This window comes from Pipistrellus kuhlii, unplaced genomic scaffold (assembly GCF_014108245.1).
Source record: "Pipistrellus kuhlii isolate mPipKuh1 unplaced genomic scaffold, mPipKuh1.p scaffold_m20_p_5, whole genome shotgun sequence".
NCBI classification, from domain to species: Eukaryota; Metazoa; Chordata; class Mammalia; order Chiroptera; family Vespertilionidae; genus Pipistrellus; species Pipistrellus kuhlii.
Window position 1 is genome coordinate 56,321,331 of NW_023425551.1, and position 576,716 is coordinate 56,898,046.

The following is a 576,716-nucleotide window of genomic DNA, read 5'->3' on the forward strand; positions in this document are numbered from 1 at the left end:
TCCACATCCTGAAATGTGTGTGGGGTTTTTTTTTTTTTCTTTTCAGCAAATTTCCCCTTGCTAATCCCTCCTTCAGTGTATCCTTATTAGCTTTGGGGCCATCTCCCGCACCTTTCCCCACCCCTTCCTTCTCCGTTGGCTTAAAGTGTCACCAGATGGCTCTGGTCCACTCTTTTGCTTGTAGCCCTGACTGGGGCAGGAGGAACCAAGGCTGGGTCCAGAACTGCACAGTCCTGGGGTGACAGTGAAGCGGTCTTTGGGGAGTACTAACTCCCCAACAATCCCTGCTTCATTGGGACGATTGGCAACAACAGAAAACCAATTGGGAAAATGAAGACCTTCTGGTAAGACCTTGACACTGGAAAGAGTGGTGGGGAGATGGGCAGGGGTGACAAGATGAGGGGAGGTGAAGGGAGAGATGAGAGGAGAGAGATAGGAACAGAGACAGAAATAGAGAGAGACAGATGAGACAAAAGAAAAAGAAAAAAGCAAACATAGGAGACAGAAGAGAGAGACAGAGAACGAGGGAAAGACAGCCACCAAAATAAAGAGGCAGAAAAACAAAGATGAAAGAAGACAGAGACAAGGAAATATATAACAGGGAGGTAGGTAGAAATGGAAGACAGTGAGGTAGAAAAAACAACAATGACTGGGAGTAGGAGGATTCATTAAATTTCTCAATAAGACTCCAAAGTAAAAAAAACAAAAACAAAAAACCAAGAAACTATATGCGATTCGATCGCCTACATTAATTAGGTTTTTTACCATGCTTAAACATACTAAAGTAGTCCCCAGCTGGAGGGACTTCTGTATGAGTCATTTTCTTTTCTCCTTTTCAGGAAAATTTCAGTTTTCTTCTTTGTATGCAGTTTCCTGGAACCCTGTGTGTCTGCTACTGCTGTCAAGCGTCGCCCAAGTAAGGGCCACGGTTTCTAGATTTTGAAATATCACTTGTTACGGGAGGGATCAGGCAGGGCGGTGGCTCAGTGAGGACTGAGTGAGGCACCCTTGGTCCCTCGTACCCTCTCTCCAATTCTGCTCTGGCCCTGGTCGACTTATAAGAATGGGTGCTCTATGGTTTTCTGTGGTAAATGCTGGGCATAAAGCAGAAGTCATGGCTGTGATCAAAGTTGACAGGAAAGCCAGTTTGTTCAGATGGCTAGGTAGCTGGCTGGCTGGCTGAATGGATGGATGGATGGATGGATGAATAGATGTATAGAAGCCATTAAGCTGGAGTCACAGGGGGATTTGTTTGATGTACTGGGATGCCTGGGCCAAAGCTTTGCAGCTGTAAGATGCTTTTTCTGGAGTGCAGGACGTTTCTACCACCAGGTGAGTCTCCGCAGGGCACAAGGGTTGCATAGTTATAATAGGTAGCAAAAAACACTCCTTCGCCACAACCTTCCACCTGAGTAAGGAGCACCCAGTTTCATTTTAGGAATCCCCATCAAATGTTGCATTTAATCCTTTTCATGTTCTTCTTACTACTCTTTCTCATTTTAGGATACTAGCAACAGTCTAGTTGGGACCCTTATTTGATCTCTTAGAATGAGCTTCTGAAATTAAATGTGCTCTTTATATTTTATTTAGGATTAGAAACTAGAAACTCCACCAAATGCCTCCTCTGTTTGACAAAGATTCCTCAGAACTGCCCTATCCAGAACTCTCACTGAGCTGGCTCAAGGCCGGCTCTGGATTCTCTTGGGAATTCTAAAATGTGTGGTGTTTAAGGAATATTTCCTAGCCCAAGCCACCAAAAGTTTTCCAAACAAGCCTCTCCGTCTGACACTGAGCCATTCAGAACGTTGTGCAGCTCCAGTTCCAAAAGGAACATTCCCAATTTCCTTCAAAGGAACCTTTTCCCAGCACAAATTATTAAAGCACCTTTGTGCCTTGCTTCCCTTCCAGGATGAATCAAAATGAATGAGTTATAATGACAGTCATAGTGTGAAAGCCAAATAGACTTACAAGCAAGCTGCTTAGTATAATGTAGTGTTTTAAATAATTGTTCAGCTCTTATTATTATTGACACATTCCCCACGATCCCAGTAAGAGGTGAGGTAAGATGACATGTGATCTCTTTTGCAGGGTTTCCTATCAATTCAGTTCCTAATGGTGAAAATGAGCTCTGTCCAAAAGTCAGAATTGGCCAAGATGATTTACCAGGTGAGTAGCAATGTATCATATTGAAAATGCATGCCTTCTGTAAACCTATCTACAATATTATTTTATTTCGGTAGGCTGTGGAAAGGAACAAAACCAATCTCAATGTGGACTTTTCATTTTTTGTTTCCTTTTTATAGGGTTTGACTTGATTTCTCAGTTCCAGGTAGATAAAGCAGCATCTAGAAGAGCTATACAAAGGATAGTGGGATCAACTGCATTACAAGTGGCTTACAAATTGGGAAATAATGTAGACTTCAGGATTCCAACCAGGTAATAATAATAAAAAAAATTAGTCTAATCATCTGCCTCCAATGTAATTAAAAAAAATACATTTTTATTGATTTCAGAGAGAAAGGGAGAGGGAGAGAGAGATAGAAACATCAACCATCAGCCGAAACCGGTTTGGCTCAGTGGATAGTGTGTCAGCCTGCAGACTGAAAGGTCCCAAATTGGATTCTGGTCAAGGACATGTACCTTGGTTGTGGGCACATCCCCAGTAGGGGGTGTGCAAGAGGCAGCTGATCCATATTTCTCTCTCATCGATGTTTCTAACTATCTCCCTTCCTCTCTGTAAAAAAAAAAAAAAAAAAAAAAATCAATAAAATATATTTTAAAAAATAAAGAAACATCAACCATGAGAGAGAATCACTGATCGCTGCCTCCTAAAGGCCCCCTACTGGGGATCGAGCCTGCAACTCAGGCATGTGCCCTTGACTGGAATTGAACCTGGGACCTTTCAGTCTGCAGACCGATGCTCTATCCACCAAGCCAAACCAGCTAAGGCCCTCAAATGCATTTTTTAAAATAAAAAGCTAGCTAATGTTAGAGAAATTTCTTGCTCAATGTTTCTTGAATTATGATTTTATTTAAATATGAAGGAATTATTTTACTTATCTATTTTCAGTGCCTGAATATATGAATGCCTTTCATGTTTTCAGTATGTAATTTCCCATTCCAGGGATGAGGGTTGGGGGTGGAGTGGATCATTGAGACCATTTATTATACGTTGATTCAGGACAAGTTCTTATTACTCAATGCAACTGTTTTTCTATAATTTGTCTGGTTTTCACTGAAAGAAGTCTCTGTGAGAAGTGCCAGAGGTTAAGCATAAATTTAACTAGGAGCCACTGGGTGGTAAGAGGACTCACAATGGTGCTGTTCAAATGTCCTGGTGCTGAAATGGAAACACACATGCAGTGCTTGGCTCCTGGCAGGAACCAAAGTAAAACTAAGGCCCCGGAGGAGTAGCTCAGTTGGTTAGAGCATAATTCTGATACACCAATGTTGTGGGTTCAATCCCTGGCCAGGGGACATACAAGAATGAACCAATGAATGCATAAATAAGTAGAACAACAAATCAATGTTTCTCTCTCTCTCTGAAAATCAATTTAAAAAAATCAAAACTAAAGCAATGATAACTGGAACAATGGTAGTGATAATAATAATAACACACCCCACACTTCATTTATCTCTTTCTCACTCTTTTTATCCTTCAAACAACAAATTACTGAGATGCTTTTGTGTATGTGTAAGTATTGAGTCATCCCATTGTTATAAATGAGCTTTCAGTTTGATGTCACCTAGTACCTTATATGTGACTATTATGATTGCATCTTACTACACTGAAAAAAAAAGGTTTCTTTGGTAGATGAACAAGCAATTTAAGGCTTTGATAGAAATTATGGTGTAAAGGTAAATAATGATTAATTAGAACAGTAAAGAATAGTATAGAAACTCTAAATGTTTAAGATAATGAAAAATTTGCTGTATATATACTTTTGATAAAATTCCCAATTAACATTAAACCTCATCTTCATCACACCTCTGTGGTGAGACATTATTATCCATATTTTATAGAGGAGGAAACTGAAGTTAGAGAGTTTAAGTTACTTGCATAAGGTCACAGGGTTGGGAGGTGCTGGAAAGACTGAAAACACAGGTAGAATGGCTCCGGAGGCTGTGCTTCTAGCCACGATTCGATACCGACCCCGGAAAAACCATTCACATTTGGAACAATTAAAGGCATAGTAACAGCAATTAAGATTTTTCTCTTTTCAAAAAAATATATATTTTATTGATTTTTTACAGAGAAGAAGGGAGAGAGATAGAGAGCTAGAAACGTCGATGAGAGAGTAACATCAACCAGCTGTCTCTTGCACACTCCCTACCGGGGATGTGCCTGCAACCAAGATACATGCCCTTGACTGGAATCGAACCTGGGACCTTTCAGTCTACAGACTGACGCTCAACCACTGAGCCAAACCGGTTTCGGCAAGATTTTTCTCTTATATTTTCTTTTCATGCACAGACCTGGTGGTTGTCTTCCTAAATGATTTTTTAAAAAATGTTCATATTTTAATTTCTTTAATAAAATAGCAAAACATGACAAAAACTCCAGTTTGCTGAGTTAATTTTCTCTTCTACAATCTAAGGTGCAGTCTGGAGTATCACTGACTTTGAATTCAGAGACTGAAGGGTACATAGATCGCCTACCTCCTGTGCACCTTTTTTGTTTTAAGGGCCTAAAATTACTCCAAATACATTATAACAGGTCATAGTCAATGTCCCATATTCTCTATCTCTGTGACTCTCTGTATCCCCACAAATACTAAAAACTCTTGCTTTACTGGCAAGGCTTATTAAGTTGAAAAAAAGAAAGGACATAAAAAAAAAAAAGGATGAAGAAGGAAGTAGGAGAAAGAAATCCAAAGAGAAGGAGGAGAGCCAAAGGCCTAAGATAGATGTAGTCCCAAATAGGTAATAAAGTCCACTCTTGGGCAAGCTACTTAAATACACTTAGCTTCAGTGCCCTTAGACTGAAATTAGGGGTAATAATAACTGATAGAGCTCCAGTGAGGGGCAAATGTAAATCAATGGAGAGGGCTTGAGTAGAGCCTGGTACAGAGTGGTAGTTGCCATAAGTGGTGGAGAGCACTAGAATGAGAGACTGTATGCAGGTGGGAGTCTTTTCTCCTTAGTGAATTCTTTCTTTTCAAGCTGCCCTCTAAGTCCTAATCATTAAAAACCAGGTGGCAAGACAGGCTGGAATTGCTCTCAGATCATGGAGGGGTTAGGCTGCCTTGATGTAAAGAAAATTTCTATGGAAAATATAGACTCTGAATGAGCAAAATAGAAACTTAGTAGTGGGAAGATGACTATGGCATTTGGGATGAACGAGATAGAGACATAGATTACTCTTACTTTTCTTTTCAATTTTATTTTGAAAGATCATGAGACAATATTTTTCTTTTTGCATTCTTTATTTTGGGCACCATAGTTTTTCATTCTCAACTCATACTTACAAACATGCCTTAACAAATACAATTCATACCTTTTCCTTGGGTTAAGGTCATAAACAAATGTTTCAAGGTCTAAGACTTCTTATCTTTTATTCAAATCCTTACGGTTCTCCTTTTAAGATACTCTGTGCAGATTGAAATAAATGATGTATAGGCCCAGTTTCTCTTAAATTATGTATGCTGTCAAGTTTACTTATCCATGTGCATAGTGTATTTGCAAGAACAGAATCTGAGGTATTTAAAAAAAGACAGTGGGACTGACTGTTCTATAAATTAGTGAGGACTTCTAAAATGGTCTTAGGTCTATACAAATACATATATATTTATTAATTTGAGACAGAAAAAAATTTTTTTCTTATCATATTGACATGCTATTTTAGCCTAGTATAAACTATTAATAACATTATAATTTTGATTAGGTTTGTATATATATATAAGCACACACAAATTATATATGTCTATATATGTATATAATCTTCCTGGACATAAAGAAAGATAGATAAATATCATTTGTTTAGTAATATGTCTATAAATGAATTGTTCTTCTAGCAACCTCACCATGACTCCATTTTTAAAAAGTTTTTGATATTACATAACCAAGTTAGAAGTAAATGGGGACATCATGCCTTATTCTATTTTCAACACAATCTCTTTGCTCACGTAGCAGGAAAGATTGGGTGAAGCACAATTTGGGAGGGATCCCTTACTTATCCTCATGTCTTTGCAAAAGAGTTGCTCAAGCAAGTTATCATGACTTCTAAATTTAAATCAAATGCTTTTTTTTTCTTCTGGGACTGATGAAATCTACATCCTCGCTCAGTACATGTGTAAACACATAAATAGGTAACAGTTTTAAAAAGCCTATACGAAGAGTTCTTTAAGGAAGAGAAGAGGACAAAGCATTAGAATTTATCTTCTATAAAAACCTCAGACCTCAACAATAACTGTCTTGGACAAAAAAGAAAAAACAATTCTTTAAGCATCTAATTATATCCAGATTATTAAGTGAAAATAATATTAAATAACCTATTTGTAACTTAAATGGATACTAGTCAAATTTCACCATTGGGTAAATCTTTTAAAAAATTATTTTGTTAATCCTCATCTGAGGATATTTTCCCATTGATTTTTAAAGAGAGTGAAAGGGTAGAGGAGAGACATAGAAGAGACACATCAATTGGTTGCCTCCTGCAGGGCCCAGGGCTGGGATGGAGCCTGCAACTGAGGTACGAAGTAAGTGTCCTTGAGCAGAATTGAACCTGGGACCCTTCAGTCTGTGGGCTGATGCTTTATCCACTGAGCCAAACTGGCTAAGGCTGAATAAAACTTTTAAAAGTTATCTTCCAGCTCCAAATTGAAGTCAGAGTATATATCACTAGTAATCATTTAAGAATGCGTACTGACAAAAACATTCACCCAATATTATAAATAAGAGGCAGTCATTTTAGAAAATAATATCTAAAAGAAGTCCTTGGATGATAAAAGAGTATTCAGATGAAAAGTTTCACATTTTTATAAAACTAACAAAGCAATGAAATTTGTTGACATAGTTGACCCATATTATTGAAGGCTTGCAAAAACTGTTTGCGATTAAGAGTTATGTATTTGTTTATTGCTATTATAAGGATGACAAAGTTTTATAGAGTAAAAGCAAAGGCAGAAAAATCTTAGCAAGTTGAGTAGTTTTACGTATTGCTAAACATGCTTAGAACAGAGGAATTTTTTTAGAAATTACTGACCCCAACAATATGTTTGGATGTAAGTGGCAATAACACATATGCCAGTACAATAAATTCATGTGTTAAGAATTTTAGTTTGCAGCACATTAAGTCAGCATCCACTGAGGTATTTATTTTTGCTTTTCTATTTTTACTCCTCACAAGAAGGGGGCTATACACCAGGAGTTTGACCTGAAGAGAGATTCTGTGGGACTTTGGGTCTTGGTCTGTAACTGTTCTCAGAAATGTCAACTTTTATTATTTAGTTAGAACAATTCATTGGCATCTACTTTTCCTAGCATTTCTTCCTTACTTAGGAATATTTCTAAACTTAGGAGGAGGAAGGTAGGAGGATAAAAACCCTTCAAGCCCTTGAAGGTGAAGTTTACATTTAATATGTCTTGATTTTCTTAAAATTTTGGTCCTGTGTACTAGCAAGTTTGGTTCAACAGAAGGTAGTTGTTGCAGCCACAGATCACAGTTCCTGCACAGACTGGAGATGCCTGAGGGCCACTGATAGTCTTAGGCTGCCATTTAAAGCAATGATACAGCCGAAACCGGTTTGGCTCAGTGGTAGAGTGTCGGTTTGCGGACTGAAAGGTCCCAGGTTCGATTCCTGTCAAGGGCATGTACCTTGGTTGTGGGCACGTCCCCAGTAGGGGTGTGCAAGAGGCAGCTGGTCGATGTTTCTCTCTCATCTCATCGATGTTTCTAGCTCTCTATCTCTCTCCCTTCCTCTCTGTAAAAAATCAATAAAATATATTTTAAAAAAATATCATAAACCAATGATACAGATTCGATTGTCAGATGGAGGAACAGCTAGGTTGGAGCAGAGGATTAAGAACTGGTCACTTTTCCCTTGTCACACATCTAGTGACAAACAATAGCTGCTAACTTAACATCACACACTTCGTAACTCCCTAAAAATGGAAAACAGGCTCAGTGTGAAAGAATTACTCAAGTCTAAACAATTATCGATTCGCAGAATGCTTATATGGGTGGAGGATATAATCATGGAGGGAAAGACCCAAGCAATTATGGAAATAGCAAATAATCCTAACATGTTATGTTAAAATAAAATAATAATTAAATAAAAGCTGCTTTAATTAAGTGGTCTCATAAACTAGTGGAGCGGATTTGGATTCTAAATGATCTCTTCTTTCAGACGTAGGAGAAATGGTGCCAAGAACTTTGTAAGAACTCTTGGCTGAGATGAATTGCTGAACAGTAGCTCTTTAGGCAGCATAAATAGTAATATTGTTGGGATTGTGTGGCATTGGGAACTCTCTTTAGCTTTGAGGGAGGGCTTTTTTTTTTAATGTGTATTTTAGGATGGAGCATAAATGTACATGAATAATTGAACTTCTGTGAAGGCCTTTATGGACAGTCATGAAAGAACAAATAGCGCATCGTTTTTCACACTGTAGCTTTTCTGTAGAGCTAGAATCTAAAATAGCATAAGAGAAGATGGTAATATGCATGGGTACAGAAAACAAGATTTATGTTTACTGTTTTAAAATTTGCTCAGGCATTTATATCCCGGTGGACTGCCTGAAGAATACTCCTTTTTAACTACTTTTCGGATGACTGGAAGCACACTTGAAAAGCACTGGAGCATTTGGCAGATTCAGGACTCCTCAGGGAAGGAGCAAGTTGGCGTGAAGATTAATGGCCAAACAAAATCTGTTGCATTTTCATACAAGGGCCTGGATGGAAGTCTCCAGTCTGCAGCCTTTTCAAACTTGCCCTCCTTGTTTGACTCCCAGTGGCATAAGGTTATGATTGGTGTGGAAAGGAGCAGTGCTACTCTTTTTGTTGACTGCAAAAGGATTGAATCCTTGCCCATAAAGCCAAGAGGCCAAATCAATGTCGATGGCTTTGCTGTGCTGGGAAAACTTGTAGATAATCCTCAAGTTTCTGTGCCGGTAAGTATAAAATCACACACTATGGTAGATTAAATCAAAGCCAGATTGCTAAAAATGAATACCTGTGAGATCTTTAGTAATCATCTACATGTCTTAAACAATGAACAGTTATTCATCTTTTTTTAATCACTCAAGCACTTCTTAGAAAAGCCCTCCGTACTACTTTTAGTATAGCATGTACCAGATAGAATGGGGATTCAGAGGAATTTAAGTAGATGGCTCCTGGTCTTAGGAGCTTAAAGTCTACTTGGAAGTTGCTATATGTCCACCTGGAGTACCCAGAATCCTTTGGAGGAGACTTAAACCAATACTCATGTGGTACATATTGTGTATAAATAATTAATGCAAAGATTCAAAGTAAGGTTAAGATGAATGATGGATTCAGTTAGTCAAGAATTCCAAGCTTCTTGAAAGCAATGAACCTTGAAATGGAAAGGTTTGAATTGGCAAAAGAAGAGAAAGTGCATTCTAGCTTAGAAGAGCATTAAAGGAAAAAGAAGCAGAGAATCAGTAGATTCAAAGATCTGAAATGTGGTTGGTTTGAATGAAATGCATTTGAGAAAATGTGTGTGTGTGTGTGTGAGGGGGGGGGTGGGTGAGGGAGACTAACTGCAGAATGTAGATGTGGTTAGGAAGCCATATGGTGTCTGCTAAGCAAGAATGAAAATTGTATAGAGGACAAAATAATTATTTATTCAGAAGTAGGTCTTGCATGGAGTATTATAAAAGGAAAGAATTTTAAAGCTCTGTTCATAATTATATCATAGAGATCCATCGATATAAAGGTAAGGAATAATATAATGACACATAATTGTGACAACAGTACCATATAATTCTGTCATTTTGAATTGTAAAATTCTCACTGAATAATTGTTTAAAATATTTTATAGAAGTATGACAAGAATATATATATATATATATTCACACACATATATGGACAAGTGCTCTTTGGGGGAAACTAAAGAATTTATGAATCAATAAATTATTGATGCCAATCTCTCTCTCTCTCTCTCTCTCTCTCTCTCTCTCTCTCTCTGAGCTATTAAATTCTAGTTACCTAACTCATGTCATGAAATGTAGCAGTGGTGACACAACAATTTTGAATTGTTTCTCTGCCCTTCTCCAAAGGGGGAAAGGTTATCAGACATCTCAGTTATAGAATAGTTCGAATAACTTATTTCCAAGGGAAGAATTGTGATTTATGTGAAAGGTAGTGTGAAATTTCTATATTCTGTGATGGGCAGGAAACAATTTGAAACTGCCACATCACTGCTCTGGCTTGTAGACACTTGAGAAAGTATTTCTTCAATCAACTGAGTTATCACATCTCAAGTGTGCTGGGTCAGAAAGCCCATGGGACCACTGTGGTGCCATTTTGAATTCTAGGCAGTCTAATCTTTGCAATGGCACTGGAGTGGTTTTCAGACAACACTGAACTCCTGCAATATCAGGGATGAGGAGGAAAAGACCTAACGTTACCCCCTCACTGTGTTGTATATTGATCAAGTACTTGTAAAAGTGATTTCTTGATTCATTAGCCTTGAAAACAGTACAAGTAATTATGATTCTGAATCCTGATGCTAGAATGCTATTAAATTATCTGGTTGCCGGAACAGTCAAGCCACAATATTATTTCATTACATTACAGTATTGCCTATAATGTTAAAGCTGATTCTAAGTTTTCTGACAAGTCTGGTCTCACATCACCATGGAGACCAGTTAGGACCAGTTATCTTCTACTTTATTTTGACTAGAGCAGGAATGCAGCAGAGAGCCTGGGAGCTGCTGTTACATTTTGCTGCTGGTTCACCAAAGAGTTTGTCAGTCAGTACAGTGTAGCCAATGTTAAAAGTACTTGAAACAGACTTGAACAATTTTTTCTTTTGTACTGACTTCTGACTCTCCCACAAGGAAACACAAGAGACTTAGTATAATAAGATATGAAAAATTTCATATTTGATGACATAGTGGTGGTAATGGTAGTGACAAAAACTAAAATAGATCAAGGATATAGGCCAAAAAATTTTTAGTTATATCCAAGGACTTAGTGACAATGACAAATTCAAAGTAGTCACCAAAATGCATTCCTTAACTCACACTCTGAATAAGAAAAAGAAGAAATCTCTATGTAAGAATAGCCCATTTATGCTTTAAAAAACATTTTATTACCCTTAATATACCAATGTAATGTTTTTAAAATTCTTTCATTCCCATTAACTTATTTGATCCTTGCAATACTTTTATAAGTTGACAAGCTCAGGTAGGATTATCTCCATTTCTCAGTTGAAGAAGTAATCTCAAGCAGTTTCTGAGCTTTCAAGAAACAGGGTTAGGCATAAAATTTCTAATCTACATTATTTTCTGCTATGGCAACTAACTTTCCTCTGATAAAAAACAAAAATGTGTGCAACCATATATCCTTCCTTATAAAACTCATCATTTTTATTTTGGAAGACATTTGTGATTTGCATAGATTTTCCCGAATTTACTTTGCAGGACAAACAAATTATTTATTTATTTATTTATTTATTTATTTATTTATTTTATAAAAAGAAGGAACATGTCCTCAGACATTAATCCTACTTGTTTATTTACTTAACGAATGTGAATGTCACCATGTGCTTAAATACTGGGTATACAAAGTTAATTGCAGCTTTTATATTTTTCAGTCTATAGAGGGTGAGGGGTTGAGATGGTAAACAATCTATGCTAATAAAAGGGTAATATGCTAATTAGACTGGATGTCTTCCAGATATCTCCCAGTATCAGGACATCCTTCCAGACAAAGCCACAGTGGTGGGGGCCAAGGCAGAAGCAGTTAGGGGTGCTCAAGCCAGCAGGGGAGGGCAGTTGGGGGAGACCAGGCAGGCAAGGCAGGGCAGTTGGGGCAATTAGGCAGGTAGGCAGAGAAGTTAGGGGCGATCAGGCAGGCAGGTAGTTGAGTGGTTAGGAGCCAGCAGTCCCAGATTGTGAGAGGGATGTCTGACTGTAGGACATCCCCTGAGAGGTCCTGGATTGGAGAGGGTGCAGGCAGGGCTGAGGGATACCCCCCCTCACATGCACAAATTTCATGCACCAGGCCTCTAGTGACAATATAACACAATAAGGACCATGACAGTGAATGGAAGCACATGGGAAAAACTCCTCACTCAGATTAGGGCAGGGAGGCCTGAGGGTGGAATTCAAGGATGTTTCCTAAAGGAGATGATGGGAATGAATAAAAGTTACCCAGATGAAGATAAGGTCTAATATTCTAGGCAAAGGCACCCTCATTTGTGAATTCTCATGTTTACCAAGTCTTTCCTTTTTAAACTTTATTATTTTTCTAAACTGCTCCTCACTTTTCCAGACTAAGAATGGTCAAATACCCATACAAGTTCCCAGACAAAGTTCCCACAAGTTGTCCCTTTGCCCACTCTTTAAAAAAAAAAAAAAAAAAAAAAAAAAAAAATATATATATATATATATATATATATATATATATATATATATATATAATATATCTTTTACAGAGAGGAATAGAGAGGGATAGAGAGTTAGAAACATCGATGAGAGAGAATCATTGATCAGCTGCCTCTTGCACACGCAACCAAGGTATATACCCTTGACAGGAATCGAACCTGGGACCTTTCAGTTCGCAGGCCAACGCTCTAGTCACTGAGCCAAACTGGTTTTGGCCCTTTGTCTTCTTTTATTTTATGTCCTATGATATCACCAACTGGCTGAAACTGAAGTTGCTGACAATTACTGAGATTAAGTGACTCCATGTCCCTTAGAAGACTTAGAGAGTGATGAATATTGGTATCCATCTATTCTGGGAGGTAGAAGAAGTACGTTGATAGGGCACCCTTTTCTCAATTTGCAGACAGCAAATATTCAGTATCACTATGTGAGAAATTTTAAATTAAAATGAAATGTGCCAATAGCATGAAAACAACAATGAACAGTGTATTTTTCAAATTTCTTTCATGAAATTGGATTCATTCTAATCTTTGACATTGCATTAGTTGAATACTTTTTTTTTCTTTCCCAGAACCAATGGTTGCTTTTGTTTAGTGAGTAAAACAAAAGCTAATGTCCCTTCTATAGGCAATTACAGATGTCAAGAGGTAGCCCTAGGAACTGCTTAATAAAAAAGGCAATTGAAAACAACATTTGACGGAGCATCAATGCTAAAAGGCTCATTTATATTGCACTTGTTTGTGACTTTCCCCTGTCTATTGTCTCTTTTCCATTTTTAAATTGGAAAAAGAAACCAATTTTAGGAGGTTTTCCTAAGGCTTGCAATACAGCTGCTCATGCGGTCTACAACTCAAACACCTTCTCATCCTATGGTTATTTAGTGGCTTCAGAGCATTTTATATTTTTTCCCAATGTACTGCTGTAAGACATTGTTAGTTTTATTTTAAAGCAATAAATCCCATATTTCCTATTCTCCGTTGTGCACATATTTTAGGATGGTGCCATTTATCCCACTGCTAAGCTCAGTTTCCTGGCAGCATATCATAAAAAACATGTTACTTTATGACAGGTTCTTTATTGTTTGTTGTCAGCATGATTGCCTGGGAGAGTTATTTGGCACAGCTCTATTAGAAAACAAAGTTAGCCTTTTTTCCTTTTCAGGGATGTACACTGGGGGTTTTGGGCTGGTATGAGGGAGGATAAAAGTTTATGTGGCATTACAAATCTTGTGTATATTCCAAATAAAATAACGTGGAACAGGATTAATCAGACAGATAAGAGCTTTTAAAAGTATATTTCAAATGTGTCACTCTGTTGTTTTTGTTAAATTAAGAGAAAATGTGAAAGTAAATAGAAAGAATAAAATAGAAAAACCTACCCAAAAACTGTTGATGGAGGAGCTATCTGTCCTTTTCTCTACTCCACAGAATTAAATCATACTAACCTCCAAATGTAAAAACAGGGCAAGTGTCATAGATGATAATATGGAAAAATCAGCTCTGAAGTTGTGATTAATATTGTTTCTGGTATTTAAGAAACATTGTAGGGAAGTTATTAGTGATTTAGGAAATGCATAATACCTACTATGCATAGCATCCAAACTATAAAGTTGGCTTATGAAATTGTTTTTGACAAGTACGCCTTTTACAAATATGCTTTCACTTGGAAGTAATAAATAAAATACAAAAGAAATGGCAATGTTAGTTGAACCATATTCATAGAAAATACTTTTTAAAACACTTTGATGAGACTTGATTTGAATGCTGTCAAAACAATTTTTTTGGAGATAAAACCTAGCCTGCTGGATTGTAGACCACATTAACAACATCAGCTGGATTTTCCACTAGGTGGCAATGAAAGGGGAAGAACACACAGTAAAAGAGATGCCAACATAGGAGAAGCCTTATTGGGGGAAAGGACTAAGATAACTAGAATAAAAAGGAAATGATGGTGAAGCTTGTTTTTAATGGAAAATTGAAAAAGTAAAAATTTTTATTGACCTTAGCTGTGCCCATACTGTTGCAATTAAAAAAAAAAAAAATCAGTGCTGTTCATTTTTCTATTTCTATTAAAATGTGTGTGGACTAAGGGCATAAAAAAATCTTTGTTATGTAGATTGGGTGGCTAGAAGGCAAGAAGTTAAATCAGTGGTGGTTTTTCTTTTCTTCATGTTGATTTCTGCATGGTTAGTGGTTTTGGTTACAATATGTTGGTGTCAATAGAGTCTTGGGCTCTCACAGCTGGAGGAAACTGAGTGTGTCTAATCCAAATCTCTCAGTTTATAGGTGAGAAATTGAAACCTAGGCAGGGGAGAGGGCTTGCCCCAACTCTTAATCAAATCGGAGGAAAAATACTATTAATTCTTTTTTCACTATATTGCTTATCCACTGCTATGCATTCATTTATTAACACTAAACAACTATTTATTAAATATCTGCTAAGTTATATACAGAAATTAAAGCTCAAATGGAGCTTACATTCATTCTGGGGAGAAGAGAAGGACACAAATGAATAAGTGAGTAAATGTATAGTATGCCAGGTGGTCACAAATGCTATGGAGAAAAATGAAGCAGGAAATTGTTGTGCCTGGAGAGAGGGCCATATTGAGAAAAACATTTTTTTTTTTAGGAGAAACCTGAAAGAGTTAAGGGGATTAGCATGTGAATATCTCAAAAAGGAGAATTAAAGAAGTAGGGAACATAGAGTGAAAAGAAACTGGTGTTTGAGCCATCTGTTGTGTTTGAGGACAGCATGGAGACCAGTGTGGCTACAATGAGACTGAGAGAAGTAGGCAATGAGGTAACAAGATAGAGTAAGGATGGGAATATTGTGTTAGTATTTTGGATCTCCTTCTGTGTAAGATGGGAAGCTACCAGATGGTTTTGGATAGATAATCAGTATGTTATCATTTATAAAAAGCATCTTTTTGGTTGCTGTTTGACTAAATATACTGTAGGGGGAGAGAAGTACAGAACATTTAAGGGATCCTTAAGAGAAGAGGGTGGATGTGGTAGATGTGGTATACAATGGGCAGATGCTGATATATTTTGAGGGTAAAGAAACAGGATTTGAAGTATAAGAGAGCAGAATCAAGGATGACATCAATATTTTTGGCATGACTCATTACAAATACTGAGTTGTCATTTACTGAGATGGGAAAGGCTGTGGTGACAGCTGGCATCAATGAGAATATTAGGAGTTAGTTTGGAACATCTAAGTTGATCATAATTTTAGACATCTAAGTGAGGATACTGAGCAGGCAGTTTGATAAGTTCTTCTGGAGTTCAAGCGCCAGGTCCTGCTGGGAATAGAACTCTGGGACTTGTCAACATGCATATGGTATTAAAAGCTATGGAACAAGATTAAATTACTGAGAGATAGAGAAGTCTTGCATTGAACTCTGAAACAGCCAACATATAGAAGTTGCTGAGATGAGGAAGATTCATCCAGAGACTAAGAAAAGTAGCCTCTGAGATAGGAGAGAACTAGCAAATTATAGTTCCCTGAAAATCAAGGGAAAATAGTATTTCAAGGAGGATGGAATGGTCAACACACTCAAATGTTGTACATGGATCAAGTAAGATGAGGACTAAGAGTGGATCATTGGATTTAGAAACCAATGAGGGTAAATCTGAGAAAAGACCAATTAGAGTAATGGGAGGAAAAGCTGAGTTGGAAAGAATTCAAGAGAGAATGAAAGGGAAAGGCATTGGAGTCAATGGATATAGACAACTCTTTTATATTTTATAGGAAGAGGAACAGAAAAAGATGGCAGCTGAAGAGGGATGTGGCATGAAGGAGGGTGTTTGTGTTGTTGTTTTTAAGTGGGCAAATAACTCAGAATGCCTCCTCATAGTTCAGAGGGTAACACTTCTTAATGCTGTACTAGAGCAGCCTTCTTCTGCCTCAAAGGATCAGGCACTTATTACCGCCTGAATCTCCTCGAAATGCCCTTTTCAATTAGGCCGCCTTTTCCCCATCCCTATCTCTGTGGCAAACATATTTTAATAGACATCCAATAAGCAGCTACCCAACAATGTTAAAATTCCTTAGCTTAGAATTCAAGGGGCAAAAATCTGTCTACTCTTTGCAACAGCAAATTTGATTTCTTTTCTGCATCACTTTCCACCCTGCTACCTTGTTAGTGTCATCTCTCTTCAGAACTTGGTCACCCTCCTCATCTTTGCTTATGAAAATCTCAATTGTTTCTGGGCTCTACTCACATATGACATGTGATCCTCTTGTTGATATTTATTGCAATAGTATTTATTGTCAAAAACATTTTTTTTTCTTAGATACTGGCCTATATACTAAATATTTTTGTGCCTTCCATAGTTTTGATATCAAAGTACACAAATGTATTACATAAAGATATGTTGACAAAAAAATGAATAAATTACTACATTCCAGGTCTGCTACCTTCACATCATCTGTTCTTTCCTTTCATCATTCTGCTTCTGGCATGATTCAGTTGATTGTCACCTACTCATATTTAACTACAATTCCTAGCTCTGTGTGTGAAACTGCATGGCCTAGTGTATCTAGAGTTGGGGAAATTTCTCATTTCAAGGCAGTTGAGAGCCTCCTGCTCAGTAGCTAGGAAGCTTCACTTGAAGGAGGTCCCTTAGGATGGTAGAAACCAACATTTTGACATAAACTGAAAAGAAGGATGAGATCAAGTATAAGAATTCAACTATTTTTTCAAATATATGTTGCCACTGAGTAGACTAAGGCTTAATGAAACATCTTTCTGGTTAAAAAGAATATTTGAAGAGCTAGTTTTTAGGTATTTTATACTTGCGAAATTTAATCATAATTCAGTTTGCAAAAGAACCCACCCAAGCTTTGTGCCATTCTCATTGATACTGAGTGAAGTTCCATAGTCTGTCAATGGAATTCTCTCAGGAGGAAAATATAGTTGTCTGCGATTAGTTTTTGTCTAGTTCTTTTGAAGGAATTAAATATCTTATTAATTTTTCTCAACAACCTAGCAAAATAAGTAGAAATCACTCATCCTATTAAAGGAGTAGAGAGTTGGGGCCAGAATTACTTGCTTTAATGAGTTGTCAGTTGGACACTATTTTGTCTTAGGGGCTGGAATTATACCTTAGTTTCCTCAAGAAAATAATTGGATAATGCCACGCTGGGCATATGTAAGGCACCTTACACTCACACAAGTCCCTGAGACATGGCAAAGTATTTTATGTTGAGAAGGATGGACTGTTTTAGGGAATTTTATGTTCTATTTAACACATTAAAAACAAAACAAAACAAAAAAACAACCACAAACATCTTTTTAAATTTCTTTGCTTGGATTTGTCAAATCTTACAAACTGTAAACTTTTTGTGGGGATGGGGGAGAATATGTCTGGTTTCCCTGGAATGTTTCCTTTTTGCCTGGCTTATATTGGGGCTTAAAAGATGTTGCCTGAAGGACTAAATTAAAATATTTGTCAGATATATTTTGTCATTGTGCATTCAAAGAGAAGAATGATTCCAGGTATGAAAATGAGAAATGGGAGGAAATCAGCATTTTAGAAGTATAATGAAAGTGACTTTTACCAAGGAACTCTGCCAGTCTTCCTTCAAAATAATTAACATGCAAATTGGAATTCATATTGCATGCCAAAAAATGATTTTGCAGAGATGATTATTAGTACGTAGGTGGTGTTTATGTGGATGCACAGATGTGTTCAGAAACTTCTGATCTACGCCCCACTCTGAACAACACAGCCTGTATTCACAGATGAATTACATTTCACCCTCCCCCATTATCCTGTGCCACAATTCCATCTCACATATTTAAACAGGTGTGCCAATTTATCCAGAGAGAATTACATTTTTTGAGAAAACAGCTTAATGAGTCATTTTGCATTTGCAATAAGTATAATTAAAGCTTCTCAAGGTGATTGAGGTATAAATTATTATTGAGAATTAAAATATTGCACACACACTCTCCATTCTAAGTCTGAGTTATTTCCAATTCACAAAGGACTTAGTGAATAAAATGATATATGGTCTCTCTTATTTTGATAGGTAGGGAGTGGAAATATATATTTTCTTATTTTGGTAATATTTGGTCACTGAGAAAAAATTATAATTATTTTCCCTAAATGATATTTCATTATATACATTAATGTGAAACTGCATATAGAAATAGCTGTCAGTTTTTGGAAGAACACTAGAAATTTTGCTTCTGGACATATTTCTGTAACAAACATGCAAATAGGAAAAGGTTTGAATTTTTATGAAAGTTTCTTAGCCTAGTTCTGAAGTTTTCCAGCAGATATTGGAAACTAGTTTACGTAATTTTAATTTATAAATAATTCTTTTCTATTCATTTTTAATAAATACAAACATTCATCTATCATATGCCTTGGTTACCTCCTTATAAAATTATAATTCATTCTGTATTATTTGGGGAGGCTGAGTAGGGTAGTAGAGAAATCCCATTTTAAAGTCAGGCACATTTGGAATGCTAGCTCTGCCTTTTACTACCGTGTTTCCCCAAAAATAAGACATCCTCCGAAAATAAGACCTAGCGCATGGAAAGATAAGACATCCCCTGAAAAATAAGACCTACCGCAACTTTGGGAGAAAAAATTAATATAAGACACTGTCTTATTTTCGGGGAAACAGGGTAGCTGTGTGACCTGTGGCAAATGATTTAACCTCTCTGCTCCACTTCACCCCAGTTGTGATCTGCTTCAAAGAGTTGCTTGAGGCCCTGCCAGGTAATTAGTATTCATTTAGGAAAAGATTGTTCTATTCTTTCTCTTTTAAAATTCCCACTGCAATTTAGAACAAAACAAAATAAAATCTCTTCCAAACAAACAAAAGTATTCCAATAAAAATAGTGTTTGATGAAAGTAATTTCCTTACCTGCAAGACATTTTGTCTTTCCAAAGCAGTTCTTTTGAAGAATGTCAGTATAATAATACTAAATAGTTCAAACCATGAAGAAACAGATAATTGTCACACAATCCACAGATGAATTTCCATCTTAAGATATGTCTTGATTTAGTGGCTCACTTTCTTTTCATCCTACTTAAACTCATTTTTCCAGATGTCCACATTTTCTGGAGAAAAGGCATGGTAAGGTTGAGAGAAACAAGAATAATGGAGAAAGAGGACTCTAGGATACTTAAACCATATAAGAAGAGGCATCAATGCAGGAATGTGAAAGTTTAATGTCTTATTTTAACCTTTTATAAGGGAAAACTTCATTTGTCGAACTTTCCATTCATTGTGTGCAGAAGGGAAAGACGTCATCCTTCATCCTGTCCAATTTTGACCTCCCATCCAGTAATTTCAACTCTGGATGATTCCATAAGAGTGGAAAAAATGTATCCAATTTAATTCTAGATCCAGCAGATCTAGAGTCAGTTTGGCAGGTGGGATGGAGTACAATTCATTGTTTGACTAAAAAAAGAGATAATGTTTAGATTTGGGACCTGAACCCTTAACTAGATATCCATATAATGCCAGAAGAATCGACTGACCAAGAAATATGGGTCTGATTTGAAATGTCTAGCAATGAACGTTCTCAATTTAAGAGGGGCCAGCAAGGCACATAGTGGCCTGCTCCTTGTGGAATACATCTGTGTGTGTCTTGTTTTGTTGTCGGCTCCCCGCCCGCTTTCCCGAAGCTCTCAGATTCAGATCTGGCCACTCCTCCTTTGGCTTGTAACTTTTCTATTCCACTCTTTTATCTCCCTCAGCACCTGCTGAAATGTAAGAAGTTGGATTTCAAGTGCTAAGAATTTTATATCTTTGCAACCAATGAGTAAAATTATATCAAATCTATTTTTTTTTTTATTATCTTGCTTTCCCCCTGAGTCCTAGATTTCCCTCTCATTTCCACCATTTCTGGTCTTTCCCATTTTTATTTCAGGCTGTGACCACTCCATGGAGAATGTCTTCTCTAGCATGCATATTTCCTCCAGGATCAGATTTTCTTTCCTCGACTTTATTCCTGGGTGCCACCTCTTTAGCTGCCAGTCCTTCATCTCCTCCCCTATGAACTCTTAGCACATATGTTCTCTGTGGAGTTCAGTAGGCCTGGGTTCCAAGTCAGCCTCTAACTCTTACTGGCTTGTGACCAGGACATTTCTTTGTTCTCTCTTGTCTCATTTTAATAGAATGGACTTCTTGGGGGTTGTGGTGAGGACAGAAGTAGAAAATCCGTGCCCAGCAACCAGTTTTCTGCTGGAGTAATGCAGAGCTAAAGACATCTGCATCCAATGATCAGAGAGACTTGGGATTCCAGCCCATTTCCAGGGGAAATTTATATTCAAGGAACAATGAAAGTCCTGGTGCACTGAGATCAACCAGCTCAAGTTGGTCCCCAGTCACTTAGCAATTGGACCAACCTTACCAACCCACCTCTCTCTTAAAAGACCATTTCTGTCCTCCAGAAAAACCTGAATTGACAGTCTGCTTGCTATCTTTGTCCAGTTTGAACTTCAGTGGATGCTGATCCATTGTGACCCACTTAGACCCAGCAGAGAAACTTGCCACGAGCTGCCAGCCAGGATAACGGTGAGTCCCCCTGGACCGTCTTCTCCTTCCATCCAGCCGATTTCTTTCCATCCTGCCGCCTCCCATACTCTTTCTCCAAACAACTCTGGGCTTTTGCTGTCCCCACCGGATTGCTATTGAGGAAGCACAGCCTGGAGGGTAGAAACCACCAAAAGGCACCTGATTCTACCTTTGGTCGCTTACTCCCTTCCAAAAACGCTCCCCCGAGAAAGCTGAAGGTCTGCTCTCAGCCCACCAAGGCGCGCAGGCCACCCGAGGGGGCTCTGAGGACAGCCAGGGGCGGCGGTGGGACGGGCGGTTGGGGAAAGGGTTAAGGGGACTGTTGTCATTTTATCCGTCCTCCGGGCCGCCAGCTCTCCTCCAATCCCCAGGACCCTCTCCGGGGCCATTCATAAACAGGAGGCACGTACGCTTCCCCCGCCCGCCCGCCCAGGCACCTTTGCAACCACTAACCCGGGGGCGCTTTTTGCACCACTCGGTGCGCGTGGCGGAGGCAGCCTCGGCCCGGGCATCAGCAGAGGGAGGTGGGCATGGCCTGGACGGCGCGGGACCACGGGGCCCTGGGGCTGCGGCTGCTGCTGTCAGGGCTCTGCCTGTGCGCCGCGCAAGTAAGTTGTGCGAGAGTTTGGGGCGCGGGGCGGGGCGCCTTCTCACGTTCGTTCCCCCATCTTTCTCTCCCCCAGCCCAGCCAGGCTCCCGAGCAGGTAAGCTGGAGGCGAAAGCGTGTTTGCATTTTTCCCAGCTCACACGGGGGAAAGGCTGGAGGCGCAGCTGTGGAGGGAGCTCGGGTAGGGAAGGCTCGGAGTATCTCCAGGGCTGAGGGGGGCGCCCTACCTTCAGCCCAGAGCACCTGCAGCAATCTGCAAATATCATGGGAATCGGGGACCCCAGGTGACCCACCTGCCCGGGAAAGGGCACCTCCTCCCACTTGGGACCTAACGCTGCTGCGGGCTCAGATCCCAAAGGCCCTCGGTGTCTCCAGATTTAGCTTTAATTTTTAGCTCCGTTTCCTTTTACCTCCCCTCCTCTCTCCTCTCTCTCCTGGACACAGCCAGGGAGCCCAGGGAAGGTGGGCGAGAACTTAGGCCAGCGCCCCTCAACCTCCCTCTCCTGCTGCTCCCCCATCCCGCGGTGGCAGCTCCAAACAGTGTGTCCTGCCGAAACCGGTTTGGCTCAGTGGGTAGAGCGTCGGCCTGCGGACTGAAAGGTCCCGGGTTCCATTCCGGTCAAGGGCATGTGCATTGGTTGCAGGAGGCAGCTGATCGATGATTCTCTCTCATCGATGTTTCTAATTTTCTATCCCTCTGTAAAAAATCAATAAAATACATTAAAAAAATATAAACCGTGCGTGCTTGGGGACTGGCCCTGGGCAGCCTTGGCGCCCAGAGACATTTCAGCAGCTTCCCCAAGGCTCCGGCATCTCTCCCGCCCGAGCCGGGGGCGGGGAGTGCGGCCAGGGTTTGAGGTTTCACTGACAAAGACCCCATTGTAACCTGTCTGCTCACTGGGGCTTAGAAAAAAAACCCAAAGTTTTCCTTGATGAAAGAAGCTTTTTCTCTTTTCTTTCTTTTACATTTAGAAGGGTGGAAAAGTCCCTCACACGCCCTAAGCAACATGCTCACACTATTTTCAAAGCTCAGCTGCTCCCAAGCGATAAGAGGGGTCACTCCTTAGAGTCAGTGAAATTTGGAGGCGAGGTACAAAGACCTCATGCATAGAAAGCGTCCCTGCAGGTGAATCTGAAATGAGGCTGGGTGCTCGCTGGGAGTCAGGGGCCTCTGCCTCTCTCCTCCCCATGGATCTTTCCCTCAAGAGTATGCCCCTCAGCCTTCTACTGGACTGGAGAGATTTACAAAAACGATATGGTAACCCATCTGATGCAGAGTGCCTCCAGCCTTAGCGGTTCCATTTGAGCCCAAACACTGCTTGCAATTACTGATTCAACCAAGGTATCCAGTGACCACCGTTTTCGTGATTGAATCCCTTCAGGGGGGGTTCCCTCCCTCCCTCCCTCTCTCCCGGCCCCCTTTTGGTCTAGTGTACTTTGTAGAGGTGAGGCCCTGGGACCCCTCTCCCCACTTTGGGGTCTTAGATGAGGCTCCAACCCCACTGTTCAGCCTTGTTCGGAGCGTGGCAGACATAGCCCAGGCAACCTGCGCAGCTTGGAAGTCTGATCCATTGTGCTCTATTGGGTTTCAAAACCCGGCCTCCTCAGGGGGAGGAGGTGGGGGCCTCAGGCCACAGCACCCAGTTTCTCCCTGTTGCCCAGTGTGTGCCACTAACCGCGTGTGCTGTTTTTGTCAGAGAGGTCCTCCAGGCGAGCAGGGCCCACCGGGGCCTCCGGGCCCCCCTGGAGTTCCCGGCATCGATGGCATTGATGTAAGTTTCTCTCTCCAGCCCCTCTGTCTTCCAGTCCTGCCCTTTCCTACCCTTTATCCAGCAGCTCAGAGGCTGTTTTTTGAGGGGGCAAGTTGCCCCCCCCCCCATCCAAAGGCGGGATTGGACCTGGGTGACATGGGGGTTGGATCTCAGAAGACTGGGGATTTTCAGAGGGAGGAGGCAGTTGTCTCCAGTGGTCACGAACCTCCACCATGTACCTTGTTTCTGTCCCCATCGGTGTGGGGAACGTGGTGGGATTCCCTCAGAGGGTCCCCAGCATCTCGGTGACTGCTCTTTCCTTCTCTCCTACCCCTCCAGGGTGACCGAGGCCCAAAGGGTCCGCCAGGCCCCCCGGTAAGTTGATCAGCGTGTTTTCATTCCACTGGGTTCCTTTGGATGTGGTTTGCAGCCACATGCATCCACAGGGTCTCAACGTTGCACCTTTCTCTCTCCCTGCCTCTCCCTCCTCCCCACTCAGGGTCCTCCTGGAGAACCTGGGAAACCGGGAGCCTCTGGCAAGCCTGGCACGCCTGGTGCTGACGTGAGTAGGCATGTGTGTGTGTGTGTGTGTGTGTGTGTGTGTGTGTGTGTGTAGGGGAGGAAGAAGGGCAGGAGGAGGGGGGAGACTCAGTGCTGGGAAGCGGTAGACCTAGTTGGAACGGGCCGTGGCCCTGAATCTGCCTGGCTGACTTGGAGGCAGCAGCTTTCTGCCAAGAGGTCTGCCAGGGTGAAGCGCCCGCATACCTCAGGGCTCTCTGGGGACTGGCACACAGCGCTGGCATTTCCAGCTTTCAGAAAACAGCACTGGCACCAGGTTCCTGCCTCAGACCGTCCGTCCATTCTCTGCTCACCTTCTGCACTCTCAGCCCCACTTGGGGGCACAAGAGGTGCTGGGGGAGATGGATGCCTACTGGTCTCCTCTGGGGCTTTGGAGCACGCTGCCTTTGCTCTTGTCCTCTTACTGCCATTCCCTAGATTAATTCAGAAAAACAACCCCAGGCAGGGAAAAGGAAAGAAAAAAAAAGAAATGGGTTGAGGGGAGGTCCGGAAGTGAGTGGGGTGTTTGGGGGTGCGGCAGGGCCAGCACACATGGAATAGGAAATTTAAAACCAGTTTTCTCTCTTTCCATGGGGTTTTCTTAGATAAAAATAAGCTGGCTAGGGTCGCATGAAGAGGAACCAGCAACGGTTGCCCAATATACCCTTCTCCATACTCCCTTCCCCCATCGGCAGGAAACTCAGATACTGACCCTAACCCTGAATAATATTTCCTCAGAGAAAGATTACTTCAGGACTCTCAGCTTCTCCCGTCTTTAGGCGCTCAGCTCATACTGACTGAGTTCCCAGTACAGGCCAGTCCTGGACTTTGTGGTTGAGACACCAAGTGGAGAAGGTTATGGCATCTCTTCTCAGAGCACAGACAGTGGTGCCTCCAAGTTATCCTTCAAGTCATCACTTTATGTTGTTTCCCAAAACTAAAGACTTTTCTGACTCACAGGAAGCACCTGAAAACCAGTGACTGTAATCTCCAGGAATGTTTGATTTGAGTTTAGGACAAATCCTTCATTTTGAGAAAAGCAAAATAGCAAGATTTCAACAGCTAGCAAGATGTGCTTTCTTTATCCAGATTATCATAATGAGGACATTTGTCTGTGGTACTTATGCTTTAGGAAGTAGATTGTTTTACATTTCAAAGCCTCTAATTTGAACTTTCTATGTTATGTATGTAAAGTGATAGTGTGTGAGGCCCCCAAGGATGAACAAGCTGAATAACAAATTAACTTTTGTATAATATACACTCTGAATGACTTGAAACAGTCCCATAACAAAAATGTCTAATAAATATGAGACCACTGAAAAACTAGTAGCCCAATATAGATTGGATTTATTTCTGCATTTCTTTGAAACTTTGATTTGACTTTTGTTTTGTGTGAAAAGAAATTTTATGATTGAATTATTATCATTATTATTTCTGTTAGTATTATCATTATTAATTTTTGTGGTAGTTGAAGCACTTGCTATTGAGTTGCAATAATCTCAGACAGAGGGCTAGACTTCTCTGTGCCTTTGTTTTATTGTCTTATGTAGCATGCTCAACAAATTTTTTATTTTTTACCTTAAGGTCAGAAAGATAATACCTAGTTTTGCTTTATAAACTCCCATTTGTTTATCCCTACATAAATATATATTTTGGATAAACAAATGGGAGTGCTTCAAAATCTTCAGAAGTAAATGTAAATAACAATTTTTCTGTGTCTGTAATTGCAGTACTATAGTACAGAACAAACCAGATTTCCAAAGTTTAAAAATGTAAGAGTTTGTGCCTTTGATTCTGGAAGGCCTTCAGGGAAAGTCTGATGAGGATATTGAATCAGTCTCCTGGGACTGAGAAGGAAAGCAAGAGAAAAAGAGAAAGGAAGAAGGAAAAAAGGAAGAAATCCATCTATGTGCCAGTATTTTAGGCATTTCCTAGAACTAAGCAAAATATTAACTATACTAATTTGCACTTTTCTCAAGCACCCTCACAAACATTATTTCCTTTAAACTTACAACAATCTGGAAAGCAGGTTTGGCAATATTATTCTCCACAGATAAGGAAACTGAACAATTATGAGGAGACTAGGTTCCTCAGGGACCTAGAGTTCTTTAGTGGCTAAGAAAGTAACCAGATTTCTTGATTTTTAGAATTACTCTCTTTTTAGATAGTTTTGCTTTATTCAGATACAAATGAGGTTCTTAAATAGATGGATAATCAGAGAAAATAGAGAGAAAAATAACAACAGTGAATTTTTAGAATCTGAATTACTAATGAAAAATGATATGGATAATTCAGTGGGTAATAAAATAATTTATACCGTATTTTTCGGACCATAAGACGCTCCGGACCATAAGACGCACCAGTTTTTAGAGAAGGGAAATGAAGAAAAAAAGATTCTGAAACAAATAGTGTCCTAAAATATTTTATGTGCATTAAAACCCAACATCACAGTCATAAGCACATGTAATCAACCCTGTAAAGTAAACAGCAGCATTTAGAACCATTTTAGAGCCGGGCAAGCACACAGAGACCACACAGAGCCCACACAGAGCCGGGCAAGTAAAAAAACTTTTTTTTAAAAGTATATGTGTAGGCTATATTTGGACCATAAGACGCAGGGACTTTTTCCCCCCACTTCTGGGGGAAAAAAGTGCGTTTTATGGTCCGAAAAATACGGTAATTGATATTTTATAATTATTTATAAATATTTCTATGATTTTTATGAAATGGAGCCACATCTACACTAATAAAAGGGTAAGATGCAAATTGACCCTACCTTCGTGGCACCCACCAGCCAATCAGGAGTGAGTATGTAAATTAACTCAATAAATGGCAGGTTAATTTGCATTCGCAGGCACCAAGTGGCGAGGGGAGGTACAGGCCTTTGGGCAGTGTGGGAAAGTGGGAATGTGGCTCCAGGCTGGAGCGAAAAGATGGCTCAGGACGGAGCAAAGGCAGTGCCGGCAGCCAGGGGATGGAAGGCCCATTTAAAAAAATATATACTTTATTGAGTTTTTACAGAGAAGAAGAGAGAGGGATAGAGAGTTAGAAACATTGATAAGAGAGAAACATCCATCAACTGCCTCTTGCACACCCCCTACTGGGGATGTGCCTGCAACCTAGGTACACGCCCTTGACTGGAATGGAACCTGGGACCTTTCAGTCTACAGGCCGATGCTCTATCCACTGAGCCAAACCGGTTTCGGCGGAAGGCCCATTCTTGCATGAATCTTTGTGCATTGGGCCTCTAGTAAGACTTACAAGGTTCTTAGCCAAAAACTTTTCTCACTCCACCCTTTGTCTCATTTGACATTTTCAATATGTCTTTTATTCTAAATTCAGGATAGACATTGAGAATAAAGAAAGACATTGAAAATAAACAGACATTGGTGTTTGTTTGTCCCTGGACATAGGGCAGTAGGAAAGCTTCAATAATGTTTTTATAATAGGTGAACCTGAGTGTAATCGTAAGACCATAAACCTCCAATCTCTGTCTTCTGCTGTTTCTATCATTGCAAAGCTGTATTTTTTTATTTTTATTTATTTTTTTTTTTGCATTTAGTTAACATTACCACATGTTAACATTACCAGATGATGTTTGGAAAAATTTAAAAGGAACATGGTTTAAAGGTAATTATCCCAAATTAAGTGGATTTTTGACAGAAAAGATAAAAAGTGGTGGCAGTTGTTATGCCTGAGTCTCCAGACCTGAGTCATTGGAATACTGGAGGAAATTAGATCGAGGGCTAGTATGCCTTGTGCTCCCTGCCAAGCAGCAGCGTGAGAATTCAAAACATAGTCACCTTCACTATCATCCTATATAGAACCTTATCTTTTTAAACACTTATGTAAAAGCAATTTTTTCTGCCACTGGTAAAATTGCTCTCATTTATTTCTTTAATAAGTAAGAATTATTAAAAATTAAAATTGTGCGTGTGTGTGTGTGTGTGTGTGCATGTATGTGTGTGTAAATGTAAATGTGGGGGAAATATATATCTAATCTTTTAAAAATATATTTTTTTATTGATTTCAGAGAGGATGGGAGAGGGAGTTAGAAACATCAATGGAGAGAATCATTGATTGTCTGCCTCCTGCATGCTCCCCTCGCCTCCCCCCCCCCCCCCCTCCCAGGATTGAGCCTGTAAGCAGGGCACATGCCTCTGACCAGAATTGAACCTGGGACCCTTCAGTCCGTGGGCTGATACTTTCTCCACTGAGCCAAACCGGCTAGGCTTACATACAAAATCTTTTCCTTCCTGCTATGACTTTAAGTTCTTTGCCCCCATAGACATGTAAAATTAGAGAAGTCGGAGCTTGGTTATAAGCTTGTACCCAATGGACAACTATGTTATTATCTATCTTCTATATATATAAAAGGCTAAGCGAATGGCTGACTGGCCTGTAGGTATGATGCGCACTGATCACCAGGGGGTAGACACTCAACTCAGGAATTGCTGAGTGACAGCAACTTTGCAGAGTGCCCTCTTGCACTCTGGGTCCCCTCAGGGGATGTCAGAGAGCTTGTTTCAGCCTGATCTCCTCAGGCCAGGTCGAGGGACCCCACCTGCCAGAGGGATCCCACTTACTCTGCTGATACCTTTAAGCCCTGTGCCACCTCAGGTGCATCCAGCCAAGGAGGGACTATGGGAGGTTGGCTACAGGGTGTGTCTGGCCCCTCTTGCCCAGTCCCGCCCCACTGGCCATCTTTTAATTTCCTTTCAATACGCATGGATCTGTGCACTGGACCTCTACTCATTAATAATATTGCTAGAGACATAAGCATTATTTGCTGTGACATGCTCAGCGAGCTCTGCAAAAACAGTATTTTATTTATTCTTTTAAAAAAATACATTTTATTGATTTTTTTTTTTTAACAGAGAGGAAGAGAGAGGGATAGAGAGTTAGAAACATCAATGAGAGGGAATCATCGATCAGCTGCCTCTTGCACAACCTCCACTGGGGAAGTGCCCGCAACCAAGGTATCAAACCTGGGACCTTTCAGTCCACAGGCCGTCGCTCTATCCACTGAGCCAAACCTGTTTCAGCATTTTATTTATTCTTATAGCATAGATCTAAGATATGAAGAAGAATAATTAGAATTAATGATAGGAATTATATTATACTTAAACCATGCCCTTTCTACAGGAAAGAGGTTAGAACATACCCTGAATGTATATAACTATTATTCCTGGGGGATGTTATATGTTTAGCATAGTGAGTTATTATGAAATTATTCTCAAAAGTCAGTATAAGCAGAACTAGTAAGGCTTCAAAGCAATGTGAGAGGTCTGTGAGTACAGTGCTTGTGGTTAGTATTTGTATTTGTTTGTTTGTTTGCAGAACTCTTTCCCAGAGAACAGGAAACATGTCTTATGATTCATGTGAGCCTTTCCCAGCATCTAGAACAGGGCTGATGATGTAATAATGATGACAATAAGAGTAGCTAACGTTTATTCAGAGCAAGCTCTGCCAGGCACTGGTGTAAGCACTTGGTGTGTTATATCCCATTTAACCTTCCACATTGCCACATGAGGTAGATATTATTATTATTATTATAATTACATCTATTTTACAGATTAGGAAACTGAGGCACTATGTAGTTAAGCAACTTGTGAATGGTTGCATAGCTAATAAGCGGCAGAGCTGGGGTTTCAACAAAAAATAAAGATGATGTTTAAGGGACAGGTGTCATATCCTCACACCTACCAGGCTGACCTAAATTAATTTTATTCCATAGTCAGGTACTGAGTATGTATTAGATTCTTGAGGCAATGTTCTAGAATCAAATGGACACACAGCCCTTGGAGTGTATTTTTTACATTTCTAAAAATGTCAATTTCAGCTCATGGAGTTTTATGCCTTTCTACATGGCTATTTCATAACAGAGTACACTGTAACACCTGATACCAGAATATATTTTCAATTTAATTCAGAGAGATTCCTAGGGATAGACATCTTTATCATGTCCTGTGGAGGATACTAAGTAAGGAGAGACCTGGAAGCAACCTCCAGGTTATCCAGCCCTTTACTTGGTTCTGCTCTATTCTTGTGCAGCTGGAATTCTACCATAAATAGAAGCCACTGTCTCCTAATCTTATCAGTTATTCAAGTCACAGACTGAAGATGGCTACTGGGCTGTGTGTGAAAATTGGCCAGGATTGTTCTTGGAGGACATATACATCAAGTGGGAGTTAGAGGTTCCATTAGTTAAACATGCTCCGAGGTTTAGAAAATCTATGTGCCATACATGCTTCCAGAGAGGGGTCCTGGATGTATGTTTGTGTGCTGAAGTACTACAGAAGCCAGCGTTCCATTCCCACAGGTGCTCAGCAACTAAGATGTTGGGGCTTGTTCCCAAATTAGAGTGTTGTAATTAGACTAGGGCAGTGGTCTGCAAACATTAGTCAACAGAATCAAATATTAACAGTACAATGATTGAAATTTTTTTTTGAGAGCCAAATTTTTTAAACTTAAGCTTCTTCTAATGCCATTTCTTCAAAATAGACTCACTCAGGCCGTGGTATTTTGTGGAAGAGCCACACTCAAGGGGCCAAAGAGCTGCATGTGGCTTGAGGGCTGCAGTTTGCCGACCACAGGATTAGGGCAATTGAAAATAAGAGACAGTCTGTCAAAAATTCATTTGTGTGGGTATAATAATTTTCTTCATTGGCACACTTCCAGTAATTAACATTTTCAATTAATTTTTTCTACTTTTATTCACTCTATGGAGTTATGAGAGAAATTAATTAATATAGAGAAATGTAAAAATGGTGACCAGTGAACAAATTTTCTCTATAAATTACATGAAAGCATTTTATTGATAATTATGTAGACTATGACAGATTAAAAATGGATTTTGATGATCCATTTTAAGTAGGGTTTTTATAATTTCAAGGAATCCTTCCCTCAATATCACTTGAATCTTTTTCAAAATTTGAATAATAGATAGGTTTTATAAGACACTTATATAATCATGCATTATGTATATGTACAAACCTGTGCATATATGTAGATACACATACATAAAATTATCTTTAGCAAGGTGTAATTTCTAGATTACATTATAAATGACATCTAAAAGAGTCAAAGAGTAACTAAAATTAAAATATAAAAATGTATCTTCACGAAATAGGAAAATTCAAATAACACAGTGTTATCTTGCTTTAATATCTACTTTATGTTGAGAATGATAATAAAATAAGTACTGGAAAAAAATGAGCATGCTTTGGAGACATGCTTTAATAACTGCTTTAGTATTAAATATAAGAGTTATAAAGTGTTTTCTAGTAAGTGGGTTAAATTTTAAATACATAGTTGCACACATGAAATTATATTCTTAATTATAGCATAGCTATTTTTAAGGAAGATAATATAGAAACATTCATGCTCTCAAATGTTTCAACTTTAAAAGTTTATGTTCTTAAATAAGCAGTTATTGCTAGAAGATGGCTTGAGGGCTTTACTTAGGTGGCTGTAAGGTAATAAGGATATTGTTTATTTTAAATTCCTATTGAAGAAACATTAAATCAATTCTCAAGATATTATTAGAGAGTTATAGAGACACATAGTACTTTTATTTTATAAATGAAGTAAAGGAGGTGTTAAAACAGATAAGTCACACAGCCAAGACCTGTTGTTCCATCAGATTTAGCTATTAGAATACTGTAGTTGCTATGTTGCATTTTTTTCAAAGCTATGGCAAAAAACATTGTTATTGAGCTCTGTGATAAACAATGTAGCTAGCAAGAAGTTAGGAATGTAATCACATTTATCAATATGAAGTAACTAACAGATGGCATGTTAAACATACCTCTGAGTAAGAATATAGGAAGATATTTTTATGAATATTTGCATTATACATAGGTAACCATTCTGTACATAATAAATAAAATGAAATTATTAGTTTAATGATTTGACTAAGGATGCTATAATAGTTCTAATATCATCTTGCTTTGTTAGGGATTAACAGGACCTGATGGATCTCCTGGCTCTGGGGGGCAAAGAGGACAAAAAGTAAGTTAGCCTTCTGGTATTGCTTGTTGGTGTTAATTAAATGCTGAAATATAATTTTATTGTAATGACTGCAAATCAACTAATAAAGTTGTGAAGCAGCTGAAATACACTGTTCAACTAAAATTGTGTTTTGGCTGAGTTAAATTGAATAAAAAACACCCAGGTGGAGTGTTTTAATGATTTTAATATTAATACAGTTTGTATACTTACATATTTATACTACAAGAAGCTAAGTACAATGAAGCTATTTTTATTTTTAGGGAGAACCTGGTGTGCCGGGATCACGTGGATTTCCAGTGAGTGCATGTAAAGCAATAGAATTGCAAATCTATCTTTAGGTAAAAATTTGCCACCGTGGAAATTTTAAATGTAGTTTTCTACATAATATGCATTACAAAAAAAAAAAGTTATGACTTACCTGGCATGGTAAGTATTCTGAATATGAGTAGAAACACCTTAGAGAATGGACAGTAAAATATGTGTTTGTTTGTAGGTGGTATTTCCCAATGGAAAACTCCTCCTCCGCTCTAATTGACAGAAAACATTTCTTGCTTAACATCAGCAAATTGAAGTATTCAGTGTTTAGCCCATGACAACACACTAGTTTCTTCATAACTGGTTTTTATCTCTTACTAGAGGCCTGATGCATGGAATCTGTGCAAGAGTAGGCCTGCCTTCTCTCTGGCTGCCAGCACCCGGGAGCTGGGCTTTCCTCTGTGAGGGAGGCCTGCCTCCTCTGTGGGGCGATCATGGGGCAATGGCTGGGCCCCGACCAATCACATTGCACCCACCTTGGCTGGCCTGGTATCAGACAGAGATAGCTGTGAATAAAAGTGATTCAAGACTGAGTAGGCGAGAAAAGAGTTATGAGGAACCCCAAGAGAGGAAAGGTGAACCTGGAAAGCAAAGAGAGAAAGTAAGGGATTTTAGGCAGCTGGTGTTCAGTTTATTAATAAAGTTAAACGGGCATATAGTTAGGGTTTATTATATACTGAGCCTTGTGCTAGGAATTGAGGCTTGGAGGATGAATATGATGTGGTTTCAACCCCTAATCATACACAGTTTGGTTTGCTAAAGAGATATACAGTGTAAAGGAGAGGGGGATGGAATGCTAGTTTTAAAATCAAATTCAGCTTGTCCCATCATAGGTCATTTCAGGAGTGGCACCATTTTACATTTAATATCTCCTGCATTTGGTGTCTGGGAATAGAGTCCTGCCTGTCAAGGAGTGTGTGTTTGGACCCCTTTTCCCTGCTTGCCTCCCTGCGCTGACTATTTGTCTGGGAGAACATCCAAACGTCACGTTATAAATTATAAAACATTGCACTATGTTGCTCTTAATGTAGGTTTCTTATAAAACACGACAAATGAAAAGCTCTTTAAACTGTCAGGTTGTGATGTGTCTCTTTGTGAGTGATATTAAGTTTTCTTGAGGGCAAGCATGGATGACTTCTTTACTTTGGTTTTCTTTAAAAAAAAGTTTGGAAAAAAATATAACTGGTTAGCTTAGACATCAGAGGGATATATGAGGAGCTGGCACAAGCTTCCACTTTCTTTAGAAGCGGAGCCATGTTTGTTTTTCTTTATCCAGTGCTTTCTTTAGAACGAGCATCATGTATTTATTTAGTGATAGAGTGAATAATTTATTTTTGAACTGTGTCTGCCTTTATACTAAATATAAATCACATGTCATTGTAATTTTCATTTTAATCTTTTAGGGCCGTGGCATTCCTGGACCCCCTGTGAGTATCATCTTTTGATCTATTTTTTACATAGTCTATAAAAATGGCCTAGTTCTCAGATCTCAACCTTACTCTCCAACTAACATCCTACCTACTGGTGTTCATAGTGTATCACCTGCTATGACAGTACCTCTATTATGCTAAACAAAATATTTTATTAACTAGAGAAATTCCTGTTCTACTTTAGTAATTAAAATTTGGTCAGATGGCTTACTGTTTCTCCAGAGACCAAAGTTAGCACAGACACATAATTCTAAGTCAGTTGTTTATCATACTGGATATCAATTGTGCTGGATTGTTAAAATATGCACCAGTGACCCGTCCCTTTAATAATTTGTCTTCAGGGTCCTCCTGGGGGAGCAGGTCTCCCTGGAGAGCTTGGCCGTGTGGGACCAATTGTGAGTACTACAACGTCTTTTGATAGACATTCGCTGACTTAAAAGATGATGTTATTAGGGAAGGCAAATTACCCAAACTGTATATTATTCCCTGGCACATCCAAAAAAATGACAGATGAATTTCATTCAGTTTATAATATCGATGGAGACCAAAGATAACAATGTTACCTTGTTTTTGTACAGTGATTTAAAATTTTCCCCAAAGTTTTTAGCCGAAATTTTCTTCCCAACTTTCAGAATTAGTGATCAAGTCAGGAGGTGTCACCACTATTTTACAAACTCAGCCAGGAGAGTGGGGCCCAGTGTTTTTTTATGAAATGATAAGTGAATAGGCTGCACTTATTACCACGGGTATTTATGTTAATGTTGTTAGTTTAATCAAATTAACAGAACAGCTTAAGGCAATAAAGGGCTGAACTTCATAGTAGAAATTACTAGTCATAAGTGCTTGATGTTAATATTCAATACCTATTTCAAAAATGAAACACTGATGTTATGTAAATTCCTTGAGAGTAGGAATAACTCTCAAGTGTGATTATATGCCTTTCTTGTTTACTGTTTGACAAATTTACTTACTCAACAACTGAATGAATATGAAATGATTATAAAGTTAAATGAAATTTAAGATGCTTTTGACGTCTTCTAGTAGAAGATGATGAAGGAAAACATATGCTAGGAGTAAACTCTGGATATGAAGACTAATTGGAATCCATTTTCCTTGAATGACTTGTTTGAACTTAGCCACATTTGATCTTCTATCTCAATGGCAAGAGAGTGCAGTGACAGAGCAAGGGACAAGCACCAGGGACAGTCTGGCTCTGCAGAGATTCACCTTCCATTTCACACCTTCAGGCTGGGTGCAGGCCTTCTTTTACTGCCATTAGATGAATGGCACTAGCAGTATTGTCTTTCAGTTCCTCTGCAAATCAGCTATAAAAATATGTAGTGTTTCCAGTTTGTTTTCAGAATAGAGAAAGTGATCATTTTATAGAGAATTGGCTTAACTTTCCCCCAAGTCTTCCTCTGCCCTGTTTTATTATAATACTTTGGAACCCCTTCTGGTTTTGTGGAGCTGATTGGATTATGGGCCACCCATTGATTTTGGTGACAGGTATATGCATGGCTGACCTCTGTAGGGGTTTCTAGTCATATCATTCTCTCATGCCTCACCAGTTTTCTGCACTGTGTTTTGACATGTATGTAACTGCTGTGTCACAATTTTCAAATAACTTAGGGTGACCCTGGGAAAAGAGGACCACCTGGCCCCCCTGGACCTCCAGGACCCAGTGTAAGTTATCTGCAGCTTAAATTTCTCTGTATCTGAGATTTGGGATTAGAGAAACCTAAGAACCAAAAGATGGAAGTACCTGTAATTAGCCATTGTCCTAAAATTCCAAAATAGCTACCAACTTTTTGCACTCATTCAGAACACTATTCTTTTTAGGCAAGAAAAGTAGAGGAATCACAATAATTTTATTTTTATTTTTATTTTTTATTTTTTTTTTTTATAAGTTTTTATTGTTCATATTATTACAAATGTTCCTTCCCCCCCCCCCCATTGCTCTCCTCCACCAGGTTCCCACCCCACCCTTTTCCCCTCTCCCCATTGTCCTCATCCATAGGTGCACAGTTTATGTTCAGTCTCTTCCCACGCCCCCCTCTCCCCTTTTCCCCAAGAATCATCAGTTCACTCCCCTTCCATACCTCTGATTCTATTATATTCAACAGTTAATATTGTTCATCAGATTTTTTTAATTTCCTTGGTTTTTAGATTCACTTGTTGATAGTTACGTATTTGTTGTTCATAATTTTTATCTTTGTTTACTTTCTCTTCTGAAAGAACCCCCTTCAGCAATTCATATAATTCTGGTTTGGCGGTGATGAACTCCTTTAGCTCTTTTTTATTAGTGAAGCTCTTTATCTGGCCTTCGATTCTGAGTGATAGCTTTGCTGGGTAGATTATTTTTGGCTGTAGGTTCTTGCTATTCATCACCTTGAATATTTCTTGCCATTCCCTTCTGGCCTGCATGGTTTCTGTTGAGAAGTCAGCTGACAATCGTATAGGTACTCCTTTATAGGTTACTACCTTCTTTGCTCTTGCTTCTTTTAATATTCTCTCTTTGTCTTTTGCTCTTGGAATTTTAATAATGATGTGTCTCTGTGTGGTCCTCTTTGGATTCCTTTTGTTTGGAGTTCTGTGTGCTTCCTGGACTTGTAAATCTAATTCTTTCACCAGGTGGGGGAAGTTTTCTGTCACTATTTCTTTCAGTATGTTTTCGATATCTTGCTCTCTCTCATCTTCTGGGACCCCCATAATTCTGATGTTGGTTCGCTTGAAGTTGTCCCAGAGGTTTCTTACATTATCTTCAATTTTCTGGATTCTCTTGACTTCTAGCTTCTGTGGAGGAGTGTCTTCTGGCTCTTTATGTTCCAAATCTTTGACTTGATTCTTACGATCTTCCCTTCTGTTTTTAGGACTCTGTAAAATATTTTTTATTTCAGACAATGTATTCTTTATTTCTTGTTGATCCCTTATCATTTCTTGTTGACTCCTTATTAATTCTAGTTGATCTCTTTTCCTATCCTCATAGGCCTTATCCATCTTTTCTAGGAAATTCTTGAAAAACCTTATAAGCGTAGATTTGAACTCTATATCCAGATGCTTTTTGTCCTCCATTTCTTTCGTTTGTGATCTATTTTGTTGTCGCATTTGTGATCTATTTTGTTGTCGCATTTCGCAGTTACAGATGGGATGGGGTTTCAGGGTGGAGCCTGCAGCTTTGGCTTCCGTCAGCCCCGCCCTATGCGGGTCCTTCAGTGTTCGCTGCTGGCGCCTCTGAGAGAAAGGTGCCCTCGATTTTCGCCTGCTGCCAAACAGTCTATGCTCTCCCACAATGAGCCCGGTATTGGGGTTCAGTTCCGTTTGAAGTGGAGTTGGAGGTGGTGTTCAGAGCAGTCTGGAGCCCCAGTCTCCTTCCCGTCAGGGCAATCCCGCGGCGCAGCCGACTGTCCCTTCTCTGTGTGCAGTGTGCGCACCTCCGGGACCTCCTTTCGCCTCTCCCTGGGGTTCCGCCTTACAGCCCGGCTCCCTGTGGCTGAGCCTGAGTCCCCGGGGTCTGGCTTAGAACTGGGGTTCAGAGCAGTCGGGGGTCCAGCACAGTCGGAGTTTTATCTCCTTCCCGCTAGGGAACGCCCGCCAGGCACTCGGCCTCCCTCCTCTCTGGCTCCGTCCTCTCCGCGCGCGCAGCGTGTCTCCGTACCTTGGGCTTTTACAGTTCCTCCGTGCCTCCTTTTGGTTTTCTCCTTGCTTCTCGCTGTAGAATTTCCAGTCAGTCAACCTTCCTGTAGTTCTGGGCAACGTCCGTTTTATATTTTAGTTGTATTTCATTGAAATTGTTGTGTGCGGCTGCGGCTAGGTGTTCACCTGGGCGCAGCCATCTTGGATCTCTCCGGAATCACAATAATTTTAAACGTGGTTTTCTCAGGGAATGGCTTACTCATTATATTTAAAGTCCTTTGATATTTGTGACTCTCAAATGCTCAGAACTTGGACATATGAAAGAACATTTTCAAATGAACTAGTTTTTACAAAGGGTTTACCCAGTAAGCAATTAGAAAATGGAAGCTCAAGTAGGAGATAACCCATATCTTAAGTTTATGATTCCAAGTTCCCCATATTTCCTATTTCTCTCATTTCACCTCCTTTCAATCCCCTGAAAGAAATAATCTACACAATTTAGGGTTCTCCAAAAGATATACACCCATGAGGCAAGGTTTTAGAATATTATATCTCTTTGTTCCTTATATTTTTATTGAACAAATATATTTTGTCCAGTGAACTTTCTATTATTAGTAGTAGTAGTAGGTTTAAATATATTGTATTTAAATGTATTCTTAATTCTAACATTTTGTACTTTAGGGAACGATTGGCTTTCATGATGGCGATCCGCTGGTAAGATGTTTTCCTCTGAACAAAATAGTTTTGAATCAGAGATCATGCAATCTTCAGATGAATTATCTTTAAACTTATCTCGCTGGAATATGTTGTATTTCTGTGCTTTATTCAGATGACAGAGCAAGCCGTAACATTAGTGGACTGGTAGCTTGTATACACTCAGATTGTAACTGTTTTTCATTATGAAATATCTTTGATTTTCTATAATCTTTTTACTTTATGTCTAAGGCATTTTGTTTTCACTAGATCACCCCAATTTTAAAAGACAGAAATCAAAGACTTGTTTTACTTATAGACTAATTTGCAAATGATGTTGGTAAACTGCACTAAATGCAATTTTGGCACATTTGATGAGGGGCTGTGACCCTCAGGGGGGAGGTAATCCAATGGAGGGGGGAAGGGAAAAAGATCCAGTTATGGTATAATGGGTTATCTGGCTACATTTAAAAAAATAAATTAAATCTTAAATAAGTATGGCAAAATATTAGTATTTATTAAATCTGGATGGTGGATACATGGGGGAAAGGTTTGCTATATTTCCTGTACTTTTCTAAAGAAAAAACGAAATAATAAAAAAAGGAAAGGGTTATTCCAAGTTATTTAATGAATATAATTGCATTGGGGTTCTATGGCTGGAATTCCCCCCCACCCCCCCAAAAAAATACCATTTTGCCATAAAGTGGAAATTCTAGTTAATGCATTTTCTGCCTCTGTCTCTCTGTCAGTGTCCCAATGCCTGTCCACCAGGTCGCTCAGGATACCCAGGCATTCCTGGCATGAGGGTAAGAGAATGATTTCAGTATTTTATTTTCGAGAGTGTTATTCATAGCAAAAACAGAGCCTTTCCTTTAAGCAGTCCCCACTTGATGAGTCAAGCAAGTCTGCCTTTGCTCATGGTGTGGCTTAGTCTGTGTCCTTATTCATCCTAAAAATTCCTGCTGGTGCCCCTGACAGATCTTCCTACCGAGTCACAGATATGTGATTCTACAGAGCTTTTGTCATTGTTCAGGGAAGAAATACTAATATTGTATTTCTTTGTGACACTTTAGACACCAAATTAAAAGTTAGAAGTTTGCCTTCTATGAAGGGTGGGGGGAATTGTACACATCATGTAGTTGAAACTATTTTAGTTTGAATAAGAAAAACAGCAAAATAGGAAAGAAAAGGGACATTCCAAAAGCATTTTTTCTTTCACTCTGCCATTATAATTCAAATTTTCCATTAAAAAATAAAAAGACAAAACCAAATGCTAGGATCAAATGGTTTTCTACCTCTGGTCTATGAGTCTGAAGTGATTTTGAAAAATGTCAGACCAATGGAGTTCTGCTATGATTTGAAATGCCCCAAGGCACTGATTTTCCAATTATGGTTTTTCCCAAGTTTACTTTTGATGGATTCCCATAGTTGCCTGGATTGGTGTCTTATTACTTACAAAGACTGGCACTCTCAGAACAAGAAAGGCTCTGAGAGTGAAAACTCTGACACACTTACGTTGGAATGTTCATTTCATACTTGCCTCATGTAACTGCCCAAAGCACATCCATGTGTAGAACAGCTGTCCTAACAAGAAAAGATGGGGATCTTTTCTCATGCTATGCAGCCCTCACTGACTGCCTTTTAGAGATTTCCTTTTGTATTTAAAACTGTGCATTAAAAGAGGCAGAGAGTTGTGCATCTAGGGAAGTTCACACCCTTTAAAAAAATTTTTTTATTTTAGAGAGAGGAAGGAGGAGAGAAAGAGAGATAGAAACATCAATAATGAGAGAGAATCATTGATCGGCTGCCTCCTTCACAACCCCACTTGGGATCAAGCCTCAAACTTCGGCCTGTGCCCTGCCTAGGAATTGAACTATGACCTCCTGGTTCATAGGTTGATGCTACACCACTGAACTACACTGGCTGGGTGGAAGTACACTTCTTACACCAGCCCTTCTTCACCTCCAGGAAGGAGATGGGTCTGAAAGTGGCAGAAGGATTTTCAGAGTAGCTTCCACAGAGCATAAGACACCAGTTGAGTTGGATCAGAGCTGTCACCTTGGAAAGTAACTTACTGGGAAAGACAATGCTCTTAATCCAACTGTGAGAGGAAGTTTGGGATGGAGGGATCTAGGGGCCTCTAGTCAATGAACCAAATTGCTGAATCAGGTTATGGAGCTTTTGCTATTCTAGAACAGTGTTTTTTCTATTAACTAAGACTAATACTTACCATATGTAGCAGTCATGTAATACATATGGCATTACTGAGGTCATTTAAGGTAGTCACACAATCTTTTTCTGAGAAGCACATTGACACAGAATTAAGGAAGTAAGATCACTTAGTGAGCACTTTCTGTGCCAATCCCAATACAAGTATTCTTTTTTATTTGTTTATTTATTTATTTATTTTTTTTTTCATTTGTTAGGGACATAAAGGGGCTAAAGGAGAAATTGGTGAACCTGGAAGACAAGGTCATAAGGTAAGGAAAATGAGTGTTGTAGTGTGTGGAAAAGTTTGCATAGTATGATCTTATTTTTATAGTAATACTCCCTAACACATGCACACCTGAAATATATATGCATACATGTTCTCTCTCTGTCTCTCTGTCTCCCTCCCTCCTCCCTCTCATTTTCTCCTGCCCATCTTTCTTTTTAAAAAGCATCTAAAAAGTTACGGGTATTTATATTTAAAAGGTAAAATTTGGGTGGCTTTATTTGTATACTATAATGTTTTATAATTAATATGGATTACTCATGTAAAATAATGTTTTAAGGCATAGTAGAGTGAGGCAGAGGATGCCAAATAAATTTAAAATATGCGGATTTAGACCAAGCCTATTTCTATGCTCCTTTGCTAGAATAACAGCAGGTGTGCTCTTTGATTGCTTTTTAGGGTGAAGAAGGTGACCAAGGAGAACCAGGAGAAGTTGGAGCTCCAGGACCTCCAGTAAAGTATTTTTAAAAGATTTAACTAGGACATGCAAATATTCTTTTCAGGACATTTGGAATATTTTCTATTTGACATTTGGATTAATTGTATTGCATTAACATGATATTCTCTATTTTTCTGCCAAGCCAGTCTTAGGAAATTATTATTTTTTTCAAAATAGGAAAGATCCCCATTGTATATTCAAGCACCATTTTAACAGGAAAATTATACATATACTAGTTATATTTGTTCTAAATTTTAGGGATAGGCAATCTGGAAAAATATTGAACACTGAGAATGATATATATTTCCTGTGTTCCATGGCACTATTTATTACATGATATAATGAGAAAATTTTGTGTATCCTTAATATTCAGCAGGTATATCACCTGGACTTAATGTATCATATGCCAGCATGCAATTATTTTAATTAGAACATTCTCCTCACCACCCCCCCCTCCAATCTTCACCTGAGGACATGCATAGAGAGAGGAAGGGGGAGGGATGGGGAAAGAGAGAGAGAAAGAGAGGGAGGGAGGGAGAGAGAGAGAGAGAGAGAGAGAGAGAGAGAGAGAGAGAGAGAGAGAGAGATTGAGAGAGAGAGATTGGTTGACTTCCCTATGCTCCCTGACCAGGGATCAAACCTGCAACCTGGGTATGTGCCCCAACCAGGAATGGAACTGGCAATCCTTTGGTGCATAGGGCAAACTCAAGCATCTGAGCCACACTCCAACTGGGCTAATTAGAACATGCTTAATTGCTTGTCTTCATATCTTTTAATAAAAAGTTGATCCCTTGTGCTTTGGCAAATAGCTGCAATAACATGCACAGTGAGGAAATTGGGGCTATCAGCATACTTCATTTAAAAAATGTTTGTTAAATCAGAATTTACATATATGAAAATGTAAGTGCCACTTTTTGGTCACAATGAGTAATAACAACCATGGGAATAATAATTTCAAGATAGTCACTGAACATTGTAGCTAGCCAAGGCTGGGTCCTGTTCTCAGAAACTAGAATTAAGTAGGACAAACAGGGGGCCACCCTTGCTCCGTTCTCCCTGCACAACTGGCTTTTATAAAGGTGCAGGGAGCGTGCAGATCAGTGCTTACCAGAGCCGATGGGAAATCAAGCTAAAGGAAATGAGTCAGAGAATCTGTAAGAAATAAACTCTACTTTTAAGCCATGTGCGAACTTTAAGAAAATCTGAGGAGTCCAAGGGTGTTTGTTCCAGAAGCTTGCCTTCCTCTAGCCTTGCTATGAAACACTGTTTGTGGGTGGAAAATAAATAGTGTGAGAGACTTATACTTTATTTTTCACCTGATGAAAATTTGATAGGGACTTTAAAAAGTTATTCAAAAGCCATTCCCAAAAATTCTACAAACAGGATTTTGCAAGGAGCATTTGAAAAAGTGCTCATGGATTAAGGAATCTCTGTTGGTGTTTCATGGCTCAAGTGGCCCATTGGGTATAACATTAGTGCTTGCTGACCTTCTGGAGTTTGGGAGTGGATATGTAAAGTTGTTTTTTGTAAAATTCACAGATTTTCACTTTTTAAACATATCTCTAGAAAGTTATGTACAGATTAAAAAATATATATACATTTTGGAACATTTAAAAACAAGCTCTGCCCTTCAAAGTAGTCACCCTGAGGGATGATACCTGGCCTTGTCATGACTCAGAATCACCTTTGAAAGGAGCAATTTGAACTGAGGTGGCCACATCTCACATCACATCCTAAGTGAATATCCTAAACTGGATTGTCCTGCATATTTGCATTTCAGGTCAATCCTAACTGATCTACATAGACTTTGTGACTGACCTGGATGCAGAGTTGGCCATGGAATGATCCCATTTTCTCCACATGAGAGCACAAGGGGAATAATTGGCCTTGAGCTACTTTATTTAAGCCAGCTACCGTGGACAGTCAGCAAGGTGTTCAGAAGTAGCTACCCTACTTCTTGCTGAAGCATCTACCTACAGCTGCTCCCTGGGGAGCTCTTAGGCTCACTCTTCACAGGATTCATTTTTTGGGGCCCTTCTGCTGTGGGATCAGAGAGCCAAGAGGTATCATTTTAGTAGTGAAAGGGATACTAGAAATCACACTCCACACCTTCATTTTTAGGATTACCCACTCCGGTGCCAGAGATTGGGTGAGATGGTTTTCTACCGGAGTTCAGAACACACTTATCATAACCCTGGAAATGGGTTAATGAATAGTGACTACAGGTGGCTAATGGAGACTCAAGCAGCTGCATTTATAGGCCATAAGCTTTCTCTGGTAGCTTGGGAATTTAGTGCCTTTGATGGCATACAATGGGGAGAAAAAAATTATCCCAAGGTCTAAAATCACAACCATGTTACATGTAACCAATTTATAAACCATGAAGGAGGTGAGATTGGCAGTGTATTCTGTATATATTAAAAGCTAAGTCATATGTATTACCATAATTTTCTGGTGCCAATGATAGTTACTTCTTTGACATTAGTAATTGTTTGCACTCCAGGTGTGTAAGTCTTCAACATTTTAAACAAGGATTTATCATCAGAAGAATTCTCCTTGGACTTTTCTTTCTAAACTAGAAAAGTTCATCTATATGATGCCACTATTTGTTAATGTTACCTTAGGTTGTAATAACATCCTTCTTCTGGATTAGTTTTTGTGATGAGATAAATGAGTGTGTGCTTCAACTACAATGATTCACTTTTTTTTTTTTTTTTTTTACATTTCCAGGGCTCTCAAGGACTGAGAGGCATCACCGGCATAGTTGGGGAAAAGGGAGAAAAAGTAAGAATATGATGATTATCTTATCTAATGAAGAGGGAATATGCCAATTGACCTTCACACCATTGCGAAGATGGTGGCTCCCACAGCCAATAAGGAGGGAATATGCTAATTGACTGTCACACCCTCAAAGATAGCGGTGCTAAAGCCATAAGATGGCAGTGCCCAGTCCTCCAAGCCCCACCAGAGTACTTGCCTCTGAGTCCCCCAATCCTCTCAGTCCTCCAGCCACCCAGGATGGGCCTGAGGCACAGACAAGCCTCGGATGGTGGCTACCAAGTCGCCAAGGGCTGCCCAGGGCTCAGGTAACTAGGGCCGGCTAAGGCTTGTGCTGCTGGCAGTGTCAGCAGCAGAGGTGTGATTGGGTGTCGCCTTCCCCTGATTGCTGTGTCACCTCCTGCCCCTGAGGGCTCCCAGACTGAGAGAGGGGGCAGCTTGGGCTGAGGGACCCCCTCCTCCAGTGCATGAATTTGCATGCACTGGGCCTCTAGTCTATACCAATAAAAGGGTAATATGTTAATTAGACCAGATAGACAGGATATTTTTTGGACGTCCTTCCAGACAAAGCCACAGCGGCTGTGAGGACTGAGGGCCAGCGGCACGGGAGAGGCCACAGCATGGGAGAGGCCTTGGTGTAGGCCGGTCCAGCACTGTGGTCCCTTTTGTAGAGGCAGCAGGAGAGGGGGCTGTGAGGGCCCAGTCCTGGTGCCATGCCTCTGCAGAGGATGGACAGGGTATGATCTGTTGTGCCTCAATCTCCCACAGTTCCTCCTCCTTCTGGCCTGGGGGTTCAGCACTAAGAAGCAAGGGCCGTGGGCTAGCAGCCTCAGTGGCCGGCAGTGGCAGCAGCAGCAGGGTGATGGGGGCAGCACCTTCCCCTGATTGGCCTGGTTGTCTCCTGCTATAGGAGGCCAGAGGCAGCAGCAGTGGTAGGGTGATGGGGGCAGTGCCTTTCCTGATTGGCCCAGTTGCCTCCTGCAGAGGGAGGCCATACTGTGGCTTAGGTTTGCTCCCCATGGGGAGCAGGCCTAAGCCATCAGTAGGACATCCCCTTAGGGCTCCTGGATTGTGAGAGGGGGCAGGCCGGGCTGAGGGACCCCCACTCCCCAATGCATGAATTTTCATGCACTGAGCCTCTGGTATGTGTATGTGTGTGTGTGTGTGTGTGTGTGTGTGTGTGTGTGTGTGTGTATATATATATATATATATATATATATATATATATATATATATATCTAATATATAAATTGTTTGACCAGGAGACCCAGAGTTCAATTGCTTGCTATGACATACGCTGACCATCAGGGGATGGTGTGGAATGAAGGAAGGCCCTCGCCAGTAGCTGGGAGAGGGAGGCCCCAGCTGGCAGCTGGAAAGTCCCAATTGGCCCTGATCTCTGGCCAGGCCTAGGGACCTTACTCATGCATGAATTTCATGCACCAGGCCTCTAGCATAATATAAAAATGTATAAATGTTTAAATTTTTGGCCATTTAAAAATATCTTTATCTTCAACAACATCACTTTTTTAATTATTATTTTTAAAATATATTTTTATTGATTTCAGGGTAGAAGGGAGAGAGAGAGAGAAAAAGAGAAACATCAGTGATGAGAGAGAATCATTGGTCAGCTGCCTCCTGCATGTCTCCTATTAAGGATCAAACCTGCAACCTGGGCATGTGCCCTGATCGGGAATCTAACCAGGACTTCTTGGTTCCTAGGTCCATGTTCAACCACTGAGGCATACCAGCTGGCCACTTTTTATTTTTTGTTTGGTGCTTTGTAGATGTTTGGTTAGTGTCACATTTCTGTTTATGACTTAGCTGATAAAAATGAGTAATATGCATAATACTTATCATGTATTATATATTTTAAATAGGCAAATAGTTATAAAGAGGGCCATTATACTTTACCTCTTTATCATTAATGGTGTTAACACTGGTAACACTGATGCAATACCTGGAGAGCCAGGCTAGGACAGCAGAAGATGGAAAGGGAGAGTGAGAGAAGGCAAGATACACTCAAGGACACTGGGGCCTTCTGTGGCTGTGCTGCCACGCTGATCGCTGAGCTCTGCCCTTAGCAGGGATCATACCCTTGTGACCGGAGTTCACCAACTTGTTCTTAGCCTGGTCTCAGAGCCCAGGTTCTCCTAGCATTTCCATAGCAAGGTGCTCTGTGCGATGCTGGGGAGAGTCAAAGAGGAATAAGGACTTCTGCAAGTTTGTTATTGGGAGAAAACAGCTAATTATAATGCAAACAAGAGAGCTATCATTTTGAGGACAAGTGGTATGAGGGAGTGAAGAAGGAATAGCTAACCTCGATGGGGGACCTGGGAGGGCTCCTGAAGGCACTGGCATCAGAAGGATGTCAGCCTAGAAGGATGAGGTGTTCCCTCTAGCAGAAGATAGAGATCAAAAGATGCCTGGCTGAGTGAATATCATAAGCAAAAGCAATGGAAACCTGAAAGTTCATGATGTGCTCAGAAGTGTCTGTCTTGCTCTGTATGTGTGCATGCGTGTGTGTCTAGCTTCTTTATCAGACTTTAAGAAAAACAGTTACCACTTCTTAGAAAGTATGTTGGGAAATGCAATTTGTAGGATCCAGAAAAAAAATAAAATAATAAAAAGCACTTTTGCCAACCACCACACCTGATTCTTACCCCATTTCCTTTAGAACGTCTATGGCTAATAGCTAATTTGTATCATTCCACACAGAAGCACACAGCCTTCCATCAACAACCAAACAAGAATAATTTGCACACTGTCGGTACTCAATAAATAAAATTAAATGTGTTTTTAAGGAGATGCACATTTTTGTGTATTGGAAGAATGATTTTGTGAATACTTTCTTCAGCTTCATTTTTTTCCAGCCTCTTTTAGGTATTCTCAGTCTGGCTGATTTCCTTTCATTTCTTTAAAAAACAAAAACACTGCACTTTAAAAAATATTTTATATTTCTATATTCATGTTACCTTAAGGAACATTCTGTGTGTATTTTTTCTGTTACTAAATAAGAAATCTCATTTATTTCACAGGCCTTTGCTTTTTCTGGATTTAAATCATTCTTAATATATGTGATCCCTCACTTTGAAACCAACCACCGATCTTGATATGCTTTTTATTTGAGGTGTTTTTCTAGTTGCTATTTTTCAAAATGTCTCATTTCCTCTGATGCCTGTCAAATTGCTACCAATTAAAAAAGAAAAGAAAAGAAGGCTCTTCTTGTGAACTCAGACCCATCGAGCGGTTTCCTAGTAACAGCAGTTTGGGTCTGAGCTCTTGCTGAACAGCATGAGAGAGAAGGTGAAAGCCATTTCTGTAATGCAAGGCTGGGCGTCTCTCTCACAACACAGGCTGAATGATGAAGCCAAACTCTTTCCCAGGTCTTCCAAACCCCTTCTTCCCTGGTGAATGGAGAATGCCTACTGGTTTGTTCTAGTTTTTAGGGATCAAAGAATTTCAAGGCTCCGTGGTGTTTTCTCTGTGGTGTTCTTTCTTCGATTCTACCTATGTCTGAATCTTCTATCACAGGTTTTCTAATTTCTAATTCTTACTACAGGCGCTGTTCACCCGGATTTCTTGGCCTGACATCTATTCAATACTCTTTTGACTGTTTTCCATTTATTTTATCGTCTCCCCATCTCAACCCTGTTCATTAGAAGATGGCCTGTTCACTTCAATTGCCTTCTCGGTCACTTAATAGAAGAAAAAAGATTTAAAGAAGGGGATTGCATTTTGTCATGCAGTATATGTAGACAGCACTAAAAAACACCATATTTTTGTCTTAAAATCACATTTTGATTTTTATAATGAAAAAGAGGAGGTTATAAAAAAGAAAAGAAAAAAAGAAAAGAAAAAGAGGAGGTTATATATGTAATATATAACCAAGTCAGAGATAATTCAAGATAGATTTATAAAACTTCTTAGTTCTTACAGCACATCCCTTGGCAGGGTGAATCTGTTGTTGAGAGAGTAGATCAATTAATTGCTTTATGCAAACTGGTCCTAACATCTATCTGGAATGGGAGAGGGGCTGCTCAAATCCTTATTACAATCCATCCTTCCAAATCACATGGCTTGACTTCTGATTCTAAATCTGATTCTCTCTTGGTGGAAATCCAGAATCCCAGACCCCCCCCTCTCAGCTCTAGCAGCAGCAGCAGAGTTCCTGGCAGCTACTTTTGGGGTGGCTCCTTGGTCTTTGCCATGAATGAATTTCCATAGGGATTCTGAATGTCCTGGAGGGGGACTACCAAATCTCTTCCAATACATTTGCCAAATTCTCCAAGTAGGTGCCAGTGTCTTTATTCCTTCAGCAATCAAGAATGGGCGCAGTGTTAACTTCAAATATCCAGAGTGCTACCAAGGTTTTGGTGTAAGCACTTTTGGCGGGATGAGAAAACGTAGACTAGAGTTTTCATATTTCAGGTGTCATATCTACTTTTTGGGTTCAGTGATGAATAGGATATGTATCACACACACAAAACCTCTTTTTTAAGTGGCTATTAAAATCCTTTAGAAAGACTGACATGCCCTTTAACATATATGACTGAACTAATTTTCATTTCTTCATCTGTTTTTTTGCAGGGTGCTCGGGGTTTTGATGGAGAACCTGGGCCTCGAGGTATACCTGGTGCATTTGTAAGTAGTTTTCCTTTAACAACACCCCATGATGTGCCTTTTGTTGTTGTTTTTTTAAAGTAGTGATCAATGATAAATTTTTTTGCTGTATGCATGTATATATGCAAATGTCCCCTACATGTGAATAATTAAAGTGAAAAAATGGGCACCAGTTTTTATATTTATTTAAAACATTTAAAATTAAGATAAGTATCTCTTTCTTGGGTTGACCTGTTTTTTTGGGTTTTTTTTCATAGGTAAAGTAAAATTGTTAAGCTTTTATCTTTGCTATGTTTTCCTTTAGTTTTAGTTGTCAGCATGCTTAGAATTATAGTAACGATCTCATGTCAAGTTCTTGGGTAGTTCTATCCTTTTCTTTCTCTATGACTTCTGACCTCATTATTCCATATTTTGACTGCCATAGGTATAGGAGTCAATATTGTTGGCTGCCTCACACCTTTCCCCCTTTCTGAAAGCAAATTAGGAAGCCATTCATTAATGATAAACTATACACATAGAGAGTAGAAAAGGTATAAGTAAGATAGAATTTCCAACTATCAAGGTCCTATGGTGCAGTGTGAAAGGCAGAATGTAACTAAACCATTCATTATAAGGTCAAACACTAGCGCATGTGGTAAAGGTAATCGAAGCAAGAGGCCCTCAGAGGAGGCTTGGCCTGGAGAGCAGCAGAGTACAACTGAGAGGAAGCACCTTGAATGGGTGGGGTTTCTGTCACAGATGCTGCCACTGTCTGGAGTGGAAAGTTTATGCTGAGAAGATGTCATTGCATAGATAAGGCAGAACCACCTTGTGGAGAGTGTTTCATGCCAAATCTTAGCAAGAGGAACTGATCCAGTAGCAATAGGAAGCCATTTGAGGTTTTAGAGGAGGTAAACAATCCAACAAAAGCTGTATTTTAGGAAGACACATCCCCCATCTGTTGCCACCTATACCATATATCAACAGGAGCTTGATAATTTTTACAGAAACCATTATTATTAACCGGGGAATTAAATATTATAATATGGAGAAAAGCTTGGCAATGAATCCAAACCTTAACCCACCAGGATAATCAATGGGAGAAGCTGATATGTACACATAGTTACAAGTGTCAAAGTTACTTGCAACATGGACCTTCATTTTATTTTACCTATACATCCAAAGAGCAAAGAAGCATATGCACTTAAAATGAAAGTAAAAGACAAGTAAGTCTTGATGATTCCGATGGAAAATCATTTTTTAAGACACGATTTTTTTAGAAAAAGATTTCTTGAGCTAAAGCTATTGGGATGGCAGAGGTAAGGTGGATGGCATCTTATAATTTCAAAAGTCTATCAATAAGTAACTTTCGCTTATAGTAACAACATTTTGTTTTCACACAGGGTGATCAAGGACAGCGAGGACCTCCAGGAGAAGCAGGTCCCAAGGGAGACAGAGTGAGTTCAAAGGAGTGTTTGTCACTGCGAACAGCATGATTTCTAGCGTCCTCCGCTGACTATGCTCACCTCTTTGCCATGTCCCAAGCGTGGTGATAATTGAGCACGATTTGTCTATCCTTTCCCTTTTGCCCTGCAGGGGGCTCCAGGTTCTAGAGGAATTCCTGGCCTCCCTGGGACCAAAGGAGACACGGTATGTCTTGAGCAGTAGTCATCGAGCACATTTTTCTAAGCAATTATTAACTCAAAATAAAACTTTAAAAAAATAACGGAGGGGAGAAAGACAGTGTGCTTCTTTGTGTGTCCTTAGGGCTTGCCAGGTGTGGACGGCCATGATGGGATCCCTGGAATACCCGGAACAAAGGTAGCTGTGTGACTCAGTCCAAGAGCAAATAGGGCCATCACTACCCTGGCCAACCAGGCGTAGCGTTTCCATTACTACGTTACTGGTTTTGACTTCTTTCCTCCTTTTAATTTTTAAATCCATTGTCCATTCAAAGTGCTTATTAGAATGGAATGCTTATTTGCTTGGTGGCAGGAACTCAGTAAAACTGTCCCATTGATGCAAGTAGGCTGAAGGAAATTGTATATTTTGATTGAATATACAATTGTATATTATCCCACCCCAACCTCTGCCCTTTATTGGGTCACATTATGAAAGTGCATGTAAGGTCAGCTGTGGGGATAATCCTTTCACTCTAGTCCTTCCTTTCTTAAAAGCAATACAGCAGTTGAGACAAGTTCAAAGATGCAATAAAAACCTTTTTCCCCTCTGCAGGGTGAACCAGGGAAACCCGGGCCTCCTGGGGATGCAGGACTGCAGGGGTTACCTGTGAGTACTTAGCTCTTTAAACGCCTATTGGTTTATATACATATAGTGATTTACACGCATAGATATGAATTTTGGGAGAGAAACATATTAAGTAAATTGATAAGGCCTGGGGAAAGATACGGTGCTTTAATTTATCTTTTTTTTTTTTTTAATATTTACATTTTTGTACTTTTTCTCTGAGTAGCTAGTTCTTTTTCTAATAACATTCTAAGCTTTAATTTTACATTTTGCATCCCTCTTTAGTTCACTCAATCTTCTCTATATCTTTTTCCTAACCCTGAGCTGTGGGCCAGGGCCAGGGTCACATGCTTTCTCCTACTTTTAACCAGTTCTGAAGTTTTCGTTAGCAGGGTTGAGCTGTAAGACAGTTGTTATGTCGCACATTGTTCTTGAGGGTAAGCTCAAAAACAACGTGAGACATAAGATACCATTTCTGAGTATGTGCTATTTTGAATGATTCAAATTGGTGTTTCCCTGCATTAATGTGGCTAGAATTCCATGTGGATTATACCATGTGTGTTCTTGGCTCTTTGGAAGCAAATGTTTCAAGTTAATAAGAAATAGTTGGTCATAGAGAGAACTGGCCTCAAATTTATTTTCTGACACTTTAAAATTAACCAGAGAATATTAGGACTCCCAATAGTATCAAATCTTAATTAGACCCAGCATTCTCCTGCCATTCTTTCTTTAACTTAAGCTTAATTCCCCCCCCCCCCCCCAATCAGTCCTTGTTTTGTTGCTCAGTACATGAAAACATGCCGATAAAAGCTCCTCTTGACAAAATGTAAGTTCAAAAATAACTAGGGTGGAGGTAGACTTTGCTTTATGGGTGTTCAGATTTAACAAGCCAGATACAGTAAAGACATACCTTCTAAATTCTTCAGAGCTGGAGAACTAGGAGAATCTTTCTCCCGCCAAATCTTTGAGGTTGTCATGATTCCCTCAGTCCCTGGGCAGTGTGCCGTAGGCTTGGCAAGTCCCGGATTCTCAGATAAGATGAATAAAACTGTGCTCTGCCTGCATTCTTTTAGGGTGTGCCTGGAACTCCTGGTGCAAAGGGTACTGCGGGTGAAAAGGTAAAAGAGTGAGCCTTTTCAATTAATGCCTTTTTAAAGTTCTTTACTTTATTAACATATTTAGTTATCATTTTAAATATTTACAACCTGCCTTTTATTTTATATTTGACACGAAGAAGAAGAAATTAAAAAAGCTTTAAATTTTCAAATGCTAATCTCTGCCAGCTGTAGAAAGAATACTCTGACAAAGTATTGCTAATCAGATTTCCTTCTTGACAGTGTCATCTTTTGCTAGTGTAAAACAGAGGAAGTGTTATTCTCATAAAAGTTTTACACAAATAACATAAGGAAGACATTATTAAGACATACAAATTATGCCAGAGAATATTATTATGATGGTTAAGCTTACACTGAAAAAGATGTTAGGCATTTCTTGTCCACATACTGATCGATTAGTGCTTATATTCATGTATTATTTTTAATAGGTGAAAGAAAAAAATAGATAAATAGAATAATGTAGAAATTGGGTACTATTAGATCACCTGGCTACAGCCCTCCAATCATATTGGTCCATAGTGTGCTGACCAGAGATGTGCCTTGAAAGTGGATGGTGAGAGATGGATGGGGAGATGGTGTCCCCAGACCGGTGCCTTCCCTGGAGTTTGCTAGGAGGGGTTCTCAGCAGCACATTCTCTCATATTTCCTCATGTTGACATAATTGTTTATAATTTGAATAGTGTCAGTGTCAGGTAAAAGGGCTCCAAGAGGTATATCGGAGGTGAAAATGGTAGAGGGAAGACATATAGTTAATATAGTAAATAAAGAAGAATCCTCTCATATTCTTGTCAGGTAAAAACATTTGAAATTTGACATTCACTTTTTTGGGCATTTTTGACACTTTCCTATAATCCTGGGAATAACAAAACATTATCCTGCATCTGAAGAACTGTGATGTATCCACCAAGAAGGAGACTGTACAACCTCCCACATTCTCAATGTAAAACCGAGAAATGAATGCTGTTGAAGTGTAAGACATCACTGGGCTGGGTGAGACAGATGGATGATTATGCTTACTTACTGTCTGAATTACGCTGCATTTTACCTTTAGGGTAACACGGGCGCTCCAGGGAAACCTGGGCAATTGGGGAATTCAGGCAAACCGGTAAGATGCCATAAGTTCTTCCCATACATTGTAACCTGCTATAATCACTAAACAAGGTACTAGGGGATGTTAACTTTTTCTCTACCTGCTTCCTCACAACAGGGCCAACAGGGGCCGCCAGGAGAGGTGGGACCCCGAGGACCCCAGGGGCTTCCAGTGAGTATGCCTTTCCTTAGGACCCTCCCAAAGAGCCTTCTCAGGGCTTTGCTGGGCCGGCCTATCCTTCCTTCCTTCCTTCCTTCCTTCCTTCCTTCCTTCCTTCCTTCCTTCCTTCCTTCCTTCCTTCATCCGCCAATGCCTCCTGATGTTTGAGCATGTACGAGTCTATAAAGACAATGAAATGGGAAAGCCATTTAGAACTACAATGCACTTGTTTTTTGAGGAAGTGGAAACGAAAATGAACTATTTTTTAAAAAGCATGACAATCTTTTCTGCTCTCATCTCAGGGTAAGGAAATACTTTCGTGTGATAAAAAAACAACTAAATCAAGAGAGAACTCATATACTATGTAATTCACCCAGTTAAAGCATACCATTAATTGATTTTTAGAATATTTACAGAATTGTGCAGCCATTGTCACAGTATATTTCATTATCACCCCCCAAAAAAGAAACTGTATTCACTTGTAGTCACTCAACTTACCTTTGAATCCTCTCAGCCCTATGCAACTGCCAATCTAGATCTGTCTCTAAAGATTTGCCTATGCTGGAAATTTCATATAAATATTATTATGCAATATGTGGGTTCTTAAATAATTGGCTTCTCTCATTTGCATGTTTTTAAGCTCATCTATGTTGATAGATGTATCAATACTTCATTTTTATTGTTAAGTAATATTTAATTGTATGGATATACCACATTTTATTCACCCATTCATTCATTGACAGACATTTGGGTCATTTCCACTTTTTTGACCATTACGAATAATGCTGCTATGAATATTTTTCTACAAGTTTTTGTTTAGACATTTATTTTCATTTATCTTGAGTACATAACTAGGATTAGTGGTAAATCTATGTTTAATCTTTTGAGAAAATGGAGATTTCTTTCAGTGTGAGTTTGCAATATCTGTGTTGCAGCAAATATAGCAATGCATATATTCTCAATAGATACAACTTAACCCTTAGAGAGAAACTGATGAGGAAAGTAAACATTATGCACTTCAATTGAACTTTAAAAAAATTATCTCTGCCCTTCTACTAGTAAGTTCTTCATTTTGAAAGCCTGCTGGTCAAGAAAAAGAACTCCAACTGGGAAAACAGAAACATTTTCTATCATTATTTCTTGTAAAGAATTTCTTGAGCATGATGAATTAGATGTTCATGATTTAGGAAAGTGAACTACTCCAGGTGTCTTGTGACATGTTAGTGCTTTCCCTTCTCACTGATACCTGTCACCTGACATCTGTGGATTCCATAAGTTCTTCTGCAGCCACAGAAACCAGCTCCTGCTCCTCACTGTGCTCCTGGCTCTCTCACTCCTCACTTATCCTTTCCTTCTCTCTTGCTCAGAGCCTGTGACTTATCTAATAAAAATACTTTCATTAGACTGTCAAAGCAATGAAGATACAGCCAGGTCACACTTCCACAACCATGAAGGTGCTATATGACTGGGAGAGGGCACTGGGACTTTGAGAATACCGACCATCACATCTAGTTTTCACTTGATAGAGTGGAAAACTGTATCTCGGAGCGTCTGCTGTGTGCCAGCACCATGCACTGACACAAAAACTGACACAGGTAGAGAGGGCCTGGCCCCTCACCAGTAAAGTGCCATGGGATGTATAAAGCAACGATAAGAGGCATAACTGCAGGAGGAGGCAAGGTGGTGTATGTGTGTGTGTGTGTGTGTATTTAATATTCTCATGTGAGGAGTGGCAGATCCCAGAAAAAATTATGCCTATGCAATGTTTAATGTTTTGATTTTTGAGTTTTTATGAATCCAAATTGTTTCTGTTACTGAGGCTCAGAGCTTTGTTTGGTATTCTTCTTCATATTTCCTATGCCTAGTAGGACCTTTTGCTTCTATTGCCTCCTTTTCTAAACTCTGTTATATCCACTCTTCTCTTATTCGCCCTCCTTTACCACCCTGGCTCAGATCAGTCACTGCTGCTTGGATTATTTCTGTCTTCTCCTGATTGGCCTTCTCAGCTCCAGTCTTTCCTTCATCTCCCAGTGTCTCCCCACAGGGTACTTGGTATTGTGGTTGGGGTGGGTCTTCGGTCTCCAGGACTCTTGCACATTGCAGGGTGTCTGCATCTCTGACCTCCACCGTGGAATTCCAGCAGTGTCCCCACAGTCATGGAACAAACAAAAATGCCAAACCCAATTCCGAAGGCCTGGGGAATGGCAGCACTCCACGTGGGCACCCATCGCCATGCTGCTGGTCTTCCCAAAGCACAGCTTTCATCATCCCTTCACTTAAAAATCATTAATCCAGCCCAAACTGGTTTGGCTCAATGGATAGAACATCGGCCTACGGACTGAAAGGTCCCAGGTTCGATTCCAGTCAAGGGCATGTACCTTGGTTGTGGGCACATCCCCAATGGGGGGTGTGCAGGAGGCAGCTGATCGATGATTCTCTCTCATGGATGTTTCTAGCTCTCTGTCCCTCTCTCTTCCTCTCTGTATAAAAATCGATAAAATATATTTTAAAAAATTATTAATCCATCTCCCCTGAAAGTAATAGAAAGGACAATAGCCTAAAACAGCCTGTTTATGCCTGGGTTTTCTTTCCATTTTTGGCCTTGCTCAGAATCTGTGCTTAAGTCCATGCTAACTGCCCAGTACTTTCTGCACTTCCCCACCCTGCCTGCTTTCTTCTGTTACACCTTTCTTCTTCATTTATCTGGCTCAACTTCCCACGTACCTTCTGAGGTGTAACTAGCATGTGAATTCCACAGTGAAATCATCTCTGATTGTGCCCTGTCCCCCCAGACAGAAGTGACCTCTCCTTATTCTGATCCCCGTCATCCTTGGCCCAATTCCACCCTAGCTGTGGAAACTGCTGAATGGCAAGGACATGTCTGACCCACCTTCTGTATCTTACATCCCTTTCCTCAGGGTCTGCCACAAAGTAGTAAATATTTCTTGAAAAGAGCTGAATTGGAGCTATCATAAATCTTGTTATGCTGCTTATGTAATAATTGACTTCTCACCTGCTATAAATTTTTCAGGAGTGTCACGAGATGTTATAAATATTTCAGTTCTGGAGTACAGCTTCTACACCAAATCTCCTTGCTGAAAGATACTTTTGTTCTTTCATTTTACATCATTAAATTCCATTTCATAGACAAGTTCACACATTTTCAACTAGTCCTCACAAGTGGATCAGTTTTTCATGCAAATCTCAAACTGAGAAGCTGAGTAGAAAGAATGAAAACCCATCTCTAATATGCCCTACTAATAGATCAGAGCTCATTGGAACCCATCTTTGAAATTAAGTGGTATTCCCCCTTTCCCCATCATCGTTCCATTAACTTTTACCAATACTACAGCAAAAAATATTGAAGTATTTTGGTATCTCTTGTGGTTATATGTGAGCATAAACCTTTATCACTTGGACCGAGCTTCTGGCTCTCACCATGGCACATCACTTGGTTTATAACTGAGTCTGGGTGGCTCCAGGTTTGAAGTAGGCAAGTGGCTGAGGCCTCTGATTTGGTTCTACCATGATGTGGTTCCTGGTCCAATTTCCTCTTCCAGGCTTCTCAGAACTAGCCAGGGCTTTTGCTGGGGGGAAAGGGGGTTGGGTCCCTCTGATCTCATAATTCTTAATGGGATGAGTGCCATGCTGGTCTCCCTTCAGTTTTCTAGAGTATATAATTCCGGGGAAGCCTGAATCATGGTTTGTTTTTTTTTTCTTTATTGATTAAGGTATTACACAGTGTCCTTATACCCCCATGGCCCCTTACCCCACCCCTCTACTCATTACCTCACCCCCCTGGTGTCTGTGTCCATTGGTTAGGCTTATATCATGCATACATGTCCTTTGGTTGATCTCTCCTCCTTACCTTCCCCTTCCAAGCCTTCCCTCTGAGGTCTGACGGTCTGATCAATGATTCTCTGTCTCTGGATCTGTTTCTGTTCATCAGTTTATGTTATTCATTATATTCCATAAATGAGTGAGATCATATAATATTTATCTTTCTCCAACTGACTTATTTCTCTTAGCATAATGTTCTCCAGGTCCATCCATGCTGTTGCAAATGGTAGGAGTCCCTTTCTTTTAATAGCAGTGTAGTATTCTACAGTTTTTTTAATCCACTCACCTGCTGATGGGCACTTAGGCTGTTTCCAAATCTTAGCTATGGTTAATTGTGCTGCTATGAACACAGGGGTGTATATATTCTTTTCTTATTGGTGTTTCTAGTTTGTTGGGATATATTCCTAGAAGTGGAATTACTGGGTCAAATGGGAGTTCCATTTTTTGTTTTTTTGTTTTTTAGGAATTTCCATACTATTCCCCACAGTGGCTGCACCAGTCTGCATTCCCACTAGCAGTGCATGAGGGTTTCCTTTTCTTTGCATCCTCACAGCACTTGTAATTTTTTGATTTTTCGATGATTGCCATTCTGACAGGTGTGAGATGGTACCATATTGTCGTTTTGATATGCATCTCTAGGATTATTAGTGACTTTGAGCATATTTTCATATATCTCTTGGGTGTAACTAGCATGTGAAAAGTCTGTCTTCTTTCTAAAAGATTCTATTTAGCTCCATTTCCCATTTTTTGTTTGGGTTGTTTATCTTCCTTTTGCTAAGTTGTATGAGTTCCCTATAAATGTTGAAGATTAAACTCTTATTGGAGATAACATTGGCAAATATGTTCTCCCATGCAGTGGGCTTTCTTGTTGTTTTGTTGGTTTCTTTTGCTGTACAGAAGCTTTTTGTTTAGATGTAGTGTTTATTTTCTCTTTAGTTTCCATTGTCCTAGGAGCTGTATCAGTGAAGAAATAGCTTTGGCATATATCTGAGATTTTGCTACCTGTGGATTCCTCTAAGATTTTTATAGTTTCCCATCTTACGTTTAAGCCTTTTATCCATTTTAAGATTATTTTTGTATATGGTGTAAGTTGGTGGTCTAATTTCATTTTTTTTTTTTTGCTTGTATTTGTCCAATTTTCCCAACACCATTTATGAAGAGGCTGTCTTGATTCCCTTGTATACTCTTGCCTCCTTTGTCAAATATTAATTGAGCATAGTGGTTTGGGTCAATTTCTGGGTTCTCTATTCTATTCCATTGGTCTATATGTTCTTATGCCAGTACCAAGCAATTTTGAGAACAGTGGTTTTATAATGCAGCTTGATATCTAGTATTGAGATCCCTCCTACTTTGTTCTTCTTTCTCAAGTGAATCATGTTTCTTTTTTTTTTTTTTAATATATTTTTATTGATTTTACACAGAGAGGAATTGAGAGGGACAGGGAGTTAGAAACATCGATGAGAGAGAAACATCGACCAGCTGCCTCCTGCACACCCCACACTGGGGACGCGCCCGCAACCAAGGTACATGCCCCCGACCGGAATCAAACCCGGGACCCTCCAGTCCACAGGCCGACGCTCCATCCACTGAGCCAAACTGGTCCCGGCTGAATCATGTTTCTTAAATCCCTTCCCCTCCACCCTATTTTCAACAGCCTCAAGCACAGAAGGCTCCCATAAGTTATGTTGTTGAGTGACTTGAGCTGTCTTCCTATCCCACCCAGGCCCCAGAATGTTACCCCTGTCAATAATTTGTGAAACAACTGTGATAGTTATAGTTTAGACAGATTTTTATCTAATCTGTACATGAGGGAATATTTAAACCTACACCAGAGAGAAACAGAAACTATATATTTTTGTGAAATTGAATAGATTTAAAAATATCTTTGTGCCAAACCTAAAAAGTATAATTGTGGTAGGACTAACGTGATATTTTGAAGTTAATAGGTAAATAGGTATAGAAAAGCAACAATTGATAGAAATTATAATTGATTTTCTGGCTTAATCAGCATCCTTTTTGCCAAAGAGAGGCACTTAGTATAATGATTTATATTTCCCATTTCTAAAATTGGCAAGGTGCTAAGGATAATGTTTATCCTTCAGCTAGTTAGCATTTTGGGTAATCAGGCAAATACAATCACTATCACAGTCTAGAGCACAATGAAATAAAAATTCTTTTTGGGGGGTAAAATAATTATGACAATGCAAGTATTTTTCTGCATTATTTTAAAAGTCTAATAGTTTCATTTTTTAAAAGGGAGACTTCCAAATAGAATTATTTTTCAGGAGTGTCACGAGATGTTATAAATATTTTTCTGTATTTATTGAAATGAGCATTTTTGAGTAACTTGTTTATATATATATATATATATATATATATATATATATATATATATATAAACAAGTTACTTATAAATACTTATAAATACTTACTTATAAATACTATAGTGAGTCTTCAAATAACATCGGTTTAATCAATGTCATTTCCTCATAACATTGATGAGATACCATAGGAAATTAACTCTCATTCTTATCAATTAGCCTTTTATTATACATTGCTTCACCTAAAATTGCAGAACCTATTGATGATGTTAAGTGAGAATCTTCTGTGCTTGCTTCTTAAGAAAGTGCCCTCCTGCTAATCAGTGATCTTAACAGAAACTCAAGAAATGAGGACCAGATACTCATTTTGTCCAAGCACGTGTGCTTTTAAAGAAACATAAGAGAGTTGAAAGGCAAGAAACATGTAATCATTTAATTAAAAAACAATTTTGACTGTTTTTCTTTAATCTTTGAATAAAAACATGGATAAAAAAATAATATTTCTATAAACTCCCTATGAGCCAGAGACTGTTCTAAGTGCTTCATGCACCTAATCCATCTTCTCAGATAGGTACTGCTTTTAGGCCCCACTTTCTAGACGAGGAAACCCAGGCACAAAGATTGTGCTGTGTGCCCGGTGTTAGCTGTTGCACGGGGAGCCAGACTTCAGGCGTGGCAATGGGCTCAGTGCCCACACATCACCTCTACCCTCACATGCCTCCCTGCTTAAGTCAAGGCTCCACAGGATGGTCCTTATTGGAAGTTAGCTTGCCAGATTCCAGTGGTACAAAATATATTTAACAAATTTTAGTATTTATAGAACTTTTTTAGTGAGCATTTATCAAAAGTCTAAGAAAAGCTCTTAAAGACAGATAAATACAACATAAGCCCAAACAGATTCTTAAGTCTTACCCCAAGCTTACAGGATCAGAATCTGGGGGAGAAGGGTGGAATATGAGGGGGGATGGAGAGAGGGACTGGTGGGAGATACATGGTGAAATACATTTCTAAAAAGCCCTCCAGCCAGAATGCACAGCCAGAAATCAGGAATCACTGATCCGAGGGTCTGCATCTTTTTTTATTTTATTTTATTTTTTTAAGTTTTGCTTGGCTTCTTAAATAGGGATGAACTGGCTGATGTGTCTGAACGTATCAGAGATATACTAGTATGTGGTGGCACAGAACATCCAAGAGCAAATTATAGCTTTTTATTATGGTGCTTACATTTTTAATGGGCTTTTGCCTTTCCCCTCCTGGTCACTTCAATTCTCTTATATAAGAAGTTATAACTCTTATTGTCACGGAGTGTGTAGATATTTGCCACTGGGCAGAATAACAATTTCCCTTCAAGCCTTTCTCACCCTCATCTGAGAATGTGTTTATCATCACAGCTGTTGAAACATAGGAGATTTAGCATTTATTTAGCATGCTTGTGGTTACCAGATCAGGGTTGATTGCTCCCTGCAGAATGTGTTTAGTTTACTCTACCTTTTTAGAGATTACTGTGTATATTTGATTATTCATGTTCATCTTAGTAACAGGTGAAATTCCAGAACTTGGAGAATGATTATGCATGTTTTTGAAATACCTAGAAATGTTAAGTATGGCCATTAGAAAATCTTGCCCTAATGCTTTGTTTGTAGCTGTTTGATCATTGTTGTAAAAACAATCATTACTTTTTTTCCCCCACAGTGAGATGATGTGCATAGAAATAAGTACGTTTAGAATGGCCAAGGATTTGTAGGATGGAAGTGAAATGAAAATGAAGAGTTATATGCTATTTGTGCAGTAACAGATGAGTAAATGCTCATAATCTCACTGATCCTTCCCACGGTCCTACGTGTGTTGGGCTGTCATGTGTACACAAGTTCAGCAAAGCAGGCTGTAGGGTTCTGAGCCACTCATATGTTTTGCCAAGGGCCTGCCAGTGGTAGAGAAATACTTATGAACTGAATAATTAGAGCTCACCAAAGACAGAGAAAATAAGATTCCAGCAGAGAAAATCCTTGTCTTTGACTGGAAAGATAATTAATCTCGCCAAAAATAAATGAAAGGCTATACAATCTTTCTTTTGACTTAGCCCTTTCATTGTGGAAGAGAAAAAAGGTACTATATCTATCATCTTTATTTTGGGTAAGATGGCATAATGGCTCATTTATTTAGAAGTGAATGCTTGAGGTTGTGTCAAGAGTTGAGTTCTCCCCTCCCAATATGATTAATTATGTTCTTCACCGATGACTACTAATTGTTCTGTAAATTATAGTCATGTTAGCTCAATGACATTTAGGATCTCAATCATGATGCAGTTGAGAAATTATTTGAAAATGCCAAAAGAGCAGCTATACTGAAGAAAATCTGTCTTGAACTTTGAAGTGCTGGGCCAAATTAATGGGTGGGACCTAATTTTCTATTTATAGGTGAACAGAAGAATCTATCACAGTGACTGGTTTTCATTTACATTTGTATCAAAGGCACTGTCTCTGGCTTCCAAGCTTCTTACATGGTGAAAGACCAATGTGTTATCCAAACTCATACACTAGTCAGGTTGTTTATATAAAAGTTTTGGAAATTTGCCCTGGCAGGATGGCTACCGTATTTTCCGGCGTATAAGACGACTTTTGAAATGAAAAAAAGTCAACCGGGCTTTTTCAGTGGTCTGAATTCAGGTCTCAGCAGAAGGGAACAGAGAAAAGAGGACGGATAGACTTGGAAATCTAGAATGGCACTATACCACCGCCCTAGCAGGCATTTTACTAGAACACAGTGTAGCTTCGGGTACAGAACATATATAATTTGCATGCACAAAAAGCCTGCTTGGATTGGCCAGACTCAGAGAGGCAGTCTATTAAAAAAAGAACTGGTGTTGCCTCGGAAGTGGGGGGTAGTCTTATACAGCGAATATAGGCCTAAACCTGTTTTAACTGTAAAATTAGGGGGTCGTCTTATAGGCAGGAAAATACGTTAAGTTGATTGCAGTGTCATCCTGTACACCAAAAGGTGGTGGGTTCAATTCCTGGTCAAGGCACATATCTAGGTTGTGGGTTTGATCCATGGTAGGGGCACGTATAGAGGCAACTAATTGATGTCTCTCTCTCTCTCCCTCACTCCCCCCCTTTTAAAAAAATCAATAAAAATATTGATTTTTTTCTTGGGTGAGAATTAAAGGAAATAAAAAATTTTGGCAAGTATTTAAGAGCATTTCATTTAAATCACCTATAAGTCATATGAAATTACTGCCACAAAATTATGCCTCATAGCTAGAAACTGGTAATTTGGCAAATATTTTTTAACCCCTTTAGAGAAATTGAAAGTTCAGTAGGTTTATGGATCCTGACACCTTGTTCAACTTATAGATGAATGAATAGCATATGGGTCAGATCAGGATAATCTTACCAGAAGTATTTACAAATATTGAACATTAATATGAAATTGTCGTGTCATTTTAAAGAAAAACAAATTTCCATTTTTAAAGCATTGTCCAGTGATTATTTATCTAATAACCTCAGTGTTCAGCTTCGTTGAATATGCTTAGAAATAACACGAGCTTTTATCAGACGGCATAAAACTATATGAAGTTCTCAGGGAAAGAAATGGAAGAGTTAATGTGTCTCCTCAAAGTCCTTATTTTTTCAAATAAAAATCTAAATTGGCTCAGAAAATGAAATTAGAGTACTGCTGATGGTGTGCCTTCATTATAAATTGTACTTTTCAACGTGTTTAATCTTTTAAGACACATTTAAGACATGAGTAGAGCAAAGAATTTTTAATTTCAGAAACTATAAATTTCTACTATGTCTTTCCCAAACTGCAACAGTAATTTAAAGGCAAACTTTTCTGTCTTTGTCTCTTTTTCACTCTTTTTAGGTTCAAGATCATTTGCCAGATAGTGCTTTAAAATGTGCTGTTTACTCTGAGTTTTAGGCATGGTGTGGCATTCAAAAGTAATGTACCTACACCTCAGGCACACAGAGTCTAAATGAGGGGATAAAACATGTACATACAGACCCATCACGTAAGTCAGGTGGTGATTTCGATGCTGGAAATTACCGGGCGCATTCCGTACAGATGTACCAGTTATTTCTAATGGTCTGTAACCACAACGAACAGCACTGACGGCATTCGCCGAAGGATGAACACTGAAGAGGCTGAGGCGTTGGATACAAAGGTGTCTGCCGTTAGATGTGAAAACTTTAATGGCATATTCAAACAAAACCCCTGGTAGGATGTGGTTTTATCGGCATGGTAATTAAGCATTTGGGTGTCTGTGTTGTGTTTTTCCAGGGCAGCAGAGGAGAAGTTGGACCCATGGGACCCCCAGGCGTACCAGGTAAACTGGTAAGTCATGTTTTCAGGCTCCAGCAGTTTATCTGCTTCGTATAAAACACGGTGCATTAAAAAAGAAATAAGCAAGGAGAGAAAAACGATTCACAAAGGGCAATTTAATCATCCTTTCTTGATTGTTGTTGTTTATGTGAAGATGTGAAAAAAGTAAGTGGGTAATTTCAAACTATATTTGAAACGCCCTCCAAGGGCATTCTAATCAGTGCAGATTGAAGCATACATTTTAAAACAGGGAGAGACATCAGTTGCTACATTTGGCCTCTGGTTGTTCTTGGACTGGAAGGGACTGTGCTGAATGCCGCCTTCTCCTCCTCTGGCTGCGCTTGTTTACACAGCGAGAGGAGCAGCGCCCTGGCAGGGGCAGACTCAAAGAGCCCACTGTTGGGAAGGAGTGCAAACTGGGGAATGGGGAGCTCAGAGGTGGGGGAGAGGGGGTGGGGGAGCTGGTCTCTCTACTGAGAATGTGGGAAAGAGGCAGGTTTGAGGAACAGGGTAAAACCAAAAACCACACAGCTCATTAATTTCAGACAGGCGTCAACACACCCGGGGCCTGTGTGCTTTCAGCAACAGTGATTCTGGGGACACGGTGTTTGCTTTTCAGGGTTCTCCTGGCAGCCCTGGCCTCCCTGGCTTGCCTGGCCCCCCCGGACTTCCTGGAATGAAAGGTGACAGGGTAAGCTTTCTAGTCCTCCAAAAGGCCCCTTGTTTGGAAGGGATTTCTATGATGCTAAGAAAACCAATCCTGCTTTTGGCTTTGCTTTTCGAAAGTTCTAAATTTTTTGAACTTATCACAGAGAGCTAGCAAGACAGGTACTTGAAATTACTGAGAGCTGATATTAGGAAGCCAAAAAACAACAAAAAACCCCCCAAAAAACACCCTATTAATATAATAATTTATCAGGAGGGTGGGGAAATGGAAGAAAGTAAAAATTTCTGTTGTAATCATGCTCTCTATTTAGATCTGAACTTGCATTCTTACTCGTCAAATTGTACATAAATGGGATCAAAGAATGCCCCAAGTTGCCCCAATGCCCTGGGCGGGGTGTGTGCAATTTCCTGTTTCTCTAGGTCTTACCTGACTCTTATTAGGTGGTGAGAGAGGGAGATGTTCTCTTCTTTCACAATATTTGTATTTGTGCTTATCCACCAGCCCAATAAAGGGGGTTGAGTCATTTCAGACTAAATATTAAAATACTGAAAAAGTATTATATTTCATGCATTACAGGGTGTAGTCGGTGAACCTGGTCCAAAGGGTGAACAGGTAGGTCCTAGTTGAATGATAGTATAAAATGCAGGGTTTAATGTGCATAACTATGCTCTACCAGCAGGGGGCACTAGCTGGCTTATGGGTGTAACTAAAATGGAGGCCAGTGGTTTTTCTCGCTGTGTTTCACCATGAGTGACACCTAGAGTTTAGTTTGGACTGTAGCCTTAGTCACTGTTTTTATAAGCTGGAGCTAATGATGGCTCTGCTTCCAGAGCTACACATTTTCCTTCCTTTGAAAAAACTGGCCCTGCCTCTCTCCTTCACCAAATCTGTTTATTCTGATGAAGCCTTCCTTTTAAGTTTCCCTGTGTCAAGGAATTAACAAATAACCTATGCATATGAATTAGAATCAGTCCTTTCTCTGGAGATCTTTTCATACTGTAAGAGCCCTTTGTCAAAGATTACCTAATTATAAGATTGCTGAATACTCTCAGTAATCCTTCATTTTAGCAGAAACTTGGCCTCACCTTCTGGCTTTTCTCGAAGCCACTTCCTTTTGTTTTCTTCTCACATATGGATTCTTTTAAATTTTATTTTTTAATTACAGTTTACATCCTATATTATTTTGAATTATTTAATTGTACAGCATACAAAATGCTCCCCTCAATATTTCCAGTACCCACCTGTCTAGGCCATTAAATTAAATTAATTCATTAACTAATTAACTAATTTTTAATTTTTACTCAAGGACATGCTTAGAGAGAGGAAGGGAGAGATAGATAGATAGAGAAAGAGACATATCAGTGTGAGAGAGAAACATCAATCAGTTAACTTTTGTACATGCCCTAACAGGGGAGTGAACCCCAACCTGACTAGGAATCCAACCAGCAACCTTTTGGTGTATAGGATGACACTCAAACAACTGAGCCACTCTGACCAGGCTAGGCCATTTTCTGATTTGGCCTGGCCACTGACAGCTAGATTGGAAAGCCACTGAGAGCATTTTGTATTTCTGCACGATCCCGGAAACAGTGTGGCCATTTATGAGTGCCCATTAGTTTGACTAAGCAGGGGAAGGGGGAGTGCAAAGAATTTTAAAATGTGACTCTTAAATTTTCAAATGTGACTGAATTTTCAGGGTGCCTCTGGTGAAGAAGGTGAAGCAGGAGAAAGGGGTGAACTTGTAAGATATCTTTTTTTTCTGTTAATAACGGAGACTTACTGATTTCAAACTCTATGACAACATACATTTTTCCTTTTCTCTGCCCATCTTATCTTTTTCTGTCTTCTTTAAAAGTTAAGATGTTTCTTATATATCATAACAAATGACTCTCCAAGATTACAGCCAAGATCAAGTAAGGCAGAGGGGAAACATTGAGATGGTGATAGACCGAGCCTTAAACCTTTGGAGAACAAAGTGTTCCTGTTCCCTTAGACATGGTGAATTCTCCTGTGGGTTTACATCTACACAATCAGGGTAATATATCATATCATAAAGAGGTGATATGCAAATTGACCATCACACCCTCATAAGATGGCTGCCTACAATCAGGCCAGCAGGGGGGTTAGTGAGGAATGACCAAATGACTGAACAAGGAGGCTGCAATCAGCCTGGCAGGGGAGTTAGTGAGGGTCGACCAAACAACTGAACAGCAGGCTACATGGGATGACCAGGCCAGCGGGGGGGGGGGGGGGGGGGGGGGCAGGGGGCATAAGAGGCAACTAGACTGGCAGGGGGGCAGTTGGGGGCAATCAGGCCAGTAGGAGGGCAGTTGAGGGCAACCAGGCTGGCAGTGGAGGCAGTAAGGGTTGACCAGGCTGGCAGTAACGGGGCAGTTGGGGCCAATCTGGCCAGCAGGGGAGGCAATTATGAGTGATCAGGCCGGCAGATCAGGACGGCATACAGAGACAGTGAGGGGCAATCAGGCTGGGGGTGGGGGGACAGTTAGGGGTGACTAGGCAGGCAGGCAGGTAAGCGATTAGAACACATGTGTCAAACACAAGGCCCGCGGGCCAAATCCGTCCCGCCAGGCCTTGCAATGTGGCCCGCACCGCGCTGTCATCACTGCACTCCACTGCGTTTCCATCACAATGACAGTTTATGACTGTTCAGTAAACCATTCGGCCCGCGATTTAGGCTGGATTTTAGATTTTGGCCCCTTCTCTGATTGAGTTCGACACCCCTAGATTAGAAGGTAGTGGTTCAGGATTGTGAGAGTGATGTCCCACTGCCGGTTTAGGCCCAATACCCAGGATCAGGCCTAAACTGGCAGTCAGACATTCCCTGAGGGATCCCAGATTGGATAGGGTGCAGGCTGGGCTGAGGGGGCCTCTAGTGTGTGTGTGTGTGTGTGTGTATATATACATATTTATATGTGTATATTATTCATTTCAGAGAGGAAAGGAGAGGGAGAAAGAGATAGAAGCTTCAATGATGAGAGAGAATCATTGATTGGCTGCCTCCTGCATGCCCTACACAGGATCAAGCCCATAACATGGGCATGTGCTGACCAGGAATCGAACCGTGACCTCCTGGTTTTTACGTTGACACTCATGTGCTGACTATAGAAAGTCTGTGAATATTGCCTCTCATGGAAAGAAAACATTAAAGTTTTAGTATAGTTAAAAAACTGTGGCTCATAGTGGGCATTCTCTTTGCTCTAAAACCCTCCAAAGTGGTGACCCCCATCTCTACCTGCAGCTAAACCCACAGGAAGACAATAAGGACAAGTAATTGTTACTGCCTGGACAGCTAGGTCCCTTGGTTCATCCTTAGGTTTTGACAACGTCTAGCATGACCTAGTGTGGAAGCTAATGTTTGGTCCTTGGGGGTGGGGGTGATGGATTCCTCATAAATTAGTTTTGGAGATCTTTTAGTGCAGGAAAATATCCTGGTAATGTTTTTATTCAGATTTACAGGATTTAGAGTTCGTATAAATGTAACATCTGAATTAGGCAAAGCTTCCTAACTATTAAGCAAATTCCACAAATAATTGTTTCTATTTTAGTCTTCTGTTAAAATTGTTCATTTTATGGACTAAGGGGAAGTTTTAAATCTTCTGTTCGGTAGTGAAGATGAACTAATGTGCTAAAACTTGAGCTGCATTCATATCTAGACTTGATGGTGGGAGATTTGTAAGGGTTTTTTTGGCCTGAAATATGCATATTTGGCTTGATAGACTTCCGGGATACATTTTAAAATATTGTTAGAGTTTAAAAAACAAAGTCATAGGTTTAAATGCCTATTAGGTTTTATAACAGAATGCTAGTTTAATATCTTTTGACACTTTAATTCTCACCGCCTAGCATTTTAGATCTGGATGGAGCTTGGATAGCTCTGATTCAACCCTGTTACTTAACCAGACAAGTTAGCCAAGTTTGGGAGGTTCCCTGGCTCACACAGGGTAGCAAAGCTAAGTAGCAAAACTGGGAGGAAAATTCAACTTTTGAGTCTAATGGCTTTCTGTGGTGTCAGGGTTCATCTCTGTTCACGGTTTTCTATAGATTTCAGTAGCATAATATCTTTGTGAGTACAGTGTTCTAATATAATTTTGTTTTATTGATTTAGGGAGATACAGGATTACCTGGCCCAAAGGGAACTGTAAGTATAATGAACAGTAATGGTTCAAAAATAAAAATATCAATAATGCTGGAGAAAATGCAATGTTTTGCTTTATGAAATCATTCTGTAAATTCAATTCTTAATAGATTTATCTTCAAGGAAATGAATGTCTAAATTTATTCTTTAAGTAGTGGATTAATTCAAAGAACTAAACAACAGAGCAAATAGATCTGCCAATTGAACTAAACATTCTAACGGATATGTTTTTTCTTTCCTTCATATTACAAGTGGCTCAATGAATATATTACATGGTAATTTCTTCCCCAAATGGGCCATGTTTAAAGAACTAACTTGTGCTTTATGAGAGAGTATAATTGAGTTTTGTTGGCAGTTGTACAATTTGTTGGCAAATATTTCAGTAATTTTCTTAATCTCCAGGGTATTCTATTTGGGGAAGTAAGATAGAGACAGAATGCATAAGAAAATGTAATAGAGAATTATTAGAGCTGAAAAACAATTACCTTTTTTAATTAATCATTTTGTAGAAACTAAACTGATGTCCTTAGAGATTAGATGAATTCAGAATGATAGAACCAATTAGCGGCAGACCTGGGATGACCTATAATTTGAAAGGCATGCACTAGGACAATAAAGATTTAGTGTAAGGAGAAAAGATGAAGCTCAGACCTCAATCTCAGATGTCACTAACCACCAGCTGCCAGTGAGTCTCCAAGTCCTTCCTATTTCTGGAATCTCCCCCACTCCTCTCCATCCCTGTCCAACTTATGATCCTTGTGGCAGCCATGGACATCTAGAGAGAAAAGATAAAACACACTACTCCTGCTCTGCTTCAAATCCTTCAGGGATAATAGTTGATGGAATAAAATTGGATTCTTAGCAAGGTGCCCACAGCTTTTGACAAAGTGTTGTCTGCCTTGCCTGTCTCCTCTCCTCTCCTTCACGTCTGGAATTGCATCTGTTTGCAGCTCTTCTTACATGGCATGCTGTCTGGTGCCTCGTGCTGTTCACCCAGCCTGCTGCCTTCTGTTTCTTCCCTTAAAACAGCCACCTCCTCCTATACAGTCAGCCCCACTTCCTCTGGGGAGACTCACCCAGACTTGGTCACAAAGCCCTGCCCTGGGTTCTTTACACACCACTGAGGTGGCAATTATTACTAAGTTGTATTAACTTAGCTGTTTGCATCCTGCCTCTAAATGCCATCTCAAGCTTAAAGTAACATTTTTCTGCCTAAGAATCGTAGATGGAAATGGTTTGGGATTGAGAAAATGTAAAAGATAAGCCATCTTAGAATTTGGTAATAAAGATGCTCTTTCATGGTGTAGCAATAATTGTTAATGTTCAAGCTCTAAAAGAAAAATGAATAATGCAGTGATCACTTCATTTAAATTTGGATATAATACTAGGAATTAGTTCTTGATTCCTCACCTTTCTTTCTAACACCCCCCTCCCCCTTCTCCAACACGACTCAGGTGATACTGATGAAATTAAAGTGTACTGTCCCAGAATCAGGGGAAATAGTTACTAACAGAAGACTTTTGCTGTCCTTAGTGATTTCAGGGTAGACTAACTTGATAGCAAGTAAAGCCTGTTTCTACTCTAGCATACCTCTCCTCATCTGAGGAATTTCCCCCCAAAGATTCAGGATCCTTATATCCTGGTGCCTTGATTTCTTCATTAAAAATTTCTTGTCTCTTGTTCCAACAATTTTAGCATTGTCAGCAGAAACTACACTGATTCGGTCTCCTTTGTTTCCTGCCAGTTCGTTAATGCATTTCTGCATTCATTTGGCTTCTCCTCTGGGTTGCTTCAGAAGCTCTGACAGTTCTGCACTCTAGTCACCTGACAACTCCCCAGCCTTCCATCGCACATCCTTCCCTCTCCCTGTCGACACTGTCTTTCAGGAAGTCTTTTAGCTGTAATTTCTTCCTAGGAGCAATTTTGACAGGTTGAGTTAGATGAATATCTTTTTTAAAAAATTTTTGCATAAAGAGAGATTGGAAAAAGCACACTTGCTGAGATTTCTTTGGATGTGTCTGGTGAAAGCATTCCTTCGTTGCCTTCTTCCCTTCAGTTGGAGACATTTGAGTGTTTTGAAGAGCTTTTTGTAGAGAAATGTTTCATAGGAAAAGGAAGCAGGATTAAGTTCCTTTATGAACATTTGTATCTTGAACTCTAGCATCCCTTGCTGCCTCCTGTTCTTTTCTTTTATTTTTTTAAATATATTTTATTGATTTTTTACAGAGAGGAAGGGAGAGAGATATAGAGAGCTAGAAACATCGATGAGAGAGAAACATCGACCAGCTGCCTCTTGCACACCCCCTACCGGGGATATGCCCACAACCAATGTACATGCCCTTGACTGGAATCGAACCTGGGACCTTTCAGTCCGCAGACTGACTCTCTACCACTGAGCCAAACCCGCTTTGGCTGCCTCTTGATCTTTTATCTTCTCATTCTTATTCTATAAACAACAGTACATTGTAACTACTGCGCCACAAACTCTACCAGAGGTAGCTTAACAAAAAGTGAATTAATTTAGTCTCTTTCTAAAAGCAGTTATTGTGCTGGAAGATTCTTTTAAATGCTTTCAGTGGTCTGCATCCAGAAAACAAAAATCTAATGTGTATATGCTTTTGTGCTAAGAAAACAGTTTATTTCTAACTTCATTAATATTTAGATTTTTAACTTTTCAATACTTAAATTATGGACTTACTTGTTTTGTTCCAGTATTTTAAAAGCATTGATTTTAAATGCACTGTTGTCAATGTGGTGTTTTACATGCATTGATTTAGTTCATGTTAGTATTTTATAATTACTGGATATATCTGGCATCTTCAAATTCTCCAAAGAATCTTATAAAAGCTAAATACCTCATGTTCTTAGAGATATCTTTGTTTTATGCTTGCTGTATTGGTGATATACAAAGTAACACGTAAGAACTTGTTGGCCTTTTTGTGGAAAGAAAAAGTTAACAAGCCTTTTATTAACAGCTAACTTGCTCTTAGGACGTGGCTTAAAGTATAAAGAATGTGGTTTTAAAAATGTATTATTTCAATTACCAATTTGAAATAACAACTGTACAAAAAGGAAAGATTCTTTAAAAGTTTGCTTGAACTGGAGTTCTAAGAGACTGGTGAGTTGTGTGGCACTGTGTGTCTACGCTGAGGAATTCTCACCTCTGACTGAACAGAATGTAGTAAATTTCAAAGTATGATTTTTAATACTGTAGCAATATTCAGCAGACTTGTACTTAGTCCTGCTTTCACCCTGTGCCACTTTGTTGTAGGTGGGTAACCCCGGGGAGCCTGGCTTGCGGGGGCCTGAAGGCGGCCGGGGGCTCCCCGGAGTGGAGGGCCCGAAAGGACCGCCGGGACCCCGAGGCGTGCAGGGAGAACAGGGCGCCACCGGCCTGCCTGGCATCGAGGGCCCTCCAGTGAGTGGCAGGGGACCCCACCCACAGCACAAGGGGCCGGGGCCCCCTGGTGAGCCCAGACACCCGCTCCTGGGCAGTGGGGGCGGTTGTCCTGTTGTGAATCCAGCCACCTGTCCCCTGCCACGTCTGCCCATGCACCCTGTAACAGAGCCCTGTCTGTGGCTCCGTGGGTAACTCACTGCTTTTTCCTTCCTGCCCCAGGGGAGAGCGCCCACAGATCAGCACATCAAGCAGGTCTGCATGAGGGTCATGCAAGGTAAATAAATCATAATGCTTGATGTTTTGTATGCTTTAAAGGAGGGAGTTTTTAAATAATACTCATGTCCGTTCTGTTTTATCCAATTGGTCGTCATCACAATAGCTTATAGCTTCAAAGAAAAAGAAAAATAATGCCTTTCTGGATTAGCCTGAGATTGTTTTTTGGCCAAAGGTATTAATTTACAAGAAAGTGCGTGTACACACACACACACACACTCACACGCTTTCCCCTGTTGAAACTACAATTCTCAGGTATCTTTCCCTTCTTCAACACCCCACCACTCTGAGTACCCAGCGCTGACCGGGTCACTCTCTGTAGATTGCGTGAGAAGTAACTGACAGACTCCAGGCGGTAAGAAGCATCAGGACAGTACGGCTGCTCCTGTACCACCTTTATAGATAGTCAAGAACTAGTATTTTACCAAAATGGCAGCATTTGTTCACATTCGTGAACCTTTACCTAAACTGATCTGTGGCTATGGCGACTGCTGTTTGCCACAGCTGCTTCGGAACCGGCCTGGCTCTGCAATCACATGGAAAACGGAGGTGTGCCAACCCTCCTGTGTCAGGAGGCCTGGCAACCCCGGGCACTCTGACAAGTCATTGTCGTACTCTGGTGGGAACCACTCCCGGCAGAAAGGAATGCTCTTCTCCGTAGGCTCATGAGATTGTCTGATTTGTCTCTCAGACTGGTAGAGTTTTCCAGAATGAAACGGTCACCTCTGGATTTCAAAACCGACCTCTCTTTACTGCCGACATTGTATCTTGAAAGGGTGCTTCCATTTTAAACAGCACCTCTCCAGAAAATGGTGACTTTGTACTTGCTCTTCCTTATGCAAGGCACACTTAGCATACTCACATTGCGACAGCTGTAAAATATTGGTTAGAAATGTGTTTCCAATTCCTATTCTTTGCACCCTAAAGCGTGAAAATATATTACATCAGAATTTGTTCCTTAGAGTATTATAATGGGAACATTGCCTTGTTCTCTATGGTTTTAGTGGATGATTCTTAATCTATTTAATGGTTCCTGAAAAAGCCCACAAAGTTATTAATGTTTAAGACAGACTGCAACCATTCCCAGGAAGCAGGCGATTTTTAATGTTTATTATCTACTCCAAGCATGAAAAAAACAACAACAACAACAACAAAAAACTTTGAAAAGAAGAATTCATAAGAAGTCATGAATTTGCAAAATATTTTAAGTTACTTACTATCTTCAAGCAAAACCTGTGAGGCTAGGTCTCAAATGGTATCTCCATGCTCCTTCTGGACAATGTCCTTGGCTTTTAATAAACTCCGAACATCATTCTACCTCTTTGGAGAAACTCATTTTCTCCCCATCCTGGGCTTTCCGATAACAAGCCAGGATGCAGGTGACATCCTCATTCTTTTAGAACACGGCTCACCCCAGAGCCCTGCAGTGTAGTTAAATTTTTTTTTTTTTAATCCCCATCCTTTTGTCTCTGGTCTCAAACCAGCGGGACCAAATATATCCAGGCAGAGCTGAATAGAACAGCCCTGTGAAGCTTCCTGGCAGGAAGCCCCTGGGAAAATGATCCAACTTGATTCACTTCTCACCACCAATTTTGAAGTTCTGGTGACACTTTTTTTTTTTTTTTTTTTTTTAAAGGCTCTTGAAATACCTCTGTTTTCATGTGTATCCCTTTCATGTCTCTGACTTTCCTGGGCTGTTTTGTTTATTATCTTTTAGAGCATCTTGCTGAGATGGCTGCTAGTCTCAAGCGTCCAGACTCGGGAGCTTCCGGCCTTCCCGGGAGGCCTGGACTCCCGGGTCCCCCGGGGCCCCCTGGAGAGAATGGCTTCCCGGGCCAGATGGGACTCCGCGGCCTCCCGGGCATGAAGGGGCCCCCTGGGGCTCTTGGTTTGAGGGGGCCTAAAGGTAAGCCTTTGTGCCCAGGTGGGTCCAAGGAACACACAGTCCTTTTTCAGGTGTATTCACATGTCCTACCAAGCTCCAGGTTTTCTGAGTGCTAAGATGTGTTATTCTCTTTTGCAATGCTGCTGGTAAGGATTAGAAAACTGTTAGATGGTATTCCCTTGACCTTGCTCTATGACAGTGGTCGGCAAACTCATTAGTCAACAGAGCTAAATATCAATAGTACAATGATTGAAATTTCTTTTGAGAGCCAAGTTTTTTAAACCTAAACTTCTTCTAATGCCACTTTTTCAAAATGAGACTTGCCCAGGCTGTGGTATTTTGTGGAAGAGCCATACTCAAGGGGCCAAAGAGCCACATGTGGCTCCACAGCCACAGTTTTCCAGGCACTGCTCTATGACAACAGTAAACACCAGCATTAAGGTCCCTTGACTACCAGCATTGACCTTTTCCAATTATATGCTGCCTCAACCCTATCATTCAGAATAAACGACAGGACCTAGTACAGGATCATTCAGCTGTTTATTTATTTTTTTTTCCAGACTCTAAAATTAGTGTAGAGGTCTTCTAAGGTGACAACCAGCCTTAGGATGTTTGTATCGGTTACTTAAACCAACAAAACTTGTTAGCAGGACATAAGAAGCATTACATTATGAGTTGCAGCTGCCTCTCCCTTCTAAAATGTGACATTGATTTGGTTTTGATGGATTTTTTTTTTTTTTTTTTTTTAGTTCTGAAGTACAATCAAACTTTATTCCTTCTTAAACATGTGAGGGAGTACAAGAGAGTCTGTTTCTTCCCCCTCTACTTAAAGCACGTTAAACTCTGGTATCCAGTATTTTTTCAGAAAAACAGTATTGTGGTTAGGTATTAAATGGGACTTGCAGAAGGACTGGTTGCCTCAGATGGCATTTGCCAGTTGAGGTGAGTGTGTGATCTTGGGGTGAGTGAGCCCCAGATCCTTTCCAGAGAGGATGAGATCCAATGAGGAGTTTCTATATCATGATGACTGACTGACTGCTCTCTGGGAAACTTCAGAAAGCTGTGGCATAAAATAAACAAGAGAAAGACTTATTTTTAAAATGGTGATGCTCCCATTAGGATTAAATATTACGGTGTGAATGGTCAGAGGGCAAGCAAGCCGCCTCTTTGGATGTATAAATGAATTGCTGATGCATTTGGCTAACTATACCCTCAGCTGGAATAATTTCCTTATTTACATTGTTTTTGGCGTGTTCATGTTAACAAATGAGCCCTGACTGGCACCATTTCAGAGTTTTCAGAGGCTACATAAAACCAGATATGGAGAGAGCTCAGAGTTTATCTCAGAGAAAACTGGAGAAAAAATTTATCTGAGAAAATCGAATAGGCATTCATCGCTGTTCTGCTTTCAGCTGTTAGTTTAGAAACTCATGCCGTAGGTGCTTTACAGTTAGTTCCCATTCATTCTGTGAACCATTTTAAGAAACTCCATTACCTTGGGCGGTAGCTGGCGTAGTTGGCTCCATTGTGTCCGTGTTCCCAGGATGTCTTCTTAGCTCTGGGGAGTTCACTTCGGAGCTGTGACTGTGAAAGAGTGGCCCCAGGAGCTTCGCAGCACCAGGGACCTTGCTAAGAATGCAGGCTCACCCGTCCACCAGCCCCACTGATCCGACCCCGGAGGTGGGGCCCAGCAGTCTGCGTTCTAACCAGAGGCCAGATCCCCATGCAGCTAAGTGCAGGAGGCCCATTTCCCACTGAAAAGGGACACCTGTAGGGCCCATAGAAACCACAGCCCTGTTGTCATTGGCTAAAAGGAAGTCTCCATATTTGGGAAGAGCCTAACTTGAGGTAGTAACAGAAAGCTCCTCCAGTCCCATCTGATTCCTTTAAAATCGGAAGCTGTTGACTTATTCCTAACTTGCTCCTTAGGAGAGGCTGCCTAGGGCTGCGTTCTGCAGGCGGGGCTGTGCGCTGGGACCACCTGAGGAGCTTTAGGAATAACTCGCATGTGGGTCCCCTTCCCAGAGATGCTGATTTAACTGGTCTGGGCTTTGGAATTTAAAAATATACCCCAGGTGATTTCAATGTGCAACCGGAGCTGAGGACCACTGGAAACAAAGATGAAATGTTTGGAAACTGTCTGGACAGCTCTTTTAAAAAAATATTTGTATAGATTTCAGAGAGGAAAGAAGAGAGAGAGAGAGAGAGAAAGAGAGAGAGAGAGAGAAACATCAATGATGAGAGAGAATCATTGATCGGCTGCCTCCTGCACACCCCACACTGGGGACTGAGCCCACAACATAGGCATTGCCCTGACTGGGAATCGAATGAACCTTGGCCGGGCTGGAAAGCTCTTAATAGCACTGACTTGTGGCTGGGCTGGGTTGGCCTTAGCATAGGGGTGTCGAACTCAATCAGAGAAGGGGCCAAAATCTAAAATCCAGCCTAAATCGCGGGCCGAATGGTTTACTGAACAGTCATAAACTGTCATTGTGATGGAAACGCAACGGAGTGCGGTGATGACAGCACGGTGCGGGCCACATTGCAAGGCCTGGCGGGACGGATTTGGCCCGCGGGCCTTGTGTTTGACACATGTGCGCAGATAAACCTAATATTGAGGGGGAGAAAGGTACATTTCTATATTTGGAACCTGGGAAATGTCTCCACCACAAAGTCCATTCATCAAGCATAGCTTGATCACATAAGGGATTTCCCCCTAATTTTCCTTCTTTATTTATGACATAGTCTATAGTCTAGAAGCAATGCAGTCCTTTTCTTTTTTCTAAGGACTTTCTCTCCAGCGCCCTCCATCTCTTTCTTGTCACTGGATCCCTTTAAAGCAGCTCCTTTTTATGTTTCATTTCTTAAAACTTGGGGTGTATGCAAAAAAGTAATCAGATTTTTTTTTAATCAATCAATGTGGTCACACACTTGGGAAAGTATGATTCTAGTCATTGGACTTGACCTCTCTTGTCCTCCCACATTCATTAACAATGGCATGTAATAGAAAATATAATGTTTCACCATCCGAAGGTTACAATCACCTTTTCCATGAGAATAAGCACTTCCCCATTTGAGACGTAAATGTTCAGCCCATTGGAGAAGAGATGCATTTCAATGTCAGCTGTTGCCTCTTCCCCATCCCTCGTAAAAGTATGGAGCCTTGCTTTGCCATGTTGTCACTTTGAGATGGTTTTTTCTAGAGAAATCGTCATGTAAGTAACAAAGAAATAAGTTTTACTAAAGCTCTTAATAGTTCAGGCTATGTCTTAAGTCACTATTTTCTTCCTAAAAATTACTCTGAAAAACACAGTCACACATTTTCAATAGGAGCCAGTAGAAATAGGCATCAAGTCATACTCAAGAGTTCAAGTCATTTATACATATGTTATATGTTTTTGTCTTTCATCAATATGTCTCATACAACATGTCTCGGCCCATGCATGGTGTACATTTTATGTGTGTACTCTAACAGACGCAAGAGAACATCTAACAGCCTATGTTCACTTTGCTTAGTATTACCGTATTTTTCGGACCATAAGACGCTCCGGACCATAAGACGCACCAGTTTTTAGAGAAGGGAAATGAAGAAAAAATGATTCTGAAACAAATAGTGTCCTAAAATATTTTATGTGCATTAAAACCCAACATCACAGTCATAAACACATGTAATCAACCCTGTAAAGCACATGTGTCAAACACAAGGCCCGCGGGCCAAATCCGTCCCGCCAGGCCTTGCAATGTGGCCCGCACCGCGCTGTCATCACTGCACTCCGCTGCGTTTCCATCACAATGACAGTTTATGACTGTTCAGTAAACCATTCGGCCCGCGATTTAGGCTGGATTTTAGATTTTGGCCCCTTCTCTGATTGAGTTCGACACCCCTAAGTAAACAGCAGCATTTAGAACCATTTTAGAGCCGGGCAAGCACACAGAGACCACACAGAGCCGGGCAAGTAAAAAACTTTTTTTTAAAAGTATATGTGTAGGCTATATTTGGACCATAAGACGCAGGGACTTTTTCCCCCCACTTCTGGGGGGGAAAAAGTGCGTCTTATGGTCAGAAAAATACGGTAAGTCAGTCTTTCCCGTCATAAATACCATTTTTGAATGTTCAGTGTGGATTCCTTTGAAGTCCTTACGAGTAAAGCTGCCTATTTTTTCAGATATTCCTGTGTGAGTCAGACAGGCATGTCAGTATGTGAGTGAAGGTTTGAGAAAGTACAGTCATACTGTGACCAACTCTTTTTAAACTATTAAGATGCTCACATGATGATGGGCCTTCCATTATAACTTTCAAACAAATTAAAGAGCAACAATGGAGCGATAAACATTTATTTAGTTTTAGCCACTCTGTTCATAATAAATTGTTTTTCTCTTCAAACTGTGTGCTTTGCTACATACCTTATGTAAAGCTGATTTTATAAGCTTTTTATATGTATTTTATGACACAATCAGCGAACAGAGGTGGACAGTGACTTCTTTGAGCTGCTTTTTGAACATCTCAGAGGAAGGCGAGACCAGGGCTTGAGGAAGTAGATTAACCCTGGTGACAGACAGAACCAGGCTGTGGAACAGCAGTCTGCAGCATGGCTGTCTCGGGGCCCATCTGAAATTTGTTTTCCTATGACTGTTATCCAGAATGCGGCATCACATCTGAGACGTCAGTCTTCTTCTTTGAAAGCAACGTTTCCAAGTTGTCGTGGCTTCATGCTGAATGTGTTTAACTTTTGCTATGTGAAAGTTGCATTTTAATTTATAATTTCATCTCGTGTATGAAAAAACATGGCACATTTAAAGATTCTCTTCTCACTGCCAGTCTCCAGAATTGCAGTGATTTGACATTTAAATTGCTAAGTTAACTAGAGTGCTTCAGCTGCTAGTTTTAAAACTGCCAATTGTCATTATCTTCCTAATACAAGAAGACTAGATTAATGATGAGTGTGAAAAAGTAGCTTATGTGAATATGAGTCCGTCCTGAACTCTGTTCCTTACACAGTAGTTACATAAATTTAAATTGCTTTGAGAATGTAGTTGTTTCACCATAAAAATATCCACATGAGGACAGTCACAGTTAAAATGAAAGTATGATAATTAAACATGCCTTCCTAAAGAGATGGTTGATATTTGACTAATGTATCGATGATTGTACAGATATGCTTCCTATTTTTGTTGTGTACATGCATTTGTTTTTAAATTATTGCAGAGACTCAGTATTAATGAGATTGGGCTGATACAGATGTTTGGTAAAAATGATTTTGTATAGAATTCGTTACAAAATACCATTGCATTTTCTGAAAGTGTAGAAAATAACATCATACTATACTAATGAGAGAGCGGGGCAGTGCCTGCTTATGCTGGGAACATAGAAGTCATTCAGGACCGGTGTGTTAACGAGGCAGAGTTTCTGGGTTTGGTCTCTGCAGGCAGCGGGATAATTAATGCAGCTTTCTTTCTGTGGCTGCTGATTCCCTGAATTTAATCAACTGTCATACAGATACACATGGTTGGTTCCAATCCAAACCACATTCTCTGTACACAGTGAGTCCATAGTAAAATGTAGGCACTTTTGATAGCACACTTTTAAAATTTGGAAATTCATTCATTTATATTTGGTAATATTAACTTGCATTATTTAAGAATTTTAAATATATAGAAAATATTCAGCAAAGAGTTTTTCTGTCACTCCTGTCTCCCATTTGCTGAGGTTTCTCTATTCTTCCCCAGAGGTAATCACTATTGTTAATTTTTTCTATATCCTAACTATGATATGCAAGGATATATGAATATAGTGTATTTATCCTAGATCTGTGGTTGGCAAACTGCAGCTCGCAAGCCATATGCGGCTCTTTGGCCCCTTGAGTGTGGCTCTTTCACAAAATGCCACGGCCTGGGCGAGTCTATTTTGAAGAAGTGGTGTTAGAAGAAGTTTAACTTTAAAAAATTTGGCTCTCAAAATAGATTTCAATCATTGTGCTATTGATATTTGGCTCTGTTGACTAATGAGTTTGCTGACCACTGCATTCTTTAAAAAACAAGTCATTGTATTGTAGTAAGTGGTCTGGACTGTGTGTTTTTCATTTAACAATGTCTTGAAGATCATGTCAAAGAGCTTCCTGATTCTTCTTCACAGCTGCATAGTATTTAATTCTGTGGAAGTACTATAGTGTGTATAACTCTTTAATGGACATTTAGAATGTTTTCAATTTTCTGCTATTACAGTAAGACTGCAGTGAGCACTGCTGCATATGTTCCATTTTTGTACAAATATCAACATAAGTTCTATATCTCTAGGATAAATTTCTAGAAGTGGACTTGCTGGGTAAAGTGGTAGTTCTAATTTTGATAGTTAAGTAATCCTCCAAGAGACTGTACCAATTTACACTCTTATCAGCAATGTGTAATAGTGTATTTTTCAACAGCTAGAACATATTTAATTAAACTTTGGAGTTTTTGCTGATCATGTAGGTTAAAATAGCATCCTTATTATCCTAACTTTACATTAATTCTGTTATGAGAGTGAAGTCAGGGAATTTTTTTTATATAGGTAAGAGCCTTTTATTTCATTTTACAGACTTTTTTGCTCATGTATTTTTGCTTATTGTTTATTGTGTTGTTGGCCTTTTTGTATTGATTTTAGGAGCTTCTTATAGATATTAGAGTTAGAACTCTTCATATTATACTAGAAAGGCCAACTCAAATCTGAGGTGGTGAAATAATTCTCCCTTGTTTTCTTTTAATTCTTAAATTGCATTCAAAATATTTGATACATTTGCCATTTATTCTGGCTCATGGTGTGAGAAATAGATCCAACATGTTTTATTTCAAGTAGGCTACTCACTTTTGCAACACTATTTATTGAATTATTAAACTTTTTCCCACTTAGAGATGACACCTTTAAAACAACCTAATTCCTATGTGTATTTGGGTCTGTTTTTAGATTTTCTATTCTGTTTCACTGGTCTGTCTACTCATGTACCAGTCCCACAATATTTTAATGGTTTAATATTTGGTAGGGTTAATTCCCTTCAAGTTGCTTTTCTTTTGGGAATTCTTATGGCTATTCTGTTTTATGTGGGGGTTTTTTTCTATACAAACTTCAAAATCACCTATTTGGTTAAAAAAATCTGTATTTTTATTGGATCATGATGAAAATTCAGTGTAGGGCGAACTGATAACATTTATGATGATGTCATTCCAGATGAGAACATTTCCTCAGTCTTTTGATATCCTTTAGAAATATCAAGTGTTTTCATGTTGTATTTGCATATTTCTGATTAAACACATTCCTAGTATTTACTATTTTAATTGCTATTACAGATGGTATCATTTTTTACTACCAATTACTTTTTTATATATGAAAATTATTGATTTCCATATTTTAACTTTGTATGTTGCTATTTTACTGAATTATCTTGTTGTCTGTAGTACATTTGGAGTTGATTTTCTAGGGTTTAATATATATATATATATATATATATATATATATATATATATATACACACACACACACACATAGCACCTGACAACAGATGGTCTTAACTTCTCAAACCAAATGATAGTAGTGATACAGGGGGAATCTTGATAATGTTCTGACTGTTGTGGGGCTGCATATCGTGTTTCCCATTAAGCACCATGCTAGTTTTTGGGTTGAGAGAAGAGAGTAATTTTTTTCACGTTAAGAAGATAGCTATGGATTATTATTTTATTGACTGTTGCATCAGGAATGTGTGTTCAATATTTTTCAAATGTCTTTTCAGCATCTATGGCTGTGGTTATTTGATTCCCCCTCCCCCCTTTAGATCTATTATTATAATTAATTTGATTTTTGCTTTGCTACAATCTATTGTAGTTGTGACAATTTTATGACCTTTTGGTTTTAGAGTTTGGGCTTTGATTAAAATTTAAAGTTACAGAACTTATTTTTATAGATATATAGCAATATAACATTTCTCTAACACTCTGCAGGTGACTTGGGAGAAAAGGGAGAACGTGGCCCTCCAGGAAGAGGTGCCAAGGGTTTGCCCGGAGCTACAGGTCTGCCAGGTAAGTGTGATGTATGGCAGGATGAGGTTGAGAAGTTGGCAGCAAGTGGGATAATATTTTAAAGAATTGTTCTTTAATTACTTAAGCATATCATGTGATACTCGAGAATGGCTGGCATCAATTTTTCCAGACCAACTTTAATGAAGAGTTAAATGATCTCTAAATCACATTTGTACTCTTTGTGAGAAAATATATGGCAGGACTTGAAATATTAATTTTTTAATGGATATTTTAAAAATTGTTGGCTCAGCCACATGCACTTCATTTGAAATGCTGAAGGAATGGGGTCCTCTCCATTTCAATCCCAGTTGATAGTTTTCTGTATTTTTGTGTTCTTTTAAAAAATTTTAACTAAAAAGCTAGAGCAACAGGAAAAGTCATCCAAAGTCTTCAAACTGTTGCACAGAGAATCACTAAAAATTTATTTTAAAAACTCTTGTTTCAAACATCCTGAACTTCTAGAAACCCATATCCCCAAAATAAATAAATATGTAACACAAAGAGCCACACACAGGCCACATATCACTGCTGTGTCAACTGAGGCCACAGAGCAGTCTGTGTGAGAGCCTGGATTCTCTCACTGGGTCTCTGTTCTCTCCTTACACACTGGTGACTCTGTCTCCCGGAGTTCAGGCTACAGCACACTTGTCCACTGGGAAATGACTTATAGGCCTAGCCACAGAAGCCGCATAGCAGGATCAAAAAGCCAGCCAGCTTAAGAGCAAGAGTGAGGTGCTGTTTCACAACACACTCTCTTATCGCTGCTCAGTAAGGCTCGCAAACCCAGGAGCTGAGGAGAGGTGAGGTCAGAGGAGTTGGGCAGACAAAGGGTGGCTCATATTTCCACAATAGATTTGCAAAACTTGTTTTAAGGAAATTTAGAAAAAGAAATAATCATGTTCTAATTCTGCCACAGGCTTACGTATTCAATCATGGCTATAATTGCAGCCCCAAACATCATTGCTTTCTAATTATACATTTCATTGCTCCTGGGGATTGCTTTCTCATTAAAATACATTTTAAAAATATGAACACATTTGGAGATAGCTCCAACACTGCCTCTCTAAAACTGTGGGCTCGTCAAGATATTTTCATAAATTGATGATTTTTTTTTTGTGTGTGTGTGTGATTGGAAAAGGAAAGAATCTGCTTGGAGCTAAATAGGACCAAGGGAAGAGTATTTTAGAGGAGCCTGGATTCATTGATAGGTGTTTAGAAGAGAGAAACAAGAAATAGAATTTACTGAGTCATTGCCTTTATCAATGGCAGCAATAGGAGGGTTTAAAGCTATTAAAATTCCATCATTACAATGCACTCAATTATCTATATACATATAGGATAACTTACAATTTCTTCTCCCATTTTGTTGAGAAATCACTTCTTGAAACAGCCATTTGCACTATTGGCAAGATTTTCCTCTAACAAAAATATATTATGGCTTCTGGTGACTCTTTCAAAAAGTCTGTTGATAAACAACATTTTAAGCTTAAAAATGGGGAGACTGAGGAAGACTAGCTCTGTATATGCAGTATATCAGGCTGCCACCCGAGGCACATGATCCCCCACATGCAGTAGCCCACTAGGGGGGAAGAGGCGACGGTGCCCCTACGTCTGACTGGAAGGGGTTGACAAGTGCTCCCTCCTGTTCTGCCAAAATAGGACTTGGCTGATTTGCTTTTCAGTACAGGAGACGTCCATGTATGGGCAAAATGGTAAGGTAGGACCAGCTCACCATTGGCCGCTCTACCTGGCTGTCCTCTTTTCTCCCTTATAAGTAAATTTGTTGCAGCTGGACTTGGATCTCATATTTAAATTTGATTTATTAAAAAATGTTATGGGCTCCCTTTTGCAGGACTCCTGAGGCCTGACCTTCTCCTCTCTGCCTTTGCCAGTCCTTCTCCTGCCTCCCTGGTACCACTCTGAAATTCCGGTCTTTCTTTTTCTGAGATTCTGTTTTCATTGGGAGGATATTGGACATTGTTTTTTTTAAAAAACAAAGGCTAACTTTCAAAAGCACACAGGCACATGGGGGCCTCTGTTATTGCACTCTTTGAGGCAATAGGACTTTAGAACCTGGGGAACCTTCACATGACTCTTTGCAGGAGCTCTCTGGAACCTTCTAGGTCAATACATATCTTACCTAAAAGAAAGAACCTGCAGACCAAGGTACTCTACAACCTTCTCTGTTGTGCCTTCGGTTAAAATTTAAACACAAATCCTCCTAAACGGAATAAAGATCATTTTGGTCATTCTTCTTTCTGCTCACCTATCTGATATTTGAAAAAAAAGTGTAGCCAAGGCCTTCGTTACCTATCAATTACCAGAATTTCTTTATTCTTTCTGCACAGTGTTAGCTCTGACTCCCCTTCATATCTGTCACTTTGGTTCAGGGTTAAGAATTACACGGCCCTTCAGGCTGTAATGCTACATCATCACCTCCTATGGACCACAGGTTATTGTTATAGCATCACATCGACTCTCATTCGGCTGCCGCTCTAATGGTCACAGAGCACACAGATGCCATGTGGTTTGTTTCTTCTCACAGTCAGGAGTCAGGGCAGGTATGTAAGATGTCTGGGCTCTGGGACCAGGCTGCCAGGTGTCTGCACTGCTGTCTTACTTATTTTCAGCTCCTCTTCCTCTTGGTGCTTCAGTTTCTCCCCGGCATGACGGCAATAATAGCCACACCTAGACATCTAGGGGGGCCTATGTACGTGCTACCACATGGAAAGCACTTAGCGTAGCCCCTGGCATATGGCACACCTTCTGCAAATTGAGCTGTTATGATTGCCATTTCTCTTTTTATATTTGAGGAAGTAGGGACTTGCAAAGGCCACATCTCCTGACAAAGTGCTCTCGGTAACAGGTGATAGAGGCAGATATTTATGCTTCCTGCATTCAGGCTCACTTAGTGGGCAAAAGGATGGGGTGACTGGTTAGTAATAAGATTAGTTTGTCCCGGCCAACCCTAACCATTTAGTGTCTCAATTCCCTTTCTGCCTCTTTCACATGGCTGTGTGGATCACAGTTGAGGCCTCTGGGACTCTAGAACCCCCTCAGTCCTTGGCCCCCTCAATCCCTGGCCCCACCTCCAGGCCCTTAGTGGCATTACTTGACTGGGTCATCTCATTAAGTGGAACTCTGCCTTCTGATACTGAACTTTGCAGTAAGTTCCTTGGCACTCTGAGGAGTTCCAAGAAAACTAATTATGGGTCCTGACCTCCTTCATATGCAAACTCATGAGGGAAAGGAGTTGAATGAGGAATCATAGGTATGTGGCCACCAGGCCTGTGACTTGTGAGCTGAGCGGCTTTTCCCTTCTTGGACGGGGTGGGCAGAGCTGGCTTTGCCCCGGGCCACACTGGACGGATGGGTTAATCTGCATTCTCCCAACCTCTGCACACAGGTGAACTCTGCTGGTGACTACTGAGTGGGAAAAGCAAAAAGCAAACGAAGGGCACACTTCGTTCAGCAATACGTTTAGCAGTAGTCATTGCTCTTATTTCCATTGCTGCAACTATCTTATTTGGTTGTGGGGATCTCACGCAAACAAACCACTCTATACCTATTTCTTAAACATCTGTGCTTAAAAAAATGTACGCTCAGCATAAGGTGAGAAATATAAGAAAGTCCCTGGCACATAAGTCATTTTACATAAGCAATAGTTTAAAATCGAACACCCTACTTAATACTTTATTTTCGGGTTTCTGTGTTATTCCCCCTTTAAAGTCTGCATAAACAGTTCCTTTCATTCTGTGGTTTGCATTAGATTCTTCAGAATACTGGTGTGGCTTGGCCTCCATCAATGTGACATGACTACCCTCTAGTGTTCGCACAGGGAATGACATAGACCTTCAGTTTTAAAAGCCACCAATGCTTGGCAATGGTGTTTTCATAGGTCGTTGAAATTTCAGAACACTGTGTAGTCATCAGGCAGGCAGAGCAGAATGGCAACACTTTAGATCTGTGCTTTCTCTTCTTAAGACTTGAAAAGTAGTTTAAACATATTTGTTCATGCAGCTACTGGACTTTTTGAATGACTTGGACCGTGACATTGTTTTACTCCCAAATTAGCTCTTAATAATTTTAGAGCACCTTTGAGAGTGAATGCCAGTGTCAGGGCTCACCAGAAACTGGCAGTCTGTTATGTGAAGGCCGGTTTATGTTTCCTCCGACGATTTCTACAGAGTAAAACCTGAGAGAAAAATCATTAGTTTCTTATGACAGGTGGAGCTCTAGAAAAATTAATACTATCTCTTGGCTATTGTGTCTCTTTCTACTTTGTGGGAAATTCAGGCCCAACAAATTAAACAAAATACACTACATTACACACACACACACACACACACACACACACACTCCCTCAGCAGAGTTAGCAAATCAATGGGCATAGAAATACAGTTAGATAAGGTTAGTAGGCCCTCGTTTCTAACTCCAACACTTTCTAGCTGTGTGATTATGGACAATTGTTTAATCTTCCTAACTCTCAGGTTGCACATGAGGAAAATGGATCATTAATGAGCACAGTGGGTGGGCAGGGTAAAGGGAAGGCACTTTGTGATGATGATGATTGATGTTGATGATGATAACATCACCCAAAGCTCTGTAGGGTGAATTGCTGTTTTTGCCAGAGGGAGAGTTGTGCTAGAAGAGCCTTTTATAAACTAAATCAAGGCTAGACTGGATGGCTTTGTCAATTCCTTCCTCAAAGGATGAGCAGGAATCTGAAATGAACTTAGCGAGTGGGAAGAAAAAGCCTCTCTCCTACAAGGTGTGGAAATAGGGAGCTAAGCATGAAAACCTATAATGTGCTCCTTCTGCTTTTTAATAGTTTGTGTATTAAAGAATGGCTTTCCTTCAATTGAAGGAAAGCCATTCTCTAGGCAGGAGGCTGGCTCTACAAATGTTAAATAAAATTTTGAATTAGTTGCTAACATTATAAGTTGAGAGCTATTTATTTAAAAACTCAGCTTCCTACCTTCTCTTGAAAATCGTCAGAGGTCCTGGCAGTCCTGGTCCATGCTCCCTCCTGGCGGCTGAGAGCTGGAGCAGAGCCGCTGCCGACATCTGCTCTCTAGGTCAGCCCAGGCCTCAGTCCTCCCTGCTGCCTCCCAGAGCTGATCTGGACTCCCATTATCCATTCCAATTTTCATCCCTTGTGCCATCAGTTTTCTTCCAGAAAAGACAGTAAGGACTTTCTTAATCCAGGGCTGTTTCTTTATGACAGTGGGAGTGAGCAAACTTTTTTTTTTTTGGTGAAGGAGCATGTGTTTTGGTTTTAGGGCCATGTGTTTTCTGTTGAAGTGACTCAGCTCTACCCTTGTCTTGCAAAAGCAGCCATAAGCAACCTGTCAACGAATAACCATGGCTGTGCTCTAATTAGACCACTTACCAAAGTAGGACTTGGCTCGTCGGCTGCCATTTGCCCACCATGACCTCCATACCGGCCTTGTCCCTGTGGTCATTTGGTTTGCAACCTTACCCTGGGGTGTTTTCTGCTCCTAATCGTGATTGATTTTAGCCTACACCTGCTATTGCTCTTGATGAGGTGCATGTAAACCTCCTTTTATATGCACTTATGTCTGGCCTATATCTTAAACCTTAAAAAATGACTTTAAGTGACCCCAGTGTGAGGAGACCTGAAAAGGCTCTGCAAAGGCCCGGTTCTGCTGGAGACTCATTCATAGGTGCTCTGGGTGAGAGCGGAGCCATCTCAGGGGCCTCATCTTTAGAGGAAAACACATAATCACTGGCTTCATCACAACCTGATATAGTCGAATGAAAGCTTATGGGATAAACGAGGGGAAATTATATCACTGCTTACCTACAGCCTTGAGATGGACATTATCAAAGATTATTATTCCCTTGAAACTTATTAATGTTTTGTCCTATAGCATTGCTTTATGTGGCTCTACTTTGTAAGCTTCTTGGGGAGAATGAGTTGTTAAATGTAAAATAGGGTCTCTAACCTACTTGCTTTCTAAAAGTATATGTGTTTATGTAATAAGATCATGTAATAAGACCAAGGAGACATATATAACATCACCACTAACATAGAAAAGGAAAGCTAAACACCACTGAGAAGGAAAGAAACAAGCCTTAGCAAATGTGCAATTGAACATGCAGATTTGGCTTTCACCTTTGGCCGAATGGACAAATTAAGATGGCTGAGGTAGAAGGAGAGTCTCCATAGAACTAAATAATCATCACAGATACAAGTTGTTTCACACTGATTTCTTACTGCCACCGTTGTATAATAATAATAGCACGAAGCACTGCTGGTGTGAAGCGGCAAACATTCAGCATAAATCCCTCTTTGTTAGGGATTGTTGGTGCCTCACTGAAGGAACCAAACACACAAAGGGAAGAAATGCCCCCAGGAAGTGAGACTAGAGTGAGGTGCCCTTGGGTTAGGACCCTGAGTAGACTGTCAGGGAGCTCGGTAGGGTGCATTGCACAGTTCTCTAAAGACATTAATCAATAATATCCTCATAATTATAGTAATAGCCCCCATTTATCAGATGCTTTCAGGCATAGAATTTAATTACAAGGAAAGCATTATCCCATCAGAAAGTGAGAAATTAGTGACTTGCTAATGTCACCCTGTCTGTAAACGGCAGAGTTAGACTTCGAGCCATGTGTCTGTCTGCACAGCCTGTTCTTCTCACCACTGATCTATTCTTATCCCTGTCTGCATATTGATCGCCTATTAGGAGTAAGGGTGCCGCTACTGGAGTGCTGTGCAAAGAAATGTACTGGGAGTCCCAAATGCCAGCTGCACCTGTGTGTAAATTTAAATCTTTGAAATAAGTCAGATGGAAAAGTATGTGGGTTATAAGACTGAAAGCAACAAATGAACAAATAAGACAAACCAATAAAAACTCATAGACACGGACAACAGTATGGTGGTTACCAGAGGGAAGGGCAGTGGGGGGTGGGGTGGGTAGTAAAGGGTAAAGGGGGTCAGATATATGGTGACAGAAGGAGATCTGACTTTGGGTGGTAAACAAACAATGCAATATACAGATGATGTACTACAGAATTATACATTTGAAACCTATTTAATTTGATTAACCAATGTCATTTCGATAAGTGTAATAAAATAAAATAAAAAACAGTTTTGGGATTATGAAAAATAAACTTTAAGTTGGCTCATTAAAAAAGTCTAAAGAATCAGGTGTAATTAATTTTAATAATATAGTGTCTTTAACAAAATATCACACCATGTATAAATACAAACATTATGAACAAAATAGTTTTCATTTTTTCAGAGTTTAGGTGAGTTTATAGTTCTTCTCATTTTGACTTAGCCTCATTTCAGTGCTCAATAGACATATGTGGCCAGAGGCTACCAACTCAGACAGCACAGCTCTACAAAATGGAAATGTGGGTTCGAGATGCTGAGATCTTACACTTTTAATTTCTAAGAAACCTAAGTCCCATGAAGGAATTTTATCATCGTCATCATCATCATAGCATCACTCATCATTTCCCAAAGCTCCTGTGTACACATGCTGGGCTGCAAGGTCTGGTGCCTACTGCCAGTTTGCAGCCTTGAGTGTTCTCATGTTCACATTGGACATTTTTCTGTGTGTTTCAGGTGACCCAGGTCCTGCCAGTTTTGGGAGGAATGGCCGGGATGGTGAGCGAGGCCCTCAAGGGGTGGCAGGCATTCCTGGTGTGCCCGGTCCCCCAGGCCCTGCTGGCCCTCCTGGTTTCTGCGAGCCAGCGTCCTGCACCATGCAGGCCGGCCAGCGAGCCTTCAGCAAAGGGCCAGTCTAGTGAGAGGCTTAGTGCTGCAAGGCTGTCTGCATACACCACCCCTGGCAAAGGCGCTCGGAGGACAAACACCACCCGAAGCTGGAGCAGGAGACGACAGTGTATTACCTTCAACATTATTGCAGAAGTCCTACTTGACAATCAGATTTAGATCCATGGTGCTATTCAACAAATCCTCTTTCCTTTTCCTTGGAGGAGAGACAGCAGAGTCATTGATAAAAACAAACAAAACCTCCCTTTAAATGCATTTATAATCCTGTTCCCAGGATCTTGAACTTTAGTGTGCTATACATTTGTGACATTGCGGGCCCCTGTGCCAATAAACAGAAACAACAGTTTGGTTTACCTCAGTTGCAGTAGTTATTTTCATTTGTAACGGGATGTTCTCAGATTATTGCTCAGATATATAGAGGGTTTGCAGACTAGCTATGAAGAAACCTCTCTGTAGTCAATAGAACTGGTGCCTAAAATCCCAATCAGTGTGCTCTCCGGAGTGACGAGAAAGAAAGGGCTGTGCTATGAGGAATGATTTCTTCACAGCACATGTTGGTTTCCATGGTCAGCCTGATTTTTTGTGTGGAATTGTACTGTATCCCAAACCTATTAACATTTTGAGCTTTTCTATGTGAAAGTAAAGAAGGACTTTTAATATCCTGTCGGGCTTAAGATTTATTGATGAGATTATTTATTTTTTAAGGTGTGAGGTAACATCTCTGGTTGTACCCAAGAAGAAATAAATATGGTTTCTTAATCTCTTGCATGTTTTCTTGTAAATAATCCTGTTCAATAAAAAGGAGTCACTGAACTTATTTAGATACATTAAAAATTATAAATCACTGCTATTTCTCTAAGTTTATGTTTATATTAGTGCTTTTTTTTTGCACAGAGAAATTAATTCACCCTATTGTTCCCTGGAAGGTGCTACCCAGGCACAGAAATCCATTGTATATGGGTGTGTGGTGTAGGGCGGACAGCTTCATAGACCTTTTGGAAATTCTAATGAAAGCCATGGACCCAAACCCTGGAAAAATGCACAAATGCTTTTGCACAAACATGTCCGCAGACCGTTTCAGAGATTTGATCAACCCCTTATGTCTAGCCTTGCTCAGGCTCCTGCCTTCATTGCAATGGTTTGTTAGCTCCCTCCTATTCAGAATGTCACTGCTGCAAAATGACTATTTCACCATTTTTCTTACCCATTTTACAAAAGCAGCTCCACTAAAACACTGGATTCTTATCAATAAGCTAGGTATAGCCTGACCAACTCAAGCATTTGATTATCATTTACGTAATCACATTGGTTTGCTATTTCACCGACATCTACATAAATGATTGATGAGCCTTATTGCAGTCATTCTATGTCACAGTGCATACGAGACCTTGTCCCAGAGCCCAGCACAAAATAGTCAATGCCTTCAGTTAGTTTATGGAACTCAATTCTCTAAAGTCAAGGTGAATTAGCCCTAAGAGGTTGTTTTTTTTTTCTTCTGTGTACACTCTATACCTTTAAACATTTTAGCCCTATTTATTTGGCCAAATCAATTATTGTGTAATCTGCATTTGGGATTCTTTCACACTGCTTCCAGCATCTATTCTATACTCCCAGCATATACTGTACTTAAGAAGAGAGATTTCAACCTGGCTCCATAGATCATGCTATTTACGTCCCACTGAGAGGGATGTTATTCCTTCATGTAGAGTAGATACATTTTAGAAATAGAGTTATCAGTTTGAGCTACTTGAAATGATCATTATAAAAATGGCAAACCTTCTCAGGGTCTGTGACATATAATCAAATAAATGCAAAGAAACTGCCTTGTCTTTTCACCAAGTGGTTTTATTTTAACTGGAGTGATATAATTAAATACAATAAAAGAAAAATAAGGTTACCAAATAAATATGTTTCTCAGTTCGGTAATATAATATTCATCAGAAGAATATACTGCAATGTATTTTTTTATTTACTTACAAATAAAGGTTTAGGTTGATAAAAAAAAAAGATTGGCAGCTATGTTGAGAACAAAATGGAGAAGAAAATGTATTTCTAATTTGTCACAAACATTCAAACCAGTTAAAAAATAATTTCATAAGAAAACAAAACAAAAACCCCTCAAAGGACCAGGTCATTCAAATGTTTTTACAAACTTGATATCTAGAAGGCTACCCACCAACCTCCACAGGAATCATAAGCAATATTCGAAACAACTACATACAAATAGATTACGTAAAACTAACAGATCCCCAGTGGTGGTTAAGTGAAACAGTTTACAGAAGCAGAAAATACTTGTCAGAGAAATTGCAAACCATCCAGCAATGCCTCTCTATAAAAGAGTTGATAAATATTGAATTAGACCAAATATCTTTTTGTGGCAAAACAGAAATCTTCAAAACCTCTCAGATATTTTTTAAAAGTTGGATGAAGTATTGCCTGGAGCACTTGCTGAGACAGGAGTGTGTGACCTAAGTTGGTTAGAAACTGGCAGGTTATTCGGGGCCACTGATATCCAACTGTTTTCCAGCCAGGGCTTCTGTGGCATTTTCATCCCAAATAACTGACAGTTTGGATAAGAACTATGGAAATCACTTCCCTGTCTGACTGAACTCAACCTCACTGGCATGGTTTGGCATAATGACCTCTGCCTATCAGAAGAGTTGAGTGAATAGTCATATCAGTTATGTAACTGACTTGGTTACAGACACGTAATATTTCAATCTACCTAAACACATATTGCTATTCTTAAACATCATTAATTAAATCTGATTTATTTACTTGCAATCAGAAATAAGCTTAATGTAAATCCCTACTTCAGAAGACCACCTTTGATTGTATTATTTAATTTTGGGCTATTATGGTGTCTCTGACTTATGATAATCTTAAAGTAAACCAATATAAGGGGAAGGTCACTAGAAATGCATAAAATTATACCAAGTGTCAAGGGAATTGCTTTTAGACATGTCTTAGAAGCTAAAGTAAAAGCGAAAAAGCAATAATAAGAACAATAATACTAGTGAACTAGTTTTTCTGTTTACAAATGGACAATGGATATAAATGGTTTTGAAAAAATATATATTTAAGAAAAGAATATTTGTGCTCAATAAATACAGATGAAGTCCTTTCATTTCATAGAGTAAATAAATTTTAGTTGTATACTTCATCCTTTTTCGTAAGCTTGTGCTCTAGGACATGGCAGTATTAAGTCCATATGGCTCAGTAAACATTAAGCCAAAAGTGGTGACTATACAAATGTGTGGCTATGAATTCAGATGCTCAAATGCTTTTTAAATGATTAAGTAGAGGAGGTGCACCATATTCATTAGATTATCAGAAAGTATTGACTGCTTTACGTTTAGTCTTAATAATATTACTATTAATAGTCTTAATAAATGACAATCCATGCTAACTCTCCCTTAACATGCCTTCACCTTTTTGCTTTTGAGCCAAGTTTTCTAAGAACAAGTAGTAGAAAGAGAACAAATGATGGAAATTGGCTCCAATGAAGTAACTTCCTTTTTGAGAATCATTTGAATTTGTCTTTGCCCTCCAAGTTGAAACTTTGTGTGTGAAAAGGCTTAAGAATATTTCTGAGAGAGCTTCTGGTTGGTTTACTACATGCAAGGGGACCTGAAGATGAGAATAGTGTAAGTAATTTATAAGTAAACATGTCAACCTATTGACATGTTTTAATGTACAATAGTTTCTGTTAAGGAGACACGCTGTGGATTAACTCATTATTGCCTATTATCACTAATGATGACGTTTATGAGTAAGTTACTAGTAATTGTGATATTCCTTATCTTGCACTGGCCTCTCTACTACAAGGAGTCCTGAGTGACTTGAGTGAAAAGGTCACTTTGTGGGACAGAAGTTGCAAAGGCATGCCTGCTCTCTGACGTTTGCTTCTGTTTCTAATTATCATCTTAATCATTAGATCAGACCTTTCATGAGCTGCCACGGAGATGAGTTATACATGTAAATAGCGTGAACTAAGCATTGATTTATGTGACAAACAAAACTATAACAATAAACACAGTATAAACAAGAGCTCTGCAATAGACCAATTGACAGGTGTGTTGGCATCTGTGTGTGGCTCATGACTGGTATGGGAGTGCTCTCGGTGCATTCTTGTCATTGTGGCCTAACAATGCAACTCAAGTGTGGCTCTTTGGCCACAAGAGGTGGTGACGAGTAGACATGATGTTGATAACTGCACCTCAGAATTCCTGGGTTTAAGATCAAATTCTTTATTGCCGAGATAAGCGACAAGCATCATGAGTATATTTAGGAATCAAGGCCTAAAAGCATTATATCCACATGAGACTTAGAATAAAATTAGTGCCATTCCACTTAACATGAGTATGTTGAATTCAACCTTTAACAGTTTGATGAGGTAAAAAAGAGAATAAACAAAATAGGAAAATGTTATTTTTGGCACGGTTAGTTATAAAATATGCCATAAAACAATCTGAATTTAAATACAAGAATACATTGACAAGTATTTAACCCTAAAATATACTTTAAATAATACAGCAAAATAAAAAGTTGTAATCACCAACTTTACACCCACAAGCTTATTATAGTCAAACAACTGGCACCCTTTTGACAAACTTAAATCTTATTGAACTACCCTCCGAGTTCAATGAAGTCTCCTAATTTATTGGCAGTACTCACTTTTGACAAATTCATGAAGTTAAGTAGTTAACTCCTTGAGTTGTACTACTCACTATTGGACCTAAACATGAATTTTTTTTTTTTCTCAATGAGATTTTTCTTAGACTTGACTTTGGTTTTATAAGCCTTTCAAATCATTGAGGTAGATTTTTACTGTTCTGGGTCTGTTTGTCTGAATGAGTTTTCTCTGTGTTTATCTTGTTCTTTATTTAATTTAACTAAAGTGACCAGATATTCTGGCATGATTTTGTTGAGAAAAATGTTGGGGTACACCACACAATGAAAATGAAGACATCCATTTGTCTTGTTTCTTGAGACTCCTACTGGTTAAACAAATTTAATGTAATTAATGCTACTGATACCAGCCAACTAATAAATAAATACAATTCAAAGGTTAAGTCACTTCGAAATATCCAGTCATAAAATGTACAAATTCAGTTCTTTTCTGCATCTCCTCCTCTTAGAAGTCTGAGAGGAAATCATATAAAAAGTGGGTATGTTCCTCAACACTAGAATGTTAAGAAAAAACATTGAGAAACAATAACAATACACATTGTGTCTTAAGGAGGTGAACATGAACAAATATGAAAAATAATTTAAGAACAAGAGCAATGAGCAAATCTACAAAACTTTTATGAGAATTCATTGAAAAACTTCAGCATATAAACAATCTAGAAATTCTCAGTCTCAGGATAATATTACCAATGTTAGGAAAAATTAAAATGGTATTTTGAAAATGAGGTTCCTTACTTTATTTTTGTAAACAGTGATATAGTTCTAGAAAAAAATAAATATTATACAAATCTAATTGTAAAATTTTAAGTACTTTGAACAATATGATGATTTATTGGTAGACAGTGGGTAATTTTATAAATGGTCAACATCTTGTATTAAGCTAAATAAATGAGTTTGCTTGTCTGTCAAAAGCGAGTATATATCCTGTATACAAGGTAGGATGACTTCTTAGGTGTTTTCATGTTAATCATTAAAATATGAGGGTAGTGTACAAACAAAAGTTACAAATAGTAAATCTTCAAGTTAACTAAGGTATATAAATCCACTGAAGAAATAAAATTGAAAGAGCTAACAAATCAAAGGTTATTTTGTCTGTTTCAAAGAGATACTTACAATGAGAAAATATATAAATTAACAAAAGTTAATAAAACGTAAGTTAACAAAGAATTATTTACAAAAGTAAAAAGAAAAGTGCAAAGGCAAAGGTCTGATTTAGTTGTTGTCCACTAAATGGTTTTTGCCATTGTATTTCTGCAAGTCTTGTTCAGCTCTGATACAAATTGCTTTAAAACACCATCTTGTGGACAAAAGGAGGTATATCACCGGTTCTCAACAGATGTGAGAGACTGCAGAAAGGCTAAATCTTATTTAACTCCGAAAACATACTCTTAAAAAATTATTTAAAAATCTAAACATCAAATGACAATTCTTACAGAGAACATATGTTATTATTATTTAAGCTCCATAATATAAGTCACTAAAATTTTAAAGTTTCAACAATGTCATGAAATATAAGCATATGGGATTAGAATCATTAACTAAATTACTTTGATCACAAGATGACAAATTTCAGCGGGTAAGACTGGCTATGTTTCTGTTATGCTTAGGGGAAAAATGTTAATGTCTTCAGTAGGAAAGAACAATGAACAAACTCATGAATAATTTTTCATTTTTTCTTTAGATTACGATGGCCATCATTACTAATTGACGTCATACCTTGTTTTTTTTGCATAGAAAGATTTCTATTTGAAGTGTTAATTTATCTTGGTATAAAATGTTTGATTGGAATTTAAAATATGTATATAGGGCAAAAACAATTTTAATTACTAATTGTCTCATGGCCTATAATTATTTTGTATTTCAACATTTATGTTGAACAAGATAAATTAGGAAATTTGATAATTCTTCCCTGCTGTGGACATTACTGACATCTATGTGAAAGTAAACAAATGTTTTGGAATGGAGTAAAATGATATAAGAGATTTGGCAACCACCAAGTTATTTAGGAGAGAATTTCTTACCCTACTTTGGGGCCTAAATTATCCATTTTCTTTTTTTATTAAAAAAAATAGGCAAATGCCAAGTATCCACTTTATCTGGTGTTTATATTAGCTGGACCCAGAATGGGGTATCGTTTATCCAGAGATGAGGCAGGAACAAGTGTTGGAAGGTAAATATTACAGTAAGGTGAGAAAGGCTCACCCCACGGGGACACAGCCCTGTTTCGATGGTTTTGCCAAAGATATATTTAGTCATATGTGTCAGTTATAAAAAATGAGTTTGACAGCTCTACTTTGTAATACACATCATATACCATTATAACCCCACCATACTCAAATCATCTGAATAAATACAAATTCTTGACACAGGAATAAACCACCCCAGCATTAATGGAATTTAGAAAAAAAGAAAAAAGAAAAAAAAAAGAAGGTTCTTAAATATACAATTTGTAAGAAAGAATGCATGACATAATCTGTGGAATTAAAATGAACAGAAGTTATGAAACAAGGAAATGAATTGAGTCTTTTGATGTAGATGAATGGATCAACTCAAAGAAAACAAAGGAAAATACATTGATCACCACCATCAGCAAAAAGTTCATGAAAACATTAAAATGCTAAAATAAAATAAATACTTCTAAATTAGTAAAAAGGTATAAGGATAAACAATCTACTAATTGAAAAAATAAATTTTGAAAACATAAAATATCTAGCTTCATGACAAATTCAAATAAATTAATGAATGGCAGATGAGCTGTAAGCTTTCAGAAAAGTCAACGAATTAAAAGCTCCAGATATACACATAGCACCAGATTTAGATCTTTGTATATATATGTTTTTTTGGATAAATGATCATTGTACTAGAAAATGCATATGCATGTTCCAATTGTATAATTTTAAAACACAGCACCATTGTAAGTATTGCACAAGAAAGAGAATAAAGAACAAAATCAATTTAAAGTTAAAACCATTTGAAATAAATAAAATAACCTTGGAAAAAAATAAATAAACTTGGAATTGAAATATACAACATAATTCAATATGAAATAACCAAAAGGTTGTATGTATGCACAACCATGTAGATATCCCTGACCAGCAGTTCATTAATCTACAAAGAAAATCAGTTCAACTCATTGCTGCATTTGAACAAAGCCTGTCTTAATCTAGGCATGCTCCCAATGCAACTCTGTTCACAGCTTTTCCAATTTCAGTGGGTTGCCTTCCTAAACTCACTTTTCAATGAACAGATGAAAGCTGTCATCCTAGCGGCCTGATTTGGCTAAGGTGGAATCGGCCCTGTTTCTTGAAGAGGCGAGAGAGACCTCTTGGTTTCTTTGACAGGAGGGCTGTGGGCGCGGCAGGCTCTCAGCACCGGTGGGACCCAATCCTCAGATTTCAGCAGCATCCTCATGCCCAATGTTCCAGAAAATGAGTTGCTTTCAACCCACAGTCTCTCAAAGAAAATGTATGTTAGACAATACCAGTATCCTTTAGTGATGTGGTTGGCGATCTCTACATTTCCGTTCCCACCCAGAAGACGCAGTCTCTTGCACCCCTTGTGGTTCCCCCTGAAGCGAGTGTTAACTCTTTGGTCTGAGCACCGGTTGTATCTCCGGTCCCACGGCTTTCTGTCGCTGCCTGTAGCCCCTGCTGCGGCTTTCTGGGGAAACGTGATTCTCCATAAGAGCTTCTGGGCTTCACCTTATCCACGTGCATCTGTCACGCCACGGGACAGGGAAAGGGTTTCCTTTCCAGCCGCTACTCATCTTGTCCTTTGTCCTGATGGCCGGGCCTCCTCTTATGGCCTGAGAGTGATGAGGTCAGAAGGATAATGGATACAGGGGTCCAAAGTGCTTGCTGGGACCAAAGACAGCTTGGTGCCTTCTCCACCGAAGACCTCTTGGGGGAAAACAGCTTTATGTTTCCCAGCGGAGGAACTCAGTGAAGGGACTACAGTGCTAGGCTTTCCTTGTGGGACTCGTACACAATGGGGCGTCGTTTCTTCCTTTCCATGCCGTACATATTCACGCCGGTGATGACTGCTTTGAGTTTGGCTCATTATACAGATCTAAGAAAATCGTTTTAATACTTGGCTATATGGGGTTTGGGGGGCTCCCTGATAAAACAGCCTCCTGGTAACCCCTCAAAAATATGATACAGAGTGAAACTCTTATTGCCTATCTATTTCTCTGCATAAGTAGGATGGATGTAGGGTGATGGAAGAATTCTTAAGCTATAAAAAGTAGTCAAAAAACATTCAGCAGGAGCAATGCACTATATCAAAAAAGATGGCATTTTTTAGCAATGACAGCAAATTTAACCACCAAGAAAAACCTCAAGATAACTCTGAAACTTTAAAATTCAGAAGTCAAAGGCCAAATACAAGTTGATGAGACTACAAAATGTACCTCACCATCAGTCTACTAAATCATAAAATGTAATTTTCTCTTGAAGAAGAGCTAATGATAAGATTTGCTTGTGTGTTTCATAGAAAACCCTGAATAAAAATCAGTAATGCTGAAGCAAAACATATGGAATGAATTTGGGAAAAATTCTAAAAAATGCTGATATCGCAATCGCTATAGAAATAGGATTCAAATTGTTGCTTTTAATGTCTGCCTACACAAAAAAAGAAAGAAAGAAAGAAAAAAGCCACCCACATATCATGAGGGCTTGACCGTATGAAGATAGCTCCAACAGCAAGAGGATATCACCCAAAATCAAGTCCTCCTCCAGTGTGCTTATTTCCCACCTGTCCGCTGACGGGCATGAGATACAGGATAGAGGCAATCTTCTGGGTTACATCTTCCATAAGGTCCTGGGGGTCCCTGGGGACCTGGGGCACCTGGTGGTCCTGGCAACCCTGGAGCTAAGGAAATAAAAGACCCCATCACAATGCAGATCACATATGGCTCTTTCTTCCTCACTCCCACCGACATTATTCAGCCTCTCCTGTAGCAACGCATAAGGGCATAGGGGAAAAGGAATGGCTCCTTGTCTTAGAAGCTTGCTTGTGTTGTACAGATAAATATCACTATTACCTGAAGTCCCAGGGAGACCTGGACTCCCTGGAATTCCAATTCCAGGTTCCCCTCTTTCTCCTTTCTGTCCTCGGTAGCCTAAGGGAGAGAGATATATAAAAAAAGAGAGAGTCACAAAAGTAAGAGAATTCTATGGCAGCACAGTACAAATAAAAGCCACGTTTCTAGCCTAGGATATTTCTGTAATTTGTTCACTTAACATAGAGCCAATATACTACTTTAACTGTCTGTTTTGCATTAACTACATATCAAACTTACATGCCAGATTAGATGCAATAGGCAATGAGGATCTTAGAAATATGCAACTACTATAAGAAGTACAACTAGTCATGTGTTTGATAGTGAGACTTTGGGTACTGAAAATGATACGTAAGTAACTCAAATCAATCATTCCAATCTTCCTTCAAATAGCTATGACAAGATGTGCGAGCGTCTTCAATAGAAATTCTGACTGGAGGGTAGGTTCAGGCTAAATATAAATATACTGAGAGTTCTGCTTACTACAAGGACAAAATAATTTGACAGCAAGAAACTGGACCTTAGTCTAAGAATTAAAGGGAATGAAAGGAACAAAAAATCATCCTTTTAATAAACGACAGTAAGAGTGTGACTATATGCGAATTCACCCATCTCGGAGTCTGGAGAGGACAAAATCGGGACTTGATTCAAATGACTGTCTATAGCAACGTGATATCCTTTCTAGCAAAGTTACAACAGCAACCTCCTGTTTAATATGGAACTTCAGCAGTTCCAGAATGTAAGGGAAGACCGAGGGATCCTTCTAAACTCACTTCATCAATTTAAGCTACTTTAACCAAAATAATTTAGGCCTAGGATCTCTGTACATTGTAAGACAAAAATCACTCTTGTTACTGAATATGCTTATTATTACCTCAGGTAGAAAGATACAGAGGAGTTTGTGCCTCTTCTCCATGCTTTAAGAAAGCATAAAACATTTTAATCTGGGTTTTATATAATGTCTTCATCCATGTAAGACATTGAATAAAAGGTTCTGTGGCTGTAAGTTTTACAGTGATGGAAATGGAGTTTTAATTTCCAACACACTCAGACTTAAACCATGACTCCTGGTCCTGATGGAACAGAGCGGTCATGCAGAGTCATGTGAACACACAGCAAGGCTAATGTATCCTACTTAGTCCTAACTTAGTTATGCCTGTCCATAAAGGTGTGTTATTACAGTGGACGTGATAGGAGGAGAACATTTAATGTCCTCTATGAACAGTATATAGGACCGATTATTTACCATTATTGCTCAGAATTAGACATCAGTTGGGAGCAATAGTCTTGACTTGACCATACAGTGTATACATTATTATCCAAATAACATTAGCAATGTAATCACCACATCATTATTTCTTGGTTTCGGAGGTATGACCTGACCATAAATGTGAAAATATTCAAAAATAGGATTACATTCAGGATATATTTTAAGGTGCATACTAGAAATATACCCAATGGGAATCTTCACACATTTATATCTGAAAACTATTTTATAGACACTCAATACAATCCTAGATTCTAGAGAGAGCAATGGCTTGAACATGTGACCCAGTGCCCTAAATTGATACACATTCAACTTCAAAATATTCTCAGGATTTCTTGTATATAAATGACTTTCATTTAACACATGTAAATAATAAGAAATGATGTTTGTACTTGGGGTCATTTTGAAAGCACCCTTTAAATGCATTATTTAAACTTTCCTGCAGTAAAATAACATTTCATGCCTGAGGTATATTTGATAGTCCAACCTAGGTTTTACAGTTACAGAAAGATTATAAAGTTGACCCTCAAGCTATTTCAGTAGGTGCTTAAGATCAGGCTAAAAAATGAGGAAGAAAAAAATATGACTAAAGATATACAAACTTAAAAAAAATAATATATATTTTATTGATTTTAGAGAGGAAGGGAGAAGGAGAGAGAGAGAGAGAGAAACATCAATGATGAGAGAGAATCACTGACTGGCTGTCTCCTGCAATTCCCTACTGGGGATTAAGCCTGCAACCCAGGTATGTGCCTTTGGCCAGAATCAAACCTGAGACCCTTCAGTTTGCAGGCTGATGCTCTATCCATTGAGCCAAACCAGCTAGGGCAAGATATACAAACTTTTGATTAACAAGAGAATTATTAACAAGGTTGCAACACAATTCCAAATGACTAATATATCTGTTAAAATTTATATATTTAAATTTAGTTCTCAGATTTTAACTAAGGCAAAAATATGTTATTCCACATGAATTTAAGTGAACATGGTATCACAAAACAAGAATTAATAATTTGTATATTTGTATAAGAGATTGACTATACACTTTTCCTATCAAATGTATTAATTTATTTGTATAGATCTCTCAATTCTTTGGTTAATAACAACCTACTATTAATAGACAAAGCTGTTGAATTGCACAAGGTCCCAAACTCATCATGGATGAAGGCTGCCATAAAGGGTCTTATTTTAGAATTGCTTCACAACAAAATTTCAGATTAGAATGCTAATAAAGTCAATAACAGCTTTCTTAAAAAAAATATATTTTATTGATTTTTTACAGAGAAGAAAAAAAAGAGAGGGACAGAGAGTTAGAAACATTGATGAGAGAGAATCATCGATCAGCTGCCTCTCGCACACCCCTACTGGGGATGTGCCCACAACCGAGGTACATGCCCTTGATCGGAGTGAACCTGGGACCTTTCAGTCCACAGGCTGATGCTCTATCCACTGAGCCAAATTGGTTTCAGCAAATAACAGCTTTCTTACTATCTAGAATTAAAGTTTTCACCCACTTAGGGTAGGCCTTCTCTGAAATTTGGAAAAAGACTAAAAGGCGGGCCTATTTGCAAAGGCACATGTATTTTCATAGTCTGGAAGTCCGCAGGGTGACTGCCTGACATCACTGTAGTTTATGTAAGGAAGCAGAAATCCAACCACAGCAGCGTCCTCATTTAAAGCACCTAGAGGAATTAAGTAAAGAAATCAGGGTGCTGCTGTAGTTTTTCAGGTGGCAGGCTTCATTTATTGCCGGTAGGAAGAATTCCATCTTAATGCCAGGGATATTCTTCCAAAGTTATAGATCTCTGCATCTGTACCTCTACTGGGCAAACGAGACCAGCAGAGGAGTGTTACTGGCATTTCTTCAGGTGGGGGCCTGCCTCAAGCTTCATCAGTTGTTCGGCCACCCTGGTTTCTTCTGCTAATGGACCACAGCACCCTTCCGTCATGTTGACATGCACATGCCTCCCATTACTTAAGCTCCCTACTGCTGACAAATTTTAAAGGTCAAATCCATATCCGTCACATGCACTACTCTATGGGCCACTGGCTTACAAATAACAGCAAGTTTCCTTCCTTCTAATAAACCAGTAACAGGTAAACTTTGAAAGTTTAAAAAGTAAGAAAAATAATTCCCAGCAGTGTCTTTTCAAAACCGATGGAGGTTAAGTGCAACGGCTGGGCCTGTTTTCTCCTGACCCCACATTCACACAGTGGGGGACACATGGGGCTGTTTGTCCTGAACGGACAGGGCTCTCCGCTGTGGCCTCTGTTTGTCCCGGCTTTCACAGAGGTGGAGAAATAGCTATGTTTTGGAACAAGTTGAAATAAAGTTCTTTCTCTTAAACTCGTTCAAGAGGCTCAGGTCTGTTAGGAAAATGCTCCTCTCTTGCTTACACAGGAGAAGACAGCTGGATGGAGGCTTCTTTGATCCTAACGTGGCACAATCTCCCTCATCCCAGGCGGGACAAATGAGGAGGGCCGCCCTGCAAGGCAGACTGAGGTGCAACGCGCACCAAGGAAGGTGCCCTCTGTGGGCAGTGGGAAGGCAAGAATCAGAAACCCACGGGGTGGTTAAAACATAAGACTGTTTGGAAATGCTTCTGAATTTAAAGAAGATCCCAACAGTCACCCACTTTGAGAATTTAGAAAAAACATAAATGAGGTGACCCAACTCAAATCAGAATGATTCATTATTTTAACTTAGAGATCAGGGGGCTCCATTAGGGCCCCCCAGTTTTCATGATCACAATCTAGGCAGGAGCAGTACCTCTGTTTTCCAAGTTGGATCATGTACTTCTGACACTCTCTTATGGGTCTTCTCCTTGCTTTTTACACATTTTCCGCTTTTTAAAATAAGCACAGGAACCTAGTGAGACAGACCCCTTAAAATGTGTGTCCTTCCCTACATATCTATAATAAAGGCAAAATATGCTAATTAGACCGGATGTCCTTCCTGACGAAGCCAGGGCTCTGAGGGAAGTCGAAGTCCCCGGTGCCAGAGGGAAGCCAATGCCAGCAGCTGAGGGAAGGAAGGCCTACTCTTGCACAAATTTCCTGCATTGAGCTTCTAGTAGTAATATAATAAGGGACTCATTCTATAGTGCATATTTCAAACCAAATCACTTTATTTCAAATAAAAACGGATTTCTTTTCTGAAAAATACTGAAAAGCTAATTCTTTTAGAAGTTTCAGAGGAGCCACCATCAAACAGAATTCATGAGTGGGCAGACACGCTGCTGCTCAGCGCCCACATTTCCTTTCCCTCTCTGGGCTGTGTCCTTACTTCAACCTTGTCTCAGACTCAGCCAGGCCATGTGTTAAGAGGATGAATTCAGCCAGCGACATCTGAGGTTTATATGGCCACTAGGGTAGCAGTTTTATATGCATTTTTTTTTCCTTTTCTTTTTGAGAAAACTTTTACATTGAGCAAAGCTTTGAAACTTCAAAGCTTTTAAATGTATAAATTTATCCTCTGAGCACTTCATTCTATTTATCTAGCAGAGAGTAGCACTTCAATTCCTTGTGAACTCCTGGGGAGGCATCAAAAACCAAGCGGTAGCCTCTTGATTTCTTTTTTTCCAGTCAGATTTCTCTGTGGCTTTATTTTTTTTTTAATTTACTTGTTTATTTGTTTTTGGTTAACCCTCACCTGAGGCTATTTTTCCATTGATTTTTAGGGGGAGCAGAAGAGAGAAAGATGAGAGAAACATCGATGTGAGAGAAACACATTGATTGGCTGCCTCCTGCATGGGTCCGGGTTGGGGTGAAACCTGCAACTAAGGTATGTGCCCTTGACCAGAATCGAATCCAGAAGGCTTTGGTCCACAGGCTGATGTTCTATCCACTGAGCAAACTGGCTTAGGGCTTCTCTGTGGCTTTAGAGAGAATTATCAGTATAGCTTGATGACAGGCAAATATTCCTTCAAAAGTGAATTCCATAGTTTGCAAGTTTTATTTTTCTGCTGCATTTCTGGCATTTAACAAATACTGCAAAGGAGATATCAGGGAAACCCTGCGGAGTCACCAAGCTGAATTATACTCAAGACATGTCTGTTGTCAGAAACCCTCAGATGAGACCAAAGTTTTATCAACTTCACTAAACTTTGGTTTTAAAAAAATTGAAAATCATTTGGGCAAGTCTTTCAAATTCAAGAATTGCATCCAAAATGTCTATTAGGAGTGGAAGCAGGCTGTAAGATCTCCTCAGCAGAACTGCAGGTAGAACTCATAGGAATCACATCACGAAATGGAAGTCTGGTTTCCAAAAGCTTTGCTGACACTGTGGACTTAGCCTTGCCTTTGAGATCCTTCCAGGTGGGCCTTCCCTACCCGGGAAGGGAGCCTGGAGACAGATGTTGTGTGGACAGGTGACTCCTTGGCATCCTGACTTTCCACTGTCCTTGTCCTCTCCAACTGCCACTGTTTGAGACATCTGTCCAAGGCTTTTCTCCTAAAAGTGTTAACAGTCCATACTCTTCAGGTCTTTTGAGGCGTCACACATCTTTAGATGGGCTTTCAAGCTCTTTGTTCCAGTCTCATAAACTCTAACTTCAGAACAGACTCAACTAATGAAAGATAATAATTAACCACCCTCTATACAACAGTGTACACACAGAAGGCTGATTCTACAGTGCACCTGATTCTACACTTTTCTTCTGATTATCTGCCAAACTCTCTATTATGGATCAGGACAGCCCTCACCCATGCAACAGGCCTCTATCCTATCTAATAAAAGAGTAATATGCAGATTGACCATCACTCCAACACACAAGATCAAGATAGCTGCCCTCAAGTGGTCAAAGATCCTGCCCCCATGCAGACACAAGATGGCCACCACAATATGGCCAGCAGGGGGGGGGGGCAGTTGGGAGGGACCAGGCCTGTAAGGGAGGCCAGTTGGGGGTGATCAACACTGAAGGGGAGGGCAGTTAAGGGTGACCAAGCTGGCAGAGGAGGGAAGTTGGGGGCAAACAGGCTGGCAGGGGAGCAGTTAAACTTCAATTAGGCTGGCATGGGAGTAGTTAGGGGGTGATCAGGCTGGCAGGCAGAAGCAGTTAGGGGCAATCAGAAAGGCAGGCAGGCGAGCAGTTGGGAGCCAGCAGTCCTGGATTGTAAGAGGGATGTCTGACTGCCCGTTTAGGCCCAATCTCATAGGATCAGGCCTAAATGGACAGTCGGACATCCCTCGAAGGGTCCCAGATTGGAGAAGGTGCAGGCTGGGATGAGGGACATCGCCACCCTCTTACCCCCATGCACGAATTTCATGCACCAGGCCCTCTAGTGTGTGTGTGTGTGTGTGTGTGTGTGTGTGTGTGTGTGTATGTATGTATTGCCTAACTGTGATTAGCATGTTATAAATATGGAACGTTAAAGAACTGGTAAACAAATATTATACCTGAGGACTTACCTTGAGGTCCAGGATCTCCTGGTGGCCCAGGTAACCCATCCTTTCCTGGTGGCCCAGGCCTCCCATGAGCTTGAGAAGCCAACATTGCCGCTGGTAGCTTGAGTTGGGAGAGGAACACAGCCATCCTCTCTGTATTTATGAAAGGAAAAATAATATATCATGCTATAAGAATACTTTTAGATTAAAAAAAAGCCAAATATTTTTTAATATGAAAGTCAATGAAGAAAAAGATTTGGCTTTCAATTTAAGCACATCTAATTTACCAAGTGGTCTAATTGCTGATTGGTGATTGGTCAAATAAAATGGGTTGCGCAAAGTTGTTTGAATATAGATGAGGACCAGGTGTGCTGATCACAGGATCTGAGAGTGTATGGTGCATCAGACATACAGCCGATCTAGTGGACAGAACAGTTACCTAGAATCTAAATAACCTCTGGCAATGACTTGTGGAGAGAATTTAAGTATGAACCTAAAAATATAGTTTTAAATAAATTTAAGCTACTTTTCAACAATCTTGTGAATGTGCAGTGATTTAAAATAGGTTTACAAATTCTTTGACATGCCCTTCCAAACAGAATCAGGGGAAGTCTAATTCCACCACTCTCCAGTGTGGCCTGGAACTTATTTTTCATTTCTAGTAAATAGAAAAAGGAGAACTAATAGTGTGTAACAAGGAAGACTAAGTCACCCACGGCACTGAAGACACTCACAATGTTCCCTGGAGAGACCCACATGGGGACAAACTGAAGCCACCTGCCAGCAGCCAGGTAAGTCCACCTGAAAGTGGGTCTTCCAGCCCGTCGAGCTGGTGGATAAACTCCACTCTGCCTCACTTCCTGACTTTGTTGTAGACAGAACCACACAACTAAGCAACCTTTCAAGTATCTGACCCACAGGAAATGTGAGATAATAATTTCTTTTTTAAGCCACTGAAGTTTTGAGTTGTTTTCTTTAAAAAAGAAATCCTCATTAGAGTCTATGTTTTATTGATTTTAGAGAAAGAAAGAGAGAGAGAGACATCAATGTGAGAGTGAAACATTTATTAGCTGCCTCTTGTATGTGCCCCAACCAGGGATCAAACCTGCAACCTAGGTATGTGTCCTGACTGGGATTTGAACCTGCAGCCTTTCAGTGTAGCGGACGATGTTCCAGCCAACTGAGGCCAACCAGCCAGGGCTTGAGTCATTTTCTTATGCAGCAACAGATAACACATGCAGTATTTGAAACTTAATATCCTTGAATGAAACTGCATTAGTAATAGATAAAACACATTTGTCATTAATATATAGTTATAATTCTGCATATCTACACTTTAAATGTAGTTATATCTTTATTATATTAAATTATAAACTGGGTGTTTTTATAAACAAATATGAAAGTCAATGATTATAGCTTGAAACTTTGCAAACTATTTGTTGTTTTGAATTTAAAAGATATATATATATATATATAGTAATAAATATATGTGCATTTCAGTATAATTTTTCTTAATTTAAGACATATCTCATTGAATACCTTTAATGTCTAAATGCAAGTATCATCCATAGTACTAATTTTTCCTCTCTCATGTATGAATTAAGTTTACAAGTAATTTGCTTGGGGTGGTTTTTAATATTTTCAGTAAAACAGAAAATTTTAGAATAATTGCTTTTAGCTGTAAATTATCTAGCTTTAAGATATGCTCAGAAATAGCCATTTAGTATAAGGTAATTACTTCTTCAGAACCCTACTCTAATGCTCTATTATTTAAAATAGCATGCTTCTGAGCCTCTAAATAAATTGTAAAGACCGGTGTTTTTTATTGCCTTTCCTCTGTTTTCAGTGATTTTTCACCAATGAAACTGTTTTTGGCTATGCTTTCTAATGAGGCAGGAAACTGAAGAGTTCAGGCAGGAGCTTTGCACAAGCCAAACTCACAAATCCCATCTGCCAAGGCAAACCCTCAGCGATCCCTCTAACAAACAAGACCGATGGTTTGCCTTCCTGGAGAATGAGTTCAGTAATGCAATGCAGACATTAATAATAAAGTAATGAGAAGTCACCTATACGAAGAAGGGGTATTCAGATGTCATCTAGCCCACGTTTATCTTCTATTTCACAGATAGAATTTGTAAATATTTCCAAAGAGAGAAATTCATCTTTTCTCCTAATGCTCATTCAAATGTTTAACTGCCCATTTTCTTGGTACAGCTTCAGCTTATTTTCTTTTGCTACTCCATAATGGAAACAGAGGGCAGTTAATGAGCATTTCTTTTAGGAAATCAGTCACATACTTAAAACCATTGTTACCTCTTAGCCTTTGGGTTAAACAACTTTTACTCGTAGGCTTGGTAATCTGTTTTGTAAACCACTTTTTGGCTCCCCTATCCCAGGGCTTTTCCATACATCGCTTAAATGTGGAAACCAAAACTAGATGCAGTTCTCTCATAAGGGGCAAATGCATCAACAGAGTAATTTCTCCTCATATTGTAGTAATTATTTGTCTGATTCATTTTAACTGCAAATTCAATAGCATTGTTTGATGAATTCATATTCATTTTGTGGTTCATCATCAACCAAAGGTTGTTCCTGCTTAACTCTGGCCCAGTCCTTTACCACCTTTATAAATAGGTTGCTTTGACATGTTATTGTGGGTAAAGATGGTGGACTGAACACATACATCAGGTTTAACTCTTTCCTGAATCCCTGAAAAACAGATGAGATACTTTTAAAGGCATAAAACTACAGGAATAGAGAGACCATGAAAGGAGAGAGTATAACAAAATGTTGGAAGCTGACACCAGAAAGATGGGAATTGGCATTGCTTCTGGAAATGGGGGTACGGGATGGAACTAAAATAAGGAGAATTGGTTCAAAGCCTGTTCAAGAAATGGTCAGAAACCTCTGTTTCTGCTCTCCACAGCTGGGCTTGCCCCTGCCCAAGCCTAGCAAAAGACTGAAGGGTTTGTTATCCGAAAAGGCTAAACAGACGGTCTCTGCGCTGGGGGCCACCGACTCCACTGAGATGTGGGCTTTCCTTCTGAAAGCAAGGAGAATAAATGAGCATTCACAGGGTCTGTGCTAAAGCCCCAGCTCAGTTCTCCAGCTTTGCTCCCCAAATGCTGGCAGCTGGGAGGAAGTGGAAGTGCTTTCATTGGGGGATCTGATCATATTAAGAGGAGAGACTTAAAGACACTGAAATCGGAGGATTCCTCAATGAAAAAGCCCAGCTAGATTGCCTTAAAGTGAAGCTCACGCTGCCATGGTGTATCAGTGATTGAGGGTTGACCTATGAATCTAGAATTTACCAGGTTCAATTCCAATCAGGGCACATGACTGGTTTGCAGTGCTATGCCCTGTGGGGGGCCTGCAGGAAACAGCAGGCCAATGTCTCTCTCCCTCATTGATGTTTGTATCTCTTTCTTTCTTCCTCTCTCAAATAAAAAAACAAAAACATATTTAAAATAATAAAATGAAGCTCACAATTGGCAAGCCTCACCATTCACTCACAACTCTCAATTTGTTAGAACACAATTCTTATGCAGGAACAGACAGCCATGGAAATCCTATAAACTGAATGACAGATCCAACAACAACAACAAAAAACACAAAACAGGAAGAAATTAGATGAAATAGAGATTATACTATGGAAAATATTTTTAACTGTAACTGTTTTAACATGTAAAAGTTACTCTGCTTTTACAGAGAAAGCTTTCTTGAAAAGGAGAACCATGACCTTGGAGCTCTATGATTTGTGAAAATAGAGTTATTCTTTTTTATTTTTGTAAGTAGTGTTCAGAAGCCATGGGAAAGAGACTTCTAAATGGAAAAGTAAATGGACTAAATTGGGTTAATCTTGGGACAAGTGAACTAAAGTGCTAAATAACTAAATTCTGGGTTTCAGGAACAATTTTGTTTGGGAGAAGTGAGTTTTATGGGACTGGTGCCAACAGAGGTAGAAGGAGAGGAGGTATCACAGGTGGAGTCTCAGCGTCAAGATGTCTCAGGAAAGAATCTCCTTATGAGCCATTTGAGAATATTGTCTTGAGGCTGAGACATCTGGGGCTTGTGAGGGAGCGGGACTCAGCCAGGCTGGAGAGGCTGAGAGAGGTGATGGGAGAGATGCAGTAAAGCCAGAAGAGAGCTGGGGAGACTGCACCTGCAGGTTCCAGTGGACGGGGTGGTGGGGGTGGGGGCCCTGAGAGAGAAAGAAGGGTTGGAAATGCAGAGGGGGGGGCTGGAAGACTGAGAGGAGGAGTTGTCAAGCAAGTGCAAGCCAGGCAAGCTGCCCCAAGACAGCCAAGAGCGATCCAATCCCCCTGGCCTCCTCCGCAGCAGGCTGACAGCCTCTTGTGGGAGTAACCACAGAATGTCTGGGAGTGGGCACCCCGGGAGCCTCTCCCAGGAAGAAGGAGCCATGTCTCCTCTGCTCAAGGCATAGGACATGGCACCGGGGGCCAAGTCTTCACCCAGCGCCCACAGGACTTGAAAATGAATATCTCGCAGATCTCAACGCAAAACAGTTCCTGGTAGTGCTTGGTTATATTTTCTGACATTCTTAACCAACTCTTAAGAAAGTGAGACTAATGAACTGTTGAAGTATTTTATATACATTTTTATCTAAAGTCTTTTGGAAAATTGATGTTCAACATTAAAGCTGCTTGAGATGAAAAATAAAATAGAGGTGGGCAAAGGGTGGGAGGAGATGGGGGATGTCTGTAACAGTGTCAACAACAAAATTTTTTTTTTTCAACGATCTCTTTACATCATCTATTCAGTGTGGTTTGTTTGAGTCCGCAACTACATGCCAAACAATAAAACATTGAGACCCATCATCTCATAAATGGAACTCACTATATTTACCATAATATATAGATTATCCTGCAATGTTAAGACATTTTTTTTACATCGAATCTAGAAAGTATTATCAACTACCACTGCTATTTCAATAAAATACCCATGGGCCCACCAACCCTTGTAAGAAAAAAAAAAAGGTAAACTGAGATCAACAGCACAAATTCATGATAACATTTCCCCCCCTATTTTGTCACTGAAGTGGCTGAAAGTCCCTGTGTTCCTCTGCTCTATGTCCAGTGTTCATGTGAAATAAAATAATGTGTACTCAAGCACTGAGATTTTGGTTTCTGATGCTAATTACTGCTTAAAATAATCAGAGCTTCTTGGAGAGTAGCTAACTCCATGTTTGCAGTAGAAATGTTAATAGATGAACTTGGGGCATTTTGTAATCTTATTCCTTGTAAATTTAACAATCTATTTTTAGCTTAGCAAGGGCAGGGCTCTCTGCAAAAGAAGCAGAAACTACTGTGAGAGCCAATGTAGATTTATGTTCTGACAAATAACTCCCGCTCTATTAAGTTCACAGTGGAGGGGAGTGATCTTGATTTTAGCAAATCACCTGACAAAATCATGTGATATCCTGTGGATAAAAAAAAAAATGCAGAGTAGATTTCAGGACAACTACATGGATTCAGCACTCACAATAACAAAAGACTAACAGATGGCATACTAATGGGCTGGAGGAATGCAATGGCATTTAGAAAGGCCTAATCCTTGACTCTTTTTTAAAAATTTAAAATGACTATCAATAATTAGAATGATGAAACCCCTCCTTCCCCCCCTCCCCCAGAGGCATACCTGTGACATTCCTTTCCCCTTCTTTCTCCTATAGGAACCTATTACTCTAACCTCTAAAAGACCCACAAGACTTGCAACCAGGGGAACAATGGGCAGTGGCAGCTTGTCCCAGGCAAGTCCCTGAACTGGTCTGCAAGGTCCTCTTTTCTCTGACTGACCAGTGAGCCAGGGCAGCCAAGCCTAGGCTTTCCTGTTGCTTCTTCTATGCCTTTCTTTATTTCCCTACCCTAAGTGTCAAAGTTCTGGCTGCTGTCAATGAATTCTTGCTTGTTTTTTTTTTGTTTTTTTGTTTTGTTTTTTTTTAAACACAACAATTAGAATGACGAGATATTTATAAAATTTAGAGGTAACACAAAGTTATGAAGGTCGGCCAACCTGCCTTATGAGACAACATTCCAAAAGGTATCTTCAGATTGGAACAATGTGTGAACAAGAATCACTTGAAATTTAATTAAGAAGTAACATAAAATAGTGCAGTAAGTAAAGAAGTAACATAAAATAGATTTTAAATATGGAAAACAGTGAATAATGAGAAATAGCTAATTTTAAAAACTTTGTACAAGAAAGATCCAAAGTTGCTAGTTAATTAAAAACTCAATATGAATCAATGATGTGATATGGATGCTTATCAAAAAATGCTGTCTTAGGCTGTGATATTGAAGTGTCTGTATCAGGGGTCAGAAAACTTGCTCTGCAAAAGTAAATATTTAAGGCTTTGTAGGCTATACTGTTCCTGTCACAAGTACTCAATTCTGCCACCCTAGCAGAAAATACATAAAGGAATGAGTGTGACTGTGTTTCAATCAAACTTTATTTATGAACACAAATTTGAATTCTAGGTCATTTTCACTAGTCATGAAATATTCTTTTTGATAAAAAAAAAAAAAAAAAAAAAAAAAAAAAAAAAAAAAAAAAAAAAACCATTAAAAAATGTACTGCCCTGCACCTCCCCTCCAAAGAAAAACCCATTCTCATTTGGGCCGCACTAAGGCAGATGGTAGGCGGATTTGGCTGGTGGACCATAGTTTACTGACCCTGGCCTACGTCAAAAGACACTACCCTGTTCAAATACTCTTTGGTGAATGAAGGATATTTAAAGATTAAATATTTCTAAAGGGTAATGATCATGGAGGAGCTGGACACACTCCACTGAAGAGAAAACTAAGGAGGATATTCAAAAATACATGGGCCCTGGCTGGGTAGTTCAGTTTGATTCGAGCATCGTCTGGATACGCCAAGGTTGTCAGGGCACATACAAGAAGCAACCAATGAATGCAAAAATAAACGCAACAACCATGTTTCTCTCTTCCTCTCTGAAATCAATAAATAAAAAAAGAAAAAGGAAAAATACCCGAAGTGTGGTCACACTTGAACAGAGAAAGATACTTTACCTGCGTTGTTGCAGCAGACCAAGAATGATGATGGGAAGTTACGGTGAGGCAACTTTAATTTGGCATAAGGAAAATGTTTCTATCAAACACTAATGGAGCATCCCATCACAAAGAGGGCTGCCTCTTAGACTTGTTTAATGACCACCTTTTGAGAATGTTGCTGCAGGGATTTCCCACAATGGATGAGAATTGGTAAAGGATTCAGAAATGTTTATTAAGCAAGTCTAACCTTCAAAAATCCTTTGTACCTCTTGATTAATATACTTCTTTATTTCTTCAAATGAAACTGCATCAGCCTAAAGAAGAAAAAAAAAAAAAGGTCTGTTAAAATAGAGCCCAGCAGAAATGGAGAACAGAAATATTGAGTTGTCATGCATACTTGAAGCTTCTATAGAGATACATTTATCAGGCAAAATGCTTTTGGCCACTGACTATATTAAGCAATACATTTGTTTTGTTTTGATCAAATGCTAGAAAGAAGTTGAAGTGCATAATTGCTTTAAAAGCTGTAGGCTGAAATCATAACCAGTGATGTGAACGTATTTCCTATTGAATGGGGAGACATGGTTTCATATAATCAGGAAAGACATTTCCTATTACTTCATTTTCTGAAGTTACAGAATTTGAGCAGTGTTATCATGATGTTAAATATCCCAGGCACAGCTAAACTTCTAACCAATCACTGGACACTGGTACAGTTATTAACTCACTGATATCATGTATTTTCAAAGGAAGACAACCTGGAAAAGAATTCCAGATTATTTTTTTAAATGTTTTGTGCATGGGATAACACTTACTAAGTTTTTTCCATATCATGGTAAAGTTTATTCTGTAATTTATACTTTGCAGGCCTATTTCTACTAAGTAGTTTTCTTTTTTAAGAGAAAATGCAAGTAGGTAAATAATGTCAGTTGAGTTTTTAACTTCTTCACAAATAAATTTACATGACGTTGACAAAGAATCTACCCATATAATAGTAATGTTTTACTATAGACCTTGATATTTCAAAAGGGAGCTATCATTTTTTCATGATGGATAGGATTTCAAAGTATTTTATTACTCTTCTTTGTATTTGGTGGTTACTATCCAGGGGTATAAAATGAAAGACAATGTGATGGGCTCAGATGATGATTGCTGTTAGGACTCAGTAGTTTCAAGAATGCCCTATTTCAACATTTTATTTTCACTGCAGATGGGACAAATAAACTTGAATTAATGCATCAAATACCAATTATTGACACAGCACTGAGAAGCCATTCTACAGGTTTTATTCAAGTAGAGTTCAGGGGAAGTGGGTAAAAATAAAGAAATATGAAAATTATGGGAATGCTCAATTTGGCCCTGTCTGGTAATGACATCTGAGGACAGCATGTCCTTAACTCCCTGACCTTACTCCCAAACACTCCTTTCTTCCTGACATGGACATTTTCACATGAAGTTCCTCTGTGGAGTGGCACTCACCAGGCCTTCTAAGGATTTAATAAAGACATGGGCTTTTCTAACCAAACACTCTTGGCCCCAATGGTCTCCACTTCAGAGCACAACTCCGAGCAGCTCTGCTGTTCTGATATTCATCAAAGTGAAGTTTTAATATGAAACAGATGTAGTATGTATTTTCTATGTAATGGAAGGAGGCATTATAGACAGTACTTAAGAGGAAGGCTTTGGAGTCCGTCGAACCTGGTTTTGATCCACTAAATAACTGTGACCTTGGACAAGTTGACTCCCAGTTTTTGCTTTTGCTAAGTTGGATGGAAAGAACAGCTATCCTCCCAGGTTCATTGAGAGGATGCAGGGAGGTCACATGTTGGAAGTGCTTTGCAGAGGGTCTGGTACATAACTTGAAAGAAATGACAGCAACTGTACCCTCACAGGGACCACTTTAGGCTCATTTTATTTATTTTGAAAGAACTATTGTTGCTTTCATGGGAAAAGGGATAGTGGTCAGTACCAGCCAGGAGTCTGGAGCTCTCAGTACCACTTACCGGAGTGCCGGGGACGCCTGGGATACCAGGAGGACCTTGGTGCCCGGGGGACCCCACAGAGCCCTTGTTTCCAGGTGGCCCCACAGGACCGACATCTCCCTTCATGCCTGGAAGGCCTGGCTTTCCCTGTTCACCTTGTGGGCCTCGGTCTCCAGGAATCCCCTGATCACCCTGTTAAGGAAAGAATTAAGTATAAAGAATGTTCTCTTCTACAACAGCAATAGCTGTAGTTCAGACAAAGGATCAGGATGGACACTGGAACTCCCTAGCTGTGGGACTTTGGGTGAGTGAATTAAATTCTCTGTGACCAATTTCCTCTTCCGAAAAGTGAGGGTGTTAATAGTGTCCACTAAGCAGTGTGATGCTGAGAAATGAATGAGTTAATTCAAGTTTGCGCTTAGAACTATAATATGTCGGGCACGCTGAAAGCACTCAGTGAACGGTAATGACAATGTCAGGTGTACTGTTTCCAGTCTAGAATAATGACAGTTTTGAAAGTCAGTAGCAGCTGTCACTTTAGGCCTGGGTCTCCTTTGCAATAATAAAGGATGATTGCCAAGAGGATTTCATCACTGAAATTTTTCACTCAGAAAAACAAGACACTCAAAATACCTCCTAAATCATGTACTCTCCCATCTCCCCCTGCTTGCTATTGTATGTTTGGTCTTTATTAGATTCTGTGGGTTGATTTCTATACAGGTGGTGTGTGTGTGTGTGTGTGTGTGTGTGTGTGTGTGTGAGAGAGAGAGAGAGGGGGGGGGAAGACAGATAGATCATGGCAGGTGTTTCAGTTATAGATATTTCTAATATTCACTTTCATTACTCCATGTGGTAATGACCAAACCAAATATGATGAAATGATGCACTGAGGCTGCCCTATATTTCACTGTATTATTCTTTTATTTGTTGTGGCTCCACTGCAAAAGTCCAAAGCTTATTTCTCATTAAAAACTAGAGGCCCAGTGCATGAGTTCATGCATGGGTGGGGTTCCTCAGCCAGTGATCAGGACTGGTCAAGGGGAGAGACCTCAGGAGGTTGGCTGGCTGTGGGAGGTTAGCTGTAGTAGCACAATGACCTCCAATTGAGCGTCTGACCCCTGGTGATCAGTGCGTGTCATATTGACCAGCTAGGTCAACCAATTGTTTGGCTGCTTAGGCTTTTATATATATAGATGATGAAAACAAGTGAACAATTACAGAGACCTATTTGATCATGGCATAGAGAAGTGTAGAAATAAGCCATGTAGATCAAGCATGTCAAATTTGCAGCCCATGGGCCACATGTGGCTCACAACAAATATTCTTGTGGTCCAACCAATACAATGGTATTTAAGAAATGTTTTAATAAAAATATCATAACTTAATTTTTACAATATCCTGTTATACATAATTATTACTAATGAACTACAATGTTTGCTAATGACTTATTACTATAATTGTGTTGCATTCATTTCCCTTACACGCCTTACATGCAGGTTCACCATTTTTTTCCACTAATACTAGAAGCGAGTATTTTAGCAGCTGATTGCCACCTCATTAGACTTGGACTGACTTGTTTGGAGTATGCAACAGAAAATATTTCACTTTCAAAGAACAAGAAAAATAGGTTTATTTGTGTTACATTCATTAATTTGTGCAGTTATTCAGTGTCTGGTAAGTTAATGTTCAAGAAAAAAATATTAATTTTTATGAAAATGTTCTATTATTTTATGTTAATGATTACTCATTATTTCAGCCCTTTGTATTTAGTATTGTCTTTATTAAAATAAACCCATCTTTCTATGAAAATTGGAGCTTTTGTTTTTTTTGTGGCCCATCTAAACTTAAACATTGTTTATTTGCCCTGTGTTAGATTTTGAGTTTGACATGCTTGATATAGATGGACCTAATTTTAGTGCTACTGTCTTGGTTATAAAAATGTATTTGTGCCCAATTGGCATGGCTCAGTGAGTGAGTGTCGACCTATGAATGAAGAGGTCATGGTTCAATTCCCAGTCAGGGCACATGCTTGGGTTGTGGGATTAGTCCCCAGTGTGGGACGTGTGGGAGGCAGCCCATAGGTGATTCTCTTTCATCACTGATGTTTCAATCTCTCTTTCTTTCTCCCTTTCTCTCTGAAATCAATAAAAATATTTTTTAAAAATGTATCTGCATGCAAGTATATCAATCACATTTGGAGAAATATCTGAGACTATTAACATAAAAAATAGATAAAAGAAATACTGGCACACTTTGATCAATACCCTGATCATGTGCAAAATAAACACAATCTTTAACGTATTAAAATTATTTTATAATCTAGGGACAAAGATGCTCATTATAGTGATGTTTATAATATGAAAACTGGGAGAAACATAAATACCCCCCAAAGGGGGACTGAGTAAGTGAAATAAGGTATATCCAAACAGTGGAATAATGTGTAGTCACTAACAAGTAGCTGCAGCTCTATATTTACTGACATGGAAAGGCAGTCATTACATATTATGAGGCAAAAAAAGACATTTACAAAGAAATTTGAGTTCACTTTTATAAAAAAGTATATATTCTTTTGTATTGATTCATTAAGTATATGTATATGTTTTGAATAAGAGTGAGAGAAATGGAAACTGGGTCAAAATATCAATAGTGCTTGAATGTAGTGGGGTAAGGTAGATTTTTTTTTTTTTTTTTTACTTTCTTCATGTTATTTCCTCTATTTTCATATGTCCTTCAGTTATTATGAATTATCTGTTAAATAATAAGTAAAAGCTTTTATTCCACAAATCCTTCTATGTCTGAGATAGGAGGATGATAAAGCTTTCCAAACCAACAAGACTTAGCTGTTTAAAAAAGCCAGCCAGGCAGGTATATTTGCCACGTGGCCTCATTCTGGGTCTTCAATGGTCCTGCTTTACTGTTAGCCAGATCTAGGATCACATATGCTCTACCCTTTTCATGCTGAGAGATTTATAGGAATTCTACATACATAATTGGGAAGTCAAATGCTGGCACAGGTGTAGCAGACGGACTTAATAATCAAAATAATAATATACATACACGTTCTCCTTTGGGGCCTCTGTCTCCAGGCTTACCCAGGATGCCCTGAAAAACAGATATCAGTATGAAAAGTCACTGCATGTCAAGATTTCCCTTCAGGTATTCTGCGGTTGTGCATCAGAACACTTATTTTAAAGTAGAGGACTAGTGTGGGAAATTCATGCACTCAGGAGCAGGGGGGTCCCTCAGCCCAAATTGCGAGAGAGTCCAGGCCAGGCCGAGGGACCCCACTCATGCACGATAGAGGCCTGGGAGGGATGTGGGAGGTTGGCCAATCAGAGAGGGACTGTGGGAGGGCTTCAGGGTGTATCCAGCCCATCTTGGCTGGACCACAGCATCAAGCTAACCTACCAGTCAGAGTGTCTGCCTCCTGGTGGTCAGTGCATATCATAGAGAGTGGTTGAGTGGCCTTAGCATATCATTAGCATATTACGCTTTGATTGGTTGAATGGATGATCAGACAACTGGACACTTAGCATATTAGGCTTTATTATATAGGATGGTATTTTCCATACCTGAGCACCTGGTAATCCATCTTTTCCATTTATTCCCTGTAAAGACAAAAAAATGATTAATATTTCTAATTCTGCACTGACAGACATGGTTAAATACAACAAAAGGGTAGAGACCCAAGGACTTCATCATATTCCTGCAGAGATTTTGGTGATGCAGTATGGTGAAATGGAAAACAAAATCAATAGAACCAGATAGTATTAATAGTTCCACTAGTAGTCAGTTTAAATTCTGACTCTGCCACTGCAAAGTTCCATTTACTTTAGGCCAGTGGTCAGCAAACTCATTAGTCAACAGAGCCAAATATCAACAGTACAACGATCAAAATTTCTTTTGAGAACCAAATTTTTTAAACTTAAACTTCTTCTAACACCACTTCTTCAAAATAGACTCACCCAGGCCTTGGTATTTTGTGGAAGAGCCACACTCAAGGGGCCAAAGAGCCGCATGTGGCTCGTGAGCTGCAGTTTGCCTACCACGGCTTTAGGGCAATTTACTTAACCTTAACAGCACTGGCTTCTTCACTTAGAAAGTCAGGATAAAATAATGGCCTTAAGACAAAAGATTTAGTGAAATAGCAGACCATGCCAAGCTCACTGTAAACAGGCGACAGGGTGATTTTCCTTACTTATTCTATCAGGTACGTTCTGAGAAATAAGAAGGTGCCCAATAGTGCCGGGTGGCTGGTGGATGGCATTTACTGCTACCTCCTTACAATTTTTCCAGCACGAGGAGTCATTCTCAGTAAATGGTCTCCGCTGCTGCTGGGGAAATTTCATAACATGGCCAGAGCATGATCTTAATATGAAATAAACTGTCAGTCAGAGAAAGAATGTTATTTTTCAGCTGGAAAATATAAAGGGGAAGCAAGGGATGTGTAATCACAGTTTCCGAGTATCAAATAGTGGCTTTTTATTAGTAAACTGCAAGTTTTCTGAACTTTATATAAGGGAGTTCTGGAGGTGGTAATAAAAGCTCGGGGATTTATAAGACGGTGAGAACTATCGGCCGGGAGATGTGAGAAGGAAAAGCACTTGGGGGTCAAATGAAATACCTAGAGTCCGAGAGCAGATGTGTTTTTGAGATTTGATTTGAAGAGGGAGATCAAGGTGAGGAAAATGATTTCTTAGCCAGCAGGTGATTTCATGGACATGCTCCTCTGAAAAGCCGAGGGGACTTTCATTGTGCACCGGGGAATGGATTCTATGCTGAACTGCAGACAACCTCATGTGCTCAGCGCTGTAAATTACACTATCGTCTGTCACAGCTGAGAGCCCAGCCAAAGTCCCCGACCTCTCTGAAAGATCCTGGGAATTGTCCAGAATACTTTTACTGAGAACATGTTACCCGAAGGGTATGGTTCAAAGAATTTATGACATCAGGAAACACAAGCAACAAAGATACAGCTGAGTGAGCAGAGGATGTGAAGAAACAGCTGTGTCACTTGATTAAAAGAAGATAAATCTAGTGTGAAAATCTAGTGTAATTCATGTCTTTGGTAACAGTATAGGAAAGGAAATAACCCTTATAGTCTTTTATTTTGGGGGGTGGGGGTCTCATAATTCATCAAAGACTGTCCTGTGTGTTCTTTTTGCATATGAAGGTGTTACTAACTTGCTTTTCATAGCATATCCTGTTCTCAGAGATTTTTTACAATAACCTGTGTGTACTGGACTTCCGCTCCCTCCCCTCATCTCACTTCTCTGGAAGAATCCATTTCCGGTAGAGCCAACTTTCTGTCTATTGTACGTCTGAATCTGAGCGTCCAACTGTGGTTGAAGAAGACCACGAGTTCTTGCTCTCTTGTTCCAATCTAAGTGAAGGATGGCAGAGGGCAAGCAGCCCTCCTGCGTTATCAGGTTACCCCTTCTGTATTTTCTGACTTGACTCCCACCCTTTCTCTCCAAAAATACTCTTTCACATATTTCCTATCTCTTCAAAAGTCCAGCATCATCACCCTACTCCTCAGGGCCAGCCGATGACCCTAATTCTTCTTCCCCTGAGGCAATAAACAGGAGAGAACCACCTCCCTTTCCTCCACCTGACCCACCAGCTACATGCATTTGTATTTTGACTTGTGTCTCCTGTTAAAGAGGAATGAACAGCCCCATTCTTTGTTAAGACCAATTCCCCTTTGTGAGTGGAATACCAGTCTTCTCCCTATGCCCAAAGTTACCTGCACTCTCTTACATCAGCTGAATTTCCTCTCTCAATTGGGCCATACTTATCAAGATGCTAACATGATGGAATCTCTCCCACCACAACCTCCTCTTTGCAAAACCCAGTGTTGGATTATTAGCTCTCATGTCACTTACCTGTATGTTTATCACTCCTTTCTTTTAAAACACTTTCTTTTAAAACACCCGGGAAGCCTCATTCACCTGGTTTTTCTTCCCATCTCTTGGCTGCACTTTCTCAGTCTTTCCGTTAGATCCTCCTCTCTGCCTCACCACAGTGACTGTTTCACCCCGGCTCAGCTTTAAGTACCCTGATTGGTTTCTGCAGTCCCAGCCTCGCCATTAACTCCAGATGCTTCTCTCCACTGCTTACTTGGCATTCCCCTTGGATATCTACTGGTGCTTCAAGATGAATGTATCTCACCTAGACAATTCTTGGTTTTCCCGCCCCAAACCACCCATCTCCAGTCTTTCCCATCTCACCAAACATTTCACTCCGACACGGTGGCTCATTCTCCAAACCGCAGCTTTGTCTTCCTCACATTCCACAGCTGGTGCCTCAGCCAGTCTTGTTGGCTGTCCCTTCAACCCCGCCTCTTCCTCCTCATGATTTCCCTGTTCTCACCATCTTTCTCTCTCATGGGGGCTATGGCAGTTCCTCCTCACTGTTCTGTCTGCTTTCACCCTACAGTCTGCTCTCCATACACTGGTCAGAGTGGTCATTTAAAATGTGGTCCAATCGTTTTCCTTCCCCCCACAAACACCCCAGTGAGTTTCTATCAGGCTGCAAGTGAAATCCAAGCTCTGTTCAGAACCGAGAAGTTCCTTGTGGTCTGGCCACTGCCTACCTCTACCTCAGGATCTTTCCCTCTTTTCTTTAGCTTAGTTCACTCTGAACTTCATGCCTTTTGCTGTTTTTTAAACATATCATGCTCTTGTTAGCCATTTCTTTTTCTTAAAATAATGCCCCCACCCCAACCTCCTCAGGACTTGATCTCTCACTCTGTGCAGGTCTTGCTCCAATGGCTTTCCTTTTTTGTCCACCCTGTTAAAGGCTACTCTAGTACTTCACCCTGTTTAGATCTTCTTCTACCTTAAATTGTGTGTGTTTGTTGTCTGTGGCCCTATCATAGCATTTAAATCCCATGAGTTGCTAGCACACACAACTGTGCCTAGCATAGAGTAGGTGCTTAAGAAATACTGGCTGAATAAACAAATTGCTTTTTGCCTCATCCCCTAGGCACCCCGTGGTAAGCATTAAAATGAGATGTTGTTCAGGGGTTAGAAGTGGAAAGTTGGTAAGAGAAAGCAAAGGGGGAGGCAGGGATTAAACTAATATTTATTGAGCGCCTCCCAGGGGCAGGCACTGGAAATGCTTTTCCTATGTCATGTTACTCAAGTGACTCACAATACCCTTGGAGTCATAATTCAAACCCAGATCTTCCTAACACATTTTTTCACGTTGCCTTCTCTAGGGAGGTGGCAGTCAGGGAATGCACCAACCCTGAATGTTTCACAAAGATTCTAAGTGGCTTCATGAGTTCTGTGCTGCTTGTTTACATTCAGTACCTTCTCCTCCTTTTACACACAGAGCAAATAAACAAGCAAAGGGAGCAGTGACCTTCTTTGTTTTTTATTTTTTTAATGTATTTTTTAATAGATTTCAGAGAGGAAGCTAGAGGGAGAGAGAGATAGAAACATCCATGATGAGAATCATTGATTGGCTGCCTCCACCCTGCCCCCTACCGGGCATAGAGCCTGAAACCTGGGCATATGCCCTGATTGATAATTGAACTTTGAACGCCCAACCTCTGAGCCACTTTGGCACAGCAGTAGTGACCTTCTATAAAGAAAAAAACCTGAGACTGGGGTATGTCTTATTCATCTTTATATTCCTCCCTCTGGGCTCAGCACACCCTTAGCAAACGCATGGATATATGTTGAATTGGATTAGTAGGAATGACTGTTACAGTGTCACAGCAGTACTATATATCAGCAGCCCAGAGCTCTTTAGGACACAGGGGGATGATATATTTGGCAGCAGTGATTTATGAAAGTGAAGGAACAAGGCGCATAGATAAGGGAGGGATCCTGAGAAAACAGCTTCTACTTTAATCTTCAGCTTCACACACAGGTGTTACATCTGTGAGTCTTGTTTCTTTATATTTTAGGATGTGAAGGGCCATTTTATTTTTAAGTCCACTGAGCACATTAGACTTAAGAAACAATGAGTCTAATTCGCTGACACTTAAAACGAAAAGAACCTCAGCTTCGTCTCCCTTGTGTAAGACATAAAGATACCTCACAGAGAGCCAGGGCACTCAGTGAGAGCCACACCCCAGAAACCATTTGCAGAACCTCACTTACTTCCTCAGAAACAACTTGCTTAAATCTCAGGTGTTCTGAGGAGATGGAGAGGAGGCATTGCTTAGAACATTTCTCAAGTTGGCAAAGTTTAAACCACGGAAGTTCTTACCGGCTTTCCTGAGGGTCCTTCCGGTCCGGGGAAACCAATGTCTCCCACAGGTCCTCTCTCCCCCTGTGGAGATGTCCACAAATGTTAGTCACCAAGAAAGCGTTAGAACTGCACGTGATGCAACACACGTAAAACTGTTAGGAATGAACTCACCGGTTCCCCTGGAACTCCTGGAGGCCCCGGGGTGCCAGGTTTCCCCTGGGAAATCAAACCAAGGAGAACTGTTAGGAGCCAAATTACTGAATGATGCCACGTGCTCAACCCCCACATGCTGAGCTTAATGTGCCTTTAGGTTGTGGCACTGCACTCAGATGGCACTCCCGGTGGGACAGAGTCCCAGGAGCCCCTACTCAACCCTGCAGGCTCCTAGGGACGGGCTGGGGAACAGTTCCATGAAAGGGCACATGTGTGTATGTTGGGTGGGTGAGTAGGAAGGATAATAAGTTTTGAAAATATTAAGAAAATGCATTTTCATTTCTGGAAATCTCTCTAGTGCCTATTTGGCAGTTCGTCTTTACTTTGGGGCGGGGGAGGGGGGGCGGGAAGGCACGGAGGCTAAACAAAATCTTGCCTAGACTGAGTTTCACAAGAAGGTTTCTAAGTAGGATAGCTTGGCAAAGAGCATGTTTGATTTGAAAAGCTGTGTTTTGTTGAAAGGGAGAGGACAAGATCGATTTGTTCCAATACACATCAATAGATGTATGATGGAGCAGTGACAACAGAAGAATCTTGGGGGAGAGCGGAAGGAGACCACAGGGATGATACATGTAAGAAGGATGGTCCCACAGATTTCTGGAAGTGGGAAAGTGCAAGGGTCCAGAGTGGGCATAAAGACGTTGCCTTTGGGAAGGAACTGCCTACGATCCCTTGGACCTAATGTGCTTGGAAAGACCGACTAAGTGGGAATGTAGGTGTACAGTTGAGACCATAGAAACCACAGTGGGTTACGAGGGAATCTGAAAAGGGAGGGCTTTCCCCATTTGCTGTTTGGAGTTTTGGGAGGAGATCCCCTCCCAGGTGTAGGTATGGCTGAGCAGTGAAGAAGGGCGGACGCCAGGCCTGAGAGAGCATCCTGGCTCTCCACAGCCTGTGTGGGAAAGCAGAGACTCCTGCGATTCCTGTGGGCCTGAGTGGGGGAGCCGAGGGGTGGCGGGGAGCACACTGACCAGAGGTCACACCCACTGCCCACGCATAGGGATACTTCTTCTGTGTCCCCATATGCCATTCTGGCAGGGCTGGGGAGAAGAAGCCCGGGGAAACCTCTGGACAGGCCTGAATATGCGAGAAAGGGACAGACTGGTCTGCTCTAGGAAGGGCAGGGCTGGGTTCCCTTGGTACTCAGCAGAATGGCGGTGATGTGTTTGTCCAGGTAGGTCTCAACCAGAACAATCACCTTACATAGTTTTTTTCTTACTGTGATTAAGATACATATGACAAAAATCTACCATTTTAAAGTGTAAAATTCAGGGATATTAAATATATTCCCACCCTTATGTAACCATCACCACTATTTCCAGAATGTTTTTTTTTTTTTTTTCCTGAGCCACCATCAGGTCCAGTTATAAAGAACTGTCATGTATTTAATTACACTGCCCTATATATGCAAGGTGTAAAATTTCTACCCCTTCTCGATTTTTGTAATTGTCAGTTCATTCTCTTAATTATGAGGTAAGAAAACTGCAATTACCCCTTATTTCAATCATGCTGTAGCTTTCAAAAATTTCTTTGGAATTCTTCATTTGGATTGAGTCTGTCACTCATTTTTTTATCTTTGTTTAAAAAATATTTTTATTGATTTCGGAGAGGAAGGGAGGAGAGGGAAATAGAAACACCTATGATGAGAATCATTGATTGGCTGCATCCTGCATGCTCCCCACCCGGGCATGTGTCCTGACTGAAAATCAATCCTGGCTAATAGGCTGCCACTCAACCACTGAGCAACACCGGCCGGGCACTCATCTTTTAAATACCTTCAGTGGTGGCCAATGTTTTTCTCTGGTGAGAGATTTAATTTAGGGTAGTAGCCAAAAGTGATCTGTAGCACACGTGGGTGAATACAGTGGAGTATTAAGCTGCATTATACCCTGTGGAAACAAACACGGGGTGTGAGTGAATCTAAGTGGTGTGGGTTGTATGGACAATTCTGCAATTCTGGAAACAAATTTCCAAATACATTTCTAGGATGGTAGTGAGGGGAGGGGAAAGGAATGGGATAAAGTGTGAGTCAACTTTCAGGAAGAGTACTTTCTTGATTAAAAAATTCTGTAGTGTTGCTAAAGAAAATATTTCCGTTACTTTTCAATCATACTAATATTTTCGTTTGATCTAGAATAGCTGAATAAGGAACTATCTCCTGTAAAGGATGGTTTTCAGTGGACTGTGGACAGAATTAATTAATTGTTGTTCTTAGATTTAGCAATAAAATAAAATAGAGTGACTACTGGCCTTATAAGGGATGGGGGTGGTGGGAGGTGGTGATGGAGAGTAGAGGGGTGCTGTGGCTGGTGGCAGGGGGTTCTGGGTGGTATTGGGTCGTGGTGGGTGGTGCTGGTAGGACCCTTTGTATCTTTCTCATGTTCTAGCACATGGTTTCCACTGACTTTCCTACCCTGCAGGGACACTGAGCAGGAGGATAAATGGGCTGTTATTCATAAAGCATGACCACAAAATTTTAATTAGAGATTTGTGAATGAAGATCAGAACGATCCCTGGGGCTCAGAGAAATGATTTCAACCTTTCCTGCAGCACTTTCTATTCATCTGAAAAGACCTTGATGAGATTAAAACATTTGACATCAGAGAGCAACAAAGATGATTGATACGATTGAAGGGCTAGTTTATGAGGAGACATTAGCAGCAATAAAGCTGTGCTAATAATGCTGGGCTGAGGAAAGTCTCGGGCAGATTGCAGTTTAATGCAAAGAACCTGAACTACATGCCCCAGGATGAAAACTTTACCTTTAGGACCAAGAAACCTTGACATATGACAAAAGTAGAGCAACAAAACAAACTTCTCAAAGCTGTGCTTGCATATTAATGTACCATCACAGGTAACTGGCCTGTCCTTACCCCGTTAGTGAGTTGGGAAGAATAAAAGTACAACAGAAAATAAGTAAGAGGTGGAAATGAAGAAAGGAGCATTCTTCAAATGGGAGAGGGACAGGTAGCTCTGTTTTTTAAACTGGAGGTTTCAGGAACCTCGTATCATAGGAGCTGCCACCTGCTCCCCAGTCCTCCTCCCAATCCTCAGCTGTAGGTTTACTGTGGAGACAACTGTTTACTTGAGAAAATAATGAGAGATAATTTGGACTTACCACCATGCCGGCTACTCCTGGGGGACCCACTGGGCCTCGATCTCCCTTTTAGGGTTAAAGAAAAATGGTACTTACAATGATATCTATAAAATCTTTACCTATAAAATTAGTGCTTAAAATTATTTAAATTTGGTAAAGTTTTTCTTCGAAATGATAAGCATTATTAATGTTAACTGATGTAAAGCTAGAGGGTAGATAATTGGAAAAGTAACAAAATAAGTAGCCAATTGAATGTGTTAGTAAAACTAGATAAAATAATCTTAATGAAAAGAAGTATTCATCTGGTCATTTCTATGACCTATTGTTAATAGGACCCTATATATCCTTGCAGCTAAAATTAGTCAATATTCTTATTCCATATATTTAAAAGTAATTCATTAGAGTACTTGAATTTTACTTAAAAGCTTTCCCTACACTTGTCTTGTTGGGTATAGGGTTGGAATAAAAATATTTAGAACAAGAGAATGTAGTTCTCATTAGCCCAATCAGAAGATCTCTTTAATTGCTCTGAACAGTAGAGTGACTCAACGTTTTGTCCAAAGGCAACATGGTATTTTAGATAAAGCTGACCATGCTAAAAATACTAACGATTATATATGGGATAATAAAATGGCAATTTTTATTGAGCAGAACCTACATTATAAACTTCCTAACTTCCTTCAGGGACATAAAAGAAGACCTGATTAAATGGAGAGATACGTTTTGTTCTTGGAGGCCAAGACAATGTTGTAAAGATGTCACTGCCACCCAACTAATTTATCAATTTAATACAATTCTTATGAAATTGCAGCTTAAACAAATAATAGTATAGCTCACTCAGGATAATAAATAGAAGAGAAGATAGAAGAAAAATATTAAAAGAAGATTAACAATACCAATATTTAAACACATAATATTCCATCCCTTCCATGATCTCAATTTTGGGTATTCCAACTTTGGATCACCATCTCTTATTGTCATAATCTACTCACTTGGGTACTTGAACTCCTGATACTTGATGCAACCAAGACCTCTAATCCATTAATTGACAAAATTTTCATTACATTTCACTCCCTGGATGGCCTCTCTATTTATCTAGTTTAAACTCCATGGTCACTTGTTATAACTATTCCCCTGTGTATACTGGTAACTCTTTTGACCCATTGCTATTTCTAGTGCTCAACTGTCAAAACTACAGTAGAACCTGGTTTAAATACAGCTCCCCTTCTATTCTGTACTTTTGCCTGAGAGTCTGTACATGGCTGGAAAAGTACTCATAATTTTGCTGACTAGTCTCACTTCAGTTCATGACCACGAGTCTTAAAGGAGCCATCACTCTGCAGTCCCTGAACTCTTCCTCTCTCCTAGAAGATCTTTTCCTTAAATCTCCAACCTCTTCTCCCTACTCCACTCTCAGATGATTATCTTGCCTTTTCCATCTTAGAAAATTTAATAAATCAGAAAAGAACTTCTATGGACTCCAACCAATTCATCTCTCTATATATACATATCAACATGTGTACCACTATGCTTTTGTTTTCCCACCTGTTACCCTAGATGAACTACCCTCTCTGAAGACAAATCCTCCATTTATACGCTAAGTCCCCATCCCTCTTAGCTATTTAGGGACAACATTTCAGCAGTTCTTCCCTTTACTTCTATATAATTCATTAAATCTTCCTACTGGATCATTCCTTTAGCATACAAAACATCTGGTATTTCTATAGTCTTAAAAATCCATTTTATCTCCACCAGCTTTGCTCAATTGTTGAGTGTCGAGTGTCTACCTATAAGCCAGAAGGTCAGGGTTCTATTCCCAGTCATGGCACATGCCTGAGTTTCAGGCTCAATCCTAGTGTGGTGAGTACAGGAGGCAACCAATCAATGATTCTCTCTCAACATTAATGTCCTCTCCTCTCCTCTCCTCTCCTCTCCTCTCCTCTCCTCTCCTCTCCTCTCCTCTCCTCTCCTCTCCTCTCCTTTCCTCTCCTCTCTCCTCCTCCTCCTCCTCCTCCTCCTCTCTCTCTCTCTCTCTCTCATTGAGAACACTTAGCAAGTACACAGTTTAGTATTGTAATCTATTGTCACGAAGCCATACAACAGATCTCTAGAACATACTTGTCTTGCCTGGGACATTCTTCCTGCAGAAGACTTGGTTAGCTCCCCCTCACCTGTTTCAAGTCTTTGATCAGCTATTGCTATTTGATCAGATAACCCTATTAAAAAATCACCTTTCTCCACTTCAGCACTCCTCGATCCCTTTAACCTGCTCTTTTTCTTCCCATTAGCACTGACCAACAATATAATTTAGTTATTTGTGCTTACTCATTTAATTTCTATATCCTCTTCTTGGAATAGAATTCCATGAGGTCAGGGATTTTTGCCTGTTCTGCTCCCTCATGTACTCCCAAACATAAAATAGTTCCTGGTAGAATAGTAGGTGCCCAGTAAACATTAAACATGTTTGAGTGTTGAAGCAGTGAATGCATTTCTAAGCCCTGTACTTACCTTTATGCCTGGAAATCCTTCCAGCCCTGGCAAACCCATTGCACCAGGTTCTCCCTGTTAAACAGGAGCACAAGGAACTCAGGAGCAATGATTAAATGAATTTCAAACACTGGTTTTCAAAAGCAAAGATATATTTTTCCTAAATCTACTCCCTCTAACATTGATTCGTAATCTAGCAAGTAAATGGAATGCTTTATTTTGAAGCATTTGTATTCTTGCTTTTGGTGTTTGAAAACAGTTTGAGAATAAGGCTATTCCCTGGAGAAGTATGAGTCTATTTTCTGATTAGTTGTTTTTATTCTGACTAGGAATCTAATCATAATGAATCCATCTAGTTGGTGGTATTTCCAATTGCAATAAGAATTAGAAGAAAAAGCTGTCTTAATAACGTTGGTCAATTTGGGAGGTTCCTGGGGCTGCTAGATTACTGGGAATAAGACTATGTATGCCCTTTAAGAGCAGAGGAAGATGAGTTCTCAAAGCAGAGTTTGTCATCCTCCAGTCTTCTCTGAACCTGTAATGGGACATGAATTGTGATGCCAGGGGCAGCATTTCAATGATTTTAAAAGTTACTGATCAGTCTGGCCAACTTGGTTCAGTGATTGAATGTTGACCTAGGAACCAGGAGGTCATGGTTAGATTCCTGGTCAGGGCACATGCGCAGGTTGCTGGCTCGACTACCATTGTGGGGCATGCAGGAGGCTGCTGATCAATGATTCTCTCTTATTATTGGTGTTTCTATCTCTCTCTCTCTTCCTTCCTCTCTGAAATCAATAAAAATATATTTTAAAAATGTTACTGATCAAGCTGATGGGTCACTGATAGGATATGGGTAACCATTTCCATTAAAAAAAATTTCAGTGTGTGGTCTCAAGCTTACTAGAGACTTCTGATCCTCAAGGAACACATTTAGACAAGTTAGAGTGAAGGAAACTGCTCACTTTGAACAAATAGACTTTTAAAAAAATATTTTTTTGTTAATACTCATCTGAGGATATTTTTCCCCCCACCCCCATTGATTTTTAGGGAGAGTGAGGAGAGAGGAAAAAACAGAAATATAGATGTGAGAGAAACACATTAATTGTCTGCCACCTGCATGAGACCCAACCAGGACCCAGGCTGAGGAAGAGCCTACAACCAAGGTACGTGCCCTAGATTGGAACAGAACCTGGGACCGTTTGATTTGCAGTCTGGCACTGTATCCACTGAGGCAAACTGGCTAGGGCGAACAAATAAACTTTTTAATCAAGAGAGATAAAGTGGGTAGCATAGGACTTGATAATATTTTTATTTTCTCAATTTTTTAAAAAAGTAATTATTTTTCAATTATAGTTGACATTCAATATTATTTTATATTAGTTTCAGGTGTACAATGTAGTGGTTATAAAATTATGATTTCTAAAGCGAGTTCCCCTATAATTCAAGTATCCATCTGGCACCATACATAGTTCTTATAATATTATTGACCATATTCCCTATGCTGAACTTTACATCTCTGTGACTATTTTGTAACTACCAGTTTGTATTTTTTTAAACCCTCACCTGAGGATATTTTTCCATTGATTTTTAGAGAGAGTGGAAAGACAGAGAGAAATATCGATGTGAGAAAAACACATCAATTAGTTGCCTCCTGCACAAGCCCTGACCAGGGCCCGGACTGGGGAGGAGCCTACAACTAAGATATGTGCCCTTGACCAGAATTGAATCCAAAACCTTTCGTCCGCAGTCCGATGCTCTATTCACTGAGCAAAACCGGCTAGGGCTCAATTTGTACTTTTTAATCCCTATACTTTTTTTTTTAAAACCCATTCCTTCCAACCCTCTTTCCCTCTGGCAATCCTCAAAACAGAAATAGACTGGCCGAAACCAGTTTGGCTCAGTGGTAGAGCGTCGGGTCTGTGGACTGAAAGGTCCCAAGGTTAGATTCCGGTCAAGGGCATGTACATTGGTTGCGGGCACATCCCCAGTAGGGGGTGTGAAAGAGGCAGCTGGTCCATGTTTCTCTCTCATCGACGTTTCTAGCTCTCTATCTCTCTCCCTTCCTCTCTGTAAAAACATCAATTATATATATATATATATATATATATATATATATATATATATATGTATATATATATATATAAAACAGAAATAGACTCATTAATAATGCTCCATAAATCTTTTAAAATGTCTATAACTATGTAACCTGTCAATAAGAAAAAAAGATATTCCAATTTTATTCTACATAAAGCTCTGTAAAAGAGTCTTTGGGTTATTGGCAAAGGAAATAAGCATTTTATTCTCTTTGTTTACAATCCCAACAATCCTCAGGACAGAGAAAGGTGCTGAGCCAATCAATAGTTGTTTGGAAGCAGCTAATAATAAAACATTTAATTGAAATCCACTTGCAAATTGTACACCAAATAAATGAAATGGAGCACCTCGGAAAATAATGTAGGGTAATTTTCATCTATAAAGGTCTACTAAGTTGGTTAGAAACAGGTGATCTGGTGCCATGGGGCCTGAAGGATTCTCCGAGAGTAAAGCTACCCCTACCCACTTCTCAATGACTTCTCCATATTCTATTCTGTGACCTAAAATTCTACCATTTCTACCTTATTTTTAATGGCATGAGATATTATTTTTCTCTTCTGGGCAACAGATGGGAAATGAAGGCAGTTGAGTGGTGGTGCTGACATAGAGCCCAGAAGAGTATTTTCCAAGTTTTACCTAAGATAAACCTGAAGCTTTACACAGGATTTAATTTTATGATTCCACATTCTGTTTTTGTGCTTCACTCACTTAATTAATCTCCTAAAGGCAAGGAACATCCTTTAATTAGCTTCTATTCTCTATCCTTTGTTGCAGCTAAGAAATTTGCAGTGTACTCTCTTAAAATTCTACCCAAATTCCTGCATTGTTGCAATCAACTTTCCAAGTGAATTATAATTTATCCTTTATTATAATGCTTTTTTTTTTTTAAAAAAAAGCATTTTTTTTTTTTTACCTTTATCATCAGTTATTAATGATAAAACTTGAATGTTGCAGAAAAGCTAGTGAGAAGTCTAGGAGCCCTTAGATGATTCAGAGGGGATGTTTTGTGTGTGTGAGGATGAGAAGGAAAGACCATGAGGAAATTTTTATCAACAAGATAAAAGAAAATTAAAACTAGGATGAAATATATAGGTGGTGTATGCATAACAAATGTTACAGATAAAGCCCTGGTCGGTGTGGCTCAGTTGGTTGTTTTCCAATGTGCCAAGAGGTTGCTGGGTTCAATTCCTGGTCAGGGCACATGTCAAGGTTGCTGTGGCTTGATCCCCAGTAGGAGGAATGCAGCAGGGAGCCCAACTATCATTCTCTCTCCTTCATATAAAAAAAAGTTACAGATAAAGCAAGGGAAGAATGGGTAGCAAAACAAAGGAAACTTCTTGATGACATATTTGGGGTCAAAATCATGCTTTCAGGGGAAAACAAATTGGCTTTTAATAGTCAGTGCCCCATAACAAAAATACACTCTTCAACCCATCTTCTTTGAAAATACATTTAGTTGTGAAAAGATTACTTTGTATGGTTTGTTCTTTTGCTCATTTAAAATTTACTCATCTAGTTTTACCAAGCTGTAAGGAAAGGGCCTCACATTTTCTCACATGATGATGGAAAGTGGTTTGAATGTTTACTTCTTTAATTTCAGGTACAGTTGAGTCCAGGTATATACCCCGTAGTTAAAAAAAGGATATACAAATGGAATATAAATGATGGAAAGTATGCTTATAAAGGACATGAAGGGAAACACTGCCAACAAATGAAGGGGCTGTAATTGAACATGGGGGGACTTTCACAGTGACGCCCCCTGGCGGGAAGGATGCTTGAGAACAATAACCATTCTTTTAGCAGCTGAGGACGGGATTTCTTTCTGAGCTGAGTGTTAACCTCCTGGTACATTACTCCCAAGAAGCGGGTTTATGACAGCACAGCACATCTCCTGCAGAATAATTGCCTCACATTTAACGCAGATAAACAGCCTCCCTGCTTCCTTTTGCTGGGGAGATGGCCGACATATTAAGGGATTTCTTTCCAGTAACTATTTCTCTCTTCTACAATCTACTTAACATGGAATCAATCATCAACATTGTTCTAGTAGAAGAAAGTGTCCCATTTATCAGGAGCTGTGTATGTGCCTTCCTTCATCACAGGGCGGTTTTAAAACAGTGATGAAAGAGACAAATGCCAAGGGCAGTGACTTCAGGACGGATGCGTCTTACAAATGAAGAGCACGCTGCTGGCATCTCTTCCATGGCTCGCCTGCCGCCTCCAGCACATTAAATCGTGAACATCTAAGAAGGCAGGGCTCTCTGCCTGATGCTCTGCTTTCAAACTTTAACCAAGATGTATTTGCTAAGTGACATAAATCGTGGGAATATACATACCACTGGGCCAGGATCACCTTTTGGGCCCTGTGAGAGAAAAAAAGGAAAGCTATTTTTAAAAGCATGACGGAAGCAAAACTACCAAAGAGGAAGCATTTTTGGGGGGTCTGATTTGCTTTAATACACATACAAATATTTGCAAGTTTTGTTCTTCTACTGTTTGGATTTGAAGAATGAGATGAAGAAACATAATTTGATGGAACTTTCATGACAGCAATTGATTGGAAATTGATTTAGTTCTTAGACTTTTAATGCGAAAAGTGGCACAGCGATGCATAATGCTACTTTTCATTATTTTTGGCTGTGTACGTTTTCTCAGTTTTATTATAATTGGTTTCATTATGTCCTCCAGCATAACATGTTGGTTATATCTGTAACACGTATTTTGGTGTGTGCACTTAGGAGTTATTTTTGTTTGCGTTGTTTTGTTTTAGTTGTGGTTGTTCAGCTAAGGTATGCTTGGTGATAAACAACTGTACTCACAGGGGGTCCAGGGGGCCCTGGATAACTGGGAACAGTCACGCCTCCCTTAAAAAAAAAAAGGATGACAAGAATTATATTAATCCATAACCAAAAAGCTATTCTATGTAATTATAAAGGCAAATACCTGGATTTTATATAAACTGCTCATTCCATTTCCTTCAGTGAATGGCACACCCTTAGGAAAGAAAAGAGACATAGAATTATTCCTTTATTATTATTATTTTTTTTTTTTACAAAAAAGGTATTTTTCCTGTTCTATTTTAGAAAGTGAGTTTAATACCGTAAGTAAAACAACACAGTGTTTCTATTTTGGGCTCTTCCAAAGCAAATGTAGAGGAAGAAATGGGAAGGAGTGTGAACTCCACCTGGAGCACACAGGCACATCCAGGAGGGGTGTGATGAATGCTCAGGTTTGACAGGCGAGACGCTAATGCACTCGGAGGAAAAATGTTATTGGTGCATTAAAATTCAGCTTCTGAATTGCCGATTTATGCAAACTGTTTACAGCCCGCTGACCTGCAGTCTGTACCACAGTCCTGCTGATGAAGATGTGAATAGGGAACAATTTGGCTACTGAAGTCATTTTTTCCCACAGTCGCTTCATGCTAAACAGAAAATTAAGGTTAAATGGGACGGTGTTATTCACAACCCTCTGTGGCTGTTTCTACAAAAACATATTCTTGAGAACAACGGGGAATAAGAACTTCCTAATGAAATTGGCTTGTGATTGGAAAGTCCCAAAATAACAAACACAGAGAACTCATTTGAGACCTTTAAAAATCACATGCGTTGGCATTCAGGAAAAATTTGCATATGAAAATTTTACTTAGGATCTTTCATCATTTTTAAACAAATTTCCATACAATCACTAATCTGCATTTCTCTTTTTATGGCTTTCACATTTCCCATGCAAAATTGAAAAAGCCACCATTTCACTGTTTTAGGATAATGGTTATCATTTGAAGATTTGCATCTTCAAATCACTAGTGATGGAAGAAAAAAATGCTCCATTCATTTACGTCTTTATTATTTCACTCATTAATTTGACAACTGCTGAATGTCTGCTCTATTTTAGTGTGCTAAGTCCTGGAACGATGGAGGATAATTTTGTCCGAGATTCCCCTCCTCACCCCAAAGGTGAGAGGTTTCCCCCAAAAGACAACATTAATCTGTCTTGAAGAATAAGTAATTTTGGAGGATTCAGGGGGAAGAGAAAGATTTTTTTAAGCCCGTTATAAAATACAGGTCTCTTTTGTGGGTTCAGTTTATATTTTGCTGCTTTGTCCACTGGAGACGGGGTGTATCTTAGGATCTGAGCCCCAAATGCTTTCTGTCCTGTTTCCCTGTCAAGGGAGAAGGAAAACAGAGTGAAAATCCCTCCTTTGAGTGTGCAAAGCCTACATTCCCATGAAGACTATATTCATATCTCTGCGGTCTTCAAAAAGTCACAGAGGAATTCTGCCCCTTCTCCAGTGAGTTTGGCTTCTAAAGTATAATATTCCTAGGAGGCAGGGTGGACCGCAGTTCTGCGATTTGAGCGTGGCCCCACACGAGGGCAGACTTGCTACAGAGAGAGGTGCCTCTTCTCTTCGCCTCCTGACCAAGTGCATATCTGTCTCAATCAGGAGCATAAAAACACCGATGGCTCTTGTACATTTTATCCAGCAGGTGCTATATAAAGAGAATTTCCTTGCATCTCAGACATAATGGACTGCAGTGAGCACATATAATACCAAACCCTGCACCTACTCACGTTGTTGGAAGGGATCTCTTTTTAAAGCCCACCTGTTTTCTGTGAATGAGGCTGGCTGAGGTTTAATGACTTTTTCATGACCCCCCAGGCAGGAAGTGGAGAGTCTGGGCACCTACCCAGGTCTTCTGAGTCCACAGCAAGGAGGCCTGCAGTATGCAAACCTGAGCACTTCTCACTGGAGCAGAGCTAAAGGGGAAACACCAGGTCTCCCCAAAGCTACCCTGGCTAACATATATATGGATACATAAAACACAGGTGACTTTTTATCCTTAAGAACCTCTACATGTAGTCTGACCTTTGAGATGCAGACGTTCTAAGTAGGCAGACACAGATTTAACTTTTAAACCTGAAACAACTCACAGGCGGGCCAGGAGGTCCAGGTCTCCCAGGAGGTCCTTCACTGCCCTGCAAGGGATATTCAGACCAAAAATCAATGGTTTAGACTAGGGGTGTCGAACTCAATCAGAGAAGGGGCCAAAATCTAAAATCCAGCCTAAATCGCGGGCCAAATGGTTTACTGAATAGTCATAAACTGTCACTGTGATGGAAACGCAGCGGAGTGCAGTGATGACAGCGCGGTGCGGGCCACATTGCAAGGCCTGGCGGGACGGATTTGGCCCGCGGGCCTTGTGTTTGACACATGTGGTTTAGACATTTCCACCCCAGGCTGATGGACCAGATTGTTCCTGCTCTGAGAACCACATTTTGAAATCAATATGGGCTGTCCTTGTGTTTTGGCCTTACAAGGTCTTCTTCAGCTTGGCTTTTCTCTTTCATCAGGAAATACATGTCTAGACCGCATGAAAGGTAAATGCCGTTTCCTATACTCACTCAGATCCTTACTCTGGGAGCCCAGGGATGAGGCTTATTTTTCGATGGAGCCAGACAACCCAGGAAATCCCATCCTGGGCCTCGAGAGCAGCTGGGGGAACTCTCCACTTGTGGGGGTGCAGAGCAGAGCTCGGGCGAGCAGGGGACAAACCACTCACGTCAGCCTTACCGCTATGCCTCCAACTTTTGGGACCCATAGGGGTCATCTGCGTAATCTGACCAAAGTAGAAAATCACAACCTATTTGATGTCTGCAAGAGGGGAAGCCTCTCTCACCTCCTAAGCTCATATTAGACTTTATAGCCAAGTCAGGCATGTCCCACGGAACAGAAGTGACTGTGGTTCGATACTCTTTCAGATAAATGTTCTGTACAATTTAAACAGCCTCAGACATTCTGTTTACAGGAGAAGCAGACTGAAAAATGAATTCAAGTTGAGACCTGAGAAATGGATTTCACTTTTATTTTTATAAAACCAGAATGCTGATCAGTCCATAACGAGCAGAGGTATTGTGGTCCCTTTGGTGCCTTTAATAAATTCTTCCTATAAATTTTCTTTTAGAATCTTTTAAGTCCCTTAAGACCATTGGCATGAAATGGTTAATTAAAAAAAAGAATTCAGAATTCCTACTTACTGTGTCCCCAAGTTTTGAGGGATTTCAACCCATTTCTATAAATTTAATGAAGGGTTTCAGTCCCATCTCCCCATTTTTAAAGAACAGCATCATAAGAAAACCTTTTGTTTGCATCTTTGTCAATGAAAATAAACTGTAAAGTTTTTCTTGCCATGTGTCTGACTGAGAATGTGTCAATGAGAATATTGTATCTTTGCCCAAATCGCTTTGATGGCGGCTATCTCTCCAGGACATGCCAGATTCCGCTGACTGCGGGCAGTGTCCTTCCAGAATTATGTCATAGTTCTCACGAGCTATGAGGGGACAACAAACAAGGAAAAATGTGTGCCTGTTGAAAAGACTTTTATTCCTGGCACAATTAAAAGACATATTTTCATCCTCAACTGCGCCCTAAAGCTCATCCAGTGTGGAATCCCGTTAACTTCAAAAGGCACATCTCTGCCTGAATAATTTCCACAGAGAACAGAGAAGAAAGGCTGGTGGGGACGGGCAAGCGCCTTGGAACACTATCAGAAAAATATGCGTTGAGACTATTTAGAAGAAGCACATTGTTTCCTTTCACATTTTTGAGGGGATTCCTTTGTTTCCCTGATGCCATTTTGTCCCATTTTGGTGATTTCAGGGCAGAAGCCACTTGCATGCCTCGTGTGGACTTTTGATTGTTACTCCCCTCATCTGCGTAGCTAGTCTTATTTCACTCATTTTTCTGGCTCTGTCTGGATTCACATTGCGGGGCCAATTTAGATGCTAAATCAGGTAAACGTATGAAGCCCTGTGGCCTTCCGGTCTGTCTCCTGTATTGCTGCTCCTCCCTTCTGACCACAGCAACCCATTACTTGTGCAATGAGCAGCCTCCCCAGGAAATAAGCCCCCTTGGTGAGGAGGAGAGAGGAGGAAGCTAGGCAGCCAGGAATTGGGACCACGGGGGTGGAGAAACAAAACCAGGGAACCCAGCTAAGGGAGTCCCTAAGGCATCTCAACTGGGTGGGGAAAGAAGGACACCTGCAAGAGGCACGAACTTTAAAATGTACAGATGTTGCTAAGACAGGCAGCTTGCAGATAACCACTCACAAGACAGTGAGGCATATAACCAATCCCAAGAATATTATTAAGGCACAATTCTTTGAAAAGACCATTTAGGAGCTAGCAAGGTGTAATCCACCCCCTAATTAAAAAAGTGGGCGCCTCCTCTCGCCCTCACCCTTCTCCCTGGCACGCATTGGGTTCCTGACATCCCTGTGGTGCGGGGGCACATCCCTGCCCCACGTGGCTTTGGCCACGTGAGGCTCCACACATGGGCCGATAGACCTGAACACCCGGCTGTGACATGGGAAGGCAGCTCTGGGCACTGCCTGCTCCTGGGACCCCAGCTGCCCCTTTCCCAGGGTGGGTTTCTCTCAATAAACGTTGGTTCCACTAATCGCTTTTTGTCCGTGACTTCATTCTTTGGTTTTGCAGGACAATGAACTCAGACTCAAACCCCCACCTTTTGGTTTCACTACTGGTTCCTTAGTAAATTTCTCCCACGACTCTCACATAACAGAACTGCCCGGTTTTCTCGGCAGCCGCCTGCTGACCAGCCTGCTCTCCGAAGCCTGGGCCCCTGTGGCTGGAAGCCCCGACACAGACAAGAGGTGCTGGGACTGCACCTCTTCAGGAGGCTGCTCCCACTCCCCCTTCCACAAAGCGCCACGGCCAGGACCCGGGTCCGGCTTCGCCTTTTGCTATATGGCACCAGTGTTCTCTTCATCTTTACTCTAGGAACGTATTTCTTATATTCGTTGAGGCCAATTTTTTGACCTATGTCCTCCTAAGCCCACTATCAGAAGAGCTATTCCCTGACATCAATTCCACTCTGGCGATCTCTTTGTAAATGGTCTCAGGCCCCCGTTCAAACACTAAGGGAGGCTTCTCCTCCGTACCTTGTCACCCTTAGATCCAGAGGGACCCGGATGTCCGGTTCTTCCCAACAAGCCCTGTAAGACACAAAACTAAGTTCGCTACAGAAACCAACAACAAAGTGGCCACAGGGTATTGACAGTTGGTCTAAAACTGATACATTTTGAAGGTCATTTAATCCTAATTAAATCAGTCTTACATGCTTCCATTTCTTCAGGCTGATGCAGCAGCTGTAGCCTGCTGATAAGCTCTTGCAAGGGTAAAATTTGTATTTGTGGCTGCTTTTCACCTTGGCCAACCACATTTAATGACCTTAATTGGAACCTTTTGATACATTTAAGAATTTAGCCTTGCTGTTTAAATGGCAATTTACATAACATTATGCCTTCCTAAATGAGCTATAATTTTGGTAGCGATCAACATTTTACATACTTCAAGACGCGGCAGAATTAACAATGTGCATATTGAGTTATGTGATCTGCAACTTACCAGTGGCAAATAAAATTTAATGTTAATTCTTTTTTTGAGAATAGAGTTAGCTATAATTTTCATGGTTCCTTTCACAACCCTCTTTCTTAATTTTTAATTTTAGTCTACAATTTAAAGCCAGGTTTGTTTGTACATAACTGTGGTGAAAGCAAAAATGATAAAATTTTAATTATGGAAAATCCATGATTCAACACATTAAGGAAAGTGATTACATTTCTCACTTGTGTGGTAAATACCATTTGCATAGGAACTCTAAGAAGGGAAGAGTTGGAGAAGTTAAGAATAGTGTTGCTATCTTTAGCAAATGAAAATACAATATTTGGCCAGGACCGGTTTGGCTCAGTGGTAGAGCGTCGGCCTGCGGACTGAAAGGTCCCGGGTTCAGTTCCAGGCAAGGGCATGTACCTTGGTTGCGGGCACATCCCCAGTAGGGGGTGTGCAAGAGGCAGCTGATTGATGATTCTCTCTCTCATCGATGTTTCTAACTCTCATTTCTCTCTTCCTCTCTGTGAAAAATCAATAAAATATATTTATTAAAAAAAAGAAAAGAAAAAGAAAATACAATATTTGGGCCCTGGGTCCTGTGGCTCAGTTGGCGGAGTGTGATCCCATGCACTGAAGAGTCTCAGGTTTGGTTCCTGGTCAGGGCACACACACAGGCTTCCGTTTCAATCCCTGGTCCTTTGCTTGTAAGGGCAACTGATATATGCTATAAAGCAACCTATCTATGTTTCTCTCATTGATATTTCTCTCTCTCCCCCTCACCCTTACTTCATCTCTAAAAATCAATGAAAAAACATATCCTTGGATGAGGATTAAAAAATACACTATTTGGAACATTCTAAAAATATTGTTCAGATGACATTAAAATTGAACTGAGTGTCCTATATTTTAACCGGAAACACTAGACTTGAGCTTTGCTTTAATGAGAAACTGCATCTAGCAGGTGGAAAAGGAAAATATATTTTATTTTTTTGAAACACAATATAACCAAAGACACAAAGACAATGGTGTTGTGTCTGAGGGTAAGTGAGAAAGGTACTGAGTAAAGTAGAGGGCATTTTCATTCATAAATGGGAATGAAAATAAATTGAATCTGATGATCCATGACCAATTTCTTCCCTGTAGAAAATAAATTCTTAGTTTATGGTGCTCAAGAATGTAAAGGTGTAACCATCTAAATATCTCTTCCAAAGGTTAATGCCAAAAAAGTGCAATTAAAAAATGGAATATTCTTTTCTATCCAACTTCTTTTCAAATAACTAGTTTAATCCCAGACTTATTTCTGGTCAGGTAGCAACCCTGAACAACCTTAAGTAATACTAAATGAAAATAGTAGATGCTACTTTTCTATGCAACAGCTGGAAAATCTACATAGAAGCACAGAGAACAAAAAACAATGAAAAAATATTAGTTCACCTTTCATCACTCCAGCAGATATGAACCATGGGCAGGACAGTTCTAGAAAATACTTACGGGGGGTCCAATTGGACCTGGAGCACCCGGAATGCCTGGAATTCCTTGAAGACCCTGGAAGAGACAGTTCCTACCATAAAATCTATCAGATCAGTGAAAACAAGGCATTTTACTTAACCAAGTAATTTTACTACTGAAAATTAAACATCTATGTTGACTAATCAAAAACCATGATACATGCCCTATTACAAATACCCAATTTCAAAGAGTCTTGTGTAATGGGGAGGAGGAGATCAATGGGGGAATAAAGAGAGGCATTTGTAATATTTTCAACAATAAAGATAAATTTAAATAAAAGAGTCTTGGGGAAAATCTTATGTGTGCTTGTGTTAAATAATGTGGACATATTCTTTCTTCAAGATGATATCATCCTCACTGGTAATACTATGTGTGAGTGTGTGTGTTCATCCACACCAGCATGTGTATGTGTGAATGGTATGAGTTAGGACAGTGGTAAGCAAACTCATTAGTCAACAGAGCAAAATATCAACAGTACAACGATTTAAATTTATTTTGAGAGCCAAATTTTTTAAACTTAAACTATACAGGTAGGTACATTGTTATTAATTTAATTAGGGTACATAGTATTTTGTGGAAGAGCCAAGCTCAAGGGGCCAAAGAGCCGCATGTGGCTCAAGAGCCGCAGTTTGCCAACCACTGAGTTAGGATATTGTACTGGCTCTTTTTATTCACCCACCATTATTTTTTTTTACAGGTGTATAAGTAGAAAGAAAAAAAAATTTCTTTGGGAATGGCAGCTCTAAATATCTGGAAATTAGAAATGCTATGCCACAAATTGCTTTATCTAAAAATACCAACATCTTCATAAAATTCTCTCCATATGTACATGTATAAAATATGCAATTACTTATGTAATTTTTTGCTACTCTTAGTTTCAGCACTGAATCAGCCTAGAGATGCTGAGTGAGTCTTTAGGCAGTCTAATTTATAAGCTTAGGACTCATTAACCTTTGATGACCACATTAAACTTTAAAATAAATCTCAGTCCATAAATAAAAAAATCATTCTTGGCAGTCTTTTTCTGAACAAGCTGAAATTTTGGAGTAAGGGTAAAAGTTACTATGGATGCATAAAGGGCAATAAGATAATTTTAGAAGACAAGGTGGTCATTAAAGAAGATGAATATATATTAAAGAGTAGGACAGTCAATTTAGCATATAGTGCCAAGCTAAAATATAAATTAAAGTTTATTGCATAGATATTCAGGGACAACTAAGTTCTTTCCCTGCTCTAATATTTTCATTTTGCAAGTCCTAGCCCAGCTGCTACAAGAAAATTTATTTATTCATTGTAATAATTTATGGCTGACAATATTTTCACGTCCTACTTATTAATTATTATTCTGAGGTATTATAGGAAGGCCTGCATTCCAAGCAAGAATTTACTTAGACTATAAGATGTGTGTTCTATCTGCAACTTACAAATTGCTACCTTAAGTTGTGAAACATCCACAAAAAACATAGAAGATAATGTCACTTTTTCTAAGACCAATAAACAAACAGACAAATCCTGTCTCTAAGTTCCCAGATAGAACTTAACTTTCTGGAATTCCCTATGTAATAAGAATCTTGTGCAAGATATTGTGCACTCTGTTAAAGGTCCATCAGGTGTCCTTAAGAAAAAAAACACTAAAATAGCAGAGGAATAATAGCAATGGATTTCAATTCACCAAGAAGATGAAGTATCTATCCTGTTAAATCAATAAAAATTAACTTCTAGTAAATTTGACTTAGAGTCTCTTAAAAAAAGGCCTGAATTCTAATTATTTCCTGGTCTTTTTGTCATTACCTTCTCAATCGCCTCTGAAGCCTACCTCTTGAATCTAGGCACTTAACAGATATTAGAATATTAAAATCAGTTATTGTGCTTGTATTTCAATGAAACATCCTATGGAACATGAAGAAGCAACTCTTAATTTGAAAATAAAATGCCCTTACAGTCTTATTTATGAATGAAAATAAATATTATGTTTCTATTCTTCAATTTTTAACTTGGAAAAAATCAAGAGCCAACCCTCAGTTTTCTAGAATAGGATCTATATTAATAAAAAAGAATAATACACAATGATCACTTACAATTTGAAACAAAACTCCAACTCAAAAAATAGATCTACTTCATACCATTATGATTTTCTGTACTAATATCAAGGTTAATATATGCCAGATGGCTTACTTACTTTCATTAAGAATTATTAGCATCAAAACTATTCAAACTAACAACAATTCATCATCCTAATAGGTTTTTCTAGTAGTTAATGTGAATTATGCAGAAGAATGATACCCTGAGCATTACCATGGCTTCGAGTCAGAAACTTACAGCATCATCTCAAAAGCACATTTGACTTTGAACCTTAGTCTGGGGATGGGCAACTGATTTAAGCTAGTCCAATCAGATTCTTTTCTCCCAAGGGTTTGAAAGTTGAACAGACACACTGACAAAACAAGGTCATTGAAGTTGAGTCATATTAGAGCCAAGTTCCAGAAAAGTCCTGCTGAGTTCTGGGGCTGTTCTTATCTCTAGATTGGTTCTTTAACTATTCTTCCCATCCTACTAGCTATCTTGGGATATTTGTCAATGAAACCCCCCTTCTCCAACCCCATGCTTTTTTTTCTTCTTAATTGTCTTTTTAAAAAAATTTAAATTCTTTATTGTTTAAAGTATTACAATGCTCCTTTTTCTCCCATTGACCTCTCCCCAGGCACCCCAACCCCCATGCACAAGCCCTCACCCCCCTACTGTCTGTTCCAATGGTTTTGCTCATATGCATGCATACAAGTCCTTTGGTTGATCTCTTGCTCTCACCACCACCCCACTACCCCTGCCCCCTTGGCCTTCCCTTATACAACTCCTGAATTTTATTTTGGGAGCGCTAAAATTATCATCTGCTACATGAAAATAGAAACATAACTGATATATTAACTTTGTGTTTTAATTTCATTGTCTTAAAAACTGGACCATTGATACTAAACCTTAACATATTAATATATTTTAAATGTTGCTAACATTTGAAAAGACCTAAGTCTTTGTGTTGTTGTTTTTTTGTTTCAGTATTAAATATGAATTCTAGAAAAATTATGTCTTTCTTTTGATGAGTTACATAAAGAGAATCAATAGGACTATATTATCAGAGAAGCATCTTTTACCTCATCGCCTTTCTCCCCAGGTATGCCAGGGTAGCCCCGTTCTCCTTTGCTTCCCTAAAAAGACAATACACTCAGCAAGTACACCCAGTCACTGTGTCATCTTTTGAAACAATGACAGTATCTTTTCTCAGGATACTTGGGCCATATAACTTGGACAGAGTTAGGGAACAAATAAATCACATTTGCCAATGGCTATATACCAATTTTCCAAAACTATTTTTTGTAAGAAGTAGTGTATTTCATAACAGGTTTCCTTTTTTCACACTGAATTGGAGGTCACACAAAGGGGAGTGAAGAAGAGAGCTTCCTTACCTTTGGTCCTTCTCTGCCTGGGATTCCTGGAGGACCCCGTGGCCCCATGTCACCCTGGAGGACAGGGGAATAGCAGGTCTGAGAGAAGGCTCTATGTGTCACCTACAAAGCCCATCCATACCCAGCCTGCCTTTTTACCTTCTGGGCTATAGAATCATACTTTCCGGGCTCACCAGTGCCTCCTTCTTCTCCTTTGCTGCTTTTGAGCCCAGGGACACTGGTTTGGCAGTTGCCACAAACGTTCTAAGGAGTAAAAAGACAAGGAGACTGAGAGATTCATGAAAGTCATCTATAAAAGGGAGGCTTGATCAAATTTGGAGTTCTAATTGAGCGGTTGCCAGAGATAAGTGATAGAACAATTGCTATATCATCACTTTCAGAAACTTAATTTATCCAATTTGAAAAGACTATTTTTTTTTGTGAAGTAAAAACTTCACAAAAGAGATGCCTGAGGACTAGTCACTAATATCTAGTCACTAATATATGTTTCTGATACTGGTGAGCTATTTAAAAAACATGTCTATAATGATATTTTAAAAGGAAAATTCTAAATAAATAAGGAATAGACATGTCAGTCAAGTAAGCAGACTGATGTCAACTGCCTAGTAGCATGTTTAAAAAAAGAGGTGGGGAAATTAAGAATAAAAAGGGAGGTGGCATTATAGTTTATAATAACAAGCAAGATTACAGAGCTCATACAGCCAGTACAATAAATTCTTAAAAGAGAAAGAAAAAGCTGTTAGAGAATTCTACATAGTTTACCGACATTTTATTTGTCAATGGAAGCACTCATGCGATTAATAATTACTTGAGTGACTTGGACCTGACTTCTATGTCAGATCCAAGTACAGATAGGAAATCTAAGTGGAATTACCTTTTAATTGCCTTCTCAGTAACCTTTAGCTGTTGGAAAAGGCTTGAATTTAAGTGTCTGAGCTTCCAAGATAAACATCTTACCATGTATCTAAAGAAAAATTGTCTGCAAAAAGCCCTGGAAAGGCTTATTGTTAAATAAATTGTTAAATGAAAATATTATCAGGAAAGGCACAAAATAGGAACCATTGGATAGGAGAGAAAGTTTAGTTTTAACAGTTGACAGAAGATAGGACACTAGAAGCCTCTACCCTTTCATCCCTTTCACCAAAGGGAAGATTCTTTAAGCCTGAAGAGGGAACTAAAGCTTGCTATTGCGAAGTTAGAAAAAAAATTGCTCATGGCTGTTCAAGTTCAATATTTTTGACCCATTGAATATTAGCCTAAGTCTGATTTCCAAATAAATTAGTTTCCCTGGAAAACTAATTTTATATGATAGTGAAAAAATTCTAAGACAATTCATCTAAAAAAAATGCTGGGCTAGAGCTCTTTTCATGGTAGGCCTTCTTAGTTCTCTTCATGGTGGGATGTGTAAATGGGAACTAAAGTATTGTTTCTTAAACTAATTTTACCATCAGGATCTTTTTACAGAGGCAATGAGTTGGCAGAGGAGTTAAAAAAAAAAGTACATATACAATTGTAAACGACCACTTATAATGTCTGAAAAACCATAATGAGAAAGATAGATGCTGAGGACTTAAGAGAACCAAAAAATTTCTCATATTTAAAAAAGTATGAAAAATGAATTATTGTATCTATAAACATACATATAAATGTGGAATATCAGTAGAGAGCAAAACCCTGACATATTAATATACAACAACACTTTAGAATAGAGTATTCAATTGATTATTTTAATAAAACATAAAAAATATGGCAATCATTAAGAGTCAATAGAATTTTCTAAGTGTCATTTCAAACTGTCCTCATTTTCTTTAGTGTAAGATTACCAGAATGGTAAATTAATGGTAAACTAATTTTCATTAATGGTAAATTAGTTTTTATTAAGCTTCTTGAAAAAAAATGTCCTAAGATTTCCTTATGAAGAAGATAAGGATGCACCGATTATTAGTCAATACATAGGGTATCATTTGTGTCTGGAATTATTTCAGCTCTTTTCAATACTTTAATCAAAGATATTTTTGAAAACAGAAATCAGGATGACTAAATTTGCTAAAGACTCAAGACAGAGAAGGAAAGTTAATGAGTTGAATAACAGGGTCAGGATTTAAAATGGCATTATTAAGTTGGCCTAATAGAGCCAATCCCCAATCTAAATTTCTGTATTAGATTTTGCTTCGGGGAATTACAAGCTTTCCTATTCTATTGAATACAGTTTGTGGGGACTATCAGTCAACGTGTCCTGCCCTCCTCTTGCCAATCGGCTCTCCTGGGTCTCAGAGCGTCAGCTGAGATGCTAGGCCTGGAAAAATGGCAGAGAGCTGGATTAGAAGAGTGTTACCCTGGTGAAACTGTCTGAATTCCAAGAGCCTTGCAGTCCTGGTCCCTCGCCATGTCAGAGCCTAGTCCGTCTTTTTGATCCACCCCATATCCCATCGGGATATTCATTTCTGCTTACATGTACACATTTTTTATCCTTACAGTAAAGAACCCTAACTATTTTGGAATGGTATAACACTTACAATTCTGCTATTTACAACATTACTGCATTGTAAAGAACTGAGACAATGTCTGAGGACTTGTATTCCTATGTTCATGTTACACTTATGAGCTGTGTGACTCTGAGCAAGTTACTTAACTGCTGGGAGCCTCAGTCTTCCATCTACAGAACGGGGATACTACCACAGCCTGCACTCATAGGATTGTTGTGAAATTAAGTGAGGTTACAAAAGTAGAGCAGCACACTGCCTGGCATGTAATTTTAACTCAATAAATATAAGATATTCTTGAAATGCCCATAAATATTCTTTTCTTATTAGACAATGTTGACCTTTGAAGGTTTTAAAAACTTCTATATTTTTATATATATTCATATTGAAATTCATATTTACATTTATATATATCTATTCTCAAAACTTTAATCACCTAACAAGTATATATACTAGAATTCCTGAGTGTTTTAAATTCAACAAATATTCCTGCCTGCCTACTACTATGTAAATAATTGTACAAAACATTGGGTAAATGCCAGGAATATAAAATAAATACATATACACACACATAACCCAAATGTATGTGTCTCTCTCTGTGTGTATACACATATACACTGTCCATTCACACAGAGACAGATAAAACACATTAACATTTGAATATAATGTAAAGAATCAGATTTTCATGTGGGTTCACTCTATCTTAGCATACCATGAAGAAATGCAAATACATAAGAGTTATGGAAGTCCCATTATCATTCCCCCCATCTGTTTTACAAATAAAACACAGGGAAGTATTAGAGAAAAATGGCAGCAAGATTTATTCCCTCTGAGATGCAAAGAAGTAGACATACTTCTTATTTGACAGAGTAACAGGTGTTAAGGCAATTGTTGGCTTTGGAACTTGAGAGTTCATTTTGTAAACTCCCATGATATCAAACCTCAGCCTTGCAATCTAGCTGTTTATTGAGAAGCACTAGGTTTTCATCCTGGGTCTGGCCAGGGCAGATACAGGGAGGAGGATTAGGTTTCTCAGTGGTGAGCCGGGGTGAGTAAACACCCGTTAAGAGAGGAGAGAATGATCTACTCAAGGGTGTCAGTGACAGGATTCCTTCCTTGTGGTTCATCTCAGTATTATCATCTCTCCCCTCCCCCCACTTCTACACCCAAAACGGGAGGGTGGTGATGAAGGAGAGAGTAGAAGGATTAGTATAAAGGACGCAAGGTACATAAAAATACATGTTCCTTTTTTCTATCTTATAGATGTTCTGCCACTTAAAAATTGAATTTTAGTTCAGGCTAAGCAATTAACTTCTTGTAAAGATTTCCTTTCTGATTTTTCCTGGAAATTAACATGTAATTTCTTACATAGCAACAAAGTACCTTGAGCAAAACACCGATGTCTCCCAAGAGAGGAAGTGCAATCTGTGGTTGAGAAAAAGAGCAGATCCATGTATTTGTACATATACGGGCACACAATACGATGCAGACATTCAACACAATGTAGACATTTTAAATAAATACTCATTATTCCTCTCCTACGAACAGCCAAACACATGCATATTATTGTTTTGATTCTCTGTCTCTATTTCATATTTTCATGACCGTGGCAACCTTTATGCCAACCCTAACATATTACTGGTTTTACACTTGATCTCAGCCGAAAGGCTGAGAAGCAATTTACTGTTAACGTTTTAAATAATGCATAAAGGTAAATCATTTATTCAAAGAAAATCACTCTTCTGCCAGGCAAATTATCAAGCTGTTGAAAAATATAAAAATTACAGGATGAATTTGCCTTCAAGTTCTTTCTCACTGAAACTTAAAAGAGCCTATATGTGGCTTAAGGGATGGGCAAGACAGATCCGGAGGGAATTCAGGCAGTGTTTTGGCCTCATGCCTTAAGTTGTCCCTTCAAAGAGACACTGTAAACCCAAGGAACGCTTTACAAGATTCCCAGATGATGCACCGTGATTCACTCGGTGGTGGAGTTCAAGTACAGCTGAAACATGCCTCTGCATGTAGCTTATAAAGGCACACAGGGCCCAGCCAGTATGGGAACTAGAAGGATTTGTGAGGCTTAGAACTGAGAGGCCAGATTTGGATTTTATTATACGAAACTCTTAATACAATGTCATGTTCCATATGGCCTCTCAAATTAGAGCTGCTGAATCTGAGGCTATTTAAAGATTTCTCTGTCGCTCAAAGCAAGATTTAAGCTAAAGTAAAACTTTGGAACACACAATTAGTGCCTAAACTCATTTTGTAAGAGCCCACTCCAGACACTTTTTTGTAATCTAATCATTTCAGCATTTTAAAGCCACAGAATCAATGGCTACATACCATATTGTAAGTAACTTACCTGCAAACTTCCATTTAGAGAAATGAAATTCATTTAGCCACTAGCATTAGAAAGAACAGAAATTGTGGCTATAGATTTTAACTCAATTTTCCATGGGATTGAGACATTATCTGCCAAGGCACAGCCTGGGGCAAAAATTGTACAGCTGAACTATACCCTGAGGAAGTAAATATTCATCACACACGCAAAAATGCTGACACAGCTTGACTTTTCCCCCCTCTACAAAATAATGGGGACAAACAAAATCACCAGGCAGTCACTGAGCATTCTAATTAGTTTGGACAGCAAAACTTGCTTGGTAGGCTGTTTGGCTTCTGGGTGTATTAAAGGTACATAAATCAGGCAGTCTGTTGACATACCGGGTCACCTGGGGGGCCTGGCAGCCCTGGCTTTCCATCCCTCCCTGGAGCTCCCTGAAAACAGAAACATGTTCACATCTCCGCACAGAGGAACAGGTGAGATTAAATAGGTTGTGGGGGAGGAGTCGGCCCAGGCTGTCCTTACATCATTCCCTGGAGTTCCTGGCAATCCAGGGTGGCCTCGAGGACCCTGGAAAAGGGGGGAAATAGTGACTTATGAGGATGGTCTTTCAGTAATTTCCCCCGGGTCAGCAAGCTGGATTTGCAGTGCCTCATAACTTGGTTGAGTAGCTTACCTGAATACCTGGCTCTCCAGCTGGTCCTTGAGAGCCCTGAGTGGAATGAGATGCAATGATCAGAATTCTGCCAGGAATGTCCATAAATTACCCAAGGGGGATAAAGGGCTAAGGATGGAGATTTACTTAGTGGAACCACACGGCTTACAACCAGGCACACCCTGAAAACTCTCTGCAAAGTCAGCCCAGATTTTTGGGTGACAGGTAAACACTTCAGTAGATGCCTGTTTCTGAAAACATCCACATGGTTTACCTCAGCTGCCACACGGTTTTGCTCTCTCCGCACCATCATCAGTCCCTGTATCCTCATGAATGCACAAATAGTGCATCCAAATTCTACCTCTTCAGAAACTGACTGCCCACAGGGTAAGCCCACAGGGCATCAGCAATGGCTCCCAGACCTTTCCTTTTCCTATTTTTTATATAAATATTCACAGTACTGTTATTGTCAAAGCTACTTTTGCTCCCTGTCTATTTGTACTATGTTCTTTTTTTTTTCCTTCAACCTTATCCATTCCTCTAATAATTTTCTGGTCTACTTTCTTTTACTTTGTTTAATCTCCAGTGGTCTTTTATAGTCCTGCTCTGGAAAATCAAACAGCAGTCAACACACAACTGACTTCACTACTAATACCTCCTTTTGGCTCTCATAACTTCATTACAAGAGCAGTTTCCCAAATGTCATTAAAATAAGCATGTATTCCACTTTTATTGGCCCAGAATCATTGTGTTTTTAAAATAGCAAATAAAAAGCTTTATTGCTTATTATTATTTAGTCAGCAAGTATGCATACACTGGTCATTATTACCAGGCACTCTCTTTATAGCTAAAACATGTAAAAAACCTGCCTATTCTTAACTATTAAAAACAAATTCTCTATTCTTTAAGATAATACTCAGAGATGTTTCATATCATCCCTTCCATACATACTCCATTTACTTTAAATATTACCTTTTTATTTTATTCTACTTAAAAGCAAATAGTAATCTATAATAACCTAGTAGTAGGCATTTTGATAATCATGCAAACATTCACTCATACTTTTTAGTATATAGAATAGAGGAATGAAAGGTTAGATAACTGTTTCTATCCCAAATCAGTGTATGTATGGCCAACCCTGTAAGTCACACACTGAGTGCCCTCTCTGTGCTTTGCAACGTAACCTCAGTGCCCTTTAATTCTTTCCCTCTGACCAGTGTTTATTGGTATTTCCTCCTCAGACCCTTTTATTCTTTTCTCCTTTTCAAACTTGTCACTGGATTTTGTTTCACAATATTGGAATCAACAGGGTTTCAAAAACTCAATTGGATTTCACTTACTGTTCGGCCAGGAATTCCGACCCCTGGTGGGCCTATGTCACCTGGGGAGCCGTGGACACCAGGCAGCCCTCTTTCTCCCTGGAAATGAGGTGCTTCTGTTAGTGCAGTGCCCAAAGGATGTAAGCTTTGTGGCTGTATTATATTAATGAATAATTCTTTAAAAATCGCCTATGATATTTTTATACCTTTGGCCCACGGGGCCCAGGTGCCCCAGGATTTCCATCCAATCCCTAAAAGAATAAAAAAGGTAAATACATTTCTTTTTCTAAAAAGGCTAATAACATTTAAGTAATCATTAACTCAAAATTATGTTATTGTTCTCCACCCTTCTTGAATAAACCCTTTTCTATAAAATAATAATAAACAAGAAATACAAATTTCACTAGGGTATGGGTTTTATATAGTTACATTAAAATACCTTTTCTTCTTCAAAATAAGGCATGCAATACTGAGAACTATTCATCATTAATTAATATGAAAGGTCAAAGGGGATGAGAAAAATGCATATGAAGCAGGCATACTGGTTAGATTTTCCCAGCTAACCAGTTTCCTATGTCCTGGAAACAGCCTGGACCAGCAGGACACTTTCTGCAAATGACCACCTGTGGCCACACCTGCAGAGCCCCAGGAAGGAAAATTCAGGCAGTTCTTCTGTTTCAACATAGTGTCCTAGGAAGGTTTATTGTTTAAAACTGGTGTTCCTTACTAGGCTTCAAAGATCCCTAAAGAATCTATGCCTTCTGCACAGCGGGCCTGTGAAGCTTCCAAAATTGGCTGTAAGATGGTGCATGCATGTATGTGCATTTTCTTCAGAAGAAAGGCCCTTGCTTACATAAAATTTCCAAAGAGATTAGGTCTTTAAGCGGAAGAATAAGATGAATATTTATTTTTCTGCAGATCTAAACATGTTCCTGTACTTCTGACCTGAAACTGGGAGCACACAAAGGACAACTAACCATCTTTCTGGAGAAATATAGATAAAAGAGCTGTACTTACTGGATCTCCAGGCAGGCTTTTCCCGGGAGGACCGGCCTCACCTTTTGGACCTGGGAGCCCAGGAGGGCCGATGATCCCACCTGCATCTCCCTGCGGAAAACACGGTATAAGATTCTTACTTCCTTGGCCAGGTTCATGGTGGGAGGTGTGGAGGCAGTGGTTTCCATTGACTTACATTGTCATTATAGCCAGTCAAACTTCATTCATTCACTCTTTCTACAATATTTAGGAAGTGCCTAATTCATGCTAGGCATTGTTCTAGCTATCTTAAGTGCATTTAGATTTTGTAGTGAGTTATGTTAACAATAAGTTTTGCAGTATCATGACTTATGTATGTGCATAAATATATGCACAATAAAGGAATTTATTCATAAAACTCATGAGCTGATCTTTATGCTTTCTTTAAATTAGTCCCCAGAAATGATTCAACACTAATATCCTATTTCTACATAGACATCAAGAAACAGGCCCTGAAAGATTGAGACTTCTTAGGTCCATATCAGAGGAAGCAGCTGAGTCTGAAGCAGACTTTCTGAGTCCTGAGATCTTCCTCTCTGAGTTAGTTCATTTTGTCAGATTGTGTTTTTATGCCAGGATCAGGGCTTCCACAAATGCATAAATTTATTCACTCCATGGTTTATATGGCTGTCACTTCTCTTCATAATCCTGATAGTTGAGTCCTGAGTCCTGTTCTTTCACTGCCCCAATGTCCTTTGACCCTCTGCTTCTTCCTCTGCCTTAGCCACTTAAGATGCACAACGAGTAAAATGGAAGCTATACCTTTTCTCCTTTAATGCCTTGTTTTCCTGGGATACCATGTTCTCCTGGCAACCCCTAGACAGTTTAGAATTAAATGGAAATAGAAATTAGAAAATCTCTTATTATAATGACACTAGAGGCCTGGTGCATAAAATTTATGTACAGGATGGGTGGTGGGTGTCCCTCAGCCCATCTGCACCCTCTCCAATATGGGACCCCATGGGGGAAGTCCGACTATCAGTTGGCCTGATCCCACAAGGATTCCAAAATCGGCAGTCGGACATCCGTCTCACAATCTGGGACTGCTGGGTCCTAACCACTTGCCTGCCTGCCTGCCTAATTGCCCCTAACCACTCTGCCTGACAACCTGATTTCCCCTAATTGCTTCCCTGCTGGCCTGACTGATGCCTAACTGCTCCCCTGCCAGCATGATTGCTCCTAACTGCTCTCCCCTGCTGGCCTGATCACCTTTAACTGCCCTTCCCTGCTGGTCTGATCATCCCCAATTGCCTTCCCCTGCAGGGCTGAGGATGCTGGGGGACTGAGGCTAGATGAGGCAGTGTTGATGGTACTTGGGACTGAGGCTGGATGGGGCAGAACTGAGGGGCCTGGACGTTGCCATCTTGTGGCTGTGGACACCATCATCTTGTGAGGGCATGGCAATCAATTAGCATATTCCCTCTTTATTGGCTGTGGGCACCACCATACCATCTTGTGAGGGTGTGATGGTCAATTAGCATATTCTCTCTTATTAGATAGGATTTTTATCTGAGTCTTTGTCAAGAAAACAGAATTTTAATAAATAAAGTGTGTGGGGATGGGCTGAATTTGATATTTTAGAGAGGAAACATTTTAGTGAAAGTATGTTGTTTCAAGGGAAATAACCATAGTGGAAAGAAACTAAACAGGGTAGAATTCAACCAAATATTGCCAAGAAGGAGTGGGATCATGATGATTGTAGTATCACATGATTCAGAAGGACAATAGGATAAATAGAAAAATATGCTTTAACTATATTTCAGCAATAGGGGTCCTTCCCCTTTTGATTTTGTTCTCTTTTTTTAGTTTCAGCCACTATTACTTCCCTTTACTTCATGGGCATCTTTTGGCTCCATCTGTGCCACCAACATTTTTTCTCTTTCCATAGGATCTCTTCACTAGGGACACCTGTAATGGTTCATTCACTGCCTTGGGGAATCAACAAAAAGCTTATCTCTATGAACTGAATGCTCAAAGTACTGAGCAGAACAAAATGCACTATAAGATAGACCTCTGGAGTATGCAAAACAGAGCAAGGGTTCATGGAGCTGTCTCCAAGGTGATGGCCTAAGGAGAGATTCTAATACTTGTTTAGAGGGTACTGGAATTGTGGCCAAACAGAGATCAGTTTTCAAGAAGATAGGGGCAAGCATTTTTCTTGTTTTGCTCAAATGAGGACTGATGGTATGTCTCAGTTCCAAAGGTGCTAGAAGGCTAAGGAGGTAGTTAGTCCAAGGGACAGAAGGCTTACTTGGAGGCATGTTTAAGGAGCATGTGTTTATGTGTGTGTGTGGGTGTGTGTGTGGGAGAGCGAGAGAGAGCGAGAGAGCGAGAGAGAGAGAGAGAGAGAGAGAGAGAGAGAGAGAGCGCGAATATGAATCCACTAAAGATAGTTTATAATGCAACCTGAGGACCTTTCTCTAATTGCATTATAGAACTATTTTCAGCCAAAAGACTTGTTCTTTTGGGAGGCTCACACAAGAAAGAACAACAGAACTATATATATATATATATATATATATATTATAAATATTATAATATATTTTATTGATTTTATACAGAGAGGAAGGGAGAGAGATAGAGAGTTAGAAAGATAGATGAGAGAGAGTCATCGATCAGCTGCCTCTTGCACACCCCCTACTGGGGATATGCCCACAACCAAGGTACATGCATGCCCTTGACCGGAATTGAACCCGGGACCCTTCAGTCCCCAAGCCGACGCTCTATCCATTGAGCCAAACCGGTCCCGGCAATAAATAAATAAATATATAAATATATATATATATATATATATATATATATATATATATATATATATTTTTTTTTTTTTTTAAATGGAGAACTGGACCAAGGCTAAGCATAATGGAAATGCTTGCTTTCTCTCTTGCTTTTCCTTATTTCTTTTGATACTTCCCATCTCCTTTACTATTGGTACACCAATGACAAGCATATAAAATGATAATTTAGTTAACATGTGTCCCAAGACAAATTTATTAGGCTATTGATATTAAAAAAGACCTCACATGAATATATGAAGGTACTGGCCTCCACAATAGCCCTTGACATTAGCTATGATAACTTTTTTTTTTTTAACAAGAGAAAAACAAATTTAATTACATACATATATATGGAAACCTCATATACATGAGTGTCAGAGACCCCACATACATGAATTATTTAGAGGCAGACAAGCAAAATGAGGTAGATATGACATTCTGAGCTAAGGAATGCAGTTAGACACAGGGAGCTATGATCACTTTAGTGGTAGAGATGACCTATGACTTTAAAAAATGCAGCAGAACTCGGTCAGTCACATGAACAGATGTTGAGATTCTTCAAAACAAGTCTCAGTCTCAATTTAATTTTCAAATATCAAAGACCCTTGTATCTACTAATACATACAATATCTCCAGGTGGTCCTCTGGGTCCCATAGAGCCTGCAGGTCCTTGCTGACCCTAAAGTAGAAGGTGACATGTACTTTTAACTGGCTAATAGAATGTACCTGAATATATATAAAACATGGTGTGACTTATATCTATAGAAATGTGGACCTTCCACCCTGCTACCTTCTCTGAATAACACTGAAATGTGCTGTGGGCTTACAGGAGAGCTTTAAGATGTTCTCACTTTAATGGATTTCATCAGCAGGTGAGGCCTGGATAACTTGCCTTACCTGTTGGTGGGAGCATCTCATGTGAATCTCTCCCCCACCTCTCAACAGGGGGTCTTTCTTGGGACACTTCCCCAGATCCCAGATGGGGAACTCAAGCATCTCAGGGATGCACAATTTTGGCTTAGAAAATTGACCCCTGAATCCTGCTTACTTTAAGAAAATAGTTCAGGGACATAGATTTAGCTCACATTGTTTACTCTTGACACTTTTAGGGGTGCTATTGTGAATATGTTCTGAAAAAGAATTTAAATCCCTATTGTGAATCAAAAGGCACAGCTACTGTGTGTGTAATAAATGCAGCCTATGAGGGGAAATCACCATGGAAACATGATAAAGCCTCTGAGAACATTTGTGAAGAAAATGAGTGGCTAGAAATGGTGATAACTCCAAAATTATTTCCTCCTTTATTTCAGTTATTTCTTATATACCTTGAGTCCTGGGCTTCCTATTAAACCAGGGGGACCAGGATCTCCAGGTTCACCCTAAGCAAAGGAGAGAAAAAAAATTAAACCGGTTACTTTGATTTTCACACTTTCATTAGATTGGAGATGCAATTGAAGAATGTCAGATTACCTTTATTCCTTGTGATCCTATTATCCCCGGTTCTCCCTGTAAATAAAATAATCAGAGTGTGTGTGTGTGTGTGTGTGTGTGTGTGTATATATATATATATATATATATATATATATATATATATATGATGCTTAAATTCAGATGGAGATGAGCATTTGTTGTCATGAATTCATTTGCATTTCCACTAATTAGCATAGAACAAAGGGGGAATTATGGAAGACATGACGAAGTCAAGGAGGGTTCATTCTAAAACATGATTTAAAATACTTATTGCTAATAAATAAACAACATTTTTCTTTTCTTTTTTTCTTTGTAAATTTTTTTTCTGTGTTGCTTTTGACACTGTAAACATCACGTTCATCACATTCCATTAGCATTAACTGCCTTCTCCACTCAGCTGACATTGTTACAATTTGCCATAGGCTAATCTTTTATCTCAGAGAATGAAAAATTCAGATGAGGAGGTAAAGATGAGTAGAATTGAAGTTGTTGTGTCATGGTGATTCTACTATCAGGTTTATGTACTTAATTAAAAAAAAAACAGAAAAATAAAGATTATACACAAGACAATGATATTGGCAATATTAAGTTTGCTTTTATATTTCCCATGACTTATTATTGACCATTTTGAAAAAATTATCCTGGTTGATAAATCTAATTTGTATCATTAAGATAATTTTTGAAAAACTGTATTTTGTATTTTATATATCTTACTAGAGGCCCATTACATGAAGAGATATGTGCAATAGGCTTTCCTACCCTTGGTAAGAAGTGGGTATATTTCAAAAGATTCATGTCCAATCACAAAAAGTAATAGGTTAAAAAAATATACTCTACCCATACCAGATGTTAAAGTGTCATCAGAGGATAAAATTTAACAAGGTTTAAAATTTTTCACTTATCAAAATAAAAGAGTCAAAATACATAGAGGAAAAGGTAAAATGCTCAGGGACCTTCTTTCATCAAATCTATTAGACTCCAAAGTAAACATACCAGGAATCAGAGAGAAAGAAATCAATGAAGTAGAAAACCCAAGATAGTGATAAACATCCACTTACTTTATCTCCCTTTTCACCTTTTGTAAAAGGTTCCCCCTAGGAAAATGGGTAGAAAACAGAATCAATTATAAACACTTTTAGAAATAAACTCTCCAGAACTGAAATTGAATATCCTGCAGGGCAACCCAGACTCCATTCAGGCACTCCTCTGCAATGGTCCAGAATACCACACAGTACCCTGTACAGCTTAAAGGCAGTATATGAGAATTAGTTACAAAAAACTTACACATTCCCAAATGAACAATAAGCTAATCTTTTTAATACTATTTTGAGAATCCTGAGTAGATGACAAATTGAAATTGAAATGCTGCCCAAGTCCAAAGTTTCCTTTTACACAGTTCACATTGAAGGTAAACACACACACACACACACACATACACACATACACGCGCGCACACACACACACACACACACACACACACACACACACACTTTCTCTTATTAGCTTCTATTCCTGAAGTTCTATGCCCATAATCTCATTTACTCTTATATCAGTGCTAGGGAGAAGACATTGTCTCATTTCAAACATGAGGAAAGAGATTCAGAAAGTTATTTCCCCTAAAATAGCATGTGAACTTTATGTTCCCTTATTATGCCTATAAACTCTGAAATGTAGATATGTAGTTAATCTTGACTAACACAGCATCTCTGGTGTACACCGTTGGTATCCAATAAAATTTTAGTAAATTAGAGAATTTGAAGTTATGCAGATATTACAATAATGGCTGATATTTGTTAAATTCTTATAGTGCTCCAAACACTTCTAATCACATTATATGTATGAAAACATTAATCTTTTTTTAATATATATATTTTATTGATTTTGTACAGAGAGGAAGGGAGAGAGACAGAGAGTTAGAAACATCGATGAGAGAGAGTCATCGATCAGCTGCCTCTTGCACACCCCCTACTGGGGATATGCCCGCAACCAAGGTACATGCCCTTGACTGGAATCGAACCCGGGACCATTCAGTCCCCAAGCCAACGCTCTATCCATTGAGCCAAACCGGTCTCGGCGAAAACATTAATCTTCATACGTTAGTGGAGTAGGTACTAGTAGTATATTCATTTACAGATGAGGAAACTGAGAAGTTAACCAATTTCGCCAAGGTCACATAGCCATCAAGAGGTTGTTCAGGCCAAAACTTTATTGCTAGCAGATACATGGGCCTTACAGTTAGTTTCGGCAATGAAACGAGAGCATAAGTGACATGTGCTACTGCAGGGAAAGTCCATTCACGATCCTTCAGTCCCACACTTCCTGCAGTAATGACTAAGAAGGTTGTGTGAACCAGATGGCTTAGCTACATGGTGATAATCAGCCCTGAAACTGAGTGTGGTTTGGAGCAGAACACCCATTCCTCCCAGTGGAACCATGCTGGGCATGCAGCACAAGCAAGAGATAACCTTTCTTGGGTTAAGCCACAGAAATGTCAGGGGTACTTTGTTGCTTAGCATAACCTCACCTACTCTTACTAATATGTCCCAATACCTACCCAACATGATTAAATCTCTTAATATTGGTTAATTTCTCACATTAGAGTAGGGCTTTATTTACATTCTTACCTTTCAGCTTTAATTCTTAAACATCTGCTTGACTTTTAAGATAGGAGATGATGTTAATTAGATATAAGCAATGGGTAACACTGCTTATATAACAGCTCATTTCTGCTTATCTTATGTCATTGCTCATTTAGAGCCACTATCAGGCCACATTGACTAAAGTAACTGGTTTTAAAAAAATGCACAAAAACAGTAAACTGCTGGTTTAGAGACTTGATGCTTAGTCTAACTCCTATGGCTACTGCCTGGGTCAAATAACTTAACTTTTGGAACTTCTCTTTCATTATCTACAAAATCATGGGATTCAACTAGATGATCCTTACATGTATTTTAGCTGTGATACGTTTCAGGAGACATTTAGTCAAATACTCAATGTCCAGTTGTGGGGGGCACACTGCCATTTGAGATAGGTAGTTCAGAATTTAATTTGCCTGAATTTTTTTGGATGAGTTGTTTGAACCTTCTGGTTACTATGCAAAGTCAAGTCCAGATCCTGTTCTAGAATAGACATGTTGAGGCTATAGAAAGCTAAACTTCTCTGCATAATCATGTAAAAATGTGCTTTTTTTTTATGTTGCAGGGGGGATGTCAAGCAAAGTTGTATAAGGAGGTGGGATAATTAAGGAAGTAATAGGGAACTTGCAAGAAGACGAATTAAAAGAAACGAAAGTTGTTCACCTGGGTAAGCCCGATAGGTGGGCTGCCCCCAAATGTTGGTGGTAGGAGGGAAAGCCAGAGGGAATCTCTGAGGAGTTGTGAAATCCTCCAGTCCTTGCTATTCAAAGCGTGACCCATGGACCAACAGCAGGAGGCCTGCCAGGGCGCTTTGTGAGAAATGCAACTTCTCAAACCCCACCCAAGATCCAGTGAATTAGAACCAGCTTTTCAAAAGGCTCCCCAGGTGATTCAAGTGCACCTCTGAGAAGCAGGAATTATCTCCTTTATGCTATACACATCCCCGATGGTCCAGTAGAATTTTAGTAAATCTTATTGCCAGGCCTGCCATCTGTCACGTGGAAATTAAGGGTCAGTGTTCAAGCTTGGAGAGGAGTCAGTGGAGACGCGGAGAAGCAGTTAGGAGTTGGTAAGAGGTGTCAAGCGTGGAGCATCAGGAGTGAGTTGGCAGTGACCACTAGACTGGATTGTGGAACATGTGAGTTTCCTAGACATTCATGGGAACACCCACTTGGGGAACCCTGTTAAAGATCGTTACTTTCTGCAGAGGGTGGGGTGGAGGTTTGGGCTTGATACTAAGGGCAAGCATGACCTCTGCAGGTAGGAGGATGTAGGGTACCTGGGTAACAGCACTCACTCTAAAGTTGCCTGAAAGTTTACTGTCATTGCCAGAGATGTTTAACTTTTAAAGCTGAAGCACAGGGAACGTTTTGCTTTGTAATACTGAATACGTTTAATAATTGTTCCTGTTTGACATGCAGACATTTTAGTGCCTCATCATTCATTATCCCTGGTGAACCAATATCCTTTGTTCATCCTGGCGGGGAAAAGTAAAGGTGATTTTTAACAAGTATGACCTTTTTGTTTATTTTTTAATTTTTAACAAAAATGAAACATTTGTTAAGTCTGATTCTTGCTGATTTATATAAAGGTCTCCATAGGTTGTCTGTCTGTTTGTTTTAGCATTTTAAAAAAGTTATTTTTGTAACTAGGACTCATGTAATATCTATATGTGGTCCTATTTGAATACAAAGGGTACTATAGAGTTCCCCAACCATCAACAAAATAACTAAGTTTTTAAAGAAACTGGCCTCAGTAACAATGACAAGTGGCTTGAGAGGCCACTTTGATCTTACAAGAACCAAGAAAGGAAAGTAACTTCAGGAAATATACTGAGAGCAGTTGTTGTAGCAAATAGACAGGTTCCTAATTTTTTTGATAAATTAGCCCCAGTCTTTACATATACTGATTTAATTATTCATTTCAGCTACAATATTTATAGCTGGGAAGCTTAACGGTTTTTAAATCCTGGTTCTAGAGTCAGGCTACTGAAGTGGGAGTCATGGCTCTAAGATTTACTAGCTGTGTAACCTTGGGCAAGTTACTTACCCTCTCTGTGCCTCAGTTTCCTCAACTCAGGGTGATAGGAGCCTTCCTCAAGTGGTTTTCTTTTAAAAGAATTAAATCCCTACAAGTAAAATGTAGGGAGCGACTATGGGGTTATGCCTCAGACTGAGCTGTGGCAGGGCCACAAACAAGTCCAAGCTTGGAGGGCAGAGCCCTTTTAGAATAATTAAGCTTGACCTTTTAGCCCTCCCTAGCTCCTTCCTAGGTAGTTAATGGGCTGCCGGAGGTGCAGCAAGTGCTGCCAAAACAAGGTGAAACTCACAAGAACACTGTAAACATGTTGACCACTATCCTTGTTTTGATCTCACTATCAAATAAAGCCTGAGCTTGCAGGCGGGATCTTTCTGTGTCCTCATCCAGGCATGGGAGATTTGCCGAGCCCCAGCTGTATTCTCTTGTCTGCGTGGCTGTAGTCCTTCACCACCCTTCCTCAGGTTCACCGAACCCTTTGGCTGTGCTGGCCGCCACAGTAAAAGGCTCAGTGCCTCGCATAGAGCACTTGCTCAAATATTGGAGCTATTGTTCTTGGCCATGGCAGGGGCAACCAAGGTATATAGAAGTGAGGCTAATTAGGAAAAACATACATTTTAGATATTCTTTCTTGGCCCTAAAAGCTAAAATACTTACAGATTCTCCTTTTTGGCCTTTAGGGCCAACAGACCCTGGAAATCCTGGTTGTCCAGTTTCTCCCTTTCAAAAAGAGAACAGAAGAGAGATTTTGCATGAGGTCAGATGAGATGAGTACTGTTGTGACAATCAGAGTCAGACTAATTGCTTGAGCTGCTTCTAACCTATTATCTTCCCAAGAGACAATGACAAGTTCTGAATGGAGTTAGGCTACTTGCATAGTAATGTGTTTGTCAGCCCTTCACAATGCCTTTAGGTCTTTTAGATATCCGTGAGATTCAGTATATTTAAAATTAATCTGAAACAAAATTATTTTTCAAGAAAAGAACATCTAGAGGAGAAAAAATTATAATTTTTCCCTGCTGTACCAAAATTTTTGTGTGTGATCTTACAGACATCAGATTGTTTAACTGACACAATAATCCGGACTTATTTTATTTCAGACACGTCTTTCTTTTTTTAGCTGGGGGGAGATGGAGGAGTGGAGATACAGGAAGACAATGAGTCTCTCAGCTGTTTTCAGAATTTACATTGCAGCTTAAATGATTGGCTATGGACAAAGAAGACATTCTTGTCAATGTAGTGACAGCATCAGCTTAGAAATGTCTAAGGATGTCTTAGATCTTGAAGAGGAATTTGTATGCAACATATAATTGAAAAAAAATACAACTTTAGAAATAATACTTGTGGAGAGGAAATTATCTCACTAATCAGATTTCAGAGGAATCTTCAGCACTGTGCTACTTTTTAATGTTTACCAAAATCCTTGACTATGGCATACTTGTATATCCCATAAACATAGCCGCTAGAAGTTATATAATTTTTTTCCCCTTAACCTCAAGATCATTTTTGCAAAATGATGTTTCTAGGCTTATACTTTTCTCACCTGTCTTGTCTATTTTTTTTTTTTATTAAAAACATAAAGTTGAATTATGTCAAACCTCCAAGACCCAGGCCTCCAAAATTTAAAAAAAGAATTAGAATTAGAAGGTATCTCCTATATTTCCCTCTCCATTTCTGTCCCAGGGAGAGTCACACTCTTGAATTTAGCACTCATATTTTTAGTCCATATGTTTGTACTTTACTACATACATGAAATCATAAACAATATATTATTCTGAATATTTAAAACAAATTCCATAAATAGCTTAATCTTATATATAACATTCTGTGACTTGTTTTTTTCACTAAACATTGTTTTTAATATTCATTTCTATTGATACATATAGGACTAGTTCCTTCATTATAAGTGTTGAATTATGTAACGTTATATAACTATCCTATATAAAGAAGCCTAATATGCTAAATGTCTAGTCCTCTGGTCAGCCGTTCAACCAATCAAATCGTAATATGCTAGTGATATGCTAAGGTGGTTCAAATGCTCACTATGACATGCACTGACCACCAGAGGGAAGATGCTCCAACTGGTAGGTTAGCTTGCTGCTGGGGTCCAGCAATCAGGACTGAACAAGACTGGCCGGACATGCCCTGTAGCCCTCCTGTGGTCCCTCTCGCCCTGATCATGCACTGGTGGTATCCTTTGGTTTGGCCTGTGCCCTCTCGCAATTCGGGACCTATGGGGGATATCAGAGAGCCGGTTTAAGCCCAATCCCGCAGGCCAGGCCAAAAGACCTCACAAATGCATGAATTCGTGTACTGGGCCTCTAGTAGCATTATATAATGCTAATGTAGAGCTTAGCCATATTCTATTTATGGGCCCCTGGGTTGTCCCTAGCTTTTCTTCATTATAAACAAGGCTTCAATGAACATCTCAACATGTGTACCCTTGTATGGACATATTTGTTTGTTTATTTTTGAAGCCTCAAACAATAGTCTACCCAAAATACTTCAAGTACAAACTGATTATAGTCCTGTAATAAGTGTTGGCTTAATTCTAGATTCCTATCCAAATCAGTGTCTTATGATTTTAGATTAGAGGAAGAGGGAGCTTGTCATTTGTAATCAGTAGACAGGATCATGTTTTTAATTGAGTTTCCTAGATTTTTGGAATATATCTCATAAATTTAATCTTGATTTTATTAATATAATTATTTTTCATTTCTAGTATCTAAGTATCTAATATGCCACCAATCTTATACAGGCAAGGAGAAGGCATTTTCCCCTTAGAGAAAATATCTTCTACTCAAAGTAAAACGAGGGAGAAATTGTTAGATACATTTCAGGGACCAATTGGTGTTGGTTTTAAAGAGGCAATAAAAAGTTGTCCTATTATGAGCACAGTGTGACCATCCTATTAACTATCTGGTAGGTGCTAAAATCCCCATTGCACACTAGTGAAGGAAAATATTCCCAGTAGTTAGACTGATCTGCAAAAAATTAAAGTAGAATTCAGGAAGGGGTCTAGAAATGACTATAAAATTCACATCTGCACAATATCAAAAGGGAAGTGGGGATGAACATGGAGAAAGAGTAATTATATTCATAGCTCATATTCACTGAACTGATGTAAATAGGTCTCCTTTGGAATGTAGATGAAGGGCCCAACAGAGACTTTGATCCATCTCTCTGTGTGGTACACTGATGTGGTTGGGTTTAGAAAAAGATGGCAGGAACCAATTCCCTCATATAAAATCCTGGAAACAAAAGTATTTCAGACCCGAATCTTAGACACATGTGGAGTGCTTTTTCACATTTGCTCAGTGATTTGTCACTGTGGATATGAGTTGAAAGGCAAGTGATGAATTTATTTAGCTTCAGAAAAGGCTGCCCCTGGACACTTTTAGAGCTATTTTTAAATGTGGTGCTTTTGTGGCTTTATCTTTTCTCTCTGACAGTGGGCCCCCCAAAACCTCTGCCAATTTCTCAGAAGTATTTAAATATTCACCACCTTATCCCACTGTCTCTGTAAAAAAGCAGTTCTTCTTAATCACCTTACAAACACATTATTCCTTCTCCACATTTAGTTAGTTGCAGTCAAGTTCCAGAACAGAGATCACCATTTCAATACTGGTAGATATGTAACATGAGGGCCACTGATGGCTACCAGTATGTCTTCATATTCCTTCCTGTCACTTGGTACAGGATGTGGCTGCTAAACCAGGAGTGACCCATGTATAGATTCCCTGGCTGTGTCTGTTCTAGTGCATCTGGGTAGGGTTACAAATTTGGCTGGTTTTGTGATTCTGTTTTGCCCATCAGCATATTGAGAAGTGATAATTCATTTAGGTGCTGAAATTGTACTTCTCGTTAAGTCTTTTATTCTACAACATAAATGCTGTCCCTTCTCTGTCAAAATGACGGTGGAAGATGAAACGATGAGCAAGACCATGTGTTAAGGATGGTAATGCCTAGTAACACCAAAAAGAAATATATGAGACCTCTGAGAAGAGAGAAAGTCTGGAGTGGATGAACAGAAAGGAACACGTCTTTAGTGGGGGTTTAACATGGGTCAGGTGTTATGCTTTCAGGTAAGCACATATCACTGCATTTATTTTTAATCTTGACATCAACTTTGTTTAGATACCATTATGCCCATTTTTTACACGAGGAAACTGACACTCAAATAAATAAAGTGAATTTCCCAAGGAGACACAGCTATTATTAGCACAATCAACTTTTGCCCAAAGACCATGCTCTTTCCACCACTCACTGGTTTTCAACCTGGCTGCCAGTTAGAATCATGGGCAGTATTTTTAAGTGACAGTGATATGTAACCCACCCCAGATCAACCAGAGGTGTGCCCCAAATCAGAGTCTCTCATGATGGAAACTGAACAATGGTATTTTCTAAAACCCTCCAGGTGATCCCAGGGTGCAGCCAGGGTTTGGAACCACTGTAGTCCACCGCAGGTGCAAGCAAATCTGTGGAGCAGATTGCAGGAGCTTTAAATTCTCACTACAGTGACCCTTGAACTGAACTATAATTTAAAAAACCAATGTATTGGTTCAGAACAGCAGCCTGGGTAAGGGAGGGGTGATTTCACCCCTCTAGCAAATGCTATGCTTAACATTTTTTAGTTTATTTTATGGATTATTTATTGGCAGTCTTTCTCCTGTTAATTAAAATTCTTACAAATCATTTTCTATGCACATTTACATCAGGTTTTACATCAGGTTCCCTGCAGACTCTTCGAGAGGTTATTTCTTTGAGTGGGAGGAGGGGACAGACATGCCACTGGCTTTTGTAATTCCATTGAAGACTCTGAAGCAATTAAAAATATTTGAGCAATAGAAAAGCTCCTTAGAGCTTGAAATACACCTGTTTCACAGAATCAAATTTCTCATCATTGAGGTCTTAAGAATTTCCAAGTAACATATGTTTCCTAATGAACATAGCAGAACAGAAGCCAGCTGTTTTGTTTCGAGAAATGAATCATCATTTAAATACTTTAAAAGTGCCACAGCTCCCTTCTTTGCTCAGCTGTCCTATGTGACAAGCTCTGTGGCTTTATTTTGCCCCCCCCCCCACCCCCTTAGCTTGCAGGTGTCCAGTAGTAATTGCTTCAAATGTAATGTGTTCTTTACGGAGGCATAGGAATTCTGTAAGCTATTTGGTTACAGGAAATAGTGCTAATGTACTAGCAGTACAATCCAAGATGCACAAATGGCTTGTTATTGCTGTAAAATAAATATTTTGGCTGTCTTTTGAGGAATGTCAAGGTTTTATTTATTTATTTTTTTGCAGAAAATTTCATTTTCAATGGCCAGTCTCTAAAAAGCCCTGACTTCCTGTGGAAACTATCTTTTAGCAGTATTTTTTGGTGATGGATGTATGATCTTGTGACTAGATTGGCTGCACTGATTTATAAGGCAAGGAAGTCATATTTCCTTGGATTTCATGTCGAAATACCCTGCCCTCAATCAAGAGGATTTTTACTGGGTGAATGAATGAAGGTAGCACTCACAGGCCACATTCCCTCAAAGTATTTTCAAACCCACTCATCTCTGTCTGTAGATTTAATGTGTACTGTGCCCCCCGCCCCCCGACAATGGCACATTCACACGAATCCAAGGTCATCACAATTTCTGAATCAAATGGGAGTGAAGCATCTTCCTGAGCGGGCAAGCGGATCTGTCATCTTCACAGCTAACACAATTAAGCCTGTGAATGATGATGATGAGAATGCTTCGGACACTCATCAGCAGTTTAATTTTAAAACTGTTTTGAAAGAATTATTTGGTTAAACCATGACTGTACATTATAAAACCACCAAAAAGATGCTCCCACAATGGGCTATATTTGGATACTTAAGGAGACACAAAAAGAGTGGGCCTGAGCCTGAGGCATCTTGCTAAATGTTTTGTCATCTACATGGACACATGTAGCACCTAATTATAAACGGAGGCTTGTGCCCTAACTTCATGTACCCTGTTACAGGCATTTCCCCTTCATGTGTTCCCTTCCTTGTAGCAACTGCCGCTGGGCCGTCTTCACAGAGGAGCTGATTTCAATCTGCTTCCCCACGCAGGAGGAGGGCAGAGGCTGCACCTGACAGACCTGACCGCCCCTGGACGGAACCCCTGTAGCAGCGGCCCCCCCCCCCCCCCCGCCTCCGATATGTGAACGTGCGACTGTCTGAAACCCCAGATGTTTTTATTCATTTTGAAAATCTGACTACCTTCTCTCCTTTTGGGCCACCAGCTCCATGTTCACCAAAGTTTCCCTAGGTAAACACAAAACAAAAAACACACAACATTTATCTTTTAACACATTCAATCTCTACTTTAAAAATATAAATAGATAATAGTACTGTAACAGTTCCCAAGGGTACCATTTTAATCACTTTTGCCTGTCTCACCTTCCATTAACTATTCCTGCAAAATTCCAACTTTGGGTACACTCTCTATCTTCTCTGGGATGTCCCCCTTGGGGGTGACTCTGGAGAAATATCATACTTCCAGGGGAAAACTGTTCCTACTCCAAAGTAATGCCTGGGAACCTCACCATTCCATGGCTATGACTCTCTAATGTTAATTATGATATTTTTGTTGATTAGTATGATGGACATTGTGTTAATTGGCCTCTTGGCTGTACTTGCCACTCTCTTGACTTGTAGATTCCTCACCCTCTTTTTCTTACTATCTCTCTGATGCCCCCTCCTCTTTCCCCACCTAATTGGCAAAGGCTGCACCTCTTCTAGGCTCTTCCCTCCTGTAATATAACATTTTCTCCGAGGCCTTCTTATCTGCCCCCATGGTTTAGGTGTCATCTACCATACACAGAGAAAATTGTAACCCTGCAAACAAGGTCTCTTTTCTGAGTTTTGACATATATATGTGTGTGTGTGTGTGTGTGTGTGTGTGTGTATGTGTGTGTGTGTGTATATATATATATATTTTTTTTTTCTATTTGTTGTATTCACTTGCAAAATCTAAAAGAAATTCATACTCAACAAGTTCAAAACTGAATTTAAAAATATAAGCCCTGGCTGACATGCTAAGTGGTTAGAGCACTGGCTCATGCATTGAAGGGTCATGGGTTCAATTCCTGGGCACGGGCATGGACTGGGTAGCCAGTTTGAACCCCAGCCCTGGTGCAGGAGGCAACTGATATATGTCAATGTTTCTCCCCCTTTCCCCTAAAAATCAATGGGAAAATTATCCTTGGGTGAGGATTAACAACAACAACAACAAAAATACAACAAACACACACATACATATATAAGAGAGAAAGATGTAAGAATTATATCATCCTGTTAACATTCATTAGTTCAGAAGTATGAGAATGACTAACTTCTTCCTAGTGTAAGTCTTCAGTTTGACTTGTTAAGATGAGTGATTTCATTTTACAATTGAAAAAAAAAAAAAGTCAAGGAAAGAAAAAAATCTGAATTCACCCTCTCCGTTCCATGAATGCTTCCTTCTTCAATCTGCATGTCCTTACCACCACCCTACTTATTCCTCCAGGACAATCAGTCTGATGGCCTTTGTCTCCAAAACCTCTTCTCACGCTACCTGTCTTCACTCTGGGAAGGCCACCATCATGCCTTGCTGGATCACTCAGTAGCTCTCTCGATGGCCCTCTATACTCCACTCTTGCTCCTCTCCTCCCCCCCATCCCACACACACACTCTAAATAAGGTCAGAGTGAGATCTTTAAAAGACATCCTAACTTCATTCTTTTTCAACTTTAACAAAGCCATCAAAACCCAGCATGAATTGAACTCGTTTTCATCTTCAGCATCATCTTGGCCAGAAGCTCCAGCTATAATGGCCTTCTCTCCACTTCTTAAATGACCAAGATCCTTCCCATTTCACCCTCTAAATCCTTCTCCCCAACAACCTAGAGGAGTTAAAGATGCTATGACTGGAATGAAGAAATGCCTCTTCAGTACTAAGTCAAATTATTTTATCCATATACTCCATTATTCTAAAATTTTGATTTTCCTGGTGGATTTTCCACCCAGAAGAACAATAGGGTCATTTACTTCCTAGCAGAGCACCATATGTTTGCTTCACTCAATAGCTAAACCAGGAAATTTATCTAATCAAGGATCCGCAGAGCCTCTATAAGTGTTTTCCATTCTTGGGCTAACAATACTCAATGCAGATTTAAAATTGAACTTCAGGAGCATTTATTCATTGACATTTAAGATTCTCTTCTCTACTTTCTCAAGATAACTGCACCAGACAATTACTTGGCTCTACAGAAATAATAAAACATATTATTATTATTGTGAAATAATAAGACATTATTACTGTGAAATAATAAGACATATTATTATTGTGTTTCTGGGAACCTACAATTCTGCCTCAGATACTATTCTAATTTTACTAGGTCATTTTTGTACCCTGGTGTCATGTTATTTGAATGCATTATTATAAGCCTTTTGAATAACTATAATAGCTGTATAATTTTGAATGTTTTTATTTAAAAGTTCCTGGTGTAGTGTTAAGGGTTTGGGTTGAAGAGTGCTAATTAGCTGGCCCATTTCAAGAATTCTGGGATGTCCTTTGTTCTTTTGTGCATTGTGGTGAACAGAACTTTGAAATGTATACTCAGGCAAGTGGGAAGACTTTAAGCTATTTCAATGGCCCTGGAGAGGGTATTTTCTAGAAAGAAGGGAACATACCTAGATGTATATAGGTTCAACCATAAGAGATGGCCATTTTATGGGCCCTAAAGATTCAAATATCAGCAGTTTCCTGTGGCTCAATATAATAAAAGAGATCAAGGACATGAACCTTCTTCTAGGATACAGGGTAATTAAAAATCCCCTAGTTTAGCCCTCGGGGAGTTTGCTATAAAATCCTAAACTCGAGGGAACATAACAATACAAAACAACAACAGGTGATCTATCATATTACGGACTGAGTTGTGTTTCTCCCCACAATTCATATGTTGAAGCCTTAACTCCCAATACTTCACAATGTGACCTTATTTAGAAATAAGTTCTTTGCATATGCAATTAATTAATGAAATCATATTAGAGTAAGGTAGACCCCCTGGTTCAATACAACTGGGTCCTCATAAGAACACTCTTTGAACCAGAGACATGCACACAGGGAGAACGCCATGGGAAGGTGGGAGTTATGCTGCCACAAGCCAAGGAATCACCAGGAGCCAGGAGGGAGGCCTGGAACACATGCCTCCCACACCTTCCTAGAGAGCATGGCCATGCTGACACGCTCCATCTTTACTTCTAGCCTCCACGACTGTGAGACACTGAATTTCTGATGTTTAAGCCACTTGTGTTGTAATATTTTGTTACAGTAGTCTTAGCAAGTTAATATATAATATGTAGCCTTGAAAATAAGACCTAAAGCTGGCTTCAAGTCCAACCTCTAAGTTTCCTGCAGGAAGCCATTTCACCAGCTCCAAGTGTGATGGGCCACAGAGGGGAGGGGGAAACCTAGGAAAGCCTCGGGGTTCTCTCTAATAAAACTAAGATCCAAAACTAAGATACATCTGTGCCTCAATTCCCATGTTCTCCAAAGCTACTGGGTCTTACATAGGGAGAGACAGGAAGTTAGGACTTAAATTTTATTTCCCAATCTTTGGGCCCGGAGGGTTGCTTCTGGTGTCTCCAAGGAAGCCTTCACTTCCTGTGCCATTGTTGGGTTCAGCTCACAGCTTGGGAAGACCATGAATATTTGATTTTGGAGAAAGGTTTTCTGTCCTTCCTAGTCTGTGAATATTAAAGGGAAGTTATGACTTGATATGCTAGCAAATCGGTGGATTTTTTTGGATCAGCATTTGGAGAAGTGAACACCAGAATTGGCTGCTGGGGGACACAGCGTCAGTCTCCAACAACTGAGACCGATTTTCTGCACATTTCACCGAGTGTGGTAACGTAAGATAGCACAACCACACATTTTCACTGTGGATCTATAAAAACAGTTTGAAATGTAAAATATGCCAGTCTGTGGCCTCTACAGATAACACTTTATCCCCCATCTACAATGTTGTCAAGGGGCTCTGGATCTGATGGCTTTAGCAGTTGACAGAGCCTATCAAAGTCTGAAAATCCCCAGAGCTGGAGACAATGAAGAGCAGTTTGCTGGTAAGTGAGCAGATTTTCCTTCCAGGGAAGAATATGTTCAGCGTTGCTGCTTCTTTGAAAACAATCTTGCAGGTTGGGAGCAGCTGTTTTGCAAATTATTTTTGTGATGGAGAGGGAAATCTAAATACATTTGGACAATCTCCCCGACCTTAGTCTCTCTCTATTCCTTACTTCCTTTTTGCTTCCCTATTCGCTTTTGGATTTGTGTTGCAGGGAGAGGGTCTTTTAGGTCTGACCTTCTCCCTCTGATGGCTTAAGAAAAAATAAAGGGGGGTGGGGGGAATCAGCACTTGAACAGGACCCAAAGGCGTGTGTGGGTAGCTACTGGTCATCTTCCTGGGGTCGCTGCTTCAACAGGCTGCTCGACCACTGTAGCCTCTTCGAGCTGAGGAGCTTGAGGTTCAGGACTCCAGCACAGAAATATACATAGATCAATGCCAATTCAAAAGGGAAGATTATTTTAACCCTGAAATGTCACTTTTATATATCAATCCATGGTCCATTATTTAATCTCCATGAAAGTTTCATTCTGAACACCCTCCCTCCCCCCAATCATCCTCCCCCTGTGTTCATTTGTTACAGCCAACTATCCGGCTTGCATTGAGTTGCAAAATGAAAGAACCTCAGAATCCAAAAAATACAATAGATCGAGGTTTGGGATGGGGCAGTGGGGTGGAGGGAACACTGCCAATGAAAACATATTTCTCACCCATTATGGCACATCTGGCCCTGTCTTCTGTGAAGCTGAGGGTGAGGAAGGGGTGGCTACCTTTCAGAAACATTGGTCAGTGTAGGTACCGGGATGCTGGGCATCGCCTCTATCAATGTAACAGTTCTAAATCTTTGCAGAAGGAAACCAACTGTAGTGTTTGGGAAGTGGCCTTGCATTAATTCCCAGATGGGTCTAAGCCTCCTGATGCTAAGTGCCTACAATGCATCATTTGGGGAAGAAAAGCCATGGTCTTGCTTTTTTTTAATTTTTATCCAGTGAGGCTTCAACTCTACAGCCATGTTTTGAGCACATGTGGAGTAATTACCTGGGAGCCCCTTTCCTGTAATGGCAATAAGAATAGCTGGAGTTCTCTTAGGTGAATCAATTAGCTAAGTTCAAAGTACTGGCTTGCTATTGGCCGTGGCTGGATAGTTCAGTTGGTTAGAGCCTCACCCTGATACACCAAGGTTGTGTTCTATTCCTGGTCAGTGCACATACAAGAATCAACCAATGGATTCATAAAAAGTAGACCAACAAATCAATGTTTCTCTTTCTCCCTTCCTCTAACCCTGAAAATCAATTAATAACTTTTGTTTTATGTTTTTATTTTAGAGAGAGAGTAAGGGGAGAGAGTGAGAGGAAGAGAGAGAGAGGGAAAGGGAGAGAGGGAGAAGGAAAGGGAGATGGACAGGGGAAGGAAGAAGGAGGGGGGAGAAAAGGAGAGGGAGAGTGAGAGTGAGAGTGAGAGGGAGAGGGAGAGGAAGAGGGAGAGGGGGAGGGAGAAGGAGAGGGAGAGGGAAAGGGGGAGGGAGAGGGGGAGGGAGAGGGAGAGGGAGAAGAAGTCACCTCCATCAAAGACTTAACCCAAAACTGGGCATGTGCCCTGACTGGAACTAAATGAGTGATCTTTTGGTGCACAGGATGATTCTCAACTAACTGAGCCACATCAGCCAGGGCAATAAAAAAAATTTTTTTTAAAGTATTGATTTGCTATCAGCAAAACTTTCTACTCACCTACTCTAGTCAGTCCCATTTTTTGAATTATAACCTTGATGTTTAAAAATTTACATTCTTTAGACTAAAATATAAATGCATCATATATCTTCATTTAAGGAAAAACCGACTCATTGGCAAGATAAAGTATATATACAAGCAGTATTAGGAGGCCTGTAAAGATACGAGCTTTAAAAGTTTTGCAAGGGATAGCAAATATTTAAGTAGCTGAGTCGCAACTTAGTAAATTTTGTACTAAGAATGAAAGTAATATAGTGTGTTCTCCAAGTTTTTCTAGCTGACAGTGTGACATCAGAGCCAACTAATTCTCATTATTTTGAAGCATTTATGATAAATCCTACTTTGTAATAGATGTCCTTACAAAAAAGCATTGTATTTTTATTAATTTTAGACATGATTCATTTACTTTTTTTCACTTGTGCCAAGCCCCAATGTTTTGAAAAAGCTAGTATAGATATATTCAGAAAATGTCTAATTATACCAAAAACTTTATTCCTAATAAAATTCTCCCTGGAAAATCTAAGTAAACGAGAAAATGTAAGATAGGAAGTGTAACAAACTTTCCACACTTTTGAAATTTAGCAACCCCAAATGACCTAGGCTTTTATGTTGAACTTAATCTGATGAACAAAGAATTGGAATTTAAAAAATGAATTAGCTCGTCATTTAATAAACACTTTTCTGAGCACCTGCTATCTTGAAGGCCTCTGCTAGCACATACTGTCTTTTTGGGGTTTGTAAACAAAAAGGAATAGCAGTAGTAAGGAATTTATAGGAAAGCATAAACTAGAGGAGTGAATCTGAATTTGTTTGTGTAGAGGCACAATAACCAGCACTATGTCAATGATGAGCTACTATGTATGAAAGGGACTCTCGTCAGTGGACAGAATGCCTCACAGCAAGGGATTATACCCAAATATTTGTTATTGAATGATGATGAATCAATCAATAGTCTCACACAGGTCTCTCAGTCTTACTTCATTGCCAACACCCATTTTTCTCCCTCTGTTTTGCTTCCTTGAAGAAGAAGAAGCAAAACTGTCTTGCCTTATGCCTCTCAGATACTTCCATGTCAGAATTCCACCCATCCTAACTGGAATTTAAAAACCTTGGGGAAGTTAAAAGTGGCTATTCCTTGAAAGATGGGGGACCCCCTGCTTTGACCTATGGGATATATGTATTTGCTTGACATTGTAGTGTTGCACTTGTTGGTTTTGATAAAAAAATCTATCAGCCATTATGTTACTCAGAGCTTCAAGGTAGCAAATAATCTCTGTCCTCAGAGAAACTGGATATATGCCATTATCAATGGTGAAATATAATTTTTGCATTTATTGTTTGCACGCAAATTTTTAAAATTTGAAGTGAACTTTTTTTAAGTATTAAGAAAATATCCTGGTTTTGAAAAAAAGATACTGAGCAAAATATATATATATTTTTTTGGAAATATTTTTAGCATGGAAAGATGTTAAGAATATGTGACCATGTTTCATGTCTAAGAGTTAGACATGTGTGTTTTGTTTTTCAGAAATACAATCTGAATTAATGTATGTGTTTTGTTTTTCAGAAATACAATCACATAGTCCTGGTTGGCTCAGTTTGTTGGAGCACCATCCTGTACATCAAAAGGTGTGGGTTCAATCCCCTTTGGGGTGCATACAGGAGGCAACCAATAGATGTTTCTCTCTCACATCAGTCCCCCTCCCTTTCTCTCTCTCTAAAAATCAATAAAAACATACCTAGGGTGATGAAAAAAATAATAAAATTTAAGAAATATGATCACATAAAATCTCTTTGTATATAATGTGTGAAAATAAAAGGACATACCTTATTATAATATCCACTAAGATTCTGCTGCATTTCTTGTGGTCCAGGAGGTCCCTGTATTAGAAACAAATAAAAATACAAACCTAAACATTTACCAAACAATGTGAATTTAAATAATATATCTAAGAACTCTTGAAATCTTAGTTAAGGAAAAGGAAGAGTATGTTCAGTCAAATATTCCAATTAATGGAGAATTTATAGGGGCATTAGCTCATCAGGTTCCTAAAGGTATATCAAGGTTAAATCCTGCATGAATTCAAAGAGGTCCTTAATGGGAACATGTAACATTTCACCAGAAGGTCAGCATCAGCATATTTTTATTAAAAGAAATTGTGCCCATAAAACTCTTCAAGGGAAGAGATTTTAGCTTCAGTTTATTTTTGACACTTTTCATAGGGCTTTGATTGATGTGTTACAGAAATGTGTGGCCACTTGTTATTAACTTAGAAAATATGGGAAAATATGTTTTCTATTGCTTTATCCTTTTGAATGGGTTGCACATGACTTTCAAGACAGGAAAAGATGTTTGCTCTAAGACCACAGATTTCAGATATTTAAACATTCATATTTTTCAGTTTACATGGAAACATTTGCTAAGCACTATGGTGGGCTTAGGGAGACAGTAAAGATATAAAGGCATTTCCCCCCTAAAACTTCCAAAAAGAGAGGAAGAGAAAAGTTGTTTTCTTTTTAGTTTTTCAGGGATTAAATTTTTGGGAGAGGGACATAAGATAATACAAAGCTTAGCATTATTTTAAATTAAGTAGTTCAAGCCAACAGAGAGGCCGCTATTTAAAAGAAAAAGATTGCAGTCCAGCGGTGTGGCTCAATGGTTGAGCTTCAACTTATGAACCAGGAGATCATAGTTCAATTTTCTGTCAGGGCACATGCTCAGGTTGGAGACTCAGTCCTCAGTAGGGAGCATGCAGGAGGCAGCCAGTCAATGATTCTCTCTCATCATTGATGTTTCTACCTCTTTCTTCCTCTCTCTGAAATAAATAAAAACATTAAAAAAAGATTGCATATTTCACAGATCTTTAAAATGCCCATGAGAAAATATTATAGAAGCAAAATTATTTACATTTTACCTTAGAAGATAAACAAAGAAAGATTACGATTGAGTAAACCAAACATTACTGTTGAATAAAGATTATTTTTTTTAAAAAGGTATTTACATGCATATAAGTACAACTAATGGACACAAAACTCTGGGGAGGGAGGGTATGTGGGGGGGCAATGTTAAAATATGTACACAGATAATAATTTAATAAATAAATAAATAATTTAAAAAAAAATAAAATCTATTTTGTCTGAAAAAAAAAAGGTATTTATAGCTTTAAAAATGGAGAAAGAATTTAAGCTGCACACATTGATCTAGATACCATGGAAAAAATTAACATTAACATTTGAGACTGGTATTTCTTAGGAAAGACTCGTGACTAATGATCTCTTCCAATATAAAACCTCTGCCTTGTGCCACTAAATGTAGAGGACACAGAGATGTAGTGATGGATGTTGGAAGCAGGTTGGTATAACTCTTAAGAAAATAATAGGCCTCCTGAGTAATGGGGCCGTCTGTGATTGGAAAGACAAATGATGCTGTTACCTTGCTGAAGTAAAAACAAAGCTAATGTCAGAAAAGAACTCTCATTGCATTATATATTGCTCATGTTTGCTTTTTTTCCCTCCCTGCCAGCCAGCTTTGTGTAAAGTACCTAGGTCAGTTAGATGAAGCAATGAGGAAAGCAATCACTGAGTTGGAGATTGCTGCACAGAGGTTCCAGCCAAGAAGATGCAAGTTAAAAACTTGTTCTTGAAACTCATGAGACATGAGATTCATACACATTGATCCACCTGCAATTATATAATGAGGTAAGAAGTTTTAGATGCCACGTGTAGTATCAATATCATTAACAGGTAACTCAGGTAGTAGATGCTTGGTAGATGGTGAATGTGTGTTAATAATGCCAGTTAGAAAAAAGAATAGTGATACAGTGGGTAAATTTTGCTTTATACACATTCAATCTAATTAAAACGAGAGTCTTATAATTAGGGATCCCAAATATGGCAGAACAATTAATAATATAATAGAGTCCTTAAATAAAGCAAAAGAAGCAATCAAATAATAATAGCAAATATATATTGCTTATTGTATGCCAGGTGTTATACCAGGGGCTTTATGTGGATTAATTTATTTAATCCCCACAACAACACTATGAGATACCTAAGATCATTATTTCCAATTCAACAGTACAGAAAATGAGGCTTGAAACTGTTAACTGGCCCAAGGTCACACAGCTGGTAAGTGGCAGGGCTAATGTTGAACATAGGCAGCCAGAGCCCAAACTCTACCATCTTAATTTAAAAGCAGACTCTCAGCCTAAGATAATTTCTTCAGTAATTTCTTTATCATGCTGACTGTGCTGTTGAGAATACTAGGTGATCAGTCTCCCATGTTTTACTTCCCATACTGAAATTGAAAAAAAAAAAATCAACAAAACTGGTACTCAGCACTTCTCATGAGCTAGACTGTGCTTGATACAGGGGGTGGAGGGGAGTAGGAGTGGAGAAAGAAATAAGAACTTTGACTTTAGATGTAGTATCAGCAGATAGCTGTTCACTACATCTCCTATCTATCTGCATATAATCACTCAAGACATGCTAGGAAGATTATGCCTGAATATTACAAAAAATTCCTCTCAATCCACAACTGTACTAAAATGCATCCTATCTTTGTTTGCAGAGGTTAGGAGAGCAGATGGTCAAAGGGTATAAGTGGGCACCTTGAAAGGGGTCCTGGGAGGGAGTAAGGAGAAAGAAGCAGAACAGCAAACAGTGTGAGAGGGGTTTCCTGGTACAGAACAGGTAAATGGATGAAATAGTAAAAATAACAGGATGGTGGTAACTTTTTAACAAATTGGGTGAAAATGGGTCTGATCTTTTACAGACTGGCTATCTGCCTATAGCACATAGGAGAAATGCAGAATATGTTTCTCATTTTGAATCCTGACCTTGCTGTTGAGTGTATCATTGGGGATAGGGTAGGAGAGCTCTAAAATCAATATCAAGAGCATACATAGCTCACAGAACAGAGCCACTGGCCAATAGAAAAGTTTGAACAATATTATTCAGATATCCACAGGATTAATAAACCCTATAAAAGTCACTGCCATGTTTTCATATGTTCTGTTCTTGCTATAAAATATCATATCCAAAAAGTAGTGCTCCAAATGGGGTCAATCTGAAATTTTTAGTCTCCACTGCTTAATCGGCTGATGAACATTTATGATGACATTTTCTTCCTTGTTCTTTCAGTCACTGGGATACTTTGGGTACCACACATTTCAAGTTGAATGTAACAGATTTATCGCTAACAGCCTACCCTGCAGGCAATATTTCCCATAAACTCTCCCAGGGGGCTAAAGAAACCCTGCAGCAACTGAAAAAAGATACCAGCACAGAGTCCTCAGGCTGGCTACTTGTGCGCTGACTGCAGTCGGTTCAGCAGCCACTCACTGGGTTGTTCTCAAACTGTCAGAAGCAAACAACGGTGATCAATGTGGCAACAGTGACCACAGAGAAACACTCTGCACATAAATGCCAAGAGCAACTCTGCTTATGGTAAGAAAAACAATTTAGACCCTGGGGTCTTGGAATCCGTGGCTGTCCTATTAGCCACCTTCCCCAAGAGATGGGCTATTGTGCTATTTTCTATTCTGGCACAAAAGCACAGTTGGAGAAGATCCAAAGAGCCATTTGTTTCCTCCTTTAGCAAGAGCTGTCAGTCTTGTAGATGATCAATCAACTCTGAGGAAGGACAAGTAAAGACCTGTGATAAGTGACAGGTCTCCTGGCATCACACAGTTTTAGTAGATGCTCCAGGGCACTTGGGAGGTCACTTTCTCTGAGGTTTGCAATTATAAGGATTCCCCAGGATGAGTGGAGAAGAGAGGTCAGTTATGGAGGGCATATCAGCCTTGAGTAATGCTCACAGGAGCTCCACTAGGAAAACCATTTGCAGATTTATAGAAAGGAAAAATGTCCCAAATCTGGCTCAGGATGGTGACCTGCAATATAGTGATACAGAAATCATGGTCATGTAGTGTCTATCTTTTATGCATTTCTGCCTCACTCTATTTGTATTGGGTTGGGAGACACAGGACATCTGGGTTAATGTGATGGGTACACAGTTAGAGAGCAGCTTTAAAGTGAATTCCAGGGAGATATTCCTGTTCAGAATCCAGCTTTCCTTAGGTGTAATTACCCGAGAGAGCCTGTTGTTGTTTCTTACTGCAAAGAACCAAATCAAGTGTGAACAAGTGAATTAAAGCTACATTCAGTTTGGGAGTGTATACACTCATCAATAGTTTGAGGATTTTGTTTTTGGGGGGGGAGCTAAAATCTTGTTAAAGATGGAAAATAGAGAAATATGTCTGCCACCAGCATCATCAGATGGGTAGTGTAAAAATGGGGAGTTGATTGCATGATCAAAGATTGGAAATGTTCTCAGTTAAAAACCATGTTTCCTTAGTCCTGGTCCCAGCTTCATTTTCATTTCCAGCTGGTTGATGTAGCACACTTAGTTGGAAGAACTCAACTTTTGCCTTTTTCCCCCCCTTCCCTGATCTTTGCTATAAACTCTGTTCAAGTCAAGGTTCAGATCCTTTGATTCAGCTTTAGCACACTGTAGATATTCTAAATCAAGATCTCCCTGGCTCCTCAGTCAACTGTTTCATTCCCTCTCTGATCCTCCCCCCTGAACTATTTTCCTTTCTCCCTTGCATCCTTTAGTTCTTCATATTGCTGCTAGTCTCCTTGAGCCATCTGGGTGCCACTCTCCAGGCACCATAGCTTTTCAACCTCTTATTAGGAACTCCTTTCAGGGTTCACAAATACATATTTTCAGGCTACACATACCTGCCTCTGGCCTGTGGGTTTCCAAATAACTTCAGTAACAACCTCTGAAATACCAAGAGCCTCTGTGAAGAAAGTTGTACTAGTCAACTCTCTTCAACATGCCAAAAATTGCTTTGTGATAAGAACAAATAGAAAGTTTGTTATTGTAAAATCATTTGTGCTAATTTTCAAGAAGTGGTCCCAATTTTCTAAAAGCCAGAAAAAAAAAAGGGCAGAATTCCTTCTTTTTTATAGCAGTGTAGTATTCCATTGTGTAGATGTACCATAGTTTTCTTTCTTTTCTTTTCTTTTCTTTCTTTCTTTCTTTCTTTCTTTCTTTCTTTCTTTCTTTCTTTCTTTCTTTCTTTCTTTCTTTCTACATATTTTATTGATTTTTTACAGAGAGGAAAGGAGAGGGATAGAAAGTTAGAAACATCAATGAGAGAGAATCATCGATCAGGTGCCTCCTGCACATTCCCTACTGGGTATGTGCCCACAACCAAGGTACATGCCCTTGACCGGAATCGAATCGGGATCTTTCAGTTCACAGGCTAACGCTCTTTCCACTGAACCAAACCGGTTTCTGCTGTACCATAGTTTTCTAATCCACTCATCTGCTGATGGGTATTTAGGCTGTTTCCAAATCTTAGCTATGGTGAATTGTGCTGCTATGAACATAGGAGTGCATATATCCTTTCTCATTGGTGTTTCTAGTTTCTTGGGATATATTCCTAGAAGTGGGATTATCTGGAGAGCATTATGTTAAGTGAAATAAGCCAGGCAATGAAAGAAAAATACACATGATCTCACTCATTTATGGAAAATAAAGAACATTATAACCTGATGAACAAAAAGATAAATACAGAGGCAGTAAAGCATTGAACAGACTGTCAGACTACAGTGGGATAGCTGGGGAGTGTTGGGGAGGAGGGAAAGAAATCAACCAAAGGACTTGTATGTAAGCATATAAACACACCAATGAACACAAAACACTGGGCGGGGGGATGAGGGCATGCAACAGGGGGTAGGGGAGGGTGGGGGAAGATGAATTGGGGGGAAAAAGGAGCTATATGTACTACTATGTGTAATACTTTAAATAATAAAAAATAAATTAAAAAAGGGCAGAGATCAGTAATTTCTTTTTCCTTGGTACTAAAATAAATATTATAAATCCTAAACTAATTCACAGGAATGGGAAGATGAAACACCTTTCAATAGGCAGTATCCTGGAAAAGCTAATGCCAGAGTTTTTCTCTCATATAAATTTCCATCTCTAACATTATTTATAACTTGTGCTCTGACTCTAGTGGCTTAGGAAAATGCCTGTTTTTATAGTTGGAATGAAAATTCCTCGCAGACCAGGAGTTTACATTTTTTCATCCTACTGTAACACGGGATGTGGTACATAGTAGATAGTAGCTCTCCCTTCCCCCCAAATGTCTGTTGAATTCAGTAGAATAATTACTTTTACAAGAAAAAATCTGAGGGGAAAGACAATTTCTTGCTTGTTGGTTTTGGTTTCAGTTAGAAATGGCAGCAAACAGAGTGCAGGTCTTGCTGCTTCCAAACTCACCAATGACAGGGCCAACAGATTGAGATTGATCTAAGAATATGCCTAAATAATTAAAAACTAAGTTGCAGCAAGCTCCAGTTAAGTAAGAAAGAGCTTATAAATAGATTAAATATATATATACATATATACACACACACACACACACATATATCAATATATATATTGAAATATATATATATATATAATTTTTTTATTTTTTTTTATTTTTTTACTTATTTCAGAGAGGAAGGGAGAGGGAGAGAGAGAGAAAGATTGAAGTATAAATGATGAGAGAGAATTAATAATCAGCTGCCTCCTGCATTCCCCACACTGGGGGTTGAGCCCACAATCCTGACCAGGAATCGAATCATGACCTCCTGGTTCATAGGTTGATGCTTAGTCACTGAGCCATGCTGTCCGGGCTGAATGGAATTGATTTTATTTATTTATTTATTTATTTATTTATTTATTTATTACTAGAACTACAATGCAGAAAGTTGTATTCTAATTCTGAGAGAAAAATCAATAATGCTCTTCAGATAGAAAATATTTGGGAAACTGCCAAAATCGGTTTGGCTCAATGGATAGAGCGTAGGCCTGCAGACTCAAGGGTCCCGGGTTCCATTCTGGTCAAGGGCATGTGGGGGTAGGGGGTGTGCAGGAGACAGCTGATTGATGTTCCTCTCTTATCAGTGTTTCTAACTTTCTATCCCTCTCCCTTCCTCTCTGTAAAAAAAAAAAAAAAAATCAATAAAATATATTTTAAAAAAAAGAAAATATTTGGGAAACCAATTGCTTTTTCTTTTAAACACACATCCTTTTACTTATCTTAAATATCTGCTCTAAAAGAATTTTTGTTTCTCTTGGGACTTAATTATGTAGGTTTAGCAACTGTAATTTTATAATGAGTTATTTTTCCGAGAATGCATCTGCTACAAATTTTTTTGTGATTGTGGAGATGCCACGAAATTGATGAAAATGCTTGAACTGCAAATATTATTTCTGAAGTCAGGAGAAAGTTCACTGATGTTTATATTATGTTTACATTTCAATACAGAACTTCCCCTTCTGGTATTACATGTAGTACAGAGCTACTATGCACCTATACATATATTAGATAAAATTTAAGGTTCCTGAGAAGAAGCTCTTATTCCTCAAAGTATTCCACCTACTTTCTCTGGTTTATGCCTAAAACTCCATGAAGGTAGTTGAATTATTTGGCATTGGGTTTTATCATCAGCTCAAATGCAAATGTTCCTGGGAGATGTAAAACTAACCCTTCATATTTAGACGGCTCAGGATAATTCTAAAAGTGCTTTCACTTATATTTTCTTGGATAGTAGGATGATGTGATTGCAAAACACATGGTATTATTTGGTGTTCTTAATACCCAAGTGAGATGGATATTATTATATTCTCCGACATGGAACAAAATGAGAGCTCCCTTTTGCCAACCAAATCGCACAATAAACAAATAGTAGAACCAAGTCTAAGAGCTGTCCCACTGTAATGAAAGACTCAGGGCCCTCACTTTCAGCATGAGGGTGTAAGAAATGGAGCTACTTCTGAATCAAATGTTGAGGTTAACTTAGCTTACAAGAGGTGGGAACTCAAAAATAAGCTCAGGAAAAACTCCTATTTCAAGCTAATCAGAAGGGCATATTACATTCATTTGTCCAATATACAGACATAATCATGAAATTGGAAGTGCCCTCATCATTAAGTAGATGCTTTTAAGTGTTGTTGTTTTTTTTTTCACATTGAAAATAGAATCTAATGAGTTTTTCTGGATGATGAATAAGTCAATGAAAGTATTTAGGTCAACATTCTTAGACAGATGAAGTTTCTCTATAAAAACTTGAATGGAAGAAATAGAAAGAATGAGAGCAAAGCAGGTAGAAGAAAACATTACATGAGAATGAGAAGGACAGAATTGGGGAAATATCAACACTTCTGCTTTAGAAATGGTAGGCCCTGGGCTAAGCCCTGAGAAAGAAATAATGAGCAAATGGCAGAAAATGATTAAATTAATATTAATAAATAACAATACTTTCCCTTAGAAAACAATAACTATACAGATATTATTGAAATCTGTAATTTTATAATGGGTTATAATGAGGTAGGTATTACCATTATTTTGCATGTAACAAAAGGTTAACCATCTTATTCAAGGTCATAAAACTAGTAGACAAAAGCTAGGTTTCAACTCAACTCAGCCTGACCCCATAGCTTTGATCTTTTCTCTTTTGTTTATCTGCCTCACAGTAATGGGGTGACAAATAAAAAAATATATATATTATATATAGATCATCTTAAAGCTGCTTTAAAAAATCATGGAGGCATTTAATAGAATCCCTTAATGAGATACAGAATCAATAGGGGCAAGAAAAGAGAGTTCCAGGACATGGTATAGATACACATTTTTCAAAGATATAGATGACAAGGAGAGATCAAGAGAAAGTGACTCGCATGAAAAGAAGGCAGACACTGAGAACTGTTTAAATCTTGGAGGGCTTAGATTAGAGAGAGATAAGGAGAGAGGTTTCTGAGAAGGCAAAAGAAAGATGTTGGCAATTTTTAAAAACATATGTATTTTTATTGATTTCAGAGAGGAAGGGAAAAGGAGAAAGAAATAGAAACATCAATAATGAGAGAGTATCACTGATTGGCTGCCTTCTGCATGCCCATCCTAGGGATGAAACCCACAACCCAGGCGTGCCCTGACTGGGAATCGAACCATGACCTCTTGGTTCATAGGTCCATGCTTAACCACTGAACCATGCTGGCAGGGCGACTTGGTAATCTTAATCAGCATCTTAACTTTGAGGTTCAAATGACACCAAACAAAAAATTCACAGCATTTATGAGATGATAGAAGGAAAGGAAAAAAGAAAAATGGACATAGTAGAAACGACTAGCTATCCCAGAGAGTAAATTGCAACGGGATGACTTTGATAAGCTTAAATTCCTATGAGCATGAAATTGCAGCGAGGAACAGTTATGGGAAAATTGTCACACTTAGAGGAAATGAAATATCCTTCAAATAAGACTACAATAGCACCCACTGCCTTTGCAGTGGAGGAGAGATTTGTGTATTAGCATTCTGGGAATCTGAAGGATTTAAGTGATACAACAATACACTGGTTTAAGCATTCGTCAAGGACATCTTCTGGGGACGTCTAACGAAAGTAATAGCAGCTTTGTTGGAGGCCAGCAGCCACACACTCATTCTGGGTTAATCTCCGGAAGTCCTGAGCAGCACTGTGATCCATGTTCTTCTCTCATCGCAGCCAGTTTTCCCCTGACAGCAGCATCTACCTGCACCATGCTTGGGAAGATCGATAACTTCTAAGCATCCCAGCCTAAGATATTGCCAGCATTCTTGGTTCAGAAGTTCAGAAGCAGGGCGATTAATAGGTGAGGAATTGCAGCAAAGGCAGCTTCTGAATCTCGAATGAGAATTTATCACATCTGCCACTTTGGACATTTTTCAAACGATTCCCCTGTGTGTTCCAGGAAGTGCTCACTTGAGCTGGGTTTGTCTCTTCTGGCCTGCATACTGAGCTGTGTAATTGAGGGAACTCAAGCAATAGCAGTTTATGGTTGTATGAATAAGCAAAATACTCAATATGTGACCTGATTGTTTTCCAAAACGGCACAGTCCCCGGTTTTACTTGTCATTTTGGAGCAGGAGTGGGAGGATGAGACAGACAGTGAATACATTCAATGGGTATAATTAGCCCATTTTATGAAAGCAGATTTTCTAAATGATGCTATGAAGCTCATACAATTTTAACACTTTCTTTTCTACCCAAGAGAGGGGATATATTTTTTTAAAGGTTGCTTATTTTTCCCCCGATCTCATGAAACAAATCCATCAAATTGGCATACAACTCTTGCATTATTGATAGAGTGGGAAACTTTTGATTGATTTCTATGACATGATGGTTGGGGAAAAATGATTCCTCCTCTAATGCTGCCATTATGCTTAGCCACCCACAAAATGTTTCAAATTCCCCTCTCCTCAGTATGTCCTACAAAAGGAAAAATGTTATTTGTCAGCTTCCTGCAACATGAGGAGCAGCAGGAATTTTGAGAGTGCCTGGCCATCCCACAGAAGCAACACCATCCACCCATTACAAAGTGATAAAGCCACAGGGGCATGACAACTAGTAAGGATGGAAATGTGTGAAACAACTTACTTGTATCCAGTGGTGTCCCCCAAAGCTCACTATCAGCAAAACCTGTACCTGGGGGACAACTGTGCCTCTACCCCCTGGTCTGACCTCAGGCATCTCTCAATATGCTGCCCACATCTGGAGGGAAGTTGGCTCCCATAGCAGCACCTATCAATGCTTTGAGTTTCCATTTACTGTAATTAAGTGATAGCATTCACTCTCTTTAAAAGTGTTGGTAGAGCCTGGGAAGCATGGCTCAGTGATTGAGTGTTGACCTATGAACCAGGAAGTCATGGTTTGATTCCTGGTCAGGGCACACGCCGAGGTTGTGGGCTCAATCCCTAATGTGGGGTGTGCAGGAGGCAGCCGATCAATAATTCTCATCATTGATGTTTCTATCTCTCTCTCCCTCTCCCTTCCTTTCTGAAATCAAAAAATATATATATAATATAAATTTAAAGTGCTGGTAGAATGACAATGCTTTCTGTGCAAGAAAAGGGTAAGTTTGAAGGTAAATTGCTAGGACTTAAAATATCCAGGCTGATGGCCTGGCTTATACACTGCCAGCAGTTACACAGAACCCAAGAGCATGGGCAAAGTTTGAATAGCTGGGGACATTCTGAACAGCTCTGGAGGAAAAGCAAAATGAACAATCTGTAGGTTTTATTGGGGTGAGTGTTTTGTAGTCTCCAGTTTCAACTTGAATGTGTAACATCAAGGTTTCTGTCTGATCTATCAGTTATACTAATAATAAATCTGCAAATGACAATTGTTAGCTCAAGTGAACACCATGGCTACAGAGGGCATACTCAGGGCAGTTCTAATAAAAAAATGCTTAATTATTTAATTTTTAAAACATCTAGGACTATTCCACAGAAGAGTTCAGAGGAGTAGATACTGACACTCTAGGCCAGTGAATAAGTAATTAGTGATATTAACCTTTGCTAATCCCATAAAATGACTTTTCTTTTTTGAAAATAAATTTAGAATATTTCAAGTATGTTGAAAAGTATAGGAAATTATACAATAAATATTGATGAATCCACAATCCAATGTTGTCAGATCTGAACCATCTGCCATATTTACTTCAGATCTTTTTACTTTTTAACAAACATACAGATAGAACTAAAGATCCTGCAAATCTTTTTTTTCTATGAAATTTCCTTCCATGTTTCAGACACCCCCCGCCCCCAGATAATGCTGAAAACTTGTTGCTTCTCTAGTCACATAATTTCTGTCAGCATTTCCTTTGATCAGAACAGTTTCCTGCCACATTTCAGTGCTTCCGTAGAGAAAACTGACTGTAGGGATTTAGCAAAGCCCCTTACTTTCCAAGGCCCAGAGTTTTCTTATTGTTAAAATGGACATAATCTGTTCTTGCCCACCTCACAGAGCCATACAGTGGTAAAATTAAATTTCTGTAAGGAGACACTTTTGAAAACTCTATCATCAAATACAAACTATATGGTTCCTTAGGAAATAAATCTCCCTTTCTGAATATCTCCTCCAAGGCCAATCAGATGTAATAAAACCTTAATGTCTAGCTGAACTGGTTTGGCTCAGTGGATAGAGCATCGGCCTGTGGACTGAAGGGTCCCAGGTTCGATTCCGGTCAAGGACATGTACCTTGGTTGTGGGCACATCCCCAGTGGGGGGTGTGCAGAAGGCAGCTGATTTATGTTTCTCTCTCATCGATGTTTCTAACTCTCTATCCCTCTCTCTTCCTTTCTGTAAAAAAAAATAATAATAATAAAAAAAAAATATATATATATATATATATATATATATATATATATATATAAAACAAATAAAACCTAATGTCTATCTGCCACAGAGAAATGGTGCATAATTCATGCCCTGGCCCAATTAATAATAAATTTGGTGGCCATACCTAGGATTTTAAATATTCTGCTCTATAATTGCTATACAGAATACATATCAGTTCAGATGTCTCAGTAGTTGGTTTCATAATCCAAGATGAAAAAATGTAAGTAGTGGCTGTAAGATAAAATCCCTTTTCTCCGGAGTGGAGCTATAATTAGTAAAAAACCCAGGAAGTCAGAAAGGGGCTACTAATGTCCCACTGCTGCTGTTCACAGGGAGAGAAGAAGAGTAATTAGGGAATCGGACCCTAGTGCTAGTTTTCACCACCTGATAGCCTCAGCTGCCTCACTTGCATGTCTACATATTCTGTGGCAACACAAGGTGACACCGGAATTTTAGCAATGTTGGCAACAGCTGTTTTGTCTGGGACCATGACCTTAGTGGGGAACAAGTGGCAATAAAATGATTAACTGGCCATGTCTCCATTTTATAGGTCGTAATTATCTTTATTTTTAAAACCTAAGGAAGTCACTTTATTTTTAAGAAATAAAATTACTATACCCATTGATTCAAATAAATGGTTAGGTTCATTTTTTCATTAAGATATTATCATTACAGTACATGGCCTTTGGTTATTTAATAGGCCCAAGAGACTCAGATTTTTTGCTGAAAGGAGCACTGAAAAATATGACAAAACCCTGATCAGTTCAAGGCTCCTGGAAGGGATGTTAAGAATATGAATTAAGTTCCCAAATGAGACATAAAAGTCTCAAAATACATATAATCATCTACCAGGCGTTTGGATAAGAAGTCAAATGTTTTAATCAGACATTTATTTTGTCATCCGTCTTATTCAGCAGCCCAAAATATTTGGGGTACTAATTTGTTTTGGAAGTGGGCCTTGCTATATGTGGAAAACAATAACTTTGCACCTCGAGTTCGCAGTATATCATACATAAAGTTGGAGATAGAAAACATAAAAGTTGAGGATAGTAATAGATCATGGGTTACAGGTACAGTTCTATGGTATTTTGAAGGCATACATGCTCATTGCTTTGGCTGTTCGTCTGATCCAATCTATAACTTATCAGAAAGGAAGCAACAGGACAAAATGGACTTAATTTATGTGATTAGAGTCTCCATCTTTAAGGAAAAATGTAGCAGCCACTGGATTTAGGCAAGATTAAAATTAAATGGGCTTACTAACAAAGATTTGTCAGTTTTCTTTCAACAAACAAACCTACTTCCTGTGTATGTAAAGACTAAAAATATCTGTTAAAATTGATGTGGCCATTAGAATTATCAGTAGAAACAATGATGTTATCACATGAAAATAAAAATCTAACCATCTCAGGTACATGCACAAATAAGAAGACTTACAAAGAGAGATGTGACAGGTTGACCATTTTCCTTGCCACTTATTACCATTAACTCCCCGTGTCTCCCCCCCCTTCCCCTACTTCCACTCTCATTGGGCCCTGCATGATAACAGCTACTCAGCTCCAAAACCTCTTCTGGTACTATTCTTCTCCTAGCTCCTTTACGTTTATTAAATACAGTCAGCTCTTTCCCACCTCAGGCCCTGTGATGCCCTGATCTTTCTGGGTGGGAAGTTCCTGTTCTGGCCCTCACATGGCTAGCTCCTTTTATGGTAATGTCATCTAGAAGTCACTCAGAGACACCACCTGGACCACCTTATCTAGAGTAACAACTCTTCCTTCCAAATCATTCTCACATACTGATTCAATTCCCCTATACCTATAGCACCTCAGGATAAACTGAAATCATTTTGTCTGCCTATTGAATTGCTCATTAATCACTGCTCCCCCTCCCACAAAACAGTGAAAGTTCCTGAAGGTAGAGGCCTTGTCTGTAGTTTGTGCATTGCTATGTTGTTTTTTAAACTACCGTCTCAATGTTTGTTATAGTGATTAACACAGAGTAGATGATCAATAAGTATGTGTTGAATAAGTGAATTCAATTTCACACTCTAAGTTTACTCTTTTAATTGTGTACCACTGTGGTATAACCATGACCTTCAGGACTGCACAATGAGTCACACTTTAAAGGTGAATTAAGTTCTATCCTGAAATTAAAGCTATAATAGAAACAACAAGGTTATATATATTTTAAACCATATTGTTGTTTTAGAAAAGAAGCTTAACTTCCATTGGAGTCAGCTCCCACAAAATTAGCACTGTAGACTTTTGTTAGCATTTTACAATAGATGGGCATTAAAGATCCATGAGCTAAGGGCTTTCACTTCAAGAGAGCATCTCATTGACATTGAAAATGACTGTAATGAAACAGCATTTGTATTTAAAATTCAAGATAAGCAGAAAATGCAACAAAACCCTAAAAACAAATTTTGAAAATCATGTAGATTTCCAATTAAGCATCACTGAAAATTTTCCATACCTTAAACTTCCTTCAAAGTGTTATTCTTTGCTCAGAGCTTTTACAGTGAAAACAGTAGAGGGAGCTGCTGCCCCACATTACAAATTTCTTAAATATCTGTTTTCAACATAAATTGCTATGCACTGAAATGTGACACATTTGAGCCCACTGCTAAATTCTCATGCTGCAATAATGAAACAATGCACAAAAACAATGCCAGAAAAAAGAGAAAGGAAATCAAGAGCCTTGTCTGGAACAGAGAGAAATAACAACACATCTTAAAATTAATGTGGTTTTAAATAAACACTTTTTACAGTGATGATCAATGAGAAGTAAAGTTAATGTCAAATGGATGGGCTAATTGTAAGTCCTTTAATGGCTCATTAGTTAAAGTCTCCTGCCCTCCCTTCTGCCTGCCTCATTCTCAGCTGCTCCCCTCTCTTTTCTGAAGCAAAGAAAAAACAGAATGTTTTGAAATAAACTAAGACATTTCAAGTCTCAAGACTTTCCAAGTCTCATTATCATAACAGAAAGCCACTATTTTTTTTTTTTTTTTTTTGCTTATTCTACTCAGATAACTAGAAGGCTTTAAAGAATAAGAGACATTTTTATTAGTGTGAGGGATAGTAGTTGAGAATTAGAAAAGATCACAGCTAATAAAATGCAACAACTGAGATCATGGGTAAACCAGCCCCACAAGCAAGGAAAAGGCTGTAAATCAGAGAAGAAAAAACATCAATGAAAAAACAATGCTTAGACATGGTTGTTAGTACTACTACTACCACCTGATTGTGAGTAACTTTTAGGTATCTCTTTGTGAGTAGATTTGCATACCTAGAATAAGTATTCCATGTTGAGTATATGGCCTTTCATTTTAGCAATTGTTTAAAAGACATTCAAATGTTTAATTGAATTTTGAGAAACTGGTAAGAGGAAAAAAAATGTGTTGGCTCGGTTACAGATTCAAGACAATCTCTTCCATCTACAATACTATATGAGTGAATGGATGCTCTGAAAGGTGATGGCTTTAAGTGTATTTAGATAGAGAATTTTACAAGAAAGTTCTTTCACATTCTTGGCATTTGATTCTTCCAGCAACTGTATAAAGTTGATGTGTCATTTCAAATATGCAGAAAAGGGAAGCCCAACATGGAAATGCCAAGTGAACTGTCCGAGGACACACTCGTGAGGAGGATCAGTTTCCTCGCTCTCTGCGTACACTGTCCCACTGTCCTATGGCTCTGCAGCGCCATGAGTTGCCTTGGAAAAATCAAACTATTTTCTGTGTGTGGTGTGAAAAGTAAAGCTGATCTAGTCAAATTTTAAACTGGAAACTTTTCTTTCACACCTGTGATCCAGTAGAATAAAGTTGGGTTTAAGGATCAGTTCCTGGGTGTTAATTCTGGCTGCTCCCACTTACACTGGTGTGGCCTTGGACATTATAAACTGAAGATAATTTCTGCTTCTCACCAAGCTGTGAGGCTGGCACAAGGCACTGTCAGGAGAGTACCCTAAGCAGAGCTAGTGCAGTAATAAGCTCTCCTGAGCCATTCTTTCTTTTGAACTTATTTCCTCGTTAGTGCTATTTCTTCCTCCTGGGAGATGCTTAATGCTTGTATGCTTCCTCTATGAAAATCTGCTCTCCACCATAATTTCAGTGTATTTGCTGGTACTAGCAATCCAAGACTTCTCTACTTAATGGTTTTCCTCCAGTGAAGAATATTAATTCAAAATGAGATGGAGAAGTTATTCAGGGGCATTTAAAAGCTTTTCCCCTTTATAGGTAAGATCAAAGAAAAAGCTGGACCAATGCACTATAAAAAAAAAAAAATGTTCATCATAAAGTGTTCTGACTAGCTCTGTTAACCAGTTAGCTGCTCTTCAAGCATTCTGATTAAGATTAATCCTACATAATAAAAGGCTAATATGCAAATAGACCAAATGGTGGAAACAAACAACCACTTGCTATGACATGCACTGACCACCAGGGGGTGCGCACAGAACATGTCTGGTGTTGGCAGCAGACAGCAAAGTGTGGAACATGGTGGGCGTCGGCTGGGGTGGGGATGGTGGAGAGGTGAGCGGGGGTGGGTGGAGGGGTGCCAGACCAAGGCAGAGCGCTAGTTGCTGTCATCTGGGTGAGACTCCAGTAGTTACTGAAAATTCTTTGCTCCCATGTGCTGCTCACACCCACTGCCAGCCAGGGCCCTGATGGCTCAGAGCCGTCAGTGGGTGTGAGTGGGGCCAGTGGCAGGAGTGGGGCTGCTGGCAGACAGGGGACCAGGAGCCATAGTGGATGGGCCGAGACCCACCCCATGTGCCCACCACAGCCTCGTGGCCCACAGTTCCTTTCAAAGTGCACAAATTCATGCACTGGGTCCCTAATTTCATTATATTAAGATGACATGTGTGTAAATTTCAAATAAGTCTTCCCCAAAGAGAGGAAAAGTTGCTATTCAATGTGGGGAGAGGAGGAGCTAAAATGCAGGAATATGTATGGCTTTGATGAAACACTAATTAATCAAGACAATTTAATAACATTAGTTCACTAGATCTACTTTTAGTGAATATTTCATATAAGAATTTTTTCCCTAGGAAATATACTTTTTCAGTGGGAAAGAGGTTATATATTAAATGGAAAGTTGTGGGGAAAATTATTCTTTGTAAACAACATATCTTTTTGGTACAAATCTTTCTATAAAAAGTGAGAAAATACAAATTTGGCTTCAGAACAAAGATTCACAAGTAGAAAAAAATGGTTAAAATGTTTTAATTATGGGAGTTGCTTCAGGCCATTAAAGATTTCTTTTAGTTCTATTTTTAAAAAAATTCTTTGACACTCCCTAAATAACAACATGGCCTTTGATTGAAGGAAAATCTCTAAAGCCCCACAGGGAAGAACATTTTCTTGAAGAAATTGAGCAGAGTATGCCTTCTAATAACTCCTATTCTTCTTTGGTTCTTTTCAGATAATTACACTGAAGTTTTTTCCCCTCTAACTTTTCTACAGGGAAATTGCTTACAAATACATGCTAAAATTTTATACTATTCATTTGGAGGATAGTACATATTATTTGATTGCTATTTGATAAGAGAGATAAAATGTATATATTTTTACATATCAAATTATCTTAAGAAATTCTAACACGTGCTTCAGGATCACTCATGCAAGCCACTAGGGTGAGTCATACAGCGTCTCCCAATCTCAACCAGAGTGTTTTGGCTCTGATCAGCCTTTCCCTCTTTCTCATGTTACCTTCCTTCCTGCTGTGAAATGGGGCTCATGTCACATAGGGTCCAGTGTTAAAAACAAACAAATATAATATTTTGACTTACAAATGTTCACAAGGGTTAGAAATTACAAATATTAGGTCTAGTAATAATTAATGTCGTTTTCTAATACTTTTTTTAAAATCGAATTTATTTAAACAATACTACAAAATTTAATCAACAATATAGTTGCCGTTGTTTTCTACTACTTGTGCCCAACGCTCAGGAAGCATTTTAATCCCTCTGTTGTAAAATTCTTGTGATTTTGATGCAAAAAATTCGGTCAATGCATTTTTGAGGCATTCTTCATTATTAAATTTTTTTCCAAGAAGAAAGTTTTGCAAAAAACGAAACAAATGGTAATCGGAAGGGGCAATATCAGGAGAATATGCAGGTTGAGGGAGAACTTCCCATTCCAACTGGCGCAGTTTTTCAGCAGTGATTCTTGCAGTATGCGGTCGTGCGTTATCGTGGTGAAGAATTACGCCCTTCCGATTAATCAGCGCGGGTTCTTTTTCTCTTAAAGCATGGGCTAACCTTTCCAATTGGGCACTATACACTGCACTTGTAATGGTTTGATTAGATGGTAAAAGTTCATAATGAAGAATTCCTTTAAAATTCCACCAAACACACAACATCACTTTTTTCGCATGCAAGTCAGGTTTTGGCGTGGGCTGCGGAGCCTCATTTTTGTTCAACCATTGAGGCCGCCTTTTCAAATTAACATACAGCACCCATTTTTCATCTCCAGTAACAATTTGCTCTAAAAACGGCAAATGGTTTTGACGAGAGAGGAGCGAATTGTGATTCTTTGATTACGGTTGTTGTCGGTCAACTCATGAGGAACCCATTTTCCAAACTTTTGGACTTTGCCAAGTGCACGCAATTGATTGGAAATTGTTTTTTGTGAACAATTTAAAGTTGTCGCAAGCTCTTGTTGGGTAATTTGAGGATTTTGCACCAAAAGAACTTGAAGAGCTTCTTGATCAAAATTGGACACACGGCCTCGACCACTCTTGTCATCTAATGAAAAATTTCCCTCGCGAAATTTCTCAAACCAACGCTGGCATTTTCTGGCGCTAACTGCATCTTGACCAAGAGCACTACAGATGTTTTTTGCAGCCTCACTTGGTTTTCTTCCTAATTGGAACTCATAAAGCATGCAGTGCCGAATATGCTCTTCATCCGCCATCTTCTTAGCCCTAGTTTTGCAACAAAAACCAAACCAAACACAAACTTTTTCAAGCAAAACTTGTTAATTGCACTTCACATGTTCTGTAGATACCACGTGTTTGAAGGTTATGTCAATACAAGTCAACGCCAAGCAAGATTTTAAACGAATGTTAAAAAACAACATTAATTATTACTAGGCCCGATAGTCCCATGGGACATCTTAACAGAGATAAGAAAATATCCTGCTGATACTTTAAAAATAGTAAATCGACTAGAAGAGATAAATCAAAGAACTTATATACTTGTGCGTATAGCCCATGGACATGAGCAGTAGGATAGTGAAGACCTGGGAAAGTGGGTAGGGACTGTGAGGAGGGAGTTAAAGGGGGAGGGAATGGGAGATATCATTAATACTATCAACAATAAATATGTATTAAAAAATACTAAATAATATGATAGCTGCAATGAATAGTGCTCATTCTCTCAACAGTCCAACTCTACTGTGCAGCTAGAGTAACCTATCAGTGAAATCTGGCATGGGACGCTCCACTTAGAACTCCTTACAGATTTTATTTTGCTGCATGACCGTGGGGTTTGACATGAGGCTTACCAGGACCCTGCCTGGGCTTGGCCTGTCAGTGCTGTGTCAGAACTGCTGGGCTGCCCGCCTGCCGCCAATCCCCAGAAATTCAGCACGTAATTGTTTTTGTTCAGGCTGTTTTCTTCTATCCACACTACTTAGCTTGCATTGCATTTCTTTCCCCTCTAATTTACTTCTCTGAAAAAACCTTCTCAACTTTTATTTTTTTATTTTATTTTTTTTACAATCACATTCCATTTTTTTAAATATACTTTATTGATTTTTTACAGAGAGGAAGGGAGAGAGATAGAGAGTTAGAAATGTCGATGAGAGAGAAACATCGACCAGCTGCCTCTTGCACACCCCCTACTGGGGATGTGCCTGCAACCCAGGTACATACCCTTGACCGGAATCGAACGTGGGACCTTTCAGTCTGCAGACCGATGCTCTACCATTGAGCCAAACCAGTTTCGGCCCTTCTTAACTTTTAAAAAATAGCTTTATTAGGAGTAACTGATATAAAAAGAACTGTAGATATTTCGTGCATGCGATTTGATGAGTTTGGACAAATGCACATAGTTAAGGCAGACAATTTGAAATGTAATAATATAAACATTTTATTCTCTTATCAAATAGCATAAAAATATGTAATATCTCTCAAATGAATAGTATATAATTTTAGCATGTATTTTTAAGCAATTAGCCCATGTAACAATCACCACAGTTAAGGTGACATATTCAACACCTCCCAGTTTGTTTCATTTAGTTTTTCTGTTTATTTCTGTAGTAGAATACCTAACAGGAGGTCTACCATCTTAAATTCTGAAGTGAATGTTATATTGTTAACGATAAGCATTATGCTGTATAGTACAACTCTAGAATTTATTAATCTTGCATAACTAAAACTTTATACCCATTGAATAACAACTCTCCATATCTCCCTTCCCCACTGCCTCTGGCAACCAACTATTGTGTTCCCTGCTTTTATGAGTTTGACTATTTTAGAAATTTTATATAAGTGGAATCATGCTGTCTTTGTCCTTCTGTGACTGGATTTCACTAAGTATAATGTCCTCCAGATTCATCCATGGAATTGCTTCTTTTTGTAAGGCTCAACCTTTATGCTTCAATTTTCAATTCCTGAAGGAAACCACCCCAACCATTATCTTTTCTAAATTGTCACCCTCTGTTCACATTTCTGTGGACTAAACTTGAATCCCTAAAAGACAAGGACACTCATTTTTTTGTAAGCCCAGCTCCTACCAGACTGATAGGCATCTAAATGGCCTTAAAAAAATGTTTGTGTAACTGTTAAACAATGTGAATGAGGAATAGTTTCATTGCTTTTATGAGCTAATTTTCTTCAAATATTAGTTTATATGATCTTGAAACGACTGATTTCAAAATTCTCTCTTCATTGTTAACATTTTGGAAACAATAATCCTCTTGGTAAAGTACATTATGCTTAGGAAATGAAACAAAGGTGGTAAAGAAAAACGTTATTTTACCTTCCTGTCCAATGCTGCCCTTAGCTAATTCTTGTAAGTATGAGTAGGTGCTTCAGAGGAGTTTCTGCAGCCTGCTGGTATGCACATCATCAATTCAACCGAACATGCAAATAACTTCAGAAAAACACAACAACTGATATAAACTATACCCCAAGACATAGTTTTTATAATTCATGAAAAGATATTTTAGTCAACTAGAAGAGTTATTTCAGAATAAAAAAAAAAAAACAAGGAGTTTCCATAAACCATAATTCTTAAACAAAAAGTGAGCTGATGGTCTAGTATCTTACTTTTTCTTTTAAGTGAAAACTGACCTATAATAAAAAATCTTCTCTTTTTTTGCTTAGTTTCCTCCCCTTATTTTTGTAGTCTAACAAATTGGTATCTTATAATATTATAAAGGATAAAAAAAAAACATTTTTCTTTTAAATACTGTAGACTTAGAATTCAATGCTACTGTATATTAGACCCATAGCTGAGTTTAAGCTATAAATCTAATATTTGAAATAAAATAAATACCTCTCTATCCAAACATTTTGGAAATAAACTAAAACCTGTGGAATTGAATATTATACATATTTTCATATAGTTGCATTTTTTTATACTTTTTTTTAAATGAGTTTTTATTGTTCATATTATTACAAATGTTCCTTTTTTCCCCCCGCATCATTGCTCTCCTCCACCAGGTTCCCACCCCACCCTCTGCCCTTTCCCCTCTCCCCATTGTCCTCATCCATACGTGCACAGTTTATGTTCAGTCTCTTCCCATGCCCCCCTCTCCCCTTTTCCCCAAGAATCGTCAGTTCACTCCCCTTTCATACCTCTGATTCTATTATATTCAACAGTTAATATTGTTCATCAAATTTTTTTAATTTCCTTGGTTTTTAGATTCACTTGTTGATAGTTACGTATTTGTTGTTCATAATTTTTATCTTTGTTTACTTTCTCTTCTGAAAGAACCCCCTTCAGCAATTCATATAATTCTGGTTTGGTGGTGATGAACTCCTTTAGCTTTTTTTTATTAGTGAAGCTCTTTATCTGGCCTTCGATTCTGAGTGATAGCTTTGCTGGGTAGATTATTTTTGGCTGTAGGTTCTTGCTATTCATCACCTTGAATATTTCTTGCCATTCTCGTCTGGCCTGCATGGTTTCTGTTGAGAAGTCAGCTGACAATCGTATAGGTGCTCCTTTATAGGTTACTACCTTCTTTGCTCTTGCTTCTTTTAATATTCTCTCTTTGTCTTTTGCTCTTGGAATTTTAATAATGATGTGTCTCGGTGTGGTCCTCTTTGGATTCCTTTTGTTTGGAGTTCTGTGCGCTTCCTGGACTTGTAAGTCTAATTCTTTCACCAGGTGGGGAAAGCTTTCTGTCACTATTTCTTTCAGTATGTTTTCGATATCTTGCTCTCTCTCATCTTCTGGGACCCCCATAATTCTGATGTTGGTTCGCTTGAAGTTTTCCCAGAGGTTTCTTACATTATCTTCAATTTTCTGGATTCTCTTGCCTTCTAGCTTCTGTGGAGGAGTGTCTTCTGGCTCTTTATGTTCCAAATCTTTGACTTGATTCTTGCGATCTTCCCTTCTGTTTTTAGGACTCTGTAAAATATTTTTTATTTCAGACAATGTATTCTTTATTTCTTGTTGATCCCTTATCATTTCTTATTGACTCCTTATTAATTCTAGTTGATCTCTTTTCATATCCTCATAGGTCTTATCCATCTTTTCTAGGAAATTCTTGAAAAACCTTACAAGCATAGATTTGAACTCTATATCCAGACGCTTTTTGTCCTCCATTTCTTTCGTTTGTGATCTATTTTGTTGTCGCATTTCGCAGTTACAGATGGGACAGGGTTTCAGGGTGGAGCCTGCAGCTTTGGCTTCTGTCAGCCCTGCCCTATGCGGGTCCTTCAGTGCTCGCTGCCGGCGCCTCTGAGAGAAAGGTGCCCTCGATTTTCGCCTGCTGCCAAACAGTCTATGCTCTCCCACAATGAGCCCGGTATTGGGGTTCAGTTCAGTTGGAAGTGGAGTTGGAGGTGGCGTTCAGAGCAGTCTGGAGCCCCAGTCTCCTTCCCGTCAGGGCAATCCCGCGGCACAGCCGACTGTCCCTTCTCTGCGCGCAGTGTGCACGCCTCCGGGACCTCCTTTCGCCTCTCCCCGGGGTTCCGCCTTACAGTCTGGCTCCTTATGGCTGAGCCTGAGTCTCTGGGATCTGGCTTAAAACTGGGGTTCAGAGCAGTCGGGGGCCCAGCACAATCGGAGTTTTATCTCCTTCCCGCTAGGGAACACCCGCCAGGCACTCGGCCTCCCTCCTCTCTGGCTCCATCCTCTCTGTGCGCTGCGTCTCTGTACCTTGGGCTTTTCTAGCTCCTCCGCGCCTCCTTCTGGTTTTTCTCCTTGCTTCTTGCTGTAGAATTTTCTAGTTGCATTTTTTTAATCTTCTAAATTCTCTAGTCAAATCATTTGATCTGTAGTTGAGAACTCATTCCAGGATTTGGTGTAATCCTTTTCTCTCTTGGACATTTGGCAAGCTTGTCATAAAGGCCTTCAAATTCAAATTCCTTCTTCGAGAAAACAATTATCCTGTCTTGACTGCAGCATCATACATTCAGAAAACATATGAAAGTCTAATCTTGCCTTTTAGCATTCACCAGGTTTTCTTTGTAGCAGAAAACAATTATTGAGAATCCTATAATGTGTTCTCTGTTTTGCCAGAGACCTTGGAATAAAAATCAACAAAGCTGATTCCTTTGAAGACTAGATTCCAGGGTGCCAAATTCATGCCTCTTTTGTTAACCCCCACTTACTTTTATAATCAATATCAACGGACACCAGTACATTACTGGCAGAACAATTCCCTTGAATGGCTAAAGTGGATGAAATGAAATTCATAACAGGACAGCAATCATTTTTGGCACATGAACCACACCCTATTGGAGTCTCAAAGTTCTAGGTCTGCCCTGAGTCTTCTAATGGTGGTTCAGGACTTTAAAAAGTCCCTTACTTTTGGTCTTCATTTTCTCATCTACAAAATACATTAATTTGTTTACTTATTCATCAAGTAATTAATAACCACATGCTATATGCCAAAAATTTTGCTAGGCAATGGTGACAAAATAGAGGTTTAAAAATTCATAGTGCAGTGGGCAGACAAATAAGGAAAATAACAGTTGCAAAATCATGTGCTATATCTGTAGGAAGGATAATGTTATAGGATCGTGGAAGATGACATCACACTTACTGAGAGCCCCTGGCAAAAGCCATGAAGGAGAACTGATGTCTGAGCTGAATCATGAAGACAGAGGGATGCTTTTTTAGTTCTGTGGGAGAACATTGTGAAGCATGGCGTTTTTGAGATAGTAAAAGATGATTACACTGTAAATTGCAAATGAAGGAAGGGCACATTGGAGCATAGGCAAAGATGGGTCCAGGGCAAACTACGAAGGGTCAAGTATGGCATACAGAAAATGTGGGATTCTTCTTGAAGAAAAGAGAACTTATTAAACAGTTGTAAGCCAAAAAGTTACATGGTCAGGGTAATGATTTAGAAATATTCATCTGCTTATAGAAGGTAGAGGCAATGAAACCAGCTCTGAGATGGCTATGAATCGATAAGGGCCTAAACTATGTCAGTGGCAATGAGGAAAGAGAGAAGGAAGAGAAGGTTCATGGGTTACTGGGATGTAGAATTGACATAATTTAGGCACTATCTTGATGTGGGGGATGAGGGAGAGTTTGGGGCCTTCTACTATGTAGTACATAGGAGACCTCCAAGTGGAGATGCTGGAACTCAGGAGGAATGTCTGGGTTGAAAAGACTGAGAATCTTTAATCCATGGGGCAAAAAGGTAGGGAAAGAGGGAATCTTGGGGAGCACACGAGACTTGGTTAGAAAGTTTGTAAGGAGAACATTCTGAGAAAAGGGAAGTGTATGGAAAGTTGCCTTCCCTGTTTATAGAAATTCTGACTTAAGGGAGACAGGGGAATTCTGAAGGCGGAGTCCCTAATTATTCCTTGACCTTTCCAAACAAGTCTGGGCATGTGCAGACCCCAGGTACTTACTGGAATCCTTATGCCTAATCTTTGGGTGCCCTTGTCTTGAGGACAATGTAAACACATATGTTCTCCCAAATAATTCACCCCACTGATTGTATTTATAGATAAAAACTGCAATAAAAGCCGAATGAGGCAGGCAATCGGGGCTGTCTGGTTGTTATAGCCAGGCAGTCCCTTAGCATCTCTTTCACAAACATGCCAGAATAATCCATTTATCCACTGCTCATGTCTGCTGGCCAGCTGGCAAGGGAATGTTGTTAATGAAAGAGAAAAAGAAAAAGAAAAAAAGAAAAAGAATGGTCCCGGAGGTAGGAGGAAAAAAGGTCAATGTCACTAAATCAAGAGAAAAGAGAGTTTCAAGGAGGCAGCAGTCAACAATGAGAATTCCTATCTAGCAGCAAAATAAGATGGAGCCTGAAAAGAGTCCTGGGAATCTCACACTGTAAAGACCATTGGTGACTACAGAGATGGCAGTTGCAGTGGAGTAGCTTAGACATGAACCAGATTCTAGTGGGTTAAAGAGTCAGTAGAACCACAAGAAATGAAATACTTTTTCGAGAAGCTTGGAATAAAGGAAAAGAACCACTAATTGGCTAGAAGATCTTTATAGTTTTCGTTAGCAACAACATTCAATGAAATTTTACTAACGAAATAATGTATCAAGAAACGGGGCATGCTTCCCCAGAGATCTCACTACCAGCCTGGCTATTAAGAAATTGAGGAGATGGAGTCAGGTGGGTTTGTAACAGGATTCATGTAATGGAGCCTTGGCTTAGAGTGCTCATGCAGGCAGTATAGTTGTTTCTGCAGTGTAATGAGATGCAGGTGAGGTGTGTAGACAACTATTGATACCAGCCTCCCTTATCTTTTGGTTGATGAGGTGGTAGGAGGTATAGGCAGTGCAACCATTTTCAACAGTAGAAAGATGTAAATTATTACCTACCAGGGAGTAAAATAGCCCATAGATAAACACACAGAAATAAAGAGGGATTCTCTGCAAAAAACAGTCATCCTATTGTTTACTCACAGGGGGTCCTGGGGGTCCTGGTTTTCCTGGGGGACCTGTTTTTCCTCGTCTTCCCTTAAAAATAAAAGAGAAACAGACAATAAATGATGTGACTCCATTTTCTTTTAAGATGAGACAATATTAAATGGCAATGTTAAAGACAGTAAAAATTAAAAGTTAAAAAACAACAACATTCCAAATCCACATGACCTTTAAACATCAATGAAGCCTGAAAGTTATGAGCCAGATATTAACAATCAAGATGAGAGAAACAGTGCCTGGAATGAATAAATCTTAATTGTCATTAGCAACCCCTAATACTCTAATAAAATAGTATAAAGTACCTGAAAGATGACCTAAGATTGGCATTTTATCTGATGATTCCGTGGTTTCAGATGCAATAGTACCTGCATTTGTCATCTTAAATTGGTGTTTCTCAAAGAGTGGTCTGAATTCTAATTTTATACGAGTTGCCCGAGGATGGGACTGGATGCTAAAAATGATATTATGGGCTCCGACCTAGACTTACTGGTTTAAAATTTCTGGGGAAGGAAGCTGTGAATCTGCATTTTAAAAATCACTTCAGGTAATTCTTATGCTCACTAAAGTTTGAAAAGCGCTTCCCTAAGTCATATCATAATTATATATACTGTATAAAGTACATTAATGAACTCTTTTCTTCCCTTTGGGTAGTCAAGCTCTTTTATAAGGGAACTAAAACGTATACTTGCTTATTAATTTTCATTATTGTAACTGAATGTTAACTCCCCCAAATTTACAGCCAGCTAAATTCCAATTGTAAGAGTTAGAAAAATAAGATCATGCTAACGTTTAAAATTGTAATTGTTTACCTAATATCCTTTAAAGAACGGTTATTTATTAGAAATTAATTCTCTTTAAATTTTTCCCTTTCTAATAGAAGGAAGTAAGCTTAGGTATTGAAAACGTTTTGAATAAGAAGAATTTCTGAGCATGTTTTCTAAATATGGCCATGCTATTTCCTTGTTACTAATAACTTTTTAATTACCACATTGGTAGTATATTAATACCTATTAAGGCTTGTTTCTACTGAAAAAGTAAAATTATTGGGTTGATCTTGTAAGGACTTTTTGGGAGAATTATAAGCATAAAAACAGAAAGGCCCATTTCATTACTAATTTTCTTGCTCTAAGTCAGGCGAAGTTTGATCACTCCGTCTTGGAGTGGGGTAGCAGGTCCAGTGCCACCTGGACCAGTGAAGTCAGCTTTGGGAGCTATGTAATCACATACTACACTCTGATTCTGTGGAAATGCTTCCATTGTGGCTGCAGGCAAGTTAAATTCATACCACCAGGCGTTTTGAAAACAGCAGCTGTTTCACAAATAATCCTAGCTAACATCTCCAGAACAGATTTTAAAACAGTTTATCAAAAATAAAAATACAATTAGTGGTATTTTCATCTACCCTCTGTTTTAGAGATCTGTGAACACTGGAGTTCCTTTGGGAGATTGTAAGATTGGAATAAATATATAATTTAATATTCTGTATCTACAAAAATGTTATACACACATACGCCATTTTTCTAGTCTTATAGTTTAACATTCTAAAAATCAAGATATTGGGTCTTTCAGTAAATGTAAGTCAATTAGCCCCTGAGAATTAATCAATGATAAAAAAGTTTACTTAGAAAGTGGAAGCACTGTAATCTAATTCACAAGAGGACAAAGGAACAAAATCAATGGCGTTCAAGTAGTTTTTTATTTTTTAGGTTGAGGTAAGTTAAATGCAGGATCAACGTTAGTGTGCATTCTCCTTTCTTTAAAGGAGACAGATTTATTGAGTTGGCCAGGAAATGGGGAAAATGAGGCTGACTATTGATCAACTTTTATCGCAGAGTTAACGTTGAAGACAAACCAAGTGTCAGATATTGCGATATAGCATTGGCATGTCTTAAGATGAGGAGAAAAAAACATTCAAGATTCAGTGTGGTTGGGCAAACATCCAGTTATCTTGAATATCACTGCTGACTTACACGATCTTTTAAGTCAGTCTTGCATTGTCGGTGTGCACCGATGCGTATGTTTAGAGTGCAGGGGAATGCTGATTGGGCTTATGCATCCTTGCTAAGAGTGTTCATGCAGATCAGATATTTTTGAGGCTGTTAAATTATTGGAACATACTGTGGGCAGGTAACTTCAGCCAGGACATGGTGTCAGTTTAAATGTGTTTCTAGTCTTAAATTCCTAGTAACACCTAAAGCAGATTTGAAGAATTTTTAAAAAGGATGTCTTTATAAAACAACGCAGTCACCATGTTTTTAGCCGTTCCACCAAATATATTTTAGGAACAGGGTTTACTTTCAGTCCTCCTCTCAGCAACCTGTAGAAGGGGCTTTGACAAGATGGGGCAGAAGGGTGAATGGATAAAAAACATGGGTGGAAACACCGGAATGTTGGGGGCCACAATTTAATAGTTCAAGCCCATTCTCAGACATCATCCTTCCCTCCATGAAGCCCCGGGAATGAACTCCTTTGCCTTCTTCCCCACAATCAAGGCCCCCAAGCTGCACTGAACACGGTCTCATAGATTCGTATTCCTCCAAAAGATCTCTCTTTTCACTTAGAGGTATCAGGGGCCCACTTAAGAGACAAAGTAGATTTTTAGAAAGGTGAATTTTTTATTATTTAAGCTGGGATAATTCTGGGTGTATTTTATTAATAATTGTGCTAAGTCAACAGGCATAAACTGCAACTCTCACCCAGGGCTAAAATGAGATTCTCAATTTTTCTGAGGAGAGTGTAACCAGTGAATCTCTGTTCTTTTCTTCACAGGGACAGAGGAATTAGATGCGGCCACCTGGTGCCAGGGGCTGAGGGTGGGCTGCTGATACTGATGGGAGGAATGGTTATGGCGTGTTTGCTCCCTTTTCTGTCTCTTTTTACTTCAGTTCCTTTATTCCAGGGCTCACTGGGTACCCATTCATTGTAATGTGAGACAAAGAGTAGGGAGTTGGCTGTGGGTGGGGATGAAAATCCTGGCAGATTACAGACACATGCTGAGCTGCGTGAGGCCTTCCTGGTTAGGATTTCTTTTCCCAGGTCACCATTTGTTCCTAAGCAAATTGGAGTCTGGCCACATCTCCAAATAGATGGAGAACTACTGTTACAGCATAATTACACTCAGTTAATCCAACACTTTTCTAAAAACTGGAACATAAAGCACAAAATACAGATTTACTATATCAGGTTGCCCTAGAAACCTCCACACTCAACATGTCAGTTTCCTGCTTGGCAAAAATGTAAAGGCTATTAAACAGTAGTTTGGATATTTTCAGAATAATTTAAGCCCAGTGGTGCTCAAACCTGATCATGAATCAGCCTGGCCAAGAGGGCTGGTTAAAACAGATTGCTGTCCCCAGTTCCAGAGTTTCTGACTTAGTGGGTCTGGGGTGAGACCTGAGAATTTGCATTTCTAACAATTTCCCAAGAAGGCTGATGCTACTGGCCTGGAGACCACACTTTGAGAGCTCCTGCTGTAAATCTCAAGCTCTCACTTCACATTTAAAGTCAGCCAATCTTGTAGAGTCCCTAATACCTTATAAATCTTGTAGCTCAGAACTCAAGAGCTTGAGTTCTGTGATAATGTGGACCCATTGTCAAGTTCAGGAGCACTAGGACTGAAATCTGGTTTTTCTCTTATGGAAACTTTTAGTATCAAGATGTCATTGCTGTGCCTGGCTGGTGTGGCTCAATGGCTGAGCATCAGCCTGTGAAACAGGAAGTCACAGTTTGTTTCTCAGTCAGGGCACATGCTCAGGTTGCAGGCTCAATCCTCAGTAAGACGTGCAAGAGACAGCCAATGATTCTTTCTCATCATTGATGTTTCTATCTCTCTTCCTCTCTCCCTCTCTGAAATCAATAAAATATATTTTTTTAAAAATTATGTCATTGCTGTAAAACTAGTACTTATACTTTGCAACAAGTTTGTTAAGGATTAAAGAAAGAGATCATATACAAAATTCCTATCACACATCCACTAGGATTGCTACTTTAAAAAACAGAAAATAAATATTGGTGAGGATGTGGAAAATCTGGAATGCTTTTGCACTGTTGGTGAGATTGTAAAATGGTGCGATTGTTCTGGAATGCACTATACAGGTTCTTTAAAAAATTAAAAGCCAAACTATAATATGATCCAAAAATCCTACTTCTGGGTATATCCAAAATAATTGAAAGGAGGGTCTTGAAGAGATATTTGCACACCCATGTTCATAACAGCACTATTCAGAATATCTGAGAGGTAGAAGCAAGCCAAATGTGCATTAATAGGTAAATGTATAAACAAAATATGGTATCATACTAATAAAAGGATAATATGTAAATTAGTCATGATGCTCTCACAGAAACAACTGAATAGCAGGCTGCATGAGGCGACAGGCTGTCGGGTGTTAGCAAGGGATGACCAAATGACTGACCAGCAGGCTGCATGGGGCGACCAGGTCAGCAGAGGGGGCAGTTGGGGGCAACTAGGCCAGCAGGTGTGGCACTAAGGGGCAACCAGTTCAGCGGAGGGGACAGGTGGGGGCAACCAGCCCAGCAGGCATGGCACTAAGGGGCAACCAGGCCAGCAGAGGAGGCAGTTGGGGGCGACCAGGACGGCTGGGGGTGGTGGGGAATTGGGGGCGACCAGAATGGCAGTGGGGGCAGTTAGTGGTGATCAGACTGTCAGGCAGAGGCAGTTAGGGGCTATCAGGCAGACAGACAAATGAGCAGTTAGTAGCCAGCAGTCTCGTATTGTGAGAGGGATGTCTGACTGCCGGTTTCGTACATCCCCCAAGTGTCCTGGATTGGAGAGGGTGCAGGCTGGGCTGAGGGTACCCCCTGCCCCCCGGGCATGAGTTTCGTGCACCTGGCCTCTAGTATATGTATAAATGGAACATTATTTAGCCTTAAAAAGTAGAGAAATACTGTTATGTGCTACAACATGGATGAATCTTGATAACATTGTGTTAACTGAAATAAGTGTAGTGAAATGAGTCACTACAGGATAAATACTGCCCGATTCCACTTACATAAGGTACTTAGAGTAGCTAGATTAATAGAAACAGACAGTAGAATGAAGGCTACCAGAGGTCGGGGTGGAGGAAGGGAATATGCTATTTTAGTTTTACAAGCTGAAAAGGTCCTGGAAACCTGTTTTACAACAATGTGATTGGACTTCACACTATTGAACTATACACTTGAAGATGAGAATTTTATATGTGTTTTTAACACAATTTTATTTTTAAAAGCACTCCAAATGCAATGTCTGATACATGGTGGTAATAATAAATGTTAGTCCCTTTCTTTCCTGCCTTTCTACCATCTTGAATCCAATATCCAATTCTCCTTTTTTTTTTTTTTAATTTAAAAAGATTTGACAATATATCAAGAAAACCTTCTAAAATATGCACTGTGGATCAGTTTAAAAGTGTAACCAATTCTTAACTATGCACATGGAATTTTTCATCTAAAATAACAATCAAGATGGCCATTGAGAGTAGAAAAAGAAAAAAATAAATTGTGGGTTATTCATACAATGGACTACTATATAGCAATGAAAATGAATGGAATATAACTACCTGCAACAGTGTGGATGAATCTTTCAAAACATAATGTTGATCCATTTATACAAGGAATTAAAACAGGCAAAACTAACCTATTCTGTTATAACAGGTTACTGATGTAAGAGTGGGGGTATCTGAAAGACCATTACTGGTGTTTATGGGGTTGGTGACATGGATATTCCTTACGGTGTGCTGATTTACAGGGGTGTGCTGAATTTCTGAAAAACCATCAAGTTGTATCTGTATGGTATATGTATTTTTCTGAATATATGTTATAATACTTTAATAAAAATTGAAAAAATGCCCATAATAATTTGGCTCAGTGGATAGAGCATCAGTCTGCAGACTGAAGGGTCCTAGGTTCGATTTCTGTCGATGGCATGTACCTTGGTTGCGGGCACATCCCCAGTAGGGGGCGTGCAGGAGGCAGCTGATCGATGATTCTCATTGATGTTTCTAACTCTCTCCCTCTCCCTTCCTTTCTGTAAAAAATCAATAAAACATACTACATTTTTTAAATGAAATCAGATTACTACAATTAAATACTTTTATTTGAATTATCTGATGACTTTACCTATCTGCATTTACTATGTGCAAGGACACGGAGAGTCTCCATTGTCAGGAAGATAAAAGCAAATCAAGGCTTTTTAAACGAATAACATCTACAAATCTGCAGCAGTAAAAATAACCTGATGCGTCCAGGATGACTTGCAGGAGGAGAGCACGTGTTTCTTAAATTAGCCACTTGATTTATAAACATTTGGCCCCCACGAGCATTAAGAAGGGAAGAATGCAAATAATGGGCGACTGCTACTAATCTGACAGATGGTTTTTGCTGTAGATGAGGATGAGGGTGATAAGGATACAGCAGTAATTGGACTTAAATAAAGGATGGTATGTAGACCCCAAACCCATGGAGGAGATGTGTGTAAATAGTCTCTCTAAATTGCCAGGTCTTGCTAATACAGCTGTCTCCTCTTAAATATTTCTGTCCCCATGTGTGTATTTAGCACACTCTTAGGCATCAGCTCAGTCTGAACAAGGTATCAAGGAAATGTCAAAGAAGAGGAAACAGGGCCTTGACTGGCACCCACAACTGTGAATGAGGTGTTAATTACCCAGGAAAACATTGCACACTCTCTGGGAAGTTTCATTTTCTTTTTTTACATTGTGAGCGGAAGTAAGATTGATGGCAGATGTTGTAAAAAGTTACCACATTTTGAAATCAGTGATAGGTGAAAAAAAGGGGAATGGAATACTTATGTGCACAATGAATAATATCCTAAGTGCATTTTATTTCTTAACAGAGATTTTAAAATACACATATGACAGCCACAACACTAGTCACAAAGGTCTCATTATTTCAGGGATCAGACAAGTGGCTCTTGTAAGGACATGGGAAGAAGATGTAATTCAGCATGAGCAAACGATTCGAAATAGGTTTAGAGCTCAGGGAAAATGAATCCACACTGTGAGGCTATTCTCTACATTGCCTTCCTCATTCAGGTTGGAATCCCAAAACTTCTAAATCATTCCACAATTTTTCTATCTCTCTGTCCCTTTCCTTTCTTATCTTGGGTGGAATGTACCAGTAACTAATGTGGCTTTTCAAAACAAGTCAGACATTATGACATTATTACCTAAGCCCCTTCAATGACAACTGAACAAATGATAATATGAATAAATGATAACACTACATCAAAACAAGTGGTGTGGTCTATGGTCAGTAATGTCGACAGTCACTGTTCAAGATTTCTATTAAGTTATCCTGTTGATACCAACTTGGTCATGAAAATAAGTATAGCCAAGGTTTGGTCTCTTAACGCCTTTTGACTGGATGGACCCAATAATCTACTTCCCTCTTCTGCCTTGAGCTGTCCATGTTATGCTAGGAAAATATAAGAAAGGTCTATGAATAATGACTATTAAAATGGTTACCACTGATCAAATGCTTGCCATGGTTCAGGCATGCTAAGTACCAATTATGTGATTTCACTTAATCCTTTCAAAATCTCAGTGGTAGGTTGTGTTGTTCCCATTTTACAGAGCAAGTTTAGACATCTAGCTCCAAATTACTCTCCTCTTACTTGGGGGGGGGGGGGACGGGGAAGAGGAGAGGGAGACATTTAAAATCAAGTATCTGACATTATGCTAAAAGAAATAAGCCAGTCAGAGAAAAGATACAAATCACATGATCTCACTCATTTGTGGAATATAATGAACAACATAAACTGATGAACAAAAACAGATCCAGAGACAGAGAAGCATCGACCAGACCGTCAAACCTCAGAGGGAAGGTAGGAAAGAGTGGGGGTAAGGGGGAGAGATCAATCAAAGGACTGTATGAATGCATATAGGCATACCCAATAGACACAGACAACATGAGGGTGAGGGCATGAGTGGGGAGAGTAATGGGGGAATAAGGACACATATGTAATACCTTAATCAATAAAGAAATTAAAAATTAAAAAAACACACACACAAGTGTATCAGATTTTAAAACCCATAATCCTCAGCATTAAGGTGTCGTCGGTGGGTATCCTGATCTTTCACAATTTAGGTTACTTTGCTGCTGTAATTGTTGAAGTTCTCTTGTTTTCTCACAATCAAGCCAGATTCTTAAGTGTCCCACTTATTTGCTCTTTGGAATTTGGGTCTTACTAGTTCTCACCTGCTCATCTGATTCCTGCTTGCCCTCACCTCAGAGTCTCCTCTGACTTCTGTAGGCCCGCCAGCATGCCAACCACAACCTTCCATTTGGATTTGTCTGGACTCCTGATTGCCTTGCCAAACCACCAACTCTCTCAGCCCTGATCTCTGGCTCTGTTTCCTGGGCCTGCCATTGTCAATCTCTGCCAAGGCACTTGATTTGTCTCGGTATCAGGGGTGGGGCAGTGGCAGGGTGTGGCTACACAACTTCCTGAACGTGCTGTGATATATTTTAACATCTTTGTATCACATTAACAGGGCAGATGCTGGAAGTGCCCATTTCTGCATATTTGGAAGTTCCCAGCAGGTATTAATACATGCCAGACTGGCGGAGGGGAATCAGGCCTTACAGACTGCCTTCTTCATCCGAGCATTATGCTACTGGGCTGCCACATCAACATACATCTCACAATGCCTCAGGAATGCAGAATTTTCTCCTCCATTTTTATTAAGGGAATTAGTATATTTTTAATCTCAGAGTAGGTGAAATAACAGGTAGAGGAATAAATAATGCATATAAACTGATAGCATCTTATTGAATAGACATGTTAAAAGGAAAACAATGCAGTGAGGTTCCTCAACAAACTTCAGACAGGTCAGAGTCTGGGCCAGTGAAACAGGAATAAGCTCAGCCTCACTCAGTACAGAACAAAAAAATCACTAATGACATTTTACGTTTTGATTTGAGTTAGTAAAGTTATAAAGGGTGTATTTTCACCATTTTTTTTTGAGCTGCCTCCTTTAAAAGATGAAATGTATCCTCAAGGGGTACAATTTTGGAACTTCATTTTCGATGTGAAGGATCAAAATGACTAGCACCAAATGAATTCACAGGAATGCATTTTGCAGCTATTTAATAACTGCTTGGAAAATGAAGAGAATTCCAGAGGATCTGTAAGATGAAACTATAAAGGTCACCCAGTTTTGAAACAGAAGAATTTTCCATGCATAATTCTCAATTCATTAATTTGAATTAAAAAAATCTTTATTGTTGAAAGTATTTATATGTTCCCCCCCTTCCCACTGACCTCTTCTAGCCTTCCCCTACTCCCACCCCAGACCTTCACTACCCTAATGTCTGTGTCAATGGGGTATGCATATATGCATATAAGTTCTTTGGTTGATCTTTTCCCACCCACCCACCCACCCACCCCATATCTACACCCCTGCCTTCCTTTTGAGATTTGACAGTCTGTTTCATGCTTCTATGTCTCTGGATCTATTTTGTTCTAAGCAAAAGAAGCTAGTCAGAGAAAGACAAATATCATGTGGACTCTAATGAACAAAATAAATTGATGAACATTAATATGAATTTAATGGGTTAAACTGCATTTGATTTTTTAATCAAACCCTATCATAAAGGCGAATCTAATAAATAAAATAAACAACATAGAACAGACTAATCAATACAGGTAACAGACTGATAGCTGTCAGAGGGAAGGAGGTTTGAGGGACTGCGTGAAAAAGATGAAGGGATTAAGCAAAGAAAAAGAACACTCAGACAAAGACAACAGAACGGTGATTATCAGAGAAATGGGAGGGGATATAGAAGAGGGTAAAAGGCATATAAATGGTGATGGAAGAAGACTTGACTTGGGGTTGTCAGCACACAATATAATGTGCAAATGATGTATCATAGAATTGTACACCTGAAATCTATATAAGTTTATAACCACTTTCACCCCAATAAAATGTTTGAAAATATTTAAAAAGATGAGTAAATTTGATGGTCTGTGTTTTACATAAGGGAAAATGCATTAAAATGGTTAGGTCTGGATCTTGCCTTCAAGGTAGAAGAGGAGGGACAGTTATGCCTAACAGCCATTGAATAGACCTGTTCATTTGGTTATAGCTAAGCTCGGGAGTTCTGGGGAGGAATAGTGAGTATTAAGTTCTTTGCCAAACTACTCATGTTCTACCTTTCCATAACTCTCTCCAACCTTCCCTTTGGTAGGGGAAGGAGGGCCGTGGGACATCAGATGGGAGGGAAATGTTGACAGTGGAAGCTGTCTGTACACCTTCAGCAATAAGAAGAGGAACTAAACTCTGAAAATTCCCTTCAAATAGGGGCAGTTCTCCCTGGATGCTTCTGCACTGACATAGATGTATGCATCCTCTTTGGTCCTTCTCCCTTCTAAGACTTTCCACCAGCCTTTCAATCAAGTGTGTTCAGAAGGTATTTCCTAGCCTGCCGCTTTTTGATCTTGCTTGATTGATATAAGTACTGAGGAAATGTATTAATGACCTTCAAAAGCTGAATACTTGGGGACATGCCATTATACAATTACTGGTTATATTTTTTCTTGATTTGAATATTTTTCATTTCCTTTAAATTAGCACTCAATGTCACTTAAAACTGTCACTGGGTAAGGCAATCAATCTATCTCCCCACATTCTCTTTCTCCTTCAGCTCCAACCTTTTCCCAGCATAAGGTTAGGGTTTCCCAGTAGGTCCTTCCAGCCCCACCAGTGGGTCCTTTGCTGAACTATGTTAATGTTTTCCTTTGACTTTTCCATCCCCTATAGGGAACTATCTCATAGGCCAAAATCCTGGTTATGTCTTGTTCTCTGCACCCTGATACATGTAGTACACACACACACACACACACACACACACACACACACACACACACAAATACACACATAGAGCCTCGACAACTGATCTTTCTCAACTGCAAAGAATTTCCATAATAATTTTTAAACTCTCCATTTGTTCACCCCCAGCTCTTCACAGTGTTTTCATAGGACATTTTTCCTACTCTCAGCTGTCTCAGACCCAGATTCATTCATTAATTCATTCAGCAAACACTTACTGACTTTCTACTGTGGCCAGAACCTTTTCTACACTGTGGAAATACCATGTCCTTGTACAGCTTATATTCCAATGGTCATAATAAATAGTAGTAGATGATGAATTTCATGCACTGGGCCACTAGTAATATGATAAACAGCCTTGCACTTGTATTTCTATGTATTGCTACTTTGTAAATTGTGAGAGGGTGCAGGCCAGGCTGAAGGGAGGGACACGGGAGTTTGGCCAGGACGGGAGGGGCCGCAGGAGGACTCCAGGATGTGTCTGGCCTATGTTGCTCATTCCCAATCTGCTGGACCCCAGCAGCAAGCTAACCTACCAGTCTGAGCATCTGCTCCCTGGTGGTCAGTCCATGTCATAATAAGCAGTTTTGCAGCCTTAGCATATCATTAGCATAGTACATTTGATTGGTTGAATGGCTGACTAGATAACCAGACACTTAGCATATTATGCTTTTATTATATAGGATAAGGCAAAGTCTCAATTGTGTTTTTCTTCAGGTTTTCTATAATGGGATCTTGTGTTGCTTAAGTCTTCCATCCAAGAAAAGACCTAACAACCCATGGAATCCAGAAATTTAGCACAATTTTATTTTCTCTGCTAGAAAAACTTTATCCTATAAAATGCTAATTCAATTATTAATACAGCAATAACACAATTGACTTCCATATTTCAATTTATTCAGCTAAATGCTAAAATACCTAATTGGAAATCACAAGGGACTTCCAGTTACATAAAACATTAGTGGTCTCTTTAACAACATCATGATGGCAAATATTTTTAAATGGCATTTAAAATGTAAACTGAGCAAGATGAAATTAAATCTGGGCCTCTTGATCCAAAGTATCGGTTTCTTAGAGCTTTAAAATAGAGTATCCATTTACTATAAGCTCAATATATGGTTACCTTAAAAAAGACTTCCGTCATATTTCATAACATCAAGGAATGGAAATAGAAAGAATAAATCCTTATGAAACATTTGCAGTCCATAAAACATTTCAAAAAGTACTTGTCAACCTGTTATAGTTTACTCCTGATGTGTTGCTGGGTTTTACAAGCATCTCTATTATGACAAAGAGAAGAACCTCTCAAAACTGTTGGAAAATATATTATAAGTACAAATATCTTGGGAGGTAGGGAGCCAATTACATTAAAATTTATTCACCTAGCACTTTATTAAGTGGAAAAGTTCACCAAATGACACTTCAAAGCTCCTATAGGATAGTGTTGACTATTGACACAGGAGATGGGGACATCAGTAAGCTGAGAAGGTACCTTTGTATGAATAAGAAAAAGATACCCTGACCCTGCCTGCATAGCTCAGTTGGCTAGAGCCTTGTCCAATATGCCAAGGTTGCGGGTTCAATCCCTGATCGGGGCATATATCAGAAGCAACCAATGAATGCATAAATAAGTGGAACAATAAATCAATGCTTCTCTTTCTCTCTCTCTCTCTCTCTCTCTCTCTCTCTCTCTCTCTCTCTCTCTCCTCTCAATCAATAAATAAAATTTAAAAAATGTAAAGAAAAAGATTCCTTCCTCCTGGTGGCTTCAGCCCTACACTGGGGCACACAGTTGGTTTGTGGGGCATGGGCTGGACGTCAGCCCCCAAGCACCTGTTGACTGGTTGCACTTCTTCAGGGCAATTGTGCTAAGTGACAAGTCCACAAAAGTCTCTGGAATTCTAAAAGAACCACTAAACCTTTCCCATGGTTTTAGTGCTAGCAAATTTAATTGTGCTCAAGTACTTGGAAGTGAATATTGTAAGCATGATATCATAATTTAGCAATTATCGAGCATCTATATGTGGCACGACCTGTACTGGTTACTTTACATATATATTTTTCTAACCATCACTTTTGGACGGGCATCCTTAATATCATTTCTGTTGCATAACTGGAGAACCTGAGGTTCAGAAAGGCTGGGTAGCAGTGCCTGGGCTGCAGAGCCAGGGCTCACCTAGGAGTCTACATGACTCCCGAACCCGTGACCTTTGAGGTGTACATTGCTGACATGGTGCAGAGGTTAACATGTTATTAATAAAAAGTTCAAGGAGCCAGAGCTCTATACAAGGCATGAACCTATCAAATGATGAATGGCCATCCTTCCATTGGCAAGGTTTATGGATTGGTCTGGCTACCCCCACCAAGGTCATTCTACAGCAGGAGGAATAGCATCTGTGTCACCAGCCAGCATTCATGTGCAAAGTTTCAGGTCAGGGGAGAGAAGGAAAGTTGAAAGGGTTAGTAGGGAAACGAATCAAGGCAGTTCCAAACGGACAAGGGGCTGGGCAGAGACAAATAGGCAGAGAAGCTTTGGTACCAGGGGTGGTCTCTGACGCCATCCATTTCCCTCTACCGTGGCTACAATCTATTTTGTATATTCTATTGTATTTTTTAAAACAGTCTGATTGTGACCCACTCAGTTGATTTCTGACATGCTAATAGATCGTGACACATGGTTCGAAAAATATGGCTACTGCAGAACCAGAACTTGGCAGTGGACTTTTGTTAGAACCTGACAACCAATTTCTTTTTTTTTTTTTGACCCTGAACAAGTCACTTTAAATTCTTTAAGCCTCAGTGTAATTATCTGAAAAGTGGAGGTAATATTCCATGAGAGAGAGGGATGTTGTAAGTAACCAGGATAATATAGCATTGCCATAAATGATATTTTATTGCTATAATATTGCATATATTAATTGATGAGATGGTCCAATTTTATTCAGTTTTGTGACCAAGCCAGCTTTAGCCATGACAAAATTAGGCATGTTCATCTTACCTAAAGCAAGCCAGTCAGCAGGAGCTTAAGCTCAGCCATAAAGTTAGTTATCTTCACAGACCCTCCTCTAGATACCTTCAACTGTGTCTTGTGTGCCTGTCTGTACACCTGAATCCAACACATAATTGCCTTTTCCTCTGCACTCTAGGCTGTTAAATTCTTTGTGTAAAATGCATCCTCAGATCTCAAAAACAGTCAGACGACTGTTCAGACTCTTTTCATATCAATGAGGAGAGAGTGTCATTGACGGCGGCCTCCTGCAGGCCTCACACTGGGGATTGAGCTACAACCCAGGCATGTGCCTGACAGGGAATCAAACCATGACCTCCTGGTTCATAGGTTGATGCTCAACCACTGAGTTACACCAGCCAGGAACAAGTTAAACTATTTCAAAAGCCTAATTAGGTCCTGGCCAGCTTGACTCAGAGTGAACAGAGCTTTGGCCTGTGGACTGAAGGGTCGTAAATTCAATTCCGGTAAGGCACGTGCTCGAGTTGTGGGCTCGATCCCAAGTAGGGAATGTGCAGGAGGCAGCCAATCAATGATTCTCCCTCATTATTGATGTTTCTATCTCTCCCTCTCCCTTCCGCTGTGTAATCAATAAAAAAATATATTAAAATTAAAAAAAGCCTAGTTAGTAATACTTAAATAAGAAAAAAAATTTCTGCTAGTGATTAAGGTTTTGTTGTTACAGTTTTAGGCTATTGTCAGTACAATTCACTAAATTAATGCTTTCCCAACTCTACTGAAACATTTTAAAATTTCCAATTTGATGTGGGCTGGTAATTAATAAAATATAATAAAACTGGATTGCTAGAAAAAATAAAATATGGGCATACAAATTATAAGTCCCAATGTTTATTACTAAATTCAACAGACATAAAATTATATTTTAATAAAAATAATCAAGGGAACCACCTATATAGTATTTCTGAAAAATCAGTGTTGAATCACAATAAAGAACTTAAATATGGAGTTATGTAATAGAAGAACTAACTATTGATAAACACACTAAACAGTATTAATTCTAAAAATGTTGTTGTCAATATTATTAAGTAGCTCAAATAAAAACTGCAATTCTCAAATGAGGAGACATGTAATATTAGATATATAATATTCATCATCTTGCATCTGAAATATTGAAAAGCAAAATGGGGACAGGGAAAGAAACATGATGTAAAAGTGCACTACAGTATTCCACTTTCATTCTTGATACTTATAATAAGAGCAAGTAAGCACACTTTTTTCTTTAAAGAGTTAAATTAACTATTAAGTAAATATAAATATATTATATAATAAATACACCGTGTGTGACAGCATGGATGGACCTAGAGAGTAGTTTGCTAAGTGAAATAAACCAGTCAGAGAAAGACAAATAACCATATGATCTCACTTATATGTGGAATCTAATGAGCAAAATAAATTGAAGAACAAAATGGAATCAGAAGTATGAATACATGGAACAGACTGGTTGGTGCCTGAGGGGAGGATAAAGAAGTTGAAAGAAATACCTAAGGAAAATACATGCATTTCCCATTGACATAGGTAAAGGTGAAGGAAGGTGGAGGTGGGAAGGGTGGTGGTGGACAAAATGGAGGGAGACTCCTGCAATAATGTCAACATTAACAGATTTTTTAATTTAAAAAAAATCCTGTGAAGCTTCTTTTGCCATCAGTTACTTAGGGTTATGAATAAGTAAATAACAAATTTTACTTTCCTAACTTGATTAAAATAAAAATAAAATAGTAGCATAAAAATACACGACTGCATTTCCTCAGATTTTTGTGTATTACAGTTGACAAGCTAGCCTGAAAATGCTACATGTTGTGATGTGGCCTTATTGCTCATGACTTGTAGGCAGCAAGTACTGCTGTGATCCTCCATGTGAGTTCAACAACATACCACCTCTTTTATCATCTGTTCTACTGGACGAGTCCAATAAGCATGGCTTAGATCCGTGGTCTGCAAACTGTGGCTCTCGAGCCCCATGTGGCTCTTTGGCCCCTTGAGTGTGTCTCTTCTATAAAATACCACGACCTGAGCAAGTCTATTTTGAAGAAGTGGCATTAGAAGAAGTTTAAGTTTAAAGAATGTGGCTCTCAAAAGAAATTTCCATCATTGTACTGTTGATATTTGGCTCTGTTAACTAATGAGTTTGCCGAACACTGGCTTAGATTACACAGAAATGTTAAATTGCTTTAAAAGTTTCTAAACATGTATTTTAAATTTCTGTACATATTATGGTTTGGTAACACTGTGCATCACACTTGAATAGCACTGCACTGCACAGCGCCTATGGTTTAATTCTTATCTATTGTTTGGGGCCAATCATCTCTACTCTTCTGCTTCCTTTTACATCCTTTTAACTAAGTAGACAGTAGTCTGTGCTTTAAAAGGAAACAAATACAGGGTCAATTGTAAGAAAAATGCAGATAAGACAGGGTCTATTTCCTTTGTCCTTGTCCCCCTTTCCTCTATCTCCATCACATAGATCTCCCAGGGACATTCTAGGCCCATCACCCACAATGGTCTTGTTTCATTATATGACTTTTTCTCACTTAGTCACCTGTCTTAGCTCATTTCTGTGTCTCTAGAAAGTGAAGCTGCTGACATTTTTATAACAAAATCAAATTAAGTAAAAACAATTCTAAGTCATAGAATATTATACAAGAATGTCCTAATTTGATTTTTCAAGGGAAGATCTGAGAAAATTTCATAAATCTGCTCATCTTTGGAACTGTGATGTTGCTAGAAAATTTGTCTAATTGTTGGAAATAATGTGGCAGAAACAGAAAGGTCATCAACTGTTTGTTTTTAAGGAAAGCCATTATAGGTAATTAGATTTGAAATGGAATAGCAAGATAGAAAGAAAGAATATAGAGGTGGAGCAGGAGGGAGATAATTAGGAATGTTGCATCTCTTAAGGATAAAAGATTAGAAATGAAAGCCTCATCACACTAAATGCTGTGGGGAATTCACCAATTTAATTTTTGCTCCGGTTTTTCTTTTACTAGAAATTATCCAATAAAAGTATATTAGACACACTTAAGTCATGCAATTTTGACAGAATAGAAAAGAAAGGGAAGAGTGCACCATCTTAAATATTAAATTAGAAGCATAACCTCTTTTGAATTAGTAATTTTTGTGCTCTCACATTTTAAAAGGTTTTTATCTCTATGGTAACCATGCAGAGAAATACACCATATTCATTTCTATCAGCTCCAACTGAAAAGTATTTTAAGCCCATCGTAAGTTAGCAGTATACCATATAAAAATTTATAACTATAATCACAAGGATTTATTGATAAAAGACACAGGCAGGACCACTTATCTGGTAAACTGGTCTCTTGACATTTCCTAGCTTGGGAATTATACTTAATTAGCATGCTTCAAAAATTTTATATCATTTGAGAAAAAAATAAATGACAGTTTACAGAATGTGTACAGAGCTATAAAAAGTGAAAATTGCCAAAAGCAATAAAGATAAGATCAATTTAATTTTGGCAATATTTTACTCTGACATTACTTACATTATACCAATAAAACTAAGTTTCCTAAGAAGTTAGAACTGTATTCTAGCAAAAATGGATTTATAAAATAAAATGAATGAATTCAGACAAATGGCTGATAACAGAAATGTTCGAAGATACCCCTGGTAATTTACAAAAGAAAGAAGGCATAGACAGAGGAGATAAAAAGAAATGCCTACATTTTCACCAGCTGCTTCAAGAACCTAGGAAAAGTCTGAAATTGCAGCAGTAGACCTTTGCTTCTCCAAATGGCCCACCCCTCTCCACAGTTTCAAGTTTGGCTTTCTTTGCTTCTGTATTTCTCTCTGCTTTCACTTGACTAAATGGGGCTTGCTGTTCCTGAAGGAAGAAAGCAGAAGCCATCTGAAAACTATGAACAGTCTTGATACTGAGGCCTCTTATGAACAGCAGAAGTTTTATCCAATTGTATCAACACTGAAAAATTTTTCCTGTATGAGATGAATATGCACAGTGTTTGGATTCCTACTTTGCCCTCTAAGTGAGTGGCCATGACACTCTTACCTCTTATGTGTCCTCAAAGTAGAGGTGCTGGTCCATATTTACCCATGTGTGTTTTCTAACCTCTACTGGTACTTCTGGATTATCATTGTTTCCTGTTGCTTGCACCTTCAATTTTTCCCTACTCATTGATTCCCTTGCCTCAGTTTACCAATGTAGTCAATAACCAGAAAAAATAATTTCCTTAACCTCTCCAAATGTGGTCGGATGTCATCTTCATATCCAGCTTCTGAAAAAAAAATAGTCTCTAATCCCCTGACTTTCTCAGTACTTACAACAATTCCCAAGACCTAACCTGTACAATGTCCTATCCACCTCTGCGCAGAGCAGTGAGTCTCAGAAACCAGCTTCATTCAAGATCACTGATGGCTTTGCCTCGGACCCCAGCCTCTCTGATGCATCTGAAGCATTTCCGATCAGTTGACCACCTCCGCCCTTTCAAAACTTTTATTATTTCTCCATACTTTTAACAATCTCATTCACCTCTCAATCTACTACTTTCAAGATTTTGCCCTTAGTTATTTTCTTTCTGTAGTCTCTCCCTTGGCCATTCTACCAATGCGAGTGGCTTCAATTATCACCATAAATTAATGATTTCCTAATAATAAACTCTGTCCCTTTCCTTATGATCTTAATCCAGATTTTAAAGGGTCAGCACTTTTCCATTTGCAGATCCTTTCAGCAGATCTAATGCTATAGGCTTGGAGTTGACTCTTCCCTCAAAGAATATTGTCCTCCAGGGTTTTCTACTTTGGTTTAAGCCACTATCACTATTTCAGATTTGAAATGTCAGTAACCCCCGATTCCCCTGTTAATCCTCACCTGAGGATATTTTTCCATTGATTTTTAGAGAGAGTGGAAGGGAGGGAGGAAGAGGGTGGTAGAGGAAGAGACAAAGCACCAATGTGAGAGACACAGATTGATTGATTACCTTCCACACAGGTCCACATGGGGGCCAAGGATCAAACCTCAAACCCAGGTAAGTGACCTTGACTAGGGATCAAGCCTTGCCCCGTCAGTACTTGAGCCAATGCTCTGTTCATTGAACCACACTGACTTTTGATGCATAAATCCACTGTCTTATCTCTGTGCTCATTTTTTCCCCTCTGTCCCATTTTGTCCCATTTCACTTTGTGTTTACAAATGTGACCAGAGTTTTGCCTTTTATCACTTACTGATTAGACTAAAAAAACAGTTCTGTCATCTACTCCAATATAACTCTCCCCCCCACTCTCTCTTTCTTTTTCTCTCTTGGTGGTGAGGTGAATATTATCAAAGTTTTCATTATGTCTTCACTTCCACTTAAAAGCCATTGTGGACGCTGCTTTGGTAATAATATGGATGGTGTTTTATTCTGCCTCTGATGTAGATGGTATTGGTGCCAAGTTTGGTTGGTACCCAACTACCATGGTGTTGGCTACTAATGACTTCTGTCTGCACCCACCTGCCTTAGTCTACAGGAGCTGGAGATACCTGAAAAGGTACTTTCCCACCCTGACCGGTTTGGCTCAGTGGATAGAGCGTCGGCCTGCAAACTGAAAGGTCCCAGGTTCGATTCCAGTCAAGGGCATGTACCTTGGTTGTGGGCATATTCCCAGTAGGGAGTGTGCAGGAGGCAGCTGATCAATGTTTCTCTCTCATTGATGTTTCTAACTCTCCCTCCCTCTCCCTTCTTCTCTGTGAAAAAATCAATACAAAAATATATATTTTTAAAAAGATACTTTTCCTATTCCCACTCAGTGTGTTTTTGGGTATCAAAGCCTAGCTCCTTGCTCCAAGATAGGATAAAATCTATGATGCTCCTGATTGTCTTGTGGGATCAGGATGAAACTAGACTTCTGAAGCTACGTTTGCCTCCTTTTTCTTCTTTTTTCAGGTTTCTTTTATAAATCATGTGCACAAGAATTCCATCTTAGATTACTATGCTTTTAGGGAAACCCAACCTAAGCCACTTCCATGATATCTCATACAAAACAGGCACTAAATTTATTTTGCAAAATAAATTACATTTGTTTTCAATAGCTCTACTTCTCCTTGAAAAATGAAATATAACATATTGAAAAAACTAAAGTACTATCAAATTAAACTTACTTTGAGAATTCTGCGCTATCAACTAAAGTAGTTCAAGCCATCAGGAGAGAACTTGGGGGTCAACAGAGGTGGGGCAAAGACCCTTGCCAACCCTCCCTGCAACATGGCAGGCACCTGAACCTTCTCCCATTCTGAGGGAGGTCTCCTGCCCCCTTCGCTGCTTTGATTCCCATGCACAGCTCAAAGTGGGACCCAGGTAACAGACAGAGACTTGGCTGACAGCACCTGCCCTCTCATTGCAATAAGACTTTTTTGAGAGGTCTCATACCCATGGTGTGGGCAAGTGGGTTTTTAATATCCAAGTCCAGCCTAGCAGCAGGAATGCTCAGGCCCTTCTCAAGAAGGGAAATAATCAACTCCACGAATGCACACATGGTAAATGAGATTGATGCTAGAGTGTTGAGTATGACAGATGAATGATAGTCAATTTCTCAGAGGAGAGTAATGTGGCTAATGGAAATAAATGAATATTCTAAACAAAACTAAACAAAACTGATTGTACTGTTAAAAAAGCTATTCCTAAAGGGTTAACAAAAATTCTTATTAGCAGAGCATCCCACGGTAAAATTGCACAACATGTTATGAACCTAAAGTAGTCATAGTGTAGAGCAAAAAAGTTAAAATTTAAAAGTTATCAAGACTACAGTATAAAATTTCCAAAAGTCTCCTATTATTTAAAGTAAAAAAGGGGGTGACAGTGTAAGAATATCATGTAAGAAAAAGTATCCTGAGAATAATTTACATCTAAAAAATTTGTGCTTTAGAAAATTAACCTTCATTCGAAACACTAATAGCAAGATACCCATGAAAATACACACATGGTGACAAAACAAGCCAGGGGGAAATCATTTGGGAGGGGAAAAATGGAAAAGAATCCCAAATCAAATTTAAAGAAAATATCCCTTCATTAACTTTTGGTCGAGAATATGTTTGTATATTTTCAGAAAACAACTCTGAGACCATCTGGAATCCTGTAACAGAGAGGAATAGACAGAAGCACTCCAGCCATGAAGACAGAAGAGACACAATTCAGAGATGGAAGATGCTGACGATGCCTTAGCACACCAGCAGACAGCAGCTGAGGGTTGCTGAAGGATGCCCAGGACCAAACCAGAGACGGGCGGACCTGTATTACCACCATTTGTCCACCAACCAGATCTGAAATATCATGGCTGATATGTACACATAAGGAACTATCTGTCATTGAGATTGGGACTCAAAAGAACTGTTGGCCCAGAAAGGAACTCACTACAGACTGATTCATTTGCTTCTCAGCATAACCATTATGGCTTGTTGCAGTTTAGGTTCTTACAAGGGTATTTCTTGGATCACATGATCTCACACATCTAGAGGAAATAATGAACAACATAAACAGATACAGAGAAAGAGAACCAGTGATCAGATTCTCAAACCTCAGAGGGAAAGTAAGGGAGAATGGGGGTAAGGGGAAGAGATCAACCAAAGGACTTGTGTGCATACATATGGGCCTAGCCAGTGGCCATGGACAACGGGGGTTGGGGGGGTAGCATATCTAGGGATGGGTTTGGGATGGAAATGGGGGAATAAGGACAATTATGTGAGACCATAATCAATAATAAATAAATAAATAAATAGTTCAAAATACTATGGAATTGTACCAAATTAAGGTAATATTTATTAGAAACATAATTTGCTAGCTTTCAAAGTCACTAGGCCATAAAAATACTTCAAGTTCCAAATGTTTTGCATTTCTGAAAACTTATTTTAGTATTTCCCAAATTGATTAATAAGATGTAATTATTGGTTTTGGCAGCCATCCACACATATATTCACTGTGTCCAAATGGATAAATAACTTTGTACTTGACATTTCCAATGGTAAATGTACCAAGTAGGTACTAATGTATTCAGTGCGATGTGCTGAGTAAAAATATGGATGCAGGAGTATTAGCATATTGCCACTGTGGTGGAAAGTGTCCTCTCCTTTTCCATTCCCTTTAAGTGTTTATGTGGCTTAGTAGGTAATATTTTTAAGACTCTTTCATAGAACACCCGTCGCCAGGGTGCTTTCAAAGTGCTTGTGGCTTAATCCCATTATATACCAGGGGGCTGAGTTATGATGAAACACAGATTTAGATGAGAATCTTGAGTGATTTGCCAGAAGTCATAGATCAACCCAACTCTACAGTTGATAAAAAGCAGCTCTGACTCCCACCCCTGCTCCCCACCAACCAGGCAAGGCTGGTTCCCAACCGACCGGTAGTGCCAGATAAGCAGGCAATGGGGACATAATGTCACTCTTTACAATATGTAGAGACCACGACAGGACCAACAGGACGCATGTACATTTGTTCCTTATAATGTCTGGCCTTAATTAGATAATCAAGTATAATAGCTTTGGTTACATTCTCAATATTCTCCATTTTAAAGACATGCAATCTATACTTTGGTTTGAGACCACAAAATAAAACATGGTGCTCCTTGGGGGCATATGTGGGGAGGGGTTTGGTATGGGAATGGGGGGATGAGGACAATTAAGTGATATCATAATCAATAAAATTAAAACAAAAAACAAAAAACAAACAAACAAACAAAATGGTGCTCTCTCTCACATAGAATAACTAAGACATGAATATCCCTGCAGACTGGAGAATGGCTGAATGTTTCAGGAACTCATTTCCCTTATTTGATGAACTGGAGCGAGATTACAGTTCTCTTTCAGCTCTAACATAAAAAATGTGATGACCCTGGTATAGGCCTCCCTCTCAGGCCCCTCCCTCTGCAGTGGCTCCAGTCTCCCCAAACCTCAGGGCCTGGGTGTCTCCAGTTGGAAGAACTTCCTAAGAGATGGAATGCTATTTCCACAGCAGACTTAACACCTTAGGTCTGTTAATACAAACAAGCCACTTAGTGTCAGATTTCTGTTTGAAAAACATGAAACAATGCCTTCTTTACTAATCCAAATAACAGAGATAGCTTATAAAACTATTGTGTTACACAAATAAATACTCATTTGAATGAATAAGAAGCCTAACTCCTTGTGGCTTAACGACTCATACATGCATTATTGAAAGACAAACATTGGTTGCCATCTTTTTTTTTTTCCTGTGGTTGTTGTCACAGCCTTCCCAGGGTCCTTTGTCTTCTGTTTCAAGTGTTCTACAGAGACTCACTAATTAGAGTGAAGTTTACCACGGTGGACCACAGGCACACTGCCACTGGATGGTTATGATATTTAACTTGATCTAAGGGATGGCCTACTCTCACAAAGTCTGGGCTGCATCTCCTACTGTGTCTCTTTTTCACCAGTTCTAATTAGAGTGAGCTAGCAGTTGTCTCCCAACATCTTGTTCTTTTGATTTATTGTTCCCACCAGTCATGGAGTGCGAGGCAAAAGTGGAGGATTCTTGTCCTTGCTCCACAACTACTCCCTGGCGGACACTTGTCTTACATTAACATGTATTAACTTCTTCCCCTTCTTCCTGCCTTACTCCATTACTTCAGAAGCTATATTTGATGTAGCCCTGGGGACACCAAGCTAGAATGAGCAGGGGTATCTGGGTGGCAGGACACTAGGAGGAGATTTTGAAGTACAACTTTTTTCAGATAAAGCAGGCTGATGTCATTCCTTGAAATTTTGTCATTTTCTGAAATTCTGATTCTATATCTCGAGGGGCATTTAACTGACAAGAACCCTAAAATGCTATTAAAAAATTTTACAGATATTAAATCACACCTAAATATGTGAAACAGTAAGTGGTGAAGGCACATGCTTAATACTTAATCACATGCTATTTGGGACCTCATCAGTTAGGACTAGCACAGGAAGGTAATTTGTAAATGTTCTATTTTTGCCCTGAGAAATGCATCATATGACAAAGGGGTTAAGACTAGTATGTAATTCTTATCTTCTATACTGATTTCTCATTTAATCACTGAAATGAGGACTAAAACAATGGAAGCATGTAGGTGACTTCATACACACACAAACAACATATAGCACTCAAAGCATATAAGCAAGAACTAAGTAAAGTCGGATTACAAATGTGTATAACCTGTAAATATGATATATAGTGACACAGATACTTATAGTGTTTCGCTGCCTTACATTCCTAGCACAAATGCTACTTCATACAAAGAAAATATAAATGCAAAATAAATCATTATATGATTTAGGATATGGTAGAATTTATCTACTACAGTACATTTTTTTTCTCCCCAGGTGGCAAATTTAACTCAATAAAAGTTTTCTCAATTATATAAAATCATCCCATCATAAGTATTAATTTGAAAAGTCTCATAGGTAAACTGGAAATAGCTAGATCATCCTAAATGATGAGTTTCTAGAAAGACAGCAAGACAAAGCCAGCAATATCAGCCATTAAAACAATAGTGAAGGTTCCCCAAAGTGAGCTTCAAAGCTCTGCAAAAAAGAAATGCAGTGATAATTGTAGATTTTATCATTTTTATCTTCTGACTCTCATTAGTTTTATAAATTCTAGTAAGGTGTTGGGGGAAAACTGCCAATCTCTTGGGACCTGAACAGGGTATACACTTTCCCAGATACCCATTAGAAATGTCAGATAGGATCAAAGTTGATATCTTTTGTAAACTCTCAAGGCATCCTCAAGGAGACTATTTCATAGGAAGTAAAGTGGAAATTTAAAACATACGCAATTAACATGAACTACTCGTTGAATAAAGAACCTCTAAAATGTTACATAAAATATGCATATTTACACATTTATATATGGATCCAACCCCCCTTGCTCCTGTTCTACCTAGGACCAGAGCAGAATTATTACTTAAAATAATTTTCCTGTTAGCAATCCAAACTCTTGGTACAAAGACACTAGTCATAGCTTTAGTGAGTGAACATAATTTTTGTACATGCTCACTGTGCATTTTACCGGTCAATGTCAGTTTTAATACATAAGGATAGGAAAACAATCTCCTATTTCCCTCTAATTATACTGTACAACTAACCAAATTACTTTGTGAGCTGAAAATTTATCACTATTTATTCTTTTCTTCATAAGGTTCCTCTCCCAAATTCAGGCCCATGTAAAAGAATTGAATTGCAACTACAGAGAATTGTTAGTGGTTCTCCCAGCCCCTGAACTTGCTTCATTGAAACTCTGAGGTCATTCTATGGCTGTGGAGTTAGCAGTGTGGAATAAGCTATCCTAGAGTGGGAAGAAATGATTTTATACTGTGGGGGAGTAAGGCAGTCCTGACCTGCTTTACTGGTTTGCTGTGTTCTATGAAGCCTTCACTGAAGATGGGTAAGCTATCTGGGTAAAATTTCACTTGAAAAATATATCAAGTCCCATAAAAGCAAATCAGCTTAAGGAAAATTTTGCTTACATGAGTTCTATAGCATGTGCTGATTTCACAGAGGCAGTGATTTTGTGGTCCTTTTTCCCTAATGAGGCTGATATAACTCAGGGATTATTAAAACATTATTTATATTACTTGTATCTTCTCAGATAAAGGATATAAATCAATCAATCCAGAAACAAGCCAAAAGAAGGACAAGGTTTTTCCATGAATACTTGGTGAATTTATACATGATCAGCACAATTTATGCACTAAATAAGCATTAAGGCCTAAGCTACTCTATGATGAAGACACCAATCCTCATCTCTGATCCTTTAAATAAAAAATTTTTAGGTATTTCATTTTATTATGAAGCTGGATCAACACTGGGCCTCATAAAGCTTCTGGGATATTAGAACATGGGGGAGGACATACAAAGAAAGTAAGAATTCAGATAAGAGTTCAATAAGATGGGTTCAATGGAGTGGGAATGAAAACAGTCATTTTACTTTTTTTATTTTTTTTTGGCTAACTAGATATTCCCTTTAGTCAACTCCCACCGTACTACTCTAAATTTTTTTCCATTCTATAAACAGCTTCAATCACTAGCCTGCAGTCCTGGATTGTGAGAGGGATGTCTGACCAGTGTGATTGAGCCTAAATGGGCAGTTGGACACCTCTCAAGGGGTCCCAGATTGGAGAAGGTGCAGGCTGGGCTAAGGAACATCCCCTCCCATGCATGAATTTCGTGTACTGGGCCTCTAGGTTTTTTGTGTGTGTTTTTAAAAAAATATATTTTGGAGGATTCTATTAGGAATATTAGGAAATCCTATAAAAAATCCATATCTCAGAGGGAATGTTTATAAAATGCCAGTTCTTTTGAGATGTTCATCTAAATGTCAATGAATAGGGCTCAGCTCTAAATTTCCTCACTATTCATAAAGATACCTTTTCCAGAGTGCCCTCTAGTTCCTACCCTTATCCCTCTACTAGATTTCCCACTTCTGCCTCTCCTTCCTCACAATCCATCAATTCTATCAAACCTTTTCTTACAATTTATGTTTCCAAGTAGAGGCCTGGTGCATGAACTTGTGCACAGATGAGGTCCGGCTGCCCTCCCTTCCCATTGGGGCCAATTGGGTGGCAGAGGGGACATGGGAGGTTGGCTGATCAGCCCTGCCCACTGATCTAACTCCCAGTCAAACTCCTGGTCATATTCCAGGTTGAGGGGACAATTTGCATATTAGGGGGAGGAGATGTGGGAGGTTAACTGGTTGGCCCTGCCCACTGGTTTAACTCCCAGTCAAACTCCTGGTCATACTTCTGGTTGAGGGGACTGCTATTAGCTTTTTATTATATAGGATGCTCTCCTGATTATCCAACTAAAACCTTTCAGCTGGCACCAATTCCAACCACCTCTTTTCTTATCCACCATCTCTATGTTACAAATTTAAATCCTACTGAGCCCTCCTTGCATCTTGAACCTCTCTTATGTTGACTTATTGGCCCTGCAGTGTCCTGGCCCTCTGTCCTCCTCATGATGTTTTCTATTATAAACTCCAATGAAATGTAAAAATTACTGGCCTTATCTTTAAGTATGTGTGTATGTATATATACATATGCACACTCACAAATACATTTCTATGCCTAAAAGAGCTGAATTCTACCTAACTCTTGCACAGGGAAGAAATAGTGGCACTAACATGGACTTAAATGTAAATATGAAAGCATGCTCATTTCTTAAATGAATTAAGCATGCTCTCTTTCAAGTAGCTTATAAAACAGATTATATCACTGAGAATATTTTTAAATAATCATTTGTAAATGTGGATAATATCAATAATACTTACTTCTAGCTACCTTTTCTCTACAAATATAACACCTGTAAAAGACCAATAATAAAGACAAACCATGTCTAACAGTAGCTTTAAAGTCTGTTCTTTAGTTTCTTACACTGTATCACTCTTGATAGAAGAGAAAATAAAGGTAATATAAAATAATCTAGACTCTGCATATTTATAAATGGAGCAAACTTGCAGAGAACAGTGGGTGAACTTTATAAGTTGAATATATTCCTCCACAATTATCATGAAGAATAGATAAGTTTAATTTATTCTTTAACCCAACTTCTGAAATGTAAGTTTTGCTAGGGTACAATCTCAAATTCAAGCATTATTATTTTTTAAAAAGCCTCATTAAAATATTTTCTTTATTTTAGCTATTATGACAAAGACTCTCATAATTATCTTACAGGCCAAATTAAGACAGGTGAGTGGGAAGGAAGTAGAATTCAAATGTATTTGTTTATGATTTGATTATCATGCCACAGGATATTAATGGTAGACAAGATGGCAGCCTTTGAATGAAATGCCAGACCCTATTCTATTCAGGATACATTAATGATTTGAATGAGTACTTAGAGGGGAGACTCATCAAAATTTGAGACATAAAACTGGGAACTATTTCACTGGGGAAACAAAACTAAACTAAAAAGCCCAACTAATAGAATGGTATTATGGACTCATCCAGAAGATGAAATTTAATAATGACATGAATCAATTTCTACTCAGTGATTCAAAATGGCAACTGTACAACAACAGAATGGGTGACTATATGACTTGGCAGGGTTTTTCATTAAAACAAAAGAGGAGGAAATGAATTGACCACATGTCTGTATGCACAAAAGTGCAATATCATTGTGCCCTTAAAAATTTAAGAGGGTAGGTCTCAGGTTAAATGTTCTTCTCACACACACAAGCACATACACATACACATGTACACACATGTGCTCTGCCATCTCAAATTACTTAGCGAGTATAAGTGGGTGGTTTTTTTTTCAGTTATAACTGAAAAATCTGTTTATTATTATTTTCTAGATTATTGAGTTATACTTGATAATTAAAAATTGTGCATATTTAAGGTGTACATCTTTATGATTTGATATATAATACTTCAAACATGTTGTGAAGTATTCACCACAATCAAGCTAACTTAATCCAGCCATCATTTCATATTTACTGTTTTGTGTGTGGTGATAACACTTAAGATATACCCTTTTAGCAAATTTCAAGTATATGATACAGTATTGTCAACCTATGTTGTACATTAGAGCTCCATAATTTATTTATCTTGGATAACTGAAACTTTGTATCCCTTTACCAATGTATCTCCAAATCTCTCTCCCCACCCCCACTAATCACCCTCTACTCTCTGTTTCTATTAATTAGACATTTTTAGATTTCACTTACAAGTGAGAATATGCAGTAGTAGTTTTTCAGTATCTGGCTTATTTCATTTAGCATTATGTCTTCTAGGTTCATCCATGTTGTCATAAATGGCATGATTTCCTTTTTTTTTAAAGCTGAATAATATTAATTTTTGTATGTATGGAAATATATATATTTCCTTCTTTATACATTCCTCTGTCAATGGATATTTAGGTTGTTTCCATATCTTGGCTATTGTGAATGGATCTGTGATGAATAAGAATAAATATCCCTATACTATCTGTAGAAATTATAACATTTTGTCTTTCTGATAATAGCATTCTAGTAGATATGACATCTCATTGTGGTTTTGATTTGCATTTCCCTGAATAGCACCTTTTCATATACCTGTTAGTCATTTGTATGTCTTCCTTTGAAAAATGTCTATTAGGTCTTTTGCCCATTTTTAAATAGGATTATTGATTTCTTTGCTATTGAGTTCTTTATATATCTTGGATATTAATTAGAAAGTATAAGTTATCACTTGTTTTCCAGAAAGCTGTAGTTCTTAGAAGAAAAATGTTCCCTGGATGCTGAAAAATTCATTTAATTCAGAAACAGATGCAATATACACCTTGGCCATCACTGTGAGAACACAGAATAAGCTTAGAAATTAACTTCATAAGGTCATTTTATCCATTTCTCTGCCCCCAATGGGTTAAATGCTTAAGACAGCCTCAAAGCACAGATCTAAGGAAGTAATTTTTATCACTAAAGACTATTTAAATTTCTGATTCAGGTAGATTAATCAACTCTAAAAGGGAAAGGGGCTAGAGAGTTAAAGGGGTAACTACTGTACACATTTGTGCTGCCAATCTTGAAAATATATAGAATTTTCTGAATTGTCTGTCAAAATCTCAAATTTCAGCTCAAAACTCAGATGTCAGCCTTCAGACAGATGATACTTTCCTTATGCCTCTCTGCTTGTTATATTTTGGTTTTATTTTTATTAGTGTTCAGAAATAAGTAACCCCTGAATTAGAGATGCCTGCTAGTTGTTCCAAGTTTACTTACCCTCTGACCCTCTTTTCCAGGTGGACCTTGGGGGCCTTGAATCCCCAGGGATCCCTATGAGGAGAAAAGGACACATGTTAGTGGCCTGTTTTCTGTACACCCTCCTCACAAAGAATGTTGTAAAAATTAATACCTACTTTACTGTTCAAACAAAACTTTTAAAGTGATTTGAGCTCTTCCAAGATTAGACTATGAAATATATTAACAATGATGAACTGTCCTACTCTGAATGGTCTATCTTTATAGTTAACTCCAGAAAAGAAAAACGGTGACTCCAACCCTGGTGTGAGGTCTAATGTTCACTCCCAGTGAAATCTCTCACGTGATCAGAACCATGTTTCACCAAACTAATGTTTGCAGGCAAAAAAAAATATATTTAAACACTATAAACACAATTATGTTTTCCATAGAGAATAGCTCTGTAAGTATCGCTAAGAAAACACAAGGTATGAGAATTACTTCAACGTATGTCTATTCATAACATTTAATTTTTAGTATCATAGACATTATTTAATACTTTCTCACAATATTGCCAAGTGGTAGGGAAAACAAACATTTGTTTAGATCATAAAAAAGGCCCAGGAAATGCCTGATGTTGTTATTCTGAAAGTCAAGTCTCCTGATTCTTACAGTTACTATTACACAAAAATTCCGATTCATCATGACACTCAAAATGACAATACTACTGGTTATATAAAATCTTCGGCAGTTATTGCTAAGTTGTTACTGCTCTGAAAGCTCATTCTTAGTATCTCCTGATTTTTTTCTTCCTTGTTCACCTGTAATTGTGGGAGATCTAGGCTCTTCTTTCTCAGTCCACATTCTCTCATCAGTGAGCTTTGAATTCTCTAGGCTAATAATTCTAAGTTTTATAATCCAAGTTTATTTATTTTCTACATATCCAACTCTCTGCTTGACCATACCCATGGTCTCCTCTAGCTCATGGACATTCAAACTTAGGCATGTAAAACAGCAAACTTAGGACCCTCTCTCAAAAGTGAGACCTTCCAGCATTCCTCAACTCGATAAAACCACACAACATCCTCTTGGTGCTCATGACAAAATCTAGACTGCATCCTTCATACATCCCTGCCTCAAATTTCTTCTTCATACCCAGTGCCCAAGTTCTTTTAATGCATTTCCAAAGTATATTTGGATCCATCTATATTTATTCTTAATGCTCCCATTATCGATTCTTGCTTGCTCATCTGTAAGAGCTCCCTCTTTGACACTAGACACAGACCTACCATTCTCCACATCACAGCCAAACTGACCTCGAGGAAACCCAGACTGACTTTCCCTGACTTTCCACATGAAGAGATGGTGGCCTGTTTCACAGTCTCACAGTGCCTTACACTTGACCTTTAAAGTACTGGCTACCAGTTCATTTAAATGATTGTTCCTGCAATGATCAGTTTATCTCACAAGACTCTAAGGACAGTAGTAAAATCTGTGTTTTATTCATTGTGCATGTGCCTATTAATGTCTAAGTAGAAAAGAAAATTCATATAAGGAAATCGATTAACTCCAATAAAAGCTTTTGGGTAAAGGCAGTGATTTTCAAATGATTTTGCAAATACTTAGGATTAATTCATCATCTATTAAATGACTTAAATGGCTTGAATAAAAGAAAAGTCTAGTATATATATTCAAACAAACTTGAAATCACGTTCATTTCAAAAGAAATATTTTATTGTTACCCAATTTAAAAATAATTAGGATTCATTTTCATAATATGACCTTTTTATTTAAAAGTCATGGCTACTATTAAACTAAAACATCAAATGTACTTGTGATGACCTACTTTATCGTGTATATATTCAATTTTTCCTTTTTTCATAGAAACTAAATTTTCATAATTTTACTATCTAATTTATTTTGAATAGAAAAAGGTTATAAACATTTTAATTTTTTCATTCAGATAGGTTTCATTTGATTAAAGTTGTCAGAATTTAGTATAAATTGTTGAAACTAATTTTCTAAAAACATTAGTACAAAAAATTCTGCACATACCACTAATCCACAGTATTCTCTATAAATCTTTCTGACTCTTTCATAAAACACCAATAAAATATAGGTATTTATAATTTTCAATTCTTTTATCTATTTTGGAAAATTTTAATATTATAGGGACATACGGAGTCTATGTTTTACTGCCTTAGGCAGGAATAAAATCCTAGGAATGAAAATAAAGTTCTTTTTCTTGCTATGAATGTGTTATGTAACCAAGAAAATTTGGCTTATTAGGCCATCATAGGGTTGGTAAATTCCTAATGTGTATAAGAAAACAAATGCTGAAAACCAAATATAATAAGTATTAATTACAATATAATTATAGGGAGTTGTGACATTATTTACAAGAAGGACACAATCTTGGCTCTAGATTAAATGCTTTCCTCTTACCCTTAGGAAACTATTATCATTTCATGAATAGTCAAACTTATATATAACATTTTTGATATCCATCCAAATGCTGACAGCCCTTTCAGTGTTTTTAAATACGAGCCACTAAAAATACACACATCAAGTATTCATTAATGGAGTACAATTAGTTCTGAGCCACATATATCAGTAATAAAAGTTCCATTTCCTTTACTTTCTGAAGAAGTTACATAACAAAAGTTTACATAATGTAAAAATATTAAAATTGAAGTAAAATGTATTCAGGAGATTAAAAAATATATATGAGAATGTTTTGTGAGCAATGTCCAAACAGTAAGATAAAGTTCACTCACATATATAATCCACTTATATGCCACTTGGATCTTCATGATTCTGAATCCTCCCTTCACCCTTAACCTCTGCTAACTCTAGGACCTATTGAAAATTATTTTTAATCTCCAATGGAATACTCAGTATTTGAATTATTCACAACCAATTTTTAATCCCTAGCCACATTGCATTAATGTTCAGAATATTTTGGGGCTGCCCTTTATAAAATATTATTTGAAATTTACAAAGAAAAATTATATGATATTGTCATTAGTAAAGCACAGGCCAACAACTGCAGAAAAATCGTACTTTTTATAATGCATTAAAATTTGGTGATAAGTTATTATTCAAATTATCCAGCTCACTACTCCCCTCATTTAGTAAAGTCTAAAAATGGACTTACTTACCACATACTATGACAATTACAGATATACTGAAGCTCTAGCCTACTTAAATTAAACTTGGGTAGAGCCCAGCATTTGTCTCAGAACTCTCCCATAATTCATTCTTACTATGGTCTTGTAAATGCCATTATGCATGTATTTTACTTATTATTTTAACTAAGAGTTCTACAGGATTACTTATATATTTATTTTTAATTAAACTTATTGGGGTGACATTGGTTAATTAAATTATATAGGTTTCAGCCCTGACCAGTGTATTTCAGTGGTTATAGTGTCAGCCTGGGCACAGAAGGGTTTTGTGTTCGATTGCTGGTCAAGGACATGTACCCTGGTTGCAGGTTTGATTTCTGACCCAGTCAAGGCATGTGTGGGAGATAACCAATGCAATCCATGTGTTTCTCCCACATGGATGTTTCTCTCTCTCCTTCCCATCCCTTCCTTCTATTCTCCCTAAAAATCAAGGGGGGTAAAAATCTTTGAGTGAGGATTAACAAAATACAACAACAACAAATTATATATGTTTCAGGTATAAAATTCTACAATACATCACCTGTATACTGTATTGTGTGTTTACTTCTCCAAGTCCAGTCTCCTTCCATGACCATTTATCCCTTTTTTATCCTCTTCTACCTCTCCCTCCCTCCCTCCTTCCCAGAGGACAGAGGATTCATACCCCCCACCCCCATCTTCTACCACACACAGAAGAGACTCAATAAACACTTGGTAAATTGAAAGAAAAAGAAAACGCAGTGATTAAATAATAATAGGTGGTGGTGGCAGGGAATAGGTTTCTGCTGTCCATATATTCATATTCAGTTTTAAAACTTGGACTTGGACTTTAATACCTTCAGTCTCCTCTTCATTCCTCATAAAAAGTGAGGACATTCCTTGATGACAAAGAGTAAACTGTCTTACAGTTAGTTCATTTAAGAATTATCATTTACCACCTATAACATCGCCTCTGTTATGAAACTTACTTAAATCTTTGACCTCTACTTGACTATTTGAGATTTAACAGATTATAACATTTCTCTAGTTAGAAAATCATACCTTTAGTAACTGTGCACATGGCACATCTGCATAATGTGTATATTGTTTTCTTTGATTTAATTGGTTGAAGAATAATACCTATCTATTTCTTTCTACTTTTTCCCCATCCAGTTAGTCTGCTATAAAAATAGCTGTAAATTGTTTTATTCCTAAATTTCACAAATGTAAAGATTTATTACTTTTTGGAAAGAGAAACTTGAGAATATATTTAGGATAATCACAATGTAAACATCTGCATGTGTTTATCAGGCTTTTTTTTTTTTTAAGTGGAATTCTGGACAATAAAAATGTTGATCAATAACGGAAATCATGAGGCTGTTACATCTTTGGGTTAGGATAAAAATATGCACAAACAGTTCAGTCCAGTTAAGCCATTCTAAGTTTCAGTGGATACCTATTATAGAGGGTCCCATTTCACACAGCCTTTTCTGGACAATTGACAGATTATTTAAGACAGACTAGAGCTTATCATCAGGGAAGCTCCTGTAAATATTTAACTGGGAAATTACTTAGAATTAACTGGTTCAGAACATAATTTTGAAGTGTTTAACAAATACAGCAGATGTTTAGTAGAGTTAATAGGTTAGATTAATTGCATGTGAACACAGATAAATTGTGAAAAGAGGCAAGCCATATTCATAACTTCTCAACCAAAGAAGGGAGCTCAAGTGAACAAGGAAAGTCTCATTTTAATGTATTATTTACACTCCCTTGCCAGGAATGTTGAGGAACATATGATACCTAAAACTGACTTCAACAAAAATGTTGTGCAAGTAAGTGTATTTTAACTGTTATGATTATTGCTTTGGAATATGCTTCATAGACTTGAAACATAAGATTAAGCAAAAACTGAATAAATTCTTAACATGCCACTAGGGCATTTTTTGTGCTTCAAATAGAGTCCATAAAATTAAAATCGAAAACAGACTTTATCTGTTATTATAGAAAGTTTCATGCTTTAATATGAGAACAATGGGAACACATTTTATAAGTTGGAGACATCAGAACAAACTACAAAAAGCAAATAAATAAAAATATAAAAGGCATGCAGTCTAGTCATGGGAAGAGATTTTCATATTAGTTCTGAGAAGTGGCATTTAAGACTTTATGCTCATAAATTAAAGGAGCAACCATTTTTATGTTATTTCACAGAAGTATAATGACACAAGAAAGAATTTCCCTCGGGGTGTGTAAGTATTCAGAAAGAGAAATTCTATGTTATATTTCAAAAGCCTATCATTTTATCATAAGCAGTTGTCAGTGCATGCTAGGAAATAGGTGTCTTTGAATAAAGAACAATAGAATCTCTTCCATATACCAAAAGAAGCCCTTCAAGCCTGTCTAGTAACACTGGCAAGAGAAAAATAAGAACTGTCACTAGAAAGAATACTCAATGAAATATCTGTGTGGGCAGGAATGCTTCAATCAATCATTATCATTTACAGTAAACAGGTTTCATAACTACATGGACAATTTTACCCTACCTTTGACAATTTAAAAATTAGAGGTCATTTTTAGTGCTTTCAAAACTTAACTTCATTCTAAAGTCTTGGCAGCATTTTAAACACGAGACATAAATGAATTATGCTCTCATGTGGATGCAGGGATAGATTTTAATAATAATCTTTTTCTATGCTTTTGAACTCAGAAATCACAATTCTTTTTGTTATATAGATTCTGAAACAGCATGTCCTTAGTCAATACTGATTCAGTCAATTAAACTAAAAGTATTATAAATTAACTAATAGAATATATAGTCTGTAAATTGGATTCTGTGCTTTTCTCTAACAATGATTTTTTGCCCTTATTTGAGACATTCCACTTCATAAATTGTATATATTTTTGGTTCCTTTCCACTTTGTATATTACCTAGCATAATGGATTGCATTTATCGATAGTAGGTGTTAAATGGATGAATGACTGCTAAGATTCTGATTCTTTATACTTCTCTTGGTACTTCTGCTATAGTGAGAACATTAATTGTCCTAACTACAGAAATTCCAATTTAGAAACTTACATTATTCATCAACAAATCCCACTTGATATAAAAGTAATTCAAGTTATAATTCTTATACTTCTATATGAAGAAGTTAGTCCTTCATTAGAGGAAGAAATACAACCTAAATTCTTTGATTTATCTCTTAGTGATGAGCATTAAATACTTAGTTTTTGAAAAACAACAACATGAACTGAAAAGATTAAAGCATCTAATCAAAACATTTATTAATAAGAAGTAGAACCAACCAAGTTACTTAAAATGTTATCATTTAAAATAATGTAGTTTCACATTTGGTAATTATTCTTGATTTACTTTCATTTATTTGTCATAAGTAATTTTGCATTTTGGTCATATCATGTTTGTAATTATTCTAGTCTATGAAAAACTGTGTAGATTTGCTTTATTTGCTTCACCTAATAAATGAAGTCATTTGATTTTTGTGAACTCAAAGGTCCATTGACAAGTAAAAATAAATTGATAGGCTATGGTCTGTCAAATTCACTTGTATCATGTCTTAATGATTTATGAGGGAAAATATATATGATTAATTCAGTTTTAATGATTAGTCTGATCAAATAACAGTCTGTATTTCTGGACTGGAATTTCCACAGGTGAGTGTCCACATGGAAACATGGTTCTATTGCACAAAACGGGAATAATCTACACATCCTAATAGGCTGTTTTTAAATGCATTCTGATGTTTTCTGAGGAATGGACAGCATAATAGAAATATAAGTCCAAATGTAATATCATCAATAACTTTTGTGTTTGGGTTAAGGAACAAATGACCAGAATGAAGAAAACTTAATCTAGTAATTTCAGGGTTAAAACATAACTTAATACAGAGATGTTCACACATCACATGAAAGACTCAGGTATTTAATGCAGATAACTGGAATGATGATTCATACAATATCAGGCTAAGTTACAACTGAGTAAGCTGGTGAAAGCCAAACTTTTAAGAGGGGAAAATGCTGCATATTTTAATAAAAAAATTTCAATATTAAAAATATACATTTAAGTACTTTCTCCTAGGAATTAAGACTTAACTATATAGTGCATTTTGGTAATTTATGCACTATTTAATCAGTAAAGTAGTTACAAATTCTATTTATCAGCTTTTTATAGATAAGTTTTATATTGATAAAAAAGACTAATCCTTGAAAATATTAACTTGTCAGACTTAGTTAAGTACATCTGAGGGATAACTTCCTTTTGCTTTTAAAAATTTTTACTAAGGACATGCTTATTGATATAGAGAGAAAAGGACAGATAATTTGATCTATTATTTTCTCATATCAGGGATTGGATCCACAACCCGGGTATGTGCCCTGACCAGAATCAAACCCCACAACCTTTCAGTGTACAGGACGATGCTCCAACCAACTGAGCCACAATGGCAAGGTCTCAGTAATGCATGGTATATTGTAGGTCAATGGACAAGTCAGTCTATATACATATTTCTTTAAATAAAACAATTTAGAAGTGGAGTAAAACATTTACCCCTCATAATCACACCTACTTAATGATTGGTTAACTTAAGGCTGTGTCAGAGTAACTTCAATTCAGTGCTAGTGGCATTATAAGATTAGTTGTGATGTGTCATATTGACCCTTCAGGATATTGTTCCTATTTCACTCTTCAACCTGTTGGGTTGGCAAATCAATGTTTTCCAAGTAAACAGAACTGATGTATCAAAGCCAGAAACAAATCACTTCATTTTCAAGCTACCAATCAAGCACTAGAAAGTTAGCATGAAAGTAAATTGCAATTATTGTTTTCATAATATTTCAATAAAATGGAGGAATCGGAAAGTTATTTTCAAGCTTCTGAAAAAGAATAGTGTATCAAGTGAACAAATCAAGATAATTTGAGAGTCACTGTATTAATATAAAGCTATAACAAGAATACAATCAATAGTGGGTAAAAAGATAATACAAACAACCCATAAAAAGACTTTCATACTTGCACAGAACCAAAAGACAGAAGCTCATCGTCATTTCAACAAATCCTTTAAAAACCTTCACTCACTCACAATAACAAATTAGGAAGAGGTTAAAGAATTGGCATTGAGTACCTGCTATTGTCAGAAATCCCACTAGTCATTTTACATAAGTGATTTTATTTAATTCTAACAATACTAAGAAATAGAATTTTCCCTTTCATAGATGAGAAAAACTTCCTAAAATAACACTGCAAATAAGAGGGGGACCTGAATCAAACTCAAGTATGTCTGACCCAAAACTCTACCCCACTTCCAATGTATTCTACTTCCACTTCCAAGAAATATTTGGAGCATAACATTTATGTGAATATGCATCATCATAGTGCATGAATGGAGTTTCAGGTCAATCTCACCAGATTTAAAACACAGTATCACTTTTATGTTTTTTATACATAAAGGTATTAAACCTTCCAGAATATATTAGGAAACTAATAAGTGGTTGTAAAACAGGGTGGCATTCTATAAAAAAAAATGGAATGAAAAATCAACAGCCTGAAGGGAAGTAAAAATAGCAAAGCCCCAGAAAGCCATCTGAGGATAAGACTAGGTGAGGAGCTGAATGGGGCAGTAGTAAGGTTAGTAATTCTGTGGTAAACAAAAGAACAACCACTTGCTAGGGTTTGTTTTAAAAGGTATAGCATGCCTAAGAGAATTCTTGGTGACAATTCTCCATCCATTAGTTTGCATTTCTACTTGTCTTGCGAGTCACTAACTGCTCTATGTTCTGAACTATATTTTTACCCTTCAGGTAGTTGTCTATCCAAAAGGCGACCTAGAAAGTGCCAACTTAATTCTGGCTTTGTCACCAAATGCTCTTGTTGACTTGACTGACATGTCCTAGACTAAAATGATAATGGCCTCTTGGTTTAGCACATTGCTCACTCAGCACCCATTTGGCTAATGTGGAAGACAGAATGGGTCTCTGTAAGTTTTATTAAAATGTCGTGTCCTTGTTGATGAATTTGGATTGCTGCCTCACATCTAGGGAAAAGATCAATTCAGAAACTTAAGGAGAAAATAATCTGGCTTTCTAAGGTGAATTTGGGTAATTTATAAGATTTGTTTAGCTGGTTGGGTTTGGGGTCCTATAGGTTGGCCTCATCTACTTGCTTGGGGTTATGAATGGTAGCCCTAAATAAATGCCATATGCGACAAACTGAACACTTTTGGTCTTAGCCTCTGTTTGTAGGGATAATCAGAATGGTTGATGGAGTAGCATACTCACAGGAAAATTTGCCGGAAGTCAAGTCAGTAACACAAAAAAGAGGGAGGAGCCGAAACCGGTTTGGCTCAGTAGTAGAGTGTTGGTCTGCGGACTGAAGGGTCCCAGGTTCGATTCCAGTCAGGGGCATGTACGTTGGTTGCGGGCACATTCCCGGTGTGGGGTGAGTAGGAGGCAGCTGGTCGATGTTCCTCTCTCATCGACGTTTCTAGCTCTCTATCTCTCCCCCTTCCTCTCTGTAAAAAAATCAATAAAATATATTAAAAAAAAAAAAAAAGAGGGAGGAATATTGTTGGGAGACAATGGATATTTCCGGGGTTTTTCATGTTCCTGCGTGTCTTATGAGGGAGATACTAAATGCCGTTTTGTTCTGCACTCTCTTATTAAGGCTGTTTCTATTGAAAAACAAAGGGCAGGTTTGCTTATTGTTCTGAATATTAAAGAAAATGTCTTCCTCTGGGGCAAAGAGAAGGTTTCCTTGTAGACCAGTGGTTCTCAACCTTTCTAATGCCACGACCCTTTAATTCAGTTCCTCATGTTGAGGTGACCCCCCAACCATAAAACTACTTTCATTGTTAATTCATAACTGTAATTTTGCTACTTTTATGAATTGTAATGTAAATATCTGTGTTTTCTGATGGTCTTAGACAACACTGGTAGTAGTATGGGTCATGGCATTAGAAAGGTTGAGAACCACTGTTGTAGACCATTATGAAAGAGTTGGGTTTCCTGAGCATGGAGTTCCTCAGTTATGACACAAACATACTGTGTGTCAGTACCAATGGATTACTCCTGAGGCCTGGCAGCAGGGAAACCAATTTCACACCTTTCACAGTTCTTGACACTGGTAAGTCAAACCTTGCTCTATATTGGAAATACATCTGATTTAATTAAATAATTCTTTATATTTAGTCTCTAACCTTTTAAAATAATGTGATGAAATAGAATTTAAAGAAAAAATATTATTGCCGAAACCGGTTTGGCTCAGTGGATAGAGCGTCAGCCTGCGGACTGAAAGGTCCAGGGTTTGATTCCGGTCAAGGGCATATACATTGGTTACGGGCACATCCCCAGTAGGGGGTGTGCAGGGGACAACTGAATTCAGGGTCTGCATAACTCCTAAACTACATTTCATGCATTTCTGGTTTGTTAAAACAGTTGAATAGTTAATTGGAATAAATATAGTTCTAATCCTTTTAGAGAGCAATCATTTTAAAATTCCATTTTATAGATAAAAATATTAAATTCTTAAATAAAGTGGAATTGAGTTAAAGTAATTTCTGTGTAGATTCATGACTTAAGTACACATTTTTATGCATATAATTTTTTTTAAAGTCTTATCTATTTTATAATTTTCCATTGGCACATAAGATACATTTTAATGTTTTTCCTAAATTGCTAAATATCATGACATAAAATAGTTCTTTCATAAAAGTACCAAAATGCCAAAGTAGAGCACTTTTAGGACAGAAAATTTGACTAAGTTTTAAAATACATAATTTAGAATTCTGATAAAAACATTTTAAAATGTCTTTTGAAACAGAATCAAACTATAAACAGAAGGGCAGAAGGAGCTATTCTCAAATCATGCATCCGATGAAAGATATATAAATCACCTCCCTGACAAATGAACTGCTGGTAGGTTTTCTACAATATAAATCTTCTCTCAGGCTAAACATAAATCTTTCTAGGGCCTTCAGCATCAACTCCACAATATTTCTTCATAGAGTCAATAAAAATAGCCTTATAGTATAGAAATGCTTTCTATTTTAATCAACAAATTCATTTATATGTCTCTTGCCCACAAATTTTAGAAGAAGGCTGGGTTTTTGATAAAATTTCGACTGCTTTCCTTCTACTGGCCCGCTCGTACCCTAAACATCATTGAGCTGGATCGCAAATTTCGGAAAGTTAACAATGAATTTAATGTGAATTCTGAAACATTTTAAGGCTAATAGTATTAATTCAAATTCAGGCAATTCATAGAAAGAGCATATAAATAACCCATATTTTAATATGAAGGAAATCTAAAACAATGTTAAATTAAACTGCCTGTTAATTACTATGCTACAGAACATATGTTTATTCTAGTCAGAACAGAAAGAGAAATTATGCTTCATGCACATTTAACAAGAATACAATATTTCATTCACTTAAAAAGAGAAGGCCTGGGGTGAGACAGGGGCTGGGAGGAGAGAAGTAAAGGGCAGAGAAATTGGGGGACACCTGTAATACTGTCATCAATAAAATAAATTTTTAAAAAGAGATGGTTACAGTTCCTTAGAAATTTTAGTAAAAAAATAATTATTTAGTAGTTGAGTCTGTGATTTAAATGTATTTAAAGTGAATAACCAAATTATAGCATTAAAATTCTAGTAAAAAATATTTTTTCAGAAATAACTAAATGTTTTTGGGTAGTACCAGCATAACTACAGTTGTACAAATACTTGTAGGACATTTATGTATTAATTTCAAATGATGAGTTTAAAAATGAGCAATTTTATAACCAACTGGTTGCTTTTTTCTTAAACCTAATAGGTTCCAAAAAGGCAAAAACAGTACCTTGTGTAGTGTCTGACTTATAGAATTTGCGTAACTGGGCAGGTTAAAAGGAAGGAGGAAGGGGCTATCTTATCTACTGAGCATTTCTGCACCTTGTTTATGCTAATATATATTTTTTGAAAAAGGTTTTGCAAGGCTTCCCTTATATGAATACTGTATTGTCTCTTGTGCATTAGGGCCATCTTTAATTTGTATGTCATCTGACTTATAAACAAGCAGCTGCAATTTCCTCTCAGTTGCTTAAGGTATTTAGGTAGCTTTCATAGGGTGAAATCTGTCCTCCATCTCTGTGCCTAATTTTCCCTTAAGCTGGATTTATCTGGGCCCTAAGGAACTGGCATTTAAAGTCTCATTTAGTAAGCATGTCTAAGACACTTGCATTGTTGACTCTCTAAACCTTTGGCTTCTGTGTAAACATTTGGTGCCATCAGCATCTGATAACTCCCCAAAGAGACAGGGCCAGAGCCACACAGTCATGTTCCTTGGGAACTAAAATTAGTGGGTAAATGATGTGAGGTAGCACTGTGCCGCCTTTCTCCACCCGTCTCTTCTGACATGACACGCAAAGGCCAAAAGAGAAGAGAAGGAAAGAAGTATTAACCAGTTGCCTCATTTTAATAAGGCCTGGCTTCTGGTAAGGATTTTAGCAAAACTTGACTATAAAAACAGCAGTATATTTATTTGAGGAGAAGCTGGAAATAGTGAGTAAATAGTAAGGACATAAAACATATACACAAGTTTAGGAAGTTATATGGAAAGACACACTACATTTACACAGAATTCAGATTTTAACAAACGACAAAGAACCGAAGGATCTGTACTTATTATAGCTGCATATTGAAATGTAAAGATTTATAGTTACATTTAAATGTCAAGAAAAAGTTAATGTAAAATGCCAAAATTGTAAAATACAAATAAACCAGAATGGATCTTTAACATAAATTTTCATTATAATCTTAGATACATTGTTTTTTAAACAAACTTGGAAGTTATTACATGTTTTTCTTATTCAGTGTTGGTTTTAGCCCACATAAATATAGGTACTGGGCTGCCAGTTGTATAAAAGTGTAGCACATAAAATTATGAACAGTACATAATACTTGATAATGATAATAAATAACAAAGTTATTGGTTTATGTGTGCATATATATGTAAACATACATACACACACACACACACACACATATCAGAGGCCTGGTGCATGACATTCCTGCACTGGGGAGAGGTGTCCCTCAGCCCAGCCTGCCCCTCTCACAGTCCACCTCCTCTATCGATTGCTCCAAAGAGGGAGGCCCTGCCCATCTACTGCAGCCTGCAGGCCGGTGGCCTGGGCTTCCCTCTTTGGGGTGATTGATCGTGGAGCCCTCCAATCAATCACCCCATGGAGGGTGGCCTAGACCTCTCTCTTTGGAGTGATTATGGAGCCCTCCCCAGCCCGATTGATTGCCCCGCCACCGGTGGCCTGGGCCTCCCTCTGCAGGGCGATTGTGGAACCCCCTGCAACCAATCCAATGGCACCCGCCATGGCTGGCCTGGCGTCAGTGCGTGTCCTAGCGTGGTCATCTGGACAGTCTTTCTGTTGTTCGGCCATTTCTGTTGATTTGCATATTATGCTTTTTTGATTATAATTATACATAATACATGTACACATATATATTTTTTACTGTTGACTGTATTACAGATGTCACCCAATTTCCCCAACTTTGCCCCTCTCCACCCAGCCCCCACCCCACCCCTGGCTTTCATGACATTATTTTTCCATGTCCGTATCTTTTTATGCTTATTTTAGAGCAGGGCTGGGGAATGTGCAGCTTGTGGGCTGTATAAAGCCCATGACATTATTTGGCCTGGCCCTGCCAACGCAACCGCAGGCAGGACTCAAAATTCAACAAGTCTAGGATGTTTTTTTTCATAGCAACATAAATTTATACTAAGTGAATTATATTAAGCAAGGATGTTACAAATATCCAACTGGCCCTTGGCCAAATAAAGGTTCCTCATCCCTGTTTTAGAGTATAGTCTCTTTACCTATAAATAAAAAGTTTGCTGTATAACAGTATGCCTGTTACCCAGGCAGCAGTCTCATACATCTCATACTTTGTCTCTTAATCACATCATTTCCTCTTGTACTTGGTTTAATCTTGTGTTGTTTGGTATAGTAATATGACATACAGCTTATAGCCTAGGAGCAATACACCATAACATATAGCATAGGTGTACTGTAGGCTATTCCACCTAGGTTTATGTAGAAGTACACTTTAATGTCTGCTTTGAAAATTATAAGTGCCAACAGAAGAGATATTTTAAGCTCATCAGGAACTCACTCTCCCCTCAGTTTTATTGGGATAAAATTGACATATAATATTGTGTAAGAGTCAGGTATACAATCTGATTTTATACACACATAAATAGTGAGATGAGTATCATAATTAGGTTAGCTAACAACAACATCATCTGATATAAATACCTTTGTGTGTGTGTGTGTGTGTTTTGATATCATTTAAGATTTAGTCTGTTAGTAACTTTCAAATATCTAATACAGTATTGTTAACAGTAGTTACCATGCTATACATTTGGTCCCCAGAACTTACTCATAACTTTAAGTTTTTATCCTTAACCAATATTTTCCAATTTCCCTTATTCTCCACCTCAGCAACCCTAATTCTATGATCTGTTCCTATAAATTTGGTTCTGCATATAGGTGAAAACATTTAGTATTTGTCTTTCTGATTTATTTCACTTAGCATAAGACCTTCAAGGTCCATCCATGCTTTTGCAAATGGAAGGATTTTCTTCTTTTTATGGCTGGATAATTGTATATTCATTTACTCATTCATCTATCAATAGACTTAGGTTAGTTCAATCTCCTGGCTATTCTGAAGAATGCTGAAATGAACATGGAAATACAGATTGTCTCTTTGAGATAGGACTGCATTTCTTTTAGATATGTACTCAGATCATATGCTAATTCTATTTTTAATATTTTGAGTAACCTCCACACTATTTTCCATAGTGGCTGCACCAATTTACAATCCCACCAACAATACACAAGGGTTTCATTTTTCTCCACAGCCTCACCAACAAATTTTTGCTTGTTTTTTTTATAATAGTCATTCTAACATATGTGAGAGGATTTCTTATTGTGATTTTGATGTACATTTCCCTGATGAGTTGTGATGTTGAGAATCATTTTATGTACCTGTTGGCAGTTTGTATGTCTTTTTTGGAAAAAAAAAGTCTATGTAATTACGTGTGTGTGTGTGCGTGTGTGTGTGTGTTTGCTATTGGATTATATAAGTTTCTTATATATTTTTTATATTAACCCCTTATCAGATATATGGTTTGCAAGTATTTCCTCCCATTTCATAGGTTGCCTTTCCTTATTTCTTCTACACTTGGCTTCTTTCATTCCTTTATCCATCTCCTCCACTAAGACCCAATTTTATACCACCAGTTCTAAGGAAAGTATAACCAAGAAACAAAGTAACATTTCATTAAAATAGATTGATAGTTTTATATATTGGATTTATGAAATAAAATGGTTCTACATGATTTTTAAAATTTAAAATAATAGCCAAAGCACAGTAATCCACAGGGACATGAAAATACCAGTGATAAACACAATCCTCAAAAAGTCCTGTATCCAAAAGGATTACCCTGCATCAGTAAACTTAGTGTTTCAGTGTGCTCAATTACTATTGCTCTCAATTTCTTATTAAGCAAAATTAAAATAAAACCAAAACAAATATGGTGTGAATGCTTTCCAGGGAAAAAAGTGTTCAACATTTCCCACCCGTATTTATTCAGGGCAGTTCAGGTCTGTATGCTTGGTCTCTGAGGTTCTATGTGCTGGACTTGCTAATGCTGAGTCCTGCTCAAATGCCTTTCAGCATAACGATTATTGCTTATCTCATTTTTTATTCTTATAAGTATATTTCCAGTAGGACATGATCTCACTCATCTAGGGGAAATGGTGAACAACATAGACTGGTGAACAAAAACAGACCAAGAGATAAGGAGCCATGGGTCAGACTGTCAGACCTCAAAGGGAGGGTGGGAATAAAAGGGAGAGATCAACTAAAAGACTTATGTGCACATATATGAGCCCAACCAATGGTCAAGGACAATAGGGGGGTGGGGGCATGAGTGAGGGGGGGAATTGAATGGGGGGATTGAGGACAAATATATGATACCTTAATTAACAAAGAAATTAATTTTTAAAAAAGGATTATTGATGGATGTACAAGTGGGTTGTAAATGTGCAGATGGAAGGTACTGGTCATCCTCTAGAATCAATTAATCAGGAACCAAATCACCGGTACTAATAGAGAGTCTGCATTTCCTGGAAGTGCTTCTGAAAGTTGTCAGGTTGGGTGTTTTTGATACAGATGCTGAAGTATCTAAAATGTTGGCTCCGGCTCTGAAAGAGGAAGTTGTGGAGAAAAGTATTCGACACGCCTTCAGAGCATTAGTTCTCACCCTTGGCTGCACATTGGAAGTGCTGGGGGGAAATTAAACAGATGAGAGATTCTCATTTTTATTTTTATTTTTTTGCATAAGGTACAGCCTGGGAATTGGAGCCTTTAAAGCACCTCAGGTGATTCTAATGTGCACTACAGGTGGAGAAGCACCGATCTGTGGAAGTGGAGTCTGCAGCATAGTTAGATGTTAAGCCCTGTGACTCCAGGTGTGGTCTGAGGACCAGTAGCATCCCCATCCTCTCCTTACAAATGTAGAATCTTAGGCCCCCACCTCTGACTTATGGAATGAAATGTGCATTTAAACAAGACCCCTAAGGTTCCTATGCACATTAAATTTTGAGATTGTCTTCAGTCCGAGAGCCCACAGGAGTCCTTGAATGGTTAGGTTAAGGCTATAATTAAAGATACCTTCCTAGCCCTCATTTCCTCCACTTACCCAAACAGGCTTCAGTCTCACTTTAGTTTTACTATTATGCCTCCCAAATGGAAAGTTATTTCTTTATTACAACACATTAAGTTGAATTTAAGATGAAAGCTAGGCTTTCTTCAAAAGTCTCAAGGAATTTTCCAAGTAGGAAAAGAAAGCTTGTTCCATTATAGTGCCAGAAACAGTGGCTTTCAACTCCCACTGCATACATAATTACCCAGAGAGCTTTATAAACGTACTGGTTCCACATCGTATCTATTGAATTATAATTTCTCGGGTTGGAGGCACACATTGGTACGTTTTAAAGCTCTCCCGTGGAGTCTAGTGTGCAGCTAGCTATGAGAATCACTGTGGTTGAACTCTAAGTTTATTGACTCCTATATATTTGTGCCTCATTTCTTTCTTTTTAACATTTTTTTATTAATTTTTACCCTAGGGCATTTTCCCATTGATTTTTAGGGAGAGTGGAAAGGAGGGAGGGAAGGAGAGAGAAAGAGACAGAAACATCAATGTGAGAAAAGGACATCGATTGGTTGCCTCCTGCATGCTTCCCAATTGGGGCTGAGGATCAAATCTGCAACCCAGGTATGTGCCCTTGATTAGGAATTTAAGACACTCAAACCATTGAACAATACCAGCCAGGGTTTGGTGCCTCATTTCATTCAAATATAATAGACTCAGTCATTGTGGCTTCCTTGAGACTGTTATCAATCACTTCATTAAAATGTATCAATGTGCATTATAAGATCAATTAAATATTTAGTGTGCATGGTAATTTGGCATTCATTTAAGTTCATCCCTATTTCAGAGTTAACAATTGATTATCTACATTAATAAAGTAATGCCGCCCTAACCAGTTTGGCTCAGTGGATAAGATTGTTGTCCTGTGGACTGAAGGGTCCCAGGTTTGATTACAATCAAGGGCATGCACCTTGGTTGCAGGCACATCCCCAGAAGGGGGCGTGCAGGAGGCAGCTAATCAATGTTTCTCATCCATGTTTTTAACTCTCTATCCCTCTCTCTTCTGCTCTGTAAAAAATCAATAAAATATATTTTAAAAAATAAAATAAAGTAATGCCAAGTATCAGATGGTCATATCCAAATAGTACAGATATTTTTCCTTTATGAAATAAAACATTTCCTTTCATTGTCGTTTTGCCTTGACATATCCTTAGTTAAGTATAAACATTAGCTTGTACTACTCAGTATCTGCCAGCTGAGTAGTGCCAAGAGACACCTATAGGGTGCTACTTGGCAGGAAGACATCAGCTGTCATTAAAAAATCTACAAAACTGATACCATCCAATACAACTTTCTGATTACAGAGCCAAAACTGCACATGCAGTGAACTGATACACTGATAAACTGCATTTTGGAACTAGTTGAGAAAATTACTTGATTGAAGAGAAACAAGCAGGGGACTTAACCCCAAATCACTGCCAAATAATTTTAAAAATAAATTCCACATAGTATAAAAATTGAATAATATACAGAGAAAGCTTCCTCTAAATACACAGATTTTATTCCCATCTTGAAAACAAAAGCTTCAAGCACAGAATTCCATTGCAAGTAGAATTTGGTTATTCCTAATAAAGTCATCTTTTTGGTTTCTTAGATTTTTCTATTTATACTTGTCCCTTAAGTAAGCACTGCAAAGACTATGTGTAAGACAAGCATGTCAAATTCAAAAGCTAACCAAGGCCAAATAAACAAGGTTTAAGTTTATACGGGCCAAAAAAAACACACAAAAGCTTCAATTTTTATAGAAACAGGATTATTTTGATAGAGACATGCTGAATACAGAGGGCTAAAATAAATGAGTAACCATTAACATAAAATAATAGAACATTTTTATAAAAATTAATGTTTTTTCTTGAACATTAACTTATCAGACAATGAATAAACTACACAAATTAATAAGTATTACACAAATAAACCTATTTTTCTTATTCTCTAAAAGTGAAATATTTCCTGTTGTGCACACCAAACAAGTCAGTACAAGACTAATGATGTGACAATCAGCTGCTAAAATATTCCCTGCTAGTATTAGTGGAGAGAAATGGTGTGCCAGTGCGTAAGGTGCATAGGAAAATGAATGCAACATGATTATAGTAATCAGTCATTAGTGAACGTTGTAGTTTGTTATTAATAATTATGTATAACAGGATAATGTAAAATTTAAGTTATGAAATTTTTATTAAAACATTTTTTTACATACCATTATATTGGCCGGGCCACAAAAATATTCCTTGTGGGCCACAAGTTTGACATGCTTGGTATAAGACATTATTAAAGTATTGTCCAAATGACATTGTCAAGTATATAATGATATGTAAATGTTATCAAAGCCATACACAGCTTTTGAGATTCCTGTTCTGCTCTGTTGGGAAAAGCTGCATACAGATGCTAGAAGATTTTTTTCAATGTGAGCTTTTATAACCAGGACAGGTCTTTGAAAAACGATGACTTAAATTCTTAACTTATGTCATTAAGTCACACCAACATTAAATTCGAGAGACCTCAGGCTATAAACGATCATACTTTAATTAAAAACTTTTTTTCTTTTCTATTAGGCTTAGAGTCATTCTTAAATCAATTCTTTAAGTTAAATGAGAATCCTTAATGGCCTAGGAACAAAATCTATAGTAGTAAATTGTATATAAATATAAAATGATTACATATTTATGATTAAATTCTTAATAAATGATGAACCATTTAAATGAAAATAATCCCATTGTGTGCACTTTATACATTTTTATCATAAATCTGTTTCTGAAATATCACCATTTTATCATTTGCAAATCTTATAATCAAATCATACAGAAAAAAACAATAGTCTTGGACAGGTGTGGGGAAATGTAACAATCCACTTTAAATAGGTAGCTGTTCTTACCACTGGGTGATTATGGTTTATTTTGTTCTTTTTCAGTTTATAGAGTATGCAGAACTGTCCCTGCTTCCATTAACTTTAAATGTCCTATTAAGAATGTATAATTAACCATCTAGGCGGGTAAAGTTATGAACCGCAGGGAAGGAAGGTAGGTATTGCTCAGGACAGGTACTGCTTCCAGACTTTTCTAGTAACCACTTATGTAACCTCAGTTCAAGTATGTTACTACTGTGAGTAGATGCCCCATTTTTTAACATTTGGAGGTTTGGCTAACTCCACCCTGAAGTTACTATCAATTCTCAAAATAGTCTATGGGTTAAATTCTGGTGTAGCATGATGTAGTGTAAATGATAAGTAGGATAACATATTTCAAGTTTGCATTTTGACTTGAAGCATACTTACAGTTAAGGCTGGTGGTCCTGGAGGTCCTGTTTCACCCTAAAATAAATTAAAGTTGCAGTTACCAGTAACCTCTTTTTACACATAATCTTTATAAATTTTCTGAATAGACAGAAACAATATCTGAATAGATAAATAAATCCTGAAGAAAAGGAAAATAGAAGTTTATCTTGATAAAAGCACACGGAGAGATGCATCACCTGCTTTGAACTCTCATGCTATAAATATCACCTGGTGCATCCTCGTGCTTTTCACAGGACTTGTTTTGAAAAGCTAAAATAATCTGATTTCTATACTTTTGTCCACTGAACCAAAATTAGAAAGAATATCTCTTCAAATATGATTACTTGCCAATGCAACAGCTGGGATGTGTCATAATGACGGGCACTTTTTCTGACAAAGTTAGTGTGAGGATCAGCAGAAATAATAAATGGATGTCCCCACTTCATGCCTCCCAGCTGCAAGAAGTGGTCCCATTTCCTCTCCTAACACTCGGCTGCATTGGCATTGCACTTGCCATTAATTGTAAAAGGCTCTGCTCATATTTATGTATTTTTAAATACTAGCATTGCTTTGCTGATGTATGTGAATACAAATTACCAGATGGATGTATTGACAAACGAGTCAACATCTTTAAAAAATGGTTCATTTAAAAGTTCACTATTTTCTGATATGTAAATATGTCCACCCATATGCCACCTTATTGTATCAGTGCCCCTGTTTAATTCATAAGAACTCTGAGTCGTTAAGACCAAGCATCATGGCTCTAATCCTTATTTAAGTGGAGACAATGGAGAGCATATGTTGTGTGGCATGGGACACTGGGACCTTGTAGTCTCAGGTTGAAAGTATCTCTATAACTTTCTCTTTTCTCATCTAATATAGTCAGCTCAAAAGTTAAGACAGCATTGTGTAATCACTATTTGGGGGAATGGCTGAATACAAATGACCAATCCTTGTTAAGAAACATTGATGTAGCTTAAATGACTCACTGAGGACCGATTTACAGGACCAGCTTTAAGGCAGAGGTAAATATTGACAGACAAGGATTTCTAAATGCGCTGATGGTGGAGAACTACATATAGTGCAAAACACCCACGCCTACAATTCTCATCAAATTGGGATCATCCAATGACCTTGCGCCAAATGACTCTTGCTTTTACTATTTCTTAATTCTCTTTTCAAGGTCAATTGCCAATATGCCACTAAACTAGTAAAAGGGCATATAAGAAAAGGTGGCAGGAAATGGAGCATTTAGACTAAGATGCTAAATTAGCATCCTTCCCCCCAAAGGCCACCTGCTTCACCATTACAGCAGCAGCTCAGTGTTCCTGGCAAAGTTCCCTGATACAGGACACGGTTGCTAATTTGGGGATGGAATACCCAATGCTGTTAAGCAAGAAAGAGAAAAGGGAAATCTTATAAGCACAAATTAATGTTGACTAGCAATTGTGCATTTAGTCTCCTCAATCTAATTAATTAACCAAAAAAAAAAAAAAGGCTTTTCTTGTTCAGATGCCTTTAACATAAAAGCCTTTGGTTCATGTGAATAAAATTAACTTTTGGCAGTCAAACAGCATCAATGAAAAGTCACTGCCCAGGTTCTCGGGAGTTTCCTAAGAAAAGATCAGCACTTTTCTCAGTGAGTCTAATACCTTTTCTCCTTTGGGACCAGGTGCTCCACGGGGACCCAAGTCACCTTTCAAACCCTGTACAAAAAAATAACACCAATGTGATTTCTATACACAGTGCACAGAAAGCTTCAATTTCTAATGAGTCATTAGTCACAAAATAAATCATAATTTACTGAGCTCCCAAACCCCATTCTGCAGTGTGTGGAATGGAGAGAAATAGAGATAACTGGCAGTGAAATGACAAGCAACATCTGCGCCGGGGTGGGAACAGATAGGTTCAATCAGTGTGAGTCCTCCATTGTGCATATCTGTGCAACTTTGCTTCCTGCTAAAATAACATTAATTCACCACCTGGGAGAACGTCATTTAGATCTATATAAACTTTAAGTATCCACTTTGGATTAAATGTATAGATGATGTAAATACCTCTGATTTAGCATTAATTTGCCCCCAAAATTCAAGATTTAAATAAAAAATATTTTTATGTCTCTATCAAGAAATCTCATTGTTTGGGGAAAAGAAATGAGAGATGTATTCTTTTCCAATCACTCACAAAGCTGAAGCTAAAATGTAATCTCTTTTCTATTTTAAAATATGATTAGTTCTTGAATTTCTCTTTTTTTTTTAAACCTGGATTTATGAAGCTATCAAATAAAACTATATAAAATACAGCATACCAGATAGTAAATATATTCCTAAATCTTCTAGACGCTTGGGTATTTTAGTGGGTATTTAGTTGATTGACTCAGAAATGACAGCTTTCAGAATATCACAACACATTTCACCACAGGAGATCAGTTTTATGGCCAAATGTACTCACAGTGTAAATACAAAGAAAGCTAGATAGACACACTCTGACTGTGTGGTAAATAGGAAAAAATACCTTTCCTTGTACTTAACACATTTAATAAGGGAAGAACAATACTGGAAAAAGAAATATTCCGAAGCCATACAATACACAGAGAATCTAGGCATCTTACTATTCTTGAAGGGTCCAGCTGTCACTGCTGTGACATTTTGTAGTAAATAAACAATGCCTAATGCCATCACCTATAGCTTACTCAATGCAGAACCCAATGATAAATGTAAAGGAACAAAAGAAACTGGATACTTAAAATCTTGTTGCAGAGAATATGTGAAAACTGTAGTCTTTAAGAAAAAAAAAAAGAATGAAAACAGCACCTAATTAAAAATAAAACAAAACAAAAAAAAACCTTTGCAGTTGCATAAACACCTTTGTGGATGTAACTTATAGCGATGTTTCTTTCATCATTATCTTGGAGTAGTTATAGACCAAAAATGTGATATTCAGGGTTGGACACAATCTCTCTTCCCTATTGTAATACCCAGACAAGCTAGAGTTTTAAATAAAAAGTCCTTCTCCTTACCATTTTAATATTTTTTTTCCTTAACAAAAATCAAGATCACTGCCCTTATAGAACTCATGCTTTAAGAGAAAGGTGACTGGCAATAAATAGGTCAACAGGCAGAATGTGATAAGCTGGTAAGGAAGAGAGAACTACTACTTCAGCTGGGTGGTCAGAAACAGCCTCTCTGTGTAGATGACATTTGTTGTTTCAAAAGATCCAGCCATGCAAGGATCCTGGGAAAAGCACTGGGGTTGAGGGAACAGATAGCACACAGCCACCCCTGGGGTGAAGGAGTGTCATGAGTAAGCAGACCAGGAACCAGAGAATAAGTCAAGGTTAGCCAGGGGTCATGGGATGCTAATTGCTGTCCATGGTAAGAAGGATAGGTTTTGTTCTAAGTACAATGGGAAGCCACTTAATGTTTCAAACATGGAAATAACCTATTGTCACTGTGTTTCAAAAATAAACCACTGGCCACAACATGAAAATAGACTAAAGGCAGCAAGAGTGGAAGCAGAAAAGGAGCTATAGCAGCTTTTCAGGCAAGGGAGCAGGATGGCTGAGACAGGATGGTGGTAGAGAGGGAGAGAAACATCAATGTCTGAGAGAAACATTGACCAGTTGAGTTCTCATATGTCATGGGGACTGAACATGCAACCTAGGTATATGTGCTGCCCGGGAATCAAACCTGCAACCTTGCCAAGACTTGTGTGGCTCAGTGAATAGAGCGTCAGTCTTTGGACTGAAAGGTCCCAGGTTCAATTCCGGTCAAGGGCATGTACCTTAATTGTGGCACATCCCCAGTAGGGGGTGTGCAAGAGGCAACTGATCGATGTCTCTCTCTCTCATCGATGTTTCTAACTCTATCTCTCTTCCTTCGTCTAAAAAATCAATAAAATATACTTAAAAACAAAACAAAACAAAAAAAACCCCTGCAACCTTGTTGGTGTATGGATGACACTCAACCAACTGAATCAACTGGCCAGGCAGGAGTCACATTTTATGCATAACCTTTTGTAAGTTATTTAAGCTTCTCTATAAAATACACCATAAATAATAATTATCTGGAAAGGTAGTTCTGAGAATCATATGTTGTAAGAACACTTAGCACATGGTAGGTACTTAATAAATGCTGCTTCTACTTTTCAAGTCAAGTTGAATGGATAATCAATAGTTGAGTTTTGTACTCAAGTTGATGGATATGTACAATTGTGCTTTAACTCACATGAGGATAAAATGCAATTGAGAAGTATTGCTTTCGTCAAGCTTCTGCTTTTATGGCCACTGAAGTGGGCCCATGTAACTCATGGCTTCCTGTGACAGAGTACAATGATTTTAAGGCTGTGGCATCATAATAGGTTCTGAGAAACAGATCTGTAATGCTTTTCTCAAGTGCAATTTTTCTCCTCATGTCACACTGGTGCTGCTATCAGTGGTTATTGAATACTGGGGAGAAAAAGACATATTGCTCACCACAAAGCATAAAGAATCAAATGGAACAGACTCTGAATTCAATATTGAATAGGGTAGGCATCTATTACCATGGTTCTCAATAAAATTCATGTATATAAAGATTCTCAAAAGTATAGTAGTTGATTCTGTATGCGATGCAGAGACAACACTTCATTCAAAGGCAAGTGGAAAGCTGAAGGACAATTGTAACCACATTTATAAAAGCAGGTAGATGATGAAATTAGTTTTTATTGGAAGATCTACTCATGATATGTAGCATTTTTGAAAATCAGAAGATGATACAAAATAATGTTATTTGTTAAAATTTTTAACCAATCAATGATGTTTTACCCATCTTCCACTGTCTGCATCTTACTCCCCAGCAATGGCACCAGCTATTCAAATATTTTTTATTCAGGATTACAGACTGCATTGGTATAAGGAGATTAACATGATTATTTTAGGGACATCAGTTGCCGTAATTCTGATAAGGAATGTTTGAAAGACAATAATAAAGATGCAGAGGAGGAGACTAAACTCAGCGATTGAAATCTACTTTCCTAAGATTATATAATTCCCCAAAACAAGTGAGTGAATAGCTATTTCTATTGGAGACAGGCGTATTTTATTTAATATAGTTTCTAAAAAAAAAATAAGCAAAGGTTTACATAGCTCTTACTGTATGTGAGGCTTGTTTTTCATGCTTTACATAGGATAAGCCCTATCATCCTCAGCAAAAGCCTCTGCATTAAGTTTTATTAATATGAATACCCCATTGTGTAAATGAAGAAACTGAGGCCAGAGAGTATAAGTAATGTACTAAGTAGTATAACAGCCAGGCAGTGGCTGAGCTGGGATCTGAGCCCAGTAATCTGTCATCAAAGGCCATATTAACAATGTTGCAAGTCTCCCTCTCAAGTCTTCCTCTGAAATGCCATTGCTGAATGTGTCTCACAGTAGGTCACAATCATAATCACTTAATTATAAACTAAAATGTCTTAAACCTGGGCTCTTGTATTTTGAAGGCTAATTTGTAGCAATTCAAAATTTTGACAATTTCAATATATGTCTGCCATGCATTATTTAAACTATACATTTTGTATGCAATCTATAATAATAAAAGTATAATATGCTAAAGAGACCAGACAGCTGAATGACCTTCTGATGACCTTCTGGGTGAAGGGGGTGCTGCAAGGGCTGAGCCCCTTGCATGAATTTCGTGCATCAGGCCTCTAGTATTTAATATTTAAACTGTATGTGTTTAGTCAATACCGTTGGTCTAATACTCAAATATTCTGGAGATCAATCCACAGTTTACACACACACACACACACACACACACACACACACACACACACACGGAGGGAGGAGGAGGAAAAGAGAGGGAGAGAGAGAAAGAGAGTCAAGCTTGAACTTAGAAAGATGTCAGAGCCTTTTTTTTTTCTTCTAATGAAGGCAGTCCTACATGGCAAAGAAATGTCTTGCCCCAAATGCCAACATTATCCCCTTGAGAGAGACCAAACCACTGCACCCTCCCCTTCAAACAAGGTCTATACTTTCTGAAGAGAACTTGCACATTTTGTAGGAAAGCTTGCACAGAAATTATTAAAAGATACATTTATATCAAGGTATATGTAATATGTAAAAATAAAGACTATAAAAAATGCCTTTGGTTCGTACAGTAGGAATATTAAATTCTTCCAATTTTCTCTGACTTGGAAAGAAGCTGGAATGAGCTGGCCCATTGAGTTCATTCACTACACATTCTAACAGAATATTCCTGAAGTTATAATCCCCATCATGGCTTGACTTCAATTCAAATGGAAATAGCTATTATAATAGCCTCCATTCCCTACGAATGTGTACCTGTGCTTATTGAAAGTCAAAGTCACTGTCATAAGTGCCGAGTGATTTTTAGCTTGCAGAGTCTGTTTACTTCGTCATTGAAAAATAGACAATAACAAGGGTGGCATGAGTTAGTGGGAAAATAAGAGACATGTTAAACATGTAGGGTGAAAGGCTAATTTTGCCATTTTTTTAAAAAAGAGAGTTGGGCTTACATCTTTTCCATTAATGCCAGCCAGACCCGGATCGCCTTTTTCTCCTTGTTCACCCTAGAAAAAAACAATTTATACAATGAAAAATATTATATATAAAAAGAACCTTTACTAAGAAAAAAATAAAAGTTACACTGTTTGGGTATTTATAAAAATGTGATTACTTTGTTAATTCCTTGAAAGAAACATTTCCTTAAAAAACAATTTTGAGTTCTATTGTAGAATCAGAGAGAGGTTTATAGGTCTAAGTAAAGCTGCATAAAAATGATTAGAGTAGAAATAAAACAAGGATTATTTATTTGCCTCTATAAGCAACAAGGAACTTTCTGGAGGGCAATCTGACTACATATATCAGGGTCTTAAATCTGTTCATTTCATTTGGCTCAGTGATTTCACTTCTGAGATTGTATCATAAGGAAATAATATGAGTAGGAAAAAGAAATACAGACTAGGTTATATTACTACAGTGGGTATAAAACTGGTAGAGAAATGGCACCCAGTGGATCAATATCTCTCACTTATCAAGTTCTCTTAATCTTGGCATCATTGATATCCTTTGTTTCGGCTCTTCTCTCCATTGTAGGATGTTTAGCATCATCTCTGGCTTCTATTCTCTAGAGGCCAGTAGCCAGCTTCTCCCTCAGCCCCTCTACTCTCAATCTTGAAAAATAAAAATGTCTCCAGACATTGCCAAATTTCCCACAGAGGGCAAAACTGCCTCCAGTTGAGAACCACTGATATATTATATATCATGAAGATATATGTAACAGATTTGTAATATGAAATGTTACAACAGGCTGGAATGATATAATAAACAGCATGGACTTTATTAAGAATAAATGTGCAGTCTTTAATTTAATTCTCTATAGATTAGAGAGCCCACTTAAAAATGAAAATATTAAAGGAGCAGAAGAAAATATAAGTGAACATAGCTTAGAGCTCATAGTAAGTAAGATGTCTTTAAGCATGAAACCTAGAGAAGAAATTTATAATAGAAAAAAATTATATATGTGACAAAATATTAATTATATACTTGTAAGACAACAATAAATACCACAAATTAAACAAAAAGGCAAGTGAAAAAATGGGGAAAAGTATACGGTGACTTACTAGTTAACACACAGTTTTTATCATACATAAGGAAAAGAATAATATCTCAATTGGTAACTGAGCAAAGGATATATAAGGTAATTTACTACAAGCAATAAAAACGAAATGCAAGATGACATTAATATTTTAACTGGTATTAATTCATCAGGTTATGTTTGGGACTAGGTGAACTCTAAAGCACCTCCATTGTAAATACTATCATTCTTTTGGGGGTGGGGGGAGGCAGGGGGAGTTCTATATCCAGACAAAAACATAATGATATTCAAGCATTGCATACTAAATAACTCCTAAACAAAAGAAAGTTGACAATAGTAACCAGCTGTTCCTTTTTTATTCACTAGGGAGAAAATGAGTAAAAACACAGCACTACAGATTTAAGCTAGAATTAAAGGAAATTTTATTTACCACCAGAAGTTGTTGGAGAGTAGATGCAAAAATTAAAAATACAAACCCAACAGAACATCTCTGAAGATTTCTTGGAAAATACAGTAAATCATTCTATCAATAGACTTATAGAAACTTAAAGTGCAATACCAACCGAAGGAAAGAGGATGAATGGGAATTAGATGACATTTAAGGTTTTTCTAATGTCTATTCTTTGATGAAACTAACTTCAAAACTATGTGAAAAGTTAATGTCCTTCCGAATTAAACCACAATGCTTTGGTATTTAAGCTATTACATTTAGGAAAGTAGGGAAACCTTTTTATAGAGGTTGAATTAATCAATTATTATCCATTATGCAGGTACAGTAGTTACTAACATTACTAATGTTTCAATAGACACCAGCAATAATATACTAGCTCCTGTTTTATATTCATTCCTACATGCCAGACCCCATGCGAAGTGCTTGCATACTGTAGTAAGGACTCTTTTAGATTCTAGCAGTAATTATCAGTGGGGGTTCTCGTCTCCATTTACTGATGATAAATGAACATCTCAGGGGACATATGTAACTTTCACACGGTCAAAGAACTCCTCCTATTATCTCAAGTTATTTGCTCAATTACTTTGATTCATAGGGACTTTCATTCAATTGGTCTAATTTGACCTTGTACCACATGCCCTCAACTTCCTTCAGTTTTCAGCTCAAGTTGTGGTGTTCAGTTCCTATAGGTGCTGCCGACATCTCACCTCAAGCTCAACTTTCCTTCCTATCTTTGTTTTCCTAACTGTGGTGTTTCTGAAGCTGGAGTATTTTTTTCATTCCCAGAAGGCAGCCAGGAAGTAACGCAGTGTGGGGAAGGCTATATGATCCCTGGAAGCAGTCTTCCACCAAAAAGTGACAGGAGTTGGTGGATTCATGTGTCCATGTCCATTTTCTAGCCTGTCATGAGAATTGCAAGGCATGTTCCACATGATTCCTCAGAAGGTCCCCAGCGTAACTCAGTTCCAGTCCCCTACAATGATAACCAGCTTAAAATACACCCTGTTATTAACTTTTTCTTGTTACTTGACTTATACTTTCCACCCCCTAACACCTGTTTCTTGAGATCTCTCTCAGATAAACTACCTGCCCCAAGCATTGTCCTGAACCTTGTTTCAGGGTAACCCAAGTGAAGGTGATGTCCATCAGCCCCCAGTGCCTGCATTTTTTTTCCATACTCAAGATCTATCCTTCAACTGCTCTGTTATCACTATACACACCCTGGACCTTCTCTGTCTTCCCAATGGCGCCAAGCTCAGAGAATCCAACTATCCATCTTCTCTCTTGTTCCTAGGCTGTTGACTAATTCTAGAGACATTTATATAAGTGGGCAATTAAGCACCATTGTAAATTCGTGATAATTAATCTCATTCTAGGTTGTTAAACTACTCTAATACCTTCAAACCCTTAGTATTGGGATTTCTGCCCTTACTCTCAGATGACCATGCTTCCTACAGAGAAAACAGAAGCCATCCAAGAAGCTTTCCCTGGATGCCTTGAAATCTATGAATTCACTTACATCTATTCCATCATTCCCTTTATTCTTATGCATGGAAGAACTGTTTCATTCTCTCTTTAATACTTATCCCTCAGCCTGTGCTTTCAATTTCATCTTCTCTCTTCTCATGCAATTTATGTTTAAATTTATGCCCTTTACTCTGAATCTTCAACACTCTTCCTCCTACTCACTTCTTTCCAACTACAGTGAAACATACAGTTGAATCTTTTATGGAAACAAAAACCTCTCACTTGCATCTCCTGTCAGTTTCTGCTTCACCTGCCTCCTTCCATTTTCAGAGGAACATTGAACCAGACCTTCCATACTTCTTGTCTGCATCCCATTGCTCCTCACTCACTTCAAAGTTCACTCCAGATCGCCCTGTTCCCTTTCTGCTCCTCAGAAGCTTCTCATTCCAAGGTCTCAGGAGCCACCATTAGAGACCTTCTGGTGTGTTTTCTTCTTTGAGCCATTTATAGCTTTTATTTTGACCAGCACCCTCTGAGCAATACTTGCTTGCTGAGACACTATAATATTTTCTTCTACTTCTATAACCACATTTTCTCATTTTCTTTTGTGCTGGGTGCTCTAAGCATTACTAGTCCATAGGGATCTGTACCAGGTTCTTAAATTTTCCCTTTCAATGGACTTTCTCTAGGTATCTTCTCCACTTTTATAATTATAGGGGCCATCTATATGCTAATGAGTCTCAAATTCCTACTTCCAGAATAGACATATTTTTTTTATCTTTAAAGTACAACTTATACACCAAAATAATGACATGTTTTGCTTATACAGTTCAATGAGTTTTAGTGCAATTATTTCATTGTGCAACCATCATCAGATTGAAGGATTAAAATACTTTCATCATGCAGGAAGTTTTCCTGTGCTCAATTTGTAGTCAGTTCCTATCATATCTATAACCCAGGCAATCACTGATACACTTTCTCTCTTCCTTCCCTCTCTTTCTCCTTCCCTCCCTCCCTCTCTTCTTTCTAGAAATTTCATATACAACATGCAGCTTTTTTGGTCTGGCTTTTATGATGTAGCATCGTGGTTTTGAAGTTTAACCATGTTGTTACAAGGATAAGTAGTTCATTACTAATTTCTGAGCAGTATTCTTTGTATGAATATATGTACTGCATTTTGTTTATCCACTCGCCAATTTCCCATATTTAGCGATCCTATATAATAAAGGGCTAATATGCAAATCAATGGAACAGTGAAAGGCGAAACGACTGGTTGCTATGATGTGCACTGACTACCTGGGGGCAAACATTCAAAGCAGGAGCTGGCCCCTGGTGGTCAGTGCACTCCCACAGAAGGAGCACTGCTCAGCAAGAAGCTGGGCTCATGGCTGGGGAACACAGAGACAGTTGCGGGAGGCTCTCCTACCTCACAGCAGCGCTAAGGATGTCTGACTGCTGGGTTGGGCCTGCTCCCTGGGAATGGGCTTAACCTGGCAGTTGGACATTCCCTGAGGGCTCCTGGACTGCCAGAGTGTGCAGGCCAGGCTGAGAATCCCCCCCCCACCCACCCCCCCCCCCCACACACACACCAAGTGCATGAATCTCCTGCACTGGGCCTTTAGTTCTAAATAAGATTGTTATGACAATGACATACATGTATTTCTGTGAATATGTATTTTAACTTCTCCTGGGTAAATAAATATCCTGGAGTGTACTTACCAGATCATATAATAAGTGCATGTTTAACTTTTTAGGAAACTTCCAAACCTATTTCCAAAGTGCCTGTATCATTTTACATTTTTCTCATCAGTGTATAAGGGTTTCAGATTTCTACTAATCCTCACTAACAGTTGGTATTGTCAGTCTTATTTTATTACAGCCACTCCAGTGGGTGCAAAGTGATACCTCACTGCAGTTTTAATTTGCATTTTCTTAATGATTAATGATTTTTTTCATATGCTTATTAGCCATACACATATCTTCTCTGATGAAGTGCCCATTCAAATATTTTGCTCATCTTTAGTTAATTTTCCTAACTTATTATTGAGTTGTAAAAGTTCTTTACATGTTATTTATACAAGTTCTTTACATAATATCAGATATATAATTTGTAAATATTTTCTCCCAAAATTTAGTTTGGCTTTATATTTTTGTAATGTGTTTTTAAACTTTAAAATTTTCTACATCTTTATTAAGGCATAATTGACAATAAACTACACATGTATGATGTGTATAAATTGATAAGTTTTGATGTATATATTTGCCCATAAAAAACATCAACATTATATTAACAAACATTTCTAAGGATTTTAATTTGTTTTGTTTTTGCATTTCCTTAATGACTAATGTTGAGCATTTTTCATGTGTTTATAGAGAGCGTTTATTCAAATTATTTATTCATTTTTTAAAAATGGGAATTTTAGAGTCATTTATGTATTTTGATACAAACCCTTTAATGATATATGTAATTTGCAAAGCTTTTCTCCCAATGTGGTTTGTTTTTTCATTCTTTTAGCAGACTCTTTAAAAAATGATTTTAAATTTTTATAAACTCTAACATATAAACTTTTTCTTTTATGGATTATCTTTTTAGTGTCATATCTAAGACTTTATTTACAAATAAATTTAGTTACTTTATAAATTGTATAAATGCACCTGTAATGAATAATGTGACAGATGTGAATTGAAAGTCTTTTATTAAGAAAAATTAATATTTAATTATTTCAACAGTTTTGTTAAAAACAAACAAACAAACAAACAAAAAACCTATCCATTATCTAGTGAATTGTCTTTGTACCTCTTTTAAAATTGTCCATATGTATGTGGGATTATTTCTGGGCTCTATTCTTTTCCATTTGTCTATTTGTCTATCTTTACACTAACATGATACTTTCTTTATTACTTTATCTTTATGGTAAATGTTAAAATCAGATAGTATTAGTCCTTCAGATTTTTCTTTAAAAGTTGTCTTGCTTATACCAGGTTATCTGTATTCCTATATGACTTTTATTTTTACATTATTTCATTTTTATAAGTAGCAAAGGAGGAAATTATTAAAGATACCTGCCATTTCATTTTCACAGAAGGGAAACAGTCCCAGCCCAGTGCTAAGAGATCCAAACTGTTCCATCCATGACAACAAACTTTCACCTCATGACAGAGTTGTCTTCACTGGTGGGTAGGAGATGATTTTTAGAGTATTCAGTACATTTAAATGGATATCAAATTCACTAATGCATCATTTAAAATATAACCTCCTTTGATTTTGCCCCTTTGATTCTTTTTCCTACCTGTTCCATTTAATCTTTGATTAAACCACTTTGCTGGACTTAAAACCCTATCTCCCAAGAGTTTAATCATGTCTCCACATAGCTTCTCTCACCGCATAGGAGAGGATTAAAGATGAAGAGCAGCAACAGGCTTGATGAGGTTTAACCTAGTCCTGCATAGAGCAGCTCAACTTGCCTTGGCCAGGGCAAAGACTTTCTCCCTGCCACCCTCTCCACAGATCCCTGCACTTTTGCACAGATCCCTGGGTTCCAAAAAGCCATGCTAGAATTTAAATCACCTGAGGATTCTAGGTCTGCATTCTCCTTATTCACTGGTTTATCTCCAACTCTTAGTGCAAGAGCTAAACTATAGCACTTCCTTTCCCTGGCCAGTGTGGCTCAGTTGGTTGGAGCATTATTCTGTACCCAAAAGGTGGTGGGTGCCATTCCCATTCAGGGCACATGTCCAGGTTGTAGGTTCAATCCTTGGTCAGGGCACATGTGGGAGGCAGCCAATCGATGCTTCTCTCACAGTGATGTCTGTCTGTCTGACTTCCTCTACTCCTTCCTCTTCCTAAAATCAGTTTTAAAATCTAAAATCAATTAAAAAAATAAAAATGAACTACAGTAGTTTCTCAATTAATGATTATTGAATGGATTCATAAATTAATAGAATGGCCTTAGCCAGTTTGGCTCAGTGTATAGAGTGTTGGCCCGCAGACTGAAAGGTCCCAGATTTGATTCTGATCAAGGACACATACCTTGGTTGCAGGCTCAATCCCTGGTCCTGGTCATGTGTGTGGGAGGCAACCAATCAATGCGTGTGTGTCTTCTTGCCCCTCTCGTCCTCTCTCTCAAAAATCAATGGGAAAATATCCTCTGGTGAGGATTAACAACAACAACAACAAAATAGAACGAATCTTAAAAATCTGACAAGGAAGCTTAGCTCCATTGTCCTTGAAAATTATTTTGACTTGATGGGCCCACAACACAGGAAGCCAAGATTTCTGAATGGCATTTTGCTCAGCTACAAACCTCAGAAGATAGTCTCTGCCCTTCTAGATCTGGGGGCCATTATGGTGATTGTGAATAAATACATAAATATAAGTATAAATGTAAATATATATAATCATAAATTCTCCTTGAAATGAAGTATAATGCGATGACCCATTAATCCCATTTTAAAGATGGTGGGGGGAGGCATTAACACATAAGTCAAGCATTTAAAGCCCCTCATGAGTGACTTGAAGAATAGATGTCCAACTGACAGACGTGAAGCCTCTACTGCCCAGTTTTCTTCTAAGAGTAAGTAAACTGCCCATATGACTTTAGATCATATTTAATGTAATTTTGGTATGGGGGCTATCCATGTGCAAAAAAACAAAACAAAACAAAACAAAAAAACAACTTTAGTTCACAAATCTCATCCCACATGAAAACGAACTCAAATGAAATTTAGACTCAAATATGAATCTAAAACTACAAAATTTCTAGAAAGAAACAGAGAAGAAGTCATTTGTAACCTTGGGTTAGGTAAAGGTTTCTATTGTGTTATTTAATTTTCATATGCCTCGTATCATTTTAATTCCTTCAATCTTTTTTTCACTGCCTTCATTTTATTAAAAATATTTTTAGCATGCCATTTTTATTTTCTCTTATGATTATGTAGCTTTTGTGAGAGTTTTAAAAAGTATTTGCTTTAGCCGAGACTGGTTTGGCTCAATAGATAGAGCGTCAGCTTGGGGACTGAAGGGTCCCGGGTTCGATTCCGGTCAAGGGCATGTACCTTGGTTGCGGGCACATCCCCAGTAGGGGGTGTGCAAGAAGCAGCTGATCGATGACTCTCTCATCGATGTTTCTAACTCTCTATCTCTCTCCCTTCCTCTCTGTACAAAACCAATAAAATATATATTTTTTAAAAAGTATTTGCTTTAGCACTTACAATATGCATCTTTATCTTATCACAATCTAGTTCCACTAATACTGACTTAATTTCAGTAAACTATGGCAAATCTACTACAATTAAACTTCATTTCCTTCCCCTTTTGTGTATTACTATGGTCATATATATTATATCCATCTGCTATAAACCTAACAGTACGGTGTTATAGTTCTGCTTTAAAATATGCTTTTAAGGAAATTAAAAGTAGAAAAGAGAATAAAAAGGTATACATTTATACACACATACATGCATACATATAGAGAACTTTTTACATTGACCCATATATTTACAATTTCCAGTATGTTTCCTTCCTTCTTAAGCATTCAAATTACTTTCTGTTATCATTTATTTTCACCCTGAAAGATTTCTTTAATAACTCTTATAGGTCAAGTCTGCTGGCAAAAATTCATTTTATTTATTTTTTTATTTGGAAATCTATTTTTGCCTTCATCTTTGAAAGATATTTTCACTGGATATAGAATTATTGGTTGACAATTTATTTTTGAATATGCCATTTTTACTGTTTTCTGGTCTTCATTGTTTCTAAAGAGACATAGGCCACTATTCTTATTGTGATTCCATGCACATGATGGTTTTCTCTTGGTGCTTTTAAGATTTACTATTTGTCTTTGGCTTATCAGCAGTTTCACTATGATGTGTCTACATGTGGTCCTCTTTGTGTTTATACTACTTCAGTTCTGTTGTGTTTCTTGGATCTAGAAACTAATATTTTTTATCAAATTTCAGAAGTTTTTGGCTCTTGTTTGTATCGTTTATATCTTTCCCCTCCTCCTGGGACTCCCATGACATAAACTGGTTTCCTTGGGATCACTCCTATGTCCAAATAGTTTAGTGATAATCCAAGGGTTTAGTCAGAAGTTGTGTTTTAGCACCTCAAGTCCATAAGGCTTCCACCCTTTTCTGATCAAGCTGTGGATGGCTGGAGAATTCATTTAATGTTGTAGCCCTTTGTCAAATCTTTCTTCTCACTTTTTTGCTGGGCTTATTCAGATTACCCCTGCATATATACATGGTTTCCCAATCATCCTTTTACCCCGTTAGATTGCATATGTATTTTATATAAAATGCAAATATATTTTTATATTATATGTGAGAGCAATACAAACTCTATGAAAATAAATTGATATATGTTATAAGGAGACAGCTCTATTGCAATAGAAGTAAATCAGTTTAGGAGATCAGAAACAAAACACATTTCTTTGGTGAATTATTAAGGTGTAAAGATTTAAATACACTTATATAATTAGTTTTTTCTATAATTTAAACTATTAAAATATTTTATTGATTATAAATACACACATATAGTATACTAGTAACCCATAGATATCTATATCTATATCTATATATATATATATATATATATATATTAATCAAATAAGTTATAAAACAGAACTTTTATAAATTATTTTCTAAGATAAAGATATCTGTGATTCATACCTTATAATAGATAATAATTTACTGCTTTGCTGTTGTTATTTATGATGATAAAAAAGAAGTAACTGAGTATGTCTCTGGAAGCTAAATATATACTGAGAAACATGATAGATTTTCAAAAACTGCCCAGCCAGAGCTTGAGGTTCTAATTGTGATCTACTGAACTGAGTCTGGCACTTGGAAACAGGAGGTCTAAGTCTAATAACAAGTCTGTCTCTACAGCTATGTGAATCTTCATAGTCTTTCCCATTATTGGCCTTTTGGGAATTTAACTGGCAAAAGCAACTAACTCCTATACCTACCTAAAAAGTATTGTTATAATGTTGAAATGAAAAATGTTATATGTAAGGTGCTATATTATGAAATACATGGAGGCGGTCAATGGGGAGGGGGGAGTAGGGGAAAGAGACACCTGTAATACTGTCAACAATAAAGATAACTTAAAAAAAAAAAAAACATGGCTTAACACATACAGGATGCATAAAAACAAAGGCTGAGATAATTTTATCTTAGAGACCGATGCCCCTGCTTTGTAAATCTTCACAATGACTATCTTGATAAACTTATTGGTTATGTCACAAATTGAAATTCTTTTATCTAAATGGATTAGAGCCAAGATTACTCACCTAATTGCTTTTGTGACATAAACCTAATTAAGTTATCTTTTCAAGGGGAAGAACTTAATCTAACAAAATAACTTCTATAAAATCAGTCATATCAATTTCCTTTAGTAACTAAACATGTAGATATATTAACAATTACATATTATAAACTTATTGTGGTTCATATTTTGTATATAAAAGAACAAATAGTTTTTCAAGAAATACTCTTTATAATTCAACCATAGGAAGACAAACAATCAATTTAAAAAAATAGAAATAGTCCCAATGTACCATGCTAGCAAGATGATATGCTACAGCCCCCCTTCCCACTTAGCTTAAAATTGTGGTCACTACTTTAGGTATGACAGATAATATGGCCCAAAGTATTTTCAGATTAGCTGAGGGGGACAGTTGGGGAGAGGACAGAAGGGGAGGGTGGAGAGGGGGACATAGAAAGGAGAGGAGATGACAGGAGAAGAGAAGAGAGGGGAATTGGAGGGAAGGAGAAGGAGAATGAATGAATCCTGGGAAATGTGATATAACAAGAGACTGCCTCTTAGGGAAGCCAGGCCTAAGTTGATGTCTGAGCAGGGAGTAGCAGGATGTGAGATATGCTAATGTAGGCCCATTCCTCATTAATCTAGTCCAGCGTTTTTCAACCGCTGTTCCGAGGCGAGATGTTGCCTGGTGTGCCGTAGGTGCAGACAAGACAAGAATTTTATAATTTTTCACTATTTTGTTTATTTAATATTTCATAATAAAGTAATTATAAAATACTTTCTTTGTGTTTATTTGATTCCCATTCAAGAGAATTACTTTATATATAGTCAATATAGGCACAGAGTTAAATTTTTTAACATTTTCTAATGGTGGTGTGCCTCGTGATTTTTTTCATGAAACAAGTGTGTCTTTGCCCAAAAAAGGTTGAAAAACACTGGTCTAGTCTGTCTCTTCTAAGATGCACATAGGCAGAGACATTCATTAGGTCTTCCAAAAATATTTCTGAGTGAAATATCATCAAGGAAAATTTTGAATAAAACAAGGGCATCTTAAACGACAGTGCTTCTGGCTGATTTGGAACTCATGCCATATCTAGAGTGAATTCTCAAAACTGCAAAGTCATCTGGGTATTAGTATAAAAATTTCTGCATTATAATAATATATGTAATAATATTTCAGGCCCTTTTAAAAATTCTCTATTTCATTTCATTTTGTGATGAGGAAAGAAGATAAAACTTTATACTCATTGGAGAGAGACAATTCATTCTGTCACAGCTGCTGCCTGGGAATCCAGTGAGAATGACTGATCTAAAAGGGAACTCTCCACACTCATCACAGGCAAATCGAAACAAGATCCAAGGACCCATTCCTCTCATGCTGTCTGTAACTTGTTTTTTGTTTGACCAGGATGCATGAACTAGAGAGTTTTCTTCTCTGTTTGCTTTGGCATTAAATCTATAAACTTTCTACGAGGTCTCACTCAATTAGAGTCAGCAAGATTTATAGAGGGAAGAATTTAACACCACTAAAACCTTTCAGGCTTCAGTTTCCTTATCGATAAACTTGTCTAATAATATCATCTATCTCTTGGCATTATTTTGAGCTGCTGCCTGAGAAATGTGTTTATAAACTGTGCATAAGTGTTACTTATTTCTGTTAAAATCAAAATATGTAATGAATTAATGTAACCATAAAACTGACTGTTGTGATTATGTAAGAGAATATCCCTGCTCTTAGAAAATACACAATGAAATATTTAGAGACAAAGGGCCATGACATAAGTAATAGTATCAAATTACTGGTATATAAAAATAAATATTTGTTTTCCAAATACCAAATGACTATTTAATGACATTAAGAAATTACTGTTAAAGAGGGAAAGGGGGGTAGGGGAGGTACAAGAGGATAAAAGGGGAGGAAAGGGTGATGGAATGGCACTTGACTTAGGGTAGTGAACACACAATATAACGTATAGATATAGAATTATATGCCTGAACCCTCTATAGTTTTATATTAACCTAAACGATATAGGTTAATAAATAAATTCAATAAAAATTTAAGAAGCCTATAAAAAGGAAATTACTGTTACAATTTATAAGTGTGATAATGGTATAGAGGTTATATAAGAAAATGTTCTTACCATTTAGAGATACATATTAAACTGTCTGGAATTGCTTCAAAATCATAAAGGAAGGGGTCTAACTTAAACATGATTGGCCATGAGTTGAGCCAGTTGGTGTATTCATAGGGATTCCTTATCCTATTCTCTATACTACTGTTTGTTTGAAATTATCTTTAATAACTTCTTTAAAATGACTGACTATAGGTTCTTTATTTTATATAAAGGTAAGTGAAGTATATTTTTCATGCCCACAAATAAAGAGATGTGTTATTTATACATATCTTTAAACTTTTTAATACCTAAATAAAAACTTGCTTAAAGGGTAAAAGCCCTAGAATAGGGGTGTCGAACTTAATCAGAGAAGGGGCCAAAATCTAAAATCCAGCTTAAATCGCGGGCAGAATGGTTTACTGAACAGTCATAAACAGTCATTATGATGGAAACACAGCGGAGTGCAGTGATGACAGCGTGGTGCGGGCCACATTGCAAGGCCTGGCGGGACGGATTTGGCCCGCGGGCCTTGTGTTTGACACATGTGCCCTAGAAATTAAAGTTATTCATTCACAAATGATGTCTAGCATTAGATCTTCTATGCTTGAGACACTATTCTCAGAGCTTTAATTTATTTACCTCACCACAGCACCATGGATTAAGATCATTTCCCCCATTTTTTTAGCTAATAAGTTGGAAGAACCAGGGTTTGGACCCAAGAAGTTCTACTCCATGGCTCAGGCTCTTAAACTTTAGTCTACATTTAAGTTATGTATCTAATTATTGGTCAAATTCCCAGGCTTTCGGCAGGATCTAGATCAAAAGGGATGAAGGAAGGCTACTCCAGAACAAGGTAAAGGTAAAAGTACAAACATAAGGACCAGCAAGTTACTTGGTTTGAGGCAAGCACAGGATTCTGAACAAGAGAAATGTTGTGACATGAAGTTGGAAAGTCAGACAAGACTGGATTGTGACCTACCATGAAGAATAAGTTAGCGGTGTCAGGACAGCCTTCAGTAACTATTTGGAAGGCACTGACTCTTTGGAGTGGAAGATTGACACTATAGTTTTTGGAGATTAATGGAGCTTTATCTATAGGGGGAATTATTGGGAGGGTTGAGATTAGAAGTCAGGATTCAGTTAGAAGGCTACTCCAACAGGTTAGGCAAAAGCAAGAAAGGCTGGGGTTTATGCCAATATGTGGAAATGAAAAAAGAAGGGCAACAATGAGAAATGAGATGCTCCAGAAGCAAGAGATAGAGAGAAATAAGAGTTGATGGAAATGACAAGTTTGGGGCCTGGGCAAAACTTGGGAGGGTGGTGATATCATCACCGCGAACAGAAAGAGCAAAATGCAGAAAGAGAACCAAATGTGAGAGAAAAGAGGAAGAATTTTGTTTTGAACATATTGAACTAAATGAATCAAACAAGCCATCCAAGAAGACAGGTCTAGTAGATAAAAGGGTATAAAGTGGACTGAAACCCGGAGAGAACCCAGGTGTAGGGTGTAGTTTTGGGACTGAGAGGTGATAGTTGATCAGATATGACTAGCTGAGACTGCTAAAGGAAATAGGGAAGGTAGTTTGGCTGGAATCTCTAACAGTATTTTGAGTCTTTTTAAGATACATGAATGCTGTCTGCTATTATTTAACATAGTTCATTTAACATAGAACTCAATAAACTCTTTTGTCTGATTCATGAAGAAATATGAGGTGCTAACACCTCTTTTCATAGCAGTGCTTTGATTTCCCAAATGATCCTAGTAAAGTATTCATTTACTAGTAGTGAGAATGGTTTGATTTCTTACTGTCCCATCTGGGAACCAACTAATAGGGAAAGGACAAATCTCAAAAGCAAGCTTGTAGTGGAGGACTAAAAACCCTTTTCAGATAATTCAGACATGTAATTCTATTTTAGATGGAGGCATCTTTATTTTCTGGTCTATATTTCTCAACAGTGATAGTGTCACAATTCACTATTGAATTGGTAGTCAAGTCTAACCAGTATGAGAAGTAAAGAAAATGGCACATAACTTTTTACTTGCCTCGAACATATAAATGACTGATCTAAATAAGGCTGCAGTTAATTGAGAATGAAACCATAGGAACGAAGAAATAAAACTGTAACAATACTGCACTTTTAAATAATTTCTAATTTAAGTTTAAATTTTTCTTTAAAAACTAAAATAAAGATCTGCCCTAAACCGACTTGGCTCTGTGGATAGAGCATCGGCCTGAAGACTGAAAGGTCCCAGGTTAGATTCCGGTCAAGGGCATGTACCTTGGTTGTGGGCACATCCCCAGTGGGAGGTGTGAAGGAGGCAGCTGATTGATGTTTTTCTCTCATCAATGTTTCTAACTTTCTATCTTCCTCCCTTCCTCTCAGTAAAAAATCAATAAAATATATATATATATATATATATATATATGTTAAAAAAAAACAAAAACCTAAAAACTAAAATAAAGATCTGTTTCTTACAGCAAGGCCAATAGCAAAGCATTGTATTTTCCAGAACCCATATGAGTCAGAATATTTAGTCTAAAGCTTTAAGGATCAAAATTAATTACATCTTTTTTTTCTTCTTCTTGATTTATTCCTCCCATGTCAAAACTTGATGTTCATACTTCGTTTCAAACTTTTCACATTTTCCATTTACTGCAAATTTGGGCTGAGAGAGCCCATTATTTGACTGGATTTTATAGGGTATTAGCAACTCTATTCAGTAGGGGTTCTCTATGAGAGAAGGAAGACTATTAATCAGAGAGCTGCTAAGTAAGCACAGCTGGGAATCCTTACCAACAATCAAGAACCAACCCCACAAGGCAAGTGAAACACAGCTGGGAGCCTTCTGTCAGATCCAAGTCTTAGCAGCCAGTAAACGGAAGAGCCATGATGCAAATGGCAGTGCTTATGGCTTTAACGTTTAGAAAACTTCACAAGCTTATAAGAACACTGGTGATTTGCTCGTTGTGAACAAAGTAACCAGGCAACTCTTTTAAAGACTTTAAGCCAGCAGTGTGATATTTGTTTTAATTTTTTTCCCCAAGCATCATAGTTGATGCTTCTCAGTAGCAAATGAACTTTCCTTCAATGTAGCCTTGAATCTGTGCCACAAATATGCAAAAGGTGCTACTGCTTGTACTATGTACTACAGTGAAAGAAAACAGGGAGGGAAATGTAGAGATAGGGTTATTAGTTAATATTAATAATAGAATTTCACTCTTTTATAATTCCATTTTTGAGAAAGACTATAGAATGAAAAATGACATGACAAAGGGTTTTTGTTTTGCTGTCTTTTGTGTTGGTACAGCTAGTGGTGCAGTCAGATAAGAATCCGTTATAATCACTGAGTTCGTCCATAGGCCATAAGTGGACACGTCTGGGGTGATGCCTTTTGATTTTGAACCACCAAAATGACTTTTTTTAAAACACCCAAAGTCCTAGCAAGAGGAGAGGATTTTCAATGAACAATTGTGCTCAAATCTCTACTCTACACATTTTAAAACTGCTACTACAAAGTTAGAATTGGGAAACTTGGCATTAGACCCACAAAGCTCAGTGGCTTCTCATGTAAATCCAATGTTGGTAGTACAGATCAGGACTGGTTTAAAAATAAGTGTTCCTGGAAGAATGTTTACGGGGTTATAGCCACACTCTGCAGTCAGACTACACACCCAGCTAGCAGATTTCAGTCTCGATAGGACTTGGGTGTGGACTGCATTATGTGATTGGGTTTGTAGATTAAAATAACCACTTCTTTCAAATCTCAGTTGTTGTGCAAGAATCTCTGGGTTCATTAAAATACAAATTTCACTGCACATGCCTAGACTTCTTCTCAAGTAGATCTAAGGACTTGCTAAGCACCCAGGAGATTCTGATGTAGTTGGTCTGTAGACCACATTATGAAAAACACTGGATATAATCTAGGTTCAATGCCTTTCATTAAAGTATATCCACTGATAAAACAATTAATAACCTCAGCTTAAGCTGACATGTATACCCTCACTCTTCTGAAACATGAAAGGAGAATTTTTCTATACACAGTAATCTGTGTCATTAAACACTTTTACAGATGAATTATTATTATTATTGTAGTTGTTGTTGTTACTTTTTCCCCTGTGCTCCTGAGCAGCTGCATCACCCTTGACAGGTCACAGTACTCTGGGATGTTTCTGTGGCAGATGGAAAAATCATCTGCTTGGGACTGCATCCAGGTGCAGAGTGAGTCTGCATGAAGATATTACTTTTAAATGACATTTTTTTCTATGTATATTCTTTGAAACAAAAAACAATGTAATTAATTGTAAAAGTTGCTTTCTTCCTGCCTTCATAGACTTACTGGGGGGAAAAAACTTCTCTATTTTTCTTTTTCTTAACTAAGTAAAATAAATATATCCAAGCCCTAGGTTACCAGAGCAAACTCTCTAAGTGGAATATGACATGAAGAAAATGTATGTTTTAACAAGGCCCTGAACTCTGTTTTCCAAAGATCCTAACGGCCCATTGTAGTTGCTATAATCTATTAAGTTCAATTTATGTAGATGGAAAGTCCTTTAATATGCATTTTATGATAATATGCTTTTTAAGATGTCCCCTTGACATATATTATGCACACTACTGAACCATAATGACTATTAACACAGTAAAATTAATAATACACAATTTTAAATGGATTAAACTTTCAAAGACTCAGGAGAGAGACACTTTTCTGAGTAAAGTTTCTGAAGTAAGAGACATTCTTTGCAGTTTTGTGTACAATGAAATAGATGATTAAGGAACTTTTGAAGATGTTTAGCAATGGTGAAGGGTTCTAGGACCCAGGTCTCTGCTTTTCCCTCTCTAGGATAAGTTTTAAGAGGTCCTAGATTTTTCTGACTAAGCTCTGTCTCCAACAGATCTAAATGCAAAGCCTCTGAGTCTTCCTTCATTTTTTGTCTCCTCTTCTAATGCTGCTGAATGGACCACTGGACTATGGACCTCTGGATAGCAGAAAGGGTGTTTCTATTGAGAGAAAAAAGTAGGAAATGACTCGAATGTGTCTCGATTTGGCATTAGTCACTCTCCATTAACTCATTTAGAGTCTCTTCCAAAATAAAGTCAAAACCTGGCTAACTTAAACAAGTAGAATCATTATGCTCAAGATTCCAAAACCATCCCATACAATGAAACTCAGGTTAAATACTTCTAACCTTGTACTATCAAAATCTCAATAGCGAGCAGTTCATTTTTGAGTCTTCTATTGCCCAAGGAACGGATCTCTCCTCTCAAAGACATAGCTTCAGTATACATAATATGTGGACTCCAACTACAAGTAGGGGGACCTGTACCTACCCAAATGAACTCTAAAAAAAAAAAAAAAATCCCCTTAAATACAACCAACTCTTAAACGAAGCCCTTAAACCAATTCAGTAAAATTAATTAACATGCACAACACATTTGATTCCTTCATTTGTATTAATTCCATCTTTAAAGTGAGGAGAATTATCAGTCTCATATAAAAAAAAAAAGATTTTAGGCTGGCTGCAGTTAACTCCACAGCAACATTCAACACTCAATAATGTTAGTAGACCAATAGCTAAAATGTCTTCAAGGAAACAGACTGTTCCAAGGACTATAAATCCAACTAAGCTGTCATTAAGGATAGGAAAAATTTTTGAGGGGCTCCTCACATAATCTGCATAGACATCTTTCATGAACTTAACATTTTTAAATTTATTTTAGAGACAGAGATTGAGAGAGTGAGAGATTGACTTTTGCTGTTCCACTTGGTTGCTTTTTGTAGGTGTCCTCATCAGAGACTGAACCCACAACCTTGGCATTTTGAGACGACACTCTAACAAACTGAGCTATGTGGCTCACGAACTTTTTAAGAACAAAACTAGAAGACAAGCATCAACCAAATAAAAGAAAAACACTAAACATGTGTGCAAAGACTGAACACAGATCCCATTTAGCTGTAAGATTAAAAGAAAAATTGGGTATTGTGAATAGAACAAAATATTGAAAAATGTTAAAATTACATGTCTAACTGTCTAACAAAAACTGGAAGGAGAAGGGAGGAAAAATGTGAGTGGCAATGTGAGCGCAAGAATTCCTTTATCATTTGTGATGAGGGTATTTAAAGTTCATCTTAAAACCATATTAAGCAACAAAGACTAGCATATCAATAAAACTAATGAAAAAGAAAAATAATGTACTTCATTTAAGTCAGACAATTGCAGGGATGGAAGAAATGGAAACATATTAATTCTGCCATCCCATAGAAGGAAATCAAGATACTGAGGGGAAATAGAGAACTTAGTTTATGACTATAACATCTGTAAAATGTGGGGTTCTTTGGTAAGTATGACTATTTATTAGCAGGTAAAGCCAGGAATTCATAACTTATGCTTTATCATCAAATGCTAAAACTTTGTCTACATTTCACGCTTTTTATTTTCTTTCTTCAATCAAAGAAAGGATAAAATACTTTAGATTAAGTTGCCTTAGGATCTTAACTAGCATAATAGAAGCCAAATCTTACACTAAAACTTTCAGTTTTATAAATGGAAAGAATAAAGAAAATAGAGAGCTTCAGAAATTCCTGGGAAATGCCAAGCAAAGAGCTTATCTAAAGTCTCTTTAAGCCAGCACGAGTCTCTAATCTTTTGTCTGGAGACTCCACATGGATCCTCTAGCAGGAATATTCTTCCAAAAATATAAAAGTTCCCTACCATAATGATTGCTTGCTTGGAGGTCAGGTAGTGCCCCTCCCAGGTGAGTGAGCTAAACATGCCATCAGCTGAACTCTCAGAGGGAACCTCTTGATGTTATTTCCTGGCAATTCTTCTGGTTGAGCGCTCTACCGGAAGCTGTGCTTCAGTCGGCTTTTCAAAGTTCTTTTCCTTCTTTTCCTCTGATAGTCACTGCTTTTCATTTTGTCTCACAACAGACCCCCTCTGGTTCTCTATACATCCTGTGGTTTATCCCTCTCTGTGCCTTTGAATGAATTTTTCTATTTGCTTCTTCCTTGTTCTGGAGAACTACTTATCCTTCAAGATTCACTAATGGGTCCTTACCCAATTCACTTCCCTCTGCCAGGCAGAGTTAAGCACCCCCTCCTCTTTCTTCTCACAGCATCCTTTATCAACCATCGGACAGTTTACCCATGCTCTTCAGAAGAATAATCTGTCTCTTTCATCTCTGTTAATCTTGTGCTGAACACAGTATCTGGTATACAGTAGGTAGTAAGTAATCAAATAAATGGATGACTGAAAAACAACTATGTTCTAAAATCTGGCATAACGTTTGAAAAAAAATCAATATCACCTTGGGTTATGGTTGGCATCAAACTGCTTTGAAAATAAAGTGAAGGCTTTTTAAAATCCACTGATTCTATAATAGATAACCACTCTTGAGACAAAGAAAGACATTAAGAGAGGAGAGGGCATATTAGAGACAGATACTAAGAGCTCATGGAAATTAGTCACTGACATAAATTTCTGAGATTTTGGAGAAGAAAAAGCCAAAATACAGTCATGTTTTCTCAATTAAAAAATATACATGAGTAATGAGTAAGTTGGGTATTGATCTTGGCAAAATTCTAGAATTAATTATTACACAAATTGGTTTTAAGCTATTAGTAAAGAACATGATTACGAAGAGGGTATATCACATTAAAAACAAAGCAATAATTATGCAAAGGTTATGAGATTGGTTTATTTACTTCAGTTAGACATGTGTTGGATAAATGTGGGTCAAATTGCAGTGAAATAAGGGAGTAAATGGTTAAATAAAAATATTTATTTTTACTTCATTCAGGTTTAGTTGTCTAGAAAGAGGAGTGCAGTGGTGTGCCACAGAGCTTTGTGTTATTCAATATTTATATCAGTTATTCACAAAGACCCAGAACTTATCTATACAAAATTCATGGCTATAACAAAGCTGAGGAAAGTGAATATTGCAATAGATGTCAGAATAAAGACTTAAAAGTTGACAAGTAGACACACTAGGCTAAAACCCCAAAATAAAAGTTGGCACATATAAATATAAATGTTTACATTTTAATTAAAAAAAAACACAAAACAAATGTCTGACAGTAGTATAGACCCTTTATAGTCTGAGATTCATTCTAGCTCTACACCTTTATGATTCTAGAAGTAATGCAGCCTCCTTTTTCAGGGGAATCCTTGCCATCAGTTGGAGGTGGAGCCAGGATTAGGACTCAGCTCTACTAAACCCCAGTTCCTTCACTTTTGCAATGCCGGTTTTACTCTCTGCTCAAAACACACTGGAAGAACTCTGTATATGAATGAACATCACAGTAACAGGACACTGATGAGCTATCATATCGTGAGATTAAGGCTGTGAGGAATATGAGGATCTACAAGCCAGAATCCAAGCAGCACAATGGAAAAACCTGGAATTCTAACATGGTTTAGAAGAAAGAACACATTAGCTACCTTCAGCTCTCCAAAAGGTTGTCAGTCACTTGGAAAAAGGAATAATCTGAGAATGCATTCTTCTAAAGGATAATAACTGAGATAAGATAGATTTTGGATAGATTTTGGCTTAAAATAAAGAACTTAGAATAGTTGCTATTAGCCTTAATAAGCAGAGCTTCGATGACCACCTGCCAAAAGCTGAATAACAAGAGAGTCAAAGTGGATTACCTCCTAAATTCCCTCTTACCTAGGTAAGGACGCTTGGTTTGACCAGAGCCTACTGGGTGCTACTGTGTGACTCAGCCCTTTGATTTCTCTCAACACGTCAATTCCATGAATCATCTGTACACACAAGTAAACCTTAAGTGGAGGAAGGATCACTATCAGAGAAGCCCTGGAACACAGCCAGTGGGTGAAGCCATCTGCATTGCCACACTCCTCCCCAGGGCTGGACAAGTGCAGGTACTTAAAATAACATTCCACGACATGTTTGCTCAAAGCATTAATGTGTCACCATTTTGTCTTTATTTTTTTTTATCTCACAGTATAATTATTGGTAGAACACGAAGAACAACAAGGAGAAATGTAGAAACGCCAAACCCAATGTGGATTGCTATCTGTATCTTGTCTAATTCGTCCTCGACTGCTATTAGAGCAGATCACTGAGGGGGGAATTAATTATATGGCTTAAAGGGGATTGTGGAGATTAACAAGGAAAAGTGGGGACCAAGAATAATTTCTGTAAGAAGTTAAACTACGAAGCAATAGATGTCCGTAAGCCCAGATGAGAACTTGTCACACAGTCATGGCACATCCACTAGAACAGCAGCTGCACCAATACCTCCGTTTTTCTGTGCAGTGGAATTCTGCTATTTAAGTCTGGTGGGACACACTTGTTCAGCAATTACTACACAGTGAACTGCTTTTACACTGAATGTGAAAGAGGTTCACATGCCAGTGGCTTCTAAATAAAAATGCACCTGTCATCTAATATTTGGTGATGTTGAATTAATTATCTTCCTGCCATCTGGAATGCAGCTCCTACAGTTTTAGTTAATAAAATATATTAACTGAGATTTAGTGAAAACAGGCAATGATGAATATTTGACGGTTATGCTGAGCAGAAGCAATTGCTAGATTAATTTAAAAATCCATTTCATTTAAAAAAAATTTAAAACATTTTTATACACTAAGATCTGCTACCAAGTGAAGAGTTGCCTTTACCTTACTCTTAATTTAATTGAGTACAAAAATCACTCCAGAGTCAGCTGTTCATGAATTCATTTATTTATATGAAAAATTCTCTTCCTTTCTGAGAGCTTCCTGAAATAAAAATAGAATGTACTAGTAACCTGAAAAGAGAATCAGGCGTGGATGGGATGAAAGCAAGACAGGTGGAAAAGAAAACTGTGGGGTGGGGAGATGAAGGAGACGCTGAGGAAAGCGGAGCCAGGGGGACGTGGAGGAAGTTGAGTCTATGGCATAGACAGACCCTAGAAAAAAGGGTAAGATGGGCTAAAACATAAGAGTAGAAATCTGAGAAAATGCTAGAGCCTGGAGTGAAGAAACAGGATAAGTGGAATAAAGATCAAAATAAAAGCTGAGGCAGGAGGGGCCTGGTGGGGGTGCAGAGGATGGGCTGAGACCCGTCCCTGTGCCCACCATAGCCTCACAGCCCACAGTTCCTTTTAAGGTGCAAGAATTCATGCACTGGGCCCCTAGTTTTAGTATATTACTAAATATATTAATGTTTTATGTATTGTCATTTTTGAAACATAATTTCAAGGGCCATACATATAAAGTTAATTTTGATCTCTTATTCTACTTCCTAAATTCAATAGCAGGAATCTGAAAAAATAGGGTTGATTTTTAATCAAATTAATCAAAATAATAATTATCAAATATTTCAAAAAAGAAACACTACTTAACCTTGTCTACACTGCTCTCCTCCAGTATGGGAATAATTAATTGAATTCTTCTATGTGCTATGCTTTATGCTGGGTGCTGGAGAAAAAGGCATAAACAGACACATATGGTTGCTGGTCTCATGCTGGTCTACTCTAACAGATGGAGAGAAATGGATAGATTTAAACTATAATTGGGACATAAAACTGATGGACAGAATATTGCTCAATAATATTAATGGCGACACCTTTGTCATATTCTTGATTTTAATTAGAATAACTTAATATAACGTTATTAGTGATATTGGTATGACATTCCTTAGAAAGTATAAGACATTTGTGACTCTCTAAATCAGCTTGGTCTGTACTTTCCTTTTTCTTGATCAAGAATATTTCCCTATTAAGGGCCTCATGACTGCTTTGGACACTGGTGTATTGAAGTTTTCTTCAATAATCCATATCCCTTCCAGCTTCTGTTCTATTGTGTTTGCCCACATCACAGCCAGCTTTAACATATATAAAAGAGATTTTAAAATATCAAATTGTTGTTCCACTTATGTATGCATTCATTGGTTGATTCTTGTATGTGCCCTGACTGGAACCTGGACCCACAATCTTGGTGTATTGAGATCAATTCTCTAACCAACTGAATTATCCAGCCTAGGCCACAGCCAACTTTTGAGAGAGTGTTCTAAATTCTCTTATCTGAAATTTACTCTTAAACAAATTCCAAATTGGCATTTACCCTCATTATTACACTGAAATTACCTTTGCCAAAGTCATCAATGACCTATAGTGACAATTGATATTATTACTTTATTTGACTCCTATGTAATGTTTTGAACATTTAAACACTCACATTCTTAAATATTTTCTTCTAGTTGGCAACACATTCTACTTGTTTTGCCTGTACTTCTCCAGGAATTACACCAAAATAAGTTTTAGATTGAAGGAAGGATTAATATATATAAAAACAAAACTAGGAGAAATGAGAGTGAATATTAAATTGACTGTTTTCTTAAAGCATAAAAATTGAAAACACAGAGATAGATGAGGAGATTTTTTTAAAAAGACCCCAAGTGAAATAAGAAATTTAGAATTTCTATATATCAATATATAGTAAAAAATAAAAGCAAACAAATCTTAAGATGAGAATAATATTTATAATTCAAATGACATAAGATTATTATCTGAGTTGTGTATGTGTATAAATGTTTAACTAAATATAATTAGGGAAATGCAAGATATAAATAAAAAGTTAAATAGAATAATATTTATTTATTTAAAAACATGTAAACATTTTAAAAATCCAATACTTAAAATAAGTTAGGCTAGAATAAAGATGCAACAGAAAGTGTAAACTGGTTTACAAAAACAAACAAACAATAACAATAACAACACACAAGACCTTTCAGGAAAGTTAATTTGAATATATGTATCAAGTATTTTTTAAAATTTTCCATAATTATTAACCCAATGATTCTAATTCCTGAAATCTAGTTTAAAGGAAGAACAAGAAATATGTTCAAAGATGCTTGCCAAAGTATGCCAGTTCTGCATTATATGTATTAGCTAAAAGAAAAAGAAATTGAAAATACAACAACTAGGAAAGACTTGAATTTCCAACAATGGAATGGTTAAATAAAATATAACATACCAAAATAGAGAAATATTATGTATTTATTAAAATAATACTTGAAAATTTAACACTTAAGAAATATCAGAGCCCTTGATGATTATTCTCCTTTGTTTCATGTCTCTCCTTTTTATAATACTTTATTTTTTCTATAACCACTATTAAAGATTCAGCAAAAGCATATTTCACATAATCTACAATTATTCACTAGCCCTATAAAGAATTTTTTTTAAAGGCACACAATCAGTAATGACTAACATTAAGCCTCTTGTTTGGCTATGGAATCACCATTACACTTCCCAATTTCCTGCTACCATGGCTAATTAAAAGTTGGCATGGTTACTCCCATACCAATTGGCATTGGTCACAGATAAATTTCTGTGATTTTTTGAAATCATAGTTATTATTCTACTTCATCTGTTCTATTCAGTTTTTAAGTCAGCTGTCAAATTAAACAAGTTAGCCCTTCCTAAAAGTTGTAGAAATTTTATATATTACCAAGGTAAATAAACAATTACATAACATGCTTTTGTTCAGTAGAATTCTACAAGGTGAACCAAGAGAGAATTCACAAGAAATAATGTGATTTGTCGACAGTGATGATGGAAAAGTGCTATAATTATAACAGAAGTTAACATTCTTGCATTAGTTTTGAATATGAAGCATAACTGCCAAGAAAGTTTTAATAGTAAAATCCTAAAAATACATCTCAACTCTGACCACCTGCTTTTTCCAGTTATACTCTGTTTTACATTAGCTAAAATCAATAAGCTCAGGAGATTATGTAAAAGTACTAAATCATTTTTGGTTTAATTATTTGATATATTTCCCTATTCCCATTCCAATTAAGAATTTCATTTTTCTATAATATTTTCCTATTACATACAAAGCATCCCTACCATTTTAAAGAGAATGTAGCTTTGGCACAGTCTCCAAGTTCCACTATGTAAACATAATTTTAAGAATTATACTGCAAGTCTTTAAAAAAGAAAAAAAAAGAAAAGAAAAGCCAAAACCGGTTTGGCTCAATGGATAGAGCATCGGCTTGGGGACTGAAAGGTCCCAGGTTCGATTCTGGTCAAGGGCATGTACCTTGGTTGCGGGCATATCCCCAGTAGGGGGTGTGCAAGAGGCAGCTGATCGATGACTCTCTCTCATCGATGTTTCTAACTCTCTATCTCTCTCCCTTCCTCTCTGTACAAAATCAATAAAATATATTTTTTTTAAAAAAGAATTATACTGCAAGTCATGGGAGAAGAATAAGAAAAAATATTCTAATAGCTAAATCTACTCAACCTTTTCATTCTGGAGTTTGTTATACTAAAATAAAACATTTATCTCATTTGTGTTCAATTTTTTACAAAAGTAGCCTATTTTTCACCCTTCATGTATCCAAAACCCTTGCAATCTTGCTGTACAAATCATCAAGAAGTGGCATCTATTTTCCTTTGTATTTGATGCTTTATTTCTTCAGGATATCTCAATTATTCTCCATAATCATTTATGGTGAAACTGACTATTTAAAGGCAATAGTTTATTGGTATGAAAGATCAGAAGGGAAATCTTTGCAGTCAAATGTATTGAATGATTTTCTATACCTCAGAGCCTATGAGAATCAATTTATTACCGAGCAATACCGACTATGTATAAAAATATCAAAATAACTACTAAGATTTTAGTGAGATTAAGATTTTAAATTATAGAGAATATAGCTGTTTTCCTTGTCTATTCTTACTTATTCTTACAGGTAAAATCCCATTAATTAAAACAGGAATATGTATAAATAAAGCATTTATTTGAAGTCATGGTCTTGCAATGACTGTCATTCTAAAGCAAAAATATTTAAGGGATTCTTTAGAAGAGGAATCCATTTTTTAAAAAAGTCATCACTCAATTATTCTCCGTTATATGATTTATATGGCTATCCTATTATCTCTCTCATGGTTCTGTGAGGAAAAGTAATTTTCCAGTAGCTTACAACATGCATTTTTTATCTTATAGTTATAATAGATGCTCATTCTTATGCTATAAATACTTATTAAAAAAACAAATTATTGATCACCACCAATAAGACTAAATAAAGGTAATTTAATATTTGAGATTATGCTAATTTGAGGTTATAACACAAAAATATAATCTATCTATAATAATAAAAGCCTAAGTGACCATTGCAACTAAACAGGCTTTGTGGGGCGACTAGGCCAGCAGGGGGGTTAGTGAGGGCTGACCAATGACTGAGCAGCAGGCTGGCAGGGGGGTGACCAGGCCAGCAGCTAGGGACAATCAGAAAGGCAGGCAGGTGAGCAGTTAGGCACCAGTGGTCTCAGATTGTAAGAAGGATATCCAACTGCCGATTTAGGCCCCACCCTAAACCTGACATCCTCTGAGGGGTCCTGGATTAGAGAAGGGTGCAGACTGGGCTGAGGGGAGTCCCCCCCCCCCCATACACGAATTTCATGCACTGGGGTTCTAGTGTATGTGTGTATGTGTGTATGTATGTATGTATGTATGTATGTATGTATATAAAAGCCTAAGTGACCTTTACAACTGGTTGACTGACCAGTTGCTATGACATGCACTGACCACCAGGGGTGCAGATGCTCAATGTGGTTAATGCTTTCCCACAGCCAGCCTCCCATGGCCAGCCATCCTCCTGCGGTCCTTCCCTGCCACTGGTCAACCCCTATTGGCCCTGATTGCCAGCCAGGCCGAGAGACCCCACCTGAGCACGAATTCATGTACCAGGCCTCTAGTGCTTAATAAATGTCTAAAGCATTTATATATTTATGGAATGTATTCAACAAATAATGTCTAGATATAAGGTTCATCTAAACTTGTTTAGAAATATTTCTGACAAGCATCAATATATAAAGTCTACCTTACTTGAAACAAATATTTTAAATCATTTCTATAAAATTATTGAATTGCTTATGAAAGCACAAAGCAAGTTAGGTATTCCACTTGAAAGTATTTTCATGTACACAATTTATCTTTATAAATGTGTATGTCAAGGGAGATATTTACCTTTTCACCAATTTCTCCTTTGCTGCCTTCAACACCTTGTTCTCCCTATAAAAGAAAAACACAATGTGAATAATAATAAGAAAACTAGTTTTAACATATATAATTATTATACTAATTATTACAGCATTTCTAACATTTAAAAAGCAATAATTATAAAGATTATTTCTAATATATAAGCTCTAAACCAATACTGAGTTACATACAATTTAAATATTCCTAATTAATGAAGGAATACTTTTCTAGTGTACAAGGTACAGCTTCACTACTTTGAATGAAATTTAATCTCCATAAAACTTAATTTATCCATATATAGTACCTTTCTCATAGTTTTGTGAATTGAATGCATCAACATATGCCCTAAAACAGACTAAGTTAGTCCTTATTGTTACCATCTATCGATATTTCACTAGATCTAATGGAAACATCCTTCTCAAGCTGACTTCTATGACTAATGTTCCAGTGAGTGTTGTATGATAAACAAGTTCAGGTCTGAACCCCAGAGTTCTGGCTCCAACTCTGATACCAGCATCATGGTCTTCATTACCCAGATCTCCTGCCTCTCCGTCACAGAAGGGGGACTGGCTCTCAATCACGACATTTATTCTAAAAGGCATAAATCCCATTCTTCAACTAAACCCTCTTTGACCTGACAAATGTACTTTCCCACTTATTTCTGTACCAATATTTACATTATTGATGTTTCACTCATACATTCAACAAATGTTTTATTGAACTCCAAATATATGTCAGACAGGCATGACAACATAGACAGCAAGTAAGTCATATGAATCCCTCCAAAACAGAGAAAAAAAAGATTGCTTAAATATTGGATTAATTTCTTTCCTCAGCTTCTATCTGGCCAAAAGAAGCCCTTAGCAAACATTTCCTGAGCATACCAAGGCAAAAGATAAAAGGATTCTTAGCTCTGGCTTTTTTTCCTGCAATGCTACAATAGAGTAACACTTAATATAATTTAAATCCATGTTTAAAAAGGAATGCCAGCTTTTTATTATATATATAGATTCACTTTGTGAAAAATATAGATCTAATATATATATAATCCTATATAATAAAGAGCTAATATGCTAATTAGACCAGACAACAGAATGACCTTTGGGAATGACCAGTGGGTGGGGCTTCAGGGCCACAGGGCTGGGGGTGGGGGGACACAAGGCAGCCAGGGCTGTGAGGGTTGAGGCAGCCAGGGCTGAGAGCTGAGCCCCTTGCACAAATTTCATACATCAGTCCTCTAGTAAAATATAAGTACATGTGCATAGGTAGACACATAAGATTAAACTATTTCTGCTTCATCTACCCTCAAAAAAAGGTATTCAGGGAAGAAAATAGTATTTGGTTATATCTGCCACTGAATTCATGGTGTACCTTTTTTTCCACCATTTTTCTTAAAAGATAGACTTTGACTTGATCTGTTAATTCAAGTTGACATTGAAGCTGCTAAACACCCGCACCCCCCTCCCCCCACATCAGCCCAATGACGGCATGATGCAGCCACCACAAACAGCTGCTGGAAAGTCCGAAACTATTTCCCAGCAGATAAATCTGCACATCCCTTGGCTTGTAACTTGACTTGCAGAGGCAGCACATGCTGTAGCAATGGGTTTTGTCTAGGACTGCTGTGAAGAAATTCAGAAGCTTGCTATTTCGTCGCTGCCAGCTCAATCTGATCATCTTTATCAAGCCAACTAAAGGAAGGGTTTTTCAAACACTGTACCTATAAATGTTTTTGAATGGTAATTTTTAGCCCCAGAGAAAAACCTAGATGTAATAGTAACTTCTGTTGCTAAAACCTGTAAAACTCCCCCAGAGCATAGAAATGCCATGCTTGGCTTTGGTGGGCATCTACTATTGCATCTCTCCCTGTGGTGGGGTCATCTGGGTGGTGTGACAGCTGGCCCCTCCTGAAGGGGCTCCCAGTCCCTCCAGGAAACTGGAATAGACCAGCCTTTGTGCTTCCAGCCATGCTGATGACACACAAGCTTACTCCTTCCCAGGAGAAAGAAGCCCTTGGACAGGGAAGGGTAAACATGAAGTTCACCTTGGTTAAGAGGAAGACGCTGGGCACAGAAAGAAGGCTCACCAATGCACACATCCTTACATACTGTGAACTTATCATTCTGAATGAAAGATGTTTTTGAAGGGATTAGGTGCAGCATCTTTGCAGTATTTAATAATTTGCCATTGTAGTGATTACGTTTAGCTCAATAGGGGGTATACAAAAAGGAAGATAAATAAAGATATAACCAAACACAGTTGAAGGCGATGAACACTGCCCCATTCTTCATTTTAGATCCTGTCAGATAGCAGGGAAAACTGCTGTGTATCCTCCTAGGGCCCCTGGAGAGCACCACGCTGCAGTCTCTGGAGAAGCCCGATGCTAAAACTCTCTGATTAAGTCTCTCCTAGTGCTCTGGTGCCTGGAGAAGGGACAGCTTCATGGGTTCTCTTTGGAGAGATGGGTTAGTGGGTTGTCTTCAGAAAAATTAGTTAGTGGTTTTCTGAAAGTCTCTCAGGGAATTCAGCTTCATCAACTACATTTTCTGAATCTTCACTATATTATATACAAATTCAATGTTCAAGCTGTTAACATTCTTAACTTATATACAATACTCAAAAACTCTTTACCTTGCCGGCGAGCAGGGCTCAGTGGTTGAGCACTGACTTATGAACCAGGAGGTCAAGGTTCGATTCCTGGACAGGGCACATGCCAGGGTTGTGGGATCAATTCCCAGTGGGGGGCATGCAGAAGGCAGCCAATCCATGAATCTCTTTCATTATTGATGTCTCTCTCTCTCTCTCTCTCTCTCTCTCTCTCTCTCTCTCTCTCTCTCTCTCTCTCTCTCCCTCCCCCCCCCCCCCCCCCCCCCCCCCCTCTCTTTTTCATCCTCTCTCTCTCTAAAAATCAATGAACACATATTAAAAAACACAGACAAAAATTCTTTACCTTTTGACCAGTTAAGCCTGGAGCTCCACGGAAACCATTTTCACCCTAAAGGAAATACACAGAATAAATGCTATTAACTATAAAAAACAAAAACAAAAACAGAGTATAGAACTTTTTGCAGCTTTTAATAGCTAGCTCTAATGCTGCAAGGAAAGGTAGCCTAATTCTGAATGTCAGTCACATGCGGGGGCTTTCCTTCTATCCCTTACCTCACAAATCCAGGACCAGTGCTTCCTTTTTAAAAACAGGAAAATGGGGGCTCTGAGAGGTTCACTTACAACTGATGGCATTAGCCGAGATTTGAACCACGTTTTCTGTAGCCCATGTTTTCCCACAGCTATTCAGTATCCCTTATTTCATTTTCTCTCTTTCAAACTTCTAGGCATAATATTAAAGTCTGACATAGACTGCCTAAGGGCCAGACACGGTTCTCACAACAAACCAATTATTGATATATTAGATAGATACTATTATTATGTCCACATATTATAGATGATTACACAATTAATAGGAGCTAGAACTGAGATTTGAACCCATATACTTCAGCTTTGTGTACCTAATCACCACCCTATACTCTCTCATGACAAAGATTTAATTCTGGCTTGTAAATGACCTCTTGCCTATCTATCTGTCTATCTATATATTTCCTCTCTCTCTCTCTCTCTCTCTCTCTCTCTCTCTCTCTCTCTCTCTCTCTCTCTCTCTCTCATCTATCTATCTGCATATATATATATGCAGTATATATATTTACTTTCTTGCTTATCTCTTGATTGCCTTTGGATCTTTTTTTAATTCATATCCAATCTCATTTTACTTAAAACAATTACTTGGGAGAACTTTTTGTTCCTCCCATTCATCTTGCCCCTGTCTTGGGTAAAAAGGTTTCCAGCAGATGCCTATCAGTTTCCATTACTGGAATTCATGGATCATCTCTCTGAGTCTGGCTTGTAAACAATACACCAGCTAGAAGGAGGTACTCCTGGGAGGATCCACATGTTCTTGATAGAAGCTTAGGAATTTAGTTGCTAATAGGAATTGACTTTGGCTCCTGAGATTCAGGTTTAGACAGCTCAAAATAAATGAACAATTTCACTGACTTGTCATATTTCTAGCAAACATGTATAATGAATTTACAAGGAAACAGGTTTTTTTTTAAGTATTTAGATATAATTTCTTAGAATTCCTGAAATAAAATTTGAACATATGAAGAAAAATATTGCATCTTAAAACTTTAAAATAGCAATAACATTTTTTCCTAAATCTAAATAGGTCTTTACTCTCATTAATTAATTCATTTTGGAAAGTTTCAATCATTTGCACCAGAAGTGTACCGCTATACATAGATACACATATTACTTTAAAGACTAAGGCTTTTTTTTTTTTTTTTAATATCAGGTTGAATTATCTTAGTGTTCTACCGTATATACTAAACACTAAAGGCAACACTTTGTTGCTAATGTAATTATCTGTTGGAGTAACAATCCTATATTTTAAAAATATAACATGCAAATGGTCGTTACACCGTGAAGCATAATGACCGACCACATAACAACCAGATCATGGATCAGCAGGAGGGAGGGCAGAGAGCTACAGAAGAGGGCAGGGAAGCAAGCTACCGGAGGGGGGATTGCAGAGGGAGCTACAGGGCAGCAGCAGGAGAGCTACTGGAGGGCAGCAGTGCGCTACTGGAGCATGGATTCGTGCGCAGGGCTACTAGTCTATAATAATAAAAGCTAATTGGGGGGTGGGAGAGGAGAAACCATTGTAATAATCTGAACAATAAAGATTTATTTAAAAAATTAAATAAAATAAAAAGTAAATATTTACACTACATGCAACCTAAAAAAATAAAATAAAAGCCAATTAGGCCGGACGACCTTCTGGACCCATCTGGGGCTGTGAGGGAAGGCAGGGTTGTGGGTGCCTGCTGATGGCCGGAAGGAAGGAAGAACGGTCCCGGATAGTCAGAGGGAAGCAGGTGCCAGCAGGCGGGGGAAGGAAGACCTACTCTTTCACGAATTTCATGCATTGGGCCTCTAGTAAAATACAATGTGCTTAATCTGTGCAATAAATATATTTGTATTATTAAAATTTTTGTTGGACTTCTAGACCTCAGGGATCACACAATATATTAGGAACTTCCAATTTCACTTGGTCAAGAAATGGTAAGAGCACATTAAGTATATGATGCCAGGGAACAGTCTGTAGAAATTAAGCATCTGTTGCTCATCAGAGAAATATGTCCACTTGTCCATAAAGAGCAGAATTATTTTCATCTGTTGGTCCAATATAATGTTTTATATCATATTACAAGTTACACAAGATAATAAGATATGGCATGTAACCCAGTAACAGACACTGATACAGTATACACTGCCAAAAATACTTTCTGGAGAGAGAAAAAAAGTAGTGACAGTATCTCCTCTTTTTCTTTGCTCACAGCAAACTCCTATGTACCATATGCTCTGAGTACTCACACCTAACGTCCCACTTCTGACATATGTCAGGTTAGGGTTACACCCAGACCTGATAACTGGGTACCAAAAATCTCTAAAACTGTGATGTATAGCATGTTTTTTAATAGACACCAGCTACCAGCTAGGGTTGTTTTTAACCAGCTATAGTTGGCCCTAGCTGGTTTTGCTTAGAGCATTGGCCTGCAGACTGAAAGGTTCTGAGTTAAATTTTAGTCAAGGGCACATGCTCAGGTTTCTGGCTCAATTCCCAGCAGTAGGCAGCTGATCAATAATTCTACCTTATGTTTCTATCTCTCAATTCCCAGCAGTAGGCAGCTGATCAATAATTCTCCCTCATGTTTCTATCTCTCTTGCCCTCTCTCTTTCTCTCTGAAATCCATAAAAATACTTTTTTTTTGTTTGAATTAAAATGTGTTTTCCTATGGCCAGTGTTATTTGATTTTAGTTCTTTCTTGACTAGACATTTGTCTTATAAACATAATTCTAAACTCCAAGATAACCCAATGAACACTTGGGGACATTTACTCTCATAAGAAATAAGTCAGTTTCACATTTCACAACATGTGGAAGGTTTGAGATAGTTTAGATAGATTTTTGAAGTTTAAAGTTTGCAACGTGGGTATTCAGAAACTTTGGTCTTCTTTTCCTCCTTACTGATTACCTTTTATTTTCTCATTGATTTTTGAGAGAGAGAGAGAGAGAGAGAGAGAGAGAGAGAGAGAGAGAGAGAGAGAGAGAGAGAGAGAGAGAGAGAGAATATCATCCATGTGAGAGAAAAACATCCATCATCCTCCTTCCATATGCACCCAGACCAGAGATTGAACCCACAACCTAAGTATGTCCCCTGACTGGGACTCAAACCTGAAACCTTTTGGTGTACAGGATATCACTCCAACCAACTGAGCTACACTGGCCAGGGCCTTACTGATTTTTCTTGAAATTAGCAGAAATGTCCTACTAGAATCTTTTGTAATCATTTAAAATATTTTGTCATTTTCTATGTCCAAAAAAAGAGACTTATTAAGTAGCCTAAAAACTAAAGAAGAAAACAGTCTTTGAGAACAAAATTTTGTTTAACAGATGAATGGACAATGATGTTTCTGCCTGGACTTTATTTGAAACCTAATTGATGTCAACAGAATGAGCCCCTCTTCATGCTCACTCCGAAGTGCAATTTCAAAGCACCAGTACCCCATGCAATTTGGGGCCAAATTTAATTCCATCTATCCAATAAATGCCTGTCGACAATGACTGGATGGGCAGATGTTAGCTCTTTTTCCTGAACTCTAGTTTCCCCTCCTTCATCCCAATCTCAGAGCAAGAAAGAAATATGAAGCTTTTCCTTTAGCTTCCAATCAATGTTTTAGCCCGTTATTGGAAGAAAGTTATAATACAATCAATATTTACTAGAGCAACCATAAGTTTCAAAACTTGCTACTGAGGCATTTGTTTTCTGCTATGGGTTTTCCACCAAAGGGTGGTGCACCTTTCTTGTTACAAAATCAAGCTATTGATGGGCAAATGAATGAATCTGAGCAGTATAAAGTGGGGCAAATTCTACCACTGCTGCTGATAGCACTGTGCCATGTTATTATTGTAGCACATAGTATGTCTTCAGCTTCATGTAACAATCAAGAGCACCCTTTCCAGAATTCCAAGTAACCTCTGTGGGTGCTGTTCACCTGAAATTAATACCAGAAAAGTGTTGAATGGAAAAAAGAAAAAAGTAGCTTCTTTGAGAGGATTTTGGGGAAAAATTAGATATGATTTAGGGCCAGCTGAGGGCTTTCTGAAAAACTGATTGAAATATTTCATTTTTACTTCCTTTTCATCACTGCCCCTGTCCCTGAAGTAATCACAGCTAGCCATAAAAGATAAAGTATTAGTTTTCCTGACTTACTTAACATTGGAATTAATGTCTTTTCTTATTATGCAGGAAATACATGTTGTCTAAAGGGCACTTAATAAGGAATCACACTCTCCAGGGCTATGGTTTGTAAACCTAGTTCCAATGAGACCAAGCAAAGAAAGATAAAGTAAGTAAACAAAAATTTGTTAATAACTAAATCTAAGCCCAGAAAATAAAAAGTTATATACTAAAACATGTATTTTTTCTTTAGTTAGGCATTCAGCCTTAGGTTAAAAATTCTGAGATCCTATTATAACACTGTTTCCATATTTAAAATTTAATTTAACCTATTATTTCATTTAAAGCTTGTTTTGGGGGAACATAATCTTCTGTATGAATTTAGTGTACACTTAGAAATATATCAATATTTTCCCACTAGTTCATATTTATTAAGAGAAAATTTACTTAAATTGAATGTTGAATGCAATAGCTAGAAGAAACATCTGAAGTAGCATGCCAAAATTCTGGCATAAAAACCAATAAAAAAAAGTGGCTAAAAATAAATCTGCTTTTGTGTATTAACTTGACCTCTTCATTTCTAACTATAGTCCTGCTTTATTCAAGATGTAATCTTAGGAAATTGAATTTTTATATGGTCCTTAAATTGTTGGAACTCAAATATTTCAGGAAATAGAATATAAAGCACTTTTTTTTCACCCAAATATCTCATCAATCTTAGTCCTTATTTCAAGGAGTATTTTTTTCTTCTATTTTTTTCTTCATATTTCCAAGAAATATATTTTCAAGTTAAAAAATACATATACTGCATAAAGTTTTAAACTTTAAACTTCTTAAATTATATATATATGTTGGACCTTTAATGCAGCTAACACATGGAGTTGTGTTATCACATTAATACTCAGAAAAATAAAAATTTAAAACATTCTTACTCATAAAATGGGCTGGTGTCCTCTCTTCATTTCAAAGAAGAGGGCACCAGCCCACCAAAGAATGTATGGTCACCGCCTGTCTTAATCATAGTAAAGTGAACATGGAAAGTTAGTAAATAGCAATTGAATTCAACATCTATTTCAAAATCTACTGACCTAAGTGTATATGCATGTGTGTACACAAAATTATATGCAGATGCACATACCTAGAAAACAAGCTGGATGGGTGTTCTTAATTATAGGAACAAGTACAAATTCATACATTTATATTAACCACTTTCACCAAAGAATCTGTTGAGATACTGAATCTACTGAAAGTTAATTAAAGTCAGGCACTTTTGCTGTTTAAATTGCACTGTCAAGAACAAACAAAAGAATTTAGGTGAGGCCGAAACCGGTTTGGCTCAGTGGATAGAGCGTCGGCCTGTGGACTGAAGGGTCCTGGGTTCGATTCGGATCAAGGGCATGTACCTGGGTTGCGGGCACGTCCCCAGTAGGGGGAGTGCAAGAGGCAGCTGATTGATGACTCTCTCTCATCGATGTGTCTAACTCTCTATTTCTTTCTTCCTCTCTGTAAAAAAATCAATAAAATATATATATATATTTTTAAAAAGGAATTCTAGGTGAGGATACTGAAACAATGTTTTCTGAACCCAAATTAACTTTCCCAGATTTCTGCCCATTTGTCTTATTTCACACAGAAAAAAATATCTTATGGGTCTTATACATGATATCCCTTTGTTTCCTGTCAAGCCTTCTGCTCAGTCCAGTTATTGATCAAATGATAGTTTGGATTCCCTTAATATTATGATCACTATTCTCTAGGTAAACACTGGTTAGCCAATATGTCTTTTAAAATGCGGTGCTCAGACCCAGAAGGTGTGGCTCAGTGGCTGAGCACTGACCCAGTAACCAAGAGGTTATGGGTTCAATTCCTAGTCAGGGCACATGCCAGGTTGTAAATTCAATCCCCAAAAGTGGGTGTGCAGGAGGCAGCCGATCAATTATGTTTCTCTCTCCCTTCCTCTCTAAAAAAAAAAAAAAAATCAATGAAAACATATGAAAAATTAAATGTGGCACTCAGAATTCAGTGTATCATTCCAGAAATGGTCCCTCATACTCATAATAGAGAGCAGGACTGTTACACACAGACATACACACACATACACACACCCACACACACACACCCCTAGTTCTGAATACTATATTGTCTCTATTAATACAACTTACTTTTTTAATGCTAATTTGCATATGTATTATGAAAGTTATAGTCAACTACAACCATTAAGTTTTCCTTTCAAAGACAAAGGTTTTACAATCTTTTATCAAATCAACTGAATACAAATTATACTAACTTATTTCAATTTAAAAATATTGAAGTGGTTTAGAGAAGTAAGCATTTCAAGTCAGGGAATTGAGCCTTGACCAATGCTGTAGAGCCCATTACAATACCTGGGCTTGTGTGTAATTGTGGTGATTTTCTTAAAGTGAATCTATCAAGAACAAGTGTTTGGGCTCTTCACTTTGTTGTGAAGCTAATTGTGAGGCAGGTTTTAAGTAAAGTTGAAACTTCACAAAGGTACTAGGGAAACCGAAGTATAGAAATTGAAGTCTAAATTAAGTATTGTAACAAGTGAAAGATGATTTAAGATATGAAGAGGACAGTGTCACTGGTAAGCTCCTAATTGAGGAAAGCGAGATACTGGTAACTGCAACTATTTCCTGTCCCAAGTATTCCTCGTGATGAGTAATTTATAGTTCTACTTCTCTGCTTCATATCAATTACTTCTACTGGAGCTTAAATGAACTAAAGTCATTGGTTAATTATCTTTAGCCCTGAAGTAAATGGTTGTTAAGATATGGAGAAATAACATTCCTTAGCACTGTTGTCAGAGACAGGAGATTTTCAAACCAAGTTTGGGAAAAAGAAAAGAGCAAGATAACTTGAACATTTATGCTTGAGAGAGAATAGAGAGCATAGTTCCTCCAAGAGAAAATGGGAAGCAAGTTCCATATCTATACACACTTCTATTTCATGCTAGGAAACAGTCTCTATGAGCTTTGCTAGGTAGGTAAGATAGTCTCCTGCCCTCCTATTTCCTCAAAGTATGCTTTTGTAGAAAATACAGAAAGCTTGCACAGAGACATCTCTGCCATCTGGGCTTTTTCCAATATCCTCCCAGGAGGGTTTTCTAACAATCATCTTCTATTTCTGAACAACATAACGAATATATGTCTGGAACCAATCAGGTGCTATATGTTGGGCCAGGTGTTGGGGTTCCAGGGGGAAAGAGATACCAAGTCCTTGTTCTTTGGGAGTTAATCCTGGGGACAAAGGCACAAACTCTATTGATAATGTAAATGAAGTACCATGTGAGCTAAGTGAAAAGATTGTTAAATCTGCCTGGTGACCAGGGATAATTCATGAAAAAGATGCAATTTGTCTTGAACGTTGAGTTTAGTCATCAGTGAAGACACCGTGAATTGTCTGTGATCACCCCCTCAAATCTTCTATCTACAATTCCATTCAGCACCTTACACTGGCCTAGTTGTCCCTGACTTGGCTGGCTATAGACTGTTTTAAGGAAACCCTAATATCTGAAATTTTCTATGTCTATAAAATACCAGTTACCTTTAAATTCACTGTAGCTCAGCAGTCAACGCCAAGAATGAAATGAGTAGCTGCTAATCTATGCAGAGAAACAGAGTGTGTGATATCTTTTTTATGGAAATATTTTACTATTTATGTCCTCAATTCTCATAGTGCATTAAACCAAATAGGAGCATTAGCAGCCGAGGTTCTTGAAATCTGGCTAACTGTTTAGCAAATAGAAGTCAAGTGCCTGGGTGCCAGATCCACTGCATGTGTTGAGCTTGTCATCCATCTGTTGTGCTCTCTGCCAACTGTTCCACTTGGGGTGCGAGTGGAAGGCATTAGGAAGGAATAAGAAACCATTAAGAAATGAAATCAACTGCAGAGTGAGCAAGTTTCTTTTTCTTTTCCTGTCCTTCTATTACCTCTGTCCTTCTCATGTTTCTGCTTATTTTAGTGCCCTATTGTATCAATATACTACCCACAGATAAGACAATTAAATGAGACCTTCTCCATGTAAAGGCAGTAATTTTTCACTGTTAATCCAAGCTATCCTTCTTGTGACTATATTAAGTAAAGTTAACAAGTCCCTTAACAAAACTGTTTTCTTATTACTTACCATGGCTCAAATGCAACTATTTAATTTTCAAAATGTTTTCTATTTCTGGGTTCTTTAAAATACTCAGAAAAGGACTTTTCATGAAAATATATTTTACCCTAAGAGTTCTATCTTTATTCACATGGAATTTGTTAATTATGCCAGTTATCTCAAACTGCTCTCAGATTCCCCAAACCATCTAGAAGTCCTCCCATTTTGTCTCCTCACATCTCAGAATAGGGCTCTACCAACATCTAATGCATCCCATTGGCTTGGTTCTTCTCTTGTCTTGGAATGGTTTGTCTTCCAGGGTGGTACCTTGGTGGGATAAACTGCACAGCTGATGACTGCATATTAAAGTTTTTTATTTTAAAACTCAAAAACAAACAACAACATTGTTTTCTTTGTGGTCATTTTTTCCTTTGATTATTGGTACAATAAAAAAGTTCAATCTTTTGTGCAGAATTGACTATACCTTCATTCATTTCAGAATATTCTGAAAGACAGAAATATACAGATGATTCTCTATTTAACTGGCATTTTCTCTAACATGGAGCTCATGCTTGTTTTTAAACCTTGACAATCTCATAGGAAGGAAACAGCTCAATGTTACAATAAAGTTAGGTTGTCACATATAAATAAGTAATTCAACTTTCTTTTTTATCTTGGAAAGGACAATGAAATTAATTATATTTCTGAATTTCAATGGGAAATTGGGTGAAGTGATGTAATAGAGAGAGACAGCCAAATAAACTTTTAAAATTCTCTAGGTTTTTTTTTCCAATAAACATCTCTAAGTTTCTGCGTCTCTGAGGCATTAATGCTACATCTGGACCAGGGCTGTTGTGGAGTTCATTATAATTCACAGCAGCTATGGGTCTTGTATGCGCTTTCATAAACTGCAAACCATCTGCCTTTATTTCTAGAAGCTGTAGTCTTCTCATAAAATGTCTTTTTAAGAGAAAATCAAGATTCAAAGATCACAGTCATTTCATTTTCCAACAGAAAAGAAATAAACAGCCAGAGAACAATGGGTCTGTCCAATTCAATCTCACTCACCTGCAAAGACTGAGGCCTTAAGAGTTTATGGTGGAGGAAAAAAAAAAAGAGAAGAAGAAAAAAGCAACAACCCATCATACAATGCACCTCATAATGAGGACAGTGAGCTGACTATTTTTAAGATAAGCACTTTTAAGCACTTTGGCAATCTCTCTTCATGTTCTCAGATATACCTCTTAAGTGCCCTTAATGCATATGCCTTTTTACCTCTGGAAATTTGTGTGTGTGTGCGTGTGTGTGTGTGTGTGTGTGTGTGTGTTTAATTTGGACACCTACTTTTCAGTGGTGTGTTAGCAGGAAGGTTGTATAGATCAGGTTAGAATGCAAGTTTGTATGAGGTGATGGGTATCATAAATATAAAACAGCATAATTAAATTCCACAGTTCATCATCTTCAAAGTCTCCATGACTCCCTATTCCATAAATTGATTTCATAATAAGTACAGTGTTGGTTAGTAAACTATTTTTCTCCCAGGCCTCAGAAGAAAAATGCTGCCTCAGTAAACTAATATTTAGTTCAGGGACTTTACTTTTTTAAAAAAATATTGCTATCACCTAATACACTTCAAGGTGTAGGTTTACTTTAGAATAATGGGACTCATATAGAGATCACTTAATTTATTACTTCATTACATTGGAAGTAAGTACAGCTAATATTCAAATTCTATTCTGCACTGCTCAGAATATGTCTCACTCCATTATTATAAATCAGTTTGTTAGTTTAAATATTAAACCTTCAAAAACAGAGGACTTGCCCTGGCTGGGTTGTTCAGTTGGTTGGAGCATCATCCCAAACAACAAAAGGCTTCAGGTTTGATCCCCAGTCAGGGGACGTACAGGAGGCAACCGATGGATGTTTCTCTCTCGCATTGATGCTTCTCTCTCTTCCTTCCTCTCTCTCTCTAAAAATCAATAAAACCATATCATCGGGTGAGGATAAACTGAAAAATAAATAAATAAATAAATAAATAAATAAATAAATAAAGGACTTCACTTTGAAAATAGTACACCAGAGGTATACATGGAGGTATATATGTTCTTGCTCCAAGAAAGGTTTTTACTTTATATTTTAATAGAACTCTTAAGCATCTTTATTTATTAGTAAAAGAACACCAAGAATCACAAATGCGGAAAAGCAGAATCAAAGTGAAGCTTGGGATGCTGTATGAGTACTCTGGGAGATGCATTAAACCAACAGTGGGAGATACAGCTCTGAGGATACATAGTACTTTAAGAACTAATGAATTTTCCTCGGAAACTTGCTTAGAAAAAATCCATCAAATCAATTTCATCATAAAACAATAAAAGTATTTTATGCCAAGTGTAAGTGCTCATATTTACAACTTTAATTAAAAGTTTTTGAAATTTTATTTATTTATTTATTTTAAATATATATTTTGTTGATTTTTTACAGAGAGGAAGAGAGAGGGATAGAGAGTTAGAAACATCGATGAGAGAGAATCATTGATCAGCTGCCTCTTGCACACCCCCTACTGGGGATGTGCCTGCAACCAAGGTACATGCCCTTGATTAGAATCGAACCTGGGACCTTTCAGTCTGCAGGTCGATGCTCCATCCGCTGAGCCAAACCGGTTTTGGCAAAATTTTTGAAATTTTAGAAAACAGTCTATTTAGGTCCCCTTTGCCCATTTTTAAAATTGATTATATTCTTTTGTTAAGTCATATGAGTTCTAATTAACCTCTTATCAGATATATCATTGGCAAATATGGTCTCTCATACAGTGGGCTCCCTTTTCATTTTGTTGACGGTTTCTTTTGCTGTGCAGAAGCTTTTTATTTTGATGTACTCCCATTTTTTTTTTCTCTTTTGTTTCCCTTACCCTAGGAGATGTATCAAACACATTGCTATGAGAGATGTCAGAGAAAGACAAGTATCACATAATTCTCTCAAATGTGGAATCTAATAAACAAAATAAACTGATCAACAAAATATATCCAGAGACATAGAAGCATGGAATAGACTGATGAATCTCAGAGGGGAGGAGTGGTAAGAAGAGATTAATCAAAGAATTTATATGCATATATTCATAAACCTTGGATACAAACAACAGTGCAGTGAAGGCCTGGGGCAGAGGGAGGGTGATGGGGGAGCATGGAATCAATGGGGAAAGAAAAAGGGAATATCTTTAATACTTTCAACAATAAAAAGATATTTTAAAAATAAAATAAAATTTAAAATTTTTGAAAATTTTTAAAAATTTTGACATATCTTTATTGGAGTCAATTATTTATACCATATTAACCATACCCTCACATAATATAGTAACTTTCTTGTTATTTTTATTTTGTATATATTCATTAAAATTATTTTAAATAAATGGTAACCTGGGAATTATGGAAGTAAAAACAAAAATATTCCTGAAGTGATATTTCTTCACTTGTGAGTGTAATGTCCCTTTAACACCTAAGTGAAGTGACAAGTTAGAAGCAGGTATGGCACCACCAGAGGCTGTATCTTAGGAGAGGATATGGTCAAAGTCTCAGCGATTCTACAGACACTGGGAGGGTCGAAAAAGATGCATGAAACCAGGATCCCAGGGCCAAGTGGAGCCTGATGCTATGTTTGGCGCCATGGGAAGCTGCATGAATTCTCTAATGGTCTGTGAGGCCCTTACAAACAACTCAAGTAAAATAGACCCAAATAAAACTGCTTTGGAAAAAAAGAAGAAAACTGCTTGAGGAAACATGAGAGAGTGTTTGCCAGGATAATCTCTGTTGATTTTAGAACACCATAGATACAGCTTTTCTTATCACATTAACATTTAAGTTCCTTGGAGACAGAGTCTTCACACAGATACTAAATCCCATTGATTTTGTGAGTCTCACTCTATGACTATTTTGACCAAATGGGCCCCAAGAGCTGACACTTCTATTCCCATAATCACTAGGTTCAACCAGTTTATCAGTAGCTGGTATATTCCTTTATATTCACTGAAGTTTTATGTTAAGTAGAGTGCAGGATGAATCATCACAGAAAATTCTTCCTACAAATTTAGAATTCTGGGAAAAGAAGCAAAATCTTGAATCCTGAGTAGCGTTTGTCTCTGCAACATCATGTCTTACTCCATTTCCTTCCTGCTGCCTCAAATATTCTCTTTCCTAAGAAACTATTTATTTTATTTCTTGTTAATCTGCACCTGAGGATACCATTTCCATTGATTTTTAGAGACTGTAAGGGAGAGAAGGTACGTGTGTGTGTGTGTGTGTGTGTGTGTGTGAGAGAGAGAGAGAGAGAGAGAGAGAGAGAGAGAGAGAAACATTGATATGAGAGAAACATATTGATTTGTTGCCCCTTACATTCACCCCAACAAGGGCATGGATGGGACCTACAACCCTTCTGTTTGAGGGCTGATGTTCTAACTACTGAATCCCAACAGCCAGGGCAGAAACTATATTTTTTTAACAGAGAATTTCTTAACTTAATTACTTAACCTTCTAGCCTGTTACTGACTTGCTCTCCTGGATGCCCTTTGATTGAGATTGAGTTGATCAACTTTTACTGATTGAACCTGTTGATTACTTAATTTAGTTCTCATTCTGAATCCAATCTGCTGATGGTACCTCTCAGGAGTTGAAAGCTTTGTCCCAGCCAATCAATAGCAGTTTATACCTGGTTTCCCCAAATAGGAACCAGGAAAAGTCATTTTGGAGCACTGAAATTAATGGCATTTTATACTAATCTTAGTAAATTTTGTTCAAAAGTATTCTAGGGGAATTTTATTCTGCTTTCCCATAATCCACTGTGTAAACTTATATAAAGCTTACGTTACAAAAAGAAGTAAAGAAGTTCAATAATATATTTTATAGTTTAAGTACTCCAGTGATTCTGTATTTGGCTTTGTTGAGAGAGAGAGAGGGAGAGAGAGAGCGAGAGAGAGAGATCCCACATGTATTCAAATGATTTTTTTAAAAATCCGATTTCTATGATATATTTTAGAAAGAGATCGGTGGAATGAGAGGATAAAACAAATTTGGATTGGGGCAATCTCTTAAGGAATTAAGGGAAGTACTGGGAGTAGTATTCTCTAGGAGAAAATGCATTTTGAAGGAATTCGTCCATCTTAAACATGTATTTAAAGGAACTTTTATTCCATGATGAAGAGAAATGTCACTAACAAGCTTAAGCAAGAGGCTAGCAGCACAAATAAATATTAACTTGTATCAAGTATGCATCATTGTTCAACACAATTTGTTGGATTTCACAGAGTCTAACAGTTACACTACTATAAGAGTAAAATAATTTGCATATCAGGCTGAGTAATTTCTAAAAGAAAAGAAGCAGCATCAATCAAGCAGTCAGATATCAGACACATTAAAGAAGAATTAAAAAAAAAAATCTGGATGTGGGATATAAAACTAAAACTCATAGGCCAGTGGTCGGCAAACTCATTAGTCAACAGAGCCAAATATCAACAGTACAAACGACTGAAATTTCTTTTGAGAGCTGAAAACCAACTTCTGTGTATGGGCCACGAAGTCTCAATCACACTCTGTGTGCACGCGTGCCCGCATGTGGTATTTTGTGGAAGAGCCACGTTCAAGGGATCAAAGAGCCAAATGTGGCTCGTGAGCCACAGTTTGCTGACCACTGTCACTGACAAAGACAACACTATGGCGGTTAGCAGAGGGAAGGGCAGTGGAGGGTAGTAAAGGGTAAATGGGGATAAATATACAATGATGAAAGGTGATTTGACTTTGGGTGTGGGGGGCACATAATGCAATATACAGGTCAGGTATCATAGAAATGTGCACTTGAAACCTATATGACCTTATCATGAACCTATATGAACCAATGTCACCCCAATAAATTTAACAACAAAAAAAAAAAGAACAATATTTATCAAACTATTACAAAATCCGAATGGTAGTTTCTGAACCTTCTACCACTTCAACTGTAGTTACTACTGTGACAGCTTCAGGTTAATAACCACCAGGGCCATGGCCTTCTAGATAATGAGTCACAGGAAGGTATGGTGCTCTCAGAATAATGGCCAGTGCTCTAGAGCAGGCAGGGGCCCACAACTTTTCTGCAAAGGGCCTGACAGTAAACATTTTAGGCATTGTGGGCCATACGATCTCTGCCACAATGACCTAATGTTGCTATGTAGCATAAAAGCAGACTTTTTATAATATGCAAACACTGAATATGGCTGGGTTATAGTGAAACAATTAGAAAATTATACAGCAGTTTGTGGCTGCTCGCTGCAGGGACACAGTGTGTCCCTGACTTCCAGACTTGTTCTATATACGTCCCCTTCCTATCTGATTCAACCGTATAAAACAGCCACAAAGTTTAATCAAGTAGCAAATCAACATACCCTTTCCCCAGGAATTCCAGGAGCACCAAATTCACCTTTAATACCAACTGCACCCTAAAATATAGAATTGCTCATTAGGAGGTTTTTTCAAAGGTGTATTAACTGCTAATCTTGTTGAAGAGAATCTACAACTTCTTAGATGAGTTGCTTTTGCTTGTCCCAAAGTCTGTTCCCTAAGTTCCTTCCTCTTATTGTCCTCAAGTTATTAAACTATATAGTTTATAATTAATGTTCAAACTATTAATAATGAATAAATATCAAAGTGCTAATCAAAACTAAACTCTGAGTTAACCCAATCTCTGGGTTAACAAATTAGACTATTCAGAATAGAAACTTCCAGGTAGTGAAATTAGAGGGTGGAGTAGTAGAAATTTTTTTACTATAGAGTCAAGTAAATAAACTTAATAAATTTTAAATTAATTTGATTTTCTCTAAAAATATATTAGCAAAACAATCATTTCATAAAGCCTACACTTTGGGTAATTAACTGGAAATGTAAAAGATAATACAAAAATGAACTAGAAAATTATTCCCAAAATAGAGCTCAGATCACATCCGCCCTTAGGTTTGGGAACATTGAAATTGAGCTGCTATTTTATAAAACTCAGAGAATTTCAGCGTTTTCTCTGAAGTGGGTGAGGGTTTTAGCAAGGGTCTTAAAGAACTGAGAAAGGAAAGTGGTTGCTAAGTAATTAGGTTGCCACCTATACTTGCTAAGAAAGGGGAATGAGAAGTTTCAGAAAATTATAATAATTTAATCTGAAAAGAATTCATTATTTGAAATAATGTCACCCAGAGTTTAGTCTTGAACAGAGGGCATAGTTAGAATGGTTTGATTAGGTGCCTTGACAGAATACTGATCATATCTAGGTGTTCAAACATAAGCAGTGTTTGAATTTCAAACCATCTTACTGCATGAGAGAAGGTCATCATCTTTATCAAACATTTAAAAAGCTGTGAATCTGATTAATGAAGCATCACAGCAGGGATGAGAATATAGGCAAATAGAAAAATATAGGAAAGCATGTGGCTTTCCCCCATATATTTCTGATTTTTCATTAACCAATTGGTAGTATCAATCTAAAATTAGTTAGGTCACTATGTGAAAATAATTTTTGTATTTTTAAAGGAAAAAAGTGTAGCGGAACAATATTGAATAATGTAACAGTCCTTTATGATTTATCTAGCTCTTTGCAAATTGACTCTTTGTGCTGCCTGGCAGGATCCCTGAGCAATTGGAGCATTGAATTTATAGATTCTAGAAATAGCTGAGTTGATTTAGACTATACTGCTCATTCATTCATTCAATGTATTTTTAGCTCTTATTATGTGCTGTTCTATGTATAGTGCTCAAAGAAATCATATGCTAGTGGGGGGGAATAAATATATGCAAAATGATGACATGTCAGGTGGCAATAAAAGTGCTAAGAAAGAAGATAGAGGTGGAAAGAAGAGTGATTTTCACATATAGATGCAGAATAGGGCTTTAAACTGATTTTTATATAGAAATGTCAGAATAGGATTTCAAACTGATTCCTGAGCAAGAGCCTGCAAGATGTGAAGAGCACCAAATGGATATCTAGCAGAAGATTCCAGTGGTATGTAAACTGGTGCAAAGACCTGAGAGCAGGAGTGAACAGAGGAGAGGGTAGGAGGTGATACAGGATGTGAGGGGTGGGGTAGGATGAGGACTACACTTTAAGTGAAGCCTGGTAGCCCATGGTTAGAGCTTTATTGTTTATTTGATGGAGACAGAAAGCCATGGGTGGGTTCTGACTCAGGTTGGACAGGACTTACATGATTATGCAAAATAGCTGTCAAACTCATAGTACATGGGCATAAATAAAAGTAAAATTTGCTCTTATAAAACTGCCCCAGATCACAGTAAAGTTTCTCAAAATTTACAATAAGTAATACATAACTTGTTATGTCAGGTCACATAACAAACTACAATTCAACCTAAAGGGATCTTCTCCACCTGTCCTTCAACATGTGAGCAATTGCACTGTAGATAGGAAAGCAGAGAAAACATATTTGTTGAATATTCATTATGTGCCAGTTTCTGATACTACAAGCTTTTTATATATTTCATTGTATAAAATAAACAATGGACAAGGTGTTATTAAGGATCATTTTCAAAGCAAGTAAAAGGTACATTGGACTCAATCCCAAATGGTTTGGGCTCCAGTGTGAGACTTCTGCTGCTATACTGTTCTGGCTCCCCTAAATTTCCTTTCTTGGCCTTCTAAGCAAGGAAAACCCTGAGAACAGTATCTGGCCCCTTAGTAACACTGGTCATGTCACAACATTAACTATTCAATATGCCTTGGAGAAAAAAGGCTTTTGATTTCAAGCTATTTAGACATTATTTTGTATACCTGCTCTAATATCTAAAATTATATTCCAGACTTAAACACAAAGAAATGCCATCTTTGTTTACTGCACATTAAAGTGCAGAATCACACAGTATAATAAAAACAAAAATGGACTTATTGTCAAATGAAACAATATATCCAAGTTTATTACAAATGCCAGGAAAGCTGAACATATAAATGGCCATGGTCATCTGAAGTCCTATTTACACAGAAAGGGCTATACTGGTTTAATCAAATGCTAGTGTTTGTATTAAAAAATAATGGACGTATACTGATTATTTGTCTTGTAGATTATTATCCACTTATTTTATCCCAGCTATTTTGCCTTGCCTTTCTTGACATTACAAGTTTTGTATAACATGGAAGTAAAAATGAATGTTAATATTTTAAAGATATATCACAAATGGGAAGCCATGTAATGCACTGTAATTTTGAGATACATTTTGGTATATTTTATAGGTTTAGCATGCAATAACTTAGCTAATAAATATAATTTTTTAATGATTCCTTCCTTCCTAGTTTTTTCTTTTCATTCCTAAGGAGGGAAGGCTTCTTGAATGAATCATCTCTAGAGTATAAACTCAGTGAGATTAAGTATAAACTCAGCATGCTTTCTCAATACTGCTATAGCTCCAGAACTTAGCACATTTTTTATTATAATAATTGGAACAATAAATAATTATTGATGAGTGAATGTGTCATATTAGGCAGTTAGTTGGCATGCACATAGAAGGAACAATAGGTAAGTACAAAAGGTCATCCGAGTGAAAAGCCCCCAGTACCCAACAATGGACAAAGTGAACTAGGATCCTGCCTCCAGAGTGACCTTTCCTTGCCTAGCATATTGATGGTCATGCTGGTCATGAGGTTTAGGCACCCTGACCTTACATATCGCTGGTCATGTAGTTTGGACTCTTTGGTGACATTTCCTCCCCTGGCATGTCACTAGTCAATGGAAGATCCCCTTAGAGGAGGAACAAGGAGGCCAGAGAATATCTCATAGCTTCCTATACAAGCCTGTGCATGACCACTCCCTTAAGCATTAAGCTATTAGAGATAACATCTAGGTCTCAGTTGTATTTCAGCTACAGGCCTATAAATATACAACCTACCAAGACTGGATTATGATAAAATAGAAAATCTGAACAGACTGATTACTAACAAGGTGATTAAATCAATAATTGACAATTTCCCAATAAACAAAAGCATAGGACCAGAGGGCTTCTGTGGTGAATTCTACCAAACATTCAAAGAAGAATTATACCAATCCTTCTCAAACTCTACAAAAAAAAAAAAAAAAAAGAAAAAAAGAAAGAAAGAAAAGAAAAGGAGAAAAGTCTTCCAAATTCACTTTATGACACCAAAACCAGACAAGAAGACCACAAGAAAAGAAAATTATAGGCCAATATCCCTGAAGTGTGTGACTTCATTAAACTAAAAAGCTTCTGCACAGCAGTGGAAACCATCAACAAAATAAAAGGGCAACCTACTGAATGGAAGAAAATACTTGTAAATTATATATCTGATAAGGGGCTAATATCTAAAACCTTTAAAGAGTGCATGCAATTTAATAGCAAAAAAACAAACTATCAATTAAAAAATGGGCAGAAGATCTGAATGGACAATGAAGACCTACAGATGACCAACAGGTACATAAAGAGAATTTTTAACATCATTAATAATCAGAGAAATGCAAATTTTAACCACAATAATGTATTAACTCACACCTTCTCTATTCTAAAAAAGACAGGCAATAACAAGTGTTGGTGAGGGCGTGAAGTAATGTAAATTGGTGTAGCAACTATGGAAAACAGTACAAAAGTTCCTCATAAAATTTTTAAAAAAATAATAATTACTTTTTAATGCAGCAATTCCACTTCTGGCTATCTACCAAAGAAAACAAAAACACTACCTCAAAAATGTATGTGCACGCCCCCTGCCCCATGTTAGTTACAGCATTATTTACCATAGCCAAGATAGAATAACGACCTAGTGTACATTGATGGATAAATGGAGAATGAAACTGTAGCTTGCGTGTGTTTGTGTATGTACGTAACGAGTCATACAAAAGAAGACAAATACTGTATGTGCTCTCTTACAGAGAAGTGATTGGCAGTTGCCAGATGTGGGGGGAGGTAGTGGGAGAGGTGAGAGAATGGGTGAAGGGAACACATATATTAAGTTTAAAAAGTTCAGCAGGGACCCATCAGCAGTCTTGAGAAGCAAGAATTCAAGTATTTAAAAAAGAGAATGTTAAAGAAGGCTAAGGCAACAACTAAAAAACTAAACTTTCTTGTGTCACAATTTTGTTTACGGTTTATAAGTACAAGGATTTGGATTTGAATCCAAATGCAAATGGGACATAGAAAAATGAGGAAAATTTTATTTTTAAGTCACTTTAGAACAAATCCACTTTCACCCCAACAGCACTGGGTGGTGTCTTACCGGTTCTCCTTTATCCCCTTTCTGACCTGGTGAGCCTGGTACTCCGGGTAATCCTGCTTCTCCCTGAGCAAAAATGAATTTCTATGTTATCAAACAATCTGTCACAATGAGCTAAAGATAGGTGGTTTATACATATTATGCCAACAATATTAAGATAAATCCTTGCTCCCTCTGAACTGATGCTGGGTTCTCCACTGAAATGTCCTTCTTCCCTTGCTCATGAGGCTCATGGCTTTCATGAGCTCCTCCATGTGACCTTCCATGGACTGAGACATGGGCTGCTCCTTTGTGGGGCCCTTGCACCTTGCACTTGCCCTTCTGTGGAGCTTTCAATGCAGCATTAGTCCTTACAGGAGATACAAGATTCCTTTAAACTTACACCTAATCCCGTTCCCCACTCCTCCAGCCAGGGTTGAAGCAGGCGCAGGATGTATTAAGTCTCAGGGCATGCACTAAGTCACAGTGCTAGGGGATGGGCAGTCTCTCTAGGCACTGTAATGTTTTCCTTCCCTCTTTCCTTTCCTCAGGTATGGGCAGAGAGGAAAACCATACTTAGCCCACTTTTTAGCACAGGCCTTGTGACTGCCATTTATATCCACAAAAGAAGTGAATTTAGGTCCATGAGACTAGAATTCCCAACCACAGGACCATACTGGTGCAAGTGAGACAAATTCTCTGAATATTTCCCATACAAGTTATGACAGAGGGAGCTGGCTATAAGTCAGGGATACCGGATACGTAGTCTCCATACAACAAAGGCATTCCATGTAGTGTCTTTGTATTTGGGTTGAAGAGCAGGCACTGTGTTTCCTTCAACTGAAAATCCCCAGAATTGAAGCCTATTCCTGGCACGTGGAAAGTACTCAGTACTTGCGTGTTCTACAGGTTGTTCCTCCCTTCACCTTCCTATTCATTCTCATTCACACTCGGAAAGAAGGTCTGAGGGTCTCAGGACCATCCAGATAAAACCCAGGGAATCCCCAACCCCCTTCTCTTTTAAAAAAAAATTAATATATTTTTATTGATTTCAGAGAAGGGAGAGGGAGAGGTAGAAACACCAATGATGAGAGAGAATCGTTGATCAGCTCTCTCCTGCACACCCCACACTACAGAGCGAGCCTACAACCTGAGCATGTGCCCTGACCAGGAATTGAACCGTGACTTCCTTGTTCATAGGTGGATGCTCAGCCACTGAGCCATGCTTGGCCTGGCCCAAACCCCTTCTCTTAATCAACCCCCATGGTTCAGTGCCTTGGGCATTTGATTCAACTAGCAATGAAGGACAAACACATTCTGTGCATCAGGGCCACATTCAAGGGGCTGGCTCACCATGTGGAAGGGCTTCTCAGTGGGCATAGATTAATATGAGCATACATACCTTGTTTGGAATGCATTGGCACTGGTTTTCAAGTTCCTGCTTTGCTGGCAAATATGCAGACACTTTGCTGGCATGAGCGGGTAGTGATAATGATGTGGTACTTCCAATGCCATCCTGCTCTGAGCACTACAATCCAAAAAAGAGGCTTTAGGAAATGGGTGAATTTCAAACATTCTGACATTTTAAACACTGGTTCCCACCAACTAGGAACGACGAGGTGACCTGTTAGAACTACCTTCTAATTCACCAAAAGTTGACACGAGCATGTGAAAGTGTATACTTTTCTCTTTTACTAGGTCCCCTATGTGTTTTATTAACTGACAACACACTAGAAATGCATCAAAATGTTGGTTTCAGGGAGACATTTTAAAGCTATTACAGGCGACTTTATGACAAGTATAGTAATGACAAACACAATAATTGCTTTGTTACACTAAAATAATTTACACAACATCTGTAAATGTGTTTTGGGGGAAAATTTTTGAAAATGAACTTTCAAGACATAGTTTACTTCAACAAGGCATGTAAAAGTAGAAGATAAATTCTTTTTTACACTGTAAGATGCTATGTATTTAATTAAAGTATATCTTCTTCCAGTCCATTGTCCTTTAGAGTTATTAAAAAGTTTCCACTATAATAGACATGTGATGAATTTTATACTTATTTAGTGGGTTCAGTATATGTGGGACATTAAAGACAAATTTGGTTATGAAGCAATGAATTTTTTTCTCTCTCTCTCAAAAAAAAAAAAAAAATCAATCCAGATGGAGAGACTAAAGAGGATAAATACATCCTTTTCTCTCAACATCATTTACCAGGCTCCTTCCTCACCACAGTTTGTAAGTCTGAATTTGCAATGTAGGGGAAGGAGTTCACACATGACTGCATACTATAAATTAGATATGCATAGAAAATACTGTCAGGATACAAAACTAAAAGACTGTCAATGGTTCTTTATTGTGGTACGATCATGATTGATACTACTTTTGACTTTGAATTTGGCTATATTTGCCAAGTTTTGTTTTTTATTATAAGAAATACGCATAACTTTTGAACCAAAAGCAAATTATTTTGAAAACTGGGTAGTACTCTAATGCTTGTGATAACAATACAAAATATTTTAAAAATAGCGCCCAGGAATACTGGGACTCATTTCCTGTCTCCCCACTTGTCTCTTTTCAGAGTTAATAATTAGCTCTTTAGTTATCTTAATAAGTTTCCAAGTCCATAAGTATAAAAATCACATTAGAATGAAACATGATTATCACATAGCACATATGATCTGACACAATTTCCTAGCCAGTTTCTGTCCAATAGATTCCTAGTCAGGTAACCAAGACCCAGTTGGAGATCACAATTTTGCTCTGATTCACTGTTAAATTGGGGATTTAAATGACTGAAATTATGTCTCAGCCTTCACTATAAAACTGTCCACACTCTCCAAAAAGTACCTAAAGGAAACAAAATGTACAAGGACTTCTCCTCTTGTAAAACCTCTGGTTTTGATTTGACACATATTTAATTAATTGACCCTCAAAATTTGAATCACATTTCTCATTTATTTTCATCAAATGTTTCTGATTTCCTACTTCTGTTATTTGTTCTTCATTTTATGTCTGAAGTTATGAAACTGGACTACTTCAGAAACAGAAAATTGAATCAATAAAAGCAAAGAAGTATGTCTATAGATTATCTTGAATAAATTTCACCTTTGAAATATGATATAAAATATTAATAAAAAGCATGTCTGATTTGAAATTCCAGAACAAAATGGTATTTTTAAGTTGAATTAAAATTTTCTAAATTCAACACATTAAAACCACACACAAAATAACAGGTGATGTCAGAATTATAGTAGATGCACTTAAATTGCTTTTATATAATTATTTATCTTCCAAACTATGCATTCCCTTTTGTAAAATGTAGGTTGTTCTGTTTTGTTAATCATTAACAGAACGCTGATGTCCCTCTAAATAATTGTCAGCAGAAAAATAAGTGGTCTTTTGTTATTTTTTCCATAGTTAGAGATAAATTTTTATCTTATTTTATACTCTTTAAAACTAACTCCTAAGTATTAATTTTAAAACATGATTAAAGTTATTTTTCATAATTTTTTAAGTCAAGTCACTACTTTTAATAATCAAACCACTCTATCAAATCCACACCTATACTTGCTTAAAGAGTTTTCTCATAATTTGAGTTGACATGTCTATTATGTGAAAACACAGAATAGTAACTGTTGGTCAAGAATATTTTTGAGCCCAGCCTGTGTGGCTCAATGACTGAGTGTCGACCAATGAACCAGAAAGTCAGGGATCCATCCCTGGTCAGAGTACATGCCTATGCCAGATCCCTAGTGGGGAGTCCACAGGAAGCAACTGATCAATGATTCTCTCTCATCAATTATGTTTCTATCATTCCTTTTTCCTTCCTTTCTAAAATAAAGAAAAAAATTTATATATATATATATATATAAAATAAAATTTGGATATATCAAAACATAATTATGTTACTTTTCAATAACAAAAAATTATTATATTAAGAGCTCTTACATCACAAAAGGATGATTATCTTTTAAAAACTTTTAAATCATCTTCAAGATTTAAATGTGTGACTCCAGTAAGTCTAGGTATTTCAAGGCTGTAGACTGGCATTCTAAATTATCTTTTTAGATATTTATAGAAAGACATTTGGCTGGATTTCATTTTACTAGAAATAAGAGCCATAAAATGGGGGGGGGGGGGGGGGGAAGAACCATAAACTAGGTTGGAAATATGCTTTATAAAACCAAGTGACAAAAGCAAAACATAAACATTTGAAAGGCTTATCAATGCTTTGAATTAGCTGGTCACATTATTATTCTACTACCCTATTCATAGTGAGTGATAGAAGTTAAAAATAGTATGTGTTTTTTTGCATTAAACTTTTGATAAAAAATTTCACATATTTTTTTTTTTTTGGTAAGTGTAGAACATCTGGGAAAAGAAAAAACATTTTCACTCCTGTAACTGGAGAATGATGATGCTACTGTTATAACACAGTCTTTTACAATACTTATGTTGAACCCAAAGTGAGGATATATAGTTCCCAAAGTTTAGAATGAAAACACTGGATTAAAATATTTAACAGAACTCTCGGAGAGTTCTAAGATGGGTTTCTTACTTGGAACAAATCACTCACCTGGCTTCAACAGAAGCAATTAAGTGCTGCCCTATTTTGGGCACTATAGACTAGACAACTGGCATTCTACCATCTTCACATGCCAAGAAAATTAACTTACCTTAGTATCTGATATGTCGCAACAAGTTTCTCTAGCTATGAGATTTGAGTCACAGTAGATTTTAAGTTGGTGAAGTTCAATCTATTAAAAAATTAGTAAAAGATATATCATTAATTTTTTAGAAAATCACATTTAGGCATTAAGAACTATGGTAATTTAATTGACAAAAAATAAAGCTAATACAAATAAATTACCAGTAGATATTTTTAAATATTTTTATTAATGTAGGATCATGGTTTTATGGGCCATTTGAGAAAGATTCAATTATCGAGATGAGTCTATATGTGATGCAAATCAAGGAATGAATGCAACTGTAAGCCTCAGCTAGTTGTTTAAACAGTATAAAAGAAGTATTTAATTAAAGAGAGGCATTGCTATTCACTAGAATAAAGTATATGCCCACAAAATGAAGACTATATCAAAATAAATATTTGGGAAAAAACAATAAAATCAAAGGTCTGAGCAGATGTTGGGAAAACTTTATCTATAGTTCCAGACCTATCTGAGAAATGGAAAAAGATGGTCACTTCCCATAAGAAAAAAAAAACAAAAAAACGTATTTTGTTTTTATCTATTTTTTGTGGATTCTGTCTAATACCTATGGGCTTTATATTAAATTGGCAGAGTCTTGAGCAGAATGCACAGTCTTTACAAAAATAATGATTATTTCTATTTGCTCAGCAGATTCATGCTTTTTGGCATTTGGACATGAAATTAAAGTAGTTCCAGGAAAATACAATCATGCCTTTAAATGCAAGATCAAACAACCACATAAGAGCAAGCAAATAGTACAGACTATTAATAAAATTTCAATATGAGAGATGCTTAAATAGGCTATTTTTAATTATTTTGTGGTTGAAAATTTAATAATGTAATTAATAATTAATCATATGATGATTAGACATATAAAATAGGTCAGGAACAATCTTGTGCCTCCACTCCTCCTCCCTGCCCCTTTCTTTGTCTCTTTCTCTGTCTCCCAAAATAACAGAGCTAGATTATGCTTTACTTTGAGGTCAGTAAGTACTTTCTACAGAAAGACCCAACTGCAATATTATAATAATTAATCCTATGAAAATAGAAAGCAGACATCTGAAGTTATAAATCCCACCCCAACACAAAAAATGGGGGGTGGTCGGGGCAGGAGAGGAAAAACATTGTAATTGACAGTCTACACTGGGATTAAACAAAATCATTTCAGCTCATAGGAAGCATTAAGAACTCCAGACATCTTGTGAATTCATGAGCTGCCTAAGATTTACAGCCAATGCAAAATTATGAGATGAAATGAATTTCTTTTCTACAAGTTTCCCCAGGGTTATTAAAGTTAAATTTTATTTATAAAGTTTAAATACACTATCTTACATAGTCTAATGAAATACCAGGCAGTAACATTCGACCCATTATGTCGAATGAAGAAGTGGGACAACAATTAATTTTCTTAACTAAACCTCATTTATCATCATTTTTATCAAAATAGTAAATAAATATTGAAATTCTATTGTATATAACCACTGTGTTAAGTCTTTCAGATGAATTAGTATTTTACTTAACTGAAGATAGATGACAATTTTCACTAAACCTTATCAAGTTACCCATGACTCTGAAACTACAATCAAGCCAAGTTTAATCATGCTTTTGTTATTCATGAGTTACTTTAGAGTCCTTCATTGGCACAGTACTTTAGAATGAGGATGTTCAGGCTAAGTCTTTTACTGACCCTTATCACACAGGATTTGCTAGGTTAAAAAAAAATCCTTTCTATCAGCATTGTAATCTATCTCTTTCTCATAAAAGCACACATGTAGCATATATTTCGATAAAATAAAACCCAATCATTAGAATTTTTTCAATAATATACATTCTGAATAAATAAAACTTTTTCAATTACAACAGATCTTATGAATCACAGAACTTATAAGAAGATAAAAAATTAGTCCACTTAAAGTTTTAACAGCTTATCTGTTACTTAGTATTAAAAGCTGCATCACTGTGATATGCCTTTCATTTTATCCTTAAATGAACTGATTCCATATTGAACTATTAAACTACTATAACACTATACTTTTTCACACTATGTGTTTTTATAAGGATACACCTGATATTCTTCAGCCTCAGGTTCTGGTTGAATTTTTTCCTTGGGTGAGAAGTTAATAACAGGACAGACACTCAACTTTCAGAGGGTGAGCTCTGAGCCCGGCCACTGCTCATAACTTGTTCCTCTCTCCTTGCTGTTTCTCCCTGAGATTATGATTTTTTTTCTCAGTGTACTCTCTGGAACTAGAGTCCACTTTGCTCTCACTAATCCTAAAGGGACCAGATTCTAGTCCTTAACTCTGGTACATGCAGCAGGTACTACTGCCATTCCCGACTTTTGTTGCTAGAATTCCCTGAAGCTGACTTCCAATCTGCCTGCATTCCATGTACTGCTGGGAGAAACATCTCTGCTGTTCCAGCAGCTGGTCTCCAATTCCTCTCTTTGGAGAGACCTTTCTGAAAGCTCTGGTTAGTTCTGTTGTTATTTCAAGTAATACTGTTATTATTTACTGCCATAGACTTTAATCCTTACATTGGCTTTCGAGAACTTTGAGGGCAAGAATGGAAGGTATTTTCCTTCTACTTACTTTCTTATTCTAGGGTTGAATGCCATGTCTGGCCCCTAATAACGAGTTTACAGAGAGCTATTTGTGTTCTAGGCACTATAATACATACTCTACACAGTAACAAGTAATTATATCTATTGACACTCTTATAATTGAGGATACTGAGACTCTGATAAATTAACAGCTAACAAGATTAATTAGCAGATCATAGAGTTAAGTTTATGAGATAGGATTTATGACCACAACTGTCTGATCCCCAAGCTAGTGCACTCTCCATGATGTATGATATCTTGTCCCCGGATGGGCTTATGCTCTGCCTATTTTGCTGATTATTGTAGAATCCCAGTTATGGCATTCTCACTAAGTTTTTCACTATCTCTAAGAGAAGACAGTTTAAAAATAACATTTCATTAAAAAAGTGTGTGTGTGTGTGTGTGTGTGTGTGTGCGCGCGCGCGCGCGCGCGCGCGTGCGCGCGCACGTGTGTAAAATCAGTTGGCCAAATATATATATCTGCAAAGAATTATACTTTTGAAATAAAATTGAACTGTTCTGTGTTTTTGGGTTAACAGCAATATCAATGCCTATTGGTGACCTGCATTCTGATTATTTTTATATGGTTCTATGATTTTCCATGATTCTACTCATAAGAAAATGTAAAATCATCAAAGTCAGATACATCTTGTTTTGTAAAGATTATAGACCTACTTCTCTAGGGAAGTCAATTATAAATCTTTATCATCTGAATATCAAAAGTAATTTTAAAGGAATTTTTCATCTGAGTTTTGTTATCTAACTGTTCTCATCCAAGTGACCTACTGATATAATTAGTGGCTATGTTTTAGTCTACTAGAGCCACAGAAAGTCATTATAAGCTCATGAAAAATAGTCTGCAATACAAAGCAATTGCTATTCTGAGGATGAATAAATAGTCTATTGTATTTGAATACACCAGATAATCTGGAACCTTTTAAAGTTCATCCTTTTCCAGTCCTTTCTATTCAAAACATATAAGCCTAGACACCAAGCTTGCTTTTTTACTATATTTTCTTTTACTAAAATTCAATTTTAGAAACCTTATATTTTAAGGCATGCCCTAATTCTTTTAAATTCTCATACTGAAAAAAATGGGTGAAAGAAAAGTGGGTGAAAATACACAGAAGATACCACATGTGAAAATATAGTGCATAGCTAACTTTCTCATATCTGATGGAAAATTAATTTCAACAGTGTTAAGAAGGCCATGTCTTACATAGTAATTAAAGAAATAAGTTTTAAGTAAGATACTTTGTTTTGATTTAGAAATTTGATTACTTCTCTTTTACAATCAACATCACAACTCACGTCCACAGGCTTGCCATCTGAAGCTCGTGCGGTGATAACAGTCCTTCCTTGAATGTCCACAGCATCCTTTTCATCGGTATGCCGGCTTGCAATTAAATTACAATCCATATAGAGTGAAACTCCCCGGGATTGTATGCCAATGCCAAGTTTATGCCACTGACGATCAAACAAAGAACGGAGTTCCCGATTTTTAAACATGTAGTTCAGCACTTCTCCCTCAGCAGCACGGAACATAAATTCTACCACCTTCTTTCCACCGTCAACTACTATAGAAACCTGCAAAAAATGAAAATTATCTTTAAATATTTTAAAATCAGTGTTTGAAATTATTAAAGCATACAAATAAAAACTCAGCATACATGTTAGTATAACTGAGGCTTTAGTAAAATGTCTCAGATAACACCTGTCCTCCAGATTATTTTATATAAAAGTACAGCAAAATACAGCTAAATAATAGTTTAACTCTGGAGTATTCTGGTGAATGTAATATGCTCCTTTCTAAACAGAACACCTAGAAAGCATGCATGTGTGTGCATGTGTGCATGTGCGCGTGTGTGTGTGTGTGTGTGTGTGTGTGTGTTTCTGTTTAAGTCAATAATCAAATGCTACTAATTTTATAAGAATAGGAATATGATCACTTTGATACCATTGTAATTAACCTAGTTATTAATAACAGGAAAGGAGAAAAAAGAAGGCCAAATATTATAGGCATGTCATTTAGAAAGCTTCACCAGGAAGCTGCAACTTCACACTCCCCAGAGGACCAACAAAGGAGAGAAAGACACATAAATTTGGGGTGAAACAGGGAAGATGCTTACTGTCAGTCATATCTGAGAACAACCGTCATTGACCAGAATGGGCATGGCCACTGCAAGGGCAAGACATTTGGGATATTTAATCCCCTGAACGAAAGAATTCACTCCCTTGGTTCTTCTCGCTGCTCTTGGCACTCTTGGGACTTGTGTGACTCGGGTTTGTGGCACTCTCCTGCATTAGCCCACATGGCCCAGGTCCATGGGGATGCCACACAAATGCACTAATGGACTGTAACTGTTCTGATGCTGAACTAGACCTGGCTCGAACACGGAAAGGAAACTTTGGACACTGCCTCTGATTTTAGCTTTACGGAGGGATGTAATTCTATGGAAATAAAGCTTTCTACCATATCTCATCCTCCCATACGGGTCTCTGGTATGCTTATTCCAGCAGTACTTCAAGAGCCCCATTTCTACCAATAACAACCTCTTGGATTGGAAGGTGAGATCAACTTTTTTAACCTTAGATGATTTGCATATTGCAGAGAAAATCCATTTTCATAGAGGACAGACTCAGTTTGGTTCATCTTTTCATTATAAAATTATAACTGTATTAACATATTAAAAGATCATCCCAATGAATGTCTATAGAAACAATTACAAATGTATGGTGCCAACAGGTAATAGTAATGTTCATCTCCCCTTACTGGAGCATCTGCAAGCCATCTCTTTAACAAGTAATCCTAGATTCTTATTGATTCTTATTCTCCCCATCCCCATTTTGGCCAGCTGCTCTTCCCTGTGTTTCTCTAGTTTCCACCTAACTCTGAGCTTACCTCCATCACTGCACTTGTCACATTGTATTATGCTCTAGTATGCTGTTTTCCTAGATGACATCCCCTTAGACCAGTGTTTTTCAACCTTTTTTGGGCAAAGGCACACTTGTTTCATGAAAAAAATCACGAGGCACACCACCATTAGAAAATGTTAAAAAATTTAACTCTGTGCCTATATTGACTATATATAAAGTAATTCTCTTGAATAGGAATCAAATAAACACAAAGAAAGTATTTTATAATTACTTTATTATGAAATATTAAGTAAACAAAATAGTGAAAAATTATAAAATTCTTGTCTTGTCTGCACCTACGGCACACCAGGCAACATATCGTGTGCCGCGGAACAGCGGTTGAAAAACGCTGCCTTAGACCATGTGCTCCTGAGGGCAGGAATTACACTTTTTATTTTAAATATATATATATATATGTATATAATTTTTTATAGAGAGGAAGGGAGAGGGAGAGAGAGTTAGAAATATTAATGAGAAACATCAATCAGCTGTTTCCTGCATACCCCCTACTGGAGATGTGCCCGCAACCAAAGTACATGCCCTTGACTGGAATCGAACCTGAGACCCTTGAGTCCGAGGGCCGATGCTCTATCCACTGAGCCAAACCAGTCAGGGCAGAAATTACACTTTTAAAATCTTATCTTTGTTACTAGCTAGCATATAGCATGTGTTTAAAAATTTTTACTGAGGGCATCAAAATTAATATCTCCCTTCTTAGTTCACTAAGGATTTTCAGATGAAACAATGAACAGCTTTTAAAATAATACATAACATCAGAAATAATCACAAATATGTTATCAGTGAAGTGGACTTAGTGAAAATGAAGCAATTGTGAAGGAAGGGAAGTTTGAGTCTCTTTAGACAAAATATTAATCTAGAAGTAAATAGGAAAACTAATATCATCTCACCTACCAGTCTCCTATATTACTGATTTCATCAAGATCATGCTCACTGTGAGAGTACTAAATTTCCCTGTTGATGACTCTTCTAAAAGACAGAATATCTGGATGTTCCTAATTTGTACACACAGCTCCAAGGTTCACTTGGCCTAAGCACCACTCCATGGTTCCTTACCTGTGGCATGTTCTGCTGGTTTAAAACCTGCCATAGAAACCACCGTTCCTTCTTAGTGCTTCTCCGTACACGAAACATGGCTGCTATGGCATACTCCTCAGGAAGGCCTTTGGGAAATACCTTACTGTGGAGGAAAACAGAAAGATTGTGGGAAAACTGAAGAAGGCAAGGAAAGGAAATCTAGGTATGAAGTTCTACATAACACAATATCTTGGTCATATTTTTCTCCATAAATTTAGGATTCATTATGCATTTTTATAGTAATCTACTTAGCAGATGTAGAGAAGCATTATGTAATTGTAATTTTTGTTCTTTCCCTTTTTCATATCTTCTGGTATGATACAGTGAAAGCTTGGGGTATATAAAAGCAAGCAAGTAGGCTACAGTACTACATTATGATATGACCTTACTCAACAAGATATGCCAACAGAGGAATAAACAGTACCTGTTGGTTTTGTCAATTTAGAGAAGTACAAAGCATTTCAAAGAACACTGCTAACAATTACATGTATATTTTCCAAAGGATAAGCTTAATGATATTAAACTTCTACAAGTAAGTTCCTAGTATCAAGTCTCTCTCTCTCCCTCCCTCCCTCTCTCTCTCTCTCTCTCTCTCTCTCTCTCTCTCTCTCTCTCTCTCTCTCTCTCACACACACACACACACACACACACACACACACACACAATGAAAACAGAGGTTTTAGCTTATTTTTCATTCCTAATGAAAATAAAATAAGCAAATTCTTACTAGATAGCAGAGAAAAGCTAAAAGCCAACTATCCTTCTTACTTATTTTATTAGTCTCCCTGGACTCATGAAGAAACTGAGGGGAAAAAATAACAATGAATATGCCTCATATATAGATGTTCATGGGAAAACAAGGAGAAACACATTCCTTCACACTGAGTTTTAAATTTATCTGTGTTGTATGTAAAAACTCTGCAAGGCAGGAATTTTGCTTCTCTTTTAAAAAATCATGAAGAATAGTAAGTAAGAATTCTCTTAAGTACTACTATAGCTAGAAGCTGTTTATACAAATAAAACACCATGCACTGAGATGCCACTTAGAATATTACACTAAGGTATACTAAAACTGCAAACTAACTACTGAAACTGATTAACTGTCATGGAGAATTCCTGACTTTTGGTTTTATTTTTTGTGTTAAAAAGTAAACATGTAGTAGGGCAATCAAGAAAGTAATATGAAAATCTGTGCTGGCCTGAAGTTCTTATTTACTTACTGAGTTTAACACAGGCACACATTTATGGACATATACATAAAAATGTATACTTTAACAGCTGATAGCTTTATTTTGAAAATGAAATGTATTTTAATAAACACTGCCTTTATAATTATTCAAAGTGGGTATATACATTTTGGGGGATACTATCCTTCCTAATAAAAGAGTGATATGCAAATTAACCATCACTCCACTACACCCACAAGACACACCCACCAGCCATGCCCACCAACCAATCAGGCTGAGTATGCAAATAAACCCAACCAAGATGGCTACTAGGAAGGAGGCTTGGGTTTCTCTGGCAATGGAAAAAGCCAAGCTTTCCACACACTGTGGCAGGCCCAGGCTTCCACTCCAGGCTACAAAGTTTCAATTGTAGAAGGTAAATAAATTCCAGATACCAGGGCCTCTGTTTGGGTCGCCAGGGGGAATGGCTGGCCTGCAAAACACCACAGGCCCCTCGCCCAGGCCACCCCACACCCCAAGGGAATCCCACCCTGATCTTGGACACCCTTCAGGACAAACCAGCCAGTCCCCACCCATGCACCAGGCTCCTAACCTATCTAATAAAAGAGTAATATGCAGATTGACCATCACTCCAACACACAAGATTGCTGCTCCTGTGTGATCAAAGATTCTGCCCCCATGTAGACATAAGATGGCCACCACAAGATGGCCAGCAGGGGAGGGCAGTTGAGATGGATCAGGCCTGCAAGGGAGGGCAGTTAAGAGGGACTAGCTTGCAAGGGAGGGCAGTTAGGGGTACCAGTCTGGCAGAGGAGGGAAGTTGAGGGCAAACAGGCTGATAGGGGAGCAGTTAGACATCAATCAGGCTGGCAGGCAGAAGAGTTAGGGGAAATTAGGAAGGTAGGCAGACGAGCAGTTCAGAGCCAGTAGTCCTGGATTGTGAGAGGAATGTCTGAAGGACCAGGCCTAAATGGGCAGTCAGACATCCCTCAAAGGATCCCAGATTGAAGAGGGTGCAAGCTGGGCTAAGGGACATCCCCCCAACCCCATGCCCCCATGCATGGTTTTCAGGTCAGCCATGCCCCCCATCAACCCAAGTGGAGGCCCTGGTATCTGGAATTTATTTATCTCCTACAATTGAAACTTTTTAGCCTGGAGTGAAGCCAAGCCTCCCGCTTGCTCCATGGCCAGCAGCCATTTCTGTTTGGATTTGTTTACCTTCTATAATTGAAACTTTGTAGCCTTGAGTGGAGGCCTAGGCGAGTAGGTGGAAAGTTTGGCTTCCTCCATTGCCAGGGAAACCCAAGCCTCTCTGTGGCTGTAGCCACCTTGGTTGGGTTTATTTGCATACTCACTCTGATTGGCATACTTGTTCTGATTGGCTTGTGGGTGTGGCTTGTGGGTGTAGTGGAGTGATGGTTAATTTGCATATTACTCTTTTATTAGGTAGGATAGTTTTTAACTGCAAATTTTTTATTTGCTTCTTCTTAATAACTTCTATTTATTAGTATGTTTTAGTGAGACAACAAATGTATACTTTCCTTTAGTTCATCAGAAAGTTTCCTGTAGCAAATTGAACATATTTTAAGTAGCTGGATTAAAGACTTTGCCAAGTAAATCTAATGTGTAGGTTTCCTCAAGAACAGTTTCTATTAACTGTTCTTTGTATGGACCATCATTTGTTTGTTTGCATTTATTTTTTAAATTAAAATTTTAATTTAAAAAAATAGACATTGTAAATAATATAACATGGCATCTCTGGGAATCAAATTATTTTCCACCCATTGGTGATTTGCTGCTGTTGTTTATTTTGGTTGTCAGTGTTGGTGCTGCTTGTTTGCTTCGTCATGTTCCTAAACTCATTTTTCAGAGTATGTACTCTGTCATGTGTGACCCACTGAAGTCTGATCAATTAATATAGTGGTCAGCTAATAACTGAGATGTTCAATGCTTATGATCCATAAGAATCCCAGTCTCTGTTGTGGGATTATATATGCATGTTGGAGAATGCCTTCAACGCTCAAGCAGACAGTTTATAACTCTCCTTATAGCCTTCGCTTTATGCTTGTTCAGAGCTTTAAATCTGGCCAGAGCTACAAGCTTAGAGCCTTTTCAAATTTGGAGGGAGAGGGAGGTGTCGTTCCCACAAAGCCCTTACATACACATAGGTGTTTTGATTCCCACAAATATGTTGGAGCTTTCTAATGATTTCTAAGGACATTTTCTTTTAAAAATTTTTTTATCATCTTCTCACTTGCCGGAGTTGTTAAGTGTTGTCTTGGGCAGCTGCAATGCTACACAATCATGATTATTTTTTATCAAATTCCAGGGGAAATGCTGTCCTTACTGAAAAGCTCTGAGTTAGGTCAAATAAAGATAATCCCTATGAGCACTACTGTCCAAGGAACTACCAGTCAGGTAAAATAATGAAAGTTCTCTAGAAACGGGGTTCTTATTGACCTCCAAATCCATTCTTCCTTCTCTAACGGTTGCTAGGCTGCTAGCTTGTACTTGAGATTACAAATCTGTTGTTTTTCAAGCCCACCATTATGTAGGAGATAGAAGAATGTAAATAGGACAAGTTAAACGCCAGAAAGCTTGCTTAGTTAATTTTCAGAGTTCTGGTTTTGGGCATTTTTGCCTGTATTATCATTGTTTTATGAATGAGTGCATTTTCTAAGGTCTTTACTTTGCCATTCCTGCTGACTTCATCAGTAATACCTATTTGGACCTTTCAGTTTAGCTCAACTACAAGTTGCTTGCAGCCAAGAGAGCAATTGAGTGAACACCTCTTGAAGCAGAAAAATAGATGAATCCTATTCATACTTCCGACACAGGTCATCATGAGAATACATTGTTGTTTTAAGTCACTAAGTTTTGTAGTAGTTTGTTACAAAGCAAAAAATAATGAAAACACCTTTCTCCTTACTTTCTACTTAAGATTATATCTATATAAGCACCTGACATATTTTAGCAAGAGATTGCAAACTCTTCAAAGGCAAAAACAACATTAAATCTCTCTTTGTATCAACCACAAAACCTAAGTGCAGTGCCAACAAGACACTCTATAACTATTTGTGAAGTGAATGACTGATGCAGCAAATAAAACCGATGACAATATAGTTAATTTTGATATGATTCTACAATACCACATAAATAAAACTTAATATAGGTCTTTTTCAATAATTTAAAATCTCATTCAAAAATTGAAAATACTTATATCACATGAAAAGATTCTTCTGTGTGACAAAATATAATAAAGCAAAATATTAATAACATTAATACATAATAGTGTTAAGATAATATACATTGAAATAAATTTAGTAATGTTTAAAGAAAAATTAACTCTTCTTAGCATGTTTATAATGGGTAAAAATCTTTATAATTACTATACTTCCCTTTCAAGAATTCATGATCTGTTTTCAAAGCCAAATTGATTTTGCTTGCCAAGACTATAATTTTTGAAGAAAAATTTGTTTTAAAAATAATGTTACAAAATATATCTGCTCTTACAGACTATGTTTCTAATTTATACCACGCAAGCACAAACACTTACTGTGACAGAAAGATTCTCTAGGTGTTGCCAAAGTTTCTATTATAAAAAAGGCCATATTGGATTACTGGTCTGTTACCAGAGAGATATAATGACAGCTTGCTATGTCTAAGATATCCAGGCTTAAATATTTTTCAATGGAGTGTAATTTCCTATAAGAAATTCTATCCATTGCTTATTCAGTGATACTCCCATTAACAAAAATATTGTTGATCTGTTTTTGCCAAACCCATTCATATATATATATTTGGGTAGAAATTCTCAATGAAATAGTTTCTCCCTTCTCTTCCACTTTATAGACTGTCAATGGAAAATTCATCCATGTAAATTAATATTAATATATATTTGAAGAGCTCAAAGCTTTGTGAAATTTAACTGTAATAAATTTTTTCCCATTGTCTAGTTTTCTTGTCATTGATCAAATTCTCCTAAATATTTGGTGAGGTATATCAAATTAACAAAATATTTAATCTAAAATTGACTTTTTAAATGGGACTAATTAAACTCAGAGAGAGCCAAACTCCAGACATACCAAGTTATACAACAGTGCCAAAAATAATGCCACCTGTGGAATCCTCTTTTCATTACCCCTGAGAAGGCCAGTCCAATCCGGAGTGTTTTTGAAGGCTTATAATTTACACACTTTAAACTTCTTTGAATTTGTAACTTATTTCAATGTTGAAAATATGAAGTGTTCACCTGCTCCCTAATGTTCTTTGTGTATAGCAGAGCTCTGTTTAATAATAAAGGAGAAGAAAGCACTATTAAACTGTAGGGGAAGTGGCAGAAGATCGAAATGGGACTCCTTACAATGACCAGCTATGGTGGAAGGCCATGTCTAGACCTGACAATCAGTACCAGTGAGACGCTGACCCCAATAAAAAGTTGATGGCATAAAGACCTTAAAGTCACAATGCTTCCCCTCTTGGTGTTAACATTAAGAGAAATTTTTATTTTCTTCTTTATATTTTCTCTATTTTCAAATTCTTGCAATTTGCATAAATTGTATTAATTGTCTTTTAAAAAACACTATTAACCTTTAAAACGACCTATTAATTAATCTTATATTCTCCCAGGACAATCATGAGGAAGAATTAACACTAAAATATTATTTTTGCTATTGTGAGTAAAAAAAAAATTCATAAAAATATATAACTCCCAAATTATTGTCTTCATACTGAGTAAGTCATAAGGCATTAAGACAAGACGATAAAAATTTCAAATGAAAATACAATTTTCCTAATATCTTCTCCATATAGTACTCCAAACAGAATATTTGACTACAAAATATTCGTACTTGTATTTATGGAGTTGGATAAGAATTAACATCTTATTAAGCATGAGTAAATTCACTGTATCAGATTTTAAGAATGGGTTACATTTGTAAATAGCATAGTAACAACATTCTCTAGATTTTTTTTTCTCACTTGACTAATAAAAAAAAATCCTTTCCTGGTCAAAATTTATTAAAAATCATTAGGAAATAAAGTAAAATGATGATGTCTAAAAGGTATCTACATAATATGAAAGATGTTGGCATGAGATGGAGAAAGCATACACTCTGTGTATGTTTAATTGTTACTAAATAGGATTCTACAACCATTGTCTTTTGTATACATGGTTATAAATTCCGAGATACCAACATTCTCCCTAACTATGAAGTACTTTCACTGTCAAGCCAAAACACCTAATAATCTACTATTAGAACTTTCTCCCACCCTGGAAAATGCTTGTGTTTATAAAATACAATAAAAGCTCTGTTACCATTAAAAATTAAAATAGTCGCTAGAAACCAGTCACACATTACTAACAAATTGTCTTATCATTAATTCTCACCATGGAAAGCACAGAACTGGGATCTACAGGGACTGTCACAAAGCAAGGAAGTTTACCTGGGGAATGTGTAGAGAGAGAAATAAACCCAGAGCAGGAAATATCCCTGCTAAATAATTAGCACCCATGCTTCCATTGGCTCAAGGTGACCCTTTTGTCACCCAGGGGAGATGCCATTGTTGTGAGCCCTGGGTGACAAAAAGGTCACCTTGAGCCAATGGAAGCATAGGAGGAAAGCTCCTGAAAAAAAGGGGGTGAGGCCAAAGGGGAGATGGAACCAAGAGAAACCTTGACCATTGCCCTTGCCTGTGGTGTGGACTCACATATCAAAGTCTCCACTTGGATATTAAAGGCACCTTTTAATAATTGAAATTGAACTTAACTGTTTTCAATCAAACACATCCCTTTATGAGGGAGGGGATTCCACATCTTAATAAAAGACACGACCATTCACCTAGGTGCTCCAGACAAACACCTAAAAGAAATTCTTGGTTCTTGCCTTTATTACCCTCCATGCCATACAATCTATTGGCAAGTCTTACTGTTTGTACCACCATCACAGATCCTGATTCTGCCCATGTCTCTTCAGTTCCACTATCGCTCCCTAATCCATGGTGCCACCATTCTTGGGACCCCTGTTATAGTGTGCTCTCCCTCCTTTTCCTCCCTTAAAGTCTACCCTGCACAGAGCAGCTAGGATGAGTTTTTAAAACAGAAAGCGGACGAGGTCTCTTCCTTACTTATAACCTTCCCACAGTGTCCCCTGGGTCCTATAATAAAAGGCACATCCCAGATCATAGCTCACAGCCTAATGTGCTCTGACTCCTGCCTTCCTCTGACACATCATCTCCTATTTCCGTCTTGGTGTGGCACCCACACTCCAGTTACAATGACCTGAATTTGGTTCCTTGAGCACACCAGGTTCATTGAGGTCTTAGGCCTTTAAACTTCCTGTTTCCTCTCCTGGGATGGCCGTTCCCAGAAGTCTTTCTTAAATGGGTCTCCTCACTACTCAGGTCTCTAAGGTCACTTCCTATGAAAAGTCTACAGTTGACCTCACCTTAGTCAGTATCTAGCACCTTGTTATATTTGATTCAGAGGTTTAAAACTACCCAACATGTTTCCTACATGTACTGGTCCATACATGTATTGCCTGTCTCCAGCAACTACATAGGATGTCCATGAAAACAGGAACTCTGTCAGACTTGTTGCTCTAGACCAGTGGTTCTCAACCTTTCTAATGCCATGACCCTTTAATACAGTTCCTCATGTTGTGGTGACCCCAACATTAAAATTATTTTTGTTGCTACTTTATAACTGTAATTTTGCTACTGTTATGAATTGTAATGTTAATATTCGTGTTTTCCGATGGTCTTAGGTGACCCTGCTAGCAGTTCTCAACCTGTGTATCGTGACCTACAGGTTGAGAACCACTGCTCTAGACTAACACTGGGTACATAAGAAGTACTCACAACAATTTATTCCATTCATGGAAAATCCATAATGATGCCTATGAGCAGTCATAATAGGTCCCAAACACTTGTATCCCATATAAAATATGTTAGCTTGCATCATGAGGCTGCGCTTCATCACCCTCGGCAGGAAACAGCAAAAGGAAAAACCAAGGCCTATGGGGTTCTATAGCAGGCTAATAAAAAAGCTGACACAAAACAAGTCTGGGAACAAACACAGTCAGTATTCTTACTTTCAAACACAAGTTGAAAGTCTCTACAAAATGGACTAGCTGCCCCAGGAAGACTTCACCAAAAGTGTGCTTTGGCAGAATTCTCCAGTCCTCGTAAATGTTTCAAGACTCCCACATAATAGTTCCCTGTAGTTCCACACCTCTAAAGCTGAAAAGAACCTTAATAGTGATTTAGATCAACCATCTTACTTCATGAAAGAAAAATTAAAGCCATAGTTGTCAAATAATTGCTCCAGCATCACTTCACTAGACGGATGTCAAGATGGAATGAACTCTTAACTTCCAATTCCAAGGTCAGTTTTTTCCGGTATATCAAGTTATTTGCATCCTCTGGGTTAAGAATAAATTTCCCTATTTTTTTTTTTTTTCCAACTGGACTTAAACGTAATATTTTTGGGACCATAAGGGAGAAAATCAATCTACTTTTCTGAGTACTGTATAGAGTAGGGGGAAGGTAAATAAATATAAAACATTAATTTCAATAAATGAATAATCAAAATGTTTACAATCATATTGTAATACTAATAACAATAAATCCTATTTTGGTTTCTAAGCAAAGTATGCATTGTGACATTTGCAAATCCAAGGTGATCAGTGGCCCTGAGGGATAGATTCTTACAGTTCCTTCCCTTAATGATACTTTGAGCACAGATCAGGAAATATCACAAACCACACAGTGATATCTTTAAAATAGGGGGGCTATCTGCTGGGTTTTAGGAAAGATATGCATGAAGGTGATTACTAATCAGGAATATTTTCTACATATTCCTTAGAGGTCATTTCTCAGAAAGATTAGGATTTCTCACCAAGCATTTTTTTCTAAATGAGTACAGTTTTCAGGAAGTAGTGAGAATTATGAAAACAGTTTATATACCAATAACCATGTAATGTGAAGAAAAATTTGAAGTAGTCCGATAAAAATTGCCTCTGTTTATTCTACTGATGAGAAGGAACATATCAGGAAGAACATCAATAGAATGGTAATCTAACTAAAAAGACAAGTGATTCCTTAAAATGTGAAAATCAGTACCACAAGTGTGACTATTTCAAATGATTGTGGAAAGAAAGAGAACCCTTAGCACTGAGGCTACATTAATATTTTCCTGGCATAGGAATCAGTATTATCTTCCATTCCATTCATCCCTTGAAGTGTGAAATCAATGCCCAACACAGCTAGCTAGTCACAACGCTAAGTTAATGAAGGTGAATTGTCTGGTCTCTCAGGGCCAGAAGGGTGTTAAATGAACAAATAATGGCCATTCCTGGCTATCCTAATTAATGACCAACCAAGTAGAACTGCCTTAGAGGGACAACTGCTTGCTCATATTCCCTTCCAGATAGGGAGCAATGCAAGCATGGCAAAGCCATGGAAAACCACAAATGTTAAAAAATAATTCACTCTTTTAAAGTACATGCAAATACTTATTAAAAAGTTGTTTTATAGCCGAAGCCAGTTTGGCTCAGTCGTAGAGCGTCAGTCTGTGGACTGAAAGGTCCCAGGTTCGATTCTGGTCAAGGGCATGCACCTTGGTTGTGGGCATATCCCCTGTAGGGGGTATGCAGGAGGCAGCTGGTCAATGTTTCTCTCTCATCGATGTTTCTAGCTCTCTATCTCTCTCCCTTTCTCTGTTAAAAATCAATAAAATAAAATAAAAAATAATAAAATGGGTTAACATCACAAGTTATATAATGCACATTAAAAAAAAAAAAAAAGAGAGAGAGAGAAAGAAAAAAAAAGTTGTTTTATAGAGATATGAAATCAAGGAGTAGGTCTCATTTATTCTCCACAACTAGGCCCTGGTGGTTTTGCTGACAAGAAAAATAAAAACCATAATGAAGTTCATACATTTCTTGATTTTTTAATATCTCTCTCTATATATATAAAAGCCTTTGTGACCATCCAACTGTTCAACCGTCTGACCAGTAGCTATGATGTGCAATGACCACCAGGAGGCAGACACTTCGACCAGTAACTATGATGCACACTGACCAGCAGGGGGCAGACGCTCACCACAACAGCTGTGACTTGGCAGTTGTGGTTCTCAGGTGACATAGCCAGAACCAGAGAAAAGGAAGCCTGATTCCAGGGTGCATCGCCCGAGAACCATCCTCTCCCAATCTGGGACCTCTCAGGGGATGTCAGAGATCAGGTCAAGGGACTCCACTGGTGCATGAATCCATGCACTGGGCCTCTAGTATTAAATAATTGGTAATTTCATTATACAGTAAATTCAATTTGATGTATTTATTCTACATTTCTAAAAGAAACATAGTTTGTCATGTTGCAAATAATATGCCTTTCTCATGTATAAGAAATATAAAGGATAAAACCAAGCTACATCATGAGAGGATAAAGAAGAAACACCCAGGACTACTAGTTTCTTTTTTGTTCTTTTATCTAACTAAGTAATAAGGAATGTGTTGCAAGAAGTGAAATGTGTAATATATATATATATATATATATATATATATATATATATATATATATATATGCCTATTAACAAACTTTCACAATGTTAGTTCTCATAAACTGAAAAGCAAGAGGACACAATTATTGTAGGGAAATTTCATTTTGTAAATCATGTTTCCAAAATCAAGGGTAATATACTAGTACATTTACTAAACAAAATGTTTAAATAGTTTACGTACTAAGTATAACAGTTCCAGAGGTAATTCTTCAAATAATTCATAGCATAAGCCTTGAAGCAAGGCCTTTTTTTAAAAGTGTTATTTCAGTGGAGCTGAACTGAGTTTTCCAGATCATATTTAGTAAGCCTAACCTTTTTTTTTTACTTTGAAAATTAAATTTAAAAAATCTATTTTTAAATATCAAGAATTGGCTTCCAAATTAATTATTCCATTCTAAATAAGCGTGAAGCTGGGTTTATGAAGAACTTCCGTATTTACAAGTATCAATGGGGACTTTGACTTGCTGAATATCTTCCAGGAAGAGAAATAAGATACAAGTTACATTTCCTGAGAGTGAAGTGAGAGATGCTTGGAGTTTATAGTAAGTCATTTCTTTCCCAGCTGACATCCACCATCACCTGTCATGTTACAAGCAATTTGGCTAGCAGGAGGGTTTGTCTGAAATGCCTTCCCTGCGAGCTGCATGATGATGAGCCCCAGAGACTCAGAAATCTTAGCCCTTTTGCGTTTGCTGAGGGGATACCGACAAATACATTGTTAATTGGAAAACAAAGTTTGGGTGACTCTCCCATATTCTTTTGCCTGTTATGATTAGAACTAGTTCACTGTGACATTGCAAATGACTTCCCACTGAAAACAAGCCTTCCTACTAGATAGCATTCAGGCAATAAACATCGAGGATGGGTACACAAAGGCACTTTAGAGCAACTTTTAGGTCATTTCATTGGACTCGGGACAGTGGTCACTAGTAGCTTTGAAAGAGAAATGTCCAGTGTTCAAGAAGTCAGATATGAGAAAGTTAAGAGATATGGGGGGGGGGGGGGCGGGGAGATAACATTGGCCAGTAATACAATATTATTCCTTTGGAAAGTTTGGAAGTAAAAGGGACTGTCAAGAGAAAAATGCTTGGGATAAGGGAGGGTTAAGTATATAATTGTAGACTAAGAGGGCAGGATACGGTGGAGAGGGGCATTGAAAACAGAAGCGCAAAAGAGATCATGGGTTAATCAATGTCTTAGAGAAGGTTGGCTAGGAGAAATTAAGAGCACACATGAAGAGGTTAATCTTTGAAAACAGGAGAGTCACCGGAAGATAAGATAGCTGAAGCAAAGAAATTCTGTGGTAGAGAACAGAAGTTGGATGGTTTAAATAAGAGGAATAACTTGGATATAAAACATCTGGTCAATTCAATCTCCTATTCAACCCACAAGATGTTAATTCTACAAAGTATTATCTCAGTTATACATATTAATTAATAAATTTACCCAACCTGTGATTGCTTTCAAGTTACATAGATATAGCCATGGTGAGTGAAATTATTAAAATTATTTGAAATTTTTAAAAATTTTAAATTATAAGAATTTCACCTAATCTGGTACAAACTCATAGAAATATAAGTGCTTGCTAAAATGAGGCAATAGACAAGATGTTCAAAGCTTATATGAGTCAATGAAATAACAAAAGCAGCTCTTTGGCTTATTTTCTGATTAGCCTTTGTGGCTAAGTTGAAAAAATTGAAATGATAATAAAGTTTATCATTGAAATCATAATTGTATCTTACTGATTCTGTGCCTAATAATAAGAATTAGACAACTCAATGTCATTTTATGAAACAAGGACTCCTATCAATCTACAAAAACATCTATAGAATTATTATAAAGTTATACTTAAGAATTAGTAGAACAAAACATCATTATATTACAGTCAATTCTCTTGCTAGTTCATAAATTTGTCATGCTTACACTTAGATTTATAACCATTATAAAAGCAATACATTTGCAACTGTCAAAAGCTAATAACTAATTAATTCTCACCATATTTCTATAGGCCAAATAAGACTAAAGATGACTGCAGTATGTTCCTCCATGCTTTATTTCTTTTGTAAACTCTGAAAACCCTCAGTGCACACTCTATAGATGCATGTAACCTCCACCCAAGCAAAAGCTCTGCTGTCCCTTATAAGATTTGATTCATTGGATAAAAAAATTAGTGAAGAAAGAAAAAAAATCTATACATAATCTGATAGTAGATTAATCAATGCCTGTCAAGACCCAAGTAATTACCAAAATAGAATAAATTAATTGTATTACTTTATGATGATATTTGCATCATTACTACTCCTAAGTAGTACATTTAACTAGTATCTTGCTACTCTCAAGATAAATGGCATAAGGACATTTTAAGATGTGATAATTTACATGAAAGTAGCCATAATAAAATAGGAATAAAATCTACAGATCCACTATACCTATAATCAACAATAATATATTGTACAATTAAAATTTGTTAAGATGGTAGATATGTTAAATGGTCCTTCAGAAATAAAACAAAATAACAGAATAAAATAAAATTGATATGTTATAGAATCTATATACATATGATCAATTACTGATACTTTTTACTTTTCCCCAAGCAATCTTGAATTATATGAAATCTGTAGAAGAAAAAATCACAGCTTATTTAACTTTGATGACTATAATAGTAATTGTTCCATAAATTGGTAAGTGAAAATACAAAACTGATGATAATATATGATAATATTTCATATATTATTACAGTTTAATACTGTTTGAGGATGTCATTGAGAGAATGTGACTCAATTTAATCTGGAAGCTGGACCTGGCAATCAGAGGTTTCCAACGTTCTGCCACCATTCTCACAGGAGGTCCTCGAATAATATCATTTCATCTTATCTAATAGAAGAGAAACATGCAAATTGACCATACTTCCACTATGCCCACAAACCATGCCCACCAGCCAAACAGGAGTGAGTATGCAAATTAACCCAACAAATACGGCGGCAGTGATGGAGCTGGAGAGAGCAAGAGGCTTGGGCTTCCCCCAGCAATGGAGGAAGCCAAGCTTCCCACCCACCCTGGCTGGCCCTGGCCTCCACTCAGGCTACAAATTTTAATTATAGAAGATAAATAAATCCCAACAAAAATGGCGGCAGCCATGGAGCTGGAGAGAGCAGGACATTTGGGTTGCCCCTGGCAATGGAGGAAGCCAAGCTTTCCACCCACCTTAGCCAGCCCTGGCCTCCTCTCAAGGCTACAAAGTTTCAATTATAGAAGATAAATAAATCCAAGATACCAGGGCCTTCACTTGGGTCTCTAGAGGGTGTGGCTGGCCTGCAAACCATCACAAGCCCCTTGCCCGGGCCACCCCATACCCAAGGGAACCCCCATCCTGACTCGGAACAGCCTTCAGGGCAAACCAGCTGCCCCCAACCCATGGACCAGGCCTCTATCCTATCTAATAAAAGAGTAATATGCAAATTGACCATCACTCCAACACACAAGATTGCTGCCCCCAAGTGGACACAAGATGGATGCCACAAGATGCCTAGCAGGGAAGGGCAATTGAGAGGAACCAGGCTGGCAAAGGAGGGAACTTGGGAGTGACTGGATCTGCAGGAAAGGGAAGTTTGGTGGGGGGATCCAGGCCTGCAGGGCAGAGCAGTTGGGGGGAACATGCCTGCAAGGGAGGGCAGTTAGGGGTGACCAGGCCTTTAGGGGAGGGTGATTAGGGGCCATCAGGCTGGCAGGGTAGTGGTTAGGGGGTGATCAGGCTGGCAGGCAGAAGCAGTTAGGAGCAATCAGGCAGGCAAGCAGGGGAGCAGTTGGGAGCCAACAGTCCTGGATTGTGAGAGGGAATGTTGGACATCCCTTGTGGGGGTCTCAGATTGGAGAGGGTTCAGGCTGGGCTGAGGGACACACCCCCATGCATAAATTTTGTGCACTGGGCCTCTAGTTCATTATAACATTGATAAGAAAAAAATATTTATTCCTTGTCAGTGCACCTGTCTGTTGGAATTTGCATGTTCTCCCCATGTCTGTGTGGGTTTCCTCTGGAAACTGAGAAGTGTCAGACAGTACAGAAGAGTGGGATCTTAAACCAGCCAAAGGAACGACACTTCACTTTTTCATTTTTATTTTATTTTATTTTATTTTATTTTATTTTATTTTATTATTTCGTTATTTCTTTTTTCTTTTTTTCCTTTTTTCTTTTGATTTTTATTTTCTATTCCTTTCCACATTGTTTTTTCATCATTCTAATTTTTTAATTTTATCCTATTTTTTAATTAATTTTTTTAATTTTTATTATTTTTTTCTTCTATTTAAGACATATAGAGCAATGGAATAGAATAGAAAACCCAGAAATTGACCCAAGCCACTATGCTCAATTAATATTTGACAAAGGAGGTATGAACATACAATGGAGTGAAGACAGTCTCTTCAACAAATCGTGTTGGGAAAATTGGACAGATACATGCAAAAAATGAAACTAGACCACCAACTTACACCACACATAAAAATAAACTCAAAATGGATGAAGGACTTAAACATAAGATGGGAAACCATAAAAATATTGGAGGAATCCATAGGCAGCAAAATTTCAGACTTATGCTGAAACAGTATCTTCACTGATACAGCTCCTAGGGCAATGGAAACTAAAGAGAAAATAAACAAATAGGACTACATCAAAATAAAAAGCTTCTGTACAGCAAAAGAAACCATCAACAAAACAACAAGAAAGCCCACTACATGGGAGAACATATTTGCCAATGTTATTACTGATAAGGGTTTAATCTACAGGGAACTCATACTACCTAAAAAAGGAAGATAAACAACCCAATCAAAAAATGGACAATGGATCTAAATAGATACTTTTCAAAAGAGGATATAAGGAAGGCCAAGAGACATATGAAAACATGCTCAAAGTCACTAATCATCCAAGAGATGCAAATCAAAATGACAATGTGGTACCATCTCACATCTGTCAGAATGACTATCATCAACAAATGACAAGTGCTGGGAGGATGAGGAGAAAAAGGAACCCTAGTACATTGCTGGTGGGAATGCATATTGGTGCAGCCACTGTGGAGAACAGTGTGAAATTTCCTCAGAAAAACTAAAAATGGAACTTCCTTTTGACCTAGTGATCCCACTTTTAGGAATATATACCAAGAAACTAGAAACACCAATCAGAAAGGATATATGAACCCCTATGTTTATAGCACACAATTTGCCAGAGCTAAGATTTGGAAACAGCCTAAGTACCCATCAGCAGATGAGTGGATTAAAAACCTATAGTACATCTACACAATGGAATACTATGCTGCAGTAAAAAAAAAAAAAAAAAAAAAAAAGAATAAGCCCTAGCTGGTTTGGCTCACTGGATAGGTCGATTGCCTGTGGACTGAAGGGTCCCAGTTTCAATTCTGGCCAAGGGTTCATGCCTGGATTGTAGGCTCGATCCCCAGTAGGGGCCATGCAGGAAGCAGCTGATCAATAATTCTCTCTCATCATTGATGTTTCTATCTCTCTTTCCCTCTTCTTTCGTCTCTGAAATCAATAAAAATATATTTTAAAAATCAAAACAAAAATAAAGTAGAAATTCTTACCATTTGCAATAGCATGGATGGAACTGGAGAGCATTATGCTAAGTGAAATAAGCCAGCCAGAGAAAGATAAATATCGCATGATCTCACTCATTTGTGGAATATAATGAACAAGATAAACTGATGGACAAAAACAGATCCAGAGACAGAGAAGCATCGATCAAACCTCATAGGGAAGGTAGGGGAGGGGAGGGATAAGGGAGAGAGGTAAACCAAAGGACTTGTATGCATGCATATAAGCCTAACCAATGGACATAAACACCAGTGGGGTGAGGGCATAAGTGGGGTGGTGGTGGTGAGAGTAATGGGAAGATAAGGGCACATATGTAATACCTTAATCAATAAAGAAAAATATTAAAGAAAAGAAATTTGTGATAAGATGATCATACCTGACTAAAATAGAAACGCTAAGCAAGAATTCAGAATAAAATAAAAATCAATAACCATGAAAAAATAAGATAAATTGCAAATGAGACTATCTTCTACCAGCTCTTTTTTTTTTTACCATGTAAAACTGTAAAACTGAATAGCACTAGCTTTCAGAAAGCAACCCCCAGTTTGTGAAAGAGAGAGATGCCTCTTCCCTGGAGATATAGCAAAAGCTAAGGGACCATATCTGCGAATTATGCCACTGTGTCTAGCTCATAAAATCTTATTAAAATCAGTATGTGTTGGTTATTTTTTCACACATAACCTCATTTCCCCATTCTTAGGAACTGTTTCAACTGCAAAAACCAACGTGTTGTTCACTGGAATCATCCTAAACCAGAGAAGCTACAGATGTGAAACACAAATGAGCATTCCCTTCTCCCTTCTTTTTGCTAATGGATCACAGCACTCCCACCCCTGAACCCCAAATGGACTCAGAATCTCTCTCAACACAGAATTCCAGATAGCCAGTAGGTATCAATCATAGAACCTGAGAGAGAAGGCTCTTTACCACCCTTGAATTCAATGACAAATCAGAACATTGCCTTCCCTGGTGCATTTACAATTGATTGATTTCCCCTATTGGCTGGTCAAAAGGGGGCAGATTCTGCAAGATGCCCCTTCAGAATCAGCAGTGTATCAAAATTTAACATTCATCAACTCTTCTAAAATATTCAACTACTCAGACATTTTTATTTAAAACGTGTTTCTATAGAAGCAAAAAAAAAAATGTAAGGATTTATTATTCTGAGAAAATAAGGTGCTCCACATGTTTTGTGTATATCTCAAAACTTCAAAATTTTGCCCTGATAAATGCCAAAACACAATTTAAAGATAACCAGAATATGATAATCTATGGCATAGCTCTCTTTCAATATCTATAGAAATGATGAATTATTTATTTCACATAACAAGGGATATTTGTAGATACATGAAGTCAAGGAATTGTTTTCTTAAAAGATAATTCTAGGAAACTAGGCAGCATGTACCCAGAATCTTTAAAACACCCAAATACATACCATTTGCTATCCCAAGGAATACTGCAGAAATGGACATGAATTTAAAATAAAACCAAGCACATAAAGTCCCTCAGATGTTCCCTGGGCCCATCACCCTGAAGTGTGTACCATTTACTTGAAGGGCCCTTGCAAGAGCAGCCTGTGGTATCTCCACATTAAGCTGGGCTTAAGGTACCAAGTGTGCCCAACAGGTCGGTATCTGACCAACACACTTAGTAGATCCCTCCCCTCATAATTCTCACCTGGAAGATAAAAACAAGCTCAGGCACAGAATGAAGCCCCATTTTTCATATAAGATAGCATCTGACTTTTCCCATGCTAATTCTGCAAGGCAGCTTATTTACAAATATATAAATAGCTGCAACTTTACTCCAGTCTCATTGAAAAATCAAAATGGCATCAGGCAAGAGAAGCATCCTAGCATACTTGGCGCAGTGAGTGAAATTAAGTGGAGATGTGCCAAGCTACTTGACACTTGCTAGTCAGCTTAACCAGATACCCTCCAGTTTCCTGTAGTGGAGGTACCAGGGCTCTGCTGTGCAGAGTCAGAGAATTCACTTACGCTGATTGCCCAGGGATTACACAGCGATTCAGAGCCAAAAGTGGGAAAATGAAATTCTAGTTGTACCTAATATTTATTATCATGAATGACATTGCCTGAAGGGGACAGGAAAATTTCCAATATAACTACTTACAATTTAGCTAAGTTTTCCTATGTACAGGCCCCATGAATTTTAAAAAGATTTATCACTCTAATCCAGGGGTCCTCAAACTTTTTAAAGTGGGGGCCAGATCACGGTCCCTCAGAGAGCTGGAGGGCCGGACTATATGAACTACTAATTCCTACTGTAACACCTTGGCTGCGCTCACTGCCCAAAAAACCTGGCTGGCCGGATCAGACTCCTCTGCGGGCCGCATGTGGCCCGCGGGCCGTAGTTTGAAGACGCCTGCCCGGGTCTAATCCTTTAGCCACTCGGCCAAAATTTCAGGAGTTTTAATCATTAAAAAGTGAGCATGAAAGAAAATACATATTAATTTTGGAAGAGAATTTATTGACTTTCTTAAATTAATTAATTAAATGTACCTACTAGTAAAGAAATATCTTTCTATATATACGAAATATATATGAGATACATATTAACTTGACTTCACTGCATATGACTGTCCAACCATTAAATTGCCTTGCCCTGAGGATTTCACGCCTACATGTGAAACCACCTAAAATCCAATCACAAATGTAGTTGCATCTGCTGAAGTGCCCCACCTGATGATCACTCATTATACACATCAGTATCAAATTACTCTCTTCCTTTAAACTTATTTTTAAATTAATTAATAAGTAATCTACTTCTAATGAACCATATCATTAAACTAAAAGTATCTAAATCATCACAAAATAGAAGGCCTAAAAGAGATTTTTCTCATACACAAAAAAAAGCAACCTAAAAACATGGTTTATATGGAGCATCGGAGGATAGGCAATAAGAAGAGAATTCAAATGCTGAGCATCTCAACAACACTGTTTGGTAACTTAAATATTAGGCTACTCAACAGGACGTGAAAACATTCATACATGCTTTCACACAAGAAAAGCTATGCTGCATTTTAAACTTAAAAAAAAAATGATGCCTTTTTCATTGCAGTGTATTCATATACTAAAATGTTCATCTTGGACTACAAGACTAAATATCATGACCATATACGCCAGATGGGCCTTTCTGGTGGCTGAAGCTTTCAGAATTGCTGTTTATCTACCCTCCAGTGACATATAGCCAACCATATGAGGAATTAATCCTTTCCTAAATAGTAGCTCACCAATTGTCAGTATTTAACTAGAAAGTGACTCTTTTTTTTAACCCCAAGTTTATCGGGGAAAAAAAGAATAGTAAAAATAAGAAAGGAAACCTTTGGTAAAGCCATTTTGAAATGAAACAGGTATCAAGACCAAAAATAAAACTGAAAAACAGTTCTTCTCTACTATTTCCTCCACACAGCATATAAAATAAATACCTAAGGGCCACATTCTTTTATTTTAATTTATCATGAAGCTTATGTATATGCATAAAAACATATAGAAATAAGTATAATAAACCTAAGCTTTTTGTCTCCAACTCTAAATTGTGCCTTACGTTTATATTTTAAAATCTAATGCTGGCCATGTCTACTTTAAATGAAAATATTCCTTCAAGAAGCAAACTTTTTTGCTATTCTCTAAAGGTTATGCCACTATCTGTATGTGTAAGTGGTATTTACACCATAGAGCAAGACAAGATTGCAAAGAATATTAAAAAACAACAGATTTATAAACAAAACATTTATCACAGCATTCAAGTGAGTATGACAGTAGTTTGATGTTTTATTTTTTAACAAATTATTTTTTATCACAGCATTCAAGTGAGTATGACAGTAGTTTGATGTTTTATTTTTTAACAAATTATTTGGGACCCCATTAGAAAATAGTTTCTGTAGTATAATTTAAATATAAAGAAAAAGTATTTTACTTACATGGTATCTCTAATAAGAAGTGCACTTCCCAATTTGAAACAGGTTCTATCACCTTCACAAAATGCACGTCGCAAAGAGAAGCTCTCTCCTAGATCAAAGCCTGTAAAACATGAGAAATGGTTTAATCCAGCAGTTTAATTAAATTTAGTAAACTCACACCAATACTGACTTTTAAATAAGATTTTTTTTCATTGTCCTTATCTATGCACTGATTTATTTCAACTAAAATCCTGCTGTTTGGGATTAGCAAAATTTATTTCATTCTCTTTTTGGGATGTAGAAGAATAAAATATGTTTCAAGAGACTAAAATATTAATTTTCCTTGACCCAAGGAATTATCCTAATAATCAGAATAGTTCATTGTAGCAGTTCTGATAACTAAAGACAGAAAGTCAGTTAAGTAAAAATTATTACCACCATTCAACTGAAAACTAAGCAGCCTTTTAAAAAATATAATACTTTAGAAAAATAAATATTGATGTGGGGAAAATTGGAGAGATCTTCTTTCTCATTATTTGTTTTCAAAATTTCTACAATGTATACAACTTCTATAATATATATATATATATATATGACTAAAAAGCCTAAGTGACCAGCCAAGCTTCTGGTAGCTATGATGCGCAATGACCACAAGGGGGCAGACACTCCAACTAGTAGCTATGACACATACTGACCACAAGGGAGCAGATGCTCAACACAGGAGCTGCCGAACTGCAGTGACTTGGCAGCTATGATTCTCAGGTGATGCACCCAGAACCAGAGAGGAGGGAGTCCCATTCTCGGGGTCACTCAAGAACTGCCTTCTTGCAATCTAGGACCCCTCAAGGAATGTCAGGGAGCCGGTTTCGGCCCAATCCCCACAGTTCAGGCCAAGGAACCCCACTGGTGCTCAAATCCATGCACTGGGCCTCTATCTCTCTTTATATAAAAGGCTAAGTGACTGACACACTGTCTGTCCATCTGGTGCATATGATGTGCAATGTTGACTCGTGCATGCATGATACATATAAAGCTATCACTGGCGCCAATTGCATGTGACCAACCGTCCAGTACATATGATGGGCACTGGCAATCCTATCCTAGATAATGAAAGCCTAATATGCAAATTGACCAAATGGCATAACAACCAGTCACTATGATGTGCACTGACCACCAGGGAGCAGATGCTCAGTGCAGGAGCTGCCCCCAGCCTGAGGCAGATGCCAGCAAGGGGACCCCTGATTGCCCTGCCGGTTGCCCCACAGATCAGCCCTGATCACTGGCCAGGCCTAGGGAACCTATCCATTCAGGAATTTCGTGCATCAGGCCTCTAGTCTTAAATAACCTTTTTTTCTCCAAAAGGTTGAGTTGTTATTGGTCTTAAAACAATACAGAAATCTGTTTTTAGGAGATTTTCTACATCATCCATCTTCTTTGCTTTTCATTTTTTATATTGATGTCATCATCTTAAGTTATGATGTCAAGGAATCACCTACAATGTATTATATTTTTAGTGATATTTTGACACAGCATGTGTCTCTGTAAAAGTGTAAAGGATTATAATGCTTACCTGAAACTTCAAGTTTATCTCTGTTGTCTTGGAAAAACTGATGTCCCTCTGTTCTCAGCATAGCACATTGTTTTTCTATTAAAAATAAGAAGTATTAAGGATTTCCTATCAATTTTTTCAAATAAATTTGAATCACACAATATAAACAAAAACTTAAAAATGGGAATAAATTAAGCCAATTTATTAAATTTCTTTAAAATGAGGATAAGAAAATTACCTACCTAATAGTGTGTTTGTGAAGATTACATGTAGTTATTTATGTATGTGAAGTGCTCAGAACAGTACCTGGTATGCAGTAAATGGTTGTTAATGTTAGCTATTATCACTATTATTATTATCATTATTCCAACATTCTAATTGTTGCTATATACTTGACATTAGGAGATTAGCTGGCTTTAGCATCATTAAATTTTCATATTCAAAGTATATTCCAATATTAAAACAAGTGAACTACCACTATATTACTTTTATTTTTTCCATCACCATTTATCCCTCTATGACCTCCTCCACCACCACAATCACCACACTGTTTATTTCAACATGACTTTAATTCAGATTTTGATGTCAGGTGACATTAAACTTTTAAAACAGAAGAGGACTAATATGGACAGATTGAGTGTCCAAAATTCATATATTGAGGCAATAATCCATAATGTAAGTATTTGGAGATAGGGCTATAGAAGAAAATTAGTTCTGGGGGAGGCCATAGTGGTGGGGCCCCCATGATGGGACTGTTGTCCTTATTTATCAGGGTATAGAGAGACAGAAGCTCTTCCTCTCTCTGCCATGTGAGGAAAACAGAAAGAGGACCCTCACCAGAACTTCACCTCTCTAGTGCCCTGACTTTGGACCTTCTAGCCTCCATAACTGTGTGAAATATATGTTTGATGTTTAAGCCCCCCAGACTAATACCATAGACTGAATTGACTAAGGCAGCAACCTACATAGAAGTTATTATCACATTTTCTGGTGTATAAGAGGACCCCCTAATTTTACAGTTAAAACATAGGTTTAGGCCTATATTCGCCTATTTTCGGGATATACTCGGCGTGTAAGACGCCCCCCGATTTCCGGTTGACATTTTTTCATTTCAAAAGTCGTCTTATATGCCGGAAAATACGGTAAAATAAAATTAAAAAGCAAGAGTGAAATCCTCGCCCAGCTGGCGTGGCTCAGTGGTTGAGCATCAACCTATGAACCGGGAGATCACAGTTCGATTCCCAGTCAAAGCACATGCCCTGGATGCAGACTCAATCCCCAGCAGGGGGCATGCAGAAGGCAGCTGATCAATGATTCTCCCTCTTCATTGATGTTTCTATTTCTCTCTCCCTCTCTGTTCCTCTCTGAAATCAATAATTGTATATATTGTGTGTGGGGTTTTTTTTTTTTTTAAGTAAAGACCTCTACTATAAACAAAACTGGCCTATAATGAGGAAAAAGAGTCATTGAGAAAGTATTATGTGCTGAGACACTTAATAATATTCAAAGAAATAAAAGATACATTTTGTCTCTACTCAAAGCAAATTTACATATTCAATAGTACCACAACACACTCAAACAGTAATGTACATGTAGACACTAGTTTTTTATTATCTGGGTATGTTTAAATCTAATTCAGGCTAGATTCTAAAAATGTAAATCACAACCTTAATTCTCCACATCTAAGACTCCTGTTTGGGTTCAATGGCCTAAAAGTTTTGAATTCAGAGGGGAGATAAACTGCTTAAAATCAAATTGACCTTCTGCTCTGTGGAAAATGAAAATTACTGATTCTCCAGTTCAATTTCTGGGCTCCTGAGTCCTTTCTTTAACAAATACATCACAAAATTCAGAGCATCACCTTAATATATTTAACCAGAATAATAAATCAAATTCTAACTAGTGCTATCACTTAATCAATAGCTTCAATACACATAAAGGAAGTTATAGCACAGAATAATTGTTGAGATTACTTAGTTAGCTACTATGGAAATTCCTACCTCAAAGATCTAAACATAACTGCAGGTCCTATATTATAGTAAAACTGGACATTTTGCAAACATTATCAATTTTTAAACTTGAATTCATAGTTGTCGGGGATTTTTTTGTGTTTTGTTTTGTTGTTTTTTTGTTAATCCTTACCTAAAAATATTTCCCATTGATTTTTTAGGGAGAGTAGAAGAGAGGGAAAGACAGAGAGAAACATTGAAGTGGTAGGAACACATCAATTGGTTGCCTCCTGCATGAGCCCCTATCAGGGTCTGGGCCAGGGAGGAGCCTGCAACCAAGGTATGACATGCCCTTGACTAGAACAGAATCAAAGCTGGGACCCTTTGGTCCACAGGCTGACACTCTATCCACTGAGCCAAACCAGCTCGGGCAAGCATGTCAAACTCACGGCCTGTGGCCACATGTGGCCCATAACAATATTTTTGTGGCTCAGCCAATATAACAGTATGTAAAAAATGTTTTAATAAAAATTTCGTAACTTAATTTTTACAATATCCTGTAATTATTAATAACGAACTACAACATTCACTGACTGATTATTATAATCGTGTTGCGTTCATTTCCCTTACATGCAGGCACACCATTTCAGCCAATTGCCCATCATTAGCCTTGGACTACTTGTGTGCAACAGGAAATATTTCGCTTTTAGAAAACAAGAAAAATAGGTTTATTTGCACTACGCTTATTAATTTGTGCAGTTATTCGGTGCCTGGTAAGTTAATGTTCAAGAAAAAAAATGTTAACTTTTATGAAAATGTTCTATTATTTTATATTAACAATTACTCATTTATTTCAGTCCTTTGTATTCAGCATGTCTCTATCAAAAGAGACCTACATTTCTATGAAAATTGAAGCTTTTGTCTTTTTGCGGCCCACATAAACTTAAACCTTGTGTATTTGACCCGTGTTAGCCTGTGAGTTTGACATGCTTGAGCTAGAATCATAGTCACTTTCATAAAACCAAGCATTTCATCAAGATCTCTGCACCAAAAACTAGAGAATATTGCTGAGAGACATTAAATACCTAAGTAACTGAAGAGATTAGCCAGAGTATTTAGATAGGAAGATTCAATATTGTTAAGCTGTCAATTGTCAATTTATTTTCAGATTCAATGCAATAGCAAATGCAATAGCAATGCAATGCAAATCCCAACAGGTTGTGTGTGAGTGTATAAGTGTATGTGTGTATGTGAGCGTGTGTGTGAACGTGTGTGGTGTGTGTGTGTGTTTGTGTGTGTGTGTGTGTGTGTGTTTGAACTGACAAGCTGATTCTCAAATTTATATGGAACTACAAAAACTAACATAGCTAAGGCAAAATCAAAGAAGAATAAGCTAGAAAATGTACAGTCAGATATCAGGAATTTTTATAATATAGTATTTGTTGGTATACATGTAGATAAATAGATCAATGAAACAAAGTATCTAAAAACACTTTGCAATTCTGATCTCCTTGTTTACCATGAAAGGGCCACTGATATACAATGGGAAATGAATCATCTTTCAATAAATAGTTCTGAGTCAATTGGATCTCCATGTAGGAAAACACCGAACCTTGACCCTTATCTCACACTATGCACAAAAATTAATTAGAGATTATCTTAGACCTAACTTTAAAAGATAAAAGATAAAACAATAAAGAAAAATAACATAAAATCTTCATGAACTTGGAGTAGCAAAGATTTTTTAAAAGGGATGTAGAAAGTACTAATTATAAAAGATAAATTGGACTTCATTAAAATTAAAATATTTTTTAATCAAAAGACATTAAAAGAGCAAAAAGGCAAGCCACAGACTAGGAACTACAGACTATTGCAACACACATCCTATAAAGTATCTTATCCAGAATATACAAAGACTCTCACAAATCAATAATAAGAAGATTGAAGCCCTATTTTGAAAATGCACACACACACACAAACACACACAAGCACACACACACATACACACACACACACACGCGCGCACGCAAACACAACTTAAGCACTTCACAAAAAAGAATATCCAAATTGTCAACCAGCATATGAAAGATTGCTCAACATCTTCAGTAATCAGGGAAATGCAAAATCAAACCCCAATGAGATACAAGTAAATGACTAAAAATTAAAGAACTGAGTGCTGATGAGGAGGTGGAGCAAGGAGAATGCTCCTACATTGCTTGTGGGAGTAGAAACAGGACCACCACTTTAGAAAACTGTTTGGCAGCACTTACAAAAATTAAAGAACTAAGTGCTGATGAGGAGGTGGAGCAAGGAGAATGCTCCTACATTGCTTGTGGGAGTAGAAACAGGACCACCACTTTAGAAAACTGTTTGGCAGCACTTACAAAAGCTAAATATACCTGAACTCTAAGACCTAGATATTCAATAACCTAAGAGAAATAGAGAAAGCACATTGGACCAGAATATAACAAAAATAATACAGAAAAGTGATCAAACAAGAAAAAAGAGGGGGAGAGGAAGAAAGCTATTTTAAGAGAGAGATCACAAAAGGTCACAGAATCTTCACTGCTTATTTTGTTTCCAAAGCTATTCCTCCACAGGAGAGAACACTGGTGGAGGAGCAATGCCTTTTCTGAACATCTGTGAAGCTTTTCTCCACTTAGTCACAAAGTGCCTTGGTCAGCAGCACCATGCTTACATGTGCCATACTCAACATGAGAAATTCTTGAAAACACAAAATAATATTTTCTATATGACAGCATACATTTTACTCTGAATTTCAGAGTGCAATGTTTGTCAATTGGTAAAAGCCAAATTTCAGAATGTATTTTTTTCTTGAAATTAATATAAAACTAATTTAAAATGGTTTATGTGTATAGTTTGGAATCCAAGTTTATAAACAATTAAATCTAAATACCAATACTTAACTTGAAGTTTTATCATAAGTAAATATATATATATTTAGTTGGCATTCTATCATATTTCTTTGTATTTAGTTGTGTGGGTTTATTTTTTTGTTGGTTTTGTTTTTTGATGCTTTTCCTTATTCTGCTTAATGTTACTGTTGATGATAATTCGATATTTTATCTTAAAGGGAAAGAGAAGAGTAAGAGAAAAAAGGAAACTTTAATTAATTATATATATAAAAGCCTAAGTGACTGTTACAACCAGTTGACCGAACGACCCATCGACCGGTCACTGTGATGATGGGGCAGATGCTTAATGCAAGAACTGCCTCCTGGTGGTCAGTGTGCTCCCACAGCCAACCTCTCATGGTCGGGCAACTTCCCGCTGTCTCTCCCTGATCAGGGTCCCGCCGCCCCACCCCCAGCTAAGGGGCCCCCATCTGTGCATGAATTTGTTTTTGTTTTTTTTAAATATAATTTATTGATTTTATACAGAGAGGAAGGGAGAGAGATAGCGAGTTAGAAACATCGATGAGAGAGAGTCATTAATCAGCTGCCTCCTGCACACCCCCTACTGGGGATGTGCCCGCAACCAAGGTACATGCCCTTGACCGGAATTGAACCTGGGTCCCTTCAGTCCCCAAGCCGACGCTCTATCCATTGAGCCAAACTGGTCTCGGCTGTGCATGAATTTGTGCACTAAGCCTCTAGTTTGATACTTAAGTAGCTATCACAGAAGAAAGTTTTAAGTAACTGAGTACATTAAGTTTTGAGTTGATCTACATGCTGTATAATTTTTAATACAACTCTCTTCCCCACCGTCTTTTGACAATTAAGTTGAAACTGCCACATTCAAACAGAAGTTCATCTGTAGCATAAAAATACGCAAATATGCCTTATCTCATATTCTCCACATAATGGTACAATTGATGAAAAACGTGAAGCAAATTCTAAGCAGCCTCATGATTTTAAAATTCAAGTTGTTATTGAAGCACTCCATATTTCACTTGAATTCTGTCCCAAATAGGACAATATTCGAGTAATTGTTAAAGATACCATAGAGTCAACGTAAAGCAATTAAAAGACTCGATTCATCCTTCATATGTTTAGGTTTAACAGTAGACTGTTGACAACTTCAGACTCCAGAGCTGAAACCTTAGCCTCTCCCTCAGATTGGTTATATTTTATTTTTAGATGTAATCACTTCCCTCCGGTAAATGGTTAGTGACCGCATGCACAGGTCTGCACATGAGGAAACTAAAACTGGAACCTGCGCTGTGAATCAGCGACACAAGACGACGATGCCCGTTGGGACATCATCTTCAATAATCCTCATGACAGTGCTGTGGTGACACGGTAAGCAATTTCCATGGCACGAGCAGTATGTATGACTTTGCGGGCACCTACTACCTAATGGCATGATAAAAACCAACCCTTACTCTTGTTCTTAATGTCCTTTAGTACTTTATGTTATGTGAATCCTGTTAGAGTTCAGATTGATTTTGAATTCATACTCTTATCAGATAGATTAAGTTGGTAAATTAATGGGCCAGCATACATACATTTTTGTTGTCCTACATACGGTATAACCTGATAAAAGAACTGAGATACCAATGCTGCAAAAGCAAAACATTCAGGGGAATCCCAAGCTGGAAAGTTTCAGTTATGCAAGATGATTACGTTCCAGAGATCCACTGTCCTACACTGTGCCTATAGTCAACACTGCTGTATGATTGATTTAGACATTTGTGGAGGGTAGATCCCATGTTAAGTGTTCTCACCCCAATAAAGGAAAAGTTATTAAAAGCAAAATAAATAAATAAATAAATAAATAAATAAATAAATAAATAAATAAAATAAATCCAATAGCATAAGATGTAAGAAAACCAACGCCATTATGCTAACGGTGTTTTCTTTAGACATGCTGCATTAGATTGACCTCAGGAGCTTGCTAAACATGTAAATGACTGAATCCCACCCAAGGCTGACTTGCATGATGGGAATTTCTGAGACTGGGGCTTGCAAATCAATACCCCTAATGATACATGCTCACACTGAGACTGGAAATCCACTTTTGCAGATCTTTCAAATAATTATCACCAAAATCATTTATTACACACTAGCATGTGCCTAAAAACTGTGTTCTACTTAATCAGAGATTCATTTTCCTTTCTAACCAAAAACAGTCCTGTTACCTCTCAGTAGCAATTTGCTTTCTCTCTAGCTCTCTTAAAAGAGTCATAAATGAATCCAAAATAGTAACAACTTTGTCAGAATAAACTCCCCTGCTCCATGTACTTCTTTTTACCATGAGTCTTTCTTGATTTCTTTCTCATTAAAGAAAGAGTTCCCCACACCCCACACCAAAAAAAAAATTGACAGCCACAGAATGTCATTTATACAGTGGTAGGATACACAAACTTTCATGTAAATTATTTTAGGAAATGTACTTCCTGCCAAATTAATTTAAAAAAAAAGAGTCATAAAGACTCACATAACACTCAGAAATTAAAATTTGTTATGCTTTATAAGAGATTGCTTTTATTTTATGTGTGCCTCACACTCAAAAGTTTCTATCAGAGTGTATTCATACATGTTTGGCAAAAATTATTAAAGGATATACTTAAAAGAATAAGCACAATGAGACTCGTACTCAGTATATATCATCACATGTGACCATAATCAGAATATATGTAATTGCACAGAAGGAGAGTTGAAGTTTCTTTTTGCTTAGAAAATGGCTTTTTCAACTTTTACTTATGAGGTACATCTAGATTGGTACCTTACACATACTCAGTGTTCAAGAAAAACCTTCCAAATTGGTCACATAATTATTTATAAAGATTAGAGGTAGAATTAAATGTTTCAAATTGCCTTCAAGCCCTTTGGAAATATTTATGAGGTTGACAATCTAACAATTACAATTAAATATTACCTACTTAGTTGAAATCTTTTGTTCACCTCATCTGAGATATTACAAAACTGATGTATAATTAAACGACATTTCCTTTTATATCTCCTATTCTGTTTTTCACTTTTTCCTAATTAAGATTAGCTATGTCCCCAGTTAATCCTAAATGGTGATGAGTTTCTGTACTTATAATTTAAATAAATTCAAATAATTTAAAACTTAAAGGAGAAAGGGAGAAATATACACACAGAAATGAACACAAATATATGTATATTTGCAAATATCAATGCGAGAAAGAAAAGGCATTTAGACCAATATGATATGCATATGGAAAAAAAATGAGGTAATTTTAGGAATTCTCAATGTTCAAATGAAGGTGAATGGGGAAAACAATATATTATTTATTTTGTCTTAATAAAGTTAATCCCTGGCCTCTTCAACTTTAACAAGGTTTATCTTCATGATTTGAAAAATAATTTAAAGGCTATAAATAGCATTTGATGACTGGGAAAAGAGGGAGCCTGGATACCTGGCTTGTCCCTGACCGTCACGGAAGTGGAAGCAGGAAGCAGGAGCACTACCGCGCAGAGCCAAAGTTTCCAAGAGCCAGCGTGACTCATTGTGCTTCGAAACCACGTGAACAAGTGACCACAGATCTGAAACAGAACAAGATATTAGAATTGAGCTTATTATGTAATTCCTCTCATTGTATCTCCAGAAAATCCTCATCACCAAAAAGAGCATATAATAGATTTTTACATTGTGTATAATTATATACAGTTGTCTTTGGTATCGATGGCAGATTGATTCCAGGACCCCCAAGGATACTAAAATATTTGGGTGCCCAAGTCCCTAATATAAAATGGCATAGTAATTACATATCTATACTAATAAAAGGGTAATATGCTAATTAGACAAGACAGACCGGACATCCTTCCGGATGTGCTTCCTGACAAAGCCGGGGGGTGACTAGCCTGCAAACCACGCACAATCCCTCGACCAGGCTGGCCCTACCTCTGAGTGGGGACCCCCACCCTGATCGGGTGCATGGCTGGTGTGCAAACCACCTGTAGACCCTTGCCCAGGCCGACCCTGCCACCCAGAGGGCACCCCCACTCCAATCAGGATGTGGCCAGCCTGCAAACTACTCGCAGCCCCTCATCCAGGCTGGCCAAACTACTCACAGCCCCCCAATGGGTATCTCCCACCCCAATCTGGGGCCCCCTTCAGGGAAGGCCAACCGGCCACCACCTATGCACCAGGCCTCTATCCTATAAAATAAAAGGGTAATAGGGCCCTAACGGCAGGACAACCAGAACAACTGCTGGACCAATCACTATGAGGTACACTGACCACCTCTTGGTACCTTTCCCCAGCCAGCAGGCTCCAATCGCCTGATGGCCACCCATGACAGGGACGGGGCCAGTGAGCAGGCAAGAACAGCCAACCTCTCAGTCCCTTCCCCTGCCCGTCAGGCACTGATCACCCAATGGCAAATGGGGAACTGGGGGTGGGTGGGGATGGGGGATGGGCTGGCTGCGGGCAGCTGGGGAAGATGGCCCTGATCACAGGCCAGGCTTAAATACCGTACCTACACACAGATTTTATGCTCCAGGCCTCTAGTCCTATATAATAACACCCTAATATGCAAATTGACTGTACAGCCAAATGACCGGTAGAATAATCAGTTGCTATGACATGCACTGGACACCAGCATTCTCTCCAGCAGTGCACTAGGGTTCGATTTTCTCCACATCCTCACCAGCACTTCTCATTTCTTAATTTGTTGATATAGCCATTCTGACAGGTGTGAAGTGATCTTTCATTGTTTTAATTTGTATCCCTCTGATGATCAATGATTTTTGAGCATTTTTTCATATGTCTCTTGGCTATCTGTATATCCTCTCTGGAGAAGTGTCTATTTAGGTCCTTTCTCATTTTTAATTGGATTATCTGTCTTGTTTGTTAAGCTGTATAAGATCCTTATATATTTTAGATACAGTATTAACCCTTTGTCAGATGTCTCATTGCCAAATATGTTCATAATGTATCAACATATACCTTAATATGTATGAAAAAACTCTGAATATATTTTCAGATTAGTTCCTAATTATCAGTTTATACAGCCTTTTATAATTTAAATTTTGTCTTCTTTTAAAAATGTTTAACATCATACCACTTAAAATAATTTTTATATTTTATTGTTTTTTAAATCCTAGTAAATGACACCTAACATAAAATTTAATATTGTATATTTTAATGGCATTAAATAACTTCACATTGACCTCTAATAATCTATATGTGCAGATGGTCTACATATCACTTCATTTGACTGGCTTATTTCACTTAGCTTATCTCATATACCACTTCATTTGAGTGGATTCAACACAGTGCTTGGCAAGTGGCAAATTCAAGTTTTGCTTTTTGCTTAACTATTTTGTTACTGGACTGAATAATCACTGCTACTGGAGTAATTACTGCACACATAAAAATATTTTTTCATCTATTTAAAGTGTAAAATGGATCTATGCAATGCCCAACACATGTGAAACTGCCACTAACATCATATTTAATATTAATGTAAGAATCACCACCATCCATAACTTTTCATCTTGCAAAACTGAAATTCTGTAACTCCCCATTTCTCCCTTCCCTGGCCCCTGGCTACCACAATTCTACTGTCTATTCTACAGATATGTCTATTCTAAGTACCTCATATAAATGGAATCACACAGTAGTTATCCTTTTGTGACTTTATTTCATAATTTATCAAGGTCTATCTATGTTGTAGCATGTGTCAGAATTTCCTTCTTTATTAAGGCTGAATAATATTATACAGTATGTTTATATTATATATTGTTTATCCATTCACCCTTTGATGGAAGTTTGGTTTCTCCCATTTTTTGGCTATTGTGAATAATGGATATTCAAATAATATGAATATATAAACATCTGTTCGTGTCCCTGCTTTCAATTCTTTTGAGTATATACCTAGAAATGGAATTGCTGGATCACATTATAATTCTATTTTTAATTTTCTGAGGAACCACCATACTGTTTTCTATAGAAGCTGACCCATTTTACATTCCCAGCAATAATTTACAACAGTTCCAATTTCTCCACATCTTCACCAACATTATTTTCTGGTGTGCGTGCATATGTGTGTGTGGGGGGGGGGGGGGGGGGGGGGGGCATGCACGCAGGCGTTTAAAAGCAGCCTCTGATGGGTGTGAGATGATATCTCATTGCGGTGTTAATTTTCATTTCCCTAAGGATCAATGATATTGAACACTTTCATGTGCTTTTTAGCTATTTTTGTACCTTCTATGGAAAAAAGGCCTATTTAAATCTTGCCCATTTTTAAATTTGGTTTGTGTTGTTGTTGCTGACTTGTAGGAATTCTTTATATATTCTGATTATTAACGCCTTGTCAGACATATGATTTGCAAATATTTTTTTCCACATGGTGGGTTGCCTTTTCATTCTGTTTCTTGTGGCCTTTGCAGCACATTTTTTTATTTTTATGTAGTCCAAATTAATTTTTCTTTTATTGCTTGTTCTTTAGGTGTCATATAATTATTTATATCTTTAAAACATAATTTTATGACTTACAATTTTATTTTCTCTTATGAATAATAATTTTCCATATTTTGACTTAATTAATATCATCATATTTTCTATAAAATTAACTATTTTGTTACTGGATTGAATAATCACTGCTACTGGAGTAATTACTGCACACATAAAAAATATTTTTTCCTTCTATTTAAAGTGTAAAATGGATCTATGCAATGTCCAGCACATCTGAGCCTGCCACTAACATCATATTTAAAACTAATGTATTACTCTCAAAATTGTTTGTCTTTCTGAATTCAGATTACTACTTTACAGAAATTCCAATAAAAGATTTAGTAAATAGAATCCCTGTAATGGAAAGCTTTAACATTACTTAAATTAATTTTTATGGTGCAGTAACTAACATGGAAATGAATTGCAATTAAAAATATAATGGCTCCTTCAGTGTACTTGACAAACATAGTATAATTAGAATAGCTATTCTAAGAGTTCTAAATATGCAAATAATATTGTCATGTATTTGCCTCCATTTAAAGTTTACTCAAGAGTCAAATATAAAATAAGCCATCGTACCAGTGTCTAAATGTCCATAGACACTCTTTAGAAGAAAACTAAAGCCACCATCTTTGGTATTCTGCATGTGCCAAACACCCTAAGATCAGCATTTTAAAATTAACTCAAGATTGGATATTTCTGAGAGAATAGCTAGAAGTGGCAATTGTAATATTAAAATCATATGTGTGGTTCTAATATCAAACAGCTGGTTTTATACTTATTTCTTTTGAACTCTCTCATCTAGATATAGTCCTAATCCCAATGTGACTTTGCAAACATCCTAGCTATGACTTCAAGTCAGTTGGTAACTATTAAAGCAATTAATTCTATTTCAAAGAAACAAGCTCACAAACATTGATCAGACTCACAAATATTGATCTTTCAGAGAGATTCTTGATCACTTTCATTTTTAAACAAAGTGATTTTTATTAGTTGATAAATTAGCAGCACAATATAGTAGCTAAAGCCATGGCTTTGTGTCTGAGCTTTGCCGTTTATGTATTTTCACCAAGCCTTCATTTATTCACCTGAAAACCAGGAGCAATACTATTTAATACTTGGAAAGAGTAAAGTAGAGAGCCCTGAACACAGTAAGTGTTCAAAAAAAAAAAAAAATACCCACTACTATAATTGTTCACTCTACATACTCATAAATAAGAATTAGTAAAAATTTAATTGCATTTCTCTCTTTAACCTGATATTAATATTGATATTTGTACAATGAAGAAGTGCCAAGGCATCTTAAAAATTTGTTCATTGAAGTTTTGGTCCCTGTTCAGCAACAAAGAACCAGAGGGTTATATAGCCAATAAGCATAAGCAATCTATTTAAGCTGCTTAGAGAATAAATGTACTCAGCTTCATTTATACAAAAGGTTTGAAGAACAAGATGTTATTGTTAATTGACTAAGCATTCTATTCACTAAAGAATTGCCATTCCACTGAAATGGTGAGATTACCATTGCCAACCTACTGAAATGTCACTGGCCAACTTCAGCAAGATCTTGAAAGAAGTCTTTTTCTCACCCAGCCTGGTGTAGCTCAGTTGGTTGAGCATCTACAATACCTATCAACCAGGAGGTCACAGTTCAATTCCTGGTCAGGGTACATACCTGGGTTGCCAGGCTCAATCCCCAATGTGGGCCATGCAGGAGACAGCTAATCAATGATTCTCTCGCATGATTGATGTTTCTCTCTCTCTCTCTCTCTCTCTCTCTCTCCCTCCCTCCCTCCCTCCCTCTCACTTCCTCTCTGAAATCAATAAAAACACATATTTTTAAAAAGAAAAAAAAGAAAAAGAATCCTTTTCTCTCCTTATCTAATTCAACTGACAAATCTAAAATTTACATCTCCAGCCCAAACCTCTTCTCTGAACTTTAGGCTTTGCATCCACCTGCCTATTCAATCTCTCTTAGATATCACACAGACATATGTAATTGTACAAATAAAACATTTGATTCTCAACACCACTTGTTCCTCTCATTCTCTTCCAAATCTCAGTAATTAGCACCCAACAAAATGCTCAAACAAGAAACCTAAGCACACATGGATTCTTCTGTCTTCCTTATCATCTCCCACACCCAAACCATCATACCAGAGTTACCCTGTACACATTTCAAATCCATTCGTTGCTCTCCAGTCCTCTACCACTATCCTAGGTCAGATTGTCCTGATCTAGACTCCTTGGCAGTTCCCTAAACTAATTTCCCTCATCCACCATCAACTCTGGACAAAATTCACTCTCAACAGAGCCTTAGAGAGATTTTCTTAAAAATCAAAGTTGGATCATGTCATTTCCAGCTGTAAACCCTTTAGTGGTTTCCCATTATATTTCAAATGCAATCCAAAAAATCCTTTCTATGGCCTAGGAGCCCCAAATAATCTGGACCCTGCCCACCTTTTCAGTATATTCCTCTTCACTAATGTTTTATTCCTCAAATTCCCTGACTCTTTCCAATATCAGGGCTTTTGTGTGTCTGGGAATATGCTGGATCCTGTTCTTCCTTATGTCTTTCAATTTAAACCTTACTAAGTGGAAAAGCCATTACCTGTCCATGCCCTGGCCCCATTTTTCTCTATCTCAGACTATTTGTCCGTGTACATATGTTTATTGCTCTTACTCAATTCTAAGCTCCTTGAGAACAGGGATTACTGTAAATCTGTTCTATCACCGTGTCCTGAGCACTTGACACAGTACCTGGAAAAGCAGAGACTCAATAAATATTTGCAGAAAAGATGAAGAGATTGAGAACCACAGATTTTAGTAGTCACAAAATAGTACATGGGATGTAAACTGCAACACAGGAAATATAGTAAATAATATTATATAAACATATAGAGTGCCAGGTGGGTACTTGAAATACCAGGGGATCACTTTGTAAAGCATATGATTGCCTAACTATCATGCCGTACACTTGAAACAAACACAACTTAGTATTGTATGTAAACTGTAATTGAAAAATAAAAAAATTTAAATATTTACTGAATTTTAAAAAGTAAAAAGCTGCCAGTCTTCAAATCTTGAGATACAGTAAATTATACTTATCTTTGAGTCTACAGTGACAATAATTTTATCTTTATTGTATAGTTCTTAATGCATCTCAGAACCTTTGCTCTTTGCATAGTTCTAAAATATGTTTACTATCTGATGTTCCTGTTGCTCCAACCTTAATTAAATAGAGACATACTCCACTCAGCTAGGAATATTAGAAATAACTTTTTATCGCATTCTCAAAATGAATCCTGTATATGTTTAAAAGGGACAAAAAACAAAACAAACAAAAAACACACCTTTTTCAGATCTTTAATCTCTGCTGTAAGCTGTTGACAAGGGTTGACTCCCCCCCAAAATTGTCGAGGACAAAGCTTTTTTGGGGGGTCTTTCTGGACTCTCCTCCGGATCCTTCTTACTCGCCCCAGACACCTGCTGTTCTCAGGCTGCTTCCTGCTGCCTTCCCTGGTGCCCTCCCCGGATTTCTCAATTCTGGGCTTTGTCCACAATCTCCTTCCTCAGCAAAACTTGCCTCTTTGCTATTCTGTCCCTCAGACCAAGCTACGCACTTATCAAGTTAGCTTTATAAATGAATCTAGGCCAGTGTTTAATGTGTTCCTCCCAGGTAAGATTTAAACTTTACCGCAGACCTTTAATGTTTTCCCAATGGAGTAAGTAATGTAGTAGAAACTTACAATAATATAGTGGATGCTGAGCTTTCTTAAGGTTTTCAAATCATGTTTTTCAAATTGTGTACAAGGATGTCTCATGATTCATTTTAAGAAGGATATGAAGAAAACTGGTCATCATTGTTGTCATTTTCTGCAGTAGAATTTCTTTTAGTTGTATATATGGTATTTATTTTAATACTCAGAATAACGTTAAGAGGCAGGCATGTCTGCCCCTCACATCACCAGGGTTAGGGAAAGAGATCTACATAACATGTGTCAAATATTAGAAAGTTAAAAACAAAGCTAATAAAACTGATAATAGATATGTGTGGTTTCTTTTCTTTCTTTCTTTCTTTCTTTCTTTCTTTCTTTCTTTCTTTCTTTTTTTTTCTTCCTTTTATCTTGGTATATATATCTTGACAAAAACCTGAAGGCCAAAGTCAAGTTTAAAATTGACAGCACAGACTGAAAGGAATACACTGGCCTTTGGCCTGGACCAAAGTCCAGACCTCACTTTTTCCCATTCCTGGCTCTGTCTATACCAGGAGGGACATCAACCACACAAATGAGAACATTCCAATAATTCTAAGCTCCGTGCACAGCACCTGCCAACAGTCACCCCCTGACCACTCCCTTGGGCCTAGGAGTGTTCATACCTAGTGGCTTGCTCTGGCCCTGGGAAGATGGATCCCAGGGCCCTCTAAAGTAGAGGGCTCAGAGCAGGGACCCTTTTGCCCAGGCCTCAGGGTGGCACTGAAGACAGGTAGCAGGTCCCTGTTCTGCAGATGGGAAACACTAAAGCTCAAGAGAACATCCCACAATCGGGGATTCAAGTACAGGTCTGCTTGACTAATAAGCCTTTACTGTTACATCATGTTTACCATCAGGATGTAGGACAGACCGATCACATTCTATACACTTCTTTTAAATTTTCAGCCATTCTCTATCAGTATCCAAGTCAGACTCCGTACAGTTCCTTCCTGGTGCTACCAAGTACTATGTCATAATTGTTAGTGCGCCCAGCAATGGTAATCTTAAGCAGACAACACTGCTAGAGCCTATGAACCTCTAAAATCATCCAGACAGTCCTGCGTTTAAATCAAACCATCTTGACTACCCTTCAGTATGCCTATATGTAACTCTACAAAAAAAAAAAAAAAAAAAAAAAATCTGGCCATACGGTTATGAAGTGACACATCTTGTAAATGAGCAAAACAACAGGTGTCTTACATCTGTTCTTTACCAATCTTTAGAATCTATCTTTCATAAAGCTATACTAGAGTCTATAGACAATTAGATAAAACCGACTGCAAAGTTATACTTATAGAGTTAAAACTCCAAGCCAATAATAGGACAAATATCCTCTAAGATTAGAACTAGATTTAGCATTATTTCATGATATTTTTCATTGACTGTAGTAATAAAACAGGTTCATTTGGTAAGTCTTTTGTAGCTTAGGCAAACTAGCTTCTAAAGTTTCTACCCTCTTTATATTCTACAGATACCTCTTGACCTTCATGTTTCAATTACAGGCAACATCATTTACTTAGGAGCCTAAATCAGAAATTTCAAAATCATCTTCAACCCCTTCTCTACCCTCCATATCAAATTTCCAAGTTTATCAGATCTACTTTTAAAATGTCTTTGGAATCCATACCAACGTTCTCATCCCCACAAAAACTGCCTTAGTTCATGTGCTTACTAGTTTTAATCTGGAAAAGTGCAATAGCCTCCTAATTAGACTCCTTTCCTTCAGTCGTTTTATAAAATACCAGAGGCCCGATGCACGAAATCCGTGCAAGAGCAGGCCTTCCTTCCCGGCTGCCACAATCGCCAGGCTCCTCTAGTCTTGTTCCCCTTAACGGCATCTCCTACTGCTAAGTAATTCCATTTCTAAACCAAAACTTTAATCACATTCGTGTTCTGCTTTGCTGAAGTCTCCTGGTGGCTTTTCACTGCCCAATCCTCAGAGAGGTGTTCCAGGCTCTTTGACAGTAGGGCCTCAACTCTCAATCAGTCCAGTCTCATGCCCTGCTCCGCCTTCCAAATGACCTCCACTCCATCAGATTATTCACAATTCCCCAATGTGCCAGGTTTCTGCACAGACTGTTTTGGCTGCTGGAAATGTCCTTCTAATTCTCTCTCCATCTGGTGAACATTTACTCTGCCTTCCACATGCAGTTCAAATGTGGAAGAAGTCTGCAAGAACCATAAGATACAGAGTTTGTTACTCACTGCCTTGAGAGCCAGCAGAGCTTAGTAGCCATTGTAACAATTTATGTGTATTCTGTCTCCTATCCATAGTCAACATCTTGGAGAAAAATAATTGCAACTTATCGGCTGGGTCTTGTTTAAACTTGGCATTTAGTAGGTACTCATTCGTTCTATTTGTAGGATCAAAATAGTCTAAAGCAATACCTCTGTACTAAAATTAATCAAATGAAAGCTTGAAGCTGTCGAGTAATATATCTAGAGAGGGTATGGATGAAGTAAAAAAAATTATAGAAAAATTATAGAAAAATATTAAAAAAATTACTAAAAGGCTCAGTGCATGCAATTTCAGTTCTTTTGGGGACAAAAAAAAGTATTATCAAGGTTCTCTTCTTCACAAAAAAATATATTTCTTGGTTCTGAATGTCTCTACTCCTCTAAAATTTATCAACTTTATCACCTTTTCTCAGAGTTCCATGTTATTTCTCCTGTCACTTCAACCCTAGCCCCTAGTTCCTATAGGATCTCTAATTCAGGTTCCCCTGGAGCATGCTTAATCCATCCTCTCTATCCCATATGGAATCTATTCTTAATCTCAACCCTCGTGACTGACCTACATTTTTTTCAGATTTTAATTCTTTAGCTCCATTTCCACAGATCTATCTATGTCAATAATCCATTGTCAGTTAAAATTTTAAATATTATATATATATATATATATATATATATATATACCTCCATTTTTTCTAATTATTCCATTTGAAGAGCTGTACTAGCTTTCTGATTGAATAATCTCACAATCTAATTAGTTACCTTTGATTTCTCTCAAAGAGAGAGAGAGAGGGAGAGAGAGACAGAGAAAGAGAGTGAGAGAGAGATCATAAATCTGATGCATGGATAACACAGGCCTATTGTTTCACTCTTGCATCCAAAGTCTTTCCATCAATTTACAAATTCAATGAGCAATTTCCTTACCTGATTATCTCGCCACTTGCCTATAAAATAACACCCGAAAGCGCCCCTTGCCTCTTAGCCTCTCCTTTCCAATCTCTCCTTGGCAGGTGCTATCTGCTTTCTTCATCTCAGGTTTCACCCCAGTTTGGATTCTCTGCCTTACCAGGCACATGACTACTCACTCCCGCCTCTAAGCCTTCACACATGCCATTCCTTCTGGCTGGAATGTCCTCCCTCTTGCTCTCTTCTGCTACGCCTTTTTATTCGCTGCCTCTTTAAGATATATGTCCTCAGCATGGCCTGCCTTAAATAATCCAACTCAGTCACATTCATTCTATTTTTTCCAGCATCCTTTCCAGGTTATAAATTTGCATCTCCCTTAAGTTCTGCTAGTTTTTATTTCTGTTTATTTTTCATTCTTCTCTTGAGTTGCAGTTATGTCACCAATTAGCAATACAATACCTCCATATCTTCCCCTGCCTCTAAAACCAATACTCTGTGTACCCACTGGGCATTTTTGTCTGGGGGGTGGGGGGAAGGGATGAACTAAAACTGCAGCAGGAGAGATTCAACTGGAAGACCAGAAAGTAGATGGAAAATTTCCATTTCTGGAGAATATCATGGGCTCCCATCTGTTTTAGATGGTTTCCTTGGATGATGATTCAGATACAGAGATAGTGTCCAAACTGTGATAACAATCACATTTGATTTTCTTCCACCTTCTTGCTCTTTCTCTGACCTGTTCCTGTCCGGTTCAGGCTCCCCTCCCTGCTCTATTGTCCATCTTCGCCCTCCTTTCCCAGGAAAGGCTACTTAGATTGCCTACCAGTTTGAGAAACCAGTCTGGACAAAACCTCATGGAAGCACCTACCAGTTTCTTTCTCCATTTTCCTATCCCCTGGGGAGAGAATGAATTTTTCCACCCCTGGGGATCACACTTCCTTTTTGCCACTCAAGACAAATATTCCCGCTCCTATCAGCTTCTCCTAAAAAATAGGCTTTTCGTTGTGTTTTGCACCATCTGGACACTGGACCATCCCAGCTCCTCTTTGCAGACACCTATCGAAGATCTCCACTTAGAGAGGGTCCTAGATTTTCTCGCCATGCACCAGCCAGGGGATGCGAAAAGATCCCACATTGGAACAGAGCAGGTTCTAAGAAGCCCTTAAAGAACTGCAGCAGTGCTTGATTTGAGCAGAATGAGAAGCACCTTGTGCGAGCTCTCTGTCTCTGACTCTCTCTGTTTTTGGCTATGGTCTGGGGCAGGGATGGGGTTGGGGGGTATTTCATGCCCTCCATTCTCAGGCTGGCAGACATTTCCTCTTGAGCTTCCTGACCACCCTCCCATCTTTTTCTGCACAGACTTCTCCCCTCCAAGAAGAGGGGACCAGGACGTCTTGGCTTTGGGGGTGGCCGGAGGCAGCACAATTTTTCCCCTTTCCCCTTGCCTTTCCCAACTTCCAGCTGTGGCTCCTGGTCACTCCCTGCTGCGACTCCTTGATGGTCCCATGAAAACTCCAGGCATTTTCAGGATCCTTTTGACCCCCAGCTACTGCCCCAGGAGACTAGCACTATATTCCCACAGCCCTCTCCCAAACCAGGGTCTCTCCCAGGCGCCCGCACCCCGGCCCGCGCGCACCACGGCGCTCACCTGCCCGCGCTCCCCGCGCCCTCCCGCCCGCAGGGGCCCGCGCGGGGCAGGCTTCGCTTACACGCCCGTGTGCTCTGGAGGAGCCAGTGCGCCTGGTTCCGCGCCAACAAACTTCTTCTGCGGGACCCGCGGCGCCCCGGCGGGTGGCGCGGCCGGCTCCCCGCGGCGCCGGCGCACTGGCGGCCGCGGCGGCCGTTCTCCCGCGGAGCCGGCGGAGGCGGCGGAGGGAGGCGGGGGCCGCGTTCTCCCTCCGGGCGCCGGGCGGCCTGGACGTCCCCGCGGCGGCGGCCGGGGACGGCGGCCGCGCTGCAGGGTGATTGGGCGCTGGGCCGGAGGCTCCGGGGAGCGCGGCCCTGGAGGAGGCCGGGGTCCCGGGGTCCCGGGGTCCCGGGGTCCCGGGGTCGCGCCCCCGCCAAGTCGCACTTGGGAGAAACGCCCGCAGGTTGGCATTAGCGACCCTGGTCCGAGACCCAGGCACGGGCACACGTTCTCCTCGCTTCCTTCCCCGGGGGGAGGGGGGGTAACCTCTCTGGACACTTGGACACTGACCCAACCTTCATCCCTAGCGGCGTGCACGGATGTTGTTTGTTTTTGTGCAATGAACACCATATATATATATTATTCTGCATTAGATGTCTGTTCTCGCCCGCAGTGCTCTTAGTTCTGCTTTACCAACCCACACGGAGCCCGAGATAAGCCACCTAGAACTAAAGTAGAATGCGCACAGCCCGCAGGATGCGCCCGCGGAACGCGGACTGCGGTGCCCGGAGCCCGGGATAAAGCGGCCGCGTCGCGCCCAAAGCTCCGGGTCCCCCCGGGGAAGCTACCTCTGCGAATGCGTAATTGCAGGTGTGCGTGCTGCCTCCGCCCAAACAGACCTCCTTGCGGCGGCGCGGGTCTTACATGCTGGTGGAAAGCAGATGCACGCCCATGATCGGAAACGCGGCCCCGGGTGCTGGAGAGGGAGTGGAAGGGGCCGGCCGGCCGCAGAGCCGCGCCGCTTACCTTGGCCGTGGGCGCGGGGGCCCCGCGGGCGCCGTGGAGTCCGGGCCGGGCTGCCGCTCCGCCGCCGAGTGGCCCGCGCGAGCGCCCTGCGAGTGGGGACGGGGGACGCACCGCTGCCCTTATTAGTCTCTCCCCGCTGACCCTCCCCCTCGGCGGGGAGGACGGAGGGCTCTGCGGGGCCGGACTCCGCCAACTCCTGCACAGGTCTCCCCTGAACCGTAACAAGGTCGCCTGGGAGCTGGAAAGAATGCATTTCGGGTTTACGGTTTATTATTAGGTTTCCACAAGATAGGATGGTGGGTCGGATGCCAGGTGCTCAGTTTCTCACTTGTGATTACGGAATGTCTTCAAAGTATTCTGTGTGGCATACATTCACAGGTAGATAATTGGCTTTGTAATAGTTGAACTAAAGAAAGGATAGTATGTATGTTTCATTTTTCACTTTTTTTTTGGAGGGGGGAGGGGGTCAGTTTACATAAAGTTCATAAAAAGAACCTGCCTGCCTTCCATTCCTGCTGTTTATGTACAGGTTGGTGTGACTTGGGTTTATCCCAGGGCGCAAAACCGTTTTTTGATTTTCAATATCGGATCTTTCCTGGATTTTGAACCCCTTGGGATCGCTTTGAATATGTGAAGGTGACAATTGTCTACAGATTTCTGTGTGTTTAGTGTCGAACTCAATCAGAGTAGGGGCCAAAATCTAAAATCCAGCCTAAATTGCGGGCCAAATGGTTTACTGAACAGTCATAAACAGTCATTGTGATGGAAACGCAGCGGAGTGCAGTGATGACAGCGCGGTGCGGGCCACATTGCAAGGCCTGGCGGGATGGATTTGGCCCGCGGGCCTTGTGTTTGACACATGTGGTTTAGAGTATAGATAGATATACACATACATATGTGGATATAGATCTACGTATTTAGTAAACATATACGTATATTTGTAGATATATACATGTGTATATATACACATAGTGTATATGTGTGTATGTGTATGTATAGGTGTGTGTATGTTTGAAAAACAATAGAACCAATATCAAATTTCAAAAAGTAATCTAGTCGTTAGAAAAGAGATACATTGATTTAGTATTATTTTTTAGTTCAGAATTACCCCGATTGGGGAAACAGGATAAATTGTATTGATCCACAATGTGAAAACCAAGCTTAAAAGTTACCTTAAACCATAGAAATGCACTTCACCAGATCTCACGTGTCAGAAAACAACTAAAATCAATCTCACAAAAAATTAAAATGTTAAAAATTTTTAGGAGATAGAGTGAAACTGTCTAAGAGTCAACTTGTGGTTTTTAATCCTGTCTTTCATCATCATCAAAATACCTGCAGTTTTAGAGCTTTCCATCCAGAGTGAGGCAAACCATGTTTATATGTCAGGAACTAAAACCCACCGATGAATTTCCTCCTTGTGTGATTTTCATCACTAATTTCTGGTTGACTGTGAAAAGAGGCCAAGGAAGGAGGATATCACATGAGTCACGCTGCTCAAATGGCCATTTGAAAACATGATCCACAAACTTTCATCAGACTTTTGGTGATTGTTTGCTATGTTTTTTAAAAGGATTACCGCTGTTTGGATTTTTTATTTTCTCTAAGCAACTGAATTTTACCTTTTAATTGTTAGTAAATTGAAATAAGAGTACCCAGGCCTTATTCCTGTAATAGACCAGAAAATTCATCATATTTGCATTTAATTGGTACTTTTTAAGGCAAACTATCGAACAGGACGTAGAAAATTGTGTCTTTAATTTGTACAGGTAATCCACCTTTAAATGTAAAGCATTATTTTGAAAACATCTTAATAATTTCATAATCTTTAAGATATTTTTTTTAAATAGCCAAACACTTATATTTTTTGTTTGTATCTTAAGTTTGTTCCTTTTCCTACTCAAAATGTTTAACTAAAGTTTTTGGAAGAAAGTGAGAAATGAATAAATAAGGTTTGAAATAATTATTACCTGCTGTTCACTTTGTTCCTAGATATACCAACATCCCCAAATCAGTAAATATCCCTGTGTTTTTCTTTTAGGAAAGGGTTCCAATTTGGATCGGTTTCGTGATCACAAACTATTGTATCCCTAGGCTATAGTCCTTTATCCAATTTTTTTAAATTGAATTTTAAAGTGACTTCATGTCTAACCAAGAGCCTCTCTTTTATCTAACCCAAATAAAATTGTAAATGACCAGTCTTTCCACTTGCTTCTGAAGCAATTGCTGGTGAACAAACATCTGAAAACAACAGGAGATTCTGACAGGACTTGGAATTCCGGTGAATAGCTTGAGGGACTTTTAACACGTTTGTATGTAAATTTTTTTTTAATTTCAAAAACAAACTGCTTTCAACCTATATAACCCATGAAAGACACATTCAACTATTTTTATGCCAGTAAAATAAATTAGAGATAATTCCATTTAATGCATTAAAAAAACTGTTCCATATTTGTAATGCCCACTTACATAATTTAAAAAACTTGAAGTTTACTTGTACTGGGTTTTTATAATTGCCTGATAATAAATTTAAAGAATGTGTTTTTTTTCTAAGCCTCACTTCTTAATCTCTTGTTTGAAAGCTATTTTTCCTCCTCCTCCTCCTCCTTTTCCTCCTCCTCCTCCTCCTCCTCCTCCTTCTTCTTCTTCTCCTTTTGTACTTTTGTATTCCCCAGCCTTGTAGTTTTTTTCTCCCCCCTTTTACATTTATTTCACTTTTCTTCTCCTTCATAGTTTCCATCTTCCAAGAAGAATTTCAGCATTGCCCCCAGCTAATTTCTTAGTTACCAAACCATAAAAGTGTTCATTCTTTATTGAATTTATGGGGCACGGCCATACATGACTTCCATACATAGCCCATGGAAATACTTCACTGCATCAATAGCAGATGAACAGACGTTACTGTTCACTGTAATTACCAAATCTGACTTGTCATCACCAGCATGCACTTCCCAGTCTATTCTTTCTAGGCCAAAAGAGCAAAAAGAGCAAAAAGAAAGTTAGCATCTAAGTGATAACTTTTTAGGCATCATCAAAAGTAAGTTAGGGCATTTTTTAAATTTATATGCTATTTTTACCATTGTTTCTGAAAATGATTCTCTTCATAGTGAAAATAATATTTCACTGGTGGTTATGTTTGCTTCCAGATTCCTGGAAGACATTCTAGCTCATGACATTGACTCAGCTTAGATGTAGAGGAAGAGGTGATCATAGATATGACTTTCACTCAGTTTATTAGACCCTCTTCTAGAGATCGGTGACTCTGAAAGGAGATATGGTAAAAGGCAAACGCCTGACTGGGGAAAATGTTTATTAATACACATCCCGTTTTCAGAAATCATTTTTAAAAGGGAGGAAAATAGAAAAATAAGCAAAAATGTGAAGAGGCCATTCACAAGGGAAATACAATGAACACATGAAAAAAATATTCAATTTAATTAGTATCAATGAAAAGCACATGTATAAAGGAATGATTTTCCTCCTACCCATTTCGCCAGGGTTAATATTCGTGATTGGCATAAATGAGGAACATTCTTAATAACTCTAAAAGGAGTTTTAGTTTTTCTGCTGAGCCATGTGTATGAAAAGCTTTTTAAAATGGATGTAAAATCTGCTTCATAAACTCCTAAAACAGTAACTTATTTCTGAGTTAGGATTATGGGAGATTTTTATTTCTTCCTTTTGCTTATCTGTGCTACATGAAATTTCCCCAGTAAACATGTATTACGGTCATAATAAAAATCTAACAAACATGAATAAGTGTGGGGTTTTATATACTAGTATATCTCTGACAAATTCATGACACAGCGGTAGTAAGAAGAGCCAAGAAATTCACCTTTCAGGCACTCTTTTCAATCATCCCCAGAAGGAATTGTCTAGGTAAAAATTAGTCTGTAACTTAAACCATTTAAACTTAGTCTAGTGATTTCACTAGGAAGCAGATATTAATTAAACTGTTCACTCGTTCTCCACATATTTTTTAAAGCCTCCTAAACAGAGCCCTGTGGAGTAAACAAAGATGGGTTGAACATGGGCCCTACTTTTGGCGTTAACATTTGATAAGAAAGAGAAGACGTGTGCATATGGAATGATAATATGAAATGAAAATACAGCATGCCATAGGCAAAGTAGATATAAAATACTGAAAGAGTTCCAAGGAGAGGGAAATTGTTCATATGTGAAAGTGTCAGGGTCAGAAAATTACAGTGAAGGACATACAGTCATTTTTTTTTGTCAGTCACATGCATATACTTACAAATCGTCATCACGACTGGAAGGCCCGTGGTAACTAAATATTTGTGAAGTGATGAACTTACTTTTTCTATTATAAATATTTGTTGGAGAAGTGAACAGAGAATAAGCCCACTTCCTCCTTATTCAGATGAGGAACATGAAATTTCTTATTTCCTACTGACCTAAATCCTTTCCCTGTAATCCAAGGCCCTAACCGAGGTCACCTCAACTTACCCTCTTCACTTGTGCACATTATGCGCAGCCAGATGAGTTACTTATAACCGCATAATAAACACGTCCCATGCTTTCTCCACGTTCTCATCCACACCGCTGCCTTCTTTGGAACCTCCAAGTGGCTATTAAAATCCTGCCAGTCGCTGAGGCTTATTTTAGGCGTTATCTATAACAGGATTTCTTTCCTGGCCTGCTCCCACTAAACAACCCCTCCCCAGCCTCTTAGGAGCAGAGCACAATTTACATGTTTGAAAGAACAATCTACTTCACCTTGTTTCACAAACACCTCTGCCTTTGTCTCTCCTTTGGATTGTAAACTCCTTGAGGACCAGAATTGTGTCTTCTTTCTTTTAATAATACCCAAAGCACCCAATACAATAAACTATTTTTTTTTCTTAACCTATCTTTAAATATGTGTTGATATGAGGCCTGTGAAAATTATGGAACTGAAGACATGTAATTTTCTAATGACAAAGTATAGACTAAATCTCAGAGTTTGTATGGAAAAAAAAAAAGGTATGTTCATTTGGGGATTATACCTAAGGGAATTCTTATACTGCTAAAATAATCATAGGATGACTTGTTCTCCCCTGTAAAAGACTCCCAGAACAGGCACCCTGGGGACAGCAACACGTCAAGACAGGACTGTAATTAGTTGGAAATGTCCTCATCGTAGGTACTCTTCACTCCTTTTTCCAAACTTAAGGTAACATTTCACTATTGAAAATTAGAACGAAACTTCGTTTAATCTATTATTAGAATGACCTAATTAAACTTTGTTCTAATTCCTAAATGTTTTTAAAGAACCAATCCAATATAAAACAATTTTTTAATATAAGTGCAATTCACCATTGGTACATGATAAATGGTTAGCTAGTACATTATGTCTACAAAATTGTTTTTTGGTTTGTTTTTTTTTTTCCACTCTAACTTCTTTTGGGAACATTTTTTTTCAACTTAGAATTTATTTAGCTTATGCTATGGGATTATCATGGAATCATTTAAAAATCACCATGTGCTAGGTACAGTGTTTTACATATAGTTTATCCTTTTAAAAGCCTTCGACAATTCTGTTGTCGTATTTTTACAGTTTAGAACTAAGGCTCTGAACCAAACCCTCACAGGGCCAGGATTTTTCTCCCGAGCCCATCTCATGGCATAGTCCAGGCTCTTTCTTATCCACTATGCTCTGGAACCTTGTCTACAATCACTTTTTCAACAAACGTTTTTGAGCACATGTTTGCAACCCTACACATCCAGTAGACCATCTGGCAAAGCAGACACTTCATAGACACGTGGTCACAAACATAATAATTGCCCTTATAAGATAAAAATGAGTGAAAGAGAAAAATATGAAATAAACCTGTCTCTGTTTCAGACAAGTATCAATTTTAATTCAGAGAAAATCATGAACTAAATTAGTTGAACAAAAAAGTATTTTATTGCCCTCCTAGCATGGCTCAGTGATTGAGCATCAATCTATGAACCAGGGGGTCAAAGTTCAATTCTGGGTCACAGCACATGCCTGGTTGCTGGCTTGATCACCAGTAGGGGGTGTGCAGGAGGCAGCTGATCAATGATTCTCTCTCATCATTGATGTTTCTATATCCCTCTCCCTCTTTGTTCCTTTCTGAAATCAATATATATATATATATATATATATATATATATATATATATATACATATATGTGTGTGTGTGTGTGTGTGTGTATATATATATATATATATATATATATATATATATGTATAATTTATTCAGGTGCTGTGCTACAACATGCTTTAATCTTTAATCTGTGCTGACCTAAAAAAAAAAATATCTAAGATAGCAAACAAGGTAAAGTGCTTGATTATTCAACTAAGGCAAGGTAAGGTAAATTTGGCCAGTCTCTGTTCTCTATCAAAGGTGACAGATTTACCTATTTTCTGATAGTCAAGGACATTCTTGCTGTCAAATTATTTTACCATAAACCCATTTTTACCTATCTTAAATGTAAACTTCTATGTTTATAAAACCCCTTTTAAGTCATTATGAGAAGTCATAAAACATAGTTCGTGAAGGAAATAATGATAGCTCATAAATCTATACTTATTTTTAAGCACTTTAGGAGTTAACCAAAAACTACAGAATATTTTTTTCCTATGCAGAGCAGTCCTTTATTTTTAATAAGAACCTCACAGCTTTTAGTGTTTGGACAGGCACGTTAAAATCCACTGCCTTTTATCGAAAGACTGGCTTGCCCTGGCTGCCAGACTGATACTCTCATGCTAATCCTGTCCCCAGCTGTGGACACTGCTCAGCAGGTTCTGCTGCGGTGCCATCACTCAGATTTGGCCCCAGCCCTGGGATGCTGGCTACATCAGGAGTTGGGTGCCATCTAAAGTAGAGGAAAGATTTATTTTCTCCATCAAGGTCAATCTAATGTTGGTGGCTTCTTTTTAAATGACAATCTCATAGTAGGTGACGAAGATGGTATTCTCAGGCAATCTTCAGTTTATTTTATTTTTGTGTGTGTGTTCATTGTTAATCTTCATCAAAGGATATTTTTTTTTTTCCATTGATTCTTAGAGTAGAAGCGGGAGAGGAGGAAAGAGGGAGAGACACACATAGACATCCATTGGTTGGTTGCTTCCTGCATGTGCTCTGTCCAAGGCCTGGGATGAACCTGAACCCCAGGTCTGTGCCCTTGACCAGGAATCGGGACCTTTCAGTGCGTGGACTGACACTCTAACCTAGGGGTGTCGAACTCAATCAGAGAAGAGGCCAAAATCTAAAATCCAGCCTAAATCGCGGGCCGAATGGTTTACTGAACAGTCATAAACTGTCATTGTGATGGAAACGCAGCGGAGTGCAGTGATGACAGCACGGTGCTGGCCACATTGCAAGTCCTGGCGGGACGGATTTGGCCCGCGGGCCTTGTGTTTGACACATGTGCTCTAACCACTGAGCAACAATAGCCAGGGCTGTGTTCAATTTCTTTACTGCAGTTATCATTACCAATTGCTGCATAACATTGTATCCCAAAATTCAGCAACGAAAAACAACAATCATTTATTATTGCTTATGCATCTGCTGATTATTGTTCATCAGGAACAGGCTGGGTCAGCTGGGTTGTCTCACGTGTTCGCGTCAGGAGGATAGGCTGGTAATATGGTGGCTCAATTGGAACAAGTTTTCTCTTCTTCACATGATAACTCATCCTCCAATAGGCTAACCTGAACCAGGATATCACAAGGGTTGAAGACAGAGTGCATGTATGCAAAGGCCTCTTGAGTTTAGGCTCAGAACAGGTACATAGTCTCTTCTACCACATTCTATTGATCAAAGCAAGTCACAAGGCCAGCTCAGAGTCAAAGTTTAGTCCCATGATGGGACAAGATTCAAAGACCTTGCAAAGAGCCCAGACATGAGAGGATGATACCAGAAATCTTTTATGATTAGCAAGATGCACAAGGAGTGTTTTCATTTGGCCCCCACCAATGGTCTGTCCCGTATCCTCTTCTGGACACCAGTTGCCTCTAGAACCACCAAGCAACTGCCAGTTGCAGCTCTACTAGTTCTGTTTCTCAGCTAATTCCAGCCACTCTCAGTCGGGATCATGAGAACTAAAGAGGTCCTAAGCAACTGCCAGGGCAGCTCTACTAGTTCTGTTTCTCAGCTAATTCCAGCCACTCTCAGTCGGGATCATGAGAACTAGAGGTCCTTCTTCACTTTCTCCTAGGAGTGCCGGGTCCCCTCCTTCTTAGAAACCCTACCCTGTACTTAGCACAGGTCTTGTCAGTGCAGGGGAATCCAGCAAAGCTTCCTGCCCTCGGAAATCTCAAAAGAAGAAGTGAGTCTTGTCCTCAGTCCTCAGGAAGTCTCACCACACCTCAGGGGAGACAGATCCAGCACCCCAACAGGGTGACGATGAGCCTAAACTGAAGTTGCTATAATAGCCCTGGAGAACTCCTGTCTAACCACCTTGGATAAACTGAGGAAAGGAGAAAAGGAGACCGTGGGGAAAGACCAAGAAGATTCCAGAGAGAGAGGAGAGAACTTAAGGGACCTCTTTGCTTTCCACGAATCATAACTGTAATTATGAACACAAAGACACTTACAGGTTTACAGAAAGGAAAGGAGAAACTAAACACAATATTTTAGAATGTGTTAGGGACTTGGTAAAATAAATCAAACCTAGAAATTCTCTGTTGATCTAATGTTTAGGTTTCTTTTAGACTTAAGCTCCTTACATAAGACAGCAAAATACTATTTTTAATAATCCAGTGATATAAATCTTGAGTCTGTCTTTTTAAAGTTTTGTAAAGACCATATACATTCACATAATTCCCTGATAAAGTAGGGAAATTAATCAAGTGAGTGGCTGAGGCCTGTGCCACTAGTCAATGCATCATCTTCAGTCATCCTAGGGTTCTGGTTCTGTGTAAAAGACAGGGACCCCTATGATATTACATTGCATTTAGTGAAAATAAAAGATAGGTGGACTCAATTTCCTGACATTTCTTCCTTTATTTACTAATCCTTCAATATTTTGGAGGCTGTGGATTTATCTTGGAAAAAGAGAAGATAAAAACCCTGTAATAAAAAAAAAACCCTGATATTTGTGTAATTTTTAAAAAATATTGGAGTCCTATTAGTATTTATACGAACAAGGTTAAATTTAAAGTAAAACATTCATATTTTAAAATCATATAAATACACATGGAACCATTATTTTGAAATTGTTTACAAACAGCAAGATGCATTTTTTTTAAATGATCAAAAGTAAATTAGTTTGTAGGTCTTTCTTGTGTCTTCCATCCTAATGAGTCTTTCCAAGAGTAGGGTCTGAAAAGAGAAGAATCTGGGATGGCTTCTGCCTCTGAGACAAAGAATCTTTTTGCTTGACTGCATACAGAGGGGTGTAAATAAATAAGCAGGGTGATCCCATCGTTTATATACAAACAGGCACACTTTTAAGAGTGAAAGGAGGCTCTATAAATATTTTAACAGCGCACTGGTACATGCCCAGTGTGATGGTCCCAGGTTTAAAGCACACAATAAACCAACAAAATGTCAACAGAGAGAAGGGCCTAGTGTGCTTACCTTTGTATTTAGAATTATTTTCGGGAATCAGATCGGACCGTAAGCATTTATTAATGAGTGGAAGCCCTTGATTATTGCTGCAGTAATGTAAGCTTTTGGATGAATATTGTTAATTTGCCATCTTCTTTCCAAGGCCTAAGACTCCCCAGTGCTTGTGTATCTCATAATTCTAAAATAACTCTCTGGAGGCTTGCAAGAGTTCATGTGCTTAGCATTAAATACCTTTTACTAGAGTGTGATTTGTGCTCTGAGCAAAACTGAGTTGCATGTTCTAGCATCTATTTGTTGCATATTTAAGGTAATATTATAGTTCCTAATACTATTGTCCAATTTCTTTTTTTTATTTACTTTTATAGTTGAAAGTATTACAAATGCCGCCCCCCCCCCCCTCTGCCAATGACTCCTTCCACCCTACACCCCACCCCCAGGCTTTCACTGCACTATTGTCTGTGTCCATGGGTTATGCATATATGCATACAAGTTCTTTGGTTAATCTATTGTCCAATTTCTTCATGGTTTATATTGCCACCCATATAAATGAGTTAATCTATTGTCCAATTTCATCATGGTTTATATTGCCACCCATATAAATGAGTATCATAGAGGTTTTTACTTTTTATAAAAAAGTAAAAACCTCAATCCTAAATTATGTCACCACAGGCTATGTAAAAATAATGAACTTTAAACATGAATGTGTGTGTGTGTGTTATTAGAGAATGCTGAATGGATTGTTGGACTTAAGGAATCCTCATAAAGATAGTGTGTACTATAAAAAAAGTTGGATGGCATGAACAAGAGAGATCAAGTGCTATGTAATACTAAGGAGAACACATGCCCAAATTGACTTCTTATTTAAAAAAAAAAAAAAAGCATTTATAAGTTGCAGCTGACTTTGATTTATACCTTGGTAATTTACAAGGTTGAAACATTTGGCTTTGTATTTTATTTGGAGATGCAAGAGAAAATAAAATATTTCTTCATCAAATAATCAAGAGGTTTTAATGACATAGAGCTGTATTTACAGGAGGGTAAATATACACATTCAAGAAATACTTATTGAGTCCTTTCCACTGTTTTTATTTCTTGGGAAACAACCATTAACAGGGAAGATAAGAGTCCGTGTCTCTTACATGAATTGTGATGGAGATAGCTACAAATATTACCATCAATATTTGTGATTTAACCAGTTGCAGATATGTGTAAGGATTCTTCTAGGAGAGAGGAATGCATTGCAATTTTAACATATCATTGCTATGTCCTAACTAGAAGATCAAATTTAATTTCTGTGAATAGTTATCTTTCAATTGCTTAGAAGAGTTAAAAAATAAATAAATAAAACCTACTGAAAATGTTTCCTATGATGCATTGAACATTCATTATCCAACAAATATTTATCAAGTGCCACCATGTGCCAGGCACTCTGTAGTCACTGAGACACAAAAGAAAACAAAATAAAACCTTTCCCCCCATAGAGCTTATATCTCAAAGAAAGAGGTATATAGTACCTGCAGAAATAAGCAAATAATTACATAGTATGGCAGATGATGATGGCACATGCGATAAAAGAAAATAAAGCAAAAAAGGAGATAGTGTCAGGGTGAATGCTGAGGGTAAGGCAGGGCATGGGGTCAGTGTTTTATAAAGAGTGATCAGAGGCCTCCCTGGAAAGGTAACATTTAGCAGAAACCTAAAAAATGTGAGGGAGTGGAATATAGAGACACATGGGGGGGAGCATATTTCAGGCAGAAGGAAAAGTTAGTGCAAAAGTCCTGAGTTAAGAATGTATCCTTTGTATCCATGTGTTCAATAAACACAGCAATGGTAAAGTGGAGCCAAAAGGAGAGAAAAGTATGAGATGGGGTCTGAGAGGCTGGGTTGTTTTAATTGCTGCACATGGTCGTTTCCTATTGAAGATTCGCTGGCAATAAAAAGAGGTGTTCATTTGAAGACTATTGGGCATTTTAGAAGAAGCTGCTCAGCTCTATTTTAGTCTATTTATCCTTTTAAATTCTTTCTAGGCTCCTTATTTCTCATCTTTGGGATAACAATGTGTCATTTTCAGGCTATGTGTATAAAATAAGATTTCTAAAATAGCTCCACTTTCTAAGAAATTTTTATTTTTTTATTTTATTTTTTTATTTTTTTTTTTTTTGCAAACAGTATAACATCCCTTCACTGAAGTGTCATTCAAAGGAGATTTTTTTTGTGAAGAAAAAATCAAGAACACTTATTCCAACTCTGAAAGTCATTGTATGTTTTGTTACTAGACAAGTAAACTTGATTTTCCAGCCACTGTGCTATGTAAAGAAAAAACATATTTTCTCTCTCCTGTATACTAGTACATGTGTAACTATGTATGTTATGTGTATGACAGTGTTTTTCTAAAATCTATTTCTAGCACATGATGAAACTAAAACTGTTTCTAGAAAGTGAAGAAATAACCCTGTCTCAGATTGCACAAATTAAAAAGATTTTTTTTTCCTATTCATTGGCAGTTGTGTTATGGATTGGTGAGAAAGACACTGGATATTTTCGTAGAGAGTTAAGAAAAAGCACCAAAGAAGAGAAAACATAAAATTTCAAGAAGCAAAAAGAAAAAAAAATATCTCTTTTATGTATATTAATCTATACCTGAATCTACTGCCTTCTTCAAATAGAAAACCTTGCGCGCTCGGTCGAAGCGGACGACTTTCCCCCAAGAGGAGAGGACCAGTCCTTGGTCAAGGGTAAACGAGTAGCTGCGCTCCCCTGCTAGAACCTCCAAACAAGCTCTCAAGTAGAAAACCTAACATCACTCTAAATGCTTACCTTACACAGAAACTATTATTTGATATAATGTAAATGGAACATTCAGAACAGTACCTAATCCTAATATATAAAAACCCTGGATCCATCATATGGATCAACCTAATGCCCAGGCTGCATGCGCAGTAGGCTCTGGTGGCTGTGTATTTGTGGCAGTGGAGATGGGGACTGGGGAGGTGGGGCTGGCACTCACACTCACTCACAGCCACACACACACACAACAGATACACCCAGTGCCCGCCAGCTCACAGCCTTTTCTCCCTTTCTTTCCCTTCTTCTCAGCTCACTCTTGGAGCCTCTCTTAGAATGAAGAAACAAAACAGACGGGGGCCTGAAGAGTCCTGGATGGAAGGGGCAGGCAGAGTGTGGAGCCGCTCCCACTGGCCCTGCCCCCTCTCAGCCTGGAAAAAGGAAGAGGGAGACAGGGAGTCAGGGAGGCTTGGAGGACTGCTGAGAAAAATAAAAAGAGACAGAGACTGGGTGAGATCAGGCAGGCAGGGGAGGGTAGTTGGGGGCAACCAGGCCAACAGAGGAGAGCAGTTGGGGGGGGGGGGGGAAACAGGCAGGCAGGCAGGAAGAGGCAGTTAGCGGCAATCAGGGAGACAGGCAGGTGAGCTGTTAGGAGTCAGCAGCCCCAGATTGCAAGAGAGATGTCCAACTCCCTGTGGAATCAGACCTAAACCAGCAGTCGGACATCACACAAGGGGTCCCCCATTGGAGAGGGTGCAGGCTGGGCTGAAGGAACCCCCAGCCATGCACAAATTTTGTGCACTGGGCCACTAGAATATAATAAATGCTCATTTCTTAACTCCTCCCTACTCTTTAAGTCCCTATGTTCAGCCAATTATCATTTCATATTTATCCCTTCAGCACAAAGATTATTAAGTTCTATTTACCTGTATTTCACTCATTTATTTATTCAACCAGCACTTACTGAGCTCAGGCCCTGCCCCAAGCACTGTACTGGGAGACAAGGAGAACAGTGAAAAATATAGAGAATTGCCAATGAGCTTTCAGTTTAAATAGCACTGCCTTGAATACTAATTTTAGATAAAATATCCCCTCCATACCTAGCACGGTGCCAAACATTGAGGATATTCCAAAATAGCCAGAGACTTAGTCTTGTAGAATTAGAAAAGAACCTAGAGATAATCCTATGTAAACCTCTCACTTTTATATAAAAGTTTGTGGCTAAGTTTAGCTCAATATTGAAAGGTGATGCTTCAAGTAACATAAACAAAGTAGTTTTGTTTATCACAATAACTGATCTCTTTATTTGGTAGATAAGATACAGTGTCATAGAATTTTATATTGTCCAATGCTAGGAAAGTCACTAGAGTCAGAGATGAGATTAGAATATACTACAGTTAATCAACATATCCAAAAATTAGATGAAAAATGGAGAATTTTTAACATAAACTTAATTCTATAAAAATAATCAAGTGGAAAGTCTAAAAGTAAAAACAAACAAACAAAAAACCTACCACAGTAATTGAAGTTAGCTCAATAAATTGGTTTAACAGTAAATGAGTCATAATAGAAAGGGAGGTTGGTAAAACTGGAAGAACAGTTCATAGAAATAACCTTACAGGTGTATGATGAAGACCACCTTTCCACTCTCTCTAAAAAAAGCAATGGAAAAAATGTTCTCAGGTGAGGATTAATAATATATATTATTATACACCATACATGAATTAATAAAATTATATTGTAAATATCCAGTTTCCCATAAACTAATTCATTTTGATGTTATCCCAATAAAAATACCAAAAATTATTTTTTTTCAGTGTGCATTAATCAATAAGCAGATTCCAAAGTGGGTATAAAAATACAAAAAACTAAAGCAATCATGAAGAAGATGGCCAAAACTGGTTTGGCTCAGTGGATAGAGCTTCAGCCTGAGGACTGGTAGGTCCCAGGTTCGATTCTGGTCAAGGGCTTGTACCTTGGTTGTGGGCACATCCCCAGTAGGGGGTGTGCAAGAGGCAGCTGTTTGATGATTCTCTCTCATCGATGTTTCTAACTCTCTATCCCTCTCTCTTCCTCTCTGTAAAAAATAAATAAAATATATATATTTTTTAAAATCATGAAGAAGATGATGGAAGTTGAGACTTACAGTTCCAAATATTAATTTATTACAGAGCTAACGTAATTAAGAATGTGAGGTATGGTTGTAAAGATAGGCAGAATATGGGCGCAAGAGACAAACCCACACATTTATAGGATTTATGTCAAAAGTGGTAAGCAGAGTGTTGGAGAGAGGAGCATATCAAAACATGTTTTCAATAAGTGGTGAGAAAGTGATTCCTACATGACACCATATTTTTAAAAATTAATTTCCAACTGGGTTATGGATTTAAATATAAACAAAATAAAACTTTTCAAATAATGTAACAAAATATATTTATTACCTGATGAAAAGCAAACATTTTAAATAAAATACAGAAAAATATACCAATTTGAAGAAATGGAACATTGCTTTAAATGTAACTTTTCATTTTTAAATTTTATCTTCCTAATTAGATTCTCTCTATATTTATTTTACAGTGATTTGCACAAAATATATATTGATAATATTTTTGTTGAGTGGTATTTAATCTATTGCTTTTGCTTAATGAGTCTTTCTTTCTCCTATAACTTTTCCATAATTCATGAAATATTTTAAGCATCTAACAAATTTGTTAAATGCATTATTTATATTCTTATTTATAAACTTCAGATAGTTATTACCAGTTAGTAATGCTTCATTTCTATATAATCTTTGAAACAATGTTTTGAAATAAATCTAAAACTAAATCTCTACTATACTCATCCTATATAATGAAAGGTTAATATGCAAATCAACCAAACAACAGGATGACCAGTTGCTATGGGGTGCACTGACCAGGAGGAGCACCACTCAGGGGGAGCTCACAGTTGGCGAGCACAGCGGCAGTGGCGGGACCTCTCCTGCCTCCGAAGCAGAGCTAAGGATGTCCAACTGCAGGCCTAAGCCATCAGTTGGACATCCCCTGAGGGCTCCTGGACTGGGAGAGGCTGCAGGTCGGGTGGAACGACCTCCCCCAGTGCACGAATTTCATGCACTGGGCCTCTAATTATTTATAAACCAAAGATAATGTAATTTTAGAGCTTCAAAGACTTGAATGAACAGATTGCATGAAATGATGTCTATAGTAAAGAGCATTAGAGTCCTAATTTTTCAATTCTGGTCCCATAGTTAATGGCATGGCAACGGAGAATCCAGGGTTTTTTGCATTTAGAAGAGAGCTTTCTTTCTTTATACTTTTTAGCCACTAAAAAGTTACGAACTAAATTACAAGTAGTTGGAAAACAGAAAAATAATGCCTTAAACTTCTACCTATCTGACAAAATCTTGTTTTTAACATGTAATTGTTATTACAAATAATAATAGCATAAATAAAATCTTAAAATGGATTCTTTTTCTGTAAGTACTAAAAAACATATTTTGTTATGGTTTTAACAACTTGTATTTATAATACCTGCATAATATGCCAACAATTGGTTGTAGTTAATCATTCTCCTACTTTGGAATGTTTAGTTGGTTTCCTCTTTTTTACTGCTAAAAATCATGATGAATATATTTGTGAATCAAATTTTCTATATTTGAGGTCCCCCATATTTCTAATTTCCTATTACTCTTTTTTTTTAAATATATTTTATTGATTTTTTTAGAGAGAGGAAGGGAGAGGGAGAGAGAATTAGAAATATCGATGAGAGGAAACTTCGACCAGCTGCCTCTTGCACACACCCTACCGGGGATGTGCCCGCAACCAATGTACATGCCCTTGACCGGAATCGAACCTGAGACCTTTCAGTCCGCAGACCGACGCTCTTCCACTGAGCCAAACCGGTTTCGGCTTCTTATGACTCTTGATACACTCTGCTAAATTACTAAAAAGTAATATCACCAGCAACATAAAATATGCTATTTCATTAATGAGAAATAGTATTTTTATTTATATAAATTATTTGTGATTTATCTTTAATTACTGAAAATAAAATAAACATTTGCATATGTTTCTTTTACTTTTCCTCCTTTATAAATTATCCATTTATATCCTTTTTCTATGTGAGTGGGGTTTTAGTCCTATGTGTTATCCACCTATCAATATTGGATGTTGATATTTAATATCAATTTTATTAATATCTCATCATCTAGAATAGTAATTCTGTATGTTATATTTGCTGGAAAGATTTTCTACTTTTTCTTTGACTTCTACTACTATTTCCATTACTAGATAATCTAGTTACAAAAAAAAAATTATAATCTTTACTACATCTACCTAGAAGTAAAGGCAACTAATCCCTCTCATACCTAGTAAATTTCCATCATTTAAAAAATTTTAGATAGTGATCTAAAGGTGGTTTTGAATGTTCCTTGTGATGCACAAATTTGTGCATGGATGGGATCTGGCTGGCCTGCCCCAATGTGGGCCGGGCTGGCAGGGGGGAGGGGCTGTGGGCAGTTGGCCAGCTGGCCCCACCCCTGAATGGGCAATGGGTGTCATAGGGACTGGTTGTTCAGGTCTTTCCGGTTGTTCTGGTTGTTCCAGTGTTCCGGTCACTGGTTTTTTATGTATATAGATTATTCTCCAGTTGTGTCATAGTAAAATTTATGACAAGTCAAGTCCACTCTTAATGTTTTTTTAAATTATTTTTATAATAGAGGCCTGATGCACAAAATTCATGCACGAGTAAGCCCTTGCAGCCCCAGCTTCATCCGGAAGGTAGTCTGGAACATTGTCCAGACAGTTGTTTAACTGTTCGGCCATTTCATCTATTTGCATATTTTGCTTTTATTATTATAGATTATGATAACTTATTATATTTTATGTTTTAACATCACAAGAGATTCCAGGCAAAATCTATGGGTAAATTAACTGGCCTGTAGTTAGTGGCAATAGTATGATTCAACATTCAAAGCTAATCCATTTATATATGCATCAGGATTGCAAATTTACATATACCACAAGTTGAATGTGCATATATTGTGACTTCTTCATTTCTCTATAACTAATCTAATCTTCATGACCCAACCCACCTCAGTCAGTAGGAAGTAAGGCTGAAAATTTAGCCTAATTTGTCTCAAATATTAGTCCAACCAATTATCTGGACAGATTATTAGCATAATCCTGAATCAATCCTGCAACAATGTCTCATTATCCTTCCTCTAATTCTTTTCAAGATGGCATTTGATGTGTGGGAGAAAAATCTAAGTCATGTCTCGGCATTGGGGAAGAGAGTCCTTATGCTTGTCCTTAGGTAAATATCGATTAACCAACTGCTGAAATTTGATTGTCATTTATAGGTTGTGCTAGCAAAAATTTAAAAAAATACACAGTACAACATGGATACTTATAAATACAGACACTGGCTATAAACAGCCAGTTCAGTCATATTATGCATACTGCGAGGAATTATAGTTCCGCACCTGCTGCTAGTGTCTGATGCTAATAAATCCCTTGTCTATCCCATCTCAGCTTAGTCAGGATCCATTGGCTTCTTCCAGCTGACTGTGTCTCTCCAATCTGGTACTGAAGATCCCTGCTTTTGACTGCCTGCAAAAACCCCTAGACCAAGGGGGGCAGGCTTCCCACTACATCATAACTTCTTCCTTCCAGAGAAGGCATCTTTCCTCCTCTGTCTCTTTTCCTGGAACTGTAATGGTGAACTTTATGTTGGGAGAGAAAACCAGCTTACCAATAAGAAGGAAAAAGAAAGACAAACATGTATTTTAAAAATATATTATACTTGTATTATACTGATGATAAAATAAGAAAAGGGGTGCTATAGAAATATTAGAATAACAGAACTTCAAATATGCTTTAAAATAATGAATGAAAGTAATTAAACCCCTTTTTCCTTCATGTAGATTTGAGGCAAGGCATAATTCATTATAGGCTTGCTTCCAAAAGTTCTATCTGTCCATTCTGGCACCATAAAAGATCTAGATGAGCCTACATTCTTAAGGCTAGTCATTTAAAACTCAAATAAGTATTTTATGTGGAAAAGGTAATGAGCCTGTGGAAGTTACCTACTAGTAAGTAGACTACAATAACCTGAATTTGAGAGTAAGGAGGACATTTATTCCTTTTTTCCTATTCAACATCTTTCTTCTGGTAATATCGGGTTTTCCTTTCAGGAACCAGCTTTCTCACTTTCCATTGAAGGAGCTTCGCTGGAGATAACAATAGCCCTCTGATCCAGGGGTGGGCATGTGACCTGTCTTGCACCGTGAGCAGATTCCACCTCCTTTGCTTCAAGGATGGCTCAAGTTATCTAATGATAATTAGTGTAGGGGTTTTCTTAGAACTATTGAGAATAGTTAAGAGTAAATCTAGAATTCCTAGAAGCCACGTTAGGTAGATGAGTTGCTTGAAACATATAGCAAACACAGAGCAAATTATAGCTGGAAAATGAAAGAGAAATCTCTTGAGGACTGAATTTAGCAACCCCTGAAGCAGGACCTATCCCTTGAGTTTTCTGTAATGTTTGTCAATGAATTCCCTCTTTAATTTTAACTTGAACTTAAATTACTATTACTTGTAAACAAAAAACTGTTGAATAATATAGACTGATGTTCTACTTCATATCATACCATTGCCTCAAATTTATCTGCTATTCTTATAGTTTATTTAAATTCTTTCCAGAGGACTATATTCAGTATTTAATATATTAATCTGTTTTTTTTGTTTTGTTTTATTTAAAAAGGAGTTTCGGTTTATTCTCTCTCAAGAGATATTATTGTAATTAGGTAAAAAAAAAAATAATGCCTTGCAGATTGTGTGTACATGACAATTAAAACAAACAAACAAACAAAAAAAGCAACCAGTAACAATATGACCAGAAATTACATATATACCTCTACCAGCTATCTCATTTCAAGTGCCAAAGACCATAATTTTTTGTTACTTCAAACATAAATATAAGTCTAGGGATTAAAATGCCAACATTAGGAAGAATAATCAATTATAATATTTTAAATATGGCAGAAAACATAAATTACAACTAAAATATATGATGTCAGGCAAATAGATGACTTGAAAGCTTTTAGTAATATTTATCTACAAATGATTTAAAATTTTATTCTAGAGCATATTTACATATTTCTAAAATATTATGGGCCAACTTAATAACTTTTAATAGTAGCTACAGTCTTTAATCATCAAAAATTGTCTTTGTCTAGATTAGGGTTTTTAATAATTCTGCAAAATAAAAATTTCATTTTTAATAATATACCCATAAATATATGTAATGCATTCAGATTATAGACATAACTACCAGCAAAATACTAGGGCTCTGGAGTATCTCAGAAATACTTATATTTATCTTTAAAATATACTATGCTAGCCATGACTCAGTGGCTTGAGCATCAACCTATGAACCAGGAGGTCCTGGTTGGATTCCCAGTAAGGACACATGCCAGGGTTGTGGGCTCAGTTCTGTGGGAGACATGCAGGAGGAAGTCCATCAATGATTCTCTCTCATCATTGATATGTCTGTCTCTCCCCTGTTCTCTCTAAAATCAATAAAAATATATATTAAAAATAAATAAATAAAATAAAATATACCATGCTGCCCTACCCAGTTTTGCTCAGTGGATAGAGCAGGCAGAAGATAACCCTGATCGCAGGGTAGGCCTAGGGACCCTATCCGTACACAATTTTATGCACTGGGCCTCTAGTTTTAATATAAGAAAGCTAGCTAGCAGTATAAAAATAATGTTTGAAATTCAGCTTTTACTTTTTTTTAATATATATATTTTATTGATTTTATACAGAGAGGAAGGGAGAGAGATAGAGAGTTAGAAACATCGATGAGAGAGAATCATCAATCAGCTGCCTCCTGCACACCCCCCACTGGGGATATGCCCGCAACCAAGGTACATGCCCTTGACCGGAATCGAACCCGGGACCTTTCAGTCCCCAAGCCGACGCTCTATCCATTGAGCCAAACCGGTCCCGGCTCAGCTTTTACTTTAAATAATATAATATACTATATGAACTTGTACTAAATATTGAGTGTCTGTATTTATTAAGAAATCAACACACGCTTTTTAGTGCATGTAATTCAGTCGGCAGTGTATAATAATAGCTTCATATCTTTGGTTAATAAGAATTGACTGTCAGAGTTGGAAGTTTCTTTTCTTGAATAACTAATATAAACAACCCTTAATAACTCACAATAGTTATACTCTACTCCAGGACCAGTGCACGGAATCCAGAGCCAATATAAAGTCTTTGTTTTATACAGCAAAAACCAGGAAGTTTTGCTAAAGGTGAAGACAAAGGAGATTATGTGCATTCTTGGGTGGGCCCAAGACCTATTCATTCCTGGTGCTTGGCTGGATTCAGATAACGAAACCCACCCTCTGGCCCCTAGGCTGAAGGTAAAGCTGACAACATGCTTGCCTCTGGATTCAGCTGACAATAATTAAAGAAATGCCCGTGTGCCTTCCCTGGCGCTCTCTACAGTTGATAGCATCTTTATTCCGTCTACTGACATTTTTCCTTTGTGACCCAAGCCACTCTGACTTACAAGAAGCTATCTATTGATCTGAGAATCCCCACCCCAACAGATCTGAGAATCCCCACACACCAACCTGATTACCCTTTTATGTTTGATCTCATTTGTAATGTTACCCTCTTCTTGTTAGTTTGCTGTGTAAGAACCACCTTCAGAGCAAACCATTATTTGTTTTACATTCCCAAAATGTTGTATTCCATGTCTGTTTGAATATTTGTTAAAGGAGTTATCGGTTCCTAGAAAGGTGAACAAAAAATGAAAAGTCCAGGTTTTTACTCTCAACACTGTCACTTATATGTCACTGACATTGAATAAATCATCTAAACTCACCAACATTGGGTAAGCCATCTAAGCTCTCTGGATCTCAGCTTTCCTAAACTGTAAAGTGATAGAGTTGGACAGATAAATCTGAGCTTTTCCAGACCTAAACTTTGATAGATCCTTGAGATGTCTATGACCAAACAAACAATCCTAAAATATATACCCTATTCTAATGTTTCATAGCTGTATGAAAGTAAAACTCCCTGAATTTAACATATCTTTTCTATCTTGTTTAAAATCCATTAAGCTCTATCAGGTTTTGCTCAGTGGATTGAGCATCAGCCTGCGGACCAAAAAGTCCCGGGTTCCATTCTGGTCAAGGGCACATACATGAGTTGCAGGCTCCTCCCCAGTCTGGGCCCTGGTCAGGACTTGTGCAGAGGCAACCAAGCGATGTGTTTTTCTCACATTATATGTCACTGACATTAAATTTCTTTATTACTGGCGATATGCATTGTTCAGTAATTAGTTCAAAACACATTTTCACTTCTCCTTATTGGTCCATAAGTAGAATGGAAAAAAAAAACATATTAGGATGTGCTGTTAATGGAACTACTGACTGAGAAAAGAGTGAGATGACTAAGATAAACATGAACTTTCAGAATAGTATATAGAGATGTTTAAAACAAATGACCTCAAAGCCAAGGTTATATAAAAATAATGATGCTTTGGGCATATTAGAAAACTGAGATTGGAGAGGAGGTTGTTCTGTGCCTAGTAAGTTAAAATGTATGTCTTTCATCTTTCAACATTAAACATAAATTTAAATAAGCAAACAAACAAACAGACGTATTTCATAGTCTGGCTGGTGCTAGAGAAGTCAAAAGAAAAAGAGTGTTGAAAAATACCCACAAATTAACAACAGATTGGATGTGCAGTCTGCTTATGTTATAAAAATAGATACAAACACAGAAAAGAAATGGGAAAAAATTCATCCTAGTAAAAATAGGTGGGCAACACACTAAAGTTTAAGAGTGTAAGTATCAGCAAAATGATTTTGTGGAAAGATCTTAGATCTGATGGGAATTTACAAGGCTTGGTTTGAGAGTCTTAGTCCCAAACCAAAACAGCTGAGTGACCACAGGCAAGTAACTTATTGTCCAATCTTTCAGCGCTATACATTTCAGATCTCATTTCTCAGTTCTGAGCCAGGCACAAAAGGAACACAGAGATAAGTGAGGTCTCACTTTGTCTTCAGGGAACTTAGATTTAGATTCTAAAGGAATAGATAAACTCAAAAATGGCTTTTTTGCTGAAACCTGTTTGGCCCAGTTGATAGAGTGTTGGGCTGCGGACTGAAAGGTCCTAGGTTCGATTCTGGTCAAGGGCATGTACCTTGGTTGCAGGCACCTCCCCAATAGGAGGTTTGCAGGAGGCAGCTGATCCATGTTTCTCTGTCATTAATGTTTCTAACTCTCTATCCCTCTCCCTTCCTCCCTGTAAAAAAAAAAAAACCACAATAAAATGTATTTAATGATAATAAGAAGAATATACACTCAGCACACACTCACAAACCCAGCTGCAATTGCCTGAGGAGGCAGCTGGAGGAGGGTGACATAGGCATGTTCTGGGAGGGGCAGTGAGCGTGTGGCAGGCACGTAGGAGGCAGCTGTTCAATGATTCTCTCTCATCATTGATGTTTCTCTCTCTCCATTTTTCTTCCTCTATGAAATCAATAAAAAAAAATATATTTAAATAAATAAATAAATAAATAAAAACACAAAACTTCTGCACAGCAAAAGAAATAATCAAACAAATCTCAAGAAAAATTTTAATGCATGATAAATCCATAAAAAATAAAATGAATATTAAATGAACATGATTTTAAAAGTCCCTAAAAGTCTGCAAAAGCAACCAACTTTTAAAATCTGTCCTGCTTCTTAAAATTTAAAACACAAGTGGAATTCACTGGCTAGAAGATACTGAAGCAGAAAGCTTTGTGAGAGTGAAAATTATAACACATTTATAAAGCTAAGAATAGAACTAGAGTACCTAAGATAAAATTACAAGGACTCTAAATATTTATTCTTTAGGGTATAATGCTGGGATTACCAAGAAAATCTACTGGTGATTTATACTTTTAACTAGAGGCCCAATACACAAAATTTGTGAAAGGGCCTTGGCCCCCACCACAGCGGCAACCGCCTCTGCCTCAGGCCCCCCACCTGCTGTGGCTTTGTCCGGAAGGAAGGACGTCTGGAAGGATGTCCTGTCTAATTAGCATACTATGCTTTTATTATAATAGATAGTTTTGAGATTTCTAAGGGCCTTTTCTTTCCTTCCCCCTTTGCCAAATTTACTATGCATTTGTAGGATTCAATTTACAGTGAAAATATACCATATGAGCATGTTCTATGTTCAGTGTTTCTGTAAGCAATATTCTTTATTAATACATATTATCTATGTATAGATTCCTGTGAAAAAAAATTTGAGTCCAATTTCTAAGTATTTTAGAGCAAATAGACGCAAGAATTAGAAGAAAATGCAGTCAGATGTGATTGTGGATTGAGTGAAGTATTTCATCAGCTTGCTGAGACTTGGTGGGCTCTGCTGAGAGGCACTATGTTCATAAAGCACAATAGCCAAGGAACATCTGTGTAGGTAAGTTACATATAGACAAAACATAGCTAGCAGTATTCCAAGAATACAATGAGAAAAACTGATGCTTTCTCTGAGGTCATCTATTAAGACCCCTTAAGCTTCACCCATAGAAAAAATAAGTACTGAAGAGATACAACGACCTAGATAGATGGGCAATAAAAGTTTAATTTTTAAAAGTTATTTCAGCTTTTATTATCTACTTTGGTTGTTTATATTGATCAGATTCACTAGGTAATCACCCATTGCACAGGCAGCTTTGAGTTATAAATGGACACAAGTTGTTTACCTGGGGCAAAAATAATGAGTTTTCCACTGTGGGGCCAACCTGGAAGTCAGAATAGGAGTTGATCAGGACAAAATGTGATGTAAAAAATTTGATGTAAAAGTCTTGTCACAGTTTCCATGACACATGAGTAAAGATGATGTCAAAAACATCTAACTTAAGAAAAATTATTCTCTTAGTGAAATTTTAAGATTTGCAAAATCTGAATGGAAAATGGCTTATTTTCCATTTTGTTTGTTTGTTTCACTATATAGCTCTTTAATTTCCAAGTAGGCAATTTGAAGAGCCAGTGTTTTTAAAATGTATTTTAATTGATTTCAGAGAGGAAGGGGGAGAGAGAGAGAGAGATAAAAACATCAATGATGAGAAAGAATGATTGATTTTCTGCCTCCTGTGAGCCCCAAACCCGGATATGTACCCTAATTAGGAATCAAACTGACCTCTTTGTTATAGGTTGATGCTCAACCAATTGAGCCACACTGGCCAGTCCGTAAATCCACTCTGGATGAGAATGTGATAATCTAAAAACAAAGACAAGAGCAGATTATAGTAGACTAGAGTGCACGAATTTGTGCATAGGTGGGGTCCAGCCGGCCTGCCCCTGATTGGGGCCAATTGGGACAGGCCTGGCCATGGGAAGGAGCTGTGGAAGGTTGGCCACTGGCCCCACCACCGATAGGCCAGTTGGTTGGCTGCAGTAAGCATCATATTAACCAGTCGTTCCAGTTGCGTGGCTTTTATATATATATAGATTAATAATAATACGGGATAGATCCATGACACCTATAATTCTTTTCATTTCCTGTCCTTAACTTTCTGATCTTTATTCCTTAACCACCTAAAAGGAAATTCCAATAAGGAAGATGGTAAATCAAGAGAAAGCTGCTGTCAGCACATATTCTGATTCTATCTGTTGTTAACACAGTTTTATACCCTCATCTTTACCTGGTTGGAATGTGCCTCACCAAAGTAATATACGCAAACTTCATTTCTCCCAAAGTTTCTCCTCAGCCATCAACTTTGATTCCTTATGAATTACCAAGAGCCACGGTCATTTTATCCTATTAGATCCTAACAGCTTTGCGATGTGTCAGAGGGTTATCAGACCTGCATGTCTGACGCCGAGATTCCGCAGAGCTCTGGGAGTTCAGCCCTAGTTCGCAGCCAGGTTTGCCACTTAGTAGCTTTGGGAGTTTGAGACGTCACTTGCCCTCTTTGTGCCTCAGTTTACACATCTGCAAAATAGGGACAAAAGTAATACTTCCTACAACCAATGGACATAAAACTCTGGGGAGGGAGGGTATGAATGGGAGGGAGGGAGGGGGACAAAAAAAAATCAATAAAATATATATATATTTTTAAAAGGTAATACTTCCCTCAAAGGTTGTTGTGAGGTTTAAGTTAGTTAATAAAATCCTTAGAGCTGAACCTGGTGCCTAATGGATGATAAATAAAGATGAACCATTTGTACTACTCAATTTGGAGTTAGTCCTAATGTTTAATCCCAGTTCCATGAAATGTACTAGTTGTGTGCCCTGCGGGGAGGGGGGGACCCTTTACTTCTCTGATCTTTGATTTCCTCCTAGGTAACTTGGAGGTTTAAATAAAGAAATCATAGGCATCACAAAGATTTAGTGGGATAAAATGTGTCATAGCTCTTCATAATCTATAAGGACTAGAAACTAACAATGATGGTTGAGAAGTTGTGGAGTCAGAAATCAAATGTACACAGCAGATGATAACCTACCTAGACATTGTGATCCTTGACTGTGACTCTGGGAGTACATCCAGACTGGTCTGGTAGTAAGTGGATGTAAAATTGACCCAACCTATCGGGCTAACAAAGCTGCACCTACCATGGAAAATGAAGATATTAAAAATTACACCTCTGACAAAACTTACACATTGACAGTAGCTTTCTATTCCAGTATGAGCTTCATTCCCAGTTATGTGATAATATAATAGTCAAATGTTGTAAAAAAGCGAATGAAATACTACAAAATGTCAACTGTAAAATTAAATTTAGTGAGGCAAATTCAAGAAGTGGAAAAGAGAGGTTGGTTGGAAGCAAGGCCATTCTAATAATTAGCCATCAGAAAAGCTCTCACTGAGCATTGCTGAGATCATATAGAGGTCAGCTACTAAGGCTCTAACTTATTTTGAATCAGAAAGTGAATAGTATTCAAAAATCAGTTGGTAAACTAATGACTTACAGCTATGCAACATAATAATTGATTACAGTTTGACAGCACTCTTTTTTCTAATTTAATTACAGTTGGTATATATTTTTATATTGGTTACACTAGTTTCAGGTATACAATATAGAGATTCAACATTTTTATACTTTCTAACATGATCACCCCACTTATACTAGTAATCATCCATCAGCTTGTAAAATTATCACAATATTATTGACGATATTCCCTTTCCCCTTTTTACCCATACCTTCATCCCCTCTCTCTGGAAAGCATCCCTTTGATCTCTGTTTTTATACTGTTTGTTTTATTTTTAGATTCCATATAATAAAATAATATTAGTACACGGAATCTAATACACATCAATAAAAAAAAATGAGCCCTAGCCAGTGAATAGAGCATCAGCCCCCAACTAAAGGGATACCAGTTCAACTTGGGTCAAGGGCACATGTATCAGTTGCATGCTCCATCCCCGGCCCCATCAGGGCATATGGGAAACCAACCAATCAATGTGTCTCTCTCTTTCTATCTATTCCCCTCCCTTCACTTTCTTTAAAAATCAATGGGAAAACATTCTTGGGTGAGGATTAACAACAACAACAAAAAGAATGAAATCTTTTTATTTGAGAGTACTAGGTGTACCAGTTAATAATAGTGGATTTTGTAATAAAAGAAAACCCTATGATTTCAAGAGAAACATCAAAGGTGCTTTATTCAAAGTAATGTCCATTGCTAGCTACACATTCCCCCATTTTTCAGGTAATTTGTGGATACCATCCCATAGAAATTTTCTTGTTTTGAGGCAAACCATTCAGAGACCCAATTTTCCACTTCTTCATATGTTTTGAAGTGCTACTCAGAAAGTGCATGTGCCATTGATCAGAAAAAGGTGGTAAATTGAAGGAGCAAGGTCTGGTGAATATAGTGGGTGGGGTTAATACTTTCCAGGAAAGATCTTTTTACATGTGTTTAGCTGGTTTTGAAGTGTGTGATGATGTGTCATCATGAAACAAAATTATTTTGCTGTGTCTTCTGGCACATTCTGGTCTTTTCATGATCAAAGCATGGTTCAAATTGATTATTTGTTGTCAGTAGCGATCAGTATTAATGGTTTCACCTGGTTTTAAAAGCTCATAATACACCACACCTTCCTGATCCCATAAAATGCAGAGCATTGTCTTCTTTCCAAAGCAATTTAGCCTTGCAGTTGATGTTGATGGTTGACCCAGATCAACCCATGATTTTCTGTGTTTGGGATTCTTAGAATAAGTCCACTTTTCATCTCCAATTGCAATTCGATGCAAAAAATTTTCTTTTGTGCCATTGAAACAACATTTTACTGGTGACTTTTCGGTTTTCCATTTGTCTTTCATTCAGTTGATATGGCACCCATTTTCCTTCCTTTAAAATCTTTCCCATTGCTTGTAAATGATCGGAAATTGTTTGCTTAGCAAAGTTTAATCTTTCTGTAAGTTGTTTTTGAGTTTGACATGCATCTTCATCCAATAAGCTTGTAATGGTTAGTCTTCAAAGTTTTTTGGTTGACCTGGAAGTCTTTGTCTTTCACATTGAAATCATCACTTTTAAAGCATACTGGGTGTGGCAGTACCAGGTCTTGTTCCACAATATTTTTGATCAGGGGCTCTGACTCAGCCATCCTTTGATCCCCTGCATTGCCCAGGCCTATTTTGCACATAGTTAAATAAATGTGTAATGAATAAATATTTATACATGTCTTATCCAGTAATTTATCAAGAACATAAAGAAAGAAATCATATCTTCCATTTACTTACACTCTTTATGTTATATATGCATAAAAACATAATGTAGACTGTTGCTAAAATTTAATTGTAAGCTTTATTTGTATTCTTGAGAAATTACTTTACCGACAAAACACATATTATTGATCACTCGTAGACTAGAAAACTATGAAACAAGATAATTTATACCAATTATAAGAAATAAAGCAAACAGCCATGGCCATATGCAAGGTCTAGGGTTCAACCCCGGTTCACAACAGATATGAGAAGCAACAAATGAATACATAAATATGGAACAACAAATGAATGACCTCTATCTCTATCTCTATCTCTATCTCTATCTCTATCTCTATCTCTCTTTTTCTCCTTTTCTCTCTGAGAGAGAGAGAGAGACAGAGAGAGAGAGAGAGAGAGAGAGAGAGAGAGAGAGAGAGAGATATCATTCATTTGTACCTCCTTTGATTGCCAATTACTTCAAAAAAGAAAATGTATGTCTAGTATTTAAACTGGTGCCTGACACATGGAATATGCTAATCTGTGAGCTTTTTCTAGTCCTCTTCCTTCCTATTTTTCCTTTTTGCTCTTCTATCAATGGATCTTCAGAGGGTTGTACAGAGGACAATGAGGTTATTCAGAAAGAGAGCCAAAACTACTTTGACTATGGAAGGAACAGAATAACCAGGATTCATTCCTGGGCTCTTCTATTAATAATTCTTTACCCCCAAAATGGGAATTTAGTTTTCCTATCTATACTTTCTCATTTCGTTAGACCAGACTGTTAATTCTAGTAAAGAGTCTGACTAGCTGTATAACTCTGCATATTTACCTTAAATATTACTCTAGAATTATATATATATATATATATATATATATATATATATATATATATATATATATATATTGTAAAACACTAAGTTTGATCATTTTACTGGTGTCGAATTAAGGGCTACAAATGGGACAAGAAATAACAAAGCCAAAAAAATGGGGAAAGCATGCTTCCTGATCCCTAAAAAAAAAAAGTCTGTGAAAGAGGAAAAGGAGATGGATCAAGTCTGAAAGTCATTCTTAATTGAACCATAAAATACATACTTAATTAAGCCATTAATTCCAACTACACTAAACCTCTGGATATGGACTTGATACACTGACAACCATAGAGCACCATCTAGCTTTGGCCACTGAAACTGCAATTGAGACTTCTGATTTCCTAAGGCCTTGGTTGGCAAACTGAGGCTCCTGAGCCACTTCAGGCTTTTTGGCCCCTTGAGTGTGGCTCTTCCACAAAATACCACAGCCTGGGCAAGTCTATTTTGAAGAAGTGGCGTTAGAAGAAGTTTAAGTTTAAAAAATTTGGCTCTCAACAGAAATTTCCACCCTTGTACTGTTGATATTTGGCTCTGTTGACTAATGAGTTTGCCAACCACTGTCCTAAGGTATCTAATATAAAACCTCTGAAGATGGGGACAGAGAAACCACACTTTTTAGTAATTTAATTTAGAATTTAGCCATTTATTTCTTATCCTCTCAGAAAAATAAGCATACTTTTCAATAGATGCTGTTCATTTGACATATTAGAAAAATGTGTAAAATAAATGATCCATAGGTAAATATGAATATAAAACAGATCATAATAGAAAATATTTATGTATATTTAAGGCAATATTAGTGCTTCCACTTTGAACTTTTTCCCTCAGGCCTTATGGGTCAGCTGCATAAATATATAATAAGTGTAATCTTGGCATATAAAGAATTCAAGTGTATTTTAGAATCAATCAAATGTTTTATAAAAAATTAGATTTCACTTAACCTTACAATGTTCATTTCAAAAGTATAATTTAATCTTAAATGACAAATTAGTTATGGTTCTCTGAAAATATTTTAAAGCAGAGAATGCTCTTGCTGTCTTCACTTTTCCTTGGCTTAGAGATTGCATTATACATTTCAACTAATAACATCTACTGCCCTTTTAGGTCAACCTAAATAGTCCCCCAGTTGGGTTTATTATGCAAATGTAACTAGTTAGTAATAGTTAGAATAAATGGAATGAAATTTTTACAAGAAATCTTCTTAAAAGAGAATATAGATTGATTTAGTTAAAATGTATTCCATTTGTAGAGATATCCTTTATGCTGGCAACTCACCATGATAATCATGTTATATTGCTACATAGCTTTTTAAATATTTATTAGCTACAATGAGGATAATTACCTGTCATCTGACAAAAATCCTTCAAAGGGTTCACATAGAAAAAAATTATGACAAGTTCCAAATGCTTCAAAAGCATAATACTTTTAATTTAAATAGCATTGTACTATATCTATTTCTAGATAAGACAAAACTCTTAGTTTTAGTAAAAGACAAAATGTGAGTGATCAAGTTTGTAAAAATTAAATTAGAATGAAACTGGCTGATATAATTACATTTTTACTTTCAAATTTGTTTTGGTACTCAAAGCAAATATTTGAACTATTATTGACGAAAGGCACTTGTTAACCAATTTGCAAATGTATATTTTACTTTGCAAAGAATTACCCATTATGTTATTTTTGAGAATATAATTTAATTTGTAAATATTATTTTCTCCAAAATAGAATTGTTCTCATCTTATATTTTTCTACAATTCAAAAACTGTCTTTGATGACATACTTGCTTGACAATTATTATTTTAAATTTGTATTCACTTAGAAAATTCAAAAAATAAAACATAAACTGAAGTTCATCTGTGTAATGAGTACTCCAAGAGTGTATCGATACTTCTTAGAATCAATAAAAACACAAAAATTAAGGGAAAGGTTTCCTATAAGGGTTTTAGAAAAAAAATCTAAATCCATATGAAATGACTGCAGCAGTTAGCAACAGGACAATAGAAGCTGCATTAATAGAGAACCAAATGTACAAACATATGGAACTTGAATCAATTATCTAAAATTATTTCTCTTAGGCTGGGCTGAGTGTTGAGCATTGACCCATGAACCAGGAGGTCATGGTTCGATTCCTGGTCAGGGCACATGTCCGGGTTGTGGGCTTGATTTCCAGTGGGGAGCAGCTGATCAATGACTCTCTCTTCATTATTGATGTTTCTATCTCTCCCTCTCCCTTCCTTTCTCTAAAAATCAATAAAAACAGCAGGTGCCCGGCTAGCTCAGTCGGTAGAGCATGAGACTCTTAAAAATCAATAAAAACATTTTTAAAAGAAAATAAATTCCATGGAATATGAAAAATAATCAATACTGTGGTTAATGCAAACAATACTGTGGTTAATGGAAAAAGTCAAATCTATCAAGTGAAATCTTATTCTTCCTTGGTTTATATTTCTTTTGTATCAATCAAAATTTTCAGGGGTTTTGAATTTAGGTTTACACATCAGAGAGAAAAAGAATGGTCAAATTTCCATATCATCTTTATGATATTTTAATCCATTCCTCTATTATTTTAAGACTCTTCAGAGTTCACATTTTCTCATTTTGTTCTGTTATGAATTTATACAAGAATGGAGTTTTTTGTTGATGTTTGGGTAACATATAAATCATTCAAATTAATATATGTATTAAGGTATACTATTGAAGAATGTAGACAAATTGTAGTTTCTTTTATCTGCCACTGTATAAGCTAAAGATAGAGTGGTGGACATCTTTATTCCTTTTTGGCTGTTGGGCACATGAATGCCTTTCCAAGTTTGGTGAATTCCTACCACATGAGGCTGAACACTCCTCCCATTGTAAAAGCTGAAATATGAAATACTCTCCAGCTAAGTGCTCAATGCGGGTGGCAGTAGTGTTTTCACCAGATTATTTATGTGTTGTAATTGAATCACTGTTCTTTGTTTTATAGCATTGAATAAGTTGGACGAGTTACCCAGTATCTGCTTAATAAAACCATTTTCTACTTAATCCAAGTGAAGTTTTGTTTCATTTGCTAAATGATAGAGCAAATGAAGAGGCATGGCTGCAGACCATAATTCATTATGGGAAAGGAGGGCCAGGTTGGAATTGAGAACAGTGAAAATCCAGCTTATATTAATTGATAGAACTTGGTTACTTGAGATGAAATATTCATTGAAGACAGAGTTTGGAGAATTAACTGGTCAATCCCCTGGAGCAGTATGAAGGGCTTGAAGAATTAAAGGACTTTGATGAGAGATAGTTATTTCTAATAGCATCATAATGTTTATGCAAAGGAGAATTACAAGGTCAAAGCTGATGGCCACAAATAGCTCTGCTCTACATTTATGGAATAGTTTTATATCTACATTTGCCTGACTTTGTTCCCTGGACATATATTTCCCTCAAGGAAATTCACAAGGGGATGGGTGCCTGATAGAGCAGTACTATTGACTGAGGTCAACTCTTTTCACAAAATATTTTACTTGAATTTTGCATTATTTTTCCTTATATTGGAAAGAATCAGATACCATTAAATGATAATTAAATCTCTCATAGGTGAGGAAATAAAAAAAATCTAACCTTTAAGTGTGTTCAAATATCTAAATGCGGATACTTGTATTATGTCACTAGTTAGGCAGGCTAGGGTATTAAGGCAAGTTTCAGTCTTTTAAAATGCAGGGTGAGGTAGGGAAGTTAGGAACAAGGAGTGAGTAGAAAGCTGTAACAAGTATATAGGTTTTGAAGACTGGAAGAAACTAACCTGACTGCAAAGATTAGGCCCAATAAGAGGAGCAGGGGCTCAAAGTAGGCTTAAGCAGGACTCAAGAAGCATTGACATCAGATGATGTCATTTCAAGTGTAGGGTAAGTAACAAGGGAATCTAGTTAGTTGTCCAATTCAGAAGTTATAAAAATCTCCACCTTTGACATTTCCTAGGAAAGGAAGATTTACAGTAATTAGCTTTGTCTGTGAAGCTTCATCTACTGACCTGGATTCAAGTTAATGTCTCAACTTGATAACAAAGGAAATAAGATAATTAAGGATTGATATCTTACCTAATAATAAACAAACATGTAAATTGACCGTACCTCAGCTATACCCAAAGCCAATCAGAGTGAGTATGCAAATTAGAAGGCCAAAGATGGCAACCACCCAGCTGCTCCAGGCATGGAGTGGCCAAGCAGGGTAGGATGCCTGTTATGAGAGGGAGGGAGGGGAGGGAGGAATCTATAGGAAAGGAGTGCTGCAGCAAAGGTGAAAACCACAGACTCTGGCCAGAGTCTGCAGCGAAGCAGTGAAGGCAAAGCAGTGAAGATGAGCCGGCCTGAGACTGCAGCAAAGATGAAGACTGCAAACTCCAGAGTCTGCATCAAAGACAACAGACTCTAGACAGAGTCTGCAGCGAAGACGAAGACAGCAGACTCCAGCCATAGTCTTCAGTGAAGCAGTGAAGGTGAATCAGTGAAGATAAATCAGCCAGAGTCTGCAGCAAAGATGAAGAAGGCAGACTCTGGCCAGAGCGAAGGCCTGGGTCCTGGGTGCCAGAGGAAAACCGGTGCTGGAAGCCAAAGGAAGGAAAGCCTATTGCAAGAATCTTTTCGTGCAATGGGCCTCTAATCCTGTATAATAAAAGCATAATATGCTCTGTTCAACCATTCATTTAACTGTTCAATCAGTTGCTATGATGTGCACTGACCATCAGGAAGCAGATGCTCTGACCAGTAGGTTAGCTTGTTGCTGGGGTCCAGCTGATTGGGACTTGGTGAGATGGGCTAGACACTCCCTGGAACCCTCTCACAGCCCCTCCTCAGCCTCTAAATTATTTCTTCTAATTTATTTCCTTTCAATGTGCACAAATCCATGCACCAAGCCTCTAATGTAGATGCAAAGATGGGAACTGAGCCTAATAATCCAGACCTATACAGAAGTTAGCATGAAACACAAGATTTCATATTACCATAGTAATAGCAGTCTCACAACACAGGCATTATGGCAATGCAATCAGATCTTTGATATTGGAAACATGGCTATTTCCAAAGCCCCAGGTAATAAAATATCCTGCCTCAACTGTAATTACTGATTCTCATTGATATTAATTTTTTAAATTATGTGGCAACAAATGATTAAAGAAAACAAAAAAAGGGCAAAGATTGAAAAACTACCTCAGAAATAAATCTTGAAAATGTCATCGTATTTTAGCAACCAGAGGAAATGGAAGTGCTTCAGAAATGAGTAATGTAGCCTCAATTTTCAAAAGAGAAAAATAGATAAATTAAAAGATAGATTAAAAATGGAGGTATTAAGGGAATAAAAAGACAAGCCACAAATTGGAAGAAAATATTTTAAAAGACACATGTGATAAAGAACTGTTATCAAAATATACAAAGAACTCTTAAAACTCATTAAAAAGAAAACAAACAACCTAATTTAAAAACGGGCCAACGTTCTTAACAGACACCTTAACAAAGATGATTTAGAGATATATAAAAATATGCTTTACATCATATGTCACCAGGGAAATGCAAATTAAAACAACCATGAGATACTACTATACACATATTAGAATGGATAAAGCCCAAAACACTGACAACACCAAATGTTGACAAGAATATGGGGCTTAATCACGAGGAACAACAATAGCCTGAAATTATTGAAATCGAGAGTCTAGGTCAGTGTTCAGCAAACTCATTAGTCAACAGAGCGGCAAACCTCGGCTCGTGAGGTAAATGGATAAATTTTGGTATATGTATACAATGGAATATTATCCTGCCCTAAAAAAGAAGTAAGCTGTCAAGCCATAAAAAGACATGGGAAAATCTAAAATGAATATTGCTAGATGGAAGAAGACAATCTGAAAAAGGTTTCATACTGCATGATTCCAACTATCTGACATTCTTCAAAAGTCAAAACTATGGAAACAGTCAAAAGATCAGGAGTTGGGGGCAAGAGGAGGGATAAATAGGTGGAGCACAAAAAACTTTTAGGGCAGTAGAAATACTCTGTATGGTGTGATAATTATGGGTACATGTCATACATTTGTCCAAACCCATAGAATGTACAAAACCAAGAGTGAACTCTAATGTAAACTATAGACTTTGGATAATAATGGTGTGTCAATATAAGTTCATCAATTGGAACAAATGTACCCACTCTGATGGGGGATGAAAATTAGATAAACTATATATTCATGGGGTCAGGGAATATATGGAAAATCTCTATATCTTTCCCTCAATTTGCCAAGAACCTAAAATTGCTCCCCAAAAAAGTATTAATAAAAATAAAATCTTAAATAAAGATAGAGGTAGACCTTTCTTTTTGGGAAAAGTTCATTTGAATCATTAAGTAGAGGAATTGTCAACATTGGGAAAATAGTGTAGTGAATACTAGATGAACTGAGTCCTTTTGATAAGATATGCCAAGATTATATCATTTCCTTTTTATAAAAATAGTGTTTCTAGAGTGGTGGCAGGTAAAGTAAAACCCAAATATGTAGTGTACCTTGAATTGAGTCAAAGCATTTGATTCAAACTTTTCTTAATAGTCCCATAGAAAAGATGATGGAACATTGATTAATAGTGTAGATATTAATAGTGAAAATGTTTGGAAAGATGTTACACATTAGATATGAAATTGAAATCTCTTTTTTTCTGATTATAAGTGTCTTTGAGGACTAAGGATATTTAAAATTTTTATAGGAACATAACTTCAGCCAGATAATCTAAGAGGGAGTTCATGTAATGAATTTAAAGTTATATATATTAATATAATCATCAAATAACTTCATATTTTTCCATTTTTTCATAATTTTCACATCTTTGTCACAGTTATTTCTGTCAAGTAGGCTTTGATGGGAGAGAATCAAATGGAATTGAGATTTTTATCTAGCCTTGGCCTGTATTTCATGGCACTCTGTGTTCTCTTTGTTAGATGTGTTATAATAGATAACACTTTTCAACATCCTGAAATTTCTCTTCTGAAAACAGGACCACCTGGAGGACATCTGCTTTCTCTCTTTACAGGTTCTGATAAAAATGAACTTTAATAACACTTTCTCTATTTCTGTGGATGGTTTTTGTGACCCGGTTACTCCTTTTGCTTTGATGGATGGACATTCATCTTGAGTACCACACATGCAATGCAGAATCTTCGGTGCATGGGGCCTTCTGAAACATTTATTAGTTAATGATATAGTTCTTCAGACAAGCAAAAGTCATAAATATTGAATAAAACGCCAAAAGTTTCCCACTTGTCTTTGTGATAAGAGCCTACCTATCCATCAGGAAATGTTGGGTAGAAGCCTGACATATGTATCAATGGAATAGAATAGAGAGTCCAGAAATAAACCATTGTCTTTATGCTCAATTAATATTCAACAAAGGATGCAAGAACATACAATGGGATACAAATAGTCTATTCAGTAAATGGTGTTGCAAAAATTGCACAGATGCATGCAAAAAAATGGAATTAGACCACCTTCTTACACCATATAAAAGAATAAACTCAAATGAAATAAAGAATTAAATATTAGACTCAAAACCATAAAAATCTTAGAAGAAAACATAGGCAATAAAATCTCAACATTTCTCATGGAAATTTTTTCCTTCTATGTCTATTTGGACAATGAAACAAAAGAAAAAATAAACAAATGGGACTACATCAAACTAAAAAAATTTTGCACAGCAAAGAAAACTACCAACAAAATAAAAACACAACCCACTGAAAGGGAGAACACATTCACCAATAATACATTTGATAAGGGGTTAATATAAAAAATTTATAAAGAATTCAAACAACTTTGCACTAATTAAAAATGAGGATAGAGCCGAAACTGGTTTGGCTCAGTGAATAGAGCGTCGGCCTGTGGACTGAAAGATCCCGGGTTTGATTCCAGTCAAGGGCATGTACCTTGGTTGCGGGCACATCCCGAGTAGGGGGTGTGCAAGAGGCAGTTGATCGATGATTCTCTCTCATTGATGTTTCTAACTCTCTATCCCTCTCTCTTTCTCTCTGTAAAATATCAATAAAATATATATATTTTTTAAATGAGGAAAGAACCAGAATAGACACTTCTCCAAAGAGGACATACTGATGGTCAATAGACATATGAAAAGATGCTCAGTGTCACTAATCATCAGAGAAATGCAAATTAAACTACAATGAGATATCACCTCATACCCTTCAGTATGGCTATCATCAATAATTCAACAAACAAGTGCTGTCAAGAGTGTGGAGAAAAGGGAACACTCGTGCACTGTTAGTGGGAATGCATATTGGTGCAGCCACTGTGGGAAACAGTATGGAGTTTCTTTTAAAAAATTAAAATGGAACTGCCTTATAATCCAGCTATTCTATTCCTAGGAATAGATCTGAAGAAACCAAAAACACTAATTTGAAAGAATATATGCACCCCTATGTGCATTACTACATTATTTACAATAGGTAAGATGTGGAAACAGACCAAGAGCCCATTAGCAGATGAGTGGATAAAAAGGCTGTGGTACATTTACACAGGTATTCATTTTTAAAAATCTGCATATAGGTTGACTTCTGTTATTGCAACCCATGTTATTCAAGGGTCAGTAATATTCAAAATAAATCAACATTGAGTTACATTGAGTTCTGAAAAATGAAAAAAAAAAAGCCAAAAGAGATTATGTTTTTATATTTAAGTATTTTAAAAAGTATGTCTGAATTTAAGCTGCAGATTAGGAGACAGTCAAGAGATTTGACTATTTTGGGGCATATGCAGATATAGGGAAATATATTCTCTGATAATGAGTAATTTCCACTGAAGAAATAATTAATTAAATAAACTGTAGCAGGAAGAATGATGGTTAGACATCAGGAGGAACTTAATAGCATTATGAAGCCTAACTTACAAAGCTTTAGGAATCTATATATATAAAACCCTAAGCAACTTAATGACCAAATGACTGGTCAACCAGTTACTATAATATAATGCACACTGACCAGATGCTCAATGCAGTAGCTGCCCCTGGTGTCAGTGTGCTCCCACAGGGGGAGCATCACTCAGCTGGCCAACAGGCACCAGATGCAGGAGCCTCTCCTGCCTCTGCAGCAGTGCTACGGAGCAGCAGCGGTGGCAGGCGCAGTGGGGCCCGGATGAGTGTGAACGGTGTGACACCCAGCCTGGGTTCCAGCTCCTCCCTGGCTGCTGCTTCTTAGTGCATTACTGCATCCTATTGGACTGCTGATTTTGGACCAATCCCTGCAGACCAGGACTGGCTTGGCCTAGACTGGAATGGGCTGTGGGGATTGGGTCAAAACTGGCAGTTTGACATCCCCTGAGGGGTCCCAGATTGTGAAAGGGTACAGGCCAGGCTGAGGGACCACACCAGTGCATGAATCTGTGCACCAGACCTCTAGTAATATTATAAATTAGGAAGTATATAGGCTTATCATAGAAGATGAAAAGACTGCTATCTTTTCAGTTTGGATTATGTAAAGCAGTCACAAACACACACCAACTATGCCATATGTTAAAATAGGGCTTATTAGGGAAAACTTACAGATAAAGAAGTAGTGGAGAGCACATAAACCACTGAGCAATCATTATCACATGGCTTAGGCACCATGCCTAAAAGTCCACATAAGACTCTATTCATCAAAGTTCTACACATTTACAGGGTAGAGACTCAGGAAACATTTATATGACCTCTGTGTGCCTGCCTGATCACCTCTAACTGCCCCCCTGCTGACCTGATCACCCCTAACTGCTCCCCTGCCAGTCTGATTGCCCTCTCTGAGGACTATGAAAAGTGAATGGTATCAAGTAGACTGGTGAAGAAGGTCAAATTTGAAGACTGTTTAGTATAGTGGAGTTTCCTAGTTTTCTTTCTTGCTTTCTCTTTCTCTCTCTTTTCTTCCTCCAGCACTCTTGAGACCAGAACTACTAGTAGAACTGAATTGCCATTACTATGGAATCTACAATAATGAAGAACTTCCTATTACTGTGAAGAGATATAAGGTGTTGGCATGAACCTAAAACCTTGTCAATATGGATAGAGGAATTAGAAGGGCAAAAAGGCACCTGTTGTGCAAAAAATAGAAGGTAAAAATCTGATTATTTTTTCTCGAAGCTCTTGAAACTTCACACTGAGGGTACTATTGTACAGCAGCATGAGGTACTAAGACTCTGAGTGAATCCAAACATTTTGGCAAGAGGAAGCAGGAATCTCTGGGAGATGAGAATATGAGACAAATTTCAAAGTATAAAGTGAAAGTGACAGAATTTGCAGGCTTATTCCCAAACTGAGCATGCATAAGACCCAGCCAAGGAAGAGTAGCAAAGGCTTTGAGAATCAAATTATGAGATAAACCACCATCCATGCTCCAAACTAACCTTTGAGTGGCTCAGACATGAAGCAGACCCAAAAAGCACAGCAGACTCTTTACAACTGAACAGACATTATATACAGAAAATGAGTCAGAACTTTGATCGCCTGTGAAAACAAACACAAGCCGAAACCGGTTTGGCTCAATGGATAGAGCATCAGCTTGGGGACTGAAAGGTCCCAGGTTCGATTTCGGTCAAGAGCATGTACCTTGGTTTCGGGCATATCCCCAGTAGGGGGTGTGCAAGAGGCAGCTGATCGATGACTCTCATCGATGTTTCTAACTCTCTATCTCTCTCCCTTCCTCTCTGTACAAAATCAATAAAAAATATATTAAAAAAAGAAAAAGAAAAAGAAAACAAACACAAAAATTCAACATTCTCCAGAGGATTTTAACAGGATTCAAAGTTTCGTGACACAATGTTCAAAATGTCTAGGATATCATGCAAAATTATTTGACATACCAAAAATATAAATTTTCAAGGGGAAATAGAACCAACAGATGGAAACTTCATGGTGATCCAGATGTTGGAACTATCAAGCAACACTTTACAGTAGCAATTATAAATATCCTCATTGAGGTAAAGCTGAACACTCTTTTTTTAATATATATATTGTTGACACTATTACAGATGTCCCCATTCCACCATCCCCCCTACCCCCCTTTGCCCATTTGCCCATCTCCACCCAGCCCTTCTCTCCTCCCCTGGCCTTCACTACACTGTTGCCTGTGTCTCTGGTCAACATGAATGGAAAACTAGAACTTCTCAGAAGAGATAATTTGGTGAATGTTTCTTATGTGCTTAGAAAGATCTATACTTTGCATTCGTTGGTTGTCATGTTCTGTATATGTTCATTAGGTCAAGTATGCTAACTATACTTTTTAAACCTTCTATATTCTTTTTTTAAATATATTTTATTAATTTTTTACAGAGAGAAAAGGACAGAGATAGAGAGTTAGAAACATTGATGAGAAAGAAACATCGATCAGCTGCCTCCTGCACACTCCCCACTGGGTATGTGCCTGTAATCAAGGTACATGTCCTTGACCAGAAACAAATCTGGGACCTTTGAGTCTGCAGGCCGACACTCTATCCACTGAGCCATACCGATTAGGGCTTCTGTATTCTTATTGACTTTTAGTCTGTATTTTATAACAATTTCTGAGAGAGATTTGATTATTGTAGATCTTATTTATATCACTTTGTGATTCTGCCAGTTCTTTATTTATAACGTTTAAGTTATATTATTAAGTGTATATGAACAATATTTGATATATTTAAAAATTAAACACTTATCTTCATGAAGTTTCTCTCTTAATCTTTAGTAAATATTTTGGAATTTGTGTTTACATTATATATTAAGGTAATTAATTTTGTTATATTTATTATAATAAACATTTAGAAGTAAATTCAATAATAAATATTTATTTATTTATTTATTTTTTTAATCAATCTTTATTGTTCATATTGTTACAAAGGTTCCTCATTTCTTCCCCCTCCACCAGGTTCCCACCCCACCCTCCGCCCCCTCCCCATCCCCCATTGTCCTCATCCATAGGTGCAGTTTATGTTCTGCCTCTTCCTCCCTCCCTTTCCCCGATAGTAAATCCCTTTTCAGATAGTAAATCAGTTACTTATCATTTTCTCATATCAATAATACCACCACATGCCCAATGATACAATTTCACACAAAAGACATTTCCAAATAGGTCAACCAGCTTCATCCAGGCCCCACCCAAGGCACTCACAGATCAACATAGATCAACACCCCATCCCTATACTAACTCAACACATCCAGATCTAAGCTTTCATCACTTGATTCAGCAGACCCTCAAGTTCCCACATAAGTTTCCAGCCATGTCTGAGAGGCAGCCGTGGGGCAGGGGCAGGTGAGGAGCGAGCTGTTCCGGGCCTGGCTGCTTCGGGCCTGGCCTCTGTTGCTCTGGTTCGTTCCACAACCAGCTGCTCTGGGTCTGGTCACCGCCGTTCCCGACCTAGTTGCTCTGGACCTGGCTGCTGCTGCTCCGGGCCTGGCCGCACCCGACCCAGCTGCTCTGGGCCCGGCTGCTCCGGGCCCGGCCGCTCCGGGCCTGGCTACTCCCAGCCTGGCAGCTGCTGCTCTGGGCCTGGCCGCACCCGACCTGGCTGCTCCAGGCCTGGCCACTCCCAGCCTGGCAGCTGCTGCTCTGGGTCTGGCCGCACCAGACCCGGCTGCTCTGGGCCCAGCTTCCCCGGGCCCGGCCGCTCTGAGTCTGGCCGCTCCCAGCCTAGATGCTCCGGGCTTGGCTACTGCTGTTCTGGGCTGCTCCCAACCCGGCTGCTCTGGGCCCGGCTTCTCTGGGCCCGGCCACTCCGGGTCTGGGTGTTCCTGGACTGGCCACCCTGGGCTTGGCTGCCTCCGCCTCAGGCCTGGCTGCCACTGCCCCAGGTCTGGCTGCTCCACTGCTGGCTGTTGTTGCTCTGGTTCTGGCTGCTGCTGCTCTGGGACCTGGCCGTTGCTGCTCCAGGCCCAGTTGCCACTGCTTTGTGCCTGGGCACTCTAGGCCTGGCCGCTGCTGTTCCAACATTCTGTCCTTTTTTTTTTTTTTTTTTTTTTAAACGCATTTATGTTGCAATGTTCGCTGATGAGTTGAGTTCTGACTTAGTCTTTGATTTTTCAAGATCTTCTTTGTATTCTTTCTTAAGTAATTTTACTATCTTATGCTCTCACTTGATTTCTTCACATTGAGAACTTTGGTTTCTTCCTCCTTGTCCTGGGAGCTCAGCAGGTTGGCCTGTGGCACCCCTTTGTTCTCCGCGGGCTCCTGCGCTGCTTCAGCCTGTTGCTGGGGTCGGTGCCGCCCAGGAAGCAGCCCTCGGCCTTGGCTCCGTTGTCCGCACTCAGAGGTCGAAGGCTCAGGGGCACCCCCACCCCTGGGGGCCCCGTCGCCTGGCTCCCTGCCGGCGCCCGGCTGGCTGGTGTCCGGCAGGGGCTCCTGCTCCCTGTCGCATTCCTCCAGTCTGGAGCTTTTTTTTTCTCCTTCCCACTAGGGGAGTCTAGGATCAGAGTCAACAGACTGTCCTCTTCGCGCAGTGTTCGCGACTCTGGGGGCTCCGCTTTTCGTCACTCCTCTGGGATTCCGCCTCACAGCCCCGTCTCCCCCTGCCGGAGCCTGGGTCCCCAGGGTCTGGTCCAGGACTGGGGTTCAGAGCAGTCCGGACTGAGGCTCAGCGCCACCAGAGGCTTTGTTTCTTCCCGCTAGGGTAGGGGTGTCGAACTCAATCAGAGAAGGGGCCAAAATCTAAAATCCAGCCTAAATCCTGGGCCGAATGGTTTACTGAACAGTCATAAACTGTCATTGTGATGGAAAGGCAGCGGAGTGCAGTGATGACAGCGCGGTGCGGGCCACATTGCAAGGCCTGGCAGGATGGATTTGGCCCGCGGGCCTTGTGTTTGACACATGTGCGCTAGAGTAATCCAGCATCAGAGTCAACATTCAGTCCTCTGTACACAATGTGTGCATGACTCCGGGGGCCCTGCTTTTCGCTGCTCACTTGGGGTTCCGCCTCACAGCCCCGTCTCCCCCGCCAGAGCCTGGGTCCCCAGGGTCTGGCTCATATCTGGGGCTCAGCACTGCCGGTTCGAGGGTTCAGCCCAGGCTGGGGGTTTTATTTCCTTCCTGCTAGGGAACGCCAGGCAGCACCCAAACCTCTCCTCCTCTCCGGCTGCGACCTCTCCACACACGCGTGCGTGCGGGTGTGCAACATGTCTCCATACCTTAGGCTTTTTTTCAGCTCCTCTGATTTTCCTTCTGGTTTTCTCTTTCCTTCTTGTTGTAGAATTTTCAGTCAGTCGACTACCTATAGCTCTGGGCGATGTCCACTCTACATTTTAGTTGTATTCCATTGAAATTGTTGTGTGCTGCTGCGGTTAGGTGTCTACCCAAGCAGCCATCTTGGATCCTCCTATCAATAATAAATATTTAAAACCCTACATGAGTAAAACTAAACATTTTTAGAATATATAAAAGCAGATGTGAAATTTAAACACATAGAAAAATATGTCTATATAATTACCAACAAATTTTATTTTCTAAAGTTAATTTAAAATTCATCAACTTTAAAATTTATATTAAAAACAAAACATGCAAGAATATCTAGAATAATCCTACAAAAGGAGGTCAATAAAAGCTGTATTAATTTACTAAAACTGCCATAATAAAGTACCACAAATTGAGTTGGCTTAAATGGTAGAACTTTGTGGTCTCACAGTTCTGGAGGCTAGAAATCTAAAATCAAGGTGTCAGCAGGGTTGGTTCTTTCTGCAGCTGTGAAGGGAGAATCTGCTCTGGCCTTTCTCCTTGGCTCATAGATGCTTGTCTTTTATCTATGTCTCTGCAGTTGTCTTCCCTCTATGCCTGCCTCGGTGGCTAAAGTTTCTGTTTCTATAAGGACACCAGTTATATTGGATTAGGACCTACACTTATGATTTCATTTTAGCTTAATACCTCTAAAGAGACCATATCTCTAAATAGGGTCATAGTCTGCATTCTTGGGGATTAGGACTTCAATATATGAATTTTGGGAGACAGTTCAATCCATAGCAAATAGAAACTATCATTGCTGCTATCATTGCATGTTATTAAAATATACTACAAAATCAGTGTGTCACTGATATGAATAGACAGACCTATGGAACAGAAATAGACCCAGGTAACTTAAAAAAAATTGTGTGTAATGAAAGTTAGCATCTCAAATCACAAAGAAAACAATGGTCTTTTTAATAAATGATATAGGACTTATATCTCACATTATATACCAGAATAAACTAACCTGGAACTAAAAAGGTTAGGAGATTCTAGGAGATGCAATTGCAGTCTAACAAAATCAACACAGTTCAAGGTCACAGGTGGTAAACTGAGCCTCCGGTTTTAGTTAGTTAAGCAAAGGCTGTATTTGATTCTACAGTGGTGCTCTTTCTGGCACCTTCAAATTTTTTACCCAAGACTGGCTATACATAGTTGGGGGAGGAGAACAGCCTATAAATGGAGACATTTTCATTGTATATTACCATGCACATACATAGAATGCATATGTTGCTATGTTTCCATGCCACGTGTATAGACAGACAAAATAAATGAGCTATGTGGTTGGAAATGATACCCAATAGAATGCTGAAGAGCTCCTTGCTGCCCTAACAGGAGAGAACTCTGATGTCATTTTTGCTCTTTGTTCCTGAGGCTACCATTTAGATATGCAGATGAGGCATTATCTTGGTCCAATGGTTGGCAAACTCATTAGTCAGCAGAGCAGTCAAGAGCTGCAGTTTGCTCGCCACTGTCTTGGTTCATTTGGGCTGCAATAACAAATTACCACTGAGTGGCTTGTAAACAATAAATATTAATTTTTGAAGACTGGATATCCAAGATAGTATGGTCAGGTGTGGGCCCCCTTCTGGGGTGAAGATTTCTTGTTGTACCCTCACATGGTGAAAGTTATTACGGGTCCCTGGGAGATCTCATTTTTGGAGGGAGGGAAAGTGGATGGATCTCTTTTATAAGATCACTTATTGCTTTTTTGAGGGGCTCCACCATCATGACCTAATAACTACCTAGTCACCAAAGGCTCCACCTTCTAACACTATCACATTGGGTATTAGGATTCCAACATGTGCATTACAGGGCATCAAAAACCTTCAGATTATAGCAGACATGTAATGAAATGATCCCCAAATGTTTATGGCTCAGAGAAGCCATTCATGGAGCTAACTACTTTAATGTTTAGATGGACAGGAGTCCAGGTAACAATAATATATTTTATCTATTAATCTGTTTTATGTAAAGACTTGTAATTGTTTTGGGAAGTGCATACATCTGCAAGGTAGATTAATTTTCAGACAAAAATGCTGCTAAAGTGTGTGGATGGGGTCAGCTTTATGAGACTGTGCTCACATGAGGTCCATATTCAGAAGGACCCAATGAATGGTTTAATTCTCTACTATCACTGTCTTAAAATTCTTTTGAATTATATTTAACTTGTTTGAATTTAAATTCAAAAACTATATTTTTGAATTTTGTAAATGAAGCTCAGTGGGGAAAGAGAGCATATGTATGAGCAAAGGAGTTAAGAAACAAGAAAGCTTTATATTTTTAGTAACACTTTTTTTTTTTTTTTTTTTTTTTTTTTTTACTGCTTTTATAACAAAAGATCCCTCATTTTCTCCCCTGGGTCCTACATATTATGTAGCCAGTCCAGAGCACAGTGTTAACATGAAACTAGCTGTCTCCAAATAAAGAAAATATAGATATTTGAAGTATTTGGTAATACTAATAACAGTAGTTCAAAGTAAATAGTAAAAAGACCTTGCTGTCATGAAGTAGTAAGTGCTTTTCATTTAGAAAAATGGTTTGTTTACAAACCATTGAACTATAGAATTGAACTATAGAATATTAATACGTCTATAATGTTTTATTAAGGAGAACCTGGATATAGGATGTGGAACACTAACCTTTGGACATGTTTGAAGTCACACATCATTTGTGCTGTGGCTGAATAATGGAATGGTTTACATGGCTCCCAAATAAAAGGTAGTGACTGGAATGCCTTGGAGTTTGGAATTTGGAGACTTCCCACCTGTCCTTTACAGACACTGGATAATGCAGGAAGTCTGGAAGGTAGCATATGGCTCAGAGAATAAAAACGTGGTAGCTGGGGTATGCCCAGAAACGGCAAAGTGAGCTGATGGGCATGTGAAAGAGAAGGAGGGTGCAGTGGAAAATGGGATGCAAGGCTGCTGGCCCAGGCCCAGGCCCAGGACATGTGGCAGTTACAAGCTGGATAGCATATCACAAGCAAGAGAGAACATAGTTCCTTTTAAAAATTGATTCAGAAAGGAAAGAGTAAACACAGAAGAGACCCTGGGGAAAAGAAAAGATGAACTATGTTCATAAATAAGCAAAAACTCAATACAGAAATATATCTAAATAAACTGCTCTACAAAAATTGGGATATGATTTTATCATATTTCTTTTGTCATTAAAATGAATTATTAAATCTCCAATGTAGCCATTAACAAAAAGTTTAATTTCGCCCTGTTGAGGCATTCTCCTTTTACCCCATACACTGATCATCTAATAATCACATACTCATTCTGAGTGTTTGATACTACTTCTAACCAGGAAGAGCCAGGCCCAGAGAGCTATCGCTGAGCATTATTCCCGGCATGCTCTGTTGCCTTTGGAAACTGGTCTGAGTTAGCTCCAGAGTATTGTCCATTACCTCAGAAATGCTTTTGCTGGTTCAGGGCTATGCACAGGGGCACCCCAAGGTGGCCTGTCATTTTAATTAACTTTCCCTTAATCAGCCCTTATTCTCCACTGTGGCGGGGTCAGAAGGCACCTTTCAGACCTAGTCAGCATGAATCCTCAAATAAAGCTTTGGGACCAATATTTCAGAGACCGACTTTCCCAAGATGGTTTTATTTGACAGGTTTCTTGATTTTCCTTGAGCCCAGAGACCTAGTGGAAACCACCATGACAGTCTACACAGCTGCTTTCCCAGTGTCATGTCTCAGACCACAGGATGTGGGAATTGCTTTACTTCCTTCCAGAAAGCCTTGGACTATTTTTCCCAGTAATCAGCTTTTGCCTGTCAGGACCTTTAGGAAGAGACAGCATTGATGAAATGATAAAAGGTCCTAGTGAGTCTTTTCCAGACCCATCACTAGTGAATCTACTGTTCCTGATGCTATATTAAGTAAGGGAGATTCTCAGTGATTCTTTGTAGACTAATATCTGTTTGAGAAGTTGCCAAAAGCAGCAGCAATTTTTATTAAAATCTGTTTTTATAAATTAATTTATTTTTTATCGTTTAAAGTGTTACATATGTCTCCTTTTTCCCCCATCACCCTCTCCCTGGCCACTCACCCCCCCTCCCCCAAGGACAAGCCCCCACTACCCCAGTGTCCCTGTCCATTGGTTATGCTAATATGCATGCATACAAGTCCTTGGTTGATCTCTTACATCTCACCATCCTCCCTCCCCTCCCACCTTCCCTCTGAGGTTTGATAGTCCATTCTGTGCTTCTCTGTCTGTGGACCCATTTTTATTCATCAGTCTCTGTTGTTCATCATATTCCACAAAAATATGTTTGTTTAGCCTGTCCAGCATAGCTCAGTGGTTGAGTGTTGACCTATGAACCAGGAAGTTGCGATTTGATTCCCAGTCAGGACACATGCCCAGGTTGTGTGCTTCATCCCCACTGTGGGGTGTGCAGGAGGCAGCAGATCAATAATTATTTCTCATCATTGATGTTTCTCTCTCTTTCTCCCTCTCCCTTCCTCTCTGAAATCAATAAAAATATATATATAAAATATTTTTGTTTATGTGTGTATTTCTAGTGCTCCTGCCATACCAGAAACCATATTTTGTACAAATGAAATTTATAATACATAGAGGTGGTTAAAGATTAATGTGGTCCTGGCTCTTATGGTTCAGTTGGTTGGGTATCATCCCATGTACCCTGAGGTTGCCAGTTTGGCTCCCGTCAAGGGCACATGACCGTGACCAGGTTTCAGGCTGGAACCCTGGTGGGGGTGTGCAGAAGACAGCCAATCAATGTTGTGCTCTCACATCCATGTCTCTCTCTCTGTCTCTTTCTCTCTCTCTCTCTCTCTCTTGCCCTAGACCTTCCTCTCTCTCTAAAAAGAAATAAACTATTAAAAAAAACAAAAAACAACAACAACAACAACAAAACTAGTGTGTGTGTTTGTAGTTTTCTACAATGGCTGTTTCATTCCTTATTTGGTAAGAATTTCTGGATAACTTCCTATGTGCCAATACTGAGCATATAGATAACAAACGTAGCCCCAGGTCTAGAGACTCAAGAGGAGAAAATCAATAAGTAAATGAACCATTTTAATACAACATAGTAAGAACATATGCTAGCTAATGAGTACAGTGTTGTACAATTATAAAAAGGTTGTGTTAATCAAACCTTCTTTGTTGTTGCAAAGACAGAAGTTCCCTCAGAATATCTATGTCATATGGAGTTTATTAAAAGGCTCTAAGTGGAAATAAAAGGAGAAATCTCTATCATATGGCCAGGCCTTCTGGGAATCCAGGAAATGCCCCAAAACCAGGCCACACAGGAAGAACCAGAATCTTATTGGTAGGGCTGGATTTCATGGACTTCAGGAAAGTAGAAAGTCAACAGTGCTGATACATTATTTGCAAGTGAAAAAGAAAATGTATAGAAATATCAAATGATTTTATTTTAAAATGGCACAAAAGGATTACTTGACAGCTTAGATTTAGTTAAGCATAAAGTCTTAATTAGCAAAGACTTGAAGTTATTAATGCAATTTTCTACCACAAACACGGGAACAGACATTTTCTAGATTTGTGTTATTTACATCATAATCCAAAAATAGATGAGTTATATAACCAGGCATGAGCCTGCATCTCTTTATTATTAAGCTTATGACTGGGTGATTTTGTTTCAGCAAAACACTATAATAGCTCACATTCAAATAATGTCTTTAACATAGATTTTTTTTTCTTCTTTTTAAGTTTTACTTGAATTTATTTTTTAATTTGTTTTAAAGTTATATAATGTCTATAAGTTTAAAGAATTTATACATAGTTTTATATTTTTTCGTTCATTCAAATAGCATTATCAAAATAATTTAAAGAAGGACATTTGATTTGGGGTAGTAAATACACAGTTCAGTGTACAGATGATGTGTTGTGGAATGGTGCACTTGAAACCTGTATAATTTTGTTATCTAGTGTCACCCCAATAAATTCAGTATAAAAGAGGAAGAAAAAAGAAAATAACTTAGATCAATAGTGGATTTACCCAAGATGTTTTACTCTTTGAAAGAGATCCATTCATATATTATAAGTTTGAGAAAACACTAGATAAGAGTGTAAAAGATGGGAAATTTTATTCACATTTAATTCCAAAGGAGAGATTTACTACTCAGGAGAAGAGCAGTCAAAAGTAGGGGGGGCGGGCATAGGAGGAGAATCAAATTCAGACGCTTAGCAGGACTTTTGTGCGGTGGGAGCAATGTACATAAAAATGAAATAGGGAAATAACAAAGGTAAGAGATGGGCACTATTAAGGAGGGGCTGGTGCTTAGTAGGAAAAGTCAGCCTGTCTGACTGTCAGCAAAGTTTTCTGGAAAGATGAAAGAGGAGAGAGAGAGAGAGAGAGAGAGAGAGAGAGAGAGAGAGAGAGAGAGAGAGAGAGAGAGGAAATTTTTTCTTACCTGCAAGGCTATCCAAGAGATTGAAACTTGTAACTTTGAAGGAGGGATTCTTCTTCCTCTTCTTCTTCTTCTTCTTCTTCTTCTTCTTCTTCTTCTTCTTCTTCTTCTTCTTCTTCTTCTTCTTCTTGTGTGTATAAGGTGTTTGTTGTTGTTTTTCTGAGAGAGAAAGAGAAAGAGAAAAACACTAATTTGTTGTTCCACTTATTTATGCATTCATTGGTTGATTTTTGTGTGTGCCCTGACCTGGGATCAAACCTTCAACCAAAGCATATTGGACAACACTCTAACCAACTGAGAGGCCAGGACAGGGGGGTCCTTCTTAAGAAAAAGAATACCAACTCTAGCCAGTTTGGCTCAGTGGATAGAGCATTGGCCCAAAGACTGAAGTGTTCCGGGTTCACTTCATGTCAACATACCTCTGTTGCAGGCTCGATTTCACCCCTGGTTGGGGAGCATGCAGGAGGCAACAAATCCGTGTGAGAGCTGTGTCTCTCTCACATGATGTTTTTCTCGCTCTGTGACTGTCCCCATCCCTTCTACTCTCTTTAAAAATCAATGGAAAAATATCCTCAGGTGAGGATTAACAACTAGAAGAATACCAAATTATGATTACACAGTTAGACTCAAACATAAGTTTTCATTTGAGAAAAAAAAATTACAAAATTTTAACAGGTAACAAATAACATAAACATCAAAAATCCCTCCCCCATAATTATCCAGACTTGATTCTGGTGCTATACTTTCATAACTTTATTTCCACCACCTACAAATCCTGGTGTTGGTTGTTATGAGATTTTCTCCACCAATCATAATATAGACCTCTAATCTTGATTTTTGTGTTGTGGTGCTATTGTGGTAGGCAGTTAGACAGACATGAGCAGAACAAGGATAATGGGCCAGGTACAGAAGGTCATGGAGTTGGAAAGCCTTGGGTACCTAGCAATGGACAATTGTAGGATGGAACCTCACCCCCAGGGTGACTTTTCCTCCCCTAGAATATTGCTGGTCATGAGGTTTGGACCCCCTGATCTTTCCTTCCTAAAGATAACTTAGGCCTCAGTTGTATTTTACCATATTTTCCGGCGTATAAGACTACTTTTGAAACAGAAAAAAAGCCTGCTCAGATTGGCCAGAGTCAGAGAGGCGGTCTATTAAAAAAAGAACTGGTGTTGCCTCGGAAGTGGGGGGTAGTCTTATACAGCGAATATAGGCCTAAACCTATGTTTTAACTGTAAAATTAGGGGGGTCGTCTTATACTCGGGAAAATAGGGCGTAGTTCTAGGCCCAGAAAAGCAACAAAACCAGTCTCAGGACCAGCTGCATTGAATAATGACCTCTTGCCCTGGTACCAGCCAGTCAATCAGTGGAGACCACATCCCTGAAAGGACACACCTGGAAAACCCGCTGAATGAATATTCTATTGAGATCTTCCCCTGGGACCTCCCCTAAGGTCTCCACCCTTAAAAATCCCTGAGGACATGGGACACAGAGCTCTCTCGCTCCCAGGAGCAAGCCTGTGCCTTCCCCCTCCCCCTCTGCCTCCCTGCCCCAGGCATAGTACCATTAGCTTCCTCACTCCCAAACTCCTTCACCCCTATAACTTGTTTTCTAAGCCCATTTCTTCTAGAAATTACTCTTTCTATCTCTGTGATTTACCAAATAAATGTTGTCTTACAGTTTGGGTCTTGGCTCTGAATTCTTTCCTAGCCAGAACCCAAGTACCCAGGTTGCTGAACTCAGGTTTGGTCTGACCCCATGAGACAGACACCTGTTGTGTCCCCACTGCCTAAAACAAGGGGAAGTGTGATGGAGAGATAGTCTAACTGGAAAGAGTCATTGCCATCAAAAGATTAAAATGAAAATAGAATCAACAATAAAAAAAATATATATATATATATATATATATATATATATATATATATATATATATATATATTTTTTTTTCAGAAAACAGGATTGCTAGAGCCTCTTTCAGGGATTATGGAAAATGCCTGAGCAAATGGGCCATTTATGTTTAAGCTTCATTAACATCATCGTAAATCTGCCCCTGCAGACATGTGAGAGAAAATGATAGTGAGGTCTAAAGAGGACTTTAAAGAAGTTTAATTACCCTAATGATCCTTTGGTGATTTCTCTAGAGACTGAGTAAAGATTTCACTTGCTTCTAATTATATTTTTATACTCAGTTGGTTTGCATCCATGAGACTGGGCTACAAGTAGCTCAAGAATCATAGAGGTTACAAGATAATTATATAATAGTAAACAGTTGACTTGAGTAGATAAGTAAAGGTGAACAGGTTTTTGTTTGTTTGTTTGTTTTTTAAGCTGTGAAAAAGAGAATTTGCATATGTTCACCAGAAAACAACTCCGGCCTGAGAAAAAAATGAATTGTAAACATCAGAAATGGGACAATTCTTTAAAAAAGAAAGAAAGAAAGAAAGAAAGAAAGAAAGAAAGAAAGAAAGAAAGAAAGAAAGAAAGAAAGAAAGGAAAAATTGTTTTTTAAATTGATTTGAGAGAAGAGAGAAAGAGAGAGAAACATTGATGGGAGAGAGAAACTTCAGATTGGTTACCTCCTATATGTACCCCTGGAGATCAAACCCACACCTGGATATGTGCCCTGACCAGGAATCAAACCCACCACCTTTTTATTTATGGGATGATGCTCCAACCAACAGAACCACACCAGCCAGGGCAGAAATGGGACAATTTTTTAGCATTTTCAAGCTTTCATACTACCTTCAAAATTAAACATATTTTAGAATTGGTCAGATATTAACTGGTATAATGGCTTAGAAAAGAAAATGTAGTGTGTCTTTTTAGTTTGTTAAAAGTTATGAAAAGAAACATTTTTGAGGACTTTCTATCAAATTTATTACTAAAACTGCCTTTTACTTCAATACAGGACAGGGCTTGTCTGAATGACAATAAGCTATCAATCCAGAAAGTAAGCATGCAGACACAGGTTTATATATTGATGAGAGTAACTTTGAAAACCAAAATCTGATATCTATTGATGTAAGTCCTTTTTTTCTAAAGTCTTGTATTTATAGAAATAGCATTTTTTTAAATTTGACACAATTCTTTTTTTAAAATATATTTTTATTGATTTCAGAGAAGAAGGGAGAGGAAGAGAGAGCTAGAAACATCAATGATGAGAGAGAATCAATGATTGGCTGCCTCCAGCATGTCTCCTATTAAGGATCAAGCCTGCAACCCCGGTCTTGTGCCCTTGACTGGAATCTAACCTGGGACCCTCTGGTCCACAGGCTGATGCTCTATCCACTGAGCCAAACCAGCTAGGGCTATTTGACACAATTTTCAAGTTGTCTGTTATCTGAAGATTATCTATAATTGATGCAAAAAAAAATTAAAAAATGAGACAGTCTCTCGACCTCATGAACCAGATCACCAGTTCGATTCCTGGTCAGGGCACAAGCCCAGATTTCTGGCTCAAACCCCAGTAGGGGTTGTGCAGGAGGCAGCCAATTGATGATTCTCATCATTGTTTTTTCTGTCTCTCCCTCTCTTTTCCACTCTCTGAAATCAATTTTAAAAAATGAGATTGATATGTTATCAACCATACAGAAGTCACTTGATCAATAAAACATACTGAGTTTTAACATTGTTCATTTTTATTTTCAGGGCAAAATCTAAGCAAAAGATGTTTTTTAAAATATCAGTTTATTTAAAGTTTCGAGCAGCATCTTTTTAATGGAAAGCCATATTTTAATGCAAAGATGAAACATTATATGAGTAGTGTAGTTATTCTCCAAAGAATTAGAATCTTTTTTAAAGCCATAGGTATTAGTGGTTCCTCTCATCATATACAGTATAAAATGAACAATGGAATTTAATTAAGAAAAGGATATTGGGCCATTTCTTATTAGAAATATGAGTTTCTCATTAACTAGGCAAAAATGAGAATATTATTTTTTGTCACCACTGCTTGAATACACAGATGAATGCCGCTTGTACCAGGCTACCATTGCCCCAGATCTTACTCCCCTTTGGACAAATCTTTCTTTCTCTGCTGAAGGTCTCATTTGCTCTTCCAGACCCATCCTCTATCCTTTTCCACCCTGCTCTGTACCCCACGAGGCTGATTGTTACGTTTTGCATCAAGTAGACTCCCTTGACCTTTGGCTTCCTATTAAATTCATCCAAAAGAGGGCACTGAAAGAGATTAAAGGGAGTAAGAAGAGAGAACTAGTGTATTTATTCTCATGGCTCTCTGTTTTTTGTTTTGTTTTGTTTTTAATCTTAATTGTTGAAAGTATTACATATGTACTAATTTTCCCCCCATTGACTCACTCCACCCCACCTCCATCCCCTCCCCAGGCCTTCACCATCCTATTGTCTATGTCTATGGGTTACACACATGTGCATACAAGTTGTTTGGTTGGTCTCTTTCCACCACCCATCCACCCTTGCCTTTCCTCAGATTTGATGGTCTGTTCCATGCTTCTATGTCTCTGGATATATTTTGTTCATCAGTTTATTTTGTTCGTTAGATTCCACATATGAGTGAGATTATGCAATACTTCTCTTTTTATGACTAGCTTATTTCACTTAGCATAATGCTCTCCAGGTGTCAAAGAGTAAGAGATCCTTCTTTTTTATTGCTGCATAGTATTCTATGGTGTAAATTAGGGGTGTCGAACTCAATCAGAGAAGGGGCCAAAATCTAAAATCCAGCCTAAATCGCGGGCCGAATGGTTTACTGAACAGTCATAAACTGTCATTGTGATGGAAACGCAGCGGAGTGCAGTGATGACAGCGAGGTGCGGGCCACATTGCAAGGCCTGGCGGGACGGATTTGGCCCGCGGGCCTTGTGTTTGACACATGTGGTGTAAATACATCACAACTTTTTTACCCACGCATCTCCTGAATGGCCACTTGGGCTGTTTCCAGATCTGGGCTATTGTAAATTGCACTGCTATGAACATGGGGTGCATACATTCTTTCTGATTAGTGTTTCAGGTGTCTTAGGATATATTCCTAGAAAGTAGGATCACTGGGTCAAATGTCAGTTCTATATTTAATTTTTTAATTTTTTTTAGGAAACTCTATATTGTTTTTCATAATGGCTGCACCAGTCTGTATTCCCACCATCTGTGAATGAGGGTTCCCTTTTTTCCACAACCTCGCCAGCACCTGTCATTTGTTATGTTGATGGTAGCTATTCTGACAGGTGTGAGGTGATATCGCATTGTAGTTTTAATTTATATCTTTCTGATCATCAGTGACTTTGAGCATTTTTTTCATATGTCTCTTGGCCATCTGTGTATCCACTTTGAAGAAGTGTCTATTTAGATCCTTTGTCATGGCTCTCTCTTCGGAGACTGTGGTTTGACAATGGCTGGTAGACAGCTCTATCCTAAACTTATAGGTCTTTCCAGATTCCAGTATCTTCTTGTCATTGTCCTTTTAGGAGTGGTAGTGCCAACCCTAGCCCCAATAGTTTCCCTTGATCCTGCTCACACCTTTGCAAATAGTCTAGTCATTAAACTATCTGCAATCACCCCTTTTGGGTGTACTCTCTATTTCCTTCCAGAATCCTGGCTGATTGACTCACCTCCTCCCTCAAACCTGATTTGCCTCATTTCTTCAGAGTTCAAGTTGTCAATAAAATGATCTAATAACCAAACTAAGATTAATGTGCCAACTGTGGTCCACGACTTTACTATTTATCTTAGAAATAAATTAAAATCTGAGTTATTACTAACAAACCCACTTTTGCCTTCATCCCCTCCACTTATTTTTTTTCATTGTTCTATCTCTTCTTAGTCAGCTTCCTTAAAGAACTGTTCATATTCATGACCTCTCCTGTCCTAATTCTCCTTCATTCCCCAATCCAATGCACCTGTCTTCTTCCTCAGCACTCACTGAGATCATCTTAGAAGTCCTTACTAACACTCATATTACCATACTCAATGGGTACTTACTTGTCTTCCCATTACATGTGACATGGATTGTAGAGAATGCCTGGGAAGGCACATGAGCTTTTCTTTAATTATTGTCACCTGAATCCAGTGAGGTAGGCAGAGCCACATCCTGGAAATACATCTTGCCAGAGGCAGGATGTTATCAGCTTGACCTTCAGCTCAGGTGCCAGGGGATGGATTTCATTATCTAAATCCAGCCAAGCACCAGGAATGAATATGAAACGGGCCCACCCAAGAATGCACATAATCTCCTTTGTCTTGACCTTTAGTAAAACTTCCTGGTTTTTTTGCTGTATAAAATAAACACACTGTATTGTCTCTCCATCAGAGGACAGTGGTCCTGTAAGGCCTGAAAGACCCCCGGTCCAAAGGATGAGCGGCGACCCCAAATCAAACGCAGAGCCCGAGTCTTGATGCAAAGAGCAGGAGGTTTATTCCAAGCGCTGCGCAGGGACCCACAAGCAGCAGTCCAGAAAAAGACTGCCGCTTGAGAGCCCTGAACAGAGGTTAGTTACAAGCTTTTATAGGCAGAAACCACACGCAGGTGGCCTGGGGAAATTGGCCTGGGGAAATGCAAACATAAGGTTGAGATTGCAATCTCTTGGCCGTTTCCCGGGCAGTTAGAAACAGGCCTGACCTTACATTCCCTCCTCTTCTCAGGACTGAGTTTCAACCCTGGAACTCATATTCTGTTTCCCCTTGCCCAGTTAGAGGTACGATACAGGGCCCGAGGGTTAGAAGTAGGAGCAGAATAAATCAATTTTCAAACCACCCCTGTTGAGCTTCTCTCAGTTTGGCCATAGAGTCCTTCACCATGCCTGAATGATCTATAAAAACAACACTCCTCTTTCAAAGCTGCACACAGGCCACCGTCCTTACTACCTCAGACAGTGAGGTCAGGGATAGTGATGGACTGTTCAATGGCTCGTATTGCCACTCTGAGCCCTTCTATACTGTGGGGTTTGGATTAAAGTTGCTGTCCCAGTCCCCACCCCGGCGGTTACCCCTAGCCCCAGCAAGACAGCTAGGGTTATTGACAAAAGAAAACCTCAGCCCCTCCACACCGCCGGGCCTCACTCCTTGTTCTCCCATAAAAGGGGAACTGATTGGGCGGGGCATCATCAAGACCCGCTGCGAGTAGGAGTCAGTGGCAGCCACCATCCCCAAAGAGTGTCTATAAGCAGTCTCCACAGTCCATCCATCGTCAGGCGGTGGTGCAGGTTTGGCATGAGAGGCATGGATCCAGGAGGCGATGCCGTCTACCTTGATGGCGGTGGGTGTCCCTTCCACCGGGGTTCCAAGTTGGCTGTCCAGTGACGATGAACGTAGACAAAGTCCCCAACCTGGAACTGGTGTGGTCAGCCAAAGGGACCCACACGTCCTTTTGGACCGTCTCCAACGCCTTCAACCTAGCGAGCAGGGATTGAGGGGCGTGAGTTTCTGTCCACGGGTCAGCAGTGAGTGGTGGTGGGGCTCCGAAAAGGATTTCAAAAGGGGTTACTCCCAGGGGCCCGGGCGTATTCCGGGCACGGAATAGGGCAAAGGGAAGGAGGACTGTCCAGTCTGTCACGCCAGTTTCTAAGAATAATTTAGTCATAGCCTCTTTTAACGTTCTATTTATCCTTTCTACCTGTCCTGAACTTTGGGGTCTACATGAACAATGCAATTTTCAATTAATCCCCAGCACCTTGGCAATTCCCTGACTTACCTGGGCGATGAATGCCAGCCTATTATCTGAACCAATTACCTCTGGAACTCCAAACCGGGGAAAGATGTCTTCAATCTTGGCTACTGTGGTTGCCGTTTCGCTAAAGACTACCGGGCCGGCTTGACTTCCTTCCGTAAAGTCAACTTCCCAATAGCTGCCCGGCCTATTTCCCCTTTCCCTTTCGAGGGGTGGGAATTTCATGCCTTGCAGCTAGCGACAGTTCTCTCGGCTAGGGAGGTGAGCTTTCGGATTTTGGACCCAGATGGGTGAGGCGGTGTTGCCATTTCTTCAGGGACGATTATCTTCTCACCTGCCTTATCCTTTCAGACCCCGTACTTATCCTTGACGTATTTGCCAGGCTTTCTGGCCATCTCCCCCTCCTCTTCTGGGGAGTAAGAGAAGGACCTAGGAGGGTCCAAAGAGACTTTTGCTAGCGGCAGGATGTTTAGTCCCAAGGCAGCCTGTTTTGCTTCAACATCTGCCTTCCTGTTCCCTTCCGCCACCTCAGACGTCCCCTTTTGGTGCCCTGGGCAACTTCTTTGGGGGCATGTATGGCCTCTGCTGTCAGTGTAGATGTTGACTCTTCAGCCAACCTGAGGGCTTGTGTTCTGCCTTCTGTGCTGAGGTGCCTTCTGGCAGACTGCTAGACCAGATTACCTCATCGTGCTGACTACCGCGGTTCCTGCCCTCCTCTTCCTGTCCGAGAGGTAGCTGCTGCCATCTGTGAACCAAGTGAGGGGGGACCCGGGTAGGGGTGTGTCTCTGAGATCCCGCCTGGCCCCCGTTTCTTCAGCCAATATCTTCTGACAGGAATGCAGAATCTCTCTCTTTTCCAAGTCTGCTTCTGGTAGCAGAGAGGCAGGATTCAATGTCACGGGGGCCCCGAATTGGACTCTCCCCTCGTCCAACAAGAGACTTTGGTCACAAGGAAAGAGTGGGTGACCGTCCCAGTCCCAAGATCTACAGTCCGGTTAGTCATCCACGGGTATTGCTCATTACCGGTGGCCCCAATGACCCAAGAAGTTTTCTTAGATATCGGCCCCAAGGGAGCTTTTATTGTGCTCCTGTGTCCACCAGAAATTCTACTGGTTTCCCCTCCACTTGGATGGTTACCCTGGGCTCAGGGAGGGGTTCCGAGCCCCGTCCCCCTCAGTCACTGTCCTCATGAAAGGCCAAAATGGTCTTGGCTTCCTTCTCCTTCCTCTGCCTTCTTGGGCATTCTCTCTTCCAGTGTCCTTTTTCTTTACAGTAGGCACATTGATCTCGGTCGAGTGGGAGGGGATCGCCCAGGTTCTACCCTTACCTCTCCCTTATCACCTACCACTGCTGCCAAGATGCGCGTGAGATTCTTCTCCTGTCTACACCTTCTCTGCCTCCTTAACTAAGTCCTGCAAAGTATAAAGCAGATTGGCCAATAAAGGCCATAGCCACCGAAGCTCGCTGCCCCTCGGTCGCAGGGTACCGCCTGAATGCTTCCATTAGTCGCTCAAGAAAGACCGAGGGAGGCTCCGTGGGTCCCTGAAGGACATCCCTTACCTTAGCCAAATTGGTGGGCCGACGCGCGGCTCCTCTGAGGCCGGCCACTAGAATCTGGAGATAGACTGTCAGTCGCTCCCTACCTTCTCATACAACTTTTATAAAAACTTTCACTATTTTACATTAGCTCTTAAACCTTCTTCCTATGTCCTTCAAAAATCTATAACCATTATTTTAGAATATTTAGGAAAGGCAGAGGGAAGAGAGAGCAGGTCTAGCACTCTGTTCCCAATAGCCGCTTGAATTTTAAACTGCCACATTCTTCCTACAGATAAAGATCTCAGATTCTGATAAGACTGAAAAGGGGCACAGGAGAATTTTAACTGTGCCTTTAAATCCCCTAATAGAACACGGTGAAAAGTGTCCAAGCAGTTACGGGGGGTTAAACCACGTTTTCACATTGTTTTAACACAATTCTAAATAAATTATAAACCTTTGTGATGAAGTCTACTTAAACCTATAAAGTAGATACACATGACTGAAACCAAAAATGATTCCCAAAGTTTAAACAACCGAATGTACAAAATACAAGATGCAGGTACAAGCCCAAATTGACAACAATGGCATATGAAAAAGCAAAACAAAACAAATCAAATACAAAAGTTTCATGTTACATTAAACATTACTTCAGAAAACCCGACTTAGAATAATTTCTTAAGTGTAAGCATTACATACTTTTTCATCTGACAAATGAGAATCATTACTGCTTATTCTAAACATATATAATACAGTTTAGCCTGCCATATTCTAGGCATCTAGTTACTGCAATTAACTTTTCCTAATTCAATTTATACTTTGAACTTTTAAAGCTGGCAAGTTCAAACAAAGCACTGAATAATCTCTTTGTAGGAGAACTAATAGTCTTTCGCTCTCCGGCCTCCCTTAGACCTCTCCACACCAGAGGCAGTTTACTAGGATTTAAGATAATGTCAGAAAATCATAGGTCAATCACAATTCATACTTAAGTAGCTATATGACTCTGCTTAGCTGATACCAATGACAAGGAAGACTAACCATTGTGGGCTGCTGGAGCAGCATTCAAATGCAAATGAACACATTCTTTACCTAAAGACTCCTGGCCATTCAGGGCCATTCACCACCATTCACATAAACTTGTTACCATTACCATCTAGTTTCCGCCTCATGGCGGGGAATTTCAAGAGCTGCTTACAATGACTTGGGAAACCAGTTTTTAATTTATCTGCTGCCTCCAGCTACTCAACTCCTGGAGGTGAATGGAGGCAGGGAGCAAACGGGTCCCAGGTGACGAAGGCGGTGCTGCCACCAGAGCACTCAGCTTTAAACAAATTAAAGGTTTCTTTCTTTCTCTCTGCTCGCCTGTGGCCGGGCGAGTAAGATGGACCTGGGAGGTCTCTTTCCCAATTTTCCTTTGTCAAGGAGACAACCACACTCCTTCAATCATTTGGGGTTATCAAAAAGAACATCAATCCAGATATCAGTGTATGGAATTTGGTCCGGATGCCCAGGGCTCCTATAGACTATCCGCCGGACTCCCGTGTAGGGCCCCATGTCTAGGGTCCCTGTTGAAGGCCAATCAACCCCAAATGTCGGCCACTCCAATTCACAGTCTCCGGAGAGTGAAGGCATCTACCGAAACACCATAGCCTTCACCTCGTTTTTTGAAGTCCGGAAAATTTTTAACCATGCATTCAAGGGGACTTAGGTGACTCTCCTTTGAGTTTCCTTGCCCCATTTTTCTCTTTCTTCCCAATTTGTTAGGCAACAAATAATTCCAAAACAAATCCAAAAGAGTAAAAACAAAAACACTGCACTTTTACCAATTCCCACACACTCGATTGCGGCCGCACTCTCTCAACACTCACAAAACACTCACTCAGACCAGAACCAGGGAATCTCCAGACTCCAAACCCAGACAGAGCCAAGGAGTCTCCACTTGAATCTCTTCCACAAACACACGATTGGGGCAGACGGTCGCGGCTGCCTCACTGTCTCAGTAACCAAACCTATCCGTTCTTCGCCGGGACTCGAACCCGACACCTGATTGCCGGGACTCGAACCCGACACCTGATTGCCGGGACTCGAACCCGACACCTGATTGCCGGGACTCGAACCCGACACCTGATAGGAGACCGCCAGGCGCCCCTGGCTCTCCTGCACCCTTGGGGCGTCCCCCAGGGTTGCAGCCTGTGGCCCTCCGACACGTCTACCGACCACTGTTCGGCCACTCTCACGAGTTGCCGAACGGCTGCGAACTCAGAACCAGATCAGATTACAGAAGTGCGCACACAGAACCAGATCAGATAACAGAACACAAGACAAAGACAGACAACTTCGGGGTACCCCTTCTTACCTCCAAGATCGGTTCTGGGCTTGAGGGGGGGGCCGCTCGATCCCGGACGAGCCCCCAGAATGTAAGGCCTGAAAGACCCCCGGTCCAAAGGATGAGCGGCGACCCCAAATCAAACGCAGAGCCCGAGTCTTGATGCAAAGAGCAGGAGGTTTATTCCAAGCGCTGCGCAGGGACCCACAAGCAGCAGTCCAGAAAAAGACTGCCGCTTGAGAGCCCTGAACAGAGGTTAGTTACAAGCTTTTATAGGCAGAAACCACACGCAGGTGGCCTGGGGAAATTGGCCTGGGGAAATGCAAACATAAGGTTGAGATTGCAATCTCTTGGCCGTTTCCCGGGCAGTTAGAAACAGGCCTGACCTTACAGTCCCACCTGGCCCCAGCTTTTTCCTTCCATCTCTGTGTCTGTCTCTTTCATTTTTCTCAATCCCCAGCAGCCCCTACACAGGAACTAGACCTCTCTCTAGCCACTCTGGATGCGGAAAAGAGAGAAATATTTACAATGGATAATTACTCACTTCTTTTAAAAATTATCTTCTCCCTCTGCTTCTATGAAATTTTATTTTCTCTTTTATCTGATCATTCTCCCTTAAAAGGTTGATTTCTTTAGGGTTGTCTGTTCAACCGACTATTATTCTAATGTTACTTGCTTTCTCTAGTAAGTTACTGGCTTTCTCATCCATTTCCATTGCTTCAACTTTTACTTGACTATAGATGACTCTGAAAGTCCTATCTTCATGGCAAGCCTCTTAGCTGAGTTTTATTAAGTTTCCTATCTATACATTCTATGAACTAGAGCTATCCATGTCCCTCAGACACTCTATTCAAGGTACCAAATTAAATCCACTACCTATTTTTTTTTTTTTTTTTGCAATATAGGGTATCATTGATTGTAAAGTATACCATCATTTTATAATCTATTAAGAAAATAGTCAATTATAGTGGGAAGATGTCATCAATTATAAGATGCATCCTAACTTAAAATGTAAAGAAGAAAAAAAGTGCATCTAAGAGTCTAAAACACTGTAGATGTCTCTGTCAATTCTCACTTCCAATCTGTTCTTTCTCATGTACCGTATTTTTCGGACCATAAGACGCACTTTTTCCCCCCCAGAAGTGGGGGGAAAAAGTCCCTGCGTCTTATGGTCCAAATATAGCCTACACATATACTTAAAAAAAAAAGTTTTTTTACTTGCCCGGCTCTGTGTGGTCTCTGTGTGCTTGCCCGGCTCTAAAATGGTTCTAAATGCTGCTGTTTACTTTACAGGGTTGATTACATGTGTTTATGACTGTGATGTTGGGTTTTAATGCACATAAAATATTTTAGGACACTTTGTTTCAGAATCTTTTTTTCTTCATTTCCCTTCTCCAAAAACTGGTGCATCTTATGGTCCGGAGCATCTTACGGTCCGAAAAATACGGTACTTCCTATCTGCTTTAGTGGCCTTGTCACTCTACATCTCTTAATTCAAAACTGTAAAAAGGATCTGTAACCATCATTTTTTATGTATCAACATGACTGGGCCAGAGTACCTAATTATTCAATCAAACACTAACTAGGTTTTCTGTGAAGGTATTTTGTAGATGTGATTACCATCTACAATCAGCTGATTAAATAAGGGAGACATTTTAGATAACCTGGGTGACTCTGATCCAATCAATTGAAAGGCCCTTAAAAGCATGATTGAGCTTCCCTGAAGGGAAAAAAAAAATCTGCCTGTGGACTGTCAGTGTCAGTTTCTGCCAGTTTCTCACCTGCTCTTCTGATGGCCTGCTCTGATTTCAGCATTGCCTATTCCTCCCTCCCTTCCTCACTGAGATACTATGTCTTGAAAATGAATTCTTATTAATAACTCATAAATTTCTTCTTTTATCTGAGCTTTTATCATCCCTTGCCTTGACTATATAGTAACAGCATCTTACCTTAAATAAATTCATTTCAAGTATTCCTCATCTCCAACCATGGTAAAAGGCAAGTCTTATGATATCGCTTCCCTACTTAGATCACTTCATTGTTCTCATCACCTACAGGATGAAGTCCAAGTTTCTTAGTGGGGAATATAGACCCATTCATGAGCTAGTCTCTTAATTGGCTAATTCCTTCCACTCACTGAATGCTTAAGCAATATTGAACATGGTATACCTCATGCTCTATGCCTTTTACATGCTGTTTCTTTGCCTGAATGATGTTTGCTCACTTTTCACCTAGTCTGATTGATAAACTTTTTCATCTTTTAAAATCCAGCCCAGGGGCATTTGAAATCCTACTCTCTGGCATATATCTTCAGTTTGACTCAAATAAACTCATACCTCCTCCTCCATCCCCACCCCACACAAACCTCGCCCAATGTTACATCCTCATGGAATTGTTTTCAAATCATAATAAATATATTTCATGTTTTAATTAAAATACTAAAAAATCAGAATTTTGCATATTTGAAATGTCCTGATGTATATCATTAAAAACAATACAAAAATTCACAGTATATATTTGGCAACAGATGAAAACATAAGGATACTTTTAGTCTATCCATTGTTTAACTACTTAAAGATCTATTCTAAATTCTTTCATGTTGTGCTACAGACATGGCTATATGCATATGAGTTATTTTATACCCATACATTCTAATAAGATCAATTGGTTTTACAAACTTTATGGTTTTAAACTCATTAATATGTGGGAATTGAACACTTTGATTTCAAATATAATCCGAGAGGCAAATGGCACACCACTATGAGAAAGAATAAATGTTGGAGACAGGAGAGGAATCTTGTTGTTAGAAAAAAAAGCAACATATGCTCCAAATTAAACACACACACACACACACACACACACACACACCAAAAAAACCTATCCATTGTTGAAATTATTGAATGTGGTATTGATCATTTCTAGACACCATAAATTCAAAATAAGTTTTTATTGTAATTTCTACTCATATCATAAACTGACTTTGAAATTACTTTATGTATGAACTATATAAACAAATTTATATTTTATACCTTAAAGTGCATAAACACCAGGTTTAGGAATTCACACAATGAAGAACACTTCAAGGTCTTAAAACATTTTTTTTAACATGTCTATACTATAACTAAAGCATTTCTTTCATAGCCAGAAGAAAAATGTTAAGAAAACTAACATGCATCACCAGTTCATGTGGAAATGTTTGTTCCATTAGGAGAAGTATATGAACAGTATCCATTAAGAGTTTATAATTGCATATATATGGAAATGTGAATTTCATAATTCATATTATGATGCTGTATGCAAGCTAATTTTTGAATGAGAAATTGAAAAGTTGCCTCTGTATCCACAAATCAAAAACACAGTTTTCTATACAATGAAAGAGATAAATTACATTTTAAAATATACCTTATACTTTTGGCTACCTAAAAGCTATTTCGATTTCAAATGAAAAATGTAGACCATAAACATTTAATTTTTGGCTCTTGTGCAAAAATTTTGGCTCCCCGCTGGGTTATATACAAATGAGCAAATGTTCCAGCAGAACCAAATATGCCTCTCAACCATATGTGCCAATTGCCTCACAAACACACTTTAAGTCCTTTCACAAAGAAAATATGAAACTTCTTAGGGCTGTGATGACTAATTCAGTTGGATGACAGTGGAAGGATTACGGGGAAGGGAGATAATGTAGTATTGGGAGGATCAAGCATGCTCAAACTTCCTCTGGCCACAGTAATTTTCACCCTGGATCACTGTTAAATCCTTTTGACACAAGATTATGTGTAGGTGGTACAAGGAGCGCAACAGAGAGCTAAATTCTAAATCAACACATAATGGATCAGGACAGACAAGTGCAAAGTCACCAGGATCTGAGGCAGGCAAGGCTTAACTGTGACCTGACAGAAGGTATTAAAATAGCTAAAGAAAGAATTTGTCAATCAAGAGGAGGATTATATGTTAGCAGTAGAACCACAAAATGACAGCGAAATTTTTAGGTTTTTCAAGTGTCTTAAATGGAGGGACAGCCTAATATTTTGAAATTTCAACAACTAAAAAATTGATGTAGAAAAATTAGCTGTTTTCTAAAAATAATATACTAATATCTAGTGGCATAATGCACACAGTTAATCTGAATGCATAACTGCACTGCTGTGGCCTAATTTCAGGGTGTAAGTCATATAAACTTATATGGTTAGTTTGACTGTTTTCTGGAACTAAGTTTTGAAGTTATTTATATTGGGTTATTTAATTAATTTATTTAAATATTTACTTATTTATTTTAGAAAGAGAGGAAGGGGGTGGGAGGAAGAGAGAGAGAGAGACATTGATTTGTTGTTCCACTAATTTATGCATTCACTAGAGGCCCAGTGCACAAAATTCCTGCAGGGTAGGGTCCATAGGCCTGGGCGGTGATCAGGGCTGATCAGGGCTGATCAGGGCTGATCAGGGCCCACTGGCTGCTGGCTGCCAGCTGGGGCATCCCTTTCTCAGCTTCCAGCTGCTAGCAGGGTTCTTCCTTCATTCCATACCACTGCCTGGTGGTCAGTGCACGGTATAGTGAGTGATCGAACTCTCGGTCTCCTGATTGAACTCCTGAGGGGACAATTTGTATATTAGGCTTTTATATATATAGATCGGTAGATCCCTGCCTGGATGTACCTGGATGGAAGATGGAACCTGCAACCTTGGTGTATGGGAGTGATACTCTGAAACAACTGAGCTACTCAGCTAGGGCTAGTCTATGGGGTTCTTATATTTGTTTAAACATTTAAAAAAATGTTTTTATTGATTTTAGAGACAGGGAGAGAGAGATAGAAACATCAATGATGAGAGGGAATCATTGATCAGCTGCCTCCTGCACACACCTTACTGGAGGTCAAGCCAGCAACCCAGGGCATGTGCCCTGACCAGGAATCTAACTATGATCTCCTGGTTCATGGATGCTCAACCTCTGAGTCACACCAACCCAGCTACTGGGTTCTTTTAGATTGCTGATTCCTCCAGTAGGCCCTGATTCTTATGTGTTCCTGACTCATCCTCCCTTCTACTCTCCAGTTCTAATTCCTTTCTTTATTCTCTTTATTTCTTTTGTGTCCCATTGACATAATTTTTTTCTTCTAGCCCACTCTTTTCCCTTAACCTCCCAGGGTATGTTATTTGATCATATTCCTCTCTTTGGTTTTCCAATAGGCCCTCATACAAGGAAATGAGAAACCATTCTCAGGCCTTTTGTTTCCCTACCACACTCCCCTCATCCCCCAGCTCATGGAAGGTAACCTCTTGAGTGCACCTGGGCTTAGGGAGTGAGAAAAGTGATTGTCCTTAGTTCATAAACTATTTGTTGAGAATTTTGGCATCTGTGCTCATTGTACTTTTCTTTTTTCCTTTATATTTTTCTGGTTTTGGTGTTAAGGTGACCTTTCTGTAGGTCATCACTGCCTGGTCTGTTTCCCACTTAGGGCTGCACCCAGTGTCCTGCTGTCTATGTGTTTGTAGTCTAGGCCAAGAGAATTCCCAGGAAGGCCTCCTCCAATAGAGGTTGTTTCATCTTTCCTTAGCCCTCCACAGGAACACAAGCACATGGATAGGGCGGTTCTCAGTCAGTTCACTGAAGGGTGAGTTTAATGGGGAAAAAGGAGGAAGATGGGAAGAAGCTAATCTACACCCTTTTGTACCATTTACTCCTTAGGACAGGTTTTTATGTCAGCTCAGCACTGGGTACCTCTGTGAGTGAGCCACACTCAGCATTTGCAGCAAGATGCTGAACCTCTCCCAAAATTCAAGTCCTACCCTCCAACTTTATCAATATGCTGACTTCCTCAGGGATATCAAAGATGGGCTGATGGCTTTGATGGTACACCTGGGAGAATGCAGTTACACTGGGATTGGCTTGTATTCCCAAAGTTTTTTGGTGCAAGGTTATGTCTGATCATTTCTTATAGAAAAGATTTTCATCATGTGGGGGAATGGAAAAACTGGCCTGGGTTAGACCTTTCCTCTAACCCAAGATTAGGAGAGGATTGGGAGACCTTAGATGATAGAGGCAGAAGTAAGAACCACAGTATGTCCTGCAGCTGGAGAAAGAATTCTAAATGACTCCCTAGAATAGAGATGTCTCTCTTCACTTTCAGGTAACTATAGGAGAGAGGTCTCCAGAGCAGTGAATATTCCACAGAAGAATCAGGTCCACAGTATGATGGTACCAATTCATGTTAAAACGGCCTATTCTTTTTTTTCCCCCTTCCCTCCTCACTTTGTCCTAGCAGTGAGACCACTTCACTTCTTCCCTACTATCCGATTCCTGCCTGAAACAGGTCCTAGGTAGAGGATAACTTATTATGAAGAGGTGGTGGGATTCACTCATGAAGTTGTGTTTTTATTCCATTACAATTATGTTTGTTGAATGCAGTGGTTAAATATGTACCTCCACTCCAGTGGATCCAACCAGGAACTATTTCCCTCAGCTTCATTATGGACCCATGGCAGTGTCTGTTTTGTTCTCCTACTAATATTACTAGCACCGGCCGAACTGGTTTGGCTCAGTGGATAGAGCGCCAGCCTGTGGACTGAAAGGTCCTGGGTTAGATTCTGGTCAAGGGCATGTACCTTGGTTGCGGGCACATCCCCAGTAGGAGGTGTGCAGGAGGCAGCTGATCGATGTTTCTCTCCCATTGATGTTTCTAGCTCTCTATCCCTCTCCCTTCCTCTCTGTGAAAAATCATTAAAATATATTTAAAAAATATTACAAACACCCGCAATTCTATTATATGTTTACAAACTCAAACATCTTTGGGATATGACGTCCCCATGGAAATTCACACACACACGTTACAGAGATAAATAGGAAGACCATAATATCCCGTAACAGTCTCCAGCAAAGCATTTTCTTGGGCCAGGCTCCAATGCCAGCAAATTAGAAAGTCATCTGGGCAGGTGGTAAACTTTGCGTCTTCAGAGCCAGCCTTTCCTGGACCCCGGTGAGGAGTTCTGCTACCCACTTTCACCCTGGACCCCAGGGATGAACTTCCTCTGGAGAGGAAGAGGAAACACCTAACTTTGGCTTGAATCTCCAGACACAGCCAGTGCAGCCCTCCTGGCGTTCCCTGGCCTTTCCACTCCACCGGTTTAGCGCGAATCCAGTAGCATTTTCCAAAAGCTTGCATCGTTGCGAGGCATCCTCACGGAGAGACATCCTCGCTGAGACCCGCGCGTCACCTCGAAAGCCGACGGCGCGGTGACGTACAGATGACGTAGCGGTGACGTCCGGCGTCTCCGCGCGCGCGCGTCAGCCCCGGGCCGCTCCGCCCCCCGCCCGATCAGTCGCCAAGGGACGCTGATGGGCTGGTCTCCTTGGCAACCACTGGCTCCACCCCCTCCGTCCCTTTAACCTTTGGGGTGCGAGGGAGGCCTCGCACTCTCCCCCCTCCTCCCCCTCCCCCGTTCCCCTCCCCTTTCCCCACCGCCCGGGCCCGCAGCCTTCCGGGCCGGAGGCGAAGATGGCGGCGGCGGCGACGGCGGCGGGCGCGGCCTCGGCGGAGCTGGTGATCGGCTGGTGCATCTTCGGCCTCTTACTTCTGGTAGGGGAGGCGCTTGGAGTGTTCCCCGTGTTTACATCTGTGGCGGGGAGGGAGGGCGAGAGGGAGGGGCGGGCCGGGCCTGCCGCGGGCCTCCCGGGACGCCGGAGACGCTCTTCGCCCCGCCGAGCCTGTACCTGGGACTGTGGGGTCCTGGGGGGTGTGGGGGGCTCCTCGGAGCCGGGGCTGGGGCGGCGCTGGGGCTGGGGGACGGGACACTGCTTCCCGGACGCTCTTGCTGTCTGTTTCCTGAAGATACATACAACCTAATATGGCAGGTTTCCTTTTTCCAAACTCCTGCCCTCACCCCTGACCCTGGGCCCTGGGCGGCTGGGGTTTGGGGGCGGAGGAGACCCTCGGGGTGGGGGAGGGTGGGGGAGGGTGGGGGGGCCTCTGGTACCCGGGGAGACGGGAGGAGCCCCGGGTGGTGGGGCAGCTGGGCCTGACGTTTGCAACTTCTGTGGCCCCAGACTCAGAGCAGGGCCTGGTCTGCTGCTCTCCTCGCCGGTTCCCTCTCCCTTAGAGTCATGGAGCCGCCAACCTGCTCAGCCATTGTGCTGTGCGACTCTGCCTTGATGACCTGAGTGTTCCTTCGTTCTGGCTTGAGGGTTCCTTTGGAGTCTGTCTGTAGGAAGAAACCTGTGTGGGGCAGGCTGTAACCCTCTCTGTTCTCAGAATCAGGGTGTGTATGTTACCACCCATCTGAACTACCCCTTCCCACCCTTCCCCTTTCACATTCATTGTCTTCCTTCAGCCCTGCTGTTGCTTCAGCCCCGAGGTATTTTAGCCACTTGGCATTAGGAAAACAATTAAAAACAAAAATCAAACCAAACAATTGTTATCTTCACTTCTGGAAATCGAGGCGTTTGATTGTCCTTCTTAGATGCCACACGGAGTCTACCACCTATGAAACTATGCTTTGCCAGTAAATGTTGCAACGCTACCAGAAACCCTACCAAAAACTAAAGAAAAAAGTGAAAACTTAAAGAAAGTTTTCTCTTGCTATACCTTTGCTTTGGCAGGGAGTACTACTGCCTTTACACGGGAACATGCTTTATGCTTTACTCCTCTTGGTGAAGGAAATGGAAACCTAAAGCTTGTCTGTGGTTTCCCTAGCCCATCCAGTCCTGTTCTTGGGGTGTTCACTGGGCTTTTCCTATTCAGTAGGTTTAGAAGAAAAACAAGCAAGTAACCAGTTTCGAAGTCTAGTGGGAATATCTTGGCTGTTATCAGTGAATAAACATTTCACAGGTGGTAGTTTTGCTGTCAATTGTAGGAGGATGCAAACAAAAGAAATTGTGGCCTCTAAGAAAATCTGAAGATAGGTAGGGAAACAAAAATGCTTGAAACAGGTATTTTAAGTACTGAAAACCAAAGTATGACTTTATAGAATAGGACGTCAGGGACTAGAGAACAATATTGGAAGAAAGTATAATTGAGGTAGACTTTGGATAGGTAACGATGGGAAGGCATTTATGTTGATTTTACAGTAGAAACAAAATAAAATGAGAAGGGAATTGGGAATTTGAAACTGGATGTTGAAGTAGAAAAAACTTAGTAATTAGGGCCATTGTTTAATTTTCTGCAACTCTAAGTCCTGGTTTATTACATTAGAAGAGACCTGGATTCTTGTGTCTGCTTCTGCATTCAGTCTTTTGAGATAAGTCTTTTTTGTTGTTGTTGTTGAAGTATATGAAGAAAATCCAGTTTTAGTGATGCGTAGTTGGAAGCAAAGAAGTATTTTTTTTATTTTTAAAATATATTTTATTGATTTTTTTACAGAGAGGAAGAGAGAGGGATAGAGAGTTAGAAATATCGATGAGAGAGAGTCATGGATCAGCTGCCTCTTGCACAGCCCCTACTGGGGATGTGCCCACAACCAAGGTACATGCCCTTGACTGGAATCAAACCCAGGACCTTTCAGTCTGCAGGCCAGTGCTCTCTCCATTGAGCCAAACCGGTTTTGGCAGAGAAGTATTTTTTAGGTAATTGTGGACCTTATTCTTTAATACCATATCAAAACTCAGTAGTAGAATTAAAGGTTAGTTGCAATAAAGAATCTGAAACCCTATCAATGAACTTTTAATTTTGTTTCATTAACACCCATTGGGCCATGTTGTACTTTGAATGGGTCTTTTCATCATGCATGGTTTTATGACATGATGCATTTGTCATTTAGAAAACACTGGTTCACTGAGTTATACAGATCTCCCAAATATGGATATATGTGTATTTTAATACATAATATAAAAATTTCACATTCATTAATACTGTTACAGAGTTCCCGAACAATCAAACGATGCAGGAGGAGAGTTTGGAGAGACTTACTTTATTCATCGCGCTATGGGCTTAGAGAAAATGAATTCAAATTCTAAGCAAGGCTACAAGCAGAACTTCCCTTTTATTAAAGAGCCAGCCCTATGTGCACTTAGTGGTTATCTCAATGGTGGCCTTGAAAACAATACAGTTCTAGCCAATTAAAAAATGCACCTGGCATGGCATTGAGATTATGAGCATATCTACCGTTTCCCCGAAAATTAGACAGTCTTATATTAATTTTTGCTCCCAAAGATGCGCTAGGTCTTATTTTCAGGGTATGTCTTATTTTTCCATGAAGAAGAAGACGGTACACATTTATTGTTAAATGAAAATAAAGGAAATTTATTACCTGTATACAGTATGGTAGTACGGTAGTTGTCAACACAAACCAGACAAACTGTGAATCCTACAGTATCAAGAATTTACTCATTTATTCAATGACAATCATGTCATCATCTTCTGGAACATCATCATAACAATCCAATTCCTGAATTTCCTGGTGAACTTCTTGTGACTCCATTTCTTTCAGAATCAGTGGACCAAACTCATGTTCAGCCTGGGGGGGGGGGCTTATTTTCGGGGGGGATGCCCTATATTTCACTCAGAAGGAAACCTGTAAGTAGGTCTTATTTTCGGAAGATGTCTTATTTTCGGGGAAACACGGTAGTCTTTGGCCTACAAGGTCATACAGCTAAGTTTATCTTCATCATTATTGGAACAGGCTAAAGCAGACTACAAAGCAAACATTTTTAGAATAATCTAAAAAACAGCAGAAAATTCCAAACAGCAGTTGTTGTTTTTTTTACAAAATAGGGGTTTTCCTTCTCAATATCACCACTGATCTTCTCATAAGAAATCCCAGAAGTAAGTATTGTGAAACAGTAAAGCTCAGTTTTGAATACTAGTTTTTCAAAATCCTAATTTTCATTTGAAAGCTTGAATTTGATGATTGGCAACAAATATAGTCAGTTGCTTTTCTTGGAAGTGAGAGATCCCCTTTGTTCATTTTGACAAAATCTGCCAAATATCCAAGTCGGCACAACCATAGTCAGTTGTGCTTTCAAGTAAAAATGATGTTCCTTGCCAAAAGTGCCTAGTTTGGCTTCCAACCCCTAAATATTCAGGTATCCACCTTTCCTGGATTCAGCCATCACACTTGGTTGCAGTTTGGTGCCATTGTCTGTACTCATGCTTGCTTTTTCATCAGTTTTCCCCGCCATGAGTTATACACTATGCGTGCAAATATCAACATAGTGGAAAAGGCAAATGACATTTTAGTATTGTTACAAGAATAATTTTGAAATTGCAAATCCTCAGAAAGGACTACCAGGGGTCTGGGGACTTAACACACTGATGCCAGTCATCTACTAAAGAATCAGAACACTAGGATTGATAACTTGTAATTGTGGGCAAGCAAAACGTTTACCACATAAGGAATTGTTAAATCAGGTTCCTCTAAGCTGATAATCTCTATCAAGCCCTTCTATCTAGTCTCCCCAAGAGCCTCAATAATTTGCCTTCTACTATCTTTCATATTTCCCATTACTGTATAAGACAGTCTCCGTTTCTTTAAAGCAAGTTCTCTCTTGTTACTCAAAAGTGAGGGCAGCACCTTGGAACATGTTAGAAATGTACACATAAGACCCCAGTTCTACTAAGTCAGAATCTGCATTTTAACATAATCCCAGGCAATATGTGTGCTTATTAGTTTAGCGAACATCTGTTCTCATTCCTACCTCTGTTGCTCTGATTCTCATCCATGACTATCATTAAAAGCAACTTGGGAGTTTTAAAAAATCCTAAAGCCCAGACCAGTTAAATTAGATCTCTTGGGAGGGGTTGGGGACTGCTCTAAACCTTTCCTTATAATTGTTTGCAAATTGTATGTTAGTTTCTTTTAGATGCTATTTTACATGACATCTATATATATATATAAAAGGCTAATATGCTAAGTGTCCTCCCCACTGCCTGACTGGTTGCTATGATGCGCACTGACCATCAGGGGGCAGATGCTCAATGCAAATATTGCCTTGACGCGCACAGAGAAATGGCACTGTGGACCTGGCGCCGACAAAGCAAAACTTGACTTCCCCCAGGTGGGACACAGGCGCTCCCACCACCCTGGGGTGATGGCCCACCAAATCGCAGCCGATGCTGCCATGGCACAAAATGTGGCCCCCAGCCCAGCCCAGCCCACAAATGGTGGCTGTGGGTGCTAGGTAATGATGTCACATTTTTTGTTGACATTCTGAAGCCAAAATTGTCACCAGAATATGTCTGAAGAACACTTATCGACAAGTACTACCAATACTGGTAGGAACTGCCTTCATAGCAAAAATGAGGTAACTGAGGATCAGTTATTGAATACAAGTTGTGGTGGAATGACTATTACATGTCAATTTTGCCTATCCCTAAATTTCTCCAATGAAAAACTATCTGATGGAAAATTTACTTGATGTTGTAGCAAAGGCAAAGTTTGTCCAAATGATATGAATTTTCCAGAATACCCAGCATATTTTTAAAAAATTAATGATAAACGGGGATTCTGACAGTAAAAATTTCACAGAAAATATTTGTTGTTATATCAGTTTTTTTTAAATTTATATATTATATTTATGTACATTTTACTAATTTTCTTTCTGGCACTTCTATTACAGAGAAAGGGTGAAGAGCGATATTAAAATATTTCTTCTAATTAATTTCCTTTCAATATGCACAAATTTGTGCACTAGGACACTAGTCTCATATATTATAATTGAAGAGAGCAAAAGTTTTCAAAATGTAATCTCTGGACCAGCACAGCCTCACCTGGAAAGTTGCTACAAATGCAGGTTTTCTGGCCCCATTTCAGACCACATGAATCTGAAACTCTGGGAGTGGGGCTGAGCAGCTTGTGCTTTTTTTTTTTTTTTTTTTTTTTTTTTTTTTTTTTTTTTTTTTTTTTTTTAATTTATTGATTTTTTACAAAGAGGAAGGAAGAGGGATAGAGAGTTAGAAACATTGATGAGAAACATCGATCAGCTGCCTCTTGCATAGCCCCACCCGGGACGTTCCCACAATCAAGGCACATGCCCTCTACCAGAATCAAACCTGGGACCCCCTCAGTCGGCAGGCCAACTCTCCATCCACTGAGCCAAACCAGTCAGGGCCAGCCTGTGCTTTAATAAGTATTCCAGGTGATTCCGATGTTACCTAAAGTTTGGAGAATCAGGAGACTGAATTCCTCTACTCCACATGTGTCAAACACAAGGCCCGCGGGTCATCACTGCACTCCGCTGCGTTTCCATCACAATGACAGTTTATGACTGTTCAGTAAACCATTCTGCCCTCGATTTAGGCTGGATTTTAGATTTTGGCCCCTTCTCTGATTGAGTTCGACACCCCTACATCAGTAGAAAGACATTGCTAACTATTAAGAGTACCTGCTTGATTAGAGATGTCAGAACCTCAGAGTGTACTTTTTCACTGGAAAGTTCCTTGCAATGCACATGAATCTATTTTTATTGTGCACTTTTTTTTAAATGCTCTCTAAAATTTGAGTTATAGTAAAATGTGTCAGTTGCATAGTGATTATTGGCAATTAGTCTTTGGCTGAATGCTACTCTTGAACTGTCATAATGGGATAGAAGTTAATTTCAATTCAAGTTATATTCTGTGATGCTCCAGTAGGTTAGGGCATGTAGTGATAGCTCTCTAGGGAAAATATATTCAAAGCTAGTTATAACTGTGACATTGTGTGAAACCTTTAATTATTGTACTGTGTTCTGTGAGGATATAGGCAAATGAGCACTGTCATCATTAACTTTTACTTTGTATATATGTGTCTTTGCTCCTAAGTGAGGTTGTACTGCATCCATGAAATAAGCTCGGAAAATTATCAGGCTTAAATTTTTTACACATCTAAAATAACCTTTACTTAATGTAAAGTTTCCCATTGGAAACAAACACGTTAAAATCAGTTTTGAAGAATACATAGGACAATAACAAAACACTTTTTTTTGTTCTATTTCAGGCTATTTTGGCGTTCTGTTGGATATATGTTCGTAAATACCAAAGTCAGCGGGAAAGTGAAGTTGTCTCCACCATAACGGCAATTTTTTCTCTGGCAATTGCACTTATCACATCTGCACTTCTACCAGTGGATATATTTCTGGTTTCCTACATGAAAAATCAAAATGGCACATTTAAGGTAATTTTTATACTATATGATTCTATTCCTTTCAAATACTTGGTAATTACATCTTTAAGTTTAACAGTCCAGTATATATTATTGTCTTTGGAATAAATGAGAATCGAAATGCAGCATAGACGCTGAGAATGTGACTGCTAACATGGAAGACTAGAAATAGACTATTGAGTGACATAAGACTATTAATTTGACAACCCTCCAAATTTGAAGAATGTCTTTTGTTAACCTGATAATATATCAATTGTAGTAGGTTTTATTTTTGTGCCTCTCATAGCTTGAAGTTTTTTTGACTTGATTTGCATTAATGCCTAAATAAACAATTTAGAAGGGCTTTTGTTAGTGGCAGATCAGAATCCTAATCTTTATTTCACATTGAGTACTTTGTAGTGAATGGTGTAGTGAAAAGACCACTAGGCTGGGAATTATAAGACCTGAGTTCTAATCTTGGGCTCTTAACTATCTGGCATGTATCTTTGGCCAAATCAGTTAACTTTTCAAAACTTCAATTTATTTTCCTTTTTTCTGGGAGGGGGTGAGGGTGGGGCAGGAGGTTGTTCCTATTTTTAAATGAAGGGTTTTAGAATGGAAGATTTCTAAGTTCCTTTTTTACTATGCAGATTACTTTCAGTTTCTTGTTAGTATAAGCTGCTATGTGGCAGGAACTGGGTCTTATTTATTGTTGTATGCCCAGTGTCTAACACACATATTTGAATGAAATATTATACCAGTTAGTATCTCAATAATGCATGGTTCCAGAATAAGTTCCTGAATTTGGCAAACAGGGCTTAAATAATTTGAAACTTTTTATGGTTAGATTTATTTATTTACTTATTTTTAAATCTATTTTTTTATTAATTTTTTTACATAGAGGAAGGGAGAGAAATAGAGTGTTAGAAACATGGATGAGAGAGAAACATAGATCAGCTGCCTCCTGCACACCCCCTACTGGGGATGTGCCTGCAACCAAGGTACATGCCCTTGACCGGAATCAAACCTGGGATCCTTCAGTTTGCAGGCTAACGCTGTATCCACTGAGCCAAAGCGGTTTCAACTAGATTTAGATATATTTTGATTTTTGTAAAAATTACAGTTACTTTCTATAGGTATTCATTTAGCAGGTATTTAATTGAACACTTAGTATGTGCCAAATACTGTATGAACTAGAATCTGTTGAATATTTACTATGTGTCTGTCCTAAGTGGTTAACATATATTAATCCTGCCTGTAATCTCACAAACAACTGTATGAGGTAGCTAGTATTGACCATGTTTTTATGGGCAAGAAAATGAGGAGTGGACAGATGATGTAAGCTATCTACAGCTCCTAAGTGCTGTAGCTATGATTTGAAGTTCTGCAGACTGGTTCCAGAGCTCTCTGTTCACTAGGATCTTTAGCTGTATCTATAGCTTAGTATTATCCCTGATATAATTATTATTTGAAGAGAGTTTGAATTTTGAATTTAGAATATTTGATTTGTTTAGATTTAGTGAAATACGTTTTCATCTTGAATTTTCAAAAAAAAAAAAAAAAGAATAGCTGTAAGTATATTATTACAGTGTCTTTTATAGTTGGCCAGTAACTTTGGATAGTATTGCACAAAGTATATTAATCAAAGAAAATAAAAAAATTGATTGTAATGTCAACAAATATCCTTTATTTTATACTATTTTATACATTGTATACAATTAAAATTAGTAGTTAAGATGTGGTATCAAAATACTTAATGCTTTTTATTTTTTTAGATATGTTTTTATTGACTTTAGAGAGAGAAGAATGGAAAGAGAGAAACATTGATTGTTTCCTGTACACATTCTCACTGGGGATAAAACCCACAACCCTGGCATGTGCCCTGACCTGGAATCCAAACAGCAACTTTTCTGTGCTCAAGATGAAGCCCAATCAACTGAGCCACACCAGCCAGGGTCATTTAATGTTTTGATATCCAAAATATATCTTATTCCCTTCCCCAAGTGATTAATCTCATTATGGCCAATTAAGTATCAGGACTGAACTCTCTCCTGATGCTTCAATCCTACTCTCAGATGGTGATAGTTGTAGCTTGAGAACTTTGTACTTTTCATTACATCTACATATATTCATTCACTTAATATTTATTAAGCTTGTACTATGTACCTGATAAATGTGAGTGCTAGAGATTAATGATTCAAACAAATGAGGCTGCTACTCTCATGGAGCTTACCTACTGTAAAACCAGACCAACAGTAAACAGCAAAACAAGCTAACTTCATAGTGATGAATTCTATGAGGAAATATAACAGATGGATATGGGTAATTCAGATAGGAAGATTGGAAGGCCAAATTGCTTAGGAAACCAGACTGCTGAGGTTACCTGAGACCTTAATGAGAGAAGCTAGTTAAGAAAAGAGCCAGAGGGAGTGCCTTTAGGGGGGAGGACAGATCAGTAGATAAGAGGCTTTTTGTCAGGCTGAGTTTGGTCTTTTGGTTGAAGTGTGGTGGTGGGGCTTGTGGAAACTACCCTGTTTCCCCGAAAATAAGACAGTGTCTTATATTAATTTTTGCTCCCAAAGATGCGCTAGGTCTTATTTTCAGGGGATGTCTTATTTTTCCATGAAGAAGAAGACGGTACACATTTATTGTTAAATGAAAATAAAGGAAATTTATTACCTGTATACAGTACGGTAGTACGGTAGTTGTCAACACAAACCAGACAAAATGTGAATCCTACAGTATCAAGAATTTACTCATTTATTCAATGACAATCATGTCAACATATTCTGGAACATCATCATAACAATCCAATTCCTGAATTTCCTGTGACTCCATTTCTTTCAGAATCAGTGGACCAAATCTCTCATGTTTAGCCTAGGGGGGCCTTATTTTCGGGGGGATGCCTTATATTTCACTCAGAAGGAAACCTATAAGTAGGTCTTATTTTTGGAGGATGTCTTATTTTCGGGGAAACAGGGTAGCTGAGATCCAGAGAAGGTGGGGACCAGATTACTTACCACTTTTAAGTCATGTTAATGGTTTAGGTTTTTTTCTAATTGCAGTGTGAATTTAATGAAGATAAAAGATAAGGTGAATTGGATTTGTGTAGTGTTAGTAGAGAAAATGATTAAAATTGATATATATTTTCGAGATAGAACTGCTTGCATTTGCTAATGAATTAGATATGGAGGGTGTAGGAAAAACAAAATTGAAGCACTGATGCCTAGGTTTTTGTATACCTTAAAGAAATAGGGAAGCCTGAAGCAACAAATGGCATATGCATGCCATGGGCAGATGAATGTATAAAAAAGAGTTGTATTTAGTGTAAGTTAACTTCAAGTTCCTGTTATATTTACTCAAGTAGAGGTGTCAAGTAGAGAGTTGAAACTTCAGGGAGACTTTTGGATTGGAATGAAGTATTTGGAAATCATGAGCATATGGATGTTATTTAGAGCTATGGGCTGACTAGTAATTGGGGAGAGTGAGTAGTCAGAGAAGCATTGGACCATGTAGCCATCGCCAACCTTTTGAACCTCAAGGACGACTGATTGGCGACCACTGGATTAGAGTGCTCATTTTGTAGAGGCTAGCTAAAGGGGAAAGGCTGTAACCTAAGAGTTAGGAAGAAAATCAGAGGGAGGCTATGACAATCAGAAGAATTTGTTTCAGGAAGAGATAATAAAAGCTTTTTCGAATGATGAAAAGTTAAATGAGAGAGGTAGAAAAGTGACTTTTGGCTTTGGTCAGTGGTAACCAAAGAGCATGAAGATTAAGTTCATTGAGGCATTGGGGTTTCAGATTGGAGTGTGCTAAATGTGGACAGGGAGGTGAGAAGGTAGTGATAGGGAATGCTGACAAATTTTTGGTGAGTTTTGTCCTTTAGGAGAGTAGAGTCAGGCCCGGGGAGGTGTTTTTATTTGTGGTGGTTGAGAATGGATTGACCTCTTTGTTGTTTAATGGTAATTAGTAGGGTTTGGGTACTTAAGTACTGTATTACGTAGATCTGGAGAACTTTTTGAAGGAGAAGTTATTATTGGTAGGTGCAATGTCTTTGAGAAGGCAAAGGAGATTAGGGGGGTGGTATCTAACAGTGAAATGTTGGCTATGCTAGTCAATGGTATGGACACCTACAGAAGGAAGAATTAACTATTGAATACAGATTGAATTTAGCTGTTAGATTTGGTAGTAAGTTGAGTAAGTTCTTTTGGCTTCATATTATTTTAGAGACCTCTAAGTTAGTATTTTTCAACCTCTGACATTTTGTGCTGGATAATTCCTTGTTGTGTGAGACTCTTCTGTGTGTTATAGATGTTTAGCAGATCCTTGCTTCCACCCCATTACACTCCAGTAGCATATTGATCTCCCTCAACCCCATATCTGCAGACATTGCCAAATGTCCCCTGGGAACAAAATCACCTCTGAGTGAGACACTGGTATAAGGTGAGGTTATCAGTAAAATTAAGGAGATTCAAATGTCATTTTGGGTTGGACTGTTTCAAAATGTCATCTGAAGAATGGGAAAGGGAATTTTATGTATTTGACCCATTACATCTTTTTTCCTATGGTATTTATTCCCTTTTCCTTTCTTTTGAAATGTTCTTTAATATTCTCTATTTAGTATTAGTTCTTGATTGTTTCACATTCCTTTGGGTCTTAAATGACTCTGAAGTTCCTTTGGTCTCCACTCTGGGAGAGGGTGATTTATAAAATGTATCAAGGGCATAGTAGTTCTCGAAATGTGGAAAAAGGAAGGTTTCATAAACTAAGTTCTTTGGACAGTACATCAGATACCTTGGATGCAAGACAGTGTATAAAAGCCAAATTCACTAATAGTTCTTGAGTGATGTTGTATATTTTACACATAGTTTTAGCTTTAAAATAGTAACAGTAACACTTAGTTTCTTTTTGGCACAAGATTTGGTTAAACAAAAGAGCACTGCAGAGTAAAAAATACTAAATTTCAGTGAATCTATGGCTTTAAATTACCTTCAATCTCTAAACTCCCCACTCTCCCCCCCATAAGTTGTGGACTTACTCAATTTTAAAGTTTAGCTTTAGATAGATTCTCAGTGTGTATGTTAATACCTCATGGGGGTGTCTTGGAAATTGGTAGGGAGTTTGTGTAAGGGTAGATGTAATTATCCTGTTTTAAAAAAACTTCAAGTTTCAGAAATCTTTTAAAACTTCTGTTTTGATGTATAAACAATCACTAAAGAGACACAGCTGTTAAGAACTGAAGCTTTGTTTATGTACATATTCATTTAGATACTTGAATCATGGGTGAAAAAAATTTCAGTCACATTGCATGGAATTCTCCCCAGTGCTTTTCCATTCCTATGTGGTGAGCACTACTTACACTTTCCATTTTTCTGTATATGTACGGGTGTTTCTTTCAGTACTTTTTTAGACAAAGACTGTTAACACTGTTGATTGCAACTTGTTCTGCTTCTCGGTATTCAAAAGTACTTCATGGATGTCCAGCTATGCCAGATTATTTAGGTTTAATTGTTTTTAAACTCTGTATGATATTCCATGTACATTCATAACTGTTATGAATGTACAGTATTACATTTTACCAGGCACATAGATTGTCTTCAGTTTTGTTGTTATTTTTTTTTAATATATTTTATTGATTTTTACACAGAGAGGAATTGAGAGGGACAGAGAGTTAGAAACGTCGATGAGAGAGATACATCGACCAGCTGCCTCTTGCACACCCTCCACTGGGGATGTGCCCGCAACCAATGTACATGCCCTTGACCGGAATCGAACCCGGGACCCTTCAGTCCGCAGGCTGACGCTCTATCCATTGAGCCAAACCGGTTTCGGCGTTATTGTTATTGTTGTGTTTTTTTGTTTGTTTTTTTTTGAAGGGTCCATGATTTATTTAATCGAGGTCCACAGGCTCCAGAAGAGAAGAGAGATGAGGAGTAGAGGCAGAAGCCACGCTTCTGCACTGGCGGGAACGTCTGTGTGTCCTTCGGGGAAGAAAGGAGCAGCAGGGCTGCCTACAGGGCTGTGTCGGGGTCCCGGGGGTGCGGCTCCTGGAGCCGGTGGGCGCCTTTGGTCCGCTTCCCGGGGTGCAGCCGGGGTGCTAAGCGCCGGGGCAGGTGGTGGGGGCTCAGCGCAGCCCGCGGCCCCCAGTTCCCTCCGCGTCCCCCGTCCCCTCCGCGGCTGGCCCCTCCCGGCGGGGCCAGGGCCCGCGGGGCTGTGCCCTCCGGCACCCTAGCCTCCCCGGGAGGCGGCTGCGGGTCTGGGAGGCGCTCCTGGCTCCTCTGCCCCGGGCTCCTGGGCGCCCCGGGGGCCGGGCGGGGGGAGGCAGAGGCGGGGGTCTCAGGACGGGCGGCTCAGCGCCGGGAAGTTGTCCAGGGCCCAGGCCCAGGACTGCTCGCGGTTCAGGCCCGGTAACAGGGCGGGCTCCGGGCACTCACACCGCATACACCAAGGGTCGGTCCAGGTGGAATGATGCGTTGCCGTGGCTTCAGTCTCCGGGAAGCGCATCCAGGACAGGTCGGTCCAGGCGGAATGATGCGTGGCCCTGGCTTCAGCCTCCAGAAGTCCCATCCACGAAGGGTCGGTCCATGGTCCATGCGGAATGATGCGTTGCCATGGCTTCAGCCTCCGGGAGGGGCATCCAGGACAGGTCGGTCCAGGCGGAATGATGCGAGGCCTTGGCTTCAGCCTCCAGGAGGCGCATCCAGGACGGGGCGTCCCAGGCGGATGGATGCACCTCCATGGCTTCAGCCTCGGGCAGGCGGAGAGGGGAGGCGGGCGCAGGAGAGGGAGTCTATTGTTGTTTTTAATATTTTAAATAGTGTTACTCTGAATATTGTTGGGTAAAGGTCTCATGGTGAAAAGTCATTAAACATTACTTGGTGCAGGCAGGAATTTACGGGAATAATTATTAGTAAGCAAACAAATGCTTATACGTATACTTGACATTCTGTAAAGAGGCAAGCTTTCTCAAAGTGCATACATCTCAGCAGAGGTGACTGCCTCTTCTTATATGGTAAGTAGAAGAGTGGCTTTGCAGGTAAATAGTATGGACTTGGGTTCCAAGAAATGTGAGCTTATATGTAAGTTGTTCATGGGGCACTAGGACATTTCAGTTGCTAAACCCTAGAAACTTTGGGCCCCTTTGTCGCATAATTGAAGTTGGGTGCCGCTCCTCCTACTGTGTGGGAAGGGGAGGCCCCATTTGGGCTACCTTGTTGCCAAGCAACCCAGTAAGAGATCTTCATGTCATTCATGGGATAGTACTACTCATCTAAAACATATCTATGTACTTATAGCTGTTCTGATTTATGTGAATTTAGGTTATAGACTATCTTCTTTACTATTGCTGTGTGGGAGATGGCTTTTCCTCCACATTTGCCATTTTATTGGATAGTATTAATGTTTTAAATTTGCCACTTGGTTAAGTGAAAGGTTACTATAATAATAGATTTTTATGTTTTCTTAAGGTTTAGTAACTAGGTAAATCTTCATTGTTGGTGTTATTAAAAAAAAATTACCCATCTCTTGCTTGTGTTTTTCAGATGACTTTTAGAGTCAGTATGTCAAGCTCCCTTCAACCCTCCCCCCACTATTTGGTATTTTGATTGGCATTATATAGTTTTATGGATTAATTAGGAGGGATTTAATATTTATAATCTTTTCGTGTGGGAACATGTGACTTTCCATTTCTTTAGATCTTTTTAATTGGCCTCCACTGAGGGCTACAAAGTTTCAATTATAGAAAATAAATCCCAGATACTTGCTTCCAGCTGTCCCTGGCCTCCGCTCAAGGAGGCCCTAGAAAAAATAAGTAAAAGAAAAAAAGGAGGGGCTGGGAGCTTGGGTCGCCAGGGGTTGACCAGGCCAGGATGGGAAGGCAGTTGTGTGTGATCAGGCTGGTGGGGGGCAGGGCCGTTATGGATAGGGAGACCAGCAGGGGTGCCAGTTGGGGGTGAGGAGGCCATCAGTGGGGATCAGTTGGAGGTGATCAGGACAGCGGGGGCGGGGAGGGGACAGTTTGGAGTGAGCAGGCCAGAAGGGGGGGTAGTTGGGAGCGAGCAAGCTAGTGGAAAGGGAAGGTGGGGGCGAGCAGGCCAGCAAGGGGGCAGTTGAGGGTGAGCAGGCTGGCATGGGGGCGGTGGAGGTGATTAGGCTGGTGTTGGGGTCATTTGGGGGAAAGCAGGCTGGTGGCAGGGGCAATTGGGAGTGAGCAGGCCAGCAGGCAGAGTGGTTGGGGCAATTAGGCAGGCAGGCAGGTGAGTGGCTGGAGCTGGCAGTCCTGGGTTTTGACAGGGATGTCCGACTGTTGGTTTAGGCCTGATCCCTGTAAACCAGCAGTAGGACATCCTTTGAGGTGTCTCAGATTGGAGAGGGTGCAGGCCGGGTTGAGGAACAGCACCCCACCCCCCCTTGCACAAATTTCATGCACCAGGCCACATTTATATATATATATATATATATATCACTGAGTGGCCAGATTATTATGTGTTCAGAGATCATAATAATCTGACCACTCAGTGTATCCTATATAATAAAAGAGTAATATGGAAATTAACCATCACTCTGTTACACCACAAGCCACACGCACTAGCCAATCAGGAGCAAGTATGCAAATTAACACAAACAGGATGACTGCGGCCACGGAGTGAGCAGGAGGCTTGGGTTTCCCCAGTAATGGAGGAAGCTAAGCTTTCCTCATACCCTGGCTGGCCTAAGCCTTCATTCAAGGCTATAAAGTTTCAATTGTAGAAGGTAAATGAATCCCAGATACCAGGGCCTCCATTTGGGTCACCAGGGGGGCATGGCTGGCGTGCAAACCACCACTGGTCCCTTGTCCAGGCCGCCCCATGCCCCAAGGGAACCCCCACCCTGATCCGGGACACCCTTCAAGGCAAACCAGCCAGTCCCCACCCGTGCACCAGGCCTCTATCCTATCTAATAAAAGAGTAATATGCAAATTGTCCACTCAACAAACAAGATGGCTGCCCCCATGTGGTCAAAGATGTCTGCCCCAATGTGAACATAAGATGGCCACCACAAGATGTCCAGCAGGGAAGGGCAGTTGAGAGGGACCAGGCCTTCAAGGGAGGGCAGTTGTGGGCGATCAGGCCAGCAAAGAAGGGCAGTTGGGAGGGACCAGGCCTTCAAGGGAGGGTAGTTGGGGTTGGCCAGGCTGGCAGAGGAGGGAAGTTAGGTGTGACCAGGCCTACAGGGAAGGGCAGTTAGGGGTGACCATACCTTCAGGGGAGGGCAAACAGGCTGGTAGGGGAGCAGTTAAGCATCAATCAGGCTGGCAGGGGAGTGGTTAGGAGGTGATCAGGCTGGCAGACAGAAGCTGTTAGGGGCAATCAGGAAGGCAGACAGGCGAACAGTTGGGAGCCAGCAGCCCTGGATTGTGAGAGGGATGTCTTTCTGCCCGTTTAGATTCGATCCCGGCCCAGTGGGATCAGAACCAAACAGGCAGTCAGACATCCCTCAAGGGGTCCCAGATTGGAGAAGGTGCAGGCGGGGCCGAGGGACACACACCCTGTGCACAAATATCGTGCACCTGGCCTCTAGTGTGTGTGTGTGTGTGTGTGTGTGTGTGTGTGTGTAATATCTATATATTCATATAGTTTTCTAAAATACAAATCATATTTGTCACTATATAAAAATTCATCACTATTTTTCTATGCTCTTAGGACAAAGTCCAAAATATTTAGCATGATCATAATTCACTAGTCCTTTAAACCTGTTCTCCTTCATTCTATTTGCTTTCTCTTTCTTTTCCAAAGGCTTTGGTGAATCTTCGTTTAGCTTTTTGCAGTTTTTTTTTTTGGTTTTTTTTTTTTTCAAATTCTCCATATATGTTCCTTTCTTCTCTGCTCCCTACTGCCCCTTCCCACCCCCGAGAATGACCTCTCTTCCTTTAGGTCTCAGTTTAGTTATTTTGGGACACCATCCCTGAACTTCAGTCTTTTTTTTTTTTTTTTTTTTTTTTTTTTTTTTTTTTTTTTTTTAAATATATTTTATTGATTTTGTACAGAGAGGAAGGGAGAGAGATAGAGAGCTAGAAACATCGATGAGAGAGAGTCATCGATCAGCTGCCTCTTGCACACCCCCTACTGGGGATATGCCCGCAGCCAAGGTACATGCCCTTGACCGGAATCGAACCCGGGTCCCTCAGTCCCCAAGCCGACGCTCTATCCATTGAGCCAAACCGGTCTCGGCTGAACTTCAGTCTTTATTAGGTGCCTCCTGTTTCTTTATGTTTCCCCAGAACTGTTATCTCCTGTCTCAGCATTTACTTGTCTATCACTTCTTGAAGGTACCAACCATACCTGTTTGAGTTGATACATTTATGAGTGATATTCTGTCATGGTAAAACTTAATTATATCTTTTAAACAAATGTATGTTAAATTAATATTTCTGTTTCCTTTTTGTCCTAGGACTGGGCTAATGCTAATGTCAGCAGACAGATTGAGGACACTGTATTATACGGTTACTATAGTAAGTATCTTTCAGTTTTGTTTCAGTTTATATCTGGGCTACTAACCAAAGTACAGAATAAACCTACATATAAACATTTATTTTGACATCACATTTGAGATTACTGTCTGACAGCTGGAATAAGTAATGTAGCATTCATTCTTATAATCCTGAAACTTTTACCTGCTTTGCTATAGGTTCACTTGCAGCATTTCTTCGTGAAGGTTCGGTCAAATTACTTTAAATCTCAGGTCTTTTCCTTTGTTACCACTAACAGTGTCACACTTGCACTCTTGATTTAAAAGTTCTCAGTTTCCTAGCAATTTAAAAAAATATTGACAGTAGTAGAGTGTTCTCTCTGGGGAATTTGTAGCATCAACTTTACTGAGCCAGCTTAATCCAGGGGATTATGATTATTGATCCTTTTCTCCCTCACTTCCTTCCTCTTCCTTCCCTAATTTTGGATTATAAAAGCTTTATAATAGCCACCTAAATGTTTGCGAATTTTTTTCTTTTAATAAACATTAGACTCAACTGGAGCTTTTATAAAAATGTGTAAGTGTTGAGTTAGCACAAATCAAGATGTTGAATAAGATTTCAATAGGATGCTAAATTGGATACTGTAAAAACATCTGTAGAAGTTTCTGTAAAAGATTTTATTGGATTTTAACCTGTTAATTGCCACACGTCCAAAACAAAAAATCCCCTCACCCCATGATATTTTGAATTTAATTAAATCAATTTGCAATTCTATCTAGTAAAGAGAGAATATGCTAATTAACCTTCAAACTGCCGCAAAGATGGCGGCGCCCACAGCCAATGAGGGAATATGCTAATGGACTGTCACGCCTTCAGAGATGGCGGTGCCCAGTCCCCTCAGTATGGCTGGGGCGCCTGCCTCCAGAGTTGCCCAGTTCCTTCAGCTCCCTAGCTGCCCAGGGCCACCTGAGGCTCAGGTAACCAGGGCCGGTTGTAGATTGTGCTGCCAGCAGTGGCGGCAGCAGTAGTGTGATGCGTGTCGCCTTCCCCTGGTCGCCGGGTCGCCTCCTGCCCGAGGGCTCCTGGACTGCGAGAGGGGACAGGTCAGGCTTGAGCGCCCCTCCCCCCTCCCAGTGCATGAATTTTCATGTGCATCGGGTCTCTAGCGAATATTATAAAAATATATTACTCACAATTTGGTTGTTCTTGAATATTTTCAGTTGAAAATTCTCAGAAAAAAATATTTTTTAATGCACCTATAGACACTTATGACATATAAAATGTTAATTTAGCTGCTTTGGCTATAACCTTTGCCTTTTCCCTTGATTTAAAATCTATAGGACCCATGAAATTCTATTCTTTTGATGTAGAGTTTAGAAATGTTTTTATTGTATTTTAATATAGAATTTATTTTTCTGATGAATACATTAAATATATATGATAAAATTTAAATTTGACCTGTTAAAATTTGAAAAGGTGCTATGGTAGATGGAATGCTGCCTTTTTAATACAAATTTATTGGAAGGACATAAATTGCATCTTCAAAAACAAATTTGGGGGAAGGGACCTGTCTCCTATGTGACATTAAAGTGTATTTATGCTGTAGAGCACGTGACAAAATAAGCCAATTTTTATCTCAGTGTATTCAGGTTCATAAAGCATATCTTATTGAACCTAGAGGTTTAGTCAAGGTTACAAAGATTTCTAATAAATACTTCTAAACTGGAATGTTCATTCATGCAGTCTTATTGGTTTCATGGAGAGAATTAAGCCTATAGGAAATTATTTTAGTGAGTGTTTTTCTCAGTCCTCCTAAGGGTAGTGTGCAATCTTAAATGCGTGGGAGCTAAATTAAACTTTATTTACAGTAGATGACTTAGGGATTTGGGTTTAATCCTCTGTAGAACTTGGGATAGCTACCTTTAGATACAATAGATGAGACACTGATCTAAGGAAAGAAATTTGAATAGAAGATTTTTTGAAGACCATAGAGTCAAAGCAGAAAGATTTAATTGGATAATATTTCGAGATGTTCAAGATCAGCTTATTAGTGAGTGGCATAGTCCAAAGTGGATATTATTGCCTAAGCTGGAGCTGCTTGTCATTAAATGAGTTACGTTTTAATCAGTAGTGCTGAAGACGTTACATGTGGGAATGCTTAGCAGCACTGAACCCCCAAGGCAATTTCAAAAGTCGTCTAGGGACCTTTTAAACAATACTAGTGCTAGGTTACATCCAGAGAGATTCTGATTTACTCTTGCATTTCATTAATATCCCCGCTGTTCTTATAAAAATACGTATATATTGGAAAGATGTCAGGCTCCAGATGGATGGATCCAAGTTTTCTAATTTTCTCTTGGAAATTCAGGTTTAGTATTGGCAAAAGTATTCTCACTTACTTTCTTTGAAGTGACAGGCTCACTTTACTCATCTTTTAGAAAGTTGGCCCAATATTCAAGTCTGGATAACTGTTGCTAATCTATCTGTTCTTTTTTCAAGTAAAAATGGTGTTTGAAAAAAAAAAAAAAGACTAATTCACAAGTGAAACTGCATAAGTGCTTCTCACAAGTATGCTTTCTGTGGAGTTCTCTTCACCCGTAAAGTTGAAGAGTTCTGTACTTGCCCTAATGCGTTTGTCTCAGTGGATAGAGCGTCAACCTATGGACTGAAGGGTCCCAGGTTCGATTCCGGTCAAAGGCAAATACCTTGGTTGCAGGCACACCCTCAGTATGTGCAGGAGGCAGCTGATCAATGTTTCTCATTGATGTTTCTAACTCTCTATCCCTCTCCCTTCCTCTCTTTAAAAAATCAATAAAATATATTTAAAAAAAAGAGTTGTGTACTCAAAGGTGGACATCTAATAGAACTATTACTACTTCAGAGGGACTTTTCCTGAATAAAAGTGATCCTGCTGGTGAATACTTCATGGTGAAGAATACAATAGCTGCTAGTGGAAAGGCAAACAATATCTTAATGTTATTATGAAAATAATTTTCATGTTGTGAATATCCTAAAAGGATCTCTGCTAATCCAAGGTCTGGAAACTACATTTTTTGAGAACCTTTTTTTTTTTTTAAATATGTTTTTATTGATTTCAGAGAAAGGAAGGGAGGAAAGAGAGATAGAAACATCAGTGATGAGATAATCATCAAATGGCTGCCTCTTGCACACCCCACACTGGGAATGGAGCCCATAACCCAGGCATGTGCCCTGACCTGGAATTGAACCATGACCTTTGGTTCATGGGTCAATGCTCAACCAGTGAGCCAACTAGACCTGCAGGTTCATAGGTCAGTACTTAACCACTGAGCCACATGGTCAGCACTTAATCAGTGAGCCACAGGCCAGGCTCTGAGTTCTATTTTTGTTTCAAAATTATTCTAACCTTTAGATTCTTACCTTTTATTGCAACTTATCATATATATTTACTTTATTCTAAAGTTTTCTCTAACCATTTTTCGTTTTAATTATTTCACCATGTTTTAATTGCTTTTAAGTGAATTTTTCTTTTAAGTAATATTTTTTCTTCTTATTTTGATTTTGCTTGAATCTAGGGGTTGTAGAAATGAGGAGGATTCAAGGCTATTATGTTCAGTTCTTCTGTAGTTGTCCTATCACTTCCTCCTAGGCACTCTTTCTCCTCGACACCAATTCTAGGGCTATTAATTCTTGTGTAGATAACATATAGAATCACATAGTATGTATTGTTTTCTGTAGGCCTCTTTAGTGCTCAGCATTATATCTGAAATTCCTCTTGTGTTATTGCAGATGAAAGTTATTTCTCATTGCTGTATAATATCTCATTATACTAAAACATACCATGGTTTGTTTATCTATTTTAATACTGATGATCAATTGTGTTGTTCACTTTATTGTATTGTTTTCCATTGTATGAATACTCTTATTCAAACAATCCCACATGGTTATATGTTTAAGTTCTTACTTTTTTCTATTAAATAATTATTCAGTGAAAATAGGAGTGTGTGGCAAAGTGTATGCGTATTTATTTCTATGCCAGGCCTTTTGAGCATCCAAGTTTCTCCTCATTCCCTATTGGCTGATTGATCAAAAATTGTACCTGAAATCTTTACTATGTATTTTGAATTTAAGGTTTACAATCGTCTAGTGTTTAATTTTGAAGAGTTAAATTAAACACTAGAAGGTTTCATTTCTCCACCTGTGGAATGGCAACATAGTACCTACTTTATAGTGTATTAAGAGTGTGACCATTTTTGTCTCCTCATTGAATGAACAAGCAGTATTAGTTGATTATTAAGGCAAGTAGGGTTGCTGCTACACAGTAAAGCACATGTGTCAAACACAAGGCCCGCGGGCCAAATCCATCCTGCCAGGCCTTGCAATGTGGCCCGCACTGCGCTATCATCACTGCACTCCGCAGCGTTTCCATCACAATGACAGTTTATGACTGTTCAGTAAACCATTCGGCCCGCGATTTAGGCTGGATTTTAGATTTTGGCCCCTTCTCTGATTGAGTTCGACACCCCTACTGAGTAAAGAAAAAAGGAGGAGTGTATCTTGAAACCAGGTGATGATTCTTTCTCATGATTACCATGTTTAGAGGCAAAAAAATTGAGATCTATGACACTCCTCACAGGCAGGGCCACCAAGGGCTCAGGATAGCTCAGGAGGAGTGTTTGGGTTCCCCCATTTCTTGTACCAAATTCTATTTCAGGAATTATTCCTGACTATTAACAGATTGGAAATACATGGCTTAAATATAATAGTATAGTGGTTTTTTTAGTTTCACTTAAAATAAGTCTGGATACGGGCTATCCAGGGCTAGTATGGCAGCATCATGGCATCATGAGGATCTAAGCTCATTTCTCCTCAGCTTTCTATCCTTAGTACACGCATTCCATCTTAAAGGTCACCACAGAATCCAAAAAGGTGTATGGAGTTTAAGTTGTCATGTATCCATTTCAGGAAGGATGCAGGAAGAAGGGGGAACGACCAAAAGGGGAATGCCAACTGAAAGGAAAGTGGGTATTGGATATGCCCTTTAGCAATCTTGATTCCGTGTTTCTTCAGCTGAGTAAATAGGATAATTTTAGAAGGCTTTTAGAGTTCCCAAAATATCTTTATACTTTGACCCTCTAAAACAAAAAGCTTTGTAATAATTATCACAATATTGACTAAGTTATTCTTTGTCTCTGTTTTCATTGGTAGTTGAGAGGAATAAAGAGTGTGTAAAAAGACAAAAGCCTAATTTATCCAAGTTAATTTTCATGTGAGTTATAATTTAATGATAAACAGTTCTTAAAAGGTAGGTTGTTTGTTTTTGTACATTTAAAGTCACAAGAATTAGCATGCATTCTCCGCCACAGTTTTTGTCCATGGTCTTTGTCCATGGCTCTCTGTTCACTTGTTTAGGCTAGTTCTTGAAAAGTTGTTTTGAAAAAGAACTTGTTTTATGAGTTTGATTTGTGGGTGTTTTGGGTTTTTTTTTTAGGAATTTTCATGAGAGTTTATTTAAGTCAACTGACCACATATTCTGGCAGCCAGAGCTCAAAGCTCCCATGAGTTTAAATTTTGCCAATGTCTAGTGGACATGAGGTTTTAAATTTTTTTCTTAATGTGTTTTCTTTGATGTTAGTAGAACTATTAAACCAAATAGTCTGTTTATCTTTTACTTCTAGTAGCAATCTTTTAACAAAAACATTTGCAAGTAAGCATACTTTATAAAGTTTTAAGATATGAGAGTGTCGTCATTGTTGGAGTTAAGAATAATTTTCCTTTGAAAATATCTATTAGTTTGAAGTAGAACTTGAAAAAAAAGCACTTTCTATGTTTCATGATAGCGGTAGCAGCACCTTTTTCAATTACAGATATATAAGCCCAACTTGACGTTAGAACTGATCTGAAATATGCAAAAACGTTAACTTAATACTGTCTTTACAGTATAATATTTACCAATTAAAGGCTTAAAGACAGAAGTCTTTAAAAGGACACTTTGGAAGAATAGTCAGATAACCAGAAGATAGCTTAGAATGTGTTGTCAGGGAAACAAAGATTTAGAGTAGTTGTTCCACACCTATTTTAAGTCACAGACTGCTGAGGGGATAATATAGTCTCTTAGAATAGTGTGTGTTCCCATGTCCTTCAGCGTTGATTTCTAGAAATCATCTTTTTCTGACTATTTGCTCATAATACACTAGTGCCCTGGTGCATGGATTTGTGCACATTGAAAGGAAATTAATTAAAGGGTGGCCAGTGGGGTGGGACTGTTCGAGACGGCTAGACATGTTCTGGAGCCAACCTCTTAAGATCCTTCCCTGGCAGGCTGCACCTGGGGTGGCACCATGGCTCAAGGGGTGTCTGAGGAGTGAGCTGGGTCCCTCTATCAGGTGGGGTCCCTCGACCTGGCCTGCAGGGATCGGGCCAAAACCAGCTCTCCAACATCCCCCGAAGGGTCCCAGATTGCGAGAGGGCAGTTCTCAGGTGACACACCCTGGAATTGAGCTCTCTCCTTTCTGGTTCCAGGATGTGTTACCTGATTTGAGAACCACCACTGCCAAGTCACCGCAGCTCAGCAGCTCCTGAGTTAAGCATTTCCCCCCTGGTGGTCAGTGTGTGTCATACCTGCCAGCTGGTTGGACAGTCAGATGGTTGCTTAACCAGATAGATAGATAGATAGATAGATAGATAGATAGATAGATAGATAGGTAGATAGTAGGATAGAATTTTATACCTTATTACACTTATTGATAGTAACTTATGCAGTTATAAGATCATTTATCCCACAAGTTCAGGAATACTAGGAATATTTATGAAATAGCCATTAGGCACTCTGGTTGGCTAAATGGCAAGGTCACCAGGTACTAGAGACAAGTGACATACTGACCTTGAATCCTAACCTTAAATGCATCTTTTTTATCAAACCTTTTGGCATGTGGCAGTCATCTCACAAACTCTGCTATGCTAATTCAGGATTTTTCCTATTCTATACAAATTTCTTATTTTAATCATGATAGAGGTATGGTATTTAGAGTGACTTATAGCCCTGTTTCTTTTATGTTTATTTTTTTTAAACTTTTAGAATACTTATTTTGTTTATGCTTTTGAATATATGTTTATTTCTATTGGCTCTTAGATTTGTAATAGGAATGTTAATATTAACTACTCCCTGATCTGTAGTAGAAATAGCAGTATTCGTTACACTTAATAATTTACTATCTTTATTAGTTTTTCATAACATTGAAGACTACATACATTTCACTAAATATTTGTAGTGCCAAAATTCATTATGCTGGCAGTCATTTTCTGATGAATATAAATTAGTTCTTACCTTTCTGTTGGTTATTTAGGGCTCTCTTTGAACTGAGTATTTTAACTATGTTGCATTTAGTGGGCTGTTTGTGGCCTCCAGATAAATGAGGTAATGCTGGCAAGTATTAAGATCATGTTTAAAAATTCTGTAACTCATATACTGATTCCTTCAGAATAAGTAATTGAGAATTTTGTATATATTTCTAACAAATGCTTTCTTTTACAAAGGAGTCTAATGATTATTGTCCTGTATTTGCTTTATATAATTATACTGGAGGCCAGGTGCACAAAATTCGTGCACTCCGGTGGTGATGGGGGGCAGCCTTGCCTGTGCCTTCTCACAGTGCAGGAGCCCTGCAATCGATTGCCTCAAAGAGGTAGGCCCCACCCACCTATCCAGGGCTCTTTGATGGATTGCCGCAAAGACATAGGCCAGAGCCAGGGGTCCCACTTCTAAGCCGCCAGACCCCACCTCCTCTGCGCCACGTGGATCCGCAGGACCCACAGGCCTGGCCACACCCTGCCTCCTCCACTGGGTGTGCGCCTCCGTGACTTGCATGCAGCGTCAAGTCCCACGTGCACCCTCTGGGCACGCAGACTCCCAGTGATAGATTATGGGATTATGACATCATGAGGGTATCAGGCATGAGGGCATGATGATCACCTATTACAGACTAGAGGCCTGGTGCACAAAATTTGTGTATGAGGGGGTGTCTCTCAACCTCGCCTGCACCCTCTTCAATCTGGGACCCCTTGGGGAGATGTCTGACTGCTGGTTTAGCCTGATCCTGCTGCAGTTGGACACCTCTCTCACAATCCAGGATCGCTGGCTCCTAACTGCTTGCCTGCCTGCCTGCCTGATTGCCCCTAACCACTTCTGCCTGCCAACCTTATTTCCTTCTAACTGCTCCCCTGCCAGCCTGATTGATGCCTAACTGCTCCCCCGTTGGCCTGATTGCCCCCAGCTGCCCTCTCCTGCCAACCTGCTCGTCCACAATTGCCCTCCCCTGTCAAAACCCACCTCTTCACTGTGCTCGCAGCCATCTCTTGAGGCCATCTTGTGATGACGTTAGGGTGTGATGCATTAGGGTAGGGGTGTCGAACTCAATCAGAGAAGGGGCCAACATCTAAAATCCAGCCTAAATCGTGGACCGAATGGTTTACTGAACAGTCATAAACTGTCATTGTGATGGAAACGCAGCGGAGTGCAGTGATGACAGCGCAGTGCGGGCCACATTGCAAGGCCTGGCGGGACGGATTTGGCCCGCGGGCCTTGTGTTTGACACATGTGCATTAGGGCATGACGACCAGCTAGGCTATTACATGTATAGATTGTTGTTATTATTTTCCATTAACTTATGTATATGCACATAAATGTAAATCTACATAAGATTTGAAAAGCAAATTTCTTAGGTTTGTTAAGTCTCAAAAAGTTGTGTGGTTTTCATTATTAAACTAGTAGCCCTGCGCAAAAATCCATGTGCCAGTAGATTGCTGCTGCCCTCCTGTAGCTCCCCTGCCCCTCCTCATAGCTTGCCCCTCCTCATAGCTTGCTGCCCTGCCCCCTCCTGTAGCTCTCAGCCACCTGCTTGTAGTTTGCTGCCCTTCTCTCCTGTAGATTCATGATCAGATCCTTACATGGTTGGTCGTTACACTTCAGGGAGTAATGGATAATTAGCATATTCCTCTCATAATATAGGATATATTCTGTTTTGCTGTTTAAATTTTAAGTTGCATATGAATTAAAATGATTTGCTACTGTTTGAAAGTGTCTCAAAATTAACATTACTATAAAACTGATAAATAGTAATATTAGTTAACTTTGAATCTAATTTTACTGTCCTGTTGTACTTCTTTTCTATATCTTGATTTGTGTAAGATCAGTTTTGTAACACTGCATATTTAAAATTTAAATTTGGGAAATTATTTGTATCAAAATGACATGATTATAGCTGTTTCTTTAACTTGAGTGACTGGCAACTGTAACAGTTGTGTCAGCTGTACTTAATTTTAAGTTGGAAGGAATACAAAAGTTGAAGTTCATTTAAATGAGGTAGGTGGTTCACAAGAAATTCTTAGTACTGTGTTGTTGAGTACATAATAAGAGTAAGATGTTAGCTGCCATAAGTGTTGTTGGCAGAATTATTGTGATTTTATTGTTAAAAATTGCTCCATAGTTTACTTGAATTATGTTTTAGCTAATAGTGTTATTAATTTCTTGGGTCAGGGGTCAGAAAAGACTGATTTGGATATTACACATATACATAGAGTTATTCTATACAGTTAAATAATGTTTTTAAGTTCATATATTTTAGTAGAACTCAGTTTATTTCTTTTCACAGCCTTATATTCTGTTATATTATTCTGTGTGTTCCTCTGGATCCCTTTTGTCTACTTCTACTATGAGGAAAAGGATGATGATGATACTAGTAAATGCACAGTAAGTATCATTTTAGGGGGGCTGAATGATTATTTTCTTCTTTTTCAAAAAATGACATGACTGAATTTATTCTACAGCATTGTTGTCTAATAGAAATACATTGTGAGCCACATGTGAAGTTTGATATTTTCTAGTAGCTAGCCACATTAAATTAAGTACAACGGAACAGTTGATATTATTTTAATGATGCAGTATATTTAATGTCATATGTTCTAAGTATCATTTCAGATAGAGTGAAAACATATTAATGAGATACTACTTTTTTCACATTATTTTATTTTTTCTTCAGGTTTTTAATTTTTTCTGTTACCTTTTATCCCCTCTATGTGCTCTCTTTCCCTCACATTCTCTCACCCTCTTTTTTACATTATTTTAAATTTAGAGTACATTTTACACTTAGAACAAAATTCTAGTTTGAATGAGCCATATTTTAAGTGCTTGATAGTTGCATGTGACTTGTGACTATTCTAGAGCAGACATCAACAAACTTTTCTGTAAAAGGCCAGATAGTAAGTATTTCAGGCTTTGAGGGCCATAAAAACTCTGTCTGAACTACTCAACTCTGCTGTTGTAGTGTGAAAGTAGTCAGAGATGGTACTTAAAGAGCATGATGTAGACTAGTAAAACTAGAGCCTTGGTGCATGAAATTCATGCACGGGGGTGGGGGAGAGAGGAACAGGGGCCCTCCATCCGGCCTGCAGCATCTCGAAATTCAGGACCTTTCAGAGGATATCTGACTGCCGGTTTAGGCTCGATCCCACCCTGTGGATTGGTCTAAACTGGCAGTTGGACATCCCTCTCGAAATCTGGGACCGCTGGCTCCTAACTGCCTGCCAGCCTGATTGCCCCTAACTGCTTGTCTGCTTCCCCAATTTCCCCTAACCACCTGCCTGCCTGCCTAATTACCCTTTACCATCTCTGCCTTCCTGATCACCCCTAACCAGATCATCCCTGGGGGGTGGGACCAGCAGCCATGGTCGTTCTGATCTCTGGTCATTTTGGTCGTTCCACCATTTCAGTTGCTGGGCTTTTATTACATAGGGTAGGAGATAGGCTACATGTGGCACACAAGATGTAGTTTGCTGACCCCTCTTCCAGGGCACAAAGGAACACTTGCAGACTGTTCTTACTAATCCAGGATAACACTGCTATAAAACCCTGATAGATATATCAAAACTGCAAACCAGTATCACTTAAGTATTGGTATAAACATCTTAACTAAATATTAGCAAATTGAATACAAAGGTATCTTAAAAATATATTAATAAAGTGTAACTGAGTCGGACTCATCTCTAGTTTATATGGGTGATTTTAAATCAGCACATCTATTAATATGTAATTATTTAATAGGTCAAAGAAGAAATTGTATGTGGAAAGGTATTTGCCAGAAATGAACATTTTATTTCTGATTTAAGGGGGGAAAAGTAGCATAAAAAGAATAAATTTGTTTTATACTGTGTTTATGTTTTGTATTTAAGTGTAAAAACAAATATATTATTGACTCAAAAGCCAGCATTATGCTTAATCATAGTTATTAAAATCTAAAGCATTTGCATTAAGATCAGGAAGTAAGTACATCAACAATATTTTATATGATTCCCAGAGTGGTAATCAGTGCAATTTGTTAGAAGTAGTAAACAAGATGTTTAACTATTTTTAAAGAAGGTCAAAATTATTATTTGCAGATGCTATATAACTCTGTATTTGAAAACCCACTGTATGTAAGGTAAAGTGGCTGGATACAAATTTATTGTTAAAAATTAATGCGAAAATGCGAAGCAGTTGGTTTCACTGGGGAAAAAAAAATTAATGCGATATAAGCTTTTTAATTCACTTTTCTAATGTACATCCTCTCCAGCCTTTTGCTTGGTCTTAAGATCTTCCTTTTTATGTTTTTTCCCTCAAGACTATCTTAATTCCTTTGAGAACAAGAATTTATCATATGAAGCATGAATTTATCTTTTAAAAGATCATTTTTAGAAACTGGTAGGCTGAGAGACAAAGTTTTTTCTCACTGATTTAACTTTTTCTTTAAGATGAACTTTTCTTCCATATTTGGAATTAGATTCAGCTTTGTGTTTTCTTTATATTTGGATGACATCATGGGCACCAAGTAAAACAGACTTTAAAAACCTGAGTTCCTGGTTTCAGTTTCTTGTTTAATCACTTACCACCTATATGACTTATGGCAAATTATCAATATTTAACCTTTCTGGGCCTCAGCTTATTTATCTCTAAAGTAGGGATGAGAATATCTATCTTAGGGTTGTTTTGAGAATGAAATGAGTTTAAGTGTTTAGAACAGTTCTGGTATGATATATGTTTTTTGTTTATATAAGTTTTTATATTTTATACTAATATTACGTGCTTTATGTGTAATGTATACATATATGTATACATACATGCATACATGTTAAATATTTATTATAATTATTAGTACAATTTATTTTGGTGAATTGGGATAGGGCCATTGCAGATTCTTATTGTTCCCTGTTTGGGGGAATATTTTATTAAATATTCTAATAATTTTACTAAAGATGCCCATTGGAGAATTATTTATGCTTTAAGTGTACTGCATTTCACAAGCTTTTATTTATTTAATATTTTTACTGATTTCAGAGAGGAAGGGAAAGAGAGAGAAAGAGAGAGAAACATCAATGATGAGAGAGAATCATTGATCTGCTCCCTCTACATGCCCCCTATTGGGGGATCGAGCCCACAACCCAGGCATGTGCTCTGACTGGAAACCAAACAGTGACCTCCTAGTTCATAGGTCAGTACTCAACCACTGAGCCACACCAGCTGGGACATACTTTTAAAAGATTTTAAAAGCTAATGTAGTTTGCAAAGATGCTTAAGATGTGTCATATACATTGGTTTTCCTTGAGTTTTAAGACTTTTTTTTAACAAGGAAAAGTTTACACAGTTGAATATAAATGCATATTTCATTTAAAAATACTGTTTTATTATAGTAAGACTATTATATTTTAAAGTCTTATATTATATCTTACTAAATGGTATACTTTTTCTTCCTTGACATCTAGCAAATTAAAACGGCACTTAAGTATACATTAGGATTTGCTGTGATTTGTGCACTTCTTCTTTTAATTGGGTAAGTATTAATTACTTACGCTTGAGAATGAAAATAGCAACATCCTGTATAATAAAAGGCTAAATGAACATCGACTGAAGAGTGGTACAACTGGTCGCTATGATGCTCACTGACTGCCAGGGGACCGACACTCAGTGCAGGAGCTGCCCCCACATCAGGAACGCCATTCAGCCAGAGAAGCCAGGCTCATGGCTGGCAAGCACAGTGGTGGTGATGGAAGCCTCTCCTCCCTCCACGGCAGCACTAAGGATGTCCGCCTAAAGGCTTAGGCCAGCCTTCAGTCGGACATCTCCCAAGGACTCCTGGACTGTGAGAGGGCTCAGGCCAGGCTGAGGGACGCCCCCCTTTCCCCCCCTAAATGCACGAATTTCATGAACTGGGCCTCTAGTTTTAATAATAACAAAAGGAAAAACAAAATGTAAAAATAATGAACACCTTTCATATCACTACCAAGTGGTAACCACAATTATCCTGTTTTTTTTTAATGTTGTTTTATCTAGACATTTTATATGTGCTCAAATACATGCACATATAAATGTGCCCACAACCAAGGTACATGCCCTTGACCGGAATCGAACCTGGGACCTTTCAGTCCGCAGGCCAACGCTCTATCCACTGAGCCAAACCGGTTTCAGCTTTTTGTAATTCTTGATAATCTACTTGCTGAAATACTGTAGACACCTTTTCAGAATAATAATGTAGATCAATTAATTTTGTCCATATTGCATTTCCTTAAGATATAGTTTATCTGATCTTCTAGTGTTAACTACTTGGACATCTGTGATATTGGCAGTTTTCTGATTCTTATAAACAACACTTCAATAAAAATTCTTGTCTGTGCATATTTCTGGATTTTTTTTCTTTTTTAACTTCAAGGAGTGAGGATAATTTTTCCATTGATTTTAGAAAGTGGAAGGGAAGGGGATAGAGAGCAAGGAAGGAGAGAGAAACAATGGTGTGACAGAGACATATCAATTGGTTGCTTCCCATAGGCACCCTGACCCAGGGGTGGGGATTAGACCTACAACCCAGATATGTGCCTTTGACAGGGAATCGAACCCACCATCTCTGCTCTGCACGCTAATGCTCTAACCACTGAGATGCTGGCCATTCGACATATCAGTTGTTAAGTTGTTGAATTAATCTTTGTCAATGACTTCTTTTTTAATTTTATACTAGTATTAATAAAATTTTACACATTTTTTATACATTTAAATTTTCCTCTTTGGAAAACATTTGTCCTTTTTAATGGAAGACATTTATTCTTGTTAAAATAAGTCTTGGTCCTTTTTATGTTAGGAAATATTATAAGGTACTAATAAATTTTTTAAAGTTTCTATTTAAAATTTTGTGTCAGAAATTTCAATAAATGAAATTTTATGTATTGAATACAACTTGTGATGAGAATAAAACTTGTCACTAATTTTTTATAGTTCTAGGAGTTCTTGGAAGGAAGATGTCTTATAGGCATATTTCTAGTTCCCTTTGCCTGCCTTAATGTTTCATGAAAAGTAGTACTTTTTGAAAGGACATTTTTAGTGCTTTTGCTGCTTATTTTAGCTATTGAGTATATTTTAAAAAGTTGTGTTGGTCTTTCAAAGAAAGCTAAATCTAATTTTGTGAATTTGCTTTGTTAATGTGGAGGTCCCTTATCTGTAAACTGAAATTATTTATAACAGACATTAGCAAACTTTTCTTAAAAGGTAGGTAGTATTTTAGATTAGAAGTCCATGTGGTCTCCATGGCTACTTGTGGGCAAGCATCTCAGCCAGGGACTTGACCCTTTTGGGTGCAGGGAATTGGAAAAACAAGCAGGTAATACCAGGCAAATGGGACATGCTTTATTATGAAAAAAAGCAGCCAAAACTGGCTGATCAGTGGCAACTTATGAACAAGCTCAAACAAAGGAGGTTTCTTGCCAAATAGTGATATCAATATTTGGGTTATAGAAAGGTACACCTGTGCAGTGCATACAGTGAAACTGCTGTGTCCTTGCTTTTCACATGTGTTTGGCAAATTGGCCTTGAACATCTGGCATACTCTGAACAGCACCCCCATACTACTCAACTACTCATCCCTCCTCTTTAAGCTCTAAAGTAGTTATGGGCAATATGTAAACATAAGGACGTGACTGAGTGCCAATAAAACTTGATTTGCAAACAGGCAGTCAGTAGTTTGCCACCTCCTGATTTAGAGCCTGCCTGAGAACCATCACTAAAAACACAAATCTTTAAGAAACCAGAATATCTGTCCAAAACAAAAGGAATTTTATTTTAAAGTTTATTCTAAAATTTATTGAGTCTTTTTTATGGGAAGTCACCTTTAGTCCTCATTTACAGAGTTTACAGTTTAACAATTCTAATTAATAAGTTTTAATTGATCCTAGAGGGTATTTATTTATTTAGAAGCAGTATGTTAAAGTGAACCAAATGGCTCCTTGCAAAAACATTAATAACAAGAAGAGACAGTTCCATTCACTTGTTTTACAAATATTTATTGTGTGCCTATTATGTTTCAGACACTGTACAAGGTGCTGGAGAAACAGCAGTTAACAGAAAAGACAACTCCTCTTTCGTGGAGCATACATTTAGGAGGGGGCAGGGGGATGAGAGAAAGAAAATAAAAAGTATTGTAGGTTATGTTGTGTTTGTAAAATTTTAGTGAGAGTGTAGTATTTGAGAAGAAATTTGAAGGAAGAGAGGAGCCATGAATTATATGGGAGGAGGGGAGAACATTGCAGTCAGAGAACAGAGTAAATGACAAGCCCACAGGCAGGAATGTGTCTGGCATGTTCACAACAAGGTGAGGAAACTAGTGTGGCTGGAATGGAGTGAACAGAGGCTGGAGTAGCTGGAGATATGGTCAGAGGTAACTAGAGCTGCCAAATTTAGGGCATTGTAGGCTGTTGTAAAGACTTGGGAATTTGTTCTGAGGGAGTTGGGAAGCTATTGGAGGTGTTTTTGTCATTGAGTAACATGATCTGATATTTAAAAGGATCTCTGGATAGTGTTTTGAGATTTGATTTTATGGGGTTAAGGATAAAAGCATGAGATCTGTTAGGAAGTTATTGCAATAATCTAGACAAGACATGATGGAAGCAGTAGTGATTTATTTCTGCCTATTATTTGAAGAGAAAGCCAGCAGGATTTTCTGATAGGTCTGAGAGGAAAAGGAATTGGGAATGTACCTGGAGTTAGCCAAACTAAAAAGTATGAGGGAACACATCTCTGACTTTTTATACTTCAACAACTACAGTTTTGAGCAGTTTATGAAACCACCCTCAGTTTATGAATTCTCTAGCAGGAATCATATAGCTCACTGAAGGCAATTATATTTATGGTTACAATTTATTACAGGTAAAGAATCCTATCTAATAATAGAGTAATATGCAAATTAACTGTCACTTCATGACAAAATGGTGGCACCCAATCCTCAGCACCACCGGAGTCCCCCATTCAGCCTGGGGTGTTCGGATGGAAGGCACCTGAACCTCCACTCCGTGATTGCTATCCAGCGGCAGCAGCCTGGGCTGGGTTATCAGCCTGGCTGCAGCATGCACCCCTGAGGTGCAATCCCTGGCCAGTAACGGCAGCCTGGGCTGGGGTCTCAGCCTGGCTGGAGTGCGCACCCCCCTCGGCCAAGGGCAGCAGCCTGTGGTCTCAACCACTGAGTCACACCAGCCAGGCAGATATGGAGGAATCTTAAATGTTTCTTCTTTAAAAAAATGTATTTTATTGATTTTTTACAAAGAGGAAGGGGAAGGGTAGAGAGCTAGAAACATCTATAAGAGAGAAACATCGATCAGGTGCCTTCTGCACACTCCTCACTGGGTATGTGCCCCCAACCAGGGTACATGCCCTTGACCAGAATTGAACTTGGGACCCTTGAATCTGCAGGCTGATACTCCATTCACTGAGCTAACCCAGTTAGGGCTGTCTAATATGTTAAAGAAAAAACTCTAATAAAGAGGGAATATGTGGAGGAGGGGGGTATTTGGGGGTTAATGGGTTGTCAGGGGATGGCTGTTGGGGACAATTGGGCTGGCAAGGGAGTGGTTAGGAGGTGATCAGGCTGGCAGGCAGAAGCTGTTAGGGGCAATCAGGCAGGCAGGCAATCAGTTGGGAGCCAGCAGTCCTGAATTGGACCTAAATGGGCAGTTGAACATCCCCTGAGGGTACCAGATTGGAGAGGGTGCAGGTGGGTCTGAGGGATACCCCTCCCCAGTGCACGAATTTTGTGCACCAGGCCTCTAGTCTCTATATAAATGCCTAAGCAACCAGCCAACTGGCCCACCAGCTGACCATCTGGTAGCTGTGATGCACACTGACCATTAGGGGGCATATGCTCAATGCAGGAGTGGAAACCACAAGCATGGAAGCACTGATGAATCTCAGAGGGAAAGGGGGGGGGAGTGGATCTTATATGAATACTAGGGGCCTGGTGCATGGTGCACAGATTTGGCCTGGCCTGAGGGGATCAAGCCAAAACCAGTTCTCCGACATCCCTTGAGGGGTCCTGGATTACGAGAGGGTGCAGGCCAAGCCAAAGGACCTCATAGGTGCACAGATTCGTGCACTGGGCCTCTGTTACAATTAAAAGAAGAAATTGGACAGAGTCTGAAAGGCTTTCAAATGTGATGCTTTTGTTGTCCTCAGGACATATTACCTTCTGGCATCTACCTATGTATGATAAGATGTAGTGTTGCCAACTAGGAAAACTCATATGAGTCTTGGTGCTCAGAATTATTTTTGGATACAATTATGAAAACATCTGATTTATTTACTTTCATTATGTGTATTGGTAGAATCTAGTAACATAAAGAAATATACTAAGAAGAAAGTAAAGATCAGCCCTAGCCTATGTAGCTCAGTTGGTTGGAGTCTTTCTATGCACTGATATTTCTCTCTCTCCCCCTCTGTCTTTCTCTCTCTTTAAAATCAATTAAACATATCCTCTGGTGAGGATTAAAAAAAAAGAAAAAGATGCAAAATGGTTTCTACTTTGAATATCTTCCTTTCTTAGGCCCATAAATATTAACTGTTGCCTTGCAAGAAAATATACAATTATGATCAGTGTTCTAGTTAATATTTGCTTCATTATTTGTTCCTTTGTTCATTTCCCCTACACATTAACTTTTTGTTCCAATAATCATACTACTATCTTAAAAGACATCATCCCTAATCCTACGAGGAGATATTTACTGTTTATTCTGGTATATTTCTTTTCTATTGTTTCCTATGCCTATATTGAAATCATTGCATACATTTATATCCTGTTTTCCTGATTTAACACAGAGGTTCTTAACTTTTTTAATGCTATGGACCTTTTTGACCATCTTTAATTTATGACTCCTTCTCAAAATATTTTTGAATGTGGAAAATAAAGTAAATAGAGTTACAAAAGAAACTACCCTGAATGCAGTGATAAAACTATTAAGACAAAATTGTGATATAGTAAACACATAGGTAAGAAACTTTTCACATCCTGTGTACATGGTGCATATTTGATTTGCTAGTTCTTTTTTTGAGGAAAGTTGATCTCTATTTAAAAAAAAAAACTACTAAAAATTGAGTTTCAGTCTATTACTTTTTATTTGATCTTTTGAATTTAACACTATTAAACAGCTATTTTCTCCTTTATAGTGCTTTTGTTCCATTGAATGTTCCCAATAACAAAAATTCTACAGAGTGGGAAAAAGTGAAGTTCTTGTTTGAAGAACTTGGAAGTAGTCGTAAGTATTCTTTTCCTTAAAAAACACACAACTTTAATATTTCATATTTCATGACCGTTGAGACTTTTTTGAGAAGCCTGTTTTTGCATTATTAAGAATTTTAAACTTGCCGTTAGAAGTATGCTAGACAAATTAGAGAGTTTGTGTTGTTAACACTTATTTTAATTATGTAGTTATTATGTATCTTGTCTCTTGACTTCATAAAATTACTTTGTTAAAGAGAAAATATGATCTTCGAAGTATTTTAGCAATGAAGGTATAATTTTTATGTGATCTACAATTAAAGAAATTTGTTAAATATTGTTTTTTTTTAATTTTTAACTAATGAAAAAACCCTATATTGCTATTTGATCCTGATTAAGTAGTCTTTTATAAATTGCAGAATATAATGTGAAGAAATTTCCTGTAGTAAAATAATATTACCAGTTTACCTTATCAAAACATTTTAGAAATGCTTTTCTAGAAGCTTTTTTTAATTTATTCAACATGACCTAGGTTTTTAGAGGAAAACAAAATAGGTTCAGGGAGTTAGATTAAGAAAGTTGTTTATTCATTGAAAAATACAGTTGGCATTAGAAATTGATATAAAATAAGAATGTTTACTTATTAATCAGAATTGTATGTGCTTTTGCACATAGTAACTTATTTTCAAAGAAAGATAGAATACTTATTTTGTAATCATGCTGAGAATTTTCATTACTATTTTATTTTTTAAAAAATTTTTATCCTCATGTGAGGATATGTTTATCAATTTGAGAGAGAGTGGGAGGGGGAGAGCGAGAGAAAGATCAGTTGCTTGCTTGTCATACTCCAGCTGGGGACTGAACTTTCAACCCAGGTATGTGCCCTGACTAGGAATCGAACCCACAATCTTTTTGGTGTACAGGGTGATGTTCCAGCCAACTGACCCACCCAGCAAGGGCTGCTTTTGTATCTTTTTTAATAGATACTGTACATCCTTTAAATTACGTCCTGGAATCTTTGCTGTACAACTTCTTAATTTTCTCCCTTTCCACTTAAGATTTCATCTTCTAAATTGTGGTCCATTAATATCTTGCTGACACCATCAAGAATAAGGATAGCAGGCCTAGCAACTACTAATACTAAATTGTCAGGATTTATGCACCTGATCCTATTGCTAAGAAAAAAATTGCTTCTTTTCTTGTAATTAACTCTTTCAGGTCTCTTGAATAACTACTTTTCTGCCCTCTTAAATAACTACTCTTCTTTCTTAAATATTTTTCTATAAGTTATACTAGTTTTTGAGTATTAGTATAACTTGAATCACTGATTATACAGGTAGCAAAATGATAATTTCTGTAATTTCATTCGCTTTAGTCTTAACATTCATTTTTAAAATCTCAAATCTTAACACCATACCTAGAGTACATTTTGCTTACCACTATTAGTAATATTAACTTTTTTGATTTTCTAAATATGTTAGCATAATACTCCATTTTAACAATTCTTAAAATACTTTTTTTTCACACTTTTATATCCTTGATTTGGGAATATATTTTAAAATTGCTATCCACCAAATGCCAGATCTTTCCTAATTGTATGAACACTCTGTTGATACTCCTAGTAAGATCAAGAAAATAACAGCATCAGTGTCTTTGATTTGATAAATTGTAGTATTTATAGTTTAAAAAATTAAGGATTAAAAATTTCCCTTGCATAGTTTGCGAATTTGTTAATTGCTCTCTTCAAGTGTTATATAAAAACTTAGATGCAGGTTTTAAGAAGGTATTATTCTAATTTTATTATTTATGAAAAGGTTAATATTGATTCATTAATTTAATCAAAATTATAGTTAGTTCCACAGGGCCTGCATTTAAACTAGATCAGTATTTTAAAAATTAGCATTGCTCCCGTTTGAGAATATTCAAATTTGCATAGCATTTTGTTGCATAATCTGTTATATCCTCACTCATTGACTTTTGTTTAAATAATTTCCAAAATCTAACTTGTTAACATACCATAGTTTTTCTATTTTGTATTATATTTTTCTATTTTCTGTTTGTTTGCTTCCTCCCCCCCAACCTCCCTTCCAGTTGGGCAAATTAGCTCTTTTCAAGTTAAAAAGTGAAATAAACTCTTTAAAATTTTAGTTTTAGGCTATATATTAAAAGTTATTGGAAAATTAAGAATAAAGTAATTAGGAATATCAAGATTGAGGGGAGAGGGATGAGTCAAGGTCATTGGCTTTTTTGTGTAGGTCTACTGTGGAGAAAGGCCAGAAAAATTTTTGCTAACTTTTGAGTATCTAATATTTTGCTGATTTTGTGTTAGGCTCCAAAGTTAGTGTTCTTCCTCTTTAATCTTAAGCAGTGAAGGAAAGAAAATATTAGTCTGAAAGATCTTTTACTAATCAATTTGTGAATAGACCTTTAAAAACATTTTCTGCACTTATAAGTTTAGTACTTTGAGGATGAGGGAATACATATTGGGTTTATTATTTCAGAATGTGTAACAAACCCACTTTTATATTTTTATATTGGCTTGTTGAATATAAACATTTAAATAATATAGTATCTCTACTTTTTTAACAGTGTTTTTCTTTCCTTGTAGATGGTTTAGCTGCCTTGTCATTTTCCATTAGTTCTCTGACCTTGATTGGAATGTTGGCAGCTATAACTTACACAGTAAGTATTATGGTGATAACTGAGTTAAAATCAGAGAATCACTTTATAAAGAAATTATTTTTATCTTAGGGTGGGGCAAAAAGTATGTTTACAGTTGTGAGTAAGCAAACAATTTATTTTTGTTTTGTTATTTATCAATTATTATATTTTCTATATGAACAACTATATATCTACTTTTGCCCCAACCTGTATTGAGTTCAATTCCTGTTTATTTTCCTTAATATTTTAGTGCTTCTTTCCTCATTTTTTTGAGTTTACTTAAGAGGAGGGTTAATTTTGAACTTAGCTACAATCATTTAATCTATGTTTGTGAAATTTAATATTCAGAAACAGACATTATAAGTTGTGAACATTGAAGGTTATATATACCATGACATAATAAATTTAGTGATTTATAAGCATATTAGAATTCTGAACCATAGTTCAGCATCTATTACTAATTCAGTAGATTTATCCTACTTGCGGGTATAGGACTTTTAAAATCAGATATTTTATATAACTTGATATTTTTCTAGTATATAGAATCTAATCTTATACTCTCAGAGATTTTGATTTTTTTCAGTCTTCCTAGAAATGGTAAGGTAAGAATTATAATAGCCCCACAAACTTGCATATAGCCGCTTTTTGAGGTTTTTTTTTTTCCTCTCAAATTATAAAGGAAGAGCCAGTAATAAATGCTCCTTTACCTATTTTCCGAAAGAAAAATTGTGCGGGAAGCTTTAAGTATCTGAACCTTTTCAGGTTAATGAAATTTATGTTTACAACATTCTTGATTATTGCAAAGATGGAAAATACTGGTTATAAAGGAAACCTTTTTGATATTTTTAAAATATATCTTCCTTTAAATATAAAAGAAATGGGCTGCTAGTGTAATAGAATTTAGGTTTTTACATAATCACTTAAGTTTTATAATCTATAATGAAATCTAAAATACATGCATCTTAATGTGTTTCTGGTGTTTATTTGAGTACTCAGTTTTTTGTGTGTTTTTTAAATATATTTTATTAATTTTTTACAAAGAGGAAGGGAGAGGGAGAGAGAGTTCGAAATGTTGATGAGAGAGAAGCATTGACCAGCTGCCTCTTGCACACCCCCTACTGGAGATGTGCCTGCAACCAATGTACATGCCCTTGACCTGAATCGAACCTGGGACCTTTCAGTCCGCAGACTGACGCTCTACCACTGAGCCAAACCGGTTTCGGCTTGGGTACTCAGTTTTATTATTCATTGTGAATTTTGTTTTTTTTCATGTATTATTATGCAAGGAATTTGCCATCTGATATATCAGCTGGTAATTATCCTCCCATGTCACAGAATATATGTATGGCATATGAGTTATTTGTCTTTTAAGAAGCAATAAATAGTTAATAACAAATTAGGAGTTAGGCCTGGATTCTAATTGCTTTTCTGTGACAGATTTGTTATGCTGATGTTGGGTATGTCTTTTAACTTTTTTGGTTAGTGTTTTCCCCATTAAATGGGGATAGAAAGTGCCTCTTAGGATTTTTGAAGATCAGATGATACTGTTTGTAAAAGTGCTTTGAAAACTATAAGGCAAATGAATATCTAGCAGTCGATAAAAGATTAGTCATGGGTAGGGGGTGGAAAAGAGGAAACCAATATCTAAAGTCAACATCAAGAACTATGAAGGGTCTTCATGGGTGGAAAAGAGGAAACCAATATCTAAAGTCAACATCAAGAACTATGAAAGGTCTGAGGTTTTATCCTGCTTGTAGCCTGCTACAGTTTTATTGATGCTGGCCAAAGATGCAAGAGACAAAGAACTTCATATTACTTACAGTAGCAGCAGTAGCTATAGAATAAGCATTTTCTCGTTGCCCCAAGTTCTAAATCCATGGGGCAACTTGAACAGCTCCAGATGAGACTCACATAGAAGAGAGGAACTGTGAGCTTAGGAAGCTGAATCTTTTCTAATGGACAGTAAAATGCCTGCCCTTTGCTCCAGAGGAAGATATAATCTTTGCCTTTCAAGGCTATTTGTTGTACAAACATCTTTGAAAAGGAAAAAAAAGGCGATTAGTGCCCGGCTTACACAATGTGCCGAAATGAGCTACTTGTGGAGAATTGCTTCCCTGTGATGAAGTGGATCTTAGGAAGAAAAATAAGGCAGTGTAAGGGATAGGCAGTAATGGAGGCTGGTTCGGCTATTAAGGTCTAGAGTGGCTTCTCTAACATTTGAACAGAGCTGAGTAAAATGAAAGAGCCAGCTATGAGGGAAGAGTAAGTGCAAAACCCTGTATGCTGTATTCAGATAATAGCAAGAAGACAGAGCCAATGTGTTGGACTCAGTTCACGAGGGGAAGAATGACCAAAGTTTAGATGGGAAATAGCCAGAGGCCATGTTTCGTAGACTTATATGCTATGGTTGGGATTTGAAATTAATTTGTTTGAGATTAGAAACCATTGGGAAAGCAGTAGACTCTTAACAGTTTAACGGCACTACTCTGGTGGCTCTGGGGTGATAAGTGGGATTGGGAAAAATGTGAAATTATTAAAAATATTTGATAGGAATCTTCTTTTTTAAAAAAATTATATTTTATTGATTTTTCACAGAGAGGAAGGGAGAGGGATAGAGAGCTAGAAACATCGATAAGAGAGAAACATCGAACAGCTGCCTCCTGAACACCCCCTACTGGGGATGTGCCCGAAACCAATGTACATGCCCTTGCCCAGAATCGAACCTGGGGCCTTTCAGTCTGCAGGCCGACGCTCTATCCACTGAGCCAAACCGGTTTCGGCTATAGGAATCTTCTTGTAGGAATATTTTTGTAAAGAATTTTTTTTCATTTATTATTTTTATTTAATTTTGCTTTTATTTATTTATTTATTTATTTATTTATTTATTTATTTTCTTTATTTAGCTATTATATATGTGTCCTTATCCCTCCTTTGCCCTCACCTCCCTGGTGTCTGTGCCCATTGGTTAGGCTTATATGCAAGCTTACAAGTCTTTTGATCTCTCCCCCTTACCTCCACCCTGAGGCCCTATCTTCCTTCTGAGGTTTGACTGACTGATCAATGCATGTCTGTTTCTGTATCTGTTTTTGTTCATCAGTTTATGTTGTTCATTATATTCCACAAATGAGTGAGATCATGTGATACTTAACTTTCTCTGACTGGCTTATTTCGTTTTTCAAATTAATACCATATTTTATATTCAAACAGAAACTGAGAACATTATTATTAAAGCAGTAAGTTAAGCCTAATAATCATATTGACTTAGTTGAGATATCCTTAGACGAGCATTACTTTTCTAGAATGCAAAGGTCTGGGCTGAAGAACATTGACCAGGTCAGCAGAGGAGGGAAGTTGGGGGCAAGCAGGCTGGCAGGGAGGAGTTAGATATCAATCAGTCTGGCATGGGAGTGGTTAGGGGGTGATCAGGCTGGCAGGCAGAAGTGGTTAGGGCCAATCAGGAAGGCAGGCAGGAGCGCAGTTGGAAACCAGCAGTCATGGATTGTGAGAGGAATGTCCGACTGCCTGGGATCGTGCCTAAACGGGCAACCGGACATCCCTTGAGGGGTCCCAGATTGGAGAGGGTGCAGGCTGGGCTGAGGGATACGATCTCCCCCCTACACACACAAATTTTGTGTACCTGGCCTCTAGTAATTAAATAATTTACCAAATCTTGCAATCTGTTGGCTACTCAGTAGTCACTAGTATCTCAAATTGTTGAATATTTACTTTTCTTATGGCTCAGAGTATAGTTCTTACCACTCTCGTCTTGCAGGTATAGTAAATCAGCTGCTAAAGCAATTGTGTTATGGTCAGTGAAACTATATGTTAGGAAAAGATAAGTCATAGAGGCATTCACAGTTGGATGGTGGATACCTGGGTATATATAGCTAGATAGATAAACATTATTTAAATAATACTACAGGATAAGCTCAAAACTCAGTGGAAGAATGTTTTGTTACCAAATCACAGTTTGGCCAACTACCTAGTGTATAAAGAGAGGAAGAAGGGTAGGCTAGAGCGGGCTCTTTCTAAAGGGGCAGCATGGTGTACATAGCTGAGCACTAATCATGAGTGTCTTTATGTAATCAAACATCTGAACCCTAGCTTTTCCATTTGTAAAAATGGACCAATCATATACAAACTTTATTAAAAACTAGTTGAAAATCAACTGTTTATAGATAAATCGTTTAATTATAGATAGGTGGTTAATAGTACTAGTTACCAGTTGTCTCCTAACATTATATAGACGCTTGAGAATTGAGCTTTTTCTGGTGGAACATGGAAGAGGGTACAAATTCATGGGAAGTAGAGAGGTTTCATTTTCATTAAGGTACCCAAAGAGGGAAGTTAATACTTAGCATATTTTAACCCTAAGTACAAAGCATTAATTATTAAAGGTATAATCATGTCTGTTATGTTTTTTTAAAAATAAACATATTTTATTGATTTTTTACAGAGAGGAAGGGAGAGGGATAGAGAGTTAGAAACATTGATGAGAAACATCCATCAGCTGCTTCCTGCACACCCCTACTGGGGATGTGCCCACAATCAAGGTACATGCCCTTGACTGGAATAGAACCTGGGACCCTTCAGTCCACAGGCCAATGCTCTATCCACTGAGCCAAACCAGTTAAGGCTCATGTCTATTATAGAATCTGTAACTGTTAGTATTGAAGTTTGAGATGTTTTTGTAATGTATATATTGGTCAAATGTGAATTTCTTAGATATACCATTATTGTTTAGTTTATAAACTAGTTGATTATTTAAATTTTACCAAGATTATACCCACTGTACCATGTCCTTAGGCATAGACAAATAATTGGCCACTCAATTTTAGAAGAACAATGTCAAGCATATTAATTAGTCTTCCTATTGTTTTCAGCTTAAAAAAGAGAGTGAACTCATGGACATATGGACATATACAACAATATGGTGATTGTGAGGGGTGGGATGACTGGAGATGGAAGAGGGCATAGAGGGGATAAATGGTGATGGAAAAATAAAATAAAAAAGAAAAATCTCTGGGCACAGATATTTATGTAGATACTTTAAAAAATATATATATTTTATTGATTTTACACAGAGAGGAATTGAGAGGGACAGAGAGTTAGAAACGTCGATGAGAAAGAATCATCGACCAGCTGCCTCTTGCACACCCCCCACTGGGGATGTGCCTGCAACCAAGGTACATGCCCTTGACCGGAATCGAACCTGGGACCTTTCAGTCCGCAGGCCGACTCTCTATCCACTGAGCCAAACCGGTCCTGGCTATGCAGATAGTTTTATTTTCAGTGCCATCAAGTGGGGAAATGTTGAATAATGATATTTTTATAAAAAAGTAATATGTGGACACTGAATTGCCTAGAAAAGCAGTGACTACTAAACTTATTATATACATTTATCAGTTGAAAACTGAACATGTGCTCTAGGATATTTATGAATTTTATTTGTATTTGTATTTCTGTATGTTCACCTATATACATTTTATATGAAATGTAAAGTGATTAATTGAAGATTCAAAAATAGAAATAAGTAGAGCAGTGGTTCTCAATAATATTTGAAGACAGTCCCTTTTAAAAGTCAAATTTCTCAGCCTTCCATGTGATATAGATGCACCTGTATTTTATGTTCCACTATAAAAAAGGCCCTGCCCTAACCAGTTTGGCTCAGTGAATAGAGCGTCGGCCTGTGGACGTATAATACAAGTTTGATTCCTGTCAATGTATACATACCGGTATACCTTGGCAGTTGATCGATCCCTTCCTCTCTGTAAAAAAAATAAATGAAACATATTTTTTTTTTTTTTTTAAAAAAAAGGTCCCTGTATAGCTAGCTCAGTGATTGAGCATCAACCTATGAACAAGAGGTCTTGGTTCCAATTTCCAATCAGGGTGCATGTCCTGGTTGATGACTCCATCCCCAGTAGGAGGAGTGCAGGAGGCAGCTGATAAGTGATTCTTTCTCATCACTTATGTTTCTATCTCTCCCTTCCTCTCTGAAATCAATAAAAATATTTTTTTAAAAGGGTCCCTGCCCATGCTTTTATATGACAAGTTTTCTAGACTTTTGTAAATAATTTAAAATCATATTACTTTTCTGCATACAGAACAAGAAATATAAGTGAAATAAGTTGGAAATGTATTCCTAAAACTTGACATTTGTAATATGAATCTCTTGAATCATTTTTTTGAATTGTTTATTCATGTCCATGATTTATTATATAAGATTGTCTTTTATGCTATCAAGAGAATTGATGATACAGCTTTTCTTAAGAGCTCCACTCTTGTCACTGGGATTTTCTCCAAAGCTGCTAGCATACTAGGAACTGTTGTATAAATTTAAGCTTTTTCATTGTTTTGCAGTTGTTTCTTATTTTGCCATGTGAAAGGCTATCTTTCTGCATTTACCTAACTAGCAAAATGGCTTCTACTTTGAGTATCTTCCTTTCTTAGGCCGCTAACATTCTTGACTGTTGTTTTGCAAGAAAATATAGAATTATCATCATTGCTCTAGTTAATATTTGCTTCATTATTTGCTCCTTTGTTCATTTCCCCTTACACACTAACTTTTTGTTCCAATATAGAATCATAGTACTATCTTAAATGACATTTAAAATGACAATAGTTGTACCAAGAATGCAAGTGATTCAACCAATGAAGTAACTATATGGTAACCAGCTATGACCATATTTGTGAATAGCTGGTATGACAACTATGTGTGACTTCTGCCTAGCCAATGATTATAAGATGCATCCAGATTCACTGATGTGAGGAAATAGAGATGTCTTAGAATCAGTGAATATTTAGAAGGGAAATCTTATTGAGTACATGTTAAATTGTTTCATTAGTCATTTTAGCAAACATGTAATTGAATAATAGGAGTTACAAGTATATGCAAGACATTTATTCAGCTTCACAGCAGTGCTTGGTATTGATTCTTTGCAATAATCCAAGGCTCATAGGTTGGAAAACATTCTAGACAGAGCAGAGATATGCAGAGAAAAGGTGCTTTTATACACTAGACAGTGTAAGACGGTATTATAAATATTTTTAGTTTGTATGCAGTCCTTTAAAATATTTTGGATTTTAAAATACAGATGGTGATTTATTTTTGGAAGTTGAAACAAATAAAATTGGAAGCAATTATGGATGACCTAAAAGCGTTTTAAGTAATATAATCTCTTTAGCCTAGTTGATTTCCTAGTAATTCACTAGAGGGCAGTAGTAAGCAATAAAAGTTTTATTTCTGAATATGATCGTCTTTTCATACATTTTTTTCCCCCTCAAATAAGTTTGAGGTTGAATTGAAAAGCTGGTTGTTTGAAGATCTTAAAGTTGTGTTGATGAAATGTTTTGTATAATGCCTTATGTCAAGTTTATCATAATCTAAATCTTATCGTTAAATTTCAGGTAATTATTGAAATTTAAACATGCAATCCAAAAACAAGCTAAAAGCTAGGCAACCAAAACCATGACTATTTCTTTTACTTGTTCTCTTCAGACGATTAAAAACTCATTAAAAGATGCTGTATTCTGATCCTATGTGTCCAAGTATTTTCAAGGACATATTTTTTCCCCCCTGAAATCTTTTATATTAAGCTATTTAGAAATTCAGTTCAGCTTTCTAATAAATATATGAATTTGATGTAAGGAAACAAGTTCATATGAATAAAGAATTTCTTTTAAAATGATTTTTGGTTAAATATCTCAAAGAAATTATTTTATCAATTTAATAAATGCTTGTTCTTAGAATAAAAGTAGGAGAAAAAAGAATTGAGAGAATCAACACTCTTAGATGAAATTCTGACATGTAAAAATGTAGATGAAGAAAGTAGGTTTGCTCTAGAAAAGTAGCAGTAGGTCCCTGCATCACTAACTACCTGCCTTCCTCTCTCCTGTAGTGGCTCTACAGATACCTACCCAGAATCCTAGGAACTAGTCACAGAATACTTTGAAAACTACCCTTATTAAAGTCCTTGAGGGTGTTAATTAGAGGAATAGTATAATCTGACTTGAGTGTGAGAGAGATCACATTGGATATGTTATAGAAGATGGGTTTGTAGAAAGTGAGACCAACAGACCAATGTATAGAATTTAGATGACCTGCATTTGACAGTGGACTCTAAATAAGGGCCCCTTAGCTTCTCAGATATGGGAAACAAAATTAAAAAAAATAAAGAAATGGGACTACATGAAACTAAAGAGTTTTTGCACAGTGAAGGAAACCATCAAAACAAAGACAACCTATTGAATGGAAGAACATATTTGCCAATACATCTGATCAGAGGTTAGCGAAAATATGTAAGGACCTCATATAATTTAACACACACACAAAAAAACCCGCAAGACACCCTAATCCCATTAAAAAATGGGCAGAGGACCCGAATAGACATTTATCCAAAGAGGACAGTTGGCCAATAGACATATAAAAAATGCTCAGCATCACAAATCATCAGGGAAGTGAAAATTAAATTAAATTAATGAGTTAACGCCTCATCACTGTCAGAATGGCTGTTATCGATAAATCAACAAACAAGTGTTGGCAGGGATGTGGAGAAAAGGGAACCCTTGTGTACTGTTGGAAGGACTGTAAATTGGGTGCAGCCTTTATGGAAAACAGAATGGAGGTTTCTCAAAAAATTAAAAATAGAATTACCGTATGAGCCAGCGATCCTAATTTTTGTTATGTATCCAAAGAATTCCAAAACACTAATTTGAAAAGACATTTGCACTCCTATGTTGATTGTACCATTATTTATAATAATGAAGATTTGGAAGCAACCTAAGTATCCATAAAGATATATTATATATAGAATGGAATGTTAGCCACATAAGGTACAGCACAGGGAATATAATCAATAATATTGTTATAACTATATATGGTGTCAAAAGGGTACTAGCTATCAACTTGATCACTTTACAAGTTATATAAATGTCTAACCACTATGTTGTATACCTGAAACTAATATATTGTATGTCAACTACAATTGAAAAAATTTAAAAAATAAACATTTAAAAATACAAAAGATTAAAAAATAAGGGTCACATTGTGAATAATAATTGACTAGAACAACATATTGCTTGGGAAATAGTATTGAGTACTCAGGTAGTATATTTGGGGAACCAAATCCTTCCAACACAAAATAATATTCAAGAGGATAAAAATAAGACTAATTTGGAGGTGATTGTGAGTACAGGGGATTTACTTAAATTGGGTTTAATAAAATATTTCTGCCTTGGCATTTAGTTGTAAAAAGCCAACATTGTACTGGCCTTGTGTTCAAATGATATTTATAATAATAAAAGCTAACTAGACTGGATGTCCTTCTGGACGACCTTCAGGACAAAGTTGGGCTGTGAGGGAAGCCTGGGTCCCAGGTGCCTGCCAAAGGCCTGAGGGAAGCTCGGGTGCCAGTGGCCGGGGAAGGAAGGCCTACTCTTGCTCGAATTTTGTGCATCGGGGCCTCTAGTCATTACATAATACTATATATATATATATATATATATATATATATATATATATATATCTCAGATTCTTAAATGTTGTGTTCATTTTTTTAATGGCATTTTAACCTGAAAATTGTGTTATATATAGGGTGTTCTCCCCCCCAAAAAATGTGTACACACATTATAAATATTTATAAAACCAGCGTTTACTAAAATACATTTCATTTTCAAATTGAGCTATCAGCTGTTAAAGTGCATATACCTTTTTTTGGGATATCCTGTATTTAAAATATTACTAAATAACATTTTTAATTTTGTTTTTTAGGCCTATGGCATGTCGGCATTACCTTTAAATCTTATAAAAGGCACTAGAAGTGCTGCTTATGAACGTTTAGAAAACACTGAAGACATTGAAGAAGTGGAACAACACATTCAATCAATTAAATCAAAAGTGAGTTGGTATCCTAATATATAAAAACTCAGGGTCCGTAATGTCCAGAACAACTGAAGGCTTGACTGAACACCAGAAGTCAATCTTGCAGTCATTGCTGAGTTGCCGTGGCCACAGAGATGTCTGACTGCCCACCAAGAGCCAGTAGTGTTGGATTATGAGAGGGATGTTCGACTGCCCATTTAGGCTCAATCTTGGTGGGCAGTGGGACATACCTTGAGGGGTCCCAGATTGAATAGGGTATAAGCTGGGGTGAGAGAAACATACCACACCCATACCCCCCTGCTCATGCACAAATTTTGTACACTGGGCCTCTAGTTTTATTATAATTGGAAAGCATCAAATTACTTTGAGCTGCTTTCTGATGTTGACTTAGACTTTGGCAAACATTTTTTATATTGAATTGTTTTGCAACATATTCTTCAAAAACCATGCCTATATTCATTTCTTTTTACTTTATTTTTTAAAATATATTTTTATTGATTTCAGAGAAGTGAGAGGGAGAGAGTTATAGAAACATCAATTATGAGAGAGAATCACTGATAGGCTGCCTCCTGCAATCCCCCACACTGGGGATTGACTGGGAATCAAATGGTGACTTCCTGGTTTGTAGGTCAACACTCAGTCACTGAGCCAGACCACTGTGACCACACATTCACATTTTGGTGCTAACCTTTTTACATATATGTGCATTGTCACATAAAAATTGTTATTTTCCATTTGTAAATTTGTCTAGGAGTCAAATCCAACCTAAAGAAGTTTCATTGCCTGATCTGCTAAATCTGATGGATTACTTTATTAAGACCTTAATGGTAAAAACTGTTACATTTGTTCTGTTGTTTGCAGAGCAAAGATGGTCGACCTTTGCCAGCAAGGGATAAACGCACCTTAAAACAACTTGAAGAAAGGTTACGAACGCTTAGGAAAAGAGAGAGGCGCTTAGAATTCATTGAAAACAGCTGCTGGACAAAATTTTGTGGCGCTCTGCGGCCCCTAAAGGTAAATGGTTTTTTAAAAATTATGCTATCACTCTTCTTCCAAGTTTATATTGTACCTGTCAGAGGTTGAATTCTCCTTTAGAGGCAATACAGCATGGTGCTCAAGAGCATTTTGGAGTTAAAATAATCTGGGTTTGAATCACAGCTCTTTCATTTGGTAGTTTGGGCAAGGTATGTAACTCTCTGAACTTCATTTACTCATGTGTAATGCAAGTGTTATATCAACATAGTTGTTGGGAAATCTAAGTTAAAATAAAGATAAGTAATGTAATTTGCTGATAGCATATTTTGTTAAGCTGTACTTTTCTATAAATAAGAGATCTGAGACTCATAATAAAATTTAGGAGCCCTAACTGAAAAGTAATAGCTTTTTTTTTTTTTTTTTTTTATCAATAGATGATATGTGGTGAAAACTATGTAAAAAGGTATTATTTGAGATGGAAAACCATTACTTTTTTTGGGGGGGTGGGAGCATCATTTGCTAGCCTTGAATTCTTGGAAGTATGGTATCTAAACATAAGTATCTGAATTGAGGCCCTAGCTGGGTAGCCCAGTTGATTAGAGCATCATACTGATATGCCAAGGTTGGGTGTTCAATCTCTTACCAGGGCACATACAAGAAACAACCAATGAAATGCATACAAATAAGTAGAACAAGAAATCAGGGTTTCTCTCTCCCTTTCTCTCTTTTTCTAAAATAAAAATAAAGCTATGATTATTTAAAATAAATAAATTGAATTTAGGTCATCACAATATGACCGTGAGTCTAAAAATAACTAGAACTGATGGCCATAAATTTCTATATGTGCCCATGCTGTACTTGGCATTTCAAACACCAGGGCTTTGTATACCATAAGTAATTCAGAAAGTGCAGTGTATAGATTGGTTTGAGTAAAGTTGAGCCAAACGAAGCTAGAAATGGTTTTTGGCTAAATTGTTTAAAAGGTGTTTTATTGAACCCCTCAGAGATCAAGTCAGGTTGAGTTCTAATGCTGCTATGTCTTCCTCTTATAATTAAAAAGGAAGTGAGATAATGCAGTGACTTGACTGCTCACTCCAAAAAACTACTCTTTTAAAGAGTTTCTCAATAATTACCATATTACAACATGAAGGGACCTGAAGTATCCTACCTAATAAAAGAGTGATATGCAAATTAACCACCACTCTGCTCAAGCCATGCCCACCAGCCAATCAGAGTGAGTATGCAAATCAACCCCAACCAAAATGGCTACAGCCACAGAGAGCAGTTGAGAGGCTTGGGTTTCCCCAACAACGGAAGCCAAGCTTTCCTCCTGCCCTAACCAGCCTAGGCCTCCACTCAAGGATATAAAGTTTCAATTATAGAAGATAAATCCCAAGAAAAATGGTGGCAGTCTTGGAGCTGGAAAGAGCAGGCTAGGGTTGCCCCTGGCAACAGAGGAACCAAAGCTTTCCACCTGCCCTGGCTGGCCTAGGCCTCCACTCAAGGCTACAAAGTTTCAATTATAGAAGATACATAAAACCAAACAGAAATGGCGGCAGCCAAGTGAGCAAGGGCCTTGGCTCCGCTCCAGGCTACAAAGTTTCAATTGTAGAAGGTTAATAAATACCAGGGCCTCCACTTGAGTTGCCAGGGGGCATGGCCGGCCTGCAAACCACAACAGGCCCCTCTCTCAGGCCGCCCCACACCCCAAGAGAACCCGACCCTGATCCGGGACACCCTTCAGGGCAAACCAGCCGGCCCCCACCCATGCACCAGGCCTCTATCCTATCTAATAATCTAATAAAAGAGTAATGTGCAGATTGACCATCACTACAACACACAAGACTGCTACTACTGTGTGGTCAAAGATCCTGCCCCCATGTGGACACAAGATGGCCACCACAAGATGGCCAACAGGGGCGGGCAGTTGGGAGGCACCAGGCCTATAAGGAAGGGCAGTTGGAAGTGATCAACCCTGCAGGGGAGGGCAGTTAGGGATGGCCAGGCCGGCAAGGGAGCAGTTAGGCATCAATCAGGCTGGCAGCAGAAGTGGTTAGGGGCAATCAGGAAAGTAGGCAGGCGAGCAGTTGGGAGTCAGCAGTCTTGGATTGTGAGAGGGATGTCTGACTGCCCACTGGGATCGGGTCTAAGCAGGCATTCGGACATCCCTCGAGGGGTCCCAGATTGGAGAGGGTGCAGGCTGGGCTGAGGGACACCCTGCCCCACCCCGTGCACGAATTTTGTGCACCAGGCCTCTACTAGTATACTGAGAGAAATAAGCCACTCAAAGAAAAGATAAGTATCACACAATCTCATTTATATGTGGAATCTAATGAACAAAATAAACTGATGAACAAAACAGATCCAGAGACATTGAAGCATGCAACAGATTGAGTTATTTCTGAGGGAAGCAGGGAGAGAGGGGAGGAAGAGATTAACAATGAATTTATATGCATAGCCATGGACAGACAATAGTGGTAGAGGTGGAGGGACTTGGGGAGGGGCTGGAACAGGGTGGAGGGAATCAGTGGGAGGATGGGGGAAGGAAAGAGACATCTGTAACACTTTCAACAATAAAGATAAATTTAAAAAAACATAATCAGTTCTATGTATCATTAATTTAACCTTCTGTTAGAATACATTTTTTTAAATTCACCCTAATCCTTTTTTCCAAAAAGATTTGTCTTTATAGTACCAAAGGTATGATGAAGCCTTCTCCAACCTTAATTTTAAATTGTAGCTTCTTATAAATATTTATAACCAATTTGTAACATTAACTGCCTTGTTTTAAACACGCTGTATGTTCCATCTCACTGAACATATGCTCAAAGGGATTGATTTTTACCAAATATATATACACTATATGTAGAACATCTACATTATCCCAAAAAGCTTTGGGATAATGTAGATGTTCTACATATTCGTTTGTCTCCCCCTGCTTCCTTGGGCACAGACCCCAGATAACCACTAATGCACTTCTGTCTCTATACTTTAGTTTTATGTGTTCTATAATTTTGTATAAATGAAATGAAAATATGTGATCTTTTAACAGTTTATTGGGGAGTGTATAGTTTTTTTGTCTAGCTTCTTTGGCTCAGCCCAATGTTTTTGAGATTCATCCATGTTGTTGCATTTTTTTAAAGTCGTTCGTTCTGTTTTATTGGTGATTAGCACTCCAGTGCATATCTATGTCACAGTTTGTTTATCCACTTATCTGTTAGTGGATTTCAGTTGTTTCCACTTTGAGACTATTATGAATAATGCTTATGTAAACATTTGTGCATAAATCTTTGTGTAGACATGTGTTTTCATTTAATTCATTTTTTTTTTCCCTTGGGTAAATACCTGAGTAGAATTGCTGGGTCTAATGTTCAATATATGTTTAAGTTTATAAGAAATAGCCAAAATATTTTCTAAAGTGGTTGTACCATTTTGCATTCCTATAGCAATATAATTGTTCCATGTGGTCAGTGGTGGCACGGAGCAGGGCTGCCAACAGACAGGGAGCCAGGGGCTGCGGCAGGAGGGGCCGGGCTGGAACGCGGAGGATGGGCCGAGACCACCTCTGTGCCCACCACAGCTTCACGGCCCACAATTTCTTTCAAGGTGCACGATTTCATGCACTGGGCCCCTAGTTTAACAATACTAAGTCTTTTAATCCATGAACATAGGATGTCATTCCATTTATTTGTCTTTCTTCCTTTCCTTCTGCAATATTTTGTAGTTTTAAGTATATATCATTTGCCTCCTTGTTTAAATTTATTTCTAAGTATTCTTTTTGATGTTATATAAAGGAACTTTTTAAAATTCTTTTTCAGGTTACTCAGTGTTAGTGTTCACATACTTTTAAAAACATGTTTATGTTTATTTGAAGAAGATCCCAAATAAAGAACTGTTAAAATTTGTAATTTGCATTGCCCCATTTCTTTCCCAACCTTCTAAGAAATAAACAGACCTAAACATAACTATATTTCATAAGGTAAGCAAGTAGTGAAATTTACTTTTATTATATACGGACGGTGTGTAGTTGTTTGGAAGGTCTGTGAGAATATTTAAAAAATTTTTTACTCATTTCTGTCATCCTAGAATCCACTGAAATTGAATATGAATTATGTTTAAAGATGTAGCAGATGTCCTTCAGTAGTAGTATTTAAAACATGTGTGGTTATTCTTTATTATAGGCCACACTGTCAAAATGCCTAAAGGCCATGACTGACTCTTTCTAACTCTAAAGTAGGCTTATTAAATATTTATTGGAAGTAATAACTACCCATTCCAGAGTTTTACTTGATCATTTTTTATTTGAGAGATACATTTTGGGTTATAGTGTAGTGCTTCTTAATTTACAGCACTGAGGCTCTAGTACCTAGAAAAGCTTGGATTGGGACTTGGAAATCAGGGGCTAATCAATACAATACCTTGTTTTTTTCTGCTTGTGTTTAAGAACAACTCATTTAATACCTGTTGTTGATTCATCAACATTGAACTTATGGCCAACAACAGTATAACTCATGCCTGAACAAAGCTTACATAAGTATTTTTCAGTAATTGTGGACTTAGCTTTGTGAACTCTTCAGCTTAGTTGTCTTTGGAACTTGAGAAGATCTCAAGGGGAAAAAAGCCTAGGTTATTATTAATAACATTGGTTTTACCCCTTTTTAATTCTGGAATTTTATTTCTTACTGTAGAAACCTAGTTCCAATAATTGTTTTTGCTTAGTTTCTACCTTCCCTAATATAAAGTTTAGATATTAAAAGGAAATATGCCCCACCAATTACATTGCTTAACACATTTCTCCACAGAAACATGGTTTTACATGACTGTTTATTTAGTGCTACTGGTATTCTATTTCAGGAATATTTTCAGTTATATAGTCTTTTCTGTGCTATGATATATTTTGTCATATATAATTGGCATATATAATATCTGTATATATTAATGGTATATGTGTGTGTGTGTGTGTGTGTGTGTGTGTGTGTGTTATGTATGTCTATGTACATCATTATTTCTATGGGAAAATGTTCCAAATTTCATATTTTAACAAGTTAAATATAACCTGTTAAGTATTTTGGTTTTTTTTTGTGTGTGTGTGTGTGTATATTACTCTTAATGTAGTCTTATTAGTCTTAACTTTTCAATTAATTTTGAAGTTTACTGGTATGTGTGAGTATAACTGGATATAAATAAACCTTTTATTTGACATAGCAAAGAGTCTCATTTGTTTACCTACAAATGAAGACTTTCAAATGCTTTGTCTGTTTTGTGTATGTTCTCAGTCTCATAATGGAAATTTAGATAACAAATGTCTAAAAATATATACTAAATTAAAATGTATTGTGGATCATTTTGGATAGATCATGGTCATATACCAACAACTCATATTGAACATATGGTTTTGGCTTTTGATGTCAACTTTTAGAACTATATTTCAGTGACTTTTTTTTTTACTATTATTATTATTTTTTTTTGCCTTTAGATCATTTGGGGAATATTTTTCATCTTAGTTGCATTGCTGTTTGTGATTTCTCTCTTTTTGTCAAAGTAAGTACACTAGACACATTTACTAAAACACATATAAATCCTATGATGTTACTTTCCATGCTGAATAATTCTATTAGTGTAGTCTGTTTATCTTCAGTAGCCATTTTACTTGAAGTGTTCTATAGCATTGACTCAAAGAATGAATAAAACATTTCAATAGTAGTTAGTATTTCTTTATTCTTTATTAATTGACCAATATCTGAAAGATATTTAAATGAGGTTTAATTTGTTTTTTGAGGTTTTCTTTGACTCAGTTGAATTTGCATGATTATGTTTTGTATGCTTAAGTTATAAATTAATGGAAAATATGGTCCTGTAATATATAAAAATCACTATAATTTTTATTTTACTTTTTTAGTTTGGATAAAGCTCTTCATTCAGCTGGAATCAATTCTGGTTTCATAATTTTTGGAACTAATCTGAGTAATCCACTAAATATGCTTTTGCCTTTACTACAAAGAGTAAGTAAAAAGAACAATCATTTTATACTCTAGCACATATTCTTACAAACTGTCAAATTATTACATTGAAAAACATATTAATACTTGGCAAGATATGCTTGTGCCCTCTGCTGATTTGGCTTTTTATTTATACATTACTTTTACATTGATATGTTGCTTTAAGGATTACTATATTGGTATATTGCTGAGCTTTAAAGTAAGCTTTTTAAGCAATTCCTGTTTTTAATTTTTGATGAAGGTTTTTATTCATATTTAAATGTAATTTCTAGCTTAATTTGTTATAGGATTTTTCTTATGATAATGGTACTAAACAATTTGGTAATAGTTTGGTAATTGTTTTGGTGAGTTTTTTTTATAGTAGTTTTAAAAAAAAATTTTATATCTTTTTTATAGTATTTTATTGGAGAGGGTGCAGGCTGGGCTCAGGGACACACACACACACACCTCATGCACACATTTTGTGCACTGGGCCTCTAGTTTTAAAATGAAGCTGTGTCAGATTGAGACTACTTCCACCTGTGAGTATAAGAAAAACCATTTAAACAGAGTATAATAAAAACCATTTTTATTTTTTATTTTTATAGATCTAAATCAGGGTTGATATTTTAAACATTTGCCAAATATAAATAATGACATTTTAGTTAATTTTGTATGACTTCTAAAATCCTGCATGTGTGTTGAATTTAATTTTTATTTTTTTTTATTTTTAGGTTTTCCCTCTTGATTACATTCTTATAACAATTATTATTATGTACTTTATTTTTACTTCAATGGCGGGGATTAGAAATATTGGCATATGGTTCTTTTGGATTAGAGTGAGTATATATTACAATATTATTTCATTTTCATACTCTTTATTATTGAAAATTATCTTAGATTTATAATATAGGAGTTATAAATACATTGATACTAAAAGTGATTGAAAATTAGTTTTTTACTTTATGCTAACATAAAAGTGCTTTTGTATAGAGCAATGGTTATTAAATAGGAGTGATTTACCCCCTGGATACTTTTGGCAATGTTGGAGATATTTTCAGCTACTACCACTAGGGGGCGCTATTGGCACCTCATTGATAGAGGCCAGGGATTCTGTGGTGCACAGGGCAGCCTCAGACAACAAGAACTCATTCAGCCAATAATGTCACCCCTGTCAAGGATGACAAGCTCTGGTCTAGAATTTAAATTATTTCCCTTAATGTTTGGCTTCAGAAAACACATTGAAGCACAATTGGATATTCTGTTGTTCAAAAGATGCTCCTTTCTACTAGGAAGTAAAGATCATTACATGATTAGAGAAAGGGGTACTTTCTTCTCATGTTCATTTTGAGGTGAATTAAGAACCCTATGTAATAAAGAGGTGATATACAAATGGACCATCACTCCAATAAACAAGATGGCTGCCCCAATGTGGTCAAAGATGGCCACCACAAGATGGCCAGCAGGGGGCAGTTGTGGGTGATCAGGCCAGCAGGGGAGGGACCAGGCCTAAAAGAGAGGGCAGTTGGTGGCGATGAGGCCTGTAAGGAGAGGGCAGTTACGGGTGACCGGGCCAGCAGAGGAGGGCAGTTGGGGGCAACCAGGCCTGCAGGGGAGCAGTTTGGCATCGATCAGGCTTGCAGGGGAGTGGTTAGGGGTTGATCAGGCTGGCAGGCAGGCAGGCGAGTGGTTGGGAGCCAGCAGTCCTGGATTGTGAAAGGGATGTCTGACTGCCCAGTTAGTCTGGGCCTAAACGGGCAGTCGGACATCCCTCAAGGGGTCCCAGATTGGAGAGGATGCAGGCTGGGTTGAGTAACATTCCTCTTCCCCTGTGCATGAATTTCTGTTCACTGAGCCTCTAGTTTTAAAATGAAGCTGTATCAGATAGAGACTACTTCCACCTGTAAGTATAAGAAAAACCATCTAAATAGTGGCTTGAACTAATGAGTGACTTCTTGCTAAGGAAAAAAAAAAAAAATCTAACATTGGTTTACTATCTCAAACATGTCAAATCCAATATCTCTATTTACCCTGTCCACTTTACATAAGGAAAAGTTAGTTGGGAGGAAGCAGTGACACCTATAATAAAACAAAACTTTCCCAGAAATCTCCAATAGACTTTGACTTTTCTTTGATATTTAATATTTTATCACTGCCGGCCACTACTAGGTACAAGGGAAGCTGGGAAAGGTAAAATTTTAGGTTATTTTATCAATCTAGTAATAAAACAGGTAGGTGGTACCTTAGTTGCTAAAATAAAAGTGTGCTCTGCCATTGAAGCATATGTTTTAGTTTTGTTCTAGTATAGGTATATATGAGAGTATATAGTCATATTATCATAAACTAGATTTTATGACAGTATGAGGATGTTGAGTATTTCACAGAAATGAGTATTATAGTGATGTAATTCTTGTGTATTATTATATAAAACCACAAATAAATACTTCGAGTTTAAACTAATTCTTCTAACTTTTAGATAGAATTAGAGGTAGTTCTTAGCTCTATGAACATCTGACAGATGCTATTGCATAATAAATTTAGAATGTTTGTCTGGAAACAGACCATTCAAATACTGATATATTCTCTGGGTCCTCAGTTTTTAATGAATAATTTAAAGGTTCCTTTATATGTAAATGCTTTGTCATGATCCTGTCTAATAAAAGGGTAATATGCAAATTAATTGTCACTCCATCACAAAGATGGAAGCACCCATAGCCACAAGATGGTGGCGCCCTGGGCCGCAGAGAGCCTCTGGACAACAAGTGTGGAGCAGCCAGGCCCTGCAGAGAGCTACTGGTGCATGGATTCATGCACAGAACTACTAGTCTATAGTAAAAGCTTAGTATGCTAATTAGACCGGACAGCCGAATGACCTTCTGGACAAAGCCACCGCAGCAGGGGTAGAGGCAAAGGCAGTTAGGGGCGATCACACAGGCAGGCAGGAGTGATTAGGAGCAATCAGGCAAGCAGGGGAGCACTTACGGGCAATCAGGCAGGCAGGCAGAGTGGTTAAGGGCAATCAGTCAGGTAGGCAGGTGAGCAGTTGGGAGCCAGCAGTTCCAGATTGTGAGAGGGATAGGGCCTAAACTGGCAGTCGGACATTCTACAACAGGTCCTGGATTGTGAGGGAATACAGGCAGAGCTGAGGGACAACCCCCTCCCATGCACGAATTTCATGCACTGAGCCTCTCGTTTTAAACAAATCTAAACCTGAAAGCTGTGCAGGGAGAAAATTATTTTTACTATCCTTATAATTATTTGGAATGATTAAGAATTCTTAGTATTTATTTTGAAAAAAGAAATGGTTGATTAAACTGTGTTCTTTGCCCCTAAAACATGAGCAGGACTTAGTGCCTTACAAATAAATATATTGCTAAAATGTTGCTACTGTCTTTTTTTCTTTCCAGTTATATAAAATCAGAAGAGGCAGGACCAGGCCCCAGGCACTCTTATTTCTGTGCATGATACTTCTGCTTATTGTACTTCACACTAGCTATATGATTTATAGTCTTGCTCCCCAGTATGTTATGTATGGAAGCCAAAATTACTTAATAGAGGTAAGTGCAAAACCTAAAATTCATTATTTTAATATTTTAAGTAATCTGATCTTTTAAAGCAAATTTTAATTTATGAAAGCTAGCATAAGATATGAGCTCATCAGATTAAATTTAACTTTGCTAAACTTTTTTTATTCAATTTTTTAGCATATTTATATTGGTTTCTTACAAGTTCTTTTTAAAAATAAAACACTATTTATTAACATATTTTAAAAATGGATCCCATGATGGATTCTACTGAGCTTTACATAAGAACATGAATAAAACCCGTATCATTTCCTCTAAAATAGCATTTTAAGTAAATTCATTAATATAGTTCCTTAAAAAGTTTTGGTAAGAAAAATATGTCTGTTCATCAGTACTGTGAGGTGCATTTATAAATATTTTATTTGTAGGTTACTGAGTGTTCTCTTACCTGTGACACTGATTTTTTTTTTTTTAATGTTGATCTTCCAAAAGCAGCTGTGGTTCCTGTTTATAATTGGGCAGCTAATTTGTTTTTTTTGACAATTTAAAACATTTTGGCCATGTCTGATTCAACCTTTATTTAGTTGTTTTTTTCCTTTCCTTAAAATATTCATATCTAATCCATGTTTCAGGGTCTTGTTCAAGCCTTGCTTTAATAGAGTCTTATTGTTAATCTAGTCTGCTCATTTCATTCCTTTTTTTTATCCTGTACTTTATCCTCCATTCTTTTGTACTTGAACATGTAGTTAGGGACAAAAGCATCTAACTAGCACATCAAACCTTCAATCAATACCGTCTATAATATTTCTAAGTATTGAAAAGTTAGTTCATTAAATAAAGTTAAGTAATAATGTGGGAGGAACAATCATAGTGGAGGTACAGGAATGGGGAGTTTGGGAAACACAATACTAGAAGATCACCCAAATCATAAATCTTACTTTATACTTTTTAATCCTTTTCTTGCCTCATCCCCAGCACGTAATTCACTGGGTCATACTTTTTAAACTTTTTTCTTTGACTGAATGAAGATTGTGCTTTTACATGGACCAAAGATATCCTTTTTTTGCTTCACTGTGGAAAAATAAGTGGGTTCTTTCTCTGGGAAGAAGCTCTGTTGTTCATCACAGGACCTAAGGATTGTTGCAATAAAATATCCATGTTAAATTTATCTTAAAACTTACTATTTAGAGTATTAGTTAGATGTAGTTGAATAGAAAACATAGTATAAAGTTAATGTGATTACTTTTGGAATCAAAATATGATTTTTAATTTTCATGTTTCAGAGCAATATTACTTATGATGACCATAAAGGCAACTCAACCCTTTCTGTGCCAAAGAGATGTGATGCAGATGCCCCTGAAGGTAAAGCAAGTCTTACAACTGTAAGAAAAGTATTGCTTTACAGTTTGCGGTGTTAATTATTTGGTGCTTTTTTTAATATATAGTAACAGAGGAACTTTTAGCAAGAAGAAATTGTAAATCTCTTCAGTAGAATTTCTTGATGATATAATAATTTTAATTAAGGAAAAGACCATTATAAATTAATTGCTTAGGAAGTAATAAAGGTAGGTATACTTTATCATATTTACTAATATAAGAAGCCGCTCTTAAGTTTTTTTTCTTTGGTGGAATTCATAATTTTTAGAACCAAGATCAAAAGTATCTGTGACCTAAAATAAAATAGCCTTTAATTTGTCCAAACCTAGTCACTTTAGTTAATAATGTTAACGGTAATAGCATTAATTTTTAAGAACATATCATTGTGTTCCACGCACAGTGCTAAGTATTTCATGTGTATTCTGAGAAAAAACTCTGATCCTGGGCTCCTAACCTCTCTGTATTTTTAGAGAATCACTTTTCCTCCACTATTTTCTGTGAGCTAAGGTAATTATTTTCCCTTTGAATATTATAATATTTTGGCCTGATTAGGGATTTCAGATTTATTCCTTCAAAATTTACAGGGTCTTTTTTTGTTTGTTTTGTTTTTTATACTTTGCCTTCAAAATGCTTTTATTTCAGGGTAAAGTAATATGTCAAATAGAGTATATTTCTTCATAAACCATTCATGGGTATCATGAAAAAGATAAATTCTGAGTTTTTTAGTAAGGCCAACTATAGAATGTGATGGCGTTACAGGAATAGGTACAGAATACAGGGATAGCCCAGAGGAAGAAGTGATTTACTCTACCTGGAAAAGATCATTGTGGAATGGAAGTCAAAAAGAAACCAGAACTTCAAGGTTAAAGATTTATCTGGTATGCATGCACCTAGAGAAGGCTTTTGTATGCAGAGGGACAAAACACACAGATAAAATGATCTTAAACTCTATGGGTATATGTTCAAAAGAATATTAAACTTTTTTTTTAATTTTTTTTTAATTTTGGGGATAGGGTATTGGAGAGGAGAAAATGAGATTGCATAGTTAGGATCAGGTCACAAAAGGTCTTGCAAAATAACTAAAGGGTCAGTAGTTATAAACATTAAATAGATGTTATAATCTGATTTATTTTCAGTAACTTAATTATAACAATTTCATAGAGAACAGATTTGTGAAATTGAGACCAGAACATAGAAATCTTGTGTGAGGTGTTGCCTAAGAGAGCTATTTATAATAATCCAAAAGAGATAGTGGTCATGAGGGTGTGAAATGAAGAAAGAAATTTGTGGGTTTAATTTAAAGAATTTTTTTTCTTTTTTTTTAAAATATATTTTATTGATTTTGTACAGAGAGGAAGGGAGAGAGATAGTTAGAAACATCGATGAGAGAGAGTCATCGATCAGCTGCCTGTTGCACACCCTCTACTGGGGATATGCCCGCAACCAAGGTTCATGCCCTTGACCGGAATCGAACCTGGGACCTTTCAGTCCCCAAGCCGATGCTCTATCCATTGAACCAAACTGGTTTCGGCTAATTTAAAGAATTTCTTATTGCTTGGATCTAGAGCAGTGACAAGGAAAATGGAGAATTCTAGATTGGTCCTCTTGTTACTGTGTATTATAGTTTGGTAAATTTCAGTTTCACCAAACAGATAAAAATTCATACTAAAGTAGAGAAAAGTATAAGAAATGATTAGTTGACTTGATATATCTCAGGAATATTCAGGTGGAGATTTTATAGGCAATTGAATGTATATGTAAGGAATTTTGAGGGTAGAGAATGAGAAGAGCATGAAGATTGGAACTCAGAGGAAAATCTAAGTGCAAAGGAGGTACAGAGAAAAGCAGTGCAAAAATGCTAATGATGGATATAAAAATTAATTGTATTGAATAAAAAGGAATATAAATGAGTTTACTTAGTCTGCATAGGAATTCTTAATAGATATTGAGAAGAGATTGGATGGAAACTATAGAAACCATTCAGAATTGCGGACATTTTTTTTTTTTTAAAGATTAGGAGAGACTTAAGGATGGTGGGATAAAACTAGAGTGGGAGTGGTTGAATAAAAATATTAAAAGATGAATGATGGACCAGTATCATTCATTTCTGGAGGAGATGATATTAAGAACATCAAGACAGAATGCTTTCTGTAAATTGCGAGGAAGGAAGCAATGATGTGGACTCAGGGTGGGCAGGAAGTTTGCATTTCTAGATGATTGTCTCAATTTGATATGAAGTGTTAAGCTTAGGTCATCTGCTGATAATTGAGTGGGCACAAAATTGAAAAAAAAAGTGTCATGTTTTGATAGCCCATTAAAGTGAATAGAAGAGGGATCTGACTGAAGATAGATATCAAGGGACAGAGATGAAATGATCAATTTGTATTTTTGTTGAAAATATAGGTAAACTGGTATGATTATTTTTCATCAATTCTTCGGTTGTTTGGGGAAGGTGGTTAAAGAATGAAGTGGGATGGAAAACAAAGGACAAGCTGAGTGGTAGAGAATGAAGTGACCAACCTCAGAATTCAGTATACATAGAGAATAAAGAAGAGGCTAAAACTGGGAGAACAAGAGAAGGGAACACAGATATAATAGCGATATCTCTTTTTGCCCCAAGAAATAATAGTAAAATATTTCTAGGATAAATAATATACTTGATTTTCCAGTTCTACATTTTAATGACTTTAGGCCTAGAGTTTTTACTTTAAAATGTGCCTACACACATCATAAGTAGGATTGGTAATTGAAATGCTTTGGGTTGTCACTTTTAGCTAAATGCAAATAGAATGAAAAATTAAATGTTGAGTTAATCTGTAATATTTTAAAACAAGAAGGCAGTGATCTTGGAGATCTAAAATTATTAAGATTCTGTTTCTTAAATTATTGTACTGCTATTGAAACTTTAAGCAAAAATGCAAAACAAAACAAATCAGGATTTCGGAATTACCTCAAACTTATGTGAGGCTTTAAGAATGCCTTTATATTGCTGAACTGAGTGAATTTATATAGCATAGATCAATAAGGGTTAGTGAAGTGATATACTTGACCATGACATTTTTATGAATCACATTTAGTATTTTTCTTTTTCAGTCTAATCTAATTTATAGTGCTTAAAATGACTCCTTTTGTACTATTTAATATTTTTCTTAAACATTGAAGTTGACTTATCCTTTGAAATGTTACTTTGCAGTACAAAATATACCGTTTAGTTTGTGGAGTTGATTTATACTTCCAACCTTTTTCTGTTCTCAACCTACCTCCAAATTTAAATTTACTTGTGCATATTTGGAAAAGAACGATAGAAATATAACCATTGAATTTCAAGTGTCAGGGTACATTTTTTAAAAAGAGAATTCTTTGAATAAAAATAATGGTGGGAAAAATGAAAAAGCAAATTAAGGCATGGGACTTAACACGGGTGGAGATGGGGTGGAATGTGTGGTGATGGACTGGTGCGGCTATTTATTTAAAGGGAAACTAGTAACATTGTGACGTTTTGGTAGGAACATTTGATTAAGGTAGATGATGGTATAATATAAGTTCCTCAGACACTCGATGGCATCTTTGTTATTTGGTTATGGCAAATAACAGAATTTTGGAGAATAATTTTAAATTTAGAAACAAAAATTATAATTTACAGTGTTATAAATAAAATTATTTCTAAAACATATTAAAGCAATGATTTCTAAAACTACATATATTGATCTCTTATCAATTTTAGATATATATTTTAGAGACTTTTAAAGTAATATTGTGTTCATATTTGGGGTGACCTGGCATTTATTAAACATATTAAAAATATTACTGAAACCCCAGTTTCAGGTATTTATTATGTGTATGAGCCACAAGAGAGTTATTCATCTAAAAACAGTTTAGGTTCTTTGTGTTTAAAATAATATTTTAAAGGCTAGAACAATTTAGAAAATTTATAAAGAATGCCTATTATACTGTGCTAGTGGACCTGTGCATGAAATTCATGCATCGGAGGGTACGTGTGTGTCCCTCAGCCTGGCCTGCACCCTCTCCAATCTGGGACCCCTCGAAGGATATCCTACTGCTGGTTTACAGGGATCGGGCCTAAACCAGCAGTCGGACATACCTCTTGGAATCTGGGACTGCTAGCTCCTAACTGCTCACCTGCCTGCCTGCCTGCTCTCCCCCAGCTACCCCCTCCCCACCAGCCTGATCACCCCCAACTGCCCCCATGCCAGTATCCTCACCCCTAACTGCCCCCCTTGCCAGCCTGCTCACCCCCAACTGCCCCCCCTGCTGGCCGGCTCACCTCATCTTCCCTCCCCACTGTCCTGCTTGCCCCCAACTGCCCCCCTCCTGGCCTGCTCACTTCAAAATGCCCCTCCCTGCTATCCTGATCACCTCCAACTGACCCCCCACTGATGGCCTGCTCATCCCCAAATGCCCCCCTGCTGCCAGCTTGCTTGCCCCTGTATGCCCACCCTGCCTGATCACCCCCAACTTCCCCCTGTGCTCACCCCCAACTGACCTTCCTGCTAGTCTGCTTACTCCCAATGGCCCTGCCCCCCACCAGCCTGAACACTCACAACTGCTGTCCCATTCTGGCCTGATCACCCATAACTGCCCTCCCCTCTTGGCCTCTAACGGCTCTACCTCAGCCCCACCACCATAGCTTTGTCTCCAGGAATGTCTCCCAGTCTAATTAGCATATTATCTTTTTATTAGTATAGATAGAGGCCTGGTGCATGGGAGGGGGCTGGCTGGTTTGCCCTGAAGGGTGTCCTGGATCAGGGTGGCGGTTCCCTTGGGGTGTGGGGTGGCCTGGGCCAGGGGTCTGTGGTGGTTTGCAGGCTGGTGGTTTGGGGCATGGCTAGCCTGGGTGAGGGGCTGAGGTCTGTTTTTAAGCTGGCCACAGCCCATTCAGGGTGGGGGTCCCCGCTGGGATGCCTGTCCAGCCTGGGTGAAGGTTGAGGGCTGTTTGCAGGCTGGCCACATCCTCTTTAGGGTGGAGGTCTCCCCTGGGGTGCCTGGCAAGCCTGACTGATGGGCTGTTGGCCGTTTGCAGGCTGGCCACACCCCCCAACAACCCAACTTCCCAGCCCCTCCTTTTTTTTATTTTTTTTTTATCGCCTCCTTGAGTGGAGGCCAGGGCCAGCTAGAAGCAGGTATTTGAGATTTATTTATCTTCTATAATTGAAACTTTGTAGCCTTGAGCAGAGCCAGGGCTGGCCAGGGTAGGCAGGAAGCTTGGCTTCCTCCATCCACAGAGGCAGTCCAATTCTCCTGCTTGCTGCAGCTACATGGCCGCGTGCCGTATTTGTTGGGTTAATTTGCATACTCGCTCCTAATTGGATGGTGGGCATGGCTGGTGGGTGTAGCAGAGGTTCAGTCAATTTGCATATTTATATTAGTGTAGATTTGCAAAGTTCTCTTAAAATGACAATTAATTTTTTTAACAGGTAATGCATAATTTATATATTAAAACTGAATCAACTGAGCAAATTAGAAATTATTTTAAAAGTTTTATGTCATTACAGCAAAAGGACCTTTATATTCATAGTTTTATATATTTAATTGCTACTTAATCTAATTTGCATTAATACACAATTTGTGCTAATGTGAATAAAATAGTTTTAAAACTAGTGTTATTAAATGTAACATAGACATAATTGAGTCAAAATAGGAAGATGAAAGATCATTGTTCCTTTATGTACAAACACAATAGCTATTATGAGTACTGGGGTGGATTTTTGGAAAGAGAGAGTCATAGGAAACACATATACAATCCCTATCTTCTAAAAGCATACTGTCTAATGAACTTGGATATGAAACTAAATAATCGTAATAGAAGGAAAAGTAAATAGCAGGTATGTTGAAATTACACAAAGTACTGTGGGAAACAAAAGGGGATAATGATTTATTCTGCCCAGAACATTCTAACTGAGCCTAAATAAGTAAGCTGAAACAGCTGGAGGATATTCCAGGTAGAAAAGGAACTTTCATTAACAGGGCATAAAGACATAAATATACTTGCCAAGTTATTATAATAAATGTGGTAGAAACATGGAATATTAGGGAATGCAGTGAAAGACAAAGTAAGGTAATATGTTTCTGAATGATCACTTTATAAAACCTAAGAACTCAGTCTTACTTAGTCTTCTGTTATCTAAGTTGCTTACCTTTTCTTAAAGTAAACATATTGTTTTTATTTTATTTATTTATTTATTTTAATATATTTTATTGATTTTTTTACAGAGAGGAAGGGAGAGAAACAGAGAGTTAGAAACATCGATGAGAGAGAGTCATTGATCAGCTGCCTCTTGCACGCCCCCTACAGGGGATGCACCCGCAACCAAGGTACATGCCCTTGACCGGAATCGAACCCGGGACCCTTCAGTCCCCAGGCTGACGCTCTATCCACTGAGCCAAACCGGTTTCAGCAAATGTATTGTTTTTAATTTTTTTTAATTTTCAATTATACTTGACATCCTATCTAATAAAAGAATAATATGCAAATTGGTTGTCACTCCAACACACAAGATGGCCACCCCCATGTGGACAAAAGATGGCTGCTACAAGAAGGCCAGCAGGGGAGGGTAGTTGGGGACAACCAGGCCTACAGGGGAAGGAAGTTAGGAGGAACCAGACCTGCAAAGGAGGGCAGTAAGGGGTGACAGGACCGGCAGGGGAGTGCAGTTGGGGGCAACCAGGCCTGCAGGGGACAGGCAATCGAGCCAGCAAGGGAGCAGTTAGGCAATGTTCAGGCTGGCAGAGGTGTGGTTAGGGGGTGATCAGGCTGGCAGGCAGGCGAGCGGTTGGGAGCCAGCAGTCCTGAATTGTGAGAGGGATGTCTGATGGCTCTCGAGGAGTCCTATATTGGAGAGGGTGCTGAGACACACACATACACACACACACACACACACACACACACACACACACACACAAATTTTGTGCACTGAGCCTCTAGTAATTTATATTAGTTTTAGGTCTACAACATACTGAATAGACATTCATTTATATAACTTACAAAGTTATCACCCAATAAGAAACTTGTGTTATTTGAATAGTAAAGTAACTGGAAATGAAATAATCTGTATATATCAAAGTTAATTTTGCCAGATGATTCTGATCAAGTTTATTTGTTAACCTAATATATATAGATAGCCTTAACAATAATCAAATGGTCTACAGCTTTAGATTTTAGCTTTAAGTTATAATATTATAGAACAAACTAGAGGCCTGGTGCATGAAATTTGTGCACAGGGGCAGGGGTTGTCCCCAGCCCAGCCTGCACCCTCTCCAATCTGGGATTCTTCTCACAATCCAGAACTGCTGGCTCCCAACTGCTCACCTGCCTACCAGCCTGATCACTCCCTAACCACTGCCCTGCCAGCCTGATTAATGCCTAACTGCTTCCCTGAAAGCCTGGTTGCCCCTAACTGCCCTCCACTGCAGGCCTGGTCACCCCTAACTGCCCTGCCCTTCAAGCTTGATCACCCCCAACTGCCCTCCCTTGCAGGCCTGGTGCCTCCCAACTGCCTTCCTTTCCTGGCCATCTTGTGATGGCTATCTTGTATCCACATGGGGCAGCCATCGTGTGTGTTGGAGTGATGGTCAATCTGCATATTACTCTTTTATTAGATAGGATAGAGGCCTGGTGCATGGGGCGGGGGCAGCTGGTTTGCCCTGAGGGTGTCCCGGATCAGGGTGGGGGTTCCCTTGGAGCATGGGGTTGCCTGGGCAAGAGGCCTGTTGTGGTTTGCAGGCCAACCTGCAACCCAAGCAGAGGCCCTGGTATCTGGAATTTATTTACCTTCTACAATTGAAACTTTGTAGCCTAGAGTGGAGCCAAGCCTTCTGCTTGCTCTGTGGTGGCAGCCATTTTTGTTGGGATTTATGTGACTTATATCATTGAAACTTTGTAGCCTTGAGTGGAGGCCTAGACTGACAAGGGCAGGCGGAAAGCATGGCTTCCTCCATTGTCGGAGAATCCCAAGCCTCCCTCCTGCTCTCTGTAGCTGTAGCCATCTTAATTGGGTTTATTTGCATATTTGCTCCTGCTTGGCTTATGGGCTTAGTGGATGATGGTTAATTTGCATATTGCTCTTTTATTATAGATAGGATGGTTAAGATGACTCAAGTTAGCAGATAATGCTTAAATAAAAACTGATGATGCGTTGAATTACAAAACAACTGAGCAGACTGAAAATTCAAAATCTAAGGTAGGGTTATAATCAGATATAGAAAGTACAAAGGGGGAAAGTAAGAATTCTTTTAAATAACTAAATATAATATTAGGGAAAAGTCAAAGTAAAATGGGCATCAATATCTTTGTTGAATGCTAAGTTCTGAACAAACAAGCCTATGAGTGATTCAGAATACATTCTTTATAAATAAAACAGGTTTGCCTGGCTGTTTCACTTTTGCCAACAAGTAAACAGGTTGACCTGTTTTCACAGAACCTCTAAAATTTAACATTCTGAAAACATTTATTTAAGACAAAATGTCAGTTAGAGATAATTCCCCCCCCCCTCTGTTTCTGTGTAAAAATTATAAACATGAAAATAAAGGTCATAAAGAGGATGCATAATTTGTGAACAGTTTTTAAATTGTAAACTAGAATCCATACTATAAAAAGGTGATATGCTAATTAGATTGGACATCTTCCTAATAACCTTCCAGACATCCTTCTGAACAAAGCCACAGTGGCAGGGCCAAGGCAGAGGGAGTTAGGGCAATCAGGTTGGCAGGGAAGAATCAGGATGATAAGATTGTCAGGGTATAGCAATTATAGGGATCAGGCCAGCAGGGGAGAGCAGTTAGAGGGATCAGGCAGGCAAGGGAGAACAGTTAGGGCAAACAAGCTGGCAGGGGAGATCAGTAAGGGTGATCAGGCAAGCAGGTAGAGGCAGTTAGGGGTGATCAGGCAGGCAGGCAGAGTGATTAGGGGTGATCAAGCAGGCAGGTGAATGGTTAGGAGCCAGTGGTTCTGGATTGCAAGAGGGATGTCTTACTGCCAGTTTAGGCCCGATCCCACAGGGCCTATACCAGTAGTTGGACATCCTGAGGGGTCCTGGATTGGCGAAGATGCAGGCCTGATTCATTGGGCCTCTTGTCTATAATAATAAAAGTGTAATATAATATAATAATATAATAATAAAAGTGTAATATGCTAATTAGATTGGACGACCTTCCAGATGAAGCTGGGGCTGCAAGGAATGCCTGGTCCCTGTTGCCTTGCCAGCAGCTGGAGGGAAACCCGGGTCCCAGGTGCTGGAGTGAAGTCAGTGCCGGTAGCCAGGGGAAGGAAGGACTACTCTTGCACAAATTTCGTACATCAGGCCTCTAGTGTGAAAATAAGAAAACAAAACTAGAAAGGCCATCTAAGCAGTTAATCCCCCTTTTTTCAGATGCAGAAACTAACGTCTCAACAGATGATTTAAAACTTGCACAGATAGTATGAGATTTAGGATTTTAATGAAAGTGTCAATTTCAGTTGTCTCTTTTACTCTACTTAACATTTTCATGTTCTGTGCTTTGTTTGATCATCTGTCCTTTAAATTTTAAGGTCAGGATGGGGCTGGGTAAATGGAAGGGGAATTTTTTTTTTTCCTTTCGGTATGGCCGCTTGATATTAGGAAAGAAATTTTTTCTCTGAGCCCCTATTTTTAGTTTTTCATTGTTAACAGGTCCTCTTTAGTTTAATTGGTGCTTTTATATATTCTTTTGTGGAACAACCATCACAAGTCTGCTGAACACTTCTGATTTTAGAACACAATCTCTACATGAAACATCCAGCAACTTCAATTTACTTTGAAGATCAAAGTTCAAAATACCCATTTAGAATTTTTGTAGATAACTGTGGAAAGACATCTATAGAACTAGATGTGTGTCATTCGGGTGAGCACCTGGAAGATGGCAAATGGAAAGAAGGGCACCCCCCTTCCATTTATTCAGTGTGGAATCATCACTGGAATATAAAATATGTGTGTAGGACTTATTAATCAAATTATTTTATGGACATGAGCCACTAAATATAAATTAAGTATCTCTCTATATAAAAGCCTAAGCGACCGTCCGACCATTTGACTGATAGCTATGATGCACGCTGACCACCAAAGCACAGATGCTCAAAACACAGGCATGAAAACAGAACAGACTGATGAATCTCAGAGGGAAGGGGGAGGGGGAGGGCGGGAAGAGATTAACCAAAGATCTTATATGCATACTAGAGATTCAGTGCACAGATTTGTGCACCAGTGGGGTTCCTTGGCCTGGCCTGTGAAGATCAGGCTGAAACCAGCAGTGCAACATCTCCCCAGGTGTCCCAGATTGTACATGGGCACAGGGTCTCTGGTATGTACATATAAAGATAACTATAAAGAGCTGTTACATACACATTGTGTGCATAGATTTATGGTCTAGTGTCATCTTTCTAAACAACAAAGCAGAACACTAAAAATGACTTAACCTTTTAATCTTATTTTAGAAGAAGTGTATCAAATCTTCAACTTTTAAAAATGGTAAACAAGTGACAGGAAAACGATGTAATAGAAAAAATGTTTAAGATTTGATTTGTGTTAGGCAAAATAATTGTTGGATATAACCCAATTTAAAATGTCACCGAGTGTTTATTATACCTCTGGGAAGGTGATTTGATTTTCCTTCTTTCTGCCAGCTTAGTCTCTGTTTTGTAATCCGTGTTCTGAATTTCTAATTCAGTAAGTTCTGATTCCAAAAATACCTTTAAGTATGGAAATCAGTTATAAAACTTTTGTTTTTAAAGTTTAGAGTATGTTGAGAAAGCTGAAGGACGTTTTCAAAGAAGTTTATACTTGTACTAGAGGCCTGATTCATGGATTCATGCACCAATGGGGTCCCCTGGCCTGACCTGTGGGGATTGGACCAAAACCAGCAGTCTGATAATCCCCCGAGGGGTCCCAGATTGTGAGAGGACACGGGGATATCAGACTGCGGTTTGGGCCCAATCCCCACAGGCCAGGCCAGGGGACCCCACCGGTGCACAAATCCATGCATTGAGCCTCTACTATGCATATAAGATCTTTGGTTAATCTCTTCCCACCCTCCCCCTCCCCCTTCCCTCTGAGATTCATCAGTCTGTTCCATGTTTCCATGCCTGTGTGTTCAGCATCTGCCCCCTGGTGATCGATGCACATCACAGCTACTGGTCGAACAGTCACTTGTGTGTGTGTGCACACATATATATTTACATTACAATTAATTAACAGTAGCAGAATTACAGTTAGGAAGTAGCAATGAAAATAATTTTATGGTTGGGGGGTCACCACAACATGAGGAACTGAATTAAAGGGTCACGGCTTTAGGAAGATTGAGAACCATTGATCTAAAGCTTTACATAACAGATCCTGTGTTTTGATAAAATATAACCTAAATGCTACTTTTCAGAAAACCATATGAAAGCTAAAAAATAAAAATGATTAGATCCTTTGGGTAATAAACTGGACTACAAAATTTCCAGTACAGTTTTAAGAAAAAATAGCACTTATTTATTGAAGCTAAAGAGAGTTCATAAAATTAAAAATCAACAGTGCATTTTCTTAATCAGCAATAGGATGTAATATTGGTTTCCTAATTGCATGTAGAATTTTTTGCCACTGTCCATTTTCAATAAAAATATGAGGAAATCATAATTGTTTTTATAATTGGCTAATAAGTTGCCTTGTAAGTTAGTATTTTCTTCTGTAATGAATAAAGATCTTCTGAAATTTGTGAGGTTGAAATTCTATATTAACTGCTGCATTCATAATTTTCAATCAGTTACATTATACATTATATTGTGTCACCCAGACCTTTCTGAATGGTTTTATACGTATTTCCTTAGATACCACTTACTATGTATATGTCAAGATAGATAGAGGACTTCTTAACATAGTAGAAATAATGTATTTGGATAAAATCACTGTGGCATCTGACACAAATAGCAAATAACCAGTTGCCACTTTCCCCTTAAGAGATATATGTTTTTTTGGAAAAAGTATATGATTTATTTTTAATTCAAGCTATAATGATATCTAAAGTTCAAATAGTAAGCATATCAGTATAAAATGATGTTTTGAATATTTGAGAAGAGGCAGCCATCTTTTCAATAGCATTCTTAGAAAGAAAGAAAACAAAACAAAACTTCTCAAGTTTGGGCTCTCCTGATAATTGGATTCTTAGAAAAGTGTAGCTTAATACTAACCACATCCTATTACATTGTTCATTTTTTAAATATTCATCAGGAAAACTTTATCTGTTTTAGAATATGTCTAACACTTCTGGTTAAAATGCTTTTTATATTTCAAATAAATTGAACTAGCCAGTATAATGTTTTTAATACTTATTAGCCAGGATTACATTGGTGGCATTCATTTTTAAAAATACATCCTATTAGTTGGTAATTTAAGTTATAGTAAGAAATTGAAACAGTGGGTTTTGGAGATAGACGTAGACACCAGTCCTGTCTCTAAATATTTATTGTCTCTGAGACCTTGGTCATTAGTTTTGTTTAATAACTGTTAAAGTACAGTATTAATAGTCCACATCAAGAGAGATAGTATCTCACAGTAGTTTTTATTTGCTCTTATAGATCAGTGCACTGTCACCCGGACATATCTGTTTCTTCATAAGTTCTGGTTCTTCAGTGCTGCGTACTATTTTGGTAACTGGGCCTTCCTTGGGGTAAGTATGGTTATCCCAGAGGTGATTTGACCATTAATGGTCCATTTGTATCACAGTAGTGCCATTGGATTTTAAATTTATTATTTTCTGAATGACTTTAGATTTGAGAAATAACATAGTTCATTGTTATTTACAGGTATTCTTAATTGGATTAATTGTATCCTGTTGTAAAGGGAAGAAATCAGTGATTGAAGGAGTTGAAGAAGATGATTCAGACTTAAGTGATGATGAGCCCTCTGCCTATTCCATCTGACAGCCTTCTGTCTTAAAGATTTTATAAAGCTGACTGCAATATCTCATGCATTTTTGAAGTGTTAGGATGGACTAAAGATCTTTCATAAACAAATGGAGCATGGCTATTTAAAAAACTATATTTTTTATGTTTTCCGAAGTAACATTGTATCATAGATTAACATTTAAAATTGCTATAATAACACTCTGTAAATATAAAATTACCAGCTTTGTGAGGGTATGTTTGTGGAATTTTTCTCTCTGGTGTATAATAGTGTTAAATTGATTAAAAATCATCAGAATTAATACCCCCTTTTGTCAGTTTTTAAAAACATAATAAATCACTGTGTCTTTGCCTTTGGATCTCTAAAGCAATGTGAAATTTTAAAGTATCCATATCTGATTGTCTGAAAAAAATACTCACAATATAGCCAATAAATAAATGTTATTCCCCATGCATCTTGTTTCCTGTTTTCCACATTAAATCACTAGTGCCATTCAAATAGATTTCATGTACAGATTTCAGGCTACTTGATGCTCTAAGACTATGGCATTCTAAGGTGTGTTATATTGTTATTGTTCAAATATTCATTATTTATTTTACTAGTGGCCTGGTGCTCAAAATCATGCATGGGAGAGGGGCTCCCTCAGCCCAGCCTGCACCCTCTCCAATCAGACATCCCTCTCACAATCTGGGACCGCTGACTCCTAACTGCTCACCTGCCTGCCTGCCTGATCTCCCTTAACTGCCTCTGCCTGAATGCCTCTAACTGCCTCTGCCTCGACCCTCACCACCATGGCTTTGTCCAGAAGGAAGTTGTATGCTCAGAAGATGGCCGGTCGACCCAGTCTAATTAGTATATTACCCTTTTATTAGTATAGCTAGATTATATAGGATAGGGTTACTCCTTAGGGGGAGGGGAGGTCAGCAGGTGGAGATGCTCTTGGCAGACAAAAAAAATACATAATCCCTATATCTGGACTGATAGCCAGCCATGTGCACTATATGTCAAACCAGTCATTAAAAAATTGAACCACTTTCTTTTAAAAATATGTGTATTTTATTGATTTTTTACAGATAGGAAGGGGGAGGGATAGAGAGTTAGAAACAGTAATGAGCTGCCTACTGCACACCCCCTATTGGGGATATGCCCGCAACCAAAGTACATGCCCTTGACCAGAATAGAACCTGGGACCCTTGAGTTCACAGGTATCCGATGCTCTATCCACTGAGCCAAACCGGTTTCAGCAAGGAGACCTTATGTGCTGCGTATGCTTGACTCAACCAATCAAGTGATGTTGATTTCTACTTCTTAACTGCCCTCCCATTTGTCCCCTCTTCTCCATTTTTACTGCCACTCATTGTGTTATGGACTTAATTGCGTTGCCCAGAATTCTTAAGGTGAAGCCATAACCCCTAGCACCTGAGACTATGGCTATACTTGGAGATAGGGCTTTAAAAAAGGTAAAACGAGGCCATTCAGTGGGGCCCTAATCCAGCGTTTTTCAACCGCTGTTCCGCAGCACACTAGTGTGCCGCGAGATGTTGCCTGGTGTGCCGTAGGTGCAGACAAGACAAGAATTTTATAACTTTTCACTATTTTGTTTACTTAATATTTCATAATAAAGTAATTATAAAATACTTTCTTTGTGTTTATTTGATTCCTATTCAAGAGAATTACTTTATATATAGTCAATATAGGCACAGAGTTAAATTTTTTAACATTTTCTAATGGTGGTGTGCCTCGTGATTTTTTTCATGAAACAAGTGTGCCTTTGCCCAAAAAAGGTTGAAAAACACTGCCCTAATCCAATATGCCTGATGCCCTTATATGAAGAGGAAGAGACCATGTTGAGGACACAGAGAGAAGATGGCCCTCAGCAGGTGAAGGAGAAAGCCCTCTGGAAAATCCAACCCTGCCGGCAAATGGACCATGGACTTCTCGCCTCCAGAGCTGTGAGAAAATAAATGTCTGTTGTTTAAGCCATCAGTTCGTGTGTTTTGTTATGGTAGCTCAAGCAGACTAATACACTGGTTCTTAAACTTCCTCACTGGGCCCTCTGTCAAGTCCCAAATCTTTCCTCTGATGAAAATCCAAATTTCGCTCCTTTGCTTTGAATCTATAAGCCATCACATCATGTATAAGGTCTTTCTGGTGTGTTTCTTACCTGAGTATCCAGCTTCCTCTGCCATCTTCACACTGCTTATATGAGCCAAACTAACAAATGTCTCATCATTATCCAAATGGCTCTGATTTTTCACATCCCCACCCTGCTGGGCTACTCTCTGCCTATGATCCTCTGCCCTTCCTTTTGTCTCCTAAGAAAACCTTTTTTCTTCAGATCACAACCTTAACATCTCCTCAGATACTGTGCCTCTAAGTCGCCCAGGCAAAGTTAGGTGCTCTGTCCTACTCATTGGCACCCTGTAGAGTGTGGTGGTTTATTGCTTTCTCTTCTGCCTCCTTTCATGCCTGCAAGTCCTTGAAAAATCTGTTTCTTCACCTTCATCCCTGGTGCCTAGTATATCTCCTTGTACATGGAAAGCCCTCAGTTAACAGGGGAATTTGTTAGATGCTTTAAGTCTGAATACATGGTTTAAGCCTATATAAACTGCATCTACAATAGATGAAAGGGAATATATACTTAGCCTGTTTTAAGATTTATTTTGCTACCTAGACGTTTAGAAGCATTACCATATTTGTCTTGTATACAACACGTACGTTTACGTTTTATTATTTCTAGGAATGATTGTTTTTGTTAGACCAACCTCTTAGGCTTTCATTTTGCCTCTTGTATTTTTATAGTATACTATATGTTCTTCTTAGATTTAAACATTTGTTTTCTTGCCCATTTAGAAGTTTGCTTTTATTATAACCAAGTTTTTTTGTTTTTCTTTCATGGTCATAACAAATTGCTTTAACGTTTTATTTTCATGAAGCTAATTTGAGTATTGTGACTTTCACTAATGAAGAACATATTTCCTTTGGAGTCCTCTAAAACGTCTAGAGGACTAAGTTAGGTATGCAATTTTACCTATATGTTCTCAAAAATTCTAGTTTAGCACTTCTTAGTTGGGATCCGGGAATCTGTGTTTTAACAACTCCACCAGGTGATTCTCATCATGAGAGAAGGTTGGGAAACACTGGGTTATAGCACTGAATGCAAGTATCAGCTTTGACAATGTAAGGACAGCTGATACAAATTGGAAGATTGGAGTGGGTGAAAGACAAGGGGGAAAGGGTAGGAATAGCCTCACTTTATGTGGGATAGGTGAGGGGAGTGGTGAAGAGAGAAATCAAGAGATACTGTCTCCGGGAGAGGAAGCAAAGTAAAAGGTACGACCATATTCAAGTTATGAAGTTAAAGGTAATACAATATCACATATAGAAATAGAACCGTGTTGGGAGATGGGCGAAGGGGAGAGCCAAGGGAAACTGTAAAGCAAACAAAACTATAAGAAATCAATGGGTATTTAAAATGGAAACACTTAGCAATCACAATATATTAAAATGTAACAGGTATCAAAGATGCAAAGATCAGGGTGTCATTTAAAGGGGAAATTTTATCAGAAGATGAAATAATTTCAATTATATATAAACATGTCTGAATTTCCTGGCAACCGAGACAACTGAGGGATCATGAAGTTTTTACATTTGATAAAAGGAAGCGCTCAAGTGTTGTTGGGTTGTTTTTTTTTTTTTTTTTTTTTTCTGGCATTAAAGTTTAGAAGGAAGTTACATTGTGAATTCCTATGAAAAGAATGTTAACAATGAACAAATGTCTTTGCTAAAATTTAAATAGGAAGGCATATGCAAGGAGACAGAATCTGGGATCTCCAGGGGAAGTCAGGTTGGCTTCGGAGAAGCCTCAAAGTGAATTAGCTTTGTGTGTACATCATTTATTCATCCCACTCAGCAAACATTGGGGCTTTACATATTCCAGGCATTAGATTGCAGATACTGATTTCCTAGGTTTGAAGCAGGCAGTCCCTGTTCTTTCAGAACTTGGTCTAGGAATTTGTAGCTGAGTGGCCCTTGGCAGTAATTGAACCTTATCAATATCTACTAAGATTATATGTGTGCGCTATCATGAATACATAAAAAAATCACTTTATCAAGTTAGAGTTACCATAGAAAATATTCCAATAACTGGAATGTTTACATCCAAACAACACCACATCCTCTCTTGGTAGATGAACATGGAATTGATGTGAGATGCATAGTTGGGAGAAACATTTTAGTCATTTGCTGATGCGTGATTAGTATCCACTTTTCTTTAGCAGAGACCACCTCCCAAGTGGCCAGATTGAGTTGTATTTCCCAGATACACATTGACTGAGTTTAACTGAATCCTAACTGACACATTATTTTACTCAATTTATACCTACAGATTACATTCTGGTTCTAGCACACCCCCTCTATCTATCTACTTACCTACCCATCGATCATCTGTCTCTCCTCCCTCCCTTTCTTCTCCACAAACACGTTTTGACTTAAGTTTTATTTGAGAAGTACCTTATTTCCCTTATCAGCAAGTTCTTTGGGAAGCACTTCTAGAACTACTTGTAATCTTCAACTGACTTCACAGGGAATGTGAAAACTTCCTTTTCAGAACAAACTTCCAGTCATAACTTAGGGATAACATTCTGGGGAGAACTAAGCTGGTACAGTCCAGTATATGCCTTTCTGCATGGTTTTCCCATAGATTCATACCTGCTTCAGCTCTGCATGGAAGCTGGTGGATGGTACCAAATCTAGATTGAGCTCTGACAAATATGTATATCAAGCAGTGTCTTCTGTTGCCTATAGAAGAAGTACATTTTTAAAAGCTTCTATTTATTTACTAGAGGCCCGGTGCATGGTGCAGAGATTCATGCATCAGTAGGGTCCCTTGGCCTGGCCTGCAGGGATCAGGCCAAAACCAGCCCAGTGCACAGATTCATCCAGGGCATGTCCAGCCCGTCTCACCCAGTCCTAATCAGGGTTATCTCGTCCAGTCCTGAGCTGGCCAGATAGGGACGGCAAGAGGTTGGCCGGCCAGGGAGGGACCATGGGAGGGCTCCAGGGCATGTCCGGCTCATCTCACCCATTTATGATCAAATGGCTGGATCCCAGCAGCAAGCTAACCTATCAGTCAGAATATCTTCCCATGGTGGTGAATGTGTGTTATTGTGACTGGTCAACAGTTAAATGAATGGTCAGACACTTAGCATTTTAGGCTTTTATTATATACTAGAGGCCTGATGCATGAAGATTCATGCAAGAATAGAGGAATAGGCCTTCTTTCCCCTGGCTGCTGGCACGACCTTCACTCTGGCCAGAGCTGCCTTTCCACCTCTGCGCCGGCCTGGAGCCAGCGTCCGCCTCTCACCTTGTTGTATCAACTTGCATATTCCCTCCTTATTGGCTGTGGGAGCCGCTGTCTTCAATGTGAAGTTACAGTCAATTTGCATATTCTGTCTTTATTATATAGGGCACATGTGTCAAACACAAGGCCCGCGGGCCAAATCCATCCCGCCAGGCCTTTCAATGTGGCCCGCACCGCGCTGTCATCACTGCACTCCGCTGGGTTTCCATCACAATGACAGTTTATGACTGTTCAGTAAACCATTCGGCCCGCGATTTAGGCTGGATTTTAGATTTTGGCCCCTTCTCTGATTGAGTTCGACACCCCTAATATAGGGAAAGAGGCCCAGTGCATGAAATTCGTGGGGGGGGGGGGGTGGCATGGTGTCCCTCAGCCTGGCCTGCACCCTCTCCAATTTAGGACCCCTAAGGGTATGTCCAACTGCCACTTTAGACCTTGTGGGATCTGGCCTAAACCAGCAGTCAGACATCCCTCTCACGATTCAGGACTGCTGGGTCCTAACTGCCAGTCTGATCCCCCTAACTGCTCTTCCCTGCTGGCCTGATCGCCTCTAACTGCCTCTGCCTTGGCCCCGCCACCATGGCTTTGTCTGGAAGGACGTCTAGAAGGTTGTCAGGAAGATGTTCAGTCTAATTAGTATATTACCCTTTTATTAGTATTGGCAGTGTTCCCCAAACTTTTGACATATGTGTACCCCTTCTATAATTTTCGTAATGCTGAGTACCCCTGATACTCATGAGAACGTAGAATTAGGTGCAGCTAAGCACAGTTCAGTGCATATCCCCACCTAACTCCAGTGCAACCCGTACCCCCACCAAACTCTTCCCTTATCCCTGGGGGGACACGTACCACTGGTATAGAGGATTTGAGAGAGAGGGAGAGAGAAACATTGACCTGCTGTACCACCCATTAATGCACATCAGTTGACTTCTGTACTAGTATGTGCCCTAACCAGGGAACAAACCCATAACCTTGGCATATTGGGACCATGCTCTAACCAACTGAGCTAACCAGCCAGGGCAGAAGTACATTTTTGATAGCAGATGAGCACTTTACAAAGTTAAAACTTGGAGAGATTAGGGGGCACTTAGAACTGCCCCATTTCCCCATCAAGAACTGGGGCATTTCTATTTAGATAGAAAGTATATCTAAAATAAATTATTGCTTTACTTGTACCAAGTTCATTCAATTACTATCCAATTAGTGATTACCATCTGCCAGAAACTGTTTTGGACCTTAATTTAATACTTAGTGAAAAGTTCTAACAAGTCTGATAATATCTGATGTCCTTATCAGTTCCAGTTCTACTTTCTGCTATATTTATCTGAAGCTTTTTAAAGAACATGAGCTTGTATATGTAAATATTTATATACACACAAACTCTTAACTGATATGATAAGACAAGTCTGCCCACTAAGAGTAACTTAAGAATATTTCAGTTTATTCCCGATGTATACAATAACGCAAATGCTGACAAAACTGTAAGTCTGAAAAGCCTTCTCCAATGGAGGGATTTAGTGATGGATTATCTTGAACCAATATTTGAGCACCTAGTATGAACCAGAAATTGTTATAAATTAGAGACACCTAAATGAAAAACACAAAAGGTGACTACTCTCAAGTTTAGAAACCATGAGGCAAATAAATTAAAAATAATAAATTGTAGCCCTCGCTGGTTTGGCTAAGTGGATAGAGTGTTGGCATGTGGACTAAGGGGTCCCAGATTCAATTCCTGGTCAAGGGCCCATGCCCAGGTTGCAGGTTTGATCTCCAGTGGGGAGATCAGGAGGCAGCCAATTAATAATTCTCTCTCATCATTGATATTTCTATCTCTCTTTCCCTCTCCCTTCCTCTGAAATCAGTAAAAATATATATTTAAAATAATCCTATCTAATATAAAGGGAATATGCTAATTGACCCTCACACCATTGCAAAGATGGTGGCGCCCACAGCCAATAAGGAGGGATATGCTAATTGACTGTCACACCCTCAAAGATGGCAGCTCCCACAGCCACAAGATGGTGGCACACAGTCCCCTCAGACCTACACACCTGCCTCTGGAGTCTTCCAGTCCTCTCAGCCCCCTCCCCCCCAGCCACCCAGGGCTGCCCAAGGCTCAAATAACCAGGGCTGGTCAAGGTTGTGCTGCTGACAGTGGTAGCAGCAGAGATGTGATGAGGCATTGCCTTCCCCTGATTGCCAGGTCGCCTCCCACCCCTGAGGGCTCCTGAACTGTGAGAAGGGGCAGGCCAGGCTGAGGGACCCCCCATCCAGTGCATGAATTTTTATGCACCAGGCCTCTAGTAATAATAATAAATTATAATGTAACAAATGCTATAAAGAAGTATTAAAGAATGCACAGAAGCTAAGAGTGATATGTTCTTAAGCTAAGAGAAGAATTAAGACAAGATAAGCAAATGTTTATCCAATTACAAGCAATAAATTGTCTAAGCAAGAAACAGGCTTTTGTTTAATGAGTCTACAATGGTCTTAGACAGCAGCAAGGAGGTAATGGTGGGTGGAGTGCTGAAGAGGCTGTGTGGATGGAAAGCAGAGCTGCATCAGAGGAGAGCTGGACCAGCAACCCAGCAGCAGAAAGGGTAGGGCCCGCCTCAGCAGTAACCACATGTGGTACTCTGTTCCAAATGTCCCCCTCAAAATTACACTCAACATTGGAAAAAAGAAGGGACCTCCAAGCTGACTAGCTTCCAGCTCCCAAGTAGAAGGAGAAATAGAAATTAAATTGTTATAGAAATAAGTTTATTTCAAGAATTTATGAAAATTTTATATTCTTGTATGCTTGAGTCCATACAATGATATTTTCACCCGCCAAAGCTAAGTACAGGTAGTTACACCGGCAAACATTTTATTTAATTGTCCATTGTTCTGTACGTTAGTTCCTTCACTAGTGGAATGGAGAAAACAACCTAGTTACATTATGTAAGTAAAAGCTCAAATATTGTAGTACCTGCCATTTTGGTGTTTGGATAATGCAGAGGCTGACAAACTTTTCCTACAAAGGGCCAAATGGTAGCTCTTTGGGGCTTTGCAGGGCCACATCAAGGACTCTGTCATACATTCTTTCTAAAACTTCCTTTCACAACTCTTAAAAAACTAAAGCACATTCTTTGCCCGGATTTGACCTATAGTTTGCCAACCCCTGAATTAATCATTTTGTTGAAGGTAGTTTTGCCCAACAAAGCTTGGCTAATGACATAAAAAATATGAAATTACAGAAGGGAGACTTTTAACCTATATGAAAAAAAGAAACTTTTCAAATGTATTTTAGCATGCTGTTTCATGGTTTTATAATGATTAAACTTAACTTTTATTTTGAGATTAGAGGTGATATGCATTCACACATTGCAGAAGTTGTGACGGACCAAGAGAGATAATGAGCAGAATATGCAGTGATCTCCGAATTTATGTGACCAGGGATTTGTTGTCCCTTATCTTTTCATATGAAGCACAGCTGGAGCAATGATGGACACAATTATCTCAAAGGTAACTTCCACTAATAACTTGTGTCTCCTGTCTTTTTTTTATTTTGGTCAAGGAGAATTATAAATGTAATTTCAGGGTTGAAAATTGTGCGCACTAGTGATTTTTTCTGAGTCACAGTTTTCTCCTTTGTAAAATTGTGATGATAATCCTATGCCCTTTATGGAATTATTGGAGGCATTAACTTAGTGTAAAGTGCTCAGTGTAGTGGTTCTTAGGTGGTAAACTCTAAATATTTATTAGTCATTATTGCTATTTCTAATATGCTTTCCTTTATTTCATGGTGCTCTGTAATCATCAGGGCTCCAAACACTTCATATTTAAGAAATATTCTTGTACTTCAATGTTTAGGTTAAGTACCTATTAGCTTCAAAACAAGCATTTAATTGCATTATGGGAGCTGAGAGTGTAAGAAACCCTGGAGAGTAAATATTTTTGAGACTTTAAAAAATCTTTTGTAATGTAAATTATCACTATTAATGTCTCCATTATTTTTCTGTTTAGATGTCTTATTTTCTTTACATTGTATTTCAAAACTCCAAATAATGAAATGCAAGAATAAAATCCCAATTATTTCAAGCACAGAAGTGGTTGAGTTGTAGCTGGAACACTAGTTACGAAGCACAGCCATTGTGTACCACCTTCTTTACTTTGCTCTCTTGCTGAGTTGCTTTGAAAAGACGGCAGTGTAATCTTTGTCTCCTAGGTTTTTGTTTTTCTGTTTACTTAAATGTGCAGAGTGAAGAGTTTTTCTTCAGCTCCTCATGGGACATTGTGAATTCAAAAACTTACATTTGTAAAACTTTTTTTTCCTTCTTTTTAGGAGTGAATAAAAAAGGGTGTACATGTACCATCATTGCAGAATACAGACACAAAGTAAAATTAAATGAAACATTTGCTGTCACTTTGGAGGCTGGGATTTGCAATTCCTTACATAAGCTTTTGTTTCCTCACACACTCACACTTCCAACAAGCTTGCTTGTCAGCAGTGGGGCAAAAGTAGAAAGAGAGGGCAGACTTGGGTCAAAATCCGATGTGAGTTGCTTAATAGCAGTGTGAAGTTAGGCAAGTCATTTTCCCTTTATAAACCTATGTCTTCACCTGTAACCTGGGTGCACTGTGCCTACTTTGGTGAGTCACCTATAGGATTTACAACACCCAGAATAGAATAGGCACTTGGCCAGTGCGACCAAGACCACTGCACATACCTACCTCTTAAGAAGGCCCTGGGTCCTAAACCTGGAATGAATGCTCTTGGAGGGGCATATGGCCCAACAGCACATTTGCTCCAAGCTCTTTGGCTTTTGACTTTGGTCCTGGGCTCTGGGTTCTGTCCCCAGAGTTCAAATGAATGAGTTTCCCGAAAGAGTAAACCAAAAACACAGATTTCTTTCCCTGTTCATCTAGTAACATTTCCTGTGAGGTGACTGAATAGAAGCAGAGAACTAGCTACAAAGATGTATAAAGCATGGCCACTGTCCAGAGAGCTTTTCCATTCCATGATATTCTTTTTTTTTCCCCCTTGAAAATTGGAATTAAAGTTACACAGTATATTATGACCAGGGCAAATAAGTATGGCAAAATGTAAAGGCATGTAAATACCAAACTGTAATGGATTAATTTTCCGTGTTACCTTTAACTCTTTCAGTCTTAATCCTTTCCTTTTTCTCCCACAGCTTTCAAAACAGAACCTCTTCTTCTTGGTCTTTGCTACCTCAGGTGTTGATTTTCAGTGTAAAAAATACAGTTTCACACTATCAAAGATTAGCCACCCCAGGAGCCCATCTCAACCCCATTGCTGTCTGTTATCTCAGCCTCTCCCTACCTAGTGGTTGAAGTAATTTCCTCAGAGGGTTTAGTGCTTCTCTCTTTCAAAACTATTTTTCTCTTTCCTTTGATCTGACAAAAAAAAAGAAGACATTTCAACTATTTGGGCTCCATATTTCCCAGCATAACTGCTTTTCTACTCAGTAGAAGTGATTTCTCCCCAATTCTAAATCACAATCTACTCTATAACCTGAATTTCTTTATACCCATTGCAAATGTTTGCCTTGATACGAGTTTGTTCATATGTAAAAGGGCCACAGTTTTCCCCAATATAGAGTAAAACAATATTGAAAAATGCATCTAGCCAGCTCAATACATTTTATTTTATTATTATTTTAAAATATATTTTTATTGATTTCAGAGAGGAAGGGAGAGAAAGATAGAAGCATCAATGATGAGAGAGAATCATTGATTGGCTGCCTCCTACATGCCCCACACTTGGGATTGAGTCTGAAGCCCAGCCATGTGCCCTGACTGGGAATCGAACCATGACAACCAGGTTCACAGGCCAACTCTCAACTACTGAGCCGGGTAGGTTAATACATTTTAAACCTAGATATGAATTTATTCCCTTACCATAAATAAAAAAAAAAATTAAAAATATATTCTATTGATTTTGTACAGAGAGGAAGGGAGAGAGATAGAGAGCTAGAAACATCGATGAGAGAGAGTCATCGATCAGCTGCCTCCTGCACACCCACCACTGGGGATATGCCCACAACCAAGGTACATGCCCTTGACCGGAATCGAACCCGGGTCCCTTCAGTTCCCAAGCAGACGCTTTATCCATTGAGCCAAACCGGTTTGGGCCCCATACTATAAACTTTTAAATGAAGTAACCTAAAACCAAACAAAAAATGGGGTTTGCTTTCACTACAAAAAGTCAGCAACTTCAATTATACTGTTCATTCTGACTGACCTTTTGAAATAGAGATATAACTGTATCTATAAAATTAAGCACTTTTATAATTACTCAGGAAAAGACAAATAATTGTACCTAGAGAAATTTCCAGGAGACCCCATACAAGAGAGGGGAACGCCCTGGAAATAGCCTCAGGAGCTTCACTAGAGGGCTTTCCAGTTCTGCAAGAGCCATTGACACCACTGTCCTAGGAACATAACTAATCTATAATAATAAAAGCATACTATGCTAATTAGACTGGATGTCCTTCCAGATGACCTTCCTGATGAAGTTGGGGCTGTGAGGGCCAAGGCAGAGGCTGTCGCTGCAATGTGTAGGGGCCAGGGCAGAGGTGGCAGATGCCCTGGCTGCAGCGGTGGCAGGAACAGAGTCCCTTGCATGAATTTCATGCATCAGGCATCTGCACCTAAGCGACTGAATGACTGAACAACTGGTCTACCAGTCACTATGATGTGCACTGACCAGGAGGGGCCAGACACTCAATACAGGAACTGCCCCCTGGTGGTCAGTGCACTCCCACAGGCAACCATCACAGTGCTGGCCAGGCTGAGGGACCCCACTCATGCATGAATTTGTGCACCGGGCCTCCAGTTTTTAATAAGGAGAAGAGTAACTATACCTTCTCCTCAGACCTGTTTTTTGCTTAGTTCTCCATCTCAGTCTCCATCTTTCTCATTTCCCACCCTCTCTCAGCATGTTATTCCCACTGCTTGCTTGTGGCTGCTCAGCATGCTTGCTTGATACCCTCTGCACCTAGGCTTTACTGGAACAGCCCCAGAGAAGTGTGCCAACCTGCAAGGCATGGATTCGCGAGGCTGGCAGACCTGGGCTTGCATTCTGCTCAGTTGCTTATTAACTCTGTGAACCAGGCGGCTTGCTGTGAGAATTAGCAAAAGTATATGTAGAGTGCTTAGTGTGACACCTGGTTTTTAGTAGGCATTCAATAAAAAGGGGTTGCTATTATCTTACACACCGGTGTTTTTGAAAACAACTAAATCCACCCAACCACCTCTCTGCCTTGGTAGTTGGAATAATGACTTGCTAATTGATTTCATCCAACCACGTTGCCCCACCCCATGGATAAAAGTCATGACTGTGAGGTATGTTTCTGCATTTAGGCACAGCAGATGTTTTCGGTTAAAAGAAACTTTTGCAATTGTTTCAAGAGTTATACAATTTTTAATAGTGTAGGGACCTTACGTGGGCAGTCTCTTGTTGAACCTTCAATTAACAGATACTGAGGAGGTAATCCATCTGTGGCTATGTTAACATTGCAGCATAAATCTTTCTTTACATTTGCAGCAGTGTTCCTACAACTTTTTATTTTATTTTATTTTATTTTTTTGCCTGAGAGCAGCAATTATTACAAGGACTCATGCTGACTAACCAATTGCAAGGCTCTTGCAATCAGAGGCATGTTATGAACTTTTACTGTGTGCCAGACTCCAGGCAGTGCTGAGATTACAAAGACAAACACTACCCGAAAGACAGAATCCTTTCACACCTTCAAGGAAGTCACGTTTCATAACTGGGCTGACTCATAAGCTCTCTGAAAAGCACTGATAGTCTGCCTCTGGATGACAAGAGTGTATGAGGCCGATAATATGAACAGCCCCCGTGGCCTAGACTCCTGTCCACCTTTGGGTGGTGTTAGACATGGTTTCCAAAATCTTTCAGCATCTCCTTAAGCAATTTATGACCTATGCTCCAAAAAAGATTTTTATCTGATTATGAGCCACTTGATCTGTAACAGTGTTTCCAACGACTAATGGAGTTCTGGAACCTACCATGTGAAGCATGTGTACATGCTTCTGTTTACACTCTTTTTAAAAAGTTATATATATATATATATATATATATATATATATATATATATATATATATATATAATTGATTTTTTTACAGAGAGGAAGGGAGAGGGATAGAGAGTTAGAGAGTTAGAAACATCGATCAGTTGCCTCCTGCACACCCAGTCCCAGGAATGTATCTATAACCAAGGTACTCTGTTAGAGCTCTGTTTACACTCTAAGCTAGGGGTGTCGAACTCAATCAGAGAAGGGGCCAAAATCTAAAATCCAGCCTAAATCGCGGGCCGAATGGTTTACTGAACAGTCATAAATTGTCATTGTGATGGAAACGCAGTGGAGTGCAGTGATGACAGCGCGGTGCGGGCCACATTGCAAGGCCTGGCGGGACGGATTTGGCCCGCGGGCCTTGTGTTTGACACATGTGCAGTCTAAACTATACACAACAAGCTAGTGATTGGTATTTCTTATTTATTTATTTACCAGAATAACAACTGTGTTTGTTTATTCCACATCACTGGTAATCAAGCATGAAAAAAGTTAAGGATTAAAAAAAAATTTGGGGGGGGGGGCCTAATCCTTACCTGATTATATATATATTTTTTAAATATATTTTATTGATTTTGTACAGAGAGGAAGGGAGAGAGACAGAAAGTTAGAATCATCGATGAGAGAGAGAGTCATCGATCAGCTGCCTCTAGCACACCCCCTACCGGGGATATGCTCACAACCGAGGTACATGCCCTTGACCGGAATCGAACCCGGGACCTTCCAGTCCCCAAGCCTATGCTCTATCCATTGAGCCAAACCGGTTTCAGCCTGAGTATACTTTTCCATTGATTTTTAGAGAGAGTGGAAGGGAGGGGGAGAGACAGAAATAGAAACATCATTGTGAAAGAGACAGATCTATTAGTTGCCTCCCACACGATTGAGCCTGCAACCGGATACATGCCCTTGACCAGAATCAAACCGGGTACCTTTCAGTCCATGGACCAGTGCTCTATTCACTGAGCCAAACCAGCTAGGGTGGGGATTTTTACAAATAAATTAAACTTGAGAATCCCTTTAAAGTAAAAGAGCTTTAGGTAAACAACCTGTCAAAATTAAAGGATCAGGAAAAAAATGAATGCTTGGCATTGGTTTATGATGTCAGCATTTCAAAAATAACATTTACGAAGGATAAAGAGGTTCTCTAATACCAGAGAGAAGCATGCTGCTCAGTTCATTTCCCTGCAAAAATTATCATCAGTACGGTGACCGTGGTGTCTCTCTCTCTCATGTTCCTCAAGTCCTACGGCTTCGTGATTTGGGTTCAGGGTAGCTTGAGCTTTATTATAAACAATGCTAAACATATTAATCACATCTACTTTTCAAAAACATACTTTTTACCTAAGTGTTCGATCTTGTACTTCCATTTTTATTAAGACTCAGAATCAACATTTTGAAAAGGAAAGCATTTTTCAGTTAAAGGTGAAAGAAGGGTCAATGAGGGGAAATATATACTTTAGTTCTCAGAAATTCATTGTGCACACAACTTTTCTGAAGTTTACTTTAAGCTGTTCAGAGAGATACATCTGGTCTACATATCAGAATCATGTTTATGCTTTTGACTTAAAAAAATAAAATAAAATCTTGCCTGGTTGGTGTGGCTCAGTGATTGAGTGCCAACCCATGAACCAGGAGGTCACAGTTATATTCCGTCAGGGCTCAGTCCTGCTTGTGGACTTGATTTCTCAGTGTGGGGCATAAAGGAGGCAGCCAATCAATGATTCTCTCTCATTATTGATGTTTCTGTCTCTCTCTCCCTCTCCTCCTTTCTTCTCTATCAGTGTGTGTGTGTGTGTGTGTGTATATGTGTGTGTGTATATATATATATATATATATATATATATATATATATATATATATATCTTAAAATCTTGCCAACTTGGATAATAGTTTTTCAAGGCCAATTTTTCATGTCCTTACTTTGAAAAAAAATATAAAGTTTGGTTGATATGAAATTTGTTATTTAAAAAAAATATATATTTTATTGACTTTTTACAGAGATGAAGGAAGAGGGATAGAGAATTAGAAATATCGATGAGAGAGAAACATTGAACAGCTGCCTCTTGGACACCCCCTACTGGGGATGTGCCTGCAACCAAAGTACATGCCCTTGACCAGAATCGAACCTGGGGCCTTTCAGTCCCCAAGCCGACGCTCTATCCATTGAGCCAAACCGGTCTTGGCTATTATTGCTATTTTAAAATTTATATTTATTATTGAAAATATTACAGATGTCCCCCTTTCCCCCCCCATTGATCCCCTCTAACTTACTCTCACCCCACCCCTAGGCCTTCACCATACTATTGTATGTGTCCATGGGTTATGCATATCTATATATATGTAAAAGCCTAAGTGACTGGTTGACCAGCTGGTAGCTATGGCATGCACTGACCACCAGGGGGCAGATGCTCAATGTGGGAGTGGAAACCATAAGCACGAAAACATGGAACAGACTAATGAGTCTCAGAGGAAAGGGGGGAGGGCAGGAAGAGATTAATCAGAGATCTTATATACATACTAGAGGCCTGAAACATGGATTTGTGTACTGGTGGGGTCCCTCAGCCTGGCCTGCAGGGATCAGGCCAAAAATGGCTCTCAGACATCCCCGAGGGGTCCTGGATTGTGAGAGGGAGCAGGCTAGGCTGAGGGATCCCACCAGTGCACGAATTCATGCACCTGGCCTCTAGTATGAATATAAATACTTTGGTTAATTTCTCCTCACCCACCCCCCTCTTCCCTCTGAGGTTCATCACTCTGTTCCATGCTACTATTACTATTTTTTAAAATATATTTTTATTGAATTCAGAGAAGAAGGGAGAAGGAAAGAGAGACAGAAACATCAATGATGAGAGAGAATTATTATTCAGCTGTCTCCTACATGCTCCGCACCAGGGATCAAGCCTGCAACCCAGGCATGTACCCTGACTGGGAATTGAACTGTGACTTCCAGGTTCATAGTTTGATGCTTAACCACTCTGCCACACTGGCTGGGTGCTACTATAACTATTTTTAATTCTACATTCTAAAACTCCTCTTCACATAACAGGGTTTAACTTTTTCAAATGAGATTTATTCTCAGTAGATGTTCTCAAATTACCATGAATAAAAAATTGCTCAGTATCTGCAAAATATCCACTTAATCTGACATCTCTTCAAAAGGAATATGGTTTATTTTATTACATTTCTTGCTTCTATGATAATACATGAGGAATATTCCACTTGTTCATTTAAACTACTTTGTTTTGAAGTGTTCAGCTTAGAGCAAAAAGGAAACTAAATTAATCAGAGTTGCATGTTCCTGTCCAGTGACTTAGTGAAATAAAATTGATGGCCTGGTCTTACATTATACAGATGGTTCGTGCTATGGAAATAAACTTCACATGTAAAAAGTAAATACAGAAATATATAAGGTCAGGAAAACACTTATCTGTTGTTTCCAAACATGGTAGGTTTGTAAGGTGGCCCAAACGTCAGCTGTCAAACTGTTCTGACTAAAAATAGTTTAGAGTAGTTCAAAATGACATCTTTGCTTTTCACATTTATAATCTGTTAGATTTACTTCATTGATGAGTAAAAGATTAAGTTTTAGGGGTAATTTTCAATGAAGTAATTCAAAGGTTACCAAGCTCTTTATAATTATGTTTGTACTTCCAAACAATATTCCAATATTTACATAAGTTTTAAAATAAGATCCAAATTTTGGTATTTAAATTCCTCTCTCCTTCCTTCTAGAGACAGATAAGCAGTGAAATGCAGGCTCCACAAATCTACTAAGCTGCATTATCTGCTAAATGCATGAGGCCAATCACCCAGAAATGTCACTAGTTGGGCAGGCAGGACAAGGATCTTAAGTAGATCTGTTAAAAGTTTTGATGAGAAAAAAAGGTGGGAAAATAGTAAAAGAGTTGTGAAGAACTGAGTTGCATTATACACAAGTAAATAGGTCCCATAGAACTGGATGTTTGCACTATGAAAGACATCAGTTGTCAGGGGGAGAGGGACTGGAGTGGGCTGGAAAAGGTTAGTGGGGAAAGAAGGAGGACCTATGCAATACTTTAAACAATAAAGATTAAAAAGACTATCAATAAGTTATTAAAAAAAAAAAACCTCTGGTATATTGATGAGGGCAGATTCTATGAGGTGAGAAGACTATACAAAACTGAGGAATTCTTAAACGTGGAATTAATGAGGAAGAATGTCTGTGATAGGAAATTTAACTTTATATAATAATTCATAAGGAGCTACATCATCTTCCCCCACAGCGGTGACTTTCCATGTATAAAATTCCAGTGTGTGCAGCCTCACTAAATGACGCCCTTTTCTCAACAGTATTGGCTATTGTTTATCACTCTTCAGGGATAAATTGAAAAAGGGAAATGAAAAATCTGAGAATAGGCAACGGAAGAGAAGCGAATGGCGAGAGGAGAAAATATTCCTCTAACAAAGCCTTAACAAGATGAAGGAAACCGAAGGCCCTAGAAATGAGTTGAGATTTAGCAGCACTGCTAGGGCATTCTCATGGAGACAAGCTACGCTACACATGGTTTGGAGAAGACCCTTGAGAAATAACTCTTAACATGTCCCAGATATCTACAAAGTTACCCCAATCATTCACAATATGTCCACTGCTCAGAGGTACCAAGTATTGGACCATTGAGACAAGCCCTCTCCACCTCTGAAGATGCTGGTAAATGAATAAAAACCAGTGCAGGCAGCAGACTTTCCATGGGCCCTTTTAGCCTTTAACCACTTTTCTTTTGCTTTTCGATAGCCTTTTCTAGTTTCTGAGTTCATTGGGATTTGTTCCGCTTTCTTCAGGTTTGGCGTCCTTATTCCTTTATACCAGCATTTCAGCCTGAAATCCTTCCTCTTTCTGGTCACTGTGCAAGTCACTCTTGGCATCTTGGGTAATACAGTGGGGTACAGGAGAAGTGACTTCACAACTGAGGAATTGCAAATTGGGATGCAGGACCAGAAAACAGTATCTTAGAATGCATTTGATCTCAAATTTGAATTTCCACCTATCTTAGGTCCAAAATGAAAAAACAAAAAAGATTGAAACCATGAGCCATAGGAATTTTCTGTGTCTCAGATGTCCACAGCTGTATATTAACTCTACTCTTGGGGGAAACCATTGTTCTTGCCTCCAAATCCCCACCATCAATCCTGATCTATAACAAGCTACAAACAAGGCATTTGCTGCCTTTGAGAAAAGTGTTGATTCTTTCTGCCTGCAGCCCTCAGATTTTTCTCTTGGATCACTGCCCTTAGTGAGGTTCTTGCCTGGGAGGGGGGGGGTGTCCTTCCACACATGCCCCCTGTCTAAAATTGATGGCAGAGGACCTCAATTTTTGCTTAGAGCCAGAGACGTAATAGTTACTATACAATTCGAGTCCCTAGAAGGTTTTTCTCCTCCCTTCGTCAGTCACCTTATTCCTTACCATGCTATGGTTCTGTGTGCTTCTTTCCTTTTCTTGAAAATGTTATTCTCTCACAGGCTTTGACCTTGGTTTCCCTTTTGCCCAGAATGCTCTCTGTCTCCAGTTCTTCACACAACTAGGTTCTTTGCATCACGTTGGATTTAAAGAACCTTCCCTGGCTACCCTATAGGTAGCAGCTGTTTTCTATATCACTACATTAATTTATTTCCTTTAGAGCAGTTATCAAAATTACTAGGTTTACTTAATTTTTTTTTTTCTCTGTCCACTAGATTGTGAACTTCATGAGAATTGGGTCTTTATCTATCCTGTTTATGCCTGGCATTTAATTAGAAACCTCTGAGAGGTTTCTTCTTGATTTCAATGTCTTAATAAGGTATAGTCTCTAAGCTTTCAGAACTAGCATAAAGCTATATAAAATATTGTTTGGCTGGATCAGTGGCTACAGTTACAGAACCTTAAACTGAACATATTCTTGATTTTGGGTCCTGCTTTGAGGTTTCCTTTTTCTTATGAATGCTCTCTGGACCCAGGATTGCCTTTAATTATCTATAGTTGATAGATTGTCACAAGATGAATTTGAGGAAATCCAGTGCTTTGAGGAGAGGATTTTCTGGTTCTTCTAGGTTTCTGATGAAGACAATGATGTCATGTAAGCAAAATAGCACTCTTAGAAAACTCTGCGCATGGTCTTTTTTTTTTTTAATCAATAGCTGGAAGGATCAGGGTCTTTTAAGATCCTTTGGAGTATTTTTCATATTCTTCATAGGGATACGAACACTGTATTTTCTTTGCATCCTCTACTTAGGTATTTGTCATTGCTCACCCATCAAGTCTAACACTAAATACATTAACTTTCTAGCAGCCAAGGGGACATTGTAGAATGTTACTGCAGAAATCAATAATGCATATATACCTGAGTTTTATCCCATTTATCTCAATTATAAAATAAAACTCCCTTTGCATACCAATTTAAAAACTCCCAACAGATTCTGCTATGTGTGGGTGTGTGTATACGTCTACACTATGGTAGCTGCCAAGACTAACTTTTTAATTAGCATCTTATACAAAGAATAGAAGATGAAGATCCAGCCCTGGCCTGGAAACCTAGTTAGAGTGTCATCCTGATATGCCAAGGTTGTGGGTTTGATCTCTGATCAGGGCACATACAAAAATCAACCAAAGCATCCATAAATAAGTGGAAAAATAAATTGATGTTTCTCCCCCCTCTCCTTTCATCTCTCAAATCAATAAATTAAACAAAATTTTAAAAGATCCGATATTAGGTGGTAAACTGAATATCAGTTGTACAGAACTATTGTTAATTTGTGAAAAGAGTCTCTTAGCTTTTTAGTTGACATAAATTCATATGTATAGGACTTTCTTGAGTTCACTTCCAAGCTTAAGGTATTGGAGTTCACTTCTGACAGCTTCTCTGTCTTCTAAGTCAGGTGTTTTCAAGAGTCTATTCGGGGACTAGGACTACCATACTTTTGCTAGATAAACATAATAAACCACCATGCATAAATCAATGACTATAGGTAAAATGGACAATTAGGGCAATAACCAGAGGTTAAGAATTATGTATGCTCATCAAGATGTGGGGCCATATGAGATAAGAGGGGAAGATGGCATAGAGGAGAGAGAATTAAACAAGTCTAAAAGAAAAACCAAGACAATAATTAAAAATGGAATTATCAATATTTAAAATCCCTTGAATTTCAAAAAATAGAATCGAATGTTGATCTAGTCAAGGTATCCAGCACAATCTAAAGTGAATAGATTGGGAAATTTTAGGAAACCAAGAAATGTGAAATATAAACGAAGCTTTGGTATAAATGTACTCGATATTTATTATATAGAGAACTGACAATGATACTTTTTTTTTTTAACAATCCACAAATACATATTCTGACCCAAATACAAAAGACCATAGCTCAGTAAATGCAAAAATACATGTTATTCAACTTGCAATTTGTATATAATACATTTTTTAAAAATGCCAGCCTACAATTTGACTCCATTTTCTTTCTAAAATTCACAATTATGCAAACAGTAAGTACATTTAATTCTATATAATTATAGTGCAAATATACTTCCAGAAAAATATAAAATTCATTTTTTATGATATAGGATACATTTATTCCTTTGATTTAAAATATAAGACCACAATTCCTTAATAAAAATACCAGGTTCCAATTTTAAAAGTTATTTTATTGTCTAAAAGTAAAAGTTCCCCATTTAATGAGCTGTTTGACACCCAAGTTTTAATACTTTTATTAAAGCTTCAAGAAGCTACTCTTGCATAATATATAACAAACTATTATTTTTATATATTCTGAACAAAAGATAGAGATCAGAAGCTGAGTATCACAATAGTTTTTCTATTCCCACGTTTTACCGTTTGCCAAGCATCTGCTCTCTGATTTCTACAACAATTTTGAGCAAGCATTTTTCCTTATATCTCTTTTCATCATAAGGGTCTTATATGCTTTTCTGAGTTGTTAGCATTTTCTTTTTTGATGAGGGGCTTATTTCCTATTGTGTTATTAGCACACGCACACGCACACACCCTCTCCTCTGCAATAATTACAGAGCAATTTGCTAGCTAATAGCTTCAACTGGGCTTTGGAGGTGTGCCACAGGACACATTTTATTGATATCTAATTACTCAGCTGCAAATTAAAGTGTGGACTTAGATAGTCATGCTTCAACTTTCTATACTTCAGCAATAAAGAAAAAAATTACTAATTTTCTTCTTTGAACACAGGGTTTGGTCATTTTGCAGGGACAATTCTTTTTATGTGTGCAGTTTGCTAGAGAGATGTAAATGTGGGCTCATTTGCCATATCTTTTATTGTAACTACTAGACTAGGGTGCATCCAAAATGGTGAATCACAAAATTAGTAAGAAATAGCCTAAACCTACAATGTGTTACTAGAGAAAGGGAAATTCGGGTTGACATTCATATCACCTTTTCAAGATTTAGAGTTTTGAGTTGTTAGTGCCTTCCTGTCTTATGACCTTCCTAATGCCTGCCTTTCCTCCCCCCCTTCCCCCCCACACACAATAGTGCCTCCTCTTTGAGTGGGGGCTCAGCCCAGAGAAGTAAAGTGACTGACTTTGAGAGTAAAATCCGTCCACCACGGGAAGTATTTTTCCAAAATATCTTTGACTATGGAGTTCACTCATGTTCAGAAGCAAAAATGATTTCACATCAATTTAATGACTTTAAGGCCTAGCCAATTTGCTGGACTTCTCTAAGCCTCAATTTCCTCTCTATAAAATTGAGATAATCCTGTTACTGTGGCATTGAATTGTTTTTGAGGATCAGATAAGATCTTTTAAGGGGTTTAGTATGGGCCTCACACTGTAAACTTGGTACGTGATAGGATTTTCAGGACCCTGTTTTCCAATGTGCACTGTGAACTTTAATGGAATGATATCTAATTTTCAATATTCTTGACTGCCTTTGGCAACAGCTTCTCTTATTTTTCATTGAGCACCTGAGGTATTATCATGTTATGAAAACATCTTTAGAGGACAGTTCTCAGGGACAGTGTTTCATATACAACATTATAAATATGTACTATAATAAAAAGTAATTTCACATAAATAAAATTAAAACAAATTAATTAAAAACAAATAAAATAATAAAAATATAATAATGTCAACTTTCTTAAGCCAATTCTCCAAATTGTTTTAAATACATACAATATAACCACGTAAATATATTAATATTGCTTTGTCAAGTCATTAGACGACATCCCTTATTGTTTTGATTTCTTCTTGCTTCTCATAGCTCTTATCTCTATCACAAATGGGCTTTCATTCTTGGCCACTTGTAGAATTGACTAAGAGCTCCTTCTTCTACCACAAATTTAGACTTTCTGACATTATCTCCAAGCTCATACAAGTAGTCATTGTGATTTTATATATGTTTATTAAAAACATTAATTAGCCATATGTAAAACTTTTGTATATACTCTATTTTGATGTTTTTGCATTTTCTAATATAATAGAAGATGGAAAGAGAGAATGGAAATGCTCAGGTCTTGGTAGCTCTCAGTGGCTCCGCCCTTGCCTCTCATTGATGGTGTATATTCCTAAAGTATGTTGCATCCTGATCTGACCTCATCACATTCCCTTCTAAACATAACCCTCTTCTGTAGGGCTTATCATCCTTTTCAGCACTGGGGGATCAAATAATGGCTCTATTTCCCCATTTCTTATTCACGTTTGTCCTTGGATTAATCAGTTGACAAATGTTATAGAGTTGGTTCTGCTATCTGCTAACCCATTCCTATTGCTGCAGTCATCAGGAGAATTTAAGAGGGGGGAAAGTGGGGAGAGACAAAGGGTCCTAAAATGTGGTGAGAGGAGATTTGACTTTGGGTGGTGGGCACATGGTGCAATATTCTTTCTTTTAACATAAAAATCCACACCTAAAACCTATATGTTCCTGTTGACCAATGTCACCCCAATAAATTTAATTTTAAAAAAGACCCCTTTTTCCCCTCATCTAGAAATATATTTTCTATCCACTTTCCTTGTCTCTAATCTCTTCCTAGCCTTTCCCTCTCCAGTGCTGCCAGATTAAGATCTGAAAACATAGCTTGTCACTTACCCTGCTTAAAAACCATCTGTAGCTCCTTAGTCACTATAAAATAAGATCTTTTTAAGTCAACATAAGTTCCCATTACTTCATCACAAATACTGTTTCCCTTTGTCCCCATAGATTAAGTTCAACCCTCCATATCTTACTAAAGGACATTTCTTTCATGAAAACTACTTTGATTCTCTTCTCTCCTCATGTACCCAGCTAGAAAGAATTCTTTCTTTCTTTTAATTTATTTGTTATTGAATTTATTGGGGTGACATTGGTTAATAAAATTGCACAGGTTTCAGGTATGCAATTCTACAGTCTATCATCTGTGTATCGTATTGTGTGTTTACCACCCCAAGTCAAGTTTTCTTCCATTATCATTTATCCCCGCTTTACCCTTTCCTGCAACCCCTCACCCAAAATAATACTTTTCTTCTGCCATAAGCATTTTACCTTTACCTGGAGATAATATAAATATGTTACCTGATAATATGTTTGCCAAACAAAAAATATATTTATAAATAATAATATATTTATCAACCATAGACATCATAAAGGAGAGCCTTTGTCTAAATCATTCTTGGTCTCCTCCAGTGCATAACAGATAATTGGTCACGATAACCATTTGTATAAGAGAGGAAAGGAGAATAGACAATAAGGAAGAAAGCAGAGTGCTACATGACTTAATGTATGTTACATATTAACATTATATTGATATAAAAGTATTTAATATAGCCTTTCCAATACCGTCAATTTAGACAATCAGTTCAGAGAAAATGCATAGTTTGCCTCTTCTGTTACCTGGTTTTTCATAAATTTTTATTTAATGACTTATTTTCTAGAGACCCCATATTTGGTTTGTGGGTATTTGAGCAACTACATGAAGTGTTTCATATGTTAATGCCTTAAACCAGTGTTTCCCAAAGTGTGGTACGCGTACCCCCAGGGGTACGGGAAGAATTTGGTGGGTGTACGAGTTGCCCTGGAGTTTGGTGGGGATATGCACTTAGCTGCGCCTAATTCTACGTTCTCATGAGGACAAGGGGTACTCAGAATTACAAAAATTATAGAAGGGGTACATATATGTCAGAAGTTTGAGAAACACTACTGGGCTTAAACAGTATTTGTTTCAGGCAAAGATTTTGAAGGTTCACATTGGGTTGAGTTACTGAAGGGAACTTTAAACCTAGCAAACCTCCTCATGTAACAGATGGAAAACTGAGGCCCAGAGAGCTAACTAATCCAGGGCCACCCAGTTTTTAATTAGCATTAGATTTAGCACTAGTATCCAGGGCTAATGATGGGTGAAGATGTCAGAAGCCATCTCCTTTGGTTTTGCCTTAGGCCTGAGTCTGCAATCCTAATTCTAGTAGTAGTGCATCTGCTGTGGCATAATATAGACTATGGACTGCAATGCTGTGCTCTTGAAATAAAAGTAGGTTTCCTCTGCCTCTTGACTGGGCAAAGTTGAATTTCTTCTTTTTCTTTTAGATTGAAATTGGTTTATATCCCAAGGGGTTGAAGCCAGGTTAAGAAAACACACAACACTATGAGGCAGAAGAACAGAGGAAACAATAATAGGTTCCAGTCAAAGCACCAAAGAAAAATTAGAGACACCAGACCAAAAGGATTTTGTTTTAGCTCCATGAAGAAAGGAAGATTATTCAGTCTACATGATAACTAGCCAGACCTGCTTTAAGTATGAATTTTGAATCCACTGCTATGACAGTCCAACCTCTGATTTATGAACTAAATAGTACTAACATAAATTTTCCTATATCAAACTTGGCTTAATGAGATTTCTCCATATAAAAAGATATTATTGGCATCATTCTTCCAAGAGTTTAAAGACTATCTTGGAGCAATATGAGCAGTTGCCATCCTCTTTTTTGTTTGTTTGTTATGAAATTGCCCTGCTTTCTTCCTGAGATTCCTTTATTTATAATTTATCAAGCACCTATTATGTATCAAGTACTCTCTAAAAAAGCACACATCACCTCTTTACTCAAAACTGTTGCTGAAAACACTACATTACCTGACATTTGTCATCTATGAACAAACAACTAAAAACAGTCATGCCATTTCAGTGCTGGTTTCTCTTCCTTGTGTCTCCCTAGGTGGCATAAGCAAGCCTACATTTTCTTTTTTCGTCCTAACTTCTTTTCACGGTCCACTGTGTTTTCTCTGTATCCTTTGCTTCTTTTTGTTCTAGGCTCTTATTTCTTAAGATAAAGTTCCTGAATCACTCCTATCAGCAGGGAATCAGGCTGCCTGTGGAATAGTCAGAGGCAGACCATTGAAAATTCGTAGTTTTAATTTAAAAGTTGACTAGGTTACCCTGTAGCAGACAGGTATGTTTTTTGTTGGTTTGTTTGTTTTTGTGTTTTTCTTTTCACAAGAAAAGAGGTGGACAAGGTGGTTTCTGAAAAGAAATGGACAAGAAAATTGCAGCAATCCTAAACCCTGGGCACAGATTATAACCAAACCTTGCCTTATGAAGAAGTCCTGACCTGAGCCACAGGAGTTAGTTTTTCCCTTAACTTCGATGAGTTGGGAAATCTCTTCCTACAGTGCGTGGACTACAGCCACAAATGTCTCCAGATTGGCCTCCAGCCCTCAGTGAGCATATGGGGACCTAGGTCACTCCCTTCCCATTTCTGCTCTACTTTCTGCAGGCTCTGGATAGGTGTAAATTCTCCCTCATTAAGGACCCAGTCAGGCTAATTGCCTCATTTGCAGTGTTGAAAGCGGAGAGCTCTCTGTAGGAGCTGAAGGGGCATTGCCTTCTTGTCTGCTCTAGCCCAGGAGCTGGAGACAGTGTTGTGAAATGTGTGTGAGAATAAGGAAAAGAAGAAGAAAACTGAAGAGGATAAACCATGAATAGAGTGGTAAATGGGTGGGGATTGGGGCTTTGGGAAGCAGGTCAAACCTACTGCATTAATTAACATAGTGCTAGCTATTGTGACAAATAAACCACACATTTCAGTTGCTTAATCCGAGAGAAATTTATTTCTTGCTCACAGAAGTCCAAAACAAGTGTTTCTGATCAGCAAGCAGCTGTTTCCTAAGTTAGGACCCAGTTTCCTTTCATGTTGTGGCTCTACCATCTTTTTGTTGTTGTTAAATCTCACCCAACAATGTTTTTCCATTGATGCTTAGAGAAAGTGGAAGTGAGAGGGAGAGACACATGGATTGGTTTGCATCCCACAGGTGCCAAGAACAGGGCTGGGGATCAAGCCTGCAACCAAGGTACATGCCCTTACTGACATCAAACCTGGGACCCTTTAGTCCTCAGGCTGACACTCTATCCACTGATAGTAGGCTAGGGAAGCTCTGCTGTCTTTAATGCATGGCTGCTAAGCTCATCTACATCAAATCAGAGAAGACAAGAACCTGGAGGATCCAGTATAAAGGCTTTTATGGTCCAGGCCTACATATCTCTTTCTTTCACATTGCATTGGCTAGAACTCAGTCACGTGGCATACCTAAGATTTATGGGATTTGGGGAAATGTAGTCTAGCTTGGTGCCCAGGTGGGGAAGAAATGAGCTGGTTGAACCACTAGCCCACTCAACATCACCCATTTAATTTTTCACAAGAGAAACCCTGTCTATAACCCAAAAGTATAGGTATGTAGGTTGGAGTTGTAATAGTTTTGCAATTAGAGGACTTCTTAAAGGTTGAATAAAAAAATCTGGACAACACTTAGATTGTATATGTTGCCATTTCTGTCTTTTGATCATCTTAACATAATGGCTTATCCCCAAGTTATTTTGGCTACAACTTTTGGTCATTAAAATGTTGCAGAATCAAGGGCATGAACCTGTGATATACACTGAAAGCTGACTGTGTGTTTTGCTAAGAGAGCCAAGCATGCTGTTTAATTTTGAGCAATAATACTTCTTAAATATAACACATTTTTATATTTAAAATATCTGTATAAGATTTTAACCTGTACCATCTCACTCTCTCACCAGCCAGGTATGCATATGTTACTGATATATTAATAAATCCACAGATCTTAATAAAATGATTTTAAAGATAAAATTATAAAAATGTTTATGATGAATTAGGAGAGCTAATTTGGCATCAGATTTAAAGATATGCCCTATTATGTGTCAGGAACTGTGCTAACAGAAATATTTATCTCTTTATTAAGTTTGTTTAGGCTAGGGTAGAACTTATGAGTCTATTTCTAACTGGTTTTCACGGGGTATATAAATCTGGGTTGAACCTTCTTTTCTTTTAGAATTTAAAAAATATTGTGCTAGTTCCTTCTAGTTCTCATGGTATCTGAGGAGAAATCTTCTGTTATTCATTTGAATGTTTCTCTCACCCCCCCACCCCCCATATGTAAGGTTTTATTTTTTCTGCTTTCAAGTGTCTTTAGTTCCATAAGTTTAATTTTGATGTGCCTTGGTGTTGATTTCTTTAGATTATCCTATTTAGGGTTTTCTCAGTTTCTTAGATATGTAGATTTATGTCCCTTGCAAGTTTTAAAAGGTTTGCGGCTATTATTTCTTCAAATACTTTTTCAGCTCATCCTTTTTCTCTGCTCCTTCTAAGACTCCAATGACAAGAATGCTAGATGTTGGAAGCTGCCCATTGCCTTCACTAGCAGAGAGGTGGACAAGGAACCTGGAAGGCTGGTCAACCTTGAGGCTCTGGCAAGGGTCAGAGCCACACACCCACCGTCAGGGGAGACTAAGGGAGCTGAAGGAATGTCCATCTTTTAGTCTTATGTAAATCCTTGCTGATGGGCTATTATCTAGCTATTACTGGAAATTACCTGCCTAAAGGCTATAGGTGGATTCCCAAACCTGAATAAAAGGAATCGAAAGGCCAGAGCAAAGGGAGTCCTCTCTTGGGCTTCCACCTGGCCCCCAATTCCCAAATTAATATTTTATTATCTAGTCTCTTTCATTTGTGTGTGGCCTGCTCCAGAACACAAACCCTGAACCATGCGGAACTGGCAGCCCAAAGTGAAGAGCCCTGATCCAGGTATTTCTAAACTGCTTATCTTTCAAAGCACTTGCCATAAATATCAGTAGTCTGACCCAGGTTGCTATTACTTATCTCCGGCAAGGGTTATATACAATTAGAGAAGGCTTCAGTGCATTCTCAATCATTACTTAATCAAATTTTGGCAATATTCCCAGCTTTAAGCATAATTCGCTTACCCTGATTCTCAAGGTCCTTCTGAGACTTGAGTCCTTGACATTCCACAGCTTCTCTTGGTATCAGACCTTGCACAGCATCTCTTATGTAGATTCACTAGTCCCTCTCAAACAATGGTGTCTAGATGGCAACACTCAAGTCATTTGGGGCTTTGTTAGAAAAGCAGAGTTTATCCCTATTGAACCAGAATCTGCATTTAACAAGATTTCCCATGTGGTTTGCACACTCTTCACGTCTGAGAAGCAATTTTTCTAGTAAAGATTGATTTCTCCGGGCAAGACTGTGGTTGTCCTAGGTTACAGAGGAGAGTTAGTTATACCTTATATAGGATACCAAGTGTCCAAATAACAAATTGAACTCTTTTTCCAAATAACTAAACTGCTCTGTCTGATGGTTTCACTTCTCAAGTGAAAATATGTTCTTGAGATTGATTTTGGAAGAATGTTTGTAGTTGGCTATCTCTTAATAATGATCCCCTTGAGATATTGCACCAGAATATCACAGTTTTCCATTCAAAGGAATAGAATTAACTGGAATGATGTTAAAAAGCCCAAATTCTTTCTAAGTTTCAGAAGCTTTATGTCTAATGCTGGTGATGGGGAGGGCTAAGGTTGCCAGATAAAATACAGAATACATAATTGTGTCCCAAATATTTTATGAAATATACTTAAATATTCATGGGACATGTTTATACTAAAAAATTACTTATTGCTTATCAAAGGTCAAATTTAACTGGTGTCTTATATTTTTATTTCCTAAGCCTGGGAGCCATAGGAAGGGCAAAACATAAAAGAAGTAAATGAACAGGAAAGCAGAAGGTAGTATTTGAAGATCAATGTTTATATTTTCACATAAAATATAAAGGCACCCTTTGAACCTCCCACAACCACTTTCCTAGTGTCAAAACAGCCACATTTATTCCTAGCAAATTGGTGAAGATAGCAAATGGAAGAGACTTTGATTTTGCCTTAATATGGGTCTTGCTTTTAAAATGTGCATACCCTTGATGTAACACATCAAGCACCAGTCCAAATCTCAAATCAATCACTGAGATGTGAGAAAACCAGGTAAGCTACAGGGCAATTAGCTGTTGACAGATGCTAAAATCAGCAGAGAGTTCTGCAACTATGTCCTCTGAGAAGTTAAACTCAGTAGCCTTGACTGCACAGCTGAGTGAGTAGAATTACTCCTGTTGCAGAAGACTGGAGAAAAACCAAGCAACGCTTAGAGAAATTGACTTATACTTTATTATTATTATTATTCTTATTGTTATTATTTTAATATATTTTATTGATTTTTTACAGAGAGGAAGAGAGAGGGATAGAGTGTTAGAAACATCCATGAGAGAGAATCATCGATCAGCTGCCTCCTACACATCCTCTGGTGGGGATGTGCCTGCAACCAAGGTACACACCCTTGACCGGAATGGAACCTGAGACCTTTCAGTCCGCAGACCGACGTTCTATCCATTGAGCCAAACCGGTTTTGGCTCTTATTATTATTATTACTACTACGTGTGGGCCCAGAGAAAACTGTCTTTCAGATTCTGAGCTGCCAACATGGAGGAAGCTTTCCCTATTTATACTTTTTCCAGTTCTTTGTCTCCCAAATAAGGGTTTTTCTGGTCCCTCTTGTAAGTTCTTAAAGAGCCCATGTGCTGTGGCCTTGTGATGACAACTAAAGGCCTGGCTTGGCACCAGCACTGATAAATTCGTCTGGGGATAGTTTATGGCCTCTCTAAAATGGGAACAAACAGGTCTTGCAGGACCAGACAATTAAAGGGGCAGAGACTAGACTATTCTTATAGGCTAATAAGAATGTGTATTAGATTAATGGCACTGATTCAGATTGCTAGACCCCAAAAATGTCTCATTTTCCCCATCACCCCAACATATTACAATCCACTGTCCTGTGGCTCTTTAGGCACAAGAAACAGGGAAATGCTTGTTAATTCTGCCTTACAACCCAACCTAAATTAAATTTGACAAGTATTCAAAAAATACATAATTTTCCAGGTAACCAGTTTCTTTAGATGGTATGAAGCAGTAATAAATTGGATAGTAATTAATTCCTAAGGTAACGTATTCCTATGAATTCAGACTTGCTTGGGCTATGAAGTGCTCCTGGGTAATTATAAAGTGAAAGTCAGAGCAGTGTTTCGCATCAGCAGTTTTAAAAAAATTAAATGCTGCAAGCAAGCTGTTAAAGAGACTAATTCATTTGAACAGGCCATATTTTGTATCATCTAAAGATAGGGAAGTTTTGTCTGTGGTAGATGGCAGAGTGGCAGCCAATTGAGAAATCCATATTTCAGTATTCTTAAGAACTCTTTTTTTTTTTAAAGCTCATCTTTGTTTTTAGGTGTTCTCCCCCCCCCCCCCCCCCCCAATTATAGTTGACATACATGCAGGAATAGAACATAGTGATTAGACATATATATAACTTATAAAGAGATCACACCAATAGGAAAAATACCCATTTTTTCCTGTTATTTTGCCATAATTATTTTCATTGGTTTACTCCTGTTTTTAAAACCTCTTTGGCATGAAAAATATCAAACAATCACATATGTAGTGAATATTATAATAAACTCCCAGGTAACTGTAGCCCATTACCACAATGTTTGCTCTCTTTATTTCCTTTCCGCAGGTGGGAATTCTCAGACATCATCTTTCACCTGTATATATTTCAGAATGTATCTGAAAGGCAAGGACTTCCCGTTGAAAATATAGCCATCATATTATTACACACTCTCCCCCAGATAATCAATAATTATTTAATATCAATTATCTAGTGGTCATATTTCCTCTATCATCCTATATAATAAAAGGCTAATATGCAAATAGATTAAACAGCGGAACAACTGAACAACTTGTCTCTATGGCATGTGCTGACCACCAGGGGGTGTGCACATGGTGGGCATCAGCAGACGGCGGCAGAGCATGGAACATGGTGGGCATTGGCCACAGTGAGATGGTGGAGCAGATGAGTGGGGGCACCAGACCAAGGCAGAGCACTAGTCTCTGTCATCGGGGTGAGTCTCTGGTGGTTACTGAAAATTCTTTGCTCCCACATGCCGTGGTCCTGCCTGGCACTTGCACCTGCTGCTTGTGCTGACCCTGCTTGTACCTGCTGTCGGTGCCTGGTGCTGGCACCGATCACTTGGTGCCATCAGTGGGTGCAAGTAGAGGCTGCTAACCCTGATTACCCTCAGGCTTCTCCACCTCACCCTGATCCTGAGGGGTGATCAGGGCAGCAGCCACTGCTTGCACCCATTGATGTTGCCAACCCCACTCACACCCACTGCTGGCACTGGCGTTAGTCGCTCTGCGCCATCAGCAGGTGCAAGCAGGGCCAGCACCATTAGTACATGGGAGTGGTGGCAGCGGGAGTGGGGCTGCTGGCAGACAGGGGACTGGGGCCACCATGGGAGGGACCAGGCCAGGGTGCAGAGGATTGGCTGAGACCTGCCCCTGTGCCCACCACAGCCTCATAACCCTCAGTTCCTTTCAAGGTGCACCAATTTGTGCATTGGGTCCCTAGTTCTATAACTATTAATTTTATTTCTATAGTTTGTTTGAATTGATATAAAAACAATGTCTCATTTTATCTATAGGTGTCCCAGCCTTTTTCTTTTTTCTTGCTTATTTTGTTGTTGTTAATAAACTGGGTATTTGCCCTATAAAATTTGCTGATTATATTCCTGTTAGCATTTTCCATCTTCTTCTGTTCTTTATTTCCTATAAATTGGTAGTTAGATCTAGATCTTTTGTCAGAGTTAGGTTTATTTATTTTGGCAAAGTTAATTCATAGGTGGTGGTGTGTACTTCTACCAGGAGAAACATAAAATCTGATTGTTTATGTTTGTGTCATGATTGCTATAAAATAGTGGCATGAACATTCATCTAATAGCCAGAATAGTTATATAAAAAGGAACTTTTCTTCACTAACTATTTGCTGAGGTATAAAATATACAGAGAAAGCAGAAAAATGCTAGATTCTTTCTCTTTATCAGCTTTCAAAATTATGTTTGGTTTCTTAAGTATACTCCAAAGATGATCTATGTGATTTAAAAAAGAATCATCATTATGTACTTATAGATTTAAGCATATTTTATACATTTTAATTTATTTCAGTTAGTATTCTTTTGATGCTCAGATTTTTTCAGTGGGAGCCTATTCAAGTTGGGTCCTAAAATCTTTTGACAGGCTTCTAGTAGTTTTTGATAACTCTGTTTTGTGTTACTTTGTTTTGTTTTCTGGGATCAAGATGCTCCAGCTATCATTCTAATGCATTTCTTGCCCCAGACCTGGAGAAGCCAAGGAGGCCTGCTTCCTTTCAGAGGGAAATGGCATTGGAGAGAACAATCTAGGGGCTAAAAATCAGAATCAAGTGAATTATTAATCATAATTTATGAAGTCTTCACATTTTTCACTTATACTGTAAATATTTTTTCACATTATAGTAATTTTTATGACACATTTTAATGGCTATCTAGTGTTTAAACAAAATTTATTTTTATATTTAATAAATAAGTTTTATTGTTGGATATGTAAGTTGTGTCTAATTTTTACTACCATTATACATGAGTGTAGATATAACCATATAAATTTATCTGTAACTTATTTTATGGGAATGATGTATATATCACCAATTTACACTTCAGATTAAAAAAAAATTAAAAATCAAAAGCAAATTTGAAGACAAGTTGATTTCCTCCCTTGGCCAATGTATTACACTTTATGTTCCCACCTGGGACTATATCTACTGGGTATAATATTGCTTCCAAGGGAGAATGTGCTTAAGTATTACCCAACTTAAGTAAAAAATGCTGGAAGCTCTTTAAGGTATGTTTTGGTAATAACATCAACTCTGTGGTCAAGAAGCCTACATTCTCTTAGACACACTAGTGTAGACATTAGACATTCAACTCTATCACATGGTAGAGAATTATAAATATTTAATGGAAGTATGGGGCTTACATATTAGGTATTCAAATAATACGTTAAAACAAATTATGTTAGGTATAATTTCATGATATCCCAGAGGAGCGAGTGAGAAGGCTGGAGAAGGCTCAGGCAGGACCTGGCCTCGAAGCTCCCTGCGGCAGGAAGCCGCCTGGGCCTCAAAGTGACCCAGCTCAGCTGTGGAGGATCTCAGAGACCAGGACCTGCTGTGGCTGTGAACTATGCCAGCACATGAGCCCTGCAATGCACTATGAGCCCATGAAGGATTCTGTTCAGGTAGGCAAACTCTTTCAAAAATGTTTGTCTGCATGGGTTCTAATTTAGTTAGTAGATGCACTCCTGAATAAATCATGGGGAATCTATTTTTGTGCATGTGTGAATTAATGGCTATTATAGACAGAACAAGCATGGTAATTCCTTGTGTTAAAAGGAACAACTGGTTTTCTCAAATGTTTGTTTCAAAAATCTATGATAGATGTTTACTAAATGGTTTAGCCTAAAGGTGAGTTATATGTGTGATATTGTGCTCTTCAATGAATTTAACAAAGTTTATTTTTTCCTCTCTCTTTAAAAAAAAAATATATTTTATTGATTTTTACAGAGAGGAAGGGAGAGGGACAGAGAGTTAGAACATCGATGAGAGAGAAACATTGAACAGCTGCTTCCTGCACAACCCCTACTGGGGATGTGCCCACAACCAATGTACATGCCTTTGACTGGAATCGAACCTGGGACCTTTCAGTCCACGGACCAACGCTCTATCCACTGAGCCAAACCGGTTTCGGCTATTTTTTCCTCTCTTTCTAACATAACCAATATACACACATTTAAGTTTGTGAAGTTGAAACATAATTCATATAAAAACAGATAGATGAGAAAGATCTTGAGCTGTTTTCTGGAATTTACAAAAATGACCACTTAGATGTAGGAATATAGTGTCATCTATCACAACAAAGAAAAAAGAGAAACAAAAAAGGAAGTCTGCTTTCCATTATGTTTGTTCCATCAGCTCAGCCCCTCTGTGGTGACTGGCAGGCTACTTCATTCGGAACCTGCTGGCTTCTTGCTTTCCTGTGTTCTGGGAAGCATCCGACTTCACCTCTTCATGGAAAGTCTCCTCAGTGTTATCCCAGGGAGAATGGACTCACTACCCTACTACCTGATACAGCAAGGCCATGGCCACTGAAGGGTTAACCAGAGATTATTTACAGAGCACTTCAGAAATGGAAAATGTTCTACGAATATCAAGGTTACTAAGCCATTTGGCAGCATGTCTGTCTGTGGAAATTTTTATGTTAAATTTTGCTTAATCTTTAAAAATGAAAATGTCAAACACTCAAATTATTTTAAATCCCCACCCAAGGATATGTTTGTTAACGAGAAAAAGAAAGAGAGAGAGAGAGAAACATCAATGTGAAAGAGAAACATCGATCACTTGCCTCCAGTATGCACCCTGATAGGAAGTTGAACCCATAACCTTGGTATGTGCCCTGATCAGGTATCAAACCTGCAACCTTTCTATGTACAGGATGACACTCTAAGCAACTGAACCACCCAGCCAGGGATCAAACACTAAAATTTAATTTAACTCAGCAAATATTTATTAAGCACAGGTTTGTAGAAAACAGATGAATACAACTTGTTCCCCTTTAGGAAGTTCACTGTTTAGCAGCTAGATAAAGAGATACACCTCTCATTATAATACAGGAACTCCCAAATTTCTTAAAGAGATACAAACTGGGGACTGGAGATGTCAGAGTGAGAGGGTATTTCCAATGGGAATTATAATAGAAACTGATTCACAGAGGAGGGGACATTTGACTTAGGCTTTGAAGGATGGTAAAATCTTAATAAAGGGAATATTGGAAAGGGGGTGTTTTAAGCAGAGGAAACTAAATTTGGAGGTGAAAAAGGAACTTTAAGGAAAATGGAAGTAGCTCAATTTTGTCCATCTTGAGCAAAAACTGGGCTGAGAAGGTAGGGCGGAGTCAGATTATAGAAGACTTTTATTACCAGCCTAAAAAAGGAATAAAGAGCTTTTGAAGACTTTGGGAAGGGAGGTGAGGAGGATGATACACAGGGCATGGTTAGACAGAAAATGTACAGTAGGTACTTGACAATTATTCAGGGAGTCATTCAGTGGATTACATTTCCTTACATTACATTCTAATGCTGAACTATTTTTTTTTTTTTAACTCCTAAGACACTGATAACTTCTTGTAGATGAAGCAATGGGAGATCATTGCATATGTTTTATTTGAAAAGGCTCACATATTTTGCTCAGCCAATTTTAGCTAGAATCAGTTGTTCTCAATCAAGGGCAATTTTGTCGCCCACGGAATGTCTGGCAATGTCCAGAGACACTTTTGTTTATCACATAGGGGAGTGCTACTGGCATCTTATGGGTAGAGGCCAGAGTCTGCTAAGCATCCTACCATGCACACGATGGCTTCACAACAAAGAATTATCCAGCACCAGTATTAACAGTGCCAAGATTGAGAAACCTTAGCTCAGGGGTCTTCAAACTTCTCTCATTATGAGAATCACCTGGTGGAGGTGTTAAAACACAGATTCCTGATAGCACTTCTTATAGTTGGGATCCGGGAATCTGTGTTTTAACAACTCCACCAGGTGATTCTCATAATGAGAGAAGTTTGAAGACCCCTGCTGAGTTAGCTCATACAGAGAACCTCGCTCTCAGCTGTCACTAATGGTAACTGATTGGAGATAAGCCAGCGTTTATATTGAGCTCTGAGGAGATGGCCCAGAGGATGAAAAGATGGAAAGGTAAGCTGACCACCAGGCATAACTGAGTGGGGGACTCTGGGCAGAGCAGGTCGAAGGATGATCCCGTAATCCAGGGAGAACTGTTGGCAGAGTCGGAAACAAATTTGCTAATTTGTTAATTCGGTTGCTGTATACAAACAGGATGACAACCTGATCTCAGATCTCCAGCCTCCAGGAAGTTACCGTATTTTCCGGCATATAAGACAACCCCTTGATTTTACAGTTAAAACATAGGTTTAGGCCTATATTCGCTGTATAAGACAACCCCCCCCCACTTCAAAGAAAAGACTTACTTTGCCTTCAAGATCTGCAGGTAATTTTTGTGCAATTTTGGTCTTTTGCCCCCGATTTTCAGTTAACTTTTTTTCCATTTCAAAAGTCGTCTTATACGCCGGAAATTACGGGTAAATACATTTCTGTTACTGATAAGCCACTCTGTTTATGATATTTTCTTATAAACTCTGAGTTGACTGAGACAGCCAGACATAGCTTCCTAGGCAGTGCCTCTTTTGGGTGACTTGTGTGCCTGACAAGGTGAGAGTAAGGCAGAGCAATTTACCACTTTGCAATATTTTTTTTCTAATTTTTTCCCCAGCATAATCTTGAAATAACACAATAAACGGGGAAAATTTTGCTGGAGAAATAAAAAGTAAGTAAATATACCAAGAGCAGGTCTCTCGTGCTTAGAGTAGGAAATGGCAGATTTTCAGCATATGTATTAGAAGGTAGAAAGAATACATTAAAAATATTTTGAACTGTATGTACTTCTAAAATCTAGAAAAAAGCTGCCCTGCTCATGAAACATAATGAACCAAAAAAAAGATAACTTAGTGCCTTCTGCTGTGTGGGGAGGAAACTGTTCCTTCATTAAAATGGACATTATTTAGAAAATCACAATGACACCTTTAATCTTGGTGCATTTGTGTGAGGCTAACTTGGTCACTTCAAAGATTTCACCGAAGTCAGTCTGACTGTGTTTTGTCATTTTCAGTAGGATAACGCCTTTAGCAGCAATTACATTACAAATCATATTTTGATGTATTGTAGAAGTGATGGAAGGACGAAAGGAAACCATTTAGAAAACGAAATCGCCCTTTTTGTAAGAAGAAAAATATTTTGAAACAATTTGCTGTATTTTTTCTATAAATAGAGAATAATAGTTAGCTTTATAGGGTTGATATCAAGGTGAGTTATAGTGAGTTAGTATTAATAAGGTGTTTAGAACAGTGTCTTGCTCATAATGCATGTTATATAAGAGCTAGTTAAGTATGTAAATAAAAGAATTCTTAGGAGGAAATCATTTAGGGTAGAAATAAAAGTTGATAATAATATGCCACAAGATAGGTAACCAGAGGTGTAATAGGAAAGTAGCAAGCACCGAAACACGTAGTATTTGTGTGATGACTTAGGCTTGTTTCTTATGCAAGGAAGCTGATCCAAATAATCTCGACAGGTGTTCAGGACAGAATGTGACATCAGATGGTTTTCTTCAATGTTGAAAACGCTTTGCTCTTCTTTCCTCTGTTAGTAATTCTTCACCTCTAGTTGTTTGGTTTTAGAGATGTCTTTTAGATTTTTCTTTAAGGCCTTGGTGTTAAATTTCTTTCATCAGAATGTCCCCTAGCCCTATTATGTTGCCTACTGAGTTATACAGTACAATTTTAACATGGTGTCTCTCCCTGAACACACACACACACACACACACACACACACACACACACACACACACACACCTGCACCTGCATCCCAAGAATATCCCCTAATGTGAATGCTAGGCAAGTTTCTACTAAAGATTGGATTTCTAGGTTGTCATATTTCATTTATCCTTCAGGGTGATTATTCAATTAAGGGAAGAATTGTTGAACACCCTGGTTCTTTCTGGAATATACGTAAACTTTCTTTGATAATCTTAACTCATTTTGCTTTAAGCATTGTAATTTAAAAAGAAATTTCTAGAAATTAGCTCACTTGATTCTCATAACAATACTATAATGCTTAATATTATTCACTTTTTATCTGAGTCTGAACAATTAAATTATCTATACCTTATCACCACTACATGTAGAGTTAAAGGTTCCACACCTATTTTTCCCCCCAACTTACCTTCAGTTTAGTACTGAAGGTTTTTGTTTTGTTTTTAAAGTAGGATCAAGGCAAAAAATTCAAGATGGTGAGCAGTTTTCATATTCTTTTATTTATTTTTTTTGTTTGATAAATATGTTTCACCCTCTCTCATAGTTGCTTGAAACAAGTTTGAATATTACTTAGCTATATGTTGATATTTTAAGACTGAATTTTTGGATCTTGTGGGAAGGGATAAAGAATTATAAAGATGTCATTATGATTCCCATTCCTTAGGTATTCAATCAAACACTAACATAGGTACTGTTGTGAAGGGACTTTACAGATATAATTAAGGTTACTAATAAGTTGATTTTATTATTTTTAATAATCATTTTTTATTTTTCAATTATAGTTGACATACAATATTATATTAACTTCAGGTATACACCCAAGGATTGCTAAGTGATCATCCCGGATAAATCTTATAACCATATGTAGTTATTAGAATACTATTGACTATATTTCCTATTGTGTACTTTATATCCCTATGACTCTTCTGTTACTACCAATTTGTATTTCTTCATCTCTGAGTTAGCCCCTTGAATATTTTGCTTGTAGAGGTGGTTAGGTGGTACTTTGATGTAGTCTGAAGCTGTCCACTGCATGCACTGGCTCTGGGCCTCTTAGAAGGTACAGGCCAAGGTTATCCACCACCTGTGTTCTGTATGGGGCCACCTGGCATGAGCTAAAAAGCAATCTGCAGATGGATGCTGTTTCTGCTGGGTTTGGAGGTGCCCAGTTGAGGCCATACTGTGAATCAAGTCTGGCTACCTCTATTGCCAGGCCTGGAGCCACTTAATGAGAGGTGTGGGGCATGCTAAGGGCAGATGTTACTTGTTTATGAGATTTTAAGAAAGTCTGAAGCATGATCTGGGACTGCAAACATTGTGGCTGGGCCTGCAATTTGGGTGGCAAGGTCTCAGGGAATCATCAGGACAGAGCAATCAATGTGAGTCAAGTTGATGGAAATTGAAATATAGAGCCCATCTGCCTGATTTGTAGAGAGAGGGCTTAGAAAAGGAACAATGGTCTCTGCCAGCACTTTTGTTTGGCAAAAAGCTGCCCTCAAATTCTCTTGTCCTGATGCCAGACACTTCAGTTCCTCCCCACATGTCTTTGGTGCCTTTTGAGTTTCTTGCCTCAGAGCTGGAGCTCAATTGAGTGAGTCTGTGTGGGATCCCTTTAAGAGCAAATACCTAGGATTCCAACAATTCCATCTCTCATTTCCCTCAGCCTCACTTTCCCCTGTTTTTTATTGCCAGAAGTTATGGGGACTTCTCTTCCCAGCACTGGAAACCTGTATTGGGTGGGGGGTGGGGGGAGAAAAGGGGGTCTTGGTGTGGGGTTGGGATTCCTCACTTCTCAGGGAGGATCTCCTGCAGCCAAGATACCCCTCTCAATTTTTACCTGCCACATGTGGGTGTGGGACCATCCCAGTCTACATCTCTTGTTTCTCCTGTCAGTCTCCTTGTGGATTCTTTATCCTTAGATGTAGTTCTTCCACTCAGCTAGATTTCAGGTGGTTCTGAATGATGGTTTTCTGGAGTTTAGTTGTATTTTTTATGTGGTTTTAGGAGGATGTGAGTACCACACTTACCTACATGTCATCTTGACTGGAAGCCCTAATCAATTGATTTAAAGTAGGGAGATTGCCAAAGCCGGTTTGGTTCAGTGGTAGAGTGTCGGTGTGCAGACTGAAAGGTCCCAGGTTCGATTCCGGTCAAGGGCATGTGCATTGGTTGCGGGCACATCCCCAGTAGGGGGTGTGCAAGAGGCAGCTGGCTGATGTTTCTCTCTCATAGACGTTTCTAGCTCTCTATTTCTCTCTCTTCCTCTGTTAAAAATCAATAAAATATATTTAAAAAATAAATAAGTAGGGAGATTGTCTTGATTTTTTTGAGTGGGCCCAGTGTAATTACATGAGTCCTTTAAAAGCCAAAAAGAAAAGAAAGCCAGAGGAAGTCAAAGCACAATGACAACTCAATATACTACTGCTGGCTTGAAGTGGAGGAGGTCATGCAAGAAGCCTGAGAGGAATTCTTTCAACAACCAGTGAGATTGGAATAGGACCCTGAGCCCAAGATGAGAACTGCAGTTCTTACTGATATCCTGGGCAGAGGATCCAGCCACACTGTGCTAAACTGTTGGCCAACAGAACTGTAAATTAATAAATAAGTGTTGTTTTAAACAGCTAAATATGCAATACATTGTCATACAGCAATAGAAAAAAATACAAATCTGTACATTTAAAGTTTATAAAATCCAAAGAATAATAAATGATATTTTTTCTTTAGGACATTTTTGGGCCCATTTATGTGAACCTTTTCCTAAACACTGAGATAAGAGTGTGGCAACAATCTCCATTTGTCATTGTCAGAAAGCACATGACCACGGGGGATTCTAAATAGCTTGGTAACGCCTTCCCAAGAAACTTACTACTCCCCAAGAAACAGTAACCTTGCTCTATCTTGTAAATAAAGGAGCCTAACTTCAAGTGATGCATTTGAATGATTCCAATAATGATGATGTTATCTGCCAAACTGACTATATGTTATTTCATTTACCTACACATTTCTCACCTTAGGGACTATTTGGTCTCAAACAATATTTATTTGTTTGTCTTCATTTTGTGTGATTTTAATTGACCCCCTGGCACTGGACCAAATATTCCTACTTTTCTTGTAGGAAAAAATACAGCCAGCATTTAATTCCCATTAATTGGGCATTTTATTTGGGCCATGAGTTCTATTCCTAGGTATTATAGGCTGAATTGTGTCCTTCAAGATTTTATGTTCAAGCCATGACCTCCATTACTTCAGAATGTGACCTTATTTCTATTTGGGTGATTGGTGATGTAATTAATTAGATGACAATTAAATAAAATGAGATAATATTAGAATAGGGTGGGCCCTCCTAATCCAATTTCACTAATATTCTTATAAAAAGAGAAAATGTAGACACAGAAAGCCATGTGGAAATGAAGGCAGAGATTGGGCTGATGCAGCAAAAGCCAAAGGATGCCAAGTATTGTGAGAAAGCCACCCAAACCTAGGAGAGAGGCCTGGAACAGATCCTGTCCTTAGAAGCAATCAACCCTGCCAATACCTTGATCTTGGATGTTTAACTCTCAGAACTGTGAGACTGTACATTTCTGTTGTGTTAGCCACCTGGTTTGTGGGACTTTGTTATGGCAGCCATAGCAAGCTAATATATCTGATGGTATAGGAACCATTCACAGTGGGCCCTCCTTCTGGCTAGAGTGGCAGGGGTGACCTGTCTCAAATTTTTCTTATACAATCAGGGTGTTCAATAATTTGGTGTCACCTTTGCACCTTTTTAAGACCAAGTTTGCCTATACAATCATACGTTCATCAAATACCCTGAGGTTCCACATGAAGGAATATCAGGTGACAGAACCTAGGATAAGCATATGACTCTTGGATGTGAGATGGGCCCACTATCTGAGAAACATTTTATTGCTTGCCATAAAAAAGGTTAATACCACAAATATTTTCAAAGAATTAACACCATCATGAATAAGCAAGGGGATATGCTTTCTGTAGTTAACAAGATCATCTCACTGGTCCTTCACATCATTATAAAAGTTTAGAACAAGAAAAATTCCATGACTACGCTTTTATTAATTCTAATAGCTTCTTGTATCAAAAGCCCAAAATTGCAAAATATACTTAATAACACTTGTCTGTCAAATAGAGCATGAGTAAAACAATACAATAAAATGGTGTTTTTCTTATATATGTGTTTTGCACCCTTAAGATTTAATACTATATAATAAAAGGCTAATATGCAAATAGACTGAATGGCAGAACAACCGATCACTATGATGTGCACTGGGGGCAGATGCTCAATGCAGGAGCAGCCCCCTGGTGGTCAGTGTGCTCCCACGGAGGGAGCAATGCAGGCTCATGGCTGGGGAGCACAGCAGCATTGGCAGGAACCTCTCCTGCCTTCACAGCAGTGCCAAGGAGCAGCGAGCTGAGCAGTAAGGAGAAAGCAGGAGGATAGTAAGGAGGGAGGGATTCTGGATTGTGAGAGGATTTGGGAGTGGGCCTAAACTGGCAGGCAGACATCCCTTGAGGAGTCTTGGACCATGAAAGGGTGCAGACTGGGCTGAGGGATTTCCCCTCCAGTGTACAGCTTTTATTCGCCAGGCCTCTCGTGTTTAATAGAGAAAAATTAACAATTTAAGATTTGGGAAAAAGGGTTTCCACACCTAGTTTCTGGGTTTTATGCATGATTTTGAGCCGTTGTGGGAACCTTCCTTTGCCTGGCCTTTCATTTGTAAAGTGTGAGTGGATGAGCTGCCATTATACTATTCTTCCCTAGGATATTAAGATATAATAACTGTGGAAGCTCTTTAAGTTCTTTGAAAAATATCTTCAATATGTATTTTCCCAAGGAAATATGAAAACTATTTCTGTATATGTGGTGTGTGTGAAAACTCATCTGTCACTGTGGTTTCCAAGTCACCAGATTATTTGAATTATTTTCTATCACAATTTGGTTGAAGAGAAAGGAAAGTGAGCAGGGCTTTTAGGCTGGAGATGATGAAAATAGCAATGGGCCAGGCCATCATCAAGGAACCAAGACTGGAAGGAAAGTGTGGGAGAGGGGAGTGAATTTGGCTATTATGAGGTTCTATATTTAATACTAATTTTGATGCTATCAATGCCAGATGACATTTTGCAAAAATACTGAGGTTGGGTGACTTTATGTATGTATGTTCATAAATATATATGTATATATACACCTATATATGTACTAGTATACATACAAATATATATAATATATATATGCACAAATACTTTAAAGTTTTCTAGAATGAAGCCATATATAACAAATACTTTATATAAAGACTGAAAAAATATGGAAAAGACATACTACAAAAGAATATCCTGTTTTGAAAGATTTATCTGGCAATATTTACCCATACATTGATTACTTTGTATTCATAGACTCAGAGCCTTAAGAAACCCCTACAATACAGAGTCGTGATGAGAAAGTCAAGTGGAATAACTGGGGCAGATTAATAAAAAAAAACAAACGTATTATAAAATCTTATTCTTTAAGGCCTAGTTATTTTTTCTTTGCAGTGTTTCAGACCTCCCACCTCCTACTTCCCCTTTCTGATGCTGCCTGCACAGAACTTATTCATTCTGCACAGAACTTATTCATTCTACTACAATCAACTTATCACATGGCATTAGCTCAGAAATTGCTTTCTCCCTTCCTCACACAAATAATTTTGGTGCCGAGGCCACAACAGTGAGTGAGACACTGGCAGGGGCTGGATCTTCATCTCTCCTTCATTCCAAGCAGAATGTCTGGAGCTTAGAGGTGGTTGATGAACGTATTTTATTCCACTGAATTGCTTGTGTATGTGTGTACATTGCCTTGTACCTGTCTTTAGATCAAGTTCCACCTCCTGCCTCTAATCACTTGAGCCTTTGTTTTTCTGACTGCCTATTTTCAGGAGTTAAACTATTACCAAATCCCTAGCACAAGCCCTGGCAGAGTCAGTGTCAATCAGTGAATGAACTTCTATACAATATGCTGTTGTGTAGTGTCTAGGAGCTCAGGCTCTGCACTCAGATTTGTATTCAAACTCTGTCTTGGACACTTATTAGCTTCTTGATTCCAGGCAAGTGCCTCAATCTCCATAAGCCTTGTCTGTAATGTGGAGATAACACTACTCACCTTATAGGGTTAGTTGAAGACAAAAATGAGATAATTCATTTGATGTATAATTATCCTAATGGTTTTTGTACTGTCTTTATAATTATAGGGATCATCTTTATTCATGTTTGCATCTTCAGAATCTAGACCAATGACCTTGATTTGGCCGTGGGTAGATGAGTATTGAATAAATGGCAGGTCACTGTAATTTTTTAAAATACTTTTGTAAGAGCAGTTTTTAAGAACGATTTTAGATTCACAACAACATTCTTTTTTTAAAGAGCAGTTTTAGGTTTAGAGAATTGAGTAGAAGGCACAGAGATTTTCTATATGTCCTCATCCCCCAAAATGCATGGCCTCCCCCATAATCAACATCCTCTACTGTAATAGTATATTTGTTATAATTGTTATAATTGATGACCCTACATGACACATCATTATATGATGGGTCACTGGGATTTTATGATGGCCTTTTTTGTAGTACCTGTCTTAGCCTTGGAAACTTATCAATATTTTCCCAAATCTCTTTTGAATAATGTCTAAGAAATGCAAACAAAATCTTGTAATAAGAATCATAGAATCATTGTTGTAAATCATATAACATGCACCCCATTTATTGTAAAGTTGGAAGGCTTAGGTGGGCTGAAAAAATCAATCCCTGGAAAGGCTGATTAAACAGGTCATAGGCTGAAGTTTTTGGAAACACCTTCAGAAGGACACTACAGAACTGGCCTGGGAAAGGAGCTGCTGCTGCAGCTCTGTCAAGATGCCACCATTGCTACTGACCGAAGAACCATAGAACAATTGCTGTGACTGCCCCAAACCATGCTTCTTCTCTCTCCGCTACCCCAGAGAAACAGAGGCTCTGTCCTCTTCCATCACCTTCTTTAACTACGTTCTGAAAGCAAGCCTCACGCAGGCGTGTTGATGGCAGAATGTGTCGCATGCTGGAATTGTTTCCATACATTTAGATTTTTGTATTCCATATTGGGAAGAAATTATTGGAAAGAAACTTGTGTTTATAGAGCAGAAAAAAAGCCAGTGTGCTTGAGTATCAGGAGTAAGGGATTACGTAAGGCAGCCATGATGTTCAGAAGTATTGGTGAACATAGCAGGAATTTTGTTGAGCTACATGAAACGTATTAGGAAAGATATTCAATCTTCCAAAGACTAGTCCTAGAAGGAAAGAAGAAAGAAAGGAAGGAAGGAAGGAAGGAAGGAAGGAAGGAAGGAAGGAAGGAAGGAAGGAAGAGCAGAAGGGCGGAAGGGCGAGGGAGGGGGTAGAGAAGGAAAGGAGAGTGGAAGGGATGCTCTGCTGTGAAAGGGATTTGAAAACTACTTACTTACTGGAACTTCAGGTAACTCCCTTGATTTTCACTTGAATTTCAATTGCTTATTCCTCAGACATACCATAAAGGCAGAAGTCAAGGTAGTTGAGAGTGAATGCAGGAAAGGGATTAATATGATCATGGAATCTAAGCTAGATAAGTAGGGCAGGTGAGTGGGGAGATGGAAGTGAAATGAAATAAAGTGAAATGGATTGGTTGGTGCAAGAAGATTAAAAAAAAGCTAGCTGAGAAGATTAATGTGGTGATCAGAGATATAGATCCATGAGACAGTTAGGAGCTACTACTGTTGTTGACAGTGTTAAAGTTTGACCATGGAAATGCATGGTTGAGTGGGCAGTGTGGAGGAGAAAAGGTACTGACATTGAGGAGCCAGGGTGTAGAATCATGTGGATATTGACATAAGAAAGAATCATGATAGGAGAAGGGAAGAAGGAAAGCCGCAAACCAGGTGCTAACAACTGGAGGAGGGCCGACTAGAGGCTCAGTAGACAACATGCACAGGTGCCTCTTTTCTCATAAACCAAAGAAGCTGAGATTTATGAGAAAAGAGACAGGGCATTTGTCTGAAGGTGTCAACTAGGAGTAAGGACACCTACCTTACTTATACAATAGATCCTGAGGTATGTGCAGCATTGAAGAAAGAAGTTCAGGTAAAGTTCTCAGGGTGGTGCCAGACTTCTGTTTCAGAAGAAAGTGAAGCAAATGCTCAGTTATGAGTGGGGATGATAAGTAGTTATGAGGTATCAGTAGTTTGCTGATAATAAGCTATAAGTTGCAGAAGTCCCAGTGGTACAGTTTAGAAGGTCTGGGATGTGTAGGATGAGATTAGAGGGTCTACAGAGCTGAAAGGTGATGAAAGAAAACCTGGCAGGCTTGGACTGAGGTAAACAAGGATGGAAAGCATGTGATTAGTTCTGATATTCTTTTTTTTTTGGGGGGGGGGGTAGGGGTGGGACTAAACAAAGTTTACCTTTGCATCCAAATTCTTTAAGCTTATAAAATCATGTATTTAACTTGTTGGGCATAAAGAGAGATAGTGATAAATACAGGTGAGAACTTAAAAATGAACCTGAATTTTGATAATATGGGACAAATGTTGACATTTCATATTTATGGACAAAATTCATATCTTAATATATAAAAACCTTAGATCCGTAATGACCATAATGACTAGAGTTCAGACCAACTGGAAGTCAGTCTGCAGTCAGCACTGAGTTGCTGTGGCGACCTTCACAGCCACTGCCACATATTGTGGTATAAAACACAGTGTACAAGTGATCAGAAGCGCGGGCACCACCTCCATGCCACCCCCACACTTCCATCAGTCCCACCAGCACTAAGGCGCCCTCCCCATGCTGTTTCTGGTGAGGGTGAGGCCTGATGGAGGAACCCACCTGGAGGGCCCAGAGGCAGATTACTAAGAGAAATTATGAATTTGAATGTTGCATTTGGTGGGAAAGTTCTCCTTTTCAGAGGGGATTTTTGACAATGTCTCAGTATTGTGCCACATACTATGTGATCAGCCATAGTACAAATGAGTTTCTAGTACTGTAATGTTTGGGGATGTTTCAGAAAATTGTTTCTTAAAACAAATATGAGATCAGAGAATTTTGCTTATAGTGAATGGTTAGTAAAATTTGGAGATGGCAAACTGATAGCAGTTTTAATTTAGGAATGGATATTATTGAAATCCCCTGTGAAATGATTTGTAATGGATCTATTATTGAAGCTACTTTGGAAATACTATATCTATAGATAATATTAAAAATATATCTAAACGTGCAATTCTTTGTCCCAAAAATGAGCACATTCAAAAGTTAAATGAAGAAATTTTGGACATACTCAATGGAGATTTTCACACATATTTGAGTGATGATTCTATTGATTCAACAGGTGATGCTGAAAAGAAAAAATTTCCCATCGAATTCCTTCAGGAATGCCGGGTCATAATTAAAATTGAAAGTGGGTGCAATCATCATGCTACTGAGAAATCTTAATAGTAAATGGGGTCTTTGTAATGGTACTAGATTTATTACCAATAGATTGCAACCTAACATTATCAAAGCTGAGGTATTAACAGGATCTGTAGAGGAGAGGTTGTTCTGATTCCAAGAATTGATTTGTCCTCATCTGACACTGGGCTCCCATTTAAATTAATTTGAAGACAGTTTCTTGTGATGCCAGCATTTTTGATGACTATTAACAAATCACAAGGACAAACTCTAGACAGAGTAGGAATATTCCTACCTGAATCTGTTTTTGCACATGGTCAATTATATGTTGATTTCTCTTGAGTACGAAGAGCATGTGAGGTTAAAGTTAAAGTTGTAAATACTTCATCACAAGGGAAATTAGTCAAACACTCTGAAAGTGTTTTCACTCTCAGTGTGGTATACAGGGAGATGTTAGAATAAGATTAATAATTTATTATTCATCATGTCAATGCTGTTTTTACATCATGTTGTTTTTATATCATATCTTTTTTATTGTTATATCATATTGTGATTATTTATTAACAGATTTATATGATATTTTCATATACATTTTACTAATTTTCTTTCATCTCTGACACTTCTATTATAGAGAAAGGGCAAATAGCAATATTAAAATATTTCCTCTAATTAATTCTCTTTTAATGTGCATGAATTTCGGGTACCAGGACACTAGTACCTTGTATTTTCCGGCGTATAAGACGACTTTTGAAACGAAAAAAAGCCAACCGAAAATCGGGGGGCAAAAGTCCAAAATTGCACAAAAATTACCTGCAGATCTTGACGGCAAAGTAAATCTTTTCTTTGAAGTGTGTGTGTGTGGGGGTGGGGAGGAGTCTTAAACAGCAAATATAGGCCTAAACCTATGTTTTAACTGTAAAATTAGGGGGTCGTCTTATACGCCGGAAAATACGGTAAGTATGTAAATATCAAAGCCAATACAATTGAAGTAACTTGAAATTGTTTTTACAAAATAAATAAAACAGAAACCTTTATTATAATCTATTATTCTTTTAAAACACTGCCTACTGAATGATTTTATTCAAAGTAATTTGCTAAAGTAAAATGGGAGAACTGATATTTAGTGAAATCAGATAATACTGACAAAATAAAAGAATAATAGAGAAAACCATCAAATCAGGGAACAACAGGCTTAACATTTTATTTATGGATTTAAAGAAGAATCAGAAGTAACATTTAGAAGTAATTTAAATTTATTTTTTTTATTTTAGGAAAACATTTTTCTATGTCATGTACTGTCATGTACATCCCAAAGTCTAATATATCTTGCATTTAGTAACATACTGTCTATCTGCCTTCACTGTGGGGTTGAGATTTATGGAGTTGGGGTTGAGGTGAAGTGAGAGGAAACTCTTGTAGTGATGACACAGCCTCACCCCCATTCCATTTAGGAATCTAGCCCTTTGCTGATCATCCTTTGCTATAATTAGACTTACAAGAATCTGATTGTCACCTGTGAATGCCAAATAAGCTTCCACACCATGTTTCACATTTTCTCTGCAGAGACGGAGCACCCAGGAAACAGCCAACTTACAGAATGTGCAAATTCACACCCCTGTACTGCTGAGAAATGCTTTAGCTCTAACTTAGTAACTGTCAGAGCGAGCTATATTTGCTCTCCCTGACTGACATGTAAGAGGAGTTCAAGAAGTCACTTACTTTCCATTCCATTATTACAAATGTGACTAAGAATAGTAGAACACAGGCTGTTTGCTCTCAAGCTGGAAAAAAAAAATAGCGAGCAACACCAGATACACAGAGCATGGTGATTAGCTTAGAGAGTCCAGCTGGCCTGTCCTAGCCTGTTGAGGGCACCCAGACAGCCAGGGTGGTTAGATTATCCTCTGAGCAAGAAGGCTAATAAGGAAATGCTACCTTTTAGCTAAGAGGACCCACCAGCCAGCTTGGGTGTCCTGGATAGTTTCACTAAAGCCAGGCCACTCTTCTGCACAATTTTAATTCACTCACAGGCTCCAAGAAATTTCTTCTGGCATTGACATTTCCTGGGAGTAATTTGAGAGTGGAGGCAGAATCAAGGAGATGAAATATTTCTATTTCTCCACTAACTTTAGAACTGCAGAGGAGAGAAATGCCAAGGCTGGAACCCTGCAGGAAGGCTGGGTGCCCCAGAAGAGAGGCAGTTGGCACTTGATGAGAACAAGAGGGAGAGCCTGAGGAAAATGTCTTAGCCACAGACACTACAAAACTGATGCCAAGGTTGGATGCGGCATGAGCCTCAACATATAACTTCCACATTGTGTTTAGACTTAGTTCTTGTAATGCAATGTGGTCAGCATGTAGTCCAAGATCCAGGTGAAGGTGGATACAAGCAGCCAGATCTTCAAGTTTGCTCTTTTTTTATGTTATGACTCAGTGTGTTGACAGGTCATGTCAGGCAACCAGACTCCAGCCTAAGTAATGGTGGGGGATAAGAGTCTGTGAAGCACAGCTAAAAAGGGCAGAAGGAATGCGAATGTTGTCTCTAAGATAAATGAGGATTTTCCACAGCATTTCTATTGAATTTGAGCTGCTGGATTACAAGTAAAAATACCACTTAAAACATTGCCCTTATTATCCTCCCTCTCTTCCTTACTTTCTACCTCCCTCTCTTCTTCCCTCTTCTCCCCCATCCCGCTCCTTTCTTGTTAGAAAAGTCATGACTTGTACTGTTATAGTGGTAAGTGATTATGGGTGTGGATTGATCTTTGGGATAATATTACATTAGGGTATGCTGCTTTCATTTGCTGGTAAACGATGTGTGTAAATGCTTCACCTTACATTCTTCTCGGTCTCCTTCCAAATGTGGAATGCACTTCTATTTTCTTTACATTTCACCTCCTCCGCAAGCTTGTTCACTTTTCTTATCAACAGCTACACTGTTGTCTAAATCAATCTCTCTAGAGAAGTGTTTTTGAAACTGCAGGTCCTGACTTATCAATGGGTCTTGAAATCAATTTAGTGGGTTGCAACTAGCATTTAAAAAACGAAGTAGAAGAGAATATATGATACTCAAATGCATCGGAAGAGTCTTGTTTTCATGAAATGCATTTAATTGTATGTGTATGGGTACACTAGCATACTACATAAAACATGTTCCTTAATGTGGGGCATTATAAGAAAGGTTGGAAAACACTGCCAAGGGATGGCATGAATCCATGGTGGCTTCCGTGGGGATCCTCAGGGGGCAGGAGCCATAGTGTCCTGCAGACCCTCCGGATTAACTGAGGAGGCGTCCTGTTCAGATGTTGTTCTTCTGCTTCCCGGACCTGTTGGAGATACATTACTTTCTGTCTTCCAAGCCTTGTCTTTTAGACAGTTTTATAAACTCCCAATACCCTTCAGTAAATTATTTTGCTGCTGAAGTGAACCATGGTTGTGCCACCATAGCTTGCAAAAGTCTCTGAATTATGCTGTAATGCAGAAGAGTTCAGTGTTAACCCACATGATACTGATGCTATAAAAATTCTGAAATGGGGAAGATCTCCTGTAACTGGTGTCATAAATCCAAGATTAATGTGGTTGACTCCCCTTTTAGCCCCCTCAGGAAGTACAAAGAAAGCCACAATGAATTCACTAATTAGGGTCAAACAGAACCTCCAATGAAGCAATAATCTGATGACTGTTAATGCCATTTAGAAGTTTAATGAAATGTAATATGCTACATCACTCTTAATTAATGTTCACAGAGAGCCTACTGTTATACTTAGCAGTTAGAGTTGAACAAGATTTAAAGGGTAAAATTACCAGATTGAATGGTTCCAAGAAAGATAATGTTTCTCTGTGTTAATATTTCAACCAATATATTAATAGTTTTGGGGTTTAGTCTCTAGCAGAGTCCTAGGCTAGAAGTATTATATATATATATAGTTTTATTTCTTTATAATGATACAATTGGGATATAATCTAAACATTCATCAACAGGGGATTTTAGCATTCTATTGAAAAAAAAAATATATATATATATATATATATTAGAGGCCCAGTGCATGAAATTTGTGTACAGGAGCAGGGGGGTGTCCCTCAGCACAGTCTGCACCCTCTCCTATCTGGGACCCCTTGAGAGATGTCCAACAGCCCGTTTAGGCTGGGAGCGGGCCTAAATGGACAGTTAGACATCCCTCTCACAATCCAGGACTGCTGGCTTCCAACCGCTTGCCTGCCTCCACCTGATTGCCCCTAACCACTTCTGCCTGCCAACCTGATCACCCCCTAACCACTCCACTGCCAGCCTGATGCCCAATTGCTTCCTGGCTGGCCCAATTGCCCCTGCTGCCCTCCCCTGCCAGCCTGGTCACCCTTAACTCCCCTTCCCTGAAGACCTTTCCCCCAACTGCGCCCCCCCCAACCCTCCCCCCACTGGCCTGGTCTCCCCCAACTGCCCTTTTCTGCTAGCCTAGTCACCTAACTGCCTTCCCTGCTGGCCTGATCACCCACAATTGTCCTCCTCTGCAGACCTGATCTCCCTCAACTGCCCTCCTCTGCCAGCCTGGTCACACCTAACTGCCCTCTCTGCTTGCCTGATTGCCCACAACTGTCCTCCCCTGCAGGCCTGGTCTCCCTCAACTCTCCTCCTTTGTTGGCTTGATCACCACTAACTGCCCACAACTGCCCTCCCCTGCCAGCCATTTTGTGGTGGCCATCTTGTGTCCACATGGGGGCAGCCATCCTTGACCATGTGGGGGTGGCCATTTTATGTCTTGGAGTGATGGTCAACTGCATATTACTCTTTTATTAGATAGGATATATATATATATTACCATATATATATTACTATATATATATATATATATATATATATATATATATATATATATATAGACATTATGCAATGAAAAAAATTTCCTTATGTTCTGACATAAAACAATCTCTAAAAAAATTATGTGAAAAAAGCAAGGTACAGAATGATGCATATAGTAAGGCCCATTTGGTAAAAAAAAAAAAAAAAAAAAAAAAAAAGGAAAAAATAAAATTACATATTTATTTGCTTAGGCATAGAAACATTTATGGAAAGAGCCATATGAAGCTTGTGTCTTTGGCAATGGTACCTTGGGATAAGGAAGGATTTTTTTTTTCTATAACCTTTTAGACATTTTAAATTTTGCATGTAAAAAAATTCAGTTAATTTAAAATGAAAAACATCTTTTTACATGTTGATCTTTAACCCCAGCTGTCTAAATTTTTATCTCCTTTGATCAGTTTACGCAATGATGAAAATTATAGATTGCTGAAGCTCCCCATTTGAGATGATGTGGAATTGAGGTAGGTAATTAGCTTTGATGAATCCTGAAATACTCTGGGCCCAACAGCTTGTGACTTTCCAGGGTGAAATTTGGCTCTTGTTACTTGGACAAAATGTGTTTTGGCATATTGTGAATGAGCAATAACATCTGTTTTATTATTTTACATAGAATACGACCATTTATAAGTGCTTCTACTAATGGCAGGTATTCCAAACATAACACCAATTGTACACAAATAAGAAATCCTCAGTGATGATCACTCAGTTGCTGTCATAACTTATTGGTACTTTTGAAATTGACTGTTTTGTGACACCCACTATATTATTTGGTAAAATTAAAACCTTGGCAGTGTCTACTTCTTTTCAAGGCATTACTATGAACATATGTAATGAACAAAAGTTGTATTTTATATTTAGGAAACAGATGAAAAGATCTGGTGGAATGTAATAATTTTTTAAAGGCACTGTAACCTATAGGCAACAAGAACACACTTGGACTATAATCTTAAAGAAACCAAGAGACAAGAAAATAAGTAGATAACTTTTAATAGGATCTATGTCTGTGCATGAGCTTAATTATTAAAACACCTATGCTTCCCATGATTTCTATTTCTCCATTTTCTTTGAATTTTTCAAGTACCCAGAATAAGATAAATCCAACATGGCTGGTTCTCTCGGAGGTCTTATTTAGATGACTTTAGCATACTTAATCTATAAAAACTAGAGGCCCGGTGCATGACATTCAGCTCAGCCTGTACCCTCTCCCAGTCCATGACCCCTCAGGGGATGTCTGCTTGCTGGCTTAGGTCTGTTCCCTCTAAGCTGGCAGTTGGACATCCCCCAAGGGGTCCTTAGTGCTGCTACAGAGGCTGGAGAGGCTCTCGCCACTGCCGCTGCCACTGAGCTCAACATCCATGAGCCCAGCTTCTGGTTGAGCAGTGCTCCCCTGTGGGAGCACATTGACCACCAGGGGGCAGCTCCTGCATTAACCTGTTAACCGAGCGGGACGTATAAATACGTCAAACGTAAACAATATCGGGTATGGGTAGGACGTATAAATATGTCCTTGAAATATATGTTGCACCCTGAAACGGGCGGGACATATATTTCCGAACAACAAAGGTATTAGTCATCCATACATATCTCGACATGAATTTAAGACACGGAGGGAATCAGTATAATTTCGCTATTGAGAGTGGTGGATGTGTTCTGGGTGAGCAGTGACGAGTACGTACTTACACTTACCTACCTATTTTTGTATTATATGTTATTTACTTATATTTTTTATATAATAAAAAACATATAAAATTGATCCAATCATCAATTAATTTGTCAGAAAGGTTTAAAAGTTTTATGTATGTGAATAAGAAATATGCGTAGATGAATCTCTTTTATTATGGAAAGGGAATTTATCTTGGAAACAATATATATCTACAAAAAGAGCTAGATTTGGAATGAAGTTGTTTGTTTTGAGAGAAAGCCAATCTGGATATGTACAAAATATAATTTTATACACAGGCAAGGACACAAATTATGGTTCAAACTACCCATAAGAAAAACAATCAACAAGAATTGTTTTGGAGTTAACACATGACTTACTGAATAAAGGGTATAGGATTTACTTAGATAATTTCTTTCTTTTTAAAAAAAATATATTTTATTGATTTTGTACAGAGAGGAAGGGAGAGAGATAGCTAGAAACATTGATGAGAGAGTCATCAATCAGCTGCCTCTTGCACACCCCCCACTGGGGATATGCCCGCAACCAAGGTACATGCCCCTGACTGGAATTGAACCCGGGACCCTTCAGTCCCCAAGCCGATGCTCTATCCATTGAGCCAAACCGGTTTCGGCTACTTAGATAATTTCTATACGTCAATTCATTTGGCTGAACTCTTGTGTCAAAACAATACAGACATTGTTGGAACAATGAGGATAAACAGAGTCAGAATCCCCAGTGAAATAAAAACAAAAAAATTACAGAAAAATGAACATATGTAAGAATCAAAGACAAACTTACGGTTTTAAAATGGAAGGATAAAAAAGACATATTGATGCTCAGTTCTATTCATAATGTCGAAAAGACAATGATTGAAAAGAGAAGAAGAAGGCAAGAAAAACCAAATGTTGTCCTGGATTATAACAAGAATATGGGCGGCGTAGATTTGGGAGATGGAGTTATGGTGGCCTACACTGCTGACCAAAATAGGGTAAAAAAATTTTATAAAAAATTTTTTCTACGATTAATTGATATGTGCTGCTTCAATGCATATATTATATACAAAAAAGATAAAGGTCATTTGGATCGATTACACTTTTTGATAGAGTGTGTAGAGAAATTGGTAGATAACAACATAGTGAAAACCCACCCAAAGACATCAACAAGCAGCTCTACATCTAAACCATCACGCTTAGTTGAAAGGCATTTTCCAGAACAAATGAAAAGCGATATAGGAAAAACTAAATCCAGGAAATGCCGAGTTTGCTACAAAAAAGGTGTTAGGAAAGAATCTACATACTGGTGTCCGGATTGTAAGGTAGCACTATGTAGCAACAATTGTTTTAAAATATATCACACGGAAGTTGAGTTTTGAATTTTTACATTTATATTTCAATTTTTTAAACTCAATATTTCTATTTTATTTGTGTGCTTTTGTTTATTGTTCTGTAATTGCTAACTTTTTATATTTTTTATTGTGTATAGAAATAAAAAATATATATATTTTGTAATCTTTATAATTGTTTATAAAATTTATAATTTTTTAATTCGATGTTTCAATTTTTTTGTAGGTATTCTTTTCTATTTGTTTGTAATTTTGTATTTTCCTTTGTGCTTTATATATAAATAAACGAAAAAATATATATTTAATTTATTTTAATTAAGTATAAATAAAAAAAAAATAATATAAAATTACATCCACTGGGCGTGATGTACTGACACGTCCTAGTGAAAGAGTATGTGCCCGTTGTACGTTGCGTAATTAAAAAGGGAACTCCCCGGTTAACAGGTTAAGTGTCTGCTCCTGGTGGTCAGTGTGTGTCATAGCGACTGGTCATTCCACTGTTTGCTCAATTTGCATACTCACCTTTTATTATATGGCACTAGGGGCCCAGTGCAGAAAGATTTGTGCACGGGGTGGAGGGTAGGGGTGATAGGGGGTTCCTTAGCCCAACCTGCACCCTCTCCAATCTTAGAGCTCTCAGGGGAGCCTTCTCCAATCTGGGAGTTTCTGTGTTTACAATCATGAGCAAATTATCTGAGACTCCAACCCAGTTTGGCTTGATGCTCACAGAATAATAGAGGTGTTTGTTTTTTTGTTTTTGTTTGTGTGCTCCACTGATGGAGATTTGCTAGAAGTTGCAGGATATCTTCCCTTTAGTTTTTCCCCAGCACTGTGACATTAGTTATGTGCGTCACCTTTGCTTTCCCTCCACCCCCCACCACAACAGTAACCTGCTCCACGCTCACTTTGTTCTAGTGTCTAAGAGATCCCTCAACTCCTCTGCCACCAGAACTACAATTCCCAGCATTACTGGTGCTCCCTGTGCTCTGGGCTTCCATTTGAGGTGTAGGAGCAGCCATCAGAACTATGGTTCCCAGAATTGCTGGTGCTCCGCCTTGCTCTTGGTTTCTGCTTTTTATCAGGGGGCTGCACAAACCAAGAAGACTGCCAGCTCCAGCTGCCTCCAGGCTGACAGGACGATACTCCAGTGGCATCCCCAGACCCAGCCGCTTGGCGCCAACATAGGGGCACACCGGCCACAGGCTCAAAGCGGGCGGGTCTGAGGACTCCTGCTGTGTTGCCCCTGGTACACGGAGGGTGGGTGGGTATCCCCGGCCTCTTTCGCTGCAGGATTCCTGTGACAGCTCTGCTTTTACCCAGGTCTTGTTCACAGCCTGGCAGATCATGATCCCTAGCTCGGCACCCTGGTGTCTCGGCTCAGGCCTGTTCACCCAGGCAACATGGCCGGCGTCCCCAGACCCCAAGCAGGTGCGAGGGCATCCCCCGCCCCAGAGCTTGATGTGCTGCCCACTGCCCACAAGCTTTGGCTGGCTCCATGGCCTCCGTCATCTTTGTCCCACTAAATTACATACTCACTCCTGATTGGCTGGTGGGTGTAGCGGAGGGATGGTCAATTTGCATGTTTCTCTTTTATTAGTGTACATATGTGCTTATATTAAATGATATTAGCATATTTAATCTATGAAACTATATATTGTCATATTTGTATAATATTTCAAGAACTTTTTAAGATGGTAATGTTCTTAAAATGTATTTTCCACTGATACAACTTGTATGCCATCTGTTTGGTGAGGGGAGAGTGGAAGTCATGCCAGTTGGCAGCAATGGTTATTGTTGAAACTGAAACTTGGCACTTAATAAAACCCTCCTCTTTACACTACCGCTTATTCATTCATCCACCAATAAATGTACTTGAGCTCTAGTGGATAGGGCTAAACACTTCACCCACCCACAGAGTCTCTCGTCTCTCTCTCATAGACAGTGATTATGGTAGGTGTTGGAGTAATGATTACCCCTCCCGTTGCTGCCTTTGAATTTCAGAGTAGAAAATGTTGTCTCCTTTTCCCTCTCCCTTCCTCCACCTTCCCTTCCCATCTCACTTTGCAGTGAGGCTCCAGAAGAAAGCAATAGGCAGCATAAAGCAGTGATATCAGGAATGATGAGAATTCCAGGTTGAAGAAAACCAGTTTCTCTGGAGAAGATAAGGGAGAAAAAAAGAGAAAGGATATTTGTAGGTTAACAGGTACTGTAACACTGAAATATATCTTGGATTTAGCAGGAATTTGTAAAAGCTTCAGAGATAACCTCGGCTACCAAAGTTGACATCATATTTCATTGTTTAGCAGTTGGCCGACTTTAGCAATACCAGCACTTTGGGCCAAACATTTGGCAGGAAAGCTGACTTAAATCAGAATTTAGATATTAACTTTTAAGCAGAAACACTCTTAGGTTTTATCTGGCCACAAAACTATTTTAAATAATGCAAACAAATGAAAAATGTAAATAAGACATTGCAAATGTTATTATAATTTCAATTTCTGCTTAATAATTCATGCCTAGTGGTGCTTTTGCTGGTTCAAAACATTTTAGGTAGTTATTCTAATTGTCCTCTGCCTTCCTGAAAAACTGTGCTATCTATGACAGAGCAGTATTTAGCCAGGAATACAGGTAGTTCTTTCCCATTGAGTCATCTACATTTGTTTTTTCATTTGTATTCCCAAAACATAAACTTTCACATGGATACCATTAGACTATTTTATAGTAAGGAGTATTGACTAGGTATAATGAACTTAATTTGAGACTAGACTTAGAGAAACACTGCATCAGTTCTTCAGTTACATGCATATAATAGTATTTTCTTCAGTTTCATTTTTTTTATTTTTTTATTTTATTTTATTTTTTTTAAATCAATCTTTATTGTTCATATTGTTACAAAGGTTCCTCATTTCTTCTTCCCTCCACCAGGTTCCCACCCCACCCTCCGCCCTCTCCCCATCCCCCATTGTCCTCATCCATAGGTGCAGTTTATGTTCAGCCTCTTCCTCCCTCCCTTTCCCTGATAGTAAATCCCTTTTCAGATAGTAAATCAGTTACTTAGCATTTTCTCATATCAATAATACCACCACATGCCCAATGATACATTTCACACAAAAGACATTTCCAAATAGGTCAACCAGCCTCATCCAGGCCCCACCCAAGGCACTCACAGATCAACACCCCATCCCTATACTAACTCAACACATCCAGATCTAAGCCTTCATCACTTGATTCAGCAGACCCTCAAGTTCCCACAAAAGTTTCCAGCCATGTCTGAGAGGCAGCCGTGGGGCAGGGGCAGGCGAGGAGCGAGCTGTTTCAGGCCTGGCTGTTCCGGGCCTGGCCTCTGTTGCTCTGGTTCATTCCACAACCAGCTGCTCCGGGTCTGGTTACCGCTGCTCCCGACCTAGTTGCTCTGGACCTGGCTGCTGCTGCTCCGGGCCTGGCCGCACCAGACCCGGCTGCTCTGGGCCCGGCTGCCCGGGCCCGGCCGCTCCGAGTCTGGCCACTCCCAGCCTGGATGCTCCGGGCTTGGCTACTGCTGTTCTGGACCTGGCTGCTCCCAACCCTGCTGCTCTGGGCCCGGCTTCTCCGGGCCCGGCCACTCCGGGTCTGGGTGTTCCTGGACTGGCTCCCTGGGCTTGGCTGCCTCCGCCTCAGGCCTGGCTGCCACTAACCCAGGTCTGGCTGCTCCAGTGCTGGCTGTTGTTGCTCTGGTTCTGGCTGCTGCTGCTCTGGGGCCTGGCCGTTGCTGCTCCAGGCCTGGTTGCCATTGCTTTGTGCCTGGGCACTCTAGGCCTGGCCGCCACTGTTCCAACATTCTGTCCTTTTTTTTTTTAAAACCCATTTATGTTGCAATGTTGGCTGGTGAGTTGAGTTCTGACTTAGTCTTTGAATTTTCAAGATCTTCTTTGTATTCTTTCTTAAGTAATTTTACTATCTTTTGCTCTCACTTGATTTCTTCACATTGAGAACTTTGGTTTCTTCCTCCTTGTCCTGGGAGCTCAGCAGGTTGGCCTGTGGCACCCCTTTGTTCTCCGCGGGCTCCTGCGCTGCTCCAGCCTGTTGCCGGGGTCGGCGCCTCCCAGGAAGCAGCCCCCGGCCTTGGCTCCGTTGTCCGCGCTCAGAGGTCGATGGCTCAGGGGCACCCCCCCCCCCCCGGGGGCCCTGTCACCCGGCTCCCTGCTGGCACCCGGCTGGCTGGTGTCCGGCAGGGGCTCCTGCTCCCTGTCGCATTCCTCCAGTCTGGAGCTTTTTTTTCCCTCCTTCCCGCTAGGGGAGTCCAGGATCAGAGTCAACAGACTGTCCTCTGCGCGCAGTGTGCGCGACTCTGGGGGCTCCGCTTTTTGCCACTCCTCTGAGATTCCGCCTCACAGCCCGGTCTTCCCCTGCCCGAGCCTGGGTCCCCAGGGTCTGGTCCAGGGTCTGGTCCAGGACTGGGTCCCCAGGGTCTGGTCCAGAGCAGTCCGGACTGAGGTTCAGGACCGCCGGAGGCTTTGTTTCTTCACGTTAGGGTAATCCAGCATCAGAGACAACATTCAGTCCTCTGCACACAATGTGCGCGCGACTCCGGGGGCCCTGCTTTTCGCTGCTCGCTTGGGGTTCCGCCTCACAGCCCCGTCTCCCCCGCCGGAGCCTGGGTCCCCAGGGTCCCCAGGGTCTGGCTCATAACTGGGGGTCAGCGCTGCCGGTTCGGGGGTTTAGCCCAGGCTGGGGGTTTTATTTCCTTCCTGCTAGGGAATGCCAGGCAGCACCCACCCCTCTCCTCCTCTCCGGCTGCGATCTCTCTGCACGCGCGCAGGTGCTTGCGAGCGCGCAGCAGGTCTCCGTACCTTAGGCTTTTTTTCTGCTCCTCTGATTTTCCTTCTGGTTTTCTCTTTCCTTCTTGTTGTAGAATTTTCAGTCAGTTGACTACCTGTAGCTCTGGGCGATGTCCACTCTACATTTTAGTTGTATTCCATTGAAATTGTTGTGTGCTGCTGCGGTTAGGTGTCTACCTGAGCAGCCATCTTGGATCCTTCAGTTTCACTTTTGATAGTATATCTATACAGAGATACATGTCACTACCTAGAGCACATGTGTCAAACACAAGGCCCGCGGGCCAAATCCATCCCGCCAGGCCTTGCAATGTGGCCCGCACCACGCTGTCATCACTGCACTCCGCTGCGTTACCATCACAATGACAGTTTATGACTGTTCATTAAACCATTCGGCCCGCGATTTAGGCTGGATTTTAGATTTTGGCCCCTTCTCTGATTGAGTTCAACACCCCTAACCCCAGAGAGTGGAACCTTAGGATTAAAAACATGGGTTTTGGAGTAAATTAAGTTTTTAGTTCAGATCTCCACTCACTAATTGGCTATATGAGCTTGGGCAATCTCTCTGTGAGTATAATTTTTTATCTGTAAAATAGGAAAAATAATTACCTCTGCATGAAAATGTGAGTTGTATTTTTCTCCTGTGGTCAGCTAATTTACTTTGCTTGTTTTTATTCTCGCATATTAATGTTTTACTCATTGATTTGTAATCATGTTTTGTATATAATACAAATAAGTCCTTATTTTATTTGTTGTGAATAATTATTTTCAATTCATGGTCTTATATTTATTTATATTTTATTTTATTTATTTATTTTAAAATCTTTATTATTGAGAGTATTACAGATGTACCCCTTTTTCCTCCCCATTGCCTTCCTCCACCTGGTTCCCACTCCACTACAGACCATCAGCACTCTATATGTCTGTATCCCTAGGTAATGCATATGTGCATATAATATCTTTGGTTAATCTTTCCTGCCACCTTCTTCCCCATTGCTTCTCTGAGACTCATCAGTCTATTCCATGTTTCCATGCCCCTGATTCTGGTCTGCAAAGTTTCTGTTGAGAAATCAGTTGACAGTGCTATGGGCACTCTCCTTTTTGGTAACTAATCGCTTTTCCTCCTGCTGCTTTCAAGATTCTCTCTTTGTCTTCAGCCTTTGGCATTTTATCTTGTTGTGGGTCTCTTTGGGTTCCTGATTGTTTGGGATTCTGATTCCTGGACTTCTAAGTCTATTTCTTTCACCAAGTAGAGGAAGTTTTCTGTCATTATTTCTTCAAATAGGTTTTCAATATCTTGCTCTCTCATTTCTCCTTCTGGCATCCCTAAATGCAAATGTTGGTACTTTTGAAGTTGTCCTAGAGGCTCCTTACGCTGTCTTCATTTTTAAAATTATTTTTTATTTTTTTCTCTTCTGATTTGGTGTTTTTACTTCCACATATTCCAAATTGTTGATTTGATTCTCAGTATCCTCTACTCTACTGTTGAATCCCTATAAATTCTTTATTTCAGTTAGTGTATGCTTAATTTCTGACTGGTCCTTTTTCATGTCTTCTCACTAACAATCTTGACATTCTCACTAAGTCCCTTGAAATCATTAAGATCTCTGAGCAACCTTATAACTGTTGTATTCAACTCTATATCCAATAGTTTTCTTGCATTTATTTCTTTCATTTATGACTTCTTTTGTCTCCACATTTGGGCTGCTTTCATGTGTTTGTTTCTATGTATTAGGTAGAGCTGCTATGTCTCCTGGAATTGCTAGAGTGGCCTTGTGTAGTAGGTGTACTGTAGGGTCCAGTGGCTCAGCCTCCCCAGTCACCTGAATTGGGCATTCTAGGTGGGCCCTGTGTGGCTGTGTGCATAGTATTGTTATAGTCAAGCCTTAATTGCTGTTGGCATCTCTGAGAGGAGTTGAGTCCCAGGTCAATTGGCTATGAGGACCAGCTGTGACTATAGTGGGAAAGCTGCTAGCAGGAGACATGGGCTTTGGTACTTTTCTGAGCCTTCCCCTTGAGTGTATTACTTATGCATGTGTAGAGTTGTAATCTGATATGGTCTGAAGCTGTTCACCTGGTACACTGTCTCTGGGGCCACTTGGCAGGAGCTACAGAGAGATGTGATTTAGAAATGTGTGGCATTTTGAATAATTTTTATGTTTTGTTATTTATTTATTTATTTTTTAAATAGTACATGCACATTGTAAAAAGATAAACTAGAAAGTATTCCTCCCAACACTGTCTCCCAGGTTATCTTACTCAGAGGCAAATTACCCCAAGGTTCAATTCACTGCTTTTGGAGTCTGGGTTCAAAACACAGCATGCATTTCTAGTTGCATAACCTTATTTAACCTCTCTGTACCTCAGTTTTCTCATTTCAAAAATGGGGATAATAATTGTACCTAAACTTATAAAATTGTTTTGATGGTTAAATAATGTAAGGAAATCATTTAGAACAATGCCAGATTCATTATAAGTGCTCTGTAAAACTTAGCTCTTGCTCTCAGTAGCAAAAATTCCTTGTAAACCCTTCTAGAGACAGTCCATGCAGATAAAAACAAGTGGAAGCAAAATGTTTATATTTTTCTGCATTTCTCTTTTTAAAAATTAATATAATTGGGATCATTCTATATCAGTGTATATGTATCTTCATCTTTTTTTTTTATTAAAAAAAATATATATATTATTCATTTTATACAGAGAGGAAGGGAGAGAGATAGTTAGAAACATCGATGAGAGAGAGTCATCGATCAGCTGCCTCTTGCACACCCCCTACTGGGGATATGCCCGCAACCAAGGCACATGCCCTTGACCGGAATCGAACCCGGGACCCTTCAGTCCCCAAGCCGATGCTCTATCCTAGGGGTGTCGAACTCAATCAGAGAAGGGGCCAAAATCTAAAATCCAGCCTAAATCGCGGGCCGAATGGTTTACTGAACAGTCATAAACTGTCATTGTGATGGAAACGCAGCGGAGTGCAGTGATGACAGCGCGGTGCGGGCCACATTGCAAGGCCTGGCGGGATGGATTTGGCCCGCGGGCCTTGTGTTTGACACATGTGCTCTATCCATTGAGCCAAACCAGTCCCAGCTTCATCTTTTATTTTTAACTGGAGGTCCAGTGCACGAAAATTTGTACACTCAGGGAGAAGAGGATTCCCTCAGCCTGGCTTCTCCCTCTCACAGTCCGGGCCCCTTGGGGGATGTCTGACTAATGGCTTAGGGCTGTCATCCTTAGCACTGCTACAGAGGTGGGAGAGGCTCCCACTACTGCCGCTGCATTAGGCAGCCATGAGCCGGCCTCTGGCTGAGTGGTGCACCCCCTGTGGAAGTGCACTGTCCATCAGAGGGCAGCTCCTGCATTGAGTGTCTGCCCTCTGGTGGTCAGTGCATGTCATAATGACCGGTCGTTCCTGGTTGTTCCACAAAATAAGGTCAATTTGCATATTATACTTTAATTATATAGGATTATTTAATAATATATCATTGTATAGGTATTTATTTAAGCAATCTATGCTAATAAATATTTTGATTGTTTCAAGTCTTTTGAAACAAACAACATTGCAATGAATAATTTTAATCTTTATGTAGATGTACAGGTGTACTTGTTGATCAATTCCTAGAGATGGAATTGCTGGATCAAAGTATATGCTCATATTAAATGATAATACATCTTTTTGACTTGGTCTTCCTAGAGAATGTGTCAACTTGTACAGCCATCAGTGGTATGTGATGGATTCTATGTCAACACACTAACACAAAAGATTATCAAGCTTGGTCTTTGCTAGTTGAGAGATGAAAAATGGTTGCTCACAGTTTTAATTTATACTTGTTTAAGTATGATTAAGATTAATTTATTTTGATATACTTTAAAATTTATATTTATTTGAATAATCAATGAATGTCTTTTGCTCATTTTTTACTGAAGTTTTGGTATCTTTATTCTGATTTATAAAAGCTTTTTGGATATTTTGAATATATGGTCTTCTACATATGTATGGAAATCACATTATCCCCATCTCTTCACTTGTGTCATATAGTTTATCTAGGTGTTGTTACTGGCTTCTGACCTCTCTTTTGGATCAAGAACTTGATAGTAGGTCACATCTATTGTTCTCTGTGCTGTTCAGAAATGTTCTGAAGAGAATCAAGGGTTAGGGAGATGTTTGAGTTCTGATGACAATCCATCACAATTTAATGCCTTAATTTTTTGAGGCATGCCACTGGAAGATAAAAGTAAGGAACCATCACAAAGATCTACCATGGAAATAAAGTTAGTATTCTCCTCTCTAGAAGAGAGCTGCTTGCTGGGACTGCCCAAGCCATAGACCATGAGATTTAATATCTTGCTTTGTCCTTCTTGGTAACTTATTTGGGCTGAGTACATAAAGTGGAATTTTGGATTCAAGTATAGGCACATTTTTAAGACCTTGACATCTATTCATATACTGTCCTCCATAATATTTAGAAATTGATCCAAACATTGGATTAGAGTCTCATTCCTAGAGCCCTTGTTAAATTCTTTTTAATCTCTTCCAATTTGTGGGTGAAATAAATAATACTATTTCTGGTATAATTTGTATTTATTTGGTTTCCAGTGAGGTTAAAATGCTTTTGTTTGTTGTACTTGTTATTTTAGAGAATGATATGTAATTAAGTCTTTGTTGTTGTTAATCCTCACCCAGGGATATTTCTTTCTATTGATTTTTAAAGAGAGTGGAAGAAGGGGAAAGACACAGAGATAAACATCTATGAGAGAGACATATTGGTTGCCTCTGGCATCCTGACCAGGGAGAGGATCAAGCAGCAACCGAGGTGCATGCCCTGGACCGGGATTAGAACCTGCAATCCTTGAGTCTGCAGGCCAATGATCTAACCACTGAACAAAGCTAGTTAGGGCTTAAATCATTTATTTCATTTTATGGGTATTTGATTATTATTGATTTATAAGTATCCATTATATAGTAACAATTAAGGTTATTAACCCTTTATCGTCATCCAGTACATTAAATATCCAACAATCTAAAAGTTCTCCTGGATTTTGTTAATATATATGCATATAACATACTTATACTTAAATTTTATGATTCATTTTACCATTTTATTTTCTTATATGTCAATGCCTATATAAATATAAATATGCATTATTTCTTTTAGATTTTAGATAAGAATGTAACTCAAAATGACATTAATTTACTATAATTTCAAGCTATTGCCTTAAATTTGTTTTTAAAAATAATATTATTACAAGTCTTTGTAAGTATTTCTCTAGGAGGTTTAAAAATTCTATCCTTATAAATCTGAATTTCAGATTAAAGACATTTTGTCTCTGTATTGTTGCTGCACATGCTTTCTTTTATTAAGAACTCACTTAAACAAGACTGTCATATTTTGAAGTCTGCTTCACAGTTACTTTCAAGATGAAATCTCTGTTCCTCATGCTCAATTACTTCCATTTATATAAAATTTGAAGCTGGAAGATGCTTTGAAGGGAATTAGTCATGTCAGTGAAGATATGCAATACTCTCTTAAAGCAAATCATCATGTTGGAAGTCTGTACCACTCAATTGTTTATCTATTTCACAAACTATGCCTTGCTGATCAATTTTCAATAATTTTCCTGTATTCTTTTTGGTGTTTGCCTCAAGGTTCCAGGGGTCAGTTTGTCAAATACAACAGCAAGTGCTGTTGTGTATGTGTATGTGCCAGGTAGTGTTCCAGGTATGCTCACAAAAACTCTGCAAAGTTAGTTATATTATTACTCCCATTTAATACATTAGGAATTCAGACACAGAAAGTGTAACCAAAATGAATAAAAAATATAGCATATTTATATGATATCTCCAGGCTTAATGTTGGCAACTAACTCAAATATATTTTAAATGTGTGAGCCAATGAAATGCAGGCCAGAGACCAAATATCTGCACGCTGAACAAGGCTTTTGGCTACCCTTTTGTGATTTGAGATGGATAGGATTCCTTGCTCGTTTCCATCTTTCAGGTACTCTTGGCTTTGCTCACCACTGCTGGATTGTTCTATGGACCATTTGTCATACTCTGGTATCTACATTGTTAACTTGGGCTGATTCAGTCAATTCTTCTCACATTTTTTCAAATAATATGAAAGGATAAATATGCACATCTGAAGATAATAAGGGGGGGGTAGAAAGAGAGAGAGAGAGAGAAAGAGAGAGAGAGCGAGAGAATGCGCACTATGGGCCATTGAAGTACATTGAAATAGACTTTTGAAGATGAGTTCAGGAAAATGAAAATAGTTCTTAGGCGAATCAGGCAATCTTATAAAGAAGCTGTTCCTTTCCTCTTATCCTCTTTAGGGGTTCTGTGAACCTACATACTGCAGTGCTCTGTCTCACTAGTGAAGTGCACTATGTCTGTTGCAGGGCTATGTTATCTCTCATCTCCATCTTGTTGTCCTATCCATAACCTTCTTTTAGAATTTGAAAACTCATTTTAAATTCCTTCCCCATGCTTTTTCTTGTGGAACGTTGGTCACATTTATGCTCTTTAAAAATTTTTTTGGCGCACACACGCACACACACATACACACACACACTCACGCATATTTATGGTGCCAGTCTTCACATTTCAACTGCACTTTAATTGGAATATTTCACTTGAATCCTTAAGCTTGTCAATTTTACACTGTCTTGCTCACAATATCCAGCAGAGAAATCAGTACCATCAGTTCTCGGAGTTAACACAGTTGAAGTACTCTACAGGCAAGGGATGCTTTTATCCTAGAAATAGAGAAAAACTTCATGAACTGAAGGGCTGGTGTGTGACCTGCAAAACCAAAAATGAGATTGACTAAACTGGGACATGCCTGCCTCTTCCTTTGCACTAAAATAGAATGCGTTCAGCTGACCCCATTTGTAGTCTGGTGTTTGAGTGCTCCTATGATGAGGGCTGCATAATGACAGGGAGTAAAATCTAAACAGTCGCCAGGGTTTAAAATTCATATGTTTATGGAATTTCCTTAAAGATATAACTGATGCTGCATTATAATTCTCTAAAAGAAATCATGATTAAGAATTTACTCTTTTTTGTAGTTAAAAAACTTCCCCTTCATATTTTGTACAGTGCCTTTTGGTATACAATGCTAAGCAACCAGATATATAATTAAAAATGCATCTTCTGTATTTTCCAAACTTTCAATTTATATTTGTTTCATATTTTTATTTATTTATTTATTTTTTAAAAAATATATACTTTATTGATTTTTTTACAGAGAGGAATGTAGAGGGATAGAGAGTTAGAAATATCGATGAGAGAGAAACATCGACCAGCTGCCTCCTGAATACCACCTACTGGGGATGTGCCCACAACCAAGGTACATGCCCTTGACCAGAATTGAACCTGGGACCTTTCAGTCCACAGGCCAAGGCTCTATCCACTGAGCCAAACCGGTTTCGGCTGTTTCATATTTTTAAAAAAACTTTTAAGTCCAAAGGGAAAGAGTTGGGGACAAAGTTAAAAAGGAAGTTGTTGAAGTAGTCTTACCTACTGCCATCTACAGGATCCTGCAAACAGACAAATGCTGAATTGCCCATGAGTTAAGAATTATTTTTATAATTTTAAGTAGTTAAAACAAAAATCAAAAAAGAACATTTTGTGATATGTAAAAATTATATAAAATTTAAATTGCAGTATCCATAAAGTTCTATTGGATTTACATGTACTCTATGGCTGCTTTCATATTACAATGGCCAACTTCAATAGTTGCAAAAATTACCATGTGGCTAAGTCTAAAATATTAACTATCTGACCCTTTTCTTAAAAATGCTTTCTGTATTCTAAATTACAGTAATAATATTTTACTAAATTTTATTCTGAATTTATAAAAATCAATGTGTTTTATGGATTGCCAACTCACTTTTCTGGTTCAATAGAAAATTTTCCCTCTAAATCATTAATCTACATATATTTCCTCTGCAAAATCTTTTTTCAGTCTTATTTTAACTTTATGAAGTCAATTCTCTCATGTTTCTGTCTATATTTGTGCAGGAAAAATCTTGAAGCTGAATACAGACTTCAGCAAATTGAAAACTGAGATTGGTTTTAGGAAATATTTCCCAGCAATTCTCAATACTCTGTTATTGAGACTCACCATGACTTAATAAAAGCTACCTGAATTGCCATCTTGCTGTCTAAATAGCATTTATGGAGATATAGAACTTATTCTGTACTCAATATGTTAGCCACATGCCCCAACTGGTCTCATTTCCTAATACTTACCTCTGTGTATGTACCCTTTACTACAGCAAACATCTCATTCTTCCTTAAAAAACCTTGTCTAATCTTCATTTATTTGCTCTACCTGGACCTCCATGCTCACCATTATGATCTCTGTTTTGAATCTACTCAATTTTCGAGGTGACATCACTGTATGGTCCAGATTGTACATAATGTTGATTCATTTAATTTCAATGATTTAAAAATTTCATGTCTTTAAGATTAGATACTGGTCAAGAGTTTTAATGTCTCTTTATTCCTCATCAAATAACTGCTCAAACATACTTAGCTATTACCCCCATGTTCTTGATCTTCTGTCTAGGGTCATAAATCTAAACAATCCTAGCTCTAGATCTGGTTTAGCTTGGCTCATGGATTGCAGTGCATACTGAGAAGCAGAGAATTACAGGCTCTCAGCTCCAGCAATTGGAGATGACGTCATGGTTCTATCCTTTTAGGGGCTATAAGGGACAGGGATTGTGGCTAATTATGAAATTATCTTTCTCAAGAGCTAATTCTATTAATTCCTATGAGCAGGCAATGTTTTATGTGAATCCTTACACTAATAGAGGAAGGTCACCCAACAAGGGCTTAGAGAATTTGGTTGCATTAGTCTTCCTTCCTGAGTGCAAGCATGCAAACATTTCACATTTTTTAAAATGGATGTAGTAGTAGTTGACATGCTGTCTTTTAAAATAATGGCCATATATTTATTGATATTATTTATTCTATTAAGAATAAAATAATTAGCCGAAACCGGTTTGGCTCAGTGGATGGAGCGTTGGCCTGTGGACCGAAAGGTCCCAGGTTTGATTCCGGTCAAGGGCATGTACCTTGGTTGTGGGCATATCCCCAGTAGGGGGTGTGCAGGAGGCAGCTGATCGATTATTCTTTCTCATCGATGTTTCTAACTCTCTATCCCTCTCTCTTCCTCTCTGTAAAAATTCAATAAAATATATTTTAAAAAAAGAATAAAATAATTATATAGCAGTGTGGTTTAGGATTTTCTTGAAAACTTCTCATAGCAATCTAGCAAGTTCTATTCATATTTTAAGTTCAGTCTTTATTATGTTCCCTAACTCTGCAAGGCAGAATTAATTACTCATATTTTCTGTGCTGTGAAATTATTTATAGTATTTAGTGTATTGTGTTATACTTTATATGTCTGTCTCTTCAAAACTACCATGAGCTTCTAGAAGAATATATGGTGTATATCTTCAAGCAAAAGGACCTCACAAAAAAATGTTAATGATTAGCTTGGGGTAGTGAGTTTTTTAAAAAAAAATAAATTATTGTTTTTGCATATTTAAATTTCCTATTTTTTCTAATATTTTGTCATTTTCAGCAAATGTATATTTTTGGAAGTTATTGTACCAGAACAATGTGGTACAATAAGATTGTTTGTTTGCTTATACAGTTTCAAGACTTGATCCTTAGTCCTCCCTTCCAGCCATATCACCACACTAGGCCACTCCTGCCTAGTAGTCAAAGGGAATGGGGAAAGAGAATTTACATTGGATGGTTTCACTTTTCTCAGGAAAGTTGAAGGTTGGCTCACACATTAAGATTTGTGAGCTAGACAAAAGCAACAAGTTATCTGGAGTAGCAATGAATGGCATCATCTAAATCAAATACATTTTAATAATATGTCTCAGAAGTATTCTCACTCTTACAGCTACTTTTTAAACTTATTTTCTTTATTGTCAATACTAATCATCTCTGCCAGCCTCCTGTAAATTCACTCATTTGATCTCAAAATTCAAATTTAACTTTAATCTTGAGCCATTGCTATTATTATTATTTGTAGTGTTTTTATTTATACAGATGTACTATTAACCTACAGCAGAAGCAACAGTAGTGAACCACCTGGATAAATACCAGAATTCTGATAAAGGGTAATTCCAAATATAGAATGGAGATAACGGGGCTCCTTTAATACACAGAGAAATTAAGAGTTGAATGTGACAAATGATTTAATGTTCTAGGTCAGTTATTCCTGTTCGCACTGATTCCGGACTGGGATCGGCATGATAATAAACTATTACCTGTGCGTCTAAGGAAGGTAATGGTTAAATCTAATGATTGCTTTTGGGAGTGATCAGATGACAATTCCCAGGTGAAACGGATGTCTCTACTTCGATGCAGGCCTAGACATTGAGTGGTAGGGATGGCTCCTTTGCTAGAGAACACTGCTTATTAGGCCTCAAGTCAGAGAGTCACTGAAAGGACCAGATAACATCTGAGTTCTCTCTTTTTTTCATCCAGAGAGGTAGAATTCAACTGCTTGTGTCCTGGGGAGAGGATTTTGCCAACTTAAAAAAATAAATAAGTAAGTGTACAGTGAAGCCTGAAAAGAGAGGGAAATTTATATAGAACAGTAAGATTTATTTACAGGAAATCCCTTTGTAGTCACAGTTAGACATCAGCCTTTCTTATTCCCCTCCACATTCTTGGTGAAGCATCCCTCTTCTGTGGTCAAGGGCAGAGAGCAGGAATCCTTCACCGAGATTCTTTCCTCTAGACTTACCTTAACAGGGAACTTCTCCACCTGTCAAGGCCATCAGATTGTTTCTCTCTCATCATGATGTCATTCTGCAGCTGAATTGTGTCTCCCCTCCCCCTGAATTCATATTTTGAAGTCCTAACCCCAGTACCTCAGAATGTGACTTAATTTGGAAATGGGGTCCTTGCAGATAATCAAGTTAAGATAAGATCACTAGGGCAGGTCCTAATCCATTGTGACTTTTTCTTTCTTCTTTTCTCTTTTTTAGCAGAAGCTTATCAATTGCTTCTGTGGCAATTTGCTCATCAAATAAAATCCTTCTTATTTAGTGACCATTGATGTGGAATTTTTTACCTTACCCTCAGAAGTCTCTATCTCCTATTTTGTTTCATTTTTAATTATTTATTGTTTAAAGTATTACATATGTTTTCTTTCCCCCCATTGATCTCTCTCCAGCTGTTCCCACCCCCCAGTACATACCCTCATCCCCTACTGTCTGTGTCTATTGGTTATGCTTATATGCATGCATATAAGTCATTTGGTTGACCTCTTACTCACATCCCCTGCCTTCCCATCTGTTTGAAACTTCTCTGTCTCTGGATCTATTTTTGTTCATCAAATTATGTTGATCATTATATTCCACAAATGAATGAGACTATGTGATATTTATCTTTCTCTGACTGGCTTATTTAGCTTAGCATAATGCTCTCCAGGTCCATCCATGTTGTTGCAAATGGTAAAAGTCCCTTCTTTTTTACAGCAGCATAGTATTCCATTGTGTAGATGTACCACAGTTTTTTAATTCACTGATATGTACTTAGACTGTTTCCAAATCTTAGTTATTATAAATTGTGCTGCTATTAACATAGAGGTGCATATATCCTTTCTGATTGGTGTTTCTGGTTTCTTGGGATATATTCCTAGAAGTGGGATTACTGGGTCAAATGGAAGTTCCATTTTTAATTTTTTGAGGAAATGCCATTCTGTTTTCCACAGTGGCTGGACCAGCAGTGCATGAGGATTCCTTTTTCTCCACATCCTCACCAGCACTTGTCCTTTGTTGATTTGTTGATGTTAGCCATTCTGACATCATTGTTGGTTTGGGGTGGTACCTCGTTGTTTTGGTTTGCATCTCTTGGATTATGAGTGACTTTGAGCATGTTTTCATATGTCTCTTGGCCTTTGGTATGTCCTCTTTTGTAAAGTGTCTATTTGGTCCTTTGCCCATTTTTTGATTAAATTGTTTATCTTAGTTTTATTAAGTTGTATGAGTTCCCTATACATTTTGGAGATTAAACCCTTATCAGATATAACATTGGCAAATATGTTTTCCCGTAATTATTATTATAAATAGGGGAATTAGGACACGGATAGAGATACAGGGAAAACACAGTGTGAAGATGAAGGAAGATATGGAGTGATACATGTCTAAGCAAACAAACTAACACCAAAAACACATGAACATTGCCAGCAAAGTACCAAACACTGGGAAAGAAGCATAGAACAGTCTACCTCACAGGCCTCAAAAGGAACCAACCCTGCTGATTTCAGACTTCAAACTTCCAAACTGTGAGACAATGCATTTCTGTTGTTTAAGCCACATTGTTTGTGGCATTGTTACAATCCTTAGCAAACTAATGCACTAAGGAAAATAATTCTCAAAAATAAGAACATAACAAAGACATTCGTAACTACTGTGTTTCCCCAAAAATAAGACATCCTCCGAAAATAAGACCTACTTACAGGTTTCCTTCTGAGTGAAATAAAAGGCATCCCCCGAAAATAAGGTCCCCCCTAGGCTAAACATGAGAGATTTGGTCCACTGATTCTGAAAGAAATGGAGTCACAAGAAATTCACCAGGAAATTCAGGAATTGGATTGTTATGATGATGTTACAGAAGATGATGACATGATTGTCATTGAATAAATGAATAAATTCTTGATACTGTAAGATTCACAGTTTGTCTGGTTTGTGTTGACAACTACCGCACTACCGTACCGTATACAGGTAATAAATTTCCTTTATTTTCATTTAACAATAAATGTGTACCATATTCTTCTTCATGGAAAAATAAGACATCCCCTGAAAATAAGACCTAGCGCATCTTCGGGAGCAAAAATTAATATAAGACACTGTCTTATTTTCAGGGAAACAGGGTACTATCCTAAACTATCACAGTTGTTGACAATGCATATGAGGATGGGAGTGACTGTTGGAGTAGAAAATGGAAAGTATGGTTGAAAATCTGTATTAAGAATCATTACATCCTCCCCGGTCACCTCTGCCACGTCACACAGGTATGTAGTATCCCAGCTAAAAACAGAGCCAAGTCTCTAAGCAACTGACCCAGAGAAAGTCTAAATTGAAGGACGGAAAGTACAGCTGATGGCAGGGAGGAGGCACCATGCTGAAAATTTGATGAGTAAATAAATGTATACGTACTGAACGGTGAGACAACTCCATTCTCTTCCTCAACTCCCAGGAACAAGGCTTTCTGTAGCCATATCCTTTCAGACAAGAGATTATATTGCTGTCTTTGGAATCTGTTTATCCCCAAAGAAAATATCTACAGTTTCTGACAC

The 576,716-nt window shown here is 38.4% G+C and overlaps 3 protein-coding genes, 1 long non-coding RNA gene and 1 other non-coding gene across 5 annotated transcripts; 3 read left to right on the forward strand and 2 right to left on the reverse strand.

Moving 5' to 3' along the window:
- The first annotated feature begins 201 nt into the window (after positions 1-201).
- COL9A1 (collagen type IX alpha 1 chain) lies at positions 202-90,534 on the forward strand. The gene is made up of 37 exons (XM_036414902.2): positions 202-344; positions 840-916; positions 2,089-2,166; positions 2,304-2,436; positions 8,712-9,108; positions 21,028-21,111; positions 23,416-23,490; positions 23,809-23,844; positions 23,969-24,031; positions 31,987-32,040; positions 32,301-32,336; positions 33,759-33,782; positions 34,127-34,180; positions 35,415-35,468; positions 38,100-38,132; positions 38,861-38,917; positions 40,538-40,591; positions 41,005-41,058; positions 43,775-43,828; positions 48,413-48,466; positions 49,828-49,881; positions 50,021-50,074; positions 50,192-50,245; positions 50,660-50,713; positions 51,745-51,789; positions 52,838-52,891; positions 52,994-53,047; positions 63,478-63,531; positions 64,139-64,210; positions 64,763-64,798; positions 65,883-65,927; positions 68,313-68,345; positions 71,614-71,760; positions 71,962-72,016; positions 73,733-73,921; positions 81,869-81,946; positions 89,547-90,534. Exons 1-37 carry the CDS (start codon positions 331-333, stop codon positions 89,726-89,728), a joined length of 2,745 nt encoding a protein of 914 aa, XP_036270795.1. The 5' UTR covers positions 202-330; the 3' UTR covers positions 89,729-90,534.
- A 7,984-nt stretch (positions 90,535-98,518) lies between these two features.
- Positions 98,519-349,292, reverse strand: COL19A1 (collagen type XIX alpha 1 chain). Its single transcript, XM_036414901.1, has 51 exons — positions 349,165-349,292; positions 340,891-340,965; positions 339,342-339,441; positions 319,037-319,160; positions 316,358-316,633; positions 312,412-312,492; positions 309,132-309,257; positions 307,754-307,816; positions 302,934-302,987; positions 288,070-288,114; positions 285,108-285,152; positions 257,740-257,793; positions 252,879-252,932; positions 251,227-251,262; positions 231,073-231,126; positions 201,490-201,543; positions 175,033-175,086; positions 167,595-167,639; positions 162,017-162,079; positions 157,745-157,780; positions 156,687-156,722; positions 156,542-156,595; positions 155,842-155,895; positions 153,202-153,255; positions 152,422-152,511; positions 151,611-151,655; positions 151,426-151,503; positions 150,107-150,142; positions 149,956-150,000; positions 149,811-149,864; positions 148,473-148,514; positions 144,745-144,849; positions 144,607-144,660; positions 144,295-144,348; positions 141,131-141,184; positions 139,189-139,242; positions 136,163-136,207; positions 134,174-134,224; positions 134,050-134,094; positions 133,567-133,593; positions 129,158-129,211; positions 126,671-126,715; positions 123,511-123,555; positions 123,358-123,420; positions 118,707-118,742; positions 118,192-118,236; positions 115,156-115,326; positions 113,400-113,466; positions 106,146-106,274; positions 99,451-99,528; positions 98,519-99,278 (listed from the first exon to the last, which is right to left on the reverse strand). Exons 1-51 carry the CDS (start codon positions 349,253-349,255, stop codon positions 99,151-99,153), a joined length of 3,468 nt encoding a protein of 1,155 aa, XP_036270794.1. The 5' UTR covers positions 349,256-349,292; the 3' UTR covers positions 98,519-99,150.
- Positions 274,235-274,351, reverse strand: LOC118706255. Its single transcript, XR_004983970.1, has one exon. It is a non-coding gene; the product is annotated as a small nucleolar RNA SNORA77 (small nucleolar RNA).
- Positions 349,293-430,082: 80,790 nt separating the features above from the next.
- Positions 430,083-503,586, forward strand: LMBRD1 (LMBR1 domain containing 1). Its single transcript, XM_036414779.2, has 16 exons — positions 430,083-430,373; positions 436,702-436,878; positions 447,274-447,334; positions 456,922-457,019; positions 460,064-460,131; positions 465,774-465,862; positions 468,434-468,507; positions 478,259-478,384; positions 479,231-479,383; positions 484,821-484,885; positions 485,244-485,346; positions 486,057-486,161; positions 488,730-488,879; positions 490,130-490,208; positions 502,810-502,901; positions 503,038-503,586. Exons 1-16 carry the CDS (start codon positions 430,293-430,295, stop codon positions 503,152-503,154), a joined length of 1,638 nt encoding a protein of 545 aa, XP_036270672.1. The 5' UTR covers positions 430,083-430,292; the 3' UTR covers positions 503,155-503,586.
- Positions 490,216-502,342, forward strand: LOC123651351. The gene is made up of 2 exons (XR_006739997.1): positions 490,216-491,101; positions 501,912-502,342. It is a non-coding gene; the product is annotated as an uncharacterized LOC123651351 (long non-coding RNA).
- Positions 503,587-576,716: the final 73,130 nt, after the last annotated feature.

What these genes read in the sequence shown, in the direction of transcription:
- LMBRD1 (XM_036414779.2), top strand. Translation starts at nt 430,293, where the DNA reads ATGGCGGCGGCGGCGACGGCGGCGGGCGCGGCCTCGGCGGAGCTGGTG. An exon ending in ATCAAAATGGCACATTTAAG is followed by an intron (nt 436,879 to 447,273) that starts GTAATTTTTATA and finishes TTTTTGTCCTAG; the next exon opens with GACTGGGCTAATGCTAATGT. An exon ending in TGATGCAGATGCCCCTGAAG is followed by an intron (nt 490,209 to 502,809) that starts GTAAAGCAAGTC and finishes TTGCTCTTATAG; the next exon opens with ATCAGTGCACTGTCACCCGG.
- COL19A1 (XM_036414901.1), bottom strand. Translation starts at nt 349,255, where the DNA reads ATGAGTCACGCTGGCTCTTGGAAACTTTGGCTCTGCGCGGTAGTGCTC. An exon ending in CTGGCATTAATGGAAAAGAT is followed by an intron (nt 252,933 to 257,739) that starts GTAAGCCCAACT and finishes TTTTTTGTACAG; the next exon opens with GGTTTGAAAGGTGACTTGGG. An exon ending in CTGGAGAGCCAGGTATTCAG is followed by an intron (nt 150,001 to 150,106) that starts GTAAGCTACTCA and finishes CCCCTTTTCCAG; the next exon opens with GGTCCTCGAGGCCACCCTGG.
- COL9A1 (XM_036414902.2), top strand. An exon ending in TTCATGATGGCGATCCGCTG is followed by an intron (nt 38,133 to 38,860) that starts GTAAGATGTTTT and finishes TCTCTCTGTCAG; the next exon opens with TGTCCCAATGCCTGTCCACC. An exon ending in CTGGAAGACAAGGTCATAAG is followed by an intron (nt 40,592 to 41,004) that starts GTAAGGAAAATG and finishes ATTGCTTTTTAG; the next exon opens with GGTGAAGAAGGTGACCAAGG.